Source organism: Syngnathus floridae, chromosome 5 (genome assembly GCF_059516105.1).
Source record: "Syngnathus floridae isolate MCC-2025c chromosome 5, RoL_Sflo_1.0, whole genome shotgun sequence".
Taxonomy (NCBI): domain Eukaryota; kingdom Metazoa; phylum Chordata; class Actinopteri; order Syngnathiformes; family Syngnathidae; genus Syngnathus; species Syngnathus floridae.
The window spans coordinates 1-404,762 of NC_142417.1; the positions used below are offsets into that span (position 1 = coordinate 1).

The following is a 404,762-nucleotide window of genomic DNA, read 5'->3' on the forward strand; positions in this document are numbered from 1 at the left end:
TAACTTTAACTTTAACTTTAACTTTAACTTTAACTTTAACTTTTAACTTTAACTTTAACTTTAACTTAACTTTAACTTTAACTTTAACTTTAACTTTAACTTTAACTTAACTTACTTAACTTTAACCTTTAACTTAACCTTTGAACTTTAACTTTAACTTTAACGTTAACTTTTAACTTTAACTTTAACTTTAACTTTAACTTTAACTTTAACTTTAACGTTAACTTTAACTTAACTTTAACTTTAACTGTTAACTTTAACTTTAACTTTAACTTTAACTTGAACTTTAACTTTAACTTTAACTTTAACTTTAACTTTAACTTTAACTTTAACTTTAACTTAACTTTAACTTAACTTTAACTTTAACTTTAACGTTAACTTTAACTTAACTTTAACTTTAACTTTAACTTTAACTTTAACTTTAACTTTAACTTTAACTTTAACTTTAACTTTAACTTTAACTTTAACTTTAACTTTAACTTTAACTTTAACTTTAACTTTAACTTTAACGTAACTTTAACTTTAACTTCTTAACTTTAACTTTAACTTTAACTTTAACTTTAACTTTAACTTTAACTTAACTTAACTTAACGTTAACTTTAACTTTAACTTTAACTTTAACTTTAACTTTAACTTTAACTTTAACTTAACGTTAACTTAACTTTAACTTAACTTTAACTTTAACTTTAACTTTAACTTTAACTTAACTTTAACTTTAACTCTTAACCTTTAACTTTAACTTGACTTTAACTTTAACTTAACTTTAACTTGAACTTTAACTTTAACTTTAACTTTAACTTTAACTTTAACTTTACTTTAACTTTAACTTGAACTTTAACTTTAACTTAACTTAACACTACACCCCCCCCCCCCTCTTAGTCTTCACCCTCTCTCATCACCCTACCCCTAACCCTCCCCCACCCCCCCCCCACACCCACCCTCCACCCTCCACCCCCCCACCCCCACCCCTCACCCCCCACACCCTACCCCACACCCCACACCCTCCCCCACCCCCATCACCCCGACACCCTACCCCTCTCCCACCCCACCCCCTACCCTCACCCTACCCCTAACCCTACCCCCTAACCCTACCCCAACCCCTAACCCCACCCCTACCCTCACCCACACCCCACCCCCCCTCCACCCTAACCCAACCCTAACCCCTACCCCCGCAGACCCCAACCCTACCCCCAACCCCTAACCCTACACCCTAACCCTAACCCTAACCCTAACCCTAACCCTAACCCTAACCCTAACCCTAACCCTAACCCTAACCCTAACCCTAACCCTAACCCTAACCCTAACCCTAACCCTAACCCTAACCCTAACCCTAACCCTAACCCTAACCCTAACCCTAACCCTAACCCTAACCCTAACCCTAACCCTAACCCTAACCCTAACCCTAACCCTAACCCTAACCCTAACCCTAACCCTAACCCTAACCCTAACCCTAACCCTAACCCTAACCCTAACCCTAACCCTAACCCTAACCCTAACCCTAACCCTAACCCTAACCCTAACCCTAACCCTAACCCTAACCCTAACCCTAACCCTAACCCTAACCCTAACCCTAACCCTAACCCTAACCCTAACCCTAACCCTAACCCTAACCCTAACCCTAACCCTAACCCTAACCCTAACCCTAACCCTAACCCTAACCCTAACCCTAACCCTAACCCTAACCCTAACCCTAACCCTAACCCTAACCCTAACCCTAACCCTAACCCTAACCCTAACCCTAACCCTAACCCTAACCCTAACCCTAACCCTAACCCTAACCCTAACCCTAACCCTAACCCTAACCCTAACCCTAACCCTAACCCTAACCCTAACCCTAACCCTAACCCTAACCCTAACCCTAACCCTAACCCTAACCCTAACCCTAACCCTAACCCTAACCCTAACCCTAACCCTAACCCTAACCCTAACCCTAACCCTAACCCTAACCCTAACCCTAACCCTAACCCTAACCCTAACCCTAACCCTAACCCTAACCCTAACCCTAACCCTAACCCTAACCCTAACCCTAACCCTAACCCTAACCCTAACCCTAACCCTAACCCTAACCCTAACCCTAACCCTAACCCTAACCCTAACCCTAACCCTAACCCTAACCCTAACCCTAACCCTAACCCTAACCCTAACCCTAACCCTAACCCTAACCCTAACCCTAACCCTAACCCTAACCCTAACCCTAACCCTAACCCTAACCCTAACCCTAACCCTAACCCTAACCCTAACCCTAACCCTAACCCTAACCCTAACCCTAACCCTAACCCTAACCCTAACCCTAACCCTAACCCTAACCCTAACCCTAACCCTAACCCTAACCCTAACCCTAACCCTAACCCTAACCCTAACCCTAACCCTAACCCTAACCCTAACCCTAACCCTAACCCTAACCCTAACCCTAACCCTAACCCTAACCCTAACCCTAACCCTAACCCTAACCCTAACCCTAACCCTAACCCTAACCCTAACCCTAACCCTAACCCTAACCCTAACCCTAACCCTAACCCTAACCCTAACCCTAACCCTAACCCTAACCCTAACCCTAACCCTAACCCTAACCCTAACCCTAACCCTAACCCTAACCCTAACCCTAACCCTAACCCTAACCCTAACCCTAACCCTAACCCTAACCCTAACCCTAACCCTAACCCTAACCCTAACCCTAACCCTAACCCTAACCCTAACCCTAACCCTAACCCTAACCCTAACCCTAACCCTAACCCTAACCCTAACCCTAACCCTAACCCTAACCCTAACCCTAACCCTAACCCTAACCCTAACCCTAACCCTAACCCTAACCCTAACCCTAACCCTAACCCTAACCCTAACCCTAACCCTAACCCTAACCCTAACCCTAACCCTAACCCTAACCCTAACCCTAACCCTAACCCTAACCCTAACCCTAACCCTAACCCTAACCCTAACCCTAACCCTAACCCTAACCCTAACCCTAACCCTAACCCTAACCCTAACCCTAACCCTAACCCTAACCCTAACCCTAACCCTAACCCTAACCCTAACCCTAACCCTAACCCTAACCCTAACCCTAACCCTAACCCTAACCCTAACCCTAACCCTAACCCTAACCCTAACCCTAACCCTAACCCTAACCCTAACCCTAACCCTAACCCTAACCCTAACCCTAACCCTAACCCTAACCCTAACCCTAACCCTAACCCTAACCCTAACCCTAACCCTAACCCTAACCCTAACCCTAACCCTAACCCTAACCCTAACCCTAACCCTAACCCTAACCCTAACCCTAACCCTAACCCTAACCCTAACCCTAACCCTAACCCTAACCCTAACCCTAACCCTAACCCTAACCCTAACCCTAACCCTAACCCTAACCCTAACCCTAACCCTAACCCTAACCCTAACCCTAACCCTAACCCTAACCCTAACCCTAACCCTAACCCTAACCCTAACCCTAACCCTAACCCTAACCCTAACCCTAACCCTAACCCTAACCCTAACCCTAACCCTAACCCTAACCCTAACCCTAACCCTAACCCTAACCCTAACCCTAACCCTAACCCTAACCCTAACCCTAACCCTAACCCTAACCCTAACCCTAACCCTAACCCTAACCCTAACCCTAACCCTAACCCTAACCCTAACCCTAACCCTAACCCTAACCCTAACCCTAACCCTAACCCTAACCCTAACCCTAACCCTAACCCTAACCCTAACCCTAACCCTAACCCTAACCCTAACCCTAACCCTAACCCTAACCCTAACCCTAACCCTAACCCTAACCCTAACCCTAACCCTAACCCTAACCCTAACCCTAACCCTAACCCTAACCCTAACCCTAACCCTAACCCTAACCCTAACCCTAACCCTAACCCTAACCCTAACCCTAACCCTAACCCTAACCCTAACCCTAACCCTAACCCTAACCCTAACCCTAACCCTAACCCTAACCCTAACCCTAACCCTAACCCTAACCCTAACCCTAACCCTAACCCTAACCCTAACCCTAACCCTAACCCTAACCCTAACCCTAACCCTAACCCTAACCCTAACCCTAACCCTAACCCTAACCCTAACCCTAACCCTAACCCTAACCCTAACCCTAACCCTAACCCTAACCCTAACCCTAACCCTAACCCTAACCCTAACCCTAACCCTAACCCTAACCCTAACCCTAACCCTAACCCTAACCCTAACCCTAACCCTAACCCTAACCCTAACCCTAACCCTAACCCTAACCCTAACCCTAACCCTAACCCTAACCCTAACCCTAACCCTAACCCTAACCCTAACCCTAACCCTAACCCTAACCCTAACCCTAACCCTAACCCTAACCCTAACCCTAACCCTAACCCTAACCCTAACCCTAACCCTAACCCTAACCCTAACCCTAACCCTAACCCTAACCCTAACCCTAACCCTAACCCTAACCCTAACCCTAACCCTAACCCTAACCCTAACCCTAACCCTAACCCTAACCCTAACCCTAACCCTAACCCTAACCCTAACCCTAACCCTAACCCTAACCCTAACCCTAACCCTAACCCTAACCCTAACCCTAACCCTAACCCTAACCCTAACCCTAACCCTAACCCTAACCCTAACCCTAACCCTAACCCTAACCCTAACCCTAACCCTAACCCTAACCCTAACCCTAACCCTAACCCTAACCCTAACCCTAACCCTAACCCTAACCCTAACCCTAACCCTAACCCTAACCCTAACCCTAACCCTAACCCTAACCCTAACCCTAACCCTAACCCTAACCCTAACCCTAACCCTAACCCTAACCCTAACCCTAACCCTAACCCTAACCCTAACCCTAACCCTAACCCTAACCCTAACCCTAACCCTAACCCTAACCCTAACCCTAACCCTAACCCTAACCCTAACCCTAACCCTAACCCTAACCCTAACCCTAACCCTAACCCTAACCCTAACCCTAACCCTAACCCTAACCCTAACCCTAACCCTAACCCTAACCCTAACCCTAACCCTAACCCTAACCCTAACCCTAACCCTAACCCTAACCCTAACCCTAACCCTAACCCTAACCCTAACCCTAACCCTAACCCTAACCCTAACCCTAACCCTAACCCTAACCCTAACCCTAACCCTAACCCTAACCCTAACCCTAACCCTAACCCTAACCCTAACCCTAACCCTAACCCTAACCCTAACCCTAACCCTAACCCTAACCCTAACCCTAACCCTAACCCTAACCCTAACCCTAACCCTAACCCTAACCCTAACCCTAACCCTAACCCTAACCCTAACCCTAACCCTAACCCTAACCCTAACCCTAACCCTAACCCTAACCCTAACCCTAACCCTAACCCTAACCCTAACCCTAACCCTAACCCTAACCCTAACCCTAACCCTAACCCTAACCCTAACCCTAACCCTAACCCTAACCCTAACCCTAACCCTAACCCTAACCCTAACCCTAACCCTAACCCTAACCCTAACCCTAACCCTAACCCTAACCCTAACCCTAACCCTAACCCTAACCCTAACCCTAACCCTAACCCTAACCCTAACCCTAACCCTAACCCTAACCCTAACCCTAACCCTAACCCTAACCCTAACCCTAACCCTAACCCTAACCCTAACCCTAACCCTAACCCTAACCCTAACCCTAACCCTAACCCTAACCCTAACCCTAACCCTAACCCTAACCCTAACCCTAACCCTAACCCTAACCCTAACCCTAACCCTAACCCTAACCCTAACCCTAACCCTAACCCTAACCCTAACCCTAACCCTAACCCTAACCCTAACCCTAACCCTAACCCTAACCCTAACCCTAACCCTAACCCTAACCCTAACCCTAACCCTAACCCTAACCCTAACCCTAACCCTAACCCTAACCCTAACCCTAACCCTAACCCTAACCCTAACCCTAACCCTAACCCTAACCCTAACCCTAACCCTAACCCTAACCCTAACCCTAACCCTAACCCTAACCCTAACCCTAACCCTAACCCTAACCCTAACCCTAACCCTAACCCTAACCCTAACCCTAACCCTAACCCTAACCCTAACCCTAACCCTAACCCTAACCCTAACCCTAACCCTAACCCTAACCCTAACCCTAACCCTAACCCTAACCCTAACCCTAACCCTAACCCTAACCCTAACCCTAACCCTAACCCTAACCCTAACCCTAACCCTAACCCTAACCCTAACCCTAACCCTAACCCTAACCCTAACCCTAACCCTAACCCTAACCCTAACCCTAACCCTAACCCTAACCCTAACCCTAACCCTAACCCTAACCCTAACCCTAACCCTAACCCTAACCCTAACCCTAACCCTAACCCTAACCCTAACCCTAACCCTAACCCTAACCCTAACCCTAACCCTAACCCTAACCCTAACCCTAACCCTAACCCTAACCCTAACCCTAACCCTAACCCTAACCCTAACCCTAACCCTAACCCTAACCCTAACCCTAACCCTAACCCTAACCCTAACCCTAACCCTAACCCTAACCCTAACCCTAACCCTAACCCTAACCCTAACCCTAACCCTAACCCTAACCCTAACCCTAACCCTAACCCTAACCCTAACCCTAACCCTAACCCTAACCCTAACCCTAACCCTAACCCTAACCCTAACCCTAACCCTAACCCTAACCCTAACCCTAACCCTAACCCTAACCCTAACCCTAACCCTAACCCTAACCCTAACCCTAACCCTAACCCTAACCCTAACCCTAACCCTAACCCTAACCCTAACCCTAACCCTAACCCTAACCCTAACCCTAACCCTAACCCTAACCCTAACCCTAACCCTAACCCTAACCCTAACCCTAACCCTAACCCCTAACCCTAACCCTAACCCTAACCCTAACCCTAACCCTAACCCTAACCCTAACCCTAACCCTAACCCTAACCCTAACCCTAACCCTAACCCTAACCCTGAGGAAGGCACAAAAGATGCCGAAACGTTGTCGATGGCCACACGGAGGAAATAAAAGGGAGCGCAAACTAGCGCCCATAGGAAAACAATTAGACGCAAAATTAATATTGACCCACGCTCTACCCAGATAGGAGGGCGCATGGATGCCGCACAGAGCAAGATGCTCTCGCTCCACCCAGATAGGGGAGTCGATGAATTAAGTGCGAGGTACGATTAATTTGACCGCAAATGCAGCTGTCAATCTATCATGCCAAGTCGAGACTCATTTATTACATATATAACAAAGGCGACCGGATAGGCAAAGTACAAACACAAAAACAACACAACAACTACAAAGCAAATACATGTTTATTAAGCCCAATTTGGCCTGACCAGCATGGCTGGCGCAGCCACGACGGACAGTGTGCTCTGGGGCTGGTTGTGGGACGTGGGCGTGGACGGTAGGACCGTGCCTTTGCTCCTCTCCTTCGGGGGAGGAACTCCATACTTAATCCTAACTCGCCTGTGCCACCTCCACTGCCCCCCCACGTTTCCAGTTTCCATTCAGCTCCTGCTGCGTCTGTGCGCTGTCCCCTAAACCGATCCTACCCTAACCCTAACCCTAACCTAACCCCAAACCCTAACCCTAACCCTAACCCCAACCCTAACCCTAACCCTAACCCAAATCCCTCCCTGACTCCCACTATGAAAAAAATTTCAACCTGTAAGTCAAAAATTGAAAATAAGAAGTCAAAAATTTGAACATAAACACAAAATTGGATATAAACTAAAAAGTGGTTGGAAGTAAATATTTACACTATCAAAAAACAATACTTACCTGATACAAACCTGAAAAAAGGAAACAAACACAAAATTGGATATAAACTAAAATCCCAATATGAAAAAAATTTCAACCTGTAAGTCAAAAATTGAAAATAAGAAGTCAAAAATTTGAACGTAAACACAAAATTGGATATAAACTAAAAAGTGGTTGGAAGTAAATATTTACACTATCAAAAAACAATACTTACCTGATACAAACCTGAAAAAAGGAAACCTAAACACAAAATTGAATATAAACTAAAAAATGGTTGGAAGTAAATAATTACATTATCAAAAAACAATACTTACCTGATACAAACCTAAAAAAAAGGAAACACAGTTATACTTACCTATGCCGAGATCACATATTCACGCCCAATCGGTACCTGCAAGAAAAGAAACAGAAATACACAAGAGCGAAAAAAACAACAAGTTAATAAGCTAAAATAAGTAAATGGGAAATTATCCGGTACAAAACGCAAATTGCTGACATGAAACTATATAAGGACCGCTCCAAGCAGGAAACTCAGTCTCGATGCGGCCATGAAGGAGGAAACAGCTCCACGTGCAATAAAACTAAATTTAGCTGCAATTCCCGTGTGCCAGACCTGAGGAAGGCACAAAAGATGCCGAAACGTTGTCGATGGCCACACGGAGGAAATAAAAGGGAGCGCAAACTAGCGCCCATAGGAAAACAATTAGACGCAAAATTAATATTGACCCACGCTCTACCCAGATAGGAGGGCGCATGGATGCCGCACAGAGCAAGATGCTCTCGCTCCACCCAGATAGGGGAGTCGATGAATTAAGTGCGAGGTACGATTAATTTGACCGCAAATGCAGCTGTCAATCTATCATGCCAAGTCGAGACTCATTTATTACATATATAACAAAGGCGACCGGATAGGCAAAGTACAAACACAAAAACAACACAACAACTACAAAGCAAATACATGTTTATTAAGCCCAATTTGGCCTGACCAGCATGGCTGGCGCAGCCACGACGGACAGTGTGCTCTGGGGCTGGTTGTGGGACGTGGGCGTGGACGGTAGGACCGTGCCTTTGCTCCTCTCCTTCGGGGGAGGAACTCCATACTTAATCCTAACTCGCCTGTGCCACCTCCACTGCCCCCCCACGTTTCCAGTTTCCATTCAGCTCCTGCTGCGTCTGTGCGCTGTCCCCTAAACCGATCCTACCCTAACCCTAACCCTAACCTAACCCCAAACCCTAACCCTAACCCTAACCCCAACCCTAACCCTAACCCTAACCCAAATCCCTCCCTGACTCCCACTATGAAAAAAATTTCAACCTGTAAGTCAAAAATTGAAAATAAGAAGTCAAAAATTTGAACATAAACACAAAATTGGATATAAACTAAAAAGTGGTTGGAAGTAAATATTTACACTATCAAAAAACAATACTTACCTGATACAAACCTGAAAAAAGGAAACAAACACAAAATTGGATATAAACTAAAATCCCAATATGAAAAAAATTTCAACCTGTAAGTCAAAAATTGAAAATAAGAAGTCAAAAATTTGAACGTAAACACAAAATTGGATATAAACTAAAAAGTGGTTGGAAGTAAATATTTACACTATCAAAAAACAATACTTACCTGATACAAACCTGAAAAAAGGAAACCTAAACACAAAATTGAATATAAACTAAAAAATGGTTGGAAGTAAATAATTACATTATCAAAAAACAATACTTACCTGATACAAACCTAAAAAAAAGGAAACACAGTTATACTTACCTATGCCGAGATCACATATTCACGCCCAATCGGTACCTGCAAGAAAAGAAACAGAAATACACAAGAGCGAAAAAAACAACAAGTTAATAAGCTAAAATAAGTAAATGGGAAATTATCCGGTACAAAACGCAAATTGCTGACATGAAACTATATAAGGACCGCTCCAAGCAGGAAACTCAGTCTCGATGCGGCCATGAAGGAGGAAACAGCTCCACGTGCAATAAAACTAAATTTAGCTGCAATTCCCGTGTGCCAGACCTGAGGAAGGCACAAAAGATGCCGAAACGTTGTCGATGGCCACACGGAGGAAATAAAAGGGAGCGCAAACTAGCGCCCATAGGAAAACAATTAGACGCAAAATTAATATTGACCCACGCTCTACCCAGATAGGAGGGCGCATGGATGCCGCACAGAGCAAGATGCTCTCGCTCCACCCAGATAGGGGAGTCGATGAATTAAGTGCGAGGTACGATTAATTTGACCGCAAATGCAGCTGTCAATCTATCATGCCAAGTCGAGACTCATTTATTACATATATAACAAAGGCGACCGGATAGGCAAAGTACAAACACAAAAACAACACAACAACTACAAAGCAAATACATGTTTATTAAGCCCAATTTGGCCTGACCAGCATGGCTGGCGCAGCCACGACGGACAGTGTGCTCTGGGGCTGGTTGTGGGACGTGGGCGTGGACGGTAGGACCGTGCCTTTGCTCCTCTCCTTCGGGGGAGGAACTCCATACTTAACCCTAACCCTAACCCTAACCCTAACCCTAACCCTAACCCTAACCCTAACCCTAACCCTAACCCTAACCCTAACCCTAACCCTAACCCTAACCCTAACCCTAACCCTAACCCTAACCCTAACCCTAACCCTAACCCTAACCCTAACCCTAACCCTAACCCTAACCCTAACCCTAACCCTAACCCTAACCCTAACCCCAACCCTAACCCTAACCCTAACCCTAACCCTAACCCTAACCCTAACCCTAACCCTAACCCTAACCCTAACCCTAACCCTAACCCTAACCCTAACCCTAACCCTAACCCTAACCCTAACCCTAACCCTAACCCTAACCCTAACCCTAACCCTAACCCTAACCCTAACCCTAACCCTAACCCTAACCCTAACCCTAACCCTAACCCTAACCCTAACCCTAACCCTGAATTAGACATAGTTTGAATATGCTTTTGAATATTTTTTAGGTAAACACTTTTGCTTCACTTTGAGGAGTGTGATAATCTAACCAAATCTTTGAATTGAAGACTTTGTGATTTAACAAATAGTTTGTTTTTAAGTTTAGGGTAATCACATTTGTATATAATTTTAATGGCCTTCTTTTGAAAACTATTCTGAATTACAACTTTGGATCTTTTCTTATATTACTTTGCAACAATATACTCGGTGAGAGATTAGGCAGTATAATCGCATATGTTAACTTGAGCGTGCCCACACTCAATTTACTTATGGTTATGTGTTAAATCAATTACTGTTAAACATAAAATAGGAGGTGTTTAACATAAATGGAGGAAGAAATGGGTACTCACCATTGTAGCGACTGGTCAATGATGCGAGCCTCCAACTGATTTGTATTTTCATTCTTCTGACGGTGGAAAACGTACAGCCGACCAACACCGTGAAACCTAATGGAATGAAAGAAAACTTTAACATTTGGCTTCAAGCAACATTCGCAGATGCAACACAATGTGACGTGCGGGCTTAGGGCTCGTTCGGGTTAAAAGTTGAGGGAGGGGCTCTCGTTTTAAACTACTTTTTTCAAAAGGAGTGGGAACAAGCAAGATTTATTTAATTTATTTAATGGCAACATGTAAGACTATTTTTCTTCCCTGGCAAAATTGGATTTGCTGCAATTGCAAATTTCAAAAAAGTATGGTGCCAAATCTTGACTTGAGACCTGATAGGACGTATTAAACGCTTAGTTAAATTGATAGGAGTTGGTAATAAGAGCGAGTGGACTAACGGTGGTTTAATGGATGAATGAATGTTGAAAGTATTTTAAATTATGACTTTGTTTAAATACTAGGTATTAACAGAACATCTACTGCGCAAAATGGGCAGAGTTTACTTGTTTGAGAAGGGGTGGCTTATTTAAGACTACGACTTATTTAATCTGTTTGTTCCCAGGCAAAATTGGATGTGATGCAATTCCAAATTTCACCACATGATGGTGCCAAATTTTGACTTGAGCCCTGATAGGACATATTAAACACTAGATTACTACTTTGGATCTTTTCTTATATTACTTTGCAACAACATACTCGGTAAGAGATTAGGCAATATAATCACTTGTTAATTTAAGAGTGCCCACACTCAATTTACTTATGGTTATGTGTTACATTAATTACTGTTAGGCATCATTTGAGCAGTCTGACCAAATCTTTGAATAGAAGAATTTGTGATTTAAGAAATTACTTCTGTTCAGGGTAATCACATTTGTATATAATTCTAATGGTCGTCTTTTGAAAACTATTCTGAATTACAATTTTGGATTATTTCTTATATTACTTTGCAACAATATACTCAGTGACAGATTAGGCAGTATAATCACACATATTAAATTGACAGTGCCCACACACAATTTACTTACAGTTATGTGTTAAATCAATTACTGTTAGACATGAAATAGGAGGTGTTTAACATAAATGGAGGAAGGAAGGGCTACTCACCATTGTAGCGCCTGGTCAATGATGCGAGCCTCCACCTGATGTGTATATTCATTCTTCTTACAGTGGAAAACATACAGCCAACAAACACCATGTAACCTAAAGGAATGAAATTAAACATTAACATTTACCCTCAAGACATTCAAAGATATAAGGCAACGCGACTACGTCGTGTTTGTATCCAATGTCGCGCTAACGGCCATTTCGCGCCCACGGATTTGAATCTTGGCGGGAGTTTCCCCTATTCATTTCGACGGCACATTACTGCGACGTAATACCCGTTTATCTAAAACGGCAAAGTTAAAAGTAGAATTAAATAAAGTTTTATTTTTAATCAACGCAATAATTTACAACCGTTGACCAGGGAGAATCGTCGAAATTCGGCGTCTATGGCTGACAGCAGACGCCGAATTCGACGACGGGCCCCCCACTCACTCGCTTTTTCGAGACTACAATAGTACTTATTTTTAAACACAATGAGTTGTATTTACCGTATACGCTCTAGGCGGTCCAGTTGAGAGCAGAAAATAAAGATATTTCTGTTGCTAATCGTCGTGTTTGTATCCGCTATCTCGCTCGCGTCCATTCGCAGCCATCCGCGGCCACGGATTTGAATTTTGGCGGAAGCCACGCCTACTGGCTTCATTTCCGCGTAATACCCGCTTATCTAAAACGGCAAAGTTAAAAGTAGAGTTAAATAAAGTTTTTCTTTTTAAATCAACGCAATCATTTATAACCGTTGACCAGAAGAATCGTCGAAATTCGGCGTTTGTGGCTGGCAGCAGACGCCGAGCTCGACGCCCGCCACACTCACTCGCTTTTCGGGGCTACAAAAGTACTTCTTTTTAAAAACAATGAGTTGTATTTACCGTATACGCTCTAGACGGTCCAGTTGCGAGCAGAAAATAAAGATATTTCTGTTGCTAATCGTCGTGTTTGTATCCGCTATCTCGCTCGCGTCCATTCGCAGCCATCCGCGGCCACGGATTTGAATTTTGGCGGAAGCCACGCCTACTGACGTCATTTCCGCGCAATACCCGCTTATCTAAAACGGCAAAGTTAAAAGTAGAGTTAAATAAAGTTTTTCTTTTTAAATCAACGCAATCATTTATAACCGTTGACCAGGAAGAATCGTCGAAATTCGGCGTTTGTGGCTGGCAGCAGACGCCGAGCTCGACGCCCGCCACACTCACTCGCTTTTCGGGGCTACAAAAGTACTTCTTTTTAAAAACAATGAGTTGTATTTACCGTATACGCTCTAGACGGTCCAGTTGCGAGCAGAAAATAAAGATATTTCTGTTGCTAATCGTCGTGTTTGTATCCGCTATCTCGCTCGCGTCCATTCACAGCCATCCGCGGCCACGGATTTGAATTTTGGCGGAAGCCACGCCTACTGACGTCATTTCCGCGTAATACCCGCTTATCTAAAACGGCAAAGTTAAAAGTAGAGTTAAATAAAGTTTTTCTTTTTAAATCAACGCAATCATTTATAACCGTTGACCAGGAAGAATCGTCGAAATTCGGCGTTTGTGGCTGGCAGCAGACGCCGAGCTTGACGCCCGCCACACTCACTCGCTTTTCGGGGCTACAAAAGTACTTCTTTTTAAAAACAATGAGTTGTATTTACCGTGTACGCTCCAGACGGTCCAGTTGCAAGCAGAAAATAAAGATATTTCTGTTGATAATCGTCATGCTTGTATCCGCTGTCGCGCCCACGGCCATTTCGCGCTCACTGGTTTGAATCTCTGCGGAAGTTTCGCCTATTGACGTCATTTCCGAGGCACATGACTGCGACGTAATATCCGCTTATCTAAAACGGTAAAGTTAAAATTAGAGTTAAATAAAGTTTTTCTTTTTTAATCAACGCAATCATTTACAACCGTTGACCAGTTAGAATCGTCGAAATTCGGCGTTTGTGGCTGGGAGCAAACGCAGAGTTCGACGCATCACATGACTGCGACGTAGCAAACGTCATATAGCAACCGCTGTTTTATTTAGTAGACTTACAGATACCACCTCTTACGCATGATGTTGCGGGTTCGACGCCCGTTTCAGCACACTTTCTTTTCTCCCTTGTCTGTATGTACAGGGCTGTCTCAGAAAATTTGAATATTGTGATAAAGTACTTTATTTTCTGTAATGCAATTAAAAAAACACAAATGTCATACATTCTGGATTCATTACAAATCAACTGAAATATTGCAAGCCTTTGATTATTTTAATATTGCTGATTATGGCATACAGCTTCAGAAAACTCAAATATCCTATCCCAAAATATTAGAATATTTCCTCAGACCAAGTAAAAAAAAAGATTTTATGAATCTCGGCGGAAGTTACGCCCATTGACGTCAATTCGCGTCACATGACTGCGACGTAGAAATGACGTCATATAGCAGCTGCTGTTTTGTTTGTTAGACTTACAGCTGTTATGAGTTGACATAATGGCGCACTGGTTAGCATGTCCACCTCTTAAGCATGATGTTGCGTGTTCGACGCCCGTCTCAGCACTTTTCTTGTCTGTATGCGAGACTTTTGCAGTCCAAACGACTCAAGGATGCCAAAGTGGATAGATCAAAATGTATGTAAAACATGACATGTTTGTATTTATCGACGGCCATTTTCTTGTCCCACTCGTGAGGCAGTCATGACACTTGGCAAACAGAAAAAATTAAATTATGAATCATAAGACACGACATGTCATATTGTACCAATAAATCATGATGATTGATTTGCCACTTGGCACTATGGTCATTTAGCAACTGCGAAGCTAAATTCCCTTGTCTCCTAAACATACGCATGGGTCATGGTTTATCTTGAGAGGTCACAGGAAATTGGCTGCACATTTTTGCAGGCCGCATTTTGTGTGTATCGCTGGAATTATGAAAGCCATGTATTATTATTTCATAAATGCACCCTATGGTCTATCTCCTGTCTTTACTGTCTTACGTCACCGGAGCGGAATGGAATCCAAATGTGAGAGACCTCTTGCTTGCGGTTGGAAGTCACGTTATGAAGACGTCACAGCTTGGCTTTGGCCAATTGATCCCTCAGCTCCAGACGGGCGATGGTGGACAAGTGCACCTCATCTGGTCCGTCAGCAACACGCAGAGTTCTTGCGTAGGAATACCTGGAAAGGGAGGGGGAGGGGGGGTCATTATACAAATAAACTTTGACTGCTTAATCAAAGTACATGTTCACACCGGCACCCCCCCCCCCCAAACACTTGGATGGCACAGTCCACTACTTTGCACGCCATTCTACCCACTACTACTTTGATCAGCGCAATCTGCACAAATGAAAGGAATTGAATGGCGAAATGGGGAGGGTGTGCAAAAATTCCACAAAAAGTGCACAAATATGTAAAAACGGAAAATGAATCTCGAATAGTGGCTTTTGTTTCACCTGCTTGCGCGCGGCACGGCTGCCGAGGATGTCGAGCGCATGTGCGTCACAGAGTGTGAAGAGGCACTTTTGCTCAATCAGGAGTCGGCGCTCTGAGATCCAGTGAGCGACCACTTCCTGCACGCACATACGTCATGGCACGTGATGTCCACTAGGGAGCGACAGAAGCTTTTCAATCAGCATCGCCTGGAGGCTGCGCGTTTGCACAGCAGTTCAAAAAGCACAAGCATAAGCAGTTTCTGAAATAAAGACACTGTAAACAAACTCTTCTCGATAATAAATTGCCTCTATTGACCGCAAATGACGTTATATTCACAAATGCTGTGTTAAACTGTAAGTGAGTAACACACACGTTAACAGTGCAGGCTAACGAGCTAGCGGAAAGATGCTAATTCACGAAACGAACCTCTAAAAGAATGAAGACAAACATTTGGAGTAACAGTACATTGTCCTAAAGGGTTTTTTCCTTTTGTTAGGAGCCCAAACTTACGTCGTCAATGACTGCTTCACCACTGTAACCAATACTCGAACGTGAAACACAGGAAAAGGTCTCGCGTGAAAACAGCCTTCAAAATAAAAGCGCTGCTGAATAACAACGAAGAATTCTTAACAGACGCTGTTTTCAGCAAGAAGCATCCGACGGAAGCGTCTGTCATCAACAGTGGCAACGCAAGATGGCGGCCACTGGGGGCCAATTGAGATAGGCAGACGGGCTCTCTGCACTCTTCTCGATGCCGTGACGACAACAGGAAGCAATAACGCAAAGCAGTGAGTGGACAAGAGCAAAGACTTTATTGCAAAACATTTGTCGGCGGGGCTTGTTTGGCAGAACGCTCCTCATCCTCATCCTGGTCCTCTCGCTGTCGTTTCCTCGCCGGCCCCGCCTCCTGCCATCACAAACAATGGACATTGGTCAGTCTTCCGATTCCAATCGGAAAAATTCCAATTTGGCGAGTTTGCATCTCAATCCGAGTCGCTCCTTGTTGCTGTTAAGCGTGTACGTGTGTGTGCGTGTATGTGTTGGGGGTACCATTGCAGCTGGATACATCAGCCGGTGGGCTTTCTCCAACATCACGGGGTCCTACACATACACGCACACGCACACAATCCTGTTTGAATCTCCATCACGCTGCTGCCGCTTCCGTTGATGACGAGCGACAAACAGCACCTGCAGCCAGGCGTGCCGTAGCGCCTCGTCGATGGTCATCCTGTCGGCAGGCGCCACCACCAGAAGCTTCCTAACCATGTCCTTGGCTGTCACGCCCGCACGCACACGCGCACACACACACACAAACACACGCATGAGACCACCGCGGTGAAGGTGACAACAATGAAGACAATGAGCTCACCTTGGTCGGACACGTGGCGCCACTTGGACGGCACCATGGTGAAGCGGCCTTGCACGATCTGCTCGCTCACCGACAGGTCCAAGAAGCTCTCGTGGAACGGCGGGTACCCGCACAGGCTGCGCACGCAGAACGACGCCGGTAGAATGTGGCTCTTGTATCGACGTCTATACGAGACGCTCAATTACCAGACAAACAGGAGGACGCCAAGGCTCCAGGCGTCGACGGGCAGGCCGTATCCGCCGGTGGCGGCGTGCGTCAGCACTTCGGGCGCCAGGTAGGACGGCGTCCCGCACAGCGTCCGCATCAGGGCCGCCTCCTCCAGGATGCGTGACTGGTTGAAGTCCGTCACCTGGTGTGCGGACGCACACGCACGCACGGGGTCACGCCGCTTTGCAGAAAAAGTTGCACCGGGGGCGGGCTAACCTTGACGAGGCACTCGTCTTCCTGCGACGACAGGAGGATGTTCTCCGGTTTCAGATCCCGGTGGATGATGCCCCGGCTGTGCAGGTACTGCGTGCACGCATCGGGCCGCATTCAACGATCGCGCTCGACATCCGGCCGAGGTTTCAAGCGGGGCCTCACCTGCACGGCTTTCAACATTTGGTAGAAGTAAAGCTTGGCCGTGTCCTCGCTAAGTCGCTGCTGAGATTTGAGTCGACCAAAGAGCTCGCCGCCCTCCATCCTGTCGGGCGAGGCCGTTAGCACGTTAGCAAATGCGCACCGCACGCGCATGCACTCACAGCTCCAACACGATGAAGAAGGTGTCGTCCGTCTGGTAGAAGTCCTCGGTCCTGATGAGGCACGGCTGAAATCAAAGCACAGCGGCGCAGTGGGCGGGGAGGCCTTCCTCCCTACCTCCCTCCCTCCCTCCCTCCACGGGGCGAGGCGGGAGCGCTAGACAAGCTCACGTGATCGATGCGCTGCAGGATTTCGATCTCCGTTTGAGCGTTTCTGGCGGCCGTCTGCAAACGTAGCGGCGGCGCAAAGGTCAGCCGCGGGGTCGACCGGGCACCGGCCGGCCGATGAGAGAACAGATACTCGCTCCTTCGGACTTGAAGTTGTTCTTGTTGATGACTTTGACGGCAAACTTTTTACAGGTGGCGCGTTGGAACGCCAGCTTCACCTCGCCGCACACGCCTCTGAAAGACAGCCAAGTGACGTCAAGTCAAGTTTATTTATATGGCCCTAAATCACAAGCAAGTCTCAAAAGGCTTCACATGTACAAAAAATTGAAAATTGTTCTCAAACATTCCCTGATCTTAAACTCTCAGGAGCGTGCGGCGAGGAGCCTGGCCGGGCTGGGCCGGGCGGGGCGTGCCGGGCGCACTCACGTCCCGATGCGACGGGTCAGCAGATACTTGTCGCGGAGCTCCTTGGGCAACGAGGACTCTTGGCCAGACATCAGGTCGATGAAGACAAACACTGAGCAAAGACAGCGACGTTACGCTGGCGGCCGCATCAGGGCCGCCTCCTCCGGCCGGTCGCCGCGGCACTTCCAGTCTTCACCTTTGTTGCGCTGCTCCGACAGCGCCAGCACTGCGTTGTTGACCAGAGGAAGTATCTTGTGTCTTCCGATTTTGTTCCCGTCGACAAAGGTCCCGTTGTTGCTCAGGTCCTGAACAAACACCTCGGTGCCCTCCTGGGATTGGGTTGCGAAAGGAAAGCAAAGAAGCAAAGCTCAGGCAAGTGTGTGTGTGTGTGTGTGTGTTGAGGAGGTTGAAGAGGAGGAGGCTCAGCTACCCTGTAGATCCTGAAGTGTCGCTTGCTGTAAATTCGGAACCGCAAGGATCCTCTGTGGTCGGGATCGTCCAGGACATAATGACATTTGGAGTCTCGGCCAAACAAATACTCGTCCTCTACACAATCTGAAAAAAGAGCGCGCACAATCGCATTCCGTGTTTGAAATGTGCTCAGTGTGCGTTGCTACTTTTGGGAACCAGCAATGCACAATCGCATTCCGTGTTTGAAATGTGCTCAGTGTGCGTTGCTACTTTTGGGAACCAGCAGGAGGAACCCGCATGCCTTCAACTGTGCTTGGAGAAGTGGCCTGACCAGGCCCAGGACCGAGACCATAGAGGCTGACTTGCCGTGAGAGCCAAAGCCCGGCTGCATGGGCAGGAGACGTCCCCAAGGTTGGCTTTCGGGTTCCTCGGGGACAGACGGCAAGGTGACGGGAAGCGTGTCGGCACTGCTCAGCGTCCCCGAGCCACTGGACGACTGGCTCCCTGATGCCGGGCCACTGGAAGAACTGGAGCTGCCCTGGGACTTGGACTGGGCCTGTGAGGGGGACAGGGTGGACGGGGCCTGCGACGAGCACTGGGCCCCGTCCCCCTCTTGTGGGGTTTCTCGGGACATCGGAGCCTACGAACGGGACGTGCAAAGGCGGCAAAATGACATCGATGAGCGAGTTTTCAGGGTTGTGCATTTTGCGCCGACACGATTGGATCGTAGTATGTCGAGTTATTACACTCGACACGGTGTCACATATTCTATGTCAGTGGTTCTTAACCTGGGTTCGATCGAACCGGGAGGTCCGAAAACACCTGATTTATCGTGTAAATTCATGATAACGCATATCTGAACTGGTCTTGCAGAGGCACACTGATTTGCAGGTATGTATATGTTCAATTCATGCACTGTGTTGGTTTTGTCCGTTGAACAAAGTGATGATCATGCACGGCTCATCTTGTGCACCAGTAAAAAACATGTCTTGAATTTGATTTTTTTTTTTCCCCGCTAAAGAGGGGTTCGATGAATGCGCGTATTAAACTGGTGGGGTTCGGTACCTACAACAAGATTAAGAACCACTGTTCTGAATACAAAAGCTGTCAAATGTCTAAAAAATAAAATAAAACAACGGGCCAGCAAATCTGACCTGAGAGCAGCTCGCACCTGACTCCGCCCACTAAGCCTGGAGGGCGGGAGTTGGGGGGCAAGTCGACGGCAATGCAGAGCGAGGACCAAGCGCGTGCAGGCAAAGAGTGCGAGGACCAAGCGCGTTTCTTCTTACCTTGCTTTGCGCGCTTGCAGGCGTCGTCCACGTTTTCCGTTGCAGCACGCGCCCAACGTGCGCGCCAAGCGAGTTTGAGCGAGAGCCTCGCGGGAAGTGCGACAGGCTTCGGTTTCCTCTTGCGTCACACACCCAGCCGACCAATGGGACGTTAGGCACTACGCCACGTGCTGCCGCCCGAGCTTGTTCGGAATTCCGGCGCTCGTTGTTGACTTCCGGCTTTGCGCAGGACGGACGAGCGAGCAGCGATGCTCGATGTGACGTCACCGTCTGCACGCAGGGGTCGCGGGAAGACCTTAATCTTCACTGAAGCTATTTGAATTATTTTCCCTGTCATTTTTGACGCAATGTCTCGTTCAGGAGGCCACATGCTCAAGCTGAAGTCGAGTGCGCCGTCATGGCAGCCATGACGCACAACGCCAACATGGCGTCAGAGAACCTGGACAAGACGGCCACGCACGCATCCATCAGGAGGTTACGCGTTTATGTCGCCATCGATCAGCGATCAATAATGGACAGACGACACACACGGCAACAAACACGCCACCTGCATGTTCATGATGTCACGGGGGCGTGGCCCACTCGCAGTCTGCTCTCTGCGTTTTTGGCGCTATCTTGTGCTTTATTCCAGCCAACAGTGTGTATGTAGTGTGTCCGTGTTCAGTGTGTCAGCGTGTGTAACTGTAGCCTCCAGTGCGTCTTCCAGCTTTGAAGTTCGTTAAGTCGTCTTCGTTTGTCTGCGTCGGAATGCGACAATTGTGACGAGAACACCTGCTGAAAACGCTAACACACACACACAAAGGTTTGTTAGCCAAATGACTGAGTGTCGAATTTGCGCGTGTACCTTGGCGGCTGCGTCCCTGTGCTGGATGACGGCCAGATGTCCAAGGGTGCACTTGGTGGTGGCCACGGCCACAGTGGTTGCGGCGCTCAGGGCGGATGCGGCGTTGGCGGGGAGCGACATGTGAGGAATGCCCGGCCACATCCTGAGACACGCACACAACCGGCGGCTGTTTAGCTCCGCCGAGACGGGACGGGCGCGTGGGAGGCTACCTGCAGGATTGCTGCGTGGTCTCCATGGCAACATCTCTGTCCTCCGACATCTGCTGCGAGGTCACTTCTGCGAGCGAGATCAGGCGCACGGATTCACGACGGTCACGTGACGCCGACTACCCGCTAATTACACCCGAGCAGATGTACACAAAACCTGACCTGGTAGAGGAAGTCGGTCCATCTGATGGAGGAGGTGCTCCGTCAGAGAAGCCAGTGATGTCACAAACTCCTCGGCTCTGCGTCTCATACACTCCTGCGGGCGGAGCGGGTGAGGTCACGCGCGGCTGGACGGACGGCACGGACAGGGTGGCTCGCTACCTACCTGCAGTTCCCGATGCGAGCCCAAGATAGCGTCGTGGAGTCTCTGTTGTCGGGCCTCCTCGCCACGCCTCAGTGCTTCCATCTCATTGGTGGAGAGCGACACGCGGAGACCGGCCACGCTTGCCATCTGATGACACGCGGGCAAGCGCTCGTTAATTGACAGCGTGCCGATGCTAACCAAAGGCCGCGCGGGACCCATCGATAACATTGCGCTAACGTCCGTCACCGAGTCAGTGTTTTTTTTAATTTTTCAAAATTAGTCATACATAAAGATCAGTGGACAAATATTAATATATTTTTTTTAGTCATCATGATGACCTCCCTTGACCGCACGTCCCTGCTTAATACGTCGGGCCGCTAACGCTAGAGGCGGTCGTCACGACGATGTCGTCTCAGGCAACGGCATCTGGGTCGTCGCGGCAAAAGCGTTACCTTCTCCTCCTCGCTGGCGGCCATGGTTTCCTCAAAGGAGCGGCGGACTCGCCCCGCCTCTTCCCTCAGCTCCGCCCCCAGCCGTTTCTCGTGCGTACGGATCAAGGTGGCGGGCAGCAAATGCATCATGTCGGCCAACACGCACTGCTGCTGCTCCAGCGCTGCCCGTGAACACGCACGCACCCACAGCGTCAAGGACGATGTCATCAGAGGAGGCAACAGCGGCGACGGCCGGCACCTTCCCTGCTGGCGCTGAGCAGCGAGCGGGAGTGCTCGTGATGTCCCAGAAGCCTTTGCTGCGTGTTTTCCACCCACTGGTCCAGCCCGGCAGGAAGTCGATGGAAGCCGCCGCAGCGTTGACTCTGGTAGAAGTCCTGAGGAGGCAGGCCCACGCCGTCGGGTGATGCCAAAGCCGCATGCGCGCAGAGTGGCGCCAACCGTGTGTGTTACCTTGGCAACCAGCAGAAGGGTCTGATGAGTCCTCCTTAGTATGGCGTTCACGATGGAGATGTAACAACTACACACGAAAAGGAAGCCAGGCCCTAGGTGACGACTCTCGCATGTGTGACGTGACTAATGTGGACTCACTCTGGATTGGGATCTGCTTCTGACTTGGTGCCAAAGATCTGGAGCCTTTTGTCAGTCCTGAACGACCTAACAACACACACACACACACGCACATGCAGTCAACGAAGCCTCGGGCGCAACCTCGGGGCACACAAGGCGCGCAAACCTCGCGACGCCGGCAGATTCGCTGCGTCTCGATGACTGCTGGCGCTGGGCGGGGCTTTGACCTACACGCCAGCCAACACACAAACAAACGCAGAGATGTGGGCGCGCGGCCGTAGCGGCGACCGACCGCATCCATCGGGCCGGAGATCTTCAAGACGCCAGCCGACGTGCCATTGCGGAGGAGGCGGAGTCAGTACCTTCAGAGAACCTGGCGGACATGTGGAAAAGGTCAGAGCGGGATGGGGCGGGGCCTCCTCCTTGCATACGCACCTGTTGAGTGACTTGACCACGCCCACTATGGGGTCTTCCATGATGTTCCCGCCCGAGCGGCAGGGCTGCAGCAAGGCCGGGGGCGGGGCCGACCACACCTGCTTTCTGGATTTGGACACGGCGGGAGGAGCTGCGCTCTCCTCGTTCAAGTATTGTCTCCGCCTCCTCAGGTCCTCGCCGATGGCCGACAACAAGGCAAACACCTGCTCCACGCTCACCTGCGCGCGCGGGCAGTCACACACAAAATGAGCATTTGTCGGCGCACGGCAGGCGGTGCCAGCCGGCCGGGGCAAAGGGACCTGCTCTTCTTCCAGGGTTTTCCTGAGTTGCTCCAGGCGCGCGCCGATGACCGCCTCCTGCTGGTTGCTGCTAGCCGCCTGGGCGCACACACACGCTCAGCTCCAGCCTCGCGCCGGTCGGCCGAGGCGGAAAAAGCGGCTACCTCGGCTTTGACCTCCACTTGAGTGCTGCTGAGGATCCTCTCGATCAACTCGATGAACTTGACCTCGGCCTGCAGCACGCACAGCTTCTCCTCCAGACGCCCGGACGCCGCTTTCACCTAAACGCAAACACCATCTTGGGTCAGCCCGACCATTTTTTGTGTTTGTGTGTGTGTGTGTGTGTGTGCGTGTGTACCACACCTGCTGCAAGGTCTTGGTCTGCAGGTTGTGCAGGTCCGTGTAGACGTTCTCCTCTGTGACACTGATGCGTTTGCTCTCCTCCTTCAGACGCCGCTGGAAGGTTTTCACCTCCTGACGCGTGTAGTCGCCCCCTTCACTGAAAAGCCTACGCATGCCGAGTGGAGCAAATCAAATACGCGACGTTTACGAGAAAGGTAACGTGGCCACAGCGGCTGGCAGGAAAGGCGGAAGCGGGCACCTGAACGATTTGAGGAGGCGCGCCGTCCGGTTTCGGAGCTCGTCCATCTGCAGCTGAAGCGCCGCCCGGAAGGACGAGTGCGAGCGCTGGGTGTGCTTGATGTGCTCGTCCAGACGGTCCTGCAGAGTGGCGCTAAGGGCCTCCAGACTGGGCCACGCACACATACAGTCAGAGGAAACGGCCAACCGGAGTGCCCCCCCCACCGCTTACCGTTGGCTGCCGTCCGTTTTGAGGACGCTGTCCTCCATCTCGCCGAGCGTGGCGGTCAGCTTCCGGTTCTTCTCGTTGATGGCCGTCCGCAGCTCCTGCAAGGCTGCTGTGCACGAGGCCAGCACGTCCGACACTTCCTGGCAGTGAGCGTCCACACGCTGCTTGTGCAGCTGCAGCTCGGCTACATTGGCCGTGCGAGTCAACCGACTGGAACTGCACTTACAAAGTTTCACCGACAGAAGGCGCCGTACGTACCCATGCGCGGGATGTAGATGCACGCCTTGATGTGTAGCGGATCGAGCGGCTGCATTTGCAAGTCGTGGTAGGCGCGCACCGCCTCCTTCCTGTCCGTCACCGTGGCCACAGCCGACGTCAGGACGTCCTGAAAACGCCGCTCCACGTAATCCAGGAACAAAATGCGCATCCTGCACACACGCGCGGGTCACACAGATCTGGCTGATGTCAAGCCCGACGACGCTAAAGGCTAACACCTGTTGAGTGCGTGCATGAGAAGCTCGACAGGAAATACGCTCAGGTGGGTTTCCTGTTGCTTGCTCATGTTGCCAGGCAGGTCGGAGGCGGGGCATCTGAAGGCGGGGCCAGAGTAGGACACGCCCCCAGACGACATGAAGGTGACCTTGCCGCTGAGGTCGTACAGCTCCAGAAGAGACGACTCAGCCTGGACGAGTACGTGCAAAAATGTTATTCCAGCCTCTTTGCGGCCGGCCGATCGATCAATCGCAAGGCGAGGCGACCTCGGCCAGCGAATCGGAAATCTCCTCGTGTGCCGCGTCATCCCGACAGCCGATTGGCTCTTCCTCCTCTTTCGTCCCGCCCTCTTGACGACCTTCTACAAATACACAAGTGCGCAAAAGACAAAGTGGACAAACGCACTAGACAACCTGATGACATCATTGTCATCCACGCCAGCAGACCTTGAGTGTCGCTGGCGATGACGTCACTGACTGGCGGCAGCTTCTTCAGGTCTTCTGCACTCTGCAGGGGGCAGTGACATCATCACCATCGGGCACCCACGCGCTCGAGGCGTGTGTGTGTGTGTGTGCGCGCGCGCAGTCACAGGAGCAAAGGAGTTTTCCAGGCGGAAGAAGTTGCCGAGGAGTCGGCCGAACTCCAGAAGCTCATCGGCGACGGTGCGGGGGAGGCGGTCCAACACGGCGCACTGGTCCGTCACGCACTCGCAGCAGCTGCGTCCAAACACACATCAAAAGTTGTTTGACCGGCCGTCCGCGTTCCTGTGCGCCGGCTGACCTGTTCCTGATGTCGCGCAGGTAGATGATGGTTTGCTCCAGCGACGACTTCAAGGCCACTTCGCTGCTCTCCTGACGAAGCGCGGCCAGGAGCTCGTCCAGGAACACCTTCTTCCTCTTTTCGGCCGAGGCTCGCCGTTAGCGTCTGGCCGCCCGCCGGGCGCCGGCTCACTCACCTGCACGTGTCGCTCGTGCGTTAGTCGCAGTTGGTCCAAGCGCCGCTGGACGTCCTCCTCTCGCCCCCGCAGGACGCTGCCGTGCTTTTCCCACAGTGACGCCAGGGCCCTCATGACCACAAAGACACGTCTGCTGAGACGCGCCGACGCGCGGTACAGGCTGTCGGAACACGTCTGCGCACAGCACACGCGCCCGAGCAAGCGTGACGCAGACGACACAGGAGAAGGACGCGCGGCCGCTCCAGGCGGGCCAAGACTGACGTCGATGGCGGCCAGCTGCGTTTCGTCTTGTCTCTGGTGTTGTCCGATCAGAGAGATGAGTTGAGACTTGACCACGTCGCTCACCTCCTCCTCCGGCAGCTCCAGCGCAGACAGTGCCTCCTGCGGGCAGAAAGGCGTCAAGCCAGCTTGTTGGAGCGCGGCGGCGGCGGCGGCGGCAGTGGCTTAGCCGCTGACCTGGCAACGCTTGACTTGGGACACGCGATCCTGCCACATCAGCTCGTAATGACAACGCAGCTGATGAAGGAAGTCGGCATGACACGTGTCTGACGGACACACGCGTCAACGCTCGAGAAGGAACGGAGGGAGGCAGGCGCACGGGCGGGGAGGGGCGTTACCGATCTGTTGATTGACCGCCGTCAGTTGCGCCAGCCAATCGGAGACCAGCGCAGCCGAGAGGGAGGGCGGGGCCAGGGAGCTGGAAGAGACGTGCGCGATTAGACCCGGGCGCCCGGCCCCAGCCCCTTGGGCGGCTACCGTTACCCGAGGCCCGTGACGATGTCGCAGCGTCGCTGGGACAACCGCCGCAAGTTCTGGTCCGCTTCGCGGAAGGTCAGCTGCTCCGACAGCAGACGCCACACGTCCACGCTTGCCACCGACAACCTGCCGCCGCCGCCGTCCGACTGAGTTTGGGCGCGCCGCCAGACCCGAGCGAGCAAGTCGACGTGGCGCGACGCCAGAGCGATCACCCACCTGAACTCTTGGAGCATGTGGCCGGCCTGACTCCGCCTCCACTGGCTGACCGACTCCTCCCACTGCAAGCGCAAGAGCGCCTCCTGCTGGAGGGCCTCCTCGTGCAGCAGCAGCAGGAGGCGTGCCGCGCTGCGCCGGTTGGCCAGCAGGCACTGATTCAGCATCTGAAACACGCACGCACGCAGTGGCCTCACATTCAAGGTTCAGAAGTCGCTCAGCGGCTTACCGTGGCTTGGCTGTGGATGTGCATATGCGTGTTTGTGCAAGGCAGGAAGTTAATCTTCTCCAGCAGGTGGCAGTACCTCCGCAGAACCGGTCTGATCTACATACAAGCGAGAAGAGTGTCATCAGTCACCACGGCGACCGCGTCCACCCTGCGGCGTGAAGCACAAGCCAGATCGTCACCTTGTTGACTCGCAGTCGCTCACACTGGTTGACTTGTAGTTCAAAAGTCAACACGCTGGACTTTTTCTCCTTCATGTGAGCCTCCACCGAGCTCCACACGCACAACACCTCCTGAGCGCACACGCAAGGTACCCATGTACGTTTGACGTGTAATGGTAGCGGCGGCGGCAGCGTGTACCTGCAGGCTGCGTTGCTGCACATGCGTCATGTCCTGCGCCAGCTTGTGCAAAGAGGCATCGATCCTTTGCAGCTTGGTCCTCAGTTGCACGCTGTGGGTCCTCACTTGCTCCTCGCACAACTACATGCGCACGCATATGTGTGTGTGTGTGTGTGGGGGGGGGGGGGGTATGTGCGCTTGTGTGCTTGCGCGAGGGCCGCGTGCGCGCGTTACCTGCGCCAGGTGTGTGAGTTGCGCGTGCACATGGCGCACAGCTTCTTGGTGCTGGATCTTCTTGTTCTGGTGGACGCGTTGCAGGATGTCGCACGACTGGTGCCGGGCCTCTGGACACAGAGTGCTTCCCGTTGGTCGGCGTCAGCGCATCACGGCGAAGTTGTCATACCCACCCACGGCGTCGGGAAGCCTGACCACCGCCTCCGCGTCGCCTTCACCGTCATCCTCTCGGCCGGCGTTGTCCTCGGCGTCGGGATGCTCCCTGCTCAAAGTCGGCCGCCGTGTGTCTGCCTGTTTGTATAGTTGTGTGTGTGTGTATGTGTATGTGTATGTGTATGTGTGTGTGTGTGTGTGTGTGTGTGTGTGTCCGCGCGCACCTGCTTTTAGCGCTGCACGGTGTGTCACAGTCGGCAGCACGCACACGCGTCGTCGCCGTGTGTTTGCGCGCGGCCAACAAACTTTTGGACAGACGAACCTTGAAGCAACGCAACATTAGCATTAGCTTTAGCGTGTGTATCTTCATCAACTTTTAACACACGCAGTCGACGCCAACAACATTAGCACACGTCATTAGAGTTAGCAATTTTAACATAAGCAGCTGCTCGAGCACCTTTACAAATACTCGGTTATTGTTTTTAACAACGCAAACAATATTATATAATGAATAGAAAAACACCTTATGACTATTAGTAGACTCGCCCTGAATGTGTTTTATCTTCAGCTTTTTTAAACGACAAATTTGACGTTAGCATCAATTAGCATTTGCGGGATTAGCCCTTGTTCGAGTAGTCGTTTGCATGCATTCGAAAATGGCATTATCACGTGTTTGGCTATCTTGGTCGTTGTCAAACAAATGCTTTCTTTGAATTCTCTCGAATGTCGATGGATAATGAGCGACATTAGCATTTGGGGTAAGGGACGTCATCATCGTGATTAGCAGCGCTCGCATTATCATTTGCATAGGCCCAACGCACCTGATCACCAAAGAGCTGCTGGTAAACATTGCCGCTCGGCACCACGCGGCTCTCCGACATGCTAACGCCAGCCTGCTGCAAACGCTGCCGCTTGAGTGACGTCATCTGCGTGAGCCCCCAAAAAATCCAAATTTCTTTCTTTTTTTTCTTTTTTTTTTACACACAACCAATTCGGACCCAAACTTGCTGCATGGACGACCTCAAACGCGCCTTGCCAACATGGGTGCGTTTGTTACCGTCTCCATAGAAACAACAGGTGTTTGACCAACAGAGGGCGCGCGCGTCGTCGGCTTGGAACGCGCTCCGTCGCCCGGGCACAGGCCAGGGGGATGGCACGTAGGCATGACGTCAAGGCATTGGAGGGCGAAAGGATTTTTTTTTTTAAACGTGTCATAAGGTGCAACGTTGCTCAGTTCACATCTATAAAATGGAATCAAGGAAATCGGGAAGACGTGGTCTCGAGGTGATTTCCTCAAAAGGTCTTTGCAGTCTTGCCGTTCGAACGTCGTCAGGGTTCAAAGAACTTCCGTCATCCAGACCAAACGACAAGAATGATTGAAACAGCAACAAATTGGTTGATCCCATTCATTTGAAAATGTTACACTGCAAATAGGAAACTTCAACACCTTAACAGGGCAAGTCATGACGTTGGATAAGAAAGAGAAAGGCAATATGCAGTCGCTGTGGGGAAAACAAGTCCAAAATAGCTAACTTCATTGCTTTGCACGCCCAAACACAAGCGTCATCGCACAGGTTCACGTGGCTTTTCACAAACTTTTATTTGGGCAGGAAAACGATTGATACGGTCAGAAGGTTGCAATTCTCACGTCAGCATAAGTCGTTTACAGTCACTGTGCACACGTTTCAAGACAGGAAATGTAAAAACAAAAACAAGACGATTCATACGTGACATCACTCAAAGACGGACGGCACGCGTGGCATTAGCGTGTCAGTGCGAACATTTGCAGCGGCTGGCTGACTGACTGGGGCTTTTCCCTTGAGGTCGGTCAGTCACGATGACGCCACTCGCAGAGCTAAAGGCTAGCGCCTTGCTACAATAGTTTTCACAAAATATAAAAATGTTAGCAGGCAAAGGTTAGCTAGCTATCATATACATTTTCTTTCACATTTTTATGTAGACAGTGCAAAACACATCATTGGAATCCTATACTACATGCATACGTCAGAATGCTTTCCCGTTTATGTTTGAAAAGGTGAAAACCACGCGTAAATCCGAGTGGATCGACTCATCCTAAGGAGGGAGGGAGGGAGGGAGGCCGGCCAGCTAGAAAGTCAGAGCAGGTCCAAGCTCCTGACTGCCTGGATGGGACGCACCGACGCCACTCGATTTCTGCCTTAGCATTTTCAGAGCTCCTCTGATTGCAAGAAGCTACGGTATTGTCTTGTGCTGGCCTTGGGCGCCAAGGAACAGTGTGGCGCGCACATGCTGATGAAGCGCGAACATTTGATGAAAGACACACGCTGCAGTATTTAGGCTTTGTTTTTTCGCCGAGGAGAAAAAACAAAATGCGCCTGTGGACATCTTATACAGTGCTGTGCAAAAATTTTAGGCCGCCATTTCCATTTGTTGTCTTGCCAGTGCCATGACGGTTGGGGTCCAAAAAAATTGCAGACCTCAGGCAAGGATGGGCTGCGAAACACAATTTGCACCGCTTTGCATTTGCGTCCGTTGCTCCGTCTACTTGTTAGTCAGCAAGTTGGCGTCTGGTTCACGGAGGATGCGAAACAGGTGCCAAAAGGATTCGGACTCCAATGATTGACTTGCAACAATAAAACCCATCATTGCCAAAGAGTAATGAGACATCTTGAGTTAGTTGTCCGTTGAATGTTTTTTTGTTTTCCCCCTTCTCGTTCCATCCCTCTCCAAGGTTTTGTGCGTCCTACGAGTTCATGTTTGACAATTCGAGAAGACGGACCAACCCGGCAATGGCCTGAGACTTTTCCGCAGTACTGTATGAGATCTGAAACGAGCCCACTCGCGACCGCAAGCGGGGTGGCGGCTAAGGACAAATGCCATCGCCGGGGCCCGAGAGACGAGACCGGCGTGCGCAAAGTACGTTGAAACAAACGGCCAGACGACGTCGTCGGCCATCGTGCTTTCAAAATATTTTCGAGATGATCCAGATAGCAATCGCCGTCAAATGAAATGAAAGCCAAAGCGAGCCGGAACCCTAAGGAGAAAAGAAAAAAAAAAAGCCAACCAAAGCGACGCCAAGCTAACAAAAACTAACCGGCTGGTGGTGGTAGACGGAGTGAAACCATAATGCCAGTCTGATGAGATCATCAATCCTGGCGGAGCTTGGTGGGTGGGTCGGCCCGGTGAGCTGAAGCTAATGTGCTAAAGGCGCTCCATCTTTTGCTGTATAGCTCAAAGAATCAGTGGAACCTATTTTCAAATGCCACTTCCTGTTTGTGCATTTCATTTCCCAGCCAGCGTGCCTACAAACTCGCGCGCGTTTTATGGTGAAGAGAAAGCGCTTGTGGCCCCGCCCACCCGCCCGATAAATGACCAGGAAAGCTTCTGACAACAAAAATCAAATCATCTCTGGGGCCAGTGCTCGCGCGTGCCGTGTACATATGCGGGTTTGGGTTTTTCAGACCACAGTGCTGACGGACGGATCCGACAGGTTGATCTGTCCGGTGATGTCGGTCGGGTACGGCTGCACGGGGCAGAAAGAACGAACACGCACGCACCAAAGAAGGAGTCATTGTCACGATCACAGTGGCCAACAGCGGGTGACGGCGGGCGGTCCTCACCTGCAGGTTCTTCCTCCAGACGTTGACGGCGGCAAACGCCAACTGCATCTGCTTGCGACGGGCGTCCTTGTGGCGCTTGTAGGCGATCTCGATGAAGATGAGGAAGATGCCTGCCACGATGCCCCCCGCCACCAGCATGAATACGCCTGGCGGTGAGAAGAAGCACAAGGGAAGTGAGGGCAAAGAGGCACCACCGGCCACTGCCACTCACCTGCCATATTTTCAAAGGTGAGCGTGGCGGGCGCGTTGCTCCTCGAGTCGCACTCCTGGTAGCGAACCCACGTCTTGTCCAGGTCCTCCATGAAGCCGTTCTCGTGAGAACTGGGAGCCGCAGAGCTGCTGGCTTAGACTGGCGGCGGCAAGTAGGCGGCAACCCTCACCTGAGGATGGCGAGCGACACGTTCTGCTTCCACGGGCTATCCTTCCTCATCCCGATGCCGAAGCCCGAGCGGAAGAAAAGCTCTCCGGTGGTCACCAGGTCGCACTTCTGTGAGGCCTCGAACTCCAGCACGGCGCTATCCCAGATGAAGGCGTGCAGCTTGCTAGCGGGCGCAAGACACAAAACGCTCTGCTGATCCTGATACCGTGACAACACTCCCTCCCCCCCAAACGCTCCTCACTTGTCTCGAACGGCCTGGATGGCCTCAGCGGCGCTCTCGTAGTTGTGCTTCTCCATGTGCCGGTACATGGTGCTCAGCTCCACTTGGCGCCGGAAGTAAATGTCCACAGAACTCTGTTTCACCGTCGCGTAGATGAACTTGTCCGACGGGTTCCGCAGCTGAGCCGGGCAAAAATGGAACGTTACCCTGGTGGGACCGTCACGCAGCGCATGGGGAGCGTGATGATGATGATGATGATGATGATGATGATGATGATGACGACAACGTCGAAGGCTCGGCGGCACGATGAGGTCGAAGGCTCGGTGGCACGATGACGACGTCGAAGGGTCGGTGGCGTGCTGACCCTGGGGTCGTTGATGCCAGTGATGCGCTCCTCAGGCCGGTCCAGCACCAGGAAGGCGGCCAGATTGGCCGTGTACGACGCCACGATGATCATGGCGAAGCCCGCCCACACCATTCCCAGGATCCTGGCCGAAAAACTCCTCGGGGCTCCTACGGGAGGTCGGGGGGTCAGAGCCAGAGGCAGACAGGGCCGGCGGCAGTCACGCCACCGCCTCGGGCTCACCTTCACCAATCCCAGAATTGAGAAGGACTCCCCAGGAGAACCACATGGCCGACGACAAGGTGAGGGCGTCTTCTTCTTCTTCTTCGCTGTTGACTTTGAACCTTCCAAAAGGGCTGCCCGCACGCACGCGCGCACGCAGACACGTTAGCGCCCGCTAGCTCTGGACACCGTTAGCGTCATAGACGTCTACCTGAATCGGTCTAATAGGTAGAGCATCACTGCCACCACGTGGACCGACAGGCCGACAAGGAGCCACAAGGTGCTCTGGAAAGGCTGCATGAAGGAGTCCAGCGTGCTGCGAGGGATTTCCTGCATGGTGTATGTACACACAGCCAATGGCGTCGGTTCGCAAGCCACAGCCAATGGCCGCAAGCCACAGCCGATGGCTGCCGGCCACAGCCAAAGGCGGACGGCCGCTCTCGCTCGGCTTGGCCTCCTCCTACCTTCTTGACTAGAATGGTGAGGCCCTGGTACTTGAAGGGCTTGGAGAACTCGATGTACTGAGCGCGCTCGTTGTTGATGGTGAGGGGGGCCACGATCATGTCAGCCAACCCGCCCAGCAGCTCGCCCATCATGCCGTTCCACTCCTTCTTGTTGCTGTTGTTCACCTGAACCATGCCAAAAGCCGCTCACTCGCTCGGTCCTTCGCTCCTTGGCTCTTGTCGTGTGCTTGCGTAGCGGAGGCCGCTGCTTCTTACCCTCTCTTGCGTTCCAAATTTCCCGTCCGCCACCAGATGAACCTCATACGTGAAGTTCATACTCATGGCCAACTTGATGAGGAGGTCGATGCAGAACCCGTAACAACACTGGGGAACCGTCGGCTGACCTGAAACACCAGACACGCGTGTGGCACATGTGGACGGATGGACGGACGGACCTCGTGTGTGCATGTGTGCGTGCGTGCGTGCACCAGACCTGGGATGGTGCCGTTGGGTCCGGTGCAGATAACCTTTTTGATGAGGACTCCGTTGACTGTGTATTCCTCCGTACACGTTCCATCCGCTTTTGTGGGCTTCACGTAGACAAAGGGCTCCTGGTGGATGGTCACGATCTGCAGGCACGTGACAAGATTCAGAAAAATGAGGGAGGGGGGGGGGGGGGGAGAGAGAGAGAGAGAGAGAGAGAGAGAGAGAGAGAGAGAGAGAGAGAGAGAGAGAGAGAGAGAGAGAGAGAGAGAGAGAGAGAGAGAGAGAGAGAGAGAGAGAGAGAGAGAGAGAGAGAGAGAGAGAGAGAGAGAGAGAGAGAGAGAGAGAGAGAGAGAGAGAGAGAGAGAGAGAGAGAGAGAGAGAGAGAGAGAGAGAGCCTTCCACATGGCAAACCTTGAGTTTGGTCGACATCTGGTAGCCGACCGGCTTTTCCGTTTCACCGCCGGGCCAGATGATCTTCCTTTGCGGGTTCATCACCACCTGCCACAAGCGCGCACATGCGCGCGCACGTCACCGACACGATCACATCTCGCCCCACGTGCGTGCAGATTGCCTCCCACCTGCGATCCGTTGAAGATGCCGACCTGCACCAATCTGCCGGGCTTCTGCTGATAGTTGAGGATGTTGTAAGTGGCGAAGCGTCGGTCGCCGTCGTCGTTGAACTCGATGCGACCGGTCAGGCCCTCGGCGTACTTTGAGGACATCAGCACCCTGGTCCGGTCGAAAGCGTTGCCTCATTCGTCCTTTTCTTTTCAAGCGCTTGCTTTGTTTATTTTCTTACTTTCAATGTTCCTTTGACTCGTTTGAGTCAAGGCTGGCGGCTTTGCTGCCGACCCGTGTAGCGAGCGAGCTAGCGAGTGAGCGAGCGAGTGGCGCACCTTTTGAACAGGGGTCCGGTCCTCCAGATATTGGTGTTGCCCACGCACCCACGCGGAGGTTCCGTGATGTTCTCCTTGTCCAGAAGCTCCTGCAGGGACTGCGCCACCACTCCCACGGCGTCCCTGATGTGCGCCGACTCGTTCTTACCGTTAATCAGCTGCAGACCCAGCAGGCCTAGCCGACACGCACACACGCACGCACGCACGCACACACACACACGCGCACACACACACACTGGCGGGTTACACACGTACACGCGCACACACACGGAGCGCTGTGTCTAACTACGCATGCTAATTACACCCATGTCCTTAATTACAGTTTGACACACACTCCAGGCACCAAAATGCACACTGGGAGGTGAGAGCCGCTTGTTAATTAAAATGCTCAACAGATTTATCTTCACCAGTCACATGGAGTGCAAAGTACATTTGTGCTGTTAGCACTGGCCAATGATATGTGACACGCGGCTAACAAGTGGTTAGCGTGTCCTACCGACTGAAACTACTCGCTAACATCAGCGTTCGCCTCAGAACACGTGGTTAACACGAACTACCACCATTAGCATTTGGTATTACAATTACCTCCAAAAGTGGCTCATACCGCCTGCTAGCGCACTGGAAACAGTAGCTATTGCCATTAGCATTTGCTATTGCAATCGCCTCCAAAAGTGGCTCATTCTGCCTGCCTGCTAGCTAGCTAGGTAGATAGCTAGCTCACTGGAAACACTAGCTACCACATTAGCATTTGCCATTACAAATACCTCCAAGAGTGGCTCATACCGCCACCCTAACCCTAACCCTAACCCTAACCCACAGGCAAAGCTAAGCTATCTTTATTACGGTCCATGTTCTTCATCGTGTGTCTCCCAAAGAAGGTCGAGTGTGTGTAACACGCATTCTTGTTGACCGGCATCTGTTTTGTGATGGCGCCTTCTCAGTTTAGCGGGGCTGATGGTGACGTGGCAATACAAGCCAGGCCTTCTTTGTCAAGATGCTTTCAGCACAATCAAACACACAAGCCGACACTTCTTCATTTGGCATGTCTCCGCAACGCCTGTCACGTGACCATGCATCAACGACACCGCTCTCCAACACAGCACGACTCATCCACTCGGACTACGACGTTGCCATTGTCTTACCGGCGTTTGTTCAGACAATGACATCAAAACAGTCATGGCAACACGAGAGGTCGTCTGCCGTACAACCCCCAGCGGCAAACATTATTATTACAGTCAACCCCCTCCCCGTTTGAGACCGATGCTAATTCCCATTAGCCCATCTATGGTGTCTCACGTGTTATGTTAGCATTAAGCTAACGGACTTAGCTTCCACTGCAGTTTGACATGCTAATTCCCATTAGCCCCGTCTATGGACCAAAGCTGCTCAACAGGTGAGGCAGAACGGGGTTACCAGTTACTTGTCGTGAAGCGAGTTGTGTTGCCTTGGCCACCGCCACCGTGTGCGTGGCCCTCTGAAGGCAAACTTTGGCTAACAGGTTTGAGTTTCAAGAGATGACCGGCTATCTGGAGAAACTCCAAAGTCGGGTGCCTCCTACTTTGTCCAGTACGTGTGAGGCTTTGGCTTGTTTTTTTTTTTTTTTTGGCATTGCCCAGTTCCTGCGTAGACACCCCCCCCCCCACCCCCTCCCCGATGCACGGAGGGGGTCACTGAATTCAAGCCCCCGCCGGCCAAATACGACAACAGGCAGGCAGACAGGCGGCAGCAGCGGCGGTGAGAAGAAAGAAGCTAAAGATGACACAAACAAAAGATGTTAGTACAGTGAAAGGCACACACACACACGTGCGCAACATGGTTGACGCGTTCAAACGTGATTGGCACGTTTGAACCTTCAACCGGCAAAAAACAGAAGCGGCGAGATCGCAGGGCACCAAAAAGAAGCCATCGGCGTCACAGCTGTCATCTTCCAATCCAATGATGAAAATAATGAAGCTACACGCTAGCTTTGCCTAGCTGCAACCCACTCACATTGACGTTGTTGAACATTTCCATTTTCACTGGAACCACATTTTTCAGACGACCATTTCCTTATCCCGACATTGACCCACTTTATCGTTTTTCGCAAAAAATTGGAATTTCATCTCGGTGTCTTTGGCAAGCTTTCCAATGCCCCCGCGTCAAATCTGACTTGACTTGAAGACGTTGGAATTTTCTAAGAACTTTTTGGGTTGGAAAAATGATAAATTTTCAAAGAACGTTTTGTTTTTCCAATACTTGTCAGGAAAACGATGCCACTGGAACCATGTAGAAAACGCTGTGTACGCCCATGTAAATCAATTCATGCTAATGTAGCTCGATGCTATCTCGCAGAGTCTGCGGAGACAACTCCAAGAGAACAAGTTGAAGACAGGAAGCAAAACGAAGACAGGAAGCAGAAGACAAGGACCACGTGTTCCATACCGTCCGGTGCCTCATTCAAAGCTTTTCCGCTCATTTCTCTCTCCCCGACGATCCAGACGTAACCGGAACCGGTCATGTTGAGTTGACGGGCCGCCTTGTAAACGCCCGCCGCTTCGTCCTCGCTGCCACCGGCCAGGTACAAACACACACACGCACGTCACAAACAGGCAAAACAAACGGGAGCCTTATTAGCTTATCCTGTTGCTATCCGGCAGTTAGTGAGTAGTTGGCTCTCACGTGACTCGCTCCAAGCAAAAATAAGTTACGGGTCTCTATAAATCATTGATGTCACGTGACCCGTTCTAAATTAGGATTCACTGCATTTGGAGTGTGATCGAACGGCCTTGATCTGAGGATTGTGAGGACCTGCACAACGTCAGCTGCGCTGGTATGGGCATGTCAAAAGACTCCCCCCTGAACACCCGACTCAAGCTATCCTCAATTTCCAACCAAAAAGTGCCGGCTGGAAACGACCCCGCGGTGCCCCCCGCACTCGATGGATCGATGCCGTCACCATGGACCTACATCACCTGGGCCTGTCGCTACCTGAAGCTGAGCCCCTAGCACTGGACCAAACCAACTGGCGAAGACTAACTAAACTGATTGGCTCTACGCATGGCGGTACCCCCGTTGCTGCGCAAGAGAACCGATGATGATGAGGAGTCCCTCAAGGGTCACTCCTCAGACAACTTTTTTTTCAGTCTGTATCTGCTACCTTTGGGTGAAATGCTCATGGCGATGCAGATGACACGCAGCTCTATTTATCAACGTCCCTAATTACCCTTTTGTTAGCATCTAAAGCAAATTAACAAGTGCCGTCCGTCCGTCCGTCCTCTACCGCTTATCCTAGCTCGTTGTGAGCAAGAGCTCAACATTACGTAAGCCGCAAGCAGCTAGTAGATGGTGTGCACAGGTTAGCTCACTGACCTGGCAGAGAGGATGATGACGCGAGCCTCCAGGTCTTTGGCGTCCATGAGCAGGGCAGTGAGGTTGGTGTCAGGACCAAACAGCAGAACCTTCTCAGCCTGAAGTCCACACAGACACGTCACAACACATCATAGCACAGACTAGGTTAGCACATTGGCCGCCCTCCCATTCTGCGACCATGCTCCCACTCGTCCTGTACCAGTAGGAATAAGAATCATTTGTGCAGGGGCCGGCCGGGGGTAGGAAGGGCATCCAATGGGGAGCGGAAAGTGAAAGCTGATAGACATGCAAGACCAACCAATCAGGGACGTGCATGTTAGCGAGCGCAAATCAAACCAAAGACTTGAGAGAGGGGGGGTGTTGGCAGAGAAGTACTAGGTCCCACCCGCCCGCCCGCCCGGTGGGCGGTGTCCGTCAGACCCCGCATGCATCCCTCACATGGGGTGGGGGTGGGGGGGTGCAAGGGTGTATCTGTCCTGCATTCCCAAAGTCATGACAAACCAAAAGAAAGATGGCTGCCTCCAGGATAAGGGCTATCTCTGGATCGGGTGGGCGGGGCTTCGGTCGGTGGACAAGATCGGTGAGTGGGTGGGTGGGTGGCAGGGTCGGTCGGTCGGTCGGTCAGCGTGCAGCGTTTGGACCATGCAAGCGTTCTACCTTAGACAATCTTCTACCTTAGGCGTTCTCCGGAAGTCAAAGCCGTGATGCTCCATGTTTTCATAGTTCCTGATTTTAGTCTGATGGTCATGCGACAACAGAGAGAACGTCACACACACACACACACACACCGCAAAACAACACGCACTCGCACAACAGGACCGAAACACACACGCTGAGAACGGACACGTGAAATCTGCCGACGTGATTGGACACGCAGGTGTGATGTCATCAGATTGACGTGTGTGTGTGTGTGGGTGTGTGTGTGTGTGTGTGTGTGTGTGTGCGTGCGCTTTCTATTTTTCTTTTGGTTGCTTTTGACATTTTGGTGTCCGCTTTGTGTCATTAGTTTGATATGCAAATGAGCTGACAATGGGAGACAAATTTAAGTCAAGTTGGTGCAGACCGGGGAGGCCGAACGAATCTCACTGAGCCGTTTGGCACAAGAGCGGCAAACAATGTTCATTGGGCACTGAATGAAACCGTCAGCTAAGCTCTGCGCAAACCTCAAATGGGTCATTCAGGCAAAATTGGCGACATCGTTGTTAGTGCTGATGGCTCAGCTAGCACAGCGGCGCTACGCCAGCGTGCCCCACGTCAGTGGGGGCAACGTTCCCAAGCGTGAAGATGAAATGAACCCGAGTGGACAGACAGGCGGAGCACGACGGGAACGAGATGCTGAGAAGGACCCAAACTGGAGAATTCCTCAACCAAGTCTAAGGCGGAGACAACTGGAATGGCTTACGTGACGACAAATGAAACAAGAAGGAGCATTAGCAGGGGCGCAAATGCTCCATCTTGTCTCATCCTCATCCTTGTCCTTGCTTTCACTGGGGATGGAGCATCAGGAGGGGTCGGGGGAGTGGGGGGGGGGGGGGCTGTAGCTTCCACGCGCTCACCGGGCCGCAAGCTTCGGGTCGGGACACCATCTGAGCCGTGTGAGTGGCTGGATACAGTATGACGATGAATGGGAGCGCTTCATAGTGAACAAAGCCACGTGAGCGACTGACTCCATTATCGAACTCAGTGCCTGTAAGAGGCTGACTTGGGAGCAAAAAGAAAAGTTGAAGCACTGCCATCATTGGGCGAGCTACCTGAGCCCCAGTCACGTGGCCCCGCTTCACCTATCACATGACCCCACGAGGAGGAAACGAAGAAGAAGCAGGAAGATGACCAGGAGGGTGACGCAGAAAATCCCGCCGGTGCGTTTGTGAGGACGCACGCCCGCCCGCCCGCCGCCCCCCCCCCGATGTTCAAAAGTGTTGCCGTGGCAACGACGTCACACATTGAACCATGGGATGCGCTGTCGCCATGAGAACGTCCTCACAAAGACACACGAGGAAGACGCGTGCGCGCACGTGTGTATTGTAGCGACTTCTCCCCATAGATTTGGATAGGAAAGGCTAGATGGCTTATGGCGGCGGCCCCACCTGTCGGCCGTTTTAGAAAGTAGCGCTCAGAATTGATTACAGACCTCAATAACGTGGGGCTATCCTTGAGACTGAATGTTTACATCGCACATTTCAAAGAAAACGGAAAAGCTTGTGTTTGTGTCAATAAGTAGCTCTCTGACGTCGACCCGACCGGCAAAGCGGGCCGTTCCAAATTCGGTTGCGTTGAGCAATCGAGAGGTTACTTCAAAGTCAGTCGACCGTAACGTTATCGGAGCGATCGAGCGGCTCAGTCCCAAGATGGCCGGCACCGGCCGCCTTGTGTGTGTGGTCACAGCGCGCATGAGCCATCTATACTTCTCTCACTGTTTGGGCGTGTGCGCGCATGTGTGAATGTGTTATGTGTGTCAGCTCCTGGCCACGGCATGCGTGTGCATCGCCATTGTTGGCCCCTTGTTGGTTTGTGTGTGCGTGCGTGAGGCCAGCGCGTGAACCCCCCGTCAGCTGAGTCACCTTGGTCTCCTTCTCCTCCAGGAGCGTTTCCAGCCTCTTCTGCGCGGCCCGTCCTTCGTGGTCGTCGCTGACGATGAGGATGATGTGGTTCCAGCGGAACTCTCGCATCAGGTCGAACCAGACGCTGGCCTGGTGCGAGTACGGGGGAACCGTCCGCAGGAAGGACAGGTGGATGCTCTGCACGGGGTGTCAACAGTTGGCGAACGGCAGGCGGGCGGGCGGACGGCCGAGCGCTCCTGGCTCACCTTGTCGGAGTAGATGGACATGCGCGTGGTCAGGCCCACCACGGGGATGCGGTAGAAGCCAGCAGTGTAGGACACGGGAGTCGGCGTCAGGTGGTCGTTAGACTGAGGCGGGTGGCTCACCAAGATGGCGTACACCTGAAACGCCACGCCTCTGTGAGGGAGGCCGCACGCCAGCGTGGGAGGGACTAACCTGGTTGGAGATGAGGTCCTCGCAGACAGAGAGCGCCATTTGGATAGCGTTGGCCTTGTGCGTGACGGCGATGGCGTTCATCTTGAAGCGGTCGCGGCCGTAAGCGGCGTTGGCATGCGCCACTGCCTCGCGGAACACCTCCTCGTAGCGCTTCTGGCTCAAGACGGCGCCCACGTTGACCACGCGCGGCTCGCAGCCACACAGCGCCACCGCGCCGCAGTGTAGCGCCAGCAGCAGCAGCGACGCACGCACCTCCACTGAGGGCGGGGGCAATGGGGGGGTGGGGGTGGGAATCACAGGGGCGGCACGCAAATTACAATCGTGTGTTGTTGTACATTTTCTATTTACACAACATAAAAGGCAACAACACACACAGCAACACACTTAACAGCACACAACAAAGAGCTTATGGGTTTCCCCCCCCATTGTTTTATCAGGCAAGCCAATTGAGAACACGTTCTCATTTACAACGGCGACCTGGAGGCAAGGTGTGTGAAGTGTCTTGCCTAAGGACACAACGACATGTGACTGTGACAGAGCTGGGATCGAATCGCCAACCCTCCGGTTATTAACCGACCCACACTACTGCCTGAGCCACAGTCGCCACAGCTACGCCGTGAACATGCCTTACGCAACACAAAAGCCAATGATACACACGTGCTTACAATCACAACACTGAACGCTTCAGACAACCATGCACACATGCACAACTCTCGACAACACAATACCCAACACACTTGCCACACAAATCTCACATTTTACACCCAACACTACTATATGACAACCCTTGAACCACAATAACAAATGCGCACACAGCAACAGCCCAATTTACGCCACAACACAAAAACCCCGAACGCAAAAGCAGACACACACGCACACAACACAGCGGGGGGGAATCTTTGCACATTAGCCAAAAGGTGTTCGCGCAATAATGACGTCACCAGGCACAAGAGGAAGTAGCAGTGAGATTCCAAACTAAAAGCACTTACTGTGCGAGGCGCTTTTTTTTCTTTTCAGAATAACAGCAAGCGCGATTCCCGCCCTTGGCTCAATGAGCACAGCTGCTTCCGGTCTCCTTGGCGCGTCCGAGGGTTCGGCGTCTGCGCGGTTCGGTTCGCGGTTTGCCTCGATGTCACGAACGTCGACTCACTCGCTCCCTCCGTGTCTTTTTCTCTGGCGCTCCGTCCTGTTGATTCCCGCGCTCACGCACGCGCAACACGTCAATTAGTGCACGCGCACCTTTCCTTCTTGCCGTCCGAATGACCTCACCGCCGCCGCCGCCGCCGCCACAACGACGACGACCATGATGATGATGATGATGTCGACGATGATGAAGGCGGAGGATGCTCGCTCGCGCGTCAACTGTCCTCGATTCTCGCTCGTGCGCGCGCTCCCAGCGATGACAACGAAAGGGATGCACGCGGCCGCAGCAGCAGCAACGAGCGCGCGCGAGCTTCCTTGCTGGGGTTTAATCGGGTGGACGCACGCACGCAGCGCAAGTCGCGCGCAAATCTCTGTTATAGTTGTAGCGAGCTCGAGGGCGGGCATGCAAAGTGGGACGCAGAGGATTGCTCAGAGCAACTGAATGAATCCACACCATTGAAGGTATAAAAAACACCAGCGGCAACAGCTCAGAAGGAGAATCCGCCCAGGTGGGCAAGGAAGCCATTTGAAGCTCTCTGTCACTGTTGACATATTCTCTTGTTGCGGCCTCGTCCCAAAATAAAATAAATCGAACCACATAAGTTTACACACAACACTCCATACACTTGAAAGTTTGTCTTATCTTTTTTTTCCCCCCAAGTTTTGTTTTAGTTTATTCGCGCAATATCCAAGACATACATGATACAACGAACAGGTCGGATACACGATCGGATGCGTGAAAGGTCACCCCAAGCAAGCTATTTAAAGCTTTTAATCGGGGGCCCGCTTTTCCATAAGTATCAGATATTGGCCAGATATCCTTCCTTATTTTGGTAGAGTTTTCCAAGAAAAACGGGGGATAGGGTGGAGAAAAGAAAACAAAACCGAAATGTTATTTCGAACAAACGTGCGACGAGGCAAATTAGGCGATGGTCAAATTAAGGCAGCATGCACGACGTCACTTAATTGCTGCCTATACACACGTTCATATGCGTACCCCGTGCGCTCCTTTTGGATTCAAAGTGTTCGCATCTTCACCACCACGGCCACGTATTTAAGAGCGCGCACGTCCCGTACACATGCGAGAGGCAATCATGTCACTCGTGCACATATGGCCTTACTGCTCAGCAAGTCATAAATGAAAGATTGCGCGCGTTACCACGGCGATGCCGACTGCGGTTACCGTGGCAACAAGATACCGCTCGCTCGGGAGGCCACTTTGACGTGTCACTCGATTTGACATGAGGGAGCGCTAATCCGCTCGACGGTGGGCGTGGCCCGCGTCTGACATCATTAGCGAGCACGTTCAATGCATGGCAGAGGCGCTGCTTGGGAATCTCGGCTGGCGGCTGGCTGCACGCGCTCACAAATTCGCTCCGTCCCGTGCACGCGTGTGCGTGTGGGTTAGGGCAAGGGGGAGGGTTCCGAAAGTGTACCAGAAATGAGAGGAGTGAACTCATCGCCATCCTTCTCATCGTCTTCACATTCGCTGTCGTCATCTTTGTTATCGTTCAAATTGTCTTCATCATCATCATCAGTATCTTTGTCATCACCTTCCTCATCATCATGATCACCACCTTGATCATCATTGGCTACACATAACATGGACACACCGATCGGAATAAAAACGCTTCACACCTACACTTACACACACGCACGCACACACACGCACACACAAAAGTCAATCTGATGACATTACACCTGCGTGTCCAATTATTTAGACCAACCTTATTCAGAATCCTCGGTCAAGCCCATCCCGATCAAGTTTTCATTCCGAACGAGAGGCGCGGTTGGTGTCGATTGATAATCCGTTTGGCGCGGGAGAAAGATGTGACGTCAGCGACTCCGCGTACGCGTTTGTTTTTTCCGGAGACGAGCGATCCAAATAAATGGCGGGCGACAGCGCTGGCCTCCAGCCCCATTAGGAAGTGTGAACTTGGTGTAACGGTGCAAATGAGAAATAGCGCCAAAGTTTCAAGTAGGAATGGACGGAGCGATGCTTTGAGACGGAAATCGCTACGGCCACTTCTTTAACGTCGATTTTCGGCATATCTCGTCAATCTGCACATTGCAATCTGCGATTCAGGGTGTACCCCGCTGGAGAGGAGAAGCTGTTCGGATGAATTTATTTAAACAAACAATACCTTGAATTAACGACGAGGAATTAAATCAGTAGAAAAAAAACAAGTGTGTAGCGCAGCGCAGTGCGCACCGTTCGGTAGAGGAACACTTGATGCAGGCTCGTGTCGTTTGTTCCTACCCGGAGCACAAAACTGAGGCGCTCTCGCCGACACACGCCTGACAAAGAAGCGCTGCTCAAGCGTGACACAAATAACATTTGTTGCATTTGAATCAAGCACATTACCTGGGCTTGAAAAGCACCACACAATGGCACGCTAACGCAGCTAACGAGCGTGTGCTTGAAAATGTCGGTTTCTGCGATGGTTAGCATCAGCCGTTAGCTGGGCGGCGAGCTAAGGCGCGTCTTGGACTGTGGCCGCCGGCCACTGGCGGGGCTCTCCGGAACGCTCAAAGGTAGTTAAGTGGAGCGCCGTCAGTTGCGTCGCCATGGTAACGGACGCTGCGGAGGCGCCGCCCACCCGCGCAAGGGTCACGTGGAGTTGAGCCGAAGCTGAACACCGGCTCCTTGTTCTCCTCCTCCAGGCGGCTTCGGGTCAAGGCGTCCGCATGTCGTCCTCAGGTGGACCCGCGCTAGAAGACGCTCCCACCGCCACCGCGCCCCCTGGCGGCCGCGCTCCCTTGGCCTCCAAAGCCCTGTCAGAGTCGTTCGCTCGCCTGCGCTACCTGGACACGTCATTCCTGGTGTGGAGGCAGCAGCAGGTGGCGGCGGCGGCGGCCCCCCCGCCTCCGTCCTCTTACCTCAGCCGTAGCCAGTCGGGCTGGTACAGCAGCTACGGGAACAGTGCCGTGGTGGTCCCCAACAAGAGCCGCCTGGACGAGCAGCAAGGACGCTCCAGGGTTTGCACGCTCATGTAGCGCGACGGACAGACGCGGAAGTAGCCACTTTCACCAGACCAGGGAGTGTTGGATACAAACTTGAGATTCCTGCTCATAGCCCCTCATCATAATGTAGCTTCGACGTAAGCAGTATAATTATACTAAAGCCGTTGTGGAAAGTAAATAAATTAAGTTGCTCAACATCTATGGTTCTATCCGTAAGGTTTTGTGACTCATCTGTTTGCTCTGTTTTATTCAATACTTTGAATGAAATGGTGTTTTTTTTGGTGTGTGTGAGTGTGTGTGTGTGTGTGTGGGCGGGGGTTGGATCTGTCTGTTTGGGCCGCTTCCTCGGGAGAAAAAAGAACGCACGTCAACAAACAGCAGCACGTTGGACGCTGTCCAACCATCATGAACATTTCAAATCGCTTACACGCCCCATCCTACTCAATATCAGAACCAATGAGGTGCCCTGGAAAAGTATCCCACAAAGCCGAGCTATTCCTGCCGTTTACCTAGGTTAGCGTGCTTGCGCTCGCGGCAGAGTCAGCCAGGCCAAGCTCACGTTACGTGTTTATTTATGAAAAGAAAGGAAGTCAGAAAATAAGGATCCCATATCAGTAATTACACCAAATGACTTTTTTTTTTTTCTTCTAGCTTCTCGCGTGTTGGCGCGTAGCACACGCATGTAGCACGGCGACTACACGGGAAGCTACTTGACGAGAAGCGACTATACAGGAAGCTACTATACAGTGCTGACGTACGGCCCGACGGAGTGCATGCAAACACATCAAATCACTCTTTTCCTTTTTCTTAGTAAAATACAAAATTAACTAGAGCAACTAAAAACAAACACGCCCCTGCCCGCCCGCCCGTCGCACGTGCCCGGCTGGCGTGACCTGACCGATGGGACGAGGACATTGATGATGATTAAGAACGTAAAATTTGAAAGATTAAAAACTTGTTCCCCCCTCGCAGCGGTGTTTGGCGGTAGTGTTAGTGGGGGGGGGGGGGGGGGGGTGGCCCAGGTGGTGACATCATAAAGGCTTTTCATTGACTCAAAAGTGTCTGTCACGGAAACTTGCTGCCATGCCTCCCCCAACGTGGCATGCCCCCCGTCCCCCAGGCCATTCTTCTGACGGCAAACGTGTCGGCTTTCTTTTCCTCCACAAAGAACAAAATTCAAAAACAAAGACTAAATAGATGCTAAAAAACAGCTCAGCTTATGTACATACATCTGTGTGTGTACTTGAGTGTCTATATTTATATATTTTGTGTGTGTGTGTGTGCGTACGTGTGTGTGTGTGTGTGTGTGTGTGTGTGTGGGGGGGGGGGGGATGGAACAAGTCCGGAGAGTTCAGTCTGTGTCTGACGAAGAGGACGTTCCCGTCGAGGAGCTGTCATCAGACGAGGAAGATGAGCTGCCACTCAAACGACTGGCCCCGCCCCCCGATGCCCCGCCTCCAGCTTGCTTCTCTGGAAAGAAAACAAACAAACGATGAGCGCCTACTCGGTGCAGACGTTTGGAGGTTCGACGCCGAGTCAGCGTGCACAATTCACACTCGCAGCTACGGCTACGTTCGTCCTTCCTTGAAGTTCTTCTGCTGTGTGTGTGTGTGTGTGTGTGTGTGTGTGTGGTTGTGTGGTTGTGTGTGTGTGTGTGTGTGTGTGTGACTCACGCAAGAGCTTCCTCTGCTTCTTCTGCAGGCAAGACTTGACGTAGCGCTCCAGTTCTCGGAGCGTGGACGGCTTGAGGGTCTCAAAGTCGATCTCGATCTCGTCGGGGTTGGAGTCCCTCAGGGAAGGTTCCCTGGATTGGATGATGTGCACCACGCGGCCCAGCTTCTCTCCGGGCAGCCGGTTGATGTCCAGACTCAGCTGGCGTTTCTCGTCATACGACATGGGCAGAGAAGACGACTCCTCGGCGCCGCCGCCGTCATCGCCGTTGGCCGAGCCACCCCCGGCCGCCTTGGCGCCCTTCTTGGCTTGTCTGGGAGACGGAGCGGCACACGACAATTTCGCAACGTTTGGGGCCCCAAGAGGCCGCCGCTCGCTCAGCAAGAACCTCAACCCGGCCCAATCGGACAAGTTTTACTGTTGAGAAGCTGAAATTCTGTGGGACAAGCTGTTGCAGATGGAAGGAGGGAGGGAGTGAAGGAAGGGAGGGAGTGAAGGAAGGAAGGAAGGAAGGAAGGAAGGAAGGAAGGAGTGAAGGAAGGAAGGAGTGAAGGAAGGAAGGAAGGAAGGAGTGAAGGAAGGAAAGAAGGAGTGAAGGAAGGGGTGAAGGAAGGGGTGAAGGAAGGAAGGAAGGAAGGAGTGAAGGAAGGAAGGAAGGAAGGAAGGAAGGAAGGAAGGAAGGAAGGAAGGAAGGAAGGAAGGAAGGAAGGAAGGAAGGAAGGAAGGAAGGAAGGAAGGAGCTCACCTGGCGGCGGTGACGGTGCTGTTGGCTTTACGCGCTGGCGCCTTCTTCTGATTGGCCTTGTTAGGCTGCTGAGCTTGGGCCTTGGGCTTCTTGTCGTCGTCAGGCTTGGCCTTGGCGACGCTTTTGTCGGCCTTGTCTTTCTTCTTGTCCTTGTCCTTCTTCTCCTTCTTCTTCTTGGGCTTGCTGACGGGCGCCTGCGACAGGACGGCCAGCTGCTCGTGCACAGCCTTCAGCTGGAGGGAAAAGCTCGTTAGCGTCCGGTTAAACCCGTTAGCGCTAGCCGGAGGAGGAGACGAGTAGAATGTTCTGGACCTGGGATTGGCCGGCAGCACCAACCTGCTCCTGTAGCTCAGCCAAGCGCGTGGCGCGCTCCTCCTCCGAGTCGGACGACTCGTCTGAGGAGGAGTTGTTGCTGCTGTCGGACGAGGCCGTGCTTTTACTAACCAATGGCGTCGTGGACGGCGCCGACGCCTCCACGCCTTCGTCCGGGATCTTGGCGAAGCGCATCTCGAACACGTCCTGCCGGAAGACGGACGGCGGCCGTCAGCCTACGAGCCTTGGTCGCTCTCCCGCCTTTACTTTAATACTTTGCCATCTGGAACAAACTTTGCTCAAAAGAGCTCATTCCTAACGCTTGCTCTGATTGCTGACTGGGGAAAAGTCAAAGGTGAGGTGGAGCAAGCACACTTGGCCTCCTAATGTGTCGCAACGCGGGCAGGCGGGCGGGCGGGCGATGGTACCTGCAGCTTGCGCGCCATGGCCACCACTTCGTGGTCGGGGGGGTTGTACTTGTAGCAGTTGGAGAACATTAACCTGACGTCGGTGGCAAAGCTCTGAGGGTCGCCGTACTCGCCTTTGTCCATCTTTTTCTGCCCAAAAAAAAAAAGCGCAGGCAGGTTACAGGCCAGTCCCCCCGCCCGGCCCGATGGCCTGGCCCAACGCTTACCCTGACGGTGCTGAGGTCCATGGGGTGCTTGATGATGTCGTGGTAGTCGTGCAGCTCCAGGGCCTCGGCGTCGACGGGCTTGTAGAAGGGCCAGGCGTAGGCGGCGTGCTTTTTGGACAGCATCTCCTTCAAGATGGCGTCGCAGTGTTTCATCTGCTCTCCGGGCTTGCCTCCCTTGCGGCCACCGGCGGGCGCCCCGCCCGCGTCGCCTGTCTCCGGCTCCTCGCCCGCCTCCCGCCGTGCTTTGGCGGGGCGGGCGGCGGCCTCCCGGCGGGCCGAAGCCAGCTTGGCGGGTTTGGCGTCCTGCGCGGTGGGCGAGTCGGCGCGGCTGGCTGAGATGGCTGACGTGGTGGGCGTGGTGGTGTCCGCTTTCCTCTTCACGCCCTTCTTCTGTCGGCACAGCGCGGACCACACAGGGTAGGTGACGTCTGGCAAAAGCCACCGGGGAAATGTTGAGGCCGCGGCCCGGCGCTCACCTTGACAACGGGCTGAGCGGACGGCATCATGGCGGCGGGCGGCGGCACGGGCGGCGGCTGGACGTTTGTGGGCGTGGCGGAAATGACGGCCGTCTGGGAGGGCGAGGGGTAGGAGGACGGCGGCGACGCCGACGACTCCGCCTGCTGACTCACTAACACGCAAAGGAGGTGGACTGTGAGCGAGCAAGCGGCCGTCCGGCGCCGGGCTAACAATGGTCTTTTGCGATCTAGCTGGTTCCAATTTTTGGGAAAATGCTTTCCATCCGTCTGTCCATTCATTTGTTTGGTTTGGGGTGCGTGCGTACCTACCTAGGGCGGCGGTGCCAGGAACCTGCTTGCTCTTGTTCTTGCCTTTGGGGGCAGGCGGTAGCAGCGCCACTTCCTCCTGAGGCATCTGAGCCACCTTCTGCAGAAATATCTTCTCCAGTGCCTGCGCCATTAGCACGATGTCGTCTGTTGGCTGCGCGCGCGCGCACACACACACACACACACACACACACACGCGCACACGCGCACACACACACACACACACACACACAAAGCCGGCAACTCAAGTACAAGTACGGAAAGAATTTGCAAAGCCGGGCCGGCCCGGGAGCGTACTTTGTTGTAGATGTAGCAGTTGGTGAACATGGTGTTGAAGTCCTGCATGGCCTCACTGGCGCTCCAGTAGTAGTTGTTCTCCAGACGCTTCTTGATGGTGCCCATGTCCATCGGGTTCTTGATCACCTTGTGGTAGTCCTACACACACACACGCACACACACACACGCACAACACACACACACAACACACACAGAGGGACAGGCTCAGCCACTCCCCTCACCACAGCCTGGTACCAGCAGGGTGGGCGCCGGCTGCTCACCGCCAGGCACAGCTTGATGGCGTCCACGGGCTGGTAGAAAGGCCACGCAAACTGATGCTTCCACAGCGTCTTCACCACCACGTTCTGCATGTACTGCAGCTGGTTTGTCTTCCTGCGCGAGCACGCGCGCACACACACACACACACACACACACACACACACACACACACACACACACACACACACACACACACGAGTAACGCTTTGGATGGGTCGGTCGCCATGGCGCAGCCGCCACGTTGCTGGCGACTGGCTAGTTGTTGCCCCAGGAAGAGGACACTGAGCTACCGCAGCTCCCTGCTGGCTAGCCATTAATGAAGCTGTGGCGGAGCCTCACCTGCCAGGCTTGGTGGGGTTGGTGACCTCCGGCGGCGGCGGGTTGCTGAGAGCCGGGGGGCTCGCAGGGGCGGCCTCGGGGGCGTCCGACATGGTGGACGGCGGCGCGCTGGCGCGGCGTGGGGATGCAGCGTCTGACCGCAGGAGGGGTGGAGAAACGGCAGAAGGTGGTCCCGAAGGGGCGGACGGGACAGCGGGCGAGCAGGCGGGCGGGTGCCTTTGGCTCAATTGCGTTGCGCCTTCAGCTGGACCTTTCCCTCCAGGAGACAAACTCCCATCGTACGACCTGACAAAGGCACAGCGTTAGTTGTCAGCAAGCCGACAGGGTGAAGAAGATGAGTGGGGGAACGGCGAGCAACGACACAAGCGGCCGTCATCATGCGGAACTCTCAAACACACAAAAAGAGCAATTGCGGAACTCTCAAAAACACAGAAAGAGCACTTCAAAGGCCTGGTCAATCCACCAGCACAAATATATATATATATATATATATATATATATATATATATAAAAAACACTGACAGCAACCTTCAGTTTGCACAATTCAAGTGTCAGGACTTGAAGCGTCACTCTCATTTTGGACACTTCATGTGCATATTTTCAAATGAAACTTGTCAGCCAATCGCCGAAGGGCTCGCTACGCGAACGGAGCAATAAAGTTGGGGAATTCTGTTGACAAAGAAGAAAGTTCGAGTGTCCGTTTGAAAATTGAAGGCGGCAACATTTCTGGATGCAATATCACACTCAAATATTCCCCCAGAAAGGCCATTCTTCTTGACACCCAAAAAAACCGAACTCTTGGCGCTCATTTTCTCACTAGGAACAATAAAAAGGGAGAGCAAAAAAAATACACTCCATAGGCTGGAATGTAAAAAGTTTGGCATTTGAACGTGGCAACATGGCAAGCTTCACTTGTGACTTTGGCAAAACAAACACAGCAGCTCCTTTGGGTCCGTCCGTTCAGTATCTTCGCAATCAAAGTTAGTGGCTACTTAATTGCACTTCAAGAACTGAAACGAAAAAGGAGGCCAGGAATATCCAGATTTCAAATCACGGCACACATACGTGCGTCACTCGGCTGAACCCGAAGGAAGCGATTGCTTTTGCTTGACGGCAAGTCAAATGTAAATGGTCAAATGTATCCCGTTTTGCGTGTCAAAACGTGTGGCTCATGACGTCACAACGTGAAAATGAGCTCAGCGAAAGGCTGCTGATGAACTCAACTTGTTTCCCCAGATGAGGTAGCAAAACCACCGTGTGGCATTTCAAGCTTGCATTTTGCTCGCAACTCGGATTTTCGCTTGAGCCTCACGTTAACTACTGTAGATTTTTTTGTTTGTTTTTTTGGACAAAATTGATAGATAACTCTGAAATAGAAACGTTGCCTTCGAAGGCAGCGAAGCATCCGTTTGCAAGCGCCACCGACTGCATCGGATAAAGCCAAAGCAAAAGTGAACTCGCCTGGCTTGGCGGCTTGCAGATGCTTGCAGCGGCGGCTAGCGCACAAGCTAACGGCCGACAGCGGCGGCTCCTGGGCGAATCCCCGCGATGAGCCCGCCAGCCGCTATTTGGCACACACGCAGCCCGTTTTTGTCCGCCGACGTGGGCACAAACGTAGCCCCGCGATGAAAGGCGCTCGCGGGCTTGCCCATTTTCTCACGGCCCAGCGCGACGCTCGCGATGCTCGCTCGCTAGCTGGAAAAAGATGGCGGGCAAGCCGACGCACAAGAGCGAATACGCGAGCTAGCTACACAACGTTCAGCACGTCGCCACCACAAGGAAGAAGCGCGCGCGCGCGCGCGGGCGTACGCCCGTCCGTGGACGGAAGGGGGCACGCCGATCGAGTTGCCCGTCAAAGTTGAAGCAACATCGACGCTCGCTCGCCCACTGGCTCGCGCTGGCAGGGTTAATTAGCACGTTAGCATGTTAGCTGAGCTTTGTCTGAAGGCGCCGAGCGGCCGGGATTGCTCCCGACGAGCGGCGTCACTTTGCGGCCGGGCCAAGCCCGAGCCGGCCCCGAGCCCAATGCCACAGCGCACGCGCACGTCTTTACTTTGGGCTTCGGTCCTCCGGCGAGTCCAACGGCGGCCTTGGCTCACGTTCCGGGATGATTTGGATTTAGCCGAGTAGCATAATAGATGAGTTATCAGCTGTCTCCCCTACGCGCAGCCGTAGTGACTAGGCGCGTCATCGCTGTTGTTGTGCCCCGATTGGCTGGCCGCGTAGTCGAGGCGTTGCCATTGCTTCAATCCGCTTCCCTTTTCGACAAGTCGTGTAAAACAAAATGGCAAATGAAGTTGTAATGAATGTGTTGTACATACTGAAATAAAAAAAAACTCTAATAAGGTGAAATAATTGGGCCGAGCGCGTTCCACGATCTTTGCATTTGTGATTGGACGACCAGGGCAAAATTAGCGGAGTGCTGCGATTGGTCGAAGGGAACAGCACGCTGCTGTGATTGGCCAAATATTCAGTTTGGCGCTCAAGTGACGAACTTCATTTCCCTGTGTACATTGCGCTCCGCTGTGACGTTAACTGCTGTGTTTGACACCGATTTCAACGTTCAAGCGCCTCAGCGATCGTGTCCCCAGTATGGTATGTTGCGGCAAGACCTTTTGCCATCTTTGTTTTGACTCTTCCCTCCATTATTTTGCTGGCCTCCGTATTCGTTCATCTTCGCCTTGACTGATTGTTCTTTCTGTTGTGTATTTGTTAAAATTCAATCATCTATCTTTTACGATGTTAAGAAATAAGGCTTGCCAAAAGCTCAAGAAACACATTTCAGCACCTGCCACCATCAGATGTTATTGTACAGTATAAGACACCGACTATTATCGCTTAACGATGTTTCCGTTTGAATTAAGACGTTCTGTGTGTGTGTGTGTGTGTGTGGGGGGGGCTTCGCAATCAAATGTAGTAACGCTGTAAATATTAATCATAAGCTATGTTCAGTTGTGAGGGGCGATCAATGGGTTGATTCAAAACGAAAGGAGAATGGAATTTGGCTACAAGTAAAAGGTCAAAGAGCATGTCTGTGATTTCCAGAGAAGCTTTACTGTCATCAGCATGATCAGTCCCGCGCTGCTAGCGGCCAAGAAGCTGGTTAACATGCAGCAGAGTGGCTGAGCAAAAGGACAAGAAGTGCCATAGGGTAGACGGGCCGTGAGGTAGAATGACGGGCGATAAGTTAGGGGACAGACGGGAAGTTGGACAGACGCAGCCCAATGCTTATTGACTGTCTGGAGGCTCCGCCTCCTTGCCGTCAGCATCCGGGGGGTGTGGCGAAGAAGAGGAGGAGGAGGAGGAGGAGCCCACGCAGAGGAGAAGGCTGCGGTGCCGGTCCCGATGTGGCGTACCTTCCCCGGCCATCTCCGGACACCGGTAGGGGGTGACGCCGAGCCGACGCACTTCCGAGCTCTCACCGCCGCCTCCCGGTCCCGTGGCTCCCCTGCGGACCGCCTTCCCGGCACCGCAGGGCAGCAGGGACCGTATCTTTGGGAGCCATCTCTTGCGAACCCTGCGAGCGTTGGTGCACATGTCGGCCGCGATCACGTTCATCTCGCTCTCCTTGAAGCTCGGAGCAAAGTTCTGACAGTACACTGAGCAGGACCGGCATCGTTAGTCACGGCACCATTATCATCGGGCATGGGCTGTGTTGGGAATCACTCATTTAGTCAAAATGGATGATTGGGAACACAGCCCGAGCGAGCGTGGGACGCGCCTTACGTTTGACGGTGTTTAACACCCGGTTGTCCAGCGGCTTTCGGCTCGGGTCGTTGGTGGAGGAGCGGATCCCCGTCCCGCAGCTGTTGGCCAGGGTGTTTCTACGGATAGCGCAACATTGGAACACGAGTACGCTCGTGTTAGCAAGAAAAGATCATTTAAGCTAGGCTATGCTAACCTGTCAAAGAAGGTCGCCAGCAGCCTCCTGAGCAGAACTTTGTGTTTCACCCCGGCACAAAGGTGACAGTTCATCAGCTGGCCCCGTGTCATCAACACGCCCGAACCTACGCGGGCGCAAATGAGCGTACACGCATGCACGCATGCAGGCACACACACACACACACACACACACACACACACACACACACAATCCCACTAAACTATTCCACCGCTGGCAACAGCGCCATTTTTTTTTCCCTTTTGAATTTGACATGACCTGCCACCAGTTCCAGCTTGTGTCCGGGCTCGCCCTCAGCGTAGAGCGCAGGGTGGCATCGATAGCCAATCTGACTGATCAGACTAGCGGGGAGCGCCACGCTGTCTCCTCCCACCGACACGCACGCACGCCGCTCGCTGGCCGACGGCAGGCGCGGCGGCATCTCTATTTAGAGACCGGCGGCGGGCGGGACATCAGGAGGCGAGTCATCAAAAGACACAGAGATGAGTCACGTGACTGGCCGACCGCTCTTACCCCGGTGTTGGATCGCGTCTCGGTAGATTCCAGAGCGTGCAGCGGCGGCGGCATCGCCGTAGTAACCGTCATCCGGCTTGACTTCCGTCCAGACTTCCGAGGGAGCGGGCGAGTCTTCTGAAGTAGTTGGGAGGTAGGACTGCAGGCCCAGGACCAGGCTCCTGGATGCACCCAGGTAATAAACAGCGCTCCCTCTGGTGCTCTGCAGCTCCCTCGAAAAGTCCACTCTAAGGAAAAATGGAGGAGGACTAGTCAGAAAGCAGGGCTGGGACTAAGGCGCTACCAACTTTCGGATCCGGTCAAATCCAGACAGGCCACACCGGTCTTGCGTGACCTTCTGACCTGCCATTTGGTTCTTCTGGAGTTGTTCCTGCATGCTCCTCAGGAGGCGTCTCTCGCTTCTCCTGTTTGATCCGGCTCTCGGCCACAATCAGGTCCTCTGGAGTCATGCGCGACGGATCTGGACTGGAATCCTGCAGGTGGCCCACAGACTGGTCCAAAGGTCCCAGCTCATCCGCTGAGATGGTCTGTGAACCACCATCACAAAGAAAGGATAACACTAAAGAGCAGCCATTGTGGACCATTCTTTTGGACTAGGTGCTTCCTGCTTTTTGGACCGAGTTGACAATAGTATTTGGAACAAGCGGACCGACAATAAGCTCATGGCCGAGGGTCTACCGGGCCCCGCCGGACGCTCGACTGAAACTCACCTGCGAGTCGCAGTGATCTGGCGATGAGGACGATGTGCTCTTTGTCTTCATAAGCTCTCGACTCCTCTCCACAATGTTCTGGACCTGCAGGTACCCGGCCGTGTACATGAGCACCAGCTGCTCGCTGGAAACCATGTCGAGACGGCCCGTGTAGCAGAAGGTCAGGATTTGCCGAAAACAGGACGGCGTCACCGAGGACGGGAGCTCGTACGTCGAGCGGGACCACTCCGACGGGTCGGAGGACTCGGCGCTGAATAGGTCCCGGAAGTAGAGCGAGGAGGCGGCCAGGACGGCACGGTGGGCTTTGAAGAGCTGACCCTGGACCAGGATGGAGACGTCACAGTGGAGTCCCAGGAGTCTTTGCTGGTTCAGGCTGCTCAGAACGCTGCTTCCGAAATCACCGACCGAAACCTGAAGACCGGACTCCGCCATGATGGAATGGAGGTGGACTTAGGGAGGGTTGCTCCTGATGCTGCCGGAAGGTGTAGCGTCCATGTCGTGCTGGTGGAGGGGAGGGGAGAGGGGGGTCCAAGGAAATGAAGAAATTTGAAGAAAAGCAGAGTCCACAAAAGTCCACTTGAGAGTACGCTTCAGTCTGACAGACACCAGAAGGGTCAGGTCGAGGCCAACGTGTCAGGGGGTGTCCACAATATTTTGGGAAAAAGTCCGTCCTGCCTACCACGAGCATGTCATTAGATATCGGCTGGGGCCAGGCGAGTCGCTGTCCGGCCCCTTTTGGAACTGTCCCTCCTCCACACACCTGATTGAAATGATCAGCGTCGCGAACCAACTTATGCAGAGCTCGCTGATCATTTCAATGGGAGGGACAAAACAAGCAGGACGGCGGCTCCCTCGGAGCAGACCTGCCTACCATCGGTCAGTACCGAGACACCCGACATCCGCATACGAGGCGGTCAGAGCGCCCCCTCAGCCTGCATCCAGAACCTCAACTTATTGCTGCGCGCCTCTCATAATAGTAGCCAGTCATAATAGTACCCATTGTCAAGTCTGCGACAGTCCAGTAGAGTCTACCAGAGTTTTGAGTCCATCTGTGTCATCGTGATCCCGGCTACCGTGACCCATTTCAAAAGTAGGAGTCCAGTACATTTTGGGGGAGTCCAATCAAGTCCGCTACGAAGTGCAGTTTTTCGTTCACTTTGGTCTTGCGCTTGTTTGGTTGCTCACCTCCTCTCTGCTCCTCTTCCGACGGCGGCAGCACGCACACACAAACGCACACACATACACACACACACAGAAAGCATCGGGGGGTTGCAGACAGAGAGGAGGGTTGGGGTGGGGGGAGTCATCTGAGGACAGCTCGGGCGCAAATGCAGCTAACTGCTAAAGCAACTAACTGCCCTGCGGAGGACGACAAGGGAGGGGGCACGGGCGCGCGTGCGCACGCGCGCACACACTCACACACATGCCAGCGCGTGTGGCATGACTGAGCTCAACTCACAGCACTGCATTGCAGTAGAGGCGCTTGGCATGCCGACTGCGCAAGCTCGCTCACACGCGCTACAGATGTGTTGCTGCGAGTGGATTGGGTGGCTCACAACTCCAGGTGAGGGAGTGAGGGCGGGCGGGCACTCACTCACTCACTCACTGGAGCTGTCATAAACGATGAGGTCAGAGAAAAGATGACAAAACTGCTGGGTCATATTCTCGTTTGGAATGTATTTGACCTGACAGACTTTCACGTTTTAATCACAAGAATACAAACATTTCAAAATTCCAGCATATGGTGTCACTGTTGCCAAGATGATTACTGGGCAACAAAGTTAGCAGCAGGCGTCAAGTTCCTTCCACTGTCTGTGCCCCTTTCATTTGACATTTTCTCGCTTCTAAATGCTTGTATTATTGTGTTGATTTTCTTTGACATCAAAATCAAACAATAAATTCCCCCCCCCCCATAAAAAAGGCACATTCAAACTCAGATGACAAAAAGCAAAATAGTACAACCTGTAGCATTTAGATTTAGAAAGAGATTTTGAAAAGGCAACTATTGTCAGACATCCTGTCAGCGTTGAAAGCAAAATGAAAGCAGTGTGCTTCGTCTCCCCGCCGCGAGGTGGCCACAACAAACACGACGTCACCAAAAAAACATCCGGGCACGTTGACAAGATTGCGAGGAAGAACGCCACAAAGAACGTCAAATGAGAAAAGGCTTCTGTCCAAAGTGTTCATCGCGCTGATTTGTCGTTCACTTTTTTACGCACATGATCATCGAGAACATGACGGGAGAGTACTAACCCGGCAAGAGCCAGATCGATACGGTGACTCGTTCCATCGTGGAGCACAACACTGCCATCTGTTCGGGAAAGGAGGGAGCATTGAGTACTCGAAGGTGATTGGCTGATGTGGCCACTTGTGCAGCCAACCAAACTTGTTTTTAACCAATCACGGCAACGAAGAAGCATCCGCTAAAAACGCAAAAAGCGCCTCGCTGCTCTTCTTCCAAAAGGATACTGTGAGTGACTCTGCGACAACAGAATGAATGGCGTGGCGTCCGCCCGTCTGCGCATTCGTCCACCGGTGTCGCCAAATCTGTTTCCGCCTCAGCGATTCTTGTTTTCATCGCAGCCACATACGCTGTGGGAGACAATCGGCAGCTTTGGTCAAAGTGTCTCGTTTTTGTGGTGTGATACCGCGAGAATTCAGCCGGAAGGGGAAAAAAAAGTGACAATTCTGTCCACGCGACGGTGCTGTTCCATTGTTTCTTTCGTGGCGGAGCGATCACATTACATTACTCCACATGGAACATATGTTCTGATCAAATTATTTCATTAGACTTACATGCATATACAAATAAGTAAACTTAATGTCGTGTCGGGGTTTGTTGTCCGGTAACCATAGCAACGAGTCACCGCACCACTCAGGCGCGAGTTGCTGCCGTCGTCTTAAGGATGGTCGGTCGGTCGGTCAAGTCACAAGTATCGCAACAAGAATTCTCTTGATTAGATCGGGCTGCCTGCCACAGGTTCGCTTGTGAAGTTCAAGACGACGCTTGAGGTATTCTTTCTTTTAGAAATGCCCCCTCAAACATGGTCATTGTTCCGCCAATGGCCTACAAACACATTTTCCCGACATATTCTTGATATCCAGAAACAGCTTTATTGGCCAAATTTGTGCATGCCAAACAAGGAATCTGACTAATATTGATTGGATTGGAATAACGTGCCGTTTGGTTTCTTCACTAATCAAGTTTTGCCAAATTTCATATCCACAAATCCAATGTTGGTTTTGTAAAACTTTGGGGGAAGGAAATCAGATAATACACGACTGTTGTGCGCAAACCCCCCAAAAACAATGAGATGCCTTCTTTTCATGTTTGCATCATTCGTTTTCGTTCGTGACTTGATTAATCTTGGAGTAAAGCTCATCAAAAAATAGTAGTTTTTGCTGTGACGTCACAGATTTCGAATGTATGATCCTAATTGGACCAAAGAGACCCTAAACGAAGAAAGAAAATGTTTGTATTTGAATGGTCATTTTGAGGCCTTTCTTCCCCTCCTTCTCACAGTATACCGCCTTAACATGACGTCACCCGCGGAGGGCGTGACCCGAGAGTCCATGAGGGACGACTCATTGCCGAGGGTAAATAAACGCTAATCGGTTAAACTAAGGCGAGACGTCCGTGTGTCGGCGATGACGTCGCAATATAACGTGCATGCATGCTTGTGTATTCCTTGATTGGATGCCAAATGTGTGAGTGTTTGTCTGCGGCCGTGTTTTAGGCTCCACCTTTGACTGGGGGAGCCAGCAGCAGGTTCCCAGCAGACGTGGCCCAAGGTAACCAACGGTCTTGTCCACTTTGCTGTCAGGCGAGAACGAAACCACACGTACCTGTGCTTGCTCTGCTGTGTGTGCAGCCTTGTCCCGTTGGAGCGTCCAGTGCCGACAGCAAGTCCCGCCTCCGTGTAACCCCCCCGTCCCGGACTTTGTGACCCTCAACCAGGAAGCCATCAAGTCCGGTTGCGTGACGGCCAAACAGCTGAGGGAGTACAGAGCACAGATGGGTGTGGTCAAGCACAGCGCCGGCTCCAAAGCGCACAGAGGCCGAGCTCCGCAACGCCCGCAAGTCCCGGACATCACCTTTGGGGTCAAGACGAGGTGCGACGTGCCCGGCGTTTTGTTTTGAAGGGACTATGCAGCGATTGCCTGCGAATGACACTGAACGCGCTCGCCGTGATCTGCATCGTTTGCTTGTTCCCGAACCGAGGAATTTTCACAAACTGACGATGGCATTCCTCAGGCCGAGATCCCCGCTCTTCGACCTTTTGTCTCACGAGTACGGTCGGCGCTGGCTGGAGGACAACGTGAAAAGCCATAACGAGCACCAACGACGCCATGCGGTCAGAGCACGTGCGCGCGAGCGAGCGAGCGCAAAATGACTCACCTACTTTTTCTGTTTGCAGGGGAAGTGTGTGCCCTTTACACACACGCGCACTTCTTTGCTACGCACTAACCCTGCGCTTCCTCACATGAAGACGCACACACACACGTGTGGACGCTACGCACAGGTAGTATAGACACACGCGCTAATGTGTGCGCGAGCACTTACCAACTGTGTGTCAGGTGGGCCCCGCTCTGGACACTTTCAGCAAACGTCGCCACGCAAAGCCCACAGTCAACAAGACAGCCGGTTAAGGCAATGAGTGGCGAGGTCGGCGGGCGGGCGCAGCACCAACTCAACAATGGCGTCATGTGCGTGATGGCAATCAATAAAAGTTGGAGGTGAAGCTACCCCGTCAAGGCATCCTGCCCTCTGTCAAGCGCATGCGCGCGACATTTCAAAATAACGCGCATGGTTTTGGTCCCTCAAAGGATGTGTCAACCTCAAGGCCCCCCCGGGGCCAGATATGGCCCGCCACATCATTCTATGTGGCCCGCAAAGACACATTGTGCATCGACTTCATGTGTCAAAACTAAGATTACAAATTGTCTTCGCTTTTACGATAATGGAGATATTGCTAACCATTTTTAGTAGCACTCTTTTATTTTAAAGAACGAACAGTGCAAGAAGCTGACAGTCATAACGGCCTCCTGTACAACTACGGTGCGGCCCGCGACCAAAAATCGGTTTGACACCTCTGCTTTAGCTTGACGTGACAACCCGCCATGCTTGATGTTAAAATGCAAAGTGTGCGGCGGGGCAAGATGTTTTTCACGCGACTGCCGCGAGGTCAGTCAGTCCGTCTCTTGTGGCTCCTCCCGCTTCTTTTTCTTGGTGGTGAATTGGAGACCGGCAGAGAACTCGTCGGCGGCGGCAGCCTTGGCGCTCTGCTGTTGCAGTCGATGCAACCTGGGTGAGGGATCGAGGGATTTGGCATTGGTTTTATTGTCACGCAGACCATCCGCAATTGGATATGCTGCCGGAAATAGCCAATCTCCGTAATTGCTGTAACCTCGCAAAATGTTTTAATATGCTTGCGTGCTCTCACCTGTGGCGTGCCCTTGCGGCGCTCGGGGCTCGCCGCGGGCCACCCCCTCCTCGGGCTCCGTCAGCGAGGTCTCGCGGCGCGTCTCTCAGGCCAAAGCTCTTGGCGGCGTGGCCCAGGTGGAGTGCGCGGATGTGGAAAATGTGCTTGAGACGGGCCGGGTAGGTGGCGTACGAGCGCAGGTACGAGCCCAGCGCTGACCGCACGGCAGAGCGTCAGCTGGGGCGAGGCAAGGTGGGCCGGGCCGGGCCGGGCGGAGCTCTTACCTTTCTTGGCGTTGCGCAGCGATGTGGCATCGGCGTGGACAAAGTCCTCAAAGTGCGTCTGCAGGACGGTGGCGCGCTCGCGCGTCTCCATCTCCAGAGCGCCGTGACTCGTCTGCCGGACGTCAAATCGCACGAGTTGCCATCGAGCGGAGGCCGACCGCCTCGGAGGCTTACATATGAAAGGTGCAAGCGATACCTGGCTGCGGTACTTGCCCCGCCCCTTGAAGGCGTCGTCCTTCATGAGATGGGCCAGGATGTCGGGCAGCTTCATCTCCGACAAGCTGCGAGCAGACGGCCCCGCCCATCCGGTCAACACCGGCCGGACCTCGAGCCAAACCGGAGCGGCGCCTCACCTGATGCCGCCGCGGGCCAATTCGTCCACGAACGCCGACTCACCGGGCGTGAGGAAGAGGAGGCTGCTGCCCGCCAAACCCATGCGCGCCGTGCGCCCTGCACGGTGGACGTACTCGGCCACGCTGCACGGAGGCGTGTACTGCCAGCGGGGGACGACAACATGCAGGTCAGAAGGGAGGAAAAGTGGAACCGGTGCGCCCCGCGTGTCACCTGTATTATCCACGTGACCTCAGGTAAGTGTAGCCCACGAGCGGCGACATCCTGAAACCACGACAAAAGTGTTTGGAGCGTATGACCCCATTGGCCGTCACGTCAAGTGTGTCTGAACGGACCGTACACAGCAGAACTCGGTGCTCAGAAGCTAAAAAGTCGCCAAAGGCCTCAGAGCGCTCCTGGTGGACAAAGCAAAGGTCATCCGACGCTCTGGAGGCGGAGCCTAGAGCCCGGAGCCGGCCTCACCTCCTGACACATGCTGCCGTGGAGGCGCAGGAAGAGCGGGCCCCCCAGCTTGGCTGACAACACGCCGCAGAAGAGCGAGTGCAGGAAGTCCACCTCCTCGCAACTGGACACAAACACCATGGTCTTCTTGCCCTACCACGCGCACACGCAGCCACACGTGAGTGCGCAGGTGACGGAGACACGCTTAGAGGACGCACATACCCGGCAGGCATGGAGGAGGAAGGTGGCCAGGCAAACCAGTCGGACTTTACTGGGCACCACCACCGCAAAGTGTCGGAGGCCCGTCGGCAGCGCAAAGTTTTCGCATTGGCCCTCGGCGGTGGCGGCGCTGGGGACGGCGCAGGGGGTGGCGCTGGGGGCAGGCCGGTCGGGGGGGGAGGCGGGCTCGTGCACTTGAACGCTGATCGGGTCCTTCAGACAAATGTCTGCCAAACGCGTCACACCTTCCAACACACACGTGACTGTCAAGGGTTAGGGCAGCGGCTTTGGGCCCAGTGAGCATTTACCCTGCGTGAGTGTTGCCGACAAGAGAACATTTTGTCGCTCTGATCCGGTGGCGTTCAAAGAATTCAAGATGATTGAGAGGTCCTTCTCAAAACCCAGGTCCAGCGTTCTGCAAAAGAAGGCGGCGGCAGCGGTATGGGCCCGTGCGCTGTTGCGCGTTGGCCATCGTGCGTGTGCGTGCGGTACCGGTCGGCCTCGTCCAGAACCAGCCAGCGTACGGCGCCAAAGGCGATGCTGGCGGTGTGTTGGATGTGATCCACCAGACGTCCCGGCGTGGCCACCAGGATGTTGATGCCTTTGCGCAATCTGCCGACACCAGGCCAAACGCTGCGCTTAGGGGCGGGCGGGCCACTTTGCGTACGTACGTACCTGGCCTTCTCCGATTTCCTCTTTTCGCCGCCCATCAGAACGCCGGGAACGATCCAGGTGAACGGCTGCCGGCCGAGGGAGGAACGGGGTCAGCGCTTCCCGTCCTTTCGCCATACGTGCGAGCGCGCCGGTTACCTTGAGGAGTCTCTGGAAGGTGCCGAAGGTCTGCTGGGCCAGCTGGACAACGACAAGACGGCGGAAATGAAGGTTAGGGTTGGGGACCAGCGGCCGGCCCGGCCACTTCCTGCAAACAAGGCTAACCTCCCTGGTGGGCACCACCACGAGGGCCAGAGGGCCGTCGCTGCGCCGGACTTTGGTGGGGAGACCCTGCAGGCTCTGCACCAGCGGGACGGCAAAAGACAGCGTCTTACCTGCCACGCGCAACAACACACACACGTCAGCGGCCCCGGCCGTCCGTCCGTCCATCCATCAATCCGTCACTGCGCGTGCACTGACCTGAGCCCGTCTGGGATCGCACCACGGCGTCTCTCCCCGACAGAAGCGCAGGGATGCTCTGCTTCTGAACGCTGGACCGCAACAAGATGTCGTCAAGCTGGAGCGGAGTGGAGTGGAGATGGAAACCTGCCTGCCTACCTGCCTGCCTGCGTCTTACCTGGTTAGCGTGGAGACATTGAGGACTTTGTTCAGCGTTGCCACCTGGTGCAGGAAAAGAGTCCATCAGGCCAAGGAGCTGACAGCGTGCATGTGCGTGCGTGCGCGCGCGTTACCAGGTGAGGGTGAAGGTCCAAGTCTGAGAAGGACTCCGAGGTAAAAATCTTCTCTGTAAGCGGACACACGTCGGCCCTGGCAGAACGTCAACACGCCATGGGCAGAAAAGGCAAAAGAAATCAAAAGTTCTCCTCAAAAGGACACAACTAAAGTCTTTCCAGATGAGGCCTCACCTGCGCACTTGCGGTATCTCCGGGTTGTGCCTGAACAGCGACGAGGTCTTGATGTCTGCCTTGAGGCGCTGCCCGACCTGGGCTGGAGGCGGGGCCTCTTGCGGCCTTGCCCGTTTGTCACAACGCTCTTTGAAGGGAGGCCGCTTCCTCTTGGCCGCCTGAAGGGCAGACACAAAATCGGTTGGCGCATTCACTCGCCAATGCCACGCCAATGCCTGGTCGTGCGTTTGTGCTGCTCTGGGAGAGCGAGTCAGGTCAAAGTAGGCTCACCGGTAAAGTGGAAGGTGAACAGGAAGTGATGTTGATACACAGCTGCCCGTCCGATGACGACATCCTCGACCGGTCCTGAGCAAATGAGCCACACGACAAGCCCGATTGAAGGCGCAGCCGGACGCTTAGACGGAAGCGGTCCAAACGGCGTATTTCAACATATTTCAATCATCTAATCATACGAATAACCTCATGATGTAGTCTGAAAGCGGAGGTCTGTATGTTGCACGGATGCAATATGCACTTGTGAATGGATTTTTTGGGTGGGTATTATTATTTATTCCTGACGGGCTCGTGTCATTTCTTCAGCTTTATGAAAATCCAGCCAAAATAGAAACCTTGCGGACAGATGTGCACCACGCCACGCCACGCCAATGCTTTCTTTCCAATCACAACGTTTACAGTCAAAGTCATAACAAACAATACTGCTACCGATAGTAAGTCTGATGACGTTAATACTAATAATACTGATACTACTAGGAACTAATAAAAGTTGTTACTTGCAAGATTGCTGACTTGGGGCGCCCTCTAGCGATATAATCAAGAACCTTCAGGACACCCATTAGACTTGGGAGCAATCGACCCGTTTCTCAAGCGAGTCCGCCCGCCTCGACGTGACTTCCAAGCCGGACTCGGACCTCAGCCAGCATTTTAGACTCGCGTGTATTTTGCGGCCTTTCACCATCAGGCTAATGCTAGCAACGTTTACGCGCGAGCCAGCAGCCAACAAGCAGACACCTTGGCTCCAAAATGGCGCACGTAAAGGGCGGCCAACATAACCCAGTGGAAACATGAACGCAGACGCGAAGCCCAGACCAAAAACTCACCGCTAGGCACGCACGCGGAGCGAGAGAGGACGCGTGGAAAGTGGAAAGGCTTCCCCTTCACGTGAAAAGGCGTGGCCGCGCCTCTTTAGTCTCTTCTTCTTCTTCGGTGTCTTTGTGTTCTTCTTCGTTGCCTTGCCAGTGGGCATTGCTTGACTTTGCCTTGCCGCCACCTGTCGTTTTCATTCAGCTGCTCTTGTCGCTACGAAGGAAAAAGTCCAACGAGTAGATTGTTTGTTGTTCAATCAGTAGATTGCTTGTTGATTGGTTTTGGTTCCTGCGTGTTACAACAAGTCCGTCCTTAGTGCCGACGTGAAATGTGTGCCAATATGGCGGCGTGCGCATGCGTCGTCAAGAGAGGGTTTGCACACGCGCACGTTCCAATGAGCAAAGAGATGGTAGAAAACAGGCGTGCTAACATGGCTAAGAAAGAAAACGAAGAAAAGCATTCCCCGTGCAGAGTGCGAGATAAAGGGTGACGGGCTAACGGCAGAGAAATTGCGCTTAAGCAGCAAAACGCAACGTTTGCCGATCAATCAATCAATCAATCAATCAAAGCAATCGAGTGAAAAGGAACACAAGTCAGTTCAAAAAGGAAGGAGAGGTCACAAAGTCACGATGATGTTACGGTGATGTCACTACGATGTCATGACAATGTCACAATGATGTCACGATGATGTCATGATGATGTCACGACGATGTCACGATGATGTCACGCAATGGCAGCGAGATGACACGCAAAATAAAAAGTTAGATAACAATCTGTGGCCAACGTCACCGCGCGGCCGTGACGTCGACTCGGGCCGCGGCATCGGTGACGCGGCGGGGCACGCCCGGGCCGCCGACGCCACCACCTCGGCGGTGGCGCGGTAGGGTCAGCGTACGATGTGGTGGAGCGTCACGTTGTAGAGCAGCTGGCGGCCGTTGTTCCAGGCGTAGAGGGCCCTGTCGCGCGGGTTGTAGTCCAGCATGGAGATGTGGCCGTAGACGTTGGCCAGGGGCACGTCCACGTACTCGTAGGTGGAGGAGTCGGTGGCGAAGGCATAGTAGACCCTGGTGGTGCCCGAGTGGCCGTCGGTGACGTAGAGCGTGCCGCAGAGCATGAAGGCCTCGCCGGCGCCGCGCTTGGGGTGCTGGGTGGTCCAGCTGCGCAGCACCCGCAGGCTGTCGGGGTCCAGCCGGCTCAGCGCCATGTTGCCGGCGTCGCGGTCGGTGGCGTAGACTGCCCACAGCCCGCCCTCGTCCACCATCAGGTCGATGTCCGAGTGGCCACCCCACGAGTAGTGGTACGTGTTGCCGTAGCCGGCAAAGTCCAGCTGGCGGGAGCGGCTGATGAGCGACGACTTCAGGTCAAACTTGATCAGCGTGTGACTCTGGAACTTGTTGAAGTACAGCGAGCCGTTCAGGACCACCTGGCCCGTCCCGGACCACGGGTGAGGCAGGCGGTGCGAGGTGAAGTTGTCTGTGGTCATGAAGGCCAGCAGCGACGCGTACTCGCGCACAAAGCGGTTGTTGTGGTAGCCGTCCATGTACCACACCTGTCACAAGACAAAATGCATTTTTGCCATTTCAAAACAAACTCGTCCACGGCCACGTCGCTGACTCACTCTGTTGTCTCCGACGGGCGCCGCGGGGTCCGTCATCCAGGAGCCGAACCTTGACCCGGAGGTCTTGACGGTGACGGGCTGGGCTATTCTCGTCAGCTTCCCGCAAGCTGCGAGGCGAGCGGGAAGCCGGTCAGAGGCGTTGAACAAATACGTACACTCAGGCGTGGGCTACGCTAGCACGGCTGGCCGCTCGCTCGCTCGCTCACCGAGCCGCCGCATACAGGCGCGCAGACGCTCCTCCAGGCCGGCCACGCGAGCGTGCAGGTCTCGGTAGTCCGCCGGGGAGGCGTGGTCGTGCAGCTCGGCGAGCGCCGCCGTCACGTCGGCCGCCTCCTCCTTGAAGCGTCGCACCAGGAGGGCGTCAGCCTTGTACGCCTCCAGCCGCGGGATGAGCGGACGCAGCTCCTCCATTTTGGCCTTCATGGCCTGCAGCCAAACGCGCTCGTTAAAGGCTAACAAGTTCCCGGTGGCTAATTTGTGTAGCCTCCCTCCACAGGTTTTGAGAAACGCGAGACGAGACGAGAAAGTCAAAAGCAAAGCAAAGCAAAAGTCAATGCGCGCTTACCTGGTAGTGCCTGGCCTTGTTGCCCTCAAGCCCCACCTCCACCTCTTTGAACTTGTTTTCCAAGCCTCTGAGCTCCGCCTCCATCTTCTCCACCACGCCCATGTCCTGACGGCTGCGCCGCTCCAAATCCTCAATGGAGCGGCTTATGTTGTGCACCTGCAAAATTAACGCTGTGGTAGCTAGCGAGGGGAGGGGGGGGGGGGGGGGGGCGTACTACGCTCGCCTGTATGTTTCTCACCTTGTCCAGCAGGTGTCGCACTTGCTTGCTGCGAGCGTCTCGGGAGCAAACGGCATCATCGAAGGGGGTCAACACCGTGCACACGCAGCCGCCTCCCGAGCTCTGGGCTGAGCTGAACACCTGCCAGCCGTCCCGCTCTTGACCCCCGTCCCGGGCCCGTGGGGCCGCCGGACCTACCTGCGTGTGCGCGCGTCAAGGTGAAAGAAGGTTCACGCTCATCCAAATAAAGACGTCGAGAGATGTCACGTTTGTGCTGCGCGTGTGTGAAAATTCACAGCGAGCGAGCGAGCGAACGTAGTTGAGTTTCGTAACGTGGGTGAGGCTGAGACGTGCGTCAGTGTGGGAGAGAAAAGGAACGACGTGTGCGGATCTGATGTGAAAACGAGAAAGGAAGGACGTGGCGTACCGGCGTGCAGGAGGCAGCGAGGAGAAGGATGAGCAGAAACGACTTGACCGCGTTCTCTTCGGACTCCATCCCTCCCGTCTTGTCCTTCTTTCTCCTCCTCGTTCGTCTTCTTGCAGCTCCGCTTCCGCGGCCAGCCCACTGCCAATACGCCGCACGCACAAGCCGTGGGCGTATGTGCGAGTGATGATGTCACTGCATGTCGTGTGGCAGCATCCATAGCTGCTGAGGACTGCGCACGCCGCGCGCGCGCTCGGTACCGACAACTATGTTGCTGTCGCCTGCAGCAGTGACATGTCGCCTCTTCTCAGTGAGGAGACTGTCTCCATGGCAACCGCCGACTTAGAAAAGGATGCACGCATTCAAGCAGATGGACTAGGCACACGCAGGGATGTCCGCGCACGCGCGCGCAGACACAAACACGGAGACGCGCGCAGCGTTGGTGGAAATGAGTTCTTGACGTCCCGTACCACAAAGGCAGCCTCTGGCTGGTTACCACGGATCCAATCACAGCGTTGATTGTTGGAATGGAGAGCTTAGCATTAGCATTGTCAGCTCTAGCAATTGTGGAACTTAATGGCAATACGTACAGAGTATCTTTCCGACAGACAGCTCAGAAACCAGAGCCAGTCAGTTTTTGGAGAATGCGCATGCGCTGGTCTCTCCTTCACGCCTCCGCACTCACGTGCACGAGCGCCATATTTCTCAAATACGTCACAAACAGGCTTTGATTTACGAGAACCTTCATCGTCACGACGTTCATCAGCCATTTTCACTCAGAAGTCAAGCAGGGAACGCTACAACTAAACCAGTGTCCAAAGTTCGCGGGGTTTTAGCCACAAATTACGCGCATGCGCAGCACTTGGCGCAGGGACCTGAGCGCGTGTGGATGTCAACAACGAACTGAAAGACAGAAAACAAATTGATTGACAGGTTAACTGACCAATGCGGCCATCATTCACGCCGACAATGATTGGTTGAGGTTTTTCTGGTCCCACAGAGCGCGCTTTATATATATTATTTAAAGACGACCTATTTAACAATCCGTCAGTGGTATGTGGGGAGAAATTTGAGAAAAATTACCAAATAAATTCCAAATGAGATCCTCTGTAATACCTTTAAGTTGTCAGTGACGAGGACAAACCTTCACAATAAACGCACACGTCAAATCACAGGCTGAGTCGAGTTCTTTTACTTTGAAACGGGGCACATACAGGAAGGGGTTAAAAAAAAAAAAACGTAGAAAATAAGACACGACGACGACAGTGGGCTTGCAGGGGAGTCCAATTTCACACACTCAGCTCTTCCTACATTACGACTTCAAAATGGAGCTTTTTGATTTGAAGGTTTTCCGTCCCGAGTGGCGCCAAACGGGAAGCCCGAACACAACTTTGGAACTTTCCTTGACTGTAGGGTGGGCGTCTGCGTGTAGTCGCACTGAGACAGAATTTGGCTTAGTGCAGTTACCACGGAGACCGCCGTGACCATGGTTACCAAAGGTGTGACCGTGAGGACGCCGCCGCCATCTGCTGTCTCCTCACACCAGACGACTCGCCTGCACAAAGCCTGCACACACATGCAAATAAAGAGTTGCGCACGCTATGAACACCATTATTGTCTGCGTTTTGGGGCGTTGACCTTTGGCCTCAATGAAGACTTTGATGTAGGAGGTGGGCACGTATCCTTCTTCATCCGCGTTCCTGCGCACGCGTGTCCACCCGTCACCTTTGTCCTCCTCCACCACGCTCAAAAGTTCCCCCTCACCCATGGACAGCGTGCCCTCGTTTTGACCTGAGATGCCGTCGGCATCATCATCATCATCATCAAGATCACAAACGCGTGCAGGTCGAGCTTGGGCTACCTCGGAACGGGTAGAGTGACTTGCAGGTTCCGATGCTGGGCGGCGGCGGCTCATCGTCAAAGTCGTCGTCAAAGTCGGAGCTCCGGGACTTGGAGAAGTGGAGCTCGGCGCCGGGCTCTTCCGTGTAGCTGCCGTCGGGACTGCAACCGCAACAAGCGAGCGCCATCTCAAAAGGCAAGCCAGCAAGACCGCAAGAGCGAGGAGGAACAAGCGTGTGCGTGCGTGCGTGCGTGCGTGCGTTCACCTTTCCCTGCTGTCCGGACCGGTGGCCTCCATCCGTTTCCCAGTTCCCGGTGTACATGTCGGGTCAGGCGGGAGGCGCGCGCTCACGCCCTGCTCGGCCTCCGCCAGCCACGCCTGGAACACACGGGCGCTTGAAGAGGACAACCAAAAAAGCGGCGACATCGTCACTCCAGCGACATCACAGACAGACGAGCCGGCGCGCTTCGCCGCGCAATGACCTCATCACAGCGACGTCATCACAGACCGGACGCGTCATCAAAGATGGCCACCCTTTGTCGGAGCGCCGCTGGGGGTGGGGGGGCCATCGGATGAGGGGCCATCAGACGAGCCACGCCGACAACCCCTTGAGCCTCGGCCACCGCACGCATCAGGCGCAAAGTTGGGTCGGAGCAGCCGACTCCTTAGTGCATTTTGCCCGCCGACGAGCCAATCGAATCAAATCGGACGCGAATCTCGGCCGCCCGCCCGCCATGTCCAACCCCAACCAAAGCCCGGACTCCAGGAAGGAGGTGAACTGGAAGATCAGGAGGCTGGTCCAGAAGCAGGACGAGTTCAAAAAGCTGTGGCAGAGCGATCGACTGAGCCACGATGTCAAGGTGGAGGCTCTGGAGTCCCAGAACCGGGCGCTGCGGGAGAAACTGGACGCGGCCGGCAAAGACGAGGAGGAGCTGATGACCCAGGTGAGAGTCCACAAAGCCCAGATCTTCTCGCTGGAGCAGAGGAAGTGCCTGATCGAATCTGAGGCCAGAGACCTGAAGGCGCTGCGGGCTCAGCTGGAGGAGAAGATCGGCGAGCTGGAGGCGGCACTGGTCGCCTGGCAGAAGAACCTGGAAGACCAGGCCCAGAGGCACAGCGAGCAACTGCGGAAGGTGGATGACGGGTGGAAGGAGAAGCTGCGCGAGAAGGACGAGGCCTTCGCCAAGCAGGCGGCCGCACTCCAGGCCCAGACGGACAAGATGGGCAAACAGGCGGAGGAGCTGGCTGAGGACAAACGCAAGCTCCAGGCAGCGCTGAGCGAGCGGCAGGAGGAGCTGGAAGCCCAAAAGAGCATTCGCGACAAACTGCAGTACGACCACGGCGTGGAGATGAGACTCATCCAGATGCAGAAGAACGCGCTCTCCAACAAGGTGACGGCGCTCACCAACACCACCGACGACCTGATGGAGAAGAAGGAAGCCCTCAAGAAGTCCGAGGAGCAGAAGAGCAAAGAGCTCAAGGCCAAGCTGGCCGACATCAGCGAATTGCAGACGCACAAGGAGGTGGTCAACGCGCAGCTCCAACGCGAGGAGCGAGGAGCCGCCACCCTGAGGGAATCGCTCCGACACATGGAAAGTGACATAGAGGCCCTGAGGGCCGAGTACACGGGCGAGCAGGCTGCCCACAAGGTCACCAAGAAGGACCTGGCCCTGGCCAAGATGCAGGCCGACGACCTGGCCGAGAAGATCAAGTTCCACGAGGGCCGCGTCAAGGCCCACCAGGCCAGCGTCAAGAGTCTGGAGTGCGTGCTCCTCACCAAAGACACCTACATACGCAGGTTCCGCGAGGACCTGGAGACCTCCATCTCGCTCATCAACAGGCCAAAGACCTTCACCAAAGCCATCACCAGCCTCAAGAGGAAGTACATCACGGGCGACCAGGACGTCTGCGTGGACACCATCGAGGAAAAGATCGCAAAGTTCTTGGAATCCAACAAGCTGCAGTCGGACCAGTTTGAGAAGACCATCCAGAGTCTGCGGCGCCAGCTGGAGCAGAAAGACACAGAGACCCAGAAGAGGCTCCAGAAGCTGGACCGTTGCCGAGGAGACCTCATCAAGATCATCAACGAGCAGCGGCTGGAGATCGCCAAGGTCAAGGCGGAGCTAAACGACGTCACGCATCAACTTCGGCAACTGGCCCCGCCCCTCGCCATGGCCAGGACCAACCGACCGTGAACGCCCTCAGGCGCGTGCGGGGTCGCCACCCACGCGCCCACGCACACACCACACAAAAGCAAACACACACACAAAAGCAAACACACACACAAGACGGACAGACAGCGATCAGTTGATCTTGGCGCGCCCACCTGGTTGTTCCGAAGCTCCTCCTCCAGCCTGTGCAGGCTCCGCCTGACCTCGTCCAATCGCGGCTCCAAGGCGGCGCCGTCTCCCAGCGTGGGGTTCTGGTTGTACACCGCCTTCATCTTCACCAGCGCCTCCCTGGAAACAAACACAGCAGAGAAGGAAGTGACCTCACCCGCGCTCTCTCTCGCTCTTCTGCCTAATCTAACGAGGCGCGCTTGGACCTCATGCGGGGCTAACGCTAAGGAGTGGCGAGAGGCTGCATCCCGGCTGGTGCAAATCTAATGCTATGCTAATGGGACCTGTGCTACTCGCTCGCGCCCTCGTTAGGTCTTCTGGCATATGCTAAGCTCGGGCTCTCGGAGCTAAGCTAACGCCAAGCTAACGAGCGTCACCTTTGCTCTCGCTCTCGCAGGATCTCTTGTCCGATGCGGCGAATTCGGTTCTGAAGCTTATTCCGTCGTTGCTCAATGGGAAGGTGGCTGCAGTCCGCAGGGGAGGAGCCCTGAAACCACGGCACACGTCGATGACCACATCACGGCCGGCCGGGCGGGGGCGGGGCCGGCTGGGCGGGGGCGGGCCCACCCACCCGCCGCGCCTGTGCTACTCACCAGCTTGAGTGACAGCTGTCCAAAGGGAGCGTTGAAGGAAGAACATTTGGAGTTAGGAAGTCCATCAAAAGCTTTCATGTGTTCACGAAATGTAAACGATTGTTGGAAAATACCACGTTGTCGTTCAAATGTTGTTGTTCCCCACCCCCTTCTGAAAATGAGTCTTGCATGCGATGCGTGTTTGCGAGCGTACGCCGACGTGAAATTTGTGGGGCCTACTCCTCTCTTGATGCTGCGCAGGCACTGCTTCCTGCTCCGGGAGCCGGAGGTCATGAGGTCGTTGAGGCGCCGCGCGATGGGCTCCCTGGTGGCTGGGGGAGGGGACTGCGGGCTGCCGGCCGCGCCCCCCGGAGAAGGCGAGGCAGGCGGCGGCGGCGGGGGCTGGCGAGGCGACGGCAGCAGATTCAGCAACTGAGAGAGAGGTCGGGCAGGGGGAGAGCTCAGGGGTCACAGAAGCGCATAGATGGGCGGGGCGTGCACAGACGAGCCTACCTTGTTCCTGCGGAGGAAAGGCCACAGCTTCCTGCCCCGCCTGCGTCCCTCCACGTGGCCGTCCAGGTAGCTGGACTCGGACACGCTCCGCCTCATGGCGGCGGCGGCGGCATGCTCCTCCACGTCCACGTCGCCCGGCGGCTCGAAGCCCGACTTGTACGCGTGCACCACCGCCAGCGTGTCCTGAGGAGCCGTCGGCTCTCGTCAGCGTGGGCCCGGCCGAGGGAGGGAGGAAGGAAGGAAGGAAGGAAGGAAGGAAGGAAGGAAGGAAGGAAGGAAGGAAGGAAGGAAGGAAGGAAGGAAGGAAGGAAGGAAGGAAGGGCGCGCTCACCGTGCGGGCGTGGATACTCTGGGCGGCCTCCATCATGGCGTCCAGACAACGGCTGACGACGGGAAGCGATTTCTTCTCCGCCTCGGCCGACGAGCGCATGGCCGCGCCCACGCGCTCGATGCGCCGCTCCTCCATTTCCTGGATGCGCTGACACACGCAAAGGCGTTTGAGCAATGGAAAAGCCCGGGCCGGGCCGGGCCGGCCCAGCCCAGCGCAGCCCAGGGTCAGCCACTCTCACCTGGTAGATGACTGGAACCATGGTGCGGTAGTGCTGGTGCTGGTCCCGGTTAAACTGGCTCAAAGCGTTCAAATATTCCTTCTCGGACTCTCGGGCCGTTAGCTGCTTTTGTTGCGCCGCCTGACGGGCCTGAAGATAAAAGCCAGCCAGACTTGCGGCGCACGCACGCACACCTTCTTGTGCTTGGGATTTGCAAAAGGGCCAAATCTGACCTTCAGGGAGCAGCGCTGACACCGGCAAACACACACAAGACACAGTTGACACAGTTACTCGTTATTCTTCAGCGCGTCACGTCAACAATCCGAAAGGACGGGCGATAGACGACTGGACCGGGGCAGCAACGGAGCAAAGGCCGTGTTGTTTGTGGCCCACCTTCTCGGCGTCCACGTCGTCGTCCGCGTCCATCCTGTCGCACGTGTGCCGCGCTCGCTCGGCCTCCTTGCTGTCGCGCTCAAAACGCCGTTTGGCCTGCAACGCCACAAGTCGTCGTTCAAAACGCAAAGGCCCGCCGCCGGGCCTGACGGCGTCCGCCGAGTTGCCTCAACTCACAGACTCCAGTTGCTTCCAGGAATTTTCAATGTGCTGCTGGGCACGGCGGCCATCTTGGAAATGCTGGGGAGGGAAAAGTAGGAAGGAGTTTGCGAGTCGTCCCGCTTAGAGCTGGCTGGCTGGCTGGCTGGCAGGCTCGCTCGCGCAATCTGACCGACTTCCTCTCGGCCTTGAGCTCCTGTGTGAACCTGCCGAGGTCGGCGGCGACGTGCGAGCCCAGCCTGTCGGCCACTTCCTCTCTCTGCGCCGCCAGCTCAGCCAGCTGCGCCAGGGTGGCGCCGAAGGCGGCGCACCACGTGTACCTGTGGGTTAGGGTTAGAAACACGTGAAGAACCCGTTTGAAAAGAGCCCACGGTGGACTGACCTGCCGTCATCTTCTCTGCTCCTCTTGGGAAGATACTTCTTTGACAGGCTCCTGAAAATGTGCAGCGTTATGTCACGGCCGCCATGCATGTCACGGCCGCCGCGCATGTCACGCCGCACGCATCCAACGAGGCTCACCTCATCTGTTTGGCGTAGTTGAGTTCGATGTCGGCTCGCTCTTTGACAAACTTGGTGTACTTCTCTAGGAAGTCGATGCCCCAGCTGGTGTGTTTCTCCAGATTGTCAAACTGGTCCTGGTTCAGTAAGAAGACAAAAGCTGGACCACAGGGCCAACGCTGGGACCTGAGGAAACGCTTGGAGCGCTGCACAGAGAGCTCAAGCTCTCAAGCACCAGACTGGGCCTCTGGCGCGGCTTCCAAACTAGACCGGGTCTAGAGACAAGGAACCGAGGACCTGCACCTAAGACTGATATGCAGTTAGCTGCACGCTTTGACTTGAAACAGTGCACGCACCACTGGGCAGGTTGAGTGAGCCCGTCCGTCCGTCCGGCCGGCCGGCCGTCCGTCCGTCCATCCATCCATCCATCCATCCATCGAGGCCTCCCTACCTCGCGATTCCAACGTGCTGACAGCGGACACGAGCCGCCGCCCGGCAGCGGGACACACACGTAGGCACGAGCACGCGCCGCAGGTGCCTTCCGCGGTACGTACCCACAGCTCCGCGCCCCAGTTGACGCTCATGTCGTCTCCTCTTCCTCCTCCTCTTTCTCCTCCACCACCTCCTCTTCTTCGTCTTCCTTCTCGCCGCAGCCGCCCGACCGCCGTGAGTCTGTCCGTACCTGCGCGTGCGCAGTGGCGAGAACCCAAGCAGCAACCGACGCGGTCACGCGCCTAGCCTTTGTTGTCTCCGACAGGGCGCCAGGCAGGCAGCGCGCGCACGCGCCCGAGCATGCGCAGTGGCCGCTTCATTGTGCAGAGTCCGCTTCATTGTACAGAGGTGGCTCCATCAGCAGCTTTCACCTCGGACGACTTTGTGCCTCGAAAACATTGCATTAGAAACAAAGAGGTTACTTGCAAAACACTTCATCGAAATGTACAATTAACCCTGAACTTCCGTGTCCCCCTTGTATTGTTGTTGTGCTGATCTTACATGATTGAGTAAATCAGAAATACTCGGAAATGTAGTTAAATCTGCGGGCTGTGCGCATGCGCGCGCCGGTGCAGCGCAGCACAGGGTAGCCCTCAACAGGTGGAGACAAATACAAGAAAAACATTGCTTCCAAATTTGCAGCGCCACTGGCTCTCAACAGGTGGAGAAAAATACAAGTAAAACATAGCTTCCAACTTGGTGGAACACAACTTTATTTCCTTTTCTCGTTTTTTCTCCGTTGACGTCAACTTTGAGCTTATGCTCGGCTTGCGTCTGGAGCCAAAAGTCGGAGATCCCGGCGGGAGCGGTGAACCAGAAAAAGCAGCGGTGGGTCTGGGGGGGGGGGGGGGGGGGGTTGACGGGCAGGTGGCGTTCAGGTGCGACATCCACGACAGCACGCCGCCACCGCCTAATTGACCTTCATCAATGAGTCATGAAGGGCACAGCGATGCGCTCCTCATTAGCGCTGGTGCAAATCCTTTGGGGAGCATTTAACATTTTCCAGAAGGGGGAGATGAAGACGATTGCAGCCCACCAGGAGATGGCCAAGGTTCAACGCAAACACCACTCGATCCTGAAATGAACTGCGTGTGCCTGTGCTTTTTTTTTTTTCCTCTTTCACATGCGGCAGGTGTCATGGAAGGCTTCTAAGGTCCTGAAGTCCCTCCACGTTGGAGGTAGGCCGTCCTGCAGGAAGTGACCGCATCGCTGACACGGAGACTGGAAGAGCTTGATGTAGCTCCTCAGCCAAGTCTGCGCACACATTGGCTAACATGAACGAGAGCACGCGTGGACACCCGGCGCCTGCCTGCCTGCCTGCCGCTTTTTTCCTGACCATGAAGGAGCGCACCACTACGTCGGGCATCTGCGGCAGTTGGTAGTGCAGCAGGGCGGTGGTGGCGTGGTCCGTTACCTAGTGAGCACAGCGCCAATCAGCTGGTGCCGCCGTCGACCCCCGGCCCTGCCCTGCCCTGCCCTCACTCACCTTCTGAAAGACCTGATGCTGCGACTTGGTCCAGATGTCCAGCTGCAGAGGAGGGAAAGTGAAAAGACACACGCATGCACACTAACACTAACCCTGAGGAACAGGGGGTAGCGTGCGGGCTCTCACCTTGCCACCGTGGTCGTAAACGTTCTCGTTGAAGCCCCGCACCAACGTTCGGTCGATGAAGAGTGAGCGCATCACCACGATAGCCTTCAGCACTTTGCCCAGCGTCACCTGACCAACAGGAAGTTACGCCTCAGCTGGTTAGCACGCTAGAGGTGGGTGGGCGAGCGAGCGGCCTCGTACCAGCAGCACGGCGGACGTTCCGTTCGGTCGGAAAAGTTCGATGCTCATGTCGGGAAACAGGCGGCCGATCCGAGAAATCACGTCGTCCACGTACCTGGAAAAAGAATGGAGCGCACGCAAACGACCGGGCTTTCCTCCAGTGACATCAAATGTGGGGAGGCCCGACTCGTTTGATCTACTCACTGCGGGGGGAGGACCAGGGTGCTGGGCTGGACTTTGGGCCGTCGCTTGGCCGAGGCTCCCATCTGATTGGCCGAGCGCTTGAGCGACTGCTGGTTCAGCAGACTGGAGGCCAGGCCGGCGTGGTACTGCAGCTGCCGAGGTGCAAAGCAAAGCGCCAGTGAGCCCGAGGGAGGGCCGAGCCCGAGGGAGGGCTGGGCCCGAGGGAGGAGCTCACCTTGTTGGACCACTTGTAGGCCTGCAGCAGCTGCGAGTAGAGCGGCGTCTTGTCCTGGACCGGATCCAGACTGAGGAGGCCGCTGTTGTGCAGGGGATGCGACTCGGACGGGCGGCCCACCAGGCCACTCAGGCGCTCCAGCTCGCTGGCGTCGGCAAACACAAAGAGACAAGCGGGCTAGAGCTCACTGAGCCATGGGCGAGACGGGGCCCGACGACCCCGGCTACGTGCTCGTCGCCTCCGTCTTAGTGACTTTTGCCGGTTCTATTGATTTTGGACACTTGGAGCTGCCAAAGACCCATTGAAAACTCTAAAATGATGGCAGAGCTTGACTTAATGAATAGGCTGGAATGTACCGTCCGCCAACAAGCGCTTGTCCTGAGAAACAGGGCTTGCTTGGCTCGCTCCAAAAATCTAGTCAAAGGGCAAATTGGAGAATCCTTGTAATTGCTAGCTTCAATCATGACCATCGTGATCAATTGCTTTGCAATCCTTGGACAATTTCATGTGAAAGTAACATCCTATCCAAAGTTCCGTTTGGCACTCAAGGAGACCGGCCGGCTGTCCAGATCATCTCCTCGCCGCATGACAGGAAAAGCGTTGCTTCTGTAATCCGCTCGAAAAGAAATGCTCAACGTGTGAGGCGAAGCGATACGAGGCGAGGCGACGCGAGTTACTGACTTGAGGTCCCTGTTGACCGCCTGCAGGTTCTCCTGGAAGGTGGCGATAAATTGCTTCTCGCGGCCTTCCAGGGTCTCGCGGTTCTTCATACCGTCCTTCAGGGACTCGAAGACACGGCTGACGCTGGAGCGCAGCGCCTGAATACCGCTAATGGCGTGAGAAAAGGCGTCCAGATTAACGCCAACGCTCACCGCGTCCGCCATCTTGTCGTCGTCCTGGGCTGTCGCTCGCTGATGACGTCAGAACACGGGAATCGCCGATGCTGCGTTCACGATTTTGTCCAACATGAGGAAACGACAGTACTTTCCAACGTTTCCGGACTTCTTCATGGATCAGGAAGATAGAACGTTTGAAAAGGATAAGCGGCGGCTCACACAATAGTCAACTAAACCATGTGTGGACAAAACGCATGAAAAAATTCTCTAATAATTGCATTCTCAATATAAGTAAATGCTCTGATATGCTATAGCTGTGGTCTGTCGAATCCAAAAAGTGGCTGGAAAACTTCAGCCGAGGGCTAAGAAGGGAGCTTAATGTAAAGAGCTTTTGCGCGCGTGTGTGCGCGCGTGTGTGAATGTGTGCGTGAGTGAGAAGTCCATTTGAAGAAAAAAAAAGGAAAGAGCCACAGATGAATAAAGTAAAATGTTCATAATAAAGTGACAGGTCTGCTGTTGCTGCTGCTGCTGCTGCTGCTGCAGCTGCTGCTGTTGATGATGATGATGATGATGATATTGATTATAACGATGAAGTAAAAGTAGGCGGGGCTGGAGGGAGTGAAGCATCAGACGAACAAGTCTAAAGAGGATGAGACAGGAGATTAGGAGAAGACGAGAAGGAGGAAGAGGAGGAGGAGGTGTGAAAGAAAACGACAGCTGCAAGACAGCAAGAAGAGAAAGATCGAGAAAGCAGAAAAGGAAATAAGAAAGTAGCCCATCTTTTGCGCTCTATCAGCTCATTCACGCAAGAGGAAAAAAGAGAAAGGTACGTGAGCTGTTGCGAGTGGATGAGTGCAGCGCCACCTCATGGCCATTTCCCCTAACCGTCAACACCGACGTCCATTTGAACACTGGCTCGATTGCTCTACACTGCGAGTGCAAATGTGCGAGCTGACACTCTGCAAACGGCCATGCGACTGACTGCAAGTCCACTTCGTTTGGGACTTGCACTGAACAATTTGTACGCGTACAGGACTGCAAGTCCACTTCGGGTGGGCGGGCGAAACTCGCACTGAACAATTTGTACTCGCCCCAAAAGTGCACCGTATACGCAGTATCGGGGTAGATGGTGTCAGCACGTCTTTTTATACGTAACAGGCTGCCACGGTAAGCGGCCCACCTGCGGCATGCCAGCCAGCCAGCGACGCCCCACAGCTCCGAGCAGCCCGTGACCTCGAAGCGACTCCCCGAGGACCTCCTCATGGACGGCCTCAAGCGCCTGCCGCTCCTGCTCCTCTTGGCCACGTCGGCTCGATGCCAATTTGACGCCTGTCGCCGGGGGGCGGGCACCGGATGGGAGGACGCCGCCTGCCAGCCGCCAGCCGCCAACATGAAAGAAGCCATGCAGATACGAGTGGAGCCGCCGGGAGTCACCTGCGGCGACCCGCCCGAGCGATTCTGCACTCTGGTCAGTGTGTTCCCATTCTTTGGTGCTGTTTCCATCCCAACGGCTCGTAAGTTGGCTCGGTCCAACCCAGACTATCATCTGGACCTTTGCGTCACCCTTTAGGAAAACCCATACCTCTGCAGCGACGAGTGCGACGCCTCCAGTCCGGACCTGTCCCACCCGCCTCAGCTGATGGGAGACCGGGAAAGGGGCGGGCTCATCACCTACTGGCAGACGGTCCCGTGGTCCAAGTATCCTGAGCCGCTGTTGGCCAACGTCACGCTGTCCTGGAACAAAAGTCTGGAGGTGGTGGACGACCTGGTGGTCAGCTTCGAATACGGGCGCCCCACCAGCATGGTGCTGGACAAGTCCACGGACAAAGGTGAGAGGTCGCGCGTGGGGAGGTCGTGCCCGAGTTGCGCCCGAGTCACGCGCTCGTGGCGCTTCGCTCCCGCAACAGGGCTGACGTGGCGGCCCTACCAGTTCTACGCCGACGACTGCATGGAGACGTTCGGCATGCCGCCCAAGCGAGTGTCCGACTTGGCGCCCAGCAACGTGACCAGGGTCATCTGCACCGAGCGGTACTCCGGATGGCTGGGGGCCAAGGTGACTGTCCGTCCGTCCGACCATTAGGGAAGACGACTAGTTAGCATGCTAGCGCTCGAGCTAGCTAGCACGCTAGCACACTAGCACTAACCCTAACTCCCACCTGGCCAGGAGGAGAAGACGGTGGTGTTTGAGGTGGGAGCCCGCTTGCGAGCGCTGGCGGGCCCGAAGCTCCTGGACACGGACGCCTTGTTCACGCGGCTGCAGAGCAGCAAAGCTCTGCGGGACTTCTTTACCTTCACCGACCTTCGCCTCCGACTCCTGCGACCGGCCCTGGGCGGGACCTACGTCCAGAGAGACAACCTGCTCAAGTACTTCTACGCCATATCCAACATCGACGTCCCCGCCAGGTGCGCCGCCGAGCGCGGGCGGGCGGGCAGCTTTGTCCTAACCTACGGATAGGGAGGGGCTCACGGACGTGCGCTTGCCGCCTTTCAGGTGTCAATGTAACCTGCACGCGTCGGCGTGCGGGTTGCGGGACGCCACCTTGACGTGCGACTGTCAGCACAACACCAGTGGGCAGGACTGCCAACGCTGCAGCGCCGGCTTCCGGTCCCGCAAATGGATGGCGGGCAGCTTTCTGCCGCTTCCTGGCGGGACTGCCAATGCGTGTACGTATTTTTGATGAGTCGTGCGTGTGTGCGTGCGTGCATTCAGATTTTTCTCCTTGCTCGATTTCCATCAATAGGCCTCTGACCTGTTTTTAATCCAACCTGTTTGCCTTTTAGGTGAAGCAGCAGAAATGAGCGGTGAGTGTCTGTCTACCTCTCTTTACATTTGTGACTCTCGTGGGTGGCCCAATTTGGAAACTATTCCCATCTCTGGCACAGTTTGCTAAGCACAAACACCGCCGTCAATGTTCTTCTCTGACAGCGGCCGATGCCTCTGACAGAAGTTCTGCTTCAACGCGTGGAATCACTGACACTGACTCGACTTCCACCGTCGAGCCTTCTTCCCTTTCTCCTTTTGCCACTTTGGGTTCTTCTCCCGAGAGCAAGAGCGGCGCTCGCGCTATTTCCCCACCTGCGACAACGGCTTCCTCGGGCGATAGGACTTTTTCGCCGGACGCTTCTCCTAGCTTCACGACTTTTACGGACACTTCTACTGACACGACTCCCGCTTTTGCCGCCACGACGACGACTCGGACGGAAACATCCGATAGCTCGTCTCCTACCTGGGGCGGTTCTGGGACGGCGGGCGCCGTTGGTGTTTCCGGCTCCGACGGCTCCACGACTTACACTTTGACGACAGACGCTTCGGCACCCGACGCTGTGACGATTGCACCAGAGGACAAAGGCGTGAGGTCTTCAGCTGTTCCAAAGCGGCAAAGCGCTGACTCGGCATCAGCGGAAGGCGCCGGCGTCCCCCCGCCGGTTCCCACTGTCGACACCTCCCTCGGTCAGCGTATGGACCTCGGCGCTCCGACGGTGCCCGGCGGCGCTAGGGAGACCTCAGACGTCGGCGCTAACGCTCAGGTGTCTGTGACTCCGCCCCCTGACAGCACAGACTTTGACCTCGGGCCGACATCCGGTGCCAGCTCCTCCCCTCGGAACTCAAGTTCCCGGTCGTCGGACGCGATGGCTCTCGACGGCACGGTCCCCTCTGGAGATGCTCCGCCTCCTCCGACGTCTTTCCTCGCGGAAGATCCCGATTTGACGACGGGAAGGTCTAACCGACCTCTCGCCGTAGGATCTCCCCCCGATGGCCCGCTCCCCAGCCCGGCGTCCGACGATCCTCTCCCTGATTTTTCTCTTGAGAAAGTAGCACTGCCTCCCTATGGACTCGCTCCTGGCCGAACGTCCGATCGGCCGTCCACGGATGCAGCGCCTCTGGCGAAAATCCTTCCCAACGGCTTACCTCCGGACGCCACTTTTGCCCGAGAAGCTCCTGCGGACGGACCGCCGACTGACGGAACAACGCAGGCCGACAGACTGGGCCCAAAGTCACCTCCTGATGCAACTTCTTCCGACGGACTTCCTCCTGACGGCGGCGCTCCTAAATTACTTCCTCCTTCTTCTGCTGCTCCTGCTGCTGCTGCTGCTGCTCCTCCTACACAAGTCGGCGAGGTCGCACAGGACAAAGCGTCAACGGCATCAGATTGGTCAGAGCCTGCCGGGGACTTGGCCCCAGTGGACTTCACCTTCCCTTTTCCAGATCAGGATCCCACCGGGCTGGGAAGAGAAGTCTTGGGTCTGGATTCTGTTGATCCAAGTTCCAATTTGGATTTTAGATTGGATTCAGTGAACCGGGATTCCACTGGACCTGGAACTCCTTCTGGAACAGAAGATTCAAGTCCATTAAGTCTCAATTCTGGATTGGATTTAAGCGCTCAGGATTCCAGTCCTCCTGGAACAGAAGATTTTGGATCGGTTTCAGTAGCTCAAGACTCAGCTGGCCCCGAAGATTTAAATCCTGAATCTGGATTAGATTTAACTGAGCAGGATTCCACTGGACCTGGACCAGAAGATCGTGCTTCTGGATCCGATTCAACGGATCGGGACTCCACTGGTCCTAGAACAGAAGATCCCAAACGAGATTCTGCAATGAATTTAATTGATCAGGATTCGATTGGTCCCATAACACCTCCTGAGGCAGAAAGTTCCAATCCGGAATCGGTCGAGCGTCGTTTGGATTCCCAAACAGGCCGGACGAGTCCTCGGGAACCTGAACCGGAGTCTTTGGATTCCAACCCCAAAATTCCCGAGCGGACGTCCCGACCCGGTTCCCCTGATCGAGTCGACGAACCGAGACGGGATGCTTCTGCCGCGATGGAGAAAGAGGATCGAGAGCCTGACGCCAGGAGGAAAGAGGGCCAAAGCAATCAAAAAGGTGAAGAGCGAGAAGGAGCGAGCCATCCGTTGGAATCCAACTGAAGCGCAAAAACAATGTATTTGATTGACAGCTGCCGAGTCCAAAGAAGAAGGGCTGAAGCAACCTGAGAAGAAACAGATGGAGGAAGAGAATGCGCGGACGGCATTGAAAGAAGAGCAAAAAGGCTATGAGAGAAAAGGTAACAAAAGGAGCATGATGCTACTTTTAGCACCAAGAGCATCCCTGACACCTTGCCACAGCTGCACATTCGTTCTTGTTTCCTTTCTTGCTTTTGCCCGCCAAGCAACTCAGAAGATTTTGATTCCCGCCAGTGGGACGAGCAGCCAGCTCTCCAAAATCGCCTATGTCACTTTCCAGGGTAAGACGGCTCGCCTTGCCTCGCCTCGCCTCAGAGTTGACCTCTAGCTCCTCCCTAGCTGTCCCTCGTTGGCATGTCACTTTCCAGGGTAAGGTGCCTTACCTCACCTCAGAATTGACCTCTAGCTCCTCCCTAGCTCCTCCCTAGCTGCGCCTAGTTGGCCCCGGCCCGGTGGGTGACTCTGACCCCTCTCCCATTTCAAAACCTCATCGGTCAGGATCACGGCAAGACGGCCGCCACCCTGTGATCCGTCAAGGGTAATTAGCTGCGTTAGCCTATGTTAGCGTAGCTTTTCTGCTCTCTCTGTGTCAGAGTGCGAGTGCAACGGCCACTCCAACCGCTGCAGCTTCATGGACTTCCTGAACGTGGTGACGTGCGTCAGCTGCAAACACAACACCAGGGGACATCGCTGCCAACACTGCCGTCTTGGTTACTACAGGAACGACACCCTGCCGCTCCATCACCAGGACGTTTGCGTGGGTCAGTCAGTGCAGGCACACACATGGGCACACGCAGGCACAGGCACACGAAAAAAAGCCGACAGGACTCGGAGCGGATCCTGATCCTGTTCTCGTGCGCATGTCAGCGTGCGAGTGCAACGACGCCGGCAGCCGCTCTCTGCACTGCGGCGCCTCGGGGGAGTGCCAGTGCAAGGAGGGCGCCGCTGGGAGGCGCTGCGACCAATGTCAGCCCGGATACACGAGGAGAAGCAGCGGGGCCGGCTGCACAGGTACGCGGCGACGGGGGAGGGGCCGGACGCTCGGCGGACGAGTAACTAACAAGCTTCACCTCGGTCCAGTCAACGTGTGCCACGAGGCTCGCCCCTGTCTCAACGGCGGCACATGCGTGGACTTCCAGCGCTGCCAGTGTGCCGACGGCTTTGCAGGTGAGGCACGCCATCGTGGCACGCACTTTTTACTCCCTCGCTCAAACGGTGATGCCCTGCCAAATTGGGTCCTCGGGAGTGGCTGCCCTGCCCTGCCCTGCCCTGCCCTGCCCTGCCCTGCCCTGCCCTGCCCTGCCCTGCCCTGCCGTCCGCTTCTCCCTGCTGCAACAAACCTGATCCAAATGATCAGCTCATCGACAAGCTCCGTCCGAGTTTGAGAAGGACCCTGATCGTTTGAATCAGGTGTTCGTGCGGTATCATAGAATTTCGATATTTGCGATTATTTATTCCAACAGAGGGCGCTATGATAAAATATTGCAACATCGCCCCCCCCAAAGGACGCGTGCACTGACCATGTCGCGGCCGTGTGCACGCAGGCGTTTACTGTGAGCGGCGCGCGTGTCTGAAGAAGAGCGGTTGCCTTGACGACGCAAGCGCCGCCTCGCCGCTGATGACTTCGCAACTCCGCCTCCCATTCATCGTCAGCCTGATCGCCGCTGCCGCCTTTTGAAGCCATCAAATCGAGGAAAGGCTCGGCAACGTCATCATCCGGCGACGCACGCGACGTCACCTAGCCTCCGTGCCGGGAACATTTGATTGAAAGGACTGATATCATCTCGGAAAGCAATGTTTGCAAAAGATTACACGCAGCCCTGGTGGGGAAACGCTGCATATTTCGCTTTACATTTGTTGATCAAACCCAAGAGTATGCCAATAAAATGACCTATTTAGCCGTGTTGCCACTTGTCCGATTAAGCCAAGTTGATTGAAGGAAGAGTTGGCAATCGTCCATCGCTCCGTCACAAAGCAGCTTGTTCGAGCTCACCAGCGCACGCGACGTCATTAGAGCGCGACCGGAGCGATGCGTAAATGGCGGCGGACCTTAGCGACCTTGTCGTTCGGAGCGGCCGTCGGCGCCTCGGCGAGCCACCTGTGGAGGCCTTCGGGTGGCGAGGAGGGTCTGCAGCCGGTCTTTCCGCTGGGTCCGGTACAGAGTGTCCACGCCGCCTCCGAATTGACGGTGCGTGGAGAGAGCTGCTCACGTTCTCCTGTTTGAGATTGATGAAGCACATGCTAAGACGTGTAGTTTTGAAATACGGACCAATTTGGAACCAATTTGTCAGTGTTTACCCATCAAACGAAACCACTTTTTCTGGCGCTGTCGGAGACCGAAGGAGCGGGCGCAATTAGCTCTTTAGCACCAAGATGTCGAACTGCAATACAAAACGCAAGGCTCCTCGGTGTGGCCGATTGAACAACTCGTCCACACTGTTTTGAGACACTTTTTGGTGTCGATTGCGTTTCCACTCGTGGAGGCAGTGCTTCGCCGTCAAAACGCCCGCCCACTTACGCTACTAGCTCAAAAACAATTGGCGAATCGGAACTCGAATGGAAGATCAAGTGTCTTAATTGTTGCAGTTGAGCAGGTCTTCGGGGGGCGCCGTCATGAAATACGGCTTCCCCTCGTTATCTAACATCCGCACGAGAGAATCCTACGTGAGCTCGTACGACCCGCGCACCCGGACGCCCGCGTGGGTCATTGAGAGGCTCAGCGGCGACACGCTCGGAGGGGCGGCGGACAGGGCGTGCTGCGACTTCAAGGAGGACGACAGGTGGGTGGGCCCGGCGCTCGTACGTGCCGCTCTGACATTGGTGCGTAAGCGTCAGCGTGCGTGGCCGCAGTGTCCACTTCTTCCACCGCGCCACCAACGCCGACTACAAGGGGAGCGGCCTCGACAGAGGTCACATGGCAGCGGCGGCTAATCACAAGTGGAGCCAAAAGGCCATGGACGACACCTTCTACCTGACCAACGTGGCCCCCCAGGTGCCGGCCCGTGCGCGCGCTTTCCTCACTTGCGCCTTTGTGCTGCACACTCACTCACTCACTGACTCGCACGCGCGTGTGCAGAACCCCCACTTGAACCAGAACGCGTGGAACAACCTGGAGAAGCTGTGTCGCTCGCTGACCAAACGTTACGCCAACGTCTACGTGTGCACCGGCCCACTCTATCTGCCCAGGTGAGCGCGACCTCTCGTCACGGCGGCTCGCCAAGTAACGACTTCGGTCGACAAGGAAACTCAAGGCGCCGCCGCGCTCACCCGTTGTGCAGGCAGGAAGCTGACGGCAAACTATACGTGCGCTACCAAGTTGTGGGTCGGAACCACGTCGCCGTGCCGACGCACTTCTTCAAGGTTAGCCAGCGTCCGATCCAAAAGGAACGTCTGCTGCGCACCCGCCATTTTGAATGTGGGAATTGTCCGAAGAGGCCATAGGACCAACCCAAAGAATTGGTCTGCTGTTACTTGCGGTGTGCGTCCCTCGACCACCAGGGGGCAATAGACACCAAACCTAGATGATGACACAACGCTCCGTAAACTGCGATAACAAGACACTTTTTTTTTTCTGCAGGCTCGGTACTGCGTTTGCAATCGTTCGCAACACAATTGGACACCAGGATGCTCATCCATCTGTCAGCAATGTTTTCGTTGCGGAGAACTTTGAGGGCGTTTCAAGTGCTCATGGCATCTTGTCTTATTTTGGTCATTCCACAAACAGGGCGGCCAATGCTCTCGTCTTAATGATGAGGCAGGACATTTTGTCAAGGCTGTTACGACACATTCAACATGGCGGCCGCAGTGACATGTCTCTCCTTTGCGTAGTCTTCAATTCTCATGTCACCTGCGTGTCGCCATCCCAGGTGTTGATCTTGGAGCGCGGGGGCGCTCAGGAGGGCGTGGAACTGCGCTCATACGTCCTTCCCAACGAGGCTGTGGACCAGAAGATCCCTCTGGAGCGCTTCCTGGTTCCAATAGAAACCATTGAGAGGGCATCAGGCCTCCTGTTTGTCCCCAACATCGTGCGGGCCAGCGGCACCATTGCCGCCAAGTAGCCCGAGCGACGAAGACACGGCGGGAGTTTTGTCTGTGGTGTGGCCAACTCTGCAAAAATAAAAGCAAGGCAAAAGACCGTTTGTTTGTCTCCTCCTCAGGCGTTTTGGTAGCGCCAAGCAGTGTGTTTGGACACTGTTGTTTTTGTCATCCGACAACCGTGTGTTCATATCGTGCGCGGCGGCCGGCCAGTCTCGGAGGGCTGAACAGCTGAGAAAGAGGCTTGCTTCGAAAAATAGCTGTATTCGGAGAGCACGGCGGCGGCAACAATGGCCGACCGCCAATAAAACACAGCGAGCGCGACTAGCTCACGGAAAGCCAGGAGAGGTGACTCAGGAACACACTGTCTGAGCCAATTCCAATGTCAGCATTTTGCAATGGGAGGGGACGAGCAGCAGATGCAACCGAGTCAGCGACCCGCTCGGGACGATCGGGGCTGCGGCGTCGCCGTGGGCTCGAGCGTGGGCTGCGCTTCGGGCCACCCCCTCTCGCACTTGGATCGGCCTCTGCTCGGCCGAGTGTTATCCACTTCCAGCAAATGGTCGTCTTCTTCGTCCACGAAGATGTCCGACAGAGAGTACGAGTCGTCGGGGGGCGCCAGGCGCTCCGCCTCGTCCTCCTGCCGCCATTTGTCGTAGCGCCGGAGCCGCTCCTCCAGACGCGGCGTCACGTGCTCCTGCAGGAAGTCGATGATCTCTGCGGGGCGGTCAGAGGGTCACCAAAAGAGGGCGCAAAGTGGCAGGAAGAGGCCGCCGCCAACCGCACCCACCTCCGTAGGAGAGCCGAGGCCAGTCGGGAATGTTGCGGACTTTGAGGCTTCGGAAAAGCTTCTGAACGCAGAGCGGAGTCACGCCGCTGAAAGCGCAGCGCCGAGGCGTCAGAATCTGTCGCCGCGCCGAGGCGTCAGAAGCTGTCGCCGCGACTCGCAACTCACCCCAGGATGCTGGAAACCGCATCCCAATCAATGTCGCAAGCGTCCTCGATGTTCAAAGCGTACAGCCTGCGGTCCAGGGACACAAATGAGTCGGGAGCGGTCAGCCTTGCCGTCCGTCAATCGATCGATCGATCGCTCGCTCGACCGTACGTACGTGTTGATCAGGTGGAGCCTGGTCCTCAGTCCCTCCGGGGGTTTCCTGGGGTTCTTCTGCGACAGCCGGGCCTGCAGGATACAGAACCTGAAAGGCAAGACGGAACCGGTTGGCTTTTCTTTCTCCAAAAGCCTCCAAGCCGCACGGAGACATGCGGTCGGTCGAGAAAGGCAGTGGGTGGCACCGGCGCTGTTCATGTGCACTGACCACTTGACGCGACACTGGGTCCAGCATCGGGTGCGCACGTGCTGGCTGATCTCCGTCCAGGGCAAACGCGCGCATAGCTGACGCAGCGTCAAACGGGCGTCTCCGGCGGCTCCTTGAACCAGCGCCTCCAGGTGAGCCTTGACCACCTCCTCCAGCCTGTTCTCCTCCTCCGACGTCCACAGGCCTCGACCCGTCGCTGAGCCAGACAAAGCGTTTGCCGGGCGAGTGAGCGAGTGAGCGGGGGCCGATAAAAGAGAACCAACCCACCGATGCTGACGAAGCGCTTCTGCAAGGCGAATTTGCTGCGTCCCATCTTCCTAGCGATGGTGCTCCAGTCGTTGCCGTGGAGCGTATGCAACTTGACCAGACGATCCAGCTCCTCCTCGGTGAACCTCAAAGGCCACGGCAAGGTTAGCGTGCCTCGGCAGCGCTTTGCGCTAGTCGACGGCGGCAGCTCTCACTCTCCCATGTGGTTCATGCGGTCCAGCTTGACGGCCCGGGTCACCACCTGCTTGCACGGTCTGGGGATTCCCTCGGCTGCAAGACACGACGACAGCGGGCAGTGAGTTACGGCGGGCAGACAGGCAGACGTTCAGGCGCCTCCCATTCATCTCACCGATGGCCTCCAAGAAGCCATGTTGCTTTTTCAGCCTCCTGATGTCGGCCCGCAGCTCCTCGTAGCGATGCGGGAAGAGAAGCTGGTCGGCGGAGGCGATGCCCGTCACCGCCAGGAAGCGCGCCACGTTTTCTCGGATCCGCTCATTCTCCTCGTGCGTGAAGCGGCCCCAACGCACGCGCATGCCTGCGCGGAGAGGACGGGCTTGAGGTGCAACATTGTTGAGGAACCCGGCCGGGAATCTTCCGGAAAGAGGTTCTTTCCGCACGGCGAGCGACCTTGCTCTTTGAAGACTCGGAAGCGCTCCAGGTCGTGACGCAGAAGGGTCTTGATCTCGGACTCGGCTCTCTTCCTCACGTTGGGAACAAACTCTTCCAACTCAGCCACCAAACGGGAGTCCAAGCTGCAAGACACGCACGCGGCCGGCCGGCTTTGATATTTGCCAGATCACGTCAGGAGTCCATCCGGCCTTTGTTTTAGCGCGCCCGCTCCACTCACCAGTCAGCTCGGTCAAGCTTGTGTCGGTCGGCGGCCACGGCAACGCTCTCCTCCGTCTCGCCGTCAGCGACAAGGAGGCTTTCTTCTGCTCTCTTGCGCTTCTTTTTGCGCACGTCGGCAGGAGGAACACGGTCGCCGTCATTGTCCGCTTCTCGGATTTTCTCCTTTCTTCGTTTCTTGGCTTTGCGGGCGAGCGCCTCGGCGGGAAAGACGCCGTCGTCATCTTTTGGGTCCTCTCGTTCTTCTTCGGCCTTCTCCGCAGCCGCAGCGACCGGGTCTCGTTTGTCTCGCTTTTTCTTCATCGGCTTTGCGCCGGCAAGAATCCCGTCCTCTTGGTCCCTTCCTTCTCCCGTCTCTTTCCTCTTCTTTGTGCGTTTGTGAGCCGGAAGAAGGCCGTGGTCCTCTTGTGCGCTGTTTTTCTTCTTCCTCTTCATCTCGGGCGTAGGGACATGGACGAGGCTGGGCACCGGCGAGCGGCGGCCGACGGGAAACGACGGCGGCGAGCCACATGAGCCCAACGCTGTCTCCATTGATCAGCCAAACAAGGAGAACAATTCTGTTGTCGTCGTCTTCTTCCTCTGTAGAAGAAGAAATTCACTCATGAGTTCGAGTCATCTGGTCCGGGCTCACAATTCTTGTCACACAATAGAAAACTGCACACAAACTAACTCCACCATCAAAAAACACCACCAAAGCCACGTTTAACGACTAAAAGATCCAAATGAACTGACTGATTGATTGATAGACTGATTGATTGTTCCGGTGAGACGAGTCTCCCTCAACATTTGAACATTAACTTGCGACTAACGTGAAATGTGAAAATGAAGTGTGCAGGAAATGCACTTAGCTACCTACCTGAAGTTGACTCGACTGACGAAAGTAACTCGACGAGCAAACTCCGACGTCAAATTGTTTGCTGTCACGTTGAAAAAGCTCAAGTTTGATGCGTGACGATGCTGGAGGGGGGAAAAGAAAACAATTCCTTCCACGTTTGTAGCGAGCGAACACGTGTGGAGTGGTGAACAACGCTCGCGCCCCGCGGTCGGTAACTTTGTGCTTCCTTCCGAGTCTCGGGTCGACTGCTTCCGGTATGCAGAAGCCTCTCGCGTCATCCATCCGCGTCGCAAAGCTAAGTCAACGCAGACGCCATATTTGTCGGGGCAAGGCCGCGCTTAAGCTAGGGAGGAGAAGGCACGGACGGACGCTGGACAGACGGACATGAACAAAATGAAAATGGAAAAAGTGGACCATGAAAGTACTCATTTGTTTTTCATTGCATCTTACAGTATTACAGTTATTTTTTTTAAAAAAAGTCAAAGTCTGCTTTATTGTCAATTTCTTTACATGTCAAGACACACAGATCGAAATTACGTTTCCCACTATCCCACGGTGACAAGACATAGTACACAATATACACACAAGTAAACAACACAAAAAGTAAAAACAAGAAGGCACAAGCAATGAATAAATAAGAGCGATGAATAAATAATAAATAAACAAATAACAATAAATAAGAGGAGCAAAAATGGAGCAAGTGCGCATACAGCAGAGTATAGCGCAAATGTACAGGACGTTATGCAGCCGAGGGGGGAGAGTTCAGGATCCTAACAGCCTGGAGTATGACGCTGTTGGTGAGTCTGGTGGTGCGGGAGGGAGCGCAGCCTCCTGTACCTCTTCCCAGAGGGCAGAAGATCAAACAAAGAGTGAGCGGGGTGACTCACATCACACACAATCGTGGTCGCCTTGCGGGTGAGATGGGAGGTGTAAATGTCCTTCAGTGAGGGGAGCGAAGCACCAATAATCTTAGCAGCTGTGTTCACTATGCGCTGCAGGGCCTTCATGTTGTATTCAGTGCAGCTACCACCCCACACAGCGATACAACTGGAGAGGACGCTCTCAATGGTGCCACCATTGTGGCAGAATGTGGTCATGATGGCCGGAGGAGCACTTGCTCGCCTGAGTTTCCGCAGGAAGTACAGGCGGCGCTGAGCTTTCTTCGCCAGTGATGCGGTGTTGGTGGTCCAGGAGAGGTCATCACTGATGTGCACCCCCAGGAATCTGGTGGCGCTCACTCTCTCCACCACAGCACCGTCGATGGTCAGCGGCAGGTGTTGGGTGTGACCCTTCTGGAAGTCAACAACAATCTCCTTGCTCTTGTTGACTGACGTTCAGCAGGAGGTTGTTGTCCCTGCACCACGTGGCCAGAAGGTCGACCTCCGACCTGTATCGAGTCTCGTCGCCCTCGGTGATGAGATCCACCAGAGTCGTGTCGTCGGCATATTTCAGCACGCGGTTGCTGCTGTAAGTCGCAGTGTAGTCATGCGTCAGCAGGGTGGTGTCTCTCTCTCTCTCTCTCTCTCTCTCAATTTGAGGTGTCAGGTCAAGTATTCTTTCATTTAGGAATCAATTCCGTTTTGATCCTTGAGGTTACACCATGGTTCCATTGTGAGTCTTTTAGTTGTGAATGGCAGCTTCATGGCAACACTTTGGTGCCACCATCTCGTCTCAAGCACCGTGGCGGGGAAAAACATTGAAAAAAAACATTAGCATGCTAGGCTGACATCCAGAGTATTCATCGTAGGCGCTGCTCCGCTTACACTAACGCTGCAAAAGCTAACTCACTGCCTTTACTTTAAGGTGAGCAACTCGCGCCTTGCCGTCTGGTCTAGAGCACCATAGCGGCGGGAATGTGGTGGACCAAGGAAGCAGAATGCGGAGGAGGCGAGCGCTGGTCGCGCACCATCATCAGCGCCCGTCCGGCGGCGGCGGCGGCAGCGGCGGCTCCGGCACCACTGCCGGTGACCCCGGCTCCGGTGACCCCGGCTCCGGTGACCCCGGCTCCGGTGACCCCGGCTCCGGTGGCCGGGCGGTGCCTGGCGCTCTTCTGATGGGCGCGCAGACCGGCCAGCTGCGAGTAGGCCGACTGGCACACGTGGCACTTGTACGGCCGCTCGCCCGTGTGCAGGCGCACGTGGTTGCGCAGCGTGGACGACTGGCTGAAGCGGCGGTTGCAGAAGCGGCACACGAAGGGCTTGTCCAGCGTGTGGATGCGCATGTGCGAGCGCAGGTTGCTGCGAGAGTTGAAGCCGCGGTGGCAAATGACGCAGCGCATGCGGCCCAGACCCCCCGAGCCCGACGTGGAGACTTCGCAGCCGTGCGACTCGTCTAAACGAGAAGAAAAGGCGTGCATGCATGCTAGTGACATGGCTGGCTGGCCCGCAGTTCTATCTATTGCAATTGAGTCCGCTACGCTGGCCTCGGCCGGCCGCTAGGCTGCTAATGCTAACTTACTTACCGCTCTTGCTTTTCTTTGCTTGCTCGTCGTCGCCTCCTGGAATTCCAGGAATCCCCAGGAAGGTGTTGTGGGAATTTCCGTACCAAACGAGCAACTCCTGGTCTGGCGGGATGGTCTGGGGAGCGGGAGCGCGCGGGAGCGTGCGGGTGACGTTACACCGACGGGGACGGCGAGCCTGGATTGCGCCGGGTGCCAATAAGGCCGGCCACGCGCTCACTTACTTGCAGCGCCTTGTAGAAGATGGCGCTTCCCAACTGCACCACCTCCAGGTTCTGCTCGTGCTCGTTGCGAGCGCATTTGATGTACGTCATCCAGCTGCGTTGCTCCTCCTGACTGGCGTCCACGAAGAAACGCACGCCGCCGTCGCCGTTGAACACCTACAATCCAGACGAGAGGCGATTTGTGCATGCGTTTGTAGCTGGAAAAGAGCTTGCATGCGTGCGTGCGTGCGTGTGTGCGTGCGTGCGTGCGTGCGGCTTGCGTGCGTGTGGCTTGCGTGCTTGCGTGCTTACCTCCCACATGAGGTTGTTGTTCTTGTAAAAGTCGACGTGTTGCGGAGAAACCAGGCGCCCCGTAAACGGACCCATCTCGGTACCTGCCTTGATCCAAGTCTTGGAGAAGATTCCCAGACCTTCTCCTACACGCGCGTGCACACACCCACAAGCACAACTCAAACAGGAGACGACGAGCTCGCGAACGTCTTAAAGGCACATGAAAACAAATGCCATCCAAAAATGCTCTTTTGAAAATGCATGGCGGCGGCATAGTGCACGCGGTGCGGCATTTCATTTACATTGATTTTAAGCAGATCGTATACTTAAATACATGGAGTACCATCAAATATAAAATGGAGTTGATTTAAGTCAAATTTACGCTGTATTAGTAACCCTAAATTCAAACCGCTCCAAAAAATTGAGCAGTTCGAAAAAAAAAAAAAAATTCCACCACGCTTGGTGCCCAAAGCGCTTTCCAAGGCCTCACATTCGCCCATTCACACACACACACACACACACACACACACACACACACACACACACACACACACACACACACACACACACACACACACACACACACACACACACACACACACACACACACACACACACACACCAATGGCAGGCTGCTGCTGCATGTATGCAACACTGATTTAACAATTAATATTTCAAGTAGATGCAACTGAAAAAATGAGATTATTATTGAACGAAACAAATCTGCTACACTTACTCCATTTTTTTTAACATAATGTCAATTATATTATACATATCAGAATACATCATTTTTAATATTCTCTGAGTACTTGTGCGTCTGGCATTGTTAATCCATGGTTGAAATCGGGACGGGACGAGATCAGCAAAATTGCTTTAACCCGCCTCCCTCTCTCCCTCCCTTTCCGTCAAGTCACAATGTAAAATGAAATTGTAATCAATGTTGATTATGTACTTGCCGAAATAAACTAATCGAGTCAAATCCACGCTTCATTTTATTCAAGGTCTGTTGTATTTTTATTTTTTTGCTCATTTGGGTCATGGCGTTCCGGTCCGGTATACGCTCCGGTCGGTCAGCCTCGTTTCATCTTTCAAAGATCAAACTTTGTTCTTTTTTAGCACGGTTGCATTTTACTTGCAAGATATTTTGGTTTACAACTTTTGCTACGGCCGATTTGCTGCATGCCGTTGAGTTCCGAAAGGGTTCGGAAATCCAATCTAGTGTTTCGAACTCATTTGAGCCGGGGCCGGCTGCCTCTCATGCAGAGCGCCAAATCCATTAGCACGACTGGGTCTCAACAAGTTCATCAGTGCAGGAACATGCACGATCCCGTGTCGAATTTCACCACACGCGCGCGCGCGCGCACACACACACACACACACACACACACCACGACAGTATATGGCAAAAAAAGACAAGACAAAAAAAACAATCCAAAAAATCGGGGGACGTGTGAAACCAACACGCAGTTTCATTTGGATACTTTGAGGGGGAACGAGACGTAAACGAATGAACGTCACTTGACCGCATCAAAACGTTAACTGCTTTTCCCCCCAACGTATATCGAGTCGGCAGATGAGCGAATTAAGGAAGGTTTGCGGTGCATGCGTCACCCTTACCTGGGACAGAGCTTTGCGCAATGACCACCTCGCTGGGAAGAACCAAACTGGACAACTTCTGAACCTCTGTGGGACACAGACACACAAACACACACGCGCGCGCGCGCGCATACATTTTCAGTAAAACTATTTGGCTTTCGAATGGCACGTTTCAAACAATAATAATAAAAAAACATCGGAACGGAAAAGTCGCTCGCATTGAAAGGAATGAAATATGGAAAATAATCAAACGAATTTCACACACACACACACACACACACACACACACACACACACACACACACACACACACACACACACACACACACACACACACACACACACACACACACACAAAACTCCAATTAAAAATGTTAGCGCGGGCGGCCCAGCAATCATGACGCCAACAGTTTTTGGCCTTACAAAAAGAAAAGAAAAAATAGTGTCTTGGAAAAAAAAAATCTGAACAAACCCAAAACTTCTGACTTGATCTTCAACTCAAGCGAAATGGAATTAATGACCATGCACAATATTTTGATCTGCATTCAAGAATGAACGACTTTCGAGTCTTTCAACAAATACACGAAATATGTTTCCGTGGGCAAACATTTACGAATATATTCATTAATAATAATAATAATAATAATTGATCTTTTTAATGATATAAATATTATATAATAATTAAATTAATAATAGTAATAATAACAATGATAATAATAGTGTTGCAAACTAGCCTTTCTGTCTTCGCGTGTTCATTTGGAATCTTAAATGTTCATTTCAACGTTTTAAGATAAATGAAAACATTTGGAAAATTCAGGGACATTTTTATTTACCATAAACAACATTGGTATTCTATCTATCCTCAAAAACGGATCCAAACAAAAACCAATCTTCGTCTCTCAGTGATAACACTCAATTCCAAATTTGCAACATTTACATTTCTACTTCATTTGAAATGAGAAACCCTTTTCCAAAAGATGCTCAACGAACGAATGTTTTTTTTTTTAGTTTTTCATCCATCTCCTGAAATATATGACACAACGTTCCCTAAATTGCCTGGCATGAACGAAAGGAAAATGATCAGGAAGGTGATTTGCGATCGACCGACCTCCGGAGAAGGACTGCGCCAGCACCTCGGCGGTGAAGGCGGTTTTGGGGCTCGCGCCTGCGGCGGCCTCGTGCGTCAACTGCTGCTCGCCGTGCACGCGCCTCCATCGCCCGTACAGGAAGCTGTGCACCACGTCCGACGTGATCACTTCCGACAGCGGCGCGCCAGCGGGAGGCCTGGGCAGACAAAACTTGCGCCCTGGCCCCGGCCCCAGCCCCGGCCCCGACCCAGGCGAGTAGGCGGGAAACGACGAGCCCATGGCGGGTAACGAGGCGGGAGAGAGGTCAAATAGAAATTCGATGCAAAAACACCCTCGACCTCCCTTGCTGGCACCCCAGCGAAAAAAAAATAAAAAGAACAACGATTTGCGCTTGTTTTGGCGAGTTGCAAAGTCAACAAGTTGAAGATGAAAAGAAGCAAATGAAGCGCGAGCCAGACGCGCGCTACCTTTTATATGTGTGCGCGCGCGTGCACGAGTGACTGGCAGGAGGGGGAGGGAACAATATGCGTGTGTGTGTACGTGTGTCTGGACGGAGGGCGGTGTTTCAATGTGTACGTGTCTTCAAAAGTCAGTGTGGCTGTGTCTACAAAAGTGTATACACACACTTGTGAGTGTATCTCAATGTGTGCGTGTGTCTAAAAGGGTGTGGTGTGTTTCATTGTCTGTATTCGTATGCGTGCGTGGTGTATATACCAAAGTAAGTGCGTGTGTGTGGAATTGGAAGAATTATGTGTGAAATAGCGTGGCAATGATGTAGCCTAATTGGGGGTGTTGGAAATGACCATGTAGGAGTCAAATGGAAAAGGATCGCGCACATGACGAGGAGGAGGAGGAGAAAGGGCGCAGCAGCGAGAATGACAGGTGGGTAATCCAATTAGGAAGAACCCCCATGAAGATGGCGACTGTTCCCTTTCTTGCCATTTATGCGCAATCGAGGAAAAAAGATGGGACTCTAAGGCCTATTCAAGGCGATAAATGGTGGCAATCTTGCAGACATCCATGTGGCCGGAATCTTCTTGAAAAGTCAGGAGAGGGCTGGAGTGAACGGAGCTTGCTGCGGGTTCTGCGCATGCGCCGCGCAACACGAGTCAAGTCGATCCTCGTTTAGTCAACATGAAACTTCGAGTGGTCGCAGGACTCACACGTGTGTGTGTGTGTGTGTGTGTGTGTGTGTGTGTGTGCGTGTGTGTGTGTGAGACTCTGAACCAAGCAAGAATATCACGTGCGCTCCAATGAAAATCTGAACAGAGACCGAATTTCCCAATGAGCTAGTGATGACGTCAAAGAAGGTGAATAAATTCTGTGCCGGTACGTGGACAAATGGGGATGGGTTAAATGCGGAGGACAAATTTCACCACACCCAGATGTGTGTGTGACGATGATCATTGCGACTTTAACTTTAACCAGGAGTATAGGGTGCACGCGTGCGCCACTCACTGCGCCGATTGGATGAGACGCCTCGTCCTCTGATGACGTCTTCAGCCCCAATCGTTTTGGGATGACGGATGGACGGACGGACTGATGGGCCCCATGCGTGTGAGATCGCAGGTCACGTAACTTCCTGGGGCGGAGACAGACGGACATTTCATGAGGACAGACACGCTCACAACTTATGAAATATTCATCGCACGCACATCAAGTTCAACTGTACTTACAGAGCACTTTGCTGTACTTAACGCGCGCGCGCACTCACCGTTAAAAGCTGCCCAGAAGAGCGGAGCCAGATCATTTCAACCGCAGAGGCTACTGACTTCACCGCCTCGCTCGGCAACACCACGCCCCCCCCCCCCCCCCCCCACACACACAGAGCCTAAATTCTAACCGGCAGCATTTGATTTGGACGGGACACTGGGGCATCATCGCGCGCGTGCGTGTGTTTGCGCAAACACGACGCCGTTACAAGCACGCTTGCGCACCCAGTGGGCATTCTGATGTCAATTCAAGGTTTGATGTCTTTGCGATGGTCAGTTGACATCAGGTCAGATGCCCACTGGGCACATGGCAACCCAAAAGTCGCTGAAAGCAAGCCTAACACGTACTCACGACTCACAACCACAAAGACACACGGCAAGCACACTAATAACTGGCCTACACTCATCACGTTACAACCACACGCGTTGGAGGGAGGCGCACACAACCGGGTATGACACCATCAATCAGGCCATCTGGACCAAGAATAAATAAATGAATAAGGGATCCATTATTAATGGAACGGAAAAGATGGCCGCCGCAGGACGTGTTCATAAAGACACAGGAAGTCAGAAAGAAGGAGCTTCTTTATTAGCCCTCATGGTTAAATCATCATGTTCACCTTCGTCTTCCTCACCCATCAGTCCATAAAAAGTCCAAGGTTACATTTGGACAAACGTCCATTAGAAAAACAAAACAAATCAAGTTTGGCGGAGCCGCGAAAAAACGAAACGGGGACGTCCCCAGCCATCCGTTTCCCGACCTTGGAGTCGCCGTCAGGGCCAACGAGCTAATTGGCTAATCGGCCGCTCTCGGGCTCGCCAGATGTTAGCTTTAGCATTTAGCATAGGAGTCTTGAGAAGAGCTTTTCCTTGTTGGCAGGTGACGACGGAAAAAAAAGAAAAAAAATCCTTGGGAAGCAATGACATGTTCACATAGCATTAGCAATTGTAGTACATTATCAAAGCCAATATTGCTCAAAATTTGGAGTGATTCAAGAGATGGGGAATTCCCGTTCCGAATCACTACCGCAGCATTTTTATAGAACAGACGATACCATTGACTTTGTGGCTGGGTTAGGGGCCTCCTCTATGAAAACCATAAATCGGATTTATCAAATACTCCCTAATCATTATAAAGCAAACAAAACAAAATTGATTCTGATGTGACATGTAGCATTAGCATATTAGCTCATGATCAAACCAAATATTCATAAACATTTAAATAGAGCCCTGAACCCAACTCCTCATCATCATGGTCACGCACGCGCGCGCACGCACGCACACACACACACACACACACACACACACACACACACACACACACACACACACACACACACACACACACACACACACACACCTGACAAAACATCTGTGGTCCGACACACGCTATGCTATGCTAGCGCCAAGCTAGCACCCTCCTTTTGCTGAGGCCAAGTGAAAACGGAAAGACGGTGGTGAATAAAGTGATAAAACAATAAACAGAGTGGGAACATGAATGAATGCAAACTCATGAAAAAAGGACCGCTCTGACTTTAGCCACAAACAGGAAACTTAAGCGCTAATGTGCTAGTTTGGCACCACCCACAGAGAAAACAAAGAGAGCATCACCTTATGCGGTAAACAACATTAAAAACTAGAAAACCAGGAAGAGGAACAAAATCGCACGGCATCACTAGCACGTGGCCATCCGAGTCATGGCGAGACCGACGGCTGGCTCCATTGAAAAAGTGACGTCCGTCCGTCCGTCCGTCCAAGTGTAAAGAAGCACACTCGTGGCTTTCTTTCCTTAAGGCTGGCTGACAGACAAGAAACGGGGAGCTAAAGTGCTCATTTGATGGAATTTGCCATTCCTTCAAACTCATCCTCGTGACAGGCCGCAAGCACTTTAGCCACCGACAGCTGCGCGCACATATTACGCGCGCCGACCAAAAGTTCCACCGCGCCGTCCTGAGTCCGACCCCACAATAGACAAGATTTAAGAACCCAAAGAAAAACAAACTTAGTCACTATTGCTAGCATATCCAAATTGCGGACTTCTGATGTCAGTCACCTTTTTGTCCGACGCCATGAAATCATCCACAGAGAAAAAAAAAAGGCATAACAATCTGCAGCATGCTTAAAACTATATTGTCGTCGTCTTCCTCAAGACTGCGAGGCATCACGTGGTGAAAAGACAAAGAAAAAAAACAAAAGGTGGTGTGAACTTTGTTCAAACTTGTCCGCGGTGGGATTGGATTACACCCAAGAAAAAAAGGCCAAACAGGAAGTCCAACAATTCGGAGGTTAAAACCAAAAGAGCACTTCCTGTGTCTGCTGCTAATTTGCTCTTCGAAAGGAGGGAGGGAGGGAGGGAGGGAGGGAGGCGTGGCGTCCGAGGGATGGAGGGAGGGGCCTCCTAGTGATCCTACAGAGACAGGAAATAACATTGTCAACATCAAATAGGCCGTGTCAAAAACAACGCAAAAAGCAATTCAAGGCAAAGTGCAAATATGAACCCAGCTATTGGGCACTGTTAGTGAGCCGGCCCGCGCAGGGCCTAAAGGATTGACCGAGCCCAGCGAAACCCCTTTGCCGCCCCCTACTGGCCGGTCGCAGCGGGCTTCGGCACGAAGCGGCCGGATGTGTGTGTGATGACATCGCTACCCGTGCTCTACCTGGATCTGGGCGGGGTTCCACAAGTAGGGCTGCTGGCGGTAATACTCAGCCAGCGCCGCCGTGTAGTCGGGCAGCGAACTCTGCTGGGACGACTGACCTGAGCGAGTGCGCACGCACGCACACACAAACGAGAAACACGCACACACACACAAAGGGACCCCGGCGACGTCACAAGCAGCCATCGAGTCGAGTAAAAAGTGTGATAAAAAGTGTTTTGGCGTACTTTGTTTCTTGTAGTAGTCCTCCCACGCTTTGCCATAGTCACTCATCACGCCGGCGGGCTGGCCCTGCGGACCTGCACGCACGGGGGCACAGAGATGAGGAGTTGCCACGGAGATGGCGGGGGGGGGGGTTAGGGTTAGGGTTAGGGTTACGGGTTACCGGGGTCCTGCTGCGTGGCGTTCTGCCAGCCCGTCTGGTAGGTGTTCCCCCACACGCCCGTCAAGAAGGTCTGAGCAGCCCCGCAGCTGCAAAAGCATCACATCAATGCCTTGCGGAGAGGAGCGCGCACGCCGCTGTGATGGCGGGCGGGGACCTACTTCTGGTGGGCGGGCCCTTGTGCAAAGGGGCCGAAGCCGAATCCTCCGTTACTCACGATGCCGGAACCCTGCAGACAAAAGAAGGCGCAGGGGCGAGAGGGCGTGTGGGCATCCCGGCCCCAAACGCGTCTCACCCACCCCGATTTTGTCGTCGATGAGCTGCCGCGCGTGCTCCATCTGCTGCGCCGAGCCCCGGATGGTAAAGACGCGGGCGTTGGGGTCGGTAGAGGGCGGCGGGTTCCTCTGGAGCTCCACGTGGGCGCCAGACTGCTGGTTGATGCTCTTGATGCTTTCGCCACCTGCGAGCTCAGTCCTTAGCTTGGCGCTTAGCATCACGGCGGCGGCAACGGCTTGCCTTTGCCGATGACCAGGCCGCACTTGTCTGCCGGGATGGTGTAGGTGACCTCCTGCAGGGGTCCGGGGGAACCCATGGTCCAATCCCCGCGGCCTCTGGCCCGGTTGGCCCTCAGCGCCGAGCCGAAGCCGTCGCGCTCCTGAACGGCGGAAGGAGGAAGGGAGTGAGTGAGGGAGGGAGGGAGGGAGGGAGGGAGGCAGGCAGGGAGGAAGGAAGGAAGGAAGGAAGGAAGGAAGGAAGAAAGGAAGGAAGGAAGGAAGGAAGGAAGGAAGGAAGGAAGGAAGGAAGGAAGGAAGGAAGGAAGGAAGGAAGGAAGGAAGGAAGGCCAAAGCATTTGAGACCAAGACAAAGCCAACAACGCTGCCTGCTTTCAAAGGCTAAATGGATCTGGGGCTTACCTGCGCCGTCCGGATGAGCTCGTTGATGAGATGCAGCGCGTGCTGACAGCGTTCCGGCTGGCCCATCACCATGGCAACGCGCTCCGGACTGACGCCGTCGTCTGCGGAGGAGACGAGGGCCACGCTAAGGTTCCCCCCGAAACCGACGGGGCGCGAGCGGGCGCTACCTGTTTTAAACTGGACGCGCACTCCAGCGTCATTCTGAATCTTCTTGATCATTTCGCCGTTGCGGCCGATGACGATGCCCACCGCAAACCTCGGAACGGGAACCTGCCAAAAGAGGGAAGGAGAGGCGGCGGCGTCAGGCCCGTCCAGGCCCGGCGAAGCGGATCGAGCGCCTTTTACTTCAGCCGCGCGTACGTCAAGGCCGGCTCCTCCCGGCCGGGCAGAGAAGTCGCCGCGTCCCCCCCGGAAGTCGCCGTCCTTCTCCCGGATCACCTCCAGCACCAGCTCCTTGGCCGCCTGCAACGGACACGCTTCAGAGAAAGCTCGCGCTCGGGCCGGAGAGTGAATCAACGTGGATCCGGGAGGCTTTGGGCACCTGAACCTTGTACGGGTCGCCGGAGATGCGGAGAGGTTTATCTGCTCCCGTGGGCATGGGACCGTCTTGGATCATCATCATCTTCACACCGGCGCGCTCCTGACGTGCACACCGGGCCGAGGTCAACGAACGCACGCGCGCCGGAGCGAGCAGAAGACTCCCTTACCTGCAGCTGCTTGATGGTTTCGCCCCCCCGGCCGATCACCAGCCCCACCTTGCTGGCCGGGATCAGCATCTCCTGCACCAGGGCTCCGCCCTCCAAGTCGCCGGGGAAGCCGGGGCCGTTCCTGCAGCGCTCCACGATTTGAACCAGGAGACGCTTGGCCTGCCTACGCCGCGCACACGCACAACCACCTCAAAGCTTCATTGATATGCAAACACGCAAAGACACGTGCGCTCGTACTGACGCAAAGACGCAAACGCAAAGCGAGCATAGCAGCGGCACGTCGGCCACTCACTCGATGCACTCGGGCGTCCCGGTCAGGGAACAGGGCCGCTCCAGCAGACCGCCGCTATCTAGGCAGGGTCACACGCGCGCGCACACACACGCACGCACGCCATCAGCAGGGGCGCCAGCCACGGGCCCGTTGCTAGCGGCCGGGACTCACCGGCGGCGATCTGGATCTTGCATCCCGACTCCAGCTGGATCCTGGTGATCTGCTCGCCGCCCCGGCCAATGACTGCCACGCACGCGCGCACACGATTGTGAGAAGGCGCGGGCGGGCGGGTGAGCAAGCGGGCGGGCGGGCGGAGGACAGCCACTTACTGAAGCCCACCATCCTGTCGGGGACCTTGTAGTCCTCCGTCAGCACCCTGAAACACGCACAGCCGCTCAAGATGCCGCACTGGGCTGCAGCGCACGTGCAGCGCTCATACCTTTGGTGGCCCCCTGCTGACACTTGGCTACCTAAACCCAAACACACAGGCGCACAAACAGAGACGATGTCAGTCAGCAAGCTAACACGCTAAGTGAGACAACATCACGGCATACGATCCAAAAGAGCACCGAGGACATCGTGGGTCGGCCGCAGCTCTCACCTGCGTCGTCTCGCTTGTAATAGAGCGACGGCTCAGCGCTCGCCGGCGAGCCGTCCATGTGCGGCACCGCCTCGCCCATCTTTCCCACCATCTGGGGAGCGCAGGAAGTGTGCTCATTGGGCCACGCTAACACAACAGGTTTGCGTGCTTGTAAGCGCGAACGCCCGCCGAGAGGCAAATGGAGCGCTTGTGCGCCAGTCGCTGCGCTAAACTTTTTTGTCCGTTAGCTTGTTAGCTGCTAAGTGGACAAATGGATGATCATTGACACGTCCATGGGGAGGGGAGGGGAGGGGCAGGGGAGTTCCCCGAGTCAGGGCACGCAGCGTTCATGTTGACGGAGACATGTCAAATCATTTGCGAGTACCAGCAAGTTTGTTGACTCTGGGCTGAGCGGCCGGGCCTGGCCCGGCCTAGCTACTGGCCCGGGGACCGCTGTTTAGAGAGAACCGTGTTCGCATAGGAAAGGTGATGCATGCCAGGGAAAGTCAAAGTTGACCTGAATTAGTGCAGCAAAGGGTGCTGTTGAAGGCTTGCTTGCTTGTCTGAGAGTTCAAGACATCGTGTTTGCGTTTGACCCGAGTCAATCTGGAAATCGGGGTCTACATGACAAAACTTCATAATTTGGACCCCACACGTGTGTGTGTGTTTTCACTCGGAGCCCTTCAGTTTACCGAGTTAGTCTACAAACAAATGTGTGTTACTTAGTATACTAGACAAGTCGTTGATTGTTAAGTTAGTTTGTTGGTGAGTTCAACAAGTTGTCAGGCCGAGCGACACGTGTGGACGCCAACAACCTCCCCCAACCCGTCGTCGTTTCACCCCCCCCCCCCCCAACTTTGGCGTGACAGCTCGTCAAAGTCTCCCCCCAAAAGTCTCTCCCGGCGGGGGCGGGAGGATTGGGGGGCCTTGTGTCAGTAGCGTAAAAGTCGTCCAAAGTGGCTCAACTAGCTTAGCCTGCTAGTTGGCGTGCGTGCGCGCTGCGCTCGCGCGCGTCTGGTCCAAGTTGCGAGCGGTCGGCGGTCCGAAAGCAAGCAAAAAAAGTGTGCGGACTCGACGGAAGAGGCGCGTTGGGGGACTGCGGGGGTGCGGGAGTCTGTGGCCGGCGGCCCCTCGGCGGAGGTTACCTGGCGGGCCCGCTGCAGCGCGTCGGCCAGGCCGTCCGACTTGAGCGCCGGCTGGCCGATCGAGGCCTGTCCTCCAGCCTGCACCAGCTCCGCCATTACAGCGCCACTAGCTCGCTAGCCGTTAGCCTGCTAGCGCTAGCTCAGCTCTCGGCCGGGCGCAGATGCTCTCCTAGGGCACAGAGGGCTCACTCGACGGACCGACCGGTTGGCCGGCCCACCCGCCCTCACAATTCCGGGGCGAGACGCGAGTAGGAGAGGAGGTGGCGAGCCGGCACCATTGCGCTCGTGCGGCAAGGAAGGAGCGGAAAGTGGACGGAAGAAGGCTTTTGAAGAAGCGTCGCGCTCGTTCCAACTCGTCGAGCGCGTCCTGTCGCGCCGAGGAGACGATCTGTGCCGCGCGCGGCTGTCTCAGCTGGCTGTCGCTTCCGCTTCCGCGTCGAATCACGTGGTCCCGCGGGCGCCACAGGTGGCAGACTAAAGTTCCCAAAACGGTGCCCGAAAAGTTCCCCGACGGCAAGGACTCTTGACAACGAGTGCAAACACGCCGCCTCGTTTGCAACCCCTGTCCCGTTGCCTATACTGTAGGATACGCGCGCACGTAGTCTGGCCCCTTACTCCCCAGTGTACCATCAATCATTGATTTGTGCATGGCTTTGGGGCCTACATTACACCATTAAATTGAAGAAGAAGAAGAAAAAAGAAAGGATAACTAGGTTAACATTGTTTACTTGCAATTTGATGTTTTCACTCATAATGCAATCTGCACGATTGACCTGTTTTTCACTTATGTTGCAATCCGCATAATGCATATGCACGCTCGGATGTTTCCCGTCGACGTCCAACAAACTCGTGACGTCTTCCACTTCACTCGATGCACGCGCACAAGTCAAGAAGCGGCTTCTTCGCCGTCCTGACTCTGGGCCGCGTGACCGTGGTGGTCTTCCTCTCCCCTCGCCCCAAATTTTTCAAGAAATATTGAAAAGGCTGTTTTTTTTTTGCGCGTAACGACGCTACTGCCGATAAAAGACAAAGATCCGGATTAGACGCGCTCCCTTTTCAAGGCGTGTTTGTCGCTCTGTGCCTTAGCAAAGCGAATGACGTGGATGCATGTTGAAAGGATGTGCACCTTGGTTTCTAGTTGAAGAGAGCGTGTTTGTTTCAAAAACGTTGAGCCCAACTGTCAAATGTTTATTCAAGTGAAGATGCAATACTACCATTGAAATGACATTTCCATGCAAAACGGCCAAATAGATTGGGTGTCGAGCCAGGGTGGACCAATGCCATTCTTGGAGTCGCATTGCTTAGTCAGGCATGCAAGAAAACACGGAGAAAGGGAGTCAATCATGTCGGAGGGATCTATTTTGGTTGGCCCGTTTGTAAAAATGTTGTGCTCCCCCCTCCCCCCAATTTCCACTCAGTCAAGTGAGTCATGTTGGCAAACGCGCCCTCACAAGATTCTCAAGGCCGTCCGTCCGTCCGTCCGTCCGCATTCGTCACTTCCTTTCTAGCCGAGAAGACGAAGAGGAGCAGAAGAGGAGAGCCGGCGTTTGGCTGCTCTTGTTTAGGCCTACGTGCAGCTTAGATTCATTGACACCACCACCACCACCACTACCACTCATGTCAAATCTTACCAAGTGTCACGGAATTCCATCAAAACGCTTTACAGTGACTGCGTGTTTGTTTGTTTTTTTACACAATTATCTCCCGTTCTCAAATAGACAAACAATACACACACACACACACACACACACACACACAGACCAACCTTCACCACCCCCTACAAAGACGAGACACACAAACCGATAGAGAGCCACAAGTACACGCACAGTCCCCCTCAATGGTCCTCCCCCAAAATGTGCCGTAGCCCCCCCCTCCCTCCCTCCCCGCGACCTTGCGCAGCTGGTGCCGCTGAAAGGAATCGAGCCTGCAGCCAATCCACGCTCACCTCGGTTGGCGCGCCATTGTGTCCGAGGCAAATGTTCTTTTGTGGTCCCTTTTCACCATTTTGACCTTTTCATCATCTCATAGGGACGCAAAGTACTTGACCTCTCGCCCCACCCGCACTTGCAAGCACGCACGCGTGCGTGGGCGCGTGCGCATAACGCCCATCGGCGCGCTTTCGGCGACCATGCACGTCCACGAATGCGTCTACAATGAAGTCAATTTGCGCCGATTGCGGGGAAAGGTCCGAATTCGGGTCGGGAAAGCGTCGAATCCCGTCGACACGCCTCAGCGGACGGAGCCGCTTGCGCGTGAAAAAGAAAGGGTGCTTGTGTCGGGCAGGTGCTGCATGGAGCCACCGGCACCGACATCAGCGGGGACACATGCTTCAATTGTCTCTACATCTATCTGCATGTGTCCTCGGAGGTGCAGGCGGGCGGGCGGGCGGGCGGGCGGGACGGGTGGGGGTACTAATGAGTGCTTATTGTCTTCATGTCCATTACGACTGCTTCAATTCATTAGCACTGCGCGCGTCTACAATGAAGTCAATTTGCAGACTTGCATTGAAAAGTTCTTGACGACGGGCCAGAGAAATCCAAAACAAAGGAAGCTAAAAGTCTTATCAGTGTGGTGGGTGCATGGGAGTGAAAAGATTGGATTGGACTGAATGCAAATGGAAGAATGGATTTGAATGACTTCGAAGAGGTGACCGACTCGTCGCGGGACATCCATCACAAACCACTAAACGTCTATCAATTGGCAATCTTTACAAAATAGTCACTTTTGACGCACCAAAACGTGACAAAAGGTATCTGGACACACACACACAAATTACACACGTGTGTGTGTGTGTGTGTATGTGTATATATATATATATATATATATATATATATATATATATATATATATATATATACACATACATACCTACATACATAACAAATATATCAATACACACAGACACACACACACACACACATCTAGACGCACTATTCTGAAAATTGAATAACGTCAATCTCTATTTCACGGCTATCACATCATTACGCACACAGACCGATTGTGTATGCGCGCACTGGGCGCATGTCTGCTTCCTAAAAATACAAATTGAGAGGCAAGCGAGCAGCAATCGAGCTCAGCAGGGCTCCACCTGCCTTCTCACCGTGAGTGACACGCATGCGCATCTTTGCGGCTGCATTGCCCCTACCCCTTGGGGCGAGAGTAAACCTTCGTCACAATTTCTTTCATTTAAATAAAGAAATATCAAATCATTTCACGCAGTCAGTACAAATCCCGCTGTGCTACGTTAAAATCTCTATTATTCATAAATAAAGTTTCTGATCTATGTCAAGTTTTGCGCGGTTCCTCCCATTTGATCGCAATCCCAATTGACGATGGCGACCATTGTCTAGTGACGTCACATTGTGGTACGACATCTAAACTCAGACCTCCCGGTTCAAAGGGTTGTTGCGCATGGGGCTCGGGTTCTAGTGGGATTTTTCCTACTTTCCATTTTCCACGAATGCAGTTTTACAGTTTGTCGTCATGGGAGCGCGGCGCGCTAATTGCACCTTAATTGCAGGTTAGCCGCCAAGGACGCCTGATCACAGGGGGGCGGGGCGGTAGTCCGCCTGTCACTCACACGTCACTTGAGCGCACGCAAGAGCGGGGAACACACGCGCGCACGCACCTTGATGAACACTCTCCAACGAGCGCGCGCGCACACACTTGTCGTTCGCGTGGAGGAGCAATTGCAAATCTGAGCAAGTGAAAAAAGTCAAGCAGCGCAACGACGGCGTCAAGTCACGCGCGTGTTCGTTCGAAAGGAAAGAGCGTGCGCGCCCGCGCGCGCAGAAGAGGGACGCGCGTCCTTGGACTTAATGGCTTGTCAATGACAAAAGACGCGCGCTCGCTTGCAAATGGAGTTTAAGAGAAAGAAAAAGCTCGTCAGGAGCTCAGTCGAGGCACTTTTGTGACCTTGCGGCAGCTGAGCTTTTATGGAGGACAGGGAAGAGAAGAAAAAAAACATCAGTGAAAAGCATTTTCAAACTATTTCGTTGCATGTTCCAATGACGATTTTCATTCAGGCCGATGAGAGTCAAGAGCCGATCACAATTCAAATCCTCACATGCCAATTGTTTGATTTATCCATCTATCAATTGCTTGCTATTGTCGTTACTAAAGCTTTGGGAATTTGCCCTTAGTCTAAGCGTCGCAATTCCAAGAGTATTGCTGATGTGTTGAAAAATGAGTTTGAGGGCGCACGGTGCGGTTCTGCGGCGGCCCGCGAGGCGGGACAGGAGAAGCGGCCGTATGCCCTCACACCATTTTGCTTCGCTTTGCGCGAGAAAGCGGCAAGGCCACTCGATGGGGAGGCTACGCGTTAGGTCCAGATTGAACGAACACGCGGTGTTTGCGACGCCAAGGTTACACTGCATGGCACAGGCGCACCATGCATGCAGCCGTCTGCTTTCTTTGGGGGCCAATCAATAAGTCATTATGCCACCATGCAAGTGCACGTGCAGGGTCTTTTTCTTGAGCGTCCTTGGCGGGCGAGCCCGCTAGATCAAGCGCCGCTCGCTCGCCCGCCCGCTCGCTCGCTCGCTCGCATGCACAACCCGGCAGACGCATGCGCGCGTTTATTTCCACCTGACGCGGCAGCGCAAAAAAACAAATAAAACTCGCGCACGCGCGCGCCATTGCCTCTGTTCAAATACATCCAGCAAGTGAGACATGCAGAGCTGCATGGAGAAAGAAAAGCAGCCACAACCAAAACAGATATTTGTCCCCGTGCACAATTTCATTTCATAATTGCTAGGCGTAATCATGACAATTGCAAACTCACAGTTTTGTGTCTTCCTAAAAGTGACATCACACATGTCAAATGTTGGCTGTTTTTGGACAATTCCGATTTCAGCGTGCGTCGTCAGCAATTGCGTCAAAGTTTCAAAAATCAAAATCAATCAGTCCCTCAACCAAAGCACTTGTTCACAAATACATATAAAGCATGATCTGTAGACGACCCTCTTGTACTGGATTCACATTGCTAAAGAACCCGTGCGAAATAAAATCATTCTGCCACCCAATGCAATGAGAATACACGGCAAACATCTACCGACACACTTTGACAAAGATCAAAGATGATGACCGTTATTTTGCTACTCGGATCAACTGTCAGCGATTTGTGCAGGCTGCAGGCTTAGGGCGCCTTTCCAAGCCCGCTGTAAAAGGCTGCCTCTCCGTCGCCATCTGCTGGCGGCATTGCCTCATCACCACTCAAAGGCAAGCGGCGTCGCTCAAAGGCAAGGAAGGAAGGATGGAGGGAAAGTTGCGAGAAAGGAAGGGAAGAAAGAAAGGAGAGAAGGAAGCAAGAAAAAAGCAAGTAAGCAAGCAAGCGAGTAAGCAAGCAAGGGAGGAAGGAAGCAAGGAAGGGAGGAAGGGAGCAAGGAAGGAAGGGAGGAAGGGAGCAAGGAAGGAAGGGAGCAAGGAAGGAAGGGAGCAAGGAAGGAAGGAAGGAAGGAAGGAAGGAAGGAAGGAAGGAAGGAAGGAAGGAAGGAAGGAAGGAAGGAAGGAAGGAAGGAAGGAAGGAAGGGTGCAGCTTCAGCCGGGGCGTTAGTACACAAAAGCGCCCATTGGACGTTCTTGTCAGCATCTCGCTAATCATTTTTTTTGAAACCGTGATTTCTGCAAATATTATCCCAAATCAGCTACAACTAGCTGTCAAGTGAGGTCACTTCCCCCGCGCTTCCTTCCACCCGTCATGGGCTTCTAGGTCGGCCACCTGCGCGGGCGGAAGGATGAGAGCAGTTATTGGGGGCAGGCTGCCCAATGGCCAGCCAGCCAGCCAGCCAGCCAGCCAGCCAGCCAGCCAGCCAGCCACCAAGAGTCAAAAAGGGGCCGGCTCACCTGTCGAGCGAGCGAGCGAGCGAGCGGCCGCCTCGTCTTCGGCCGGTTCTGACGCCATTTCCTGCTTTGCCCCACCCCCTTCCGCTTCAAAACAGCCAATGGCATCCACGGTGATGAGCTCCTGCCCCTGAGCCTTCTGGGCACGCACCTTCTGAGAGGGGCGCACGCTCGTCAGCGGGTGCCGGCCGGCCGACGGACGGACGGACGGACAAACTCTCACCTGCACCTTGTGCTTGTCCGACTTCATGTGCTCCACAAACTTCCGGGGCGTCTTGAAATGACGACGGCACGCCGCGCAGAACGGCCGGGCCACACGCTTGAGCGCCTGTCAGAAAACAAATGAGGCTGGGAAACGCGCACACGCCATCCATCAACTCACTTTGTGTCGTTTGGTCTGGCGATGGCTGATGACATCCTGGCTAAAGTCACGCTGACAAGTGTCGCACCAACGGCGTCTCCTGGCGGACAAAGCACGTCACAGCAAAGCCGGCGCCTGCGTTTGCCTGGAATTCGTAGGTTCCTACCTGTTGGTGAGCGCGCGCGTGACGACACTGACGGAATGCGCCATCTCCTCCCATTTGCTCACGTGATCTGAGCTGCTCATGTGCTCCACAAACATCTAAACACACGCACGCAGGTCAAAGATGATGGCTGCGAAAGTCTGGCGCTTGGCTTGCCTCCCTCCCGCCGTCGGCACCTGCATGGTGGAGCAGGTGACCCCGCACAGGTGACAGCGAAGCCCCGGAGCCGCCCGCCGCTCGCCGGCCATCTTGAAGGCGCGACCGTCGCCGCGCCGCTGGATAGTCACCTTCAGCGTCGACGCGCTCTGGACAAGGCGCGAACACGGCAAGTGTTTCGGCGCTGCTGCGACAACGTGGTCGGCGCGGGGGCGACGACAAGTTTGACTCACCGGGCAAGTTTGGTAGCCGTGGCGACTCCCTGCTGCTGCTGCTGCTGCTGCGTTTGCTGGCTCCGGAGGACCAACTCCATCGCTGCTGTCATCGGAGGGGAAAAGAGGCGGACGTTCCGGAGCAGCGCCCTGGCGCGCCGCTCCGACTCGCGAGTCCACCCGCGAGTCCGCGCCCTCGTCACCGGCGGTCGACATGGCGGCGGTCGACATGGCAGCGGTCTCCTCGGCTCGACATTGAAAGGCACTTCAGGCGACAACGTCCATCGTCCTTCAATTGCTCAGCCCTGTTGAAGCCAATTCAAGGTGTCGCGTTTGTTGGACCGGTAGAAGTCATCCCCTGACGTCGCGAGTGCTCGGGAATGCGGCAGCGACTCGCTTCCGGGTTTTGACGAAAGACGCTTGGCGAGCGAAAACCTTTTCTCGTCGTCTCCAATGAATCCCAAAGCGGCTTTTGAAGCCCTTAGAAGTGAGCCCGTCGGGGGCTCATCGGTCGTGTTGGGGTTCCGATGCTTCGGAGCGTGTATCGAGTCATCCAGGAAGTGTTTAGTGGAGCGCTCATCGAAGCATGTGTGGTTGGTTGTGGAGTGGTGACGTCATCGATGACTTCGTCTGCTCGACGGGTGCCGTGATTGGCTGACACACAGACAAGGCTTTGTCTGCTCGACGGGTGCCGTGATTGGCTGACACGTAAAAGCCTCTTGCTCGCGCAATTGGAGTTTCTGTGCTACAATAGGAGATTCTTTGCAAACGAACCGTTTTCATGGAGCCTGCGAGAAAAGGGAAGGAAACATTCCTCAGTGTGGGAACATTTTGATCTCATTTCCCCAAATAAGGTGTTCTTTTGTATGGTGCCCTATTTGATCCAAGTTTGAATTGATGTGTTGCATTCTCTTCGAAAGTGTCCCTCCGGTGGTTAGGCTGCGGCGCTTTCACCGCGCGAGGCTTGGGGTCGACGCCCGGTCAGGGACCCACCCATGTGCCGGTCTATTGGCAAAGACTATTGTTTTGGAATAAAAATCAATAAGCTCCGATGCACAAGCACTCACTCCTCTTTACTGTTCACAAGCACAAGTACAAGTCATCTTCATCCATAAGCACATCGGTCTTTCCTTGTTAAAACACAGCAGCCTTTCAAAACAAAATGTGTTCCGGCAACGTTTAGTGTCTTAATGGACATTGATGGTATTTATTTACATATTATAATATATATATATATATATATATGTGTACGTATATATTATATTATTATATTCTATACACGTCACTTCCTGCCTTGAATAAAAAGCCACCGTTTGGTGACTTGTGCCTGGCTTCACCAAGAGCAAGAAAGCACACTGACCGATGCTGCTGGCTGGCTGGCTGGCTGGCTGGCTGGCTGGCTGGCTGGCTGGCTGGCAGGCTGGCTGCCTGGCTGGCTGCCGTACTTTATTCAAGTCTCTCTGGTGTTGATGACGACTTGCACAATGAAAAGCTTTGACAAAGACAAGAAGACCAGGCGGCTAAATTCCGTCAGATCGGCAGAACCTCTGGCAACAGGGATGCTTGCCGCGAGTGCTATGACACAACCAAAACAATGTGGGTTTTTTTCAAATGGTCAATGCGATGTGATTGGATGGTGGGCTGGCTGGCTGGCTGGCTGGCTGACTGATTTGTTTCACTGCTGCATCTGAACGCAAATGTTGAATCCTGCCTTCCTTGAAGCATCTGGTGGAGCGCCACAGGAAGGCGAGCGAGCGAGCGAGCGCTCGTGCAAACGGGAAATGTCAGACGCTGACGTGGAGTGGTTAACGTTCTTCTTGGTGTGTGCTTGTGCGTGCGTGCGTACCAACTTGCTAGGGAACCTCCCACTTGCAGTTGCCGCTGCCACCGCCGGCCTGTAGCCGGCCGGCTCAGCGATGATCCGAATTGCGAAACTCGCCGTTTTCTGTGATCTGCAGCGATGATGTGTTGCTAGGAGACAAACCGTTCCTCTGTGAAGCCACGCCGTAGCGCTCTTTCAGCTGAGCCAGCGCCGCCATCAGGCGACTGTTGGTGGCGTCCAGATTTGCCATCCGCTTCTCCTGATCGACACATTGGGATCATGATTGCTACATATTGTCAGAATGGCAAATGTGTTTTGTTTGTTTTGACAAAGGGAGCGTGCCATTCGCTCACCCTCGTATTATTAAACAGACAGACCTGTGCCTCAATGATCTTTTGCTTGGAGTCAACCACAGCCTGCATTTCGGAATGATCTTTCTTCAGCTCCTCTTCCACTGCCATCAACCTGCTCGGGTCAAAGGGTGTGTGCGTCACTTCCCAGGCAGGCAGACAGGCAGGCAGACAGGCAGGCAGGCAGGCAGGCAGGCAGGCACGCAGGCACGTAGACACAACGAGTAGTGAACCTGCTGATGATGCTGTTCATCTGGAGATCTTTGTCATCCTGCAGCCTCCTCAGCCGACTCTCTGTATCCTCCAGTCGAGCCTGAAGCGCATGAACACGTGGCTCAAAAAGCTTTGATGGCTTGATTGATTGAAAAAAGAAAGTTCAACGTAGTAGTACATGTATGCTGTGCTTTTGTGTGTATTGGAAGTGAAGAAATGAAGCCAGTGTCCTGTGCGGCGGCGGCGGCGGCCGGAAGCCAAATAGAAGATGGGCTACCTACCTGATATTCCTGCAGCAGACGCTGGTTTTGCTGGTCCTGAACCAGGAGCCGGGCTTCACACTCCTCCTGACGCAGGGCCGCCACACGAAGTTTCTCCTGCAGCAATGCAATGTCCTGCTGGTACTGTCCACGCGCGCACACACACACAACCATGTATTATTAGGTGTGTCTCGGTTAAGGTGTTCAGCGGCAGGTTGGCAGGCGCTTGGTTACCTTGTCGATGAGGGCATCGTCATGGCGGTCGTCTTCCGTCTCGGCGTAGGAAGAGGCAGAGTTCATGTTGAGAAGCCAGGCGGCCGTACGGTCCAACGCGCATGGAGACGGCGCCTGGGCAAACGCACACGCCACCGTGTCGAGGTTTAGCGTACGCGGCGCGGCGCGGCGCGGCACGGCACGGTACGGGCCGGCCAGGTTGCCACGCTACTGACCTTAGTGGCAGGCCGCACTTTTTCGGGACTGTCTCCTTTGGACGAAGACGAGGCCTGGCGCAGTCGCGAGTGTCCGCTGCTGGGCCAATCGGGACTGGACGACATCATGCTCCCAGAGGCGGGGCGAGGGGGGAGCATGCTGGGCGGCGTGCGGCCCCGCGGCGGGGGCGGCGCCGCCGCCAAGGGCGGCGGCGGTTGGTCGATGCGACGCTGAGGACCCGTGCAGCTCTGACGGGGGGGCGCGGCGCCACCTAGGGCGAGAGCGGGGCGTCAACCCTCGCTCGCACGGACATTCAAAGGTAGGTCGGCAGCATACGTCTCATTGGTGACAAGGAAAGAAAAATGTTACTTGTGATGTTCTCCGAGAGCGCTCTTCTGTTTTGCTCTTCTCCGCTGCTGCTGCTGGACACGGCCGACAGACGCTCCCCTCGCTCGCCCCCGGAGGCCGCGCCCACTTGCATCTGGGTGAGGAAGGCGGATCTGGGCGCGACGGCCGAGTTGCGCTCATCCCCGCCTTGCGAAGTCGCAGAGCAGCCGTCGGAGGGCGGGGCCTCGGCCCGGCGGGGTTGCCGCGACGACATGTGATAGACGGGGTTCTGGAAGGACAACGGCAGCAGCCCCGCCCTGCGCTGCCATTGGCTGTCATCCGCCGCGTCACCGGGGAAGGAATCCTGCAGGTCCACCAGAGACAGGCTCCGGCCCTCCGCACTGCTCACTTCCTGGCCCGCTCTCGCGAACGCCGCCTCGTCGTTGGGCTCCGAGTAGGAGGAGCTCGGGGCCGGAGAGCCACGCGGGCCTACGACAAGCGACATGCGAGTTCAGCTGTCACGGACGGACGAGGCTCGGGCCAAAGATGAAAAGTCACCTGACGCGGGCTGAAGGCTGGAACCTTTTGTGACAAAGAACAAATCTTTGTTTTCAGGCGTGGGCGACGGAAGCCTGGTGAAATCCACCAACCTGCGACAAATTCCGTCGTTATTTACGGAAAGCTCGGCCATTCTGCTAACGGCGGTGCTGCCATGGCTTCGCACGTGTTTTCCATAGCAAAGAGGTCAATCCATTCCAAGAAGGTGACAAAAGCAGCCTCGAGCCGTAACGGAATACACGTGGCACTGTTACGTAATCAGGACGAAGCAAAAAAAACCTGCCCAGATTCAATCCCGCGAACCTTGGGTACCGCGCAACCCACTCCGCCACCCCAGCCGCAGCCGAGACCGACAGCCAGTCGGTCATCAGCTGCCGGCAGCTGCTCACCGGCTGGTGACCAGCTGCCGGCAGCTGGCTCGGCTCGGCCCTTCCCATCCGGGCTGTGTCGTCGCGCTGGTGAGGCGGTTGCTGACACAGGTATGGGGACTAACCCTCCGTCCGGTCCAACGCCGCACTGCTGGCCGAGCGAGGGATTGCATGCTGCCAGAGGAGGCGAGAGGGGCGGCGGCGACAAAGGTGGCGGTGGCGGCGGCGGTGGCGGGGACGACAATTGCTGATCGGGCGAGGAGGCTTTCCCGGGATAAGGCCCGCCCCCGGGGTTGGCCAGAGCCGCCGTCACGTCCCGTAGGATCCGAGGAAGCGGACTCAGCTTGGACAGGCAGGACTGAGGAGGACACAGGGAAAGGCGGACGTGTCACCTGGGTGCCACCCGGCCGAAAGCTCCTCTTGTATCGAGAAGGTCATGCCTAACACCTGAGCAAATTTGCAGCTGCGCCACGCACATCGGCCGACTGAACGTCTGGCCAGCGTCCGGCCGCTCTTGCCGCGTGTACAATCTGTCATGTACGCTGAGCACGAGCGAAAGCTTCTCCTGCGTGTCACCCACCCCTGTCACCCCTGGTACCTGTTTGGAACCCCCCCTCCTCCGAACGCTCGCTCGCTCGCTCGGTCGGTCGGTCCGTCACCTGATCCAGCTCAGCGAGCAAGGTGTGCAGGCAGGACAGCTCCCGGCCCAGGTCGACGTATCCGTCAAAGCCGGCGCCGGTGTGGTTGAGTCCATCGGGGTTGGAGATCTCCTGCAGGAATCGCTGCATGTTGCTCCACTGGAGCTCCACAAAGTCGTTCATGAAGAGCATGTATTCTTCTTTAGTGCCGAACCTAAAAGCGGCGCGGGCAGGCGTTACGCCGGGCTGGCTGGCCACGAACGATCGGACAGACGGACTCACTTGCTGAAGTTGGCCAGCGTCTGGATGACTTTGGCGATGAGCGTCAGCGTGCGAGCCGTGCGCTCGTCGGGGTATCCTTGCGTCAGGTCGAAGAGCGAGGGCGACATCACCGCCGGACACAGGAAGCGCAGGAACAGAGAGGCGCTGATCAGGCGCTCGCTGATGTCTGTTCTCCCGCGGTTGCTGCACTCCTGACGCCACGAGGCAAAAACCTCCTTCAGCTCCCGAGGAAACACCCTGTAGGGGGCGCGCCGCGCCGTCAGTCACTTGGCGTGGAGGCGCGGCTGAGTGAGTGAATGGCTGAATGGCTGGGTCTGAGCGCACGGATGCGCACGGATGCGCACGTGCGCCGCCGATGTGGTTGTCTGAGTGTCCCGGGTATACATGCGTGCGGGCCAGACCTGTAGGAGTCGAGTATCTTGCAGAAGGCCAGCTCACAGCACATTCTCAGGTTGGCCTGATGCTCGGCCAGCTCAGAGCCGGCGCAGCGAGACGCGTCCACCTCGCAGTTCTCGTCCGACTCGCACAGAGCTTTGATGAACTCGCCTGAACACAGGCAACGTACGCGTCAGCCTCGCTTGGTGTGTGCCAGCCGGCCAGCCAGCCTGCCAGCCAGCCAGCCAGCCAGCCAGCCTGCCAGCCAGCCAGCCAGCCAGCCAGCCAGCCAGCCAGCCAGCCAGCCAGCCAGCCAGCCAGCCAGCCAGCCAGCCAGCCAGCCAGCCAACCGAGCAGCCGGCCAACCGAGCAGCCGGCCTGCAACGGCGTACCCAGCGCGTCCTGCAGGTACTTTTGTCCAATCAGCTTCAAGTATTCCTCAATGCTTTTAGTGGCCAGGGTGTTCTCTCTGAAGATCAGCTGATCGTTGTCCCGGTAACGGTCCACCTCCGACATCATCAAGTCCGTCAGGAAGTCCTGTCGACGGCGAGCGTCAGTGGGTGCGTGACGGGTACGGGCGGGGCTCCTACCTTGGCTTTGCCGGTGCTGTGCAGGATGTGGACCAGCGCCGCCGCCACTTCCTCTTTGGCTCGCAGGCCGATGGAAGATTCCAGCGTGTTGCACAGCAGCAAGTAGTTGGCGCTGATGAACTCGGCAAACTCTTTGTACTGCTCCATGGGCAGGATGGCTACGCTCTGGTAGCGCGCCTTCACCCGCACCGTCGGCACGCTCGACTTGCCTGTTGACCCGGGCGCGGAAACCGATGCAGCGGCGCGTCACGTTCCGGATCCTGCCGCAAAGGCCGCTGGCGTGCCAGCGTGCCCAAATATACATATCTCACCCCTGATGGTGCTGGGCATGCTGACCGTGTACCACTTCTCCACCAGCTGTCTGCCCGTCACCGTGACGACGGGGATGTTGACCAGACCCACGTAGCTGCTCTTGTCCTTCTTGCGTTTCCTGTCTGTGTCTTTGTAGATGTGCAGCGTCACGGCGTTGACGCACGGCAGACTGCTGAAGTCGAAGCGCTCGCCCCAAAAGATGTTGTCCGTCTTCATCTTGCAGGACGTGCGTGCGTACAGGCTGTCGTCTAGACAAAGTTCACAGAAGTACCTGCGCACAGCAGGCCGGAGGGAGGGAGGGAGGGAGGGAGGGAGGGAGGGAGGGAGGGAGGGAGGGAGGGAGTCGGCGTGAGTGGTCTCCACCTTCAAACAAAAATAGAGCTCAAAGCAAACGCACACACACACACACACACACACGCAAAACGCCTTCTCCGAGTCCACAAAACACACGTGCCGCCACGCGTCCTCCAGGACCGAGCAAAGTCCGAGCTGAGCCGAGTGAGCGGCCGCCGCGAGCGTATTCGGCCGCCGCCACCGGCCAACGGTCACCTCTTCTTGGCGGGCAGGTCCTTGGCTTCGATGACCCACAAGGTCAGAAGGTTCTCCAGGCGTCGGCTGTTGTCTTTGTTGGGTTGCACAGCTCGCCGCAGGTTCTCCATCCACTTGTCCCGCTCGGCCGCTGAGCGGCACGAGAAGCACTTGGTCCCCGCCGAGGTGGTCACCTGCCGCGCCGACGGGTCGCGGCGCAGGGTGAGAGTGGCCTACCCGCCGATGGCCAGCCAGCCCGCCCACCCCCGCCGTGCCTCTGACCTCAAAGCAGTAGTCCTGGCCCAGAAGCGAGGAGTGAACGGGTTTGATGATCACCGATTGGTCCATTTTCAGCTCCAGAGAGGTCACCCCTCCGCCGCTTAACACCGACTCCTGACGAGCGCAGCGCGGCCGACGCATCACACGCCTGCGCACAAAACAAGTGTCTGGACATCGCGCGTCCGGATGGCTCCAGCCCGGCCCGCCTTGACCCATTTGTGTCTAACGACCCGTTTGTGTCTGACGGCGGAAACGCGATCAGGGGGCAGACGCGGGATGAGCACTCAAAAGGCCTCCGGAAGCAATTCTGACGGCATTATTTTTAGAGCCAGCTACTTCGGACAATTGGCGTCAAAGGGCCCGTTGCAAGTCAATGTATTGCGTGAAGTAGAAATGGATGGGACGTACGTTGACATTCAATAGAACATCAAAATGTTTCTTTTATGCCGTGTAAAGGGTTACAATTAAGTCATGTCAACACGCCACAGCATAAATGCTATTAGGGTACTCTCAAGTTACATAATACCATTGATTCGATCGAATATGAACATTATGGGATGTCGGAAAATGAGTTGCCAGGTTCCCTCAAACCTAAAGTTGAGTTGAACGCTTGCATTTCTAAAGGTCGTGTTGAAGAGGAGGAAGGCGAACGGGCAGGCGGGCGTAGGGGGGGTCGGGGGGGGGGGGCACCCGGGCAGGGACAGTATTTCTTACACGCGAGCGAGCGAGCGAGCACACGGGCACGCGTACAGTCGCGGAGGTTTGGACGCATGCCGATCGAGCAGCGACGCACAGGTTGACTTTTGCCTTGGCGTTGCTGAAAAGCGGCGGGCCTAGCCTAGCCGCATGCTAACACGGCAGGCAGCACGCTCGATGCACGCGCACGCACTGCAGATAGCGTGTCGATCGAGAGGACAAAAGAGAAGTACTCACAAAGCATTCTGTGCAGGTGAAGAGGAGGAGGAGAAAGAGATGGAGAAGGTTTACACACCCGCGCTATTCTCAAGCAAACAAGACCCCATGAAAGACAAACCTGCTGATCCTGTCTGTCTGTCTGTCTGTCTGTGCGTGCGCGCGCACGCGTCTCCTAGCTGCGGATGCTGGAGGCTCCAGCCGCGCGCGCACGGCCCCTCCCATCACGGATGCTGCCCTACTTCCTCTCTCTCCTCCCTTCCTCCATCTTTGAAAGACTGCAGCTGCTGCGCAAGGGCATCATCCAGCGACGACTTTGTCAGTCAGTCAGCCAGTCAGCCAGTCAGCCAGTCAGCCAGTCAGCCAGTCAGCCAGCCAGCCAGCCAGTCAGTCAGTCAGTCAGTCAGTCAGTCAGTCAGTCAGTCAGTCAGTCAGTCAGTCAGTCAGTCAGTCAGTCAGTCAGTCAGTCAGTCAGTCAGTCAGTCAGTCAGTCAGTCAGTCAGTCAGTCAGTCAGTCAGTCAGTCAGTCAGTCAGTCAGTCAGTCAGTCTTCGGCTGAGGGTCCACATTCTACTTTCGGACTTACTATCCCGATGCCGCAAATGGACGTCAATCAAGCATGTCACGGGACTGACTGCGAAGCCAAACTGCTTATTTCGAGCCTTGATGATTTGAGAGAGAGAGAGAGCGAGAGCAATGGATAACGCCAATATATTGTACAGTGTGTGAATCCTGTTTCCAAATGCTCTTTTCCCCAGTGCATTATAACATGAAACTGGAAGCTGCCGCTTTCTGAGGACGTGGAAAGCTTCGTTGATCATCGGGATTTGATCATCTCGAGCAAAAACGTCCCATTTTTATGTCCGGCGCAAAATCTGGCGCCCGCCGCCATCTAGCCGTCGACAGTGGGACGACACCCAATACAAAGGGCCGGTAGGGCAGAGTCAAATGCACAAAAGAAAACACGCGAGATGCCAAGATGCTCGCAACGGGGACTAGCGTTGACACCACCCGCATCTGCGACGCTCATTATGTGGGTGGATTGCTCTCGCCTGCCGGCATCCGTGCCAAAGACTTTGGAGCGGGAGCCGCTTCTGCAGACAGGTGAAGGTAGCACGCACATGGACACAAATGACACGCCCGCCCAATCGGTCAGGTCAGAAGAAAAAGAACGTCTGGACAGACTCACTTGACTTGGATTGGAAGCACCTGAAGCAGATGACTTCCTCTTGGACAGTCGCGCTCACTTGACTCTTGGAAGCACCTGAAGCAGATGACTTCCTATTCTTCTCGCCGCACGCGTGCACGCTCCTCACTCGCACGAATGACTCTTCTGAACTTGAGATGTCCTCAATAAGTCAAACAAATAAATACTGACTTTGGAGCAGATGAGGAAAGACGAGCTATAGGTCAAAAGGGCAACGGGTTTATTGCTGCTGACAGTTCAACAGGCCCAAGAGTGCGGTTACCATAGCAACACAAGTGGCGTTTGCTGTTTGCGACACTTCCAATGATAAATGACCATATGGACACTGTCTATTGATTGTCAATGGCAGTCATTCCTTCCAGCAGCGCTCAGGCCATCACATCCGAGTCAAAACGCTACGTCTGTTTTCTTAGCTTTCATTGTTTCGGACAGCAAACACTTTGGATGAAGACCCGCTCTATTATATACACACATAAACACATCTTATACGCGTCTACACATACTGCACACACACATTATATTAGTTCTATATATTTTCTATATACATTTTATACGTAGCGGCCTCTGATGGATGATCGGCCGCCACCGCTTGGATCCCTCGAGCAAATTGCTCCCGTTACACATTAGAAGCTGGCAGAATGATTATCCCGCTTTGCTTGAGCTGTTTTTCTCTGGTCGGTCCTCAAGTCGCTAGCAAGGTGCCGAGCCCTCCCACTCCCACTGCAGCAGGTACTGCAGGGCCCCATCTGCGGTGACACGGCGCGCCAGCACGCGGGAACGCGAGTGCAGGCGAGACATGTAGCGCGACGGCTCGGCGGGATACGGGCTGACGGGAGACGGCTCGGCGGGATACGGGCCTTCCTCGGCGCTTACGGGCGCCTCCTCGGCCAAATGCTTGTAGGCGGAGCTCGGCAACTTCCTCTTGCTGCTGCCTACCTTTGGTCTGAAGACACAGGTCAAAAGTTGAGAACGAGGCCGCGCTGGCTGGGCCAGTTCATTTCCAGCGGCTGACGCCCGCCTCCCTTTGAGGCTCCTACCTGGCTGGCCCAAAGGAGCCGCCGGCGCTGACGGAACCCGACGTGGAAACGTCTGCCGAGTCCCCATCCGCACCCGACGTTCGTCTACAACATGACATTCTGGTCAGTGTCGTCTACACGGCTCGCTAGCTCGCGCTCATGCGCTGGTGCGTGCCACCTTCTAAGCTTGTGCAGTTGGTCCAGGGTGAAGTCAAAGATGGCGGCCATGCGGTGATGATCATTCTACGGACGCAAACGTAGACGCTTGGTTTCAAGAGCAAACAAAGAAGAGCGCTTGAAAGTAAGCGAGTGTCCTAACATCGGGGATGGCGTCTTCCAACACCCACTTGGACTTCCTCTTTCTCCTCTCTGATGAAGTGCTGCACACGCACACACGGGTGGTGGGGGGGGTGTTGAGGTGCCCACATTAGGCTCGGAGAAGGTCGCGGCGGTTACCTGTTGCGACCCACGGCCTTCTTACAGCCCGGAGCGCCCTCGCCGTGAGCACGCTCGGGGAAAAGTTTGGAGGGCGGCGTGGGAGGAACGCGCGCCCTTAGACGAAAGATGCACTTCCTCTTTTTGATCTCTTTCCCGCACAGGAACCTGGGCCGTACACATGAAGAAAAAAAAAGGGGGGGTGGAGGGGGAAGAAAAGAAGGAAAATGTCGAACAAGCCGAGTGGAGGGAAACCCCATCGTGCATTGCGCCGCAACACCGATGGATGGCTCAAGCGCATTTTTGTCAAATATGGTCAGCTGTCGCAAAGCCATCCGTTAGGCATGGATTGGTCGGGGAATGGCCTTCAAACTGTTTGTGTTTGCAGAACACGTCAGAGATGGGAAGGTGCCAACGACAGCAAACCTTGAGCGGTGGGCGCAGGAGCTTTGCGGACAAAATCGAGTGCGAGCAGAGCGCCGGCTTACTTGCTCTTGTACTTGTTGAGGGCGTCGAGCAGGTGCTGCCCCCTGTCTGCCGGAGGAGTGCTCGACAACTAGACACGCAAGCAGAAGGTCAAGGCCGGGCCGGGCCGGGCCGGGCCGGGCTGGGCTCGCGCAGCGCCGCGGCCCGCCAACGCTCGCTATACTCGGCTACCTTTCCCAGCTGCAAGTGTTGCCAGTGCGTGTTGACAAAGGTCACAATTTCCTCCAGTTCAAAGTACTTCTTCTTGTTGCTCAGCGACAGATTGTAGAGAACCAGGTGCACCACGTCCACCCAGCGAAGAGACAAACGGCGCACGTGCTCCGATCCTTTGTTGCACACACAACACACGAACAAGTAGAACCTGGATGGAGGGAGGGAGGGAGGGAGCGAGCAAGAGAGAGAGAGAGAGAGGGAGAGAGAGAGAGAAAGAGAAAGAGAGGACCCGGTTACGAGGCAGACCGCGGGTCCGAGTCCGTGCCGCAGAGTCGGCAGTCCGGCCTTCACGGCATGGCACGGCTCGGTCCCTTTTGCGCAAAGGACATTGCTGTTGTTGTGTGGTCAGCTCACTCACCTGTCTCCAAACATCATGCTCTCTTGCAAGCACTGCGTGCACGCCTCGTGGAACCACTGCCGACACTGGAAGCACTGGAGCATCTTCAGATACCACCTGTGTGCACACACACCAGCGGCCAGGTCACCGCCCGCCACACCAGCGGCCACGTCACCCGCACGCACGCACGCACACACGCACGCACGCACGCACGCACGCGGCTCTTACTCTCCAGGGCCTCCGCAGTAGCAGTAAGACTGCTGCTGATTGGTGCGGTGCAGAGAGTCCCACTGGAGCGCATCCGGGTCGTAGGACAGCACCTGCTTCATGGCGAGCAGAGCTTTGGCCAGGGGCCCCTTCTTCAAAGCACCCCCTTTCTGTGGGAGGGCAAGGAAAGTGACGTCATTCCTCGTCACACGAGGGCCTTCACCAAGGCAGGCGCGGGGCAAGCGGTCCAGTACCCTGACGGCCAGGGCAAAGACGCAACGTCGACAGAACCAGGGACTCGCATCACCGCTGTCCTCTACGGGAGGATCGTGACACTTGCGGTGGAAACCTGACAGACAGACAGACAGACCAACAGAGAGGCGAGGTGAGGTGAGGCGAGGCGACGGCTCGGGAGCCGCACCGCGCCTTTCGGACGCAAACATCCGTGCTCACCTATGCCGCACTTTCCGCAAATGAGGATCGGCTGGGATCTTGGCGCCACCTTCAGACACACCGAGCAGCGGGGCTCCTTCCCAGGCACGCCGGCTGCAATGCCATCGGATCGATCCTTAGTTGCACTTACAGACGGCAAACTTTTTCCAACCAGTCAGTCAGTCAGTCAGTCAGTCAGTCAGTCAGTCAGTCAGTCAGTCAGTCAGTCAGTCAGTCAGTCAGTCAGTCTCTCCCCGGGCGCGCATCTCACCGTGCTGAATGTCCTTCCACAGGACCCAAAATTTGGAGTTGTCCTCAAAGGTGACGAAGCAGCTATGTCTCGATGGGCTGAGCTGTGCGCAAATCAGAGCAGAGTTGCGTGCAAGTGGCAAAAAAAGGAGCGCATCGCAAAGGCCCAGGCAAGAGGGGAGCTGCCCACGTGCGAGCCAGGCCAAATGACGTTCGCATCGCACAAAATGACACAGGCTGTGCCAGGATGAAACATGTTCAAGATGCTGGCAGGCAGGCAGGTTACCCTGAGAATCTTGCCCAGGTAGTAAAGGCCGTCCGACCAATGACAGAGCACAAACTGGCCCACGCTGAGGCCGGAGTCTGGCCCGGCCCCGTCATCCTCCGGCCCGGCCTCGTCGTCCCCCGGCCCGGCCGCGTCGTCCTCCGGCCCGGCCTCGTCGTCTTCAGGCCCGGCCTCGTCGTCCTCATCTTCGCTCTCCTCCCAGCGCACAGGTGCCACAGGCTCCGCTTCAAACACGTCCTCAAACATGCCGACCTGTTTGACATGCTAAACACGTCACGTCACGTCACGTCACGTCACATGAGCTCATCAACGAGGAACTACCGGTGGCAACTAGTCGCGCGCGCGCGCGCACTGTACGCCTGAAGTGACCCTACGAGATCTACGTATTTGAAATTGAAAGCAGTTCAAACGAATTCAAAAGTTACGATTCATCTGGCAACTGACGTGATGCTTACAGTGTTTCGCCTTCCGTCGAACGCCACATCGTTTACCGCCTCGACTTACTTTACGGAACTTGCGTGACGTGCGCGGTTTTTAATAACGACACACATTTTGTTCGAAAAGAAAGAGAAAGACACGTTACCGGGTCGTCGCGTCGCTGCCTTCTCTCTCCTGTGCTTTGGTCACGTTTTCTTGTCGGTATTCTTACGCCGCTGTCAGGCGTCCGCTTCGAACGGCCACCATCGCCATTTTTCCCCCCCGCTTTTTGCTTTTCCCGCCAAACACACCCTGGGTTGTCCCTTATTTACATACGGGACGTCACCACCTACGCCATCAACAGTCGTCAGAGTCGACCACCGATTACTTCATTTCCCCAGATTTCCCAGAACAAATGTACCTTCTGTAAAAGTAAATGTGAAAATGGAGGGTATTTCTTTTATGGCTGTTCATCGAGCAATCAAATTGGTAAAGACCTACTAAATGGGCAGTATCATAGACCGGATAACGTGCTATGAAGCGGCAGCGTCGCCACAGGGCGGCCATCTTGGGTCAGAGCTGGTCCATCGCTCATAACGTTACAGTCAATGGAGCACCGATTTGAAAATAACATGTAGATTGATCAACGCAACCGATTTTCAAACGTCTCGCTTTGTCTATTTAGACTGTGTTGACCATTTCGAGGGTCATCGTTGAAATTTGAAATGAACCGAGACGAGCCTTGTCCACTTTGAACGTTTTACTGGCCGTCCCCCGGTGAGGCCATGCAATAGCCGGTCCGGTTCAATCAAAGAATGAAGACAAATGCAAAAGTTAACACGCCAAAAAGTCTTTTGTGAGAAATCCGTCGGCTCTACGGTCGACACATTCAAGACGACAGGTTTTGAAGCGATGCCAAAAGACCTTCCGACGCAGGAACAGGCTCGCGGCTAACGGAACAAACCGTCCTTCGGCGAAGCGCTTCACGTGGCGGAGGCGGACGAGCGCTCGGATCTCCACAAGTGTCTTTGGTGACGGGGGGAGCCCGAAAGCTCAGTCGTCGGTGTTAGGCGCGGGCCGTATCTTCATCTCGGTGAATCTCAGGGAATACTGCCAGCCGGTCCAGCTGGACCACTCCACACCGTCGGCGTAAGAGGCGTGGCCTCCTCCCAGGTACTGCCCGTTCAGGTTGGATGTGTGACAGTTGCGGTACCACCAAGCGCCCTGGTAGTACGCGGCGCAGTTGTTCTCAGACTGGTCCCGGTCGCGGTCTTTGGTGGTGAACTGCATCCCGGAATGCTTCAGGAGCGAATCGCCTGCGGCGCACACAAACTTGCGTTTGTCTTCCGGCACGCTCCAGAAAGGGCTCGGGCCTCCCTCTGTGCTCGGCCCTCCCTCCGGGTTCGGCTCTCCGGCCGGCGCCGGTCAGAGTCGCTACCTGCGGTTCCCGAGTAGCCGTCCACGGCCAGCGGGTAGCCGTCCTCCTCGGGGTTGACCGAGTCTCGGCCCACCGAGAAGTCGGCGTAGTGAGCGAAGGCTGTGGCGTTGTCAAAGTCGGCCATGTCGATCCGCAACTGGTAACCGCCTGAACGCGTCAGAGCGTAGATCCTCCGCAGGCCTGAAGACACGCGACGGCGGAGCATTGAGGCAAAAACAAAAAAAGAGAGACAGGACAGACACTCCAGGCTGACTTTGTTGTCCAAGGAGGGACGCAGACACTGGCCCCCGCACTTGGAGCAAATATTCACCTTTCATCTCAGCAGCTCGCCTCAACATGTGGAAGTGCAACTTTTGGAGCTGTACGGCTCAAAAAGTCAGGCCCAAGTTCAAGAGCAAGTTCATCATTTTTAACCTAATGACCTTTGATGTGCTGGGCCATTTGTACACTTCATTGAAGGCCAGAGAAAGCAGGTGACGGTGTGCGCGTGCGTGTCTTTCAAACCTAGCCAGTGCTCTCCCGTTGTCGTTCCAAAGCCGTCTCGATACGCATCCCAACCGCGAAAGAAATTTACAGAGCCGTCCTGTCTCCTCTGGATCACCTGCATGCACGCGCAGCATTTTCCCACTCAGCAAATTAGCACGATTAGCTAGCTGTCTAGCGACAATGTGCACCGAGGTGAGCGGCTAATGAGCTCGCAGCGTCGAGCTCGGTGACAACGTCAAGCTAAAGGAACGCAACGCAAGTGGAACGTTCGGGCACGTACGGTCCAGCCTCCGGCATCCGTGCTCAAGTCGCAGTAAACCATGAAGCCGTCAGGTTCGTGGACGGGAAAGATGGAATAGACTCCATCTCGGGAATTTCCCGCCGCCATGACCTCACTGCAGTCTCTGGGCGTGAGAGCTGATGAGGAAAAAGCGCGTGAGAGGGAGGGCACAAACTCGACGCGCTCGCTGCAAACCGCGCGCGCGCGTTACTTTGGCGTTTGTCCCGGTGTAGTCTGCTCAGACTCTCTGTCTCCCTCTGCAGGCTGGACAAGGAATCCGTCAAAGCCGAAGTGAGCCCGAGGAACCCCGCGTGCTCGCCTGACAGCACCTGCGCACCGATATTTTCGAAAAACTGAAATGATGAATGAAAAAAATGCATGGATGGATTGTTATGTTATGTTATGTGAAGTGTACGTTGTCCTGGTAGTCTCAGGTTAGGTTATGTTAAATGTCCGTTGCGTTACACGCAGCATGTTAAATGTATGTAAATGTCCTATGTGTATGTCTATTAGAATGATAGCTCACCAGCATCTAACTCTACACAGAAGGCTCCTACCATAAGCTTTAGTTAGCTTCCTCAGGACACCTACTCACGTGCCTAAAATGATATGTCCAGCAAGCTGTATACATGATTTGTGTGTGCGTGCGTGCGTGTGTGCGTGTGTGTGAATGAATGTAACTAACTAAACTAAAAACCAAATGGACGGATGGATGGATGGACGGACGGACGGACGGACGGACGCGGCTCCGACGGGAGTCATCAATGAGAGTGCGGTCAGATTTGTTGGCCCACCAAAGCCACGGCCGGCGCATCCCACCTGAGCCATGCGGTTCTGCTGGTTCTGCAGGCGCTCCAGTCTCTGCTCCAGTAGCCCTTGTCCGCTTTTCAAGCCCTGCGCGTCCCGTCGGAGGTCGCGCGCGTGTTCCGCGGCAGCCCGGAGCTCCTCGGCCAGAGCGCCGACGCGGCTTATCTCCTGCCAGTCTTCGGTGTTGCGCGCGCTCAGAGCCCGTATGAGCGACGCGTGCAGCGCCTCCCAGCGCTCAAAGTGGCGGGCGGGGTCGGGACAGTCGGGCTCCAGGAAGATGCTGATGGGTTCGCCCGCGCCCGCCTGCGACACGGTCACCAGCGCGCCCGACTCTTTGGGGTTGGTGGTGATGACAGGGGAAGAGGACGCCGACGCTCGGTCTCTGGAGGAGAACAATGGCGTGCGTACATTGAATAAAAACGGAGCCTCGAGTTGCCGTTCACCCTTCGAAGTGCTGCAAAATCGGACCGGTAAGATGGTTGAAGTTGACCCAACTTTGGCTTGCTTCCAAGAAAAAAACAAATCCCTGGATCTTTTCGGCGAAAAGCGTTTTTGTGCATGCGTGCGTGCGTGCGTGCGTGCGTACCTGTTGATGAAGGGTAAAGCCAAGTGCTTCCCGTAGAGGACGGTGAGCGTCGCCGTGATGACCGCTACCACGAGCGCCAGCAGGAGCGCGGGCAGAAGGAAGACGCAGCATTTCTGAGCCAAAAAAGGGTTTGCAAATGAGGTGGTGCCAAGCGAGCGCTCTTTCCCGACCGACCGACCGACCGACCGACCGACAAAGAGACAGCGTATCCGAGGCTGTTTCGATTGAAAACGTGGCAGCCTCGTCCAATTTGTCGATCGGGATTGGCCCGCGCCGCTCTCTTCTGCCGGCACTAAGTCGGTCGGTCACGTCGCCACGCGCGCACACACGCACGCACGCACGCACAGCGCCAGCCGCTCTGGCTTACTTGACAGCAGATTAACACAAAGCAGCTTTTTGCTGCTTCCACTTTGACCTCAATTTAGGATCTTTTGGGGACTTTTTTGTGGAGCGTGTTTTGAGCTGCTGTTCAATTTCCGTGCACTTTGCGCTCTCTGTGACGACAATCGGTAGAGCTACTTCACTTTGGTGCCTCACTCATGCACTCAGTTAGCTTTTTCTTTCTTTCTTTCTTTCTTTCTTTCTTTCTTTCTTTCTTTCTTTCTTTCTTTCTTTCTTTCTTTCTTTCTTTCTTTCTTTCTTTCTTTCTTTCTTTCTTTCTTTCTTTCTTTCTCACTTTTCTCTCTCTTTCTTTCTGTCTTTCTTTCTTTCTTCCTTCCTTTCTTTCTCTCTTTCTTTCTCTCTTTGGTACCTTGCGCTTGCTGGCTCGTCTGCCGTCCAGCTCGGAGCTGCTGTTGTTCATGACGGTCCAGCTGTCGTTCAGCATGGTCCTGAAAGACAAGAAATGGAAAGACAAGAAGAGAAGGCCAAAGCAAAGTGTTGTAACATTGAAAGAAGACCAGTCACAATTTCAGCAAAAAGATTTGAAGGTGCGCTTGATTTCATCCGATTCCAGCCCAAACTTTCCCGAAGGTCCTTCCGTGGACAGAGTCTTGACGAACCGACTTACTTGTCTGCCTCGCCGACGATCCCGGACAAAGATGATCGATCCGACACGTCGCCCACTGCAAAGTGTCGCATCGTCATGTCAACAGACGCCGACAGACAGATAGAGCGAGAGAGAGAGAGAGAGAGAGAGAGAGAGAGAGACAAGGTGCCGCTCTCAAATCAATCTGCGCAGATTAGCTCCCAATCTGTGCGGATTAACAAGAGCAATGTGTCACCCTGCACACTTCTTTGTCACACATGCAAACGCACCCACACAGCATTTTCACTTGACGGCCACCACAGTCAGCATGTCACGAATGGCAAGTCAATCGTCGACAGCAATCATTGGGCAATCCCATGAGGCTGAATTATCGGAGTTTTGGCCTGCTGGGACCTTTTCGGCCGCTACCGTCATGCTTTGAAAAAGAAACGCACGGCTCGCGGCTACTTTAGCCACGCCAGGCCTCGCCAAAGAGCCCGAAGAGATGTCAGTGCAGTGATACTAGAAATAGATTTGAAGTGCTCACCGCGGTCGCCATGGGGCCCACAAGCTGCTCAGGAGCCATGTGACCCTCAGCGCACCTCTGTCCTATTTAACACACACACACACACACACGCACACACACACACACACACACACACACACACACACACACACACACACACACACACACACACACACACACACACACACCCACACACACACACACACACACACACACACACTCACACGCACACACACACACACATGCACAGAGTCAAAGCGCCTCCCACTCCTCTGGTGCCATCCCATCCTGACAAGACGTGGAAGCGGTCAACGGTGAGCATCTCGGGACAAACAAGAAGAGGACGGCCGTCGGTGGGCTCTGGTTGCCGCCGCCGCAAGACGCCGCCGCCGCCACCGCCGCCGCCGCCACCGCTCTCACCAGAGGTGGATGGGGTCACACTGTCACTCTACAATTGTGTCGTCGGCGGTGGCCATGTTCTGGAAGCACACTTCCTGGTCCTGGCACGAAGACGGGGGCGACGATCGGCATCACGGAGAGAACCGCGGCGAGCCGCTCGATTGCCGCCATTGCGACGACGCTGGTGCGATCGTCACTCTACCGGACCCAAAGCGCCCCACTGACTCGGCGGCCGGGACCGCCCCATCTTCGGGGACGCTCGGCAGAGACGCCGACCCGGATGCCCGCCGCCGTACCAAACGGGTCGGTGACCGGGACACCCGTCAGAGGCCCGAACGGAGCGTCGACCGAGGCAGCGAGCGAGATGCCGCAACTCGACAGAGGGTGAGTTTGAGCTCTCCGACTGGCCAGGACTTTTCCAGCCCGCACGCACAATGAATGCGCTGGAGGCTGGGATGGGCTCGGTGAGGAGCTGCGCGTCAGGCTCGCGCACCATCTCCCGCCTGTGTCACTTGTGCATTCAGCAGAACCGGCCTCAGGTCGGTGCCGGCGGGCCCTCTGTTGGACAGAGGCCATCTTTTATGGACTTTTTCAATCTTTCATGACCCGCAGGCAGTTGATGCACTTACGGGGCTGCTTGTGCATGAGTGCCTGAGAGCACGTGCGCACGTGTGTGTGTGAGTGCGCATGTGTGTGCGTGTGTCTGTGTGTGTGTGTGTTAGACAGTGTCATAAAACATATACACACATAAAAAGGGTTTTCTCCCGGCACCGCAGGTGTGGCTATTGACTCGCTAGCATGTCGCTACCAGGCAGGACGTTCTTGTTCTCCCTAAAAGGTTTCTTCATATGAAATTCTTTCCTTCTATTTGAAGTTTTTGAGGTAACGTGATTGTTCATTTGGCGCTGGGCTCCCTCTGTTTGCAGTGACGGCTGTTGCCTGCCTGGCTGCCTGGCCTTTTGTGTGCTTCCCTTGACAAATGTTTGCAAATCCAAATTTTGTGGGCTGGCTCGCTCGCTCACTCGCTCGGGAGTCCGTCCTCCACCGGACCAAATTCACACGCTCTGTCGTCTGAGTTCACGGTGAAGGTCATCCGTCTCTGCGGAACAGCACAAAGAATGCGCTGACGGAAAGGTCGCCCGGCGGGACTTCCCAGGCGGGACAGCTAATTGCGTGCGTCGGTCTGACGGACGACTTCGAGGATGGCGGCTCCACTCGGTCGGTCGGTCGGTCGGACGGTTGGCGTCGTCACGGAAATGGACGTTTGCGCCCGTCGAGCGATGGGCTTCCGATTCACGCCGACGACGGAGGCGAGATCGACGGCAAAGACCGATGGCCACGATGATGACGACCGCAATGATGAGCAAATGTGCAGCGACCGTGCGATCTGCGTCCTCAGGTCAGCGTCACGCGAGGACTGGACGGCTTCGGATTCACCATCTGCTGCGACGGTCCCGTGCGAGTTCAGGCCGTCGACACCGGTAAGAGCCACAAAGAGTTGGACGACGAAACGACAAAACATTGGGTTCCCCCCGGCCATAGGCGGTCCCGCTCATCGCTCGGGCCTCCGCCGAGGCGATGCGCTTTTGCAGCTCAACGGACTTCCTGTGGAAATGTGGAAGTGTGGCGAGCTGGCTCACGCCATCAGGTGACTCCTCGCTTCTTCACCGCAGTGGCCAACGCGGAATCGTGTCAATAAAAAAGCGTGTTTGTGTGTGTGTGTGTGTGTGTGTGTGTGTGTGTGTGTGTGCGCGTGTGTGTGCGGGGGTTGTGTGCGCGCACATTCGTACGTGTACGTACATCCTACTGTCTCAGGAGTTGTCCCAGTCGTATCATCCTGGTGGTGCGGAGAGGCTCACCTGAGGTTAGGACGTGCAGCGAGACTTTGCTTCGTCTCACGGCAGCCGGCGAGGTGAGTCATCATCACGCGTGTTTTGTGTTGACCGATCAAGTCTCGATGGATTTTTGCGAGCGCTACCCCGTGAGCTTCCTACGGCGCTCTTCGTAGAGCGCCGCCGCGCCGCCGCACCAGCCCGCCCCAGGTAAACACGGCCGCTGCAGACGCCATCGGGGGTCGTTGGTGTTGTCCGGTCTGGGGGTTCTGGGGTCTTTCTGGAGAGATCGCAAGGAAGACAAAGAAGAAGAAAAAGGAGGAGAAGAACCACCGTGCACCTCCACGCTGAAGGGCACCCGTGTGACGTCATCACAGGGTGACAATGACATTATTCTGGAGCAGGTGCGTCTTGGGGGCGGGGCTACACTGCTAAACTACCCTCCGCCAGCTTGTGTCTATGTTGTGCTATGCTGGCTGTAAGCTTGTGCCACGGACCCTAAGCAAGCCCTTTAGACCAGGAGTCCTCAAGGGCCCCTACTGATGGTTTGAATCAGGTGTTTTGTTGTTGGGCGTAACCTAAAACAGCCTGGATAGGAGCCCCTTCGGGTCAGTCGGCGCAGCGCATTGAGAGGGCGCATGCTTCGCCTCTTGCAACACAAAAAATGGCAAAGCCCTAGACAAGTTGATGTCCGTTGAGCTATGCTATGCTATGCTATGCTATGCTATGCTATGCTATGGCTATGCTATGCTATGCTATGCTAGGCTGTAACAATAAGGAGTACGTCACTAATTATGTCACTTTATCTTGTCTTTAGCTCACCCATCCGGTATTTGAGGACAGAAGCACGACCCTGGGTATAGCTCCCGTCTCCTCCATCTCAATACGGCTTCTTGGCATGCACACGTGTTTGCATCTTCCAGGGCGACCATACCAGAGCCACCACCCCGGACGAGCGCTCGCTTACGAGCCAACGGACTCGGCGAGTCCCCGGCCGTCCTCGGCCGTCTCCTCGACGCTGCACGGCTACCGCAACAATCAGGGAACCAGCATCTGGTCACACGGGCCTTCCTGCGGAGGCGCCGGAGAAGCGCCCAAAGCGCTCATCTTGCCCATCTGCGCTGAGGTCAGTGGCAGCAGTCGGGATCCCGTTGACCTCAGGACCGGTCTGATGACCCGGTGCCAATGTTGCCATGCGCCAGCCCGTGGACCCACGCGGCCCTGACACGACGACGCCACTGATGTCAAAAGAAACGCTTCACCACCGGGCCTGGCGGCTGCCCCGCAAGGTGCCGAGCGTCGCTAACTTTTGGTCTCCTTTCGCATCTGACACGGAAACAACACACTGGACATGCTCTCCCGCACGCCAGTGAACACTTTTCTGCTGCTCACACGCAACCCGAAGGCCGTCACGCTTCCAATCAGCACGCACGCACGCACGCACGCACGCACGCACGCACGCACGCACGCACGCACGCACATATTTTCAGCATAGCACTTCCTCTGCCCCATCCAGTTGTCGGCCTCCCCCTCGGAGTTGGGGCTCTTCCTCCCTCAACCCTCCCCCGCTGCGGCGATTGCCTGGCTGCCCTCCGATCCAACCCTCAGTCCCGTGTGGAAGAAGAATAGATGCCTTGGAGAGGAGTTAGGCTCCGCCTCCAGATCGCAAGGTCAGCACCTTCCTGGAGTTCAGATCGCTTCTGTTTTGTTGGACCTTCTGTGTCGCTGCCTTCAGGCCTCAGGCGTTGCTTGTCCGAAGGTTCCTTGCGAGCGCGACCGGAACGGGCCCGCTCGCTCTCAGACATCCGCCGTCCAACCCTTGACCTCCACGCCCTCCGCCCTTCCGCTCAGAGCCTCAAGAACGAGCCGAGCTCAGAGGGAGCGGCGCCGAAGCAGACGCTCACGTGGATCCGAGGGGCCCAGGTGCACACTGGCGCGTTGGACAGAACCGCGCTTCAAAGACACACGAGAGAGTGCGGCTCGTGCACCAAACGTGCGAGTTGACAGAAAATGTGTTTTATTTTTTAGGATGTTGAAATTGGAAAGGAGCTCAGGAAGAAAAGCAAGAGTTTGTATGAACACACACTCACAGACACAAACAAAGTGAAGTGGCGTTGCGGATGTCGCCGCAGCTCTTCAGAGGTGAGCGCTGGCCTGTCGCTGCTGGGCAGCAGGCGCGAGCGTTGGCTCCAAAGTGACAGTCTGGAGAGGGCTCTGAGGAACACCAGGTTTGTTTTTCAAAAATGGATTTATATTTGCGGCAGGCAACGTCCAGGCCAGAGGAGGAGGATCCGCTCGACTCAGGTTCTCTGTGCTTTTTATCCGCCATCTTTTCTCCCGCAGGCCATCGGCGCGGGAAGTGCAGACGTGGGCCCAGTCTCTCCAAACGCTCTTGGCCCACCCATGTAAGCCTTCCATTCCTGTTGGATTCAAAGCCAGACGAGGGCCGGGCCATATTGTATTTTTCTTCTTGTCGGTCAGACGGCCTGGCGCTATTCCGCCACTTCCTGAGGTCAGAGTACAGCGAGGAGAATCTGGACTTCTGGTTGGCCGTGGAGAAATTCAAGGCGACACGTCCCCTCGGCCAGATGGCGGACGGGGCCGCTCATGTCTACGAGGAGTTTGTCTCACGCGCAGCGTCCAGACAGGTAGAGGACGACGTCCGACGTGCACAGCGGATCGGGTAAACTCCGACGGAAGGCCCGTCTGAGGACCACGGATGACGTCTGGCCCGCACATGTGACTTCCTGACTCACAGGTCAAGGTGGATTCAAAGGTCCGGGAGTTGACCCGTCGCAGCCTGCGTCTGGGCATCGATGAGCTACAGGATGGGATCTTCGGCCTGATGGAGGCCGACAACTACCCGCGATTTCTCAGGTCCCGCCTCTACACCCAGCTGGCCAATCAGGATGCGGGGCTGGCCCATCCCGGCCGACTGGATTCTGCCCGAGCGCCCGGTCCGAAGAGGTCGCCATCTTGTGAGGGAGGGTTGTCTTACGCGCTCGCTCGATATGTCGGAGACCCGCCGGCTTCCGACCGATGGCAAAAGGGCTTGAGCGAGAAGCAGGTCAAAGATCTTGATGAATCCAGGCTCTTGCCATTTCAGGCACATTGATTGATGGATCAAAGCCTTTCTGAGGGCCTGCCCCCCTGCCTGCCTGCCTGCTTTTTGTGTGCATGCGAGAAGCACAGAGCAAAGCGTCAAAGACAAATAAAAGAGACAGACCAAGAAGGTCTTTATTGGCTTCATTCTTTCAACGTGACATTCACGCACAGACACACCGAGAGGCGACAAGAAGCCGTCTTCATCCGGCCATGATGTGTTTGACAAAGTCCGTGTAGTTGACGTGGCCGTTTGCGTCTTCCTGTCCAGCCATGAGCCGGTCCACCTCGTCCTCTGTCATCTTCTCGCCCAGGGTGGAGAGGACGTGGCGCAGCTCGGCCCCCATGACGGTGCCGTTGCCCTCCTTGTCGAACACCCGCAGCCCTTCCACGAAGTCCTCAAAGTGGCCCTGGTCCTTGGCGCCGGCCACGTGCTGCAGCATGGGCAGGAAGGCGTCAAAGTCAAGCAGCTTGGCGCGCATCTCCTCGGCTTTGGGCCGACCCAGCAGCTTCAAGACGTCATCGTTGGTCGGGTTGTGTCCCAGCGCTCGCATCACGTCACCGCATTGAGCGTAGGTGATCTTCATCTCGCCCGCCGGTGTCTCGTCAAACAGCGCGAAAGCATCGCGGAACTCCTCCAGCTGCTCGGTGCTGAACTCCAGCACCACGCTCTTCGGGTCTGCCTGGCATGTGCCGCCCCCTTCGACTTCCGGAGCTTTGGCCGGCGCCACCGCGACAGCGCTCTCCTCCTTCTTAGCCTCTGCTGCCTTCTTGGCTTCTGCGGGCTTCTTGGCTTCCACTTTCTTGGGGGCCATGTTTTCGAGCGGCAGGCGGGCGGGCGGGCGAGCGGGCAAGTGGCGCTCCGAGGACGGGCCGTCTTCTTATAAGCGGTGCCGGCCGGGCCGACCGCCGTGACCAAAGATGGACAACGACTGGAATGGAAACACTTCGCCAAGATAACGCGCGACCTTGGTGACCTTTGGGCTGATAATCATGACACACTCGCACGCATCAATCTTTAAATAAACCTGTGTGTGTGTGTGTGTGTGTGTGCGTGCGTGCGTGCGCTTCAGTGAGCTAACCAGTCATTGGCGGAATGTGACCTTGTCGTGGGGTTTGGGTTTGGCGGGGCGGGGTGGGGTATTGTCTTAAGTGCCACTTTTTTCATACTTTGTAGCATGAGCCAAAGTGTCCGTGCTTACGCTTGTTGAGAGGCAGGCAGGCAGGCAGGCAGGCAGGCACTGGTACAGGAGCCTGCGCTCCCTCCCGCACCACCAGACTCACCAACAGCGTCATACTCCAGGCTGTTAGGATCCTGAACTCTCTTCCCGCCCCCCCCCCCCCTCCCGCCCCCCTCGGCTGCATAACGTCCTGTACTTTTGCGCTATATTCTGACTGTCTGCTCAAGATTCAAGAGTTCAAGAGTTTTTTATTCGCCATGTTTGAGCGTGCCAAACAAGGAATTTGACTTTGGTCAATCACAGCCTCTGTTCAACATTTAGGTGACTAACAACAACACTCAGGACATGTGAAAAATGGCAGATAATCTCAAACATCCCCTGATCTTAAACTCCCAAGAGGGCAAGGAAAAACTCAAAACTCCAGCTAGGGGAAATGAGAAACCTTGAGAAGAGACCACAGATGGGAGGGTCCCTCTTCTAGGATGACCAGGCGGCAATGGATGCAGAGAGGACACATAATAAGACAAAGAAACAGAGAGCGACTCACCGTGGCGGCCATCCGCGGCGCAATCATGACGATGAAATGTGCTGTATGCACACTTGCTCCATTTTTGCTCCTGTCACGGACGGATGGAGCAGGGCGACCAAGTGCAGCTTGGACCCGCTTGGTTTATTGACGAAAACAAACCAACAGACTCGGTAAACTGACATAACTTACTAACCAAACCAACAACAGGACTGACCGACAAAGACGTGACACCAAAAGACCTGATGACATTAACACAACAACAGCGGAGTGACACGCAGACAGGACTTAAATACGAGACGGGTAACGAGAGAGGGCCAGGTGACTGTGATGAGTACGTTGATTGGGAGTTGACACAGGAAGGGAGGGGAGGGGAGGGGCGAGTACACACACGCGGACAGAAACCATGACAACCTACATATCAAACAACCGGGGACGAGTCGTGACAGCTCCTCTTATTTATTATGTTATTTGTTTATTTATTATTTATTCATCGCTCTTATTTATTCATTGTTTGTGCCTTCTTGTTTTTGCTTTTTTGTGTTGTTTACACAAAAAATTGACAATAAAGCAGACTTTGACTAAAGATGTAGATTTTGATGCCCGCCCGGACCGAAGCCCAAGGCCACGGCGACATCACTCTCGCTCTCTCTCTCTCTCTCTCTCTCTCTCTCTCTCTCGCTCTGTCTCCCCCTCTCTCTCGCTCTCTCTCTCGCGCTCTCGCTCTCTCTCTCAATGGACATGGGGAGAAGGGCGCTCTTATTGGATTCTCGATCTTGCTCGGAATGCTTCCTTCGGGCTCGTGCACGTGGACTCAATCGAGTCGACCGTTTCCATTGGACGCTCGCTCGCTCATTCGCCTTCCGCCTCCTCTGCCGCTCTTGGCAATCAAGCGAGCCAGCCACAATCCCAATCGATATGTTTGCGCAGTGTCCGAAAAGACCAAGTCACCTTTGGCCGGACTACTCACGTTCACGCCCGCCCGCCCGCCCACGAGCCACAATCGATATGTTTGCACAGTGTCCGAAAAGACCAAGTGGACCTTTCGACCCTGAGTGAACACATGCGGGAAGTTCCACTGTGCGTGCATTTGTGCCGTGATAAAAGTCGTGCGCGTGTGCTTCAAGAGCCTCACTCTTGATCTTTGTCTTGTTATTCGACGACTTCTTCATGACAGAGTGAACATACATGTATGCGGCATGAAAGCGTGTGTGCTGTGTTGGTGTGCGTGTTGCGTGTGGTGGACGGTGAGCGCTCAGCAGGCCGGAACGTGAGTGGATTTGCTTCTCTTTCCATTTATTCAGCTCAAATGGAACCTTTTCTTATGGATTTCTTTGTGGTTGTTGCTTTTCAACGCTTGAGTTTGTGAATTGAATGGATTTCCTCTTTGAAAATTAGATGTGGCTCATTCAACCAATAACAGTAAAGATCAGTGTCACTGGCATTTTCTCTTCTTTTTTTGACTCCGGGGTCCGTCCCCCGTTTGAGAAAAGTGAGTGACGACTCCAAGTTTGACATTTGACTGTAAGCTAACCGCCGTTCTGCTCTTGAAGCGGAGAAGGAGGAACAGCTTGGCACTGCACGCCATTACGCCAGGCAAGACTGCCTGGAAAAGTGGATCCGTTTTAAGCTTTTGGGTCTCCAAGCAAGCAAGCCAGCAAGCCAGCAAGCCAGCAAGCCAGCAAGCCAGCAAGCCAGCAAGCCAGCAAGCAAGCAAGCAAGCAAGCAAGCCAGCCAGCAAGCCAGCCAGCCAGCCAGCCAGCCAGCCAGCCAGCCAGCCAGCCAGCCAGCCAGCCAGCCAGCCAGCCAGCCAGCCAGCCAGCAAGCCAGCAAGCAAGCAAGCAAGGAGCGAATGTTCTCAAATCTTGGCTTTTATTTTGATCAGAGAAAATTGGCCCCCAACAATGGTGACTGCATGGCATAGAATTGCTAGTCGCAATTCAATTGGAAGCCTTTTCTCACACCTTGTGTTCCTTTTGATGACATCTTCAGACCGTGAGCCAATGGCGGCGTGCAGTCTAGTCTCTGCCATTTTTCCTCAGGTACCTGGTAAGCGCCCCCACGGTTTTGCGCCTGGACGCGCTGGAGACGGTCCTGGTGCAGATGTTTGGCTTCTCCGAGGAGGTCAGGGTCTACGTTTTCATCAAGACCTCCATGGCGCCAGACCACCAGGTTCACTCGCTCGCTCAAAACGTTTGCTCGCTCGCTCGCTCAGCCGTGCCGACTTGAACTCCCTCTCGCAGGTTCTGTCCCGTCATGTGGTGACCCTCAACACCCAGAACCAGCACCAGGCCATCGCCTCAGTGAGGGTGAGCGAAGTTGGCTCGGCTCCTCGGAATGACTCGCAATTGTCGGACCAAATCGGAGGCATTTGTCAGGCGCTCGCCATTTAGTCCCGGACGCTTGACCGCAATCGCTCGCTGGCTTCTTCTTGTCTTCAGATCTCGTCGGGGCAGCTGGACAAGACTGTGGATCATGTGACCCTCCACGTCCAATCGGTGCAGATCAACCAGCACGTGTCCCTTCCCGTCAGCCGGAAAAACGGCTTTTTGTTCCTTCAGACCGACAAACCTCTGTACACACCCACTCAGAGCGGTGAGGCACGAGCAGATGAGAGCGAGTAGCTCATCACGTGTTGCGCTGTGGGCGGAGCCTCGGTGACATCACTTCTTTGTTCTGGGCTCGCACTGTAGTGAAGGTGCGTGCCTTTTCGCTAAACCAGGAGCTTCATCCGGCCAATCGCAGCGTCTTCCTCACCTTCAAGGTGGGCTCGCTCACTCACTCACTCACTCACTCACTCACTCACTCACTCACTCACTCACTCACTCACTCACTCACTCACTCACTCACTCACTCACTCACTGCCTCTCTCACTCACTCACTCACTCACTCACTCACTCACTCACTCACTCACTCACTCACTCACTCACTGCCTCTCTGACTCACTCACTCACTCACTCACTCACTCACTCACTCACTCACTCACTCACTCACTCACTCACTCAGCGTCCAACCGCCCAAGCAGGATCCCGATCGTCAGACGGTGGACGTGCAGGAGCTGTTGGACCTGAACAACGGGATCCCATCCATGCAGAACCCCTTTAAGATCCCCATCAGACCAAAGTACTGAGTCAGGAACCAGAACCTTTCCAAGGATTCTCAGACCTGATCTTGCGATGTCATTCCAGGTTGGGAATCTGGTCCATCGAAGCGTCGTATTCGGACCTCTTCAGCACCAAAGCCACCACGTATTTTGAGATCAGAGAATACGGTGAGACAGGCTCCGCTTGATGCTCTCCGATTGTCATCTGGGTTGAGGTCCGGGTCCGTAGTCTCTGGTCTATGACCTGGGTCCAGGTCTCTGGTTCAGGTCCCGGTCCAGCCGTATGGGTCGGGTCCATGTCCTTTAAGACGTTTGTGTGTTGTCAGTTCTTCCCAGTTTCTCCATCGTGGTCCAGCCTGAAGTCAACTACGTTAGCTTTGGGAACTTTCAACGTTTCTGCTTCAAAGTGGAGGCCAGGTGAGGAGCCAGCCAGCCAGCCCGCCAGCCTCATCTGGACTATGTTGACCACCTTGACCCGTGGTCCCGCTCTCAGGTATCTTCACGGCGGTCCGGTTTCTTTGGGTGAGCTCTTCCTGCGCTTCGGCTACGTGAGCCAGAAGGAACGTCCGGTTATCATCCCAAACTCCGTGACCAGGGAGAGAGTCAGACCTTCTCGTTTTTCGTCTTTGAGTTGCTCTCGCGCTTGTGTTGACTTTTGCTGAAGGCAAAAAATGTGTTCAGTTGTCGCCATCCGGTGAGGTGGACGTGTGCGTGAACGTGGACGAGGTTTTGTCCAAACACGATGGAGCCAAAGACCTTCACGCTCTCGTTGGGAAGTTCCTGTATATTGCTGTGCTGCTCCAGGAGGAAAACGGTATGCACGCGCACGCGCACGCATGCACGCATGCATGCTGACGCTTTGGTCCGCCCCCACGACTCAGGTGGTATCAGCCAGGAGGCGGAATTTTCAGCTGTGAAGTTTGTCAAATCACCTTTCAGTCTGACTCTGGTGTCCACACCCCCTTTCATCAAACCCGGACTTCCTTACAACATCCAGGTGATGCCTGCTTGACTCATTACCGGGCCCGGGAGTGCGTGTTGGCTCACCCGCTCGCTTGCTCGCCCGCCCGCCCGCCCTCCCTCCCGCTCAGGTTCTGGTGAAGGACCACCTGGAGCAGCCGGTGAGCCAGCTTGCGGTGCGTGTGTCCGAGCAGCGCGTGTGGAGTCGTGACGGAGAAGTGGACGTCAAAGTGTGCCCCGAGCACGGGCGCAGCCAAGCGGAAGGTCTGGCCATCTTTGTTTGCAACACGCCCGCCACGGCCGCCAAGGTCTCGCTCACGGTAAGCCACCCAAACTCGCTCCCGCGGGAGTGGACTTTAAGCATTTCCAGCCCCCCCCCCCCCTCCCAGTTGGAGACGTCGGAGCCTTCCCTACCGGCCGCCAGTCAGGCTCGTCTGGTTGTCACGGCGGCGGCGTACGAGTCTCCCAACCGCCGCTACCTTTACATCGACCCGCCGCTGTCCGGGCGGGACCTCCAGGTGGGCCGCTTGGCCAACATCAAGGTGTACTCTTCTGCCCACGTGCCCGTCGACGCGCTCAGCTTCCTGGTGAGGACGGCACGGCCAGTCGCTCGCTCGGCGCCCTCCCTTTTACCCACGTCCCGTGCCTCTCAGGTGCTGTCCAAAGGCAAGACGGTCCATTTCGGCAGCCGCGCCTCGGTCGCCGGCAACGACTACCAGCGAACGCTCAGCTTCCCGGTGACGGACGCCATGGTGCCGTCCGTCCGCCTGCTGGTTTACTACATCCTGCACAGCGGCGGGGGCGCGTCCGAGCTGGTGGCCGACTCGGTCTGGCTCAAAGTCAGCGGCGTCTGCGTCAACGGACTTCGGGTGGGAACCCCGGCGCCTGCCGAGTGCTGGTCCGCATTCTTGTCCGGGAGTGTGCTTGTGTTGTGCTGGCGTCATTCAAAGACCTATGTGCTCTTGAAGACTGTGTACGTGTGCGTACATGTGTGTGTGCGCCGACAGACCGAACTGTCCTCGAGGAAGCAGGACTACAGGCCAAAGGAAGACTTGCAGCTGGACGTCCGCACCAATCGGAAGGGGCTGGTGGCGTTCTCCGCTGTGGACTCCGCCCTCTATCGCCTGTACCCCAACTATAGAGACCCCGTTTCCACGGTGAGCGCGCCGCGGCCCAGGAGGAAGCGGCGGGCCGGGACTGACGGCATCCTCTCAGGTGCTGCGTCACATCGAGCAAAGCGACCGAGGCTGCGGAGGGGGCGGCGGCAAAGACGCGGCCGACGTCTTCCGCTTGGCCGGCCTCACCTTCATCACCAATGCCGACGCCAAGCCGACACCCGGGGGTCAGTCAGTCGCCGACCGGCCACTCAATCGTCGAGCGCCCGTGCCACAGTGTGTCCGTGCGTGCGTCCGACGCAGGTGCGGCGTGCACGGCTGCCGTGCGGAGCAAACGAACGCTGACGGAAGAGATGAAGCGCAACAAAGGCAAGAGGCGGCGGGCGGCCGGCCGTGTCGGCGGAGCCTGTTTGTTGATCACCTGTGTGCGCAGCGGCTTCTTTCGGAGCGCTGAAGCCCTGCTGCCAGGCCGGCATGAAGTACATCCCCAAGAGCGTGACCTGCCAGCATTTTGCCCAGCAGAGCATCCGCCGGACGCCGCATCACGCTTCCTGTCGCCTGGTCTTCACAAAGTGCTGCGAGTTTGTCCAGCAGCACCTGGAACGAGAGCAGAGGCTGATCCTGGGCCGCCACGGTCGGTGGGCCCGTCGGCTTTTGTCGCTTTGGGCGAGAGCCCGCCCGAAGCTAACGTAGCGCGTGCGTGTGTTTAGACATGGGGGCCGACTTTGACGCGGCGCCCTCTCTGGTCAGGAGTTTCTTCCCCGAGAGCTGGCTGTGGGAGGTCCAGCCCAGCAGGTGAGCAAAGGTCTCGGCCCGACAGCGGTCTTTGACTGGCAACCGGCCCCGTTTGCACAGAGGAGGCCAGATGTCCGTCACCCGGGCACTTCCCGACTCGCTGAGCACGTGGCACTTGAAGGCTGTGGGAATGTTCGGCGACGGCATCTGCGTGTCGGAGCCGCTGCGGGTGTCGGCGCAGCTGCCGCTCAGCGTGGACGTGCCGCTCCCTTACCAGGCGGTCCGCGGCGAGCAACTGGAGCTGAGCGGCTCCGTGTACAACCGGCGGGCGGAGAGCGTCACGGTACCGGAGAGCGAGGGGCCTTGGCCGGTACCGTCGGGCTCCAGGCCGCTGCCGCAATGGTTGCCTCTCTCTCTCTCTCTCTTTTCTCTCTCTCTCTCCCTCCCTCCCTCCCTCAGTTCTGCGTCACGCTGACGGTTGGGCCGCAGGTGTGCCTGCTCCGGTCCCAGCCGGCTGCCGGGGGGGCGGGGCTTCGCTCCACCGTCTGCCATTGGAGCCCGCTGCCGCCCAAGGCCGTGGCCAAGGTGTCGTTCGCCCTCATGGGGCTGGAGGCCGGAGAACACACGCTGACCTTCGCCCTGGAGACCCAGAACCAGGGAACGCAGGATGTGCTGGAGAAGAAACTGCGAGTGGTGGTAGGCGCTCGCCAACGCCGCCAACGCGCCCGGCCCACGCCGCCAATGACGGCCCCTTTCTTGTCGGTAGCCCGAGGGGGTGAAAATGGAAGATTATTCCGGCGGCGTTTTGGACCCACAGGGGCTTTACGGTAGGCTCAACGCGCTGGTTTCCCATCCAGGCCGCTTGATACCGTCGTCACCGTCTCGCAGGTTCCGAGAAGACGACGGTGGTGCTAAAGAACCTGCCGCCGGCCAACACGGTTCCCAACACGGCTGTGGAAAGATCTCTGAGCATCACCGGTGAGATTGAGATGTTTTTCTGATCAGAGAGTCCAGCCTCCCTCAGCGTGCCCGCATTTGGTTTCTGTTGCTGTCAACAATCCAAACGGGTCACCAGAGTGCGTTGCGTGTGTGCGTGTGCCAGGTGAAGTTCTGGGAGATGTCTTGGCGGTGGTCCTGGACCCCGAAGGCCTCCGACAGCTGATCAACCTTCCCGGTGGCTCGCTGGAGGCCGAGCTGGGCAGGGTTCTCCCCGTGGCCCTGACGTACCAGTACCTGGAAACCACCGGCAGCTGGGTTAGCCTGGGCGGAGACATCCAGACGAACTCGGCTCACCTGAGACAGAAAATCAAAGAAGGTTTCTGAGCTGTTTGCTTGAAGTGAGCTGGACGGGAAGGAAGGAAACGCTGGGGGGGAAAAAAGAAAGAAAATCGGCGTGTGTATTTTAGGACTGGTCAGCATCTCTTCGTTCCGGCACCGAGATGCCAGTTACAGCATGTGGACCAAGAGGGAAGCCAGCACCTGGTCAGAACCCGCACACTGAGGCGCGCTCACGCATGCACGCGCAGGCAGGTCACCTGGCCGTGCACGCTCTGTCAGGCTAACGGCGGCGGCGGTTCGGACCTTGGCCTCCGTGGACCCCGTGCTCCGGGTAGACCGCCAAGCTCTGTCCGAATCGGTGTCCTGGCTGATCCGCAACGCTCAGAACCCGGACGGCTCCTTCTCAGACGCGTCGGCCTACAGAGCCAACAAATTCATGGAAAGTCCCGCCCCGCCCCGCCGGCGGACGACAAACCAAGCCGGCCGGGCGTGCTTTGGCCAACGTGCGCTCCTTCTGTGATTGGCTGCAGGCGGAGGGTGCGGAGCCGATGGAGCGCTCGCTCTACCTGACCTCACTGGTCCTCATAGCGCTATGTCGGGCGAGCGCCATCCAGGAGCGCGTCCTGCAACTCAAGGTGAGCGCCCTGGCCTCCCTTTTCCGACGGATGGACGGCAGCCAATAGCAGCAGCGGCGGCCCTCTGCACCTTGCCGCTTCAGTTCCACGACGACAGCATGCACTCCGCCGCCGGCTACATTTCCCGCCACGCCGTGACGGTCAAGAGCGTGTACGTGCGGGCGCTGGCCACCTACGCCCTGACGCTTCACGACCCCAACGGCGCCGCCGGCGTCACACTCTTCAACAGCCTGGAGACGCTGGCCAGGCAGAAAGGTGCCTACCTGCCCGCCTGCCTGCCTGCCTGCCTGCCTATATGCGTCTCAGCGTGTGTGTGCGCGCGCAGGACATCCGGTTGTGCTCAGGTACTGGCAGGAGTCCGGCACCGCATCGGAGTGGCTCAGACCCGACCGAGCCAGTGGCCTGACGGTGGAGACGACAGCCTACGGGCTGCTCAGCGCGCTGCTGAAGGTGCCGGCCGGCGTCCGTCCGTTCGTCCGTCCGTCCGTTCCTCTTTCCCGCTGGCCGTGTCGATTGACGCGCACGCCACTCGTTCCTGTTTGAAGGGCCGGATTCCGTACGCCAACCCCATCGTGTCCTGGCTGACCCAGGATCAGCACTACGGGGAGGGGTTCTACTCACTGCAGGTACCCCCTCCACGCAATGCCCGTCTCCAGACGCTCCACTTTGACCCTGGCGCTTCCAACAGGACACGGTCTTGACTCTGGAGGCTTTGACCGAGTACAGCCGGGTGGTCCCTCACGCCGTCCTCGATCAGGACATCCACGTCCGCTACGGACGAACGAGAACGCTGACTCGGGTCCACCTCAGCCCCGGGCGGCCGGTGGCCACACCCATCCAGGTGAGAGGGAGGGGCTCGAGACACCAAAGGTGAATCGCCTAGAGACTTTTTGGTGAGCGCTCTTTGTCGTCAGGTGTCGGGGAACGACGACATCATCGTTTCCACGGGATTCGGGAGGGGCGTGTCCAGCGTCAAGGTGGGTCCGACTTTGCCCAAGTTTTCCCGCTTGGGCTGAAATGTTGCTTGTCAGATGAAGACGGCCTACTACCAGATGACGGCGCCCTCTCGCAACTGCAACTTTGAGCTGAGCGTCGAAATTGTCGGCGCGGATGACGGTAAGCTGTAGAAAATGGTCGCCGCCCTCGCCCTGGCTGTTAATCGTTAACGTTGCCTCTTGTCCTCCTCTTCAGGCTCAAGCTTGCATGAACCTCACCTGTCCGCATGTGCCAAGTAAGACAAATGGGTCATTAGCCTTTGTGCTTACAAGCCCGCTAGCGTGCTGGAGCCGATATTTGCTTAATATACTCAAGATTTTTCTTTTTTTTTTTCTTTCTCACTTGCAGGTACAAGCCTCCTCCTAACGAGCTGGTGACTGAGTCGGCCATGACGGTGATGAAGATCCAGCTGCCGACCGGCGTGGAGGCGTACCTGGAGGACCTGAGACAGGTGAGTCCACCCCCTCCCCCAGAAAAAACAAAAATAAAAGCCAAAATCCCTACCCTGCTACCGAACCTGCCAGTTCCGAGACGCCCTGGAGCCCGTCGTCTCGCACTACGAGCTTCAGGGCAACACGGTGGTCATCCAGATAGACTCGGTGAGCATCCAAACGGCTACCCTAGCACATTCCCGTCACCCCTGCGTCAACTCTTTGCCGTCTACCGTCCAGGTTCCGTCCGATGTCTTTCTGTGCGTGGGCTTTCGGATCCGCGCTGGCTTTGTGGTGGGCGGAGCCGGCGACTCCCTGCTGACTGTTTCTGAGCCCCAGGACAAAGGTGAGAACATCCGCGGTTGGAGAAAGCTTTGAGCTCCGTGAAGGCAGCTTCCTGGCTCTTGCTGTTGAAGGACACACACACACACACACACACACACACACACACACACACACACACACACACACACACACACACACACACACACACACACACACACACACACACACACACACACACACACACACACACACACACACACACACACACACACACAATGACTGTCATCTCCCCCCCTCCTAACCAAGTCCCCTGAAAGTCACTTCTAGCCCTCTTCTCCTTGTCATGTTGCTCGCGTGCAGGAAGTTTGTGTAGCAAAAGCTTCTCCTACAAGGAGCAGAAGCTGCTGCGCCTCTGTGTGGCTGACCAGTGCCAGTGCATGACAGGTCGGTGACTACCCTCGCCGACCGGCCGCACGAGATGGCTCGCCAGTCCAGCGTATACGACCGTGTCACGTTGTTTCTCTAGCTGCTTGCGCGACCTACCGAGCCAAGCCCGACCCGACGTTGAGTGCCGCCCAACGCCTCCAAGAAACGTGTCAGCCTCACATCAAATATGGTGAGAAGGCGGCGGCGGCGGCGGCGGCAGCGGCGGCAGCCCCCTCCGCGCCCCGGCAGCAGCAGTGTCCCGCTCTGCGGCCCGACACTGGCGTGACGTGGTGTCTACGTCCTTTGCAGCTTACAAGCTGCAAGTCAAGTCTTCGCACACAGACGGAGACTTTGTGATCATCACAGCCAGCGTGCGCGAAGTCCTCAAGAACGCCGACGCAGGTAATTCAAGGGACCACGGGAGCTTGAGGGAGGACTCAGTGGCCCGCATCAGGCTTGTCTAAAAGTCTGCCGACATGATCCAGGTCAAACTTGCGCGTGGTCATGAAGTTACCGCGATGGCCGTGTTGTGTGTCCCATGCTATTTGTTAGGGTTCGAGGCGTTGGGATCTGGCTCAGAGGTGGAGCTCATCAAAAAGGTCACATGCAACCTGGTCCAGGTGGAGCTGGACCAGCAGTACCTGCTGATGGGATCCAGTGGGTCCGAGCTGCGGGCGGGCCGCGTGTCCAGGTGAGTGAACGCGCCCTAAACTTAACACCCCCACCCCCTCACGATGCTGTCTCCAGGTTTCGCCTGCCCCTGGACACCGACGCCATCCTGGAACCCTGGCCCGTCCGATGCGAAGATCCGGCCTGCTCGGCGCACACAGCCAGCATGGACGAGTACGCTCTGGACCTCCAGCTCTTCAGCTGTCCTAAGGCCTGATGGCATCCCGTGATGTCATCGGCGCTATCGTGACATAATTGCTGGACCGACACCATGAAATGAATTTGATATTGTGACATTTGGCGTTGGTTTTTTTTTTTAATTATTGAAAATAGCCTTACTATACAATTTTGAGATTGATAGTAGCACCTGGATGCTCGGGAGAAGGGAATGGGTGAAAAATACTTCAATTTTTGGATCGATATCCTTGGTTTATCGAATTTCAATTGACGAGCTCGCGCCGGCGGAGGTCAAGAGCCGGCCAGCGCCAGAGGAGGTCAAAGTCCGAGCCGGCCGGGCTTGTCGGGAGGAGGCCTCACTCGGGCGTGGCGCTCGGGCACGCGCACCAACGTGCCGACGCTTCCGCTCGGGTCCAGGCGCCGTCGGAGCAGACGGGGCAACGGGATGGGCTCTTGCCGCTCGCCGCGGTTACCGTCGCTAGGAGACTCGCCACCTCGGGAGCACAACAGCCGGCGTCCACCTGCTCCAGCGCGCACTGACACAAAACGCTCGTGTTAGCTGGAAACGGCGCCTGCCGTACACGTGCGGCAAACAGAAAACGCAGACGCACCAGCGTCGCGTTCACCTACCTGCAGGTGTCCGCGGGCGGCGGCATCCAGCAGGGCCACGCATCGGGCGGCCCGGCGGCCGAGCCGGCGGCAGACGTCGGGGCGGAGGCGGGGCTCGGGCCACTCTGCGTCCACCAGCAGACGCAGCAAACACGGGAGCCACGTGGCGATGGCGCGCGCTGAGCCGCAACTGCCACACTTTTCCACAGTCAAAATTTTCACAAGACGCCTTTTGGCGTTTCTTTCACACTTTCTGAAAAGGACTTTGAAGCAAGCATGGTGGCTGCGAGTTTGGCTCAGCACAAGCACACGTTTGTCGTCATTGCGGAGGCTCGCCGCTCTTTGCGTCAATCCGAAAGTTGCATTCAAAACGAGTCGAAAACGAGGCAAGGACTTTTTTTTGTTAGATGGAAACGCTCAAAGTGGCTCAGGCAACCGGGACTGAATGAATGAATGAATGATTTCAGACAACAGTTAGCTCGGGGCGCTAACGCTACCGACGGGCGGGCGCCCTATCAAAACTTCTTTTTTCCGTTTGCTTGCGCTCAGCAAATTGCTTTACAAAGTCATTTCAGAAGCAGCAGAGAACGGCCAAAGCGAGTCTGACCGTGGCCACGCCGCCGTGAGGATTTGCCAGAGGGCTTCCAGGGCGTACAGTCGGCTGAGCTCTTCGAGGCCGTCGCTGACCTCCAGGTAGGCTGGCACCACGCGACTCAGACGGGCAAAGTGGCGACACGCGCTCACACCCATCCTAAAGGCACAGGGGGTGTGAAAGGGCTGGGCACGCACGCACGAGCGCGCACGCACGCACGCACGCACGCACACGCAGGCAGGCACACCTGTGCAGGTAGGCTGGCAGCGCCTGCGCGTAGACTCTCCTGAGCGCCACCTTGTGCTCGGCCTCCATGCGCGTGAGCAGCAGGCGCAGCACGCGGTGGTGGCGAGGGGCCGCCCCGCGGGGGGCTGCCGAAGGGGGACTCTCCAAAACGGCCAGCAGGTCCAACAGGCAAGGCAGGAGCAGCTAGGCCAGGTGAGGTGAGCGAGGGTGAGCACGGTAGCGCGGGCGTTACCTTGTTACCTCGTTACCTGCATGACGTCGGCGTCGGTGCCGTGCAGATGTCGGAAGAGCGCCTCGTACATGACGTCCGCCCGGTTCAACGCGCGCAGCTCGCTGGCAGCCTGCCGATTGAGCGGGAGTGACAAAATGGCGCCAGCCGGTCAGTCAGGCACAAGACATACGGCCGGCTGAGCGTGCGCTCCCACCGTGTTGCTGACAATATGGTGCAGGCAGCGAATTCCCAGCACGCACTTGTCGCCGCCTTGGTGGTCGCTGAGGAGGAGGGCGGGGCCCAGGAGGCGGGGCAGCACAGGTGCCAGGAAGGGGCGCGGCACCTGCGCACGCACACAACGACAGCACTCAAGGCCGGGCCGACGGGACGCCGGGCGCGGCGGGCGCGGCGGCCGGCCGGCCGGCCGGCTCGCCCGCGCGACCCACCCGCAGGAGCGTCCACGCCAACGCCGAGTCCACCTCATCGACTTGGTCGCACTGCCGCCGCGCTTCCCTGAAACGCGGGCGCTCGTCGGTTAACAGCTTCCAAAGGAGCGACGTGGTGTGACGGCGGGCACCCTCACCTTTCGAGCGTTGGCCGCACCACATCCAGGACCGCCCCCAGGATGCCGGCCTCGCCGTCAGGCCCGCCGCCTGTCAGCATGTGGGTGGAGTCTAGCCAACCTCCCGCTGCCAACAATTGCGATTCCAGGCGGCCACACGCCTCTCTGGAAGCACGGCTGGTCCACGCTCGCTCCTGCTGGCGTGGACGACAGTTCACACACAAATGGGCACGCACGCGACATGGTTTGTCGCGTGTCTAATTGTGAAACTGACCTCCATGTGCGGGGCAGCAAACACACACACGTGCGGGGCCAGGGCCAGCGTCAGGGTCCGGACGCGCCGGTCAGGCCCCGCCGCTTGCAGTTTAGCCAGCAGCGCTTGCAGGGCAGCAGCCACGGTGGCCACATTGGACGCGTAGGGATGCGGCGCGGGGACGTCGTCGGGCGGCGGGGCGGCGTGGCTGATCAGAGCGCAGACCACCGAGACGTACAGCGCCTCCGGTCCGCCGGCCGGGCCCAGCAGCCAAAGGGGATCGGCCGCTCGGAGGAGCCGGCCCATTCCGTGGACCGACAGACTTGGGTCCGGGGGTCGGCTGACCAAACGCCGCCGCAGCTCAGGTAGGAGCGCGGCGACGGGTGGGAGCGAGGCGGAGGAGAGGGGCCGCTCATCGTCATCCAGCTCAAGCTCATCAAACAACCCGGAAAAGTCCGTCATGGCTGGCTGGCCGGCTGGCTGGCACACACACACACAAACACACAAAGTTAGAGGGTCACACCCATACTGTTGTCTTGTGACATCGTTTACTCTTCAAACTTTTGTTTTGATTTCATTGACAGCTTTCACAGTTTTCGAAACATGGTGCCCAAATTACACAATTTCCTCGCGCGCTCTTGATGACGACCGAACAAAAAGAGGGAAGCTGGACCTGGAAAGGGAGAATTTCGGAGGTAGAGCCACCCGATGGCAAAACTATATTTTATTCTGGGACAAATCGAGTCCCTGGGTACAAGACTACATGGTGATTGATAATCGTGCAGTTGTGGATCAACCGCTCCACCGCTACAGAATCATTTGGATTTTCACCATTTTAACCACCGAAAGGCCAAAATCCATCTTTAAATTCGATACAAATTTCAGATTGGAAAGACCGCACGACCCAAAAATAAGACGCGTTTAAAAGTCGTACTTAGTTTAAGCACATCAGCGTGGCGCAATAAATATATATACATTCCTGTTGAGTTGACCTTTTACAAGAAGACGCTTGAAGGAAGCATTTGGATGAGGACAAAAAAGAATATAAACACCTCCGGAGAGAGAAGAGCGTCAAGGCACAGCTCCGCCTCGGGCCCAGCGTCCGTCAGTCAAAAGTGTACCCCGGAAATAAAAACAAGGCAAACGAGCTGTCCGTCGCGAAAGGTTCCTCGGGTCGAAATTGCGTCTTCAAAGTCGCAAAACTGCTCAGGAGCCATGTTATAACACCGTTTCTTAGTCAAGTCCTATTTGCGCTAGACACCTACAGCTCAAACGCAAACATGATTGCTACCATCGGCTTTCTTGTGGCTGTGGAGCCGACAATCATTCGGTGGTCTCGTTTACCGCTTGATGGCGCCATCGAGCTATTGAAGCGCCGCGCCACGCCGCGCCAAGGCACGCCACTTTAAACCCCGCTTGCCTTCAAAGAGTCACGCTTCAGTTCACCATTGCTACGGATGAGCATCAACACACGCACCCCCCCAAACAATCAAACTAACAGACTCGGTAAACTGACATAACTTACTAACAAAATCAAGCAGGGAAAGTGAACAGAGACGTAAAACCAACAACAGGATTGACCGACAAAGACGTGAAACGGAAGACCCGTTGACATGAACACACCGACAAAGACGTGAAACAAAAGACATCATGAACATCATTAACCCAACAACATCAACGACCCGACCGGGAGTGGAGTGACACGCAGACAGGACTTAAATACGAGACGGGTAACGAGAGAGGGCCAGGTGACTGTGATGAGTACGTTGATTGGGAGTTGACACAGGAAGGGAGGGGAGGGGAGGGGCGAGTACACACACGCGGACAGAAACCATGACAACCTACAAATAATAAAACAACCGGGGACGAGTCGTGACATCAACAGGCATGGGCACTGATTTTATTGACATTGATTGGACAGCTCCAGAGATTGATAGAGAGAGAGAGAGAGAGAGACAGACAAACAAACGTTGAACTGCAGTTTGCGTGTGTGTCAATGTGCGTGTGTTTGGATGGTGAGTTGTTTGTCTAAAGCCTCAAACACACACTGGGGATCCTGATCTGCATCCACGTGCACGCCATCTGGAAACACACACTAAACACACGCGCACGCACATACAAAGCTCAATGCCATTAATGAAGATGGATCATCAGTGGATCAGTGTGTGTGTGTGTGTGTGTGTACCTGCAGGCCTGCGGTGTGTGTCCTGTACACACCGAGCGCTTGCGTGACACTACGTGTGTTGTCAAGACATTGGCTGACGTCGCCGGGTGCCGCGTGGACGCTGAACAAAAAGTGACATCACGTGACCAAATGGCTGGGTTGGCAATCGTGTTGTTTTGAGGCGCACCATTGAAACGTCGCTTCAATGAGAGAGCATTTGATTTGGCGTCGCAACTGACCTGGGATGACCCGGGGAGATTGTGGTTCTTTGTAAACAAACGTCGTCAGTCAACTCCAGGAAGAAAACTCTGCCGCGCGCACACCCACACACACAAGTCACAAAATGAGAGTTGTTGTGTGCGTGCGTGCGTCGTCAGTGCGCGCGCACTTGTAACCTGTTGGGGGCGTTGAGGGACTCCGTTAAGTGTTTGGCGTGCTGCAGGTCGCACGGCAGGTGGTGAAGGATCCAACCGCGCTGGCTGCAGTCCGCACGGTCCAGTCGCTCTTGAAAGACTTTCAAAGTGACACTTTTTGGAACTGGAAAACACACACAAATGCCTCAGAAGCCCTGGCCGTCGGAATTGCCAGCGAGCTCCGCTCACCTGTCCGGTTGTGCTGCACGTACGTTCGAACTTCTTCTCCCACTGAAGACGGGTCGGCTTCGGCCCAACGAAGGAGGTCACTGCAACAGACTGACAAGGCGACGGACGAGGCATCAGTGCGACGGACGAGGCATCGGTGCGACGGACGAGGCATCGGTGCGACGGACGAGGCATCGGTGCGACGGACGAGGCATCGGTGCGACGGACGAGGCATCAATGAGCGCGCGTCCACGTCGGAGTGTGCGCGCACATACCGTCCACCATCTTGTATTTGTCTGCCAGCATCTTGGCTTGAAGTCTCTTCCCTGAGCCCGGCGGCCCCAACAGGAGAACCCTGGGAGTTCGGGAACAGCGCCGAGTCCGCAGGAAGGCCAGCGCTGCACGCGCGGGCGGGCGGGCGGGCGGGCACATTTTTCAGTAAGTTCGATGCCTTCTCGGAAAACGTTTTGGTTTTGACCTTGCTGGTAAACGTCGAGCGGCGGCTGGTCGGCGTCCACTGTGGTGAGGATGTGTCGGTAGGCGGAGCTCAAGCCGGTGACCTTGCAACGATAGCGCTGCAGGTGGGCTCTCAGAGCCCCGACGTGGGCGTCGGCGCTCTTCTCGGCGCGCCGCGCCGCCTCCTCGCGGGGTTGCGCGAAGGTCTCGTGGTACACGTCTGAGCGAGCACAGGAAGCCGCGTCACGCCGGCGCGGCTCAGCCTGCCGGGCCGCAAGCAGCTACCTCTGGTCAGCGGGTCCAGCAGCCTGCCGCGGTGGCGCTCCAGGAGAACGTCTTCACCGGCCACCAGCAGAACTGCCGCGACACGCCGCCTCACGTCACTTCCAGACACGCAAACAGCTGCCCAAACAGGGGTGCCTCGCACAGAAGAAACCTACCCACGTGTTTGGGAATGACGCCGCCCTGCTGGAGACTGCGAGCCTGCAGCCGAGTTTGGGGGAGCCCGTCCAGCACCCAGCCCTGGAAGGCACCGAACGGCGCCCTCAAACGGGCGGAAAAAACCCCCCCAAATGGAAACATGATCCTGTGCCCGTACCGTGTTGAAGCAGTCAGACTCTTTGAGTCTGCCTTGAATCAAGCTCACCAGAAGATCGTCAGGCACCTCCTGAGCACGCGCACGCACAAACGCGCCTGTTGAGCCGGCGAGGTGTGGCGCATGCACGCGCGCGCATATGCGTACCTCTTGCTTGAGCGCGTGGCGGCGCGCCTCTTGGCCCGGAGGCGATGGGTCGTCCAGGAGCGTCTCCATGGTGACGTGCACAGCTCCCAGGTCGGCGCACAGTCGCCCGGCCTGACGGAGACACGTTTCGGTCACGTGACGCCAACGTCACGATGGCTCGACTCACCAGAGTGGTTTTGCCCACGGCGGGGGGACCCAGCAGGACCACCCTGGGAACTGACACGCGGCAAAGCAAATTGAACGCAAGGAGCACCAAGGTGTTAAGTGACAGCGCCATCTGCTGTTCGTTCGAGTCGTGGACGGCGAGGTGGCTGACCGTGCACGCTGCTGTCCTGCAGCAGAAGCAGAAGGTATGCGATGGGGTCTTCGGGCTGGTCCACAGCCAGGCTAGATACCATGGTCTGAGAGCAACGCGGAAGTCAAGTGACCCGCTCGTGAGTGACATCTGAGCGAGCGGCGCCATCCACGAGCAAACCTTTGCGGTGCCTCACCTGCACCAGGTGGATAATATTGTGCTGGTCGGCATAGATGGACATCTGAGGGGGGACTCGGAGGGGCTGAACGCTGTCCTCCATCATCATCACTTTGGACTCCATCGGGAAGACCAGATGGATGGCTTGGGTGAAGGAAGGAAGGAAGGAAGGAAGGAAGGAAGGAAGGAAGGAAGGAAGGAAGGAAGGATCAGTGACAGACAGACAGGCAGGCAGGCAGGTAGGCAGGCAGGTAGGCAGGCAGGTAGGCAGGCAGGTAGGCAGGCAGCCAGGCAGGCAGCCAGGCAGGCAGCCAGGCAGGCAGATACTTGATTATGACATAAGACTTGAAACGAGCCTCACATTTTGAAAAGCTCAAAGGTGCCACAAAAGACTGGAGTCGGGCTTGGCAGCGTAGCATCAGAGTTAGCTTAGCTTCGCGTTAGCACAACTGTTGAAAACATCAGCTGTTCTGGAATCTCAGAGTAGAGCAACTCAAACTTGAGGGATAGACTCCGTACTAGTAAAATTCCCATTTTTTACCTGGAAGAAAAGTCTCGCTGCTCTTTCCGCCGCGGTGGGACGCCTTGATCGTCGTCCCGGCAACTCGGCAACTCTGTCTGCGTTTGCGTAGCGTCATGACGTCACCAACATACGTCACGTGGTTGACGTACACAAGTCAACGCGTCAAACGGACCTAGTGTGGTGGTGGTGGTTGTTGGGGGGAGAGAATTCAAAGCGCAAATACCCCCGTGGGGACAAGCGGGATAGAAAATGACATTTGTCCATTCAAATCAAGTCAAGTTTATTTATATAGCCCTAAATTACAAGCAAGTTTCAAAGGGCTTCACATGTACAATAATTGACAATTACTCTCAACATCAACCCTGATCTTAAACTCCCAGGGGGCAAGGAAAAACTAAAAAAAAAACTCCTGGGGGATAAAAAAAGGAAAACATTTGACAAGAATAAAATCAAACCATTTTAAGAAAATGAACTTCATCACTTGTGTTGCACGTGACCTGAAATAAAAGCCCAAACGGCGGCGTGAGGTTTAATCCCTTTATTTTCTCGCCTTCTCATTGACGAGAATCAAAACGGCTGTCGTCACATGTGCGCCGTCACGTGGTCGTAGTCCATGATGCTCAGCTCGCGCCGTCTTGGCATGATGGCCGGTGACGGGCCGGAGGGCGGGGCCGACAGGCGGGCCCGCACCGGACGACTTCCTGCCAGGAAGTCGCCGTCACCGCCCGGACTTCCTGTCCGGACCTCCTCATCTTCCTTCAGCTTTTCATCTTCACCGTCGTCTTGGTCATCCTCATCATCCTTGTTCTCTGGCTGCGCTGCCGCCGCCGCCTCCTCCTCCTCCTCCGGACTGTGATTGGCCGGTCTGAAGAGCTGCCACGCCCTCTGCTCCAGGAAGGAGCCAATCGCCAACGGCGACTCGTTGGGGGACGGCGAGAGAGGCGACGACGACGAAGCGCCGGCGGGGAAGAGGAGGGGTGAAGTGGACAGGCGGCACGCGCCGTTCACGACCGAGGAAGAGGACGTCTGGAGATCGGGCTCTTCCAGGGCGGGCCTGCGGGACAAAAGATGATGACATCAGGCTGTTGTCATGAGAAGGCCTCTGCTTCCTGTGACCTCACCATTGCACAAGTACCATGACAACGGAATGACGTCGAAATGGTTGCGTGCTGACCTCATCATGTGAAGATGTGTGTGTGTGTGTGTGTGTGTTTGACCTGCTGAGAGCATCCACAACGCCGTAGAGGTGAAGCATCTCGCTTTGCAGAGTCTGGACCGTCTTCCGCAGCGTTGCGCATTGGGCCTCGCATGCCGACAGCTCCCCCCTGACAAGACAGAAGAGAGAGCAAGTGCGTGCATTTCAGGACACACCCTTTACACAGAGACAGACGGACGGACAGACAGAGACGGACAGAGACAGACAGAGAGACAGAGACAAACAGACAGACAAAGACAAACCTGCTGCGCCTCTTGTGGTCGTCCAACAGCTCCTTGTGAAGTTCTACGAGCGTCTCCTTGTGGGCCAGTTGCTTGTCCAGCTCGGCCGCTCTGTGATTGGCCGCTTCCAGCTTCTGCCTGTGCTCCTGCTCCGCCTCCTTGGCACGACCGAACTCTCGGCGGGCGCCGCCGCCCGGCTCGCTTGCCTCCTGGAGAACAAATTGCGTGCGCATCTCGCGACGGTGAGCTCAAACGTCCCGTCGGCTGTCGCGCGCGCGCGGGCGTGTACCGACAGTGCGGCGGTGGCGTGGCGTCGGCGGCTGCAGTGCGTCCAGTCGGCGCGTGAGAGCTTTGTTGGTTTCTGTGAGCACAATCAGTTGTCGGTTGAGCAGGAAGCTCTGCCGGCGCAACTCGTCGCTGCTCCTCAACTGAAACGGGACATGGTCGCAGTCATGGCCTGCATTTGACGGTGGAGCCGCCCTCGCCCGCTCACCTTGAGCGACAGCCGGCTCAAGTGGCGCTCGGCCTCGGAAGCCCTGTGCCTGGCCTTCTGAAGCTGCGTCTCCAAATCCCTCATCTTCACCTGACACTCCTGAAGCTCGCTCTGGAACGGCCAATCAGTCAACTGTCAACCAATTGCAGGAGGGAGGGCGTGAGCGTCACTCACCTGCAGCGCCAGACGTTGCGCGCGATGTTCCTGCTCCTGCCGGAGCAAGTGTTGCACGTGCGCCTGCAGCTGTTGCCCGTGCTTGTCGGCGTCCAGCCGCAGCCGAGCGCAGCGCCGCTGCTCGGCCTCCAGGCTGCTGGTCAGCGCCCTCGTCTCCTCGTCCTGCAGCGCCAGCTGAGCGCACTGCCCGAGCGGCGGAAAAGCACAACCTCCGGCATGGAGTAGCCACGGGCGAGCGCCGATACCAACCGTACCATGGCGACGGTCCGCTCCTCCAGCGCGGCGGCGCTGACCACCCGCCGTAGGAGGCGTCGGTTCCTGATGGCGTGCTGCTGACGTTTGAAGCGCTCGTACTGCAGCTGAGCCTGCGCCAGCTGCAGGCCTCGCCGCAGCGCCTCCGCGTCCTCCGCCTGCGCGCAGCCTCCTGACACGCGTGCGCACATGCGAATTTCGGACGTTCATAGCAATCCATGAAAATAAAATCCCCCCCCAAAAAAAATCAACAGCCAAGGCCTTTGCTTTTCTTTCACGCTTTCACCTTTACCTGCACAAGGGTTGCGATCCAACAGCTTGCCCGAGGCCGAAGACCTGCATACAAAAATGAATTCAATTATTGGGCAGTGGTGCGCTTGCTTTTCATTTTGAGTCACCTCCGGCTAAGGCTAACGCTAGCAGCGTGCGTGTCGTGTCCGTGGGCAATGAGGCAGTCCAACAAGTCCAGAGGAGACGCAGCGGTCAGATCTTCCTCCTCGTCATTGTCGCGCTTCTCACGGTGCTGGGCCGCCATCTTCCGCTGCGCCTCCTGCACGGGCAAAAAGCGGCGCCGAGGTCATCGACGCGGCCGTCGACGGGGCCGAGGTCGGTTACCTGCGCCTTGTTCTTCACAAACAAAAGGGCGGCGCGGGGAAGCGCCAACTCAAACAGGAAGTCGTAAGAGGGGGCGGGGCCCGGCGAATCGGGGCAGGGAGGAGGAGGAGGGGCTAAGTCGGACACGGGTGGGATTTGGCGGCGGGCGGGCGTGGAGGTGAGGGAGAGGGAATGCAGGGAGGAAGAAGGGCGGGGCTGCGCTGAGCAGGCCGGGCCTGCTGGAGAGAAAAGAAAAGGTCAGAGGGGAGAGGTGCCACGCGGCGCTGGCTGGGCGGGTCGAATGATGCAGAGGGAGAGTGGGATAGTCAAAGGGGTGTGTTGACAGTGTGATGGATGGATGGATGGATGGATGGATGGATGGATGGATGGATGGATGGATGGATGGATGGATGGATGGATGGATGGACGGATGGATGGATGGATGGATGGATGGCTTGGGCGGAGCATCCAGTCAAAGGTGATGGGCCTGGCTTCGGGGCGGAGCCCGGCGCTTGAGCTCACCTTCAATGGCATGGCAAAGCGCTGGCCCCACGGCCTCCATCCTGATGGGCTGCTCTCCGACCTGCGGGAAGTGACAGAGGCTCATCCTGCTGCTCCTCCAAAAGACAAGGCTGGAAAAGCGGCACCTGGGAAACGTCTGCACGCCGGGCGCTGTCTGAACCGTCGCCTGTGGCTGGGCCCGCCGCGCACGGCGATGCACCACATTTTGCACCTGAACACACACCAAGCATGTAGACAAGCATGCACATATAGTATGCTGGATGTGTGTGTGTCACCTGAAAGCGAGTTGTTTCTATTCAGGGGCTGGTCGGGGCTTACGGCCACCTTTTCCGGAGGCGGGGTGGACAAACCACATTGAGAGGAGGGGCTCCACGTGACGTCGAGCTGGACACGTGACCATATCATCACCGTAAATGTGCAACAGAAACGGTCACATCTGCCACGTCATTCACACGCTACGCACACGCACGTCCGGGCGGTCCACGTGGAGCGCGCTTTCCGAGGGGGACCAAGTGTGCGTCCGGGCGGCGTCCTCGCTGCCGCACGCTGAGGAGACAACAGGCAGCGGTCAGGGACAGACAGCAAGGTGAAAGGCGCAAGTGACTCACCGCCGACGAGGCAGGTTTGGTCAAGGTGAGCGGGTAGGGGCGGGGCTAGTGTGTGCTCATCACAGGAGGACTCCAGAGGGTCCAGGGAGACTCGGGAGCACTCCACGATGATGTCGTGAACCTCGTAGCCACGCCACCTGATGCCACAAATTGGACATTTCAAAATAAAATTCTCATCAGTCCGCAGGGTGACTTGGGGGTGGCACCAACTGACCTGGAAGGATCCACTTCCGAGTCCTGAGTCCCACTCACCAGCTCAGGATGAACACGCACGTGGTCCAACATTGGCTGACACGGGACCCAAAAAAAGAACATCAACAACATTGGTCACACAGGGTCAACTCGCGGCGTCAACCGTGTACCTTGACCACACGGTGGAAGGTGTCCAGGTTTTCCTTCATGCTGTAGTGCAGGCGCAAGTACGACAGGAAGTTACACGGGAACATTCCGTACAAGCGGTGGAATAAGGCGTACGCTCCGGCGTGAAGGTGGACCAGGTGGGACGCGGGGGCGTGGCCTGTGCGGCGGGCGCAACTCACGTTTACAAGCGCAAATACGAAAGGGACCAGCTAAGACGCTAACTGCTGCCTGCACGCATCACCGGGGTTTTTGAGGCTCCATGATGCCAGGCGTCCAAAGACGTCAAAGAAGTCGTAGATGTGTTGCTTGGCGGCCTGAGGGATCATGGGTAAGAGCGTCACGATCACCAGCACTCCAGGGACCAGCATCATCACATCGCCGTCGCTCTAAAAGGCACAACGTGGCAGCTTGTTTGCGATTTCACACGCGATTCCAAGACAAAAGTAAATGAGCAGCCGCGGGCGGGCGGCTCTTTCACGCTCTTGGCGTAACGGAGTCTACTGGAGACAAAAGCGCAGAGAAGCTTCTTCCCCATCCGCTTGGAGCACAGCAGCCTTCAATCCGGAGATGTTCTTCACACGAGTGCGTCTGCGCATGACTTTAGCGTGCGTGCGCGCGTTTCACCTTGAGGCAGCGCAGCAGCGAGGTGAGCAGAGGTGATCGGCTGACGTGATGAATCCATGGCGGCTGCCCGCTGATCACGTGACCGAGCAGAGTGACGGCGGCCAACCGGCTCGCCGGCCTGCACACCGCCTCATTTAGTTTGTCCAGCAGGGCCTGAGAGGAGCACGCCGGCGCACACGGACGGACGGACGGACGGCCATGCTATATTAAAAGGGAGGCTACACCAATGTGCAGAAAACAACGTGTGTGTGTGCGCGCGTGCGCGCGCAACCTTGTGGAGAGGTTCTCGGATGGAGGAGAGTAGCGTCAAAGCCGAGGCACATGAAGAAGAGTTCAAGTAGAAATCCACCAGACTGCTGAGCACAGCGCCTCCTTTGTCTGCCAGGACACATTGCCGTCAACACGGCCAACAGCCACACAAAGTGACCCAAAGGCAGGCACCCACGTGCGCATGCAAGCGAAGGGGCGGGCGAGGCTACTGTCAAGGCCACTCGGGTCAGGTAGCGCACCTGAACTCAGCTGGTGGCTAATTGCCACTCGGCCTTGCTCCGCCTCCTGTAGGTCTGAACTGTCCAATGAGAGCAGGAGCTCACCAATGCTCACCTGCTCCTTGGACATCCTGCGCATACCAAGAAACACACTCATGAATAAACACAAACCCCCAACACACAAACAGTTTTTATGGATTATGCATAGTTAGGAAATAATAATAATCACAACATGAGATCAAAAGTTTGAATGATGCAATAGAGGCAGCAACAGCCATTTCAAATGGAGGTCTCCATGGTAACCGATCCATTTCAATTTATTTGTCAAGTTAGCCACTTCTTAATATCACGCGCAGCCACCTTTGCTCAGTCACGTGCGCAACAGGCTTGCGCAGCAGCCACTCGGTTAGCCTTGCGCAGAGCTAACATGCTAACAGCTGTCACGCAAACATAAAGCCATTATTGTTATGAAATGGCTTTCGATGAGCCAACCAGCTCCACGGGCGACTCGCGGTGACGTCAACGCGAACGCGAGCTCGTTGCCGTAAGGTTGAAAGATTTCAAAGTTTGTCTAGTTTTGGGGGGTTTTTACCTTCAGACGCGTTGAGCAGAGCAGGACGCCGCCATGTTGAGCATCTAATGCCCCGCCCACAACGGGCAATCCGACACCTGCGCCTGTCAGTCAATGCTTTGAGCGGCGTTCGGGGCAAGGAGAAAAAGTATGGAAAAGTCAACGCTCGAGTTTTTCTCAAGTGAATAAAAGCCCCAAACGAAATGAAGGGTTACGCTCCAGCTCGCCCGAGGGCCGCGACCCTCCTGAGGTCTGAAAATGGATGGATGGAAGTCGATAAATGGATGGATGGAAGTCGATAGCGCTTCATGTGGACGCACTTTATGTTCGCGTTACAAAACCTCACGTTGCCCCGTTCACATACACTAACGGGACACTGCGGCCACGCAAGGCGCTGCCACGTCCACTGGGAGCAAATTAGGATTTAACATCTTGCTCGAGGACACTTGGACATGGTCAAACCGACATTTGCGACATTTGCGTGTGCACACGATGCATTTTGTTTGACAGCGATAACAATATCGGCACGCATCCAATGGAAGTGTGCGACCACGTGTAATGATTGACTGGAGACCGATAAAGTAGCAGCATCTGCACTCGTCCCCACGTCCTCATGTCACTTGACGTCAATATATTATATATACATATGTGTGTGTGTGTATATGTATATATATATATATATATATATATATATATATATATATATATATATATATATATATATATATATATATATATATATATATATATATATATATATATATATATAACAAACTAACCTGCGTGTCACATGGTTAATGTTTGGCACCACGCCCAGCCTGTTTCCGTGAGTCGGAACTCTACGAAGGAATGGGACTTGACCCGACTTGGCCTTTGGGTGAGCGTTCGGCTTTGTCACCTTAACCTAGGGTGCCCACCCCGTCAGCCCGCCCCCGCGCGTAACCAGGCGCACGCCTTGCTTGCCCATCCAGCTCGGCGGCGGCTATATAAGGCAGCCGCCGCCGAGCGGGCGTGAGAAAAGACAAAGCTGAAGATGAGTGTGACCACCACGCTGTCACTGTCGCTGGTGCTGATGAGCATCTCCCTCTCGTCGGTGTCGTCCGCAAAGGTTGCGCGGGCGCACCTGAGGGTGGTGCAGACGGAGAGCGGCAGCGTTCAGGGTACCAACAAACGCACGGGACTGTTCACGTCCGTGGACGTGTTCAAAGGGATCCCCTTCGCCGCCAGTCCCGGACTGTGGGAGAAACCGAAACCCCATCCAGGATGGGACGGTAGGTCAAGGGACCTCTCCGGAGCCCCGCCTCGTCTTCGAGCGTGAGGAACAAATGTTTGTTTGCTCCTCTTGCCCGAACCGCAGCAGAACTTGAAGCGCTTCGCCCCCAAAACGCTCGTCGTTTGTGTGCGTAGGGGTGCTGAAGGCCAGCAAGTACGCCGAGCGCTGCCTGCAGGTGTCGCTGTTGCAGACCGAGACTCGCGGCAGCCTGGATTGTCTCTACCTCAACATTTTTGTGCCTCAAGCGAGCACACGTACGTAGCCACTCACTGCACGTCAGGGCTGATGTCACATCAGCTCTTGCACCTCGTCACGTCGGACGCCGCCGTGTCACGTATTTGGTGTGACGCCAGATTTGATTTCAGAAATCGCGCCGGCTTCCACCTGGGATGTCCCAGCAGATGACACGCGCGCAAGAGCTCGCATCTGGCGTCGCACCAGATGTAGTTTTTTTTGGGGGGGTGGGGGTCAAACACGCGCGCGTGCACAGGCACAAGTACGTCGTCATATGCGGGAATCAAACTCACAATACAGGTCACGTGTGATGTAACACGAAAGCTCCTCGCATCTGGTGACATCCTGAGGACCGGGTTCATAAAAGCACGCTTGCACGCACGCACATTTGCACGCACATTTGCAAGGTGATCGCCCAAATCAACGGTCCTGCGTGTGCGGGTCAGTGTCGTCCAACCTGCCCGTCATGGTGTACCTGTTCGGAGGGGCCTTCCTGCTGGGGGCGTCCAACGACTTGGCCATCCTGGGAGACTCGCTGTACGACGGCAAGGAAATGGCCGAGCGCGGGAAGGTCATCGTGGTGTCGGCCAACTACCGCGTTGGAACCTTGGGCTTCCTCAGCAGCGGAGACGCTCGCATGCCAGGTGCGCAAATGGCTGCAAATCGTTCGTTCACGCATGCACTGGAGAGCCGCGGAGGAGGAGCCTGGGCAGGTCGAGCTAACTTGCGCGCGCGCGCGTGTGTGTGTACTTCAGGGAACTACGGTCTGTGGGACCAGCACGCCGCCATCTCCTGGGTGCGAAGGAACATCGCCGCATTTGGAGGAAACCCGGACAACATCACCATATTTGGACAGTCGGCAGGGGCCGCCAGCGTCAGCTTCCAGGTGGCCTCGCTAACCCTTAGACCAGTGGTTCTTAACCTGGGTTCGATCGAACCCTAGGGGTGTCACCTGAACCCTAGGGGTGTCACCTGAACTCTAGGGGTTCGATCGAACCCTAGGGGTTCGGTGAGTCGGTCTCAGGGGTTCGACAGAGTCTCCACTGAGGAGGTCCGAACAAATCTGATTTATTGTGTAAATTCTGATTTACCAGTATGTAATTTGTTGTGAGTTCATGCATTGGGTTGGTTTTGTTCTTTGAACAAGGTGATGTTCATGCATGGCTCATTTTGTGCACCAGTAAAAAACATCTATGTCTAGAATTAAAAAAAAAAAAAAGAAAAAAAAATCACTAACGAGGGGTTCGGTGAATGCGCATATGAAACTGCTGGGGTTCGGTACCTCCAACAAGGTTAAGAACCACTGCCTTAGACAAATTGAATTGCTTGGGCCAGGAAAAGAGAGACGCTATCGTTAGCCGCCATGCTAAGTGACCGCGGTGGTGCGTGTAGATGTTGTCCCCGTACAGTAAAGGTTTGTTCCGGCGAGCCATCACTCAGTGCGGCGTGGCCTTGAGTCCTTGGGCTCTGCAGAGGGAACCCATGGCAATCACCAAGAAGGTAGCCAACGCATCACTTCCTCTTTGTCCTCATCAGCGATCACACAATGGCCGTTTGCTGCAGATCGCCCGTAAGGTCGGCTGTTACCGGAGCGACGAGGACCTGATGTTGACGTGTCTTAAGATGACCGACCCGGTGGGTCTCACCATGGCGGGAAAAATTGACATCCTGCAACTGCTGGGCAACGGTGAGGACGGACGGACGAGGCAGACGGGGACGGACGGGTGCCCCCCCTCCTCGGCGAGGTTAAAGCTCCTCTGCGGCCTTTGCAGGCGTGGTCATGGATCTCTTGGAACACGCCCCCGTGGTGGACGGCGACTTTCTCCCCGACCAGCCCGCTCGCCTTTTTCACAACGCCGCCGACGTGGACTACATGGCCGGCGTCAACTCCATGGACGGGCACATCTTTGCGGGCGTCGACGTGCCCTCCATCAACCGCAGGAAGGCAAACACCACCGTGTGAGCCCCATGCCGTACCGACCGACCGACCGACCGACGTCGGTCAAGATGAAACCTTAAGCCAAATCTTGGTCGTCGCCGTCGTCAGGGAGGACGTGAGGGGGCTCCTGATGGGCCTGACCAAAGAAAAAGGTACGGCGGCTGTGGAATCGGCATTCCGCGTGTACTCCGCCCACTGGGGCTCGGCCCCGGATCCGGCGGCGGTGAAGAAGACGGTGGCTGACATCGAGACCGACTTCCTGTTCCTGGTGCCGACCCAGACGGCGCTTCAGCTCCACGCCAACCAAAGCGGGTCAGTCCCCAAGGGGCTTTCAGAGGCTGAAAAGTTGCCCGAGTTGAGCCTGTTTTTGTCCCTCAGCACTGGCCGCACCTTCTCCTACCTGTTCAATATGAAGACGCGCATTCCGGGCTTCCCCCGCTGGGTGGAGGCGGAGCATAGCGAGGACCTACAGTATGTCTTTGGCAAGCCTTTTGCGACGCCGCTCATCTACTTCCCGCGACATCGCGACCTGTCCCGGTACATGATTGCATACTGGACCAACTTCGCCAAGACCGGGTACGGTGGTAGCCGACCTCAGAGTGGTTGAGACGCTCCCGTTTCAAGTCAAGTCAAGTCAAGTCAAGTCAAGTCAAGTATTTCCTTCTTTGTCTTTGTGTCTCCCCGGTCGGTGTCCAGCGATCCCAGTCAAGGAAACACTAAGGTTCCGGTCCCGTGGCCCGCCTTTGGCAAAACCCGTCGTCCCTTCCTGACCATCAACCACCAGATGAGCAAGTCGTCCGTCGGGTCTCTGTTCACTCGCCGTTCACTCGCCGAGTTCCCGTCGATAGCGGCCGCTAACGTGCTCTCTTCTCTGTCTCGCCAGCTACGACCTGAGGCAGAGCTACGTCGCCTATTGGACCGAGACGTACGGCGCCCTGCCGTCAGCGTGGCCAGCGTGACCCCGATGCACCCGTGACTACGACCACCTATTGAGCGGCTAGCGAGGCGATGAGCTACGAGGCGCTATGTTGCCCGATCAAACTTTGATCGCTTCAGCAAATCCAATAAAATCCCTTGAAGTGAAAGGAGTGACGCCACTTTTCAAGGATGTCCGCGTCAACCCATCAATTCATCAGTAGTAGAGAAATTGAAGTCTTGACTGGCACCTTCAAGGGCCCCGAGCGCTCTCTTTTGACCCATGTGTCCTTGGCCAACGCAGGCGGTGGCACGAGACAAAACTCGAGTCAATCTCCATTCTTCTGAAAGGGACTGTTTTCATCTGCAAGTGGCTGCCGGTCACAACAAACAAGCTCAGTGACGAGGCGAGAAAAGACGACTTGGCCTCTCGACGAGAGGTGCCACACGCGCGGCGAAGATGGCCACGCTTTGCTCCGCCTGGGTGTTCAACGCCGCCGACCGGGGTCGCGCGTGGGTTCTCGCGTGCAAATTGAGCCACGCTCAGGATGCACTCTCTCTGCATGCGAGCGCACACGCACACACACACACACACACACACACACACACACACACACACACACACACACACACACACACACAAGCACACACGCACACACGCACGCACGCACGCACGCACGCACGCACACACACACGCAGTCGCAAGAGAAATTCTTGGGACCTTCAACTTTTCAGACTACCCAAGCTCATCAATCAAATGTCATCCACGTCATTTTCCAAGAATCGGGCGGAAATTTGATGAGAAAAAAAAATCACGATGGTGATAATCTAAAATAGCGCAGGCGGGCGGACGGGGGTTTGGCCGTACCTTGTAGGCGTCCAGCCGGTTAGCCAGGCGGAGGCGGGTGGCCGCCGCCAGCAGGTCGCGGTTCTCCGGGCTGTCCGAGCTCAGCCACCTCAGCAGCGTCACCTGCGGCCGGCAGTTGCGCAGCGGTCATGCTCGGTGGTAGCAGCCAAACTGCGAGTGAGTCAGGCGCTCGAGCGAGGTGGGACGAATGAGAAGAAGAAAACTTTAGCGTGTTGCATTGGACGTGGTCATCTTCCCGCCGCAGTTCCTCACTTGCAGCGTTTTCGTACCCATATTACTTTCCTGTTCCCCCTTCTTCTTCTTTGTCGTCTTGCTGGTGCTCATTAGCCGTAAGCTAAAGCTCTGCCGCCACCTGGCGTCCGCGCGGTCTCACTGCCATGATGGGAGGGATTGCCGTGGAGCACGTTTTCAAAACTCGATCCGATTTGGATTTGTCAAAGGTTAGTACGATTTTGACTCTCACATAGAAACTGGGAAAAAAATATTTCACGAGTTTGTCTTCAAAATTCAAAACAAATCAACACAAGGGAGAACAACAAAGCTCCTCTTCAGTATTCCACGTTTTAATGTGACCATTTTCACGTGACATCACAATCTAAAATTCGTCCCATTACAACATGATGGTGGTGAAGTTGGTCTGGAAAACTGCTCACGACGCAGCTGAACAAGCACAACACGCAGGATGTCGGCGCGTCTATTCTCATTTCGTCACGTCATGTCGACGTCGCGCATATACAAGTTGCGTGTCGGTGGAGACGTACGTACGTTCACATGCAGATTGTGGTGCATTGAACGTTGCGCACGTCAAATGTCGGCAACGTCAAAGGTGCTGGCTCTGGCATAGCCAGCCAGCCCGCCCACCCACCGGTGGGTGTCAGCTGCGCTCTTTGCTTTTGGCGAAGGTTCCCAGCTGTTTGGTGTTGACGTCCTTAAGCTGCTCCAGCTGCCGCTGAGCTCGCCGGAACAAATACTCGATATGCATCACGTCGGTCTTCTTGATGCCGGCGTTCTCACGGAACTCGTCTCGGATGCGGGGCAGGAAGCCCGGCTTGTCCCGCCCGGCCCGCAGGAACTGTCGGTACAGGGCCAAGACCTGAGTTTGCAGCTTGCTGTGCCGCGCCATCTGCGATGCCTGCGGAAGACGCCAGAAGCTACGCGCGGCCACCGGGCGTGAGGGCAAACGTCTCAAATGTCCAGCGAAGCTTCGACCCAGAACGCTTCCTCAGTCGACCCAGGTGAGCTCGGGCTGGCTGGCGTGCTGGCCGGCCGGCTGACAGGAAGTACAAAACAATTTCGGATGCTAGAAAGCGGTGAGGATGCTCACTGGGTAACCATGGTAACTGAGTCTGCCAAGTCAACGGCCAGTCTGGACAAGATTTAAGTCATTCGTTTGAATCATTGCTCAATGCTTCGGCTTTCTTTTCAATGACATGGGGACACATGCTGAAAAGCAATAAGCGCCAAACTAATCGCGTGATGACGAATCAGCGGATGTCAGGTTGACATTATTCGTCTGTTTGTACATTATATAGTTCGAGAAGAACATACAGTACAAATGAGCGACGAATTAAGAGTGTCGGGAAGGAGAAGGCGTCAGACGCGCGTGTGCACGCACACACGTATATGCAATCACAAAAAGCCTCAAGAAAACGAATTGACTTGTTGAAAGAAACAAAACAGACGTCAGGCACAGCAACGACTTACTTGAACTCACCGCTTGATTGTCAGTCAGCAGTTTGACGACGTCATTGAGTTGGCGTCCGAAGGACAGACGGCCTTCTCGACATTAGCTCACTCGTTAGCCTAGCCAAGTTAGCGTGTTGAGAATGAGAGCACACGTACGTACTTCTGATTCCTTCTTTCAAAATAAAATGCCACTCGCTTCGAATTCACTGAACAAAGACGGGGACGTGCGTCGAGACAACGTGATATCAAATTTCCACCGCTTCCCTTCTTACACACACACGCACACATTTGTCTCCGATTCTCTAACATGAACATATAAAAGTTGTTGTTTTGTAAAACTTGAAGGTGAAAGCTAATGTACGTCCGGTAGCGTGATGACGTCTCAAATGTCAAAACACCGCACATTTGACATCAGGCGGAAAATCAGGTCCGTGGAAGTCTTTCTACTCTTTACTGAAATGTTGCGTTCGCTAACTGCCGGCGGCCGATCATCTCATCTGATAGTAATGATTGACTTTTCAGTCCGCTGACCCTTTGCGGCGGCGGCGGCGGCGGCGCGCACTTCAGCTAGTAAGAGGATTGAAAGAAAAGAAGGCAAGGCCACTGACGAGTACATGTTGTCGCTCATGAAATGATTGTTTGCATACACATGAATAACATTGAACTTATTATGATATTTACATTCTGTTTTTTTATCACAACGAACTAAAAATGATGAGACTTTTGCGTTCTGCGGCTTTGCAAACGACCACATACTGCTCAGGGAAGGTTTCATTCAAAACAAATAGCTTGCCAACGTGGCTCAACTCCGCTGCTCTCCATCAGAGGCGCGCGGCAGCGGCCGACGGGAGGCCCGTGAGGCGGGCGGGCGGTCGGGCGTGCGTCACATGGAGGCGATGGCGGCGGAGCAGGTGGAGGCGCAGGTGGAGCGTCTGCTGGGCGGCCTCGGCTGCGAGGTGGCGCCGTGCGACGTCGGCCTGGAGCAGAGCAAGCCGGCGTCGCTCGGGAACAACGTTACCTACATCGTGTGCGCCGTCATCTTCAACGACACGGTGGCTGACGCACGCCGGCAAAAAGGCCAACGCCGCCGCCGCCGCTCGCCTCGCCGTCGTTACCCAAATGTTTGTGTGCGACAGGAGGAGATTTTGATGGTCCAGGAGGCCAAGCAGGACTGTTACAAGAAGTGGTACCTGCCGGCGGGGAGGGTGGAGGTCGGCGAGAGTCTGCAAGAGGCGCTGTGGAGAGAGGCGAGTGCAAACGTCGCCACTGCCAGCCAGGCGCCGGCTCCAGCCAATCAGCTCCCTGTGCAGGTGAAGGAGGAGGCGGGCTTTGAGTGCCGGCCAATCACCTTGCTGCTGATCCAGGAGCAGGGACCTCAGTGGATCCGCTTTATCTTCCTGGCCGAGATCACGGGTGAGCCGTCCCGAGTCGCGCCGCCCCAGTCGCGCCGCCAACGCTCGCCTTGCCTTTTCCCCCGTCTGCCTTTCCAGGTGGGAGCATCAAGACTTTGCTGTCGGCGGATCGGGACTCTCTCCAGGCCACCTGGTGGGACCGACGCGCCCCTCTCCCGCTGAGGGGCCGGGACATCCTGCGACTCATCGACTCGGGGCTCAAGTGAGACCCGCTTGCGTTTACGAGCCAAGTGCTCTCGGACCCGCTTCCGAGTCGTCGTGCTTTTGGACTCGTTTGGCCTCGGACCCTTCGCGGCCTGGCGCTCGTCGCCTTTTCAAGTCAAGTCAAGTTTATTTGTATAGCCCTAAATCACAAAGAGTCTCAAAGGGCTTCACATAGCCAAAAATTGACAATTATTCTCAAATAATAATTTAATAATTAAATAATCGCCTTTTGACTCTCTCTCTCTCTCTCTCTCTCTCTCTCTCTCTCTCTCTCTCTCTCTCTCTCTCTCTCTCTCTCTCTCTCTCTCTCGGGCCGGTTTCGGCATCCATTCAGGTACCGCCGCGACGCCTGGCATCCTGTCACTCTTCCTCTGGACACCGGCTGCCGCCACGTGGTCCAGAGGCTGGTGCTAATCTTCAGCGCCGACTCCAACGTCTGGCTCCTGCTGGTCAAAGGTAGACCCCCCCACCCCCGCCTGCGGATCGGGAAGCCCTTTTTGCCGCCATTGAGGCGTGTCAATGGCGTGTCGCGCAGGCCCCCGGCCCCACCTCCCCACGGCGGCGGCTTTGAAGACTCACGCCGTCACGTGGGCGGCCGACACGGTGGCGCGGGACGCCGTGCCGTCGGCGTACTACGAGCACAACGTCAACACGCTAGGCGTGTTGAGCCTGCAGCATGACGGACGGCAACACGGAAAGACGGACGGCGTGTGCTTCAACACGCTGGTGGCCCTGCAGCCCGACGGCGTGGCACGCCGGGAGGACGGCACCGGGATCCCGCCGGCGCCGCCTGCCCGGGGGCCGCCGCCCGTGGAGAACCCGCGCTACGTCTGGCACCGGGTCCTGTCGCCCGGGCTCAGGGACAAATTGCTGGAGAAGAGCGCCACGGCCGCCATTCTGCCCATGCACAGCCTTTACTGATGACCGCCAGTGGCCGGCCACGTGAAGGCCGGCGCCAAAGCTGATGTCCCTCCCGCCGTTGCTGCCGGCGGCGGGCCTAATAAATGTCCACTTGACGTCTCTGCATGTTTCAAGCACAATTCATTCCAATCAATCCAGCCACTTTGCATGTTCACAGACAAAAATGTGAAAAATGTGTGTGTATGTGCGTGCAAGCAAGCTTTGTGATCACGTTTCCTCGCTTGTCTTCTTGCTCACGTTGAGGGGAAAAGTGCGTTGTTCATCTTTCACAATGACTAAACTTTGTCTACAAAAACAACGAGCTTGCGCTCTAACTTTATTTTTCACACAACGCCATTAACCGGAAGTGTGTGTTCCTCGTTCCGTATGGCTGACTTCCCACATTAGTGAAAACAATGGAACCTCTGCTGGTCACATCGACTATTACAGTTGACCGCAACAAAACCCATTTTCCACGCATCACTGGGGCCATAAAAGCGAGACCACAAATGTGCTTCTTTTAGTTTGTGTTGGTTTTTCACCACACGTGACAAGCGTGACGGACGACTTCTTGAGAGCACTTTTGCTTGAAAACAGGAAGCTTTCCTCAAACGCAACTGCCATCAAGCACGGCTCCTTACGTTCCGTTTGCGCCGCATGGGAAAGGAGCGAGCGAGCGAGCGAGCGAGCGAGCGGGCAGATGAAGGAGGAATGAACTCACCTGCGCTGTGGGGATGGCGACACGCGCCTGTCTTGTGTGCAGGCACCATGAGTTCGATTCCCACATATGACGGTGTGCATGTGTATGACTTAAGAAAAAAAAGTTCACCTGCGCTGCCCGTGTGCTGACTTCCTGCTCGATTCTGGGCGTGGCTTCTTCACGCTCTATTTTCCTTTTCAGTACCGGGCGATAATGATGGCCGATACCTCGAGTATACTTTTAATGCATCCACTTTTATTGAAAAAAAAATATATATGTATAATGTGAACAGAGAGCATTCATGACGATTTGCCAACGTGTCCGACTGCTTGGGTGGAGCGCCGGTCAAACGACAACCAAAATCTACAAAGTTCTCGTTTGGGTTGAAAAGCTGCCCCTGATCAGCGCGTCAAGAGATACGTTACGCTATTGCGCGACCACGTGTGACTTCATCTGTTGCGTGATGTCACGATATGGCGCAATCACGTGTGACTTCATCCGTTGCGTGATGTCATGCCCGGTATTGCGCACCACCGGGACCTCACACGTTTATCATCGCATGCAAACAACATTAAAAAAACAACAACAAAAATCTGCTATATACGCTCAAATCGGCTGAAGGTGAAGACGGTCGCGCGGGGTGCGTCAATTTGGCGTTAGTGCACCGACGCCTCCTGGAGCTTAAGGGCCGAGTCTGCGTCCTCCTCAGCCGGCGCGTTGTCGCTGAAGAGGGAGTAGGGCGGCGTCTGGCGCGCTTCGATGATGAGCACGCCCTCGGGCGAGAGCGAGGCGAACACCGTCAGGGGGTCCACGTCCGTCGGGATCCTGTGTGGGTGTGGGGGCGCACACACACAAAACGCGCTTGAGCTTAGCACGGAAACATGGCAAAACGTTGTTGTCCTTCTAAAATGGACTTTGTTTCTCATCAACTCCAAACTTGAGCACCTGGCGGCCGGCCCTCTGATTGTATGGCGACAAAGTTGTTCGCATTCCCAAAACGGGCTTGAAAAAGTTAGAGCGGGAGATCCGCGCAAAAGGTTTTGCCAAATAAGGCCATCACGGCCGAGACGAGAGTGAGGAGAGCAGAGGAGTGGAGAGGAGAGGACGGAGAAAGGGGCGCCAGACGCTCCGCTGGGAACATCACCTCACTCGCCTATTTATAGTCGCGAATTGGGGGCCATCCAAGCGACAGCTGAGGCTGGATGAATCTTCCCTGAGATGGGCTTGACCGCCAAGCCGAACAGAGCGCATGGAACATGGCGCAACAATTTGTTTGCTGTCTTTGCTCGATTTCTTTTCATTTTCTCCACGCGAGCGAGCGGGCGGGCGGGCGGGCGGGCGGGCCAACGCTTTGTACGCGCCTCGGCTTGAAAGCCAAATGGCACAATGAGCCGTTTCTCACTTGGCAAGGCCAACGTGCCAACGCGGGTTCCAGCGTCGGCCGCGATGCGACGTGCGCATTGTGCGCATTGCACCTCAGGCGAGCCACTTGGGGACAAAAGTCAACAATTGCGCGGTTGAAAGTCGTTTGTTGACGCTGCTACGGGTGACAAAGGGGAATTTTAGCAGCCCGTCCACGCAGGCCCTATTGACACATAGCTGTTTGTTTGTTTGTTTGTTTGCTTGTTTGTTTGTTTGCTTGTTTGTTTGGTCTTATGCGCGCGCTACTCAGCTGCACGTGTTTGACGCCATGCGCCCACACAAATCGCGACTCACTGGATCTTCTTGGTGAAATTCTTGGTGACGATGCCGCCCTCCTCCTGCTTCTCTTCATGTTTTCCTGCGGGGAAAAAGACAAGCGCAGTGCTCAGAGAACACAGAACACTGAAGGTGCAAATTTCAGGATGGGGTTCGTATTTTGTTTTGTTTTGCCAGGAGCCCTGGCAAGACAAAATGGCTGACTTTCTTTTCAGGCACGACTTGACCCGAATCAAGTAGAATCACAGACTAGGCCGAGGTTTCCTGACCGATGCTGCTCCGATCGATCAGGACCGATCGGGCCTTCCGTTTCTAAGCGGGCTGCCGGCCGCCATGCGCTCCACCCCCCCTCACCCCCCCCCAAGCGACAGCTGCGGACTGACCCAGCCGGCCGCTCGCACAATCATGGAAGGGGGCGGGCCTTGGATATGACGCGGTCCCTGGAATTAGCCAAAGCATTGAACTTTGCCCATTTCTAACCGCCGTGCGCCTGAACTCCATGAGCGTAACGTCAACAACTGGTAACTTCCGGAACATTCTGTCCGGCGCTTTGATGGCAGCGGGCTGTTTGTCCGACTCGACTCGGCTCGGAGCTAAATCCGGCTCGCCGCCGGGGGAGCGACAGCAACGCTCGAGGAATGCAACGCAACAGGTGTCCGAGTTCCGGCCGAAGAGAACGCTGGACATGCAGTCACCGCCGCCACCGAGAAGTCATCCGGCGAGCCGACATGCTGGCTGTCACCGGTTGCGAAATTGTAGTGGTGCAAAACAATGCCAGCTTGCAATGGGTCATCTCACGTGGTGCCAGCCCGCCGCAGGCAGGCCCGTGGAACCACACTCACACAAAATATTCATTCAATGAAATGGCAAGTCCGACAAATGAGCGAAAATGACAATATGTTGTGAGAACGAGAAAATGTATGACAATCTGGAAAGTCAAAAGGCAAAACTGTAACTGATGATGGCAAAAATAAATGGGACATTTCCCTAAAATGACTTCTTTCGTCGTTTGTATAACTTCCCAAAAGGTCAATATAAGGCACGATTTGTTTTTCTTCAAATGGTTACCGATGAGAGCGAATGTTCAAAAAAAAAAAAGAAAGACAAAAAGAATACACTTGTAGACAGATGATGACGCAGCGCAGCGATGGTGCACTTTGACGAGAAAGGCGTGGCCAAACTCCAGCAAAAGCAACAACTACAGACTAAGATGTTGCTCACCTGACACTTCGACGAATCCCTCCCTGGTTTTGATGTTGAGCTCGTGCGACTTGAAGCTGTGCACGTTCACGCACACTTTCCACGGGTCCCCCGCCTGGGCGGCAGTGGCGGCGGCGGCGGCGGCGGCGGCGGACGAGGGCTCGAAGAGCGACGGCCCGGACTGGGGCCGGCGGCGTTCGGGGAAGGCCGCCCGCAAGCCGCCGCCGCCTCCGCCGCCCAGGCGGGAGCCCAGCCGGCCCGGCCTGGCCCAGTCTGGCCAGTCCATGGACAGGTCGTCCGGGAAGGGCGGCATGCCGAAGTCGTCCTCCGCCAGGAAGCGCGAGGTCATCGCGTCTCCGAAAGGGTCGCGCGGAAACCTCTGGCGCCCGCCCACGGCGTAAAAGTCTCCCTCCGACATGTCCGATGCAAGTCAAGAGAAGTTCGGCGACTTGTCGAGCGGTTGCGGGCGCATGGCCATCCAAGTCCGGAGAAGCCTACAAAAAGGAGGAGCCAATGGCCAGCCCCGTTGGCTGCGCCATTTTTATAGGGGCTCCGCTCCACCCACACCACCCCAGCCCAACCAGCAGGCGTTCTCCAAAGCCCTCGAACCTCGCCGAGAACGCCTTGGCCGTCAACTTGGCCCACTTGCGCTCACCCTCCCATCCCCTTCGACGCCGTTCTCAGATCAGCCATGCGGGCAACAAGCTGGTTTTGACAACGTTGGCCCTTTGGCGGAAATGAGTCACGCTGGCCAGAATAGAAGACCATGTCAAGACCATCAAGTCAGCGCGCCCAAATGACCGCGCCACGCACGCACGCACGCACGCACGCACGCACGCACGCACGCACGCACGCACGCACGCTGCCTTTTCCACCTCCACAAGAAGCTTTGCTCATCTTGGCGGGTGACGCACGCCCATTTCATGAATGGATGCATGCATGGATGGATGGATGGATGGGTAGATGGTGCCCAATACACTGGACCCCCACTTGCCCGCAGCTCCGCACCTACAGCGCCACGATTTGGCCAGTACAGTTTTTTTGAATACGAGATGTTTAAGGTGCCTTGTGACAGTTGCAGCTCATGTGAAATAAAGTTGTGTTGTATTTTAGCATCATTTTTCTTTTGAGTTTTTTCTCTTTACTACTACTACAATTTCTAGCAAGAATTCCCTCTAGGATTTTTAAAAACATTCGTTTTCTCGTAACAGGTTCTTTCAGGGTTTGAATGTATTTTTGATCATTTCAGGCCGTTGTTTTGTTTCGACAATTTTTCCCCTTTTTACAGCATCAAAATGAATTCCCAAAAAAATGCCATCAAAATATAGTTCTCAATTGATGCTCTTAAAAGGTGTAAAAACATTTGACATTTTTTGATTTGAAAAAAAATCGACTAAAAAAAGTTGACGCCATTGCAATTGAATGGAAAAATCCCCGAACAACCCTAAGCCTTCAATGACGAAAACGCTGCTTGGCTTGAGCTCGTTTATTTGTCAAAAGGGAATAAAAATCGGACGGACGGCCTACATAAACACAACCAACGTTTGTTTGGGCGAATGTACAATTAACACTTGGTTGGGGGGGGCTCTTTTCAAGCTGCCGACCTCCGCCGGATGACGAAGGCTCCCCTCTGCAGCTGTCCAAGGTAGATCCTCATCTTTGTGCTGTCGCTGGTCTTCCTCACCCAAATCTACACACGACCACAAAAATACACATGAGCTTAATTTTTTATTTTTTTTGGGGGGGGGGAATAGAAGGGAGCACCCACCTCATTGGTGGCCACTGAGCTGATGACACAACTGATCTTGGTGTTGTCTTTGGACTCCAGGTAGATGGCCTGGCTCTTGTGGTACCTGGGGAAAGCAAACGCAAAGACTGTTGAGCCTCCGGGGGAAGTTCCGGGCAGCGGACTCACCATCTTTTGTCGTAGTACAGTTTGCCGTCCTCGATGCGAGCCTCGAAGCGCTGCGCCGGGTACTCGGCAGGCGCCGAGGGCATGCGCACCGGAGACGACGGCGACGCTGCATGGCAGAGAGCGAGAGAGCGAGAGAGAGAGAGAGAGCGAGCGAGAGAGCGAGAGAGAGAGAGAGAGAGATGCAATGGGGTGGGTGGCTCACTCGTGGAGATTTGGGCTTTCTACTGGTATCAAAATGGTTTCAAGTGAAAATTGCCCACTGCTGCCCAAGCTGACGCGGGTCACGCTGCGAGTCGGCCCGTACCTGCTCGTTTCGGCGACTTGAGCTGCAAGACAAAAACGGCGGCGAGACGTTGAGCTATGAAGGCCAAAGGCCAAAAGGGTTACGTAGCTCGGGGATGACGACCACCTTATTCAATGTTCGGAGATCTTCCATGATCTGGTCGTCTGTGAGCAAATAATTGAGCTGCGGTGGCGACAGTTAAGGTGAGCTGAGCCGAGGTGAAAAAAGGCTAACGGTAGTGGCGCGAGTCCGCCGCACGAGGCAGGCAAAGGATATCAGGCGCCGGCTTGCGTCTCTTGTCCGGAATGGGCACGGGGTCGTTGGGTCTTCTCCTCAGCTTGCGCGTCATGATAGGCTTGACCTCCATGGAATCTGAATGAGGAGAAGAAGATGAAATGCTGCAAAGACCAGGTGGAAATCTTCACCTCACCGCCAGTCAGCTCCATGGTTAACTTCTCGTTCTCAATCAACTTCTTCTTCTCCTCCAGCTCGGCGACGAGGTTCTCCTTCAGCTCCACCTTCTTGTCATCAAACTCCTTCACGGCCGCCTCCTTCTCTTTGATGTAGTTTCGCTCCACCTGGTCCGTCTGAACGCCATGCGGGTGGGTCACCACGGGGTACAACACGGCGGGCCTTGACCTATGAGCGGGCAAACTCACCTCCAGCTGCAGAAAGAGATCTGCAAAGCACAAAACAGCAACGTCGTTGTCATGACCCCCCCAAAAAAAAGAAGAAAAAAAATCTCCCAATATCTCAGCTCGGTGTTGTTAAAAGTCAAGACAATTTGCAAGAAATGTGAAGTCGGCGCAGGTGATTCTCCCTCACGGGCCGCATGAAATTATGTCAGGGGCCGGAGTTGACTCCAAGCCCGGGAGTTTGACACCTGTGCTTAAGTGTGTGGGTGGCATTTTAAGGCTGTCGAATTTGGAAAATATACAACTGGATACTAGAGTATTTTTTGGTAGTGGATGGCCAAGGTACATTGAAAACAAAAGGGAGAATCAGCGAGGAGGCCTCCCTCGGAACGGCTCGTGGCTCACCTGCATTGCGCAGCCTCTCTTTGTATTGCTGATCTAACTTCTTCATTCTCTTCTGATACTCCTGCAAAGTGCCTGCAAAAGAAAAAAAAAAAAAAAAAAAAAGGATAGGTGAGTTTTTTTTTTTAGCAGTGGTTTTGTCTGCTTCAGTTAGTAATCAACATTTAAAAGAGGCTGGACGAACAAGCACCTTCTTGCAATTGCTGCAGTTGTCTTTTCAGAGAAGCCAACTTGTCCTGATACATTCTGTAGAGGATGGATGGACAGACGGACGGACACACAGAGACACACACACACAGCAGGTGAGGGAGGACCTCTAACCCGTCCAACGCAAACACCTTGCCAGGAGCTCCGGCCCAAGACGTACTGCTCTTTGATTTCCACATAGTCGTCTTCGTCGTGCTTGGCGAGGTCCGTTTCGCTGGCGTCTTCTGTGTCTGCGACGGACGTCGACAAGAGGAGAAGAAGAGGGGGGAATCTTGTGAAGGCGGCTCGCAGCGGACTAATTGCTAGGAATTGAGCGCAAAAACCAGATGGTTGTCCCGAAGCTAAGCCTTGACAATGGCTGGAAATTTACGTTAGCTCCGATGCTATTTTGACACGTGCTACAAATGCCACTTAACTGTGCTGTCCTTCGTATGTGTTTTAACAAGCCACGGCCGGCAATCTTGGCTTTTTTTTTCTTCCCCTGCAAGCTTGAGCGCCAAATTCAACCACGGCCAAATTCAGATTCATTCGACACCCCTTGTGCAGAAGAATCAATCGTTACTTTCATGTCTGCAGACAAGAAGGCTTGCGCCTGGCACTCGAAACCAAACGGGAGTCCAGTCACGGAACGAGGGGGTTTGCGGCTCGGTTCGGCCGTCATTTGAAATGGCAAGTGACAAGGAAGCTCCCTGTTTTTGCCGCAAGCAACGAGAGGCAGGCCGGCCGGTCGGTCGGTCGGTCGGTCGGTCGGCCGGCCGGCCGGCTTTTTCTTGTTCGCTTGTCTGTCTACGAAAGCCAACTGATATCAGTCAAGTTCGACAAAACAATTTTGCACTCGCTTTACACGACATTTTAATGACGCCTGAAGATGACACGAGCTCGTAGTGCTTCGTAGTGCTAGCTCGAGTTAGCTCGGTCGGTCAGCTGTTTTAAGGACGGCTGTGGGGGTGGCATAGCATTTCCATTTCAACACGAAAGCGGCTCGACGGGCCACCCAAAGTGTGTGTGCGTGCGTGCGTGCATGAAGTTCTGAGAGCGAACCTGGCTTGGCGCTCATCGTCCTTGACGTCGTCCTGTTTCTTTATTTTGCTTTTCACCGCAATGTCCTCGCGTCTCTTTGGAATCAATGAGTGTTGTGGTGTAAGTGGGTAGTGAGTGAGTGTGTGTGTATATAGCTGCGTGGGGAGGGGAGGGGGGGGGGTTGTACTCTACTAGCCGGTTGTGGAGCTAACCGCTAACGCCTACTTGAGTTTGACTTCACGGATCATTGAGCAATTGTTATGTGATCAAGAGACAGAATTAAAACAAGACACGCGGGCGGACGCGATGTTATGCAACAAGGTTAGCTAGCCACCTTGGCCTAATCACCACAATTAGAAATGAAAGGCATACCCGACTGTTAGCATAAGCCAGCTGATGGCGCTACACCTCGACAGGAACCCCGCCGTCCGATACATTTCCAAACACACCGTCATCGGCATTGCTTAAACCATGAATCGGAGTAGAGGGGGCAATAGTTGAGCAGCAAATGGGGCAAAGCGTGTGATCCTGGCGAGCGAGACAGAGAAGGGTGCCGTTGTCGTTGCTGTTTGTTTTCCTCTCAGTATGTCAGTCCGTTCTCTTTTTTACCTTCTTCGGAGTCTCTCCCTCGAAAGCTGCGCTCGTCGTCGTCGTCAACGCTGTCGAGCTCCTCTTCGTCGTTGTAGTAATCCACCGCGGTCGAGAGCAAAGCGGCGGTAGAAGCCATGGGAAATTGCTCCTTTGACCCCCTCGCCGTGTGAATGTAAACAAAAGAACGCCTTCAGAAGCAAACTCGCGTTGGCGGTGGCGAGGACTTGTGTGCGACGCCGTTCAGCGCCTCCGAAGCAGAGCAGAGCAGAGCAGAGCAGAGCAGAGCGGACCCTCAAGCGACAAGCGGTTCACTTAAAAGCCTGTTTGAAAACGGAGCGCTTTTGTGGCACACGTGGAAAATGTCATATTGCTTTCAATAGAAACTCCTTATTTTGTGTTGAGTAAGCCATTTTCGTGGGTATGATCGCATTCAAAAGACACGGTTTCACGTTCGCAACTAAACATTGAAACAGGCGTATCTTTGGACACCCTCAAAACATGTTGCTTTCGCTCGCCTTACTGACGTTGCCATTTATTACAAAATCATAAGAGAACAAAATAAAGACCATTTCAAAATATGGATTCGATTTTCTTTCTCGACGCTGGTGATTTCGGTGTGCCCGGCCGCTCCGGCAACAAACAGCACGGGCTGATCTGGGACCAGTTGGAGATGGCGTTCGTTTTGCTGCTCGTGATGACGCGACGGCTAACGTCTGACAGGCTGGCGGGAGCGAGAGCGTCGTATCAACGTCGTCTTGTATTGTTAAGTCACACAAGGAAAGTTGATCGTAATTCTTCCTAGCGTGGTCGGCGTTAAGCCTCACCGCGTGATTAGCTCAAGCCGAGTCTCGCGGGGCCACTGGCACCGCACTTCCGGCGGCACGCTGCATTCGGTCGGTAGGGGCAGCGATTGGTTGATGGAACGGACGGCACGCCACGCCAAACCTCCGACGAGCTGACACGCTGGAAGAGACGCGAACACCCCGAGGCGGCGATGCTCCAACATGTGAGATGATCGCGGGCAAGGTCGCTGCCGACGAGTCGAACCATATCGACGTCATGCTGGTCCGGAGCTCGGTAAACCCTTTAGCTCAATTTCGACGGCTAACCTTTATGTCGGCGGGCGGGCGCCAGCAACAATGGCGGCTAATCAAGCAGACTCCAGGAAAAGATATCAAGTTGAGGGTTTCCTCTCTCGTTTGCGTCAAATGGCGACCTGCGAGCATCTTTGACACATTTGGGACGCCAACAATGTAAACAAACCAACTTCCTGTCTTTTCCGCCGTCGGTGACGTCATAGCAAAGTTTTTTTTTCTTCTTACGTCATTGTAAAGTTGCGCAAGGTGAAGCTAACCACATACGTCATTGTCGTGACGAGAGCTCTCCTATTGATTCGGCATACCTATTGCTGCATTCGGGGCTGGTTGGGACCTATTCGGCAAAACTCCAGCTCAGTGAGACCCCCCCCCCCCCATCTTGTGTTTATTAACGTTTTTCAAGGAGGTTTAAAAACAAAGAAAACAAAACAGTGATTCGGCGTCAATTACTCAGGTTGTTGCTACGTGTGGACAGGGCCGCTGCTGCACTGTTGTTCTTCCCAAAAGGTGTGAAAACATCGCAACTATTGATGCTTTCCGCTTCCGGCGTTTTGTTCGGTGCGTTGGCATGTCGCTCGCAGAAGGTCCTGTGATTGTTTTAAACGATTCTCTTTGTGTTGGAAGCGCGTTGAACTGACCGCCCATAGACTGCTAGTAGCGAAAACAAAAATTGTCCCACCCCACAATGTGCCAGAGCTTCTCTCGCGGCTATTACAAGGCACGAAAGGGAAACCAGGAGAGATGATAGATGTCAATGGGGAGTGGGTCACAACAATGGGGAGGAAGTGAAAGGATTTGTCTTGTTTTTCGGGTGGCAGCACGGGCGAGGCCGAGCCAAGGTGACGCACGCCGTCATTGTCATCTTCTTGGAGTTCTTTGCCTGGGGACTGCTGACCACGCCCATGCTGACTGTGAGACACTCGCCTACTCGTGGCAGCGTCGAGGCTAGGCTAGGCTATGGTGGTAACGCGATGTTGCTGCTGGCGCTTATGCTTTCAGGTTCTTCATGAAACCTTCCCGCAGCACACGTTCCTCATGAACGGACTGGTGCAAGGTGTCAAAGTGAGCGCTGGTCCGGTTTGCCGAGATGAATTCGTGCGTGCGTGCGTTCGTTGATGCAAGTATTTGTGCCTACCTCAGGGCTTTCTCTCATTCCTGTCGGCTCCCGTGATCGGCGCCCTGTCCGACGTCTGGGGCAGGAAGCGTTTCCTCCTGATGACGGTGTTCTTCACGTGTGCGCCCATCCCCTTCATGAGGATCAGCCCCCGGTGAGTTTGCCGGGCCGGCGGGCCCAGTCTGCCGAGGGTCACGTGATCCTCACGCGGCCATCATGTGGGAGCCTGATCCCCGGGCGGTGGCGGCGGGCGCCAGTAGAACAAAAAGCAAGCGGGTGCTTGGAATTTGCAACGTCGTGCTTAGTGGAGTCTCGCATCGTTCGATTGCCCCAAAACATTTGGACCCCCCCCCTCGCTCCTGAATGGAACGTGCTAGCATGCAACTGGAGGAGCTACATTGAGAGAAAGGAGAAGAGCCCATCCACAGTGGTGCAGCAAAAAGTCACTCGTTCTTCCCACGTGTGCGGAAGCAGGAGAGAAGGGCCTGCTGAGTCTCTTACCGAATCATGGGCTCGGCTTCAACAATGGATCGAGCGGCTGTTCCAACGCCAGGCACCCGCACTGCCTGCCTGGACCAAAAATACTGCGGCACCATCAATCTCAAGCAATAGGCTAGCATTAGCATCGCAACATTCACATCCATAACCTTCAGATTTTCCCCTTCAAAGCATAAGATCATGTTAGCATGCTAGCAATTGAATACATGACAAACTCAAAGCCCTCGACACTAAGTATTAGCAGAAGTTAGCAGTTTGGCTAACAAGTGATTTCAAACTTAGCAGTTTGGTGGATTTTGGACAAATGCAGCCAAGAGGTCTCCTGCAAAGACAAAGGTCTGCTTGCCAAAAAGCAGCTCAAACACTTGGACTGGCCAGTTGCCATTTGAAACCGGACTTGACCAAACGGGGCCACGGCTACGCTTTGTCTGCGCACGCACGCACGCACGACTAAAGAGCCAAGGCGGCTTATATAGCGGCCAGCTGAGGTTCCAATGGGTGATTGGAGTTCGGTGCCTTCAGGTACTGCTGGAAGTGTGGGGAAAAAACCCCACTAGGCAGGCCCGGTTCCAAATAAGCCGTCCACATGGGCATGACAAAGTCGTCCTTGCGTGTCCCCAGGTGGTACTTTGCCCTGATCGCCGTGTCGGGAGTCTTTGCCGTGACCTTCTCCGTCATCTTCGCCTACGTGGCCGACATCACCGACGAGCGTCAGAGGAGCACAGCGTACGGCCTGGTAAGGCATCCTCCGCCTGGGCTCGGACCCGGACCCACCCTCACGCGTGTGCCCGGCTCTCAGGTGTCGGCGACGTTCGCCGCCAGCCTGGTGACGAGCCCCGCCATCGGGGCCTACCTCTCGGCGCGCTACGGCGACAGCCTGGTGGTCCTGATCGCCACGGTGATCTCGGTGGCCGACATCGCCTTCGTCTTCTTGGCGGTGCCTGAGTCGCTGCCCGACAAGATGCGGCCGGCCACCTGGGGCTTCCCGCTCTCCTGGGAGCAGGCGGACCCCTTTGCCGTGAGTCGGCGGCAGTCATGGTGGCGGCGGCGGCGGCGGCAGCGTTCTCTCTCTCCTTGCGGGACCTTGACGGGGAGCTGCCGTTGTTCTTTGTCTAGTCGCTGCGCCGCGTGGGCAAAGACTCCACCGTCATGCTCATCTGCGTGGCCGTCTTCCTGTCGTACCTGCCGGAGGCCGGCCAGTACTCCAGCTTCTTCCTCTACCTCAGACAGGTCCAAAGACGCACGCGCTACTCCACAAAACACGAGGACGACGTGCGCTTCTCACGAGTAACGCACCTTTGCAGGTCATCGACTTTTCCCCCGCTGCCATCGCCGCCTTCATCGCCATGGTGGGCATCTTGTCCATCATTGCGCAGGTGTGTCCCCCCCCCCCCCGTTCACGTTGTTGGAAGCGCAAGTTGAAAGGCAACCGCAAGTCTGTGCGTGTGTGTGCGTGTGCGTGTTGAAGACGCTTCTCCTGGGCGTGCTGATGCGTACGTTGGGCAACAAGAAGACGGTTTTGCTGGGTCTGACCTTCCAGCTCCTGCAGCTGGCCTGGTACGCATTTGGCTCAGAGCCCTGGTGAGTCATTTGGGGAATGGGTCCGCCATGTTGCAGTGTCGCCGTGGAAACCGTGCCAGACCTTTTCATCTTCCAGGATGATGTGGGCGGCGGGCACAGTGGCCGCCATGTCCTCCATCACTTTCCCGGCCGTCTCGGCGTTGGTCTCGCACAGCGCCGCCCCGGACCGGCAAGGTCTCTGTGGCGTGGGTTAGGGGGTATATGTGTGTGTGTGTTTGTAACCTACATGCGTGTTTGCACAGGCGTGGTCCAGGGCATGATCACAGGCATCCGGGGTCTGTGCAACGGTTTGGGCCCCGCTCTCTACGGATTCATCTTCTTCCTCTTCAATGTGGAGCTCAGCGACGTGCAGACTGCAGAAGAACGGGACGCGCAACACATTAAGGTACGCGTGCACGGACCAGACGTGCGACACACGTAGCGCTCGCATACATACCTCCGGCCAATCGAGGAATCCGAAAGGCCATCAAGTGGCCAAATTGGTCGATTGGCAGACGATGTTGACAAATGCAAAGATTTTGCTGCGTCTGCAGAAGTCCAGCGTTCCGGGGCCCCCCTTCCTGTTTGGCGCCTGCGCCGTGGTCCTGGCGCTGATTGTGGCCGCCTTCATCGAGGAGCGGGCGCCGGCCGCCGCCGCCATCCGGACGTGCTCGGACGGCAGGCCCGGCAGCGCGGGCCTGCCCGCCGCCGGCCCCCCCGCCACGCCTCCCGGCCACGCCGACGACATCGAGCCGCTCTTGCGGGACAGCGGCGTGTGATTGACAGGCCGCCCTCGGCCAGTGGGGAGCTGACCAAAATGTGCCAATTCTCTTTATCAGCGATGTTTTTTTTTTTTTTTTTTTTTTACACGTCAGAGATCTGAGCATCGTGGTTACGGTTGGCAACTTTCTGTTTATTCTAATGCCTTAAAATGAAAATATAAGGCTGGAACAAAACTGCAAAATGCACAACTGACATTTGTAATATAGTGAAAATAATAAAAAACAACGTTTTTTTTCAAATCAATAGTGGAGGTCGCCAATGTATGGAAAGCGAAATGCTTCCGGATATTACAGATGCCACTGTAACGTGTCGGGACAAAGGAAGAATGGCTTACTTGCGAGAAATGATGGAGAAAATGGTCCCACGGGCGCTTGAACAAGCGGACAACCATGAACAGAATGGCAAGAAACCACGTTTATTATTTGTCAAGTTGGACAGAAGGAAGATAGACTTTTCCTTCGACTGGGGTTCGTTCACACACACACACACACACTGCTCATCTTCATTGGCACAATTCACACTTTCCCCCAAAAAAGGTGTCAACTTTGCAGTATTTGCTCCTCCACAAAAGCAAGAAAAAATGTCAGAACAGGTTTTGACACACGTGTCAGCTGTGAAGCAGCGGAGAGTGTCAAGCAGATTCTACGAGTAACGGCAGCATGCTTACGCGGCGAGAACCCTGTCAGATCATCATGATTAGCAGTAACATTTGACGTCAACAATAAGTGCAGCCGACCAACGACAACAAATAAAAAGGATCGACTCTGGATCCTCAACCACTATAAATAATGCATTCCTTATCGCTCATCAGATGAATTGAGATCAACGGGAAGCAAGTGTGCAAAGACCAATAGGAGAGGCTTCTCACACACACACACACACACGGAATAAAAAAGAGCATTCCAATGGAAATGGCACACATTGTCATGCCCTGACAAAATAGCCCCAAAGCACTGGTAAGCGCTGTGTTCAGAAATTAGGTGCACTGATTTCAATGAGCCTTTCCTATTGTTGAATCACACTTGGGGGAGGGACTCGTAGTTTGGGTGACTTGGACTCAAGAAGCAACTTTACAAAAGCCCCACACTGAACGGCAATGTACTGCCGCCGCTGCCGCGGCCGCCGCCGCCACTCGAGCACAAAAGCAAATGCGGCCTTATCGGTGTTGCTAGTCTTTGTCGTGCATCTGCTGTTGCATTTTTGTCAGCATCTCTTGCATCCTCTTCAGCTGAACAAGGAAGAAGGAAGCTTTCAGCAGCAAACCAAGCCCATCCCATCACACCGTACATGATTTCATTCCACCGCGAGATTGGGAAAACATTCTGCCATGCTAGCAGCTAACAAACGTGAGCTTGTCCTCTTACCTCCTCATCTTTCATTTTAATCAGCTTTTCTGTGTCCGCATCGGGGGTGGCCAGCGGCAGGATGGGGATGGGACTCTCCATACGGTTATCTTGTGTCAGTTTACTGCGAGAAGAAGAAGGAAGAGGTGAAGCGGACGGGCACACATCAACCCAATTCAAAAGATGCATCTGGACCAGGGTAACGCAGGCTACGCGAGCCGAGCTCTCACACCATACATCTTTTGGATCATAATTACTCCCTAAGAGCGGACTTCACCTGGTCATCTCCTGTATGCACTGCGCTCGGTAGTTCTCATAGTGGACATCGCAGGTGACGTCTTTCAGGTCGTGCATGTGCGAGCGGATCAGCATGTTCCTCAGCTTCACAAAGTCGCAGTGCGATTGGTTTTCCACTGCACGGAGCAAACGCTTTACGTTCCTCAATTGGCCTTTGAAAAGTAGCACGTTGACAATGATGACATCATCACCTTCCACGATTCCCCAGGGGTACAGTCGCCCTCGCACTCGCTGGCCTCGAGCTTCCACCACCGTGTTACTGCCAATCACGGCGAATGGCGTGCACTCCTGCAATTAGCAATAGTGACAAAAGCGTGTTCTCTCTCCAGAGAAAAGCCACATCCATCCATCCGGCCGGCCGGCCAGCCAGCCGGCCGGCCAGCCAGCCAGCCAGCCGGCCGGCCAGCCAGCCAGCCAGCCGCTGCTGATGTTTTCCAAGCTGCACACGCAGACGGAAATGGAAAGGAAAGTCACACCTTCAGCTCTTTATCCAATTGCTTGAACTCCTCGTCCTCATCCGAGTCACATTCGGGGAACTGGTAGACTTTGATGGCAAACTTGTCAATTTCTTCTCGTATCTGCGCACACGCGAGCGACATTTCTATCAGAATATGTGTGGACGTAGTATATACTGTACAAGTGCGCGTGGCAGCAGGAAGACAGAAATGCTCGCTCGCTCGCACTCACTCGGTCCTTCAACTTCTTGATCTCGCTGGGGGTGAGGCAGTCGGCTTTGGCGATGAGCGGGATGATGTTGACTTTTTCGTGCAGAGCTTTCATGAACTCCACGTCCACCGGGCGCAACCTGAGCCCAGACGTGCGTGCGTACGTATGTGTGTCAATGGGCTGGCTGCCTGGTGGCCTGGCGGCCTGGCGGCCTGGCTGCCTGGCGGCCTGGCTGCCTGGCGGCCTGGCTGCCTGGCGGCCTGGCTGCCTGGCGGCCTGGCTGGCTGGCGCACTGCTGTGCATTTGCTCCCACAATATTTCAAAGCATCGCGGCTTTACAAATACACAACTGCGCCGAACCGTGTCAGAGAAGGACGGCCTTGTCCACCTTGATGGCCAACCTCTGGTGTGTGGGCATGTAGTATATGTTATTACCCATGACCAAAGGGAGGGATGAAGTAGAGGCAGCAGTGGACCCTGTTGTCCTGGATGTTCTTCCTATTGAGCCCGCTCTCGTCTCGGAAGTACTGCTCAAACTGCTGCTCGATGTAGTCTGTGATTGCCTTCCAGCTGCACATGCAGGTCAGCACATTAAGAGCGAGCTTCTTCTAAGCAAGCCCCCCCCGGAGCCAGCTCACCATTCATTGTTGTTGACGGCGTCTCCGAAGCCCGGCGTGTCGACGATGGTGAGCTTCAGCTTGACTCCTTTCTCCTCGATGTCCACGGTGTGTTTGATGATCTCCACTGTCTGATTGATGCGTTCTGGTGACCGTGACCACATGAAAAAATAGAAGAGCAGAAAAAGCCCGCGAGATAAATAGCGGCGCAAACGCATCGCGTGACGCGAGGCGACGCCACTCACCCTCGGCGTTCAGCAGCTTCCTGTCCTTGTATAGGTCAGTGAGGAACAAGCTGTTGACCAGAGTGGACTTGCCCATTCCAGATTCACCTGATCAGATCCCAACAAACCCCCCACAGTTCTCATTTGACCTTTGAGAAGCGACAGAGAAAGCAAACACACCTGCCACCATAAGAGTGAAATCAAAGCCTTTCTTCACCGACTTCCTGTGGACTTGGTTGGGAAGAGTGGCAAAGCCCACATACTGCTTCTCCTAGAAAACACACGTGTGCATAGAAACACAGATACACGGGTAGAAAGCAGCAGGCAGGACAAGAGAAGAGAAGAGGACTTGTTTGGGTGCATTTCAAGCACTCACAAATGGATGGAGGAGCAAACAGCTCACCCACCGGACTGCGCTAGAGTTCTCGGCACTCTATTTAACAGTTCAAAGCGTGGAGCGGCCATAACAGAAAGCTGACATTATCACTGGAAGTGCTTCTCCGAGTTTACAGTACGTTCATCAAATCTGGTGGCAAGCGGAGAACCGACTGACCGACCGACCGACCGACATACACTTTATCCACCTAGCCAGCCCTCTGCCGTCATTGGGAAAAAATGAAGCAAGAGTGACTTTGGAGAGGCCATCGGCCATGACTGGATGGAAAGAAGCAAAAACTGTTCTCTCCTGCACACTGCGGTAAAACATCACCACATCACTTTTGGCGCCGAGATATAAATACACGCTCAGACGGAGGGAGGTTGGCTGCATGACAGTCGAGGACGTTCACACGCGCACAGACGCCACATTGACCAGAACCCCAAAAAAACTCACGACTGACGGTGCAAACACACAGCTGGCGTTTTTAGAGAGAACACAAAACGTCCACTGATGACGGAGGGAGGGAGGGTTAGGGAGGGAAGGAAGGCGCTAACGCAAAATGGAAAGTCAATGAATGAACTCACAAAGCATAGCATAGCATAGCATAGCATAGCATAGCATAGCATAGCATAGCATAGCATAGCATAGCATAGCATAGCATGTGTGACATTCTGGTGGCCAGCCGGCCGGCCAATCTGTCACTTTGGAATTGACAAGAGGTCCTGCAAGTCCAGCAGAGGGTGCTGTAGTGAAAAAAGACCCACACAAAGCATTGGTGGAACGGTGGTCAGCATAGCTGCCTCTCAAGCAGTTGAGCCGGGTTCCATTCCCAGCCAATACAAATAACTCCTTGTTTTTCCCCATCGACAGTCACCGCTACGAATGATTTGGGTAATGTTTGGCCCATACTTAGCTTTGTTATGGCCAAACCAGTTACACAAACAAAGGGGCGGCAGTCTAAAAAATGGTGTCAATGATGGAATGAATGTTGACATTTTGCCGGCCGGCTACACAATTGACCGTTAAGCCAAAGTTACCAGATTTGTGGCGTGGCCGGCCGACATAAAAAAAAAAAAGAAAAAAAGTCAGTTTTCACTTTATACGAACAAATTGACTTTGAAATGTGCACAACTCGACTCCAAGTCACGTGACTTGAGAACCCCCCCCCCCCCCCCCACACACACACACTTCTGCCAAATAAAAGAATACTGCATAGTAACAATAAGAATTTGAAAACATAATAAGAAAAGCGTCCAAAAATGGCGCCGTACCAGTACTGTTCCATACAAATTTCCACTGCGAGTGCTTACTGTACTTTTCTAATGCGTAACCTCAAATCGTTTCCATCCAAAACGCCTCCCAATGCAGTATATTCCATGTTACCTTTTGTCTAGCCGTTCTCACACGCGGGCACAGGAGTCGTTCCACGAGTTTCTCCTGTAGCATGATGGCATCCATGCTACATGTGTCCACCCAGTCAAAGAAGAATCCAACGGGATCGGGACAGAACAGACGGAACGCTTCAACACACGCACAGCCACCAAAGCAACGTTTTTTCCTTGCCCGCCGGCGGCCGCGGCGTCCGCCCTTGTTCAGACAGGTACGCAGGAATTCACATCGCGCCGCGTCGAGCAGAGCCGAGGAAATCAGAAAGCCAGACGAAGCGGGGCCAATTGGTGGCTGGCTGGCTGGCTGGGTGGGAGGAAACCAGGGAAAGAAAGGAAGGCCTCATAGAAATTCATTCATTTGACGTGTGCTCGCTCCCCACACGCCCCCTTCAGTAAGAATCTCCGCTTTACTGAGCTCCAGCGAGCACGCACGCACGCACGCACCCACGCACGCACGCACGCACGCACGCACGCAGAACCTGTCTGGGCAGGAAGCGGGGCAAAGAGGCCCTCGTAGAAACAACACGTGAAGCCACTAAAACGCCAAGTGTGGACCTGCACTCAACAATGATTGAGCTAGAAGGAAAGCCAACCCGTCAGTCAGTCCGTCCGTCCGTCCACATGCTCATCGGTGTCGCAATTTCATCTGAAATAGCTCGCTTAGCTTTAGCACCAGCCAGCCAAGCAGCTCCCGTTATCATTCGAACAAAACACATTCAATTTGAGGCTAAAGCACTGTTTTCAATCTATGGATTGAGGAGGTGCTTTTTGCGCCAACGAGAGTTGCAGGCGATTTTTTCCAGATGTGACAGAGTCGTGGGCATGCATGCGTGTGTGTGTGTGTGGGGGGGGGGGGGGGGGGGGGCGTGTCCGTGGCACATATGTGGGCAGCGTCTTTGAAGAAATGAGCTCTTTCCCACCATGCAAGTAGCAGCTAGGCAGGCGCACCCTGTTAAGTCCAATGAGTTGCACACGCCACAAGGAGATGTTGGACAAAAGTTGTCATTGCCCTTGCCAACCGTTTGAACCATTTCCACCAGCCATTTATCAACCATTAGGTTGTGCTGAAGAAATACGCGACGTCCTGTTGAGTGACTTTTCAAACGTTCTCAAAACTAAATAAGTGTGCTGCCATCTCGTGGTCGATAGTTGACTCACACACATTATAACCAAAATAGTTCATACAGTTCAATCAGCGCAAGTTAATTCTTGTTGTTCTTTGTTGCTTGAATTATTTCTGGTTTAGGTGATGGTGGACGGAGTGTAACGTGCGCTCGTGTATATTTCGTCTTTATTAAAGAAAAAAAGCAGATGCACAGCACAGCACAGCACAGCAGAGCATAGCACAGCAGAGCAGAGCACAGCAGACAAAGCCTCAAGCGCCTTTGTCTCAGAGGCCAGCTGTCACACACACACACGCACACGCACGCACGCACGCACACACGCGCACATCTCTTCAAAAGCCCGCTTGAGTAGTCCAACATCAAAATCCAATCCAACCAATGAGCCCAGTAACCCACGCACAAGCTTGTGGACGGCAATACTTCACATCGTCAGAACCCCCCCACTGTTGCCTGGCAACACGTTACCGCAAGAAGCGGGAGTTTAATGCTTGTAGCCGTCACCCTCATCCCAGTTTTCCAGCAAAAGTCATAAGCTTGTGTGTGTGAGCTGATGGCATGTGACTGCAAAATGATTTGTGTATGAACCGGGTTTGCTCCAAGTGACTGTGTGAGAGAGAAAATGTGTCTGTCCGGCCTATCTGCCAGGAAAGGCCTTACAGGAGGTCATCATTCAATCCGAAGACTAAGCAGAAGCCAACAAACAACTGGATGGGAACTCACACCTGGGCTCTAAAGATAGTGAAGAAGCATCAAGAAGACATTTTGCTATGGAGATTGCATGCTTCCAGATGAAATGGGAAAGTCACCTTGCACTCTGGTGCACTAATCACCACGCCTGAATATGGCATTACTGTGATATGTCCCATTTTCACATCATTGCAAACCCCTCTGGTCACATGACCTACACATTGTGGATGTGGCTTGTGGTGTTTGGAAGGCAAGAACAAGTGGTTCCTTAAGGTAGTGGAGATGCCCCCCTATAAGGCAGTAGAAGCACATGATTCCAATCCACAAAGTGCATTCATATATATATATATATATATATATATATATATATGATATGTAGAATCCAATAATGATTTTTTCCCCCTAAATGTAATAGCTTATCAGATGTGTAACAATAGTTTTAGAAATCCACATTTTTGAGTATTTAAATGAGTGCGGATTGGAGTAAATTGCCACTGTGAGAGGGTCATTAAAGGCTTAATAGCATTGTGGCCTTACATCACCCTTCTTAGCCGTCCACCCCCATAATCTCGTGATCATCTGTACACACAGCAGCTTCACGAAGCAAAGTCACACTTGTTTCAGGAAAAAGATACAGAAGTATAGCACTGCAAACTACAATAATAAAATCGATATCTGGGAACATCAAATTTATGTTTTCAAGAAATTACATTGGTTTGAACTTTCAATATTATTTCATTCAATGGCAATATTAGAAAATGACATCTTTGATACGATTTGTGATGTAAAAAGTTGAGGATATTTGCGAGAGTCACATGAGCTCAATGCACTAACACCACATTAGCGTCAATTGTGACTCGTGATCCACCCGTCCGTCTGTCCGTCCGTCTGTCCGTCCGTCAGCCCGTCCGTCAGCCCGTCCATCAGTCCGTCAGCCCGTCCATCAGTCGATTCGCCCGTCCATCCATCCAATTTTAAATAAAATAAAGCACAAAAATAAATCATTAAAAATACAAACTGTAGAATAAAAAAATGTCAAGTATGAAATAAGAAATAAAAACATAATACAAAATGAGGGATATAATGACACAAAACAAAATGAAATACTAAAAATTAAAAGGATGAATAATAGAAATATAAAATTGAAAAATATACCACAACTATCCAACATCATTGACAATCGAATTATATCATTTTTCTCTCCATTTTTTTTTTTTCTACTTGACCCATTTCGACAATGAATACACCCTGTTACAAATGTGCCACTCTTGGGCTCACAGTGCAACCGAATAAAGGCATATTATGAATGCATGATCAGCCATTCAGGACCCAGCACATGCAAACATGGGTGAGTGTGTGTGTGTGTGGGTAGGAGCAGAGGTGAGATGAGGGGGATGGGGGTCCTGAAGGCCGTATAGCTTTCTTTTCAAAATGGATGTAGGGTAAATGATAATGGCTGAAGGAGGAGAGGATGGCTATGGCTGGCCATAATGGATGCTGCTCCACTTCTAAAAATGAAACCGAATCTACCAGCACAATGCCCCCTCGCTCTCTCGCTCCCTCCCTCCTGCTCTAGCATCCTTCACAATGCATTCATAATGAAAATGATTCTCAAAAACAGAGATTAAATTCCATCGAAAGAATGGAAAAAAAGACATCTTACCTCGGCGGTTTCCTCTGTGGGCCACGATCAACACGAAGGATTCGAGGATGAAACAGGAGGAGCAGGAGGAGCAGGTGCAAGGACACACACACACACACAACGAAACCAAGCGCTTCGATTGAATCAAACGGCTTCCAAACGAGACAAGAAGCGACAAATGAGGCTGGCTCACCCGTCTTGACCGGAATCCGGCTTTTGTATCGGATGCTGGCCGTCATGTTGAGATGCGATGCGATGCGCCTCGCTCGGCTGACACACACGCTCACAAGCAGCAAGAGGCAGGAGGCAGGAGGAAGAAAAAAGAAAAGAGGCCGAGCTGAGCCGAGCCGAGCCGAACCGAGCAGCGAAGGATGCAAGCCACGCCCATTAAGGCTCAGCCAATCGGCTCGCAAGCAGAAAGTGGAGCGAGACCTTCTTCACCGACACCGACGCTTTGGAGAGACAACAAATAGCAACAAAAATCGTCCGGGATTTCGTTGGACTGCCTCAAACATATGACATGGACAGAACATTGGGGCTTGCTCCGTCCACGCACGCACGCACGCACGCACGCACGCACGCACGCAGGCTCTAACCTCCATACATATTGCTGCTTGTCCCACTTCCCCCCCCAAGCAAAGTGAGGTGCTATGTGAGGTGTCAAACTGTATCCAGCGCTAAGACCAAGCCACGCTAATAGCGAGTAGTGCTGAGCAGGTGCCATCAAGTTGAAAAGGGGCAGGCATCATTAAATGGTCTTAGATAAGAATAGTAATAATACTTGGTCATGAATACGCTTCCAACCTTTAGTTGTAATGTCATTTGAGCACAAAGGATATCAAATAGTACTTCTTCTTCTGAGCGTGAGCCTAAAACCTTCCGAAGAAGAATTCAAGGTAACTTTTAAGCCTGTTGGGGAGACCATACAATAATTGAAAGTGGTTCAATAAAAATGTGTGATGAATAAAATATGGCATGCTACATCATGTAGGTTACATCATTTAGAGATTTGAATCATGTACATTGGATCCTGATCAGTTCAGAATAAAATAATGTTTCCAGTTGCTACTTTTTTTTTAAACGTTCCATATCATAAATACAAAGAAAGATTTCAGTCATTTTTTCCCCCTGCTTAAGTGATGGCAACAAATGTTAATGTAGCATTCTTATCACAAAAAACGAGCACTATACAGTGTTCACTTTAAAAACAGCAATTTGTTGTTTACACATGCTCGTAGTACTAACATTAGGCAGTAAAATATATGTATTCATTTAAATAAACAGTTTCTAATCAGTGATTGGACTTATAAACATTGCATTCCAGAGCAGCCAACTTGCAACACATACAAATAAACAAATGAATAAGATCTATAAACCTGAGTTTAGGGGGAAGAAAACAAATCGAATCAGCCATCTATTTAGAAAAGCATGTGGTGAAATGCTTGGGCAGTATCAATGGTAGAAATTTCCATTGTCCAGTCATCAAAACTTGTATCCTACGTTGAATTATTTGACAGTTGTTTTTTCATTTTTTTTTTGTCATTACAGTGGTGTCACTCCGTGTGTAACGTTTAACAACAGCACCCTCTAGTGGTCTTCACAGTTGCGGCGGCGGTAGCAGGATGGACTTGACCCAATTAGATGGTTTTTCTGCATTTCTGTGACAGCACCTCTTTGCTGGCACAATGGTTACGTCTTCTCGTCCCATCTTAATGTGAGACACATGACGGCCATTTTTAGCTACATCTATTTGAGAAGTTTGCGTATGATCTTTTGAACAGAATCTTACAGAGTTGAATCAAAATCAGTGTCGCTACCTTGACTTAATATGTACAAAAGGTCTTGAGCGATATCTGTTAATAAAAAAGAAAAAAAAAAAAACCCAGTTGGTCTAAATCCCTTTGCTGCGCTTGAAGATTCATTTCCCCAAGACAACAAGTCAAACCCAATACTGATTCCTCCGAAGCGAAGGAGTGGCAGTCTGGATGGTTTGCGACAACGCGGTGGAGGAATCACGACTCCAAGAGCTTACAAGAATGTTGGCCTCGTCGACCGTGTCACGATTGTACCGCCGCTGGTTGCGTAGCAGTAGGTGACTGAGAGCGGGGCTACCCGTGCCGGCGGGGCTTAATGGGGTGACGGTGACCGTAGGGACGGCGGCGCTCCACTGGCTCTGGTATGACGGGCCCGGCGGCGGCGGCAGCGGCGGCTCCTTTGGCGCGTCGGTCCTGCGCTTCCGTCGTCGGTGGCGGTGGTGGTGTCGAAGAAAAACAACCAGCACCACCAAAATGATCAGCAGCAGAAGCAGAGCGAGCAGAGGCAAGACGACCAGAAGAGGACCGGAGCTTTTTTGCGGGTAGGACGTGTTCATGAAGGATGGAAAATGATCCGTCCCTGGGGTCGGCTTCCCCAGAGTTGTGCTGAAAATGCTGGTTCCCTTCCCCCAGCGCTCGCGCCCTTTGAACTTTTGTTGGTTTTTGCTCGACTGCCGGGTGTCGACGACCGCTGTGGAAGTCGCCGCCTTTCTCGGAGTCTGGCTTGTTGTCTGAGAACGAGATGGTGACGTCGCAGCAGCGGGATTTTCGGTGGTCGGCGCGTCCGACGGCACGACGACGGTGAAACGGAAGTCCCCTTTGGCGGGTTGGACGTTATCAGCTTTTAGTAAAAAGCCCAGAGAGTCGTCGAATTGTTGAACTCCGCTCATGTTGGCGTTGACTTCCAAGGCTACTTTCTCTTGCGTCACATCCCGGAAGGTGAACGACTCCAGCGCTTCCGATCGCCGCCACTTTTGAGTCTTCGGCCGAACCACTTTCCCGTGATTGGGCTGTGAGAGGATTTCAAAGACCGGGTCGCAGCTACACAGTTCAGCCAGTTGGGAAGCATCCAGGTAGGCCGGGGTCAGTTTGAGGACACTCCCGCTGGGAGCCTTCACCCTTGGGCCGACCCGGATCAGAGGAGCCACGGTGACGTTTAGCACTTGCGCGCTCAGGTTGGCCTCAGAGGTGAAGGCTGTGAACTCAAAGCTATCTTGGGCGGACGAAAGATCGCTCATGCGGTAAGCCAGCCGTCCCGCCCGTACGTCTTCCTGATCAAAGTCGGACACCTCCCGGGTGCCCAGCAGAAGTTTGCCGAACTTTGGCGGTCTGGAAAGCCGGTAGCGAACGGTGGCGTTCCTGCCGTTGGTCTCGGCGCCGAGGTTGTCTCCGCTGAGAAAAACCACAGCGCTACCTTGCTGGAGTGTCAAGCCCGTATGGTTGACCAGAGAGATGGTGATGTTTGTCACGTCCAGGTTGAAGAGTTTGTAAATGGGCTTATGGTGGCCGTCCGTCACGCTGAAGTAAAATACCCCTGAAGCGGGGCTAGCGTCATGGACAAAATAAACACGTCCGTCATTGATCTGGGCTTGGGTGAAGGTGTCGATCGATTGGTTTAATCTTCCGCCAAGAGCCAGGTATCCGTTATTGGGCTGGCTAACCACAGAGAAGGCAATCTCGTCGGGGGGGTTGTCCAAATCTTCAACGCTGAGGTTCTCCGGCCTAATGGCGACCGTGTCTCCTTGCACCACAGTCAGACCGGGCGCTCGGGTCTTCAACACGGGCGGCTGATCGTTGACGGCAGAGACGGTGATGTGGAAAGACTCCTCGACCACGTCCGTTTCACGGAGAGGCCTTTGAGGCGTTTTGCCTTTCGGGTTGACCCAGGCGCTGAAGGCGAAGGCATCGCGCCTGCTCTCGGAGTCGTCGTGCGCGTACGTGATGCCGTATTTGTCGATGATGAATTGAGAGAAGTTGGGTTTCTCTTTGGTGAGGTTTCTCTCGCCCACCACGAGCACGCCGTGCTGCGGCAACGAGGTCGCCTGGAACCAGACTTGGTGGGCGCTTCGCTCGGGCGTCGGCAGCTTGGACAGCAGGTTGGTGGCGTCCAGCTTGGACTTGTCGATAATGACGCGCCCTCCTTCTGTGACTTCAGCACCTGACATATAAGGAAAAGTACGTTTCATTCGTACCGTTTGAACATTGGCTGCGGTGCGTCTTCACAATCAACTCTCGTCGTTACCCGTGTTGGCCAGAAGGACCGTGTTGCCATCGGGTCGTCGGTTCTCATAGGAGATATGGATCTCCAAGGTCACACTCTCCAGAGACGAAGGCGGTGAGCTCACGGAGAACGTCAGCGAGTCGGCGGCTTCCCAACCCACCGACTCGACGGCGCTTTGGACGTATAGGACCTCTTTCCGATCCACCTGACGCACAAAGAACAAAGGCGTGCGTGGCCACGTCTGAACGGGTCTGGCTCCACGGTCATTGAAATCATCTCCTGCTGGCTAACCATTTCTTGCGTGAAGGTGGAAATGTCAACGGAGGAATTATCCGCCTGCTTCCTCACCAGGCGCCCCAGTGCGGGGTGTCGGATGACGTCGAACGTAACCGTGCGCTTGGAGGTACGGCTGACGTCGTTGGTCACCACTTGCAATTCCTCATTGGAAATTGCCCTCGCGGTTCCTGCACAAAGGAAAACGACCGCTTGGTTTTTCTGACTAGCTGGAACGAAAACTCCGTCCACCAAAAGCCCTTAGTCTTTCTAAGAGTGAATCGACACATACGCTTGATCGATGACAACTTTTTGGAGTCGCGGTGTCCTGGTCTTTGTCGGAAACATTGCGAAGCCATTCCACGAGCCAATGTGAGGCGCGATGCAAGCATTTAGCAAAGAGCCAAGGCATTGGCAAAGATGAAAAGGCACTCATCACTTTGCATCGTGACAGTGAATCATTGCACCCCTCATAGCATCTTTAGGTGTCCAACAACCCCAGCCTGCTTCCTCAGACAAGACCGTGTCGAGCTCTTACTCTTACTCTTACTCTGGAAAGTGATGAGCGCAGTACGCCCAATGGTCGCTCTCCTCGTAATCTCCTTTTCCTCGCAATCCAGACGGCTGGAAATCCCCGAAAAGCTTGCAGCAGCCTACTTTGAGCTCAAGCGAATAAAAATAGCACAGCTCGCTACCATAAAACATCATGAACGGCAACTCTGATGACTTGGGCTTTGACTTCACATCACTTGGTGAAAAATGATTGCTGACAAATTGGGAAGACTACAGTCCAAGTACTTGAAAATTGTTTTCTCCTGGTTACGAAAGGCATTGATTCGACATTGCGTCATCCAGATGAATTAGCCGCTAGTTATTAGCGGCGGCGGCGGCGGCGGCGGCTTACGTCATGGTTGGATTTACCTGGAAAGACCTTTAGGGGGCGATTTTGCGCCAAACTGAGGACCAAGGATCTCGCGGTGATGCTAAAGATCTGCCGGGGAGTAAAATGCACGCCGTCGTTGACTTGGAAGTTCAACCCACCAGACATGGGACCTGAAAGAAAGAAAAGAAACGCATTCCATGAACAATTGGATGGCTCATGACAGCTACATGATGTTACAAATGATACACATATTGGAGCTTAACTCCACAAGCCTACATTTGAACTGAAACCAATTTGGTTTCAACTGCACGAGTTGTGTTGACGTCTACAGCGCAGCGCCTCCTAGCGGATGCAAAAGAAACAGCTACTTCCCGCTACTTCCCAAAGGACTTTCTACCTTTATGCACAAAGAGCAAGTGTCCCTGGTCGATGTGGGCCTGAGTGAAGTTGAGCACGGCGGCGGTGGGGGCACTCTTTAGCGCCAGGTGGCCGTTGCTGGCTGGGGTCACCGTGAAGCGGAGCTCCTCCGGGGGGGTGTCCAGGTCCTGCGCCCTCAAGTCCTCCAGGCTGATCTCTGTCACTGACGACTCCCAAACCTGGACGTAGACAAACAAAAAAAAGGAAAGAGCCAGACTAAAACTGTTAATCGTTTTCGCACCATCTAAATGTCTTAATTGCACCTTTGAAGAGTAAATTCGTTTCAAAAAAGCCCTTTACAATAAACCCATTTTGACTGTGAAGTCAGATTCAATGACAGAAAAGGATGAATGCTAAGTAGCACAAAAAAAACGGCTGCAATAACACGGAGGAAGGAGGCTGGTACGCAGCTGAAGGCCAGTGGAGGGAGGGAGGGAGGGAGGGAGGGAGGGAGGCAGCTGTGTGTGTGTGTGTGTGTGTGCGTGTGGGTGTGTGTGCCCTTTACTTCCAAATGACACACAGTGGACGGACGCGAGCTGCAATAGGGCAGCTCCAAGGCTATTTTCTCATACTGCTCTTTTATCTCCTTTAGCCGTTTTCCATTGCACATCATCCGATGGAGCAGAACTGATGTGTGTGCGTATATATAAAAAAAAAAAAAGTCTTTCGGATGAAGCACGAAAAGACAGCATGAGTGACATTTTAGATGGTGAGGCATTTACAATCAAATATAGCTTGATTTGATTGAGGGAAAAAAAAAAAAAAAGAATGACTGAAACCATTTCAATCTGCCCTCCCACTCTCCTTTCAACGTCAAAATGTCAAATTTCACCTCCTAATTTCATTGACGTGCTTTTCTTGCCCTGTGATCGGCTGGCCACCAGTCCAGCAACTTTGATTCCCTCGTGCTGAGCGTCTACGGCGCTGCGCCAGAGCGCAGCTCTTGCGTAACGCAGGTCGTCATTCCCAAAGGCAGCTGAAGATCCAGACTAGGACAGACAGTACAGTCCTTTGCCTTTGTTGTTGCCAGTGTCGGTTAGGTCTCGTTGGACTTTACGAGGGGCACGGAATGGTTGTCACCTCGCTCCAAATAAAGGTGAAGACTCATCTTGTCATTCTCGCAACTAAGTGCAATTGTTTTTTTTCTTCTCCCAGATCCTTGTGATTTGGGGAGATGAAACGGAGCTCAAATGACCACTCAGCTGAGCGCCAGTGAGGAAACTGTGGGTTCTTTCTCAATTTGCAGCAGCAGCAGCAGGTGGTCAAGGTTTAGCGCCGGAGCGACGCTTTTCACCCTTGTATCCAGAACACACGCGCACGAGCACAGGACTTAGGTCCAACTTGCGTCAGTGCCAAATACGTACATTTCAGGGGCTGCAGTCAATGAAAGTATCAAACATATGACTCATTAAATAAAGAATCAAATCATTTCTAGAAGATTAAGAAAGGTCAACCTCATTCCCATATAGATGGAATTGGAACGACTTGAGATGTGAATTGTGGCTTTTCATTTGCTCTAATCATTCTCAGTGAAATATACGTACATTTGCCCCGCCCGATATGTACTGAATTTAGACAAGAAGTGTTGATTGTGAATTTGCATGGTTAGAGCTCAAATGTTTATGGAGCAAATGTATTCAATAATATTGTCATTTCAAAGGAAAGCTCCTGATTGTTTCAAATATTTTGTTTCCATTGCCCAAACATCTGAGGTCCAACAGAGCCCCCTTGTGGACAACAAAGTGTTGCGCACATCCGTTCAGAATGTCCAAAATGCAATGATCCATCATCACTTCTATGTATGCCCAACTAGAAAAAGAGCCATGAACAAGGATGCATCAAGAAGAGCTGTGCGTTGAACAGACGTAGCGTTGAAAATCAAAGCAGCAGTGCAGCACACTCACTCACTCACTGCCTGCCTGCCTCTCTCACTTACTGCCTCATTCACTGCCTGCCTGCCTCTCTCACTTACTGCCTCACTCACTCACTGCCTGCCTCTCTCACTTACTGCCTCACTCACTCACTGCCTGCCTCTCTCACTTACTGCCTCATTCACTCACTGCCTGCCTCTCTCACTTACTGCCTCACTCACTCACTGCCTGCCACTATCACTTCACTGCCTCTCTCACTCACTGCCTCTCTCTCACTCACTCACCGCCTCACTCACTCACTGGCTCACTCACCCTGAGGACCCTGTTGGCGGTGATAACGGGGGGCTCGTCGTTGACGGCGGTGACTCGGACGAAGAGCGTGCGAGCCTCGCTCCGCTTCCTCCGGTCCGTGTCGTTGGCGACCACCGTGAAATTGTCTGCTGACGTTTCGCTGCCGTCGTGGACGTAGTAGATGAATTCATGCTCCACCTGGTCAACGTTTGGAAACCGTTAGCTCGCTCGTACGACGACTCCTCGCAGAGATTAGCGGGCGCGTTGAAATGAATACAAGTTGTCAGCGCTCGCTCGCTCGCTCGATCGTACCTGCCTCCTGCTGAACGCCGTCAGGGGCACGCCGGGCTGGCGGGAGTGCTCGACGTGGCCGTGACGCGGGGGCTCGCTCAGGTGAAACAAGAGGTTGCTTGCGGCAAAGTGCCCGTTGTCGACTCGCAGCTGTTGATCGCTCAGGGCCTTGTAGCCGCCCTCTTCCACGGTGAAATTGGAGACCCCGAGCGGGATGAGGCGGGGAACGATATCCACCCACACGCTGATGTCAGCGACGCGGCTGACGCCGTTGGTGGCCTCCAGCACAAAGGTGTCGTTGACTTTATTGGGCTCCACCTGCACGTACCGGACCTTTCCGCCGTTGACGTCCTTTTGAGTGAACGTCCGGACGGGAGAGTCCCGGCTTCCGACGCGGCGTGGCTCCGCTTCGGCAGAACGTCGCAGGACGCCGTGGCGGGGACCCGTCTTGACGGTGAAGACGATCTCGGACGGCACGTTGTCCTCGTGCGTGACCTGCGTGCGCGTCAGTCGGAAACGACGCCTGCGGTTACATTTTCGAGACAGCTAAAACGTGCGCGGCGCTGGCTCGCTGGCCGGCTCACCTGGAGTTTGGTCTGGTCAATCTCGACCGATTCTCCCTCCTCGACCAGTAGAGGTTTGCGACGCTGCAAAATGGGCGGCCTCTGATGACTTTCCAGGTAAACCTTGACGTCGATCCTCACCGCCAGCCGCACCTCCTTCACCCTTACGGTCAAGTTGAAATGATCCGCCAGATGTTTGCTGTCGTCGTGTCGATAAGAGATGAATCCGCTCTTGAGGTCCGACAGCGTGAAGGACCCGGCCGCTACTCCTCCTCGGTAGAGTCGTCCGTGCCGAGGCGTGGCGTTCAACTCCAAGGCCACTTCTCCGTCATGGCGAATATCCAGATTGGACGCCGTGCTGAAATTCGCGGCGGACAACGTGGCCGAGTGTCCCTTCCGTACCAGCAGGCCGGTGTTATTGACGACTTTCAGGAAAGGCTCCTGCGCACTGACGTCTAAAAGACCGGACACAAAGTTCTTGCCGTCCGAGACAAAGAGCACAAACCTGCCGAGGCTCGCGCCTTTATGAACGAACAGCACTTTCCTGTCGCCTAAATCCTTTTGTCGGAATTCAAACAGGGGACGAGCGGTGTCGTTGGCCAGCACCAAATCTCCCACGGGAATCCCGCGACGGGTATAAATCAACTGGCCGTCGTCGAAATCCGAATCGGGGTCGTGGTAACGTAAGTCGTCCAGGGTGAGCAGCCTCTGTCCTTCTCTCACCACGTGGAAAACCCGATCGACGAGCCGTAGCGGTTTTTCATCGTTGACGAGTTGAACGGATATGTTGAACGTTCCTTCTTCGGAGCCAATGTCCTCGTCGGCGACGAACGGTTTGAAACCTTGGGCGGTGGAAACGACGAAGGTGAAGCGGTCGTGACTCGTTTCGCTGTCGTCGTGAACGTACAGCAGGCGTCGCTCCGAGAGATCCCGATTGCTGAAGGTGAGGACGCTGTCGTCGCTGGAGTTGGAGCGCGTGGTGCGAGCCAGCCTTCCGTGTTCGGGACGACTTATCACCGTGTAGTGCATCTCCTGCGTAAGTAAGGTTTCTGCAAAGAGCTCCTTTTCTGTGATCAGCTTACTTTGGCCCTCTCGAAGAACCAGTCCGGTATTTTGGATGAAAACACGATTCACGTCCGCTTTGATGGAGAACTGAAAATCGTAGTTCTGGGACTGAGCGTGCTTGGAGAACAGGTGGAACTTGAATCTGTCACGCGTGTCCTGGTGAGGCCGCTCGACGAGTTGATAGTGTACGTGAAGGTCCGTGACGTTTCTTTGACTGAAAGTGGAGTTCCTTGTCAGGACCGTGGTGCGGAGAAGTAGTTTTCCTTTCTTTGGGGTGGTGAGAACTCGAAAATAAAGATTCTCCTGAGAGACGACGACACCCGTGGCTTGGGCAAACAGATATTCGGAGTTCAGTGTTACTTTCCTGACTTTATCCAAGTGGATCATTCGGTTCCTGACCAAGTTGTACGCCACCCATTTGACGGTGATGGGGAAAAGCAATTCAGCGCTCGCCCTCGCCGCCACAGTGACTTTACACTTGAACCAATCGCTGGCGTTGGACGTCTGAATGTCGCGGTAGGTGCTGACGTACCTCAGGCGGCCTTTTTCCAAAAGCCTCTGGGAAAAGGAGTCGGCGGGCCTCCATTCGCCGCTGGAGTGAAGTCTCTGGAGCGCGCCGTAGCGCGGTTCTTCCACCACATCGTAACGGATGTCGAGCGCTTGGTCCACGGCGTTGGTTTCTACCGACAGTTGCGGCGAACCGATGGCGGCCGTTTCTCCTTGACTGACATTCACACCCGTGTTGTTGGCAATTTGAAACTCAAGTTGGACGGCCATCACCCTCAGCACCACGGTGTTGCTGACCTTCTCCCCGTCGCTGACTCGAAGCACGATCCGGGAGTTGGGAACTCCCACGTGAACGTAATACACCCGCAATTCTCGCAAGTCCGAGTGAGTGAAGGAGCTCACCGCCGTTCCCGGCTCGTTCTCAATTTCCAAATAGCCTGCGTCTGCGTTCAGGTTCCCCAGCACGCTAAAAACAAGACGGGCGGCGTCGCTGTCGACGTCGGTGGCTTTCAGAACGTCTGCGCTCAGACGTTTCTTGGAGTTTTCCAACAAGACGAAAAGGTTGCCTTCGGGGAGACTCAGCTCCGGAGCGTCATTGGTGGCTGTGACTGTGATGTCGAAGCGATACAACTTGTCCCCTCCGAGATAACGGGGAACTTCTTTGCGACTGCTGCAAGCGATCGAAAACAAGAAGAAGTCGTCGGGCTCTTCGGAACCTCCGTGGATGTACATTACCCGTTGGTGCCACAGGTCCAACATGCCGAAGGTGTTCTCGGCTCGGTCCTCGTCGACATCCAGCCTGATCTGACCGTGCGTCGGCCGCTCTCGAATTTCAAACACGATTTGAGACTGACGGATACCGAGCGTCTTGAAATCCAACAGCACTTTGATGTGCTTGGCTTCCAGAGACGCTCGGCCGCCCTCGTCGACGATCAGAGGCTTTAGCTGCACAAAATCAGAGCCGTACCGTCTGTCCAAACCTCTTGCGAGGGTCGGCGTCGGGGTCACCAAGAAGAACAGCGACTCCGGCGCGCCGGTGGGACCGGTGGACGGCGCCGCTTCTTTCTCGGGTTGGCAGCCCACCGAGATATCCCTGGTGACGAGTGCGTGAGCCAGCCCCATCTTGACTCTGTTCACTTGAATGTTCTTCAGGCAGCCTTTGAAGGAACCTCCGCCCATCGCTTTTCCTGACACGGACGTCAAGTCGGCCTTCCGGACTTCCGCCCTGGCGCCGTCGTCGACGCCGCCGACGAAAAGGGGGCCTTTGAAGTGCAGCCCCTTTGGGCGAGAGCCCAAAGTGCTTTTCACCGTTTCCCCATCGACGGCTAATTGGAGCGTCTGAGAATCGAAGCGCATCTCGATAGCGTGCCATTTCCTGTCATTGATCAAAGTGAGGGAACGAAGCTCCGTTTTGCTGCCGCCTTTGTCGCCGCCGCCGCCGACCGCGGCGGCGAGCTGGCCTTGTCGGAGCTCCAGCGCCGCAAAGCCCCCCTCTTTGGCAGAGATGTACACGAGTAGGCCGTCTCTGGCCGAAGTACGCGCAACGCACTCAAAGACGGCTTCTTGCTGGCCGTACCAGCCGGGGAGCGAAACGTAGGCCCTGGAGCTAAAGAAGCTAACGGGGTCCTCTTCCGTGGCAAAAAACTGGGGACTGCAACCCAGCGACACCTCGTGGACCATCTTGAATCCGGTATACGGCCTCAGCGACGACAGCAAGTCGTGTCGGTTGAACACCGCATCCTCCACGCAGCCTCGAAAGCCGACGAGGTCCCTGGGGAGGTAAAATCTGTCCAGGCCAAAGGAGCCTCCTACGTAGATACCGTCGGAAATGTGGAGAACATGACGGGGCCCGGGAATCTCGGCGCTCGTGCGAGAGTTCTTGTTTACTGTCAGAGTGACATTGCGCTTGGAATGCTCCACCTCCACAAAATGCCAGGCCAGGTCATTGAGCTGCGTGCCTCTCTCGGATCGCAGGAGTTGCTCCCCGGATCCCAAGTCGACTTTCAGCTGGGGAAAAGAACACATTAGAGGCCTGGCGTGAAAGGACGTCACCTGGCCTTACAATGGTGGCGTTGGAAGAGCGTCATTAGCTCTCCGCCTTGAGCCATACCCCGAGCGCATCGTGTCACCTTGTCAAAATCATTGTCATGACGTGCTTGTCAAAGGCCGCTGTCGAGCGGCCGCTAAGCCAGCGCCGGCTTCCGGCGAGACACGCTGGCGCCTGACTCGCGATTGTTCACTTGTGCCAGTGAACGCAATTATTTGGTAGCCTGCTGAAGGAAGAAGGGGGTGAGCGACCGTCAGGGGAGCCGGAGTCACGGCTTCGGGACGCTCGGCGATGTTGCGAGTGGGACTTTTGTTCCCTTGTTTCTGGCCATGCGTGCGTGCGTGCAATGTATGCTTGAGCACATATGCTGGATGGACCCACCTGCAGGCGACCGGCGTTGAGCTCCAGCAGAAAGTAGACGCTCTGGCCGGCGGCCAGAAACAGCAGCCCGTCGGTACTGGAAGTTCGGAAGCGAAAGCGGAGCCTGTTATGGTCGGACGATTCGGTGGCCTTCAGCTGTACAAAGCCGTCGCCGTAAAAGGACGCTGGAGAAAAATAGCCAAAAGGGCAAAGAGGCACATTTGTGAGAAAGGACAAAAAAAAAAAAAAAAAAAATATATATATATATATATATATATATATATATATATACACACGTATATATATGCAAAAAGATGAGTCATATATATATGTATATTGACAATAAAGGAGACTTTGACTTTGTATATACGTACATCTTTTTGACAACAAAGTATGGCAATGGCAAGGAAAAAAACAATACAGATAAAACAAGAGCCAGTAAAGTATTGTGCTCTTAAAATAGCACACATCTGACATTTAGCTAGAAAAGCACCCGGCTAATTAGCATTCTGCTTGTTCTTACCAGCGTCCACGCACGCACGCACGCACGCACGCACACACACACACTTCACAACGCATTACATTTCTTTCCAGAAGCTCTTAAAGTAACCTTCACCTAAACTTTCCTGAACCTTCAGCAAGCTTTTGCCTGAAAACATTCAACATTATGCAGAGTCGCTTTACATGCACCGAAGGAAAGCCTGCTGACAGCGAACATGATCATTTTGCTTTACGGTGCATGGACCGGCTGTCCCAAAATATTTACACTCAACCACAACAGCAGCAGCAGCAGCAGCAGCAGCAGCAGCAGCAGAGTCACAAAAGTGCCTTTAAAACGTGATAGCAGACAGGCTCGAAGAAAAGCGGCTTTCCAATTTCAGCAGGCCGTGTGAATTTAGCAAAGATTTGATTTGAATGCCAGTGAAGAAACAGAGGTGGGCAAGTTTGGACCCATCCTTCAAGCTGAACACAAAAAGTTCCCACAGCCGCACAGATCCATCTGTTTCTTCTCGCTGGTTCCCTTGCCAGCCTCTTTTGTCTCTCAAGGCAAAGCAACGCAATCAAGCGTGTTAATTTAGCCTACGGCAATGATGCTATTCACTCATCCACAGTCAATGAGGCTAGGACCTTTAACGCATGTGACCAGTGTGACTATTTGAGTCTTCACAATAGAGAAGAAAAAAAACCAATCCATAACGAGCAGCTATGAAAGTTAACAATTTGTTCGTCACGCAAACTAGGTTCGATTGTTCAGCCTTGGTGTGTTTACTCCACTGGCTCCATTGCAGTTTCTTCTGCGTTGTTCCTATTTGTGGTGGTGACGTTTAATTAGCACTTATGACCTGACTGTCAGTCAGTCAGTCAGTCAGTCAGATCATTGAAGGCAAATTGAGAATTGTTTGCTTTGATTTCGTCGCCCCCTCTCAGTGGAGACCATTTCAAATAAGACAGTGACACTTTTGCCCTTTACTGTCGTGACAAGGATGAACATGCACTCTGGGATTCACGATGACGTCAGACTGACTGTCATGTTAGGTTCGCTTAAAAGCACCGGTCTCTCCTCAAAATGCACTTGGCTGTGCAGAGCTGCATTCTTCAAAACAAAGACACCGACAAGCCGTTTTGTCACCGAAATTCTCCAAACAAACACGGACGGACGGACGGACATTTTGGGAACCGGCGCAATGAGAGAGGAGAGGTGCGAGAGCTACAAGTCCAAGGAAGCATGTTCTGTCACGAGCGCACAGCCAAGCCAAGCCAGTCGGTCTTTATTGTTAATTAGAGAGTCAAGACCAGAGCTTGTCACTGCTTGTGTGCCAAAGTTTAGCCAACAAATGCAACTTGACTCAAGTGTCTCTTTTTGTTTGTCAAAGCCCTACACGGCGGCCTCTTAGGGAAGACTCCGCTCATCACGGGCCACAAAAGGACGCCGCTAACAGAATGCTCGTAAGATCGGGACACCATTTTGGACAGTTGATCGTATACTAGCGGATGCTGCCGATACCGACCACAAAATACATACATTGGACGCACGGTGAGACACGTCAACAGAGGATATGTGTGTGTGTTTGTCGTCGCTTCAGTGCTATTGTCACAAAACACATCGAGTCCACTGCTGCTGATCTTTTCAATGCATGATGGAGTGAGTCCGAGTGAAATGATTCCTGATTATGCCCACTGGCACAGCCCGACACGGGGGGAATGAAATCAAGCACACCAGGCTCATGAAAAGGCATACGAGTGTAAACAATGTCTATAGCCATCAAAAGAACACATGCAGCCTGAGCCCTTCGTCTTGAAAAGAGCCTGTGGTCGCTTGAGTGTGGTCTTGTCATCACCAGACTCTTCTGAATGAGCTTCAACGAAATCTAGAAAGTACATTAGCATGATTTTATACTGAGACAGTGAGTGCAAAATGACTTTGCTATGACGCTAATGAAAGTCAACAACATAAAGAAAGAAAGAGTCCACTTCCTTCAATCTTTGGGGGATTCTAATTCTAGATTCAAAATACGTACGTTGAATAGATCATCTGCACACGCGCGCGGATTCCATTGGACTGCAACGCCCACTGTGTTTGTTGCAGGCGCATTATCAAGGTGAAAAAGAGCGCATTTTTATTGTTGCACCTTTTGCGTTGGATGCCAACCGACACTCATGTGGAGCTGTCCCCAATGTAATATGGTCGAGACGCGGACATGATGACAAATCACGGCGTTGGAGTGACAGCAATTGGAAATAACAGCTAGCAACAGCTAACAACACTTTTAATGGTCGTGGTCGCCTGCCTGCCTGCCCGCCCGCCTGCCTTCCCCCTCGGACCAAAAGTGGCTTTACAAAGCACACGCGCAGCTTTAGGAAAAGTTTGTTCGTTCGTTCGTTCGTTCGTTCGTCATTTGTGTCGAAAAGTTGCAAAGTAGCACCTACCTGCCGACGCTCGATCGACCGGGAGCGAGCCCCAAAGCAGTCCGCAGATCCACAGCAACAGCAACTTCTTGGGGGCTTTTTTCCCAAAGGAGAACATCTTCACATTTCACATGCTCGCTCGCTCGCTCGCACACGGCAGACACTCTTCTCTTCTTTGTCTTCTGAGGCGCGTAGTCCGAGACGAGACGGCTTGGCAATGCGATTGCGTTCTGCACGAGAAAAGAGTGGACCGGAGCGTCGACCCCACCAACCGGCTCGCGACACACGACTCGAGAAACTCCGCCTCGTGAGCGAGCGGGTGCTCTCGTGAACGCGCGTTCCAAAATAACAGCACAAGACACGCGTGGTGCCTGCCACTGCCGGATGATTTATTTCTCCATTGAACCACTTCGAAATACGAACAGCGGCTTTTTATATCATACAACAGTCTTAATAAAATAATAATCAAACAAATGACTCAAATTGATTGCTCTCGGCACGTTCACTGCATGGTCACCTGTTGTCAGGCAGAATTCAGCGGGCTCAATTATATGCGCCGATTCTAAAAAACAGGACATAAAAAGAAGAAAGTTAGACAAGCGCTAAACTTCCCATTAGGCTAAAATGGTTAATAACTTGAACAAGAATAAGTGACAGTGCATTTAAAACTGCCCATTCAGGCCGGCTTGGCCGCAGCACTCACAATCCCGAGGAGAATAAATAAAATGAAGAAATTCAACAAATGACAGATTGATGTTATTTACCTACACTCAGTTCACGTTCTGTAAGGAAAAAAAAAAAGACTGCAGCACTTGTCAATGATCAATAATTCACAGATCAATTTATTACAAATTACAATAGCTCTACCTAATATCTAACCATCATGTTTTAGTCCATCGTCATCATCACAGAAACTGCAACGTAACTTTCGAGTAAGAGCAAACAATGTATTTTGTAGACGGCCTCAATTAAATGAAGGCACATCAAATCACCACAAGTATATTTCAATAGCTCAACACGCATAGTAAGTTTATATTTGATTGAAATCCAGATGAAAAAGCCACAAATCATAAGAGGTAATATCGAATATTACAAAAATAAACTTCTTCCCTGGCATCGATGAGGAAAAAGCGTGGTCAGCGCGCACAAATGCGCACCCGCCGGATGGCCGATTAAAACGATATTGTCCTGCAAAAGGACTAAAAATGGGCTTCTTCCACAAATGTCAATCAAAACACACGATAGAAGCGCAGCCTTAATAATGCTCCTTCTTTGGAGAAACGAGTTATGCTAAAAGCAAGTCTGAAAAGCAGCCCAATTTAGCAAGCTCATGTTGATTTGCTTTGACGGTGGATGGGCGAGTCACAAGTGTAGAACTAATAGAGTTTGATGAGACGGCAACTGGGAAGCAACCCCCTTGAGACATTCATTAACAACCGTCATGAATACAAAATGCATTGCTGCGTTGTGGAATGTCTTCTAGTTTGTGAAGCTCCACTTTCCTTTGTGACATTTTGGAACGCAGCTTGAAGATTCAGAGCCACTTACAAGTGCAAGAAGACCCCCGCCGCGCCCCTCCCCGTCCCGTCCCCCATGGGTGTAGGCAAAAGGGAAGTAAAGCTTCATGAAGTGTTGTCACATTAGAAGAACGAGGGCACGTAAAGTATCTTATACATGTCCATCCGAAGGGCATTTTGGAAGCATGTCAGACATGGTGTTCACGGTTGTACACTTAATACGGAACTTAATTGCATGATTTCCTGGGGGAAAGCGTGGTCTGGGGTTTTTTCCTTCAAAAAGGTTGACGAAACAGTCACTTGTCATGGTCTGGGTTTTTTTCGTCAAAAATGTTGACGAAACAGTCATCTATCAACTTCAACCAACGCTCGGTGGCGCAACAGTGCTTATTGTACTTTCATGCGCTTTCTGTAGAACTGCAGTGTCCCCCGATGGCTGTCCATGACTATTAGGGAAAGAGGCAAAACGTACCTACCGTAGCTGCAGAAGTCAACTCACCGAGTTGAAAAAAACCCCAATACCGTTAAAGACAACAAATCGAGAACGCAAATTACAGTTTCCCAGTCAACCTCCGAATGAACGTAAAAGCGCTGAATTAAGCAGGTTGCTATGTAGCGCTCGCTATCTTTGTCCTCGAGATGACTGCCATCCCATTCGGGGACTCATAGATAAGCGTGATGAGACAAGAGCAAGGCATTTCCGGGTTTAACATGGGACCGCAGTATATGACACGCCAAATTTCGAAGAACTTGACAATGCGGAGTTTTTTCTATCAGTTCATCAATTATAGTGATCTCATTAAAGTCATCGTATGATACATTGGCACATTTGCCATTTTTAAGAAATGAACTGTGACGAGGATTACTATCTTGTTCCGATGTAGTTGCTTTGGAAATAACCCGGAAGTGCTAGAATACAAACTACATTTGTCGTATTATTCACATTTCAAACGCTGCATTTTTCCGGGGGTGGAAATACATGTGGTTGGTCGATTGTAAGTGCACTACGCCAGCCGCGTCCCCCAAATTACGTTGTCATATATTCGACACAAAAAGCTGCAGTGGAGCACTATATCCAGCAGAGGGAGCCAAAAGGTTGTATTTGACCGTGCCCCTTACTATTTGACAATGAGCTGTGTATTGGCGCAACAAATGGAAACAAAAATAGGGGTTCAAGGTGTGAAGGTAAAGAATGCTGACTTCAGAATGCGGTTTGCGCTTTGTTTTACGTGTGTTGAGAACAGACCGGCAAGTTGTCAATCAAGAGCCAAAGTACGACTGGGTCACATTTCTTTGACCTCCCTCGAATTAGATGACGAACAAATGACTCTCTTCAACTTGCACCATTCATAATGCGGTTATGTTCTGCTTTCATTGGCCGTGTTACATGGAACCTCTGCGTGCAAATGGACGAAACGCAGCGCCGATCCAAAGGTTATTATTATGTTTGGCCCCTTGGAGCGAAGCCTCCGAACCTGAGTGGGTGTGCGGTTGCTCTTCCATCTGCCGCGATGTGGGGAGTCCCAGGTGCTTTTTTCACATGCCACAATAGAAATGAAGCTGCCATGTATATATGTATAGTGCAAAGTCAGGCTTTGGTCTGACAGCTTCCAAGCCGAGTCAGCCCCTTTTCAATTCCGTGGTAAGAGTTGCCCCGTGCTTGTTTAGGAACGATATGATCCTTAGCGGAATTATTGTATTCACAGTGGTGCTAAGATAATAACTGCGAACAAACCTACCTTGTGTGTCGCTACACGGGGAGCCCTCGAAACATGAAATTGTGGAAAACGTGGGCTCCGTTAAATACGTAACACATCACTGAGTTGCTCGTGTCAATACTAATGGTGGTTGCGTGAATTAGACACTGACGGGAACTCCTTGAACTTGAACTTGACGTTCCGGAGGCGTCCGAGAACTTGATTCGAGATAACCGGAAAGGCTGGCGGTACGGGTTGTACCTAAATATCCCCTTCCAGCGTGCTGCCATTTGAAGCTTAAAAATGTCAGGTCAGCAAATGAAGCTTTGTGTGCATCGAACAGTCAGGCTCCATCTCACCCATGACCTTGATGAAGACAAGCCGTCTCAAAAAAAAGGAGCGACTCGACTTTGGTCGACCTTTTATTTCCCAAGTCAGACTCGAGCGTCTTATCGGTCAACTCACGTTCTTGGGGAATCCTTTCAGGATGTCTCCGGGCGTGAGCTCCTCTTTACCAGCCGGTGAGTCACCGTGGGCGTTGAACGGAAGCTTCCATCAAGATCCGTCAGATACGTCCAGGCAAAGAAATGATAAGGAGTGCCAGTTGCAAAGACGTGAGTCATTTGTAAACATTTGCAGAAGAAAGTCTGTATTCTGTGAGTAAGACAGCTCTAATATCAAATTTGTTTTGCAAAAATACGCATCACCATTTCTGAGGCCTGGTCATGTCATGAAGCTTTGATTACCGTGCCCAATGCTCTGTTTACTTCCTCTTGGAAACCCCAACAGTGAGCCGCTCCCCCAAGAGGACTGGCAAACGTGGCTTCTGTCTTTCGAGCAGGGGAGAAGTGTAAAGTGGCTGTCAGCGGACCTGGCCGGGACCTCCGGCATACAGAGCCATCTTTTCACACCGGCTTCGCAAACACGCACCGGGCTCAGAGAAGACTCCCTTTGATTCGGGGAAGGGGGGTACCATGGAAACTGGCATTGGCCCGCTTTCTAGGCATCTCAATGTCCAGAATCACACCCAAACGGAGGAGTTCGGAGGGTAATGCGCTTTTTCACGGGGGGCCCTGTGATGGATTCCAACAACACAGAGATGCCATTGAGATATACTGCAGGAATACCAACAAGCCAGTGTGGGTGGGTTAGGGTGGATGGATGGATGGATGGATGGATGGATGGATGGATGGATGGATGGATGGATGGATGGATGGATGGATGGATGGATGGATGGATGGATGGATGGATGGATGGATGGATGGATGGATGGATGGATGGATGGATGGATGGATGGATGGATGGATGGATGGATGGATGGATGGATGGATGGATGGATGGATGGATGGATGGATGGATGGATGGATGGATGGATGGATGGATGGATGGATGGATGGATGGATGGATGGATGGATGGATGGATGGATGGATGGATGGATGGATGGATGGATGGATGGATGGATGGATGGATGGATGGATGCTCAAGATACTCTTGAGAGTCGCACGTAAATATTGTCAAAGTTGGCTGTTGCTCACGGCTCCCCCGTGTTCGGCCGGAGTTCCCGAGCCAAGATGAGACGTCAGCTGGCGCCGACTGTTAAAATGCGCCACCCCACCTTGAGCATTGAAGAGGAGTTAGCTACAAGAGTTTAAAGGCTGCAAATATGTCAGGAGACCAGACAACACAGATGAATGAAAAATGAAAAAAAAAAAATAATAATAATAATGATACTGGCCTTTTTTCAATGGATCGGGAAGGCTTCTGCTAGCAGCGCTAAGAATTGGAATAAAAAAAATAAAGATATAGCAAATAAGTCTTCCTCGCCAGTAGCGGCAGTTTGACACCTGAGTGAGTTGTCATGCACATTAGAAAGAACGTTTTTTTTTTTTCATGATTGTAATTCAAGGGAAATAATGCAGTGCTCGCCGCCACCGTCAGAGGTGGGGTGACGCCCTTGCACCCTCTGCTGCCCCGCCGCCAATCTTAATTTAGTCCGAGCTCTTTTGCGTGAAGCGAGGCGTCGAGTTGCAGTGCGTCATTTCTCTTTCCAGTGAGTCAACACAAGTTTCTGCCCAATGGGCTGCCGTCCTTTAAAAAAAAACATTTATCCATGCATAGATGGAGCGAGATAACAACTGTGCCACACAATGCAAACATACTCGCCATGCATTAAAAAAAAAAAAAAGTATTTACCATCAAGACAGTTGAGAAGTGAAGGTGCCCTTGTCCTCAGTTTGTTGCACCTTTTTTGGCACGGACAGCCTAGCCTCATGTAAGAGTGTATTAATAGAATAAAAGTGAGGCTTCTTCTGTGGATATCACGTGTCCAAGATCACCACTGGTTACCTCAGCAGAACACTTGACTTTACTCTGACATAGAGGAACAAGTTGGTATGTCTATGAATCTTCAACACAAGAGGCCTCCCTCCTTGTTGGGGAGCCACGCTGGAAAAAGATCCGAGTTTGTCATGATGGAAATACATACGTACATCAAGAAAATGGACACATTTCTTGAACTTTCTATTGGTTCATTCACTTTGAGGCCAAGGCATAATAAGCAGACGGGACGGCAGATTTGATGAAGATATCCGTCGCTGTGCGGCAGCTGGAAAAGGCCCCGCAACAAATTGGCATCATTCAATATCCGTCTGGAAATGTGCTCCCGTGGCACCAAAGGGGAACATCAATTCATTGCAGCAGCAGCAGCAGCAGCAGGACGAGCAATCACATCAGGTCTGCCTGTTGACTTGCACACTGATCGCAAGTCACTTACACGATTTCAAATGAGGGCTTTCCACTTCGAGTCACCATTTAAAAGTAAAAGTATTTTCAAGTCAAACTTTCAATTTGCACGTTAGCCTTTTGCAATGTGTAGCTTTTCTGGGACTTTGCGCCACAGCAGAAAAAAACCCCACGCATGATAGCTTTTGATGTTTTGGAGCTGTTCCTTCTTTAGCTTGTTTGCTTTGTGACCGACCACATGATGTGTGAGCAACACACTCAAATGAAGGTTGAGAACATGAATTCAAGAACACATCTGTCCATCCCAAAGCAACCGAATATATTTGGAAAGGCATGGCACGCTTCCTCACCACTGTTACAGTCCAGTGCTTTTTTTAAATTCACCACCTTTTGTAGCTCTGAGCGTGCAGTGTCCACAGCCAACATTCTTTCCACGGTTTCGCCGTATCAAATGCTCTATATCTAGCTTACATAAACGTTCATTCTTTTTTTTCTCCCAAAATGTTCACCTAACTAGTCTGGCTTGGACTTCTTTGCTGACTCTTAACTTTGTCCGCTGCCCAGATTCTTCACAACACTCCATGGCTACTTGGTGAAGAGGCAGGAGTGAGTGATCACGATTCCCGCACTGCGCACTTTGATATACGCTGAAAAGGCAAACAATGGGGGGGGGGGGTTACTTTGTTTGTGCCTTTGATGACATTTACAAGTAGGTGGGTTTTTTTCTCAGGGGGCTGGTGGAACAGGTCTGATATAGAGACATCAGGGTGAGAAAGAGGCGGGGTGTGTGTGTGGGGGGGGCGCTAGCGTGTGAACAGGTGTGCCATTGGGTGTCAAGCTCAGGTGACATATACTACCATAAGGACACAACATTCAAAGGCAAAACCATTCGTTAGCTCCAAGAGTCGATCGAGCGGGCGCGCTTGGCCCTTTGACTCATTGCATTTTCAATCTGAAAAATGCACTCATTTTTACGCTTAGCAACCTGAGCCGTCACGCTCAGATCAATGGCGAGCGCCAGTGCGCCTCCAATTATCCGTGCGGAGAACGGAGATGAAGGCAATCCAGTGTAAGAATGTTGCAAAAGCGTCCGATCCAGCTCATTATGACACATGTTGTGGCATTTTCCCTCACTGCTTTGGAATGTCATCAACACGTTTGCACATGACCATTGTACAGTCGTCACATCACCTGACTGCCTACTAATCTGCTACCTTATGGAGCCAAGGACACGAAAAGTGCAAAAGTGTCGTGATCCGTATTCCAATTTTAAGCCCAAGCAAAGTTCAGATGTTCCAGGAGGCTTATCCTGACACCTTTGCGCTCACATTTTACCGTTAGCGGCGAGCTAGCACGGCATCGTTGTTCAAAGGTGCCACTCAGGAGAAGGCTACAAATTCATTTTCAAGGAATTGAATGGAGCACAAAACACACTTTGGTTTGATCACAGTTCAAATCACGCAAGAGCTCCAAATACCAGTCAGCATTAGTGCAAAATCCGACTTGAAGAGCTTAACTTTATTCATCAGAGGTGGCGGCGGCGGCGGCAGCTGTGGGCCATGCCTTTCAATTGAAGACCTTCAGCTCATGGGACTGAGACAGAAAGACGTGGCTTTCTATTTGAAAGACTACCACCCATTTTCAAAAAGTCTCATGCTGCTGGTGTGCTGAGGCACAGGTGTCAAATGTCAGATCAGATAGCAAGTGGGTGAAGGGGGGGGGGGGACCACTTGTGACATTATGAACAAGCCAAACATGCACCACTCGCTCGCTCGCTCGCTCACTTACCACAACAGTGAGTAGGTGGTTGCACCTGCACAATCTAGAATTTGAAGCTTTGGGTTCTCACATTTGCAAAACATGAATGGTTCCATGTCCAGCAACCTCGGGGTGCATGTTCCTTGTGGAAGGAAGGTGTTGCTCCCTGCACGCCTTGATGGGGAAGACGCACGGCACCTGTTTCTCAGCCGGATGCCCCACCTCCCTCATTACACAAACACCTGGGGTCTCATACTTTGTAATTGGATAGAAAGCCAACATTAGACGTATGTATTTCCATGGACGTTTGATGTGATTTGTTCTACTTTCAGTTTAACTCAAGCAGCAGGTACCTTGCTGGAGCTCCTGCATCTGTGGCAAATGTTGTTCAATTTCTGGACCTGAAGTTACCATCTCTGTTTATTAAACAAACAATGTTGCGTAATGATTCCCTTTGCCAAGGAGGTTACAGGCTATCATGTTTGCATGATAACACAAAAGTACCGGGTCAGGATCACTCCAATGTTTCTTGTCAGATTGATTGATTGATTGATTGATTGATTGATTTTCATTTGCTGTGATTTTGTCCCACCCAGCTCTGCTAACTGTCAAAATCCAGATTATTTGTATCCAGTTACATTATTTGATCAGACAGAATCAAAAGCAAAAACATGCATATGAGGTTGCTCAATGTGAATGGGTGTTTTATAGTATCTACCCTGCAATTTGCCAGCACTCCCATCCAAAGTCATCTGGGATAGACTCCAACAAGTCCTACAAAAAAAAAAAGGATGATTGGCAATGTCATGTACACAAGACTTTTTCCCCCCCATTTACACAAAGCGAGCAATGATGACAATCTGGATTCCTTTATAAAACCATCTCAAATATGTGTAATTGTATCCTCTAGGCAGGCACAAGACGCACGTGTGTTGAATGAGAGCAATTGTGTTTCTTTCAACAAAACATTGCGGGGTGTTTGCAGTTAAATATACTCGTGGCCGCCGTGACCTTCCATTATCCATATTTACCCTGGCCTGGCCGCTCACTGTTAATTATATGTCCACTTAGTGGAAGCATAACACTTTTGTTCCGAGTGGGGACTTGATGTCACTCACTCCAGCAGCGTTTCTTTCTGTCTTTCTTTCTGTCTTTCTTTCTTTCTTTCTTTCTTTCTTTCTTTCTGACGCAGGTATGACATTCCGCTATCCGCTTTCTGTCACGTTGCCAACATGACACTCGCTCGCTTATGTACGTGTTCAACATTGACTCAAGCAATGTAAACGTTCACGTGGAACGTTCGTATTTGTGAGCGAGATCCGTGGAATTAAAAAGACTTTAAGAGGAGTGACACGCACACGCACACACACACACACACACACACACACACACACACACACACACACACACCCTTTCCTGCCTGATGGTGACTTGGGACTCAAAAGCTTTCAATATTGGCTATATTTGCAATGACAACTGTCTGTCTGCTATTCAATTTGTCTAGCCATGCATGTGGTTTACTCCTAACCAGACGTCTGATTGGTGAGAAATGGTGGGATGTGCAAGAGGTGACTGGAGTTTGTGTCACTCGCTCTATGTGTTTGTGTCAACGTGCGGTGGCGGTGGCGGCCGCGGCGGCGGGTGCAATGGCACGGGCACTTTGACTTTGAGTCAACCGGCTCGCTGCCGCTTCTCTTTTATGTGTTCAGTATTCCATTGACGTTGGCGTGAGTGAAATTGCGAAATTGACATTGACACTGATGGTTTTTCGAAGGCCGATTCTACTGGTCGTCGTCATTTGTGTAGTAAAAATCAACCGCAAACGTCGACACCGGCCACTGTACCGATGGATGTGTGCAAAATTTCAAAACCTAGTTCCATTATTCACAAATAATATGGCAAATCCGTGTCGTTGTTGGGGTGTGCAAAATGAAACGGTGCCCGGATGAAGCGAGTGTGTCTTGCAGATGGCTGCACACGTTAACGAGTGATGGGAACTTCTTTCCGTAGCCAAAGCCTTTGGGCCTGCCACACATTTTTGCGTGATGCGATGAGAACATTCCCTTCCTTCCTTCCTTCCGCTGCACATGTTTCCTTCATTATATAAGCACCAAAATATGGCACTTGTTACTGCTGCACTCAATGCAAGTTGCAAACTCTACTGACAGCCATCAAATCTCTCCGTATTCCAGCTTTTATAGGCCACTGGTTGAGAGATAAGATCCCTCCCTTTCTTCCATTGCCCCATAGTGGCACCAAACAGGGTCGCCGCGGTCGGTCGGCTTTTCTCTCGGCAGGAAAAGACAAGGAAATTGGATGTCTGAGCTAAAGGGACTTGATTTCTCCCTCCCGTCATCCAGCACTGACGTTGCTCCTTTACGAGGAGAACTTGCTTGCTGTGCCGTCATTTCGGTGAATGTGTCTCTGACTCACGACGGCCCAGCCGCTGCCCAGCTGCCCAGCCGCTGCCCAGCCGCTGCCCAGCTGCCCAGCCACCCGTTGCCCGCCGCCGCCGCACCAAACTGAAGTGAGTCGGCGCAAAAATTGCCGGCAAAATGTCAAGAGTGCAGCGAAAGCCTGTCTCCGGCCTTAGCATGAAATGAGAAGACGGTCATTTTTCCGTTGGAAGGGCTTGCCTGCCCTTCTGGCAAGGCGTTCTGGCAAGCCATTGCTTGCCATTATCCTTTGGAGCTTCTTTTGTCCACTACGAGCGAGGAATGTTAATGACCTTTACTTGACATTGTTGCCAAGGTGCCGGCACGCCAATTTGACTTGCCGGGTAGGCGTCAACGCCACATACGGCGCAAGAGAACTTGCCCTTATTTTGATAGCAGAATAAATTGGATTCAATGACAGCACAATTTAGGCATTCAAATAGGATATGATATCAGATTTATTGAACATGTATCCAAGTACTTCTATGAGCCTACTGTGAATTGATCAACTATCAAAAGAAGGGGGGAGAGCACAGCACCATAAGGAATTAGTGGAACAGCTAATGGGCAAAGCAGCCGTCTAGCAGGCTAGACAGCAGTTCTTTGCGACACTTTCAACATGATGCAGTTTTGAAATTGCTCATTTTCAACTTTTTCCCCCAAAAATCAGGGCACAGTTGAAAACAGCGAGTCCTAAAAGTAGAGGAGTGCTAAGGTTATACCACAAATCATAACGCGAATAAAATGTTTTGTTTTGTACAATAAAACTCCGTTTTCCATTTCAATCCCTGAATGAAATTTAAGGCCACCTTAAATTCACTTTTACTCATTTGTCACTGTCATGTCCTCAACAGGAAGCTGTGATGCAGCAGTTGGGGGGGGGGGAAGAAAATCAAACGAAAGCACGCTCAGCTTCAAGTAACCAACTCATCATGAGCACGTTCCCACCGACGTGAGACAAAGTCCCTTTTGTTGCCACGCATTCATTGGCTGATATTCAAAGAGAGCACGGGGTCACCACACAGGGATTAGGGTCACCCGCGTTGGGGAAAATTGAGGACCAGGCGGTTCAGGGTTAAGGTTGGTGAGGGAGGCAATGACTTCAAATTAGGCTCTATTCAATTCAATGACTGTGAATACGGATTGGATGCAGGCTAACTTGGAGGAAGGAAGGAAGGAAGATGCGCGGAAAATCGTGACTAACCTTTTTTCCCATGGAAGACGGACGGATGGACGGACGGACGGACGGATTCATCGGATGCAAGTCGGACATGATAATCCTCCCCTTTAAAAAAGGGGGTTGGGCTAACGGTTGAGGTCAGGGTTCGAGTCACCCTATGATTTTCACTTTGGCAGAGAACAGTAATACTTGGACATTGGTTGGCACGCTGCATAACGCAATGTCATTTAAAGTGAGCTACATTGTGTGCAGAACTTGCGTCAAAGCCAGCAATGTTCTTACCCTGCCATGAGTCATGATTCCTGGACATTCCATATACATTGCCTAGGAATTACTAGAGAGCACTGACATTACCCTATAAAGGACAACATAGCCAGCCATGATTCCTATTTTCCTTCCATACGCCGGAATCATCTGGCCACGGGAATCTACACAATTATGGCCACCGGAATCTACACAATTATGGCCACCGGAATCTACACAATTATGGCCACCGGGAGCACATCAATGGTCGCGATACGACAGGGAGGGAGGGAGGGAGTAAGGGAGGGAAGGAAGTGAGTGACTGAAAGACGTGGAATGTGCAGAGTGTCTGAACATGCTGACTTGTCTGTCGCTAATTTGAAAAACACGCACGAGTAACCCAGAACACGCACCCACGCACGCACGCACGCTTACCGAGAAGGAAATCTCCACGTCACTGAACCGTAGTAACCCTCAGTTAAGGTGAGGCCATATCTCTCAACCAATCACAACGGAGCAAGAATCAGCAGTACGCTCAGAGCCAATCACGTCCCTTGTCATTTTTTCCCCCTTGCTCCCTTGCCCTTTTTTCAGTTTTTGCGGCTGCTTTACGAAATCCGCTTTCACATTCTCCGCCCGCCCGCCTGCCTGCAGGCAGGCAGGCAGGCAGGCAGGCAGGCAGGCAGGCAGGCGGAAGCGAGGTTCCTGTTGGCCTGGCGTCGCACCCACTTGTCTTTTGTCCTTGCATCTCTTCTAAGCTGCTCTGCCTCGCCATTCATTATGTGCGTGCGTGCGCTTTACCACCAAAGGCCACTCATGAGCACCTCCGAAAAAACAGTCGTCGCATGCCGCCGACATGTATACTTAGATGGCGCGTGAGCGCAGTGTAATTTGAGGTTGGGAACGCTAACATCTGCGGACGACGGTTGCGTAATCGGCGTCAAGCTAAGACAGGACCGACCGACCGACCGTCGTCTCTGTTTGCTCCTCGACTCGCATTCCCACAGAATCCCATAACACGGGCCCAGGACTCAGGTGGTCCGTCCGTGCGTGCGTGCGTGCGTCCGTTCCCATACGTGAGCGAGATGGAAAGGTCGAGAGATCAGCCGCTCAAAACATTCTTTGTTTGATTTGGAGACCGTCGTCTTTTGCGTAACAGAAAACTACAGTGCCTTGTTCATCCTAATACGTAAAGGTGGTGATGGGAAGGAAAGCAGAGGGGATCGGTTCCAATTGGTTCGACTGGACGGCTCGGGCTTAGCCCGTTGCTCTCACGGTGTCAAGGTTGTGGCCTTTCAACGGTTCGGAAAGGCAACAACATTTTTGGACCGTCGTTACGGGTTGCTCCTCATGGAGGTGAAATCCAAGAGAAGAGCAGAAGTGAAGCAGCAGCCAAACCTGCTGCAAGGATGATACCCTTGCAGCTTTTCACCTGCTGACTCAAGCAATGACCTACCTGTCAATGATAATACCGCTCCAGCAGGAGAAGACGGCCACATTGGACAGACAAAACATCGGTTCCACTTCTCCGTCCGCCACTTTGTGATGCTCCTTCTCCAGAAAACCATTGCTCCTTCACTGTTTTAATCAAAACAAAAGAATGGTTTGAGTAACTGGGCAAAATCAGAGGACAGTGAGTCAGTCTTTCATTGGTGGTTCATGTAATGACTTGGACTCGATGGCGTTCTTTCTTTCTTTCTTTCCTTCTTTCTCGTCTCACCGTTAAGATGTCTTTGCCAACAGCTAGGAACACTTGAAAACGAATGAAACCACACCGTGCGATTGATGGAGAACTTCAAAGCGTTGATCAAGTCTTGCAAGCAAAGAGCCTAATGAGGCCTAAAATGGCACCATTCACTTTGCCTCTGACGATCCTGTTTCCATGACTTTCCCAATGTGAACAGTGGTCCGTTGTCGCAGCCCCACCGCTGTAAAAGTCATCATGGGTCATTGAGTGACCTCGCTGCACTTGAGCCGGCCGGCCGGCCGGCCGCTGTCTCGCTCACGCGCAACATGTGTTGGCATTAAGAGATTAACAGCAAATCCTCGAGGCACTGTAGTCCTGATGAGGGATGATGTTTGCTTTGAGGTGGGATCTGTCCTCCGCTGACACGCTACCGTGTTTTTGATCTTCACATCGCCCATGTGACTTTGCGGCTCAAATCTCTTCTACTGCAGTATGGATGGGATGGGATGGGAAAATCGCACAGCGTGGCGCTGACCTGACCTGGCCTGGCCTGTTGACAGAAGCAGTCAGTCAACAATTCAGCGGGTCGGAGATTCAGTTAGAAACACGCTGCTGCAGGGGGCGCTCATTCCGAGCATCAGATTAACCGTTATTGTTTCGATGAAGGGTTCCAATTCCCCAAAGTATTTCAATTCATAAAGCCAACCGCATTCCTGTACCCAAAGGTTCTCGTTTCTAGCTGTGACTTTAAGCTCATTTCAAGCCGACAAAAACAAAACCATTTCAACACGCCTCCTTTTCAAATGAGAATTACTGTACATGAATGAGAGCGTTTTTATCTCCCCCTCCTTCCCACTTTTCTTTGCATTCCTCATTTGTTCCCATGAGAAAGTCCCAGCCTTCTCTTCTCAGAACCAAAATGTTGCAAAAAGGTAATGCTGTGCGCATGTGCGTGGGCGTGTGCCTCTTTGAATCAAGCATTGTTTCATTAACTGGTGCTGCTCAAATTTCTTGCTTTGGGGAATGTTCATCTAAATTTAAATAAATGACGTACGTCAAAAAGTGTGAAAATACATGAAAATGTGCAATCCGCTTTTTTTTTCATTTGGATGCATAGATACTGGAGAGGCATGAAATGAAACATTTGAAACTGGGAAAGTCAAATATAGAAGCGAGACAATGTCGCTAGTTGCACCCCCTCTTACCGGTAAGGATTTAGTTGCGTTCTGCTCATGTTAACAAGAGATTTCAGTTATTGGCTTGTTATTCCTTTTTTTTTGCCCAAATGCCATTTGTCAGGCAAAAACTGTCTGTGCAGTGTGCACTGTACCACATGACTGGATAGTTGGCGTAATCCAAGAGAAGTGAGTGGGGAGTCCAAGCATTCGCCAGAGTTGCCCTTTTGCTTCTTTTGTTTGCAGATAAAGTGGCTGCGTTTACATGCTGGGAGAATCACCTTCAATTCAATTCGAATAACTCAGCTCAAATGAACATTTTTTTTCTCCTCGGCTAAAGCGCAGAAACAAAGTGCTTTAACATGAGCTACCTTTTGGAGCACATTTGGAAACAAATGCGAGTTGCGCGGCGACTCAGAGCAGCGAATGGAAAGGTGATCAATCGCCAGTGAATTCTAGAAATTCGTTTGAAACACTTTTCATTCCTTCCTTCTTGTATGCTGCAGCTGTCTGTCAAAGCTGACTCAAGGGTTGGAGTCAGGAAAGTGTCAGCGGTCGGAAAAAGAAACACGTTGGTCGTATACTGTCAAAATACGTCAATCCCGTATCATAACAGATTTCAAATGGCAGTGTTCAGCCACAAATTGCTGTTGTGAAAGTAGGCCATGCTGTTTTTAATCTTCAAAGTGGCCATATGCCTATAAATCCTTCCTTTTTACATTTAATTCATTCACTTGCGGTCTATATATACACTAATGTACGTACGTAAGTGAGAAGAGCAATGCCTTTGCCTGAATTCCTTGTTTTGATGGCATCCCAGCTCCCTCTTTTCTACCTACTTGTTCTGAGGTGCAAGCCGTTTTGGTGCCGTCTCTCGAAATGCAAACGAGATACTTCACACCCTACCCTCCCTCCCTCCCTCCCTCCCTCCAGGCCGCAAGATGTGCGCCTCCCTTTCCGCAAACATTTGGATGGATTAAAAGATGTCAACGGCAGAAGACTTGTCCATACATACATAACACGTAACAAAATAAATCCCCTCACAATATTTATGAACACGTCTTGTCAACAAGCACTGCAGTCAAGTTAAGCAGTAAGCTAACGGCAGCATTAGCGAGAAGCTAACAAATGCATTTAACACATGTTAATGACGTCCCCCAAGAATCAGGCGGTGTCACGAGTTGCGTGGAGGAATGCATCCGACGACGGAACATTTTGATCGGTATTCTTGAGTTGTCTGGACGACAAAAGTCTCTCCGAGTAATAAAGATGGCGGCGGATGTGCGAAAGCACTTGGCTGCACACCCATGACCTTTTTTTTGCAATAGTTAAAAATACCTCATAGCTCCACGTGCGGAGTGGAGCAGGGCCACCAAATGCAGCTTGGACCAGGGAAAAGGGTGCTAGAGGAGAGCAGAGGACGAGGGGAACAAGCAGGCGTAACAGGGTGGCAAACAAACCGAGCGGTGACTAACAACAGGACTGACTAACAAGACCATCCGACAAGGAGTGACACGCAGACACGACTTAAATACAAGACGGGTAACGAGGGGCAGGTGACGGCCATTACAATCGTTACAGGCCAGGAGGGGAGGGGAGGGGCGTCATAATATTTCTCTAATCAAATGTAAACTGCTTCAAATCATTCTGCTGTCATGGCTTTATTGTCAAGGCCCAATGTTGTCAAGTTAAATGTCCTATTTTTGTTTCCTTGAAAGTAGCAAAAAAGGAAATGCCTCAGTGATTCTAAAATAGCAGTAAGTCCTATTATGTCATGTACTCCAATACATAACGCTGTTTATTTCCATGGCGGAGTGGTAGCCATAAAAACAAAAGCAAATCAACGTGACACGGTGACACTGTAACACTGACGTCAATGTCACGCATGTAACATGAGCCCCCCCCCCCCGTAAACAAACAAGCCTGAAACGCTAGCTAAGGCCGCCGGACCTCCTGATTGGACGTCCTCCAGCCGCTCGATTATTGCTTCATAATAATAGTCACACTCGGTGCTGTTCCGTGTTCTGTCACGGCTCTCCCAAGGGCAAGGGCAAGGGCAAGGGCAAGGGCAAGGGCATCATCGCATTGAATATGACGAGCACATGAGCACTGACTGTTTCCAGTAAACAATGTGACTGAGCTGATTCGGTACATAGCGGCAAAGCTTCAGCTCATGTTCCAATGGCGTCAATTTCACATGTGATAGTAAATAGGTTGGACAAATGCATTAGCACGCAAAAGTACACCCGAGCAATTGTCCACTTGATGTTTAGGATGCCAGACAATTGCTTGGTGACATGATTGCGTGAAGGAAAATTTGCACACAACATTGATGTCATCATGTCACTGTCCACATGTCACACACGTTGATTTTCAAGGCCTCCGTGGTCCAGAAAGCTCCTTCACGTCATAGCACGTACAACATGAAAGCTTGACATTGGTAAACTAGGATGATGGCAAATGAAGGACCGCCGGTAGTTTAGGGCCTGGTAGATGCTATCGATATGTTGACTACCAAGTTGTCGCTCAGGTCTCATCATCGTGAAGGACTGCCGTGTGGAGATGACATACTGTCAGTACAAACAAGGCGTTTGCTTGCTCAAGCTCGACCGGTGCCGGCCGCCGGACACCTTGACAATTTCACATCCGACGGTTTGTTTGTTCAAGTAACAGCCAGCCCCCTTTTTCACCTTGGTTTTCCTAGAAAATCTGCAGGACCTCTTACTCGGAAAGCCAGCCAGACAATCCACGTGAGCCGAGCTTTCGACTCTGTGGCAGAGCAGGAGCGCTGGCTCAGGTGGGTCCTTTGAGGTCATCCAGGCACTTTCCACCGCCGTTGTCACGTTAAGAACTATTTGGGGAAGCTGCTCCGAGCGGCCTCTCACCGACATGGAGGACTTCCCTGAGCGTGTGCGTGGCATGGTGCCGCTGCCACCCAGGTGGCAGGCAGCAGCTGGTGTCAAGCAACATGTGCCCAAATGTGCCCAGCGGGCTAATGCTCCCAAATGGTGGCGGGTGAGATTTGGTTGTTGTTGCTGCTGTTGTCGCTGTTGTCTCAGTTGGGAAGAGCAGCGCGCCAGCAATCTGCCGTTCAGCAATGACGCACGTTCCTTCCCCTGCTATCATTGTACAGCATGCATGTTTTGATCCATCTCATCTCATCCGCTGGATCCAACTAAGATTGTTACGTGATATCCAGTCAGGGGATGTTCTGAAAACATGACACCTTATCTTATTTCAAGTACCCAAATAAATGAAGCGACGGCAAGACCGGCGATACATACTACGTCCATCTGCTGCTAACCCGACCGCCTGCCATGAAAATAAATCCAAGAAAGCGTGTACGGGAAAGGACTAGGCCGCAAAAGTGTCTTCGGAAAATCACAACAAAGCACGCCACATTGTTATCCAAGTGGGTCAAAGCAGCGCTATGTCTATGGACAAAAAAGCGTGACGCCTTTGAAAGTTCCATTTCAAATGCAGTCGCTGAGTCTGCGCGGTGTGGCGCCCGCCAGAGGCAGACGGCCTACCAAATCACCATCGCGACGAGGCACAACATCAAACGTCTGTGTCCTCGCTTCCACGACTTGGGCTTGCTCCAGCTTAGTGAAAATGGGTCACATGGTGCCTGCCGTGAGTGGATAAAGACAGCCTTAATAATAGCGTTTGGGGAAAGGCCGGCCGCCTGGGCACGAGAATAGCGAGGAGGAATTAGCGCTGGACTTCATGTGACGACTGACTGACTGACTGACTGACTGACTGACTGTCGCAAAGCGCGTCAACCGGTGCAAATGTTGCCATTTCGTTGGAATTGAGATTCTGGCTTGGAGACAACGAAGAACATTTCTCTTCTCGACAACCCCCTTTATAATTGAAAAGGAGCATTAGTCAAACCAAATGTTTTTGGAAGGTTTCTTGTTCGGTTTATTGGCACCTTTTGTTTTGGGCTTGCACTGCTAACAGACGCATAGCAGTCTTGGAAAAAAGAGATTGACGACTGCCCTAGCTGCACCGGCGATGGGATGGACTTCATCAAAGGAGAATGAAATACGCCTCGGAAAGGATTGAGAACTCATCCGATTGCTTTGCTTTCATTTCACACTTACTTGATTCAAAAGTCAAGAGTCCAATGGAGCTTCTTTTTAGGGACGGCTGAGCATCGGTGCCGATACTCGGTATCGATACCGATACCGGCCTGATTTCAAGGCCTCGCACATTCGAAACTTAGAACTAGAAAAATAGAGGAATCAGAACACGCAGGAAAAAAAAAACCCAAAAATCATTTTGCTGTGCCAATCCAAACAGTATGTACACAAGAAGCAGGAATGGACATCTGTTGACATACTAAGTGTTGCATAATGTGAAGCATCCTGTCCTTTTCACTATTTTAGCACTGTTTGACAGGTCAAAGGATAGTGTTGTTAAAAGTCAGGGGCCACATTTTCTGGCACTGAAAAATGTCTTACAAGCGCGCAGGAATGTTGTTCATTAGCACGCAAAGTCCATCACAGCGCTTTGTTTATATTTAGGTGTTGAATTACAATGGCGGCCACACAAGCGCAAACTTGCAAGGCATCCAATGACTGCGAAGGGCCTCGCCGCTGATTTTGAGGAGTCGGTGAGCGACTTGATTTCTTTTTTTCCGTACACGATTGGATACGTTTGAATTTTGGTCAGAACCAACGATGGTGATTGCACGGCCGTGCACGGTCACAGTTAGGACGGAACGTGGTTTTACGTCGGTTCACTGGATTGATATTCGACTTTGCTTTATCGAGAAAGGCTGTCGGCATTTTGTCTGTCAGCTGAGCTCGTTCCCCAAATACGCTCGGAAGAGCGTGCAGCGGTTCACGTCTCTGCCTCGCACTTGTGAGAGGTACTCGAATTTGGACATTGGCCTTCCACACGGTTACCCGATGGGCCGGCAGCAGTGCTTATTTGGGTTTCCCAGAGGCTTCCTAGCCTATTTCAAAAAGACAATTGTCGGGTTCATCGAATTGAACGATTGCTGGATCATTTGCGTTGATTCCCGTAGCGTAGCGTAGAAGCTTCCCAACTTTCAAACGGCTTGCAACCCTAATCAATCTCTCCATCTCAAGAGGAGGCAAACGAACGAATGGAAATAATAGGTGCATTTGTTTTATTTTCAAAAGGTTGTTATTTACAGTATGTACATAAAGGCACCCCACAGAAGGTGCAGTAACACAAAGCATTGCACAAAGTGGCCGTGTGCAATGACATGGGGATGGATCTCTTCCAAATGTACAGTGTATGGCTAATCTCACTCAGCAGCAGAAAGGCACACTCGCAATCAGACAATTACACAATCACCGCATCCAGGAATCCAGTCGACGACAGACGCTATTATGGGATGTGCTATGATAAATAACATTGGTCTTGCAGTGCTTCAATTTTCTTCTCCATAAACTAAAAAACAAAATGTTTAAAATATACAGTACAGAGACGACAGTAGCTGGTGTATTTCCACCCACTGATATTCAAGCACACATTCCTCTGTAACTCTCTCGAGTGATCTTTTGAGACCGCCCTTGACCTCAGTCCACCCTCCCTCCCTCCCTCCCTCCCTCCCTCCCTCCCTCCCTCCCTCCCTCCCTCCCTCGCCCGGCCGGCTGGCCTCTCGGCGAGCGCTCAGAGTTTCCGGGAACCGACCATTGGGGTGAAAAATGTCCGTCACCTCAAACACCTCCCGCTGTGCGTTGTTCCTTCCTTCCTTCCTTCCTTCCTTCCTTCCTTCCTTCCTTCCTTCATCTTCCTTTGGAAAAAGTGCTTAGTTAACGCGAAGGCGGTGCTCCTTCGCTTTAGCCGTGTTGGGTCCCCGTGGTCGTGGTGCATCGAGCGGTCAGGGCTTTACATGGGCAGCCTGTGGATGAAGGAGTGGAGTAGTCCAGTCTTATTACAATCAGTATTTGCTCAAAATGCCAAGTACCGTGGGCAAAATCATAACAAGAATCAAGGCTCGAGGAGCAGAAGCGAAGCTTTCATTCGAAACCTGCTTTTGTCAAAGGCTGGTGCTCATCGGCTGCGTACCGTTTTCTTGGTTTCACTTCCCAGCCATCGCGACACTTGACAAAGGTGAGCGATTCGCCGGGAGAAATGTCCGTTTTCGACGGGTCTTGGGCACAGAAGGTGAACCTGTAAAACAGGACTGCTGCGTTAGCATTTAGCAAACATATTTACCGTCATCAGGTGTCTTTTCATCCGTCACCGCTCACTTCTTCTGCGTTTCTCCGGCTTTCACGCGAATCCGTCGGATTTGCAGCACAGGTACGGAAGGCTGGGCGTTCCAGGCCCAGAAGCTCTTCTTGATGTTCTTCCACACGGAATATAAAGACTCGCCGTCACCTTCCCAACTCAGTTGGATCCGCAGCAGGTCGCCGATGTCTTCCTCGGTGAACACCAAGAAGGTGTTGGTCAGGTTCAGGCCGATGGAGTTTTCCTGCCTGCGCCATGAAAAGACAGGAGCGGATTGGAGCGGGCGGGCGGGCGGGCGGGGCTGCTAGCGAGCAACTTTTTCAAATACGTCCGACGTGGTACTCACACGTCGACGAAGATGTCCTCCGTGTCGTTATGCTCGCCGATCAACTTGACGTGGAAGGTCGGGTCGGCGTTGTCCGCCTGCTTTCTGTCAAACACGTGCATCTTCATCTGGTAGTGGTAACCTTGAACATAACAACAACAACGTTGGCTTAATGATTCATTTGTGAGTCATCACGAGACTTGAGGTTAATTAACAACAACAAGAAGCGATAAGAAGCAATAAAGCAGATGCGGGGGGGGGGGGGGGGAACGCCAAGTCTCAGGATGTTGATGGACATTTTGGAGAAAGCTTCCACTCCTTTTAAGCAGCCAAAGGAGGACATAGAAGCTATACCGGTAATACAGAAATGGGCAATGTTGGCAAAAGAAGCAGATGCTGAGACGAGACGCTAACCTGGCCAGATTAGGTTCGAAGCAATGCTGGCCAATAAAGCTACGTTGCCAAAGACCACGTTGAAGCAATGTCAAAGTCAAGTCTTTGCTGGCAAAGCAATTCAAAGCCAAAGCCCAAAAAAAAGAGAGGACGGTTGAGTCGTCTCAAAGACAAGTTGAGTCTATGTTAGGAAAAAAGACATCAAAGCTAAGTTGCAAAAAGAATAGAATGCTTTTTAAAAAGGAGGAGGAAGTGGAAGCAACCCCAGTCCGTTTGAGCGAGAGGCAATCGAGTTCCAACACGGTATCTTCAGCAGGCGGTGGGTGACTCCCTCCTCCCTCCCTCCCTCCCTCACCCCCTCCCTCCCTCCCTCACCTCCAAAGGGAGTGTCGGCCCGCGTCTTCAGGTACATTTTGCTGTTGCGTCTCTTGCGCATCTTGCGGGCCTCGTAGCCGATGTTGTTGCAGCGGTTTTTGCGGCAGCTCAGACAGATGCCTTTCTTGAAGCGCTCCGGGTCGGTGCACTGGTAGGCGAAGCTCACGTGCTCCCGGTTCATCAGCGAGTCCACAAACAGGTGCACGGCTCGCTCGTGCTCGCACTTCATCACCTCCATGAAGTCTGGAGCAAAAGGCGCACGGACAGCGTCATTTGAAGCGGCTCGGCCAGGGAGGACGCACCGCGTCGTTCAAAGCGGCAGGCTCCGCCGGGGGGCGGCGGCGGCGCCACTTACTTCCGGCCACGGCCAGCACGTCGCCCAGCGAGCACCCGGGTTGGATTTCGCCTCCGTTGGGGTAGATGTCCACGTCGCCGATGGGCTGTTGGATCCCGATGCTCACTCCTAAGGCTTCCCGCGTGTACGTGTGGAGGACGTCCACAAAGTCGGCGTCGTCGGGAGAAAGGCGCCTCTCCTCCTCCACGCCCTCAAACATCGGCCCCGCCGGGTCCAAACCTAGTGGGAGTGACCACATCGTCGTACCCGTGACCATGGCAAACGCCGTTCGATATTTACCATCGCGCGAGTGCGGCCTTTGAGAGAGGAGCGACGTACCGGTGATTCTCCCGACGGTTCCGCGCACGTGCGTCCCCGCGTAGCCTGCCACGTGAGCCCCTAAGCTGTAGCCGATCAGGTGCACCTTCTCCAGAGGCAAATTCAGCTCATCCTGTTGAGAGAGAGAGAGAGAGAGAGAGGGGGAAAAAAATGACGACATCGGCAGCTGCTACAGGAACAAATGGCGCTTGTGAGCTGGCCACGCTCGGTTGAGCGGGCGGACGGGCGGGATAAGGCTTTCTCCCACGCTACGCCGTCCGTCCGCCTGGGCCATCTGTCTAAGCCCAAGACTCTTTGTCCGGCCGGTCCCGTTACGGCAACAAAGCAGCAGACGTTTCAGGCCGCTGCTACGGTAGAACGTTCCGCTCCATCAGGCGAGCACATACTATTTGCCAGACGGGCATTTCGGAGAGCTTCTCCAAGTACCTGAAGCCAGTCCAGCATGGCGGCGATGTCCCGGCCGACGGCGTGCGTGTAGTTGACGGCGTCTGGGTACAGCTGCTGGGCCATGGAGATCCAGTCCACCACAAGCACGTTGGCCTCGCTCTCACGCCTCATGACGGCGGCCACCAGCTTTTGCATCCAGCTTTCAAACATGCCACTCATCTAGACGAACAAATAGCTGCCTTTCATCCAGCGCCATCCGCGTCTCACACACGTCAAGTCAGCACGACGAGTATTTCAACGCACCGTCCAGCCGTGGATGATGAAGATGGTCTTGGCCGTGGCGTTGAAGCCGCACCGCTGGAGACATTCCTTGTTACCAGCATCCAGATAGCAGCCCTTCTGGTCCAGATCCAAACTCTTCCTCATGTTGTACTTGACGGAGACGTCGACGGTGGACAACTCGTCTCCACCTGAGCGGAAGGAGCTCAACGTTAAGACGGGATCTTTTTGGTTTCTCATGCAGCGTCTGATTTGGTCAGAGCATCAGGTGGACGTTGGCTGGCGATTTCAAGCATTAGCCCACTGCTTGAGCCGATCAAATGCTCCGTGAGCAGGCTGTCGAGGTTTCCCACCCATGACTCCAAAGCCACTATTTCTTCGAGTTGCTGTCTTCCACACAGCTGCAGGAGCCACATTTTGGGCATAATTACACATCATCATCATCATCATTATGACACGCGCATACGATCTGCACAACATCATTCCAATGGGAGTGTGCATGATCGAGAAAGACAAAATAGAAGCGATGGAAAAACAAAATGAGAAATGAGTGACTCACTACTCCAATACATTCAATAAATGTTGTGCAAATAAGTATTACAGGCTGCTGGATGATGCCATTTGAAGCTTTTTTCTATATTGGTGTGCTTCACATTGGACGAATGAACCCGACGGCCCGGCTGCTGGAAATAAAAAAAGAGAAAGTGAGCTCGCTCAAGCTAAAACGTGAGTTCATCTTATTTCCTCTTGTGGTGGATCAAACGTGGCACACATCTCTCTCTCTCTGTCTCTCTCTCTCTCCCTTTGCGTGAGATGACTCCATTCCCATTTGACTGTGCTCAGCGCACTTGCTCCGTTTTGAAGGAATGATTCAACCTTAACAAAGGCGGAAGGAAACGCGCTGTTGTGACACGCAGCAGCTATAGCGATATCAAAGGCACGCACTCAAATGAATGGAAGCGCGCTTTGCGCAAAAGAAATCCAAAGAAAGCAAAGATTTCTTACCATTTTGTCCGTGCGTCAAGGCAGCCGCGCACAGCACAAAAATCCACAGCAAGTGTGTTTTAGGATTCATCTGAAAGAGGATTCTGGATTGTTGTTTTAAAAGTGCCGGTCCGGCGTTCTGGAGTGACAAAAAAAAAAAGAGCACGTAAAGCCGGCCGGCTCTGGTGCGGCTTGCGCGTTCAGTCAGTTGGTGGTGTTGGTGGCTCGCTCGCTCGCTCGGTCGCTCAGTCGCTCAGTACGTCGCCGCGGTGCTCCCTAACTCATTCACTCACTCGCTCCCTAAGTCACTCCGGTGCCCCCAAAAATGTATGAACTCGCTCGCTCGCTCGCTCATTAGAGTTTTAAATGGTTTCCTCCGGTCCTTCAGTCATCTGATCATGGGCTGATCTGCCGCGCGTCTGATTGGTCAAGCCCCCGTTTGTTTACGTCGGGGGCGTGGCCTAAATTCAATGAAGCCGTAGTAAAAGAAAAAGAAAAAGACGTGCTTCTCTCACACACGCACACGCACACACACACACGCACACACACACAAGTAAGTGTGTACAAGCATAACACGCGCGCACACACAAACACGGAGGGACAAAGGGAGGGGCAAGCGCGATGCACTAGAGGCAAACTTCGTCTCGTCATTAACAAATTCACACAACGTGTACAATGACCAAATGACTTGCGTCAAAATGCCTACAACAGGAGCGTGCACCTTCACTGGAATGTCTTCAAAGACTCATGTGGAAGCAAGGGGGGACTGACTGCTGCTGCTGCTGGAGCTTGTGGATGGGATGGGGTGTGCATCCTGGGGTGTGCATCCTGGGGCAGGCACCCCCCCCACACACACACACACACATGAAAGCACCACCTCCCTTCTCCACCACCATCTTGCTCCTTTCTTTGCTTGGCTCTCCGCCAAACCATCAGCTTAGTGCACTTTCAAGTGATGAAGCCCAGAATGGGCGCTACAATAACAATAGTACTCTTTGTGTGTGTGTGTGTAGGCCTCATCAGTCACCAGCCAGGAAGTGTCACCTGCCACCATGGCGGCCCACGCTTCTTAATACAGCCTAATTGTTCATCCAATTTGGAGTGGGCCAAGTGAGGATCCATCCAATCACATTGCCCTGTTTGGAGACATTTCTTGGCTCTTCTGAAGCTACGGGCAAAGAAAATGCAAGTAGAATTCCATAGATAAGAATTAGGAGTGCAAAGAAATGGTGGAATCTGTACTAGCAGAAGAAGAAGAAGAAGAAGCAGAAGCTCCGCTGGCAAAATAAGGCGTTGGAACCATGCCAGATTAAAAAAAAGTACGTTACATAGATGGAGAGACAAACGTGATGCTGGCTGAGAAGAAGTAGAAGTGATGCTGGCAAAGGAACTGGAGTTGTGCTGGCAAAAGAATTACAAAGTAGAGCTGCGAGCAGCCTCACCCATCATTTTCTCACTTGGCATCATTCCGTGATCAACTTTTGCAAATTTCGAACAAGATGAAACTTTGTTTTTTCCTCTTTCTTTCTTTCTTTCTTTCTTTCTTTCTTTCTTTCTTTCCCCACACGAGAGACGATTCCAAAAGTCATGTGACCTATTTACGCAAGGCTCAAGTGCAGATGTATTATTAATAGAACTTACAGCTGGTGAAATGATAGCAGAATGAGCACGCTACTGTACCTCTGCAGACAGTTACGGTGGGGATGAGATGATACAATTTAATACAGCATGACATTCAAAGCACTCCTCACTCTTCAAGTTACAACAAATGGAAAAAGCATCTGTTTGCTTTCTCCAGATGACACAGGCGTCTGTGGAGACATCCTCTTTCGGCTCTACGTCATGTCACTTATTTGACGACGTCCCACAATGTTCAAAAGAAAAGTCCTTTTGGCACTGGTTGGTGATAGATGCCACATTTTCATGAAGTTGAAATGCTTTTGTTATTTTTTTTCTGTCTGCCAAATGAGGGGCCCAGCCAGAAATATTTCAGTGCCTTGGCCAAGGTGACACAAAATCTCACTGGCCTCTCGGTAACTGCCAAGTCAGAGTTGATCACGGACAGGCTTCGGTGAAATAAAATACAGGCGTAAACCGAATCTTGTTCGATGCAATCAGAATACAAGCAGGAACAAGTCCAAGAGAAAGAAGCACTTTTGCTGAGGCGAATGCATTTTTGTTGCCATCGCTTCACGTGATCTTGCTAGCTAACAGGAAATCAGAAGATCATCTGTCAAGACCATACTGTGATCAATCACTTGTCCATTCAAATGCTATCTAAAAAAGGCACACTCGGACCAAAAGCACTTCATTATTCAGAATTCTAAACAAGATCTTCCTTTGGATGTGAGGGGGACCAGAGTGACCATGTCCACCCTCTATCATCATCTAGCTCTGCCCCTGCCTGACAGGCCGTCACAAAAAATGAACGAATCAAAGCGTAATTGAATCGAGACATCGTTTAGCACCTCGGTCTCCACTTCCAGGAGAATACGTAGAATCAATCCGATACTAGATTGCATGACCTTATTTTCGACGACGATCCTGTCTGTGTCAGAGCCGTCCATGGCTGTGGTGCCATAGCAAGGACAACACCGCCATCGTGTGTCTGGATGAGCGATGCGCCGAGCGAGCGGTGACACAGCAGGAGGCGGCGGGCGGAGGTACCGAGGGAGGGAAGGCAGGCGGCAGGCGGCAGGCATCAAGCAGCGGCAGCGCACCGGATCCTCCATGAGGGAAGAGGCCAGGGACAGCTAGCCAGCCAGCCCCGGCTTCTCCTTCTCATCTCTGCCGTATTCCTCGTTTCGCTTTTGCGAACCAGGCCCGAGCTAGGGGCCGGTTTGGGCATCGTAGGATGTCCCGTCATGAAGGTAAGAAAAACGGCGGCGATGGAGCGAGCAAGGTCGCTCGCTCGCTGGGCCGGCCGGCCGGCGTTTGCCACAGCGTTGACGGTGACGCTGAGGGCTGCTGAAGCACTACCGACCGGCTAAGCGAAGCTAATCGAGAATGTACTCGTTAGTCGTCGCTGAGGCGATGTTAGCGGCGGCCACGACGTGTCATGTCCAAGCAGTCGGTCAGTCAGTCAGTCGGTCGGTCGGTCGGTCGGTCAGTCACCACGACAAGTTTGACGGCGGCGATCTGATGCCTGACGTCCGTGTTTCAATGACAATTGGAGCCCCACACGGCGCTGTCAAATAGGCGGAAGAAGCCCACAGCAACGCAACGCAACGCAACGGAACAGAGCGGAACGAACGTCTTGCTATGGGGAGCTAACGCGCTGTGTGATTAGCATGGCGGCTAATGGAAGCCAGGCTTACCACACTGGGCTGAAGCCGAGCGGAGGAGTGCCGATTGATTGCCGAGAGCCGGCCGGTCGACCAGGGGCAGGAGACCAGGGGCGATCCTGCCCTTAAAACTGCCGTCCGTCAGAGCCAGTGTGTGACAGACAGACAAATAGTCAGCACAAGCATGTCCTTGCGGCCAACCTTGCCCGGCCGGCGTTACTACTTCGACTCAGCCACCTTAGACTACACGAAGAAGTCGTTTTCGATGAATCCAAAGGCTAAAAGCTGCCTGGCTGCCTGCCTGCTGCAGGTTGCTTCATCAATTCGGCGGCCCCAAATGAACCCTCATCTTCCAATTCATCTCCACAAGTGTCAGCACATGGCACATGTCAACTTTAGTTGCATGATCGCCCCAAACATAGCCTTTGTTTGAAACAAATGTCATGATCAGCATGACAACTGTATATTGTCAAATATGTCCATTTTTTGAAGCAGGTGTTATTTTCTCAATGCACCTGTAAAAGGGGGGGGGGGGGGGGGGGGGGAGCAGCCTTGTTAAAAAATACCAAACCTGATGCCTTTAACGTGTGGGACACGTGTGTCTGGGTGAGAGCTGTGGCTGACAGCACCTTCTGTGCAGCGGCTCTTCTCCGAGTGTATTTACTGTAGAAAGAAAGAAAGAAAGAAAAGGCCAATAAGTAAGTGCACTGCCTCTATTGGGAGAAGGTGCGGCTGAAATATTTGGAGGCCTTTTCATCCCCCACCTTTCGTCTAATGCTTAACAAGACAATTGTATCTACTTTCATCATTGTCATTTTTATTTATCACCCAATTGGACAAGAAAAAACTCTCTGTCTCCGCTAAAAGCAAACCCCTCGCCCTGTTTTGCTTCCATGTTCAGGCGTGAGCTGCGATGCGTGTTTGAAGGGCAACTTCCGGGGCCGCCGCTACAAATGTTTAATCTGCTACGACTACGACCTGTGCGCGTCGTGCTACGAGAGCGGCGCCACCACCACCAGACACACCACGGAGCACCCCATGCAGTGTATATTGACGCGGGTCGACTTTGGTGAGTAGCGCACGCCAGTCTGGTTAGGGGCTGGAAGACCTTATGTGTACTAGCTCTTCAACTGGCTTGCTTGGCGATTGTGAGATAATCAATACTTGGCTTGAGCTGAAATGCTGCGGTCGGCGCCGCCGGCCCTCTCTCCCCCTCTCCCTCCCTCCAGACTTGTATTACGGCGGAGAGGCCTTCTCGGTGGAGCAGCCCCAGGCCTTCACGTGTCCCTACTGTGGCAGAATGGGCTACACGGAGATGTCCCTGCAGGAGCACGTGGCCGCCGAGCACACGGAGACTTCCACAGAAGTGGTACGTCATTCTGGAGACGCCCAACGTTAGCAGAGTGGCGACGGTCCCCTGAGAAATGTGGATTAGATTTGGAAGGCCATGTCCGCCCGCCCGCCATCAATGTTGGCGACATGTGCTTGTGACTGACCTTTGGGCTATTTACATGAGTAGACCGACATTCATTCGAGTCAGTCATTTTCATCTTCGCACCCTGTTGACGCAATATGCCGGCTGGCTGGCTCGCTGGTTGGCTCACCTCACTTGGTCTGCCTTGATGTCTTGCAGATCTGCCCCATATGCGCGGCGCTGCCCGGCGGAGACCCCAATCACGTGACGGACGATTTTGCCGCCCACCTTACACTTGAACACAGAGCACCCAGAGATATGATATCCTTCCCCCAAGTATTAGCAGATAAATGAAAGGGAAACGATTTCATTTTCTGACGTCTACCTGCTTCCTCAACTGCGCTCTTCACGACGAGTCGAGCGGCGTGCGGCACGTGAGGCGGATGTTCCATCCCGGGCGCGGACTGGGCGGCCCCCGCGCCCGCAGGTCCAACATGCACTTCACCAGTAACACAGGCGGGGGGCTCTCCACCAGTCAGAACTCTTCCTCTCAAAGCTCCAATTACAGCCGGGAGGCCATGGACCCCATCGCAGGTGCGTCGCAAAGCAAAGCAAAGCAAAGCAAAGCAAAGCAAAGCAAAGCAAAGCAAAGCAAAGCAAAGCACCACGTCTGTCGCCGCAGCTAGCCAATTTTAGTCCAGGGCGCGAGGCCGCAATTGAAGAAAATGTTTCGGGTTCCCCGCAGAGCTATTATCGCAGCTGTCGGGCGTGCGGCGCTCGACGGGCGGCCAGCTCAGCTCGGGCCCGTCGGCCTCGCAGCTGCAGCAGCTCCAGATGCAGCTCCAGCTCGAGCGGCAGCAGGCGCAGGCGGCGCGGCAGCAACTGGAGACGGCGCGCAACGCCACGCGCGGCGGCGGCGGGCGCGCCAACGCCATCCTCAATGCCAACTCAGCCGCTGCCAACAACCCCAACCTGAGCGCCAACCACAACAGCAACGGCGGGCTTTCAGAGAGCCCCGCCCAGCACACGGCGCACAGCTCACACTTTCTACTCAGCAGGTGAGTTGCTTTCAAGCAATTGGGAGGTGTCGCACAAGCCTCACTCATTTCATCCCCCCCCCACCCACTCGTGCTCTCGGCAGGCTGAGCGAAGCACGCGTGTCCGAGGCGGAGCGGCAAGCGTGCGAGGCGCAATGGGCGGACAGAAGCTTGTTTGTGACGGAGCTGCTGCTGTCCACGCTTCTGGCGGACCACCACCAAATGGACGACGACGACGACCCCGCCACTGCCGCCGCCACTGCCGACCACCACCGCCGTCGCTGCCGTCCCGGGTCACTGCGAAACTTGGTCGACTTCCAGTCCATGGGCTGCGTGGAGGTGATGACGCTGGACGTGGCGCTGGAGAACCTCAACCTCAGAGAGAGCAATCCCGCCGCCACTCCTGCCAAGAAAGAGCCCCCCTCTCCGTCCCTTTGATGGAGTAAAAAGACTGCAACCCCCCCCTTTTTTTTGTTTGTTTTTTACTCCTCTCTGATTTTGTCATTTCAGCCCCCCCCACTTCATGTGCGTACGTGAAATACGAGTTAGACGAGTGAATGTGACAAAGAAATATATAAATCTATTATTAAAAAAAAAAAAGCAAAACAAATCTATATGAAAGCTGATAATCACTTAACTCACACGCTGGCCATGAAAGGTGCCCCCCCCCCCCAAAAAAACAACCACCTGCTGTTACAAGCTAATACGCATGATCAAGCTTCATGTGCACACACACTCTGATTGACAGCCGCACCCGTGTCCCATCTTCTTGTATCACGTGGCTTTCCAATGACTGGACACACTACAAGACTTTTGATCAAACACAACCATTCACTTGGACCTCTCCACGCCTCGTAAATGCAAAGAGGACCGACCGCAAAGGAAGTGAAGCAGGGAAAAAAAAATCATGTATGCTCTTTTATTTTTTTTTCCCAGCTAACATTTCTCCTCGCTCCAATGGAAGTGTGTCAGGCCTCATGAAGAAGACGTGCAATGTATGAACTTGCGGGCTCAGTCGACCTTTCAGTGTGGACCACAATAAACTTGTTTTGGATGGAAATCAACTAACAAAATACTGGACTGGACTCCTCTGTGCGTGTGTGTATATAGTTCAGTATGCAAGTGTGAGATAAAGCGTATAAATGAGAGGTTGAGTGTATAGTACAGATTTGCATTTAGAAGTCCCAGTGCAGTGTCCTGAAACTTAAAGTGAGGACTCAATTTCCCAGAAGCCTTTGTGACACAAATGAATCTTATCGAAGCAAAGTGGTGGAGAACACGAAGAAAATAACCTTAAAAAACAGGAAGATGCCTAAGAGAGAAAAAAATGCAAAGTAAACGTGTTAGATATGACTATATAACATATTGAATTTCCCATGCAATTTGTCTTCAAGCGACGACATTCAACTGCGTTGCAAGCTTCGCTTCATGAATCCAGGAAAGCAGATTTCAAAGTAAAATGATGTATCAGTGGCAGAATAATTCATTCATTGATTAGATTTTTTTTTTTTTACATACCTGCCTTTGTCGTCACACAAAAGTTTTCCATTTAAAGCAAGATGCCAGAGTGCTCATCATCATCATAGTAACTTCTGTGCAATACTAAGGGCACAAAATATAAGAAGTCACGATAGAAGAAAAAACACAACACAATGAAATGTAACTGTTCTTTGTAATTTTAATTCCCATAATTTAGTTTAAATGCAAGCATTGTTTTTCCTCACTAAAATCTTAAATAAAGACATTACAGTACGACAGAAGCAAATCAGAGTAAGATTTTGTTGAAGCAGGCTACAGTTTTTTTGCCCCCCGTTTGTTTGTTTGTTTGTTTGTTTGTTAGTTAAATCCACACATTAGACGCAACGCGGCGAGCGAACAGGAAATAGCGCAAAACATTCAAAAGACGACACAGAGCCGGAAAAGGCCGCAGGCCGGCCGGCCGAGGCGAGGCGAGGGAGGGAGGGAGGGAGGGAGGACAGGGACTATCACGTTCTACCACATTATGCACGTACATCAATCACACTCAGATTGGCAGCTCCACTCACGCACACCGGGGGGGGGGGGAGCTACACGGCAACGAGCGACAACGACAATTTCGTGCAGGCAAATTGATGTTTCCAAAATGATGCCACAATCCGTCCCTACGAGGTCAACTGCATGTGATCGCAATGGAGAAATGTCGCCTTCTACTGACAATCACATGAGATGACCCCTACTTCGTACCGAGCAAAGGAAATCCCTTGCGAGAGTTAGTTGCTATTATTTGACGTCGTCAATGAACACTTGGCCCGTGGCGTAGACAAAAAAAAACCCACAACAAAACAAAAGAAACAGAAAATATCCTTGCAAAATCCACAAGCATTGATTGATGCCTCAAAACCCCCCCAAATACACGAGTGAATAAACACGTTAAGGTGACACAAAGCAAATACATTTGAATGATTACATTTCATGAAAAAGATCCCAAAATCCAGGAGCCATTCAAAATGTGGGAAGGTAAGCAAGCCACTGACTGTCATTTGATGAGCAAAAAAAAATGACCAACGGTCAAAAAGATCTAAATCTTAACAATTTGCATTTTGAACTGTTGCAACGATTTTTTTGCACTAAAATGTCCTTTCGAACATGATCTGTACAACATTTGAAAGTTTTACAATGATGAGGGTTGTAGGAACAATCAATCAGATGGATGTATCAACGGATGGATGTCAAAAAGATCTTGAAAACAAAGGCAAGTGCGTTTCATTCCGAGTGTTCGCTGTACCATGGCAAATATCGTAACTATTCAATGCTTGGCTTCTTTATCTTTAGCAGCCATTAGTTGTATTTAACGCACACTGCTTGCTACCAGAGGTCGGTGTTGACCGTCACTTGCGCCGTGCCGTGCCGTACGTGCGTCCCTTTTGACTTTGGAAACAAATGGCAAAGTACAAAATGGTGGTGGGAGTTAGCAACAAAAGAGGAGGGGGGATTACTTGCATGTCATTACATATCAGCCCACGTTGCTTGCTGGCTAACAATGGTCCTCTTACAAATGCTAACCAATTCCGACCACGCGTCTTTGACAATTCACTCTGTTTCCATTATTGCTGTATTTGAGCACCCCGTCCCGTCCCGTCCCGTCCCGTCCCGCCCCGTCCCTCTCTCTCACACAGTCCAGTTAAACTTTAACCCACATTGTGTGACTTTTACACTTGTGTCGCCATTGCTGTAATTTCAGACCCCCCACGCATGCACGCATGCACGCACGCACAAATGAGTAACCACCCCCAGTAAAATATGGTGTCCACTGTCCTGCTTCCTTTTCCTTTTCGGCCAAACGGCTACACGGCTGATGCTAGCAAGAGGGCCACGGGCGGGCCTGGCCTATTTCCCCAATCCGGAGGGAAGCAAAATTACAAAGTATGTCATCATCCACAACATCAAGCACGGGAGGTTCCATTTCAAACGATCGGCAGCTTGTCCCCAGTTAAAATATTGTAGAAAAATATATCGTTTTGATGAAAGCTCTCTAGTTAAACTCTTTTCGTCGTAGCGTTCAAGTGGCGTGGGGACGTTCTAGCGCTGCGGCAGCTACAAAAATAATAACACACAAACATTTCTTTTCTCTCTCACGAGACACTTGTGGTTTGTGTGAAAACGCTTGTTGGCATTGTGAGGCAAGTTGACTTTTTTTTTTCTTTTTCCAGTTATGATATGGATCCCAACAAAGAGTGTTAGGGCCAAACTGACAAAAGAGAAACTCAAGTTTGCAATACGCTTGAACGCGTTACAAGAGTAAAGTCGTACATTTTCAATTGCATGAAAGTCGTCGTACAAGTCACACTTTACTGTATGCAATGTTGTATTAGATGACAGATTACAACAACAAAAATCGAACTCTGTTTTCATGTCTGGCCCTAATACCCGTTGGGAGTTTACAATGTAAACACCGCAGTCAGTACGCAATGATTGAGCAGAAAGGAACAAACGTGTTACGAAAGGCAAATGGCCACCACAAAAGCATAGATTTGTTCTTAGGAAAAGAAAGGAAAAAAACGAAGACCACAAGCAAGTTGATTTCGTTCAGATCAATTCAAACCAATTAAGATCAATGCTTTTGTTCATCTCCAGGTCACACGACCCAGTTAAAAAGCTGGTGATGATCAGTACTGGTGACATTTTGCTAAGAGTCACGCAGCAGCTTTGGAGGATAAGATACAGTAAGCTCTGCATATTTAGATTCAGATTCATAATAACAACAACACTGTACTATTGTTTCGATATGACACATTGAGGCATCTCGTTGTCGCGCGAGACCCAAACAAAAAAAACAAGGCAGTTATGAGCATTTTTGTAGTGTTTTGGCTTCTCGTTGCACCTTACACCTTTTGAGAAGTCGTCATGGCGATTCGAATAGTTGCCTTTGGCACGGTGAATCCCGAAAGGGTCACCTTTTTCTTTCTTTCTTTCTTTCTTTCTTTCTTTCTTTCTTTCTTTCTTTCTTTCTTTCTTTCTTTCTTTCTTTCTTTCTTTCTTTCTTTCTTTCTTTCTTTCTTTCTTTCTTTCTTTCTTTCTTTCTTTCTTTCTTTCTTTCTTTCTTTCTTTCTCTCTTTCTCAAATACAGCCGCCTTTAAACTAACTAGCAGCTAATAGGTCCTCTTCTTTTGATTCGGTTGGCGGTGAGCAACAGTCTCAGCGATGCTCTACTGACACCTATTGTGCTTCCCTGGTATTACACCAAGGAGCAAATAGTCTCTCGTTTCCAATCGATGGCTTTCTCATCAAAATAGCATGATGAAACATACTCTGAGTATGATGAAAAGGTGCCGAGAAGAACCCATTTCCTGACAGTTCCCAAAAAATACGACAAAACATGACCTTCCTCCCACTCGTACCCTCAAACTCCTGAAGGTCAGTATTTACAGTATAGATTTACGGTATGGTACATCCATTAAAAATCCATACAAACAGACACGCGCGCGCGCACACACACACACACACAAATCAACTCTGTAGTGAATCATGTTTTTTTTTGTATGGTATCATGATCAAAAATCAAGAAGCACAGAAAGTCCCAAATTCTGATCAGCCCTCCATCATCACATTTTCCACTTGGCTAACGTGAGATGAGTTGGTTGAGCACGCCAAATCTTGCATATTGATATGAATAATATGTACAGTTGGAGTAATAATTGCTTGCACAGCATTTTTTGAGCTGTATGTACAGTATTGTAGATTTTGAACCAAACCACCCAACCAACCTTCCTCACAGCCTTTTCTTCTGCTTCCTTTACTTCCAGCAAGCCAGCAACTCTTTGGCTTTCCTCTCGGACTCCCTTGTCTTCCTTCCTCCTCCTCCTCCTCTTCCTCCTCTGCGGTGGCGTCGGCGGCGCTCTCCATCACACGTAGGGCAGGATGCCGTACACAAAGACGGCCATGACGGCCGCGCTGAACAGGCCGGCCACGGGAACGGTGACGAACCACGCCAGGAAGATATTCCTGAAGAGGCGCCAGTCCACTGCCTTCCTGGAGCGGATCCAGCCCACGGCCACCACCGAGCCCACCTGCGGGCGGGAAAATGCCGTCAGCGCTCACGCTACGGAAAGCCAAACGATGCCACGCAGAGCTGCAGGCTGATTAGCGGATTTGATTTCACGACTGTACGTGCTGCGAGGAAAATTTGAAACGTTTCCTTCCTTCCAACGGCTGGCCATCATTGTACCTTTCAGTGTTGAAATGGCTCAACTCATTCTGAACCGGTTTAAAGCGGAAGCCTGCTTACTGCAAAAAAATTCCGTCAAAGTGAAATAAGATATTCGAATTGTCAATGTAACGAGACACTAAAACATCATAAGAAGAAGAAGAATAAAATACTATCCCATATTTGGCCGAAAATGAACATCTATGCAAATCATTTATCAAGCGGATGTATTTTCAACACTAAATTGCTCTTTAATATTCAATCAATATACGGACGTCATTCAAAAAGAATTATATTGACAGAAAAGTACAAAAGCAGCCTGCAGCCTGCATCCAAATGTCATCCATTCTGGTTAGTTTGTGCATGCTGGTTAAATAAATCGTCACGCTATCAAACTTGCAGAAGTCTGAAATCAGCACTTGCATCAAATTCAATGGGGTTTTTTCACTTCTTCTTGTTCTTCTTCTTCATTTGACTTTTAACAACAGCAAGCAACTCATGTCAGACTTCCACCGAGACAACCTCCACTCACCTTTTTCTTCTGCCGGAGTCTAATTTACAATGGTCATGTGACCAGAAGGTGCAATGCCCGCAGGCCGGCGGCGGGTGTGATCACGAGGCAAGGAGGACGTGTCCACTGGCACGCGCGCCGTTTGCCTTTTAGATCTATGCGTGCTGACGCAATCGCCGAGGCCAAACTAGATTTTGGTTTGATTTGATTTGAAGGACGCGGCGGCGGCGGCGGCGGCTTGGATGAAGCGTCAACTTGACGTGACCTCTGTGCCATTGCCGGCCTGCAGTTATTGCACATTGTCACGGGAGGCAGGGAGGGAGGGAGGCAGGCAGGGAGGGAGGCAGGGAGGGAGGCAGGGAGGGAGGCAGGGAGGGAGGGAGGGGGGGAGCGGCTCCGGGCCGGGGTCAATCCGGGCCACCTGGGGAACGGCCTCTCAAGCTGTCAACACTGCAACTATTCTTAAATCTTGTCTAATTGGATGGTGAATCAAGCTATGTATCTAAGTCCAGTCTGACAACTTGAGGGGGTTCCCCGGACACCATCGTTCAATCAATCAATTGTTCAATCAATCAATCAAATCACAGACTCTAAACCTGACAAGAGTGAAGCATTTTGCCATAAGTGTGGATTAAGGAGTGATACGGACGGGAATGTTAATGTGAGGGAGGTGATGATGTTGATGAATCAACATATTAGTGCTCAATTAAATACCAGTTTTGACATTTGTGCAGCAACCCTGAAAAATGTACTTCAACCGTAATTCAATTTGATTATGGTTTGATTTGATTTACGATGGTCAAAGTGCAACTTTTATGTTTATTAAAGAAAGGCCTTCGAGGTATTTTTCAAATTCAAATCAGTTTTGGTGACACCCCTAATCATCAGTCCTGTTTCTGTTGAGTTTTTTGCGACATACAAAATAGCTGATTATTGCTTGTGCGTGTTTATCATCACAGTATTTTCTTTCTATCCACGCCGATGGGTTAAGTTTTCTGCCATTTTGAGGAAAAACTGCACAAAGGACCAAAACCGCAACTCTGGAGCTGTGATTGGCGACTGTCATCTATGCGTGACGCCGAGCTCTGTTAAAGCGCGGCTTCGTGACCGAAGGCTGAGATACCTTGCAGTGGGTGGAGCTTATTGGGATGCCCACATTTGATGCAACAAGCACTGTTAGTGCACTCATTACTTCAATGCAAAATCCGCTGTGAAGACAGATGAGGAGGACACAGAGAGAGAGAGAGAGAGAGAGAGAGAGAGAGAGAGAGAGAGAGAGAGAGAGAGAGAGAGAGAGAGAGACAGAGAGAGAGAGAGAGACGGAGAGAGAGAGAGACAGAGAGACAGAGAGAGTGAGGGGGGGAGACAAACATGGAGAGAGATGGGAGAGGTAAAAAAAAAGTGGAAAACAAGTTGTGACAGGTGGGCTATGCAAAGAGAAGGGAGGGGGGAGGTCTTTTGGTGATGGCGGGGGAGGGAGGGAGGGAGGGTCTGCTTGGCAGCCAACAACAGGAAGGTGGAGGGCCCACACGCCAAACCATGCCAGTACTGACAAGGAGAAATGCCAAAAGAGGAATGAGACAGGATGCGACACCATGCTGTTTGGGTAGGGGGTGGGGACAGGGGACTGGAGGGGGCTGTCCCGTATGCTCTGCTCTGGATCCGACATTCCTGTAAAGAGGCGGAGGAGAGGGCCAGCCCGCCCGCACGCACGCCCGCACGCACATCTGTAAGGGGCTACCAGAAATCCAGCAGCACACAACATTTTAGGACATTGTTTTAGAATGGTTCCACTAAAAAGCCAAAATAGTGCACATTTGAACCTAATGACCCAGGAAGAAGTGCGTGCGTGCGAGCGAGCGAGCGAGCGAGCCCTCCTCACCCTTGGACAAATCCTGCAGGAGGACAAAGGCTTGAGTTGAGGGGCCAGCGAGGAGGGGGCCCACTGGATTGCCATACCTTGCAGTGTGTGGTACTGACAGGGATTCCGATATTGGAAGCCAACACGACTGTGAGTGCGGACGCCAGTTCAATAGTGAATCCACTGTGAAGGGGGGAGAGACAAGGAGGAGCAAAGAAACATTTTTCATTGAAATGCCCGCAGCGTGTGAGGGAGGGGAGGGGAGGGGCCGGGCCGGGCTAGGCCAGGCCGGGCCGCCCGTGGCACCGTCTGACCATATTCCAAAAGCACGCTTAATACAGCCAGTCACGCAACTGCCATTTGAAATATGCTCAACACGCACTCTCTCTCACACACACACGCTACCAAAAGACACGATTATGTTAGCACAAGTGGGATTTGTGTGTTTGGCTATTATTCACAATATAGCAGCATTTTTGCAATAATCAGCCTCATTGATATTCATTGGTTCTCAAAAAGAAGAAAAATGTTATTTCCTTTTTTGGACTGAAAAAGTTCAAATTTGAAAACTGTTCAGTTCCAATTTCTTCAGTTAATTCGAGCCAAAGTAAGCGTGGATGTACATACTACGTATGTTTGTGTCTTGTGATTGTCTGGCAACCGACGCACCCCACCTCTCACCGGCCCAAAGTCAGCTGGTACAGACACCAATTTCCCCAGGCCGGCTGCAACTCCGCTGAGGAGAAGTGCTCCTCCGCAAAATGGAGGAATGGGGAATAAGCAGTGAAACGATTTTCTGAATGTAGCTCTTTTGCAACTTGATTTCTTTGAGAGGTCCAAAATCATTGAAAGTCCCTCGACTTTCATGAAGCGGTACTTTCTTCTTTGAGCGGCAACAGTTGCTGACGGTGAAGAAAAGAAATGATGAAACCCTTGCAATGTGCATCTGCAGTGTCCAAAGCGCATAATAGAGGCACAACCGGTCAAGCACATGAACACTCTGGCCTAAGCCTAACCCGGTCCGGCCCGGCCCAGGGGCCCGGGGGCCCGGCCCAGGGGCCCGGCCCAGGGGCCCGGCCCGGCTCCCACACAGCGTGGCATAGAAACAGACAGCGCCTTTACAGCACGGGACCAGAGCAAATTTGTCTTTGCGCGCTGGCAACAAGCTGTGACAGTGATGGAAAGGGCAAGATTGGGAAAGAAAAGGAAGGAAGGAAGGAAGGAAGGTGCCAACGAGAGAGGAAAACCACGAGACCGTGAGAATGACTCACAGATGATGTGGGAAGGAACCACATTTCGAGGTGAGAGACCAGCAAAATAAAGCCAGACAAAGCCATGAGGGCTGCTGGAGGAACATTAAGCACAGATTTAAGAGCTTCACTGGACGGACGGACGGAACGAAGCGCAAAAGGACGAGTCGGCCCGGCGACCCTCGTCCGGTACGTGGACCCCAGCCAGCGTCCCTACTGTGGCCACCCCCTCCCTCCTCCACTGGTACACTTCACTTCACACGCAAGGCCAAAGTACTTCCCGCAGCCCCTCGCGATGCTCCCACACATGCAAAAATGCACATGCCGAGGGAGGGAGGGCGGGCGGGCTAGGGAGGGAGGGAGGGAGAAGCCTTCAACATTCACGACCCGTGCTCACAACATGAACGGACTTATTCATGACATCTTAAAATGGACCGCAGAAGAACGCTTTCCATTCCAAGAAGAAATGAAGTTGCAGAAAAGAAGCTCAATGTCAAAATTGATATGCGAGTCTTGAAATGTGACCACGCCAACTTGGTGTTCAAAAAAACGCTCTCGCGTAAAACCAACGTTGCCCTTTCCTGTTTACAAGAAACCTTTGAGAGGAATTAGCAGCATTTTCCAAAAGCTTTGCCTCCATTGCAGGTGAGCCGGAACTTATTCCAAGTGAGCGAGCGGCAAGGCGTGCTCACCCACAGTGAGTTAGCCAGCCACAACACATGAATTTAGACCCTAACCCAACAAAGGCTTTTAAAAGGCCAAGCCAGTATGGATCAGGAGCCCGGGCCGCAGGAACACACGCTCAAGGACTGCCCCATTGTGATACTACGTATATTCAACATTATTACATAACAAGGGAAAAAACTCTCACGTCAACCTCTATGTGAAGGCCAACCTAATCCTCCGGCCATTAGAGTCCATTGACAAACGAGTGCAGCTTCATTAGTAAACCTTTGGAAATGCGCTCGCTCGCTCGCTCGCTCGCTCAGTCGCTCGCTCGCTTTGTCATCCTACTGCCGTGCTTCCGTTGGAATTCCTTTGCAGCCACGGCTATTGGTGTGGATTTACGTGAACCGGAATTCAACTTGGTCATTCAACTTCGACTTGACAGTCGGCTGACTTGGGAATCGATTGCAACGCCGGCCACAATTGACTCTCCGCGTACGTATAATCCAATACATGTCGTGAGTTTTGTTCCTGCAGCGGTGATGAAGCGCAAATCTATGCACTCCTCACTGGCTTCAAATGACAGGAAGAGCAAGTACTTTGCCATAAAGCAAAGCTAGCGTGGCAGTAAATCATCAGTATGAAAATACAGTATAAACCTATCGAATAAAAAGCTTGTCATGTGGATACGGCCACACTTGCCCCTGCGCGTTCTCTCTCTCTCTCTCTCACTCTATCTCACCTGGAGGGCGTGATGGGAGTCAGGTCCTTCCCCATGGTTTGGATGACCCGGCGGCCCCACACCCACAGGCCGGCGCAGATGCCCACGCCGCCGTAGAACAGCAACCAGATGGGGGTGGCGGCGTCCTGCATGACACCACCCTGGTCGTAGATCATCCACAGCGCCACCAGCGGTCCGATGGCATTACTGCACAGAAGGGAGGAGCGGCTTAGACCTTTGCCGCCGCGTCGGCTCGAGCGCTCTTTCCCAACCACTGTGCCGCCGCCGCCGCCGCCGCGTGTCATCCGGGGATCTGACAATGTTCACGTTTTATTGGCCACAATTGAGTGAGATGCTAAAAATGCCGCAATATAGGAGGAGAAAGACGACAGGTCGGTCGGTCGGTCGGTCGGTCGGTCGGTCGGTCGGCCGCCCGCCCGCTCGCTCGGCTCGGCTCGACCAAGGTTGGGAAAGGGCACACGGACGACCGGCGCAAGGGTCACGCCCGGCGTCGGCATCATCGTCACCTGACGTCGTTGCCTCCGTGGGCGAAAGAGCCGAAACAGGCGGTGAGAATCTGCAGGAAATGGAAAAGCAGAAAGACCTCCGACTTCTCCTTCTCCTCGTGATCCTCCAGGTCGTCCAGGGGCACGGGCCCCGAGCCCCCTTCTTCCTCGGCCCCCTTGAGCTCGGTGGCCAGCTTCATCTCCACGCCGCCCTCTTCCGCCTCGATCTCCGCCTCGGCCACGGCGTTGCAGTACGACGAGTAGCTGTCGTAGCGGATGCGCTTCTTGGAGTAGGAGACGCTGTTGCTGCGGCCCTCCCCGACCAGCTTCTCGCTGTCGTCGCGCGACTCGGTGCGCATGAGCGGCTGCACGGGCATGCCGCAGATGGCCGCCGTGTAGCAGGTGTAGCTGTTGTTGCGCCGCAACAGGCGGTAGTTGTTGTCGGCAGCGGCGGCACCGCCCGGGCGCTCGTTGTCGTCCGCTCGGCCCAGGTGGATTTTGTGCAGCAGGTCTTTATACAGACCCGAGTCGTTGTGCACCGTGTGGTACACTTGGCCGTCGCTGCGCATGTGGCCGTCGAAGCTAAAGCTGCCGTTGGAGACGGGCGACTTCAGGCAGCCGTTGGTCATGGAGTGCGTGCGGCCTGCGTGATCAAACGGCAAGTCGGCGTTTATTTCGGACATGACAAGTCGCCAAAAGCTCGTACCGTAAACTCGGCTATTTGGCACGACGGCGCCTCCGTTGGTCAGGTTGCCGAGCTCGCTGTTGGAGGTGCGCGCGTTCCTCTCGCCGCCGCCGGTGAGCGGCAGCACGGCCTCATCTGTGCCCTTGGCCCCGGGCAGCTCCTTGAAGACGGGGGTCTCCTCCTCCTCCTCGGGGATCTTGTCCAGGCTCTCGTCAGAGATCCTGGACAAGGCCTGCTCTTTCTTTAGACGACCTGGAGAACCATTGGAACCGTTTCACAATTTGGAAAACTCATTGCTGCTGGGGGGGGGGGGAAACAACAACAACGGTACGGTCCAGTCCACAAGTTCAGCCGTCGGCTGGTTGAAAGGCAACTCCATCCATCCATCCATCCATCCATCCATCCATCCATCCATCCATCCATCCATCCATCCATCCATCCATCCATCCATCCATCCATCCATCCATCCATCCATCCATCCATCCATCCATCCATCCATCCATCCATCCATCCATCCATCCATCCATCCACCCCCACGTCATCAACCAGGATGGTTATCAGGCTTTTAGAGGGCTTTTTTTTTTTCATTCAACTACTGGAATGAAGTCCTCTCATTTATTTATCGTAATGTGCGTTTCAAAACAAAAAGATAGAAGCAGAACAAACGCTTTTGCGAGGGAGGCTTGGGCAAGACGGCGGCTTGGGCAAGACGGCGGCTTCCGTACACCTACTTGCTATTTTCCTCTTCATCCAGGGACACACGAAGATCCAAACGAGAGCCGCGCAGACCAGCGATCCTGCCAAGGTGATGAGAAAGATGGCCCACACCGGCAGCATCTCGATCCCCAGCACTGCAAGCAATCAGCGTACGCCGCAGTCACCAGGCAAGAACATTTTTTGGGGTATTCAATGTTTTGCCAGGTAAGCCAATTGAGAACACTTTCTCAATTGCAATGGCGAACATTGCGCCGACATACTACGTACGACGCTCTTCATCTACGTAGCACTATTTTGATCACACCCGCAGCTGGAATTTGGAGCCAGCAGCCCATTACAGCGGCAGCCACGTGATAATTGGATGCTACGTTGGTGTGAGACTCGGCGCCCATCTTACATGGCGCTCCGGTGTACATGATGGAGAAGGTGTTGATTCCGATGGTGGTGGCGTAAAAGAGGGGCAGCGCTCGCAGGCCGTTGGGGACGGGATCTTCCTGAAAAGAGAAAGACCGCATCAAATTTTAGGATTAGAAGATATGAGTTGCGCCATCTTGATTCTTATCGGAAGGAACGTGACGGTAAGGTGACTTGGGCGGGCAGTCGCACGCCACAGCACGGCACGGCACGGCACGGCACGCACGGTGGGATTTCTACTCGGTCATCGTCCCGTGGGAAAGTGCTAACAGGCAACACGCAAAAAGAATGAGGGTCTCCTGTCTCAGCACGTGACTGTCGCTTTGTTGCGAAAGCCGCACCATGCGCTCAAGGGGAAACCGCTACGCACACTTTAAATTAAGGGAGGAAAGATTGCAGACTAAAGCAGTTATTTGCCGCCATCTTGTGGCACAAATAGGCTATTACAAGACCATCGGTCATTGATTTTTGCCTCTGTCCTTATCTGCTGCGAGTGGCGGAGCTTCCCTGGATCGTTCAACGTCTCAACGGCACGACGCTAAATGTACGCCCTTAAGCGCTCCTGTCGTCCACGTTGGTACAATGAAACCAAATCAATTATCCCATGGACACACAAGCCGTCATGATCTATATAACGAGAGATCAGAGCGACAAGCCACAATCGCCGTCGGCATCGTCGTGGCAACAAGAGCGGAATCCCCGCGGGCGCCCGCCTCTGCTGACTCAGATCAGCTGATGAGACGCTTCTCCCATGTCAGACTTGTTTAGCAAATAGTTGTCTGGTAGGGCTCTTTTAGCTGCCTGCTATTGTTGAATAACAGAGGTGCTGTTCTGTTGGTCAGCTGTCACATGTAGTATCTTCCATTTCTGCAGTTCCGCAGTCGGACTGAACGGATGGTCCTGCGACTCATCCATTCGTGACCTTACGATGCGCCGCCGCACGTTCTCACAGACTGTGAGCTTCAAACCTCACACGTTCCCATTGGATCGATGTTGAAATTGATTCTGTTACCAAACAATCAGATCCTTACAATTTCGTCGACTCGGCGAGCAAGCAGGTTCCGCCAATGAAGCCCCTTGAAACCAAAGGCTTCAACTGGGGATGGAGCGCAAGTTGGAGTTCCGCAAGTTATTCTTGGACAGCTGAGTCGCTCGAGCACGCCTTGACCGACTTTCAATGGCGCCGCCGCCGCCGCCGCCGGTGCCCAAAGAAAGTCGCAAGCAAATAGTAAGGGAGCTCAACTCGTCCTGCCAACATCCATCCATCCATCCATCCATCCATCCAACCTACCTTATTGAGAATGGTGTTCCTGATGAGAAGGAAGAGGACTCCAGACATGAGTCCGGACAGCAAGGGGGAGATGAACCACGATGACACTGCACGCAACAGTAAGACACGCACAAAAGGACTCAATTGCTTTTGACTCGTCTTTCTTCTGTTCAACTCATTCTGCATGTTCCCCACGCCTCACGGGGGGTGGGAGGGGCTGTAACTCTAGCAACCCGCTTGGCTGGTCATCAATAGAAAAAAAAAAAGTTTCTTTCACAACAGCGAAGCGAACAATTGCGAGTTTTACCAATCTTCACCAGCTGCATCCACTGGACGCCCTTGGTGCCTATGGCGACCATGGAGAAGCCGATGGTGGCGCCGACGATGCAGTGGGTTCCGGAAATGGGCAGTTTGAGGAAGGAGGCGATGAGCTGCCACACCGCCGAGCCTGCGAGGGAGGACCGCAGCGCAAAGGTGACAAAGAGCAAACGGCGGCGGCGGCGGCGGCGGTCGCGTCGGCTCACGCAAGTCGTCAAATTTCCCAGGGAACTCACCGACCATGGCGCTGACCTCGCCCGCCATGAGCACGGGCACCGTTTCGTTGTACAGGTTGACGTCGATGATGCCCTTGCGGATGGTCTCGCCCACCTTGGCCCCCAGCAGCATGGAGCCCAGCGTCTCGAAAATGGAGGCCAGGATGCAGGCCTGCTTCAGCGTGACCACGCCGGAGCCCACGGCCGTGCCGAACGAGTTGGCCACGTCGTTGGCGCCCACCGAAAAGGCCAAAATGAAGGCGATGATGAAGCCGAAAATGACCATCCACAGATAGGAATCCAGATCCATTTTGATGCGCCCGTCCGTCCGTCCCTCCACCGGATTAGATTCGAAGAAAAGCCAGCTGATTGATGTCGGCTGAGAAAGCCAAAGGGGACCCGGCGGGCCCGCTCCTTTTCTGCGCTCAGCTGTTAACGGAGCTTTTGGAGGCGAGTCCAAAGATCGGAGGAGACTAGCGATGGTGGCTGCAGAGAGCATTCCATGCTTTCATGTGAGACACTCTGTCCGCACCTTCCCTCACCTGTGAGAGAAAGAAAGAAAGAAAGAAAGGAGGAGAGACAGGGATTAGAAAAACTTGCTTTTGTTTCTTACTTTCTATTTGGTGGGAATGGCTTTGGTACTAGTTTCTTTCAATACGTATCGTATACGGGCTCGTTTTCCAGTGCAAGATAACCCACAATCAAAAATAGGTCACTATATAACACTTGCTAAAAGCACTTTGGTTTTGATTTCAGTCACCAAAATATTGGTCTTCAAATGTAGTTCTTTTGTGAAAAAATACTGTTCAGCGCAATGACCTTGATTACTGGCAAAAGAGAATTTTCCTGATCTATTGTGGGAATTCCAAAGTCTTAGTGATAGACATGAAGGACAGAGATGGAAGTCCTCCATTAAGCAAGCGGCCCGGCCCGGCCCGGCCCGGCCCCTCCCCTCCCCTCCGGAGTGTACGTTTCACTTCAACCATTCCTTTTAAAGAGTGACATTTGAAAGGATCCCAGTCAATTCCAAGGGCCATCCCAATAGGGTATGCTAATGACATGAATTGGAAGCATAAAGAAAAAGGCCGCTGCCTTGACGAGGAGCGCAAGGCACCGTCGGCGCCTTCTACGGTTGTGTCGATTGTTCACAGAGCGCATTCTGTGTAAACAAGTCCATTAGCTCAGCATGAGCCCAGTTAGCCTCTCGCTCCAGCTGGAAGTACTGAGGGCACACACACCATTCTTTCGCCCATATTGGACACACACACACACACACACACACACACACACACACAGACAGACAGACAGACAGACACATAAAAGCTTAAGTGGCTTTGATTGGGACCGCAACGGATCGGTACACACGCGCACAGCGATCTAATTGGGAAGAATTCAATTGCTCCTTCTGCGCACGCTCAGAGTTTGCTGCCAAATGTCGAAGAAAGGCTGTCAATTCAAGTGGCTAGTATAATGGAATGCGTCGGCAGATACATAAGATGGCGTCCGTCCGTCCGTCCGTCAATGGCAATCTTGACTGGCGCAAAAGCACCTCAACCAGGTAATACGGCTTCGTACAACACTTCCTGTTAAACGATGGGAAGCAAATGCCAGACAGACATACAATAGTATGCAACAGTGCTATTCTTCTTTGACTTGAACATTTTGGCTTTCCTGCTCAAATGTCCCATTTCTGTCTGCATCTTCGACCTTGATTTTCACGCTGGCCGCTGTACCGCAGCTAACGTCACGTGGTACCGACACCCAGCCAGCGGGACGCTAATTGCATCGCAAAGGCCTCTGCGGTCCGTTGATGGAGCATTTTCAAGAACAGCGAGTTCGACGTCTACAACTGTCCAGCGGTCAAAATGAGGAGAAAGAACGCAATTCCGGTTGCGGCATGACAAGCGGTGGCCACCTTTGGAAAATCTTCTCCAAAAAACATGGACTGAGCCTCGAGAACAAATCAACGTATTCATTATGATCATCATCGCCTCATCGAGAGGACTCGTTCCAGCTGAAGACAAATCATGAATGCCGTCGCCACGACGCATACCTGTAGGTACGGTACGTAGCAGAGCTGCACCAAAGAAACCTCAGCAAACGCAAGTTGCTCAAGTTGCATAACAACTCCATGAGTCATGGAAACGCACTCATGGCTGTTTGAAAGCAATTTATGGAAGACAAAATACGAACTTATGCAATCAGCGTAGAGGCAATGCTTTCAAATAAGATGGTGCTATTTCAACACATCTCAGGGTGGTGCAGTAAACGTTGTTCAGCATTGTCTGCACACTCCTGCCACAAAAAGCAGGATCTTTTCAAACCAATACAGCTCCGACCAACACCAAACATGGTTTCCTGCTCAACCACTGTCCGAATAGAGGCAATGCTTTCAAATAAGATGGTGCTATTTCAACACATCTCAGGATGGTGCAGTAAACGGTGTCCAGCATTGTCTGCACACTCCTGCCACAAAAAGCAGGATCTTTTCAAACAAAATCCAGCTCCGACCAACACCAAACATGGTTTCCTGCTCAACCACTGTCCGAGGTGCTGAGACTGACAAAAAAAAATCCTGTTTACACAACACAAACTTTCCTATTTGGGTGGAGGCGCGGGCGGCGGCTGGTTGTGTCCTGCAATGGTTGGCGCTGCCTGCCTGCCTGCCCGATGTTGCTCAGATCCTTTTCTTATCTGCAGAGTCCCTACTCGGTTGCCAAAAACCGACTTAGCCAGCCAATGTTTACACATTGCAGGTCATAAGGAAGGTTGAGCCAATTTGTCGCTGTCGTAAAAAAACAAATGAAAAGAAAAGCACGCGAAAGCTCCGGAGAACTATTTTGAGCGGAGACAATTTCTTCCTGGAGGACAAAGGAGACACAGACACATGCTAAATGCACCCATCGTTGGAGTTTGTGATGCAATGCAGGGATAGTAAAAAGCTTGGGAAAAATCCAGTTGCAACTCGGACAGCTCCGCCAATGGCGCTTGTGCCCTCCGTTACGACAACACTTGAAAAAAGCTTACAGTCGCTTCCTTTGCAGAAAAGAATACAATGAGCGCCTGACTAGCACGTGAAGCTACAACGTCAGCCTGTGGAAGCACAACAATGCCGTCCCTCCTCTCGCTCTCTGCAGCACAATGCTCATTCATCTGCCTGAGATGCCACTGCAGCGGGCGCCCAACACCGTGGCACCAGCTCGGGCCCGCATTGACAGCAGTGGCGGCGGCGGCGGCGGCAGCACGGTCCACCCCGGCCGGTCCCGCCTCCCACGCGTTGGACCGTGGCCCGACGCCGAAAGGACCAGAAGCGAGAGTCGCACGCAGCGCGGGGTAATGACTCACGGCGGCGGCGGCGGCGGCGGCGCGATACACCTAACGTCCAAGGACACTGCAACAGATGGCTGAATGACTTGCGACAGGGATGTGGGGAGAGAGGAATCCTGAAAGTCAACTCCACTCACCTTCAAGTCTACCCACATCTGTGAAAAAGACATTTGGGCTCGTAGTGTGGTGGCAAGATAAAAGCCAAAATGAGCCACTGACGGGTAAGGAAAAGGGGGAGAGAGAGAGAGAGAGAGAGACAGAGAGCGCGCAGATGATGACAGGAGCAGTGAATGGATCCAAAAGAGCTCCCTCGGCAGGAGAGGCCAAGTAACAGAGCCGGCCAGAGAAAAGAAAAACCAAAGCCAGTCCAGACAGCCTTTCCCAAGAATAATCTCCACGTCGAAAGCAGGCCGCTCGGCCAATGAGCGGCTGTCGGTGTGCAGAGAGGGTGGATGTGAGAGCGGGAGGCGGCCAATCGGGATCGAGTCAGTGGTGTAAACGTGCCAGCTGAGAATCGGTGTGGACATTGAATGCCACCATCCTAAAAATAAAAAAGCGGTGTGATGAGGAGGGCGACGTTGTGGACCTGTTCAATGGTGACATTCCACCGGGTATGATGCTCATCAACTTGACAGCGTGGAAGCGAGTGTGCTTTCATTCTGTCTTCAAGGGTCAAACGGAGAGCAGCGCTCACTCGTTCACGATTGATAAAAAGGTGTATACCACGTGTATCCAAGACTGTCAATTGACAGGTCTCTGGCCGGTCAGGTCCAACATTTCACACTTAAAAGCAACCAAGTGAACGTGTGAAGTTAGCACAACGAGGCGTCGAAGAATGCGGTGAACACGCGGTGGCTAATTCAAAAGGGCCCAGCGTCCCGGCCGGGCTCGTTACAATGTACGCGTTCTATAGAAGTGGTCAAGGATCGACACGGCCACCCACCGGTGATCTTTAAATGGCTCCAGCGGAAGTAGGAAACACTTTGACGACAGGCGCTGACCGGCTAACGGTTAGCTAGTAAACGGCTTGCTGTCTCGACAAGCTCATTGTCTGGATCCCACCTTTCCAAAGCACACTTACAGTTACCATGAGGCTAGCGACCTAAAGTGGCCAACGATAATATTAGCGTACACGTGCATTTTCTGGTTTCAATCTATTTGTATTGAATGAACTCAATGAACAGGAGCATCTGGGGAAGATTCCATTGGTAAACTATTCAATAGCTGCAGCCCTGAGGTCGAGTCCAATCAAATGTCCCATCATTCTGACAACGGACTATAATTCTCCGTCCTTCACCTCCTAGCAGGAGGCGATGATGCTGATGCGGCGACATTGTCTCGGTGACTCGGCCTCGTTGCGCACGACGGACCGCACGCACGCACGCACGCACGCACGCACGCACGCACGCACGCCATCTCTGCCACAATCGTTCCTTTCACTGAAACAAGAGTGCGTGCGTCTCTACGTGGCTGCGTTTTGTCAAGCCGGCGAGGCCTGAGTCACAGCCGGGTGGTCACTCTCCAGACAAACAGCGGAGTCCGCTCTGCCTACGCTTGACAACAATGCCGGAGGAATACTTCACTGCCTGCTGCAGGAGTGAGCCCCGCTGGTTATGATGAACTAACCGGTCCGAGGTGGGGGTTGTTGTTGTTTTTCTTCCTTTCAGACCTCAACTCTGTACTAGTTTGCAATTCATGACCGCTATAAACGCATCTAATCAAATGATTTCCGCTTCACTGATCCTTTCCCAACTTCCGTCGTCAGCCCAGTTCATCCAAAGCCAAATGTTACTTACATACATGACTGAAGCAAAGGTATTTGCATGAGGTCCGGTGGAGTGTCGCCTTGCTCCGCTCCGCTCCTCTCCTCTCCTCCCCTCTCCTCTCATTGATTTGTCCTTTGCGTCCGAGAGTTGTGAGCCGTGGCTCGTGTGGCTCCTCTGCTCTCGTCTCCTGTGCTGTGCTGTGCCGTGCCGTGTCGTGCCGTCCTGTCCTGTCCTGTCCTGTCCCTCTCGGTGCCCCAACTGGCCCTGGCTGCTCCAAAGCCTTTCTGCGTCAGCTGCACCTGCTGACTCGGACTCTGCAAGTGCTCCGCAGCGGGGGGGCGCTGTTGCCTACGAGCCAAGTGCACGCACGCGCATTCTGTGTGTTCAGTCAGACTCGCTCGAGGGAGGGAGGAAGGAGGAGTGGTGGTGGTGGTGGTGGTGGTGGTGGTGGCGGCTTCAAGAATGACAACAACAGCATGCATGACTGCAATAAGCATGTCTGTTTCAACACGGCGTCAAAGGCTACACACACGCGCGCCAAAATATTCGCTGCCTCTCACGTGATCTCACCACAGCCTCTTGACTTTTGTCCAAACATTTAATTGCTTTATTTCAGAACGCTGCCATACGCATAGCTCCTTAAATACCGTTGTGTATGTGACATGAATATTTTGGCGACTCTGATGGATCCTGCGGCTTTGCGGTCAATGTATACAAGTTGCTGGAGAGGGAGGCACTGTGTTTGGATGGTGAAATACACCCAATATTTTGCACACTAGGATGAGATGGCAATAAAAGCAGCGTTGTTAGTATCTCGTTTCAGCTACAAGCTGGCGGCCATCTTTCTAGGGTTGAAATTCTATCGAGTCCATTAAGAAAGGTATCTTGTGGAACGGACGGACGGAAAGGGAGTTTGACAAGCGACAAGATTTTGCTAGCGAGCACTTTGTCATCACCAAGTAGAGTTGAAAAGCAAATCATCCTCACTTTTGACTTGATAGCTCCAATACATACGTACGTACATTTGACTGGCTTTTTGGACATTTGTTTCAAATGTTTATTTTTTAAAAAGGCTATGAGTCCTAAATGCAAGAAGAAGAACAAGAAGAAGAAGAAGAAGAAGAACTCTGGGGGGCTCTTTTTTTTGGGTGGCCATATTAAGCGTCACACTCCAAAGAACGGAGCGACCAGTGGCGCCGGCCGGCCTTGGCAACAAACAAGGCCGCCGACCACGTTACAACAGCAAACAATCAACACACGCTACGTTCTGTTCAAATTGCGTTTTAAGGTCAGCTCTCTTTGGTTTCACTTGCCTTTTCCCAAATGGCAAAGTCACTACTCACTTGACACTCTTCACACTTCTGTTTGTTGGCAAGAGCATCCAAACGAGGATGCTGCACAAAATGGAACACAATCTATTGTTGGACAATGGCTCATCGGTTTGGATTGAGAATCAACAGTTTGCTCGTGGAAATAATGACAAAAAGAGCAAAGGAGCGTTTCGGTGAACTGAGGGCAGGCGAAATACGCCGAGGTCTCGTGACATTTACTCGCGAGATATGTGACGGCCATGCAAGATATTTACTTCCGAGCATTGTCGAGATGTCGTTTTTCAGTAGATTTGGTTTGGCTCTGTACGGTCAATCATTTTGCGCATAACGTCCGACATTGACCAAGAGTTTTCAAGACAACTCCCAATCCAGACCTCCCTATCAATCATTCTGCCTTCTTCCATTTGGAATTGTATTCTCTGTCCTGCGTCCGTGTCCTCGCAAGTCAAAGTGCTCTCAGCCCGCGAGCTTTTTCCTCGCCTCCGTTGCCATGGCCCAGAAGCACTTCTCTTCCAAGAACCAGAAGCTGTACAAACTGGATCGCTTCATGCCTTCAACCCATCTCATGAGTAAATGGTCATCTATCTGGCTGCGGGCTCACAAGTACAGCAGCGCCAGCCAGCAAGCTCGACATACTAGCGACGCGCTTCCCCAAAGCTTAGCCTGCTCATCTAAGATGGCCAAAGCTCTGCACCAACATGTAAAGCGAGCGAAGACGCGTGGCATCGAGAACAAAGCGCTACGTCAATGGTGACATTTCATCGCAAAACTCCGGGGGATCGAGTGACCCACCCCACCCCGGCTTCTTAACCGAACTTAACGCACAACTGCCAAATGACTTGTTCTTGAGAAGCGACGACTCAATGTCTTCAACAAATGTTCACGTATGACTGTCACGTTACATAAGGCGGCCGGGCAAGTGAAACGTGATCCGCGTGACCAGCGTCTGCTTTTAAAAAGACCACCGCCAGATTGACACTGTTGATTTTGAAATCAACGTGACGGATTTCGAGCTTCTCTCCCAAGCACAAGTTAAACACACACACACACAAAGAATTTGTTGCTTTCTTGCTTTGAATAGCTCACTCAGAATGGCGACCAAACTGCGGGTACAAAGAACCTTGCCGTTCATTATCAATCGAGCCGGGTCAACGATACAAATATCAGCGACAAACAAGCATCCTTCTGGAAACAGGCAGCTCACAAGATTTACTTTGTCTGACTCTGGGCACTACATACATCCAAATATTTGTATACGGGCTGTGGAAAAGTCAGTCTTACGTAACAAAGGAAGAAAAAAAAGATTTAAGATTTATTATCAGCGTGACTTGCAATAAAATGTAGAGGCCTTCTCAGGATTTGTAAAATCCCATGTTTGTATCTACATAGACAAACAGCCACGTACGGTAAGAGACTGAGAGAGGGAGAGAGAGAGAGAGAGAGAGAGAGAGAGAGAGAGAGCGAGTTTCCCCGCTAAGCTGGATCTATTGGCCTGTGCCCTCCTGCTCCTAATCCTGGTTTTCAGCACATGACCCAGCTAACAGTATTAGAGGGGCGCTTTGATTAGGGTCTGGGGGGGTCCCGTACACCTCCAGCAATGGCTTCCTTGGGCTCAGACGCAGACGCACGGCCCGTATTAACGGCGCATTTGACCTTGGCGGGCGCGCAAGGGCCTCCCGCGACCGTTTAGGCACGAGGCCGCTCGGATTAGGTTGGCCGCTCAGTGGGTCAGCGGATTAGCGATGGGCGGGCGGGCGGGCGCGCTGTTATTTGAAGGTAAAAACCAAGGGTAATGCTCCAAATGGAATGGCTAGTGCTAGAGGGCTGGGAACTTTCCTAATGTTTAGGATGTGCCTCTGTCTCAGTCACACTGAAAACAGATTTCATTCTGGTTCATGACAGGATTCCTATTATTGTAAAGCACTTGTTCAAAAGTGTGTCGTACATACGTCTCATGACTAAATGTCATTTGTCTGCAGTCATGACGAAAGTCAATCCTCTTTCAAATGACATGGTGGTTGCTTATGATTTCAAATTGGATGCTTTCTTCCTCCATGGTTGTCGACTGAAAAGGGTAAGCGGGAAGTTTGCCTGTGCAACTCAACAATGGTGACACTATCAGTACGGCACAATCTGACAAGAATCCTTAAAGGAATGCACCCGTAATCCTCACAGGAAACCAAACAAACAGCAAGCAAGCAGGCGAGCAGGCAAGCAGGCAAGCAAGCAAGCCAGCCAGCCAGCAAGCCGGCAAGCAAGCAAGCAAATGCGCACTTGTTTCCATGCGGGCACATGCGCACATTGACAGGAAGAGAACAGGATTTCATTTCATTTGGTGCTAATGTGCAAACATGCCGTGGACAGCTTTGAAGAAAGAGCGTCCGCAGCATTGGCGGCGCGTTCCCGTCCGTCCTGGAGCCGCAATCATCATAACATGTGAAACCTTAGCAAGATGTCATCAGCTGTTCAGCACGGGGACAATCCTGGAGAACGACATTCAAGCCTGCTTTGGCCAAGAATAGCGCACGCTCACATTTGAAGAAAAACGCTTTGACCTTGCACCGACATTTGGGCTATCAATGGACGAGCGCTTGTCCTACTGAAAAAGATGAACCCAAAGAAGATTTGATTTGATTTGATGTGATGTGATGCTATCTTTACGTATGTCACGAGAATGTCTTATCTGAGGGAATTGCGTCGCAAAACACAAGTGGTGTACTAGCGGCAATTGTTGTTGCGTTTCTGTTTCAACCACCTCACGTGTGCCCTTAGGACTTGAAGGAAGAGACACGATTGAGGACGGACTGATGTCAACTCGCTTGCTTGCTTGCTTGCTTGCTTACTCGCCTGTGTGTCAGTTAGCAGAACAAATTCAACTCTCGTCTTCAGTGCGGAGCGCATCACTTCATTCCTCTCTTATCTTGAGTCGTGTGCAATAAATTGTCTTTGGTCCAACCCCTTGCTGAATTTCACCACCACCACCACCACCACCACCACCACCAGACAAACTAGCCCCAGCCACCTCCCGAGCCCGCCGCTGCAGCCCGAGGTGTCGTGTTGCTCGCTAAAGACGTCCGTCGCTTGACCATTTGGCTGGAAATAGCAACGTGACACAAACACCGAGCGGCCGGTGAGCCAGCTGCTCGTCCTTACATGGAGCCCTGCCCTGACCCTACGGTCAAATTCGGGCTGGGCCGGACCGGACCGGACCGGAAAGCACGTGAACCAAAGGAGACAGGCGGCGTAACGACACCGAGCGCAGCGTCAGCAGCTTGAAAAAGGACAAACCTGACTCAAGAATACGCAGGCCAATAATGTTTCCCAACTTCCACTGGCTGTTTCTGACAACGACAAGAACGGAAGCAAGCCAACCGTGGGCAGTATGACAACACATCTACCTGAGCGTGATTACCATCATTTATTCAATTATTTTCCACACACGCACGCACACACATTTGAATCATGGCGCAGCGACAATGACAGCGCTAGTCGGAAGACAAACGCTATCAATGATTGTTCGACAATTTCCTGGAAGCAAAATAAAAGCACAAATATTTCAAAAGGAATTGGAGGCTGCGTGCAAAGCACCAATTTGCAGAAATGCTTTGGATGAATTGGACTGCTGCCCTGCCCTGCCCTGGCCTGCCCTGCCTGCCCTGATGTCACTGAAATGAAAAAGCTGAGCTGCCATGCCTTCTCACCATTTGTTTTCAGCCTCTCTTGGTGCTGACGCCTTTTCAGCACATAGTCTGGTGTATACATATGTGGCCTAAGCTTGCCGTCAACAACAATGGTTTTCTTCCCATTTCCAGCCAAGCTTTCCTGCTGCTGTCAATGTCAAATGCTGTCAGCTCTAAACGAGTAAATGCAAGGGCAACAAAGGAACGCTACAGGCTGGCCACATGCGGCCATCTACCATATCTAGCCCTACATCAAGCGTGAGCGTTTCCTCTCCGCCGCCGCCGCCGTCATGCCATGTTGTCATTGCGATGACAGGCGAGGGAGGACATAACCACGCGATTGTGCTTCAAGGACGCTGGGAGGTGGCAGACTGTCGGCTGACACCGGCAGACGCCAGCAACCAGAAGCCCGCCGGCGTCCCGCAGCATTGTCATGGAAACCAGAAGTGAACGCCTTTCCTACGCACGGCCTTCTCTTTTTCCCGTTTGTTTTTGGGGGGCGGGGCTCGCGCCAAGATAACAAAAGCATATCGAATAGAATGACTGGATTGTCATTGGACAACTGACCAGATTCACGCTGTCATTACGGGGAAATTGCGCCTTTAAGAAAATCTGACGTTACATGACAAGCAGCATTGTGTCTTTCTTCAATGGAGGCTAATAAATATTTGATCTTAGATTTCAGAACCGTCATCATGTGATTTGTGTCACCTGGCTTCGCGTGTCAACTGTAGTGAAACCTCGATTGATAGGAAATAAAAACGTTCAGCAATTTCAAATAAAGGTGCGTTAAACGGTACACACCTACAATGACATTGCAAAGTTCATTTGAAACAGCGGAGGAGTTTGAATGGCAACTTTGGCCCAGTCAAAATGACCTTCTATTGAGATCCACTCTACCGGACGATACGTATGACGACAATGAAGTCCGAAAGCAACAAAGCCATCCATCACGGGGTGAGTTGGAGTTGTATCCGTTTCACCGTCAAAGGAAAAAAGCGACAGGTCTGACAGGACAGGCGAGGCGAGAGGCGACAGAGAGAGAAATCATCGGAAGACGAGTAGAGACGGAGAAATGTCCGAGGCGGCGGCGGCGGCGGGCGTTCACACTCGAAAGAACTTGAAAGACTCGAAAGAAGCCAACCGCGACTGAATTTGTTGCAACGCTATCGTCGCAGTTGGATTTTGGTCACGAGTGCAACGCAAGTGTGACCACAATGAAGCCAGTGTGTTCACTAAGGTGTTCATCAAATGGCCGTCTGAGGAACCTGGGGAGGGAATCAAGTCGTATATTCTGTACTTTGCTCAAGTGACGAGACGAGGTGTCGCCACGGCGCAAAGCTCCTCCAACATGTCAACATGCGGGGCGGGCTACCGAGAAAGAAAGCTCACCTCCATGAAAACGGCTCTGACTCTGCATTCTCACCATTGCGTATAATAACATGAAAACATTACACACTGGACTCCAAGCACCTGATCCCCCACATGCAAAGAGATTTGTTTTCATCAACACTTTTGACGGCCAAAAATGAGAACATTCCAAAAGTTATGTTCTTGGGTCCTCATGTGAAAGAAAATCTTTTCTTCAATCTTTTTTCCTTGACAAAAAGGTCAGACAAGAGTCACCTATGTATGTATGTATAAGTCAAAACAGTCTCTAATGCGCCTGCCTCCATGTGAACCAGCTAGCATCCCACTCGATTGGATTTTTGAACAGGGCTCGGCCCTTTTTCCACGTACGTAGTCCGTCCAAAAAAGGCTTGCTTTGGACATACGGCTAGAAAATGCTGCACGGGTAGTCCTGTACATTCATGGCATGCGGTCGATTCTACTCGCCCAGCCTGTAAAACTGCTTGGAAATACACCCATCACAGACTCGATTCCATTCCGAAAAGAGGACGCTGCAAGTCAAGTTTCGTTTTGCTCACTTGGGTCACCTTATTCTTTTTCAGCTCATGCCGCGAAATCATCAGAAAAGGTCGCGAGTCAGCGTTTCAATACCTTTCGACTTCTTTTAACATCTGCATTGTGATGGAGAGATTCAGTGCTTCATTTTTGCTTAAGTCCATGTAAACGGCCGTGCCCCAAGTTCAGAAAGGCTTTCTGAACATGTTGAGGAAAAAAAATCAATCAATCAATAAATCCTTGCGTGAGAGCACGCACGCACGCACGCACGCATCTCAACAGCTCTTTTCACCTGTGCGCACAAAGGCGGGATCTGCTCAACAAACATAGGTGAGACCGTGCGAGGGTGTGAAGAAATAAACATGCATCCATTCTATCTTAGCTGCTGTTGAAGACAGCCATGTTGGACAGGAAATGAAAAGACGGAAACGGCGGGCTCTTCCTCGCCATATCGGACATGGCTTTGCATGGGATCACATTGCTTGGTGTGTGTGTGTGTGTGTGTGTGTGTGTGTGTGTGTGTGTGTGTGTGTGTGTGTGTGTGTGTGTGTGTGTGTGTGTGCGCGCGCGCATAGCTCCCTATAAAGACGGAAGTCGTTCATCTACCTATCTTATCTGAACGCGCTTTCATGTCTGCTTTAAAACGTTTACAATCTGTCTTTCAGTTCTGATCAGGTTTTCAAGAGGCGTAAAGCCGTTAGTGACACACACACACACATACACACACACATACACACACACACACACACACACACACCTTTTTCTTTGGATGCAAACAACAGAAAAGGGCCTTTTTTGCTTTCTTATCAGGAGATGATGATTAATTATTAACTCCCAAACTCCACGCTGACCATTTGTTACCCCTGCAATTGCCAGTATGTTTTGTTGCTGTGGTTATAGTAGCGACTAATAATGCCATTTCATTCCATTCAATCAAAACACCACCGTGCAGTGTTTGAAATGAGTCAAATAAATAAGGAAACAAGCTCGAATGTTAAATCTGACATCTGACTGGTGACCAACATTGGGATTTGAATGGAAATGTTGAATTTTGTCAAAGCCAGTTGGGAGCTCGATACGTCCAGTAGGTGTCCACTTTGACTGCTTATCACAATCAACACAGTACAATAGTCTTGCTCTAAATAGACTGTAACCTTTTTGCATTTTGTCATTTTCTTGTCGCGGTTGGATGGATTGTGATGCAGGGTCTTCCTGCGATTCTTTCCACCTCCTGCATACTCACTCCTTTTGTATGGTGGAAAATCTATCTATCATGTTGACAATGGCATTGGCTCCCTCTTTGGTAGAAAGAACATAATGGGTGTCTGGCTCCTCAAAGGCAATCAACAGGGACTTCATTAAATCAAATAGGGAACACGCACGCTAGCAGAGGCCCAAACAAGATCTTGGTTTTTGAGAGGGAGCACACTGTACATCTTTGTAGCGGATTGGAATTGGCATGACGGCACGTCGAGGCATAATACTCTTTGGTAGAATACAGATAGATGTATAGCTTTTGTTTAAAATAAATAAAAAGAGGACCTTGAAAAAAATCGCTATATTTAAGGGGGGGTGATTAAAATGAGTGGAAATTAATTTTCAAAATCGTTCATCCCCAGTGTTTAAGGTTCCACAAATCGCGAAAATGTCAATTGGCGAATATGCAGAGGGATGACGACCACTTTGCCACGGTGCACATTGCGCTTGCGCAGCGAACACACTCTTGCGGCTTCAACAGAGTCAAATGAACTCGCGTGATTAACAGTCAAACGAACAGCCGTATACAAACCCTACAAAAATCATTAAAAAAAAACAAAAAAAAAAAAACAGCCAAGCGTTCGCCCTCGCTTAAATGGTCCACTTTCCCACATTAGCGGGGACTTGGAGCCGCAGCCGGCTTTTTTAGTCCAAAATGTGCGCTATTGTGGGTTGGGGAAATCCCGCACGTGCCAGCTTTGGCGTGCTTTTACTTGCCACGGGACAAGCGGGCGGACGGACGGACGGACGAACGGACGAACGAACGAACGAACGAACGGACGGACGGACATACACCACATACACACAGAACATCTCCAAATGAGACACGAGCGTGTCCTTGCACGGAGAAAAAGCTGCGTGACTTTGGAGCCACGCACGGCGTCTGATTTGTAATCCACGCGTACAACGAACGCATTCGGCCCAGGGCCCCGTTCCTCCTTGAACGCAGCGCAGGCGGGCGGGCGGACACACACACAACCCCACATAACACAACACAACACAACACAAGACAATACAGCAAGCTAGCTCCTAATAAGAGAAACAGTCCCCCCTTGCAACAATGGCGGGTTGAAGGGAATATCGGACAAGGTACTTACCGAATGGATCAAACAGGAAAACGCCTCGAAGCGAGAAGTATTCAGCGCCGAGTCTCGACCCTCTCGCCGTCCGTATGTTCGTTCCCCCTATAGAGGTTCCGGTGGAAAAATGTCACGGATTCCAGCGGTCGGTTGGCCGGCCGGCCTGTCGGGTCGCGTCGGGTCGGGTCGGTCGCCTCCCCCGCCCTGCTCTGCTTCTGTCTCGGGTGAGTGATGTCTGTTTGCCTGCTTCACTCGGAGCCTCTCTCACGCCACCATGTTGCCAACGCCGCCAATGTCGCCTGGTACCGGGCTTCGACTCTCATCCGGGCGTTCAGAGGATTGAGCCGAGAACACTCGGGAGGGATGACAGCTTTGGGATGGATGGAGGAAGGAGGAGGGACGGAAGGAAAGAAAGGGGGCGGTCGTCAGAGGCTGAGTGGTGGTCATTCAGCTCGACTGTACGGGGGGGCGGGGGGACACTGATAATCACGAACAAAATGAATTTAACCTAGTTGCTCCAAATTCACAATCAGTGCCTAGCGGTGAGTTGAATCTGGCTCGCTGGTAGATCATTTTTTATTTTATTTTATTATTTCCAGCACTGCAGTGGCTCCAAAACACATCGCCAGTCACATTGTGTCTTGATAAAGGATCATGTCAACAATGAATCAGCGCTCATGTTAACTCGCGCTAAATATGTCACGCAGCCATTGTAGTAACAGACATGTGCACAGGGGCTTCTTGTTACGTAACCAGTCCAACCAGCCAACAACAGTGTGCGCGCGTGTGTGTGTGTGTGCCTAAGAACAGAAACGTGGTCGGCTTTAACGTGTACTTGTAAAATGTATGCGAGAGAGGCAAATTAAAGACAGCGCTGCACCAAGTACGTGACATTACATTTCAATTTTTGAGGTATGAAAGAATCATTTTATCATTTGAAAATACACGATGTTTGATTTATTCCATTTCATTTTCAGCCAGTCACTGTGTATCAATGAGCCTGCCTGCCTGCCTGCCTGCAAAGTGATTGCAGCAGTTTGTTTGAAAATACTGTACATGAAATATTTGTTACAGTGCCGAAAAGAGATTTGGAATCTCTTGTCTTTCTTTCATCTATCTATCTATCTATCTATCTATCTATCTATCTATCTATCTATCTATCTATCTATCTATCTATCTATCTATCTATCTATCTATCTATCTATCTATCTATCTATATGTAGTATATCCGCTTCAAACGACAAGATGGAGGGATCGCTATGTTTGTAATTATGTGCTCTGTGTTGCATTGTTAGTTTGTGTTTGTGCAAAAGCTCTTGCAAAAGCGCCATCTGAATAAAGATGTATTGTATTTTATTGTGTTGTATTCGATCCCTTGATACGTCATTGACAGTATTTTCAAAGAATAAATATACAATCGGTATGAATGCAAAGTCTAAAAGTATTTGTCTCGGAACGTTTGATTCGTAGTTATTTTCCATCGGAATAGTCATTTTGGACACCGTAGCAACTGGCAAACATTTGGTTTAGGCTGTAAAAACAGGTTAGTGCTTTGTAATACGTATCTTTGATGTCAGTCCGGGTCAACCACAATCAGAAAGGACGAGGACAAGCGGTCCAGAAAACGGATAAACACAAGAGAGTGAACAGTTACTACGTTTCAACTGTATCAAGGCGGTGTCTTGTCGAGACATGACCTCGTTCCATTCAGAAGCTGGGTGGAAAAAATTACTCGCAGAGTATTCACCCACGCACGCCTGCTGGGCCTGCAGCACGGGATTTAATTTGTACAAGGTGCTGGGCTTATTGCCAAAACACGTGGACCAAAACGCATCCTAATGCTAAATTGTATTGAACATAAAGGGCAAATCCATATTTAGTTGTTGGCAAATTGAATGAATCCATCCATCATAAGGTCAAACGGTCCGCATTGTAAAACGGCGTTGTTTCAAGTGAAACCAGCCATACATATGTGAAAATAGTTCAACTTTGATCAGTTCATACTTCAATGTAATAGGTTGTAAGCAATCTCGATCACTATACAAAGAAGAAAAGGCTGGGATCCGTTCCCTTCTTGACACTTGATTATTATGACGTTTTCTTCTGTTGTTGGTTTTTCAGCACTACAAGTTGCTCTCAGATGAGCGTCACCACAAGCAATGGATTCGGTCTGGTGGCAAATTCAAAAAAGCAAAAAAAAACAATGACAAGTTGAGTTCATACGGCCAACTGTATGTCAACTATTGTCAATTTGCGGTGCCAAAATGAAGCAGTGTGATGTGTCACGCTGTCACGTTCCTCCCGACTTTCAGAGAAAACACCAAGCTTGTACTGGTTTGCAAAAGTGAGTCACGTACGAGGGAATAAAGTGCTTGCCGAGTGAAAACTTTTTTTCGAAGCAAGCCTCAACTTTCTTTCACGTTTTATGCGACTGACTCTAAATGGAGAACTCAAATAATGATGCGTAAGTTAGCTTCTCCAGCTAGCCGCTATTCATGCAATGACTTCCTTTCAAAGAGAAATATGAATGTTTTTGCAGTCATGAGAGCGTTGGTGTACTTGAGCAAACAAGGACAAACGCTGCCAGCAACCTTTATTCCGGCTCTTGTCTAGGCAAGCCTTTGGGGTGTGGTGTTTACCATGCACATTTGATGAAAGCAAGCCCAATCCTCAAACAAACCTCACAATGGACCACCACATTGCTCCAAACTTGCAGCGTGGCTGACTTGTGGTCAGCATAGACGTGGGTGGGGCTTACATCAGACCGGTTCTGGGTTTGAACCTGTGTGGCATTTGCATGTTCTCCCAGTATTGGTGCGTGCGGCGGGTTTTCTCCAGCAAATCCGGCTTCCTTCCACATTTCGAAAACATGCGTGTGAAGTTTATTCGTGATTCACAGCGCTCCAGCTCACCTGCTAAGCCTAACCCTAATGAGGAGAAGTGATTCAAGAAAATGGGTCGCTTTCATTCATCAGAATATAGGTGAACAACTGAAACATGGTCAGATTTGATACCAGGTGTGCTTTCACATCAAGACAGACTGCTACTCTTGTGTCATTTGAAAAAGTGGACACCGAAAAGGTTACTTTTTGCCGCAATCAATCAATCGATCAATCAATCCATCCATCCATCCATCAATCAATCAATCAATCAATCAATCAATCAATCAATCTTCCTGGATTGTCTCATGCAGATAATGCCACGTACTTTGTTGTTCTCCTGGGGAATGAAGGGCAACATAAAAATGTCCTCTGGGTCATTTGAACCGATCGTGTTGACAAAATTGCGTTGAGAGGGAGGAGACACCTGATGCTCCTGGGATGACGTCTTGGGAGAGCACTCCTCGAATCGGAGGCAACATATTTGTTGCCATCTAGTGGCGGAAATACGTTGGAAACCGATTTCTTGATTTGAAGCTATCGATCGGTACAGTAAGTTACAAAGGATGTGTGACCATTAGACGTTGGTTAAAATGCGACCGAGCATTTTTACAAGTCGTTTTAATGTGACATGTGACTTCATGATGGAATCATTCATGACATCGTTTACAAACCAAATGCACACACATTTGAATAAATGTGACCTCACACTGCAAAACAAAAAATATAGACAGTGTACAAAAATGGTGAGCTCTTATTTTATTCACTCCTAATTACATGACTATTTATTTCATAATTGAATACCCTATCATTATATTCGGTCGTAGCTCTATGTGTTAGGGTTGTATACGAATGACATTGTCGGCTAGCACCTAGCATGTGTTAGCTTCCCGGTCTCTATGACAACGCTCACGCGCACCCTCTCTCTCTCTCTCTGTCGCGTGCGCGCGCGCAAACATGGCTGCCTCCGTATCCCCGCTCCGCTCCTACTGGGCGCTTTATAGCAGGTTGGCAGACCCCCACCGCTCCTGCCGGGCCAAGCTGCGGATCTACAAAAAATGGGAGAGTCAACGGAGGCATCTGCATCAATCGACCACGAGGTAAAACCACTCAAAAGTATCCGCTGGAGTCAAGGCTTTTTTTAATAGCATACGGACGGGCGTTACTTTCAAGCGGAGGTGATGATGGGAGGGGAGTTGGGGGACGGACGGACGGACGGACGTTACTGTCAAGCGGAGGCGATGATGGGAGGGGAGCTGGGGGACGGACGGACGGACCTGGGAAGGACATGCGGCGCGACTGCAGGTGCTGCTGCTGTATTTGCTGGCGTGGCGTATCAGAAGGTCATCAAGAAAAGACGACAAATGAGAGAAGGCAGCTCGTGTGGCCGCCGGCCGCATGGATGCCACCAGCCGCTGTCCGAAAGGAATGATCACTGCAGACGGAGCTTTGGAGCAAAGAAGAAAGCAGTCACCGCAGCAAGCTAACCTGAGCCAGTCAATGTCACGTTGCATTGCTGAACGTCATCCATAGCCATTTGCAACGCAGTCAATGCACGGACGCATAAACAGAAAAACCGCTGCGATTGTGACTTTACAAGTGACCCGAGTAAACAGGTCGTCGCCCTGGTGGCGTCTATGCCTATGCCGTTGCTCCCGGTCTATCCAAAAGAGCGGAACCGTCAAGTGCTGCCTCTTCAAATTGCTTCCAAATACAACCATTGCATTTCGACTTTGCAAATGCATTATTGTACTTGAATACGGTGAACTGCACTTCATGCACTTAGCAAATATACTGTCGTGGAGTGCACTTCACAAATAAACGTTGACGACAGCAAGCGTGCGTGCGTGCGTGCGTGCGTGCCTGCCTGCGTGCGTGCGTGCGTGCGTGCGTAGGTACCTGGCAACTCCGTTTGACCATTTGCAGGCATGCCGCTGTGGTGATTTCGGGGACGGCGTTGGCTCGTCAGCTCCACCGAGAGGTCCAACGTGACGTGGAAGAGCTCGTTGCTCAGGGTAACATGAGACCTCATCTAGGAGTGGTCTTCGTGGGGGACGACCCGGCCAGCAGGACTTACGTTCGGAACAAAACACGCGCCGCCAGCACTTTGGGTCAGACGTCACACCTTTCTAAACACTCCTGTGACTAAGATGAAAAGTAACACAGCTGTTGACACCCTGACAAATACTCAAGGAAAAGGAACATGCTTTTTGCACACTAGGTATTTCCAGCGACACGGTGTTGCGACCGAGCTCCGTCTCTCAGGAGGAGCTGCTGGATCTAATAGACAAGATGAACCGAGACTGGCGGGTCAGCGGCGTGTTGGTGCAGCTGCCGCTTCCCGGTAAACACCCCGCGAGCGTGCCGGCCGGCCGGCTCACTCTGACCTCCCTCCCGGCTGCGGTCATTCTTGTAGTCGTCGGGCAACGCTGCTCCATCTTCAATGACAATCATGTCTCTCTTGACTTAGAGCACATCAATGAAAGAGCAGTGTGTAATGCCATTGCTCCAGAGAAAGACGTGGACGGCTTCCACATTGTGAATATCGGCAAGCTGTGTCTTGACCAGAGATCCATGGTGCCTGCCACGCCTGCAGCTGTCTGGGAGATCATCAAAAGAGCAGGTAAGCAAAGCATAGCAAAGGCTTTCTTTTTTAGAAGACGGGTGGAATGTGAAAAGTACAACCGATCATCGACCGGCATCCAAATGGCTTTCAAACACGATAGTTCAATTTACGACAGCAAGTCCACTAGATGGCGCCCAATAATAATTGTTTACCCTGCAATGGCCACTCAATCATACGTCAATACATTTTCTATTTCCTTGCAAAAAAACAACAACCATCAAATCCTCCAACCTTTTCCATTGTTATTTGTTGTCATTTGGAGTCGTATCGGATTACAATAACAGCGGCATGTGCTCCTGGTCGGGATAACAACTCGAAATGAGCCACAAAATGCACATTCAAATCAAAATGGCGGACTACGGATGGATGGATGGATGGATGGATGGATGGATGGATGGATGGATGGATGGATGGATGGATGGATGGATGGATGTGTTTTGGAGGTTTACAAGATTTTGGACAAATCTGTGACCTCCTGACCAAAGTCAGCTGGGATGGACTCCATCTTTCAAGTGACCCTGATCTAGACAAAGAGAAGAAAATGAATCATGATGCACATTGACAAACTCAAGCAGGACCCAAATATGAAGAATTTAACTGCTCTTCTTTTTGTCTTCATCTGTGTCAGATATGGGTCAGCCCATGCAGTCATTGGATGCTTATCATAGCCCTTCCCCTCCTCTTTTATCCTTGAGAGGAAGGACTAGGACAAATGGAGTTGTTCTCCCTGAGGTGCCAGGCATAATTCATTCCCCTTCAACTATTTCCCCTTGAAAATGTGCAGGTATCGAGACGGTGGGGAAGAATGTGCTGGTTGCCGGACGCTCCAAAAATGTGGGGATGCCCATCGCCATGTTGCTGCATACCGATCGGAACCATGAGCGCCCTGGCGGTGAGTGAGGCACTGAGTGAGGCACTGAGTGAGGCACTGAGTGAGGCACTGAGTGAGGCACTGAGTGAGGCACTGAGTGAGGCACTGAGTGAGGCACTGAGTGAGGCACTGAGTGAGGCACTGAGTGAGTGAGTGAGTGAGTGAGTGAGTGAGTGAGTGAGTGAGTGAGTGAGTGAGTGAGTGAGTGAGTGAGTGAGGCAGTGAGTGAGAGAGGCAGTGAGTGAGAGAGGCAGTGAGTGAGAGAGGCAGTGAGTGAGAGAGGCAGTGAGTGAGTGCGCGTATGTTGTGTCAACATAAGTCTTATTTACAACAAGTGGCTGAATGGAGCACATGAGCCATGATCACAGATGTGCTGTTGATCATAGTCTTTGCGCAAACCAGCCAGCGTATTGCAATAAAAGCTTCACGCTGGAACACCGGCAAGGTCATAAAAATCAGAACAATCGTGAAGGCCCACCAGACACACACACACACACACACACACACACACACACACACACACACACCAGTCTGAGCCAATGAGCAGTCTGCAGTTTGGAGCTCGTCGCAACATAGCAGTCAATGTTGAACCGTTTTGGGAAATAATGTCGTTGCATTGTCATTGCAATTCCGTTTTTTTATGACTTTGATGTCCTTTTCTAATTGAGTTAGCGGCCAGGGAACTGGAAAACAGAGGCTCGTTTCACCCCACAGCCCGATGTTAGATATTTGCCCAAATTCTCCCCGGAGGGGGGACTGAAGATTCACCCAAAATGACACGCAGCTAGCACGGCAATGGGTTTTCGTGCAGCGCTGCCTGATGTCTCTGCACAATGTGGGGCGGAGTCAAAGATAAGATCTGTCAATCTAAAAGTACCTTAAGCCATTTTTTACCAAGCAGATCTTCAGCCCATAAAAAAAGAAAAGAAAAGAAAAGAAGTGAACATATTGAAAGTGAAGAATGTTAAACGCTCACCGCAATTAATCATGCACATTAAGTTTCATATTTCAACATTGGACTTATTTCATAAGTGTACCCTTCCACTCGCACTGCCGCCGGCGGATGTTTACCGGAAAGGAACAGCAGGGAGTGCTTGTGTTTGCGCTTGCGCTTGGGCATGAGGGGGGGGGACTCAAACGGATCAGGCCACCTTATAAGGTCGCAGGAAGTTCCAAAGGCATTTGCTGAGGCATTTACAGGAATTTGCTCTTGAGTAGCCACCATATAGACACATCCATACATACACTTGGCTCACTCATTTGTCGACTTTTCCTCACTTGACGAGGCGATAAAAAGTGCTAGGTCACATCCAAGCCAAAAGAGCATGCGGTTGGTTATAGATTTGCACAGGACTCCATATGATATAGTCCAAGAGTTGCTTATTTCATTTTTACCACTCACCGGCGGCGGCACAGGCGCAGGTATGCCTGCCATGTGATGCTGGCGACACGCTCCGACTTGCCTTTCCTTCCTTCCTTCCTTCCTTCCTTCCTTCCTTCCTTCCTTCCTTCCTTCCTTCCTTCCTTCCTTCCTTCCTTCCTTCCTTCCTTCCTTCCTTCCTTCCTTCCTTCCGCCACAATTCCTCGGAACGCTCCTTGAGATGGCTCCAGGCCTAATCTCCCTGTTACTGCTCGGCTCAGCTCAGCTCTGACTGAAGGTCACGCGTGCTATTGAAGGAAGAAACGAACCAGAAAAAAGATCATCGTGCCAATGGTGTCAACGCTTTTGTGTTTTTTCCATTGTGGGCTCCCTTAAAAATATCGACTTCTTCTCTAAAGTATCCGAAAGCTCCAAGTCACCGTGTCGAATATTATCGGAGGAAGTGTGCCATTTGCACATACTTTACTAAAGTGAGCGAAGTCCTAGTCGAACGAAGCAACGTTGTGATATGCGACGTCTTTGATTCGATTGCTTTCATTTCAGGGGATGCCACAGTGACCATCGCTCACAGATGTACGCCCAAAGAGCGGCTCAAGGAGCTAAGCAGCCTGGCAGACATCATTGTCACTGCTGCAGGTCATGAGACAGACGCACGGCCATTGGGATGGAGAAATGCTCCTCACGCCACTGACTCGATGTCTTTGTGTGCGCCCTTTAGGTGTTCCCGGTCTGATCACGGCAGACATGGTGAAAGAAAGTGCGGCGGTCATTGACGTGGGCATCAACCGCAGCGTGGACCCCAAAACGGGCAAGCTGAGGCTCATCGGTGATGTGGACTTTGAGGGTGATGACTTGCTTTGAGTTAGTTGTCTTCAGCAAATTGGGAATTCCGTCAATGCGAGTTGCTTTCATAGTGACTTGGAAAAAGAGTTTGACGATTCTTCTCCAACTTTGACCTCGGAACCTTGCTTTTTCACTCTCTGCGCAAGTTGACACTCGAAGAAAGATTTCAATTTGACATTCCTGTCGCTATTGTCAAATACTAACCGGTAAGCTTTCCAAAAGTGCTTATTCGGCAAGTCGAACAGGTATGCTTCTTTTTAAATTGGACTGGAAAATCACCACAGACAGTAGGATCATTCTTGGGTTTCCTTGGGAAGTGTATCGTTCAGATCTACTGTATGATGGATGGCCGTGTTTAGTGCCAAATGATGACAGAAAAAAAAATCTGGGCTGGCTTTTTGAACTGGGCTTCTTTTGTTGCAGGTGTAAAAGAGAAGGCCAGCTATATCACTCCTGTTCCTGGAGGCGTGGGTCCTATGACGGTGGCCATGTTGATGAAGAACACTGTGACCGCCGCCAGAAACGCCCTGATGCATTAGCACCGCACGCGCACACACACACGCGCACGCACGCATACACACGCGCGCGCGCGCACACACACACACACGACGCGACGCACACACTTTTCACCGTGACGTCGCACATACTTCCGGGTGGCAAAAGCAAGCCACCTTTAATCTCACAAATGAACAAACCTCGAGAAGTCATTTGACCACGGCAGAGCCATTGAGAAAATGTCTGCCATGGTGATTTGAGCCTTTTCTCCATCCGTAGTTTGATAAATATCTGACTTGAGGAGGAGGAGGAGGCCATTTTTGCCGCTCACATTGCAGTTGCTCAGGTCAATCGTGGCTCATCTTGTGAATGTCACGTGACCAAACTCAGAAAGCAGGTGAGCCGCGATACCTGTAAAACTATCATGTCATTTTCTCTCAACAGAAAGTGGCAAAATCCTATCGATGGATAAAAATAAGTCGTGAAGCAGAATACTTAGACTAGTGGGCCCACTTGGAATTGTTTGGAAAGTGTTTGAGCTGATTTCCCCTTTAACAGCATAGACATAGGCTCTGGATAGCATGCTGTTGAGCTCACGCTAGCAATCAGGCCAGCCATTATGTTTTGCACCCAAACATTGGATACATACCCACCTAAGCTACCTCTTGGCATTCTCACTGCACAACCGTTGACAACATCTGTTCCCTTGATCTTATCCAACGCATCCATTCCACTGGCTCCATCCATCCATCCATCCATTCGTTTGCTTCTACGGACACATTTTTCCATCAATCACGTTCTGCCACCCGGAAGTGGCCTGGTGCCTATACAATCGCATCGAGACTCCATACCTGCTTACTTGAGACATTTATACCACGTTCCTTTTCATCTCTTATTTATTTCTTATGATAAGATTTCATATTTTTTCTACCGAGGACATTTGCATTCTTTGTGGAACACAGCAGGTTTCACAGGAAAGTGAAACTGAAATAAACCGTGATGCTCTCAAAAAGGATTTTTAATCATCTCAAGTGCCAAGGAAGAGCGAGGTTATAGAGCGGACGGCGCCGCCGCCGCCGCCTTGAAACGGGCCTCGGGATGATTCCGCCCCCAGATGGACCTGTCTGTGCATGCAAAGTACGTGGGGATAAAGGAAGTATGATGCAACTTGGGTTCTTTTTTAGGAGGGGGGGGGCTCCTTTCACTTGAAAAAAAAAAACCAATCCCCACGGTTGCGAGAGTGCTCTATATAAAGTTCGGAGGGTGTTCCGTAGCACTGCAACGGAGCTCCGATTTTGAAAGCAAGACAACATGTTAACGCAGAGCCTCAAAGAGGGTGAGTTCTTTGTCGATTTATTCGATCTGAAAGGTAAAATAGCAAAGATGGATTGAGATCTTTTCAAGATGGAATGCTCGTTTTCCAGGTGTCCTCTCAGCCCTTCTTCTTCTCCTGGCAGTGTCGGGGCAGTCAGCACAAAGCACAAGAAATCCCACTCGGCTTCAAAAGAGTAACTATCTTGAATTGCTCTTTGGGTTTCTTCTGCGGTCGCAATAACGGGCGGGCACAAGTGACGGTGAATGAAGTGTCGAGTGAAGCTGACTTCGGCGTGACATTGACGTTCGAATATTGTGACTCATCTAAACGAATTGCCAGGGTAAAGCCTTTTTAACCAATATAATAGTACGGATCCAAACGTATCGAGACAGCCCTTGTGTTGTCCGACTATATCGTTAGTTTCGTACTTGTTCTTCTCAGTGCCAGTAAATATGGATTGGAATTAGAAGTGACATAAGCAAAAACATGCTCCCGGGATTACTGGTAAAGAGAAGCGACGATTGATCAATTTTGTGATTCCATTTGCCGCAGACAGCACGGAGGATCCTCTACTTTTGAGTCCCCAGAAGCCGTGCGGGAGCCAAGACCAGAAGTTCTGTCTGAACGGCGGCACGTGCATCTACCCCCAAGATACCAGCAAGCCCTTTTGCATGTGAGCTTTCAAAGAGGCACTTGAACCGACACGTCCGTCCGTCCGTCCGTCGGAGGGAGGCGTGGGTCGGTGTTGTCCTTCTTTCTCTTTCTTTGTCCCTGAAATGCTCTATTCCCTGCGTAGATGCACGTCTGGCTTCAGCGGGAATCGCTGCCACTATGACCGCGAGGTGGACACCATGTTTTCTCGCCTTCACATAGCTATGGAGCACCTCATTTCCCTCAGCTGCGGGGCAGCCATGGTCGTCTTCATTCTGGTCTTCATCGCCTACTGCGTCATCCGAAGGAGGTGAGTGGCTTTCAATCGGTTGGCACATGATTGATTCGGTGATTATGGTGAGCACAATTGAAATCGCCTGTTGGACGACTTTTTGTAACGGTTCTTCTTATGCAGTTGTTTGTTATTTCTGAAACATACTTCTTGTGTTTTTGTTCTCAGGTATACAAAATCAACAAAACAAATGGAATCTGCACCATGTGAGGTGACAGTGTGACATCCTCCCGACCGAAGAACAGTCTTCAACTTTCTTCATCTCTGCCACGTTTTAGCATACGCAACCGACAGAAAGCAACATTTCTTTTCATCGGAACAAAAAGCCTGTCATTTTCTAGCAATCACAAAACAGCCAAGAGTAACAAAGCACTGTGTAATTATTATCTTCAAATAAAATAGGACTATTTATTGTTATAAATTATTTTGTTCCATTTATTTAATGTTGTACTAATAAATGAATGACATTTTAAATGCGTCGACTATCTTTTTTTTTTCTTTCAACCAAAATCATCAACAACCCTTGCATATTGTTCAACACACCTAAATGAGTTCATCACCTTTCTTTCTTCTCAGTGAATATAACATCATTTTGCAATAAATGAGCCAGCCCCATTTGTGAAAGAAGGGTTTTGTAGCTTACATGCCACAGAAAATACCGATTGGATTTTTAGGCGACAGTAGAAGGGGAAAGAAAATGTGATACTCTGAGACAAAGACCCTGAAATGTCTCATCACCGAAAACTCTGAAACCATTTTGTTGAATAACGTATGACAGCCATTCAATTTAAAAGGTGCTTTATTTTGATGTCTTAAAGTTTTGTATTCTTAAAGTGTATGAGTCCGTTTTTTAGCTGACTGCTTGTAGCATGAAAAATTGAAGCTTGTGTTCATTGTTTTGGTTTACACCTTTCAAAAGGGAGCGTTGTCGTCCTTGTAACATCAAATTGGGGTGCATATCTAACCATCTATCTATGTGTGTGTGTGTGCGTGTGTGCGTGCGTGCGTGCGTGCGCGCGCTTGCTGTACTTTTGCCAGGACAGAGCGGACGCTCACGTAACGCAAAAACAATGAATGGCGGCGGCGGCGGCGGCGGCGATGATGACGACGACGACGATGATGATGATGCCGCCTTCAGGGCCTTTGTCTAACTGCGGGATCTTTTAGTTTCTTGTCTCCAAGCCAATGCCTGCCTGCCTGCCTGCCTGCCTGTCTGCCTGCCTTTCGACCGCACCCAGCCAACCCGCGGCCGTCCGTCTCCCGCACTGATAAATTTGTTGGTTAGCGACAACAACACAACACAACACCACACCACACCACACAAGACAAGACAGCAGTGAAGAGACGTGGAAGGTGTTTTGCACATTTTCGCAGATTTGCGCACGTCCTCGTTCCAAATGGCAAAGTTGTCAGCGCTCCTCTCAATCTTCGGTAAGTGTGACTTTCTTAAGATGCTTATAGAAGCCGTTTCGCAAGACTCGACTCCTTCAAATGTGATGCTAAATCGTGCCCATCGTGATTGTAGTGCAAAAAGTAACGTTAGAACAAACCGTATCCAGTTAAAAAAGAATGTCATCTTGTTGGTCATTTCATGTTTTCACCTCGTGTTGGTAAATTGTTGTTTAAAAGTGCAATTTCTCAAAGCAATTCTAATTTGAGCGTTTCTGGGATACCTAACCTGAGCATATAATGGTGGATTTTAGCAGCAAAACGATTCATGTGATCGACAATGATACATTTTTAAAACAAGGGAATAAATCATTTAGACTGGGATACTCGGGTATGATTACTGAAGTGACTCAGGTATTCAATGATTTAAAGTAGCACCAATGAGTGGTATTGCTCAGACATGAGTTTATACTCCAATTTCTGTTGTTTCTGTCTTACCTTATGCACAATATTGATTTTAATTGCAATCCACAAGCAAATGATCCCACAAATGAACATTCAATTCCATTCAATTACAAAGTCATTCGAGGACGAGTTCTCGGACCCATTCTTACCTATTTTCTTTGTTAAAAACCATTTCAATGTACTATAAGATTGTGTAATAGTCAAATTGATCAAGATGATCAATTTGTATTTTTGCTCGCTGTAAGCCATCCTCTAAAATGAAACCTTTCACTCCAACGTAAAATATGCCTTTGACTTTTTTATTGGCGCTATTATTTCAAATGAAGTCGTTACACTTGTCCCCGCATTCGGAACAATTGTGTGCCAGATCAAAAGGAGCAATTCATCTTTCTCATTTTCTGTGCTCAAAGGGAAGGGGGGAAAGAGTGACAATACAATGTGAACAGCTTCCAAGAACACTTTCAAGTTCCTATTCTTTCATTTGGGTTGACTTGTTTCATTCTTACAACATCGATCGTCTTAATGGGTGGGTTACAAACTTTGAAAGACCTTGTCAAGTGAATTCTGAGATTTTTCTTGTTTGAAGATCATCAGAACAGCGGTTGGCTTTGCTCCATCATGAGTAAAGTATCTACAATAGACATGTAAAACCAGAATAATGCGGTTTTCCTGGCGTTGGCTAATATCTACTGGTTGCACAAATGAGTCTCCGGCATTGTCGTCAAACAAGTAAAGACATGACGAGGAGGCAACGGGATAGATATATGGAGCAACAAAAAGAAAGGGGGAGGCCTGAGCCTGAGGGGAAATCATTCGTTCAGCGCGTGTGCGTGTGCGCGCGCGCGCGTGCGTGTGTGTTTCGTCTGCTTTTCAATCCAATTTGACCTGTGACTGACTGACTGACTGACTGACTGACTGACTGACTGACTGACTGACTGACTGACTGACTGACTGACTGACTGACTGACTGACTGACTGACTGACTGACTGACTGACTGACTGACTGCCTGCATTGAACCGGCATGCGCAGTTGCAGTTGACTCTTTTGACCGCTAAAGGGCGCTACCAAACAGCTGTGATACATTGACTGACTTGAACGCAGGTAGCACGGCTTGACTTGTCACGCTGTAATGGTGCGAGTTCGATCCAGTATTTTGTGTTCAACAGGTGTCGTACTGTTGTGGCCTTCAGTCCTGACAAAAAGCCTCACATCTATTCTTCACACCACACACGCTGACTCCTCCATGTCTGCAGGTACACTGGCTAGATATGGCTATAAACCGCTATGAAATGGCAGATGATGTTAATGATAGCAGAATAAATCATTCAAAAACGTCTACTGTTCATTTGACAAGCCAAATGGAAAGAAAATGAAAAGCTTTTCAAGCGAAGTGATTTTAAGCGCCTCTGATTCACCTCAAATAACGCTCAGGTGTTCTCGTAGGCTTTTCCTAGATAGACATGTCAAGTATGAAGTCCTATCTATGTACAGTATGTTGTGGCTGCTTCCACCTCAGGCCATGGTGAAGAGCGCCTCCACGTGGTGAAACGCTCCACCCAGCATTGTGACTCCTCTTATGCGAACTACTGCATGAACGGAGGTCAATGCATGCTGCTGGTGGATGTCAATGAACACCATTGCAAGTAAGTGTCTTCATATTTCTTGCGTGGAGCGTTTGCACACTTAAATACAATATATACACGTGTATGTACATATGTGTGTGTTTATTTATTGATGGATGTATTTGTTGATTTGTTTGTGCTTGTTTATTTGTTCATTTATTTGTTTGTTTGCGCTAAATGACGTACGACTCGGCAGGTGTCACAGCGGTTTCTACGGCCCCCGTTGTAGCAACCTTGAGCTGGTCTTCAAGCCAATAGGAGAGGAGCAGATTATCTTCATCATCTTCTGTGTGACTCTGCTCACCATGGGCCTGGCTGGAGCTGTCTATTGCTGCTGCAAGTGAGTGGCGTGGCGTGGCGTGGCGTGGCGTCTTCACTCGGAGATTTGTGCGAGCAAAACACGTTACTTTCAGTGATTCGTGTCTTTGTGCCGCAGGTATAAGAAGAATAAATGCAATCCGCAAAAGAAGCGGCAAGGCTACAAAGGAGTGCAGGCGATGTAGCTGTGGAGTGTCCACGCTGGAAATGAATACATGAGCCCTTTTGTAACTTTTTCTAAGAAAGGGTACGTTTTTAATTTAAAAGCTGCACTGTAGCTTTTGGCATGGTGTAGCTAGTATTTATTTATACCTTTCTGCATTTTCTATCCCTGAAAAAGGATGTTGATAATTTATTATTAGAAAGACTTGACGTGTACACTGGAAGTTCTGCCCCAAACCAATAAAATCGTCTGTCTTATACTGCTTGATTTTATACACCTCATGTAGTTTTGCTTTTTTACTACATCCACGTGTTGTTTTGCTTGGGCTACTTCCTGTAGCGCCCCCCCCCCATCTCGTGACGCTTCCAAGGAAGACTACAGGAAGTAGCCGAAACATGTCAAGTAGGTCAAAAGCAAACCAAAAAAAACAACAACCCAGAACTGTTTGAAATAGTTGGGAAAGATGATTTGCGATACAAATGTTGTGGTTTCACCGTCCACTGCATAATGCAAAAATAATGCTTGCATCGTGACGTTCGTGTGCCCGGGTTAATATATAAGCACCATTGTAGTCCACGCACCCTTATTGGACCCAGTGAGCTGTTTCTAAGTACTGAATTAGTTGTGTCAGTGTGCTCTCCATGCTAATTGGACCGATTAGCACGCTGAATCATTAACTCGACATTCGTAGCATCCTTCCCCGATTCGGAAGAATTGGCCAATTCTCGCACGTTGCGCTTATGATCCTATTGTTGCGTGTCAGTAGGTTGGTCACACCGAACTTTGCAGTCATCCGCATCTTTGCATATACTATGACATGATTAACTCGACATTTGTGGCATCCTTTTCCGATTCTCGCAGGTGCTTGCTTGCTTGCTTGCTTGCCTGCACCTTGTGGTTCTGATCCGATTGTTGCTGTCACTTACTTTGCATATATTGTGACACGCTTTAAAAAGCGTACACGTGTAGCAGATGCACGTTTTGGAAGAAGTGATGTTGACACGTACGGTTTGGTGGAAGTAAGCATTGGGATCACCAATGGGTTTATTTTTTGTGTGTGTGTTTGTTTTTTGGTTGTTTTTTTAAGCTAAGCCCTGATTGGTTGGCAACTATGATGTCATTTTCAATCGACAGCAAGTGACAAAATGGCTGCCCCCGGAGATGGATCAAAAAAGAAGTGCAAGATTTTGCATGTTTAATGGCTATTTGTCAAACACCAATATGACAATGATATATGCGTTATCCTAATTACTATGAATGAAGTTAGTCGCTATGGTCTTCTATGATCAAATCGGATGTGGTATGCTTTGGGTCATGAGGGTGTTCCTTTCTTTTCTAGATGATTCGAAATGGGAATATTTCTGTCCACCGAAAGGACACCAGAGTTCATGTCATGATTGTGTTTGTATGATTCCTAATGACACAGAAGCTGCCATTTCATTGTGCTGAGAGATGCGGCTATTTTGATAGGTTGCCTTGATATTCAGCGTGAGCCTGCCTGCCTGCCTGCCTGCGCGCGCGCGCGTGCGTGAGAGAGGGCGGCAACTCCCCTCCGGGCTTTGTGGGAGACCTCCCGAGCTCATATCGGGAAGTTCATCCGATGCCATGACACCACAACCTCGTCGGGGTGAGAAAACAAAACACAACGAAAACTTCTAGCATTCCACACGGGAGGATTCCGAGGTGACACAGGCGATGATGCGTAGACACAACAACCCTAACCTTGCACGACCCGCCCGCCCAAAATGTACACAAATAGTAACATGTAAGACGTGGCTTTATCAAATGCACATACGCAACGACAACATCTTGTTTTTAATGACGTTTAACTCGTATGTGCCTGATGCATTTGAATGGAATACTTTTGTATTTTGCAATATTTCAACGCAGTGTCCTTGTAAAACAGAAAGATCTTGTCCATTTGACACACCGCAGAGAAGGCATTTTTTGCCTAATTGGAATGACAAAGCAATGGCCACCCACAAAGTGTTGTTACGTGACCTAACACTTAAGGTGGGAAGGCCAAAACGTTGCCAGCCATAATGGCCAGGAGAGGTCAGACGGAATAAATAAATAAATGGGATAGAAACTGCTTAGCATTCCTTATTGCTGCTTTTTGAGGTTTGGGGATGCAAAATGTGTTTGTTGCCCCCGGCCGGGCTTGTTAATCATTACACGCTGACACACACACACACACACACAAAGGCAAGGCAAGGCAAGGCAAGGCAAGGCAAGGCTGCGTCTATAAAGACCGCCCGCGCGCCATGCACAATCCCAGCAGAAGTTAAGCCAGCACGGCTCAGCACAGCACAATCTCCTTCTCTCACACTTGTCGGACTAGCAAACTTGCCGGCGGCGCACACTCTTTGTCCTAGGATATGAACACCTTCGTCCTCACCTGCCTCCTCTGCTTGGGTAAGTCAACTTCCCATTCGTGTTGGCGCAAGGAATCAGGAAAGCGGGCCAAAGAGTGAAAATTAGGAATGTCTATTCAGGCAAGGACTCGTCTTGCGCAAAGAAGGACTTTTGCACTTGGGATAGCACCAATTGGGATTGAAAGGCCAATTGGCTCACGCGGACCACATGTGACACAATATATATATATATATATATATATCTATCACATGAGCGAGAAAGCACCTGACGGTTACAATCGTGTGCTTTCTAACAATTGATCTGCTCCTCTTCTCGAATATCGGTCAGTATATGTGACGCAAAAGATGACAAGAAATGAAAAAAGTCAAAGAAAGAAAAGCTTACAATCAGAAAAAATCGTATCGGAGAAATAAAAATAAAACATCTCAAATAAAACGAAGGAAAAAAATGGTACAAATCTTATACATGGAACAATGTCAGGATTGTGCTCCACATTCTCAAATGTACTGTTAAAGTACTCTTTGTTGCATTATCAGTACTTTTCAGTGTTCTGGCCACTCGGGCATCTGAGGCGTCGTCCTCGGGTGAGCTCAGCAGCGGAACCGTGGGCTCGGCCTCAGGGGAGGTCCTCCGGGTTCTACAAGGCAATGCCGACGGCGACGATGAGGAACTGGCAGCGAGTGAGTCTGTCGGTCTGTCGGTCTGTCGGTCTGTCTGATGAAAAGTGCTGTCTTAACACAAGACGAGATTTGTCGCTTAGATAACAAAATGACTTTCTTCCAGTTGATGACAAGAAGAAGAGAAAGGGCAAAGGCAAGAAGAAGAACAAGCAGAAGAGCAGGAGCACCACTGCGCTCAACCCCGAGCACTCTTTCTCCACCCAAGGCCGCACCTCCGCCATGGAGACCACCGAGAACCCCTGCAACTCCACCCACCTGGACTACTGCATCCATGGCTACTGCCAGCGCATGGAGGGCCTGCAGGAGCCCGTGTGCATGTGAGTGACTCGCATTCAGCCATACCGTTCGTCGGAAGTGACAAATACGTACTTGAAGATGCCTAAGTAAGATGCAATCAAATCCAACTTTCACCCCAATTTGTTGGGTTCAGATCATGAACAAGCAAGGTCAAAAGGCAACGCTACCCAGCAAACGGGTTGGAAAACAACTCGACGGGGATTCGAATCGGATCAGCCACCTTAACCCTTTGGAGCCTTTTTGCAGCTGCATGAAGGGCTACGACGGCGAGCGCTGTGGCATCCAAACCTTGGGAATCCTCAGGACCGAGTCGGAGCGCAGCGGCGACATGGAGTGGCTCCAGATGGCCTTAGTCGTCACGGCCGTGGTTCTGTCTTTAATCAGCTGCGCCGCCGTCCTGCTCGTGGCCTGCGCGCAGTGAGTAAACGAACCAAAGCAGCGACTCAATCAAACTGCTGCAAATTCGTTTCAAAGCCAAAGGATGAAGCCATGTAAGGTGACTCGCCCGTCGTGATTGTGTGGAGATTACATCAGATAAGAAAGAAAAAAAAAAAGCCAAGCCAAACCACTAAAACAGGCACCTGCATCCTGTGAGTTGGCGTCGAAATATGCTGACACATCAGAAAGCACACAACACACCCGAGCCAGCCAGCCAGCATCACAGGAAGGAAGGAGCTCATGTCACAGCTCCAGATAGAGCTAAGCGGGATAGCGTGACAACTCACCCGCAATCCTCTTATCAATATGTAACTAAATAGCTTCAAAGCAGGACCAAAGTCCACAACGTTGGATTTTATGACTCAATTGATTGGGAGTAGAATTGATCACTTTGAGGATGAAAACATCACGTCACAAAAGTGAAGATCGTAAAACTAAAGTGAAGCAGTAAACCTATTGTACGCGCACGCGCGCGCGCCCCTTGTGCATTTGACTGAATATTGATGATAAAAAGGGGATCATTGCAAGGTGATTTATTTGTTTCACCCAATTTTTTTTTTTTTAGCACACATAACACCAATGTCATATGACGACTTTTTTTTTTCCCTCAAGAAAATAGTTATGCGCAAGGAAGACTAGAAACCTTGACGCGCTTATAAGGTGTCTCCCTCCGATTTCAAGTTAAACTGAAAGAAAGTTTGATAAAAAAAGATAGAATCAATGAATGCATGCTCTCTCTGACGTTTAACTGACACCTTTGTGCAGTTACAGGTGGCATAAAAACTTCCTGGCGTCCTACCTGGGCAGCTGGTCGGAGCAGCAGAAGCTGCACAAAGCCGCCAGCGACGTGGTGGTGTGAGAAAGCCAGAGAGCCAGCCAAGAGGAGGTACATTGGGAAACGTGCGCAGGCAGCAATTTTTCACAGGAAATGACAAATGTGTGGTAAAGCAGCCAGCGCGCGGGTCTCATCAAGTAAAATGCTCCATTTCTCTTGTCTGTCCACAGTCGCGTCACAGACGAACGAGCAGATGCAGAAGATTGAATAAATGCTTCATTAGATGCCATGTCAACTGTCCACTGTTTCCCTTTAATTTATTTGCTGTGATTATTTATCTGTATGCGTGTTTATTATTATTATTCTTATGACACAAACATCTGTATGTGGGGATGTTGAGCATCCAGTCAACAGACAGCGCTGTTTGTTTATTTATTTATTGTACTGCTCTTGTGATAACTGTTGTCATCTCAAAATGAGATGACGACAATAAAGCGTCCGCCGTGCTACTTGGCTCTGACTTTTTGTCTTTCTTTCAACACCAGAGCAACCCTTTCTTTATAGATAGGGAGGGAGGGACAAGAGATTTTTTTTGCAGAATGTTGTGTGCGAAGAAACAATTTGAAGTGGACAATTTTGAAAATGTGTATACCGAATGGCTTCCGATAGCAATCAAATGATCGGAGGGATCCGACTGATAAGGCGCTCTATAGAAGAGTGAAATGGAAAGAGAAACGCCGCTGCGTCATACATACGTATCCTGTGGGAATGAGTCACATCCAAGCAAATGGTGATCCCGAGCCACGTGGCAGCGCATTTTTTATGGGGAGATACAAAGCCCGAATCAATGCGTCGGTCGCTCGGTCGGTGAGTGTGTGCGGGATCCCCGATCCTTTGATCCACTTGATAAGCTAGCTCCATGTGGGTGTGTTTTTGTGTTTATCACCATGGCGACCGGGTAAACACCCCCCGCCGCTAGGGCCGGTCGCTCCGGGCGGGCGGGACCTTTCATTACGAGTTCAAACAAAGGACACCTGGAATTTCCAGGCAGGGTGTGGATCGCTCATTCGGCTTTTTTGACGGAAGCCGAGCGCTACGTCATTTTTCTCTCTCGTTCAAATGTGAAAGAGGTTTTCAAATGATGACAGAGAGCTCTTGGTGCCAGCTTTGAACCTCTTTCATACAAGATTCAAGAGTTTTTTATTCGCCATGTTTGAGCGTGCCAAACAAGGAATTTGACTTCAAACTTCAAATAACAGACTTTGCACATATGCAAGCTGTTGCGCACAAGAAATAGCAAGAAATGCATCGCAAATGTGCGTCTTGTCATTTTTATTGAAACGCTCAGGGATGTGGGCTTTCATTTCCACCTATACTTTGTCTGATCCATTTCAGGTGCTCGGTAGAGAGAAAGGCGTAGACTCCGGGTCGCTTCAAGAGGCCGCACCGCCGGGGTCCGAACGACGTAATCCCGACCAGGTCTCCTTTGCACACCAGCGGACCTCCCGAGTCTCCCTGGAGACATTGCGTTGCGTGAGACTTGACTTTTACTTGACAAACTAACAAGGGGTACAAGAAGGGCACTTACGTTGCAGGTGTCGACCACCTTTCGACCCTTGAAGCCGGCGCATATCATGGCCTCCGTGATGACCGGCTTTCCGTTGTAATACTCGGCAGAGTTGCACGTTCTTCTGTCAATCACGGTCACGTCCGCGGACATGAGGACGTTGGACATGCTCTGGGTCTTGTCGCTCACCCGGCCCCAACCGGCCACCATGCAGCGACTGCCGGCCTTGGGGTCTTTGGCCTTCTTGGGCACCTTGAAACTCCTCACCGTCTTGGTCTTCTCCACAGGTTTATCCAGCTGGAATTGGAAGAGTTAAAAAGAAGCGAGGCGGCGGCGGCGGCGGTGGGCTTTCTTTGGCCATTATCATCACAATTGAAAGAGAAAGGGTGTCGGAATGCGCCTCACCTTGAGCAGCATGAGGTCATTGCGGGGATGAGGAACTTTCATTTGGACGTTTCTTTCTTGCCGATATGCCGTCTCCCTTCTGTCGTGTACACCCAGCCACACGCTCATGTTACTGCAAACATAGCAGGCGAGCAAGTGGAACATGAAGGTCATATATATATATATACACACACATGTGCAAAAATATATCTAAATACAAAATTGTATTTCAGGTGTAAAAATGCACATCTTACTCATTACAATGGGCAGCGGTGAGAACCCATTGCGGATGGATGAGAACGCCCCCGCAGTAGGGTTTTTGTTTCACCAGCAGCGCCATGTAAGGCAGCGAGTGGGGCTTCACTTCTTTCCCACCGATGATCTCTGCTGCACGGCCTGTCAAATCAAGCATCATATCCAAAATGTCATCAAAATCATCTTTCCGTCATGCTCTGCAATGGCTTTTACTCACTCGGCGTGACCCAGAGAAGAGCCACGGTAGACAGAAAGCCGACGACCGAGAACATTTTGTCTTCTGTGTTAAGCCCACCTTGGCTCGCACCTTTTATACTTTTGCGGGATGCACAAAGATGAGTCAGCAAAACTCACGTTGCTTTGTGGTACTTCTCAAGAAGGCCTTTGCGGTCGGTGTGTGCGAAAAATTAAAAAAAGAGAAAAAGAAAGCAAATCTTGCACAATGGATGAGTAGCGATGTCGTTAGGGCTGGAAGAGAAAGAAATCATAGTCATGTTCCTAATATTCTGTTTTTCACATTGATTGAAGAAGATCTTGTCACGCCTTAGCCCCAGCTGTTCCACTAAGTGTCGGTTGTCTTGGTTTCTGTGTGCTGTGTGCTCGCCCCTTTCTTCCTGTGTGCCCACGATGAGTTTGATTATTCCCACCTGCCTCTTGTCACCTGGCGTGTATATAGTAAGTCCTGTCTGCCCCTAGCTCCCTCCCTCCCTCCCTCCCCGTCGGATCCCTGTGTGTTCATGTCATGATGTCTTTTTGGTCATTGGTAAGGTCACCCTGTCTTTTTGTTTCACCCTGTCTTTTTGGTCAGTCTCGTTGTTAGGTTTTGTTAAGTCATGTCAGTTGCCGAGTCTGTTAGTTTGCGTTCTTCAATCGACCAAGCTGGTCCAAGCTGCACTTGGTCGCCCTGCTCCATCTGTTCGTGAGCGATCTTTTCTGAAATTCCATTTTGACTCTCATTGAAACATAAAGTATGTCATTCAAAATACAAATAGAGGCTAAGCTCCCAATTTGGGCTTCATCATTTTACATGAGACAGACAGACAGACAGACAGACAGACAGACAGACAGACAGACAGACACTAGAGAAGGGAGTGCCTCATCAGTCATGAGCGCCAATGAAAGTCTGACGGACTCAGTTAACAAACAGCCGTCCAGCATTTATTGACATCTCATTGGCAGCTAATGCAGAAGAAATTCAGACAGCGGGCAAAGAACGAGTCTTTATTTCTTCTTTGTAAACGCTTGCTCTTGTTTTTCGGTCTTACTCATGTGGTTTTGTGGCCTAGCAATGAGACATACGTAGCTTGAAGCGCTCGCTCGCTCGCTCGCATTGAGACATTTCGACTAACGTTCGGTAAAAAGTGGCAAACAGAAGAGTGGCTCAGTCACAAAGCTAGAGATTGCAAGGAACTACGTACATCAAAAGCGGATATGGATATGATTTCAAATATTATGAAAACAGAAGATGCAACGAAGCTATTTGTCACCGAGACATTGTGGTGGGCGGACCGCAAGCGTTATCGGGAAGTTTGCATTTTGTAGCGTCGTCTGCAAAGCTGACGCGTTGACCGAAATGCAAGAAATCTTAACAACGTTGAGCTCTGGGAAATGACACGTTCCACATGCGAAGGCGCTCATCCGCTCCCACGGTCAAGAGCTGCTTGGTGTCACGCTTTGAGGCCACGTGCAACACACGGCCCGAATGACCTGCAAAAAGCATCAGCAACCACAACCACAGCAAGTTGCCGCACATCAAAAAGGCCACCTCAAGGTGGCTTTCAAAAAGGTTTCAAATATGTCATGATCAAAATATCTTGTAGGATCGCTAGCATAGCCATCGGGATAACGTCATCTGAAACATTTGACCTCATATCGAGCATTTGCAGAACCTTGACAAGGTTGTGAACAGTCAACGTGAAAATGTCAGCAGCAGATTTTTCAAATAAGTAGCGGTATGACTCACCACCGCTGGACACTTGTGGCACACAAGCACCACCTAGCGGTCAGTGAAATGATCACCCAATGACAATTGGGACGTTCTTCTTTTGAGAACTTTGAAGAACAACCAATGTGCAATTGATCCAGAGCTGTTGGGATTTATTCAGCTTTTAAAACCTTCATATGATCTGTTTTAGTATTATTTTTATTTAAGCACATTCACACCAGGCCTATCTTACATTAGTAGTCAATGTCATTTATGAGATTTATGACTTTGAGAACCACTGCTGTCTGAAGGTGAGATTAGGCTCCAGCTCCCCTAGGAGGATGGGAAATAAAAGCCAAGATCAAATTGCTCTTCTACCTGTCAGCTTCAAAATGGGCCCGAGGAAGGGAAACTTAGGATGCTATGCTGGGGGCGGACGGCCGTGCCCGCTCACCAGGTGTCCGGTGGCCTCCGCCCAGTCAAGAGAGCAGATCTGCAGGCAGGTGGTGGCGGTCACAAGAGGAAAAGCCGAATGGGTGGCACAGCTTGCGTGACTGACAATTGAAATTGACAATAAAGCTGACTTTGACTTTCAGAGCGTCGGAGCACCTGCGAGTCGGTGTCGGCCCGACTGACACAAGAGGCCGACTCCGTGTCCCAAATTCGAAGCGTCCCGTCTTTCCATCCTCCACCTGTAGCGATGGCATTCCTCTTCCACGGACACCATCTCATTGCCTGAACACATCCATCCATATGGCAGCTTGTCAACGCGTGACAAAAGGCTACGAGATGAAACGCCGTCGACACCTTGACGGAGCTCGCCAGTCGCGGCGATGTATGTGTCCCAGCATCGAGCCGCTGACAAGAGTAGCATCAAGGTCAATGATTCAACATGCCAAACAAGAATGCCATGCAGCTCTGTAGGTGCTGAAGTGACAAAAAAGCCTCGCGGCTAAACTACCGGTGGGCTTCCGAGCACGGTTACGGAAAGCTGCTGAGAAGTTGCTGTTTCCAGGAAAGACCTCGCACCACCGACTGGTGCGAAGGCAGCGTCCTCACATTCTGCCTCTCTTCGATGTCCCACAACTGGTGAGTCAATACACGTACGTACACGTGGCACTGCTGATTCAGCTTGCCTGTTTACCAGTCGATTGTGCGTCTCCACCTTTTTGTACAGTCCGAATCCATTTCTGAAAATAAATCATAAAAATACACCATTATTCTTCCCCTCAGGTGGTGGTGGTGTTTCTTTTTTGGTTTTTGTGTTTTTTCTTCTCTCCTTTCTCTGCATGCGCATTAAACATGACTGAATATTTTTGGGAGTTTGGGATGATGCATCCTGTCTTTGGTGCTGTGGTGCTGTTGCATACAATCAGTCTTGACTCTAATTCCAAAATATGTCGTATGTTTTTATTTTAAGAGCCACGGTAGACAGAAAGCCGACGACCGAGAACATTTTGTCTTCTGCGTGAAGCCCGCCTTGGTTCGCACCTTTTATACTTTTGCGGGATGCACAAAGATGAGTCAGAAAAACTCACGTTGCTTTGTGGTACTTCTCAAGAAGGCCTTTGCGGTCGGTGTGTGCGAGAAATTAAAAGAGAAAAAGAAAGCAAATCTTGCACAATGGATGAGTAGCGATGTCGCTAGGGCTGGAAGAGAAAGAAGTCGTAGTCATGTTCCTAATATTCTGTTTTTCACATTGATTGTTTTTGTTTTGTTTTTTCTCTCCTTTCTCTGAACAAACCTGTGCTGGCGCATTAAACATGACTGAATATTTTTGGGAGTTTGGGATGATGCATCCTGTCTTTGGTGCTGTGGTGCTGTTGCATACAATCAGTCTTGACTCTAATTCCAAAGTATGTCGTATGTTTTTATTTTATTTTTCCTTTCATGACGACACCAAATCCACACTTTGCCAGGATTACCTTGCGCTCTCTGGGCTGTGTCCTGATGCCTCGAGGGAGAATCTAACTGCAGTCTCTGACAAACTCCGTCTAACTTGAATATATGCCTAGAGCGCCGCCCTGCGGTCAAGGGCGTAGTGCAGCGGGACTCCCGCGACTGCTGCATCTGTGGAGGAGCCACGTCCGAAAGCGCTTGTATGACGTCACATGCGCGTCGGGTTCTCTCTGCAAAAAGGGTTATAAAAATAGATCAAGTTAACAAGCCACGTTTTATGCCAATTTATCTTTGCGGAATGACATGTCGAGTGGGTTCTTTAAGTGAAGTACTTCCGGTCTTATTTTGAAGCGATCTTAACGATCGTTGCGCTATTTCCAGCTCGCTTAACTGGGCGGCTCCCCATCACCTCGAAGGCCCGCCCGCCCCGACGGTTTCCTTCATCCCTCCTCCAAGATGGAGGCCTTAGGGGGCTACCCCGTCAAGTCCTCCGGGCCCAAAATTAGGAAGTTGACGGTTCTGTTGAGCATGACGATCGGCGTGGGCTGCTTGTTCCTGCTGCAGCCCACGCAGCTGCTGAAGCCCCGAAAGCCGGTGGACTTTTATTCTTTTGAGGTGAAAGACGCCAAAGGGAGGGCGGTCTCTCTGGAGAAGTACCGAGGAAAAGTAAGTCCACATCATCAACTGGATTTAGGACAAGCCCAAGCGACGTTTTTCGTTCCGTTCGTTTAAAGCCGTGCTCAATGTGCTGCTGTTTTCTTTGATTTATTTTGGGTTGGTGCGAAAGCTCTTCAAGTGTGCCCTCAATGCAGGTTTCCCTGGTTGTCAACGTGGCTAGCCACAGCGAGCAGACGGAGGAGGCTTACGAGTCCCTCCAGGAGCTCCACAAGGAGCTGGGCACGTCTCACTTCAACGTCCTGGCCTTCCCTTGCGGACAGTTCGGCGACACCGAGACGGGAACCAGCAGTTATATCGAAGCGTTCGCTAAGTCCACCTACGGCGTCACGTTCCCATTCTTCGGCAAGATCAAAATTATGGGCTCCGAGGCAGAACCGGCCTTCAAATTCCTCACAGGTACGAGTACCTGAACGCACCACGTTTGTTTCGTGTATGCTTGTTCACTCGCCCGAATAAGCAGTACCAGTAGCTGTCTGGTTCCAAACAAAAAAAGAAAAGAAAAGGGAAAAAAAAAAAGCGTTAGACTGTAGTCGGCGGCGAAAGCTATGATTTCCGAGTGTCCCTGAATGCGACGCCACTTTTACAGATGGATGGATGCATTAAGTCCACGACTATAAAACAATTCAGTGCAAACAGTTGGCACGCGGTAACTACAGAAATACACAGAAATTGAGTTACTTCAGCGTAGGGAATGAAGCAAATCACTTCACTTAACTTCCCGTATATCGGGAACATCGTAAAAAGAGCACCCTCTGTTTTGTTCTTTGTGTACAGTCTTTTTTTTTTTCTTTAATCTTGTTAAATATATCTTCATTTTTCAGATTCGGTGCAGAAAATTCCCAAATGGAACTTTTGGAAGTTTCTCGTGAATCCCGAGGGCAAAGTGGTGCGCTTCTGGCGAGCGGACGAGCCCCTGGAGAGTGTTCGCCAAGAAGTGGCCGCGCTTGTGCGGGAGATTATCGTGAAAAAGCGGGCAGAGCTATGACGGCGCCGTTTACGCCGAGGTGTTGATTGGACGGACGCGCAGCCGGAACCTGTCCTGCGCCATGACGACCAGGACCGGCAGGACTGAACTGTTAGGCTACATTGAGTGTGGTTGGACCGTAACTCCAAATGATCAAACTTTTAGACAGTACAAGCAATGTACGGCTAGAAAGGATGTGCGGCCAGTGGATTGGATGGGGAAAAAAATGTCAATCGTGAGTTTTCCTCGACCACTGATGGCTGTTCAGCCGCTCAAGTGTTACATTTACTGATGGAGGTCCTGTGCGCTTCCTTGAAACAGCTCAATTGAACGTTTGGGTTTGTTTGTTTTTTTTTAATCCAAATTAAATTCTACATCGGTGGAACATTATCTGTGGCTTGTATATGCTGTGTAGCCTTACTGATGTAGATATGGTATACGCCGACGAGAATTCATAGCTGTTTGGTTTTAGCATCATCGGCTGAATTGTGTAAGGTCACTTCTCAGGTAAGCTATTTGCGTCAACATCTGAAAACCTCATTTTGCACTCTGAATGGATGGCACGCACTGCCACTCGCACATTCACACCGTTGCACGCAACAAACGAAAGCACTTGGAGGAGCTTGAGTCCAAAGCTTGTTGCTATGGTTACAACAAAACCGGCACTAATTGCAGTCTCGTGTGTTTGCAGGTTGCGTGGACAGTCGTTGGGCAGTAGCAGGTAAGCTGGCACGCAGCAACAAACCAGCTAACAAGACACTGCCTCACGACCGTCCACAGAAGAAGATGAACGGACAACAACGACTCACCTGTTGAGGTCACATTCAAAACGACACGACGGCCTCGTTGAACGCATTACAGGTTGATGTCGAGCCAGATCCTGTTCTAAGGACTGAGCTTGCTACTAACAAAACAAAACAAAACAACGTGATCTATGGTGAAGACTGAAACTTCAGCTCACAATCCAGGCCAAATTGAGCAAGACATGGCCAACGTGTCTCACAGGCGAGATGCACGACTCTGGCGCCGCCTTGTGGAATTTCAGGGTGCCGCTCTATTCATTTGCGAAGCGTGAACCTCGATGACGTGCGGGAGCATCCCGAGCGTACTTTCAGCTTGTCTGAAAGTGTTAACGGTTCACTTAGCAGAGCGCTGTGAGCTGGCACAAGCAACTCCAGCTAACATGACACTGCCTGGTCACCAGTCACAAGTGACAGCTGTCAATCCAAAACGACGCTGTCACAGCCAGCTTCGATCGGGCCAAAAAAGAGCGCGAGCAAAACTTGAAGGATGTTACCTGGAAAGGATCGTTTCTCCTCCGCTTTGCTGCCACATCCGGCTGCATTCTTCTGCTTTATATCTTGCACATGCACACTAGACGTAGACGAAAGCTTTTTTGGTGAGTGTGTGTGTGTGCGTGTGTTTCACTGGCTGCCAGCCAGGCTCCAGGTTTCCTAAACTCGTCTTCTCTGGCTCTGGCTGTGCACCTGCAGTGTGTTGTCTGCTCTCTCGCTCTCGCGCTCTCTCTCTCTCTCCTGGACGCCGCTAGCTACTAAATAGTCCCCCCCTGGGCGCTCTCTGCAGCGGGAAACAACTCTTGCTTCTCCTCTGTGATTGGCAGCTTTTTTTCTCTCTCTCTCTCTGTCTCTCTTGTGTGTTAAGTGAAGTGCGCCTTCTCCTGATTGCCTTCCCTCCGCGTCTTGGTTTCCACTAGTAACATGGACGCAGCAGTTAAAGAAAAACAGCAACTATCAGTTGAAGGCCACTTTGATGTCAGTTCAAAGTTTGCACGATTTTTTTTTTAGTGCTGTTTTTCTCTCACGAAAAGGCAACAAGAATTCTAGGTTATAAATTGAACTCTATTTCCCTTATTTATAATTATCTTTTAAAAATAGAAATCATTTGACCGAATTAAACAATATATCATATCATTTGTTCTTTCGAATTGTTCCCATGACTTTTTATTCCTAATTGTTTTCATCTCTTTTTGTAGTGGATACTTTTTTTTACACACATTTTTCTGGTATGCCACGAGGTGAGGTACGTACTGTATGTAAGTCATCAGGGTTGAACAATGGAAGTGGAATGCGCCGCGCCGCGCCGCCTCGCAACGCGGGTCTGTGGCGCTAAGTGGGCTGAAAGGCGCGAGTGGATGCCACCTGCCACTTCCATATGTACCCACCCGCAGCGTGCACGAGCACCGAATGTGATGCCCCCCCACCCCCCAATTGAACAAGTGCTTTGAGAAAACCCGAGTAGGAGCTCAAGTAGGTTTTATAACGGACAGTAACTGTTAGTTGGCCAGCTGTGGTCCAGCGCACAACTGACGTTCGAGAACAAATTCACATTTGACATTGAACATTCTAATCACGTGGGGAAACCTATAGTGTTCAAGCGCCACATTTGATTTTTGTTTTCGATCAGCCAGCCTATTTAGATTAAAAAACGAAAAAGTCCAATTTGTCTGTAAACGACTTAGTTTCACGTCACACTGTATGTCAGCATATATTTGACCAATTAAAGAAACAGTTGACACACTCAATACTGCCAATATGGGTTCAAAATAAGCTATGATGCGCCTGCAATTTAGGACGTATACGTCAAAGTTAAAAATGTTCCCAGTGATTTATTTATGTTATTGTGGACAACAAACGAATCACGAGATAAGCAAACTTGATTTATGTAGAGTACACAAGTATGTTTTCGCTCGGTAATTGCTAACTCGTTTTCTAATCACGTTATAATACCGTTTAGAAATACTAATTTAGTGAAATGCAATTCGTTTTTGAGAAAATATTTAATACTTTGTTTACTGAAATTCAGTAGAACCCTGTTTGTAATAATATTTTTTTATTATTATTTATGTCATGTACGTATTGATTGATTTATTTGTTTATTTATTTACCCAGCCTTTATTGCACCAGGTAAGTCCAATTGAGATTAAGAACCTCTTTTTCAGCTATTTATTAGGATCGTGAATTGTGTAAGGACTTGTTTAAATCATGCTGTTATCCCATTTAGAATATGAAATACATAAAAATGCACTGCATGGAATGAAATCTCTAACCATCATGATCCTGATTTTCGACTGAATGTGATGTTTCCATGCAGTTGCTGCTTCCCGCGGAGGATCGGCCGGCTGGCGGCTTTGCACCTGAAACGCACATGCAGCTTTGCTTTGAGTTTCCTTAGAAACAAAGCCATTGTGCGATCAGATGAGATGAGATGCGATGAGATGCGATCAGATGAGTGCAGGTGAGTACATTTCCCTCCTTCCCTCCCGCGTGATCACCCGCAGTTTGGCGCTAGCTTGAAGCGCTCAAATGTCTCACTTGCATCCATCCTAAAAGAAAGTGAGACCGAAAAGACTCGGCCCCACTTTTTGTTGTCCTGCATGCTGTCGGTAAGAAACCTTTGTTTCCATGGAATCCGATACAAGATGCACAAAGCGTCTCACTGTTGTACAAGCTGCGATATTAAACACGACTTTCGTGCTCACTTTTGATTCATGCCGCTTAAGTCAAGGGCACAATTAGAAACATTAGCTGTGAGTGTTTAGCACTTTTTTTAATAATGGTGGAATTTTTCATACCCATTATGTTTTGGAGACCTTGAGAATATGCACGTGTACCTAATCATTTGGCACAGTGCTTTTGTTATGTTACAAGGCAAATTCCAACGTGGACTAAATCCATTTTTCATACCCCATGGTGAAAAACGGTCTCCTCCTCATTGAGGCTTTTGTAAAGTGTGTCTTGGCTGACCCAAAGCAAGCGCACTCACTTTGGGGAAGTTTAAACAGGTGCCTGACTGGAGGTCCGACATGATCGACTCAGGTTGACGCCACTGTAAATGGCATCAGCGGGAGAGTGCCAAAGGTCACATTATTTACACACGCACGTTCATCATCTCAAGAGTCTTGATGGCGGAACAATGAACTCTCAGGAAGGGAACAAAAATGAAAAAATGTGCGAAATCACTCCTTTTTTATTTCTTTCTGGGCGAGCGCAGCAGTAACGGGTAGGAAAAAGAAAAAAAAACACACTCGTGACTGTTCAATAGATTGTAAAAAAAGGAGCAGCTTTTGCCACATTTCTTGCTTCAATTTAATGGATGTTGAGCTGCTCCCACCAGTGTGTACACCTTGGCTCACTCATAAGGTGCAAGTGTTAGTCATTTATATATCCAGAATATAGGGTGATATTATCGGTCTACATTTGTCGCTCCACCGCCATTTGTGTTTTTGCGGGTCACATCCAATATTTGGCAGAGCTGCATGTGGCCCGGCCCGCTGGTCGTGAGTTTGACACCTGTAGCACAGCGGCATATGTGTACAAAGTTCAAATGTGAAAAACAAGGATGTAAAGAAGGATGTTGAGCGCAATGCATCATGACGCAGCGCTGCGACTGAGAGGCAAAAGGAAAGGAAGCTTTCCGTGCTCCTCAGAGGTCAGCGGGTTACCATTGTTTGGCTGCTCAAACAAGCAAAGTTAGCACACAAATCATTGATTTACCTTTCCTAAGTCCTTCGTTTCACAATAAAATGCCATTGGGCTGTCAAGTGGATTCTCTCAACCGGAAAATGAGGTGAAAAAAGACAAGTCAATGTTGACCAAATGACAGCCAACATTACAATTGGAGGCATGTAAACAGCAGCGTAATGCTAACAAATACTCGGGCAGGCAGTTTGGTGTCCTCTGACCCGTGAGCTTACGAGCTACCTGAGATGGGTTGGAAGACGTCATGTAATCATTTGCCGATATCACCGCAGATTACAAGTTAGCCATTAACAGTATTAGCCCACCCGCACTGGCGTTGTCTTAGTTGTCGTCGGGAACCCAGCGGAAGCGGTATCCTCCGTGTCGGGTGCCCGAGGTGAAGGCTCGGCCGTGAGGGAACACGCGTGTCCTTATGGTGCCGTGCTCTTTGACAGTGGTGCGAAAAGACCACGTGTCCGCTTCGCTGCTGCTGCTGCTGCTGCTGCTGTCTTTGCATATGGAGGTCTGGAGGCCCGAGAATGACCCGTACACGGGGATAGCGTCCGTGTCCGGTCGCGGCGCGCCGGCTTGGGCGCACAGCACGGCGTGGCAGCGCGTGCCCACGTCTCTCAAGATCTCCTCCACCGAGTCGGGCGACTGGCAGCCGTCGTCCAGTCGCTGCCTCTTGCAGGGACTGCTGGATTTAGCGCCAGAAGGCCTCGCCGCTTGGCTCTTATCTACCTTTCTGTCTGCCGTTAATTTCTAAAAGAGGACACATGCAAAGCGGACATTTTGACATTTTTGGAGCGTATCTCCCTGCCATGAATCGGCGTCAATGCGTTTCCCATCAAACCATTCTCCCTCACCTCCAGCACGGACGCCAGGAGCTTTGCTCGGCACGCGAGCTGCCTCAGGTGAAGGCTTCCCTCCTCAGATGGCTCACTTCTGCGCCGCAAAGTCTCATGCACCTGCCAGGAGGCACAATGTGATCCACGATCAGACAGTCCTAAATAGCAACCGAGCACGATCCACCTTCGAGCCGTGCTAATGCAAGTTGAGTGGCTTCAATGGATTTTTCCAAATGTCTGCTCTGAGAAGCATTCAAGTGATTCCCATGAATATCACAAGCCCTGATTTGATGGATTCGGCCACATGGATAAAGACCGACCTGGAGATCGGCCTCCACGGCATGTCCCATCCTGGCTTGACATGAGCTGAAGCCTGTCCAAAGTTCCCCATCCTGGTCATGCGTGCAGAAAGAATTGGGAAGCAGGACGTCGTCCTTTTCTGGAGAGGAGACATGCTGAGGGGTGAGGGGGGGGATGACGCATCCCTGAAAGGGGACCAGCTCAGCAGGGGACAGGCTGCTCTCCAGAGTGGCTGGAGAATCTGACAGAACAACAGTCGTGCATCAGTTCTCCCAGAAAAACCACCACCACCAAAAACAACAACCCAGTTCAGGTGATTGGATACATTCACATGCAATTCTTACAGAAATTGCAGAATGTTCTTACCTGCTGTAAAATCCAGAGCAAATTCCCCAAAGTTTTGCTCATCAGCATCAGCCCCATTGACCTGTTGAGATGACGAAAAGGCAGGCGTGTTTAAAATGTGGCCGCCCATTGAGAAGACGTACAAACAGCTAGGTCACATCTACCTGAAAGTCCCACCAGGACCACCCGGCAGGGCATTGTGCTTTGACGGAAAAACTCGCAATCATGACTCGGAGAATGAGCGTGATGCGTTCAGGGCAGCAGGGTAAAAGGAGTGTTTTTGGTCGCCTGACTTACGATGCTATTTGTGGAGGATTCCAGCGCACCTTGTCAAACATTAACCGACTTTGAGTGATGCGCAACTGCACATCTGCCACCTCATTGGTTTTTCCTCTTGTATGCATAAAACGTGCCATTAAGCATGCAGCGAGAGAGGACAAGTGGTTGGTTCTAAAAAAAACAAAAAAAAAAACAACGACATTTCCTTACCTGCGAGCCGAGTGAATCGCTCTCGTTTTTCCTGACGCAGTCTTCCAAATCATCCCATGCGATCGTTGGAAAAGCTGAAACGAGAGCGCAGGGGTAACCACGAGTCATTCATTGCTTGTACTTATGCGGGCGGGGCAGGAAGGTGCCTGGAAAGATGCGCAAACCTTGTTGGATGCTGCTGGGCAGCTCCACATAAACAGAGACCGGACTGCTGCTTCTGGGCACTTTATCCTGCGCCGACTTGCAAGATGTCGACTTTGAATCGACATGATTTGCGCCACCTTTAGGCACGGTGTTCCATGCCCTGTCGACATGGCGTGGGACTCTCCCTCCTCCTCCCCTGTGACACAAGACCCCAAAGACGTTTCTCTCGCCGTGCATCTTCATCCCTCCACCTCGGTTGGCACCATTCCGGGCTCATTTAAGGCCACATTCTCCCGGTTCGTGGCGCGGATTCACGTTCCGGCCCAATCAAATGTACGTATTAGGCTCGTCTCCAGGGACCGAAGGCGTCCTCGGAGATTAAGATGGAAGGGAAGGGACAAACGTTTTTTTTAGGGCTGGAGTGGAAAGTAGACGCGCGCGTAAAGGGCGCGCGCGCGCGGCGCCTCCGCAGCGGTCGAGTCAGGTCAGCTCAGCTCAGCTCAGCTCAGTTTAGCTCAGCTCGGGCCCGCCCCGCCCTGCCCCGCCCACCTGCCCTCCGCTTCGTGCCAAACGCAACGCCTGTGGCGCACGCCGCCGTCAAGTATCAAGCAGGGCGTTGGGAATGCTCAAAGACTTGCGTGCGTTTACGGCCCTTTTGAAACAGCCCTGATATTCCGTGCGTAAAAACGACCAATTTGAGCGTTATCATCCGAGATGTTTGTATGCAGCTGCACTTTTATGTCCGGTGCGTATTTTTTACGCGTCTAGAGAGGAGTTCAAGGCCAGGAGATGTGGAAAGGGAAAAGGGCCATTAAAAGCGACAGTTGGGCAAACACAGCCGTGACAGATGGATGCCTTTCCACCGGCAAGCAATTGCTTGAGCTAGCAAACAAGAGGAGAAGTCCAGTGGGCCCTTCACGCTGAATGCACCTGTGTGGTCAGCAGGTCGAGCTGCCACGCGTAATGGATTAGCCAGATAAAGTGGAGTGGAAGAATACAACAATCATGTTTAGGACCGCAATCATCATTTCAGTCACATTTGGAGCTTTAATGGAAAACGATGAGCTTTAATGTTCCAGTTTTCGAAAGCCTCATGGGTTGTTGAAATTGTGGGTCATATAATAATATATCCCGTGCAGAAATAGATTGTTGAAATGACTCATTTATTCAGACAAAGCATTTGATTCCGAAATGTACGTATTTCACAAAGAACGTTTTACGGAGTACTTTGGTCTGCTCCTTCATTGCGGACACCCCCACCTAGTATTAGAAACAATCACTCAAATCAAAACATTTGGACAACACTGACATTTCAAAAAGAGCATGTGTTCCCCACCATCAACTGAGCCAAGGCGCATTTGTTTACATTAGAAAAATCTCAGGGCAACCACGTCACCCCAAAAAAAATGCCAGGAAAAAGAATCAATACTGAAAAAATAATCATAATAACAATGGTCTCAACGTGCTGACTGACAAATGTACTCAGTGTGAAACGTTGGCTTGCTTGGAGCCGAACACGAAATCGATTGTGTGACTAGTGTGTATGGATGGCTACGGCCAGAATTTCCAGACCATGTTCGTCTCCACTCAGCGACTCCTTGTTAAGCGCAAGCAGCAGCCTCAGATTGTCTCTGCACTCCCGGGCCAAACTGCTCTCTGCTTTGCCACGCGGGTCCTCCATCGTGCGGTGGTGTAATTCACCCTCCGGCTGGCAGCTGACGTGATCAGCCCGGAGTAGGTCGCGTGCCAGGCTCAGCGCGCAGCTGGCGGTCACAGACGGAACGTATTTATTGAAGGCGTAATCGGCCAGGCTCAGCTCACACACCTTTTGGGCCAGGCTGCGGCAACGCTTCCCAGGCCCCTCGGGGGTGTCCGTGCGATTGGCGTGGTAGTCCAAGAAGAAGGCCAGGGTGGGCGCGCCCAGGCGGAAGTGGAGGCGCAGGAGGATGAGACACTCCAGGTTGCAGAGCTGCTCCCTGGTGAAGGTGTTGCAGCACAGGGACAGGAGGTGACTGATGCTAGGGGAGCACACCTCCACCTGGGACGGATGGACGGACGGACGGACGGATGGATGCCATTCAACCATATTGTAAGCCATCTAGAGTCTGCATGCGGCGGCGGCGGCCAGAGGCCTCTGACTTTCCACCTTCTGAATGGAGACTACCTTTTTGCTGGCAAGGAGCAGCGCCGTGACACCCAGAAGCTGAAAGCAGTCGTCGGCCACCGGCGTGCACGCCAAGAACCTGTCCATGATGTTTACCGTCAGGCAGCAGCACTCGAAGGATAGGCGGAAGTGCTTGTGCAGTGGGATGAGCCAGCTGACCAGCTTGCAGCGCGCCTCGGCTGTCACCTATAAATCAAACCAATTGATTGACACAATCAGCCTTTACTCTAGGTAGAAGCAAGCAGACAGTATGTGCATCATTACTGTACATATAGGACTTCCCCCATGGAATGAAAAACAATCCAGGAACAAAGCCAAAACATCCAAATGTGCACTTGTTTTTAAAACACAATGGGTACGTGAACACAATTGTAGGAGCAAAACGTGGACAGATGACAATACTCACCATTTATTTTTGAAAAATAACTCATATTTCTGCATCTTGCCAAGTTATTTGGGAGTACAGTAGAAAGATGGATTCAAATTGGTTTGTGTTTGGATATTGCCTCCTGGTGGCCAAGGCGAGAAGAGTGCAACTTTAATGATCGTTTTTACTCTAAAACGAGTCGAGTCTAAAGTGCAATAGGTGCTCTTTTTTCCTCATAGCCCAAATGTGTTAATTCGGGGGAGTGCGTGCATGGATTGATGCTATTTCCATCCATTTGAATGGGGAAAGAACAATTGGAGATCCATTCTTTTGGTTCCTTTTACACAGGCGAAGGAGTTGAATCGGCGCTCCTACTTTTGACACAAATGTGGCCCTCTTTTAAGGACAACATCTGAATGCGAACCTACTTGTGGCTGGAGAGCAAGACTATTGCACGGATAAAACAGAGCCTCCCTCTCCTTCTGGATCCTGTAGCCGACATCACCGTACTGGAGGTACCAGTTGGATGCTTGACCCTCCGGTTCGTCCACACGCAGAGGTGACGAAGCTGTCTGAGGAGTGGGGCAACCTGCCAAATCCTCCTCGAAACCGGAGTCACTCAATCTGGACACAAGTTTCTGCTTTCGGTAGCGCTCGACCCGGACCCGTGTGGAACCTCCGCCGCCCCGCTTCACGAGCACCATCTTGACTCGAGCCCAGACGAGGATGGAGCAAGCCAGTGCAAGGTGAAGAGGGAGTCGCCCGCCCGTTTCCCGGGGTCTTGCCCGCTTCACTCGCCTCGTTACCATGGCGATGAGAACCACAGCAAAACGATTGCACTCTCCTTTCTGAATTAGCTCATGGGCACCGTATGTCAACTCAAACACGGCTTACCAACTCGGGGGGTTAAAACAACAACAACAACGACGACGACGTTGTTATATTACATCGGAAGAATCAAACTAAAAATAACAAAAATATCAATAAAGAATGACATTTAAGAAGGTGGCAGATTTAGTTTGGTTTTCAATGGGAGCGATATTTATTCATGTGTGTGTGTTTGTTTAATGTCACGATGAAACCAAACAGCCGTGCGTTGCTTTTTGCTGTGGTGGGCGGAACGTCAACAGAACATTGCCTGCCTGCCTGCCTGCCTGCGTGGCTGTCCGCCTGCCCGCCTGCCTGCCTGCGTAGCTGCGTGGCTGCCTGCCTGCCTGCCTGTCCTGCCCGTCTGCCTGTCCTGCCCTGTCCTGTCCCCAGTCAAGCCGTGCACTTTCAAAACTCAATGCTAGCGCGGCTTTGGAAAAAAAAGAGAAAAAAAAAGTCCGGCCCACAAACAGGCTTCAAGTATGTCCTCTATCCACATTTTAAAGGTACGGACGTGACCTTTCTATCTAGCAAGTACTGGCGTATTGTCGTTGGCCTACTTACGAGCTGAATTGTTCGAAAAACAAGGCAAAGCAAAGCAAAGCTAGCATCAGTTGCTAATAGGTAGCTTAGCTTAGGATGCTACACGGCTAACAACGGCCTTCACCGTGATTGTTGATCGAACGGTCCCGTCCATTTGTGTTAGTCGTTTGTTTCCGTGCACGTTCAATGGCAATATGATCCTCCTTCTTTCAACTCATGGAAGAAGAGGCGAAAGTCAGAAGGCGAACCAGTGCGCGCACGTTAGCATGCTAGTCCACCCTAACGCCATGACATAACAATCTCATAAGAAGGAGAGTTTGGACTCGTAGTTGGGGCTGCGTTTGGCTTCTCTCACCATCAAGCGCTCGGTGATAAGGATTCAAATGACAACGTTTACGAGACCCGGTGTCTTGACTACAGCACGCTGCATAGCTTGAATCGGCAGATTGAAACTTGTTGACGGGGCTGGCTGCTTCTCAATGTGGGCTAAAGCACATGGTTCATCACTCGAGAGATGTCAATAACAACGGAAGGCAAAAACATTGGCACCACTCTCTCTGCTTCCGTCTATAACCACACTTCTCCCCGAACAATTACACATCCAGAGTCCCACTGTGACATTTGACTCGTGAGAGATAGTGAAACTTCTTCAGCGTCCAACTTTTGGTTGAAATCGCTCACGGTCAGCATACTGGCGCACGAGGGAATTCTCGTTTATGTGTTGACGGAACCTTTCATTGCCTCATAGTTTTAGCTTTTAGCACATGATGGAGAACTCGGACAGGCACAACTGGGCAAGGCCAGGGAGCTGGGGAGCAGCTTCAGATGGCCGGAGGAACCAGGAGCACAATCGAGGACAGCCCTTCAGAATGGATGGAGGAGCGCAAGGCAAGAAGAACCAAGGAGGGCCGTACTGGTCCAGCCCCAATCGGGGGGGACTCGGCCCCTCGGCTTATTCCCCCGGAGCCTTCCGAGGCGCCCACAGCCCCTTGCAGAGGGATGATCTACATCGGTTCTGGAGTCCGGAAAACAGTGGCGGGACTCGAGAAGAGACCTGGAGAGAGCATATGCAGCAACAGTGGGGGAAGGGTGTCCGTGACGGAGGTCCGTATGAGGACAGGGACACGTGGAGGAGGGATACCTCGGACGGAGGAAATGCAGGTGGGATTTCGGGCAAAATGCATGTTTTGGATGACGTGGCTCTGTGGCACCTGCACAATCAAATGAGGAAGTCTGGACCTTTGATTTTTAGACCAAGGCTGTAGGCTAACGGGCAATTTGAACATTTCCTTCCCTGAAAAAGTCAATGCACCGCCAGTCCCCTTTTCATCTGGCAAACGTGTTGTGTTTTGTTTTGTTCTGAAAGGAAGAAGACGTCGACCGAGACACAAGCGCAGAAATTTTGCTGAAGAGGACCAGGACCTCGCGAGCGAAGAGTCGTCACTCTCAGCCAAAGATCTGCAAGCGCTGCGGCAAGCTGAAATGCGCCTCGGTAAAGATGGCATTCACAAGAAGGTACGTGCGCACAGTTGTTTTTTTATATTAAAGTACTGCTAAAATGGCATGGGAAGAAATTGATAATAAAGCAGGCTTTGACTTTTTTTTTTACTTTGATCCGTCCGTCCGTCCGTCCATCCATCCATCCATCCATCCATCCATCCATCCATCCATCCATCCATCATATTGACATAATTAAATGTAAAGCATCAGGGAAGTGAGGACATAACTATTGTGACGTGGGATATTTGCTTGTTCATGGAAATGACTGATTATGTAGCAATACTTTTGGGTTATCCTGTAAATTCTTCTTTTGCACATGTCCACCTTTTTCTATGAAACAGAAGTCCAACAGCAAGCCTAACGCACTTTACACCTGCACCCTCTGCGACGTCCTTCTGGACTCGGTGTCTGATGCTAATCGCCACGTCCGAGACAAGCGGCACAAGCGGAGGCTCAGGGTGAGGGAGAATGGCCGACCGAGCGAGCGAGCGGCCGCACGCGACAAAACCCGATGGATGCCCACGTGTGAGGTTTTTGTCTGTAGGAGAAGAAAGAGCACACCATGCTGACCGAGATCCTGCCGCCTGGCCCCGAGCACGTTGGCGCGTTGACCGCCGCCTTAGAGGCTGTCGTCAGCCGGCACGGAATGGATGACGGCGATGTGGAGACGAGGCGTGGGGTGGTGTCTCTCATGCAAGATCTTCTCCTTTCCGTCCTGCCCGGTGAGTGCTGATCGAGCGCAAACGTACCGCCCACCGGGATCGGTTACCGACGCGCTTCCTTGTCTGGCCGATGGGTAGAGATCAGGCTTCGCTTGTACGGATCATCTTGCACCAAGTTTGGATTCAAGGATTCCGACGTCAACGTGGACATCCGGTATCCGCCTCACGTGAGTAGCCCCACGCACGCCGATACTTGTCGAATGCGATGTGGCTCTCTTTTCATATGTCGTCTATGGCTTTGAAATGGAACGTCTTTGCAGATGCATCAGCCCGATGTCCTGCTGTCGGTCAAGGAGTGCCTGGCCGGGAGTCGTGAGTCACCTTGTCCTTTGTTTGGTTGAGCGCAACACAAATCTTATGCATGTGACGCTCTTTCTTTTTCTGTCCTCAGCTCTCTTTGTTGATCTGGAAGCTGATTTTCATGCTCGTGTGCCTGTGGTGATGTGCAAAGAAAAGAAGAGGTGCGTTCAAGGGCAAATAAGCGTGGAGCTGACTTTGCCGTAAAGTCACCAATGACATTGGTCTGTTTTTCCCCCTTCTCTTGACAGTGGTCTTCTCTGCAAAGTGAGCGCCGGGAATGACAATGCGTTCCAAACCACGGCTTATCTGGCTTCCCTCGCCAAGCGGGAGCAGCTCCTCCCGCCGCTGGTTCTTGGACTGCGACGATGGGCGAAGGTGATGAACGCTCTCCACCCGTGGTCCTTTTCCCAAAAGGAGAGCGCTAAATGTTGTCTTTGTTTTAGATCTGTCAAATTGACCGTGCGGAGGAGGGTGGCCTACCCCCGTACGTCTTTGCCCTCATGGTCATCTTCTTTCTCCAACAGCGCAAGGAAGCCCTCTTGCCAACGTACCTCAATCAAGCGGTTTGTGGTTGGCTTTGCGGCGTCCGCTTCGATTTGCACACTCCGTTCTGACGGTGCGTCGTTTTTCTGCTTTTCTTTTTCAGATCAAGACCTTTTCGCTGAGCAAGCTTTCAGACTTCAACCTTGTGTGTGTGGAGGACGGACACTTGCAGTGGACTTGTTCCAGCAAGGACGCGCCGCAGCCAGCAGAGGGCTCTTGCGTGAGGGGAAAGGTAACAAGACGGTCACAACTCGATTGCCCCATTCATCCGTCACGCGAGACATTGGGTGGAATGGATGGCTTTTGTTTGTTTGTTTGTTTGTTTTTTTAGCAGCACTTAGGACAATTCAACGTCTGAATTTGTTTAGGTTCCGCTGGTTTTCCAAAGCCCTGGCCCCCCTGCGGAGATGGGCGCGCTCTGGGTGGAAATGCTCCGTTTCTATTCCCTGGAGTTCAACATGGCCGACAACGTCATCGGCGTACGGACCGGCGCCGTCCTCTCTCGGGAGTTGAAAGACTGGCCCAAGAAACGCATCGCCGTGGAGGGTAACGAGGATTTGCATGATTGCGTACGTGGCCCGTAGCAAACGCTCGCTCGGTTGTGGCTTTTCCAGACCCCTTTGCCGTCAAGAGGAACGTGGCGCGCTCCGTCAACAGCCAGCAAATGTACGACTACATCCTCCATTGCCTCAAAACAACCTACAAGTACTTTGCGCTGCCCCTCGCCACGGCGGGGGGCGCCCACGGCAAAGCGGCAGCTCCGTCTGAGGGGGAGGCGGGCGGCGCCGACTTGCGTCAGCTGAGCGTCGACGCCCAAAACGGCCCCGACGATTCCGACTGCATCGTCGAGGAAGAGGAGGAAATTGAAGAAGGCAGCGACTCAGAAGGGGAGAAGGAAAAGGCGGACTTGGGCAAAAGCAGCTTCTCCGAGGAAGAGGAGGACGACGACGCCCGGGCGCACGGCGCCAGACGTCACTTGGACAGCTTCACCACGGAGGATGAGGAGATTTTCCCCGTGGACGAGATCTCGGGGGAGGAGCTTTTGTCTGATGAGGAGCCTCCGGATTTGGACACGCCTGCTTCGGAGGAGGAGGAGCTGGCGCCCGCTGTGGCCTCACCTGCGTGCCGACGGGACACTGTTGAAAATGAGCTCCCGGAAAATAAAGGCCACACGCAGAGCACAAAGTCGTACCAATTCAGCAAGCATGCTTTCACCAGAGGAAAGGTTGGTTATGATGAAGAAGATGAGGATGATGACGATGATGCTGATGATGCTGCTGATGATGATGATGATGATTGCTTTCAGACACACATGGTCGTGTGCAGCTTGTGCAAGCGCGACGGCCACTTGAAGAAAGATTGTCCAGAGGATTTCAAAAAGGTGGAGTTGCAGCCGTTGCCCCCGATGACGGCCGACTTTCTCAGCGTGCTGGACCTAGTGTGTGAGCAGTGCTTTGGTGAGCTCGCGCACGCACGCACGCGCACGCACGCACGCGCACTCTGGGCTCGTCATCGCCGACTTGACCGGTGAGAGATGAAACGGCTGTCTTTCCAGTGGACTTTGCCCCGGATGACTTGGAAGTGGCCGTCAGAGAGCGCATCCTGCAAGATCTGGAGATCTTTGTCAGGCGACAGTTCCCTGGTGAAGTCAGCCGTGAGCGGCGTTTCAATCTTGACTTGAATGCTACTTCAACTGTTTATTTTGTGGACAGGTGCACGTCTGCAGCTGTTTGGCTCTTCCAAAAATGGTTTTGGCTTCCGACAGAGTGACCTGGACATCTGTATGGTGCGAGAGGGCCAGGACAACATTGACGTATGTCATCTCCGTGTCCTATTTACATGCTGTGCTTGGAAAAGCGTCAGCCATGAAATGGCATCAACGTTTCACATCACCGTTATAACGATCACTCTCATCATCATCATCATCACTCTTTCCTGTGGGAAATTGCTTCACTGTTGTTGAATTGTTTTTTTAATCACGAAATAATACCAAGCCCCAACCAAATCATCGATTCAAAAACAGTCTAATCGGGGAAAATGTCTTTTGGAAATCAAATTGTATCCGATGAATGAGTGGTTGATCGAATCGTTGATTCTAAACCTATCCCGCCCATCTCGCAAACAAAAGCGTGAATTGTGTCGGCCGCCAGAAGCTATAGTTGAAAAATGACTGTGCTGTATTGAGCGTAAAGTAAAGACGCTCCTCCTCAGGATGTGGACTGCATCAATGTGATCGAGCGTCTGGCAAAGCTCCTCAGGAAACATCCAGGTAAGCATTTGAGCCCTTGCCCGTTGTTCTTTTCTTGTGCCTCATCATCTCGTCGTCTGTCCTCAGATTTGAGGAACATCCTGCCAATTACCACCGCCAAAGTGCCCATTGTGAAGTTCTACCACGTCCGCACGGGTCTGGAGGGAGACATAAGCCTTTACAACAGACTGGTAGGAAGTTCACAGCAATTTGTTTCCCACTCAAGTGTAAAGGACACGCAATTTGAGGCTGGCTGGCTGCCTTTCACCCCGAGGCTCTGCACAACACGCGCCTGCTGGCGTTATACGCTGCCATCGACAGGAGAGTGAAGATCCTGTGCTACGTCATGAAGGTGTTTGCCAAGGTGCGTATGCCCGCCCGCCTGCCCGCCCGCCGCCGGCCGCGGTTGAAAATGCTTGCTGCTTCCTCGTCATTGGGCTCCCGTTCCAGATTTGCGACATCGGCGACGCTTCGCGCGGCAGTCTCTCCTCTTACGCCTACACCCTCATGGTTCTCTTCTTCCTTCAGCAGAGGGAACCCCCTCTTATACCCGTGCTACAGGAGGTACCTTGCAACCAAATGAATCAGGAAGAAAAGAAAGAAATCAAAAGCACTTCACTCACCTCTGTGTGTTTTGCAGCTGTACGACGGTGACAAGAAGCCGGAGGTGTTGGCCGACGGCTGGAACGTGTATTTCTTTGACGATTTAAAAGCGCTGGTCGGTGGTATCTTACGCGGGCTGGCTCGTGTCTGCGTTGCGTCGCGTCGCGTCCCGCCCCGCCCCGCCTCGCTGACAGCCCACGCTTGCTCCGCCCGCAGCCGAGTCGCTGGCCGCAGTACGGAAAGAACGCCGAGACTGTGGGCCAACTGTGGCTGGGCCTCCTCCGCTTCTACACGGAGGACTTTGATTTTAAAGAGCACGTGGTGTGCACCCGGCAGAAAGCCCGGCTCACCACCTTCAACAAGCAGTGGACGTCCAAATACATCGTCATCGAAGGTGCCGCCGCAGAGCAGCTGGCAAAGGTTGACTTTGGCGCCGTTTGTTGACCGTCAACTCTTGTTGTTTTTTTTGCTTTGCACCGCAGATCCCTTTGACCTCAATCACAATCTGGGTGCCGGTCTCTCCAGGAAAAGTAAAAGCCCCTATGCTTTGTTCACGCTCTCGCTCCAATAGGTCTCGCTTGACATGGTCTTTTTCATTTTTACCAATACAGTGACCAATTTCATCATGAAGGCCTTCATCAATGGCAGAACCGTGTTCGGCACCCCTGTCCAGGCCTTTCCGCCCGAGTACCCTCGTCAGACGGTAGGTGTTTGTGATTGTGATTGTGATCATCCTCAAAAGAGCAAAATCAAAACGTCATCTCTGCTGCCTATGACTTGCGCAGAAGATCAAGGCCACTTTAGTGACACCTTCAGCTTTGGGCAAAGACTTCTTTCTGTCTTTCTGTCACTTGTGATTCAAAAGATATTTTTGGGTTCAAGTGCAGAGACGAGACGTGAAGCTAACTCGAATTTGCTGTCTGGCCACGCAATTTGTCCGCGTGATCCCCCCCCCCCCAGGAGTACTTTTTCGACCCACAAGTCCTGACCGAAGGGGAAGTGGCCCCCAACGACCGTTGCTGCCGGATCTGCGGCAAGATCGGTCACTTCATGAAAGACTGCCCCATGCGCAGGAAGTGAGTGTCGCCGACCGCCCAGCCGGCAGGCCAGCCCCAAAGGAGCGCTACACCGGTGTTTCCTCGCAGGTCCAGGCACAGGCACGACTCGGACAGAAGGCCCGACAACACGCTTGAGCGAGCGGACGCGGCCGAGGACCCGGCGTCCAGACACAAAAGCGAACACTGGCGGTGGCGCGAGGCTCCCGAGCCGCGCTGCTGCTTCCTGTGCGGCTCCAGCGCTCACATCAAGAAGGACTGCCAGCTCTACAGAGGTGTTCACTTCAACAAAACAAATTGCGTCTTCATGTCACTGACAGCCGGTTTCTTTGCTTCTTTCCTATCTCGTCGGGCAGGAAATATGAAAATGGAAAACTTCTCTCCCTCCTCCTCATCGGGCCTCTTGAGGAATTTCAGAGAGAAACAAGTACGAATTGCATCGGAAGTCGATGAATGCCGTGCGCAACATTTTTGGACACTGTTTTTACACTTGGGTTGAAATTCCAGAGTTCACTGTTAAAAGACGAGGAGAAGAAAAGGCCTCAACATGTGATGCTAAGTCCGCAAGCAGGTACGCGCGTCAAATTGTGAACATTGTAAAACGTTTGAAAAATGTTTGTGTCTGCTTGCGGTTTAGGTAGTTTAGCTACCCGCAATTCGGGGCGCCCCAGTCACAGGAAGAGCCCGGCGGAGTGAGCAGCGGCCGCGCAGAAGGAAGGTTCGAGCACTCGTGTCCGGGCTGACGTTTCAAGCCAAAGCCGGGACACCTTGACTTGCAGCCATCTTGGGCCTTTTGATGTTTTTATTTTCTTTGTCATCCCCCCGCCCCTTTTTTTTAAATGTTCATTTTAGCAAGGTGACTCAGTTGATACTTTGAAGCCAAACGGAATGGCAAAACCAGCAAGCCAACCGGATGCGGGTCTAGCCGATGAAAGCATGCCATGTTGATTTCGATTCATTTGCTACTGTCCTGAAACTGTTTGATATGAGCGTGCTGATTTCTTCATCTCTATTTATATGGATGTCTCAATGGCGAAACGAGCTTCAATTTTACCTGGCCGTGAAGTTTTGTTTTTAAGATTTGATTTGGATGTTTTAAACTTGATTTGTCCTTTGCACTGATACCCGCAAGCCCCATTGTTTGCCCATCTGCTTGAAAAGTTGCAAACAAGCAGCTTGCTCTCTGTGTAGATGTGTAAATATTTTAGGATCATTGTTTCATTTTAAGAGACTGCCGGTCCATCTATTTTATAAACAAAACACGCAGACCCGACCGACCGACCGACCGCCCTCACTCACTCACTCACTCATTCACCCTTTTGAAGCAAGCTGAATGAAACGCCAGAGCTGGACGCAGTCACGCTAAAGGCCGAAATTTAGAGCCAATATGTAATTTATCTGACTCAAAGGTACACTTTAGTTAACATGGAGCCACACATACAGTAGGTAGCCGCACTGTCAGGGTCCACACCCTCCATTTATCTTGTTGCTAGATGTTGAAAAGAAAAAGAAGAAGAAGCTTGTCCCTCATAGACTGTGGCTGGCTTTTTTTGCAGTTGTGATGTAAGGTTGAATTTTCCTAAAGAATGTGGTTGATATTGTTTGTTTTGGAAGATCGCAGCCTTACGCTTTCTTTTGTGTCGGACTTGACCTGTCGTCGTTTCGTGTGCCGTTGACGGGCCCGGCCGGACCTGCCAGCCGGCTTTGGCTTTGGCTTTGCGCTCCATTTCAGTCATTAAATTCAAACCAAATCCAAACTGTTTCCCGAAATGCTTTCGCTCCCAGAGCAGGGGTCCCCAACCCCCGGTCCGCGGACCGGTCCGTGGGTCACTTGGTACCGGGCCGCCAAGCCGCACGGGGAAAAAAAAACCTTTTGTTTTATTTTTTATTTTTTTATGGACGATCAATGAATTCAGGTCAAGACGCTCGTCCCGGTCACGTGACATGTTTCCCCAGTCGAGCTAGCAAAAATGAGGGAGAATTTATTTTGAAAAATGTGGCGATTCTCTCCCAATTCCATCCGTCGGTGCACCTGTGTCTCTTCAATTAACCTTAATTCAAGTCAAGACGCTCGTCTCGGTCACGAGACATGTCACCTCAGTCCAGCCCGCGAAGCAAGCAAATATGAGCACGAAATAGAGATGTTTGAAGGCTTCCAAAGTGCTTGGGCACACGGAGAGCAAGCATCCTGGATTCAAAGACAAACCTTAACGAACCACTTAGGGTGTCATTGTCTCCGATTACGCCGGCCGGCTCAGTGCTCCCACCCATTCAACGGAATGGTGAGTTTTATTTGCATGTCGTTTATACTTGTTTTTATGCCAGTCGTATCATTTGATATCATTGTATTTATTTAGAGAAATGTATGATTTATTTATAGAAATGTAGAATTGATTTATAGAATATAAATATTTCTGACACGTAACCGGTCTGTGGCGCAACAAAGGTTGGGAACCACTGTTCTTGAGTACAACTATGAAATCCCTAAAGTTTACGGTATGGCAATTACGCTAAGTGTATTTCATTATTATTTTTTAAATTTCATTTACATTATAAAACAGGAATTTGTCTTTTTTTTAAACGGTCATAAGAACCATCTATATAGTTATTGACGCATTTCGCAAAAACTGCAAGCACGAATCTATAGCATGGATTTGTGCAAAAAAAAAAACAACTTCATAACTGGGAGTACATTTGTTTATTTCCAATGCAGGAGCGGTCGAAATGCCATTAAACCAAAGAGATGAAACATAACATGAACATGGGGTTCAAACTGTTACCGTAATCGTATACTTTAATCAAGCAGTACATAGTACTACCAAGTTTAAATGGAAAAAAAAAAATGAAGAGATCAACTTGGAGCATCGTATCCACTTGACAAGTCTCTCTTAGTTCAGCAAATCAAACTTTTTCTGAAATCCACATCCACTCAGAATGACAGAGACCAAATATGCAATATAAACAAACAATATATTCTCTCAATCATTCTTTTCATGAAGTTTGCATGTAGGGTGAAGGACCTTTTTTCTGATCACAAGCCATTTGTGCCTTTTCAATGAATTTTGGATGATTTTCCTTCCCCAGAGGACGATACTAAGGAAAAAAAAAAACGATGACTCAACTATTGTAAAAATAGTTAACATAAAACGACGGGACTTTGTGAGATGTTTTGAAACCGTTTCAAAGAGTTTCTGAGTTTTTTTTTTTTTTAAGAACTGCATGACATGGCCAAACCATAGCTCTTGTGCAAGGCTTCAAAGGTGCAAATGAGCGCTCTGAAGACAGTTAGAACAATAATGCAATTCATGTACGGCACGAGCCCATGGATAAACAGGAAATCCATCGATTTGGGTGACTAAACGTGATCAAATCAAATAAATACAGCACACTATGAAGTAGACTTTGCGTAACATTAGGGTTTTATATTTAAGGTCAACGCATTGAGACATTTGAACATGGTTTGAAAGCACATTAAAAAAAATAATGCTTTAATATTAGGAGTTTTGAGATCTATAAATAGATTTTTTTTCTGAATAACATCAAATATATTCACTTCAGCCTCTCTCTCCATTTTAAACAAAACTTTACATTGTGGTATAATCACATGAAGTAAGGCAGATTAGTTTGCCTCAGTCTTGTCTGCGTGAAAGGAGTGAGGGCCCTCAACAGTTCGTTTGATAAATACAACACCGTGGCACCTGTTCCTGTCAACCCGTGGAACCTGCCGATCGATACATGGTCCCGTTCGCGGGGAAAAGGATGGAGCCGGCCGGACGTGTTAGTATCTCTGTCTCGTGTTGATTGAACAGGAGCAACCAACGGGCATACAACGGGAGCTTTGATCATGTCTCGAGTTTGCATAGCAAACTGTACAACGCTGCTGCTGCTGCTGCTAACGTAAGACACCAATGACGATATACACAACATTTACAAATTTACAGGAGGAAGAATCCAACAAGAGGGAGGCACCCGTTGAGGCAGTGGCCAGGCTGCGCCGGCTGCAATTTGGAGAGTGTTGCCACCGGCACAAATTGGAGGTCTACAACCTGCAACTGCAAGTAAGTGAAAGCTGGCAACGGGGAGTTATTGGGGTGGGGGGAAGAAAGCCGATCTGGAATCCAGAGCGCCATCTTCAGCGGCCCTCCCTCGGCTCAATTAGGCACGAGAAAGATGGAAACAAATGGATAGCTTGTCGCTTGTCAGTGGCTCTGGGCTGCCTAGATTCATTTCCCCTGTTGAGTCCAGACGCGAGCGCTCGCTCCTCTTTACACACCGTTGGCGCTCATCTTACTCTTCTGGGACACTTCGGTTGCTGCTTTAGCCTGCCAGAGAGAGAGAGAGAGAAAAACCTCAGCTACTGTAACAACCCCAAATTTGAATCAACAGACATTCCATGACCTTGACGTAAACATTATTACCGAAAGACAAGCTAAAGGATAAAAGGATTCAGATCGCAAGTCCATTTTCGAAAGAGCAGCTCTGGTGGTTTCTGATGGCATCGCAGTTAAAAGTGACTTAACCTTTCGAGCGGGTGTGGGGGACGGCGATAGCGCTATGAATAGCCGCTATTTGAAGAGCTCGCGCGCTGATCAAAGTTTACATTGAACCATTTTACGACATGGGTGCTGGTGCTTTAGTGAGAGCAGTACACTCAACGTTTCGTCTCCCAACAACCTCAGAATTCCACCTTTGTTTTTGAAATGAACAGCTCCAGAATAGTAAATGGCAGGATGGACTGCCTGGATAGAAAAGCTGCTTGACTGCTTTGTCCTTCCAACAAAATGAGTGAATATTTATTTGCCCATAAGAGTGAGCCCGTTTGAGTTCAAATTGTACGGTAACTTGGCAAGACGTTTGATCCCATCTTTCCACTCACCTGAAGGACTTCGGCGGCAGTTAAAGGTTTGTCTGACATAATAGGAGCTTTGCTCCTTATCTCCTCAGCCTGCAACATAACAATGACACGTCAACAAGACAAAGTGGCAGCGAGCCAGCGAGCGAGCATTTAGAAATGGATTCACTTGACTTGACGCTATAACTGACTAAAGTCATTTCAAATGGCAAAACGTGGCGTGCCGTCGGAAGGTACGGACCGGCCTGTCTTTGATGACGACGGCGGGGTCCGGCAGCAGGTCCGAGCCGCCCGAGGTCCCGTTTGCTCCGTTAGTCTCCGCTGGAGTGCTTTTCTGCAAAAATAGCAGCCGTGAAATTCCGCAGTGGCTTACGTTTAGCTCGGAAAGGTCTTGAACGGAATGTCCCAAATAGCCGGGCTCGAGTGCAACTACTTGAGGTTCCCTGCCGTACCGCTCCTCTGCTCTGCTCTGCTCTGCTCTAATCGGTGGTGTGTTTCAGACCTCAAATAAAGCCCACCGCACGCAACGCTCGCTACGCGGTTGAACCGGACTAGCGCTCGTAAACCGGTCAGCCAAATTGTCAACTCGAACTTCCTTTTTGGGAAGCTGCGCCGTCGTCTCTCGTCACGGAATGCCAAAGCGTTAACTAGCCGTTTCACCCAAACGAGTTGCAGACCATCGGGAATTGATCCAACCTCAAGTTTCGGCACAGGCGGGATGACCGGGGCCTTGGGTTTGATGTCCGTCAGGTACATGGCTCTGGAGAGCAGCAGCAGCGACGGAGGAACGTTCTCATTCAGGTGCAGGTCCAGCCACTGGGGGGGGGGGGGGCCACAAGAGTGGTGTTTTTAGCGGCGCTCCGTACAGCCATCCAATAAAATCCTCGCATCTGTTACCTGCTGCAGTTGCAGACGGAGCTGATCCGTGGTAAGACCCAGAGATCTCATCCCGCGGCTGCGACAAGCCGCCTGCAGCTCTGACACACTCATTGCCGCTACGCCCTCGGCCGCAATCATCTGTACCGAAAGAAAAGGCCTGCTAAGGAGGAGTAGCGCAGAGGGAGTCAGGGAGTGGTGCGGCCATTCCTCCCATCTCTCTCTCTCTCTCTCTCTCTCTCTCTCTCTCTCTCTCTCTCTCTCTCTCTCTCTCTCTCTCTCTCTCTCTCTCTCTCTCTCTCTCTCTCTCTCTCTCTCTCTCTCTCTCTCTCTCTCTCTCTCATTCCTCCCATCTTTCTCGTTCCTCCTCTCACCTCGTCGTCCGACTTGATGGTCCTGAGTTGCAACATCAGCTGGAAGCGCAACAAGTTGTTGGTGCCGATGGGCTGCAGCTCCAGCAGTTTGCACAGAGCGACCAGCTGGGGGCGCTCCAAGTGCTCCAGCGTCAGCTCGTCCTCAAACAGCTTTGAAAAGCGAACAATGTCCTTGGTGGTGGGCTGCTCGCCCGTGCCCCGGACCTGATTGGGACACACAAACGTTCACGCCGCGGCAAAGCGCTAAACGGCTAACGACTAACTAACGACTTCCAAGTGGCGTGCCACAAAGCAATGACGGACGGAGCAGAGTCGTTTCTCTCTCGTGTACCTTCTGAACGTATGTGGAGAAGCGCTGAGTCTCATCTTCGCTCTGAGCCGTGGCCTTGTTCCTTCGAGCCATTTCAGCGATGGTCTCTTGGAGAAACTTGGCGAGTTCCAGCTTTGCGGCAAGGCCCTTCTTTTGCTTCTCCTCCTGCGCAAAAGGAAATTGAAACCCAAGTCATGGAGATGCCGTCAACCGCCTTAGTAACTCGGACAATGTTTACGCCGGCATCCTGAAAGTCACGGCCAAGTTAAAACGCTGCTATTAGCGTTTCCAACTCGCTTTTAAAAACTTTGCGTATGATGTCATACCAGGCAGGCCGCTGCCTCGTATCCGAGTCACGCTCAATAACGACCGCCGTCGGGGTGACGCTACCAACAGATTCAAAAGTTACATGATCTGTGTGAACCCGTCGCTGACCCGTGTGTGTGTGTGTGTGTGTGTGTGCGTGTGCGTGTGCGTGTGCGTGCGCGTGTGCGCGTGTGCGCGTGTGTGCGCGCGCGCATGTGCGCGTGTGTCCATGCCCACATGCCTTTTTGGACTCTGTCTCAAAGGTGGAGGGCAACATTTCCGGGAAGAGCTTGAGGAAGACGGGAAGGAGGAACTCCATGAAGGGGACGATGATGAACACCATGAAGGGCACCAGACGGAAGAGGTCGGCGCACGTCCTCATCAGCTGTGGACACCAAAAGAAAACATTGCGCTATTTTGTCTTTCACATCTTCAGGTACACTGGTACGCAAGTTCTGCAAAGTGCCGAACGGAGTTCAAGCGCGGCACCGGTGCATAATGCGCTCGCTCACGTGACGTGACGTGACGTGACGCCATACGTCGAGCGTGAGGATATCCCGCAGCGTTGTATTTTGACATTCAGAATTCAGCCAGTGTTTTTACGCTTCGGACTGTCTTCAACTTGAGGTAATTTCTGTGCCGCTGCCTTTAACGGGGCAAAAATGTAAACTCTCACCCTTCTCCTTTCCCTACGCGTGAGGATGTGTCCGTGCAGCAGACTCCACACCATCCTTCCCGCGACCGTGGTGTCGATACCGAGCAGCCGGAAGCCGTTGTAATAATGCTTCAGCTCGTCGACGATCCTGAGATGCAGAGCCTTCTTGGCCGCGGCCGGCGCCGTGGGTCCAGGAGCGGCAGCGACGGGCGTTTGCGCTTGGACAACAGCGGCCACCGTGTCCTTTTTCTCGTCCGACGCCCGACTTTGAGCGGAAGGTGAGGTTTTAGTCTCCCCATTTTTACTGTCTTGGAGCCAAACGACAGAACTGTGCAGGGCTCGGGCCAGTAGGGCAGTGTTTTGGCCGCAGCCCAGGTTGCGGGATCGGTAACAGCGAGGCTGGCCGTAGCGGGAGTGCCTGAGCGGGGAGGCCGATGACGAGATGTTGCGCGGAGCCCCTACGTGGAGGTTAGCTCTCGAAGACAGAGAAGAGCAGCCGTGCCGCTGGGACAACAGATACGACCCCCTGTGGGCAACAAGAAAAAAGAAAAAAACAAAAAAAATAGGGTCAGACACGACGCAAAGACCTTCAACCAGTTAGAAATTGCACTTTCGACAAAAACAAACGACACATTGGAAAATGTCACCTGCAAGCAGAGGACGCAACGTGTTACATGGAGAAATGGCAAAACCCGCAGGGCAGGGTGCAGCTCCTCAAAATTGATCATTGCGCAATTAGTCTTTGACAGTCACTGGATTTGCGAATTGCTGCAAATTCTTGAACAGAAACTGTAACGACGCTGTTGTTGACATGCATGTTTGCATCAATAGAGATAACAGTTATATCATTGATAGAGGGACCGAGATAATTGAATCTGAATTGGAGTAGTTTGGCCAGAAGACTTATGTAACATCTTCACCCCACATGTATCCTGTACTGAAATGATTAACGTGAGTGAGTGAGTGAGTGAGTGAGTGAGTGAGTGAGTGAGTGAGTGAGTGAGTGAGTGAGTGAGTGAGTGCCTTTCTTTTCCTTTCTTTCTTTCTTTCTTTCTTTCTTTCTTTCTTTCTTTCTTTCTTTCTTTCTTTCTTTCACACATAATTCTCTCCAACAATTCATTTCCAGAGGGGGGAAATATCCAAAATAAAAACAAAATTCAAAGCGGCGACTTTCAATAGGAAATGTCCACTGTGCCGATATGTTAGCAGAGAAGCAACATAGAGTGAGTTGCTGATGCTTATGTAAATGACTATTAGACGATAAGAATAAATACGTAGAAAAGAAAAATAAAGCGCTTACCTGGATCTGGTAACAGCAAAGAGCACCTGGTGGCTAAAGACTGCCATTGCATGGGTAGATCACTGGGGACAGGAATGTGAGCGGAGATAGAGAGATCCGATTACAACGCAGTAAGAATGAACATGAAATATATCAAGCAACTTTCATGGTAGCCGAGAACGATTACACATTCAGAAATGTCAGAAGCATAACATTAGAAACTGCCAGCCACATTGACACACGTCAAAATGATTTTGAATCGGCATTAAAAGGAACATTTAGACTACAATGAATGTACGCACGTCGATTTCAGATCAATTAGGTCCTTATTGAATAAGTCTATGATGCACCGACGTAACCCGGGCTTTACGCTCAAGTAAGTCAACAAGTAACAGTCCAGTCGCATTTCTTTGGGTTATTTTCCACTCACGTGAGCATCACACACACAACTGGCATCGAATCAAATTGGAAGACGCAATGCCAAATTCATTTGTACTTTCTTTCTTCCTTTCTTTAACACACACACAGTAGAAGTCGTGTGATACGTATTCGACTAGTTGCAACGATCTGTTTCTAGCCGGCCGGTTAGCTGGCCATTGTAGCGCGCTATGCTAGCGAGTGAAATGGCGAGCCCACTAACCTCCAACGTCAATGACCCAAGAATCGTCGTTGCTGACAGGGCGTTCAAAGGCTTCCTTGGTGCGACGTGACAAATACCATCCATTCTCAACAAGCGGCCATTGTAAACAACGACGACGATGTCAGAGTCCGCAGGGACGATCAATCCATCGGAGACTCCGGCCGGGCGTCTGGTCGGGGGGGTTGCGTGCTCAGTCCTCCGCCGGAGTGTCTGTTTTCGGATTCTCCCAAAGAAAGCAGCGGCCCGACGCAGGCTAGCTAACCTGCTGTGTTGACACAGCTACGACCATGTGCGCATGTGCGGCGGCGGCGCGACAACAAAGATCGGAAATGCTGCGTGCAATGCTCGCTCGCTCGCTCGCCGAAGCTCATTTTGTGGCCACCCACCACCTAAATGTGATCAACTACAAAAAGACGCCGTATCAGCGCACGTCATGATGCCACTCTTGGTTAAAGGACTGCAAGTATTAGAGCTTTAGCAAACACAGCCATATGACGTTCATGGTTATTCAAGACATAAGCACATTTCAGTTACGAAAAAGTGGATCTGGAAAAGACAAAAATGGAGCGCAATGGATTCGGTGACAGTACTGTGCCGAGGTCGGAAAAGACTCAACTTCGTTCTATTTGTACAGTGACAATACAGTGAGATGCCCCGCACTCGTTCAAATGCCGTCTTTTTGTGATGTCAAATAGAAGACAAAGTTCAATCATTTCAAAACCTTTTCCACGACCCCATAACTTGTACGATTCCTTTTTCAGAAGTGAGGCAAAAGTACACAAGCTCAATGGTGTGTGCACAGAACTCAAACTAATAATCCGACATTGTCCCTGTCCCCATACATTTCTTGTAGCATGCGTGAATTGTGAGACCTACGTGTATGTTGCAGCATCCGATCGAGTGTCAATAAACTAACAATAAACTGTGCATTGTGCCTTTCCTTGGAGACTAGCCATTTTTAAGGGGTTCGAGTCCTTATTGTGGCAATATTGGGATGAGTGTGAGAGTTTCAAACATCCATGTTTTTGGAGCGTGGGGGAATGCAGGAGTACTGGGAGAAAAGCTGATTCTGCAGAATCAGATGACTTCATGAAGTCAACATTATAATGAATTAACCCGGCCCGTGTCCTATCAAATGGGTGCTGTGCTAACTAAATAAGTGTTGGGAGGCACAATGTGCATGACACTTTTACTTTTTGCACAACATATTTCCTCTTTCACTTGGGTGGAGGCGTGACTGTGACCTGAAGTGCTGGCAGCCTGCTGCTTGGATAGGATGAAATGAACAGTAACCTCCACGTCCCGATGTGCCACTTGCAGTGGCCCCTGCAGATTGAACGCCTTGGCAGGCAGTCCGTCCGTCCGTCCGTCCGTCCCTAAAGGCGCTCCCGGAGTTTGAGAAGAGCGCACCAATTCGAAAGGCTCTTGTTTTGAGCAGGGTGTCATTAAAATCTCCGGTTCTTCCGCTGAGGAAGAGCCCGGCTTTGGGATTGGGTAGCGAGCAGATAGCGTAACATCCCCCTCCTCCTCTCTGTGGAGAATTGCGTTAAAACGAAAAAGGATAGGCCTGCGCTTTCTCAATTTAAGAGAACACATTTGTTGATTTGGATTTATTTCCCCCCCACTTCTATACAAAACGAGGACGCGTTGCTGGCTGGTGTATGTGTTTAGAATGGGACACGCTGAAGGTACTGACATTTTTATTTGCCTGCATTTCGCGACTCCCCGTCCAAAAAAAAAAACCCCTGCATCTCATAAGCCATCTCTCCCTTCTTCTTTTTGTGCATGTTTTTGTTTGAGCGCCGCCGCTACCGATGCATGCTCTCGTCCACCCGTCGCCGGTGCACGCCTTTCGCAGCGGCTGCTTGCTTCTTTTTCAAGCACATTCTCCCCAAAGCGCCAGTGATGGAGGAATAATCACGCCAGACAGGCAGCCATATTGGCAATGTACTGTTAGCTTAGCTAGCGTTAGCCTTCCCCTTTTCATCTTATTTCCTTTGCCTGCCGTGTGCTCCAACATACGCGTTGCTGCGCGCAATCAACGCGCGTGTGGACACATGAAATATGCCAACACGGTTTCACGTCTGCGTTCTCAGCGCCCGCCACCAAAGTTCAGAAGATTCCGAAGCCCAATACAATCATTTTTAGCTAGGTAGCTCGGAAGCTAACATCCCACAAGGCTATAAGATCATCCTATCCAGTGAGAGACAATTGTCTGCGCAGATGCTTTTCCCCCGTCGATTTCCTTCACGCATCTGTAAGCAAGCATCTCCGCTTCGCTCGCTATATCCGATTTTTTTCAGAAATCCCTTTGCACGCTTTTCATGTTTTAGTGAGCGCTTCACGGCCCCACACGGACGGATGTTTACATCACCATTATCCACCTTCGTGTACACGCTGAACCTCAGGCAGCCAGGCAAGCAGCCCGGCAGCCAGGCAGCCAGCCTCTTCTTTACACTTGAAACGTAATAAAAGTGTCAACAAATTGGTGCGAAAAAGAGAGCGGATAGTGCTCTTTGTTTTGTTCTCCGATAACTAACAAACTGCCATTTGTTTGTGTTGGCCGCCAAAAACACGACGGCGTAGACGTTTACCAACAGCAAGTATTCGAAGCGAGCTCGTAGGGTTTGTTATGATGACGAGTCTCTTTCTAATGAACATGCTACTGAAAGTGGGACTTTATCAAGATGTGGGTGGGGATGGACTTATTGAGACATTCATTCGACATCATTGATGATTAAAATTGTACGGGTGGCTGATACCTTACGTGTATTATCATGCACAATTTACTTCTACGCAACATGTATACACTTTCCCAAGAAAGTGTGTGCCAGTTTGTTGATTGAAAAAAAGAATCAATTAACTATTTCTGCATTTCACTTCAATCTTTTGAGTTGAGTCGATATTCCTGTCAAGTGCCTTTGGTGTCCACAGAGGAATTATTCAAAGTGGCCAAACTTTAGCACAATTAATTCCGCTCCGAAAAATGCCTGATCCACCGCCCCCCTTTCGGATGTATCTGATTTTTGCATGTTCACAACACTAAAAGTCCTAAAGACTACAGCATGTAGCATGGATGTTTATTAAAACAGTTACAATATTTGATGCATGCTTTTCTTGTTGAAAAGTGACTTAAACAAGCAAGTCATTTTGATGACGAATATTCTCTTTTCATGATCAACTTGACCATTTGCACGTGTTCCTGAAATTGCTGTCCACCTGTCATAATATATAGTTGACGTGACAGCATCGTGTCTTTGTTTGGTCGACGTTGAAACATCTTGAAATAGTTGCGGAATCATAAATACTTGACATATTTGTGTAGCGGAATGTCAAACTTGTGCACCCTGTCATCGTGAGGTATCAATTGTCAAGTATTTGATTTTTTTTCCTTCTTCTTCTTCTTCTTCATGATGATTTGAACGCCACCTGATGTTGATATCAATCTTTAGCTCCCAAAATAACAATTTGCACGCGTCACTCCCAACAGGTCCAGTCAAAGAAAAAGAAAGTTAAGGATGCCGGAGCCCAACAATGGATTTCTCCTTCTCTTTCATGCAAGGGATCATGGGAAATACAATTCAGCAACCCCCTCAGCTTATTGACTCAGCCAACATCAGACAGGACGGCACCTGCGACACCGGCAGCGACCCGGGCGAGGATGGCGGTCCCTCCTACGATGCGAGCCTGGATGCCGATTTCTACCCGCCCTCAGCGTCCGAGGACCTGCCGCACGTCTCCAACGGCTACCCGCCGGGTCTGGGCATGTACGAACCGCAGTCCAAATTCTCCATGTACTCGCAGTTCCCCAACGGTTCGGCCAACGGCTACGGTCCCATACGCAGCTACGCCGAGCACGGGCTCCTCCTGCCGGGGGAGAGCACGGTGCTAAGGGGTCCCGGTCTGCAGGAAAGGCCCCGCTCGCCTGTTTCGCCCCCGCTGCCCACGCATCACCCGCACTTGCACCACCCCCACCATCATCACCATCACCTCCCCCACGCGCACCACTTCCTGTCCAACACGCCCCACATTCAAAGTCACCCGCAGAGCCCGCTGCCCCTGCCCACCCAGCACCACCTTCCCCACACGCCTCACATCATGACCCACACGCTGCCGCCGCCGCTGCAGCCGCCGCCGCCGCCACCTCCTCCTCCGGCACCCTTGCACTTGCCCTCCTCCAGCCCTCCCCCCTCCCTGGTGGACAGTACCCCTTCCTCACAGCCTGTCCAGCCTCCTCCCAGCGCTACCACGGGAGTGCTGAAGACCAGTTCCCCTGAGATCAAGCTGAAGATCATCAAGACGTATCAGAACGGCAAAGAATTGTTTGAAACGGCACTGTGTGGAGATTTGCTGCAAGAACTGCAGGTATTGCAGTCAACACTCATTATATACATAGAGATAGCTATATAATAGCTGTCTAATTATTATTATTTTTGAGTCGTTGTTTTGCCACTTTTTCTTTGCTTTATTAACCACTCAGGCAAGTAAACATCCATATACAGACGGGAAGAAACACAGCTGGCGATTGTGTTCATGAGGTTTCATGGTTCCTTGTAAATCTCCTTCTCTATATTTCATTTGAACGAGTCTTTGACTGGAGGACTTAACACATTTGTTCATTTATGTTCACCATTGATAGAGCTCGCCGCCGCATGTCACAATGCAACGTGAAAGCCAAATTGCATAGGGAAGATGCGGCGGCCATTACGGGATCGCAAAGGGCAACGCCGACTGATGTCCCACCGTCTCCTCGGTCTTATTTTCATCTTCAGAAGGAATCTCAGAAGAACGAGGCGGCTCAGGTGCAGCGCCGAAACGAGAGGAAGAAGGAGAAGAGGAAAAAGAACGCAAAGTTGCAGCCGCGCATCCAGGAGCAGACTTTGGAAGCTGTCCAAGGCCAGGCAGGTGCCACGGGCCAGACGGAGGACACCCACGTTCAGCCGCAGCCAAGAGAGCCTCCGCTGGAGCAGACGGAGAAGCTTCACAAGACCGTTATCCAAACTGAACCAAAGGCAAGACCTCAAAGTCTCGTCTCTCGTTGCTTTGGAAGTTAAGCGGCCGTTTTGTTCCCAGGTTCCAAAAGTCAATCAACCCTCAGTAATCCAAGAGACAGGCTTCTGCAAAGAGTTTGTCATTGGAGATCTAGTGTGGTCCAAGGTGGGCACCTACCCGTGGTGGCCGTGCATGGTTTCGTCCGACCCGCAAATGAAGGTCCACACGCGCATCAACACCAGAGGTAAGTGCGCCGCGGCGGCGCTTTGTAGACAAGCATGAAGAGTTGAAGCGCTCTGCTCCAATTTGACCTGCAGGCCACAGGGAGTACCACGTCCAGTTCTTTGGCAGCGTCGCTGAGCGCGCGTGGATCCACGAGAAGAGGATCGTTATATACCAGGGCAAGCAACAGTTTGATGAGCTCCAGGCGGACACGCTGCGGAAGACCACAAACACTGTGGAAAAACACAAAGTACGTCAACAACGGGATTATTTTCTGCCTCGACTCGTGTCTTTTGTGGGCTCAGCTTCAAAGGAAATGAGTCACTTCTGATCAACATGGTGTCAAAATGGGTGGTGAAACGTCTCTTCATGGGTGTCCGGAAATAAACAAACAAAAATATGCTCAACTTGCCGTTTTCTCTTTGGCAGCTGCTGAAGCCCATCCCTCAGAGAGAGCGCGCTCAGTGGGAGGTCGGCGTGGGCCACGCAGAGGACGCCTTCCTGATGACGCGTCAGGAGCGCATCGACAACTACACTTTCATTTACGTCGACCCGGTCCCTAACGAGAACCCGGTCGCCAAGAAACCCGTGGGCCGGCCGGAGAAGCGGAACCGGCGCTCCAGCGGCTCGGCCAATAAGAAAGACGACGGGGGGCTGAAGTCGCCCGACGGAGATCAGCCGCCGAGGAGACAGCTGCCGCGTCGGCAGTGTAGTATTCCCAACGCGGAGGACGCCAATGGCTCAAACGAGAAGAAAAACTCCAGTCGGTCGGACTCCCCTAAAGAGGACGCCGGTTCCGATTCGGGAGCCAAGCCGGATTCTCCGGCACCGGTCAGGGCCTGGAAAACTGCGGCGGCGAGAAAGCTTCTGCCGCTCTCCATCACCATGAAAAGGCTGAACGTGGAGATCACAAAGTGTGACTGGCCTCTCCCGCAAAAGCAAAAAATGGCTCCTTCACCTCAAAAAGAAGAGGAGGAGGAGGAAGAGGAGGAGGAGGAAGAGGAGGAGGAGGAGGAGAAGGAGGAGGAGGAGGAAGAAGAAGAAGAAGAGGAGGAGGACGAGGAGGTGGAGGAGGGGAGAGTGGAGGGAGAAGGCAGGCAGCCTGACCTCGGCTACTGTTCACCTGAGGTGGGTCAAGCACAAGTATGAACCAGAACCAGCACCGACTTGTTATCCTTTCAGCAACCAATAGCTGAATGCAAACACGTGTAGAAATACAAAGTCGCAGGCGGACCGCATTCTTTGTCCTCGTAATACTCTGTGTGTCGGCGTCGGCAGGAAAACAGAGCCAAACCCGAGGCCAGTCCCGAAGAGGACGAAGATGTGGACGATATGGAGGAAGAAGGGGAGGAGAGAAGAGAATCTCCCGCCAGTCGGAGGAGCGAAGAAGGCGGAACGCAGCCCGCTTCCTCTCCCGGCTCTCAGCACAGCAGTCCACACGGTTTGGAGAAGATTTTCAGGGGGGGCACAAAGGCACGGCACGGCACCGCGCCGCCCAGCTCAATGTTTGCTTTGGCGCTCGTTCAGGTTCTCAAGAGAGGAAGCTGCAGCGGCGCTCGGTCCGGAGCAGGTCGGAGTCGGAGAGAGGCAACGACCCCGTCCCCAAAAAGAAAACCAAAAAGGAACAGGTATCCAGACCAGGTTGCAGTCTTGTTTTGACCTTTAAAACCATTTTCAACAACAGGATGATCAGGATGTTGTGGTACATTTTCAAATGCAAAGCAAAACCTAGGACACTGACTTTATGCAATAAGAAGCTTTAGAAATAGACCACACAGCCGTTTTATCAGTCAGCTTCTCTTTTCACTACATGACAAAGTCCAAGGAAAAAGCATGATGGTATTTCTGAGACTACGTACATCCACATTGTTGATGCCAATTCTTGTTCCATTCCTGGAGACTAACGTCAAAGCAGCAGCAGCAGCCACTCCACGCTTTATTTCACCATCTCATTTCAGGCCGAAATGGCGCCGGAGGCCACACCAAGGGCGGGATCCCAGAAAGGTTGGTCATTGCTTCCTCCCTGCTATCTTACTTCCTTGCTTGCTTCCTTCCTTCCTTGCTTCCTTGCTTCCTTGCTTGCTTCCGCTTTTGCCTCCATTTCGGATCTTTTCCTGAATTGCGTTCTTGCCATTGCTCAGGAGCCAGTGAGATATCGGATGCCTGTAAACCGCTGAAGAAACGCAGTCGGGCATCCACCGACGTGGAGATGGCTTCCTCTCAGTATCGAGACACGTCGGATTCCGACTCCAGAGGCCTCAATGATCCGCAGGTAGGCTCGGAGAAGAAGAGCTGATTGGGATGGCCTTTCCGTTAGGGTTTGAGATACCAATGAGCTGGCAGCAGTCATCTATTGCCAGGCACCACTTATGAGCTCTTGAAACATCTCACCGCACGCACGCACCGCAACGCCAAGTCTTTGTCCTTCTCTCAGGGTTTATTCGGGAAGAGTCTGGATAGTCCGGCGGCTGCAGATGCCGATGCCTCAGACACTCAATCTGTGGACTCCGGCCTGTCCCGTCAGGACGGTAGCACCGGGAAGAGGGACACCGTCTGCCAGGTCAACGCCGACGAGGGACAAGTTTGCAAAGCTTCATCTCATCACTTCTTTCCGTGTAGATATGCGAGGTGTACGCCGAGAATTTGGTGGCGTGCGACGGAGACTGCAACAGGCAGTTCCACCTCGAGTGTCTCGGTCTGACGTCCCTACCTGAAGGAAAGTTTGCGTGCCCGGAATGTCGAAACGGTAAGCGGACGGCGGCGTGGTGATGCGTTCTCAGTCTTTCCCGAGCCCTTCTTTTTAGGCACTCACCCGTGCTTCAGCTGTAAGGAAGCCAGCCAGGAGGTGACGCGTTGTTCCGTGACCGGATGCGGATGTTACTACCATGAGGATTGCGTGCGGAAACTCCCGGGCTTTGCGAGCAGCTCGGGCGGAGGCTTCAGTTGCCCTCAGCACAGCTGCGCCACCTGCTGTCTGGAGCGAGACCTGCAGCGAGCTAGCAAAGGTGAAGCCGCTGTGACCGAGCGACGGACGGACGGACGGACGGACGGACGGACGGAGTGTAAATTGTTGTTGGGTGAGTCTGCCCTGGTGTCAACTTGACTGTCCGGCGTCCAGGTCGCCTGATGCGTTGCATCCGCTGCCCGGTGGCGTATCACACGGGCGACAGCTGCGTGGCGGCGGGCAGCGCCATCCTCACACACCACATCATGATCTGCAGCAGCCACGGCAGCGCCAAGCGCAACGGCCTCCAAACGTCCCCCGTCAACGTGGGCTGGTGCTTCCTGTGCGCCAGAGGTAAGCCCCGCCCGCCCACCCAAGGCCCGCCCCGCCCCAAACGATGAGCACACATGTACTCCGTACGTATGTGTCTTATCCTTAGAAGGCAGGGACTTGTGATATTTCTCCACGGAAGCCTTTTTGTTGTTGGTGTTTTTTTCCTTCCTTCCTTCCTTCCTTCCTTCCTTCCTTCCTTCCTTCCTTCCTTCCTTCCTTCCTTCCTTCCTTCCTTCCTTCCTTCCTTCCTTCCTTCCGTTGCGTTGCTCAATGCCATTTTGACGTTTGCCGAGCTTGTTCCTTTGCACTCACTCCGCTTGAACGATTCCCGGACGTCAACAAGCGTCCGTGGCCCCTTTCTTTTTTTTCTTTCTTTCTTTCCTTCCTTTCCGTCCAGCGTTTAAGTGCGGTTTGACATGTTTCTTACTTGTGTCGTGAGTATGCGTGCGAGACGGTGCGTGTCCTTTCTCTCTTTTTGGGTGATTTGGTCGTGGTCTTTTCGTTTTTTTCTTTCTTTCTTTTTTCCCGATTTGTTGGCGTGACTGCGGCTCACCCCCCGTCTCTTCCTGTGTGTCTTGTGTAGGGCTGTTAGTGCAAGACCTTACTGACACCATATTAAGTTCATATGCCTATAAGTCCCACTACCTTCTGACCGAGTCAAATCGTGCTGAGTTGAAATTACCTATGATTCCCTCTCCTTCGTCAGCTACCAAAAAGAATGTTGGCAAAGGTAACTGAACCGTTTTTCTCTTTCTCCCGCGCTGGTTTGTGTTTGTATTGTGCCTGCTCCCATCCCGATCACTTTCTCCTTTTATTTTGAATGCCGCTTTTGTTTCAAAGCCTTTTGGGTGGGTGCCATCTTCATTGACTGCTTCGATCTGCGGTCGATCGCCATGCCGTTGTGCGTCGAATCAATAACCCCAGCCTGAATCCCTTTGAATTAACACGGAACTCTGGGTCGCATGCAAAACCCATCTCATTCAATTTGAAAAGTGCCTGTTGGCTTCACCAAAGGGAAATATAGATATAGATATTTGTATTCTTCCATCATTGTCGTCATCGCTCGGTGACCATATTCCCCGATAGAGTGCTGAAACAACGCTCTGAAACGTGCAATGGCGTATGTTTCACTTTTTTTTTTTTCTCTCCTCGTTTTAAACACTTTGAATCTTGTCGAAAAACACAAACATGCCATCATGGCACTTCCCCATAGGCATCTCTGCTGCTTCCGTTGTTTGTGCGTAGGCCTCCAGGGAGCAGTGTGATGCACTCATGCAGGTAGATTTGGTGAAAAGAAGGCAGCATTAGAACGAGTTGTTTTTTTCGGGGAGTGTAGAAAGTTTGTTAGTATTGTTATGTCATCTATTGTCTCGACAATATAGAATGATTTGAAATAGAAACAAAGGTATTCCTATTACTATGATGAATGGCCTCTTGTTTCTTTGCTAGTGTACGATTTTCTCCACATCTGCTCAAACCAAAAGAGATCAATTCACTCAACATGCATTTTTCCATTCATTGTTATTCCTATTTGTCGGTGAAAGCAACAGGTTGTCCGCCGTGGACGGCACTTGCATGCGGCCCATTGCGCAGTGACTCGCAAATGCCCGCTTTCAGAACATGGACGGACGGCAGTATAGCGCAATGAGGCTGGATGCGCTGCCTTGGTTCATGCTCTGTGTGTGTGTGTGGGGGGGGGGGGGGTTGTGGTTGTGGTTGGAGGTGCACTGCTTCTCTGCTTGAGCCCCGTGGCGGCCTTCTTTTATTGACGCAAAAGGCCGTGTCCTGCTTCAACCCTGACCTCAATTGTAAGTTTTGTTTCTGAGCGCAATTGTCAGTCGGGGCACATCTCCTCCTACCTATTTGGACACCTTGGACCTGCTTTGGATGGAATGAAATCCCAATTTGGAAAGAAGTACAGGCCGAGTTTCGAGTGAAACTAGTGAGAGAGACTTCAATGATGCGTTATTGGCCTAGAATCACTTCTGAAAATTCCATACAAGCAAGGTGCAGTATGTGTGATGGGGAACACATTGCTTTATTGGCAGGACTGCATGCCTGCTTTTTGTTTTGATTTTCAACCCTTGATCACTGGCTGTTTGGAGTCCGCCCGTGTTGCCGCTGCTGCATGTGTATCCGCTCGACCAGCCCTCGCTACGCCACGCCACGCCACGCTACGGCGCTCTGAATCTCATTGCAAGACGTGTGATCACCGATGTGTGGAAACCACCACCATTTTCACCCTCCTTGGTGGCACGTGGTGGTTGTCATTGAGTACAGCAAGGGTACTAAATTGTGAAATCAAAGTGAATTTTTCCCATTCTGATTTGGCTTTGGAGGCAGCTGAACTTGAGATTTGCCCACTTTGGAGGTTCTACTCTTCCTGAGGCTTTTTGAGATCTTTGACAATGGCTGCTCTGCCAACGAGATTCAGAGTTTGTCAAGCTTTGAAATTCTTAAAGCCTAATGATGCCCCCCCCCCTGCCCCCCTCTCTTTGCATACTCATTTCCCATATCAAACACACACACATGCACCCACACTCATGTCCATGTCCATCCATCCATCCATCCATCCAAACAACTGTAGGAGGCAAGTTGCTGTGCTGCGACTCGTGCCCGGCTTCCTTCCACCCCGAGTGTTTGGAGATGGAGATGCCCGAGGGGCCTTGGTCCTGCAGTGATTGTAGGGCTGGCAAGAAACCTCACTACAAACAAATTGTCTGGGTCAAACTGGGAAACTACAGGTATGCACACATGAAGGACACACACACGCGCACACACACACGCACACACACACACACACACACACACACTCAATGAGAAAGGGCCGTGTTGTCGGGTTCCTGCAAATGATTCCTGCGCGCGGCGCTCGGGCTCCTTTTTACCCTCGTCTCGCAAGGTGGTGGCCGGCGGAGATCTGCAACCCTCGTTTGGTGCCGTCCAACATCCAGAGCCTTCGTCACGACGTGGGCGACTTCCCGGTCTTTTTCTTCGGTTCGCACGACTACTACTGGATCAATCAGGGCCGCGTCTTCCCTTACGTGGAGAACGACAAAAACTTTGTCAGCGGTCAGATCAACATCAACAAGACTTTCAAGAAAGGTAAGGGAGCGCAGGTTCCGGAATGCCTACTTTCTGACAACCTGTTGTCGGGGTCTTTCAGCTCTGGATGAAGCAGCCCGGAGGTTTCAGGAGCTCAAGGCCCAGAGGGAGAGCAGGGAGGCTTTAGAGCAGGAGCGCAACTCTCGCAAACCGCCACCCTACAAATTCATCAAGGTAAGAGCAAATAATATCGTGGCATCACTTCTCAACGAGCTCAGTTGCTAGCAAGCGGTGTGCGGTTGAAAACCGAGCCCTGAGGAACCGGAGGCTCCACCCTTTCCTGACGTCGCAAAATGGCAACAAAGTGCCCTTCAGTCAAATTGTTGATGACAGGAGAGCGATGCAGGCTCTCCAGGGCCACAATTTGCACAGCCTCTCTCTCTCTCTCATGTCCTCTTTGGCGAGGCGTTGCTAGTAAATTGTCATTTTCCTGTGCTAGTCCAACAAAGCCGTGGGCAAAGTGCAAATGCACGTGGCCGCCGACTTGGCGGAAATCCCTCGCTGCAACTGCCGGCCTGCGGACGAGCACCCGTGCGGCCTGGACTCTCAGTGTCTCAACCGCGTGCTCCAGTACGAGTGTCACCCTCAGGTCTGTTGCGCTAGCCGCCGTCCGCTCCGAGTGGCGCCCGCTCACCTCCTTGCCTGCCGCCGCCGCCGCCGCCGCCGCAGGTATGTCCCGCGGGAGACAATTGCGAGAACCAGTGCTTCTCCAAGCGCCTGTATGCCGAGACGGAGGTGATAAAGACGGAGGGCCGAGGGTGGGGCCTCAGAACGAACCAGGCTCTGAGAAAGGTATGGCGAGAGAAGCGCTAGGCTGAATGCCTTCACATTCGCCAAGCGCCAATGGCCCTTCTTAAACCTTCTCCCCAGGGTGACTTTGTGATCGAGTACGTCGGAGAAGTCATCGACTCGGACGAGTGCCAGCAGCGAATTAAACGCGCCCATGAAAACCACGTCACCAACTTCTACATGCTGACCCTGACGAAGGTAACGCCATTGAGGGGAAAAAGAAAGAGAGAAAAAAAAAACACAAAACCACACCACCTCCTCAAGCTACATCTTTGCGTACGTCAGGATCGCGTGATCGACGCCGGTCCCAAAGGGAATTCTTCGCGCTTCATTAACCACAGCTGCAGCCCCAACTGCGAAACCCAAAAGTGGACGGTCAACGGCGACGTCCGCATCGGACTCTTTGCTCTCTGCGATATCGAAGCCGGTGAGTTGCCGTTCACCCGGCCGGGTGTTGTCGGAGGAGTCGAATGAAAGTCTTCCCGTCTCTGCGCAGGCGCGGAGATGACCTTCAACTACAACCTGCACTGCGTGGGCAACAGGAGGACATCTTGCCACTGCGGATCGGACAACTGCTCAGGTTTCCTCGGGGTGCAGCCGACTGTAAGCGCACGTGCCGCTCGGCCCGATCGGCCTTGCCGTCGTTTCATTGTCTCGCGAATCCCAGAGTGCTGTGGTGCAGGAGAAAGAGGAGAAGGCCAGGAATGCCAAGCTGCGGCAGAAAAAGCGCAAGCTGCGCCTGGAGGGCAAACACGCCGCGCACGACTACTTCTGCTTTAACTGCGGAGAGGGAGGAGAGCTGGTGATGTGCGACAGGAAGGAGTGTCCCAAAGCGTACCACCTGCTGTGTCTCAACCTCAGCAAGCCGCCATATGGTGAGCAAATCTCTCCTCCATCCAGTCTTCCGAAAGGCGCTCGAAAGAACTGAAAGCATGGAGCTTCTCTTCCAATCTGGACGCGTTGCTCGCGCGCTTTGTCCATGATAGCGTTATTATTCACGAGGGCACAACGATGATTAGGAATGCACGTGAAGTATCAAATATGCAATAAAACCAGCCGCTTGCTAGCGAACGGGGATCTGTTTAGCGATGAGGGCTGTTTTGGGTTTTTTTTTTTTTGCCTCATCCTGACACTCCGCCCGCAGGTCGTTGGGAGTGTCCCTGGCACGACTGCAGCATCTGCGGCGCGCCGGCCTCGTCGCTGTGTGACTTCTGCCCTCGTTCCTTCTGCCCGGATCACGAGGAGGGGGCGCTTAGCGCTTCCTCGCTGGAAGGCCGGCCCTGTTGTTCCGGCCACAACCCGCTCAGCCCCTTGGGCTCTAGCCCCGGTTCTGCTAAGCCGCCATCTTCTTCTCTGAGCCCCGTCACGGTCAAAGAGGAACCGCAAGGAGACGATGTGGCGCCCTCGTTACCTCGTTCGCTGTAAAGCGCACTCCTGGCTGGCGTTCCGCCCTCCTGCGCTCGCTAAAGGGAATATAGTCCGATTTTTGTTGTTGTTTTTTTTTCCTCCCTGGCTGGCGCCGAGACACGTCAAACAACTTATGCGCTGTGAGATTGGAAGAGCGCACGCGGGAGGCGAGGACATGCGGCGGCGGCGGCGTTTCTCCGGCTATACAACACCCACCGCTAGCGCAACTCGGCTCCAAGACCAACACCTCGTTTTGGAATAATCCCGAGTGTTGCCAGTAGCTGTCTCTTTGAAGGAAGTGAAGCGAGGTGGAGGGTGGGGACGCCGCCCCGTGCCGCCACGCCACGCCACGCCGTTCCTCCTCCTGTTTACCTGCTGTACGCCACGGCGGTGGCTGGCGTCTCTTTCACACACACACGCACACACACACACACACACACACACTTGGGCTGCCTCACGTGACACGCCCCTGCCCTGCCTCTTTGACTAACTGAAGGGGCGACACTTTGTGCAATTGTTTTTTTAGGCCCACACTACATTCCAACATTCCTTTAACCATGTTTTTGATATACTTCTGGTGATAGATGAATATAATTGTATACATATCTATGTTTGTTCATGTTTACAGGCAGATTTTTCTCACTTCATCTCAGTGAGTGGTGTATTTCTTTGGTTTTAGGTGTTGCGCAGAGCTCCTTGTGAAAATCGTCCTATTAAGGTGAAATACTGTATCATGATATATAGCGTACTGGTATAACATGACACTTGTGACTTTTTCTTTGCTCATTCACCTGTACATAATTGGCTCATGATATTGTAAAGTACTTAGCAACGGGGAGGCACCGCCCAGTCTCCACACTTGATTTTGAACACGAAAAGGAGGGCCGGGCCGCGCCAGTGAGCACTGCTATCCGAGTAGCGTTAATCAGCCTTAAGGGATGACTTTAGGAACTACTGCCCAGATCGGTTCCAGTAACCTTTGTGTACTGTGACCGTTTTATTTCTGATGTTTTTTGCCAAAACTTCTCTGAAAAGCACTTTCACACGCCTCGTCATTACACTTTTTCGTTAGCTCACGTACGTATATACAGAAATGTATATTAAAGGAACATAAGTGTTTTGAAAATGGATACCTCTTCTTCTGGCAGTGACATAAGAATTTCAAATGTGTTGTGACCAAAAAGGAAAAGAAAAAAAAAGAAAAAAAAAAACAGTTTTGGGGCGGCAAAATTTGAATGACCGCCAGCCTCGTGTTGAAGAAATCATGAATCGCTGTCATGATACACAGTCCAGTAAGTATAGTGTACAAAATACAACCTGTACAGTGTTTTTAAATTGCTCATCTGTCGAATCTTTTGTATTTATTGCACCACATTTTATACCAATTGCTTTGTCAAACACCAGTGCAGTACTCCCTGTTACCGCCGTGTGACATTTGAAAAGAGGGAAAAAAAAGAAGGGGTATTATTCTACTTGTAATTAGTGCATCCTTTTTGTTGTTTCTACATAGGTGTAATGATTCCACATTAGCCGCTGCTCATGTGTGGTGACTGTATTTGCTGTTTAAAGCAGTTCAGTATTGCAATGTTTGTCATATGGGGGGGGGGGGGGGGTACTTTGTTTTAACCTGGCAAGGTGATTGGTGACACTTAAGTCAGTGTCAACGCCGAGCAACTTATTAAGGACGTTTTGTGTCAAAGAGGTCAAAAAGAGTGGGGGGTGCCAATTGACAGTGGACAAATTGTGGCTTAAGTGAAACGGGCCATGTCTCCTTCATGTTGTTTTTGCACTTCTAAAAATATTTTCATTTGTTGCCATTTTCCCTCAGTGGTGTACAGTGCCATGAAAAAGTATTTGCCCCCCCCCCGTCAACATTTTTTTTTTTTTTGCATAGTTTCCTCATTGGAATGTTTTCCATCATCATACAAGCGGGATGGTACGGGGTTCGCTTATTGTTGAGTCGCAAACACTGACCATAGCTGAGGCGAGGGAGGCCGCCAGGTCTTTGGGTTGTTTTTCTCGTCTGTTGAGTGCGTTTTCTTCACTCTTTGTTGCGCTTGAGTCGGTCGTCTGGGGTCCTCACGCTCTCGGAATGGCTTTGTAACCCTTTCCAGTCCGACTTAGCTGTTGTTGAATTTCTTTGGATGGCAGCTTTTTGTGATCTTATGGCCCACTTCATTTTCTCAGACGCGCGCGCGCGCGTTGTATCTTGCTCTGATGTTTACATTTGTTTAATAATTAATGTGGGGGGGGGAATAAGAGAGAATTTGAGGAGAGGGCAACATTTTCTCGGCACAGTACACAACTTTTGTCCCCCGATAGTTTCCTCTCAACGTAGTCATCGGTCATCAAGGTTCATTTAACAGCCAAGCATGTCACCACCCAAACTTGAATGTTATTATTTATTCTTGTGGTCTATTAAGTGTGGACAACAGGCTTTTGTTGTTGTTGTTGAACCATAATAGCATGACTGGTCTCTGTTTTTTTCAAGGCGACTGTTAAGCTGAACTGCACGTTTGAGTCTTAAAATGCCTCATCCCAGCATTATTGTGTTCCTTTCTTATATTTTTCTAGAATAAAAACAGCGGCCTTTTTGTTTTTGCACTTGCGATTGATTGCATGACATCGTTAAGTGCCATTTTCCAGTGGCGGCATTACAACGCAATCATTTGTATGTTGCATCATTTCATTTGCTTCAAAAAACAACAACAACAACTAACGTTTTGTTTATTAGTGCCATTCATTTGTGGAAAATCCCCCCAGCATGTTTGCTCCTTTGTTGGTGACCCGGAAAGCGTCAGAGTGACTTCAAAGCATCATGGAATTTTTTTTTTTTTTTTTTAAACCACCCTTAGTGCTTCAAAGTTTTTGCTCCTCTTTTTTGGTGCAATTTTGCTGACTGTTGTTGAGTTTTTGGTTGGCGGGCGGGCGGGCGGGCAGGCAGTCGGAGAAGAATTGGTGTTGTGCTGAATAAAAACTCACTTGCAAAAAGCACTCCGTTGTTTTTGTAGTAGAATACATTTGAGTTACTAACTGGGGTCATAGCTCTTTCTCTCGGTGTTGCTTCAGTGAAAAACGTGGATGAACACGAGCACCATGTTGATTACTGTTGAACCTGTGTTTCTGCATATTGTTGGCAAACCTGTAAATAGTCTTGCATTGTATTTGCATAGGATCATGTTACTGTGGCGTGCTATTTTTATTTGATTTTTCGGCTTGTACAATTCCGCTTATAAATGTGCGTGACTGTTGGGAAGACACTCTTTTTGTACATGATTGTCTTTTTATTTGAAAATATGACCTCTGTCCTTTATTTCATTGAAAAGTTGAGTTGGAAGAGTTCAGACATGCCTGAAGTTTGACTTTAATAAAGCTGTACTCTGTCTCAGTGAAGCGCGACTTTTGGCTGGCTTTGAAATGAGCATAAATTCATTTGCATGAATAATAATATGCACGTATGCAAACAATGAAAACACGAATGAGTAAAGAGTAAATGCGTCAGAATACCCACTTTGAATGATCTATGAATTGCATGTTTTCTAGTTTTAGTGACGGTTGCGGATTTGGAGTGCAATCGAGTCTCATAGCTAGATACTTAACGTGACGTGGCGTGTTGCGTCCATGTGTCAAAAAAGACCATTTTTAGGACAACTTCCGTCTTTCAAAATAAAACCACTTTCACGAATGCCGATTCAAAACGCAAATGTATACGTGGGGATCTATACTTGAGGTATTTAATGATGCGAATAATTGCTTATTTATTGGCACAACATATGTGAACCTCGACTTTATTATTGTGGAATTCAATGCGAAACCTGATTACTTTGAAAAGCATGGAACGGATACGTTTCACGCAAGCTTAGTGAGTCGCTTAATGGCGTCACTGGATGAAGCGTCTCAAATGAGTGAAGATGCTGCGGCCTTTTTCGACATAACCACCGGCGTGGTCATGAGGATAGCAAGATAGAAAACAACCTTAGTGAAGGTGAGTCGTGAACCGTTGTTTGTTTTGGTAACAGCTATGTTGTGCTACAGATGTCCCAGCTGGCCGGCCAGCCGGCTAGCTTAGCCTCGGCTGCTATCATCTCGCTTCCTTCCATTGGCAGACAGGCGATGAAAGGATGGCTGCGGTCTGTCTGTCTGTCTGTCTGTCTTTCTGTCTGTCTGCCACTTTCAAGTCATATAACATGGAAAAGCGTCGTGGCATGTGGCTATGGAACTCTGAAACGGCTACAATACGGTGGTTAATAGCTACCGATTGACACTATTTGTACTGAAATGTGTCCATAGAGATCAGTAATGTTTTCATCTATTTGTACTGACATGTGTTCATAGAGATCAGTCATGTTGCTGCTGCTGCTGCTGCTGCTATTTAGTTGAGTTCAATGATTGCGAAGTTTTCATCCTACGTGGATACGTTCAATGGTAACCCGTTGAAATCACGTCCCACAACTGACAAATGTCGAAAATCTGGTTGGTTAGTGCCAACCGACATGATAGAACTTTCTTTATCCCACAGCGGAGGAATGTACTTGTCACAGCAGCGTGCGAGAATATGAAAATGGCTAAAGAACAGACAAGGTCAAAGACAAGTGCCACTCACGAGTCGCGGTGGAGACCCAACGCATGATGTCGAGTCCGATTTTTGTGATTCTAAAATGACTTTGAAAAAACAGTCAAATGATTGACTTGCTTCTAGGGATTGAGCACCGACATCAAGTCAAAGAGGCAATGATCTGCCATTGTGTCGATTTGAACTTCACACTGCTCCATCCATAACACGCACTGTAAAACGCTGGAAACATTTTGTTTGGTGGTGTGCTGTGAGTTTTTCCTCCCAAATATGTATTGACAATCACAATACAGGTTGATTTGAAAGAGGCCCTTTTTTCTTTCTTAAGCCCGGCCGGAGGTGATGCGCTGCGTTGACTGAAGTCCACACCGAGAGACAAAATGAAGACAAGGCTGCTTCGTGGGCTCCTGTCGGAAATCTGCATCCGCTTGGCGCTCCTTGTGCTTTTCCTGTAAATATTTTGCATTTGTTTCAAGCAGACATGCGTATTGTCAAAGGTGCTCAAAGTACTCCCACTGTGTACTTGAGGTGGAAAAGTACACACTGCCTGTATTTGAGGAGACAAAACGAGAAAGACAGTTTGATTCTTTCAGGGTGACGGAGCAGCTTCCGCCTTTCTACCGAGAGATCCAGCCCGAGGAGATATGGTTGTATAAATTCCACCGGGTAGAGCGAGATCACGTCCCCACATTTCTCATGTTTGTAAGTGACGAAACGGTGGCGGCGGCGGCGGCGGCGTTGTCGTCTTTTCAACCTGACTTGAATTTGTACTCTTTTCCACACCAGAGCATAGCCGTCTTCACGCCGCTAACGGTCATCACGCTCTTCACTGTTCTAACGAAGCCAGAGCGAGGTGACGCCAAGGAGGCGTCGCTGGGTGAGAAACACTTGTCGGAGGGCAGTGGCACCTTGACTTGTTTGGTGAACAAGCTTTCCACCCAATTCCAGTAGTCTGTCTGTACGCACAATCAATTCAAAGCAACATGGCCGTGCAGTGTAGTGGAATTCCATTTTCAAAAGGCATGAAAGCGTATTTTCTTGCTTAATTTCCATTGCGTTTGGATGAAGCTCGCTGCTTTAGAAGTCAAGGTAGCGCAGCGTACTTGTACGCATCCTCATCACTTCCTTCTGTCATCCAGCCGTGACATTGACGCTGGTGCTGAATGGCGTTTTCACCAACGTCATCAAACTCGCCGTGGGCAGGTAAAACCACGCGGACGGACGATTACCCTGAGTCCAAATAACAAGTGTCTCTGCATCAGGCCCAGGCCGGACTTCTTCTACCGCTGCTTCCCAGACGGCCAAATGAACCTGGAGCTACGCTGCAGCGGTGATCCAGATGTGGTCATGGAGGGAAGAAAGAGTTTTCCCAGCGGACACTCTTCATGTAAGACGTACTCACCGAGAGTTTGTGCTGGGGATGGAGTCGAGTCGAGTCGAGTCGAGGGCTTGGCCCTGAATCCCATTCAAATGGACTTCTTTGGCCTTGCTTATTGAATCTTTGTCCTTGGATATTCTCTTCCCAGTTGCTTTTGCAGGGCTGGGCTTCACAGCTCTTTACATCGCCGGGAAGCTGCGGTGCTTCAGCGCGGCCGGCCGAGGCCGGGCGTGGCGCCTCTGCGCTTTCCTCACCCCTTTAGTGGTAGCGCTGACCATCGCCCTTTCCAGAACCTGCGACTACAAACACCACTGGCAAGGTCAGCCCTCCCTCCTTGCCACCACCGGCTGGCTCCCTTGTGAGCCTAATGAGCCATTATTGCCTTGGCTTTGTCGTCCCGCTTGTAGACGTGTTGGTGGGCTCTCTGCTGGGCCTGGCCTTTGCCTGGCTGTGCTACAGGCAGCACTACCCCGCGCTTCATGACGCCGACTGCCACCGCCCCCTGAGTCACCATGAGCTTGTCCCCGCCGCACAGCAACGCAAGCTAGCCAACTCCAACTACATCCTGCCCATGTAAAACATCAGCCCGCCCGCCCGCCCGCTCGCTCGTGCTGGCTGGCTGGCTGGCTGGCTGGCTGACTGGCTCCTCTGTCGCATATCACGACTCTTTTGAAAGTGTCCACTGTGGGAGCTGGACCTTTGGTAAGGCCGATACTTGAAGGACGTTGGAGTTGGAGCGTATGAGAGCAGGAAAAAGACCCGTAGAAAGTCTTTGGAAGGGACATTGATGCAACCTTGCTAGCTGATGCTGCTCCTATCGGTCACCATTTTAATCCTGTTCATATTTGACAGCACTTCCAGGGTGATGTATGCACACTTTTTTGGTGGGCTCTAAGTTGGTGTGGTCAAAGGAAACAGGCAAACCTCTGATATTTTTTTTGGGGGGGGGGTGAAATCAGCCAAAGCTTTGCAGGGTATTAGCACTTTTGCTGGTCGCTGTGAATGCAGCTCAAATCCGCTGATTGCAGTTGATATCAGACCAAACTTGGCCAAGATTTGGTGCCTTTTTTATTTCCAGCATTGTCCCGCTTGTGATATGTACACTGCTTTTCATTCCATCCTTGTTCAGGTTTTGACATTGTTACTAATGATTATTGAAATGTGACATGATGCTTTTCATATAGGAAAAAAAATCCGAGATTTTTTTTTAATATATTTGTTTTTAACTCGAAACAGAAATGGGATATCTCAATGGAACGTTATTTATAATTTATTGGTGAATTTCATAATTCCACTACAGCCGTTTTTTGTATGGTGTACTGTATGAGCATCTGTTCCAAATTTGGGCCATGTAGAAGTTTGACTTGAACTTCCAGTGTTTGTTTGCCCTAAATGTGATCGTGTTTGTAGAAGCACGGGTCCCTTGACCAATTAAATAAATGCAGTAGGCACTTGAAATCTTGCATGTTTCCCCATGTATGTATATTTAAAAAAAAAAGTCTCTCCACATCCTTTCTTATTTCGTTACCGGAAAGTGGGGTTTTGTTTGATTTTTCTTGTCTTAAATCAGGTTGTTGAATAGCTCCCTAATACTACGTATTTTGTCAAGTACAAAGACTTAGCATTATCGTTTTTTTTTTTTTTTTTTTTTTTATACTGTCCGGCACGTCTTTGTTTTGCCTTGTAAGGACCATTGACAAGCACTTGATGCTGTGATGTCATTTGGTCGCAGTAAATCGTGTTTCTACAGAAGCAGCGTGTGCGTCGTCTTTTGTCTCGGTTCGCTTGTGTATTTATACTGCCAAAAGTTTGAAAGATAAAATAATTCGTCTGTAATTCTGCTTTCCTGCTTTGGTGAGTGCTGCGTCGTGCGCGTGACGTGGCACACCTCCCCTCTCGTGATTGGCTACGTGTTTGGTTAGGTATGACGCGGCACACCTCCCCTCTCGTGATTGGCTACGTGTTTGGTTAGGTGTGACGCGGCCTTTTGGCGCCACATTTCCACTGGTGCTGCAGCGGTAGGTCCGTCTGTTCTCCGAGCGAGCGACTGTTGACCCAAAAGCCCGAAAATCTCGCTGTTTTTGTAACATACGCTCAAGCGTCGATTATTGTGTCGAGGACTTCCAAGATGTTTGTCACGGACATCCGGAAAGAATTTTATGAAGCTGTTGTCAATCAGGTCGGTTGTTGAGCGAACTATGCATGAGCTACGTGTTGACGGACGGTGTTTGCTAACATTGTGCCATTGTTTTTCAGAGAGTTGCGCTCCTGGTGGCGTCAGATATCGATGCTCTTTGCGCCTGTAAGATCCTTCAGGTTAGTTCGCTGTTAGCAAACGTTCTTTCTCGTTTTGGCCAATTTGGTGTGCAGACATTTGTTGACGATCGCGTGAACTAGTGTCGAGGGCTGCGGGTCCTTTGTGTTTCTGAGGCACAATAACAAATGTGTCAAATTGTGTCTAAAAGCTCATTTTAAAATAGGGATCTTTTTCTTTTGGGAAAGTGCAATCGTTTTTGCTTCTTTTAAGGAAATATGGACACCGGACAGTGTAACGTATGCTTGGCATTTATTGTTTGCGCAAGATTCTTTTTAAATGGTAGCTTTCTGCGTCACCTCACCCTCTTTGGTCCTGACCCGCCGGCTGAGAGAGAATGACCGTGTTGTCGTCCCCCTCCTCAGGATTTGTTTCACTGCGATCAGGTTCAGTACACCCTTTTACCAGTGGCGGGATGGCAGGACCTTGGCACTGCCTTTCTCGAACACAAAGACCAAGTATGAAACTCCTCAGTCAATAAATGCTTCAGTCTTCTATGCAGTAAAATACAGATTTTTGTCGTTGTTCCAGTTTCAATACTTTGTCCTCATCAACTGCGGTGCCAACGTGGACCTCCTTGAGTTGCTGCAGCCGGACGACGACTCCATCTTCTTCATTTGCGATACTCGTCGGCCTGTCGATGTGGTTAATGTCTACAACGACACTCAGGTCACAATGACTTACTTGATTTCAATGCTTACTCATCTGTTGGAAGAAGAATGGAACGATCCATCCTTATGGATATTTTGTTCTTTCTCTGAAGATCAAACTGCTGATTAAACAAGACGATGATCTGGGCGTGCCGTCGTACGATGAAATATTTCGGGACGACGAGGAGGAGGAGGAAGGGGGAGACTCTGGAAATGAAAGCGCCGAAGGCTCCGAGCCGTCTGGGAAGCGGAGGAGATTTGATGAAGCATGTTGTTTATCAAAATGATACCCAGTGCAAAGTCCAACAGGAATTGGGTGTTTAATGTTGTTGTTGTTGTTTTATTTCAGGGGGAAATGGAGAGAAGAATTGAAAGGCAACGTGAGAAGAGGGAGTGGCAAGCGCGAAGGTGAATCAAGTCACATTTGGACTGCCTTTGGCGCTTCAGGCAGCCACGCAGGCAGGCAGCCACGCAGGCAGGCGGGCAGCCACGCAGGCAGCCACGCAGGCGGGCAGGCGGGCAGATTTGCATTCACCTTTTGCTTTCATGGCAGGAGGGAAATCTTGTTTGACTACGAGCAGTATGAATACCACGGAACATCGGTGAGCGAGCGGCCGCAGAAAATAAGCTCTCTTGATCTTTTCTGCGTTCGGCAGCCATGGCATTTTTTTCCAGTTGGAGCAAAGAAGCTGTCTTTTCTGTCTTAGGCTGCCATGATGTTTTTTGAGCTTGCCTGGGTGTTGACGAAAGACACTAAAGACATGCTCTGGTAAGTTGCCTCCCCCCCGTTGACTCCTCAACCATACTGCGGCAAAACTTCTTTTCTTCTTCTTCTTCTTGTTAACAGGTGGGCCGTCATCGGGCTGACCGATCAGTGGGTTCACGATAAAATCACACAGTAAGAAATGGGCCTCATTCCATGGTTACACGGCCGCTGTAGCATCAGTTATGATTTGATTGAGAAATGTGTGGAAAGTGAATTTGAATACGCAGGCCAGTTTCAAAAGTACAACCATCTCGATTCCCTCCTCCCTTTTTGGATATTGACTGATTGACCCTACTATCTGGAATGCTCTGCTTGATTGCATTCTGTCTTTCAGTATGAAGTACGTGACGGACATCGCCGCCATGCAGCGCCACGTCTCCCGACATAACCATCGAAACGAGGACGAGGAAAACTCCCTGTCCATCGACTGCATGAGGATCTCCTTCGAGTACGAGTATCCTTTGTCGTCCGAGGACAACTTTCAAGTTTGTTTTTGTAGCACCTCCTCCTTAACCTTCTGCTCCAGCCTGCGTCTGAGCCTCTACCAGCACTGGTCTCTGTACGAGAGCATCCGTAATTCGTGTTACACCTCGTGCCACTTCAAGCTGTGGACGTTACACGGACAGAAGAAGCTGCAGGAGTTTCTGGCTGACATGGGGTAAAAATCGGAGAGCAGCTGCAAAAGTCAAGACGGGTGTACTGAGGGTGCTCTTTTGTACCAGGCTGCCTCTGAAGCAAGTGCGGCAAAAGTTCACCTCCATGGACATGTCCATCAAAGAGAACCTGCGGGAAGTCATCGAGGAGTCTTCCAATAAATACGGGTGAGGGGGGATTCATTCGAGCTGTTTTGACTGCTCCACGCTGACAATTCTGCCCTTTGACAGAATGAAAGACATGCGCATCCAGACATTCGGTGTCCACTTTGGCTTCAAGAACCGTTTCCTGGCCGCCGACATGGTGCACGCTACCGCCGCTCTACTGGAAAGCACGGAGAAAGAGCAGGACGCGTCGGGCCGCTTCATCGAGGCGCTCGATTCGCTTTCCAGGTCTGACCCTGTTTACGGTTGGAACCGACCCTGAATCACGCTCTCTCGCTCGCTCTCTCGCTCGCTCTCTCGCTCGCTCGCTCGCTCACTCGCTCGCTCACTCACTCACTCACTCACTCACTCACTCACTCACTCACTCACTCACTCACTCACTCACTCACTCACTCACTCACTCACTCACTCACTCACTCACAACACCTTCTCCCTTTGGAAGGAGCAACCTGGAGCATCTGCACTCGGGCATGGAGATGGCTAAAAAGAAGCTGATTGCAATCCAGCAGACTGTGGCCAGCTGCATCTGCACCAACCTCATCTTGTCCCAAGGGCCTTTCCTTTACTGCTACCTCATGGAGGTGCGTGCACGTGATTGCGTTTGCTTGGCCACCACTTGAGTAAGGGTGCCTTCTCGCACAGGGCACGCCCGACGTCAAGCTTTTTTCAAAGCCCATGGCCTTGACTCTGCTCTCCAAGTACCTCCTAAAAGCATTCATCCAATCAGTGAGTAGCCCACGATCCAACATGCTGGCGCTTGTCGTTGCTGCTGGTTGACCTGAAAACCAAATCTGATCATGGAATGGAATGAAATCACCTTTTTCTTCCTCCTGCTCCTGTTGTTTGCCAGACAAGGAATAAGCGGTGCAGGTTGCTTCCCCTCATCACGGCTGCTCCCAAAGATGTCGAGAAAGGCACCGTCCTCGTCTTGGGAATCCCACCCGAGTCTGAAACATCTGACAAAAAGAAGTACGTTCACGTGGACTATTTTATTTATTCGTCAGAGTTGTCCTTTGCGGCAGCAAACTTGGTAATGTGCCACATTTACTCCGTTATGGTTTTATTCATTCGGTTCTACATTTGGGTCTCATCGACCGAGACGATTGTCCGTCCGGGGCTTCAATTAAAAAAACCAACAACTTCACTCTGTTCTTAGTTTCTTCGGCAGAGCGTTTGAGAAAGCTGCAGAAAGCACCAGCTCCAGAACTCTACACGACCACTTTGACACGTCCAGTAAGTCGTTTCTTGTCCAGTTGAATTTGCAATCGGTTTGAGACGGGGGCAAATGTTTATGCGGCCGCATGGGGGCAGCAGTGTTTTCACTTCAAATACGATCAAAAAGCAAGCCAGTAAATAGCAGCAAAGAGGTGAGAAATACCGTTTTTGAGCCTCGCGGCTTATTGCAAATATGACTGGAATTTTGCTGTATGTGTTCTATTTTTAAAGTTAACAGATTTTTTCCTTATTGCTGAGCAGGTTTTCATATCTTTTACAGAAATGTACCAACTAAGCTGAGCATTTCTCACTTTTCTTCCTGTGCAGTTATTGAACTGAAGACAGAAGACCGCAGCAAATTCCTGGACGCACTCATAACGCTTCTGTCCTGAGGCATCTCAACTCCAAATGAATGTGCGTGGGACTGAGCAACAGCATATGAATGAATGGTGGGGTGGTTACATCTTAGAGCAGAAGCAATGTGAGTATTATTTTTTTTTTCATTTTTGATCTTTTTAATCCGTTTCCGTGGAGATTGTACAGTGGGTTATAAATGTATTGATGTTTTGAATTCTGCTGTTTTACTCATGCCTGTGTGTCATCAATTGTAACAATTTATGCATGTTAATAAATCACGAGGTCTTAAGTAACAAAGTAACATTTCATTTCAGTCAAGTTCTTTCAGCCATGTACATTCCTGTGGCCATCCATCTTGACGAGTGTAGCGATGAAAAATCATTCACAGTTAAATGCTTTATCTCATCTTTTGGCCTTGATGTCAAAGACGAAGGAGTAAGTGAAACGGAATGAACTTTGTCCGAGTCGAGCGTACATCTTTGGCGTAGGCTGGAGCGAGAATGAAGGTCAGGTGGGCATTTGTTGTCGGCCCACGGCGCCGCCAGAAAGTGGAAGTGTTTGTGTGCTATGGGCTAACCGATGAATACCCACGTGAACATTATTTTCCAATTTTGCACAAGATAAGGTAGCGCGGCTCGCGTCAAGTTGTGTTTAACTTTTAGTTCCTCAGCTTGCCGTTTGAATAGACAAATTTCCTGGTTGATTTTCTGATGCAGGTGTAGTGCGTGCCTCGCAGCCAGCCAGCCAGCTAGCCCGCCCGCCCGCCCACTCACTGGCTAATGGTTCTGTTTAAACAAGCTCGCTGGAGTGATGTTATCCAGTGTTATCCACTTTTAACATTTATCTCCACCAACGTAATTATGTCAAATGGCTCATTACTGCGCGCTTACTGAGTTGTTTATCATTGAGTTTCTTCCCATTCAGGACGTTTTAGTCGACACCATTGGGCCTAAAATGAGGTTGATGGCAAACCTATTTACCGGAATCCTCCCCAAAATGCTTGGAAGAATGTTGACATCCAAAATGAAAAAGAAGCAACATAGTTACAGTAATTCAACAAGCATCTGTTTGCTTGCTCATGTGGTCGGACGTCTGGCCTCGGCCATCAATCACTGCGCGCGTCTACGCACCCTACCTCCCTCCCTCCCTCCCTCCCTCACACTCGCCTTTTCCATACACCTCTGCCGATGAGGGGCCGCTGCCCTTTCCGCCACTCTGCATGTGAGGAATGTGGCATGCAACACACACACACACGCACACACACACCCACTTGGGGGGGGAGGCGAGACCCTCACAAGGCATGATCATGCAGCCATGTGGTGATCCGGGCAAGCCTCACAGACTGTCTGTCCTGTTGCTTTTAGTGGGAGGGGATTTTGCTGACTCCCATACAGTCGATATGAAGTTCAGGAAGGGAAAAGTCCCCAAAGTCATGCTGTCGTGGTACCAAATACTGTTCAAAATATTTGATTACCACCACCTGTTAGGGGGGCATGACGGCAAAAGCACCGGCGTGATATCTTTGGAAGTGTTGTGATTCCGGATGGCCCTTTTCCGTGGGTGGGCCGTTTGAACGCCAACCCCAACCCTGTCCTGTCTCCAAACTCCGCGATGTTACCTCCAGAGCCATTCAAACCGGCAACACTTTCAACATAGTTCCACTTCAGTGCACCAAAAATGGCCGCCACCCGTTTCAGCTCTTTCAAATTTGGGGAAAAGTTACCCGACGTGCTGAAAATCCACAGCTAGGAGGTTAGCATGGGAACGTCTAACATTGCGAGTCCAATTTAAAAGCCTTACGCTGCTGTCAGCCTCACGTCAAGCTGTCAGCCCCCCTAATGCCCTCTGTGACCTTTAACCCCACTCACTGTTGGGGTGTCATTCTTTGAAATGAGCTTTTCTTATTGAATGATATTCATCTGTGCTGGTTGGAAGAAAACTCTTGGATACAAAGAGCGGCCGGAATAAGAGTAGATTGGTATGTCCAATCCATCCACGGATGTCCTTGATCGTGGAGAAGCGATATTTCCAAAACAAAGCGCAGTGGCCTGTGCGGACATCTTTGACGGGCGGGCACTGGCGATTTATCTTGAAACAATCTGTGCTGAGCAGGTTGGCAATTGACAACATGATAACATGTATATACCATTTTTCTAACAGTGCCTAATTGGCAATGCGGCGGCCTGATCCTGATCCTGATCCTGGCCAGAGCTCAGACGGCCTCAGCAGGCAGCCGCCATTCATGTGCATGCGTGCGTGCGTGCGTGCTTGCTTGCACCTGCGCTTGTGATGCATAATGGAGTACGCCGCTATAGGCACGAAAACGACTTGACTCACCCCCCCACATTTGAACGCTCGTATTTGGGAGATAAAAGCATCCCTATATCATCCCGTTGTGCAAATTTGTCCGTTTTTTTTTTTTTTTAAAGATTGCTCTAAATGACGTAACTTTGGCTTTCTAAATATTAGGACAAACCAAGATTACGCTTGAATTGATGTCTCCCATCTCCCGCTTCAGGTATGCGCCTTACTCATGTTTCCCTTCTCTACTTTTTTGTACGTATGATCAGCAGACGTTTTTGCAGTGGACTGTAATGGGACGAAAGTGAAAGCCGGCCACGAACCTGAGCGTCGCTCACCGAGTGAGTCCCACCTTTTTAAAAAAGTCTTGAAGATGGCTACGTGTGCACATTTGCCTGGGCAGCAGGCTGGAGGATGAAAGTCAACACACTACTTCCCCTCCAGCGGTTGCAGTGTGCTTACGTGTTTGTAAATAGCAATAGGAGTGGTCAAACAGACAAATTGGACTAATTGGGCTTGGCGCTCGCACGGCACACACACGCACACACGCGCACGCACACACACACACACACACACACACACACACACACACGCTCTTGCGCCTGGCCCGCCCGCCCACCTCCCTTCCTGTTTCCTGTTGCACTGTCCGCTGCTCAGGAAGGGCCGGTGTTAGTGGGCCGTGACTCGAGCCATGAGTCACCATGAACCTGTGAAGGGGATTTTGGCCCCCCCGACCCGACCTGAGCTGACCCGCCTTTGTTTCTCAGACAAACCCCTCATAGGGGGATTTAACTTGTCACACAATGCTACATTTGTCCTCCGCGTAGAAGCGACCACCTGCTGACTCTTGGCTTTGCTCTTTGCGAGTAGCTTTTGGTCGGGAGCGCACCTGCTGCTTCTCGCAATGTCGTCAAATGGTCAGCGCAGCATTCAGGAATTCAACAGTGGGCTGGAGATCAACAAAATGAGACAACTCCATTTCTCGACAGTCGAGCCACGGCGGAAGTGACTTTTCTGTATTTTGACACGAGTCATGCCATGAGATGCTACAGGTCCAATTAGCGTTGCGACTGATGAGATCAAGACGAGCATGAATCAAACGTAAAGCCGTAGGTTCTTCATGATAGCTTGGCTCACAGGCGGTCGTTAGGGAAGTGACCCGAGGCCACTTTAAGAAGGCAAAGGTCGTGTCATGAGACCCCGGGCTAGGTGAGGTCAAGTTCAGAGGGAAAGATCTTGAGGCATATTGTTATTCTCCGGTGACACGTTGCATAGCTCACTGTCTACTATATTTGTGACAAGCTTGAAGTAAATCTCTGCCCGGGCGTCCTCGATGCGTGCGAGCCCAGCTCACGGCAGGAATGTTTTGCGCTCTGCGCTTTTATTGGGACCATCCATACAAGCCACGCTATAGCTTCTGGTAGCCGTGGCAACAGCGGCTTCTCCCCGGTTACCATGGAGAATGTCATTGAGTGACGTTGCTGGCCCTATTTGCCTTGCCTTGCCTTGCCTTGCCTTGCCTCCTCATTGGAATGAGGCCCTTTTTTTTGTTCAACTACAACCCCCCCAACACACACACACACACACGCACACAGCCTGCACTTCATCGGCCTCGCTGCAGTGACCAAAGCCGTGGAACTAACAATGCGACAAAAACTAACCAAGCAAGGAAGTCTTTGTGTTGCAGCTGAGTGGATCTTGTACCTTACGCTCCTTTTTTTTTTTTTTTTTGCCGTTGAGTGTGCCGTCACTTGTAGGTACTCTGCTCGTATTCATGGACAGGCTGTCCCAAAAGTCACTGGCCACTTCATTTTTCCATTTGGTCTCATTTTTATGTGGAGTGTGTATGTACTTCCCGTTTTCTTCAACTTCCTCCCTCTGGCTTTCCCTCCACTTTCCAAATTGAACACTTTCAATAGTGTGAATGATGAGTGTGGCTGTGAATTTGTGTGCCCTGGCTGCTCTCAAAATGAGGACAAATGCTGGAGAAAATGGATGGATGAATAGATGGATGTTTGTTTCACTTTTTCTTTATGGGGCACTCACTGAAATACCTTGCTGTTGTTTCCGAGGTCAAAATGTGACTTTTGCGCTAAACCTTTTACACCTGTGTTGACAGGAAGTTGTAAAAGTGTAAATCCATCACCGTGACAACGGTGTAAGCTCCCCCCACCACCACCACCACCTGCCTTTGATGAACTGTTTCCAAAAAAAATTCATCAGCAGTCAACTTGGTTTATTAAGTGACTGATTAAATGAACACAACTAATCAACATCCTTAATGGTTCATTTGTTTATTGTAACACAGGTTATTAATTTAGGGCTTGTGTTTGTTAAAAAAAGACATCTTTAAAAAAGTATTTGTGAAAAAAACGGATTATTTTTCCAAATCATTCCGACGTGCTGTGCTATGGAGTCACTTCTCTCCCCCCTCCCTCGCTCGCTCCCTCCCTCCCTCCCACTTGGCCGACTGTATGCATCGCCATCCATATTTTCAACTTTGAAGAGAGCATATGACCCGCTAAGACTCTTAAGTGAGCAGCACAACAAGTATGGATAAGCTTTTGGAATTCAGTCACGCTTTTAACACCAGCTCGGGTGACGCTTGACTAGAACTTCAAAGAGCGAAGCAACCATTTCCACATCTCCTTTCTTGCATCTCATTGGCGTCTGGATTCTCTCGTGGCGAGCCGCCGGCCAGCTGACCGACGGAATGACTTACGGGAAGGGAAGAGCGTTTCCAGCAACTTCTCCGCAGTCTCATTTGAAGCCTTTTCACTGGCTGTGTGTATGGATGGTCCTGGGGTGGCTGGGTGGGCGGGCTGGCGGGCGGGCGCTCTGAAAAGACCACGGTGGGGGTTGTGGAGCATTGTGAGGCCCACTCAAGCTGAATGGCCATTGTCATCTGGATTTCTATGGACCCCCAAAATACTTTTGTGCATAGGGGGAGCTTTAGGCATACGCAGTGAAAATGGGAAAAAAACACTTGATGCAGAATCCAGACAAGTATAGTGAGTTTAATTGGAATAAAAAGGGAAACAATATTGCATCTTCTTATACACGAATCACTACATCAAACAAGGAAAGCAAACAATTCCAGGAAGTTGAGAAAAGAAACGAGACTTCCTGCGCCGCTCCATGCCGGCAGGTGCTGGGAATAATGACAGACAGGCAGACAGACAGACAGACAGAAACGTCGCAGTCATCAATCCCAGCATGTCAACCATACAAAAGTTTTGGAGTGTGTCCAAAAAGTTCCAGGACTGGCATGATAAAAGATATATTTCAAAGCCAAACCACTACGAGTATTCCTGTTGGAAGTAATCCCTCTGGACGCCAGCCTTCATCCACATCCTCGGCCATTTGGATGTCATTCAAAACCGGTTCATTTGATCTTGGGGAAACTAGGGAGTCCAAAACTCGAGGCGGGTTACTGTGAGACCTCTCACGCACTGAACAAAGTATTAAAATCTCACATAGTTTGGGTTTTGAAAAATCCCCCCCCCTCCCCCCCGCAATCCTGGAAGTTTTCTGACTAATACATCTCTTTTATGTCATGATCATGGAGCGCAATCTTTTTCTCAATTACTGTACAGATTGGCAGGCAAAGCATGTGCGAGTTCCGCTACAAACCAAAAAACTCAAATTATTCAAAAAAGAATACGAAAAGCATGTACCTAATACTGTAGTCCTTTTACGTAGTTTTAGGTTTCCAAAAGAAGACGGGAAAAGTCCCGATGATAGGAAAAACGTGGTTGGTCCATGCAGCTTATTGAACGAGTCGAGGAGATAAAGGAAGGCAGGTGCAAAAAAAAAAAAAAGACCAACAACCCAAAAACCCAAGTCCGAGCGGGGCTACACATAATTCCGTTTGTCGTAGTCCCCGTTAGGCGTGGCTCTCTTGGTGGGCGCGTATTTGACCGAGTAGCCCGCGTTCCCGCCGGACGGGCAGGAGCAGCAGAGCACGGCCCCGCCGATAAATAGGAGCGCCGTGGCCGCCCAGCCGATGTAGAGCGCGGCGCCGATCTCTCGCTTCTTGGAGCCGGGCACCTGCGGGTTGTAGAAATCCGAGATGATGTTGTTGGCCATCCAGCACAGGGGCACCAAGACGAAGAGGCCGCTGCTGATGAAGATCACGCCGCCGGCGTTCACCACCCGCGCCTTGACGTAGTCGTTGCGAATGCAGTTGGTGCACTGCGCTCCGGCGATCACCACCATCAGCCCCAGCACGCCCATCACCGACGCGATGATGGTGAGCGCCCGAGCCGCCTGGAGGTCGTGGCTGAGGGACAGGACCGAGTCGTGCACCTTGCACTGCATCTGCCCGGTGCTCTGAACCACGCACGACATCCACAGGCCGTCCCAGATGGTTTGCGCCACCACGATGTTGGCCTCGATGAACGCGGTCACCTTCCACATGGGCAGCCCGCACGCCACCATCACCAGGAGAGAGCCGACCACGCACAGCGACAGTCCCAGAATCTCCAAGCCGGCCGACACCATCTTCGCTTTTCTTTTCCCCCCCAATCGAGTACGCGTCCAAAAGCACTTGGCAAAGTCGCTCTCGCTCTCCTCTTGGCTTCTCTTCCCTCGGAAGTCAAAGGCGTTTCTTTAGTGGCTTCTTATTTGCGCATCTCTCTCTCTCTCTCTATGCAACGGCAGCCAGGGCTTGGTTCCTTTGTGTGAATGTGAAAACAACTGGACTCGCAGAAACACCGATGTTTTTTGGGGTTGCTTTTTTTTTTCTTTAACGCGGGGCGGGGATGTGTGAAAGTCCGAGTGGAAACTTTCCTCCAATCAGCTACAGCCGCATCCCCGGAGGACCAATGGGAGGGCGGGCCAGTTGGGAGGCTGAATCAAGCGCGCTTTGAACACTAGCGAGTTTGAGATTTTTTTTCTTTAATTTTTTTTTTTTTGCACGTGTACAGCGGTATTGCAACATTTGCACCTATACGCTCGTACTTAAGCATTTCCTCCGAGGGTGGGCCTGTTTATTGGCTATTTGTGACATCAAAGATGAAAAGCACAAAGGATGAAAAGCAAAGCAAGTGTCATTAACTTGAACAACCTTGATGACATCAAAGCGCATCAAATTCTATCGGCGTTCACTTTTTAAAATCAAAATATGGGCTTACGGACGTTCACTTTTTAAAAGCAACCAAATATACCAAAGAATAATGTATTCACTTTACCTTGACACGTTGTTGAAAATATTTTGATGAAGCACAATTTATGCTTTTACTTCACTGTTGGGATGGTATTGTTTCCCTTCCATTTCAATAGTATATGTAGACAGTTATATTTCGCTTATTTGAACCCTTTCTCCAGAGTGGGCTTGACATGAAATACACAAAAGCAATGAAATCGTCAACGAAAGTTGTGCAAGAACACTAAGTTGAAGGTAGTAAGGCAGGATAATGTCGTAACCTACATAGTATACAATATATTTCCATATATCAAAATATTTTCTCGCTGTAAGTTTCTTTCTTTCTATTGTGTGTTATTTTAAATGTATTCCCTTTTATGCTGACGAATAATTTGTTCTCTTTTTTTTTTTAACTCATGGCAAGTCTGTACATGACCGTCAAAGAAACTGTGACACGGCGGCAGCCATGTTGGATTAAAAAATTGTGCGCTTGGCTACGGAAAGCTGAGCCCGAATGGCGTCCATCGGACGAGACGAAGGGAAGGAGGGAGGGAAGGGAGGGAAGGGAGGCGGTCTCCAAGCGAGCGAGCGAGCGAGCAACTTCCGCGTCTCCTTTCCTGGGCTGGAACAGCGGAATCAAACGAAACGCTCTTGTTCACAAACTTTATCTCAAAGTTCAGGTAAGGCGTGAATGCGGATGCAGTAATGTGTAGCTTTTGTCTGTTAATCAAGCGTTAGCGCCAAAGCGTTAAGGGGGGGGGGAGAGGAAAAAAAAGTCTCCAGCACGAGGCTAGCTCACAGTCCAACTTGGCTGGCAACATGACAACAACAACAGCCAAAGTAACAACTCAAAGTCGTTAACTTTCCATGATTCAGATACTCATTCCGAATGCAGTTAGTTGAAATATGACACATTTTGAAGGCTAATAATGAAACTTGAGTTGTTTCTATTGTCCGCGTCTGACAGACAAATTGGGTGTGGTGACTGACTTCCCAACGTCCCAGATTGGGTGGGGGGTCAACTATTTAACAAAGACCTCTTAAATATGCATGTTCAACGTCATTATTAGTCTGCATTTGATTCCCTTGCGACCCGTCTCGGGTGCAGCCCACTAATTAGTATATTTAAAAATGGACAAAGGTTTCCTTACTGTAATTGTCATCATAGGGCCCCACGATGACAATCCATTTCATTGTCATCACGATTTGAGCAGCCACAATTAAATCAACCTGATTTGCATTGAAAATGTGACATCTGCTGCATAGCTAATCAAACATTTCTTAACAAATATTTTCGTTTCATTGTTTGGTCCAGCCATGTTCCTCTCCAGCTTTCTATATCGCCTCACATCAAGCTTTTCAAAACTTGTGCAGTCAATGAAAATGTATTATTATACAGTTTTACCATGAATTAAGATGACAACATCATTGTGCTAAGCCGTCACAGAAGCTACTTTATCCAAACTTTTCCAACATCTCTCTCTGTAAAAGTAGCAGTCAGTATAACAATGGCAAAGTGCGTGCGTGCGTGCGTGCAGGAATCGGACTCCCTGAAGCAACAACATCAGACTCAACTCAAGTCCACATAGGTGACGCTTTGAGAATTGTTGTTTTTCTCAGTAAACACTTGCTGCAACAATTTTGTCAAACAAATCAGATTGCGGCAGATACAAACAAACCAGTGGCCTTATCTCTTCAACTTTCCATATTTTCTAGTAAATCTGTGGACGGACTGCACTTGGTGAGTGCTGACCCATTATTTTCTCAAGTGCTTAGTTGCTCATGAGCCGGACGGGAGCCCGGGCCGGCCGGCTGCTTTTGAGAGCGAGATGCCGTGGCCGCTGGGCAAACCAGCGCATAGAAAGGCCCGAGGATTCAAGCTCACAACTTTCAGGCCCATGCGCTTCTACCGCTCAAGTCATGCCGCCACACTGGCGTAGGGCATGGAATACGTAGGAGCGCCCTGGCCGTAAGGCGCCAAGGTCTGCTTTGGCTTCCACCGAGCTCATTTCTCCCCTCATGCCATTGTCCCGCCGGCCGCTTTGTACGTACACAACGGCCACTCACTCCATTGTGCTCCTAACTCAGTACGGCATAAAAGCCTAATCTACAAGCCATTCAAATCATCGACTTTCACACGTCGGCCGCAAATCCCCTCTTGTGTAACATTCTTGCCTTCAAACGTCTCGATTAATCCCCGACCTTTGATTGTAAAGTGGCGCAAATGTAAATGTCTTCCGCTACAATAATGGAGAGGAGGGGAAACGATTGTGTATTTTCATTGTCCCAAATGTGGCAGAGGGCCACAATTGAGGAATTATCATCCATCTGGACTTGCGCTTTCTTTCGCTTGGTGCAAATTCTCGCTGTCAGCTGGCATTTTTTGGGCAACAATTTAGCTGTTGACGGTGGGTGCGCCATCACCGGGGCGGGGCGGGGCGGGAGGGGCCACAATGTAGCAAACCATGGAGCGAGTCTCGGCGCTGAGCTGAGCTGAGCTCCTTCACCCTTCTCTGACCTTTCTCCTTCCCGCGACCTAAACGATAAGCGGCGGCACAGGAGCGCCAAGTAAGACATCTGCTCGACATTACCAGCTACGCAGGGAAGGGAAGGGTAGGGAAGGGAAGGCCCGGCCGGCCGGCCCTTGTCTGTGCTGCGAATGGCAAAACAACATGATTCATGTTACTCCTGAGATAATGAGTGCTCTTGTTGCATAAGTTTGATTTGAATTTCGCACAAGATTTCCCCCGTTCTATTTCTATTCATCGCATTGTCTGCCAGAAAAGAAAACAAAGTCCTCACCTCAAATCGACTCCAATAGGGGAGAAAAAAACCAATTGAATTAGCGGAAAGAAAAAAGATTTTCACTTGATTTCATTGTTGAGCCTCAGTGTGAAGTGAAGGTGCAATGATGAATTGACGATGACATGAATTGAATTCTGGCATCGATGAATCGTCCACATACCTTTTTGAGGTCAAATTGTCCAAATGGGAATCCTGTCAACCGCAAGTATTCTCTGATTTGTCATCCTCCATCCAAACAGACACATTATTTCTGATTTCACTTTGGAAAACAAAGATCAACTTTTTTGCCTATTTTGTAACACTAAATGGTGAATCATGGTGGTTTGAAATAATGTCCCGTTTTTGTAATGAAAACATGTTGATGAATGGAAGATGGTTCGTTGCAGCTGTGCTGTGCATGAAGCCTTTTCTATTTGTCAACGTGATGACTGCGTCTCACAGATAGCTCACCTTTGACCCTCGGGAGAAAAGGATTTCCCAAAAATAAACAGTCAACAAAGGGGGTGCCGTATACAATCTGGCCACATTGCTCCTGACTTTTGTTACGCACTACGTACATTGACTTAGTTGGCTCTGTGAATAGCGTGACTGAGCCGTGGGACGGCGGTCAATTCAACAAAGAAGAACGGGGGGGGGGGGGGAGCCAAACCACGCAGTACAATGCTGCGTGTGGACAATATCTGGAAACGACAAACACAAACGTCTTAAAATCCCTTTTTGCCGGATTTGCGTCGAGGCACTTTTCTCTCCCGTTCTACACCAATCCTAGTCGTACACAAAGCGAGAGGACTGGCTTGTTCTTTGGAGCCCCGTGAAGTGCTTTGTAAAGACACAAATGACACGGAGGTTTCCCCCATAGCCTTTTTGAAAAGGTGAGAAAGCGCGGACGAAAATCCAAGCGCAGATGTGGCGCTGTATCAGCGGCAAGAATGCCGATCCCCCTCCCCGCAACGTGTCTGTCTGTCTGTCATAGCGCAGATTTTCTCGGATTTGCCGCCATAAATATTGAACGAGTTGAACATGAACCGCTTTTAACAAGCTGCTTGGGGAGTGAACCGACGCAACGGCGTGCATATTTCCTTCAACAGATGTGTGACATACTTGAGCACGGAACTGTTTGTTCCGCCTCCGATGGGCTGCAGAAGCCAAGAATCCATTTCTATTCTAAGAAGGAATTTTCCAGCAAGCAAGCAAACAAGCAACAATGTCCAGCTCCAAAGGAGCAGGTGTTTGCGGCGACGCAATATCATCTGGGAGATTTGCTCCTTGGACGCAGCAGCAGCAGCAGCAGCAGCAGCAGCAGCAGCGTCAACTATGACTTGTTGCAGTCTTTGGAAGTGTTTGTGTTGTGAAGAGGCCCGGCGGCTCACGATTGAAACGCTTGAAAGGTTTTCCCATCCCGCCTATTGTGGAACCTTTTCCTGCCCTCCACGCACGCTCATATTTTCACGTGTCGCCTAAAGCGCGGCTTACGGACTCATATGGTGTCTTTATTAGTCTTGCCCACCACTGAGCTAGACCCCCCCGCCCCCTGCACAAAGTCATTATTTATGACCCCTGTCTGTCATCAAGTACCTGTTCCAAACATTTCTTTGGGCTGTTTGTTTAATGAAGTATCCGCAGGGTTCCCATGATGTGTTGCCAGATAAAAGATGTAAAATGACTCCTCTGGTGTTTATTCAAATCTCTCCGCTCGAGCTTTGGCGGTGAGTAGTTCTGCTCAGCTGCCTCTGAAAAATACTGTCATAGCATTTTACAGGGGGCAACTTCCCCGAAGGTGGCCTTCTTTCATTTAGGTCCCCATGTCTGGCTTCGGCTGATGAAATGGCCATTTTTGAAATGGAGTGGGCCTCCTGCTTTTTTGCCCTGTTGTGACCAGAGCGTTTTTTCTCAGATGAAAATCTTCTTCCTAACCATTTGAGCAATTATTCATTGGCATCGGTGTAATACTGCTGCTCCTGTTCCCAATTGCGCAAGTCAGTATCGAAATGGAAGGACAATCATCTCCTAGTATTTCCTTCAGCCAAAGCTGTGAATGTCACGTTCCCACTTTGGTACGAATCACGTTGGTCCGGTACTGAAAGGTCGCAGTACCAAGACTGAGGTTAATGTTGTCATGTCAACGTTGAAAGGAAGACTTTTGGGAAGCAGACAACTAAACAAGCAGCTGTGCCCAAAGCACATTGTCACTTTGGTAGATAGATAGTCAGTCCGCTCGCTCGCTCGCTCGCTCACTATCATGTTGATGCCACCGTCTAATTCCGTTCAAGCGTGTGAAATGTGGCCACCGATCGACCGACCGACCAATGTGTCACATGCCAGTGGAGAAAGGTCAGCTAAGGTTCCCACGCCGTGAGTGCACGCACTAGCCGTCTGCCTCCTTGTGCCTGCCTCCTTATCTATCACGCTCCACATGTCAAGGGGCGCCCAGTGTGTTGATGATAAAATGCAGCCAGCCTGTTCTTCCCGCTCGCTCATTACGGGGCTAATTTACGTATCTTGCCGGGAGACGACGACGACCGTTTAATGGAGCTCTGGGAAGAAATTTGGCGCCCGGGGAGCTCTTTAGTACCGAAACACGGTCATATCAAGAGTGTGATCTTCAGACTTTGCTGAAAGAAAGCTGGCTTGTCATGTTGTCACGCTTCCTACTTGCGATAAATGGGATATGAAATCAAAGTGTGAAATCCCATTCCGTAGCAGACGTTTGTCGGAAAGCGCAGAGCTCGCGAGCCGGCGGGTCCGTTTCCACGTCGGTGACCTTTGACCTCATCATTGTTCTTCTGCCTGAATGGACAAAGATTCCAAGGAGAGAGGAAAAGTGTTCCAGCTTGGAGGGCACAAAGAAGCATGATACAGCCATGATCATCTCATCATATGTATTTTGTAAACTTTTGCAAAGGGTCACCAGCGGATGGATTGAATGTCTTCTCTTGTCCTGTAGCGCACTGAAGGTTTTTCGGGGCCTCCTCCGGCGTACGCATCAGCAATGTCGAGTTACGTTGGCTTTGCGAACCTCCCCAACCAAGTTCACCGAAAGTCGGTGAAAAAGGGCTTTGAATTCACCCTGATGGTTGTAGGTGGGTGTCGCCATTGAAGCGCTTTCAACGTCCTCCCCCACGCTCGCTCGCTCGCTCATGGCCTCTCTTTGTTTTCAGGGGAGACGGGTTTGGGCAAATCCACACTCATCAACAGCTTGTTCCTCACCGATCTCTACCCTGAACGCTACATTCCTGGCGCCGCAGGTAAACTGTAATAATAGCAGCATGTCTGCTCCACTGTCTCCAGCTGAGCAACATTTCAGCAGGAATGCTGGGAATGGCCCCCGCCCTCATTCTGTCCAAACTTTGGATATGACCAAAACCACCACACGACCCCTGGTGGAAATGACAAAAACGATGAGAGCGGCCGTCTTTGTCAAGCGCTCACTCGCTCTTCCCCCGCTTGGCAGAAAAGATCGAGAGGACGGTGCAGATCGAGGCGTCCACGGTGGAGATCGAAGAGCGGGGAGTGAAGCTCCGCCTCACCGTGGTGGACACACCGGGCTACGGCGACGCCATCAACAGCCAGGACTGGTGTGTCTTTCTTTTTGTTTGCCTTGGAGGGAGGGAGGGAGGGAGGGAGGGAAAACTTTTCTTCTTCTTCTTCTTCCTCCCTCCCGTCCTCAAGTTTCATCCTTGACTCCTTTCTCCCTCCCTCCCTCCAGTGGTGTTACACCAACACATTGCGTCCAACAAAAGCGCAATCGGGCCAGTCATCGTTATCAATGTGGCAAAAGTTATCATTCTTAATGGCAGGATACGTCCTGTTGTCAACGGCTCGCGTGGAAGCTTCCGAGGTCGAGCGCAATCTGTCCGGGACTGCCGATTGACTTTGAAATTGTTCTCGTGGGGAAAAACGTTCATCATCTTTATGAAGTGGATTTTGACGCTGTAGGTTGTGCTTTCTCTTTATAGCAGATGTGGCGACTTGCTTCTTTTTGTCATTTTGGAATGATTGTCCATTTGGCAGGTGTGGACAGTACGCTGGTTCAAGATGGAAGGTCAATTGAGGACTCTAAATTGCCCTTTGGTGTGCATGTGAAGCTTGTTTCTTTTTCTTTTTGACAGTCCTGCACCAAGTCACGCCGTTTCAGGTTTGGGCACTGCAGCTGCTCACTCACTTCTCTTTTGCAAAGCTTCAAGACCATCATTCAGTACATCGACAACCAGTTTGAGCGCTACCTCCACGACGAGAGCGGCCTCAACCGCCGCCACATCGTGGACAACCGCGTGCACTGCTGCTTCTACTTCATCTCGCCTTTTGGACACGGGTAAGTGGCCATTGCTTTGCTCTCGGTTTGATTCGAGACCAAAGCCACCATTCTGGCTCTTTTGCTCATATTGTCACGGGCTTCCCCTTAGTCTCAAGCCTTTGGACGTGGAGTTCATGAAAGCCATCCACAGCAAAGTGAATATCGTCCCCGTCATCGCTAAGGCCGACACGCTGACGCTGAAGGAGAGGGATCGCCTGAAGAGACGGGTAAGGTGCCGGGATGCGGATATGGTGTTTTGAGAACAATATCGGCCTAAGGCCGTTTGCCGCGTAGATGAGCTCATTTCATCCACTCGGTCCTTCCTTTTGGAGCACGCTCCCGAGTTTCCTGCTGACGATAGCTGGAAGGACAACACGTACGTCACGGCTGACGGCAGGCTTTTCCTGCCCTTGATTGCGCTCGTAAATAACGTTTTCAACCTGGGGCCTTTTTAATTGGAGCGGCCGGCTACCTTTTGAAAGCTCCGAGCTCCCCTCCTGTGCCTCATACAGGCTCTGGAGCCGGCCGGCCGGCCAGCCGGCGCTCTGGCAGACAAGCAGGCTCAAAGGAGTTGAGGAAATGTGCTTGAAAATCACTCAGGCGGAGTGGCGAGCTTGATTGAATTGTAGTCTCAACATTTCATTGCGTTGATTGTTTTGGACTCAAAGCTCATCATTTTTGAACGGCTAGCAATGCTGCGCCGGCCGAGGGCTGGCTGTCATAGTTTGCGTGGACGTGTGAGCGGTTCTCACATCAAATGCGCAATTCCTCCATTGTACCTTTGCAATTGTCGTGAGGGGGGGGGTGCTTTGTCGGGTGGCACGGCTTTGTGTTGCGACCTCCGCCGACGCTTCCTGCGGCCAACTTTGGTTTCCTGTCGCAGCTGACCTCGGTCCTAAACTTCTGAAAGCGTATCACATGCAAGTATTGACATATACTGGCTGTCAATGACAAAACAGTCTTTTTTTTTTTTTTTTCCGTGCGGGTCCTGGAAAAGACATTGTTCGAGGCGGGGTCACAAATCTCGTGATGCATATTGCCTGGTGTGTCTTTCTTGTTTTCCTTGTTGCAACTTCCTGGAACTTGTGGCCATTTGCTGTACGTGTCAACACGGGCTCAGGCAGGTCATCCATCCATCCCGTCCGTTGGTTTGGCACCAATCTCACAGTTGTGAAATGGGCAGCAGTGTGTGCAGATGTCTCACTGCAGTGTAAGCTGTCCTGTCCATCTGTTTACAAGTGTGCAAAGTGGCTGCAGGCCATTCCGCTGCTTTTGTATAAACAGAAGAAATGTTCCAGTTGCGCTGTTTTTCTTCCGAGCTGGTGATTTTGTTTTGCCAGGCAGGCGTTTTGGAGGACACTGCGTAAACAATTGTTTGTAGACTTTTGAGAAATCTTCCTCCCAATTGTGAAAGGATTTCATCGTGCGATAGGGGATTGCTATCATTGGACTGATGGGGGGCAATTGATATATTTCCAAAACAAATTGGTGCTCTCTCTCTCTCAATAAGACAAGTCATGGCCATAAGAATGTTTTCAAGTTGCATTTTGTTGCTTGGATCAGATTAGCTGAAGCGGTTCTGGTGGGTACACGCGTGCATCCTGTCATAATGTCAAGGGTGATGCATAACCTGGAGAATTTGGTCCACAGTCGATGTTTTTAAAGGAGACCCCCGTTAGCCGTATGCACGTTCTCTTGTTAAAGCCACGGGAAACAGCTTGTACAGAACAATCTACATTTCCTGCAATGTGTCACGACCTCGCCCGTGGCCGCCAGCAGTTTGGACAAAGAAAATGTACTTTGGTAGTAAATGTTTTCTCCCCCCCCTATCGATTGTTTCTTTCTCCACTTGTTTGCCGCTCTTCTACCTTTTGCTTTCTTTCCCTCCCCAGTGGCAATTTCCTCCCGCTCCCAAATTGCCCAGAGGAGAACGGCTGATCCTCTTTCTCAGTCTGGGGCCTTAAGACTCATATCCTGTGTGGGCCTGCCTGGCTGGCTGGCTGGCTGCTTGCTGGCTGCTTGCTGGGTTAGGCTGAGGCTGAGGCTGAGTCTCAGCCAGCTTGACTGCTTTTTGTGTTGCCGTCTCAAGCACATTTGCCCTTGATGGGATCTTGATCATCTTGTGCGCCATTTTACCGGCGCAATCTTTTAAGAGCGGGAGCGATCCCGTCAAGGTCAAATCTTTCAGCTTCAAGTGCATCCGTCCGATTGATAGCTCATCCAGGAAGGCCGGGGAAAACACTCATTGAATGTCTGTATTCATCACTCGTCAGTTTCAGCTTCAGTCAGGAGAAAGTCAGGGAATTTTTCTTCTGCCGTTGCTCGGAAGAAACAATGTGACGCGCTTTCAACGGAAAGGCTGAAAAATGAATTTGGAGCAGATGTTTGATAGCGTTTCACTATTTAGGAGGGCTCCATCCTTTCAGTGTTGATCACAATTCAGGGTGTTGGATTTCGGCCGTATATCTTTACGACGACTTTGGCATGCGCTCGCGGGCTAATCACGTGTTTTGGCACTTGTCCTCTGGGCTCCCTTCTGTTTCCTGTGTCCTGGCTTTTCCCGTTCTACGTCCTCATCCCCTCTCAGCCACCTTTTTTGCCCCCCCCCCATCCTTATTGCACCGGCTGGCTCTTTTCCTCTCACGCTGGACTTGACCCCCCCCCGAACACACACACACACACACACACACATTTGTCCACTCAGCTGCTGTATTTCAACTCTGGCCGGGGCGCAGTCACAGTTTTCCCCTCATTGTCTGCCTCAATGTCGTCTCCCCAAAGCAGTGGAGCATGCGCTGCTGTGTGAACAAATCCTACGCGCCCCCCTCCTGCAAGGACACCATTTTTAGTCCCGGCTGATTGTGTTTTCTTCAAACCCAATATCAGAAGCTTCAAGCTGCGTGTGTGTGTGTGTGTGCGCGCGGCTCTCTTTCCTGCCACTGTTTGAAAGCCATTGGCAGATGTCTTTCTTTTTTCAGGCGATGTCGTCCGTTTCAAACAATAAATGTGCACTTGTCCTCATCGGGCGGGCAAGCTGCTCTTTAGCACACGATGATCTGCTGGCGGGCGACACTTTTGGACACTTTGTCTCTTTAGACGGCCGTTTGATTTGGTGTCAAATGCATGTTTGTTCCCCTTTCCAAAGATGCCCTCCTCAAACACAAGATGACAAAATGGGTGGTCTCGGCAAGACAATGGGAGGGACGTCCAAAGTCATGTGACACACGGACGGACGGACGGACCAACATTATTTCCCATGAGAACAAATCCAGCTGTTCTGGTCCGGTCTGTTCCAGTCTGAGCTGTCCTTCAGACCCTGATGGGATCTATCTGGAATGTGTGTCTTTAATCCTATTGTTTCTTACTGTGCCACTCACTCAGGTGGGAGGGAGCCAAGGAGCGAGACTTGCACAAAAATCCTCCCTCCCTCCCTCCCTCCCTCCTGCCCGCCACTGTTTTTTCACTCACGCCAGATCACATGAGATCGGGGGAGTGAGGTGGCGGCCTCTTGTTCATCAGCAGGTATTGTTGAGGACCCTTTGTCGGCGGGAAGGGAACGCAAGTTCGCTTGACCGTTGTTTTCCTGCTTACAGACAGACAAACACTTTTTGTGCATCCCAGGACAGTTTGGAATTGCTTTAAGTTGACTTTGGAACCGACAAAAATATTCCCTTTAAGTGCTTTCCCAACACTAAAGACACGCGGCAATGTCCGGTCATGGAGGGTTAATGTTGATAACGATCGCCGTGATCATTTCATCCGAGCGGCGAGAACTTTGAGCCGTAAATGGATACTTTCAGAGTGCAAACATTTTGTGGACTGATTCTTCTCTTCCCCAGTAGTATAAATGTCTCCGAAATGTGATTCCTGTGCAAATATCCCATTCTTTCTCTTGCTTTTCCAGTGTCCTTATCTCTGTTTGAAGTTGACCCGTACTGACACATGAGTCTCCAGCTTGAAGACAATCATTTCCCTCTGCTGACCTCCGTATCCGCTCCCAAAGGTTGATTTTTATCACGCATGACGCGCGCAACATGCTAATAAAGTTCATGTTGCGCGTAGCTTTCATCCCCGCAGAAGCTGGGAGGTGACGCAAATGTTACTTGTAGTCGCTCTTGCTGTTTTTCTTGCTCTTTTGCGGTGCGCATTCCTCAGGAGCAAGTGCAGCTGGAGAGCTTTTCTGATGGACTTTTCTTGATGGACCTCTTCTCTCTGTCTTTTTTTTCTGCTTGGATTCCCTCGCTTGCAGCGATTTCTTTCCCTCCCTCCCTCTGAGCGCTCCTTTCTACTTCCAAGTATTGTTTCCCAGCAGTAGGCCAGGCAGGCAGCCACGCAGGCAGGCAGGCAGCCACGCAGGCAGGCAGGCAGCCACGCAGGCAGGCAGCCACGCAGGCAGGCAGCCACGCAGGCAGGCAGGCAGCCACGCAGGCAGGCAGCCACGCAGGCAGGCCGGCAGGCAGGCAGCCACGCAGGCAGCCACACAGGTAGCCACGCAGGCAGCCACTGCCTGGCAGGCAGGCAGGATGCTCGCCTCCGCCTCCGCCTCCGCCTCTGTCCTCTCTTCAACAACTGAGATTTCAAATATGTCACTGTCGCTCTCGTTCCTTTGTCGTGTTGTCAACACCGAAGGTGCGAGGGGTGTTTTGGAGAAAGAAATAGGATTCTATCGTCGATTGCTTATATGATGACTTAGCATTTCTGCTTGTATGTTTAGTGAGTAGGTAAGCTATTGTTTGGCTTCATCTTACTGGAATTGGACGACGTGGACATAAAATGGTGTCAGGCTCCCTCCACCCTAATATGGCTCCTGGATATTTTTCCAGAAACAATGCTTGATATTAAAGGTCCAGCGTTAACCAGAAGCTCAGGCTTCCTTTTCTAATTAATATTACGCTGGGCTCTCGAGGGGCACATTGTTGGCCGTCTTAACGACACTGAGCGGAGTTGCGCAGCCAAGCACAACAGGTCCCACTAAAGTCTCGGAGCTGCGCAGGATGGTCGCAAAATCACCGTGGCTCCCGCTGCCAACAAAAATACAAAATGACCAGGAGGGGAGTAGTGCGGTGAAGCGAGAGCGAGAGCGAGAGCGAGAGCGAGAGCAAGAGGGATTAAGCCAAGTCAACACAGATTTGGAGGAAGGAAGGCTGGCCGGCAGGCAGGCAGGCTGGCCGGCAGGTAGGCAGGCCGGCCGGCCGGCCGGCCGTGATTGTGGCACCTGCCGGAGATTGGAGTTACCGGTTGAGTTGCTCAGCACGTACACGTACATACGGTCATCCTGTAAACCAGCGCATCGAGCATTGTTGGGGCTCGCTTGCGGGGATCCCGAAAGACTTCATCATCAGGTCTTGCGCTTTGCTGTAGTCAAGGGAGAGTCCATCTCCTCCAATTGGTGACGGTGCGAATGTTGACCTGCTCCTTGCCGCTTTTGACAGTGGCAATAGTGACGAGAGCCCGCTTCTTATCTTTCGTCGTGGCAACATGTTTTATCAAGAGGAAATGGGCATGATGAATTTGTTGAAAAAATGTTTTTTCCAAACACTGAATTGAATCTATGATTCTTATCAGTGCGTGCGTGCGTGTTACTCGCTAGCTTGGAATACTGGGTGGCATACTTGGCACAGCTTCATGCCCAAATGTTTTTTACATTGGCTGCCACTGAGAAAAGAAAGCCATTGGTATGAAATTGTTTGGACTCAAATGCTCTCTCGAAATGAAGATAAGCGCACTAATGAATCCAATGAGATCAGCCTCCACTGTACGTTTGCTGTTTGTTTCCTGCCATTGTGTGGAGCGAGTTTATTTTCTCACCGAGCGCGCAAATTCCCAAAAGGGCCCACTTTCTGCTTGAAGCAAAGTCGCGTTTTGGAGGCGTTGAGAAGAAGCCCCTCTCTTGTGTCACGTTTGTTTTTACATCTGCAGCACAACAATACCTGAGCACGCACGCACGCACGCACGCACGCACATATGCCTGGCTGAGAAAACAAAGTTTAGCCATAACAAGTGTGCAAACAGGAGCTGGAAAAGCCGCTGTCACTTCCCGGGATCGGAGCCGACCGACTCACCCGCCTACCGCTCTCCCTGCCGACATGAAAGTGGCCCCAAAAGTCAAGAAAACAAGGCCGCTTGACGTTTCTTGGCTCCCTTACATAACAATACAGTACGCTACGGGAATACAAAAGACAAATGGTGCCTTGATGTTTAGAATAATAAATACTGACATGTGTCCCCTGGTCAGGGGAAAGAAAGAAAGAAAGCCAGGCAGGCTGGCCTTTGTTCCAATAGGTCTCGGCAGCCTTTCAATGAAAGACGGCCAGAGAAGTTGACGCTGAGACACGCACGCACGCACGCACACACAGACGGGCGTCCTAATTTTCACCTTCCACCCCCTTTCCGTGTCCTCCGCGGGCCTTGTGTGTTGCTGCAACAACTGGAATACGTGCCTTCCACTCATCCCGCCCACCTTCTTCTCACTTTATGGCTGTCCAACGCAGCTGCATTTCCAGCACCCGCCCGCCCGCCCGCGCCAGCGGCCTTGAAACAAAGACCTTTGTTTGAGTGTGGATGTGTCGGTGATCCTTGGAGTATTACTTTTATGAAACAACATTTTTGGGGTTTCCACATGTGACTGGGGAGAAGGGAGTGTTTGCAAAGTGGTCATGACCCGAGCCGGCCGCCTCGCCCTCCTTCTGCGTTTTAGATCCTGGATGAGATCGCCGAGCACGGAATTCGAATCTATCAGCTACCTGACGCCGACTCGGACGAGGATGAGGAGTTCAAGGAGCAGACCAGAGTCCTGAAGGTTGTAACTGTGTCTGTCTCCACCTGCTGGTGATAAAGTTGACCTCCAGCTGAAGCGAGTGGACTTCCTGAAGGCAATGTGCTCAGGACGTGAATCATTTCTGTGCAATGTTTACTTTGCTAGTCGTTCTCTGAGATGCCTCATCTCCACTCAGGCCAGCATTCCCTTTGCCGTGATTGGCTCCAATCAGCTGATCGAGGTGAAGGACAAGAAGATCCGCGGTCGCCTGTACCCGTGGGGGGTCGTGGAGGTGGAGAACCCTGAGCACAACGACTTCCTCAAGCTGCGCACCATGCTGGTGTGAGTCCTTCCGGCCACTTCAGAAATTGGAGCTCTTATTTCCTTCGCCCCGAGAGCCCAAAGACCTCATGGCGTGCCGCTGTGCTGGTTGCAGGACGCACATGCAAGACCTGCAGGAGGTCACTCAGGATCTGCATTACGAGAACTTCCGCTCAGAGAGGCTGAAGAGAGCTGGAAGGTAAGACGCTATGATGTTGGGGAACGACGCGCGGACGAGCTGCTCACTTGCGCCTTTAATCCTGGGCTGCTGTTTGCTTCCCTGTAGAGCTGTGGATGAGGACGTGATGGATAAAGACCAGATACTGCTACAGAAGGAGGCCGAGGTACGCACGCACGCACGCACACAAACACGTTGTTATTATTCAGTGTACGTCTTGTTTCTACCCATGCGGCCAACGTTTGCCAATGGCAAGCTTCCTAATGATCCTGAGTGTGTGTGTGTGTGTGTGTTACAATCTTACCATCTTGACCAGAGCGCAGCAATCAGAGTTGCTTGCAAACAATATTATATACGTCGGGCAAGTGTATGTGACCTCACTTCCTGTCCGGATGTCCTGGCCCACTTTTACGATGGGAATGACCTCCATTTGAAACAAAAAGCAGCTCAGACAATGGCCCTCTTGAAATGCAATGTTAGTTTGTAAGTTTGTGGTTTGTGTGAAATGCATCCCAAAAATAAGAGCAAGTTCCATCGGGTGGGCATTGTGAACGAGCCTGAGAAAAACTTTTGCCAATGAATGAACCATTTCAAATTTCCACCAAAAGAAATTCTGCCAGAACCTTGGGTTGTTCTCCTTTCTGCTCGCAAGATGGCAGCAGATAGCCCCGGAGCTTTGACAACCGTATTTTTCCAAATGTCCCGTCGTCATCATTTTTTGCTCTTCTCTCATTTTCTTTTAGCTGCGACGCATGCAAGAGATGATCGCTAAGATGCAGGCGCAGATCAAGATGAAATCAGACGAGTAAACACTCGGCACCATGCTGTCCGTCGCCCTATACAAGTGTGTTTTTAGAATCCCCCACTTTCCACTTGTGTATGACGTTTTAGTTGATTTTTGTCTCGATATAGCAGCCCCTCACAGGTTAACGGGGAATTCAAATTCATTGGTGGATTCCTTTTTGTCATATCATCTGCCAGTACTGTCCCACTCCAGTCTTAATGACAATCTATTCTGAGCACTTTGACATGATCACTGTTTATAACGGTTTGCTTCTCTTCCAGTCAGCCACACTACAGTAGGTCATTTTCCTGCCTAATGTCACCTTATCCAGCAGCCACAAAAGTTTCTAAGAATCCCAAGGACAGACAGGCAGGCAGGCAGGCAGGCACAAGGGATATGCTCACTGCTGGTGCTATTATTTTTGCCAACTCATCTAGATTACAGTGGGACCTTGGTCATGGCCATTTTTTGAGCAGTACTCAGTATGTAGGTATTTTCCTGTCAACTATATCGTTTTGTGGCCTTTCATAATTGATGTTGCCAGTCACACACACATGACGATTTGATCCCGTCATGCCAATGGACACTAACCGTGACTGACCAGTTGTACCGCTCCGCTGCAATAAAGGATTGTTTGCAGAAAACACGTCTACTTGCTGGTTATTCACGTTTTCAGTAGAGCACTTGATAAGAAATACCAAGCCAAACGTTCTCAGCAGCCCCCACCTAGTGGTGGTTTAACGCCGCTGCTCTATGTTTACCATAAAAAAAAAAATCAAATGGATGATTCAGGGAATATTTCTTCAACTTTATTCCATGTAATCGTCAAATGATTCCAGTTGGCTCACAGTAAATTTTACCCTGTATCATTCTCAAACACTCCAATTTATCTAAACAATCAATGCACAACAGGCTCAGTAAGAAATAAAAGACCAAAGAATTTTGTTGCGTCCAACTGCTGTTGGACAAGAGAAAATGTCAACAGTTATCTGTATCAATTGTAAGGCAACATCTTTTTATACACATTGTTTGGAGGCACAGCCGCAAAATGAATATGCAAAAAAGAACGTGCGAGTTTATTCTTCATTGGGACAGGATGGAAAATCAAGTGATGACTTGTAAGATGTCAGTGAGCTCTGAAGTCCAAAGAGTTAGTTTTATTTGAGCCTTTTAATCTGCTGGTTTGTGCTGTTGATCTTGGTGTCCATCTTGTCCACTTTGTTGAGCAGAGAATCGATGGAGTCTTCCTGGCTGTCAATCTCAGATTGCAGACCCAAGCCGAGGTTCTTGAGGCGGCTCAAGCCGTTTGCCATTTCATCTAGACAAGGTGAAAACAAGTACATTTGTATGGATCAAGCTCGAGTTGAGATAAAGTTGGCTTTTCTTTTTTTCTTTTCGTGAATACATTTGGTACTTGTAAATAACTCCCACAATGAACGGAAGCTCACTGTAGATGTCTTATGAATTTACCTAAATTGTTGTCCAAGGTCTGGTGAGCTTGTCGAAGGTGTCTGTTCTGAGGGGGTGCATTTTGTGAGGAGGAGCCGCCATCTACCGATGCCGTGGCTCCAAACCCTTCGAAGAAAAACCAGCAGACGTCAGAGCACACCTCAGGTCGTAGTATATGACACGTCACGGTGTACCTCCTGTCTGCAGCTTTCTCAGGTTGGGATGACTGGCTTGGTATTTGTCTTCTTGCCCTTTGCTAGTGGCCAAGGCATTCTGTAACCTGAGGAAAAGAGCAACTTGTCCATAAATGACACGGGGGACATTAAGGCAGAAGCGGGGGCCGCTGCCCTGACTTGAAATACATGAGTGGACAAGTCCTGCTTCTTTGTTTGCGTTTCAAAGTTGCCATTGTCCAGACAGTGTCCCATTTGTTGTGCTTTTGGGCTCGGACCAGGGGTGATTAGCATGCGTTCCGAGTGTTCTACAGAATCCTGGTTTGAAGGCATGCGATAAGAAAAGCATTCTTTTAGGAAGGCTGCTGCCCTCGGGCTTCACCTGTCATTGGCCTCGTAGGCCTTGGGCTCCTCTGGCGCGGGTTTGGGCTGTTCAGGTTTGCCCTTGAAGTAACTGACCAAGCCGCCCCAAACACTCTTGATGCTATTGATGTGCTTCTGACTGGTCTTCATGTCCTCATCCATATTGTCCAACATTTGATCCGTCCTTTTTAGAACTTCCCCCTGACGCATCAGCTCCTACACAAACAACAACAACAAGGATTTGAGGGTTAGGATGGCTTCCTTCCTCACGCCGGACAAAAGGGATTGGCGTGACCTATTCCTTCCTACCTCCGCCGTTTCCACCCCCATCTTCTCAGATTCATAGATGAGGCCGATTGAACGGTAGCTGCTGTCCACCGCGGACTGAGCTGTGCGCATCACTTCCTGCTGGAGGTAGCGCTGTCTCCTCTCGCCATCGCTCAGTTGGCTGTCGCCGTGGTCATCGTCCAAGGCCCTGTTTGTAGGCCGGAAGCTCTCTTCGTCGTCGTCGTCGTCCGCAAACGGATTGTGGGACTTTGGATACGCCATCTGATCTGATCTGATCTGATCTGACCTGACGGGGCACACAAGCACACCTTTCACGACTCGATTTGGAGCTTTCGTCACACACATTGGATTGCAGTTTCGGCATTCGCAGCTTTGTTTGGCAGAGTTCTTTCACGGGCAGTCATGGAACTTCATCTTCCTGCCATCATGATCAACAGCACAGTTGTACTTTGACTCATTTGCCCTGTGAACATGTTTGTCACTCCATTCCATCGTTCCTTGTACAAGTCAACGTTCCGGGCAGGCAGGCAGGCAGGCACGCAAGAAACAGCAAACAAGTAGAAGAGGATTTACTAGCATCAACGGACACGTGTTGATTTGAACGTAGGCACCCCTATGGGATCAATCAAGATATTCTATCGGCTAGATTCCGACAGTTTACGGATCCAATTTAAGATTGGCTGTCAACTGCTGACACGATGAGAATGCGATGTGGAAACGACTCGCTGAAGGAAAAGTGCCAGAGAACAACCACACCCACAGGCCGAAAGAAACCAGCGAATACCCCGCATATGCACACATTTGATGTCCGACACAAAGGATTAAAAAGGGGAATGAGCGTCGTTAAAAGAACCAACCTCTGGCCGCCCGATCTGCTCTTACCGCTAGGTCAGATGACCGACTGGCACGAAGACTTCCTGTGTGACGTCACCGAGGCTCGCAGAGCAGGATTTTAAAGTGGCATTACAATTGTTAGGACGGTACAACATTGTGAACATGTTATAATGTATAGGTGTAAGTTAAGGATATTGCATTTATCGGAAATGATGAGGTATTACGGAAGGGTGCTTTTATGAAGTGTGTCCCTCTTGGCTGTCCGTACTGCGGTTTCCAAAGCGCGAGTTCGGGCGTCCGTTTCTCACTCGCCTGTTTCCCCCTCCTCGACGCGACGTGACGCGCCGCGGAGGATTGCTTGCCGAGGGAGGTAAACATGTCGGTGACAGGAGGTGGCGGCGGCCACAGAGGCTTCTATTTCAACACAGTCCTGTCGCTGGCACGCTCTTTGGCCGCACACCAGCCAGCACCGGTGGAAAAGGTGAGGGCGCAGCGGCAGCAGCAGCAGCAACATGTCTCGCTGGAAGCGGAAACATGCTCGCTCGCTCGAGCAACACGGCAAACAAGGTCCGCTTGCCCGCTCGCCCGTCTGCCCGCCTGCCCGCCCGCTTCCGCACTCCAGGCGAGCGACTTCCATGGATGACTCGCTGACTTTTGACCGGTGTTGATTGCCTGTAATTCTGCTTTCATTGACTTTGCGCTTCTCTGCGAGCTATGGAAAAGAATCGTTTCGTTTGGCGTTGCACCGCAGAGACTCCAAATCAATAGTCCGTGTTGGGAAGCACTGCAGTCAAACAGGTTTGAGGGAAGGAACCGTGTTTTGTTGCGAGCTTATTTGAAGGCTGTTTGGGCTGCACTGACGCAAGTTTAAGATTCGTTGTGGGCTCAAAATATCCGCTGGCCGTGTGACACCTTTTGACACGATGAGGGGAATAAACTCCAAACAAAACAACCACATGTAAGGATTTAAAAGAACTCCACACTCTATGACAAGTGACATTTTGAATGGGAAAATGTCTGCTGTAAGTGTCATCACTTTGAAATGGGAGCCAAATGTCCAATGCAGGGGACGCTCAGTCTAATGTGCGTTCCCAAATGTGTGAACAATCCATTTGTTTGTGTCCTTTCAGGTTCAGAGGCTACAATGTATGTGTCCATTGGAGTCGCCGGGCGGGTTCTCACTGGACGTGCGCCGCATCGACGCCGTCGTGGCCCTGGCTGTCTTTTTAGTGGAGTCTGGCTTACAGGTCGGCGCTGTACCTTGACGGCGCTATTGTACCGCTTTGACTCGATATCACCACCATAAGCGTATTATCCCTTTAATGCCATGAAACCTGTGACTAGACGCGCGCGCGCATCAGACCTTGTCGTCGTTTCAATCCCTCATTGCATTGACATTTTGGAATCCTCCATCTCATTCCTTGTCAATGGTTTTCCTGTTTGTTTGTTTGTTTGTTTGTTTCCGCGTTTCCGCGTTGCAGTGTTTTTGCCACTTCCTATTTCTCACCTATTGTTTCAAAGCGAGTGCGGCGGCGGCTGTTTTCATTTGCGTGTAACGATTTGCCTGGCACCAACAGCACAAAGACACGCTTGTTCCCTACTTGCTGAGCCTGCTGAGAGGCCTCCCACGTGTCCAGTGGATCGAAGAAGGCTTGGGAAAGAAAGGAAAGGGTGAGTGAGCACAATCCACAATCCTCTTACAAGGGAACCAATGCCATTGTTACGGCCCCAAATGTATGTATACTTTGGAATCAAATGACTCAACTCGTCAAGTTCTTGTAGGCTGAAATGTCCAATTTTTGAGGCTTGAGGGTCTCCGCCTCCTCTGACTGCTTAAGAAATACAACATGACGTCAATTACAGCAGCTCAGATCCGCCCACGCAGACTTCTGCTATCAGAACTCCTCCGGCCGGCCAAGATTCTGTTCAATGCAGAAAAGTCTCCCATTCCGTTCAACTTCTTTATTGATTTGGTCATTGTAAAAGGCAGTGTTTTGCAAAGGTTGAGTACATTGTTACTGCCTTGGCGAGTTGTTGTTGTTGTTGTAGTTGTTTTTTCCCTTGAATGAATGAATGAATGAATGAATGATGTTTCTGTGCGTCGCCACCTGTTCTCCAGAGTTCCTCCCAGTGGCCGAAAACTTCAGCTTCTGTTTAGTGACTCTTTTAGCAGATGTGGCTCAGAGGGACAGAGACAACAGGCCAGAGGTGAGTCTGCAAAATCTGCTTGACGACGCAAGCGGATGACTCAATCATACTGTATGCTTCGATTTCCCCCCATCTTTTGCAGATATTGAGCACCATCATGGAAGTCATGCAGTCGTTGCTGGAGATGTGCCAAACGCCTGATAATCATGACAAAGGTATGAGCACACGCATGGATCACTGATGGTGGGCAAGTCACGCCTTCAGAAGCCCTGAGAGTCTCTCTCTCTCCCTCTCTCCCTCTCTCCCTCTCTCCCTCTCTCCCTCTCTCCCTCCCTCCCTCTCTCCCTCCCTCCCTCCCTCCCTCCCTCCCTCCCTCCCTCCCTCCCTCCCTCCCTCCCTCCCTCTCCATGTGTAGTGTACCTGTGCAGGTACACGGTGCCCAGCTTATTGGGCATGACGCGAGCCTTTGGCCGCTACAGCGTCACCGACGAAGCCCTCTTGTCCAAGTTGTTCCCCAAACACTCGCCTCGGACTCATTGCGTGGCGGAGGAAACGGAGGGCGTGCGGCGCCGATCCTTCAATGACTTCCGCTCCATCATTCCCAACTCCCTGCTGACCACCGTGTACCAGAGCGACACGCTGCGCCATCGTCGCACTGCCGCCAAGCTCGACTCGTCCGCCGCCGCCGCACAGGTCATACAGGCGACTGAGTGCCTTTTGAGTTTGGTGTGGTGGGCTTGAGCTTGAAAGCGGGTTTATTGTCTCAGGTTTGCGCTGATGCAGGAGGCCACTCGCCCTGCTCTCCCACCACGCCCGGCCCTCATGACTTTGAAGGTAGAAATGCTTTTGTACGCGGGTTCTCCTCCGAGCCTCCACCGTTGGGTGTCGTTCCAGGCTCCTCCTACTTCCCCGGGAGCCGCGCGGTGGATCCCGACTACTACTTTTCCACAGTGGGCTCCAGTTTCTCGGTGTCTCCTCTCTTCTTGGGAGCGGGAGACAATGAGATTGAGGTGCCGCTGGATGGGCTCAGGCAGCTCCTCAGCATGGTTTGCGTCCGCCGTTTTCCTCGCTGATGCCGGCCAAACGTGCCGAGCGCGCCCCCAAAGTCTTTTCCTCTGACTGTCTCCATTCAGGTGAAGATATTTGTTTCCGAACCTTTTTTGAAAACCCTCGACGCGACCGTGGCCGAAGTGACGGAGGTAAAGGGGACGTGCGTTGCCGAGAGGGGAAGGAGAAAAGAAAAAAAAAAGAGTCAATCGAGTGATTTGTTGATTTCTTGTTTTTACTGAAGTCCAATCCCGGAAGCCACCTCCATTACAAAACCTTCAGTGACCCTCTGTACGTGTGCGTGTTCAAAATGCTGAGGGACACGCTGTACAACATGAACGGTAAATGAGTGGCGCTTCATCCGAAATGCTCATTTGAAGCCGTTTGACTTTGCGCTGCTTTTTGGATCCCAGCCTTACAAGCGGCCTTCGTGCGGGAAGTCCACGACTTTGTCCTGGAACAATTTAGCAGCAGCCAATCGGAGTTGCAGCGCGTCCTTCGTGACGCGGGGGGGTTGCCGGGGGAACAGAGCCCCCTCAAGCTGCGTTGCCAAGCCAACGCAGCTTGCGTGGACCTCATGGTGTGGGCCGTCAAAGACGAGCAAGGTAATTGGTTAGGAGGCTGGCCAGGGCGCTTTGTTTCCACTCGACCCCCTGCAATGTGCTTTCAACAGGAGCCGAGAACCTGTGCAGCAAATTGACGGAGAAGCTGCAGTCCAAAACCTCCAGTAAAGTCATCATCGCTCACATGCCCTTGCTCATCTGTTGTCTGCAGGTAAAACCATTGTGCCGCTCAAATCATCGATAATGCAAAGTTCATTTTCAATAAAGCAAAGAAGCTTTGATGAATATGCCAATTCCGCCATTACAAAGCTAAAACGGATCCGTGTGGGCCTTGAGTTTTGCTCATTTTTGTGCTGGCGCTCTTCTTCTCTTACCAATTGCTGTTGTTCCTGTGCTTGTGCTTGTCAGGGCCTGGGGCGTCTTTGTGAGAGGTTTCCTGTGGTGGCGCACTCTGCTACAACATCCCTCAGGGACTTCCTGGTGGTTCCGTCACCCGTCATCGTAAAACTCTACAAGTACCACAGCCAGTACAGCGCAGGTAGCGCAACTCTGGCGCGCAGGCGAACTGTCGACACCGTCCCGGTATTGATGACAGTGTTCATCGACCGGCGGCAAAACATACGTCACCCGCTGCGATCGATCCGTTGCCTCTGACTTTGTAAACACAATGTGGCGAGCGCACCTCGGACTCCCGTAGGAAGGTTCAGGGTAACGTTTTGATGAGCTTAACTGTCTGCCGTAGGAGGACTGAGTAGCGACGCTTAAAAACAGTCAAAGGTGTTTTCATACCTAGCGCTTCTCTCCCTTTCATGTGGAAATATAACGAAACAGATAGTATATCAAAGTACGATAAAACAGAAATGTCCGACGGAAGAATAAAGTCCAGACGTCTTGTTTGAAATGCAGGCGCCGGAGAAATCCGGATCAACGTCACCAATGAGCACGCTCAGTCCACGGTCAACATTCTGTCCAGCAAGAAGGACCAACAATCCATGTACGAGCAGCTCCGAGATATCTCCATCGACAACATTTGCAGGTCGGTCGCGAGAAGATCCAGCTCGGTGGAGAGACAATGACGGAGCGAACCTTTTGTCGGCCCAGATGTCTGAAAGCTGGTTTGACCATGGACAACGTGATCGTGGAGGCCTTTCTGGCCAGTCTGTCCAACCGCTTGTACATTTCGCAGGAGAATGACAAGTGAGTCACGGATCTATCGGCGTCAAATGTGAGCGGTGGTGCGGACCGTTGTTCTTTTCAAAGCTCCCTAACCCGCCCCAAACCCAGGGACGCTCACCTCATCCCAGATCACACCATTCGGACGCTGGGCCACATCGCCGTGGCGCTGAGGGACACGCCAAAAGTGATGGAGCACATCCTGCAGATCTTGCAGCAGAAGTTCTGTCAACCTCCGTCCCAGCTGGACGTACTCATCATAGACCAGCTGGGCTGCATGGTCATCACAGGGAATGTGAGTCCTGGCCACCGTCTTATCTGCCTGCGTGTCCTCTTTTGTTCGACTTAAAACTTGCTTGGCTCGTAGTCAGTCATATTGAACTCGAGTCAAACTAGAGTGGAGTGAGTGCTCTTATGTAGCTCCGGGTCTTTTTTTCTCATTCGTATCGTTATTTCATTTTTGTACGATTGTTTGAATATTGTGAAATAGTCTAGCCATGTTTTTCTGTGCGCTAGCAATACATCTACCAGGAAGTGTGGAACCTATTCCAGCAAATCAGCGTGAAGGCCAGCTCAGTCGTCTACTCGGCGACTAAAGACTCCCGAGATCACGGCTACCGGTCAGAGGGCGATTCGACCGAAGCGAGCTGCTGCTATTAGGTTGCTCATCGATCGTGCCTTTGCTCACGCTGGGCTTGTTTGTATTTCCTCACAAGGCACTGCTCGCTAGCTGTCATCAACGCTTTGGCCAACATTGCGGCCAACCTGCAGGGCGAGCAGCTGGTGGATGAACTCATGATGAACCTTTTGGAACTCTTTGTCCAGCTCGGCCTGGAAGGGAAGCGAGCCAGTGAGCGGGCGTCAGATAAGGGGCCAGCGCTCAAAGTATGTGTGTGTGTGTGGACGCATTTGGACCACATTATCAATCGCAAATCAAACTAAGAAAAACCCAAAAATCATTTCTTGCTCTTGCAGGCATCGAGTAGTGCTGGGAATCTTGGCGTTCTCATCCCAGTCATCGCTGTGGTGAGTGGATGATGCCTTTTCAAATAGTATTAGTTCAAGTTCATTTTGCAAATGACAAGAAGTTTCAATTTCTGTAGTGGGCATTCTTGGAATTTTTTTTTGTTTTTCTCTATTCAACTCTGAATTTTGACAGAGTAAATATTTTACCCATATTCATTTGGCAAATGACAAGAAGTTTCAATTTCTTGGAATTTTTTAGGACACATATATATATATTTTTTGTTTGTTTATTAAACTCTGAATTTTGACAGAGAAAATATCTCCGCAAAAAACGAATTTGAAAATAACATTGAGACAGAAAAACGTGTGTGACCTCACCCGGGCAATCTCAAGTTTGAAGAAACACACGCTTCGATCATTTCTCCTCATTTGACACCACCAACCATCTTGATATTCCCCCCCCCCCCCCACCTCCGGCATTGGTTGGAACAATTGGAAGTGCGTTTTTCTTTTTCTTTACTTATTTGACGGGTCGACCACTCGGCCCATGAACACAACGCAGTTTGTACGGTGCTCGTAGATGAGGAAGAGGAAAGGGTGGTCCACTACGAAGCGGATCTGAGAAGAGAGGGGCATGAAGCCCACCTGGGTCAGAGCGGCCGCCTCGGTTCCTTCCTCGTTGACGGTGATGCTTCCCTGGTGCTGAAGCTTGAGGAGAATTGCCAAGAAGCACGCGTCAGACAAAGCCACGGCTCTCGTCTCCCCACTTCTCCCCACTCACCTTGTTCAAGCCGACTTTATCCGAGGTCATTCCGGAAAAGTCCGCCCCGTCCTGGAACAAGTCCGTGAGACCCATTTCCTTCAGATTGACGATCAAGTCGTAGTTCTGCTCCAGTTTAAAGCGAGGAATCACCACCTCACGGGTCCTGCGGGCACTCCGGAAATCAGCGTCCGGTCGACGCGCCGTGGAGACGTTGAACGTTTCATAAGGAAGCCGCTGACCTGTTTGTCATGTTGTCGAGCCACTTGTTGACCACCGTGGGCGAGATCTCCTGCTCCAAGTTCCTCATACCCGTTATCCTCCTGGGCAAAGCGATGAGCATGCTGATGTGGCCCGAGTAGGGGAGCTGAAAAGGCCAACGTGACACGACGCAAATGATTTGCCTCTGCGGCTCTCGGAGGCTCGATAAACGAAAAGGAAAACGGACGGAGGAGCGCCCCGGCTCACCCGTAGGACGTCGCAATCGAGTTGGTGGTCGACAGCGGCCAGGTAGTTGCCCTTGTTGGTCATCATGGGCACTCGAACGCTCGTCTTGTCGCTCGTTCGAAAGTTGCGGTAGTGGGTCATCTCTTTGGGAAATTTCTGTTCCCACGTGCCTGGTCGTGCAAGCAAGGTACATGGGCTCAGTTCGCTATACTACTGCGAAGGGAAAAAGGCCTCCCTCCATTTGGGGAAAAAGGCCTCCCTCCGTTTGTCTCCTATGGCCCACCTCACCTTTGAAGTACAAGTAGTTGAGCAGCATAAGCACCATATCGGGGTCCACGCTCTTGAGCGGCTCCTTGATCAGTCCCTTGGTGAGCTTGAGGATTCGACGGTTGGCTTTGTTCAAAAAGGCCGCGTCGCCAAAGTCCACCGACTGCGGCTCGGCAAAGTAATAAGCCTTGGTCTCGGCGCGGAAAGCATCTTTCACCGAGACGTTCTTCTTGACGTAGACGTCGTTGACGGAGCGGAGCGTGTAGCCGTAGTTTCTCCGGAAGAGCCTGTGAGTCAACTTCCTGAAGAGCTTATGCACCGTGCTGTTGTCGTAGTGGCTGCTGGCGTTGACAAACTCGGCGAAGCCCAGAACTTTGTAGATCTGTTCCTGCGTGGCGGCTCCCCCTCCTAAAGCCATCATGCCCATGGCGATGGAGATCCCGGCCGGCGCCAGTAAGATGTTGTCGCTCTGGTTGACGTCGTTACGGAGACTCCGATAGAGGTTGAACCCGAACAGGGCGTTGGCTATGTTGAGGCGTTGGAGGCGGGAACGACCGTGGAAGAGGCGCAGGAGTCTGGCGCGGCGGATTTTCGGGTCGGACGGTTCGGCGAATATGTCGATGTCCGGGGCGGGGGTGGCGATCTCGTCAATCTCGTCTCCTTCACTGGAAAAGGTTGATGCGTGCGTGCGTGCGTGCATGCGTGCAGTTGTTGGTTTTTTTATCTTATCATAGGCCACTGCCCAAATATTCTAAAATGGTTACTACTCACATGTAGTCGTCACTGCCCGCCAGCAGGATCTTATCGAAATCAATGTAGTCTTGGTCCTCAAAGCCGTCAAAGACCAGGTCATTGGTGATGGTGTTTTCCTTGTGGAACTCCAAGGGGACGTCGTCCGTATCCCCTGCCCCCGTGGCTTGGAAGCCTCTGGGCTGCGGGTCGGAGGGACTAAAGTGTGACGTGAGGTCTTTGATGGCAGCCAGCGCTGGACTGAGCAGTAGGCAGCAGGCCACCGAGACCACTCTCACTAGCAACTGCATCTTGAAGGGGCAACGTGGAAAAGCTCCTTCAACGTAGCCGCGATACAATCAAATGAGACGTAACAAATTGCGAGCTGTCGACGTCTCTCCGGTCGGTGTCTTACCTTGGCCGAGTGCTGTTTTGTGTTTTGCTACGGGACGCGAGCAGTGAATTGAATGGAATGGAAAGTTGAACTTTGACGTGGTCTCCTCCTAAACAAACAGACCAGATCAAACAGACCCAAAAGTCCGGTGACTCGATAACATTCGCTGAACTCTCTTCATTCTCTGGTCTGGGGATACAAAAGACGTACGTAGATGTGAGACGAATGATGGATCGATTCTCTTCTTGATTTTCTCTTAGGACCAATTCTCGCAACGGATCCTTTCATGCGTTCGTTCATTCCCTTTTCAATTCACAGTTGACCAGACGACTGCCGCCAATCAAAGAAGCTAAGCCCCGCCTCCAGAAGCTGTTTCGAGACTTCTGGTTGTACTCGGTGGTCATGGGTTTTGCAGTGGAAGGATCAGGTTGGATGAACGGCTTTAGCGCAGCTTTCCAAAACATGTGTTCAGGGGGCTGAAAACGGCGGCAAGTCCTTGGAAACCTCTTTGGGTGTCTGTCTCTTGTGCTGTCTTTGCAGGTCTCTGGCCCAAAGAGTGGTATGAAGGTGTTTGTGAAATTGCCACCAAGTCTCCTCTGCTGACCTTCCCCAGCGGGGAGCCCCTTCGCTCGGAACTGCAGTACAACTCTGCGTTGAAAAATGACACCGTCACAGCGGTAGTGCCTGCCCAGAAAAGCGCCATCCGCCTGGCTTGCATATTGAAAGCGTCTCTCCTCTTCCAGGCAGAGTTGAACGACTTGCGGGCGACCATCAACAATCTCTTGGACCCCTCCCCGGAAGCATCTGCCCTTATCAACAAGCTTGATTTTGCCATGTCCACATATCTGCTCTCGGTCTACAGATTAGAGTATATGAGGTCAGGAAAAATCCCAAAGTAGCAACTGATAGCGAGTGCGCAATGAAGCAGACTGTTGACAGCTGATGTAAAAAAAGACAAAAGGGCTGCAAAAGTGAAGCGTGAAGATCAGAGACAAGAGTTGATCATGTTTTTTTCCGAAGAAAGGACGTTTATGAAATGAGGCCTTTTTGCTTGCTTCCTTGCTTGATTTTCTTGCAGGATGCTCCACTCCAACGATCCTGACCGCTTCCAGGTCATGTTTCGCTATTTTGAAGACAAAGCCATTCAGAAAGACAAATCCGGTAAGGGCTTCCTTTATTTTTATTTTTTTTTGCATCGCGGTCTTTTTGATCTTCCCCAAATTTCTGTTCCGCCGCATCAGGAATGATGCAGTGCATCATTTGTGTCGGCGACAAGGTGTTTGACGTCTTCCTTCAAATGATGGCCGACAAGGTGAGTGTGTCTTTTTCCTTTTGCATTTGAATCAGCAACATTTGGATGTTTTTTTTGTTTTTTTTCTCTTCCAGCCAAAGACCAAAGAGCACGAGGAGGAACTGGAGCGTCATGCCCAATTCTTGCTGATTAACTTCAACCACACCCACAAGCGGATCCGCAGAGTGGCGGATAAATATCTTTCCGGTTTGGCCGAGACGTGAGTGGTCTTCCTCTTCCTGTCGCCTTGACTGCATGGAGCATGTTTGTAATGAATGTTTGTTTGTGTCTCCTGCTCTTACCAGCTTCCCGCATCTGCTTTGGAATGGCCGCGTGCTGAAGACCATGTTAGACATTTTGCAGACGCTCTCGCTGTCTCTAAGTGCAGTAAGTATCGGGGACAGGACACGGCTGGCGTTTTTGTTGTTCCGCAAAATGGAAGATCAAGTGATCTTTTCCCTCTTGTTCAGGACATCCACAAGGACCAGCCTTATTATGACATTCCAGATACTCCATACAGCGTTACTGTACCCGATACGTATGAGGCCAGAGAGGTATGTTACTGCGTCCGCTAGAGGGCAGTACCGTGCTGCCTGGTGTAGTGGTTCCCAAATCAAAATAGCGTCGACTTGCAACTGAACGCATATTTGCAAAATAAAAGTGCTGTTCAAGCGATTACTGTAGTACAGCACAATTCTGTACTTTTAATTCAGTGATACTTTATTTGTTTTTAGTACTTTTACCCAATTTTCCGAATTACCCGTCGAGTTATTTCTTCTGCTTATCTGAATGCTTTTCGTGCGGTAATCACATGGATTTATTTTGCCTCACTTGTCGATTATTTGCACCCTTCCCAGAGCATCGTGAAGGACTTTGCTGCTCGCTGTGGGGAGATCCTGAAAGAAGCAATGAAATGGGCCCCTTCGGTCACAAAGTCACACCTGCAGGTCTTTCTTTCACCAGCTCGCAGAAAAAGATCCAGCATGTATCTGTGAACATTTGATTGTTTCCCCCCCCCAAAAAAAGAGAAGCAATTCTCTCTCTTCCAATCTTCTTGTGTGTGTGTCGGGCAGGAGTACTTGAACAAGCATCAGAACTGGGTGTCGGGTCTGTCCCAGCACACGGGCCTGGCCATGGCCACGGAGAGCATCCTGCACTTTGCAGGCTACAACAGGCAGAGTACCACTCTGGGCGTGAGTCTCACGCACACGCACACGTACACGCACGCACGCACGCACGTACACACGTACGCTGGGCTCCTTTGCGTGCAGTTGCGTGTATTCCGTGCCAATAAATATTGCATCTGGGCCAACTTAGCTGAGCCTAAACATTTGTCTGGTCGAAAATCTAGCAAAGTGCTGCGTTGAAGCCACTTGTCCCTTTTTCAATGGCTAACAGCAAAAGTGCTCTTTGGCCGCTTGCTCGCGACATTTCCCATTTGCTCGCATGTTGATGTGTTTACTTGGCTTCACGGTATGGTCTCTTTCTTTGCTTCCATGGAATAATGTTGATTTCCGTTTGCGCTCACAATCAATTTTTGTCTCGTGTGCGTGCGTGCGTGCGTGCGTGCGTTTGGCATACGTAGGTGTTCTGCGGCCGGCTTGCTTTGATGCTATTTGCGTCTTTCATTTGCTTCATTTGTTTTATTTGTCTGTGTCAAACTACCCGGCTGGTCGGATTTTGCCGCTTACTCGGGCGCAATGAAACTCGGTGGCTTGTTTGGCTAACGGTTATGCCGTCCTCCGCCCCGCGCCGTAGGCTGCATTCCCTCAGGTTGGTTTGAATCCAAAGTACCGTGAGGCGGGCGGGGGCTTGCAAGCCACAATTGTCCTCTGCACAAATGACATTGTTTGCCTCTCCAGAACACCCAGCTGACAGAGAGACCTGCGTGTGTGAAAAAAGATTACTCCAACTTCATGGCCTCTCTCAACCTGCGTAACCGATACACTGGGGAGGTATTCTGTACTTTTGTTTCTTTGTCATGTTAGGGGTTTAAAGTGGAAGTCAACCCCCGCTTTTTCTTTGTCATCAAACGTTGTGCGAAGCCCAGTGTTCCGATCCCACTTGCCAGGTCGCAACCCATCTCGACTCGTTGGTTTTCTGAAGCCCCTGATTGCTTGCGAGCGTCCTTTTCAGTTGACAGTGGCAAAATGGCAGCGCTTTGAGATTTGCTGCTTCGCTCCCATTCCACACATGCGATATTCCTCAGAATGCATATTTCTGGGTTGACTTCCTCTTGATGTAAACACGCTGACTCTCTGTCACTGTGCTAGCGCATGATTATTCTTCTTCTGATTATTGCTAGGATTCCCTATTGAGCCATTTGCGAGAATCCATCAAAGATCCTAAATGCGTTTGTTATCAGGTTGCCGGTATGATCCAGTTTTCCGAGGCGACGCGCAGTCAGTCGGACCTGAACAAGTTGACGGTCGAGCTGATGACGAGCGCTCTGGACAGCCGAGATCCGGAGGCTTTCACGCGGGCCATGTTCAAGATGGCAGCCTTGCTAATCATCACCAAAAGTGAGCCCATTCCGCTCTGCTAAAAGCATTTTGAAACGGACTCCTCCTTTTTGCCGTCAGACTGCGATGCTCCACTGTTGCACCACCTTTGCTGGTCGCCCCTGAAGATGTTCACCGAACATGGCATGGAAACGGCCATCGCGTGCTGGGAGTGGCTCCTGGCCGCGCACGACGGCGTCGAAGTGCCGGTGCGTAGCGAGCGCTCTGCTTCAAAATGACCAGCGGGCACCTTCCCACGCGGCGGGGGAAGCAATCTTGTGCTTTGTGTCCAGTTCATGCGTGAGATGGCAGGCGCTTGGCAGATGTCGGTAGAGCTGAAGATGGGCTTGTTCTCCGTCGCCAAGGCGGAGGCGGGGCCCCTGGCTGTGTCAGAAGAGAGCCAGCCCGCACCCTGCGCACCCGACGTCATCCCCCACTTCCTGTGGATAGAGGTCAGCGATCAGTTGCCTTTTGTACGGGGAGACGCTCTTATCTTGTTTGTCTTCTTCCAGTTTCTGGTGCAGAGGTTCGAAATAGCCAAATACAGCAGCTCGGACCAAGTGGAGATTTTCACCACCATCCTGCAGAGGTCGCTGTCTCTGAGCGTGGGAGGAGCCAAAAGCCACTTGAACACCCACGTGGCGGCCATCGGGCCGAGATTTCGGTGGGCCGTCTGATGCTTTGAAACGGCGCGCTGAACACAATGACCGCATTCTGCTTCATTTTGTAGATTGCTCACTCTGGGTTTAACTCTCCTGCACGCTGACGTGGTGACCAACGCCACCGTCAAGAACGTACTGCGGGAGAAGATCTATTCCACAGCTTTTGACTATTTCAGGTAGAAAAGAGGAGCGTGGCAGGGCAGGAAAAAAACAAAGCCTTGTCGGTCAGTGTACTCATTTGCTTTTGTTTTAGTGTCAATCCCAAATTTCCCACTCAAGCTGATCAGAGGTTGAGAGAAGACATCAGCATCATGATCAAGTTCTACGCTTGCCTGCAGTCAGACAAAAAGTATCTGGCTGCCAACCAGCTGGTTCCCCCAGGTGGGTTTGCTCCTTTTCGATCCGTAGGCTATCGGACACTATATTAGGTACGCCTGCAAAATACACTCAGCTGCCCGATTGAGTTGCGCTCATGCCATCTGTGTGTCTTTTGTGTAGCCGCTCTGTGGTATGAATACTGCCGGGGCCTGAATTTCCAATAAATGTTCAATCGAGCTCAAGGAGCGATTATTCCAAACAGCTCTGTCTGGATTGTGCAGGTATTGTGTTCTTTCCTCCAGTGATGCCATGATTTGTTTAGATCCACAAGACATGTCGGTGAACAGCTTGACAGTGATGGGGGTGACGGACAGCCGCAGTAACCTGGATGCGGCCGTGGGTCAGAGGCAGCAGGTGGCGCAGGGATGGATTAACACCTACCCTCTGTCCTCCGGGATGTCCACCATATCCAAGAAATCAGGTGGAGAAAGCAAATCGTGCCGTGTCAAAAAAAATAACCCCAACAACAACACATGATCGATTGCTGATACGTTTCTCCTGTAACGTCAAAGGCCTCTCCAAAAAAAGCAACCGAGGCTCTCAACTGCACAAGTACTACATGAAACGTCGTACCCTTTTACTGGCTTTACTGGTATTTCTATTTGATCACAATGTCGTAACCCCCCCCCCCCCAAAAAAAAGCATGAATTCACTGCTTTGTTTTTTGCCTTTCCTGTGCCGTATCGTAGGCCAGCGAGATTGAGCGTCTGACCACATGGTACAACCCCTTGTCGACTCAAGAGCTGGCCATCGCCACAGAGCAGTCTGTGGAGACCAGCATCACCAACTGGAGGTCCAAATACATCAGCTTGACGGAGAAACAGTGGAAGGATAACGTCAATCTGGCGTGGAGCATCGCCCCGTACCTGGCGCTGCAGCTTCCAGCCAGGTATGCCCATGTCTAAGGTTGTAAGATAAGCTCGGAATGATCCGTGTTATATTTGCTTACACTTGTGGCTTTGTCCTCAGGTTTAAACACACCGAAGCCATTGTGTTGGAGGTGACTCGTCTGGTGCGTTTGGATCCAGCCGCTGTGTGCGACGTCCCTGAGGCAGTCAAGGTGAGCTCTTGATGGCAGGCCTCCTCGAGCAAGCAGAGCAGCAAAGGCCCTTGCCTCAAGTCGTCCCGCAAAATCGTTGCCATTCTTCAATCCTTAATGGTGACCCAAGATAGCCCATCCTTCTGTCTTCTCTAGCTCAAGGAAAGACTGTAGTCTTTGTAGTTCTTGTGCACACCTTGTGCAAAATGGTTCCTGCTGAACAGCTTTGACCCGTAGCACCTTAGCATTTGAAAGTGCTAAGCTATCATAAACCGTTGCTTTGCCGTGACCCGGCGTCTCTTAACGAGGTGATGCTCCACTCCGTCCAGAATCCTTCCAGAGCGTTTCACGATAATGAGCCTCTCCCACGTGGCAGGAAGGACAGACAACACGTCCCTCACGGCCTTCATCATTCAGTCGTTGATTCCCACCGTCCGTGTACAACTATTCACACCTGGGTTGATTTGTCCACAGTTCCTAGTGACGTGGCACACAATCGACGCCGACTCTCCCGAGCTGAGTCATATCCTGTGCTGGGCGCCCGCAGATCCACCGACGGGACTGTCCTACTTCTCCTCCATGTACCCGCCTCACCCGCTCACGGCTCAATACGGGGTCAAAGTACTCCGCTCTTTTCCTCCTGTACGCTCGCTCACACGGCAACTCTCACGTTGACCTTTTCAACGGTTTGAACTTATTTTGACTGCTTTTTTCCTCCCCCCCCCAGGACGCCATCTTGTTTTACATTCCGCAAATTGTCCAGGCGCTTCGTTACGACAAGGTGAATATATGAAGCCCTAAGAATAAAGACAAAAGGCATCTATCTTGAATCGCTGCGGCAGGCATCAAAGGAACTGTAGCTAATAACGACCCAGTCCATCTCCAACGTAGCAGCGGCCGTTGCTTTTGCTTCCTTTTCACCGTCTCGTTTTCTGGCGGTCCAGATGGGTTACGTGAGAGAATACATCCTGTGGGCCGCTCAGAAGTCCCAGCTCCTCGCCCATCAATTCATTTGGAACATGAAGACCAACATCTACCTGGATGAAGAGGCCCACCAGAAAGACCGTAAGACAACGCTCGTCTCACAACCAAATGGGCACGTAAAAATTCGGTCTTCTCCCTCTCCCCTGCAGCCGACATTGGCGAGCTGTTGGAGCAAATGGTGGAGGAGATCACAGGCGGCTTGTCTGGACCAGCCAAGGACTTCTACCAGCGAGAGTTTGACTTTTTCAATAAGGTCACCAACGTGTCAGCCACGATCAAGTACGTTTAAAGAAGAGCAGACGCATAGGCCTCTTCAAAAATGGCTTTGTTTACCGTCGAGCCTTTCTTTTCCCGTGTGTTCCAATGTTTTGAGCTGATGGGAAGCAGCTCACCAGAGCTCATTATTTGTCCCACTCCGGCGGGATGACAAAAGTCCCCTCAGTTCTCATTAGGCCAATGGTGGCATGGCAAATATCCCGAGGTGAATGTGAGTGAACAACAACAGAGGCGAGCTGTCATCCGCGGCGTCAAGTCGTTCTGTGAGAGAGCCGCGCTCGCTCGCTCGCTCACTCTCAGTGCTTTGTTTGTCTCAATCAGACCTGTTCCCAAAGGGGAGGAGCGGAAGAAGGCCTGCCTGGAGGCACTATCCCAAATCAAAGTCCAGCCTGGCTGCTATCTACCCAGCAACCCGGAGGCCATCGTGTTGGATATAGACTACAAATCAGGGACCCCCATGCAAAGGTGTTGCCACTGAACGCTCAACATTCATTTCGCGCACACATCCAAAAGTGACAACCGAACCCACCTCGTCAAATTTGTGTCCAGTGCTGCCAAAGCTCCCTACCTGGCCAAATTCAAAGTCAAGAGATGTGGCGTCAGCGAGCTGGAAAAAGAAGGTATTGTCCTCCCAGATAGTCGGAAGTTGCACGTTTATCTGCGTCGCTTCAAAGCGTCGCCCGAAAGCGCGTCAAGGTTCATTGCGGCTTTAAGGTAAGCGAGCGAGCCAGAGAGAGAGAATATGGCTTCCGGCTGTCTTCCCTTCAGGTCTGCGCTGCCGCTCCGACTCTGCCGACGAGGAGAAAAGCCAAGAAGAGGCCAAGCGAATCTGCTGGCAGGCGGCCATCTTTAAAGTGGGCGACGACTGCCGACAAGTACTGACCCCGCTCGAAACTTCCCGCCGTTTAGTTTTTACCTTTGACAAATGTCGTTTTTGTGCCTTCAGGACATGCTTGCGCTTCAAATCATCGGCCTGTTCAAGAACATCTTCCAGCTGGTGGGCTTGGACCTCTACGTGTTCCCGTACAGGGTGGTGGCCACAGCTCCAGGAGTAAGAGAGCTGCTCAAAAAGTGATGACCGATCAACCTGCTGGCGCTTCTGTCAAATTGCTTCTTTTTTTCTCTGTCTCGCTCTCGCTCTCTCTCACGCCAGTGCGGCGTGATCGAGTGCATTCCCGACTGCAAGTCTCGGGATCAGCTCGGCCGGCAAACGGACTTTGGCATGTATGATTATTTCCGCAACCAGTACGGCGATGAATCCACGCTGGCGTTCCAAAAGGTAGCGTTTGTAGCATGTGAGCAGTCCGTCCCGCCGGGTCGAGCCTCACCCGGCGCTTTGCGTTGGTCCTTGTCCTTGCAGGCGCGCTACAACTTCATTCGTAGCATGGCGGCGTACAGCCTGCTGCTCTTCCTGCTGCAGATTAAAGACCGGCACAACGGCAACATCATGCTGGACAGCCAAGGCCACCTCATCCACATCGGTATGTCGCCTGTTTGCATGGATTAGCAATTTTGCCAATGGGCGCTTTTCATCATCCGCCAGCCGCCCAATTCTTTGAATGCAAAGTGGCCTCAGCGTAAGCGTTTGATGCGCCTCGGCAGACTTTGGCTTCATGTTCGAAAGCTCCCCCGGCGGCAACCTGGGCTGGGAGCCCGACATCAAGCTGACGGACGAGATGGTGATGATCATGGGGGGCAAGATGGAGGCCACGCCCTTCAAGTGGTTCATGGAGATGTGCGTGAGGGGTTACCTCGCAGTCAGGTGAGTCGTGTCGCGCCAAAACTACTTTCTGGACCAACACGAGTTCCTGTCGCCACCACCACCACCACGATGGCACTGACAAACTGCTGAATTTAGACCTTACATGGATGGTGTGGTCTCCCTGGTGAACCTCATGTTGGACACGGGGCTCCCCTGTTTCAGAGGGCAAACCATCAAGTTGCTCAAGTGAGTTACTCTTATTCAGTTGATTTCTCCAAAGATGCTGTTCACATTTCCTATGAAGAAAATATCAGCACCGCATGGTCAAACTTGACACACAGATCAAAGACATTTTGCGATTCACCAAAGAAAAAAAGCTTGACCTTGAAAAATCTTCTTGCGTCGTGCTAGCACATACACGATGGGAAACGCTAAGTCGACAGGCTAAGCTACAAACGTTGATATTGCGGTAGTTCTATGAACACGCCATACTGGCCTAAAAGGTTTGCTGCTGTGGTTGCAGGCAGCGCTTCAACCCCGGTTTGAGTGAGAAAGAAGCAGCCGCCTTCATTATTAAAGTCATCCAGAATTGCTTCCTGAGCAGCAGGTCGGCCGCTCGCTCGCATTATGCATTCTCTTTTAAGTTCAACGGACTTGTTGTAGGCCAATTGTCTTTTGTTATGTCCCCCGCAGGAGTCGAACGTACGACATGATCCAGTACTACCAAAACCAGATCCCCTACTAAACGCTTGTGCCTGAGCATGCTGGCATGCGTGAGTGTGGACTGTACGTACGTGCGTGCGTGCGTGCCTTGTCAATAATCACTGTGGTTCCTTCGTATGTTGCATTGCTCCACGCATCCAATCGTTTCTTTCCCTTCTGTGTCACTATTGACAAATGATTGCGCTTGTTGCAGCTTAACTTGTGTGCACTTTAATCTGCTGTTGGTTTGCACGTTGGTTGTGCCAATTTCAACCCATTCTTGATGAGCGTGACGGTTCGGTAGCGGGCCCTTCCTGCCGGCCTCTCGTTCCCCACCGCGGTACCGCTGCGCTTGACTTTTCGGAGGATCGCTCCTGGTTTTGTTTAATACAGTGCTGATGAGGGAGGGTCATGGTTGCCGTGGTGATGCTGCTGCACTCACCGTATTGTGGGGCGAGGTGGCATCCAAAGGGAAGGCTTGCTGTTTTTTGGGATGCAGGTGCATTAAGAAGGTCTGTACGGGTTCATTTGCCGTGTGGCTTTTCAGTGAATGTTTTTTCAGACCAGTCAAAGCTGGCGCGCACTCGTGCGTTCGTGTTAGTCGTACCGTCACTGATTGTCAAGATTTGGCGGCTCTTTGTACGTTTCTAGCTGTGATCCTCTGTCATCTTTTTCTATCTATTTATGCCTTTCGAATCACATGTTCAGTCAAATAAACATTCTATTGATTTAAAGACACACTTGTGCGTGTTGCGTTTGTCAAAGACGCTCTCATTCAAGGCACTTAGTCTAAATGTGACCTGCGGAAAAAATCGGAAGGCTCCTTCACCTGAGAGCCTCATTGGAACAATTATTGTACTTCCAGTCATAATCCGTCCTCCGAATTGAAGGCATCCAGTAACATAATTCGTCTTCCCTCTTTTTCCCACAATGTCCACGAGAGGGCGGCACAATCCAAATAATAGCTGAGAACCCAAGCGCTTACTTAAAGAACACTAGCATAAACGTTCTCATGTTTTTCGAGTAAAATATTGTAATGTATTCAAATATTTGTGCCAAATGTTAATTTATGTATTTATTTTAATTGTCGTATTAACTTAGACAAATAAAAAAGGTTAGCACTGCTGCACGAGCAGTTGCTGCCATCGCATGATGCATTTAAAGCTACTAAAATGAATGTATCTCATTTGGGGCACACCAAAGTGTTTTCTCGGTAGTATTTTGTGAAAAACATTTCGACTATTCCGGCTCTCTGTTACATTGATATTCTGCATAGTTGAAGTTTATTTCAATGAAAAAAAAACAAGCACGGTGGGAAGACGAGCGCTGAGCGGTCACGTGACAAGGATGGAAATGGGGCAAAAAGTGCCGATGCCTTTTTGACCGTTTCACGTTGGATTCATATTTCATTGCGTCCATATACTGTAGATTTCCACCTCGATGTGTTTTTCATGACACCACATGACTGAGTGAGTGTGGATGCTGCTTGATGTTCATCTGATCCCTGCAGTCTCGCTCACTTGAAGAGCAAGCTTGACACTCACCATTCAAGTCCATGACGACAATGAGCGTGACAATTATTTCTCGCAGGAATAATACCGCCGAGGGGGGCAGATGGTGGCTGCGAGCACCGTGTGGAAGACATCCACGGTAGTAAATAAATGACTTTCCACTTTCATGATGTGTAACCATCCAAGTGTTGCTAGCTAGAGAAAAGGCCATTTGTCCAAATGCAGACAGTCAGGTCCATTGATGACAGGCCGCTCAATAGCAGGCAGCGTTTAAGCATGTGTCAGGGTCATTCTCCTCAAGTAGGACTTCCATAGTACAGCTCATTTGAAGATACATTTTCAACTCCGACATAATCATTAGACCTAGCCCCAAAAAATAACCCCATATACAAAAAGTAACATTATGATTAGTCTTCTTTTTTTTTTTTTTTTGTGGTAGAGGACTTTGAGTGCTCACAGTGAGGGGGCACCCTTAACCCACTTAAGCGTATCAAATCATTAACCACCCATGTGAGGCCTCGTCAGCTACCAAACAAAAAACAACAACACTCTCTTTCTGTCTTGTGGTCTGCGTGCGTGCGTGTGTGTGTGTGTGGTATGTGTCGGTGCCCACGTGTTATCCAACAATTGGCGCAGGCTGCTGAATGGGGGCCCTGTGTGGGCCCTCTCCTTATCATGTGACCTTTGATCTGTTTGGACTGCGTGACCAACAGACGCTGTGACGGACACATACATACGTCCGTCCGTCCGTCCGTCCAAAGTGGAAACAATGCTGTGCAGTCTCCTCCTCGGACGGATGTGTGTGATATAGCCATCCAAAAGCAATATCTGACGTTTTGTTTGTTGTTGGTGACCGGCAGACTTCCCGAGATTCTTTTTGCTACTGTACCGTGTCAATTAAGTTCCATAGATATATTGATATTATATCGATGAAGTGTTTAAGGATCAACATCAGCTATAAGCTAGCAACTGTCCTTGTCCTCCATTGAGTGCCGGCCACCCATGGCAACCGGGCCTCAACAAAAACCCTCTGCCACTCTCCCCGAAACCGCCCGCCATCGCTGCAGTTGCCACGGAGACCCATTGAGGTGCCCGGTGGTGACCCCTGACCCGAGGGGAGGCTGGTGGATGTGGCTGAAAGGCCGGGGCATCTGGGCTATCATCTGGCGCCTCACAAAGCCCCCTCGCCAGCTGGGGAGGAGGGCAGGACGGGGGGCACCAAAAACAGACAGCGAGAGCGAGGGAACACTCTTTTTTTTTTTTCTTCGTGTCCTCTTCAGAGAGAGTGGCCATTGACACTGTGCATCTCATTAGGATCTGCCCCCCCCTTCCCTGGGTCTGCATGGAGCCCAGAGTCTCGGCAGCTGCTTGGAGCATTCAAGCTCAAGTGCAGTGGTTGGAGGGGAAGATGGGCGGGCGGGAGATGGTGGGGGGGTTCTTGGACATATGCCACCATCACTGGGACTTACTGGTCATGGCCGGATTCAAGAGTGAAACCGTTATAATGCTTTTAGTCTGCTAGGGTAATGCTAATTAGCATGTGTGTTACACTGCTAGAAGCTTATAAGCAGCAAGGGGCAAAATGGCTGCCCCCGAAGACGGATACAAATTTAACTGCTTCAGATCCCACAAACACAATAGCAAGGACCAGAATACCGGCTTTGGAGCACTGAAGAAAAATGTGGACTTGTGTTTTCAGAGATGTGTGTGCGCGAGTGCCAAACACAGCAGGACTGTTGTCAAAACAAAATGTGCCATAGAGGGGTGTCATGAGAGGTGAGAAGGGGGAGGGGCATATGCTAATCAGGTGCTACAGAATGCAGCATCGTCACAGCTTTATTGAAATAAAAGGCACTTTTATATTGTGAGCGTTCCTAGAAATAAAAAAGATGTATCTTTTTTTTTTAATAACCCCCCCCCCACCATATCACGTCTTCAGAAATCAGCGTCAACTCTTTTGCCCCACCCGTCCGGGAACCCCCATGGGCCCACCACCGCACATACTTTTTTCTATCTGTCATCTGTGCTGATGAATGGGGCTTTGCGTGTGGATTTTAATTACTGCTCTGCGGAGGTGGGAATTGGCCATGCATTAAATTGGAATAAGACGCATTTTTCCCCCCCAGCAGGGGAGGAAGCAGCGCGAGGGTTACTGTATATTAATTGAACCATTCAGTGGCACACACTTGAAGCTGGAAGAACCTCACAAATGCACACGGGAAAGGCTGGTGAGAAGTCAAAAGATCCATTTGGAGCTTGAAAGAAAAAAAGGTTGCTCCCCTCCCTCGGTGGACAACATAAAAGTGAGTTCATGGTCACGGGGCTTCAACTCTGTGGATTGTTGCGGGCGGCTGCCGTGAAGGTCTTCTGTTGGGCTCCTGTTTGACGTGGGTCAAATTGCAAGTTGCACCCAAGCCATTCAATAACACGGAGTCCATTCACACCCGGGCCGGGCATAAAAGACTCGAGAGTGCCGCATCTGACGCTTTTGAAAAGTTGCCTTTATGGATGATCAAGTGGTTGCCTGCCTGGCTGCCTGGCTGCCTGGCTGCCTGGCTGCCTGGCTGCCTGCCTGCCTGCCTGCCTGCCTGCCTGCCTGCCTGCCTGCCTGCCCAGCCTCCACCGTGATGCCACTCAGTCTGTCACCTTCTGAAAAAGCTGTTTGAATTGATCAATCTCCCACACTGTGACTGTTGATGTGACTTGAGGGAGGGAGGCTGGCCAGGGCGTCCGCATTTCCTGTGGATGATTAACCGGCGCTTGATAAGAGCGTGCGTGACCTCAAGTGGCTCCACTTGATCACACTTGTTCCATGTCGTGTCCGGAAGATAGATGAGCATGTGCATCTGACAAACACGCAATCACATGATGTGCATGGGGGTCTGGTGGGGGGACTCAACACATGGTCATCAGCAGTCAGCTGAGCTCCCTGCCTGTTGATAAGAGGCCAGACGGGCAAAGGACAGCCAAGGCCTGACCTGGCAAACAACATGTCATCAAACGTGTTGGGCATTATTCAGCTCTTCTTGTAAAGTTGCTCCGAAGATCGTGGCTGCCCGCTCTTGACGATGCGATCAACTCACTGTCTCCACAGAGTAACAGCAACGAAGGACGGCGTTCATCTGAGACGACGCCTCCTCCGGCTGATGTGGCATCAGCACATACTCACTTGATGTGTGTGTTGCTGTTAGTGTTGGCTCGTGAGTCAACGATTCTGTTTTCAGTGAACGAGACTGAACGAATCACTTTCTTTTTTCAGTTCATATGACTTCAACCAGTAGGTGTCGGTAATGCGCATTGAAGCTGGTGCCACCACGCTGTAAATCAAAACGAAGGAGAAAATGACGTCACTTCCCGTTCACGAACGAGTCGTGAATTGCTTTTCCCGTTCCCCAACTTAGCGGAGCTGTGAGTGAATTCCAGTTCGTCGCGTGAACTCATCGGTGAGGGAACGAATCCTGACTTTCCCGTTCGCGAACGAGTTCATGGGTCAACTGCCTTCCTTCCCGTGCATCAACCGATCAGTCAGTGAATGTGTTGCGTCTCCCTCCTGGCGTCAACTATGTAAGCCAGAATGTCGATTTACGATTTGCCAAGGAAAGAAAGAACCCACTCACTGAAACACCACTTCTTTTATGCAAGCTAACGGCTAACTTTATTGCATGAAGGGATGCGCCGTTATGCAACAACTGGGAGACTATGCTTCTCTTTGGGTCATCTTGATTTCATAACACTTGCAGTAGTTTTTAAATAACGTGTATGCCTATATACGCCTAAATATTGTTATCCACTATATTTACTGCAATTTCACATTAGATTGCTGGTTTGAAATGTACTTTTAATATTATTTTCAAATAAACATTTATGTTAAAATTTGTCTGGTGTTTTATTTCTTGTTTTTTAATTCGCCAATTCAAACATAAAAATGAGGTATTTGGTTAACTGCTTTGTATGACAATATGAGTAGGTACACCTCATGGACACTTCAATAGGTACACTACACGAGGTTAAAAAATAAAAGAATAAATAAATAAAGGGTTAATTGCACATTAAAAGCGAAGTAACGCACGTTCTCACACCTGGGCTCGAACCATGTTTTCACCGAGGAAGAGCCCGTGTTATTAACCAGTCGACTATTGTGACCTGCCACTCAATGGTCGTCTGCACTGTTTTGTACTAGTGATGTGCATTCCAGTTCTCTGAAGTGAACTGAATCTTTAGAATTGGTTCAGAATATTTAACGAGGGAATCATACGGACACTCCATTAGGTACACCGCCATTTTCAAGTGTACATAATAACAGGCCACTTTATTAGGGAAATATCACGGTCAAAGGTCACAGGTGTCAAGCTCTGGTCCTCTGGGCCGCGTTCCAACATGTTTTCCAAGTGACCCTCGTTAAGCGCAGGTGCGTGAAAACTTTTAGCCACTTTCACGTTCAAAAAGAGCTAAAAGTTTTCACGCACCTGCACTTAACGAGGGAATCACACGGACACTCCATTAGGTACACCGCCATTTTCAAGTGTACCTCATAACAGGCCACTTTATTAGGGAAATATCACGGTCAAAGGTCACAGGTGTCAAGCTCTAGTCCTCGGGGCCGCGTTCCAACATGTTTTCCAAGTGACCCTCGTTAAGCGCAGGTGCGTGAAAACTTTTAGCCACTTTCACGTTCAAAAAGAGCTAAAAGTTTTCACGCACCTGCACTTAACGAGGGAATCACACGGACACTCCATTAGGTACACCGCCATTTTCAAGTGTACCTCATAACAGGCCACTTTATTAGGGAAATATCACGGTCAAAGGTCACAGGTGTCAAGCTCTGGTCCTCTGGGCCGTGTTCCAACATGTTTTCCAAGTGACCCTCGTTAAGCGCAGGTGCGTGAAAACTTTTAGCCACTTTCACGTTCAAAAAGAGCTAAAAGTTTTCACGCACCTGCACTTAACGAGGGAATCACACGGACACTCCATTAGGTACACCGCCATTTTCAAGTGTACCTCATAACAGGCCACTTTATTAGGGAAATATCACGGTCAAAGGTCACAGGTGTCAAGCTCTGGTCCTCGGGGCCGCGTTCCAACATGTTTTCCAAGTGACCCTCGTTAAGCGCAGGTGCGTGAAAACTTTTAGCCACTTTCACGTTCAAAAAGAGCTAAAAGTTTTCACGCACCTGCACTTAACGAGGGAATCACACGGACACTCCATTAGGTACACCGCCATTTTCAAGTGTACCTCATAACAGGCCACTTTATTAGGGAAATATCACGGTCAAAGGTCACAGGTGTCAAGCTCTAGTCCTCGGGGCCGCGTTCCAACATGTTTTCCAAGTGACCCTCGTTAAGCGCAGGTGCGTGAAAACTTTTAGCCACTTTCACGTTCAAAAAGAGCTAAAAGTTTTCACGCACCTGCACTTAACGAGGGAATCACACGGACACTCCATTAGGTACACCGCCATTTTCAAGTGTACCTCATAACAGGCCACTTTATTAGGGAAATATCACGGTCAAAGGTCACAGGTGTCAAGCTCTAGTCCTCGGGGCCGCGTTCCAACATGTTTTCCAAGTGACCCTCGTTAAGCGCAGGTGCGTGAAAACTTTTAGCCACTTTCACGTTCAAAAAGAGCTAAAAGTTTTCACGCACCTGCACTTAACGAGGGAATCACACGGACACTCCATTAGGTACACCGCCATTTTCAAGTGTACCTCATAACAGGCCACTTTATTAGGGAAATATCACGGTCAAAGGTCACAGGTGTCAAGCTCTGGTCCTCGGGGCCGCGTTCCAACATGTTTTCCAAGTGACCCTCGTTAAGCGCAGGTGCGTGAAAACTTTTAGCCACTTTCACGTTCAAAAAGAGCTAAAAGTTTTCACGCACCTGCACTTAACGAGGGAATCACACGGACACTCCATTAGGTACACCGCCATTTTCAAGTGTACCTCATAACAGGCCACTTTATTAGGGAAATATCACGGTCAAAGGTCACAGGTGTCAAGCTCTAGTCCTCGGGGCCGCGTTCCAACATGTTTTCCAAGTGACCCTCGTTAAGCGCAGGTGCGTGAAAACTTTTAGCCACTTTCACGTTCAAAAAGAGCTAAAAGTTTTCACGCACCTGCACTTAACGAGGGAATCACACGGACACTCCATTAGGTACACCGCCATTTTCAAGTGTACCTCATAACAGGCCACTTTATTAGGGAAATATCACGGTCAAAGGTCACAGGTGTCAAGCTCTAGTCCTCGGGGCCGCGTTCCAACATGTTTTCCAAGTGACCCTCGTTAAGCGCAGGTGCGTGAAAACTTTTAGCCACTTTCACGTTCAAAAAGAGCTAAAAGTTTTCACGCACCTGCACTTAACGAGGGAATCACACGGACACTCCATTAGGTACACCGCCATTTTCAAGTGTACCTCATAACAGGCCACTTTATTAGGGAAGTATCATGGTCAAAGCTCACAGGTGTCAAGCTCTGGTCCTCGGGGCCGCATTCCAACATGTTTTCCAAGATAATAAAGTGGCCTGTTATTAGGTACACTTGAAAATGGCGGTGTACCTAATAGAGTGTCCGTGTGATTCCCTCGTTAAGCACACCTGCGTGAAAAGTTTTTGGTCACTTTCACGTTCCGCAGGAGCTAAAACTTTTCACGCAGGTGCGCTTAACGAGGGTCACTTGGAAAACATGTTGGAACGCGGCCCAGAGGACCAGAGCTTGACACCTGTGACCTTTGACCGTGATATTTCCCTAATAAAGTGGCCTGCTATTTGGTACACTTGAAAATGGCGGTGTACCTAATGGAGTGTCCGTGTGATTCCCTCGTTAAGTGCAGGTGCGTGAAAACTTTTAGCTCTTTTTGAACGTGAAAGTGGCTAAAGGTTTTCACGCAGGTGCGCTTAACGAGGGTCACTTGGAAAACATGTTGGAATGCGGCCCCGAGGACCAGAGCTTGACACCTGTGACCTTTGACCGTGATATTTCCCTAATAAAGTGGCCTGTTATGAGGTACACTTGAAAATGGCGGTGTACCTAATGGAGTGTCCGTGTGATTCCCTCGTTAAGTGCAGGTGCGTGAAAACTTTTAGCTCTTTTTGAACGTGAAAGTGGCTAAAAGTTTTCACGCACCTGCGCTTAACGAGGGTCACTTGGAAATCATGTTGGAACGCGGCCCAGAGGACCAGAGCTTGACACCTGTGACCTTTGACCGTGATATTTCCCTAATAAAGTGGCCTGTTATTATGTACACTTGAAAATGGCGGTGTACCTAATGGAGTGTCCGTGTGATTCCCTCGTTAAATATTCTGAACCAATTCTAAAGATTCAGCTCACTTCAGAACTGGAATGCACATCACTAGTACAAAACAGTGCAGACGGCAACAAAGCTGCAGGTCGCAATAGCTGACTGGTTAATGATGTGGCCTGTTGATGAGTAAACACCCAGTTCGATCCCAGGTGTGCAAATGTGTTTTCTTGTGCAGTTAAACCTTTATTTATTCTATTATTTTTTACCTCGTGTAGTGTACCTACTGAAGTGTCCATGAGGTGTACCTACTCATATTGTCATATAAAGCAGTTAACCAAATGTGAGATTTTTATGTTTTAATTGGCGAATAAAAAAACAAGGAATAACACACCAGACAAGTTTTAACATAAATGTTTATTTGATAATAATAATAATATTAAAAGTACATTTCAAACCAGCAATCTAATGTGAAATTGCAGGAGATATATTGGATATTTAGGCGTATGTATGGATACACGTTATTTAGAAACTACTGCACGTGTTATAAAATCAAGATGACCCAAAGAGAAGCACCGTCTCCCCGTTGTTGCATAACGGCGCATCCCTTCATGCAATAAAGTTAGCCGTTAGCTTGCATAAAAGAAGTGGTGTTTCAATGAGTGGTTCTTTCTTTCTTTCCTTGGCAAATCGTCAATCGACATTCTGGCTTACATAGTTGACGCCAGGAGGGAGACGCAACACATTCACTGACTGATCTGTTGCTGCACGGGAAGGAAGGCAGTTGACCCATTGCCTCGTTCGCGAACGGGAAAGTCAGGATTCGTTCCCTCACCGATGAGTTCACGCGACGAACTGGAATTCACTCACAGCTCCGTTCAGTTGGGGAACGGGAAAAGCAATTCACGACTCGTTCGTGAACGGGAAGTGACGTCATTTTCTCCTTCGTTTTGATTTACGGCGTGGTGGCACCAGCTTCAATGCGCATTACCGACACCTACTGGTTGAAGTCTAATGAACTGATAAAAGAACGAATCACTTTAGTGATTCGTTCACTAACCCTAACACTTGTATTTATATTCGCCAATCAAAACATAAAAATCAGACATTTGGTTAACTGCTTTATATGACTATATATATATATATATATATTTATATATATAATTGTGGCTTGGATGTCAAAGGACTCCAGATAGGGCTCTGCAATTTCCACTCATCATTATCCAACATTCCTTTTTAGTGCAGCACGGTTTCGTTGTAGACCAACTTTCATCTTCATCTTTGTGTCCTCTCTTCTGCACTCCTGAGCACCACCTCGCTCCCTCCCTCCCTCCCTCGCTCCCTCCCTCCCTCCCCTGTGATTCTCACTAGGAGGGCTGGCAACAAGCCATACACGGTAAGGCCTTCCTCCGATGGTCTTCCCTTCTTGGCAGAATGCCCAGTGTGTGTGTGTGTGTGTGTGTGTGTGTGTGTGTGTGTGTGTGTGTGTGTGTGTGTGTGTGTGTGTGCAGTGAAGGGGCCAGCCAGCTTCCTCATAATCGTTGCCATTCAGCACCTCGTCAGAGTGTGTCCGTGTTTACATGAGAGGGGTCATGGAGCAGGCAACAACTCTCGCTCATTCTTTTTCCCTATACACACACACACACAGACACACACAAGCGCTCCTACGACTTGAAACTTTTGCCAGCTTACAACACGACGTCATAAATTCGCCACAGGTCCTACTCAGTCCATCTAGTCAATGTGAGTGTAAGGCTCCCTATTGTTTGCGCAGTTTGTAATGGCGGCATAACAAGCAGCCTCCTCCTTTTTTGATGGGCGATTTGGCTTCAAGTAGTAAAGCGGGACAGCTCAGTCATAGCACGGCTGTAAATCCCGCTTTCAACGACAGGTAACCATGGCAACTGCGCCGCAACTTGATTTTCCCCACAGGTAGGAAAGAATCCTGTTGGAAACACGGCAATCGATAAAAAGCCTTCATTGACCAACATTACGCTCATAAAATTGAGATGAGATTGTTCATTGGGAACACGCGCAGGAATTTGGCGATAAAAAGCCAGCACTTTCATCGCCCAAACGTTGTCCAATAACGCGCCGACAATTACCGTTAACATCTTTCAGCATTGAAGTTGTCTGATACAACACCATGCTTAAGTTGCTTTAGCACTCTGATGTCAGCGTATCATATACGCCGGATATGCCAGGCCGCTGGAAATACAGATTTGACCCAAAATGAGACGAGTGGAACTGATCGGAATAGCTAAGACTGGGCATGCCTGGTTTCATTGATGAAATAAGCATTCGAATAAGTGAATTTTCTTTCAACCTACTGAGCCACGCAGTCAAAGTTTGAACATTGAAGAACAAAAGCAATGGATGCATGCAAAGCTTTGCGATTTACGGCCTGCCGGTGCTGGCAGTTGGGGCGAGCCACGAGGAGGGCAACCAGTACCGCAGGTTTGCGAGAAGTCATTACAAAGGCAGAAGATTCCCCTGGCATGGAGGAATGTGGCTCGTTCTCTCTCACATCCCCTCTGTAATCTGTTCTTCTTTTTTTTTTCCCTCCCCCTCTCCCTCTAATAGGTACCCTCTGCACTCCTCCCCGAGGGCCTGTGGGCCATTTGCATGCTTGGGCTAGGTGTGTGTGTGTGTGTGTGTGAGCAGTTGAACTGTCTGTTTGAATCCCAAATAGCCCAGGGACGCGCCAGCTCAAAAGTGATGAAAGGCCTTCAAGTGTGGCCCTGACTAGCTTTGGGGCTGTCTAAATACGTAGTATTAGCACACAGTTAATATTCATGCTCCTGCTAACTGACTCTCGCTGAGGGTTCTTATTGACACTTGCCTCCTCAACCGGTTCCTGCCGCTAATGCGCCTTTTTGGCGTACGCGTGTGCCAAAAGAGATGTGGAACCCCTTACATCCACGCAACTTCTGCTCCGTTTTTCTTGTTGTTTTTTTTAATTCCGTTTGTCCGGCCAGATGTTAAGTACACGTCCAACATTTCCAAGTCACTGACATTGGTTTTGATGTGTCGATTCCAAATATAAAGATGAGTATTTGACGAAACCTAAATTGTGACTTCACGATGGAATGCAGGCTGGAATTTCATACTAACTCACTTGCTTCCAGTATCCAAATGTCATTCATCACTCCGAGAGCCCGGCACTCGTTAGCAGCTCGGCTCAAATGAGCTGGTGCAAACGACACGTTGCGCACATACTCAGATTTCGTCGCCGTGTTTTAGTCAAACACCCGATGAGAGTGAAGACGGTGCAAATGTGATGAAACAAATGAGGTTTGAATGTTTGCATAACAAAACAGCAGACTTGATGTTTTGTATCTTTTTTTTTTTTTTTTGCATGATTTTCCTGCTGAAGACAAAACAACAGCATTGATCTTAGCGCTACTCGAGTAATTCTCCAAGCAGATTAGGATGCCTGCGTGGCTGCCGGCCTGCGTGGCTGCCTGCGTGGCTGCCTGCGTGGCTGCCTGCGTGGCTGCCTGCGTGGCTGCCTGCCTGCGTGGCTGCATGGCTGCCTGCGTGGCTGCTTGCCTGCATGGCTGCCTGCTTGCAGGGGATCGGGCACACGCAAGCAAGCAAGCAAGCAAGCATAGCGCGCGGCAATACATCAAGCCAGATTCCCTCTCTGCTGTGAGACACGCACAAAGCACATGCGGCGGCGCTATGTTATTGAGTTGGATTTTTTTTTTTAAGAAAATGCGACGGACGGACCCACCTGGGCAGAAATTGCAGTGCACCGCATATGGCACACTTTGCTCTATGTACTGACAGCACAGCCCAATGTTTACACAAGGCATAGAAATGAAGGCCAGCCTGACCGAGCCGGCGTGAGGGAGCTCGGGCGGGCGTCCCACAGGGCCACGGAAGATCTCTGGCTTTCCGTGCTCCGGAGGACTTAGGTGATCTATATTCATTGGCCTGCTATGGCCAGGCCTGCTGTCACGGCCTGCCCGCCCCCTCCCCATGGGAGACCAGGCACCGGTGTGTACTAGAAATGCATGCCTGTGTGTGTGTGTGTGCGTGTGTGTGTGCGTGCGTGTGTGTGTGTACACTTGCCTCCGATGGCACTAATTCTGCCTGACAAAGACGAATGAAGCCAGACCACCCGCTTTGAGCAAGCGGAGCTCCGTCCAGCCAGCATCAGGGGCTATTCTGCATAAAAATAAAACCAAAACACACTGTAGCAAACAAGTCAAGGAAGGAGGAGGAGGAGGAGGAGGAGGATTTAGAAGAAGTGAAGAGCATTGGTTAGAGCAGACACGTCACACTCATTTTGGCGGCAAGTCACGTAGCTCCGGTTTCCCTTCTGAGTGACTGGGAAAATAGTGGATGTCTATCATCAGGGTTGAACCAATCGACATGTCGACTTTACGACCCAGCATCAGAAAACATTCATTGCTAATTTAGCATCTGGTCTGGAATTGGGCCGATGGAGGACGTGCGGGCGAAAGCGGGGGGCCCAAAAAGGGAAGCCCGAACGGGCAATCGTGTTGTGATTTCAAAAACACGTTTGAGAAAGAAAAACGACAAGCAGGCTTGGTGGAGTGCTTCATCATTTCTATATACGACGTAGAAAAGAAACAAAACCGGCGTACGTGTCATGTGGATGTCATCCGTTACAGTCGTCATCATAATAATTGATTGGACGCTCTTTCTCGGAGATGGCGCCCCACTTTGCGGGGGACAGACTCGTGAAGATGCGTGCTCGCAAGCAGATGAGGGAGGGAAGAAGGACGAGCGGGTGATCGCGCGAGTGATGATGGTGTCGGCCGGGCCGCCAATCAGAGAGGCCGTGATGATGACCACTTGCTTGACGATCGATCCAAGCCATATTCCTTAGTTGTTTTGAGCTAACATAATATGACAAAAGTTGTTGAGAGCATCGAGCTAATTCTCAACTGGCAACGCACCAGCCCGTCCGCAAAGGTTGAGCTATGCAGCGTATGATGTAACATGACATCCAAGTACCGTTACCGATTTAGCTGACGAGGGCAATTGATTTTTTTTTTTTTTTTTTTTTGAAACAGATTCAATGTTTAAACGCAGGCTACTTCCTGGTTCATGACATTTCTTACTCCATCTTACTCACGAGCCAAATTGGGGCAATGGGAAAGAAAGGGAAAGATAAATGGATTTATCATATTACACATGATGTGCGTCTCCCAAATTGGATCGAATGGGCTGGCACTGGCTTTTGAAAAACAGCCTCCCATCTCTTTTCTTTCGTTCTGCTCGCAACACAGATGACAAAATAGGACATTGTGATTTGAAAGCATCAAAACTCGCCCCCCTGCGGTCAACCTTGTGCGTCAAATAGCAAAAGCGCGCCCAAGGCCGCCGCCGCCGCCGCTGCCGTGATTCAATGCGGGCAGCCGGCGAGATGGCGGCGCGCTCCGGGGCGGCAGCGTGTTAAATGAAAGAGAACCAAGGTGAGATGATAATAAGGACCCTGGTAAACGTCCGCCTATTTGTGTAGGAAATGAATGCATGTAGAGTGTCACGTCAGAGCACTCCAAGGATTAATGTCCATGAATGATGATCAGCAAATGATTCTATCAGCTTGTTAATAAATCATTTAGTGCCGCTTCCCGGGATCCGGGCTGGATGAGATGAGAAGAGGGTGGGGGTGGGCTGTTCAGAACGTGAGCAAACGAGGGACTGAGTGGGGGGTGCTGGAGCTGGCTGCAGAAACACTAATGACACCCCTTTGGGTGCTTTGACTTGAGATAGAAGATGTCATTGCTGCAGGTGCAATGCGTCTTGGGACACCTTTCTTTCGCCAACGTCATCAATCCAATGACATATGGACAAGATAAACGCAATATAATCACAAGTGTAAAAAATCTTGATTCTGGCGCCAATTATTTTGATCACTGATTAGAAACCTTGCTTAATTCGATCATTTGATTTTCTTCGCCGTATAATGACAAGTGCAGCTGATGTGTTTGCAAATTTTGATCTGATATCTGTCAACGCGTAAATGTTAGCGAATCTCTGACACATCATACATATGACGACCACACTTTCCATACCACCTGAGCCTACCCTACCCTACCCTACCCTACTCTACTGGTTCCAATGACGAAAGCTAAAGACACGCTCCCAAGCTAGAAATGGAACAAAAG

General features: G+C 51.7%; 56 protein-coding genes, 3 long non-coding RNA genes and 3 pseudogenes across 132 annotated transcripts; 23 read left to right on the forward strand and 39 right to left on the reverse strand.

Moving 5' to 3' along the window:
- Window positions 1–9,005: 9,005 nt before the first annotated feature.
- On the reverse strand, window positions 9,006–13,894 carry LOC148397225 (uncharacterized). Of its 3 annotated transcripts, none has more exons than XR_015858671.1 (4): window positions 13,031–13,186; window positions 12,165–12,260; window positions 11,025–11,120; window positions 9,006–9,509 (listed from the first exon to the last, which is right to left on the reverse strand). XR_015858671.1 is itself a non-coding variant. In XM_088376601.1 (4 exons), exons 1-4 carry the CDS (start codon window positions 13,881–13,883, stop codon window positions 9,485–9,487), a joined length of 312 nt encoding a protein of 103 aa, XP_088232727.1. In that variant the 5' UTR covers window positions 13,884–13,894; the 3' UTR covers window positions 9,006–9,484. The 3 variants fall into 3 exon arrangements, 1 of the variants encoding a protein (XP_088232727.1); XR_015858672.1 differs by lacking the exon at window positions 13,031–13,186 and adding an exon at window positions 12,653–12,857; XM_088376601.1 differs by lacking the exon at window positions 13,031–13,186 and adding an exon at window positions 13,789–13,894.
- Window positions 13,895–14,271: 377 nt separating this feature from the next.
- Window positions 14,272–16,218, reverse strand: LOC148397226 (uncharacterized). Its single transcript, XR_015858821.1, has 3 exons — window positions 16,054–16,218; window positions 15,564–15,714; window positions 14,272–15,288 (listed from the first exon to the last, which is right to left on the reverse strand). It is a non-coding gene; the product is annotated as an uncharacterized LOC148397226 (long non-coding RNA).
- Window positions 16,219–16,336: 118 nt separating this feature from the next.
- On the reverse strand, window positions 16,337–20,248 carry chek2 (checkpoint kinase 2). Its single transcript, XM_088377465.1, has 15 exons — window positions 19,923–20,248; window positions 19,000–19,273; window positions 18,653–18,777; window positions 18,419–18,551; window positions 18,244–18,334; window positions 17,955–18,051; window positions 17,821–17,874; window positions 17,653–17,717; window positions 17,495–17,594; window positions 17,336–17,422; window positions 17,098–17,261; window positions 16,913–17,028; window positions 16,732–16,817; window positions 16,594–16,644; window positions 16,337–16,450 (listed from the first exon to the last, which is right to left on the reverse strand). The coding sequence occupies exons 2-15, from the start codon at window positions 19,265–19,267 to the stop codon at window positions 16,355–16,357; spliced, it is 1,533 nt and encodes a 510-aa protein (XP_088233591.1). The 5' UTR covers window positions 19,268–19,273; window positions 19,923–20,248; the 3' UTR covers window positions 16,337–16,354.
- A 141-nt stretch (window positions 20,249–20,389) lies between these two features.
- On the reverse strand, window positions 20,390–28,401 carry ccdc180 (coiled-coil domain containing 180). Its single transcript, XM_088377459.1, has 36 exons — window positions 28,006–28,401; window positions 27,409–27,506; window positions 27,205–27,293; window positions 27,032–27,141; window positions 26,819–26,938; window positions 26,641–26,751; window positions 26,462–26,557; window positions 26,236–26,399; window positions 26,026–26,145; window positions 25,881–25,960; window positions 25,720–25,808; window positions 25,525–25,644; window positions 25,264–25,437; window positions 25,089–25,204; window positions 24,898–25,024; window positions 24,755–24,815; window positions 24,575–24,669; window positions 24,311–24,498; window positions 24,075–24,244; window positions 23,820–24,000; window positions 23,610–23,756; window positions 23,372–23,516; window positions 23,173–23,289; window positions 23,030–23,107; window positions 22,731–22,948; window positions 22,658–22,668; window positions 22,462–22,522; window positions 22,317–22,382; window positions 22,179–22,245; window positions 21,967–22,102; window positions 21,729–21,889; window positions 21,298–21,423; window positions 21,135–21,228; window positions 20,976–21,042; window positions 20,767–20,908; window positions 20,390–20,705 (listed from the first exon to the last, which is right to left on the reverse strand). The coding sequence occupies exons 1-36, from the start codon at window positions 28,108–28,110 to the stop codon at window positions 20,583–20,585; spliced, it is 4,173 nt and encodes a 1,390-aa protein (XP_088233585.1). The 5' UTR covers window positions 28,111–28,401; the 3' UTR covers window positions 20,390–20,582.
- A 364-nt stretch (window positions 28,402–28,765) lies between these two features.
- On the reverse strand, window positions 28,766–43,943 carry grin1b (glutamate receptor, ionotropic, N-methyl D-aspartate 1b). 3 transcript variants are annotated; one of them, XM_088377462.1, is made up of 21 exons: window positions 42,987–43,943; window positions 40,117–40,373; window positions 39,927–40,061; window positions 39,682–39,858; window positions 37,795–37,857; window positions 37,121–37,218; window positions 36,194–36,315; window positions 33,773–33,947; window positions 33,455–33,605; window positions 33,288–33,374; window positions 32,884–33,019; window positions 32,667–32,794; window positions 32,412–32,576; window positions 32,159–32,277; window positions 31,969–32,081; window positions 31,747–31,895; window positions 31,404–31,561; window positions 31,164–31,325; window positions 30,995–31,104; window positions 30,784–30,929; window positions 28,766–30,686 (listed from the first exon to the last, which is right to left on the reverse strand). In XM_088377462.1, exons 2-21 carry the CDS (start codon window positions 40,195–40,197, stop codon window positions 30,621–30,623), a joined length of 2,541 nt encoding a protein of 846 aa, XP_088233588.1. In that variant the 5' UTR covers window positions 40,198–40,373; window positions 42,987–43,943; the 3' UTR covers window positions 28,766–30,620. The 3 variants fall into 3 exon arrangements, with proteins under 3 accessions (XP_088233588.1, XP_088233586.1, XP_088233587.1); XM_088377460.1 differs by lacking the exon at window positions 42,987–43,943 and adding an exon at window positions 41,106–42,961; XM_088377461.1 differs by lacking the exons at window positions 37,795–37,857; window positions 42,987–43,943 and adding an exon at window positions 41,106–42,961.
- On the forward strand, window positions 42,909–44,420 carry brd3os (BRD3 opposite strand). 2 transcript variants are annotated; one of them, XM_088377466.1, is made up of 2 exons: window positions 42,909–43,830; window positions 43,924–44,420. In XM_088377466.1, the coding sequence occupies exons 1-2, from the start codon at window positions 43,828–43,830 to the stop codon at window positions 44,254–44,256; spliced, it is 336 nt and encodes a 111-aa protein (XP_088233592.1). In that variant the 5' UTR covers window positions 42,909–43,827; the 3' UTR covers window positions 44,257–44,420. The 2 variants fall into 2 exon arrangements, with proteins under 2 accessions (XP_088233592.1, XP_088233594.1); XM_088377468.1 differs by having other exon boundaries at window positions 42,909–43,794.
- A 358-nt stretch (window positions 44,421–44,778) lies between these two features.
- LOC148397231 (bromodomain-containing protein 3-like) lies at window positions 44,779–51,476 on the reverse strand. 2 transcript variants are annotated; one of them, XM_088377464.1, is made up of 12 exons: window positions 51,315–51,476; window positions 49,262–49,546; window positions 48,925–49,036; window positions 48,665–48,802; window positions 48,371–48,521; window positions 48,062–48,213; window positions 47,586–47,975; window positions 47,380–47,508; window positions 46,976–47,158; window positions 46,640–46,872; window positions 45,897–46,207; window positions 44,779–45,693 (listed from the first exon to the last, which is right to left on the reverse strand). In XM_088377464.1, exons 2-12 carry the CDS (start codon window positions 49,351–49,353, stop codon window positions 45,575–45,577), a joined length of 2,010 nt encoding a protein of 669 aa, XP_088233590.1. In that variant the 5' UTR covers window positions 49,354–49,546; window positions 51,315–51,476; the 3' UTR covers window positions 44,779–45,574. The 2 variants fall into 2 exon arrangements, with proteins under 2 accessions (XP_088233590.1, XP_088233589.1); XM_088377463.1 differs by having other exon boundaries at window positions 46,952–47,158.
- Window positions 51,477–52,294: 818 nt separating this feature from the next.
- On the reverse strand, window positions 52,295–57,038 carry LOC148397232 (nucleus accumbens-associated protein 2-like). Of its 5 annotated transcripts, XM_088376965.1 has the most exons (10): window positions 56,639–57,037; window positions 54,791–54,886; window positions 54,597–54,703; window positions 54,386–54,509; window positions 54,018–54,202; window positions 53,676–53,902; window positions 53,421–53,585; window positions 53,163–53,268; window positions 52,988–53,085; window positions 52,295–52,860 (listed from the first exon to the last, which is right to left on the reverse strand). In XM_088376965.1, exons 2-10 carry the CDS (start codon window positions 54,815–54,817, stop codon window positions 52,490–52,492), a joined length of 1,410 nt encoding a protein of 469 aa, XP_088233091.1. In that variant the 5' UTR covers window positions 54,818–54,886; window positions 56,639–57,037; the 3' UTR covers window positions 52,295–52,489. The 5 variants fall into 5 exon arrangements, with proteins under 5 accessions (XP_088233091.1, XP_088233090.1, XP_088233089.1 ...); XM_088376964.1 differs by having other exon boundaries at window positions 54,386–54,703; window positions 56,639–57,038; XM_088376963.1 differs by having other exon boundaries at window positions 54,597–54,886.
- Window positions 56,583–59,131, forward strand: cfap77 (cilia and flagella associated protein 77). Of its 4 annotated transcripts, none has more exons than XM_088376972.1 (7): window positions 56,583–56,732; window positions 57,909–57,982; window positions 58,123–58,177; window positions 58,258–58,498; window positions 58,641–58,740; window positions 58,804–58,908; window positions 58,964–59,131. In XM_088376972.1, the coding sequence occupies exons 2-7, from the start codon at window positions 57,923–57,925 to the stop codon at window positions 59,033–59,035; spliced, it is 633 nt and encodes a 210-aa protein (XP_088233098.1). In that variant the 5' UTR covers window positions 56,583–56,732; window positions 57,909–57,922; the 3' UTR covers window positions 59,036–59,131. The 4 variants fall into 4 exon arrangements, with proteins under 4 accessions (XP_088233098.1, XP_088233100.1, XP_088233097.1 ...); XM_088376974.1 differs by having other exon boundaries at window positions 56,605–56,855; window positions 58,990–59,131; XM_088376971.1 differs by having other exon boundaries at window positions 56,607–56,855.
- Window positions 59,132–59,365: 234 nt separating this feature from the next.
- On the reverse strand, window positions 59,366–64,241 carry ddx31 (DEAD (Asp-Glu-Ala-Asp) box polypeptide 31). Its single transcript, XM_088376957.1, has 20 exons — window positions 63,778–64,241; window positions 62,951–63,025; window positions 62,681–62,838; window positions 62,507–62,582; window positions 62,392–62,435; window positions 62,235–62,305; window positions 62,040–62,149; window positions 61,914–61,955; window positions 61,779–61,843; window positions 61,596–61,715; window positions 61,412–61,518; window positions 61,107–61,348; window positions 60,906–61,037; window positions 60,779–60,838; window positions 60,657–60,707; window positions 60,446–60,585; window positions 60,289–60,373; window positions 60,093–60,204; window positions 59,830–60,022; window positions 59,366–59,690 (listed from the first exon to the last, which is right to left on the reverse strand). The coding sequence occupies exons 2-20, from the start codon at window positions 63,011–63,013 to the stop codon at window positions 59,576–59,578; spliced, it is 1,986 nt and encodes a 661-aa protein (XP_088233083.1). The 5' UTR covers window positions 63,014–63,025; window positions 63,778–64,241; the 3' UTR covers window positions 59,366–59,575.
- Window positions 64,242–64,387: 146 nt separating this feature from the next.
- Window positions 64,388–67,630, reverse strand: LOC148397235 (noelin-like). Its single transcript, XM_088376966.1, has 6 exons — window positions 66,591–67,630; window positions 66,185–66,361; window positions 65,947–66,102; window positions 65,588–65,807; window positions 65,382–65,488; window positions 64,388–65,312 (listed from the first exon to the last, which is right to left on the reverse strand). The coding sequence occupies exons 1-6, from the start codon at window positions 66,657–66,659 to the stop codon at window positions 64,650–64,652; spliced, it is 1,392 nt and encodes a 463-aa protein (XP_088233092.1). The 5' UTR covers window positions 66,660–67,630; the 3' UTR covers window positions 64,388–64,649.
- Window positions 67,631–67,763: 133 nt separating this feature from the next.
- On the reverse strand, window positions 67,764–74,352 carry LOC148397236 (formin-binding protein 1-like). 2 transcript variants are annotated; one of them, XM_088376956.1, is made up of 18 exons: window positions 74,004–74,231; window positions 73,471–73,586; window positions 73,334–73,384; window positions 73,124–73,271; window positions 72,970–73,032; window positions 72,793–72,888; window positions 72,633–72,647; window positions 72,421–72,549; window positions 72,183–72,329; window positions 71,852–72,034; window positions 71,579–71,770; window positions 71,360–71,374; window positions 71,144–71,253; window positions 70,754–70,886; window positions 68,693–68,805; window positions 68,449–68,588; window positions 68,226–68,378; window positions 67,764–68,153 (listed from the first exon to the last, which is right to left on the reverse strand). In XM_088376956.1, exons 1-18 carry the CDS (start codon window positions 74,031–74,033, stop codon window positions 68,125–68,127), a joined length of 1,863 nt encoding a protein of 620 aa, XP_088233082.1. In that variant the 5' UTR covers window positions 74,034–74,231; the 3' UTR covers window positions 67,764–68,124. The 2 variants fall into 2 exon arrangements, with proteins under 2 accessions (XP_088233082.1, XP_088233081.1); XM_088376955.1 differs by having other exon boundaries at window positions 67,764–68,378; window positions 71,360–71,770; window positions 74,004–74,352.
- LOC148397237 (uncharacterized) lies at window positions 68,989–71,471 on the forward strand. The gene has a single exon (XM_088376960.1). The coding sequence runs from the start codon at window positions 69,000–69,002 to the stop codon at window positions 70,620–70,622; it is 1,623 nt and encodes a 540-aa protein (XP_088233086.1). The 5' UTR covers window positions 68,989–68,999; the 3' UTR covers window positions 70,623–71,471.
- A 285-nt stretch (window positions 74,353–74,637) lies between the features above and the next one.
- med27 (mediator complex subunit 27) lies at window positions 74,638–77,509 on the reverse strand. Its single transcript, XM_088376968.1, has 8 exons — window positions 76,812–77,509; window positions 76,131–76,275; window positions 75,917–76,047; window positions 75,734–75,827; window positions 75,554–75,661; window positions 75,428–75,469; window positions 75,278–75,355; window positions 74,638–75,195 (listed from the first exon to the last, which is right to left on the reverse strand). Exons 1-8 carry the CDS (start codon window positions 77,012–77,014, stop codon window positions 75,061–75,063), a joined length of 936 nt encoding a protein of 311 aa, XP_088233094.1. The 5' UTR covers window positions 77,015–77,509; the 3' UTR covers window positions 74,638–75,060.
- Window positions 77,510–77,551: 42 nt separating this feature from the next.
- Window positions 77,552–83,832, forward strand: ntng2a (netrin g2a). 3 transcript variants are annotated; one of them, XM_088376954.1, is made up of 14 exons: window positions 77,556–77,792; window positions 78,125–78,434; window positions 78,537–78,795; window positions 78,874–79,019; window positions 79,131–79,369; window positions 79,458–79,630; window positions 79,748–79,768; window positions 79,893–81,848; window positions 81,922–82,029; window positions 82,135–82,209; window positions 82,522–82,689; window positions 82,796–82,939; window positions 83,009–83,095; window positions 83,473–83,832. In XM_088376954.1, exons 2-14 carry the CDS (start codon window positions 78,228–78,230, stop codon window positions 83,604–83,606), a joined length of 3,717 nt encoding a protein of 1,238 aa, XP_088233080.1. In that variant the 5' UTR covers window positions 77,556–77,792; window positions 78,125–78,227; the 3' UTR covers window positions 83,607–83,832. The 3 variants fall into 3 exon arrangements, with proteins under 3 accessions (XP_088233078.1, XP_088233079.1, XP_088233080.1); XM_088376952.1 differs by having other exon boundaries at window positions 77,552–77,792; window positions 78,537–79,019; XM_088376953.1 differs by having other exon boundaries at window positions 77,552–78,434; window positions 78,537–79,019.
- Window positions 83,833–83,918: 86 nt separating this feature from the next.
- Window positions 83,919–86,063, forward strand: endog (endonuclease G). Of its 2 annotated transcripts, none has more exons than XM_088376969.1 (6): window positions 83,919–84,116; window positions 84,515–84,708; window positions 84,779–84,920; window positions 85,005–85,114; window positions 85,207–85,288; window positions 85,795–86,063. In XM_088376969.1, exons 1-6 carry the CDS (start codon window positions 83,958–83,960, stop codon window positions 85,984–85,986), a joined length of 879 nt encoding a protein of 292 aa, XP_088233095.1. In that variant the 5' UTR covers window positions 83,919–83,957; the 3' UTR covers window positions 85,987–86,063. The 2 variants fall into 2 exon arrangements, with proteins under 2 accessions (XP_088233095.1, XP_088233096.1); XM_088376970.1 differs by having other exon boundaries at window positions 83,968–84,116; window positions 84,523–84,708.
- A 144-nt stretch (window positions 86,064–86,207) lies between these two features.
- LOC148397241 (transcription termination factor 1-like) lies at window positions 86,208–89,504 on the reverse strand. Its single transcript, XM_088376959.1, has 11 exons — window positions 89,249–89,504; window positions 88,394–88,971; window positions 88,174–88,298; window positions 87,896–88,081; window positions 87,741–87,816; window positions 87,547–87,671; window positions 87,280–87,475; window positions 87,073–87,159; window positions 86,919–86,984; window positions 86,754–86,839; window positions 86,208–86,680 (listed from the first exon to the last, which is right to left on the reverse strand). Exons 2-11 carry the CDS (start codon window positions 88,921–88,923, stop codon window positions 86,394–86,396), a joined length of 1,764 nt encoding a protein of 587 aa, XP_088233085.1. The 5' UTR covers window positions 88,924–88,971; window positions 89,249–89,504; the 3' UTR covers window positions 86,208–86,393.
- Window positions 89,505–89,731: 227 nt separating this feature from the next.
- LOC148397242 (PR domain zinc finger protein 12-like) lies at window positions 89,732–96,663 on the reverse strand. Its single transcript, XM_088376975.1, has 7 exons — window positions 96,578–96,663; window positions 94,884–96,445; window positions 93,797–93,862; window positions 92,201–92,325; window positions 91,910–92,065; window positions 91,689–91,803; window positions 89,732–91,558 (listed from the first exon to the last, which is right to left on the reverse strand). Exons 2-7 carry the CDS (start codon window positions 95,140–95,142, stop codon window positions 91,059–91,061), a joined length of 1,221 nt encoding a protein of 406 aa, XP_088233101.1. The 5' UTR covers window positions 95,143–96,445; window positions 96,578–96,663; the 3' UTR covers window positions 89,732–91,058.
- A 479-nt stretch (window positions 96,664–97,142) lies between these two features.
- LOC148397243 (far upstream element-binding protein 3-like) lies at window positions 97,143–103,670 on the reverse strand. Of its 3 annotated transcripts, none has more exons than XM_088377128.1 (18): window positions 103,229–103,668; window positions 102,105–102,195; window positions 101,943–101,973; window positions 101,833–101,879; window positions 101,675–101,746; window positions 101,525–101,582; window positions 101,233–101,395; window positions 101,067–101,165; window positions 100,886–100,987; window positions 100,693–100,795; window positions 100,526–100,626; window positions 100,128–100,266; window positions 99,911–100,071; window positions 99,773–99,840; window positions 99,615–99,700; window positions 99,457–99,528; window positions 99,233–99,330; window positions 97,143–98,982 (listed from the first exon to the last, which is right to left on the reverse strand). In XM_088377128.1, the coding sequence occupies exons 1-18, from the start codon at window positions 103,322–103,324 to the stop codon at window positions 98,974–98,976; spliced, it is 1,596 nt and encodes a 531-aa protein (XP_088233254.1). In that variant the 5' UTR covers window positions 103,325–103,668; the 3' UTR covers window positions 97,143–98,973. The 3 variants fall into 3 exon arrangements, with proteins under 3 accessions (XP_088233254.1, XP_088233253.1, XP_088233252.1); XM_088377127.1 differs by having other exon boundaries at window positions 100,871–100,987; XM_088377126.1 differs by having other exon boundaries at window positions 100,693–100,987; window positions 103,229–103,670.
- Window positions 103,671–107,945: 4,275 nt separating this feature from the next.
- LOC148397244 (cip1-interacting zinc finger protein-like) lies at window positions 107,946–110,611 on the reverse strand. 2 transcript variants are annotated; one of them, XM_088377142.1, is made up of 7 exons: window positions 109,983–110,611; window positions 109,770–109,898; window positions 109,597–109,691; window positions 109,452–109,530; window positions 109,293–109,397; window positions 109,073–109,220; window positions 107,946–108,947 (listed from the first exon to the last, which is right to left on the reverse strand). In XM_088377142.1, exons 1-7 carry the CDS (start codon window positions 110,190–110,192, stop codon window positions 108,925–108,927), a joined length of 789 nt encoding a protein of 262 aa, XP_088233268.1. In that variant the 5' UTR covers window positions 110,193–110,611; the 3' UTR covers window positions 107,946–108,924. The 2 variants fall into 2 exon arrangements, with proteins under 2 accessions (XP_088233268.1, XP_088233267.1); XM_088377141.1 differs by having other exon boundaries at window positions 109,073–109,223; window positions 109,983–110,601.
- Window positions 110,612–111,013: 402 nt separating this feature from the next.
- Window positions 111,014–118,824, reverse strand: LOC148397245 (disabled homolog 2-interacting protein-like). 2 transcript variants are annotated; one of them, XM_088377106.1, is made up of 18 exons: window positions 118,326–118,824; window positions 117,296–117,440; window positions 117,035–117,207; window positions 116,485–116,756; window positions 116,174–116,382; window positions 115,976–116,120; window positions 115,610–115,754; window positions 115,209–115,445; window positions 114,948–115,140; window positions 114,414–114,646; window positions 113,921–114,012; window positions 113,405–113,851; window positions 113,056–113,306; window positions 112,841–112,954; window positions 112,628–112,750; window positions 112,367–112,446; window positions 112,161–112,248; window positions 111,014–112,042 (listed from the first exon to the last, which is right to left on the reverse strand). In XM_088377106.1, the coding sequence occupies exons 1-18, from the start codon at window positions 118,427–118,429 to the stop codon at window positions 111,872–111,874; spliced, it is 3,222 nt and encodes a 1,073-aa protein (XP_088233232.1). In that variant the 5' UTR covers window positions 118,430–118,824; the 3' UTR covers window positions 111,014–111,871. The 2 variants fall into 2 exon arrangements, with proteins under 2 accessions (XP_088233232.1, XP_088233233.1); XM_088377107.1 differs by having other exon boundaries at window positions 118,226–118,374.
- A 789-nt stretch (window positions 118,825–119,613) lies between these two features.
- On the reverse strand, window positions 119,614–124,073 carry phf19 (PHD finger protein 19). 2 transcript variants are annotated; one of them, XM_088377129.1, is made up of 14 exons: window positions 123,655–124,073; window positions 123,072–123,323; window positions 122,808–122,889; window positions 122,558–122,650; window positions 122,359–122,453; window positions 122,126–122,274; window positions 121,919–122,014; window positions 121,519–121,708; window positions 121,350–121,417; window positions 120,883–121,029; window positions 120,746–120,806; window positions 120,605–120,669; window positions 120,448–120,531; window positions 119,614–120,353 (listed from the first exon to the last, which is right to left on the reverse strand). In XM_088377129.1, exons 2-14 carry the CDS (start codon window positions 123,315–123,317, stop codon window positions 120,101–120,103), a joined length of 1,629 nt encoding a protein of 542 aa, XP_088233255.1. In that variant the 5' UTR covers window positions 123,318–123,323; window positions 123,655–124,073; the 3' UTR covers window positions 119,614–120,100. The 2 variants fall into 2 exon arrangements, with proteins under 2 accessions (XP_088233255.1, XP_088233256.1); XM_088377130.1 differs by having other exon boundaries at window positions 123,072–123,335.
- A 249-nt stretch (window positions 124,074–124,322) lies between these two features.
- Window positions 124,323–135,765, reverse strand: fibcd1a (fibrinogen C domain containing 1a). The gene is made up of 10 exons (XM_088377133.1): window positions 135,640–135,765; window positions 128,095–131,089; window positions 127,837–127,915; window positions 127,086–127,198; window positions 126,512–126,881; window positions 125,904–126,021; window positions 125,693–125,829; window positions 125,431–125,527; window positions 124,927–125,106; window positions 124,323–124,804 (listed from the first exon to the last, which is right to left on the reverse strand). The coding sequence occupies exons 2-10, from the start codon at window positions 128,169–128,171 to the stop codon at window positions 124,542–124,544; spliced, it is 1,434 nt and encodes a 477-aa protein (XP_088233259.1). The 5' UTR covers window positions 128,172–131,089; window positions 135,640–135,765; the 3' UTR covers window positions 124,323–124,541.
- LOC148397248 (regulator of G protein signaling 3-like) lies at window positions 127,623–134,726 on the forward strand. Of its 2 annotated transcripts, XM_088377116.1 has the most exons (14): window positions 127,625–129,361; window positions 130,377–130,458; window positions 130,520–130,625; window positions 130,793–130,889; window positions 130,986–131,213; window positions 131,627–131,666; window positions 131,733–131,935; window positions 132,012–132,098; window positions 132,326–132,479; window positions 132,545–132,732; window positions 132,838–133,037; window positions 133,153–133,214; window positions 133,291–133,457; window positions 133,568–134,726. In XM_088377116.1, the coding sequence occupies exons 1-14, from the start codon at window positions 129,008–129,010 to the stop codon at window positions 133,922–133,924; spliced, it is 2,325 nt and encodes a 774-aa protein (XP_088233242.1). In that variant the 5' UTR covers window positions 127,625–129,007; the 3' UTR covers window positions 133,925–134,726. The 2 variants fall into 2 exon arrangements, with proteins under 2 accessions (XP_088233241.1, XP_088233242.1); XM_088377115.1 differs by having other exon boundaries at window positions 127,623–129,361; window positions 131,627–131,935.
- LOC148397249 (myosin light polypeptide 6 pseudogene) lies at window positions 134,022–135,756 on the reverse strand (annotated as a pseudogene). Of its 2 annotated transcripts, none has more exons than XR_015858750.1 (2): window positions 135,640–135,756; window positions 134,022–134,843 (listed from the first exon to the last, which is right to left on the reverse strand). The product of XR_015858750.1 is annotated as a myosin light polypeptide 6 pseudogene, transcript variant X1 (transcript). The 2 variants fall into 2 exon arrangements; XR_015858751.1 differs by having other exon boundaries at window positions 134,022–134,857; window positions 135,640–135,748.
- Window positions 135,766–136,685: 920 nt separating the features above from the next.
- Window positions 136,686–146,545, forward strand: c5 (complement C5). Its single transcript, XM_088377105.1, has 42 exons — window positions 136,686–136,888; window positions 137,661–137,790; window positions 137,862–137,927; window positions 138,060–138,213; window positions 138,312–138,382; window positions 138,644–138,741; window positions 138,807–138,889; window positions 139,048–139,138; window positions 139,215–139,323; window positions 139,403–139,535; window positions 139,603–139,718; window positions 139,813–140,001; window positions 140,071–140,268; window positions 140,335–140,550; window positions 140,689–140,838; window positions 140,897–141,023; window positions 141,100–141,165; window positions 141,230–141,430; window positions 141,507–141,591; window positions 141,652–141,874; window positions 141,991–142,227; window positions 142,298–142,358; window positions 142,420–142,509; window positions 142,634–142,846; window positions 142,938–143,013; window positions 143,089–143,247; window positions 143,339–143,444; window positions 143,528–143,699; window positions 143,770–143,894; window positions 143,990–144,070; window positions 144,133–144,285; window positions 144,359–144,421; window positions 144,476–144,560; window positions 144,636–144,675; window positions 144,789–144,891; window positions 144,965–145,039; window positions 145,112–145,217; window positions 145,517–145,600; window positions 145,683–145,772; window positions 145,892–145,984; window positions 146,135–146,273; window positions 146,330–146,545. The coding sequence occupies exons 1-42, from the start codon at window positions 136,818–136,820 to the stop codon at window positions 146,466–146,468; spliced, it is 5,067 nt and encodes a 1,688-aa protein (XP_088233231.1). The 5' UTR covers window positions 136,686–136,817; the 3' UTR covers window positions 146,469–146,545.
- A 2-nt stretch (window positions 146,546–146,547) lies between these two features.
- On the reverse strand, window positions 146,548–150,592 carry tti2 (TELO2 interacting protein 2). 8 transcript variants are annotated; one of them, XM_088377125.1, is made up of 10 exons: window positions 150,525–150,592; window positions 148,923–149,381; window positions 148,670–148,845; window positions 148,533–148,599; window positions 148,301–148,429; window positions 148,124–148,216; window positions 147,877–148,058; window positions 147,645–147,788; window positions 147,059–147,227; window positions 146,548–146,964 (listed from the first exon to the last, which is right to left on the reverse strand). In XM_088377125.1, exons 2-10 carry the CDS (start codon window positions 149,361–149,363, stop codon window positions 146,785–146,787), a joined length of 1,581 nt encoding a protein of 526 aa, XP_088233251.1. In that variant the 5' UTR covers window positions 149,364–149,381; window positions 150,525–150,592; the 3' UTR covers window positions 146,548–146,784. The 8 variants fall into 8 exon arrangements, with proteins under 8 accessions (XP_088233251.1, XP_088233244.1, XP_088233247.1 ...); XM_088377118.1 differs by having other exon boundaries at window positions 150,427–150,558; XM_088377121.1 differs by lacking the exon at window positions 150,525–150,592 and adding an exon at window positions 149,954–150,378 and having other exon boundaries at window positions 148,923–149,377.
- Window positions 150,593–150,774: 182 nt separating this feature from the next.
- On the reverse strand, window positions 150,775–153,983 carry ak8 (adenylate kinase 8). Its single transcript, XM_088377131.1, has 15 exons — window positions 153,858–153,983; window positions 153,336–153,460; window positions 153,161–153,245; window positions 153,011–153,060; window positions 152,845–152,955; window positions 152,701–152,769; window positions 152,543–152,624; window positions 152,388–152,459; window positions 152,125–152,322; window positions 151,922–152,044; window positions 151,668–151,757; window positions 151,461–151,602; window positions 151,305–151,373; window positions 151,087–151,186; window positions 150,775–150,996 (listed from the first exon to the last, which is right to left on the reverse strand). The coding sequence occupies exons 1-15, from the start codon at window positions 153,952–153,954 to the stop codon at window positions 150,895–150,897; spliced, it is 1,515 nt and encodes a 504-aa protein (XP_088233257.1). The 5' UTR covers window positions 153,955–153,983; the 3' UTR covers window positions 150,775–150,894.
- Window positions 153,984–154,362: 379 nt separating this feature from the next.
- On the reverse strand, window positions 154,363–162,100 carry LOC148397253 (hamartin-like). 6 transcript variants are annotated; one of them, XM_088377111.1, is made up of 22 exons: window positions 161,945–162,100; window positions 159,413–159,522; window positions 159,175–159,281; window positions 158,904–159,104; window positions 158,521–158,665; window positions 158,282–158,436; window positions 158,134–158,207; window positions 157,920–158,056; window positions 157,781–157,857; window positions 157,587–157,695; window positions 157,437–157,522; window positions 157,312–157,372; window positions 156,811–157,028; window positions 156,594–156,745; window positions 156,488–156,531; window positions 156,198–156,367; window positions 155,944–156,126; window positions 155,770–155,880; window positions 155,570–155,704; window positions 155,298–155,485; window positions 155,057–155,164; window positions 154,363–154,893 (listed from the first exon to the last, which is right to left on the reverse strand). In XM_088377111.1, the coding sequence occupies exons 1-22, from the start codon at window positions 162,043–162,045 to the stop codon at window positions 154,422–154,424; spliced, it is 3,144 nt and encodes a 1,047-aa protein (XP_088233237.1). In that variant the 5' UTR covers window positions 162,046–162,100; the 3' UTR covers window positions 154,363–154,421. The 6 variants fall into 6 exon arrangements, with proteins under 6 accessions (XP_088233237.1, XP_088233236.1, XP_088233235.1 ...); XM_088377110.1 differs by having other exon boundaries at window positions 156,811–157,025; window positions 157,775–157,857; XM_088377109.1 differs by having other exon boundaries at window positions 157,775–157,857; window positions 161,945–162,099.
- A 6-nt stretch (window positions 162,101–162,106) lies between these two features.
- Window positions 162,107–164,367, forward strand: LOC148397254 (bile salt-activated lipase-like). Its single transcript, XM_088375333.1, has 9 exons — window positions 162,107–162,113; window positions 162,225–162,355; window positions 162,862–162,969; window positions 163,033–163,156; window positions 163,242–163,428; window positions 163,517–163,720; window positions 163,787–163,984; window positions 164,105–164,212; window positions 164,292–164,367. Exons 1-9 carry the CDS (start codon window positions 162,107–162,109, stop codon window positions 164,365–164,367), a joined length of 1,143 nt encoding a protein of 380 aa, XP_088231459.1.
- Window positions 162,246–165,515, reverse strand: LOC148397255 (uncharacterized; annotated as a pseudogene). Its single transcript, XR_015858513.1, has 3 exons — window positions 165,444–165,515; window positions 165,192–165,293; window positions 162,246–164,882 (listed from the first exon to the last, which is right to left on the reverse strand). The product of XR_015858513.1 is annotated as an uncharacterized LOC148397255 (transcript).
- A 218-nt stretch (window positions 165,516–165,733) lies between these two features.
- sdhaf1 (succinate dehydrogenase complex assembly factor 1) lies at window positions 165,734–168,743 on the reverse strand. The gene is made up of 2 exons (XM_088377145.1): window positions 166,896–168,743; window positions 165,734–166,461 (listed from the first exon to the last, which is right to left on the reverse strand). Exon 2 carries the CDS (start codon window positions 166,312–166,314, stop codon window positions 166,066–166,068), a length of 249 nt encoding a protein of 82 aa, XP_088233271.1. The 5' UTR covers window positions 166,315–166,461; window positions 166,896–168,743; the 3' UTR covers window positions 165,734–166,065.
- On the forward strand, window positions 166,912–169,519 carry nudt18 (nudix (nucleoside diphosphate linked moiety X)-type motif 18). Of its 4 annotated transcripts, XM_088377139.1 has the most exons (8): window positions 167,233–167,304; window positions 167,400–167,471; window positions 167,703–167,929; window positions 168,014–168,124; window positions 168,188–168,290; window positions 168,368–168,491; window positions 168,828–168,949; window positions 169,029–169,519. In XM_088377139.1, the coding sequence occupies exons 3-8, from the start codon at window positions 167,765–167,767 to the stop codon at window positions 169,412–169,414; spliced, it is 1,011 nt and encodes a 336-aa protein (XP_088233265.1). In that variant the 5' UTR covers window positions 167,233–167,304; window positions 167,400–167,471; window positions 167,703–167,764; the 3' UTR covers window positions 169,415–169,519. The 4 variants fall into 4 exon arrangements, with proteins under 4 accessions (XP_088233266.1, XP_088233264.1, XP_088233265.1 ...); XM_088377140.1 differs by lacking the exons at window positions 167,233–167,304; window positions 167,400–167,471 and adding an exon at window positions 166,912–167,029; XM_088377138.1 differs by lacking the exon at window positions 167,400–167,471 and having other exon boundaries at window positions 167,146–167,304.
- An 809-nt stretch (window positions 169,520–170,328) lies between these two features.
- Window positions 170,329–173,514, reverse strand: hspb8 (heat shock protein family B (small) member 8). The gene is made up of 3 exons (XM_088377143.1): window positions 173,013–173,514; window positions 171,810–171,873; window positions 170,329–170,918 (listed from the first exon to the last, which is right to left on the reverse strand). Exons 1-3 carry the CDS (start codon window positions 173,407–173,409, stop codon window positions 170,750–170,752), a joined length of 630 nt encoding a protein of 209 aa, XP_088233269.1. The 5' UTR covers window positions 173,410–173,514; the 3' UTR covers window positions 170,329–170,749.
- Window positions 171,449–172,787, forward strand: LOC148397259 (uncharacterized). Its single transcript, XR_015858752.1, has 2 exons — window positions 171,449–171,942; window positions 172,007–172,787. It is a non-coding gene; the product is annotated as an uncharacterized LOC148397259 (long non-coding RNA).
- Window positions 173,515–174,462: 948 nt separating the features above from the next.
- Window positions 174,463–179,307, reverse strand: suds3 (SDS3 homolog, SIN3A corepressor complex component). Its single transcript, XM_088377146.1, has 12 exons — window positions 178,063–179,307; window positions 176,594–176,663; window positions 176,417–176,472; window positions 176,230–176,301; window positions 175,849–175,868; window positions 175,620–175,776; window positions 175,466–175,561; window positions 175,316–175,377; window positions 175,211–175,232; window positions 174,907–175,012; window positions 174,760–174,844; window positions 174,463–174,681 (listed from the first exon to the last, which is right to left on the reverse strand). The coding sequence occupies exons 1-12, from the start codon at window positions 178,178–178,180 to the stop codon at window positions 174,583–174,585; spliced, it is 963 nt and encodes a 320-aa protein (XP_088233272.1). The 5' UTR covers window positions 178,181–179,307; the 3' UTR covers window positions 174,463–174,582.
- LOC148397261 (solute carrier family 71 member 2-like) lies at window positions 178,701–183,339 on the forward strand. Its single transcript, XM_088377132.1, has 12 exons — window positions 178,701–179,121; window positions 179,960–180,052; window positions 180,141–180,203; window positions 180,282–180,409; window positions 181,375–181,489; window positions 181,553–181,771; window positions 181,870–181,983; window positions 182,058–182,129; window positions 182,222–182,334; window positions 182,411–182,508; window positions 182,577–182,719; window positions 182,868–183,339. Exons 1-12 carry the CDS (start codon window positions 179,056–179,058, stop codon window positions 183,090–183,092), a joined length of 1,449 nt encoding a protein of 482 aa, XP_088233258.1. The 5' UTR covers window positions 178,701–179,055; the 3' UTR covers window positions 183,093–183,339.
- A 149-nt stretch (window positions 183,340–183,488) lies between these two features.
- Window positions 183,489–188,822, reverse strand: septin5a (septin 5a). 2 transcript variants are annotated; one of them, XM_088377134.1, is made up of 11 exons: window positions 188,006–188,822; window positions 186,424–186,514; window positions 186,265–186,351; window positions 186,041–186,164; window positions 185,838–185,972; window positions 185,424–185,541; window positions 185,213–185,314; window positions 184,928–185,024; window positions 184,717–184,852; window positions 184,461–184,563; window positions 183,489–184,324 (listed from the first exon to the last, which is right to left on the reverse strand). In XM_088377134.1, exons 1-11 carry the CDS (start codon window positions 188,078–188,080, stop codon window positions 184,265–184,267), a joined length of 1,128 nt encoding a protein of 375 aa, XP_088233260.1. In that variant the 5' UTR covers window positions 188,081–188,822; the 3' UTR covers window positions 183,489–184,264. The 2 variants fall into 2 exon arrangements, with proteins under 2 accessions (XP_088233260.1, XP_088233262.1); XM_088377136.1 differs by lacking the exon at window positions 186,424–186,514 and having other exon boundaries at window positions 188,006–188,821.
- A 3,433-nt stretch (window positions 188,823–192,255) lies between these two features.
- cspg4ba (chondroitin sulfate proteoglycan 4ba) lies at window positions 192,256–210,671 on the reverse strand. Of its 2 annotated transcripts, XM_088377103.1 has the most exons (12): window positions 210,653–210,671; window positions 210,230–210,553; window positions 206,995–207,535; window positions 204,088–204,251; window positions 200,109–203,666; window positions 199,546–200,019; window positions 199,255–199,431; window positions 197,052–197,250; window positions 196,693–196,824; window positions 195,790–195,962; window positions 195,520–195,703; window positions 192,256–195,435 (listed from the first exon to the last, which is right to left on the reverse strand). In XM_088377103.1, exons 3-12 carry the CDS (start codon window positions 207,089–207,091, stop codon window positions 193,403–193,405), a joined length of 7,191 nt encoding a protein of 2,396 aa, XP_088233229.1. In that variant the 5' UTR covers window positions 207,092–207,535; window positions 210,230–210,553; window positions 210,653–210,671; the 3' UTR covers window positions 192,256–193,402. The 2 variants fall into 2 exon arrangements, with proteins under 2 accessions (XP_088233229.1, XP_088233230.1); XM_088377104.1 differs by lacking the exons at window positions 210,230–210,553; window positions 210,653–210,671 and having other exon boundaries at window positions 206,995–209,409.
- An 829-nt stretch (window positions 210,672–211,500) lies between these two features.
- On the reverse strand, window positions 211,501–220,780 carry LOC148397264 (uncharacterized). Its single transcript, XR_015858753.1, has 6 exons — window positions 220,267–220,780; window positions 220,003–220,124; window positions 215,407–215,462; window positions 215,042–215,104; window positions 214,719–214,943; window positions 211,501–213,577 (listed from the first exon to the last, which is right to left on the reverse strand). It is a non-coding gene; the product is annotated as an uncharacterized LOC148397264 (long non-coding RNA).
- Window positions 220,781–226,531: 5,751 nt separating this feature from the next.
- lipg (lipase, endothelial) lies at window positions 226,532–234,517 on the reverse strand. Its single transcript, XM_088377293.1, has 11 exons — window positions 234,355–234,517; window positions 231,059–231,176; window positions 230,078–230,244; window positions 229,814–229,993; window positions 229,388–229,499; window positions 229,070–229,288; window positions 228,715–228,957; window positions 227,968–228,088; window positions 227,642–227,869; window positions 227,457–227,561; window positions 226,532–227,289 (listed from the first exon to the last, which is right to left on the reverse strand). The coding sequence occupies exons 2-11, from the start codon at window positions 231,126–231,128 to the stop codon at window positions 227,277–227,279; spliced, it is 1,458 nt and encodes a 485-aa protein (XP_088233419.1). The 5' UTR covers window positions 231,129–231,176; window positions 234,355–234,517; the 3' UTR covers window positions 226,532–227,276.
- Window positions 233,658–237,845, forward strand: LOC148397266 (E3 ubiquitin-protein ligase KCMF1-like). The gene is made up of 7 exons (XM_088377294.1): window positions 233,658–233,907; window positions 235,223–235,390; window positions 235,551–235,690; window positions 235,955–236,056; window positions 236,146–236,329; window positions 236,481–236,793; window positions 236,877–237,845. The coding sequence occupies exons 1-7, from the start codon at window positions 233,892–233,894 to the stop codon at window positions 237,208–237,210; spliced, it is 1,257 nt and encodes a 418-aa protein (XP_088233420.1). The 5' UTR covers window positions 233,658–233,891; the 3' UTR covers window positions 237,211–237,845.
- A 587-nt stretch (window positions 237,846–238,432) lies between these two features.
- slc20a2 (solute carrier family 20 member 2) lies at window positions 238,433–266,343 on the reverse strand. 5 transcript variants are annotated; one of them, XR_015858792.1, is made up of 12 exons: window positions 265,953–266,343; window positions 251,611–252,131; window positions 251,364–251,504; window positions 251,078–251,163; window positions 249,770–249,866; window positions 249,387–249,506; window positions 248,677–248,907; window positions 247,992–248,613; window positions 247,486–247,671; window positions 244,926–245,010; window positions 244,090–244,174; window positions 242,172–242,318 (listed from the first exon to the last, which is right to left on the reverse strand). XR_015858792.1 is itself a non-coding variant. In XM_088377292.1 (11 exons), the coding sequence occupies exons 2-11, from the start codon at window positions 252,086–252,088 to the stop codon at window positions 242,154–242,156; spliced, it is 2,211 nt and encodes a 736-aa protein (XP_088233418.1). In that variant the 5' UTR covers window positions 252,089–252,131; window positions 265,953–266,343; the 3' UTR covers window positions 238,433–242,153. The 5 variants fall into 5 exon arrangements, 4 of the variants coding, with proteins under 4 accessions (XP_088233418.1, XP_088233417.1, XP_088233414.1 ...); XM_088377292.1 differs by lacking the exon at window positions 244,926–245,010 and having other exon boundaries at window positions 238,433–242,318; XM_088377291.1 differs by lacking the exon at window positions 244,090–244,174 and having other exon boundaries at window positions 238,433–242,318; window positions 265,953–266,341.
- A 3,388-nt stretch (window positions 266,344–269,731) lies between these two features.
- On the forward strand, window positions 269,732–275,105 carry LOC148397268 (bifunctional methylenetetrahydrofolate dehydrogenase/cyclohydrolase 2, mitochondrial-like). Of its 2 annotated transcripts, none has more exons than XM_088376915.1 (8): window positions 269,732–269,913; window positions 270,740–270,924; window positions 271,035–271,157; window positions 271,284–271,436; window positions 272,224–272,331; window positions 274,235–274,327; window positions 274,410–274,535; window positions 274,958–275,105. In XM_088376915.1, the coding sequence occupies exons 1-8, from the start codon at window positions 269,771–269,773 to the stop codon at window positions 275,071–275,073; spliced, it is 1,047 nt and encodes a 348-aa protein (XP_088233041.1). In that variant the 5' UTR covers window positions 269,732–269,770; the 3' UTR covers window positions 275,074–275,105. The 2 variants fall into 2 exon arrangements, with proteins under 2 accessions (XP_088233041.1, XP_088233042.1); XM_088376916.1 differs by having other exon boundaries at window positions 274,410–274,517; window positions 274,958–275,095.
- Window positions 275,106–276,221: 1,116 nt separating this feature from the next.
- Window positions 276,222–277,761, forward strand: epgn (epithelial mitogen homolog (mouse)). Its single transcript, XM_088376917.1, has 5 exons — window positions 276,222–276,365; window positions 276,454–276,537; window positions 276,897–277,017; window positions 277,141–277,305; window positions 277,456–277,761. The coding sequence occupies exons 1-5, from the start codon at window positions 276,341–276,343 to the stop codon at window positions 277,508–277,510; spliced, it is 450 nt and encodes a 149-aa protein (XP_088233043.1). The 5' UTR covers window positions 276,222–276,340; the 3' UTR covers window positions 277,511–277,761.
- Window positions 277,762–278,426: 665 nt separating this feature from the next.
- Window positions 278,427–281,517, forward strand: LOC148397270 (proepiregulin-like). Its single transcript, XM_088377432.1, has 5 exons — window positions 278,427–278,718; window positions 280,309–280,395; window positions 280,659–280,785; window positions 280,961–281,104; window positions 281,201–281,517. The coding sequence occupies exons 1-5, from the start codon at window positions 278,685–278,687 to the stop codon at window positions 281,265–281,267; spliced, it is 459 nt and encodes a 152-aa protein (XP_088233558.1). The 5' UTR covers window positions 278,427–278,684; the 3' UTR covers window positions 281,268–281,517.
- Window positions 281,518–281,585: 68 nt separating this feature from the next.
- areg (amphiregulin) lies at window positions 281,586–286,324 on the forward strand. 8 transcript variants are annotated; one of them, XM_088377423.1, is made up of 7 exons: window positions 281,586–281,647; window positions 282,716–283,010; window positions 284,158–284,301; window positions 284,405–284,618; window positions 284,845–285,015; window positions 285,802–285,922; window positions 286,042–286,324. In XM_088377423.1, the coding sequence occupies exons 2-6, from the start codon at window positions 282,941–282,943 to the stop codon at window positions 285,893–285,895; spliced, it is 693 nt and encodes a 230-aa protein (XP_088233549.1). In that variant the 5' UTR covers window positions 281,586–281,647; window positions 282,716–282,940; the 3' UTR covers window positions 285,896–285,922; window positions 286,042–286,324. The 8 variants fall into 8 exon arrangements, with proteins under 8 accessions (XP_088233549.1, XP_088233551.1, XP_088233547.1 ...); XM_088377425.1 differs by lacking the exon at window positions 281,586–281,647 and adding an exon at window positions 282,010–282,106; XM_088377427.1 differs by lacking the exon at window positions 281,586–281,647 and adding an exon at window positions 283,587–283,660 and having other exon boundaries at window positions 282,359–282,872.
- A 646-nt stretch (window positions 286,325–286,970) lies between these two features.
- LOC148397272 (granzyme A-like) lies at window positions 286,971–288,629 on the reverse strand. The gene is made up of 5 exons (XM_088377429.1): window positions 288,235–288,629; window positions 288,017–288,158; window positions 287,784–287,895; window positions 287,400–287,675; window positions 286,971–287,326 (listed from the first exon to the last, which is right to left on the reverse strand). The coding sequence occupies exons 1-5, from the start codon at window positions 288,287–288,289 to the stop codon at window positions 287,156–287,158; spliced, it is 756 nt and encodes a 251-aa protein (XP_088233555.1). The 5' UTR covers window positions 288,290–288,629; the 3' UTR covers window positions 286,971–287,155.
- Window positions 288,630–289,347: 718 nt separating this feature from the next.
- Window positions 289,348–295,190, reverse strand: LOC148397273 (cell division cycle protein 20 homolog B-like; annotated as a pseudogene). Its single transcript, XR_015858514.1, has 6 exons — window positions 294,780–295,190; window positions 291,820–292,070; window positions 290,927–291,027; window positions 290,856–290,868; window positions 290,459–290,799; window positions 289,348–289,792 (listed from the first exon to the last, which is right to left on the reverse strand). The product of XR_015858514.1 is annotated as a cell division cycle protein 20 homolog B-like (transcript).
- On the forward strand, window positions 292,239–293,872 carry gpx8 (glutathione peroxidase 8 (putative)). The gene is made up of 3 exons (XM_088377431.1): window positions 292,239–292,506; window positions 292,653–292,914; window positions 293,340–293,872. The coding sequence occupies exons 1-3, from the start codon at window positions 292,297–292,299 to the stop codon at window positions 293,501–293,503; spliced, it is 636 nt and encodes a 211-aa protein (XP_088233557.1). The 5' UTR covers window positions 292,239–292,296; the 3' UTR covers window positions 293,504–293,872.
- Window positions 295,191–297,451: 2,261 nt separating the features above from the next.
- On the reverse strand, window positions 297,452–300,542 carry mcidas (multiciliate differentiation and DNA synthesis associated cell cycle protein). Its single transcript, XM_088376689.1, has 6 exons — window positions 300,107–300,542; window positions 299,943–300,016; window positions 299,475–299,535; window positions 299,129–299,349; window positions 298,827–298,928; window positions 297,452–298,722 (listed from the first exon to the last, which is right to left on the reverse strand). Exons 1-6 carry the CDS (start codon window positions 300,327–300,329, stop codon window positions 298,303–298,305), a joined length of 1,101 nt encoding a protein of 366 aa, XP_088232815.1. The 5' UTR covers window positions 300,330–300,542; the 3' UTR covers window positions 297,452–298,302.
- A 624-nt stretch (window positions 300,543–301,166) lies between these two features.
- On the reverse strand, window positions 301,167–304,664 carry ccno (cyclin O). 2 transcript variants are annotated; one of them, XM_088377413.1, is made up of 4 exons: window positions 303,046–304,664; window positions 302,251–302,436; window positions 301,912–302,124; window positions 301,668–301,849 (listed from the first exon to the last, which is right to left on the reverse strand). In XM_088377413.1, exons 1-4 carry the CDS (start codon window positions 303,424–303,426, stop codon window positions 301,811–301,813), a joined length of 819 nt encoding a protein of 272 aa, XP_088233539.1. In that variant the 5' UTR covers window positions 303,427–304,664; the 3' UTR covers window positions 301,668–301,810. The 2 variants fall into 2 exon arrangements, with proteins under 2 accessions (XP_088233538.1, XP_088233539.1); XM_088377412.1 differs by having other exon boundaries at window positions 301,167–302,124; window positions 303,046–304,660.
- tut7 (terminal uridylyl transferase 7) lies at window positions 303,761–312,755 on the forward strand. Of its 4 annotated transcripts, XM_088377405.1 has the most exons (29): window positions 303,763–303,990; window positions 304,776–305,188; window positions 305,394–305,542; window positions 305,869–305,985; window positions 306,072–306,249; window positions 306,328–306,416; window positions 306,510–306,561; window positions 306,641–306,710; window positions 306,798–306,924; window positions 306,993–307,112; window positions 307,196–307,324; window positions 307,461–307,638; window positions 307,707–308,317; window positions 308,399–308,549; window positions 308,648–308,734; window positions 308,805–308,905; window positions 309,304–309,361; window positions 309,428–309,531; window positions 309,615–309,704; window positions 309,791–309,904; window positions 309,981–310,058; window positions 310,160–310,337; window positions 310,426–310,473; window positions 310,555–310,646; window positions 310,904–311,019; window positions 311,089–311,273; window positions 311,355–311,425; window positions 311,506–311,569; window positions 311,636–312,755. In XM_088377405.1, exons 2-29 carry the CDS (start codon window positions 304,792–304,794, stop codon window positions 311,692–311,694), a joined length of 3,813 nt encoding a protein of 1,270 aa, XP_088233531.1. In that variant the 5' UTR covers window positions 303,763–303,990; window positions 304,776–304,791; the 3' UTR covers window positions 311,695–312,755. The 4 variants fall into 4 exon arrangements, 3 of the variants coding, with proteins under 3 accessions (XP_088233530.1, XP_088233529.1, XP_088233531.1); XM_088377403.1 differs by having other exon boundaries at window positions 303,762–303,990; window positions 311,089–311,425; XM_088377404.1 differs by lacking the exon at window positions 304,776–305,188 and having other exon boundaries at window positions 303,761–303,990; window positions 311,089–311,425.
- Window positions 312,756–313,681: 926 nt separating this feature from the next.
- On the reverse strand, window positions 313,682–320,686 carry letm2 (leucine zipper-EF-hand containing transmembrane protein 2). 2 transcript variants are annotated; one of them, XM_088377409.1, is made up of 11 exons: window positions 320,291–320,684; window positions 319,672–319,733; window positions 318,393–318,897; window positions 317,958–318,101; window positions 317,432–317,575; window positions 317,101–317,304; window positions 316,748–316,867; window positions 316,547–316,666; window positions 316,092–316,184; window positions 315,875–315,943; window positions 313,682–315,320 (listed from the first exon to the last, which is right to left on the reverse strand). In XM_088377409.1, exons 2-11 carry the CDS (start codon window positions 319,716–319,718, stop codon window positions 315,264–315,266), a joined length of 1,503 nt encoding a protein of 500 aa, XP_088233535.1. In that variant the 5' UTR covers window positions 319,719–319,733; window positions 320,291–320,684; the 3' UTR covers window positions 313,682–315,263. The 2 variants fall into 2 exon arrangements, with proteins under 2 accessions (XP_088233535.1, XP_088233537.1); XM_088377411.1 differs by lacking the exon at window positions 316,092–316,184 and having other exon boundaries at window positions 320,291–320,686.
- Window positions 320,687–321,656: 970 nt separating this feature from the next.
- nsd3 (nuclear receptor binding SET domain protein 3) lies at window positions 321,657–337,472 on the forward strand. 5 transcript variants are annotated; one of them, XM_088377399.1, is made up of 25 exons: window positions 321,657–321,978; window positions 323,781–324,655; window positions 325,063–325,302; window positions 325,364–325,526; window positions 325,600–325,754; window positions 325,934–326,632; window positions 326,783–326,945; window positions 327,032–327,132; window positions 327,463–327,508; window positions 327,646–327,776; window positions 327,939–328,064; window positions 328,124–328,250; window positions 328,309–328,509; window positions 328,623–328,802; window positions 329,365–329,511; window positions 331,369–331,525; window positions 331,681–331,883; window positions 331,945–332,057; window positions 332,323–332,472; window positions 332,553–332,675; window positions 332,754–332,870; window positions 332,958–333,099; window positions 333,169–333,275; window positions 333,355–333,547; window positions 333,817–337,472. In XM_088377399.1, the coding sequence occupies exons 2-25, from the start codon at window positions 323,825–323,827 to the stop codon at window positions 334,095–334,097; spliced, it is 4,896 nt and encodes a 1,631-aa protein (XP_088233525.1). In that variant the 5' UTR covers window positions 321,657–321,978; window positions 323,781–323,824; the 3' UTR covers window positions 334,098–337,472. The 5 variants fall into 5 exon arrangements, with proteins under 5 accessions (XP_088233525.1, XP_088233523.1, XP_088233526.1 ...); XM_088377397.1 differs by having other exon boundaries at window positions 321,658–321,978; window positions 333,340–333,547; XM_088377400.1 differs by having other exon boundaries at window positions 321,658–321,978; window positions 329,488–329,511; window positions 333,340–333,547.
- Window positions 337,473–337,899: 427 nt separating this feature from the next.
- plpp5 (phospholipid phosphatase 5) lies at window positions 337,900–341,488 on the forward strand. 2 transcript variants are annotated; one of them, XM_088377416.1, is made up of 9 exons: window positions 337,911–338,064; window positions 338,779–338,902; window positions 338,981–339,103; window positions 339,246–339,354; window positions 339,439–339,529; window positions 339,792–339,855; window positions 339,915–340,039; window positions 340,179–340,349; window positions 340,438–341,488. In XM_088377416.1, exons 3-9 carry the CDS (start codon window positions 339,033–339,035, stop codon window positions 340,605–340,607), a joined length of 801 nt encoding a protein of 266 aa, XP_088233542.1. In that variant the 5' UTR covers window positions 337,911–338,064; window positions 338,779–338,902; window positions 338,981–339,032; the 3' UTR covers window positions 340,608–341,488. The 2 variants fall into 2 exon arrangements, with proteins under 2 accessions (XP_088233541.1, XP_088233542.1); XM_088377415.1 differs by lacking the exon at window positions 338,779–338,902 and having other exon boundaries at window positions 337,900–338,064.
- Window positions 341,489–342,009: 521 nt separating this feature from the next.
- Window positions 342,010–350,720, forward strand: cdc45 (CDC45 cell division cycle 45 homolog (S. cerevisiae)). 3 transcript variants are annotated; one of them, XR_015858818.1, is made up of 19 exons: window positions 342,010–342,209; window positions 342,287–342,346; window positions 342,710–342,802; window positions 342,876–343,013; window positions 343,108–343,260; window positions 343,344–343,402; window positions 343,548–343,596; window positions 343,702–343,763; window positions 343,842–343,892; window positions 344,095–344,214; window positions 344,287–344,418; window positions 344,483–344,581; window positions 344,645–344,806; window positions 345,021–345,159; window positions 345,221–345,304; window positions 345,429–345,547; window positions 345,735–345,811; window positions 346,121–346,274; window positions 348,721–350,720. XR_015858818.1 is itself a non-coding variant. In XM_088377408.1 (18 exons), exons 1-18 carry the CDS (start codon window positions 342,159–342,161, stop codon window positions 346,183–346,185), a joined length of 1,713 nt encoding a protein of 570 aa, XP_088233534.1. In that variant the 5' UTR covers window positions 342,010–342,158; the 3' UTR covers window positions 346,186–346,451. The 3 variants fall into 3 exon arrangements, 1 of the variants encoding a protein (XP_088233534.1); XR_015858819.1 differs by having other exon boundaries at window positions 348,724–350,720; XM_088377408.1 differs by lacking the exon at window positions 348,721–350,720 and having other exon boundaries at window positions 346,121–346,451.
- A 728-nt stretch (window positions 350,721–351,448) lies between these two features.
- On the reverse strand, window positions 351,449–353,188 carry cldn5a (claudin 5a). The gene has a single exon (XM_088377430.1). It carries the CDS (start codon window positions 352,952–352,954, stop codon window positions 352,307–352,309), a length of 648 nt encoding a protein of 215 aa, XP_088233556.1. The 5' UTR covers window positions 352,955–353,188; the 3' UTR covers window positions 351,449–352,306.
- A 959-nt stretch (window positions 353,189–354,147) lies between these two features.
- Window positions 354,148–369,382, forward strand: LOC148397283 (septin-2A). The gene is made up of 11 exons (XM_088377414.1): window positions 354,148–354,277; window positions 359,347–359,482; window positions 359,561–359,647; window positions 359,854–359,977; window positions 360,580–360,714; window positions 360,806–360,923; window positions 367,394–367,495; window positions 367,650–367,795; window positions 367,890–367,973; window positions 368,061–368,118; window positions 368,696–369,382. Exons 2-11 carry the CDS (start codon window positions 359,392–359,394, stop codon window positions 368,759–368,761), a joined length of 1,011 nt encoding a protein of 336 aa, XP_088233540.1. The 5' UTR covers window positions 354,148–354,277; window positions 359,347–359,391; the 3' UTR covers window positions 368,762–369,382.
- Window positions 369,383–369,523: 141 nt separating this feature from the next.
- Window positions 369,524–371,975, reverse strand: snap29 (synaptosome associated protein 29). Of its 3 annotated transcripts, none has more exons than XM_088377417.1 (6): window positions 371,867–371,975; window positions 371,031–371,290; window positions 370,741–370,937; window positions 370,380–370,465; window positions 370,207–370,311; window positions 369,524–370,054 (listed from the first exon to the last, which is right to left on the reverse strand). In XM_088377417.1, exons 2-6 carry the CDS (start codon window positions 371,268–371,270, stop codon window positions 369,894–369,896), a joined length of 789 nt encoding a protein of 262 aa, XP_088233543.1. In that variant the 5' UTR covers window positions 371,271–371,290; window positions 371,867–371,975; the 3' UTR covers window positions 369,524–369,893. The 3 variants fall into 3 exon arrangements, with proteins under 3 accessions (XP_088233543.1, XP_088233544.1, XP_088233545.1); XM_088377418.1 differs by having other exon boundaries at window positions 371,031–371,295; window positions 371,867–371,936; XM_088377419.1 differs by having other exon boundaries at window positions 371,892–371,915.
- pi4kab (phosphatidylinositol 4-kinase, catalytic, alpha b) lies at window positions 371,966–390,608 on the forward strand. 3 transcript variants are annotated; one of them, XM_088377394.1, is made up of 55 exons: window positions 371,969–372,324; window positions 372,974–373,090; window positions 373,421–373,514; window positions 373,963–374,051; window positions 374,134–374,206; window positions 374,407–374,684; window positions 374,759–374,825; window positions 374,886–375,037; window positions 375,125–375,190; window positions 375,283–375,379; window positions 375,452–375,643; window positions 375,712–375,812; window positions 376,010–376,139; window positions 376,508–376,637; window positions 376,703–376,798; window positions 376,886–377,069; window positions 377,291–377,394; window positions 377,491–377,659; window positions 377,750–377,800; window positions 380,656–380,764; window positions 380,878–381,014; window positions 381,081–381,214; window positions 381,416–381,498; window positions 381,579–381,649; window positions 381,724–381,848; window positions 381,934–382,015; window positions 382,099–382,182; window positions 382,486–382,575; window positions 382,702–382,821; window positions 383,387–383,401; window positions 383,491–383,583; window positions 383,994–384,150; window positions 384,211–384,338; window positions 384,423–384,581; window positions 384,642–384,793; window positions 384,860–384,967; window positions 385,045–385,172; window positions 385,432–385,590; window positions 385,682–385,761; window positions 385,859–386,058; window positions 386,139–386,229; window positions 386,683–386,850; window positions 386,936–386,989; window positions 387,153–387,273; window positions 387,342–387,471; window positions 387,790–387,933; window positions 388,018–388,088; window positions 388,237–388,343; window positions 388,415–388,519; window positions 388,622–388,747; window positions 388,829–388,949; window positions 389,071–389,230; window positions 389,327–389,416; window positions 389,694–389,777; window positions 389,864–390,608. In XM_088377394.1, exons 1-55 carry the CDS (start codon window positions 372,220–372,222, stop codon window positions 389,913–389,915), a joined length of 6,333 nt encoding a protein of 2,110 aa, XP_088233520.1. In that variant the 5' UTR covers window positions 371,969–372,219; the 3' UTR covers window positions 389,916–390,608. The 3 variants fall into 3 exon arrangements, with proteins under 3 accessions (XP_088233522.1, XP_088233520.1, XP_088233521.1); XM_088377395.1 differs by lacking the exon at window positions 383,387–383,401; XM_088377396.1 differs by lacking the exons at window positions 389,327–389,416; window positions 389,694–389,777; window positions 389,864–390,608 and having other exon boundaries at window positions 371,966–372,324; window positions 389,012–389,159.
- serpind1 (serpin peptidase inhibitor, clade D (heparin cofactor), member 1) lies at window positions 378,012–380,689 on the reverse strand. 2 transcript variants are annotated; one of them, XM_088377406.1, is made up of 8 exons: window positions 380,548–380,689; window positions 380,359–380,446; window positions 379,986–380,280; window positions 379,236–379,879; window positions 378,969–379,117; window positions 378,743–378,867; window positions 378,522–378,666; window positions 378,012–378,448 (listed from the first exon to the last, which is right to left on the reverse strand). In XM_088377406.1, the coding sequence occupies exons 1-8, from the start codon at window positions 380,635–380,637 to the stop codon at window positions 378,257–378,259; spliced, it is 1,728 nt and encodes a 575-aa protein (XP_088233532.1). In that variant the 5' UTR covers window positions 380,638–380,689; the 3' UTR covers window positions 378,012–378,256. The 2 variants fall into 2 exon arrangements, with proteins under 2 accessions (XP_088233532.1, XP_088233533.1); XM_088377407.1 differs by having other exon boundaries at window positions 379,986–380,254; window positions 380,359–380,586.
- Window positions 390,609–404,762: the final 14,154 nt, after the last annotated feature.

Coding starts and splice junctions, on each gene's coding strand:
- phf19 (XM_088377129.1), bottom strand. CDS start 123,317: ATGTTTGAGGACGTGTTTGAAGCGGAGCCTGTGGCACCTGTGCGCTGG. Junction 122,275..122,358: donor TCTTTGCCCTGGCCGTCAGG/GTACTGGACCGC, acceptor GCCCTCCCACAG/AAAGGGGGTGCTTTGAAGAA. Junction 121,030..121,349: donor CTCAACAAGTACAAGAGCAA/GTAAGCCGGCGC, acceptor TGTACGGCCCAG/GTTCCTGTGCGGGAAAGAGA.
- LOC148397283 (XM_088377414.1), top strand. CDS start 359,392: ATGTCGAGTTACGTTGGCTTTGCGAACCTCCCCAACCAAGTTCACCGA. Junction 367,496..367,649: donor AGCAGACCAGAGTCCTGAAG/GTTGTAACTGTG, acceptor ATCTCCACTCAG/GCCAGCATTCCCTTTGCCGT. Junction 367,796..367,889: donor AAGCTGCGCACCATGCTGGT/GTGAGTCCTTCC, acceptor TGCTGGTTGCAG/GACGCACATGCAAGACCTGC.
- cldn5a (XM_088377430.1), bottom strand. CDS start 352,954: ATGGTGTCGGCCGGCTTGGAGATTCTGGGACTGTCGCTGTGCGTGGTC.
- areg (XM_088377420.1), top strand. Junction 284,302..284,404: donor CGATGAGGAACTGGCAGCGA/GTGAGTCTGTCG, acceptor ACTTTCTTCCAG/TTGATGACAAGAAGAAGAGA. Junction 284,619..284,844: donor CTGCAGGAGCCCGTGTGCAT/GTGAGTGACTCG, acceptor GCCTTTTTGCAG/CTGCATGAAGGGCTACGACG.
- ccno (XM_088377412.1), bottom strand. CDS start 303,426: ATGGTAACGAGGCGAGTGAAGCGGGCAAGACCCCGGGAAACGGGCGGG. Junction 302,437..303,045: donor GTCTTGCTCTCCAGCCACAA/GTAGGTTCGCAT, acceptor TTTGATTTATAG/GTGACAGCCGAGGCGCGCTG. Junction 302,125..302,250: donor TGCTCCTTGCCAGCAAAAAG/GTAGTCTCCATT, acceptor CATCCGTCCCAG/GTGGAGGTGTGCTCCCCTAG.
- snap29 (XM_088377417.1), bottom strand. CDS start 371,270: ATGGCGTATCCAAAGTCCCACAATCCGTTTGCGGACGACGACGACGAC. Junction 370,466..370,740: donor GCCTACGAGGCCAATGACAG/GTGAAGCCCGAG, acceptor TCTTTTCCTCAG/GTTACAGAATGCCTTGGCCA. Junction 370,312..370,379: donor GAGAAAGCTGCAGACAGGAG/GTACACCGTGAC, acceptor TTTTCTTCGAAG/GGTTTGGAGCCACGGCATCG.
- LOC148397235 (XM_088376966.1), bottom strand. CDS start 66,659: ATGGAGTCCGAAGAGAACGCGGTCAAGTCGTTTCTGCTCATCCTTCTC. Junction 66,103..66,184: donor TGCGACACCTGCTGGACAAG/GTGAGAAACATA, acceptor TTAATTTTGCAG/GTGCACAACATAAGCCGCTC. Junction 65,313..65,381: donor CGCCCGTCGGAGACAACAGA/GTGAGTCAGCGA, acceptor GTCTTGTGACAG/GTGTGGTACATGGACGGCTA.
- letm2 (XM_088377409.1), bottom strand. CDS start 319,718: ATGGCAGTCTTTAGCCACCAGGTGCTCTTTGCTGTTACCAGATCCAG. Junction 317,576..317,957: donor TTGAGACAGAGTCCAAAAAG/GCATGTGGGCAT, acceptor CCTTTTGCGCAG/GAGGAGAAGCAAAAGAAGGG. Junction 315,944..316,091: donor TCGTCATCAAAGACAGGCCG/GTCCGTACCTTC, acceptor GTTATGTTGCAG/GCTGAGGAGATAAGGAGCAA.
- grin1b (XM_088377460.1), bottom strand. Junction 32,278..32,411: donor TCACCATTCTAGTCAAGAAG/GTAGGAGGAGGC, acceptor TACACCATGCAG/GAAATCCCTCGCAGCACGCT. Junction 31,326..31,403: donor ATCCAGGCCGTTCGAGACAA/GTGAGGAGCGTT, acceptor TGCGCCCGCTAG/CAAGCTGCACGCCTTCATCT.
- cfap77 (XM_088376972.1), top strand. CDS start 57,923: ATGACGTCACCCGCGGAGGGCGTGACCCGAGAGTCCATGAGGGACGAC. Junction 57,983..58,122: donor GGGACGACTCATTGCCGAGG/GTAAATAAACGC, acceptor GCCGTGTTTTAG/GCTCCACCTTTGACTGGGGG. Junction 58,499..58,640: donor ACCTTTGGGGTCAAGACGAG/GTGCGACGTGCC, acceptor GGCATTCCTCAG/GCCGAGATCCCCGCTCTTCG.
- LOC148397248 (XM_088377115.1), top strand. CDS start 129,008: ATGGGGTCACACTGTCACTCTACAATTGTGTCGTCGGCGGTGGCCATG. Junction 132,733..132,837: donor CGTGGATCCGAGGGGCCCAG/GTGCACACTGGC, acceptor TTTATTTTTTAG/GATGTTGAAATTGGAAAGGA. Junction 133,458..133,567: donor CACGCGCAGCGTCCAGACAG/GTAGAGGACGAC, acceptor CCTGACTCACAG/GTCAAGGTGGATTCAAAGGT.
- LOC148397268 (XM_088376915.1), top strand. CDS start 269,771: ATGGCTGCCTCCGTATCCCCGCTCCGCTCCTACTGGGCGCTTTATAGC. Junction 271,158..271,283: donor GGTGCAGCTGCCGCTTCCCG/GTAAACACCCCG, acceptor CTCTTGACTTAG/AGCACATCAATGAAAGAGCA. Junction 274,536..274,957: donor CGGTGATGTGGACTTTGAGG/GTGATGACTTGC, acceptor CTTTTGTTGCAG/GTGTAAAAGAGAAGGCCAGC.
- LOC148397237 (XM_088376960.1), top strand. CDS start 69,000: ATGAGGGGCCATCAGACGAGCCACGCCGACAACCCCTTGAGCCTCGGC.
- lipg (XM_088377293.1), bottom strand. CDS start 231,128: ATGAATCCTAAAACACACTTGCTGTGGATTTTTGTGCTGTGCGCGGCT. Junction 230,245..231,058: donor CTTGACGCACGGACAAAATG/GTAAGAAATCTT, acceptor CCTTCCGCTCAG/GTGGAGACGAGTTGTCCACC. Junction 229,289..229,387: donor AACCGTCGGGAGAATCACCG/GTACGTCGCTCC, acceptor CACTCCCACTAG/GTTTGGACCCGGCGGGGCCG.
- slc20a2 (XM_088377288.1), bottom strand. CDS start 252,088: ATGCTCTCTGCAGCCACCATCGCTAGTCTCCTCCGATCTTTGGACTCG. Junction 248,614..248,676: donor GCCAAATAGCCGAGTTTACG/GTACGAGCTTTT, acceptor TTGATCACGCAG/GCCGCACGCACTCCATGACC. Junction 242,319..247,485: donor ACTCCCATCACGCCCTCCAG/GTGAGATAGAGT, acceptor TCCCGCCCGCAG/GTGGGCTCGGTGGTGGCCGT.
- LOC148397225 (XM_088376601.1), bottom strand. CDS start 13,883: ATGGCCGTGGGCGCGACAGCGGATACAAGCATGACGATTATCAACAGA. Junction 12,261..13,788: donor GACCGTCTGGAGCGTACACG/GTAAATACAACT, acceptor TCATTCCTTTAG/GTTACATGGTGTTTGTTGGC. Junction 11,121..12,164: donor ATTGACCAGGCGCTACAATG/GTGAGTAGCCCT, acceptor TCATTCCATTAG/GTTTCACGGTGTTGGTCGGC.
- epgn (XM_088376917.1), top strand. CDS start 276,341: ATGTTAACGCAGAGCCTCAAAGAGG. Junction 276,538..276,896: donor TCCCACTCGGCTTCAAAAGA/GTAACTATCTTG, acceptor CATTTGCCGCAG/ACAGCACGGAGGATCCTCTA. Junction 277,018..277,140: donor ACCAGCAAGCCCTTTTGCAT/GTGAGCTTTCAA, acceptor TTCCCTGCGTAG/ATGCACGTCTGGCTTCAGCG.
- cdc45 (XM_088377408.1), top strand. CDS start 342,159: ATGTTTGTCACGGACATCCGGAAAGAATTTTATGAAGCTGTTGTCAAT. Junction 342,803..342,875: donor TTCTCGAACACAAAGACCAA/GTATGAAACTCC, acceptor TCGTTGTTCCAG/TTTCAATACTTTGTCCTCAT. Junction 343,764..343,841: donor GACACTAAAGACATGCTCTG/GTAAGTTGCCTC, acceptor TCTTGTTAACAG/GTGGGCCGTCATCGGGCTGA.
- LOC148397270 (XM_088377432.1), top strand. CDS start 278,685: ATGGCAAAGTTGTCAGCGCTCCTCTCAATCTTCG. Junction 278,719..280,308: donor AGCGCTCCTCTCAATCTTCG/GTAAGTGTGACT, acceptor TGTGTTCAACAG/GTGTCGTACTGTTGTGGCCT. Junction 280,786..280,960: donor GTCAATGAACACCATTGCAA/GTAAGTGTCTTC, acceptor ACGACTCGGCAG/GTGTCACAGCGGTTTCTACG.
- cspg4ba (XM_088377103.1), bottom strand. CDS start 207,091: ATGTTCTCCTTTGGGAAAAAAGCCCCCAAGAAGTTGCTGTTGCTGTGG. Junction 204,252..206,994: donor GGTCGATCGAGCGTCGGCAG/GTAGGTGCTACT, acceptor ATTTTTCTCCAG/CGTCCTTTTACGGCGACGGC. Junction 195,963..196,692: donor CCCCCTAAAGGTCTTTCCAG/GTAAATCCAACC, acceptor TCCTTTGTGCAG/GAACCGCGAGGGCAATTTCC.
- LOC148397254 (XM_088375333.1), top strand. Junction 162,970..163,032: donor CCATGGCAATCACCAAGAAG/GTAGCCAACGCA, acceptor CGTTTGCTGCAG/ATCGCCCGTAAGGTCGGCTG. Junction 163,429..163,516: donor AGGAAGGCAAACACCACCGT/GTGAGCCCCATG, acceptor CGCCGTCGTCAG/GGAGGACGTGAGGGGGCTCC.
- ak8 (XM_088377131.1), bottom strand. CDS start 153,954: ATGACGCTACGCAAACGCAGACAGAGTTGCCGAGTTGCCGGGACGACG. Junction 152,625..152,700: donor AGTCTGACTGCTTCAACACG/GTACGGGCACAG, acceptor GGTGCCTTCCAG/GGCTGGGTGCTGGACGGGCT. Junction 152,045..152,124: donor GCTCGACGTTTACCAGCAAG/GTCAAAACCAAA, acceptor CCGCGCGTGCAG/CGCTGGCCTTCCTGCGGACT.
- LOC148397243 (XM_088377126.1), bottom strand. CDS start 103,324: ATGGCGGAGCTGGTGCAGGCTGGAGGACAGGCCTCGATCGGCCAGCCG. Junction 101,974..102,104: donor TTACAAGCGAGACGACGCAG/GTGAGAGCTGCG, acceptor GTTTGGGTTTAG/GTAGCCAAGTGTCAGCAGGG. Junction 100,988..101,066: donor GCGACCCGTACAAGGTTCAG/GTGCCCAAAGCC, acceptor TGTCCGTTGCAG/GCGGCCAAGGAGCTGGTGCT.
- tti2 (XM_088377118.1), bottom strand. CDS start 150,516: ATGTCAACGGGTCTTCCGTTTCACGTCTTTGTCGGTCAATCCTGTTGT. Junction 148,600..148,669: donor GTGCGGCCAACGCTCGAAAG/GTGAGGGTGCCC, acceptor CCCGCGTTTCAG/GGAAGCGCGGCGGCAGTGCG. Junction 148,217..148,300: donor ACCATATTGTCAGCAACACG/GTGGGAGCGCAC, acceptor CTCAATCGGCAG/GCTGCCAGCGAGCTGCGCGC.
- LOC148397272 (XM_088377429.1), bottom strand. CDS start 288,289: ATGTTCTCGGTCGTCGGCTTTCTGTCTACCGTGGCTCTTCTCTGGGTC. Junction 288,159..288,234: donor TCTTCTCTGGGTCACGCCGA/GTGAGTAAAAGC, acceptor TTGATTTGACAG/GCCGTGCAGCAGAGATCATC. Junction 287,327..287,399: donor AGGTGGTCGACACCTGCAAC/GTAAGTGCCCTT, acceptor CAATGTCTCCAG/GGAGACTCGGGAGGTCCGCT.
- LOC148397245 (XM_088377106.1), bottom strand. CDS start 118,429: ATGGGAGGGGCCGTGCGCGCGCGGCTGGAGCCTCCAGCATCCGCAGCT. Junction 114,647..114,947: donor TGCTCGCTGAGCTGGATCAG/GTGACGGACCGA, acceptor TGTCCTCCTCAG/TCCTGCCTGTCCAAGCTGAG. Junction 113,852..113,920: donor CAGCCTTCAGCCCGCGTCAG/GTGACTTTTCAT, acceptor CGCTTGTCGTAG/GCCCGCGTGGCTCTCCGGCC.
- LOC148397266 (XM_088377294.1), top strand. Junction 236,057..236,145: donor ACAGAGCACCCAGAGATATG/ATATCCTTCCCC, acceptor TGCGCTCTTCAC/GACGAGTCGAGCGGCGTGCG. Junction 236,794..236,876: donor TCACACTTTCTACTCAGCAG/GTGAGTTGCTTT, acceptor TGCTCTCGGCAG/GCTGAGCGAAGCACGCGTGT.
- fibcd1a (XM_088377133.1), bottom strand. CDS start 128,171: ATGACGATGCGACACTTTGCAGTGGGCGACGTGTCGGATCGATCATCT. Junction 125,107..125,430: donor AACGGGAGAGCACTGGCTAG/GTTTGAAAGACA, acceptor GCGTGTCTTCAG/GCCTGCGGAGGATCTACGCT. Junction 124,805..124,926: donor CGGCTACTCGGGAACCGCAG/GTAGCGACTCTG, acceptor TGTGCGCCGCAG/GCGATTCGCTCCTGAAGCAT.
- gpx8 (XM_088377431.1), top strand. CDS start 292,297: ATGGAGGCCTTAGGGGGCTACCCCGTCAAGTCCTCCGGGCCCAAAATT. Junction 292,507..292,652: donor TGGAGAAGTACCGAGGAAAA/GTAAGTCCACAT, acceptor CCCTCAATGCAG/GTTTCCCTGGTTGTCAACGT. Junction 292,915..293,339: donor GGCCTTCAAATTCCTCACAG/GTACGAGTACCT, acceptor TTCATTTTTCAG/ATTCGGTGCAGAAAATTCCC.
- LOC148397232 (XM_088376961.1), bottom strand. CDS start 54,817: ATGGCGGAGTCCGGTCTTCAGGTTTCGGTCGGTGATTTCGGAAGCAGC. Junction 53,903..54,017: donor CCAGAAGAACCAAATGGCAG/GTCAGAAGGTCA, acceptor ATTTTTCCTTAG/AGTGGACTTTTCGAGGGAGC. Junction 53,586..53,675: donor AGACGCGATCCAACACCGGG/GTAAGAGCGGTC, acceptor GTCTCTAAATAG/AGATGCCGCCGCGCCTGCCG.
- LOC148397241 (XM_088376959.1), bottom strand. CDS start 88,923: ATGGAGACAGCGTTGGGCTCATGTGGCTCGCCGCCGTCGTTTCCCGTC. Junction 87,817..87,895: donor TGGCTTCTTGGAGGCCATCG/GTGAGATGAATG, acceptor CGTGTCTTGCAG/CCGAGGGAATCCCCAGACCG. Junction 87,672..87,740: donor CGCATGAACCACATGGGAGA/GTGAGAGCTGCC, acceptor GTGGCCTTTGAG/GTTCACCGAGGAGGAGCTGG.
- tut7 (XM_088377403.1), top strand. CDS start 304,792: ATGATGGAGAACTCGGACAGGCACAACTGGGCAAGGCCAGGGAGCTGG. Junction 308,318..308,398: donor ATGCTTTCACCAGAGGAAAG/GTTGGTTATGAT, acceptor GATTGCTTTCAG/ACACACATGGTCGTGTGCAG. Junction 309,905..309,980: donor TTATACCCGTGCTACAGGAG/GTACCTTGCAAC, acceptor TGTGTTTTGCAG/CTGTACGACGGTGACAAGAA.
- pi4kab (XM_088377394.1), top strand. CDS start 372,220: ATGTCGGTGACAGGAGGTGGCGGCGGCCACAGAGGCTTCTATTTCAAC. Junction 375,813..376,009: donor TGCTCATCTGTTGTCTGCAG/GTAAAACCATTG, acceptor TGTGCTTGTCAG/GGCCTGGGGCGTCTTTGTGA. Junction 384,339..384,422: donor ACGACGGCGTCGAAGTGCCG/GTGCGTAGCGAG, acceptor CTTTGTGTCCAG/TTCATGCGTGAGATGGCAGG.
- LOC148397242 (XM_088376975.1), bottom strand. CDS start 95,142: ATGGGCTCGTCGTTTCCCGCCTACTCGCCTGGGTCGGGGCCGGGGCTG. Junction 92,326..93,796: donor TGCGCAAAGCTCTGTCCCAG/GTAAGGGTGACG, acceptor ACGCGCGTGTAG/GAGAAGGTCTGGGAATCTTC. Junction 91,559..91,688: donor AGCAAAGAAAAGCAAGAGCG/GTAAGTAAGTTA, acceptor CTTCTCGTTTAG/ACGAGTCGCACGGCTGCGAA.
- septin5a (XM_088377134.1), bottom strand. CDS start 188,080: ATGGATGCCATCATGCTACAGGAGAAACTCGTGGAACGACTCCTGTGC. Junction 185,025..185,212: donor AATTGGATAAAGAGCTGAAG/GTGTGACTTTCC, acceptor TGCTAATTGCAG/GAGTGCACGCCATTCGCCGT. Junction 184,564..184,716: donor TGCATACAGGAGATGACCAG/GTGAAGTCCGCT, acceptor TTCTTCTCGCAG/TAAACTGACACAAGATAACC.
- LOC148397236 (XM_088376955.1), bottom strand. CDS start 74,033: ATGAGCGTCAACTGGGGCGCGGAGCTGTGG. Junction 73,033..73,123: donor TCAAGGCCGAGAGGAAGTCG/GTCAGATTGCGC, acceptor TTCCCTCCCCAG/CATTTCCAAGATGGCCGCCG. Junction 68,589..68,692: donor GGTCCGGACAGCAGGGAAAG/GTGAACGCACGC, acceptor TTGCGGTTGCAG/TCCCGACGGCAGCTACACGG.
- ddx31 (XM_088376957.1), bottom strand. CDS start 63,013: ATGTCGTCATCGGACGGGCAGCTGTGTATCAACATCACTTCCTGTTCA. Junction 61,844..61,913: donor CCTTCCAGAGACTCCTCAAG/GTAACCGGCGCG, acceptor CTCGGCCGGCAG/CCGTTCACCTGGATCGTTCC. Junction 60,839..60,905: donor ACGGCAGCATGTGTCAGGAG/GTGAGGCCGGCT, acceptor TTTGTCCACCAG/GAGCGCTCTGAGGCCTTTGG.
- sdhaf1 (XM_088377145.1), bottom strand. CDS start 166,314: ATGGCGCGGCACAGCAAGCTGCAAACTCAGGTCTTGGCCCTGTACCGA.
- suds3 (XM_088377146.1), bottom strand. CDS start 178,180: ATGGCTTCTACCGCCGCTTTGCTCTCGACCGCGGTGGATTACTACAAC. Junction 175,869..176,229: donor AGAGAGGCTGCGCAATGCAG/GTGAGCCACGAG, acceptor TGTGCTTTGCAG/ATCTCTTTCTGCAGCTGGAG. Junction 175,233..175,315: donor ATCTCCGAACATTGAATAAG/GTGGTCGTCATC, acceptor TTTGTCTTGCAG/CTCAAGTCGCCGAAACGAGC.
- plpp5 (XM_088377415.1), top strand. CDS start 339,033: ATGAAGACAAGGCTGCTTCGTGGGCTCCTGTCGGAAATCTGCATCCGC. Junction 340,040..340,178: donor TCCCAGCGGACACTCTTCAT/GTAAGACGTACT, acceptor TTCTCTTCCCAG/TTGCTTTTGCAGGGCTGGGC. Junction 340,350..340,437: donor CTACAAACACCACTGGCAAG/GTCAGCCCTCCC, acceptor TCCCGCTTGTAG/ACGTGTTGGTGGGCTCTCTG.
- c5 (XM_088377105.1), top strand. CDS start 136,818: ATGAAAGCGTGTGTGCTGTGTTGGTGTGCGTGTTGCGTGTGGTGGACG. Junction 137,928..138,059: donor AGGCCATCGCCTCAGTGAGG/GTGAGCGAAGTT, acceptor TCTTGTCTTCAG/ATCTCGTCGGGGCAGCTGGA. Junction 141,592..141,651: donor TGGGAGGTCCAGCCCAGCAG/GTGAGCAAAGGT, acceptor CCGTTTGCACAG/AGGAGGCCAGATGTCCGTCA.
- nudt18 (XM_088377140.1), top strand. CDS start 167,765: ATGGAGGCGATGGCGGCGGAGCAGGTGGAGGCGCAGGTGGAGCGTCTG. Junction 168,125..168,187: donor AAGAGGCGCTGTGGAGAGAG/GCGAGTGCAAAC, acceptor CTCCCTGTGCAG/GTGAAGGAGGAGGCGGGCTT. Junction 168,291..168,367: donor CTTCCTGGCCGAGATCACGG/GTGAGCCGTCCC, acceptor CTGCCTTTCCAG/GTGGGAGCATCAAGACTTTG.
- hspb8 (XM_088377143.1), bottom strand. CDS start 173,409: ATGTCGGAGGGAGACTTTTACGCCGTGGGCGGGCGCCAGAGGTTTCCG. Junction 171,874..173,012: donor GGGATTCGTCGAAGTGTCAG/GTGAGCAACATC, acceptor TTTTCCCCGCAG/GAAAACATGAAGAGAAGCAG. Junction 170,919..171,809: donor AATTTCACCAAGAAGATCCA/GTGAGTCGCGAT, acceptor ACACCCACACAG/GATCCCGACGGACGTGGACC.
- endog (XM_088376969.1), top strand. CDS start 83,958: ATGCGTAAATGGCGGCGGACCTTAGCGACCTTGTCGTTCGGAGCGGCC. Junction 84,921..85,004: donor TGACCAACGTGGCCCCCCAG/GTGCCGGCCCGT, acceptor GCGCGTGTGCAG/AACCCCCACTTGAACCAGAA. Junction 85,115..85,206: donor GGCCCACTCTATCTGCCCAG/GTGAGCGCGACC, acceptor CCCGTTGTGCAG/GCAGGAAGCTGACGGCAAAC.
- ntng2a (XM_088376953.1), top strand. CDS start 78,228: ATGGACGGCCTCAAGCGCCTGCCGCTCCTGCTCCTCTTGGCCACGTCG. Junction 78,435..78,536: donor CCGAGCGATTCTGCACTCTG/GTCAGTGTGTTC, acceptor GTCACCCTTTAG/GAAAACCCATACCTCTGCAG. Junction 83,096..83,472: donor GTGTGCCGACGGCTTTGCAG/GTGAGGCACGCC, acceptor GTGTGCACGCAG/GCGTTTACTGTGAGCGGCGC.
- med27 (XM_088376968.1), bottom strand. CDS start 77,014: ATGGCGGACGCGGTGAGCGTTGGCGTTAATCTGGACGCCTTTTCTCAC. Junction 76,048..76,130: donor CCTACAAGTGGTCCAACAAG/GTGAGCTCCTCC, acceptor GCACCTCGGCAG/CTGCAGTACCACGCCGGCCT. Junction 75,356..75,427: donor AGCATCAGGTCTTTCAGAAG/GTGAGTGAGGGC, acceptor TGTGCTCACTAG/GTAACGGACCACGCCACCAC.
- LOC148397231 (XM_088377463.1), bottom strand. CDS start 49,353: ATGTCGGACGCCCCCGAGGCCGCCCCTGCGAGCCCCCCGGCTCTCAGC. Junction 48,522..48,664: donor ACTGCTACATCTACAACAAA/GTACGCTCCCGG, acceptor GCGCGCGCGCAG/CCAACAGACGACATCGTGCT. Junction 48,214..48,370: donor TCCTGGCACCGCCGCCCTAG/GTAGGTACGCAC, acceptor TTTGCGTGTTAG/TGAGTCAGCAGGCGGAGTCG.
- mcidas (XM_088376689.1), bottom strand. CDS start 300,329: ATGAAGATGCACGGCGAGAGAAACGTCTTTGGGGTCTTGTGTCACAGG. Junction 299,536..299,942: donor GCGATTCACTCGGCTCGCAG/GTAAGGAAATGT, acceptor TCATCTCAACAG/GTCAATGGGGCTGATGCTGA. Junction 298,723..298,826: donor TCCTGGCGTCCGTGCTGGAG/GTGAGGGAGAAT, acceptor GTCCTCTTTTAG/AAATTAACGGCAGACAGAAA.
- LOC148397261 (XM_088377132.1), top strand. CDS start 179,056: ATGATCGCGGGCAAGGTCGCTGCCGACGAGTCGAACCATATCGACGTC. Junction 181,772..181,869: donor AGCAGGCGGACCCCTTTGCC/GTGAGTCGGCGG, acceptor TTCTTTGTCTAG/TCGCTGCGCCGCGTGGGCAA. Junction 181,984..182,057: donor TCTTCCTCTACCTCAGACAG/GTCCAAAGACGC, acceptor GCACCTTTGCAG/GTCATCGACTTTTCCCCCGC.
- chek2 (XM_088377465.1), bottom strand. CDS start 19,267: ATGTCCCGAGAAACCCCACAAGAGGGGGACGGGGCCCAGTGCTCGTCG. Junction 18,335..18,418: donor GTCGGAGCAGCGCAACAAAG/GTGAAGACTGGA, acceptor GTCTTTGCTCAG/TGTTTGTCTTCATCGACCTG. Junction 18,052..18,243: donor CTGACCCGTCGCATCGGGAC/GTGAGTGCGCCC, acceptor GCTGTCTTTCAG/AGGCGTGTGCGGCGAGGTGA.
- ccdc180 (XM_088377459.1), bottom strand. CDS start 28,110: ATGACGTCACTCAAGCGGCAGCGTTTGCAGCAGGCTGGCGTTAGCATG. Junction 25,809..25,880: donor GGCGGTCAATCAACAGATCG/GTAACGCCCCTC, acceptor TGTGTCCGTCAG/ACACGTGTCATGCCGACTTC. Junction 22,949..23,029: donor AAACCCTGGAAGAAGAGCAG/GTCCCTTTGCCC, acceptor CCGCGCGCGCAG/GTGAGCGTGGAGCAGGTGTT.
- nsd3 (XM_088377397.1), top strand. CDS start 323,825: ATGGATTTCTCCTTCTCTTTCATGCAAGGGATCATGGGAAATACAATT. Junction 332,676..332,753: donor CGAACCAGGCTCTGAGAAAG/GTATGGCGAGAG, acceptor CCTTCTCCCCAG/GGTGACTTTGTGATCGAGTA. Junction 333,276..333,339: donor TCCTCGGGGTGCAGCCGACT/GTAAGCGCACGT, acceptor CGCGAATCCCAG/AGTGCTGTGGTGCAGGAGAA.
- serpind1 (XM_088377406.1), bottom strand. CDS start 380,637: ATGAACGAACGCATGAAAGGATCCGTTGCGAGAATTGGTCCTAAGAGA. Junction 379,880..379,985: donor GCGGGCAGTGACGACTACAT/GTGAGTAGTAAC, acceptor AACCTTTTCCAG/TGAAGGAGACGAGATTGACG. Junction 378,868..378,968: donor TCGATTGCGACGTCCTACGG/GTGAGCCGGGGC, acceptor TGGCCTTTTCAG/CTCCCCTACTCGGGCCACAT.
- LOC148397244 (XM_088377141.1), bottom strand. CDS start 110,192: ATGTCGACCGCCGCCATGTCGACCGCCGGTGACGAGGGCGCGGACTCG. Junction 109,531..109,596: donor ACGCGCGCGCTCACCAACAG/GTAGGAACCTAC, acceptor TTTGTCCGCCAG/GAGACGCCGTTGGTGCGACA. Junction 108,948..109,072: donor CTCGCTCGCTCGCTCGACAG/GTGAGCCGGCCC, acceptor CCGCCCGCGCAG/GTGGCCGACCTAGAAGCCCA.
- LOC148397253 (XM_088377109.1), bottom strand. CDS start 162,045: ATGACCTTCCCGCGCTCGGCCATTTCCTTGCCGTCGTACAGCGAGTCT. Junction 157,858..157,919: donor CCAAACCTGCCTCGTCGGCG/GTGAGTCACTTG, acceptor TTGTCTCCTCAG/CGTGCGGCAGCGAGGACGCC. Junction 155,881..155,943: donor CGCAACGTCTGGCGCTGCAG/GTGAGTGACGCT, acceptor TGGCCGTTCCAG/AGCGAGCTTCAGGAGTGTCA.